This window comes from Python bivittatus, unplaced genomic scaffold, assembly GCF_059951505.1.
Source record: "Python bivittatus isolate LINGU-HERP-01145 unplaced genomic scaffold, Pbiv_v1 ctg000850_np1212, whole genome shotgun sequence".
NCBI classification, from domain to species: domain Eukaryota; kingdom Metazoa; phylum Chordata; class Lepidosauria; order Squamata; family Pythonidae; genus Python; species Python bivittatus.
Window position 1 is genome coordinate 40,108,516 of NW_028277112.1, and position 475,284 is coordinate 40,583,799.

At 36.9% G+C, this 475,284-nt stretch overlaps 4 protein-coding genes and 1 pseudogene across 8 annotated transcripts; 4 read left to right on the top strand and 1 right to left on the bottom strand.

Moving 5' to 3' along the window:
• Positions 1–27,889: 27,889 nt before the first annotated feature.
• On the bottom strand, positions 27,890–50,456 carry CUNH9orf85 (chromosome unknown C9orf85 homolog). 3 transcript variants are annotated; one of them, XR_015793673.1, is made up of 5 exons: positions 50,299–50,456; positions 38,199–38,305; positions 33,899–34,012; positions 30,078–30,174; positions 27,890–28,842 (listed from the first exon to the last, which is right to left on the bottom strand). XR_015793673.1 is itself a non-coding variant. In XM_007434504.4 (4 exons), the coding sequence occupies exons 1-4, from the start codon at positions 50,398–50,400 to the stop codon at positions 28,791–28,793; spliced, it is 375 nt and encodes a 124-aa protein (XP_007434566.2). In that variant the 5' UTR covers positions 50,401–50,456; the 3' UTR covers positions 27,890–28,790. The 3 variants fall into 3 exon arrangements, 2 of the variants coding, with proteins under 2 accessions (XP_007434566.2, XP_087985919.1); XM_007434504.4 differs by lacking the exon at positions 30,078–30,174; XM_088129793.1 differs by lacking the exons at positions 27,890–28,842; positions 30,078–30,174 and adding an exon at positions 31,906–32,515.
• A 145-nt stretch (positions 50,457–50,601) lies between these two features.
• Positions 50,602–66,291, top strand: ABHD17B (abhydrolase domain containing 17B, depalmitoylase). The gene is made up of 4 exons (XM_007434505.3): positions 50,602–50,976; positions 57,492–57,966; positions 61,927–62,106; positions 62,782–66,291. The coding sequence occupies exons 2-4, from the start codon at positions 57,500–57,502 to the stop codon at positions 62,999–63,001; spliced, it is 867 nt and encodes a 288-aa protein (XP_007434567.1). The 5' UTR covers positions 50,602–50,976; positions 57,492–57,499; the 3' UTR covers positions 63,002–66,291.
• A 5,537-nt stretch (positions 66,292–71,828) lies between these two features.
• On the top strand, positions 71,829–142,873 carry CEMIP2 (cell migration inducing hyaluronidase 2). Of its 3 annotated transcripts, none has more exons than XM_088130403.1 (24): positions 71,829–71,972; positions 83,430–83,769; positions 89,975–90,115; positions 97,167–97,728; positions 106,201–106,370; positions 108,024–108,212; positions 113,811–113,980; positions 115,588–115,797; positions 116,801–117,006; positions 117,832–117,901; positions 122,456–122,584; positions 127,952–128,040; positions 130,525–130,656; positions 131,455–131,490; positions 131,892–132,047; positions 134,338–134,515; positions 134,623–134,838; positions 135,975–136,186; positions 137,061–137,243; positions 137,842–138,061; positions 139,899–139,997; positions 141,338–141,486; positions 142,167–142,270; positions 142,489–142,873. In XM_088130403.1, the coding sequence occupies exons 2-24, from the start codon at positions 83,442–83,444 to the stop codon at positions 142,689–142,691; spliced, it is 4,152 nt and encodes a 1,383-aa protein (XP_087986529.1). In that variant the 5' UTR covers positions 71,829–71,972; positions 83,430–83,441; the 3' UTR covers positions 142,692–142,873. The 3 variants fall into 3 exon arrangements, with proteins under 3 accessions (XP_087986529.1, XP_087986528.1, XP_087986527.1); XM_088130402.1 differs by having other exon boundaries at positions 71,834–71,976; XM_088130401.1 differs by lacking the exon at positions 71,829–71,972 and adding an exon at positions 75,750–75,996.
• A 67,225-nt stretch (positions 142,874–210,098) lies between these two features.
• LOC148213819 (transient receptor potential cation channel subfamily M member 3-like) lies at positions 210,099–456,509 on the top strand. The gene is made up of 7 exons (XM_088130502.1): positions 210,099–210,275; positions 429,331–429,410; positions 430,704–430,908; positions 434,661–434,874; positions 436,266–436,390; positions 441,109–441,280; positions 456,331–456,509. The coding sequence occupies exons 1-7, from the start codon at positions 210,099–210,101 to the stop codon at positions 456,507–456,509; spliced, it is 1,152 nt and encodes a 383-aa protein (XP_087986628.1).
• LOC148213820 (uncharacterized) lies at positions 285,723–287,186 on the top strand (annotated as a pseudogene).
• Positions 456,510–475,284: the final 18,775 nt, after the last annotated feature.

Sequence of the window (475,284 nt, forward strand, 5' to 3'; positions counted from 1 at the left end):
TATTTTGGCATTTGGAGATCCAAAATATAGGAGATGATGATTTAGAGAGCATCTGCTTAGAAAATGTCTGTTTGGATTGTGTGATTTAATCATAAGACTGCTCATGTGCCCACATGGGCCAGATCCACACTTTCTGCTTTACCCCACCACCAATATGAGTGCAATAATGGATGATATTGTACTCAACTGACTCCCAGTCTGTCACAAATGCATCCCTCAGTCATATTTTGACATTCACCTTCAAAAGTACTGAGCCATCTTAAACCCTTCTGAGTAGTTGTTTTTACCATGCTTCATTCCAATCTAACAACATCCCATATCCAGTTGGCTAAAGTGCCCAGTATACCCAGTCCCCTCCAATGGCTGGTTGCTGCCCTGTATTTCATCCTGCTATATTTTCTACTGATCAGCAGCTTCCCTTGTTTTTCTTCCAGCTGATCCATTCATGGAGTCCAGTGAAGTGTACTGGCTATTGTGTTTTTCCCACCTGTGTTCCATTCTTAGACTTGCCAGTGGCTAACCTTTGGGTTGCTGGCCAGCGTGAATGAAGCATATTCTTCCTTCTTTCCCACCCTGGGTCCACTGTACTAATGTGCAGATAGACCCACTGTACAGGTACTAATGTACCTGTAGGCACATTAGAATGAAGCTACAAAATTTCAATTAACATTACTTCTTTGTTTCTATCAACCAAACCATCAGTTCTTCCTTGCTATGAAGTTTCTATGGATCGACAGTGGAAAGAAGGAGCAACACATTCCCTTTGATGTAATTATTGTAGCATCAAAGCAATAATGATACAAAAGGGGGAAAAATAAGGTTCTGCATTAGTATCAAACAAGGGAACTTAGGAAGGGGGTGTGAAAGCATCCATGTGTGCAAATATCTGGGAAAGCCGAGGGGAAAAATATGGACTACTGAAGAGGGAACAATGCCTAAAGGAAAGGTATTGGTAGACCCACCTACACAGGGGTCAGCCAATGAAGCTCACCTTCCCTCCACTGTTGAGAAGGGCAAGAAGTAGGGGAATGACCAGTCAGAACCTGAGACTGGTAGCAATTATCCAGACTGAGCACTAATATGGCCCTATTGCAAAATCTCTTAAACCCATACTGGAATTTGTTAAGTTAGCTTCAGGAACAATCAGGAGCTAAGCACCTTAGACTGCCATGTGGAATGGCCCATAGAAGGCATGTCTGATTTGATTGTTATGATGAAAGATTGTGAAAATTAGTGAAGGAAAATTAGTGAAGGATAAATTTATCCTAATCACCCTTGGGTGATTAGAAGTTCTGACTATTTATTTATTTATTTATCAAATTCATATAGTACCCATCTCACTAATGTGCTTCTGGGTGACATACAATAAAACAATTAATAAAATATAAATAAGATCACAGCAGAATGTACCAAAATCTCACATATAATGCAACTATCTCATGAACTCCTCATTACCATGGGATCCTCAAGCCTGCTGAAAAAAAAAAAAAAACTATTTTAAGGGAATTCTGGAAGGACAATAGGGATAGGCTGGTCCATAAATTCCTATCACAACCAAAGGATCAACATTCAGTTGATCTGAAAAAAGCAGACCCTGCATGTGCAGGAAAAACACTAGGAAGAAAAAAGAATATGGTCAAGGCTAATCTCATCTCAGGGGCAATAATGTTCTAAAGGGCACATGCTACAGCAGAAAAGGATTGACTCCTGGGTCCTGTCAGATGGAACTCCTTAGCAGATGGCACCTGTAATGTGCCCATCCTGCCAGACTTGATGGGATGGGTAGATGTAATCAGGGAGAGGCGATCCCTCAAATAACCTGTCCCCATGCCATGTAGGGCTTTAAAGGTCAAAACCAGCACCTTGAATTGAACCCAGAAGCAAACTGTTTACTGCTTGATTGTGTGCCTGGTGGTAACCTTTGTTTATCTCACCAGATGATTGCTGGTGAGGCGATCTTCTGGTCTTTTGTCTCTTTTGTCTCTTTAGAATAGTACGTAGAAGCTGTTTATCTCTATGTGTCTGTTAATTGCTGCCTTGTCTGAATACCAAGCTTCCAAGAATTCTCTTGCAGTTTTGGATTTAGCTTGGTCTAAAATACTGACAGTTTCCCAGTTAAACCTATGTTTAAGTCTGTCCATGTGTTGTGAGATTAAGGAGTTTTCATCATGTCTTCTGACTGCTAGTTGGTGCTCGTGGATGCGCTCTGCTAGTCTTCTGCCTGTCTGTCCTACATAGTGTTTGTTACAGTCCTTATACTGTATGTTGTGGATGACTCCTGTTTGTGTCCACCAGGCACACAATCAAGCAGTAAACATATGCTAATCAAGGAACTACCAGAGGAGCAAAACGAAACCCCCACACCCACCAGCAGTGGCAAGGCAGGCCACAGTATATAAATAGAGAGCAAACCCCATCCCATTTAGCACTGGAGATGTTACCTAGCCAGGTAATGAAATGTTTGCAAGAAAAGAACCAAGCTCAGAGAACCCCAAGGACTCCGCATTTCCTTTAATCCTAGCAACATTTATCTACACTTTGCCATGAAACAAGCAGAGGCAACCATGGCATTTGAGTTATTGCCATATATTCTGTCTGTGATACTGTCTTTGGAGTATCAATTACTATAGAATAAGGTGAATAGAGTTGTAACAAGGACTGATATGTGGTTTATCAACTTTATTAGCTTCCAATCTATTTAGGTTTAAGTGCTGGTTTTGACAGTTCTTCACTCTTTGCAACATTGGTTACCTTACTAACTATGGTATAACACTTAGTGAAATAACGCATTTCCCTTGATTTTACTAAACATAATTAGCTGACTGCTTATATAGGTAGCAGCACCAGCTAATCTTGATTACTCTTAAAAAGCCAAGTGGAATTTTGTCTTGGTTAGTTGCCAAGAAAATTACATAGATATGTTCACTAAGTCACTAGGAGATAAGGCTCAGCTTGGAAAAATCTTTACTTTTAAATTAACTCATGAGACCACAAAGATACACATTCATGAGAATTTGGTTTAATCTTGGAAAAACACTAGGATTTTGAATAATAATTGCTGTTCAAGATTTACTTGCAACATATCCTTTTCCAAAAAAGAACTGCCAAGGATATGTTGGATACTTGAAAAATTATCTACCAACACATTTATTTGAGGATGTGATATGGATATAACAGGTTAAAACAGCCCTTTCTTTGGTTATTTTATGTAATATTCTGCAGCAACGTATCATTTACTTAGATATGGTTATGTGTTTGTACGCATATGGGTAATACTTTAGCAGGAACACTACAATCCTAAACAATGGTTTTGATTACAGGTATTCCTATGCATTTCATATTTTTAATGAAAAGTACTTCTTCCTTGGTTCTAATAACTAACTTGTACAGATTATAGACTCACTGGCTCCCATGATAGTGCATAACTACTGAAGAGTGCAGGCTGGGTAGCTCTTTATCATGTACATTCTGAGCCCTATTATCTTCTTTGGAACTTATACTTGAAACTTGGTTCAAAGTTTTCAGTTTGGTCTGGAAAAAGACTCATAAATTAAGAAGCTTGGGAAATTGTTAGGGAGTTATTTTCATGTGCTTCTTCTGATGTCTGAAGTATCAATAAAGGCTTCCCCCATTGATTAGATTACCCAGAACCAGGTTGCCAGTCTGATTGCAGGCCTAAGGCTGCCAGTAGACCTATGAGGAAAACCTTTAAATTGACCAGTCCAGAGATATGGTGACAAAGTAATCTAGTCCTGAAAAAGTTCAAAATAATTTTGCTTCTGCCTTTTTTTCTTTTAATGTAGACTTAAAAGCAATTAGAAATGCAGAACCTGCTCATAATGACATTATCAATGTCATTGTCCTGACCTATCATAAGTTCAGGTTCACAGTCACTGAATCCCTTATAATATTTATCTGAAACATAAAAGCCTCTTAAGCTACCTATTTTGACAAATTCTTTTGTCTTGTGTGCCTACTTTTGGTCTTGAACTAGACTCTCTGAACTTTGATTTGGCAAAAGACTGATCCAGGGTTCAGCTTGTTTTCTAGAATGTTCATTGTTCCCTTCCACCATCTTTGCTATATTATGGGGTATAAGCCCCATATCCAGAACCAGAGACATTCATTCATTCATTCATTCATTCATTCATTCATTCATTCATTCATTCATTCATTCAATTTATACAACTGCCCATCTCCCACATGTGACTTTGGGTGGCTTACAAAGTTAAAAACAGAAAAACAATACAAAAAATAACCAAAAACCCCACATAACCACAAAAACATTAAAACCATAAAAACCATACAAATATAATCAGTGGGAGAGTGCAGTCAATTAACTAAGAATATAGCACTTTATAGGCTCCCACGACCACTACCAGATCCCCAGGCCAGATGGCAAAGCCATGTCTTCAGCCCCTTTCAGAAGGCCAAGAAGGTTGGGACCAATCTGGCCTCAGTGGGAATGGTAGGGCAGGTGCCACAGCAGAACAGGCTCTCCTCCTGGGTCCTATCAGATGAATTCTTTCATGGATGGGGCTGATACCCCAAAAGAAACCCTTTTGTTTCTTTCTTAAACTCTTTTAAATCCTGTTGTACTGTATCCTCTATAAGGATCCCAGGACCCTCTTTATAACTCTTTACCTGGTAAAACACCTGATCTTTTTTATGTACAGTTGTTATCAGATCAGTATGATTTAGTTTCCTTGAATGTAGCCAATTTTTGGAATACTGCCTGTAAAATTAGATATACCTTGATTGCCCACTAATGAACCCACCACCAACTGTAACATTCTTATCCTGTTCTGTTTTATTTTGTTTTTAATGTGTTTGTTTGTTTGTTTTGTAACTCTGGTCTGTGACCATAATAAAATTCTCTCTCATTTTTAATCTTGATTTGGCTGCCTATTTGCTTTTGGCTCCAATTCAAAGTGCCGATGGTTAATTACTGTATAGGGTATGGCTTGGTCCTATATGGCTTGGTCCTTGTCAAACCCCATCTAGGTGGTAAAACCAAGGAAGCAAAAAATGACATGGACTTCAAAAAGGTATATTTAATGCTAGTTTGGGGTGTACGGAAACTTGAAAACTACAAGATTAAATTCCCAGCTTCTTATAATAAGTTAATAGGATGTCTGGTAGTATTATTTTTTTTTTCATGCTTTCATTGAAATGTTAACTTTACTATGTCTTAACTGCTGTAGCCACCAAAGGTTTCTTTGATTGTGGTGCATATACACAAGATAGATAGATAGATAGATAGATAGATAGATAGATAGATAGATAGATAGATAGATAGATAGATAGATAGATCTTAATCTTCATCCCTGTCTTAAACAAAAAGCATACACAACTTTAAAAAATATAATGTAGCATCAAAATCACTTTATCAGTACAAATGGCTGCAAAAGGAATGATAACATTGTCAGTGTTCAGGACACATGTGGACAGAACTCTTGTTATCCTATATATCTGTGGGATTTACTGTAGGGTTTTTAATAGTATTATACTTGCTTTCATGTGCTATTTCAGGTCTCTGTGTAGTTTCTATTTATGCTGCAGTGTTTTTGCTGCTTGTGAATGTTGCTTATTTCCAGAGCTATTTTGCATTTCCTTGTTTCTGTGATACTGCTTTCCGATGCATTCTGTTCTGTTCTGTTTCTCATGATGTTAAATGTCAGACCAGCCTGCTCTGAGCTAGAAATCTTAAAATGTGACCAGACTGTCAAAGCTAGTTCTCAGAATCCTCAGCCACAGTCTAGGCTAGAATTCTGGGGACTGAAGTCCCCACACACCTAGAAGATTCCTGGTTGGAGAAGGTGCCTTATAAATTTCATAACAATATAGTCCTATGAAGTATATTCAAAAATAAGTGGCATCATTTTCCATCATACTTAAGAAGTTTACTCCCAGGTCAATGTACCTAATAAACACCCACAAACTCAATCATATTCCTAAAGAAAACATTTTCAGGATATCACAATAAGAACTCAACATTATATTATAAAGTTCTTTATTCTGTCATTCTCACAGGCTGGAAATGAGGAAATGCCAATTACTTTAAAGAGATTGTTATCAAATACATTTCAGTGTGTTCCTGTAGTTTTATTTAAAATACTATGTTAAAGGATTTAATATTATATTGTAATAATTTGTGTTTTAGGACATTTGATTATTTGTAATAATATTCCTAATGCTCTGCTATCGTTTGTCAACCTGAGCTTGTCTACGTATACTTAGAAGTAAGTGGTACTTAAATTAATTTTATTCCCAAATGACCATGCTTAGGACTGAAATGTTCAGGTATGAATGGTACCTAAAAGGCTCACTACTTTTAACAGAAGCATTTATTTCAGCAAAGAAAATAGCTTTCTTTGCAGGAGTGGGAAGGTACATTTTAAAATTCACCACAGTTTCCTAATTATTTTCAGATGGGGAAAGAATCCATTTTAAAAAGAGATTCAGAAAATTTTATAATGATTAAAAAGAGATCATTAAAATTATACTTAGAGTGATCTGGGCTTGCTTATTAGCAACAACACAAAGGCTTTCTATACCAATGTGGATTTGTACAGATGTAATGAATTCTGTTTCTTTTTAACAGCCTTCTCTAGTTTAATTCCCTTCAACTCTATAGAACTTAAATTTTCATACTCCTCCTATCAGCATAGTTACTGCCACAGGGGCTGAGAATGATGGAAATTGAAGTCTAAAGCTTCTGGAGGGAACCTACCCATTAATACTACAGATGACTATCTAGCGTGTACTTTTTTTACATAATATGAACTGATGTACAGGAACTCAAACAACAAAAGACACCCGCTCATAAAGAGGGGGAATGAGGGAGACCTAAGACTTATTCTGGCACTTCCCCATTGCCCTGTTGCCAGAATAGACTGGTAACTGTTTTGGAAGGCAGAAACAGATAACAATTCCCTCTATCAACCTCCCACTCCTCTCAATGCACCTTTTTCTTGCAAAGTATACTTTTCCATCTTACATTGCCTCACATATTTCTGTTCATTTTGAATAGTGCACTTCAGTTCATTGCAGGCTAACCTCAGCAATGAATTGGTGACTTCACTGAGGCAGAGGCATTCCTTCAACAAGTACTATGGGTTATTTGGGACCTCAGATGACTGGAAAAATTATGAAATGATACTTTTCAAAAGTATTCAAAAGAGGGAAAAGTAGATAGCTCAAGAAAAGAAAAATAGTATTTTTTTTTAAAAATATGCCCATTCAAACCAGCAACTTTCTATTAACAAGGCAACTGTTAACAGTGCACTATTATAGCATTCCTAGTAAAGGTAGCTCTCAAAGACATTACAGACCAACAGGTGATTTAGAAGTAATTTTTATTTTAAAGCTCATTGTGCCTCTATGTATATACATTTTGATGCTTTAACTTTTTATATATCAATTTGATTTAACTTTTTGTATGTACAGTATGTGTGTACAACTGGTCCAGCAGCATTTATATTTTGCTGAAGTTAACCTTCCATTTAATTGTCCTGTTTGTTTAGAGCATCTTGATTTATGCTGGAGACATCTATTCATATGTGCTATAAACAGGTGTCTTCAACAAAATGTGGAAGCAGCAGTAAAAGTGGCTTATTCTGTTTCTATGGGAGCAGAGGATTTATTTTGTATAGATTTTTTTCTGTGAGTAATTGCAGTATGAAAAGGAGAGGTGTGGAGCCCCAGAAAATAGTTCATATAATGAGCAATGATATATGTGGGCTCAATCACAATGTTGACTTGCTATTTCATTTAGGTAAAAAAATGAGATAATATGTAGATTACAGAATTATGTTAGTTTGATTGGAAAGAATAATAATTTATTGAAATGGCTTTTGAGTAATATTCCATTCAACAAACAGCTAAAAATGTGAACGATATATATGATATTGTTATTTATACATACACATACACACACATACTTTATAACTTGAAACTATTATATTTTAGACTTACTGAACTATTTTTAATATATGCAAGGAAAATTGCCCATTTTTAGAAATATTGTTATAGATATGTTGTAAATCGTTGTAATGCCCTTCTTGCTTTTTTCCCCCTGTTTTTACATTTTGGAAAAGGAATACATTTTCCAAAACACATTGGGGCCCAAATAAAAACACTTTTTACTGGCACTTGGTATTTTTCCCTCCTTCTTTAATGAATACTAATATTTACGTTTGGAGCTGGAATAGGCTGTAGCCTGCCTTTTTGAATGCAGTGGTCCTCAATGCAATGGCGTTTCCAGTGGTCAGTGCAGCTGACTGACCAGAAAACAATAGGTAGTAACCAAAATTTATTTTAGGCAGGATGTGACAAATAAACTGCTTGCCTCATCTATCCCATCAAGTCTTTTCTTGTGTCTCTTTATAGAATTGGACTCTCCCCTTCTGCACTGTATGATTTTTTATTTTTTTTTTACGATTACACTGAAGTGTGCAGTATAAGCCATTTAAAAGAAGCGGGTTTACCAATATTAACTCCAATAATGCTTTGCCTAGTCTAAATATATTTCAGTATGAAAGAAGAAATCAATTAGCTCAGCTGAAGAGCTGCTGCCTGTCAACAGAGTGATGACAACTTTGGACCATGTTCTATCATCACTGTATATAGAGGTATTGCTGTATAGTTACTATGGTTACATACTCTGCAAACCTAATGTATTGCTTCTGGAATATAAGTGGGCTGCTCACACTGGTGCTTCACAGATTTTGTCTTACATTTCTTTACTAGGTTTTTCTTTTCAGACCTCACAGATACACCAAGAAAAAAAGAGAAAATGATGGAATATTGGAATAGTGAGCATGAAACTCATTTTTGATGCATGTGAATATTATGCATGTTTAGAAGGGCTCAGTGGAAATAGAGTTATGACCACATTATATAATCAGTTGTAGCAATTATGCACTGCCATCTCTCCACACACATTTTTAACACACATACACACACAATGTAAATAAATATATCACAACTTTGCTCCAAGGAGTTGAGGGTTACAAATTGTTGGAGAGAAAACTCATGAGTACCCTCTCCCTTCTCAGTAAGGTTCATCCAGGTTCATTTGTCTGTTCAGTCAAGACTATGAACCCAATACTCAGACTCTAAACAGTTTATTTGTAAGGCTCTGCAGTGCCTGATCAGTCACACAAATGACACATTAGCAATGCTCCCAGGGTGAAGGCCCCTCCCACCACTAAATACAGACTATATCTACTTTACAGGAAGAGGCTCAAATTACAAACATATTATTGGTTACAAAGTAGGTGTCAAGCACTCCATACCCAGATACAGATGAAGTCATGGTAAGATAAGTGTGCATATTAGAAAAATATGCACTAAGCAGTTTCTTAACTGTTCTGTGCTATGTGCTATAGCTGTATAGATGTAGCAAGTGGACAAATTTCTCTATTTTCCTACAATATCCAATTCTCTCTTACATCTATCTTCACAACAAGATTGTGAGTAGAGATAGGCTGAGATATAGTGACCTGCTCAAGTTCACCCAGGGATTTTCCTATACTAAGAGGCTAAGCTGAATATTTGCAATATCTGACATGCTAATCAGTATGTGAAAATTTCACCAAAATTAGCATCATCAGGTTCTGGTAGTCCTGAGATTAAGAATTTTTGAACCATATACTTAATCCGGTTTTGGTAAGTTGATCCATCTTACCCACAAAGCCTCATGTGAGGTCTCTTGATCCTATCTCTGACTTCTTTTGAGGAAGAAAGGTGAGGAATGAGTGTGGCCTCCTCTGAAACAATAATAAGAAAAAAATGTTTCTCTTTTTCCCTCTCATACACACATATTATTATCAATCTACTGCAGGATGAATTTTTCTCCATCCAAAGTTATGGACATAATCTATCATGCTGGTCCACTGCAGGTTGGTTGATAGATTTTTTCATCTTCTCAGTCTAGGGCTGAAGGAGAGTGACTGGCCCAAAGTCACCCAGCCAGCTTCTATGCATAAGGGCAGGCCAGAACCTAGCACTTCCCACTTTTAGTCTATCCCTTTTACTACCCGCAGCACACTGGCTCTTGGGCTCAGAGAGATTGATTAGCTCAAAGTCCCCCAGGGGTGAGGGGGTCTAGAACCTTAGTCTCCCTCTCTAGCCCAGCACCTTAACCACTATACCTTTTTCCCTCCCTGTGTCCCCAAGTGTCAGGAAAGACACATTATAAACTAGAGATTCATGGATACATTCAGCAGTGTTTCTAAAACGGCAGTATTTTTATTTTCTTGTTTTGGTAGCTGCTATGGTAATGGAAAAAAAAATAGAAGTGTAAGATCTGAGCTGCATTCACTTATTCAATTTAGCAATAACTCACAGAATAATTGCTTTTTCAAATGCTTATCTGTAAGCAATTCTACAATAAAAAGTAGTTTTCTGTGTTAAGAAGTTGGAAATCAGTTGTTTTATGCTATTATATTGTTTATGAACTGAAATAAGGCTATTAGAAATTTTTTCACTGACATTAAAATAGAAATTGTTTTTAATTTATTATTAAATTTATATGCCACCCATCTCCCCGAAATTGTTGACATTATGAATGAGAAGTTCATGAAAAGAAGGTTCTGTGCCTCATAGAAACTTCACAAAGCACAGGTAGTCTTTGTGCTAACTCACTTAAAATTGTGACTTAGTCATCACAATTTTAAAACATAAGTAGGTACAAGAAGAACTGTGTTCTTGGCATGGTTGCAGCCAGTCAAGAAATGTTCTACATGTACTTTCCCACTGAATTTACTATTGTGGCATTTGGCACTGAGGTAAGGCTTTAAAAATGATTCTATCAAACTAACAGTATATGCAAGCCCATATACATATTGCTAAATAATTATGGTTTGTGACACCACGTTGGTGACTGCTGTGGTAGTATTTAGGTGTGAGCATTTCTATGTGATTCTGGGCTATAGGACAAATTGAGACTGCTGATGGTGTACTGTTCCCCTTAGTGCCCAGCAGCAGCCCTATCTCAGTTCTTGGATCTCATGCCGAGGCTGGTGATGGAGTGCCCCAGGTATGTTGTGCTGGATAACTTTAAGCTCCATGCCATGAGGGTGGAGTTCAGGGAGCTCAGGATTTTATGGTCAGTATGGCAACCAGAGGCTTGCCCCAGGTTATATCACCTCCATCACATATTTAACTTGGTGTTTACCTTGGTGCAAACAGCATGTGATCTGAAAAGCAAGGATATTGTCCTCAGTCCTTTGCTGTATTCAGATCTCTTTCTGATCAAGCTGTATATTGCTGCCATCCCCAATCTTTACAAGGGTGGACCATCTATTTGAATGATCCACTTCAGGTGCATGTTGGATCAAGATGGTTTCCTAATGGTGCTACAGGAGTTTCCCAACAACTTGATGAGCAGTTCAACAACGCATCTAGTCATCCTCCATAAATCAATAGTTAGGGCAATGGTTGAAATTCCCCACCAATCCTGGGCTGGTGATAAACTGTGGGAAATGATGAAAGTGAAAAGAAGATCAGACTTATGGTGGTGAAAGACCAAAAGAAATATGCATGATCAGAAATAGCTGCCCATGTTTGGATCTATGCTGTGATAATAAGATCAGTGAAGCATGCTGTTGTGTCTGTTGACTTGTGTCCAGCCATCTGCTTGGGATAACCTGCTCCCTACTGAGTAGTAACAGATGGGACAATGCTTCAACAGGCTGTTGTGACATGTTTGTAAAGTTCTTTGCTCATATTTATTTGGAGTTAGAAGCCATTTGGAGATGATCTAATTGATAATGAGGCAGTGCCTTGCACTGTTACCTGGGATTTGTTCAACCTTCTAGAAATCAACATAGTATATAAGATTCTCTGTAGGGTACCTCTGTCACCTGTGGGCCGAATCCATGCCTCTCTTGGTTCATTTGGGCAGGCAAGATTGAGAGACTGGATTGAAAAAATGGTAAATCTTTCTTTATGGGAGGTGAGATGCTGCCAGCTTTAAAGAGGGCAGTGGTTTCCTTCTTTCAAAGCTCTCTCTTAGTCCAGCTATGCAGGACAACTACTGCTTTGTCTCCAACCTTTCCTTTTTGGGGAACATTGTTGTGAAGGTGGTTTGTGTAAGTCAACTGTTAAGGATGCCGACAAAACTCTCCAGCAAATACAACTCTTCCAACCTACCTGAACTGCAGAGAGCAAAAATTATTACTCACATAAAATGCCCCCTAGCATACATGGCACACTCCCCCTACCTTAGTTAACATAATCCCTCACTCACTGAGGGGGAACATTTTAATGAATTGGTCTCTCACTTCAACAGGTGGATGTAGAAAGTTCAGGGAGATAAGTAGGTAGATAGGAGAGAGAGAGAGAAAGAGAGATTTGCAATTTCTGAAGGCAAAAAGCAATGATTGGTGTCATTATAGATTGGCTTTGGTGATTCTTCAAGAAATGAAGCTGACACATCAACTCCTGAGTGCTTTGAAAATGATGCTTCTGATGAGAAATATTGTTGCAACTCACTCTGAGAAGAATGCCTCCTCAGTTGGTCAGCATAATGATGCCCTACTGGCTCATCTGCACTCTAAACCTTCCATGATTCTGGGGCCATATTATCAGTAATATGCCTGGCCCCATAGTTATCAAAATGGTGCAGAAGTGAAGTAGTCAAGTTCCTCCACTTTTGATCTCACTCAGGGCATCTTCAAGCTATGGTGCAACACCTGAGATTCCAGAAAGTAGAGTCTCCATGAATGATTGGGCTATTCCAGGGGCTACAGAGATTTTAAACTGAAGATGCTTAACTTGGAATAGCCCACAATGAGTGACAATAGTTTACTGCAGCAGCATCAGTCACTTGCTGATACGTCTGGGCTTGACCAAGTTCTGCAAAGCTTCTCCCCATTCCCCAGCAAGAACAGCCACCAAATAATTGCAGACTGGATATGGATTCTGTTTAAGTACATTATTTACTCTGCATTTATAATCTCCACACAGCCTCACTTTTTCATTAGTTTTTAATACTGGCATAATGGATATAGTTCAATAACTGTCTATAGTAGGTTCAAGGGCTCCTTCCTGATCAATTTTTCCACGTAAGGCACAAAGCATATTTTTGGCTTTGATGAAAATTGGTGCAATGTATGTATCTACACTGAATGACATTGGTTTTCCCTTATACTCTTATACTATCCTTATACAGTGGTACCTCGGTTCACAAACTTAATTCGTTCCGCGACTCTGGTCGCGAACTGAATTGGTCGTGAACCGAATTAAATTTTCCCATAAGGTTCAATCTAAATACGGTTAATCCGTTCTGACCCCTCCGAATTTGGTCGCCAACCGATTTTTGATCGCGTCCCGAATCAAATTTCCCCATAAGGTTCAATGTAATTACGGTTAATCCGTTCTGAGCCATATGTTGTTGTTTTTTTAAACCGCAAAAATATGAAACAAAATACAGCACGAAGAGAGAGAACGCTAACCTTGCTCGACGCGACTTCTGGCGTGGAGGACAGGAAGGCGGGTAGGGAGGTGGATATTGCTTGGAGGGAGAGTCCCCCTCCCTACAGGAAGCCACGACCACGTGTAACGGGAGGGAAAATGGCCGCGGATCCTGTTCGTAACCTGATCTGGCGTTCGCGAAATTTTGCAAACGGAGCTGTTCATGAACCGAATTGTTCGTGATCAGAAGCGTTCGTGAACCGAGGTATTACTGTACTTCCCTTATACTCAGAAAACTCCTTTGGAAATCTATTAATTACTTTTGTTAGCTGATCCATGAAGATAGTGTGCACCCCCTAGACACTGAAGCATACTGGTAAGAACCAGTTCCCTCTTAAAAAAAAAATTCTTTCCTTCTCTGGAATGGTGATAGGAAGTTTCCTTTGGAAAGAACTATACTGCACATCTACATGGTAACTTCTAGTAAATCAACCTTCTTTTCATTGCAATCACAGAAAAAAACATGATGGTCTTGACAGTTGGGGAGAAAGTTCCTGTGAAAATAGGTGATGGAAAGCATCATTGTTGACTATGGATAGTTCATCCCAGAGTCAACTTCTATCTTGCACCACCTCAGTTAACATTGTTACAAGTTCTGCAACATCTTGAGACTCCTTGTTATACCCATTCTGAATGTCGATCTTCATTATCCTGTGAACTGTTATAGGTATATGAAACTAGTTGATGGAACTCCTTAATGCAATTCCTTGATTTCATCAAAAGGACCTTAAATGACAAACTTTTCCTTGCATTCATTCCTACTTAAATTTCTCCCTCTCAGCTTGTGCTGGATTTCAGCTGCTTTTTTCCTTCCTTATCTCAATGGCTAATAATGGAATGTCTGTGAGCATTCTCCTGGCTGTGCTGCTGTCAAACAAGGCCTTTAATTCACACAGTTCCACTGTCCAGTATCTGAATCTCCTAAAACACAACACAGTCTGTTCTTCTGGTCTTTCCACACTCCAGGATTTTCTTCTCAGTCTTCCTTCTCATCTCAGGGCCAGAATCTCTGGACTTGCAGGTTCCACTTCACTCCACATTTACCAGGTGACATCCTCTCCAGCATCATATTCTGATGCATATGCAGTAATAAATCCTTTTCTCAGCTTTTCCTGCCTCTTTTTATATTCTATACTCAGGACATATACCTGCCCCTGTACAGGTACCTTCTAATATTTTGCCTATGCGTTTGTGGTCTTGTGCTGAGACATCTGCTTTCCCTAAACTTACCCAATCGCTTTCCTTCAGCCAGGCACTTCAACCTGCCACATCTACATCCTTGAATGTGCACAGAGAGAGCAGATGTAATCCTCCACAGCCTGAGCAGAGACTGGTATACCTGGGCTTATGTGCATTCCCTGTGAAGGGCGCATTTCCTATATTCATCTGAACTTGTTGGCCTGGATTTTCCGTCAGCTTGAGAGGGATGTTTACGTTAGTTGCTACTTTCTTGGATTCTGCAACTTGTACTGGTGCAGTTCCATGGGTTAATACCTTTTCTTGAGTTATAGTAGATGTAGAGAATTGTCCTATGTCCACTTATTGGACATATAATCCAGTACCTGAAAATGCTGTCCACAAAATGTTGTACCATGGGATTCCTTTTATTGGGTAGACTGGTTCTAAGACTGCTCTAAAACGCTTCTCTTTGCAGTAAAACCAATAAAATATGGTTGGGGCTAGTGCAGCCTTCAACCAACAGGAGTCAGTCCTTTTGCACATTAAAAGCAATCATTCTACAAATGGAAAGCAACAAAGGCAATTTTCTTCTCTTCTTCTCTGTGCAGCTTCCCACACTCCCACAGGATGCCCAACCATATGGAGATTTTCAAGGTTGGGACACAAGGAAACCATGTTCCTTTCTGTTTGTGAGTGGCTAAACAGTGAGTGGCTAAACAGTATATGTCTATAATCAAATATTAAGGAATTATTTCAGCTTGGAATAATTGGAATAAAAAGTGAAACATTGTGAAGAATACAAGAAGGATGTTTCTTAAGTAGTTCACAGGAACCCATTAGCTAGAAATATTAACAAACACGTATACCATTCTTTTCAATTGTATGAAATAAGACAACTGTAAAAAGGGGCATGCTTCTCAGACATCACACAGTCTATGTATATTCTCATAACTTTTTATGGGAGTATCTATATTAAAACAAATGTAGTGCTTCACCATTTAGGAACTGTTATGCCAGTTAAAAAAATAACACACAGTTCAAAGAAATTCTGACCATCCATCCAGGAAAGAAACCGAAATCTTGAGATTAATTAATTTTTACAGTTAGACTCTGTCTTAAGAATAAGGTTTCCTGCCTTTACTTGAGTGACCTCTAGTGTCCTAAATGAAATCCTACACAACATATACACAATCATAAATGCATATTAATTAAATACAGCAGTGTAGTTTTCCCAATCCTTAATTATTCATCAGCTATGAAAAGGGAAAAAGTAATTATTTTATATGTGCTTGTACCAAAAGTTTTTGTCTTGCTCAATCATGAATGGTTTGTTTTCCACTTGAAGGAAGCAGTTCAGAGGACAAATGAGATGAGAACAACAGAAGTTGCAGGCCAGTACTATCTGGATGGCCATAATTAGTTGTGGGTTTATCAGAAGTTGCTAAACAGCCACTGTAGCTCCAGCTAGCATGGCCCAAATGAGGGGTCCTGGGACTTCTAATTCAGTAATATTTGGAGGACCATCGGTTGTCCACCAAATGCAGGTTAATCAAGCTAGCCCTGGACTGGATTAGTTTTTGGAAAAAGAGACTGGGCACAGATTTTGTGCCAAGCCGTGGTTTATTTGACTATGATTAAACAATGTGAGAGATAAATATATTCTCTTGATATTATGGGACAAAGCTGGATGCAGCAAGCTGTATTTCTTTAGTGGACGGTTTCTTTCTCAGTGCATAACACAGGAATGTAAGAAGTTGCATGGAAAAAAACTAGTATTTCCATCCATCTGCAATTTATTTAAAAAGCAGAATAAAGGAAGAGGGCTGATAGGAGAGAGGGTGACTGAATGAGAACCCATTCTAGGCTGCATTCAGCCAATGGATAAGAGCTGCTATTGCCTCTCTTCATACAGATAGACACCTTTGGATTATTTGGCTTCTCCTGATGCTGAGACACTGAAGAACACCTTTTCCCTGTTATAGGAACACACTGGTCTGATACAAAAAATATCATTTTTAAACTCACATGTGTATAGACAAAAATCTACAAATATTTATATAGTTTCTAGAGAAAACTGTTTTTTGTTTGTTTGTCTGCAGTTTTATTCTACCTGTAGTCCTGGTCCAACATTTCACATTACATTGTTTCCTGTCCCTCTGTCTCTATGTAATTAATGCTTTTCTTCCCCCCACCACTTTGCTTTTTTTAAATCAATGCTGAACTGGAACGGGGAAATACAATAATAGATATTGTATCCTTATAATAACTCTGTGTGTGTGTGTGTGTGTGTGTACATCCTTTTGTTTTATACCAAACTCAGTCTTTTTCAGATACTGAGTAATAACCTACATGCAGCATTTGCTGTGTTATTCTTAACTTTGTTAGAGTAAGCACATACCAAAAGTAGCTGCTAGGGCTTATTATAACACTGTGTAACCCATATAAATGCCAAAGTGAGAGACTGGCTACTGAATGGAAACTCCTTAAAATCAGAAAATCAATATTAAATGCCTGTTAGAACTGACACAGGACTGAACCAAGAAAATTTGCCTAAGGCTTCTGACATGTTTCAATTACAAATGCTTCAGCAATGTATTATTTGACTGTTCATATTCTGTTCAATAGTCTTGGAGCATTATCCACCAGGAACAATCACCCAGTCTTCTGCAGAGTACAGAAGCCAACTTGATTTAAGAAATGGGACAATGTAATGGGACAATGTAGAAAGGGAAAGCTGGCATGACACATCCCATAATATTATAAAGGAAACAGGTTCAGTGGAAATTCGCAATATATTCCCCTTCTCTAATAAATATATCTTACATAAATTTATACAAATATAAAGCATATGTGTGGAAGCAAAAGTAGTGATAAAATTTATATATTTAATCTTATATTTCCTAAAAGTGTAACCATTGGATGAGAAAATGTATTTTTCCTAAGAGAGCAGGAAAACCAATCAAATAAGAAATTACTTCAGGTTCAATATCTATTTTAAATAAACACATCAATAAATATTCCTTCAGTTCACCAAATCGTTCAAAATACCAGAAATCAATAAAAATAAATGGTGACATCGCTCAAGCCCCTTTTAAACAATTCTGTACAGTATTAATAATTTCCTGAAGCTTAAGAAGATAAGAGCTGATAAGACTTTAGGGAAGAGGGGTTTCTATAACCTTGGCGCTGCCAAAGAGAAACAAAGTTTGCCGATCTCTATCCCCTTAATTTCATGAAAATGGGGAACTATAATAAATTGTCCTGGGAGCTACACAGCAGACACATAAGAACTGGGTGGAGCATATGGTCCTGGAGATACCTAGAGCCAAACCATGTAGGGCTTTAAGGGTCAAAAATAGCATTTTGAATTGTACACCAAATTTAACAGGAAGCCAATGCCAGGCCCAGAGCAGATACGTAATGTACTTATGTCGACATGTACCTGCAAACAACGAGGCTGCTGCATTTTGGATGAATTCCATATGGTATTCAACCACAGCCCCATCTAGAGTGCATTACCTTGCTCCAACCGAGTGGTGATCTCATCTCAGGTTAGGCAGCAACTGGTGTACCAGCTGAAGCTGGCAAAGACATTCCTGGCCATAGCCTCCACAATTATCCATCCAGCAGTAACTGTAAGTTCAGGAAGATCTCCAAGTCATAAATTTGTTTCTTCAGAAGAAGTGCTACCCTATTAAGAGACACTACTGGAGGCATGAAGAATGGACAAACAATAATTCTGTCTTGCCATGTTTCAGCCTCAGCCTATTCCATCCTATCACAGCCTCCAAAGGCTGGATCAAGACTTTGCAGAATCACCTGTGCAGCCCAGGCTCTACTCACTGTCATTCACACCCTGGTCACCTCCAGAATGGATTACTGTAATGCACTCTACGTAGGGCTGCCCTTGAAGAGCATCCAGAAGCTTCAACTGGTGCAAAATGTGGTGGCATGGGCAGTTATGCATGCCCCTAGAATTGTACATGCTACACTTCTGCTCTGCAAGCTGCATTGATTGCTAGTTTGCTTCTGGGTTCAATTCAAGATGCTGGTTTTGACCTTTAAAGCCCTACACGACGTGGGACCAGGTTATCTGAGGAACTGTCTCTTCCCAGTTACATCTACCCATTCTATCAGGTCCAGCAGAAGAGGTATCCTCTGGGTCCTGTCTGCTAAGGAGTTCCATCTGGCAGGATTCAGGACACACGCCTTTTCTTCTGTAGCCCCCACCCTCTGGAACATAATTCCCCCTGAGGTAAGGTTAGCCCCATCTCTGTAACCTTCCAGAAAGCTTGAAAATATGGTTCTTCCATCAACTCTGGGATCCCATGGCAAGTCTGCAAAGTGGTTGAATGAGGCTAAATGATGGTTGTCCTCCTGCTATCCTGGGGTTCTTTTATGTTTTTACTCCTTTATGTTTTTATTTTTGTTATTTGTGTCTGATACTTTTTATATTGTGATATGTTTTAAATTGTTATTTTGCTTGTAAGCCACCCAGAATCACTTTTTGTGAGATGGAGGGCTATGTAAATTTTCTAAATAAATAAAAATAAATGTGTAACATCAGCATGTTGTTACTATGCTAAATCAGCTTTTCCACTGTTTCAAGTAGATCTTAAAGAGTATGGGAGAGAGGACCAAGCCTTGTGACACTCCAGAAAGAGGCTGTTTTGGGCAACCACTTATCCCCCACAACCTGTCAGTTCAGGAAAGCTGTGGCACCACTGCAACACAGTGCCTCCAACTCTCAACCCTTGCAGGTGGCCCAGAAGGATAGCATGGTTAATAGTATTAAGACAGATAAGAGGTCCAATAGTACTAGGTCCAATTGTATTGTCTTAGGACTAGTTTCCCCCCCACCTAAGCTGGAATCCTAACGAGAAAAGATCCAAATAATCCACTTCCTCTAGAGCAGTGTTTCTCAACTTTGACAACTTTAAGATGTGTGGACTTCAACTCCCAGAATTCCCCAGCCAGCATGGGTTCAACTCTGGGAGTTGAAGTCCACACATCTTAAAGTTGTCAAGGTTGAGAAAACGCAGACTAGTCTCAATAGTGTTCCCCAAAAGGAAGATTAGGGATAGGGTGATAGTTATCTGTAAGTAATTCAGATGGATCCATATGGAGGTGAAGGTCTTCTCACACTGCCCTGATGGACTTGGGATGATGCAATGGTCTCAGGATTAAAGGGTTTTTTTGTGGACCAAAATCAGGCTCAAAGTCTTGTAGATTGATTAAAACATGTGAATGCAGGCATGCCTGCCTTATAGCTGTAAACAGATACACAGGCAGAACCATTAAGTAAAGGAGGAGGAATTTTTTCAGCATTCCTGGAGTTGTTTTGTACAATGTGGTCTGGTGATACAGTGTGTATCAAGGAGGAACCCAGAAGTGAAACCACAAAAAGAAGCTTCATAAGGGAAGGGGTGGAACAGAAGAGGGTGGGAAAAAACCCTCCATTTGAAATTGCCTGTGTAGAATCGAATAGGTAGTTTGTTAAACTAAGGTGACTGTATATAGTACAGGGCACTGTAAATAGAGAAGAGCCAGATGTGTGCATTTAGAAAGTTGTTCCAACAGTCCCTTTGTCTCTCACTTGTCTTACTGTTAAAAGAAACTGAAAAAGAGAACTTCATCATCTCTCTTGTAGTGTAGATCGAAATGAAGCTTTTTTATCATCATGTATTTCCTAAACAATCCACTTTTTACTTCAAATATAATACATATCTGTTGCTGGCCACTGATAGCCCATACTCTCCATCCAAGACACTATATTATAAGCATTTTTTAAAATGGGATAATCTGATACTGAATTAGTCACTATTCTTTTAACGCTTTGCTGCTTATGTTCAGGAGAATATCCCCTAACAAGGGCTCCTGCTGTATTCAAATCTCCAACAGCTGCCTCTTAGGCTGAATGAGATTGTTATCTCAAATGGCAGGGTGTGTGTGTGTGTGTGTGTGTGTGTGATGTGGGACAGGAGAGTACAGCATTAACTCTCTCATCATTCCCTTTTTTGGCAGGAAATAATAGCCAGGAGAGATAAGAAGGCCTTCTTAAATGAACAATGCAAAGAAATCGAGGAAAACAATAGAATGGGGAAGACTAGAGATCTCTACAAGAAAATTGGAGATATGAAAGGAACGTTTAGTGCAAAGATGGGCATGATAAAGGACAAAAAAGGCAGGGACCTAACAGAAGCAGAAGAGATTAAGAAGAGGTGGCAAGAATACACAGAAGAACTATACAAGAAAGATCTTAATGTCCCTGATGTCCACGCTGGTGTGATCACTGACCTCGAGCCAGACATCCTAGAGAGTGAAGTCAAGTGGGCCTTAGGAAGCATTGCTAACAACAAAGCTAGTGGAGATGACAGTATTCCAGCTGAATTATTTAAAATACTAAAAGATGATGGTGTTAAAGTGCTGCACTCAATATGCCAGCAAGTTTGGAAAACGCAACAGTGGCCACGGGATTGGAAAAGGTCAGTTTACGTTCCAATTCCAAAGAAGGGCAACGCCAAAGAATGCTCAAACTATCGCACAATTGCACTCATTTCACATGCTAGCAAGGTTATGCTCAAAATCCTACAAGCTAGGCTTCAGCAATACATGAACCGAGAACTACCGGATGTACAAGCTGGGTTTCGAAGAGGCAGAGGAACTAGAGATCAAATCGCCAACATTCGCTGGATCATGGAGAAAGCACGAGAGTTCCAGAAAAATATCTACTTCTGCTTCATTGACTATGCAAAAGCCTTTGATTGTGTGGATCACAACAAACTGTGGCAAATTCTTAAAGAGATGGGAATACCAGACCACCTTACCTGTCTCCTGAGAAATCTGTATGCGGGCCAAGAAGCAACAGTTAGAACCGGTCATGGAACAACCGATTGGTTCAAAATAGGGAAAGGTGTACGACAAGGCTGTATACTGTCACCCTGCTTATTTAACCTATATGCAGAGTACATCATGAGAAATCCCAGGCTGGAAGAATCACAAGCCGGAATTAAGATTGCAGGGAGAATCATCAACAACCTCAGATATGCGGACGATACCACCCTAATGGCAGAAAGTGAAGAAGAACTAAAGAGCCTCTTGATGAGGGTGAAAGAGGAGAGTGCAAAAGCTGGCTTGAAACTCAACATTAAAAAAACTAAGATCATGGCATCTGGACCCATCAATTCCTGGCAAATAGAAGGGGTAGAAATGGAAGCAGTAACAGACTTCATTTATTTGGGCTCCTAGATCACCGCAGATGGAGACTGCAGCCATGAAATTAAAAGACGCTTGCTCCTTGGGAGGAAAGCTATGGCAAGCCTAGATAGCATATTAAAAAGCAGAGACGTCACCTTGCCGACAAAGATCCGCATAGTCAAAGCTATGGTTTTTCCAGTAGTAATGTATGGCTGTGAGAGCTGGACCATAAAAAAGGCCGAGCGCCGAAGAATTGATGCCTTTGAACTGTGGTGCTGGAGAAGACTCTTGAGAGTCCCCTGGACTGCTAGGAGGTCAAACCAGTCAATCTTAAAGGAAATCAACCCTGATTGCTCATTGGAAGGATCGATAATGAAGCTCAAGCTCAGATATTTTGGTCACCTAATGCGAAGAGAGATCTCTTTGGAGAAGACCCTGATGCTGGGAAAGATTGAAGGCAAAAGGAGAAGAGGACGGCAGAGGATGAGATGGTTAGATAGCATCACTGAAGCAATGAGCATGAAACTGAGCAAACTCAGGGAGGCAGTGAAGGACAGGAAGGCCTGGCGCAATATGGTTCATGGGGTCACGAAGAGTCGGACACGACTTAACGACTAAACAACAACAACAACAATTATGTTCCACACATTGTGGCTTGCCTTCCTTTTGAGGATGTGGAACATGAGGTTAAAAGTTACCTAAAGTCAATATAAACAGGTTGTCATGTTCAGTTGTTTATATGTAGGGTTGTGTACCCGTTTGCTGCTTAAATGGATCATAGAGCAGCTTTGAAAAACTTGAAGAACCACCTAGGAGCCATTCAGTCAAGGATGAGCAATCTCTGGAAACACAGAGGCATAACATGGACTCCATTCCTGTGCATGATTACAAGTAGTCCTCGCTTACTGACTGCCTTGTTTAGCAACCATTCAAAGTTACAAGAGTTAAAAAAAAAAGCTTTGCGACCAATCCTCACATTTACAGCTGTTGCAACATCCCCAGTCACATGATTGACTTTCAGGCACTTTGCAACTGGCAGATATTTATGACCATTGCAGTGTCCTGCAGTCATGTAATCACCATTTGCACGTTTCACAACTGGCTTCTGACAAGCAGAGTCAATGGAGAAGCTGGCAGTAAAATTGCAAGTCACAGTCATGTGATGTCTCACTTAATGACCGCAGTGATTTGCTTAATGATGGAAACAGAAGTGATGTCTTCAGTCCGGCGTGGTCACATGATTTTTTTTTGCTTAGCAACTGTGGTGCTTGGCGACAGAGTTGCCAGTTCCAGTTGTGGTTGGTAAGTGAGGACTACCTGTGTAGCCATTTGAACAAGAGTTAACCATGCCATTGTAAACGTAAAAGTGGGGCTGTGATAATGCAATTGAAATTAGCTGAAATGAATAATTTCCACATAGTTTCCTTCTAAATAGCTGTAAACAAGGCTGCTTGAACATTTTGAACTGGCTTTAGACTAAATGATGCATGACTCCCCAATCAGTAATGGTGGAAATGTAAAACAATAACTCTTAATTGTAAGTTTATGCCAGGCATAGGTAAGGGGATAACAGAAAAGTCACACTGCAGGAAGAATAAAAATCATTATTCTTCCCCTCCCAATTCCTGTTTTGTCCTGCTTGGTATGCCATCTGCTTGCTCTGCTTTGCCATCTGAACTATTAAGTTTAGTCACTATTACTGCAGCAAAAGCTGCCCTTTATTTCTCAGAAACTGCTTGTTCTGTGACGTATTTTTCTGACCTTGTCAGGATTTCCTTTCACCTTTAGTGCATTAGGCCATGTCTTTAGCAATTTTTTCCAGCAGTATCACTGCTCATTAGAAGGATGTTCATCAAATGTATATAGAGTAAACATCATTGCATAGAGCAGTAAGGCCTTTAGTTTCTCAACCTCATGTCAACATTTTTAGACAGATGCGTTTGTTCTCTCCATTAATACCTGACATAAAGACAGTCAGGAGATAAGCTACCTCCCTTGTTTTCAATGTCTGAAGAGGCCCAGGGAAGATTTCCTTCAGAAATAGTTAAACTTATTCTTTAAGGACAGTTTTCAGGTGTTCCCTTTTTATTTAACCAGATATTCAAGCAATAAATTGCTAGGACTGTATTGTTTAAAAAAGTAATTCTGAAAACAATTGAAAACTATTTTAACTAGCTTATGCCACAGCTGCTATTACTCTCTTTCAACATTGCTTTGCATTCCAAAACATTATTAGCTATGACTCTGGAATTTTTGCCTAATCAAATACTGGAATTAGCAAATATCGTGATTTTATGGACAGGCTCTCTGTGTTGCAGACCATGTCCTAAGGCAACCTGTTTTCACTGCCTGAAGGCTGCTTCCTAAGAGGCTGGTACAAAACTCTCCTTGGACCTTTAAGGCTAAAACGATTGTCATTATCACTCCCTTTTTAGGCAAGATGCTTGAGTGGGTGGTTCTTGTTCAAGTCTTGCCACTTTTTAATGGGGCTGACTGAAAACGTTCCAGAAAAAGAATCAGATTTCAGGCCAAGGGTTGGCCCAGAAAATGCCTCCGTCAGTGTAATGGATATCCTAAGCTACGAGAAGAGGGCTGATTCTCTGGGTGGTATCTGGTACCAGCAGCTAAATTATATCCTGGGTAGGCTGGCAGGCTTAGACTAAGAGCACTTTGTAATGCTCCAAGGATTGTTGATTTCATAGCTCATTTTCTTTCAGGTGGGGAAAATGTATCTCTTAGTTCCATACCATTTATCTTATTCCCATACTGATGACATCCAGTTCTATTTTTCTTACATAAAAATGAACTGAAGAAGTGGAAATGCTTTACTCATGCCTGCCATTAATAATGAGCTAAATAAAGTTTAATTAACCAAGCCTTAATGAACCTAGAGAAAACAAAGGCTGTTGGTAAGAGATCCATATGTCTGAGCTGGTATAATATCACCTGGCTAGGCTTGTTCTTCTCAGTGTAAAGATGGTTAAAATCTAGTTTTGCCTTTGGAGATCTCTATCTATATATTAAGTAGCTTACCCTGGTGTGCCAGCTGAAGCAACATCACAGAAATGGTTTACATATGTCCCAATAGCTTACTCCCATGTTAGGCTAATGAGATACATAAGGCTACAACTGAAGATGGTTCAAACATTCAAGTTAGGCTTAAAATATAGCCATAATTAAGTTAAATATGATTAAGAAACAGAAAAGCTGCCACTATTTTGTATTTATTTACTAATATTTCTATGCTGCTTCATTCCTGAGTGGCATTCAATCATTACAAAAAGGATTTAAAACTCCATATAATTGCAGCCACATAAACAAATAAACAAGCAATAAACAGATCTTAGCAAAAAACTCAAATACTGTCATAGTCCTGCAAAAACTCAGCAAGAGATAACTAATGTTTGAAAGTTATTTCTGATTCTTGGCTCATTTCCAGGTACAGTTCAAGTAGTATTGCCATTTATCTGTAAAAGCAGGGATAAGAAGCTAAAAGCCAGATACAATCTGCCCCTGCAGTTAAGTTTCTACTTAAAAGTCTCCTAGGAAGCACAGAGGGATAACTGGGTTGGGCTAAACATGGAAAACAAAACATTAACCACTATCTGCACAGATAGTAACATGCTATACCCATAAAATAGACTCAAGTGTAAGAATGAGAAACACACTGACTTACGTTTCTTCAAATAACCAACTGTGAATTCACATCCAGTTGATAGATCTGCACAAAGCCTTCTTTGAGAACTTTCCAAGACAGAGGAAGGCTGGCAGGAACTGTGCCCCTTGAGTGCTCATTTCACTCTATGTGGATCCCTTGTTCCCTCTATTCCCAAGGCTGATAGCAAAGAAGAGGACCTCTCTCCAGTTTACTTCTTCACTGTTTCTCCTTATATCTGGCAAAAACTACAACTATGATGTATTGGAATGTCTTCATATGCCCTTTGGTAGTGATTTCCTATTTCATGCAGCCTATGACAAGTGCATTAAATGTGATAGCAAGTTGCCTCCCACAGACATAAATTCCTGGTGTCTCATTTGTCTGGGAGAACAATGTTTTCAAGGGAGAAAGATCTTTCAGCACAGGACAATCTCCTTCAATTACTGGTTTGGCTGCAGTTCCAATCGTTCCAAGGACGTTTGTGATTATGGCAGAACTTCCATCTGCCTGGCTTCTGACTCCAAGTTATATTGAGTTGCTACCAAAATCAATTCCTTGGGCTCTGTGGTGCTGGCTATGGAGTATACAAGCAGTTTTATGATGCTGCTGCTTTACGACTGCGTTTTGATTTTTTTAAAAAAATTCCAAGCTACAGTGGAAGTTATTTGAAGAGTGGAATATAAATACTTAATAAATTGAGATAGTACAGCAGCAAAATTTAATTGATTCTGTTGCAGCATTTTTAACAGAAGGTTCTAAGTGCTTCAAAAATGATTCAGGAGGGGAAAAAAAGGATTTTAGCCTCCATGTGAACAAAGCAGCTCTCTACTATTCAGTAAAGTGCCCTCGCCTTTTTCAGTCATGTGAGGTCCCAAGAACTACTTTAAAATCATTTTTGAGGCACGGACAGCCCTATTAAGCAGCTCTGCACAGACAAAGGAATGGCACTTAACTAATTAGGCCTTGGATAATTTATAAGACTCAAGAAATGTTCAACCTTTCTCACTTGGAAGGACATAATCTGATAGAAAGATATAAGAATGCATGAGTAAAATGCTGACACACTCCATGAAGTGGAGTGTGCTGCTCAGGTGGACAAAGGTGATCATTTCTCAATTCTTCTGCTTTCTCCCTACCACTCTTGGGGAAAGAAAATGTTTCTTCAGAAGTTTGTAGGATCTCTAGAACCAGCTGAAAAATATAGATCACAACATAATTATAGAATCATAGGGTTGGAAGGGACTTTGGAGGTCTTCTAGTCCAATCCTCTGTCCAGTGCAGGAATCCTCATACCATCCTGGACCAATGGCGGTTCAATCTTTTCTTGAAAACCTCCAGTGATGGGGCTTCCGTAACTTCATGAGGCAGGCTATTCCACTGTTTAATAGCTCTCACTGTTAGGAAATTCCTCCCTAGTTCACATTTGGATCTCCCTCTATAAAGCTTCCACCCATTGTTCCTTGTCTTATGCTTGAGTATCCTTGAGTACTGTGGAAAATAAATCCACATCCTCTTCCCTGTGACATCCCTTCTTGGGAAGACTGCTATCATGTCTTTCTTGCTATGGTAGAACTCAGACACCAATGTTCGTTATCCAGGATAAAATTCATTTCCTTCTTCTTTTGTCTAATTTAGGTTTTCAAGGTGGAGATTGGGAGTAGTTCTGGAAAGAATACATATTTTGGTGAAATAATTTTTTATATTCCAAACCTAAGCATCAAAATTTTGTGAAGTTCTTGCTTACAAACACGCTTAACTAAAACCTAACAAAGCAAATGGAGTAACTGGTTCACAAGCTGCTCTGTAAAAACATTTGCATGCCTGTAAGAATTTTTTGTTTCAGGGAATCACCATGACCATCATCAAGGCCATGTTCATTTATTAAGCTAGAACAGGTCATATAAATAAGCAACATCAAAATCCTAGATATATAGGCCTAACTTTCAGTGGCCTGCTGGGGTGATGGGCAAGCAAGGCACAAAACTGTCATCATACATGCTATAATTACATGCTAAGCAGTGGCTGAACCTCTACCATCATTGTTGCTTTTAAATGCACATCACAATAAATACAAACCAACTGCTCTTGTAATACTACAGTTTCCTTCTTCAATTTTCTCCAAACCAAAGACAGGAACAATAGGATATTTCTTGTAAAGCAATTGGTTTCCTTTCTCCACCTGACAAATTCATCTTCCAAATGGAAGCAAATGCAGTTTAGAATGGATCAGTTACTTGCCTTGATAATGTTTTCCATTTTTATCAGTATTGCCACTGTGTCTTAGGCACTGTGCAAAGGGTTTGCAGTAAAAGGGCTGAATTATTTCTTTCAGGTTCTGGGTATAGGATTCACAGAATGTATCTGACTGGCCTCTGTTTGTTAAGCATTTTATTCTGTTTCGGGGGGGAGGGGGTGGTTTTATTTTTTTTTTACAAAAATGCTCTCAAAACACTTTACAAAGATCAGTGGTGATAATGTAAGGCTGAGGCAGAAACGATTTAAAGGCAAAACATACAAGAAGAAAAGCGGACAGAGAAAGACGCAAGCTGAAGCCTCTCCAATGTTAGAATTATAATTCTTATAACAACTCACTAGGAGAAAAAAATAGTATGGGTGGCCACTGAAGATGGCAAAAGCCATTTTTCCTTCAGCTGAAGAGATGAACCAGTTCTGCTTCTCCTCTAGTATGATGGGGTTCTGATCCATAGTGATTTTGTGATGTTCTTATGTCTTTAAAAATGATAGCTTGGCAGAGGGAGTATTGCAAATGCCAAAATAAATACAAAAGGTGAAGCAACAATTATTGAGAAAAGGAAAAAAATTGAAGAAGTGGGAAGTACAAATAAAAGGAATAGGGTGACTGAAAGAAAGCACAGGAGCAAGGGGAAAGAATTCGAAACAATGAATATGTTAAATCAGATATAGGATACCATGCTTTCTGCCATTTAACTTACTAAATGAAAGAAAAAAGTTATACTACCAACAGAACTTTTAAGCAGATTTGATTCTTGAAGAAAATGAAATCATAAGGTTTGTGAAAACTGTTTCCAGATGCTACAAGCCCCAAAGTGCAAAAATGTCCAATAAATTATTTAGGAAGAAATGAAATGATGCCTAATAGTTTCATTTTTGAAGAATTGTTTAGACACCCATTGTTTCAGTTTAAGTTTTTAATCTGCTTTGTGAGTAAATCCAGATCTTCATCCTCATCCTCCAGGCCGCTTAAGTTTTTTTCATCACCTTTCTCAAATACATCCTTTCTGTTCTTCTGTCTTCAATGGTTTTGGGAAGGCTTCTCCTCAGTATTTTCCAGATTTGTCTGAATTCTATGAAAAAAGGCACACAGTAATATTTGTCAGGCTTTATTCCTGGTAGGAAAGGAAAAGAGAACTTTTATCCATTCCCCCATGTGGCACAAATCTAGTGCAAAAACGGATGGACTGCAACCAAGCAGAGGAAGGTGAGGTAGACAGAACAAAGTGATGTCTCATGTTGGCTAAAGAGACATGCTGGTACAGGCATAATAAGAACATTTTTTCTACCTGGAGTGTTCATGTCTAATGGATCATTTCACCAATCAGACAAGAGCCACTATCTGCTTCTTATGACACAAAATCTAATACTGTTTAGTGTTCCACATTGCAAAGCAGTCAATAATTTTAGCTGCAGGCTGTGGGTAGAAATACACCATATATTTCAATGAGTGTGTGTGTGTGTGTGTGTGTGTGTGTGTGTGTCACCAACAGGACAGAAAATACTAGTATTATTAAATACTACTTTAAATGTTTAAAATTCTAAATAATAAAATGCCCATTAGTTAATAGTCTAGAAAAGCAATACTTAAAAAACACACTAAAAGCCTTGCATAAACCCTGGTAGTTCCATCCTATTCATTTGGGCAGATTTAAGCAGCTAAAGTTCAGTAGCTGTGCAAGTATAATTTATTTATCCAATGAAGCTTAATTATAATTTTCTGATTGTACCCAGTTTTGCCCTAGCAGATTAATCTGGAAAGCTCTAAAATAAGGGAAGTAATTCAAACCATCAGTTGTAATAGCAAACCTAAATACACTCTTGTGGAATCACTGAAGTTATTGCTTTGTCTTCTCTGTCAGCTTTCATGCAACAACACCTGATTATCAGCAGGAAAATGGGAAATTGCTACTTGGACTTTTGTAGCCCAAGTTTGGTACCCTTAGGTCAGAGTGAGCCTGTTTCCCATCTTCCTGGTGGCATCCCTACTCTGGCCAACTCTGCTCTTCTCTCTCTGAACTCTTTTCATTCAGTTTGACCATCTTAAGATCTGCTATTTGTTGAAGATTAGAACTTGAATTTATCCCCCCACCCTTGTAATATTTTATCAACCCCTTACATAGCCTCTTTAGCCAAATAAGCAACTCTTCCCCCACCCCCAAACCTGAAATGCCAATGATTTCAAGAATTACTGAAAAACTGAAGGGGAGATACAACAGATCTGGACAACAAGGAACCCAAGGAAAAGGAAATATCACAGGCCTGGAAGATAAAAAGACAAAAAAACCTTTGTACTCAGCCTACTGACCTTCCTATTTGCTTTTCTCTTGAACACACAGTCCAGTTCATCAAGGTCCTTCTTAAAATAAGCCATCAAGAACTGGACACACTATTCCAAATTTGACCTAATGATGAATGGAATGGAATTGTTACTTTTGGTAACCCATCAAACTACCTTTAAGTTTGTTTGGTTTTTTAGTAACTGTTGATTCACAATCAGTTTATGGTCAATTAAGATACCCAGATCCTTTTCTACTATAGTGTTCCCAAGCCAGATTTCCTAATCTTATACAGGTGAAACTCGAAAAATTAGAATATTGTGCAAATGTTCATTTATGTCAGGAAGGCAACTCAAAAGGTGAAACCAATATATGAGATAGACGCATTACATGCAAAGCGAGATATGTCAAGCCTTACTTTGGTATAATTGTGATAATTATGGCGTACAGCTTATGAAAACCCTAAATTCACAATCTCAGAAAATTAGAATATTACATGACATCAATAACACAAGGATTGGAAATAGAACAATATCGGACCTCTGCAAAGTATAAGCATGCATATGTACTCAGTACTTGGTTTGGGCCCCTTTTGCAGCAATGACTGCTGCAATGCGGCGTGGCATGGATGCTATCAGCCTGTGGCACTGCTGAGGTGTTATGGAAGACCAGGATGCTTCAATAGCGGCCTTCAGCTCCGCTGCATTGTTCGGTCTCATGTCCCTCATCTTTCTCTTGGCAATGCCCCATAGATTCTCTATGGGGTTCAGTTCAGGTGAGTTTGCTGGCCAATCAAGCACAGTAATCCCATGGTCACCGAACCAGGTTTTGGTACTTTTGGCAGTGTGGGCAGGTGCCACGTCTTGCTGGAAAATGATGTCAGCATCCCCATAAAGCTCGTCTGTGGAAGGAAGCATGAAGTGCTCCAAAATCTCCTGGTAGACGACTGCGTTGACCTTGGACTTAATGAAGCACAGTGGACCAACACCAGCAGATGACATGGCTCCCCAAATCAACACAGACTGTGGAAACTTCACACTGGACTTCAAGCATCGTGCATTGTGTGCCTCTCCATTCTTCCTCCAGACTCTGGGTCCTTGGTTCCCAAATGAGATGCAAAAGTTGCTCTCATCAGAAAAGAGGACTTTGGACCACTGGGCAACAGACCAGTTCTTTTTTTCTGTAGCCCAGGTAAGACGCTTCTGACGTTGTTTGTTGTTCAGGAGCGGCTTGACAAGAGGAATACGACATTTGAAGCCCATGTCCAGGATCCGTCTGTGTGTGATGGCTCTTGATCCACTAACTCCAGCCTCAGTCCACTCCTTGTGAAAGTCCCCAACACTTTTGAATGGCCTTTTCCTGACAATCCTCTCCAGGCTGCGGTCATTCCTGCTGCTTGTGCACCTTTTTCTACCACACTTTCCCCTTCCACATAACCTTTTATTGATGTGCTTTGATACAGCACTTTGGGAACATCCAACTTCTTTTACAATTACCTTTTGGGGCTTTCCCTCCTTATGGAGGGTGTCAGTGATGGTTTTCTGCTCAACTGTCAGGTCAGCAGTCTTTCCCATGCTTGAGATTCCTACTGAACCAGCCTGAGCGACCATTTAAAGGCTCAGGAACCCTTTGCAGGTGCTATGGATTCATTAGCTGATTAGAGTGGGACACTTTGAGCCTAGAATATTGAACCTTTTCACACTATTCTAATTTTCTGAGATTGTGAATTTGGGGTTTTCATAAGCTGTATGCCATAATCATCACAATTATACCACAGTAAGGCTTGACATATCTCGCTTTGCATGTAATGCATCTATCTCATATATTGGTTTCACCTTTTGAATTGCCTTACTGACATAAATGAACATTTGCACAATATTCTAATTTTTCGAGTTTCACCTGTACTTATGTCTATTTTTTTTAACCTGAACACAAAATTTTATTTTACATACCTCTCTACTAAATTTCCTCTTGCTAATTTCAGCACAGTATCCTAGCCTCTTGGAATCCTTTTGAATATTGATTCTGCCTTTTCTGGTGTCGATTACCCTTCTTAGCTTCAGTTACATGCAACCTTTTTATATTCACAGCTAGATATATATAACAATGCTGAGCATCAGAAAGTGGAAGTAAAAGCTTCATGGCATTTTATATAAGCCTACTCCCATATGTTCATGTAGAGCCACTGATGATTATATTTGCTTAAAGTAGTAGCATCCAATCAATATTTTGCCATCTTATTTATAAGGCTATCATGTTTTCAGCATCAAACTTAGGATTGCTCAAGATAATTTTTAAAGTATATTACCAAAATAATAGATTTGCACACTTCAAATCAAAATGATATCATACACTCAATCTCCTCTGCATTTGGACTTGCTTCTACCTCCACTCCAAGCAGAAGGGAAAGTCCGAGGTGCAGAAGGAGCGGATGCTCAGTTTGCAGAGGTTTCTCTCTCAGCTTGATCTATTTAACAAAAAATGTATCCAGATCAAATGACCCAGATCAAATGACTCTGGCAGTATACAAGACTCTCCCAATAATATAATACAGGAAGTCCTCATTTAATGATGGTAATTGGGACCGGAATTTCCATCACTAAGCGATGTGGTCATAAAGCGTGATGTCACATGACCACATCGCTTAGCAACAGCAATCCCAGCAGTCCCCATTGCCATAATTAAGTGAGGATCGCGGGTGGTTAAGCAAGGGTCTCATGTGACAGTGACAGTGACTTGTGACTTCCTGCCGCCTTCCCACAAGCAAAGTCAATGGGGAAGCCGGCAGGAAGTTGCAAGTCCCAGGAGGCTCACAAGCAGGCTGGCAGGCAGGTGAGTGCTATAGAGTGCAGGTGAGTGGTAGGGGGTGCTGCAGCACCACACAAGTGCAGGCAGGGGGGTGCTCTGGAGGGTGGAAGGGCACGTGGATGGCTGTGCAACCTGTCATCAGCGTGGCCGGGCAGAGGGTGGGTGCTGCGGAGGGTGGGATGGGACATGGGAAAGTGGTGGGAGCGGGAGCAACTTACAAGAGTGACTTGCAACCTTCCCTACTGGCTTCCCCACTGATTTTGCTTGTGGGAAGCCAGCAGGGAAGATCGCAAATGGCGATCACATGATTGCGGGATGCTGCAACCATCTTAAGTGCGAGCCAGATGCCATGTGCTCAAATTGCGATCACATGACCGCGGGGGTGCTGGGACAGCTGGAACTTCAAGGACCAGTTGTAAGTACCACTCGTTCAGGCTGCTGTAACTCTGAATGGTCGTTAAACAAGTGGTCAGTAACCGAGGACTACCTGTAATGAATCACAATAATGCTGCAATAAAAAAATAAAGCAGATGATGACCCTTTTCCTCACTAGGTATTAAAAGAATCAAAACTCCAATAAAAATACAGGTAGTCCCCAGTTTAAGCATGAGTTCCATTCCCAAGGTCTGTCCTTAAGTTGAATTTGTAAGTAAGCTGGAACGGTATTATTGTATAATACTGTATAAGTAGTATTGTGTAATTAATTTGAACCATTATATATTTAACTCAAATCATTGTGTATTTTGCTACAATAGGCTCCATTCTTAACTATGGATTGTCTGTAACCCAGGCGTTCTTAACCTGGGGACCACCCGTATATGCTGGAAACAATTTCAAAAAGGCCAGGAATGAGGGTGCTACATAAATCCCTGGGGCACGTAGATTCCACAGATGAGAAGTCCTGGCTTCTAACCCATGTCCCCCTCACTTGCGTGGTGACAAGATCCTAACCAGGCCCTCTCTTGATGATCTCACAGGACAAATTTAGTATGGATCCTAAGGTAACCTTTAGGTAATTTTATGGAATTACAGAAATTCTTACGGAATCACAACGTCTTCCCTCTTTCCACACTTAGCACACAGCTCTAGTTCACAGGCACATGACTTGCAGATAATATGGTACGAATCTTTTACTGTCTTCTGCAGACATTTTATGCTATTAAGAGAAAAAGGAAAGTTGAATTAAAATACTTAATATGGCTACCTGACACAAAGCATTATAAATTAGCAATCTGTGAAGTCATAACTAGAATCTTTCCAAGTTTCATGTATTTAAAGAAAGATATTATTTGTAAAAACTTTCAGAAATTTTGAAACAAATGTAGTAGAAGGATAAATTATCTTGGGAAGAAAATGAAGTTTGTAATGCCTAATTCCTTATCAGTTCTAAGTTTCATGATGCTCTTTAACAGTTAATTGTTCTTAAAATGTGTTAAATTAAATTACAGATAATTTAATTAGATCTGAATGTCATAATACCTGGCCATATTTATTTATCTTCTAGTGCATCTTTCAATAAACTTTTCTGTTTATTTTTCTGATCATATTTACCATTTGACAGAAAAATATTTAATTGTTCAAGCAGCTATGAAACTAAAACTGTAAACTGACATATTTAAATGTTTACTTACAGTTGCCAACCAGCCTCTGCACTTTTTTTTTTTTAGCAGCAACTATATCATGCACATTCATAAACTGCCAGAGCCAGTCATAGAGCTTTTCTTTTTCTGGCCAGCTGATAATCCTGTTCATATGTTATTCTGCTTCTTAACTGAAAAGACATCTTAGGCAAGTGAGGGGTAAAAGGAATTGGAGGCTGAGCTGTTTAAAGATCTTGCCAACCATACTGCAAGAGCAACATGTGTAGCAAATATCTGGACTATACTGCTGATAGTTCTACATTTGCAACATTTCAAAATGTTTTTCAAACATTAAGCCCTAATATTTGCTAAGTATATCAAAGTAATGCTCTCCTAATTAATGCTTCTTTTGTGAAAGAAGGCCCTGGCTGGTGCGCAAGAGGACCTGGGTGTGCTGGTGCAAAAGAAGGACCTGGCCAGTTGTGTGGCGGCAGGGCTGGATGGCAGGGCAGCAGGTAGGCAGGCAGCCAAAAGGGCAGAGATGAGGGGGAGATAGGTGGATAGGGGAGTTGATGTGGAAGCAGTCCCTTACCTTTTTCCAAGAATGGCTTGGATCCAGGTGGGTCCTCACCTAATGACCACATGGGATTTGCTCAACGACAGCAACTGGGACTGCTGGAATTGCTGTTGCTAAGCAGTCTCATGATGTTTTGCTTAACTACCGCATCGCGATGGAGTTGCCGCTCCCAATTAGGGTTGTTAAGTGAGGACTATCTGCATTTTATCAAGCTATTATTGTCCTTGCTAATATGTAACCTTTCCTTGCTGACACTTAAAACTGCAACTCTTTCATGATTTATTTTCCCAATGTAATGTAACTAGCACAAGGGGAGGGGAGAGGATAAAGGGGTATAAAACTTGCCCAATAAAAGCAACACAGTACCAACAGTTGTCACGGCTCACCTCTCCCTTTGTTTGCATCTGTCACAGCTAATCATAAAAGGGTCTCTCCTATGTAAGTTTACCACACTAATCAATAAAGCTGCTTTAATTTTGATTACACTAGTGTCCATTGTTCATTCGTTCTTTGGAATCCAGCCTGCGGCAGCCATAACCAACAATACTGTTCAACTTGGGAAACAGGCTGAATTATATCATCTTAATAGCTAGATTACCTCTTGAAGGAGCAGAACTTCCAGCTGGTTTATATGTTTGTTGATTTGATGGCTTATATCAAGACAAATACCTTTGGCTTGATACAAACAGCAAGAGACAATTTATAAGAGGTAATTCGATAATAAGCAGTGTATTAAAAGTATGGGATAAACAAAAATAATTAGCTCAGATTTATCACTTCTTGCTTAATTATTAAGCATTTTTTTAATGAACATGAACATGCAAAGACATTTGGTCACTGGCAAGATAACAAATTGCACAGATTGCAACAAGAAAAAGATGAAATCTTTCAAGACACTATCTTTGGAATGGTCAGAACCATCTGACCAGCTTCAATATCTTCAAATAAGCAGGATACCTTTAAAGGAATTACAAGAGGAAAGTAGAACACTAAATAATGTTGACTGAATTAGAAAACTTTATAACACAAGACTTGGAGCATTTGCTGGGCCTTTATAAATTCCTGGTGAAATATTACTGAGAAACCAAACAAGTTAAAGATGCATGATGAAACAGACACAAAATTGAAACACAATTGGTATACAACAATAAGAATTTTAGTGGAAGACAAATATGAAATTTACAGTATTACACTTAGAGAAAACTGATATAAGGTGTTTACCAATGGTGTATCACTGGAATATTGATTGCTAACATTGTTAACTCATTTTCTAAAAGCTGTTAGAACCATTACAATCAGATTGGATCATTCTTCCATATTTGGTGACAATGTCATAAAGGCCAACAACTCGGGAAAATAATTCCCTCTTCAACCTGCCATCTTCCTATTAAATATTATTTAATATTTGTATTTCTGTAAAGCACACATTAGATTTGTGTGTGCTGTACAGAATGGCAAGTTAATTGTGAGAGTATGCCTTGTTGTCTAAAATAATTTTGTATTTGAAAAACAAATTTGATACAGAACTTAATCTGATACAGAAACCATTTTTGGACTAGAATTGTACTCATGGTCCTGTACCACAACCAAAAGTTGGGCATAAAGTTTTAACATTTAATTCTTGGATGACCTTAACTCCTGGTCTTTTATAAGGCATTAAAAATCTGGATGTTCCCTCAGGCACCTGGGCCAGGAGGTTAAACCAGATCTGTTTGTGGATTGTTTGGTTTGTATGAATTAAAACTGAATTGTTTTTAGATCTAGACATATTTAAATATATTATTATTACTATTATTATTTTAGGGTTCTCTCTTGTATTTTATGTTTTGGCTTTGGTTTTAATCTTTGGTGTACCACCCAAAGACACTGCTATAGACATTGTATGTGTGCATGTATGTATGAATAAATAAATAAAATATGAATATTGTTTTACTGACCAAATAAAACTGTATTTTTCACTTTGATTTATAAATCATACTGTGCTGATTACTGTCACTGATATCTACATATTAATTTCACTTTAACAATGTTCTGTAGTTTTTAAATGATATAAAGTATTCAAATCTGTCAATTTACCCGGTTTTAGGATGAAATATCTTCTTAAAGTGGCTAGGTTCTAGAAAAATACCACCAAGGTTAGGAAACTAGGAGGTATTTTTCTCATTCTCTTCTCAGACGTCCCCTTAAAAAGCCTCTCCTATAGGCCAAGGTATCTTAACGGGATGAATTGTAATGTAGGCCTTCAAAGAATAGTAATAAAAATCAGATGCAGATAGCATCCACACATGGAAACACAGTTATCAAGATTACTTTTTAGCTGCCAAAAACCATTAATGCAACTCTGAATAATTTTCATATAACTTTGCAGTATAAAAAAAAATCCCTAAAGAAGCGCAGAAGCTTCTGAAAGTTATGCACTTCTTAACTCTATGTACAGGACTGAATTAAATCACGCTTGTTTTGAACACACCTTTTCCACTGGAAAACAGGGACTTGAATAATACTGATAAGACACATTTAAAACAGAGTTAAGCCCAAAGGTTATTTACAATTCCTTTGCATGAATCACCTGGTGATGCACTTAGACACAAATGTATGTTACAAAGCCTAGATATGTTTTTTAATGAAAACCACATTCAAAAGTCTTAGAACAGATAAGGGTCATGGAAAAACTATGCTTAAAGCTGCCCAGAATTGCTTCCTTTGTTATCAAGGAAAGGGCTGATCACTTCCCACTGTTTTTGTGGTTAAAATCACAGCCTCCTGAGGCTGCTTCTTGATTGCCCCTAAAAATATGGAAGAACTACTTTTACTTATTGAACCATTCTAGGCTTCAGAAAATTGAAGATGCATTTTCATATTTAGGCTATTTACCTACATTAAGGTTAAGGAAATGGTTTATGGCTTCAGTTTAATTACAGATTTCACAATGCAGGAGGGTTTTATGTTAATCCTTCCTTGGCCTGCCTTGTTATTTATCAATTAAGCCTCAGAAGTAGATAACAATGCATATTTTTAGTATAGTTGACTCCTACAGCATTTTTGCTTTCTTTAAAAAGGGGGAGGGGGGCTTCTATGTAGTCTGATTTACCCTGTCTTTGGCCACAATTGAATATGTTTCCATATCTGCTGGACTGCCCAACTAGTATATGGCAACTAGTATATTACAATAATAATTTACTCACCATTTTTTAGCCTGTGTTAATGGCTTATACTTATTAAATTTCACACGCCATTCCAGGACCTCCTTACAGTGTTGACAGAGCCCTTCATGGAGTTTTGCATTGATTTTCTATGAAAAAAAGTTGAGAGTTCAGATTTAATGATGTGCACAAGACTCATCTTTCAAATCAGTAACAATTCAATTTTAGTTTAACTGTTTTTAAAACAATATTTGCTAATAGTTTTCTATCATTAGTCATAAACTACAATAGATGTATTTCCTACACCATATCTTTTCTTATATACTCATCAGCAGCCCCTCATTCCTATGGAAGTGTCCTGTAGGCATTAACAAGCGGAGAGAGCCGGCATTAGGAATCATTTTTAAATTCAGTTTGATTTTCTGGATTATTTTGAGGAAAAATACCCAGTAAGATTTTTAGGGCAAGAATTAAATCTATTATTTATCTTTATCATTTTTATGCCCAGATTCATGATAAGAAACAAATCTAGGTTATTATGAGGTTGTTAATAAAATAGTAGACTTATTATGAAATTGAAATTAAATCCCCCGGGGTTTTATATGGGTTCTTCCAAAAGCAAGCCTAGATATAACTGCTAGATATATCTCAAGTAGTTCTGTGGATTACAGCCAAAGAGCTTGGTATTACCCAGTCAGATTTCTGAGTTTAAACATACATGCCTACCTCGTGCAATATTACAATCTGTTTCTGAAAATTCACCCAGATTGAATAATAATAAAAAAAATTATTATATTTTTAAAATTATATGGAATGGGAGGTTACTCTTCAAAAAGCTTGGACGTTCAAGTTTGCCTTGAAAGTACAATATCAGGTCTATTTTTTGTATATTACAAAGAACTGTAATAATACTTAGTTTATTCAGTGTTTTACCTTTTTATAATCAGTCCAGTTCCACCCCATTATCCTCAAACAAAATGCTGAGAGATCTCTATAGTTCAAAAATTGACAACCTATTATAACCATAAGCCTAGGAAAACCAAGGCTTCATACAAAAGCATAACTATTCTTTGCCTGGAATCTTCAGTCAAGACTAACATTGTTGGGAATTTTTTAATTAAGTTGCTGACTGTCAGTACGTACCATGTATTAATACAGTAACACTATGCTTACTACAACACCCTTTCAACAAAGCATCCTAACCCATCAAGCTGCCCTGCAATTTCTGAGTGTCAGAAGGACCTAAGCCATCTCAAGTGGAACAAGCTACACAGGACAACACTCTTCCTATTGCCCTAAAATGACTTCAAGAAAACCTTCCACATTTTTTTTTTTAACTAACTAATGAGATTTTTGAAACTATCTCAAAAACAGTCTTTTCAGAGCCATATACCTTTCATTAGGATTTCTCTTTCATTTTTCTCCTTTCACTATAGTTGTTCAAAAGATTTTTTTTCTTTCAGTTTTCCAGTCCTGGCTCCTAAAGACAATGTCAGTACTTCTTGTGATCAAGAATGTGCAATACAAAAATAACCTTTGAACTTGACTGCTGGCTTACATATGAAGTTAGACAGATAGATAGCATGCTGTCTCAAAAGAAAGGTAGAGTTTTACCCATCTTGAAGTCCAAGTGTCATCTCTATGATCAATATCACTTCGGAACAACTGAATGAAACTTAAGGCAATTGAGAACCTCTTCTGAGGACTGAAGCTCATAACATTTCACATAAAGAAATACCCAAATGTTCTGCAATGGAAAATTTAAAGTTGGGGTTGTTTGTGTATGTGTTTGTGTTTAAAAATATCCTCTTATGATTTCTGTGAACATACACACATAAGCCTAATGCTGTATTTGCTGCAAACGATAAAACCATACTATTTAGTAAAGACTGCCCAACACACAAATACCCTCCTTTTTTAGTACAAAGAATTTTAGGGTCATTGGCTCTGCCTCACTACCAACAAACACACCTAATTTTTATTGTGTGACTGTGCATCACACAATCAAAACCTACCTAATCTGGTGCCCTTCAGATTCCTGGAATTGCAACTCCTAACCAGTATGGCTGAGGAAGCGGCCTCAGAGTACTCCCCCTTCTCTCCTGGCTCTGAATAGGTTACCCTATTGTTTTGCGGGAAGACATCCAGGTCATCACTGTGGATTTACATCAGGGATGGGCAATCAGCAGCTCTTGAGCCATCTAGTATATTCAGCCTAATTTAATGCAGTCCTTGGCCTAATTTCAAAAGCTTTCTGTAAGACATCAGTCAGCTCTCTCCTGTTTGAGAGTGAAGAAGGCAATGGAAAGAAAGAAGGAAGTGTAGGAAGAATATATTAGCTCTTGCCCTACCCTCCATGTAGCTCCAAAAGATTACCTTAAGAGGAATGTATGTCTTAATAAGGTATCGCTTCCTACTTTGCCTTAAGAACAAAGTGAAGGCAATGGCAGAAGTGGCAAAAACAATTCCCTACATTAACCATTAAATCCTATAAATTGCTAAATCCATGGACACCTATGGTAATTTGTTGACAGACACCTACTCAAGCCTGAAGTAGGATTTACTCTACTCCACTCCTTGTACTGAGAGCCAAAGAGAAAATGCAAGGAGAGATACCTTCCAGTTGTGGGAATTTCATGGATCACCATAAACTTTACTGTACTGGGGAGTAAGATACCTCTTATTCAGTGGTGGCTTTCAAGTCATTAAGGCAAATTTTAAGTACTAGTGCTTTCAGTTGACACAAAAAGCACAGAAAACCAAATACAAAGCGTATTTAAGCACTTGGATTCAAGGTATATGCTTGCTTGCTTGCTTATTTATTTATTTAATTTATGTAGTCACCCATCTCACATATGTGGCTCTGGGCAGTACACACAATCTTTACGTTCCTAAGAGAAAAGAATTTGCAGAACTAAAGAAGGCATCCTGTTGTCCAGCATCTCAATTGTCAAGAAGCAGAATAACAATTGTCTGTTCTCCTTGCTGGATAACAAGGAGATCCTAGTCCATCCTATCTTATCAATCTGCCCACCTTGCAGACAGGTAAGCACTCTTTGTGAATTGAAAGACAAACCTCTCTCTTTTTTCATAATTTTTAAACCGCTCTCCACTCTGGGCCCAACACTCTTTGCTGGACAACAGATAGTTTTATACAGCAGAAAGGATCCACAGAGAAATTCTTCAGCACTATAGTTAGGAGTATAACTTTTATAAGAAAGTACTATTGAGACTGAAGCTTGTGTAAAACAAAAATAAAGATGAGCTTTGTTTATGAAATAACATGATAGAAAAGCCTGGAGAGCCAGTCTGCTGTAGTGGTTAAAGCACCAGGCTAGAAACCAGGAGACTGGGAGTTCTAGTCCCACCTTAGCCACAAAGCCAGCTGGGGGACCTTGGGCCAGTCACTCTCGCTCAGTCCTAGGAAGAAAACAATCACAAACCACTCTTGAAATCTTCCCAAGAAAACTGCAGGGACTTGTCCAGGCAGTCACCAGGAGACAACATAGGCAGGCAGGAAACCCTGAGTTCCTAAATCCTATCTACAGCTCAGACATAGTGTGCTGTCCTCCATTATGGAGAGACAGTGAGACCAGTGTGTACCTGAACTGCACAGGCCTGAGTTAGAAGAGAAAGAAGACTGAACTGAGAGAGGAAGGAAATGAGGAAAGCCCTGAGAACCAATAGGAGGTCCCTCCATAGGAATATGCAAAGTGAGTCTTTCAGGCAAGGAAAGCAGATAAAAGTGCAGAGTCCCTCTGTTAACTGTCTCTACATCTATTGGCTCTAATGGTTATAGGCGCAGAAAGTCAGTGCATAATAAATAGAAATACGGGCTGGGCTGTTAAAGCAATAGGCGTGCAAGTTGCATATTCGGGAGTCTGAATTCCACATCAAGACATTTATTTCACCTGTATACGTGTTGTTATGAACCATATGCTATAGCTGTGCAAAGCATCTGAAACACATACTTTGCAAAGTGTATTAGCACAGCAAAACACATCTATTTAAAGCATAAAAGCAATCACGTCCTGTGGAAGGTCATGTGGCTGCTTTGAAAATTCTCTTCAGTTGTCTGTGCGTATGTATGCAGACATTTCTGCTAGCACTGCCAGAGAAGAGGATGTGCATATACACAGATATATGCAGACAGCCAAATGCCCTTCAAGCCTTGGATTACTGCAACGATGTCTCCCTCAGGTTGCCCTGGAAGACTAACTCAAAACTGCAATTGGTACAAAATGCATCAGCCCACACACCAATAGGTACAGGATGATTCAACAATAACTATTTTGAGGGTGCTGCACTGACTTCCATTAGATTTCTAAGGTGCTGGCTTTAATCTAGAGAGCTCTACAGGGTAAAGTCCAGGATATCTACTATGGAGAGAATTTTTATTGTTTTGTGTAACTCTTATATCCTCATGCCTAGGTCACTGATTGGCCCTGTATATCTAGCCAGAATAATCTTAATTGCAAAACCATCTTTTTCATATACATGCCATGTATCTTCCCGCAGTTGTAACCTTTGTTTCACAAACAGTATGTGTTCATAAACTGCAACATTCTCAAGAATACTGATAATGGCTGCACTGACAACTCTGCCAGGTCCAAGTAGGATGTGGGGTAGGTAACACCTTCAGTGCGAAAATGGGATGGGGTTTGCTCTCTGCTTATATACTGTGGCCTGCCTTGCCACTGCTGGTGGGGGTGGGGGTTTTCTTTTGCTCCTCTGGTAGTTCCTTGATTAGCACATGTTTACTGCTTGATTGTGTGCCTGGTGGTAACCTTTGCTTATCTGGGTGACGATTGCTGGTGAGGCAAAGATATTTTGGGGTGATTTTGTTGGACTGATTCTTAAGTAAACTAAAAGACCCAGTAGCACAAGAAGAAAAAACAGGAGTCATCTACAACATACAGCGTAAGGACTGTAACAAACATTATGTAGGACAGGCAGAAGACTAGCAGAGCGCATCCACGAGCACCAACTAGCAGTCAGAAGACATGATGAAAACTCCTTAATCTCACAACTCATGGACAGACTTAAACATAGGTTTAACTGGGAAACTCTCAGCATTTTAGACCAAGCTAAATCCAAAACTGCAAGAGAATTCTTGGAAGCCTGGTATTCAGACAAGGCAGCAATTAACAGACACATAAACAGCATTTACATATTATTCAAAAGAGACAAAAGACCAGAAGATCGCCTCACCAGCAATCATCACCCAGATAAGCAAAGGTTACCACCAGGCACACAATCAAGCAGCAAATATATGCTAATCAAGGAACTACCAGAGGAGCAAAACAAAACCCCCACCCCCACCAGCACTGGCAAGGCAGGCCACAGTATATAAATAGAGAGCAAACCCCATCCCATTTTAGCACTGAAGATGTTACCCAGCCAGGTAATGAAACACTTGCAAGAAAAGAAACAAGCTCAGAGAACCCCAAGGACTCCACTCCTGTTTGTACTCCTTATCAGTTGCAAAAAAAAATTTAATTGTCAAATGTATATGAATGCTCATCTTATCTCTATAACCCTCTGAAGCTTTTTGCTCTTAACAGCAAGAGACCAGTGACTCACTGTAATTTACTGGTTTTAATAAAATGATTGTTGGATCCTCACCAATTGTTGATGTGTTCTTATGAGAGTTTTTCCAGCATGCTACAGGTAGCCCCCAGGTTAAGAATGAGTTCTGTTCCCAAGGCCTGTCCTTAAATCAAATTTTTATGTAAGCTGAAATAGTATTATTGCATAAAACTGTATAAGTAGTATTGTGCAATTAACTCAAACCATTGTGCATTTAAATCAAATCATTGATTTGTGTATTTAACTCAAATTTTGCTACAGTAGGCTCTGTTCTTAACTATGGGTTGTCCTTGAACTGGGCAGGAAATGTGCGTGCCTATCAAACTTCTTTCTCTAAAAATGTATGTCTTATATTAATTTGTGTATAAAAAATAACAGAACATACTATCTTATATATTCCTGGGAGCACATCAGCATCATTGACCATTTTAATACTTTGGGGGGGGCGGGCAAAAAGCAAGCTCCAAAAGACAGTTCAGGGCCAAGCAGTAAAAGAAATCTATGATGCTAAGCAATGTTTTTTGTAAGAAAAAAACAAACAGACTGAGCTTTCATTTACTATTCCTTTCCTTTATTATTCCATTAATGGACTACAACATCACAACTGGAAAAGGAAATGTTTCTTACTAAGTAATGACAAAGACAAGCCTGTAGTATCTGAATGTACTTGGAATGCAAAAAGGCATGCGCAGAAAGGCTTCATGTGTGCAGCTCTAAACTGATTGCATACTTTTCCCAACAGCTACTTAAATATCAATCATATAGCTTGTCAAACCAGAATCTATGAGAAGGCCAAAGTGCATTATTTTAATGGTAACGAAACATGAAATACTGCAATTATAAAATAAAACCATGACTCAGAGACTGTAGGTTTTCATAGTTGCTATTTATTGGTGAAAAGACTTCCAGGCAATACCATGTGAGACAATGAACATAAGCTGATGTTGCACTAGCTGTGACTCGTTTCCTGTTTGACATTTACTTCGTATTCCAGGTTTGTTTTACCTGTATCTAGAAGCATTCTTTGGTATTCAACTGGTTACACACACACACTCTCACACACTTGGTTTTCATACTCAAATGAAAACCAATATTGCATGTGTTGACTTCATCCTCCCATTGCAGTGTCTATTCTCCTTTCCAAAATGTTCAGATTTTAAGGTTCACAGGGGACTGATTGGAAGAATGATAACTAATTGTTCCCAATCCAAGGGCAGAGGCTATGGAATAAACTTACTGGGTTTCAGTCCATCCCCCAAAATGTAAAAGATAAGGAATCTGATGAAAATATACAGAAAATACAGTTCATACTAACATGAGAAAAGATAAATAGCCATATATAATGCATTTTATGCTGCAATAATATATCACACTGCAACACGGCAAAACATGGTAAACGTCACAGTAGGATAATACAGAATTTTCCAGCTGAGGTAAAAAAAAGCTCTGGCAAATTTAAAAAATCCCCTGTACCACCCTTTGATTACCTGTTTTTCATGATCTTGAAACTTTCCATATAGGTAACAAGGAAAAAGAAGTGAGAAGCTGGATAAGCTGTGGATCCTCCAAATCTAAAGTTCTCTACCATGCTCACAAGACAAACTGAGATCAGCTTCCCCACTCCACCAAAAAAACAAACAAACAAACAAACAAATCTAAGCAAGGAGCAAGAGATATCCATGTGCTGTCTTCCGACTTTTAGAAAACCGGGTAAGATTGAGGAAGCAAGAACTATGCAGAGTTCAATAAAGTATCTTTAATGCCAGTCTTTGAACATTCATTTATAGAGGATTCATTAAAGGTGAGTCTCTTTGAAGGATCTTTTTCCCAAGTTTCTAGCCACTTAGACTGACCCACTGGTTATAAGATATGCTCCCAATGGATCTGTTTAAGATTGCTGATGTGTGCTCTCCCTGCCTGTACTTTTCCAGCTTCCTCTCAATCATTCACATCTGTATTCACCCTGAGAAAGGGATTAAGGTTACTCGGTTAATTATGGCATTTTTATTTTGCCCTTTGAAAATTAACCCCTTGACTCTGTGTGTTTATCTCTGTCTGGACATATATGTGTATAAAGAAGAGTACAAATAAAATAGGATAGGAGGGAAGGCCTCAGGCAGAAAAGTCTGCAAAGGGCATCTCATGATTTGGCTGATACTCCAAAGAAAAAAATAATCTACATCAATCAGTCCAACCTCAGAAGTTGTTATGATTCTCTAGTAAGCCAAGAGCCGAATTCCTATTTTTTTTCTAAGTCAAGAATAGTGAAAGCAATACAGAAGTTAACACCTGCATCAGGCTATTTTCAAAACATTTGACTATCACATGGGCATCCAACAGATGTCATACTCTAATTCCTCTGCATGGCAGAAAGGATAAAATCCAATTCATATTTCCATTTATAAAAGTAATTTTTCCAATAGAATTTGAAGAAGGAAACATTTCTTTCTCCAAGCAGACTCCCACTTATTCCCAAAATATGTTTGGAGTATCGCCCATGTCTCAAAAGCTGATCTGGGGGGCTATAGAAAGAAGGGAAATGAAGAACCACTGTGAAATGAAATCCACTAATGTGACACCAGGTTTCACCCAAAGTCCAGTTTAAGATACACAAGACAGGAAATCAAGAAAGTGTGCTAGACACTATATGGGTAAGTCTCTGTATATTACCAGTTTGATCCTGATACACCAAGCCAGACATGAAAAATATTTCTACACAAATGCATCCGTAGAATCGGATCAATATGTTACTGTTCTCCTGCTCTGTTCCCTGTACAGTAGACCTGAAAAGTGAAAATGACACAAGTTTGGACTGAGCTAAAATGGTTTAACCACCAAAATATGTACACGTGTGGAGCAACATACAAATTAAGGACTTAAATAGCCACATACCACAGTTTGTTTTTTCTAACACTATATCATTTGGTACACACCAGTTTTCAATGACAGATGGTAGGGACTTTTTAAAAGACAACCATAATTCTTGGTAAGTCATACCCTTCTTGAACTATCATTTACAACCAAGTATTTGCTAATGAAAAAAAAAAAACCCTCTGCAAATATATGAGGAAAAATATGTGAATTCTATTATTAGAAAGAGGAAAGAACAGAAATTTAAAAAGCAAGTACTACAGCAGGGCACAGTTATGCCATATCATTGACTCATAAGAGGAAACTGAAATATAAATACACAAAGGCCAACTGTGGCATATATATTAAGTGTATTTCACAATGACCGCCCCCTCTTATCTTTTAAAATGTTTGTTCCATATCAATGACCATATTTTCTTTGAGATTTATAGATGGGTTTCACTGCCCTTCTATAATTATACAAAGTTAAAACACACACACACACACACAAGAATTTCCTTTAAATATTTCCTTCATTGCATAAATCATTTGTTTTTCAAGGACTAAAACTCAGTGTAATGAAAGTGAATAAGGAATTATTTATACATTACCCTACAAATATCTTTGAATAGTGCTTAAGTATACATTTGTTCTATAATTAAACTACCTATTTTTATATTATTATTATTATTATTATTATTATTATTATTATTATTTTGCCATAGGTTATGACACTCCACCTTTGTTACTTGTTAAACACAAACTAGAACTGGCTCTTCCAGTATTAATGTTTAGGAGTATGACCAAACTGGATTATTGTTTCCAGTGCACAAATATTTGTTTCTCTAAAGTGCTGCCATCATACCATCTGTATGCAGTGGTGGACAATGATTGAACAATAAACAGAAAAAACAACATTAGTGCTCAAATAAATAAAGCATTTCTTGAACGAAGGGACAGTAGATTTTGTAATAGGCTTTAGCATACATCCAAGAGCAGCAAATTTCATAAAAGTGGGCATCCATAACATAATACCTATATACTTTTATCATCTGCAGAATATGATACAGCCTTATAAATTATACAGAATGAAGAAAGAATGAATAAGCTAATTTTACTATCTATGGTACAATAGCTGAATCTAGAATCATCTGTGGAAGCTGAATGATGTCAGATGCAGGATAGATAAAAGAATGTACTTCTGGCAGCACATAACTGAAGTTGCCTATCACAAGATGCATAGCTTTAAAAAGATGATTAGACTGATTCACAGAAGTTTGCAGTAAGAGTATTCACTGCCTTCAAGATCAAAATAATGTGGTATTATTTTGATAATAATAGGGATCAGTAGCTGGTGGTTATTGAACTCATAACTTGTTGGCAGGCTTTCCAGTCAACTGAAGTGGAAAACAGAATTTAGTGTTAGGCAGGTGTTTGCTCTGATGCAACAAGACAGTTAATTTGCAACAAGCCAGTTTTCATCCAGTAGCTACAGTTACATTGCTCAATATTTTGAGGGAATATGTAGTAGATTCTTGATAAGGTAGTTTTACACATTCTAGGTATATATTTCCTCACCCATATACCCCAACTAACTATTTTCATTCTAAATGTTGAACAGATCAATCCTATCAAGCTTTAAAAAGTCATATTTATTAAGGGACAGCAAGATAGGAAAACAAACAATTAAATGATGAACTTTATTTCTAGTTGGAACAAAAATAAGCATTTGTACATATTCATATACTGATATGGAGCACACATACATGTATATGTTTCTATGGCTCCAAGGTTAGAAACTGTTTTAATTCTCCTGAATCCAGTGTGTTTCTTTTAACAGCCATTTATACACTGTTCTGTCAGGGTGCTTATTAAGTGACAACAACAAATATGAAGGCTGGGTTCACAATTGCACTAAGCTGCCTTCAAGGTGACTTTATTATCTATCTAACCTCACATTACATTTTCAGCTTGTTATCGTATGACAGGTAGTGATGCTCTCAAGTTGAGCTTGACTCTTGTCAAACACAATCATACAGTTGTCTTGCAATAGAATAGAAGCAGTTTGCCTTTTCTTCCAGGATATTTTTCTACTTCCCACTCTAGCCTAGAGCCCAGATATTTCTCTGTGGTCTCTTATCCAAGTAAGAACCAGTCCTGACATTACTTCTCTGCCCTAATAAGGTCACCCAGATGCTGCTACCTGCTATCTTATAGTCATTTTTTATTCCTCCAATCCATTCCTCCATCTAAACCAATAAGATTTAGATAAATATTAAAGAACCCCCCCCAAAACCTCCTTATTTCTGATTAAAATTGAGCTGTTCTAAGAGTTGCATCATCAACTCACAGGATTGTCAATGATAAGTTACATTTCTCAGATCCTAACCCATAAAGTCAAAATATTTATATTTTCCCATGAGACTTAAAAAGTGCCTAGAATTAGATGCTAGAAAGTGAGAAATACAGTCATTGGCCTTGAGAGATTTAATTTTGAAAATAGCTGATGCTTGTGAATGAACTTAGCCATTCCAAAAAGGTTTAATGGTTTACATTTGTATAGATTCTGTTGTCATATTTGTGTTTTCTCAGAAACGTTTTTCATTTCTTAGGCTGAGAAGTCACATTTTATGTCTGAAATTTTAGGCACTTAAGATTATCAAAAAGCCTCTTCATCACGTCACCTTTGGCATTCTTCCATCATCCCAAAAACATCTCTAGGATTTGAAGAGATTTTTTTTACATGATGTTCTTCCTGATATATATATATTTTCTTATTGTCCCAGGCTTCTACATGCTGTTCAGTTTTAATGATAATATTTACTGTTCTGCCATTATAAGTTTATATTGGACCAGATCCAGATTATATCAATTGAACCTAATTCCATTCAAATTACCAGAAGTCATGAGTGCACTTTTGATTTCAGTAGTAACTAAATCTGACTAATCCAGGCTGAATCTGACACATTGTTTTTATCCTTTTATCACTACTGTAAGTTGCTCTGGTTTTGTTAAACAAACACATATTATTACACATTTTATGACTGTGATTTTGCAAAGGTGGTTATTTTGTTGTTGTGTACTAATTTAGTCTGTCTTTGTTCCTTTCTAAAGGATGGCCAATTAGTTGCTTAAATAAGTGCATAATTCAATTCTTAAGTGAAACAACTCCCTCCCATTTTCAACATAAATTAGTAAGGGTCATCATTCTACCAACCACACCCAACTTCCATTTTGAACTTGATTAATACAGCATCTTCAACTCATGTGTATTAAGAGATGGTTACTGCAATGAGTATTCAAAAATTGCTGCTTTCTATGCTTTCTCAACCTTACCCAACTAGTTAGACCATTTTAATGAAGGTATTTGTGTGCATGCTTTAAAACAGACAAACAAAAAGAAAATGACCAGGTGCGATCAAGGATTTCTAACAGCTGTTCAGATCTCAAGGCACACACATCTTCTCACTCTTAAATAACCGCACGAAAACTTCCACACCATCATTAAAAAGTGCACAAAGTTCCTTTGCAGGCCGCCCTCCTATAGAGAGGAGGTGAAACACTGCTACTGTTTAAACTAGTTTGGGGGTTGCGAGCCAGAATCTAAGACATCTGATCAACCCACGAGAGGATCCGCCGCCGCCATTTCCAACATGCTCTGAGACCGAAAGGATGAAAAGCACGCTGAAGTCCGGCCACGTACCTTGCGTTGGGCGCTGGTATCATACTTATCATTCCGGAAGGCTTGAGCGTTCTGGTGCCGTTGAGCTCGTGTGCGGGACACATTTCCTCTTTGCGAGCTCATCTTCCATGCCGCTCTCTTCGCCCGGAAGCAAACCGGCTCCTCGCATCCGGGGAAGAGGTTGGCTGAAGCGCCTCAGGTTACCACGAGCGGCGGAAAAGCTGCGATTGGCTTCAACGCGGAAGGTCCCGCCTTCCCGCCAGGGAGCCTGATAGCTGCACGGAGCAGACGGGTGCAGTTTTATTGGTCGGCTCCCGAGGGCTGCCGGTCAGAGAGGCTTAAGTCCCGCCCCTCGCTTCGCTCGGCAGTCGTCTATAGCTCAGCTTCTTTCCGTCGCCTTGCTCTGTTTAGTCTCACGGGAAGCGGGTTGGATTTTTACACGGAACGAGCCCTGGAGCTTCTGCCGCGCTCTGGCTTTGTCTTTTTTCGGGGCCGGCCGCCGCTGACGGGAGGAAGGGAGGGACTTGAGCCGGCGCTTTAGGCCGTCGCCCGGCGTTGGAGCCTCGGCGGTTGCTCAGCTTAACTGAATCCTTCAGCTTTCGAACGGCGGCGCTCCAAGAGCCTTGGCAGGAACGGCGCCGCCACCCTGCTAGGCAGTTGGACGTGGCCGTGCGCTCTCTGCGGAGCGCGAGTTCGGAGGTGAGCGTCCTCTCTGTCGCCTGGGCCTGGGAAAGGGGGCACTGCTGGAGATGGTGGTCTCAGGCTTCGCCAGCCGTCCCTGCCCGAAATAAAGGGGAGGGGGGTCTGCTTATCTGAGGTGGAGCTAAGGCCGCCTGCGGTTCCACGGGCGTTGGGGAGAGGGTCAGGGCGAGAATGCCGGGAGACCACTGGGAACTGGAGCCGCTCTGCCGGGCCCCAGAAATCTGTCCCGCGTGGACTGGCTGGCGCCCTCCTCTGTATGTATGTGCAGTTGCCCTCCATCTTCCCCCCCCCCCGCCTCACCGAGCCCCCCGTCTTATCTGCAATACACCGGCTTTCCACTGCGCGGCCAGGACGCAGGTCTTTTATTTCGCCTTCTGGCTCCCCGCAAAGTTTCGGGGGTGCCGTACAAAGAGCCTCGTCTCGTCTCCTCGTGTGAGCTGCGACACGAAATAGATAACTGGCTGTGCTTGTCTTGCCGTTCAGGCGGCCAAGAAATAAAGGCGAGCGCTGAGGTGAATGTATGCTCTGGGGAGACGAACGCTGTCTGTTTTCGTGGAGAGAATGACCTACAGTGTGTTCGTACTTCTTTTGTATGCGCGGCAGCTTTCGGGGAGAGGGAGGATGAAAGGCATACTGTTCTAAGGGATAGAAAAGCGCCAAGTAGTGCTGGCTTTATTTCTGAACAAAGCTTTTCTTCCCACTAGTCTCACCCCCGCTTCTGCGACCCTGTTTGGATCTTCATAAGATCTAAATAAGTCTTTGGATGAGAATTCCTCTGAAGGATTATACTGCACTGAGTTCTTTTAAAGACCAAAACCAAATGTCCTCTCGTTTGTTGCTTATCAACTAAAACTAGTATAAACAAGTTGGTTTATGATTCTTGTTGAGGTCCTAAAGATTTTCCAACCCGTAGCCTTTTGAACGTGTTAAGAGAGACCAGTTTGGAATGACTAACATACTACAATATGGGTTTTCTGTTGTTATGAATGGGTAGGTTGTGTTTCTGTTTTTAACAGAGCTATCATGTTTGTATGTGTAAATATTAAATCAATTCACTTGAACTTTAGGAGTTATATTTTACTGTTTCTTTGAATTCTATTGGGGGGGCTGTTTTTTAAAAACAACTTCTTTCAAGCAAGTCAGGCATTTATTTAGATTGGCATTTTGTCAGGATGAGAGTAATCATATAGTCTAGTTTATTATTTCTAGTGATAGTTTATTCCATGTGCTCTTTGATAGCAAATAACATGCATCTGTTTAAATATATTGCATAGTGTGTCCAAAATTATCCTTCCTCAAATAAAAGAAGATTTGTAAGGTATTTATCAACTCCAAATTTGAAAAAAAAATCATACATTACTTCCATTTGTTCTGAACTCATATTCTTGGCAATCTGTATGCCATGACCCTAACATTCCATATTGATGACTTGTTCATTGCATTCTAAAGAAGCCTGGCTAAGAGGAAATAGTGCAAATTATTCAATTAAGCTATGCCAGTTTTATTATTCATTAAAGGATTTTCAACATGACAGGTTTCTGGTACATTATTCTTTTGTAGAAGGATATATGTGTAAAAAAAAACATAATGTCAAAATATTTCTTTTTCAAAGTAAGGTTTTCAGAAAAAAAAAATTTGGTACTAACTAAACTTATTTTCATGAGACTTCCCTGAAACTTAACTAAGAAAGACATGTGCAATTCAAGGTGTTATCATCTACAAAGTCTTACATGGCTCTGGGCCTGGCTATCCATGGGATTGTTTTTCTCCAAATACCCCTCCCCATCCTATAAAATCTAAGTGGGCATGATTCTGGTCCCTTCAGTTAAACAATTATCTTGTGGAATCAAGAGGTGTGCATTCTCTGTTGCTGTTCCTCCTCCCACTTATTCCTCCAGAGGTCCATTTACCCCAATCCTGGCTCCACTTTAGAAAGGCACAGAAAACCTCACTTTGAACACGCCATGGGATGAGATGTATGTGATCGTGATGAGTGGTGGCTGAAACTTTTTTTATGTACTTCCCAGTAGTGTCATTTAATTTTTTAAACTACCTTTTGCATTCTGATTGTTTTCATTGAGTTTTTAATGTAAGCCACCTTGAGTCTTTCTAATTTGGCAGACGTAAATGTTCAGTATGTGGAAGCTTTCATTAAATGTGACGTATTCATTGTATAATTAAAAGTATGTTTGACAAGCTAAATAGAATATATTTCTGAATTTGAATGATACTACCAGTATAGAAGAGCAAGTTTTACCAATCCTGGTACTACTACTTTCTTGATTTTCAAAATTAACAAATGGAAAAATGCATCTTATTTCTTCCTAGATAGCAGGGCAGAAATACCTATATATAAGGTGGTTTGACTAGTTAGATATTATAGAATGAGATAACTGGAACTGACTGGCCGCTGGACAGACATTCTTACTTTGGAGTGGAAGTATGAAAAAATGATAAATACAGGCAAACTGGCAAATAAGCAATAAAAGTGCAGCTCAGTATCCTTCATTATTGTAGTTATTGCAGTGAGGAATAGTAGAGCTGCTGTACCTGAAGGTAAAGATATACAGGTAGTCCTCGCTTAATGACTGTTCATTTAACAGTCTTGGAAAAAGTGCTTTACAACCTGTACTTGCATTTATGATCATCACAAAGTGATGATCATCACCTCCCGCAGTCACATGATTGCAATTTGTGAGCTTTTCTACAGTGGACATTAAATGAATCACCATGGTTGTTAAGTGAATCATGTGGTTGTTAAGCAAATTCCAGCAAAAACTATCCATTGGGGAAGCTGGATTCGCTTAACGACCACATAATTTGCTTAACAGCCGTTGTAAAAAAAAAGTTGTAAAATCAGCTCCAGTCACGTGACAATTCACTTAATAACCAATCACTTAGTGACCTAAATTCCAGTCCCTATTGTGGTCATATAGCGAGGACTACCTGTATACTGCTTCTATTTCAGAATACTGTTAAAATGGAAGTGTTCCACTATATCTCCTCATTCTCTGCAAATAAAATAGTCTTTCCTGTGTCTTGTTGAAAGCCTAGTGAGATGTTGGTGTCAAAAGTAGGAATACATCTTGATTTTGCACCACTTTTATATCGATAGCCATAGTGATGAAGCCATATTATATGACCAAGGGAAAAAGTTGGGGTTGTCAAGGTGTGATATGCCACAGTAGGGTCAGGGCCTTTGTGTATATTCATTTCCCATTCTCTTTGATTCATGATATAGGTCTGTTCAGAAGCTGAGGAATAAAATTTAAGCAAACTTTACAAACAGCTTGTGTCAAAGCAGCAACAACTAGTCTTTCACTATCGTGTCTTAGAATACAACAGGGGATTATTTCAAGCACTGCTGGTTTGAAGGCTGAAAAATCTAGAATGAGTTCTCATCTTTGCACCTAAAAAGAATCATGAAAGATCCATCTGCAGCTATTTTCTGGTGCACACATTGGAGGTGACCCTGAACTAAAAAGAATATGCTTTTGAGTAAATATAAACTCAATACATGGGGTTGCAAGATTGATCTATAATTCCTCCATTTACTATTTGCTCTGCTTCTATCAAACAAACATTCTAATGGAAGCCACTCTTATAAATGGATGTTGCTGTGAGAAAAGATTATTTGTTTAATGAAATAGTCTATTTTTACTTGAATTAAACTGTAGTATAGAGATGTCTCTGAATTTTATATTGCAAATATTGGGCTTTCATTTTTAAGCATGTATATTGCTGAGTTGCGTAGTGAAAATGTGCCACAGGGAAGAACAGCTTGCTTTCATATATCTTCTTAGTCACACTTCTAAAGGAAGTAGTATTAGCATCATGGGTGCTGCTATCAGATTGCTTGTTATGCAAAGGTGTTACACCAGCTCATATTTAATGCAACATATTGCACATGTGTTAAATTTGTAAGTAGCTCAATAAGGGAAAACAGATTTAATATCTAAGTTACTATGGTAATCCCACTAGACCAAGAATTGCTAAAATACAACTGTGCCAAGCAGTAACTTCCATGGGCTTTATTGTTCCAAATAGTTATAGAGTATAGTGTCCATTTAGAAAGTACCACTTGCACCAGCTTTCAATAAAAGCATGACTTGAATTTTCTTAACTAAAATTCATATATCTAAAACTAAATGAAGTCCTGTTGAAAAAATGAAAGTTCCTGTTTCTACATAAAATTCTGCTTTGTCCATAAACTTGTTTTGCAGTCTTATATTGCGTGTGGCATTTGCTACTGTATAATACCATTGCTAGTACTGTAATAAAATGTTCTTGTACTTCTGAGAAAGTGTGCATAGATTTATTATAATATCCATCTAAATTACTTCTTAAAAGAAACCAGACACAGGAATTGCAGACACTTCGGCTATCTAAAGTTTTGTTTAATTCCTGCTGCTCTTGTTTTTCAAGAAGGGGAAATAAACATTCATCATAATTTTTAAAAATTGCCTAATCAAAAGTCTTGTTATTAAAGAAGATCATAGAATTCTTGGTATAGTAATGTACTAATTCTGGTTAGAATAGGGTGTCCAATGCAGTGATGTTTTAAAGATACCAATGCTATTAGTAAATAAGGCTTTTAAACTTACAACAACAATAAAAATCCAACAGAAGTTACAAGCCCACAGTTGAAACAGAATCAAACTAAAGCCAATTAAATGCCAAACAAAACGAAAAAGAATCATACTCTGGTGCCTAAAGTTATGTGTGAGGCCAGACATTTTGAAAAGTAGTCAGTATTCAGATATAAAGCAGACAAAAGTGGCTGGATTCAATGGCAACCCTCATTGTTCCTGTCTGTGACTCTCCTTTTGCTTGTGTCTCATGATTGCTGCATAGGCCCGGGAAAATAAGATACTAAGAAGAGATAAATAAATTGTTTTTTATGGAGTTAAGATTCAAGTATTGTAAGATATAACCATGATTTTAAACCATTGTTTGTGATTTAAGTTACAATTTAGTTTGGTTAAAATGTTCACCTGATGCACTAATAAAAAGTAAACAGATGTGATATGCTGTTGGGATTGTATAAAATGGCTTGGCTTGTGGATTTTGGCATATTGTTTTTCACCTGGCATCTCAGCAACTTTTGGGAATGGGGGTGGGGTTTAAAAACTAATGGTGGCTCAGTTGAGGTTATAATTGGATAACCCATATCAGACAAGAGAAGTCAGGATCTCTTTCCCTTCCACTACTGCTCTTTCTCTGTACACATGCAGCGGGTAAAAGCCAGGAGAAGCAGATAAGATGTTGCTAGAGCAAACCCATTTTGGGATTACTCCATTGTAATTGTAGTTATCCAACATCACCTGGTTATTCAGAAGTCAAAAAGCTGAGTCACCTCATTAAACATTTAGAAACATATGATGCAGTGGCTGAGAAGTAAAACAGCAAAAGCTATGGATATAAATTATGATTAAGGCTTTTTTCTTTAGCTGTTGTCTGGATTCATGTCTCCTGATAGGTCTAAAGTTGCCGTGATTTATACCATATGAACCAAGTTTTAAAATAATCTTTGAGAAAATTAGATGCTGATTAGTCTTCTGAGGGGCAGAATGTCAAATTTAATGTGTCTCATTGGTAAATAAGTCTGTAAAATAAGATTAATATAACTATTGAGGGCAATTACATCTTGTGACTATAGGATACTCAAGATCACTATATATTAATAATTAGATAAGTTTCATTTTCCTAGAATGTTTGGTGGGATAATTTATTATCAAGATAAGAGATCAGCATAGTTTTCCAAACAGAGGTTTTCATCTGTTATGGCATAGTGATACTTGTGTAAGTATAAAGATGATTCCATATATTGAATCAAATAAAAACAAACCAGAAGCAAGTTGTTATATACCAACCATACACCCACTCCTCATTTAGCGACCAGATCATTAAGTGAAATGGTTGCTAAGTGAACACGTGAGAAAGAGAGAAAAAGATGCTGCCACCTCATTCAGATAAAGTTTTGTACAGCTACTCCAGCGTTACTCTCACTCTGGCATGTGTTGTCAAACATACGAAATTTGGTTGTAAATGCACACATCAGTCAAAAAATGAATTTTTATTACCATTGTATTTGCAAATGGTCTAGGTAGTTGCTAAATGAGGAGTTTACCGTTGTATTAGCTAACTAACTTAGGTAGTTGCTAAATGAGGAGTGGATGTATTGTCTGAAAAGGTATATGTGGCTCATGGGTAAGATTTTAACTTATATCTTCACTTTTAACTTCAATATTTTTAAACCAAAAAATGCCATTTGCATCTTTTTCAATATTTTATCATTGTGGCCTGTTATTTTTATATCGGAACCATCAGAATACAATAGTTTTCAAACTTGTTGAGTTTGGATCATTCTGAAAGTGCTCCATCTCATACAGCAAGATAACGGTATTTGATCCACTCCTCTAACTTTTCTAAAATTCCTGTTATATTTGTATTTGAAAATGTTTTTTATGGAATTCCTACTGGAAGGTAACATTCTTTCCCTCTTATTTCAGATTGGAAGATGAACAATCTTTCATTTAGTGAACTCTGCTGCCTATTCTGTTGTCCACCATGTCCAGGAAAAATAGCTTCCAAACTGGCATTTTTGCCCCCAGACCCGACATATACACTCATGTGTGATGAAAGTGGGAGTCGTTGGACTCTACATCTTTCTGATCGAGCAGACTGGCAATATTCTTCTAGAGAAAAAGATGCTATTGAATGTTTCATGACTAGAACCAGCAAAGGTAACAGGATTGCCTGTATGTTTGTGCGTTGTTCCCCTAACGCCAAGTATACTTTACTTTTCTCGCATGGGAATGCTGTTGATTTAGGTCAGATGAGCAGCTTTTACATAGGACTTGGTTCACGGATTAATTGCAACATATTTTCCTATGATTATTCTGGATATGGAGCAAGTTCTGGAAAACCGACAGAGAAGAACTTGTATGCTGACATCGATGCTGCTTGGGTAGCTCTTAGAACAAGGTAAATAGAGTTACATTATTTTACCAAGTTAGTGGAATTTTTGTTTATTCTCATAGTGAATTTGACTGAGTCTTGATCTATATCACTGTGTGCATAACAGATCTAGTGGAAGTTTCCCAGCCCTCCTGAAAAAGTTTATCTGAGCATCAGAGAATTCTGAATGGCTCAAGCATGGCATGGGGACTGAGGGGAAAGGTAGAAGTAGTGTCTATGTGCTGCAATGCCTGTAACTGTCAGTGCTCAGCTTTTTTTTGTTGTTGTTCAGTCCCCCATTTCAGAGCCCATGCTATTCAGCAGGTTCTTCCAATCCTCAGGGAAAACCTGTTGGGAAATTGCAAGAGATAAGACATGTGAGTTTGCTCAGATATGGCTATAGCCCTTTGAGAGATTTCTATTAATAGTCTGTGCATATTGTCCTTTTTTACCCACTGAGTAAGATAAGGGACATATTACTAATTGGTGGTAAATTATGCTTTTGTTTACCATATGGCAGTGGAGTTCAAATTAAATAGGTTAATAGTGTATTAATTTTATTTTTCCCTGGCAAGGAAAATCAAGTGAGAGGTGTTACATTGAATCAGTGCTTCAAGTTAATTCATATGTTTAGAAAGTAAATTATTGGAACCAAGCTGTTTAAGTGCAGTAGGGATTCTATATTTGAATGCTTTCTTATATTAAAAAATATTGTTTAAGTTCACATCATTCTAAGGCATCACATAATTTATTTAGTTTTAGCAGTGTATTACAGAAATCCAAACATTTTGATTTGTAAACCATGTTATATGGCTTGCTGTTATGTATGAACCATATCACTAGGGCAACAACTAATTAAAATAAAAAAGAATGGTTTAGCATGATATTGTTGAACCCAGCTATTGTGTTCTGTGGCTTGAACATCAAGAATGAAAGTGTGCCAATCTTAATGTGCCATTCTAATATGCATATTTGGAGACATATTTAAGGATTTTTTTTTTTTTGGACATACATAAATCTTTCTGAATAAAAACTTACAGATAACTAAGACTTCTATATTTTTGCTCTGTTCATTTTTTATATTATGAGGATGAAATAAAAACCTTACAGATAACTAAGACTTCTATATTTTTGCTCTGTTCATTTTTTATATTATGAGGATGAAAGATACACTCCAAATTTTTACTAATTCATCTGGTCTCCTACATCCTTCCCAAGAGCATCTGTGCCATCCTCTGCTCACTGATTATGGCACAAGCAGCAGCTGTGGTTGTTTTTAACCCATTGTAGAACTCTGTAACTGTGTGTACTACTTACCTGGATATTTCTGGTTAAACCACACATGCAGTTGCAACAATATCACAGTGGATGGTTGCCCTATAGTTTTCATTCTTGCTGTGGCTGGAGAGGAAGAATATTTGTGAAGGAGCTATTGTTATTCTTCTGTTTACTCAGGGCAATGGCTATTTGTTCCAGTGAGTAGTGGGTTACTTTTTCTTGCTGTCACTAGTCAGGATGGTTCTTTACAAACTAATTTCTTAGCCTTTTTAAAAGGAGTTTTTTATGTAGCCTAATTGAGACTAATTGATGTTTCTAATACACCATTTCTGTCTTCATCATCCCCAAGTTTTTTAAAAATATTTTTTCACTGTAAGGTATTCACTCTCCATGTTCTAATATGTTTTAATTATTTGGAAATATGTAAGAGAAGGAGGGATTTGTTTATTTGTCTTTAAAAACTTGCATACAGGTAGTCCTTGACTTATGACCATTTGTTCAGAGACTGTTCAAAGTTACAGTGGCACTGAACGAAGGGACTTATGGCTGATCCCTGAAGTTATGGCCGTTGCAGCGCCCCCGTGGTCACGTGATCAAATTTGTGTGCTTGGCAGCTTGCCTGCACCTATAACCACAGGGATGCTTCAACTCGCTTCACCCACCTGTCTCCCCCCACCTATGCCTTTTTGGCCCCCTGTACTCTTTGGCCCCTGCCACCCTAACTGATCTTTCCTGTCTTCTTGCTCCTGCTGCTGACTGAGCATGCTCAACCTGGCCCTTCATGAGTCAGCTGCTGGCCACACAAGGCTTTCTTCCCCAGGTCATTCACGGCAGTTTCCTTGCGAGACCTGGGAAAGATGGCCTCACATGGCCACCAGCTCCTCATGAAGGGCCAGGGCAGGCACGCCTCGTTAGCAACAGGAGCAAGAAGATGGCAAAGGTCAGCTGGGGCGGTGGAGCACAGGGTAGCAGGGGCCTTGGAGTGCAGGGTGGTGAGGACGGCTGGGCTGGGGTTTCCTGGGGCGCAGTGGCTTTGCACTGTGCTGCTGGACTGGGCTGGGCTTCACACTGTGCAGAGGGGCTTCCTGGTGGGCCACAGCTCTGGGGCTTTTTGCTGGGGCTGGGCTTCACATGGGACAAAGGGGCTTTCTGGCATGCTGCAGCTTTGGGGCTTTTTGCTTGCAGCCCCAAAAAGCTTGCAGCCCCAGAACCACGGCATGGCAAGAAGGCCCTGCGCTGCAGCATGTTCTTTCCCCAGCCTTCCTGAGCTCACGCCACATGTCAGCACCCCCCTCCCCCAACCCTTGCACAGCCGTCCCAGGCTTCCCTCAACCCCCACAGCACCGTGCTCCTTACCTGGGACTCCCACCACTTCCCACTTAACAATCTGCGTGTCTTGGAGTTATGGCAGCAACCAGGACTGCCTGGGATTGCTGTCATTAAGCAATGCGATCATGTGATATTGCGCTTTATGATTGTATCACTTAGCAATGGAAATTTCAGTCCAGTCTCAATTGTGGTCATAAGTTAAGGAATACCTGCATTTTGAGTAAAAGAGCCATTAGATGTTTTTTGACTGTGTATAGGATTCTGCATAAGTCTTGAGCCTTAAGTATTTATTGGGACCTCTAGTTTGAAACAAGATAAACCAGACCCTTGCCTAAATACCTATAAATTAGTTTGTCAATGTCTGTTGTGCTTTTATGATAGAGTAGGGATAAATAATGATTTAAATCACTCACAGGTTTGACCATCCCTAGTATAATTATTTTTTTAAAAAGCAGTACATGTCGGTGACATAGCAAATCCATTTTAAATGCTTTTTAGTCACATGACATTGGAATTGAGTATTATAAGCTCTCTAGGACCTTTGAAAGTTTTCAGTAGTTCCTTGGTTACAATACTTCATAATATTTCTTAATTGGAAACTGCATTTACTACATCTTTCTCTTTCTGCACGTGTTCTAAGATGGCGATGAAATTGTTGATCATCTAAATCAGTGTGTCTCAACCGTGGCAATTTCTAGAGGTGCGGACTTGAAATCCCAGAATTCCACAGCCAGCATGACAACTGATGAGAATTCTGGGAGTCGCTTCACACACTTAGAAGTTACCAAGGTTGAAGAACACTGCTCTAAATACTGCTGAAGTACTGCTTGCATCATTGTTCATTTGGCTTCCTGGCTAGCATTCTAGCTGGCATACATGGAAGTTGTCATTCAGCAAGATAGGAGCATCATAAGTTCCTCTCATGCTGTAAGAAAGAATGAGGTGTGATTCTATCTGTGTATGTAAAACAAGTTTAGAAAAGTGTAATTGAATTAATAAACTGTACATGCTCTTAAGTTTCAGAAGGTAATAGGGACACTGAACAGCCATCTGAAACAACAAATATCTATTAGTCAAATGTTGAATGCCATTTCTATAAGTTCTTCTTTATGCATTTCTTAAAAGACATACTAATGACTTTATATTTTTTTAATCTTAAAAGTATAATATTCTCAGTATTTTTCACTTAAAAATTGCCTGAATGTAATTGTTTTGTACTTATGAAAGTTTTTATCCTTCATGAAAGGGATAAAATTGTTTATTTTTCACATTCTGTAAGATATATAATTTCACTGTTTCCTGTTATGTGCACTTGTATTTTTACTTTATTCATAGTATATTTAATCATTTTGAAATTACATAAAAACTGTTTTTTTTCAGATATGGAATCCGCCCTGAAAATGTGATTATATATGGCCAAAGCATAGGAACTGTGCCATCTGTTGATCTTGCTGCTCGTTATGAAAGTGCTGCTGTAATTCTTCATTCTCCTCTGACCTCAGGAATGCGAGTAGCTTTTCCTGATATTAAGAAGACATACTGCTTTGATGCATTCCCAAAGTAAGCTGTTGTACTTTAAAAAAAAAATTGACTTAGAAGTTAGTTATCTCGTTCATATACTCTTTGCGTAAATGTCAGAAGAAAAGTCACTGAATGAGAAATAGAAAGTCTAGATAAACTAGACCATTTTTGCTTTGATGCTACTATAAATCAGACAGTTAAAATATATTCAAGAAAATCTGTGGGTTGCATTAAGGTCTGCCCATCTGAATACTCAGGTTTTTACTTTTTGCAGAGAAAACTAAGCTACATGAAAGAAAGGTAGGCCAGCAACTTTCTCCAGTGCTTCCATCCTCCTCAAATCTTTAGGATCACTAATGTATTGCTCCAAAATGTCTTCCCATTCTTTAAAAAATGGAGGTGGTGTTGGGAGCCTAAGGGGAAGTTGAAAAAAAAATTTCATCTTATATCCTTTTTCAGTACCAGTGGAATTCTGCTAGATATAAGTCAGGGTCTCAATCCTGTATTTTTTTTCCCCCAAAAGTTTAATTTCTACATGAATTTATTTGTCCTGGTTTTGAATACCTCCACTAAATAAACACTCTAATGGCATGCTGTCAATAAAGCACAGTAAACATTAATTTTAGCCATATGCACATGTAAGACATTTAGGAACAGCTATTTGTGGAGTTTTGTGCTACATGTGCTAATTTTTTTTTTCCTGTGTTCTTGTAGTATTGACAAGATATCTAAAATAACTTCTCCAGTGTTAATAATCCATGGGACTGAAGATGAAGTGATTGACTTTTCACACGGCCTAGCATTATTTGAGCGTTGCCAAAGACCTGTGGAACCACTGTGGCTAGAAGGGGCAGGACATAATGACGTGGAACTTTACGTACAGTATCTTGAAAGATTAAAACAGTTTGTATCACAGGAACTGGTGAACTTGTAAACTGCTTTGTTTAGTTACTTGTTGTTGAATTTTGTTGCTGAACTTCAGATCTTGATAGCCACAACATAAAACCTGATGGTTTTGTTTTCAAATCAGGTCAGTTGCCTTCATAAATGTACAGGTAAAATGATTTGTAAACATAATTAATGAAGGTTTTAATGCCAGTATTAACTGGAATAGTAGATGATGGGGACAAAACTTGTGTAGTGTATATATTTTGTGCAAGTTTTCTTCTATACTTAAGTCAATTTGCAAGTCTTTTTAAGATGTACAAAAATCATAGAAGGAAGTAAAATTTTAATTATGTAAAATCTGATGCTGTAAAAGTGTTGCCAAATGCTTTAGCATATCCCAAACAAGTTTATATACAATATTTTTAAAACATCTCAAAATGTACTGCGACCTATTCTGTTGCACAGGTGTAATTGAAGCAGTTATAAAATACAAATAGCCATTATGTTTGAAGGAATATAAAAGAAGAATGAAGACAACCACTTGAATTTACAGGCCTTATATAGGGAGCAAATCAAAACAAGTGTTTTATTACCTTGTCTTTTTCTCAATGTTTTTTTTTCTTTTCCTGACTGATTAATGGCCAAAAATGCTGTTTTCAAAGCATTGCTCTATTAACAAGGCCCATAGAAATGCAACAAAATATGGAACCGATAGTTTCCATGAAATCAGCAAGTAATCTAAGGAACTTTCTATATGGCTATTTTAAAATAATCATGTAAAAAAAGATCTTCCAAAAAAAATCTAATATTGATTTGATTTTTTTATATTGACAAACATGCAAAGTTACAGACTAGTTGACACTTGATTTGAATGTTTTACAATGTAGAATTGTTTCAATTATTATGAAAAGTTTACTAATGTACTCCTATATAGTAAAACAAATGTTGACAACTCATCGTAAAATAAGCTGCCTTTCCCTAGAATACATTTTTGCTTGAATAAAATTAAACTATAGCCTAACTTGTAAGCAAAATAATATTCAAATACACACTGTGCTTCTAATTTTAAAGCCTTATGTAGTTAACCTGTTCTGCTTATTCTTGTGATTGTCTGAGAATATCATATATTGTATTGTAAATGCTTAGATTCTGATGTGTTTAACTCTTAAGAAAAATTCTACGATTCTGAATTGTTTGTGCAAAACATAAACTGTTCCTGATTAATTCATTCTCTGTGATATAGTGAGAGAGCACAATTTCTAATGTGACTAAAACATCTTGCTAAAATCCAGTGATTCCATTAGACCGAATTCTTGCCTTCCTGCCAGAGGTTTTACTCCTTATATCATCCACTTCTTTAAGGGATATAAGACATTTGATTAGTGTATGCTCCCATTTTGAGCAAAATTATTCTGGCTTCTAATTAAAGCTCTAAATTGCTTTTATGATTTCATAAATGAGGGACTTAATATATTAAATATATAGGGCAAACAATGAGTTGTCACAGTAGCTAGCAAATATTTGTCAGGTATGGTGTTAGATCTAGGAAATGTGACGATTCAATCCATAACATTTAAAAATAATATTTCATAGATTTAATATGTTTTGTATTCTTTCCTTCACTCACTTGTTTAGGGAAAATAATCAAATACTTGCCTTAGCAACCTCCCTGAACTATTCATATCACATAGCAATTTGATCACACAGAGATTGGGTACAAGAAGAACAGTTAGCAACGAGTTCTTTGCCTGAACTGAGATGCTGTTTTGCCACTGCAATTCAAGGGAAATTTCTTATTACTAATATTTAAAAATATATACCTTTCCCAGTTAGAGTGATGCACTGGAGATTGGATTCAGTCTTAGTTATTATTCCAGTAGACCTAATGACTTCAGTGGGTCTATTCCAAGATCAATAAAATCTATATCTTTTATAAGTTGAATGCCTGGAGCTTGAGCATTGATCCTAAAATAGTTTTGATTTGGATGAGATATTATAAAAACAAGAGAAAAATGGTTAAGTTTGTGCAGTTGTGCAATTAATTTAACTCGATTTTGGATTAAAATAATTACATATTTTCTCTGAAATCCTTAATCATTCAAATTAAAAGTTGCTCTAGTATAGTTCAGTTTAATTTCAGTATTTTCATATGTCCTTTCTCAAAACAGTAGAATAGAGATATAAGTGACCATTTACCAGCCAAAGAAGTGGCTTGGGATTGTTGAATATATGAATTTCTATTGTTTTTTGGGGCAGGCAACTTGCCATATTACAATAGAGTGTTTGCAATTATATGGTAGCAAGCTGATTTATATTATGATTATATTGCCTCACATTTCAGATTGTTCTTATGAAGAATGTAGGAGAATTTGCCACTGTGTGTGGTTTGGTTATTGGGCAGTGAGTTCTCTCCTAGTTGCTATTACCAACAGTAACTTATAACTAGCTGCTATGTCTCACAGTCAACTGTGTACATCTAGGAGAAGTATATGGGTAAAGTTGTGCATTTATTTACCAGCAGTAAAGAGGTAAGTACTGCCTCTAGATGTGGCAACTTAATATAAAAGATGTAAATACTATACTTCCACCCATTTCATCCATATTGAATAACCATATGTTTTACCTTACCAAAACAAATTAGTGATGACTTAACTAATCTGAATTATGTATTTTTGATGCATATTGTCTCTTATGGCTTGGGAGAAAGAAGATGCCACCTAATAGGATACAGGCATACTGTATTGTGTTCCTAAAAACATATTTTGTACAGTAATCTTTAGAAGAAGAGGTAAAGGGATGGCAAATTGCCTTTTTTGTCAAGAGATTTAAGAACTTGGCATGCGTTTAAGGCAATACCCTTAGATCCATATCAAATTTGTTTCTGGTTCTTCACTATTACTGATTCTGTCATGGTAATTTCTGCAGAACCCTGTGTCAGATGAAAGCCATTGATGAAAAAAAGACTTGCCATCTTTATTATGGAATTGGTGGTTTAAAAAAAAAAACTATGAAGGGATAAGATGAGCTATACACTAGTAAATATTTTCATGTTTGTGCCGTGTCAAGCTGGGTAACTATAATGATCATTGATAGGTTGCTCAGTTGGATGCTATAGTTTGCAAGTAAATGGATGTACATTGTCTGGTTTAATACTGCACACTACCTCAAACTGACCTTGTTACTCTTGGATAGTTGAGCCTCCACATTTGGAACTGTGGATAGAAGATAATTATTGATATATTCATTATTCCAGAACATAAACTAAACAATGTAAGGAAGCCTTGTAAATGGGAACCATTTAGATTAAATTAAATCTTGAATGTTAATCTTGACTAACTTTGCTTGTGTTTGTCCTTTTGTTAACATTGGATTAATTCAATATCAAGCCTGGCCTAAGCTTTACTCTGGAGTTATTTCTGTTTTAAAGATCCTGCTAATCATTGTACATTCAGACAGCTCAAATAAAACCTAGCTTTTGATTATAGTGTTTCAGTTTTTTATAGAGGGTAATCGAATTCTGTTTTCAACAGTGTTGTTTTATACTTTCGTAATCCTATAATTTTGGTCTTGTTGGGAAGATAACTGGAAAATATCAGTATGGCCTAAATATATGTGATGTTGCTTATAGTATGACTGTAATACATGTTTTGTTTTTTGTGGAGGAGGGTGCAATTGAAATTGTCGATATGGGAATAATTAAATTCCTATAATCCATGCTGGAATTGGCTGGTTGGCTATTAAGAGGTTTTTTGTTTTTTTTTACTGCTATCAGTGGTAACATTCTTCCTTTGTGAAATGTAGCACCCAGATAAAGATTAAAGTACTGGCACCTTTTATTTTTGGCAGTTTGCTATCCCCATGATGTACTCAAACATGTCAGATGGTAGCATGTTTTGAACCTAATTCTGTGAACTACTACACTGGTATAGTAATAAATGTACGTATACACCCCTGCTAGTATGCAAAACTTCGGGACTGAGGCCAGGGCAGGGAAAAAAACTAATTTAAATGTATTAATATCATTCCCACATATTTAATGTACCCTTTCTATCACATTAAAAATCAGTTTGGTAATGCTTTGTAGGCTATAACAAACGTTTGGGGATGCAGGCTGTAGACCTCTGTATTCGGTGATTATTTATTTCCTTTTAAGCAAAATTCTCTTTATACATGTCGGGTAGTAATAGTTAAATACTTCTTTCCAAGTTTATAAATCTGGGAGAGGAATCATAACTCCAGTTCTTCTCTTGCTTCAGTATCCATTTACTTCATGCTTGAATTGATTGGCACAGCTAGCAAACCTGAGTTTTATTCTCTCCATGTTAGAGTGCATGTGTGAGATGGTCTTTCAGGACTGAATGTTGCAATAGATTTTCTGTATTGAAAAATAAAATCCCATTAAAATATATGATTTAACTAAGGCTCTCAGTTTAGTTCCTTGATCCTGTGGATGTCTCTGCTAAGAGAAAAGAAAAGAAAAGGTAATATTTGTTGAGTATTCATCCATTCTGGTTCCCATTTATAGTTGCATATGAAAGTTTAGACATCCCAGGTAAAATTGTATGTTTGTATGTTTCACTGAATCCCTAAGTGAACAGAAGTTGACACAACCTTTACATGGTACAAAGTTAAACATGATCTCTTTCTGCAAATTAAAATATGCATGCTTACTGTTTATTTGCAGAGTCAAAATACAAGTTTGAAGAGGAGTGCCTAAACTTTTTACATGGAACTGTATATGACCAGCAAAGGTTCTGTGAAAATCTCATACTCATTTAGCAAATGCATATTCTTCATCAAAAGGTAGGGTGGGTCATTAACAGATTGAAATAAGAAAAATGGAAATACATCACCAAACAAGATGATGTGGTACAGCATAAAATTTTTATATACAGGTATGCAATATTAGAGAAAATTAATGTCTTAATAGAATTTTAAAAGTGAAATGCTGTACATCTAAATACAGTGGGAAAATATGTGGATTATCAAGATGGTGATAATAGGCATCTTCATATTTCTAATATTTATGGAGCTATAGTTTGAAGTGAACAAATAGGAGTGAAAGGCATAATTGGATTAATTCCTGAAAATTTATATTATGATAAAACTTTATCAGTATTTAGGATAATATAACTTTATAGTTTTTGCCATAACACACCATTTTCCCTATTCAAACTGTTATTAGGGGTATGTAAAGAGGGCATATCTACTTCATTTTGTGCAACAAACAAAACATATCTTAACCAATCTCTTACCTCAACAGTGCATTTTTCACAAAAGCTAGATTGGTGAAACAAGATGAAATGAGACAGTGGACCACTTCACAGCTTTGCTTCAAGGAGATATGTCAACTCAAAACTATTAAAATAAAATTCTTGTTAAAGCTTGATACACCTGTAAGCAGGTAGAACCCAGGACACATTAAAACAAGACTGCATTTCTGAAAGAATGCAAGACTAAAATTCCTCCCCAACAGTTCGCTTTTTAAAAGGAAGATGTTTTGTTCATGGCTTTGTAACTCTGCTGTCTGAATGAGACAGCTTTATTACCTCAGCGAGAACTAGATCTTTATACTGTAGTATGATTTATTAGAATATTTTAGTAGTATAGCAGTCTCTTTGAACGTGTGCCCTCTACTGATACAAACCTGTATTGCTTAGCTGATATTTGCCAGTATTTTTTTTGTTGCTGTTGTTGCCTTACAGGATAAATAAATAAAAACTGGTTTAAACTTCTCTGATATTAGTTATTATGCTTATATATTTAAAATAACTCATTCTGGAATATTTTAAACTACATTATATTTTAGGCTGCAACAATAGAAGCATCCTAATTGGATCTGCTTGAGTTTGCCTCCTATTGTGATGGTTTTTAAAAGAGAAAGTCTGACTAATTTGTTTCAAGGAGCTGTACTTTAAAACTTCAGGAAAATAGCATCTTCAGTTGCCTTAACCCTACTAGGCTATCATCTTTCCTTTACTAAAACATTATGATGTCATCACTTAATTATTAAATTATAATTTAGAAATATATTTTAATAATGATTGTACTTAAGTTCTAGAAAGAGTAAAAGTATTCTGAAATTATTACTACCATAACCAACAAAGATTTAAAGACTGCAATGTGAGTGCTTGGTTAGTCCCACTAATCATTAAAGAGGATATAGAATGTTTAAATTTTGTTCTGGATTGTGCCAACTGGCTAAAAATGTTCATATATCAACAGTTCACAAAAACAAATGTCAGCTATTTCCTCATACTATTATTTGCTTCTAAATGATTTTTCTTAGACATTGTTCAGACTAGGGTTGTTGGGTTTTTTGGCTAGTAATATTAGCCAGTGGAATACCATACTTTCTATTTTAAAATAATTTCCCATCTTTCAAGCAGTTCAGTTATGATCCAATAAATGCAATCAGTCTGACAACATGGAGCACACATTTTTTCTTCACCTTCTAAAACCAGCAGTAGGATCTTGTCTTACATATGGTTTCCTAGATAGCGGCCAGCAACTTCACATATATTAATGTATGTCATAATGTAACAGTGTTTCTACACAAACAGGTTTGTGAACGACAAGCATTCTGAATTGGAGTGCTGAATAGCATTCTATGCAATACATACACTGAAGTGGATTATTCTTATTCCAGTCTATGTTGATTGCGGAAGCAGCAATATTTCAGAATGACTGATGAAATGCCAGATTGGTAACAGATCACTGTCCTTCCTGTTTGTGTGCTACATTTGCTAATAGGAATGATGCATCAGTTTCCAGTAGTCCGCTCAGTTAAGCCTCCAACAGAATAAAAGGCACTAAATGGTACAATGACTGTAGAAAACCACGTTGTTGGTAAATGGTGTGGGTGGCACAGGTAAACCACAAGACATTTTAACAGAAAATATGTGTTCCTTTGATGCCAAGCTATATTAGCATCTGCAAACAATCTTTTTGCATTTTTATGCTTAGGGCAGGGAATATTACAGAGAAGATAATTAAATATACATGTGTTGAAACTGGTCCATCTACTTTGTTTAGTAAACACATATTTGTATAATTAAAGAAATACTACTTATGGGAATATCACATTATTATTATTTAAAGAGGAGACAATTCTAGGCCAATATTAGAAATAGATTGAATTTTTACTTTTCAGTAGTTTGAAATATTCTGTTGATTTCAATCATAAAGAGTTAAGCCAATGTTTAAATTGAAATCATAGAATCATTGGGTTGGAAGGGACCTTAAACATGCCACTGAATTTTCCACACAACTATTTTGAGGAAGCAATCTCTCTCACATTATCTCATCCTATTAAAGTTCAGTATTATGTACCTCAAAAATACAGGTTTACAGTTCCAAATTACAACCTTTATTGAAGGATTAAATGTCATATCTGCAAAGACAGCTTATTTTGCATTTGGCTTCTACTTTTTTTACTATTATTACATCATATACCATTAACAGCATTTGTGTTTTCTAAACTGTCTTTTAAATCAATTTTCTCTAAAATAGGTAGCTATATATGTATTATACATATAATTATACCTATATAATTATATGCAAAGGGATTTTTAAGGACATATTGCCCCACAGAGTACCTCGCAATCACAAAAACACGCATGGGAGAAAACATACAAAACATGTGTCCCTCTGCAGTGAGGCATGGAACAAACCAAGTCTTGCAAAAAGAAATTTATTGGAGGGAGGGAGGGAGGGAGGGAAAGCAAGAAGGGAAAAGAGACCAGGGCCCAGCCACAGCAATGCACTTCGCAAATCTGCTGAATCATGATATGCTGAACTCCATTAAAGGGACACAACACTATAGGAGGCATGTCAATGCCAGAAAGATGTAGTGAGGCATTTGCTGGCATTTATATATAATTCAGGTTCATGTTGGTTGGGGCAACGTATGCTGCCTTTCCCAGTGATTATTCTGGAATGTTTCAATTTGAATTCGAAAAAGTTTCAAATGTTTTTCTAGAATCTACATCCACAGGTTAATGGAATTATAAATACAGAGGATATGTATTTTTTGCTTTCAGCTGAAAGGTCAAGAATGTCTACCTCATGACATTAACAGCATCTTTGAGATTCCTGCTACAGTATTCAGATGCATTTTATTGCTGTGTCTTATACAGGAGAGCAACACAGAAGAAAATCACTTTAAAATATAGTTCTTGGATCCAAAGAATATGGCATGGAAGAAAAACACGTTTTACCATGTTATATGAACTCTCATATAAGAGTTAGCAGACATTATCTCATGGTGTGGTACCATGTGTTATAAGGAATACAATGAAGATAAAAATAATTTGTTAAATTATTTGACATAAGAGCTTGGGAAACTAGAACAATTCAGAATATGGGTTGTTTTTCTCCCCACAATACTTTAACATTCATTTGGATAAAGCTTTTCCTATAGCAGGAGACGTTTTCTGATATTGGAAAGTAAGTTTGACTTCAGATTATTTTAAAGCAGCCTATTGCTTTATACCACAGAAGAGGGTCCTTAATTTCTTCTCTCTTGGGGTGAATGCCTGAATCTCTACACAGTAACAGAGCAATTGCAACATTATTCACAGAGGTCTTTACACAGAAAGGTGGAATTTGCATACAGGCATACCTGGGAATAAGCTGTATTTAATTCAGTGGGATTTACCTCAGTGTAGAAATGCATTAGATTATGCTGTAAGTCACTTAACCTTGAAAAGTACAGTTAGCAAAGGTAGAAATGCTTGTGATTCAAATGGTTGAAAAATCATAACTACTATTTGGCTCACACCAGGGTGTCACATGAGACAATTCCTGTTTTTCCAAGTCAGAAAAATAAGAGCTTGGCGTGACATCCTGAACACAGAGTCTGAGAGATAATGCTCTTCCTGTACCAGTGTCCAGCCTGGATATTTATTCTCTGAAAGCAACAATGATCATTTGCTCCATTGTTGACTATCCATATAGAAAAACAACAAAAAGGCTGCCTCAGCTGTCTGCATTCTCGTTTTATATATGCATATCAAGTAGGTAAGCATTAAAATACTTTATTCTACAGTGTACTTGCTTAAATTTCAGTCCATTTAAATCATGCAATCTGATTTTTACAATTATCAGAATGTATATGATTCTGGTAACTCAGAATTCAAACTACTTTTTATAAGAAGTCATTTTGTCCAGAAGCTCTATTTCTAACGTACCATATATTGATCTTACTTCATATTCTTGTGACTTTTCCGTAGCATTTTTTTTCTTTGTGTACGTAACATTGTCTTTGGAATTGTATATTTTCAGGGGAACAAACAAGACTGTTCATGGAATGTAGCTGAATTTAACTTCCTGCTGAGCCTACATTTCCACCTACCTTATATTTGATAGCTCTAATTTAACAAATAAGACATATTTAAGGTTTTATATGGTACATATTGAATGTGGCAATATATTAAAACATGTCTGAAAAACTCATAGCTGTCTTAAGTACAGCATTCCCATCCACTATGTAATAGGTTAAAGCATTTTCTCCTATTTCAGTGTTAAAAAAACACAACTCTGCTCTGTTTTGTTGTATCTATAAGCTATTTTTTTAATATGATCTCAGCTCAAACTGAAACTGACATTTTCTATACGCTGTTGAGGAAAAAATGCCTGTTTTGTACTGCTGTTTATTTAAAGGAAAACAATATATCTATTTGCCCAAACTCTTACATAATTAGGCTAAATAATTTGCATTTCATGAATATCATTTCAAAGGAAAATAGTTTTTTGGAAAATATATCCTGCTGCTCAGTGTCAGTGCTAGTGGAACATCAAGTGCAAACAAGAAAAAGTTGACAAAATGACAAAGGATCAATGGATTTTTAAAAATAATCCTAGATCTTACTGCAGTGTTACACTGCAGAAGAGGTCATATATGCTAACATTCTCTTTTTAATTAATGAAAGACCCCATATAATTTCTTCATTTCAGTTATTGAGCCACTGCCCAGGATAAGATATCCATCAACTTCACACAATCATGCTATTTATGTATAGTAAACCACTGGTTTTGATTAATTGACTTATGGCGGTTTATAGTAAAAACAACCATGCTATACCAGCAGGGAACACCTGATCAAGTCAAGGATACCACTTCACGTTTCCAAGCAAGTCATTTGAGATTCTGTCCTCCAGAAAGTAGGCATGCACAAGTAGTGCTTCGTTACAATAAAGCCATATGTTTTACATTTTTCAGAGTCTTTACAGAGATTTTATCTTAGAACACTTATCAACAAGGAGTCTTAGGTCTACTACTGCAACTAAAGCTGTTTGGATAAGCCATTCTACACAGTAAAGTATAAAGGGAAAGGCCAATACTATCCCAACCAATGGCAGAAAGTGAGTTGCCCCAGCCAGCAGAGTACTGAGGGGTGCATTGGGGCTCATGGACTGAACTAAGCTAACACAATGCCTTCCATTCATATGAGGTTACTTTCCCACAACCAGTGCTCAGAAAATATTAGCCTCTTAGTCAACTTGGCTTTTGGGCAAGGAATGGGAAGGGAAGCCACTCTGTATGTGCTTTTAATTCATTTAGCAAAATGACGAGCCAGCCTTGGGATAGCCCACTCAATGGTTTGCGAAATGCTCCAACTTCAATAATCCCCATCTTTCTAACTCTTGTATTTCAAACATCTAATTGCAATTACCTCCTATATTACAAATGCTGCACTGAGATTTTTGTGTTCTAGGACCCTGATGTGCCAGTTTTCTATTTGTAGTGAAATTAATATTCATGAATGGATTATTAGTAAAGTTACAAAATTGTACAGGCATACATTTTTTACCATATTCCGCATCATATAAGGATTCAGTAATGCAGTTTGGGTCATCTACTCAGGGTTTTTTTTTCCAAAATCATTTTTTATTAATGAATGAAAGTAAGTTTACAGAATGTAAAACTGATGGATCTTGACTCTACTCCCTGATTATAAGCAATAAAAAGAAGACGGACCAAGTGTGTAAGGAAAATACTGGCAAAGTATATGGAACTGACATACCATTAATATGCACTGATACATGCACTTGATCTTTATTAAACCAAATAATTCATTGAGGAATTGTTCAGAAAATAACATTTTTTAAAATGGAAAAAAAAAAAACCCTTGTAGGGTGGCTGCCATCCCTAAAAACATTAGTGGAAAAGAGGGAACAGAACACAGTCTAACACAGGCCTACCCCAGCTGTAATTTTTACTTTTGCAATTCAAGTCCTTGAATTAAAACTAGTTTATATTTTAAAAATCTGATTAAGTACTTGTTAAGTAATCAATTCACATTAATTCCCAAGGGACAATTCACTACTCCACAGCTGTGGCAGTTAGGAGATAAAGGACCTTCATGAGTACCCTACACACACAGAGAAGTCCTAGATTCTATACTAGCAACTAACCAAGCTACAGCAGCTTAGAAGTTGAGAAGACCTGAATATCAGAACAGAACTTCTCCTTTATTACTGCATCCGTAGGACAGAACTGTTTTTCTGTAGAACCGCCTCGGTTTGGTGGCAGTTTCTCCATTTGGTCATTGAAGGGCAGCGTGAGGTGAATGAAAAAACGACCGGTAGCACTACTATCTCCCCGAGCCAAGCTGGGGGAGCAGGGGAAGGGAAAGATCGCGTCCGTTGCCTACTAAAACCTTACACCGTTAACTGACCGAAAACTTTCATCAGAACCCGTCAGGACGAAGAGGCAATAGCAATCCTGCTAAACGGTTCCAGGTTTATAACGACTTCCTTACGCAAGATCTTATTGCTTCCTAAAGAAATAAAACGAGCAGTAGGAACAAACCCTTCCTTCAGGAAGTTGAGAAACCTTATTGCAAAACGGGCTTTCTCTACCACCATGGTGGAAAGAAACAAAATAATTAATGGAAGACGGGTAGGTCTTATATTATTTATAGTAGATTTAAAGATTAGCCAGTTCTTTTGCACATTCTGAGAGTTCTGGAAAGGCGAGAGCCACCCTGAAGTAACTCGCATTAAATTCAGTGAAACCGTTTATTTCTGATTATTTCAGTTTAATCTCAGGTAGCCGTAGCACCCAGTCTTGCGGCTGTTGCATTCTCGCCCGACTGCTTCCAGACGAACGAGCCCGTAACTCAGGTGGTGACGTGAAAACGGATGGTGGCACCACAGGCGGAAAATGTCTCGGCTCTGGCCTTCATGCGCCCATTGTGCCTGACTAATGGCTCAAAAAGGCGTCAGGTGTTAAAGTGGTTTGGACTGTTTTCCGACATTTAATCTCACCATCACCTCAGTAGCAAGTTGCTGCAAGACACTGTATTGTTCAAAAGCCCTGCAAATCCAGCTTGGCCAGAGGCGAAGCAACAGCAAAAGAAATGCGCGTGGGCGGCAGGGTGAAAACTCGCCGTGCCTTTCCTTTTTTAAATCATTTTCGAATCGACCGTGCATCCTCCACCCGCGTTACAATCCTAGGAACGCTGAGTTAAGCCCCGCCGAAATGTCTCGAGCACTTCCGAGTTGAAAATGCAAGTGGTCAGAGTGCAGGCGTAACTCATTCCAAAAGCCGAACGCGGTTTCTCTCGCGCAGGCTTGGCCGCGAGCAAATACCTCCGCGTGCTGGCGCAGGAGTCGAGGAAAAGCAGCCCTGCCTACAGCGGCTCCCTTTCAGGGCCTGCCGGAGAGGGGGCGTGAAGCCTCCCCAGGCGCCGCTCTCCTCTGTTCTTCTCCCAACAGCCGTTCTGCAGCCGAGGAGGGACCTCGCGGAAGGCTCCACCCCGCCAGGCTGAGGCGAAAAAAGGAGGGGTGGTACAGTACCGCCGGGACGCGGGCAAATGCTGCTCTGGGGGGTGAAGGAGGCGCTTGCAGCCGACTGGGCGGAGCGGCGCTGCGTCGGGCAGGGCTGTTTCCCCGCCAGCGGGGCGCGAGGGGGTTTGGAGCCATTGGGGAGAAGCGGCTGCGGTGGATGAGAGAGAACATCATGCCTCAGCCTCCTCCGCCCTGAGCTTCCTCCTCCGTCGCCGCCGTCTCCTCCTTGCCCGTCCTCGAGGCCGCGGTAAGTGCCGCCTTCCTCCTCCTCCTTTGCTCAGCTGGCAGGCGCTAGCCTCGGTTGTCTTTTTGACGGGAGCCCCCGCGCTCTGCATTCCTAGCGAGCGCTTCTAGGCTCCCTTCCCCCCTCCGCCAGCTGGACTTCCCGCTTTGCCTCCTTCCCCCTTCTGCGCTTTCTGTCTTCCCTGGGATCTTTTATCTGATGCCTTACCTTTTTGTTCTCTGCCTCGCCTCCAAGCCCTCCTCGCTCCATGCCTGTTGCCCTTGTTCCTCCTCGGCTGCAGAGGCGCCCACTCGGCAGCACGCAAGTTTTTTTTTTTAATGCATAGCAGCTGCCATGCGTCCTTGCAAACTCCATCGAAAGAGAATAAAAAATTACTCTATCCTAAGCATCAGACCAAAAAGTGGGGCACCTTCTCTCCCTTTTTCCTCATTGCTGAAGGCCAAAATATATCTCTTGTAACAAGTGGATATCTATGAACTGTCCTTCTCTCCCAGTACTGTTTTGTTAAGCTAACCTCTCAACAGCCCTCACTCTTTTCTTTGAATGCCCTGTAACAGCTTTTTCACTCATTTTCTCTTTTCTGTTGGTATTGCTGGTTTTGATTGATGCCTGGCTGCCTGTTCACAGCTGCTACTACTACTGCTCAGCTTGCCAAGTTATTTCAGAATTCACTTTTGTTTAAGGAAGTGGAATGGAAACTCAAACCTATTTCTATATCCCATTCTCTTTTCTTTAGAAGTTCTGCATCTCAGTGAGGAGCTTTTTGTGGACTACAACTCCCACATCCCTTAACAGTGTCTCACCTCAGGCAGCTGTGGCCACTGGTTGATTATGTGCCATAAAGTCAGTGTTGACTGTTGGCAAGCACATAGATTTTCTTCATGACAATTTGTCTCTAACCTGACCTTTCAGGTCTTCCAACGGTGCACCCATCACCACTGAGTCCACCCACCTTGCTCTTGGTTTCGTCTTTTTCTCTTTTCTTCCATTTTTCCCAGCAGTAGAGCCTTCTCTAGACTAGACATATCTTTTAAACTTAACCTGCATTTAAAAAGTTACCTTTGCTCTCTTGGAGAGAAGGAGAGAAGAGGACACTGGTTGTTTTCATAGCATTTGGTGTTACAAGAATGCTGTAAGCAAATGCAAACTGCGGCTTTTTCCAACTTCACATATGTATTGATAAGATCTGATCAGGAAAGGAATATTGAAATCTTGTGGATAGCTCAGTGAAAATGCTAATTCAGTATGTAGTTGCTGTCCAGACTGGAAAAAAAAGGGCAACGACCATATTAGGAATCATTAGGAAGAAAACAAAAATAAAGTGGAATTTCAACATTCCTTTGAGTTGTGCTTGACTGTTGAATTTTCTTGATAACAGCACAGAAATTATTTTTTTTCCTGCCCAGGTTACTTATACTCTAGTATCGCCTGCTGGTTTTCCATCCAAAGATTATCAGGTCCAACCCTGTTTAGCTTTTTGGAGCTCATGGAAGGTCAGCTGCTTTAGTTGGGCTAAGTGACTAATGCTTAAAATTTTGGTCACTGAACCTCAAGAAGGATATTGCAAATACGAGAAGAGTGCTGAAATTGGCAACCAATTAGAAAGTTAAAATAGTCCCCCAGATGAAGACTACAGTTGGGGGCTTTTATCTGAGAGGGAAAATATTAATTAATTAAGCAAATTTATGAAATAATTATTTGTCTCCTCTCACAGTGTTAAAACTTGGTGTCATCTACTGAAGCTGAATATGAGATTCAAGATAAATAACAGAAAGTCCTTCTTTTAAATTTGTCACAATTGATATCCACCAACTTAAATGGTTTTAAAAGGTGTCTAGACAAATTCATGGAGGATCAACTTCTAGTCTTGATGGTTGTAACTTAAACACTAACCATTGCATAGAGTGGAAGTAGGTGGTAGATTTCTGTTCATGCCTTTGACATGAACTGGAGGGGGAGGGGCACTTTATGTTAAGGGAGTTAAGCTGCTGTTGCTGATGAGAAATTGTCTTTTGTCCATGTAGCTCAATCCTGTCTATACCAGAAATCCAACAACATCTGGAGAGTTACAGGCTAACCCTGAACTAGGCTAACTGGTTTCTCTCAAGAGTCTCTTGGACAGGAATTCAACATGGAAACATACACACACAATACACACACACACATTATCTCATGTCCTCTGAAGACAGTCTGGCTTTTGTAAATGATGACTGTATTCAAAAATGGGAAATAGGTTGTAGCTCACAGGTTGGTCGCCTGAATGGCTTATTGGCACAGGGCCAAAATGAAAGCCTTCCCTCTGCTCCACCATCTACTTTTCAGGAAGGAGCTACTATGGAGTAATGGGAGCACTTGGAAATCACTGATATAGCAGCATTTACAAGTTCCCCAAATATAGTGTCTCCAAGCAAGCTCTTGCTGATGTCAGCTGCCCCATACTTTTCCTTTTGGGAAAGGTGGAAGATGGCCAAAACAAATGCATTTTCTGGCATGCCTTTTGGGAAAAGCATGAGTTGGCCAAGGATAGAACTGCTCAAAATTCTTTCTATTTTAAGACTATGTATATGCGCAGAATTAAATTGTATCCAGTACAAAATTGCATCCAACAGACAGTGAAAGTTGCATATTAATAATTTCATGTGATAGTTCTCTTGAATCAAAAAGCTCCATTTTTTAAAAAGTCTGTTAATACATCTTGAATTCTTTAATGGTAAGCACTACATTCTTTATCTGTGCCAAGATTGTATGTGGGTACTTCTGGCATGTGCATTCTTGCTGAAACAAAATGGAAAATCTTCATTTTGTGAATTCCTAGCCAAACATGGATAAGAATACTCAGTGTAATAAAAACAGACAAAAGGAAAACTTATTGATACAGCTTTTGACATGCTACTCATGTAGGAATACTCAAAAGTAATCTTCAGGCATTAAGCATTAAATATTGGCTCCTATCTAGATTTAATAGTGTGCTTAGTCTTATTATAAAGGCTAATAATGGTAGTAAGGTTGTAGAAATGAGTTTTACAATGATAGGGTAATATCCTGGTATTAAATATGACAGTATAAAGCTAATAAGGACAAAAACTGTGGGCGAAGGCATAATTAAGACTGTAGCCGAAGGCTAGTTTAAAAGTGTCTTTGCTTGCACTCAGCATGTGGCATAATCAGCATAGAATTTAATTATCTAAATAGGCTACAAAGTTTAATTGATTAATTAAAACTTAATAGGGCTCTTTAATTTTTGAAACAATGCATTTTTAATACAAGTGCTTTAAACCCCTACAGATAGCTGATGCTGTCTGAGCGAGCATTTTTTCTTCTCTTTGGAAAGGAAGAAATGTTTGTTCCTTTTAAAGTATGCAGTACTGACCATTGCATATGATACGGTATATCTTTTTCTGAATCAGCCATCTCCGTGATGTCGAGAGTCGCTGCTTATAGCAAATTTGCTGTAATAACTTATTCCTAGGCATCAAAGCAATACCCGGTAAACTCGCTTGCTTTTGTGTGGATTAAGAGAGAATTTGCATTTAGATGAACTAGTATCAGCAAACGGGAGAATTCCTTATGATCTAAGATGGTACTAGAAATTAGTGGAGAATCCCACTGGTGGAAGGAGAAGAGAGACAACTATTGTTCTCTGTTCTCCTACACCTCTCTCTTGCTGCTTCAGAAAGTTTCCAAACTCTCCAGAGTAAAAGTTGGTAAGCAGAAGTTGCAGGAAGAATAGTAAAGTTTACTTTCTTCCCTTTTCCTGTTTGAACACTGGTTAGGGTGTTCTTCCATCAGCAGAAATAAGCTCAAAATCCCAGCTATGATTTACATATACTCTTCATAACTGACAGTCTTCCAACTTTGCCATTTAAAGAAGGCCTAAAAAGCCTGATTGCTCCATAAGGAAACACTTCATCAATCCTGTTATCCTCCTCGACGGACTTTTACTGACCTCCTCTCTTACTGGAAATATGACTGATCTCCTACTGATCTTAATGTCAGAGCTTCCATTAATTTTAATTCTGCTTTTTACAAAACGTGTGTTCCTTAGATGACTAGCCTGCTTCAGCAGCCATTTGGAAAAACTGGATTTAAAAGATTTGCATTGCAATCCTGACCTCATGCTAAGATGCTGTTATAAATTAATATTAGTGTATAGTTAACTTTTTTTAATTCAACTGCAATAATTTTGGAAAATATGCTAGATGTTACCCAAGACTAAATGTTAAATATATGTTAAATTGTGGCTAAAGTTTGAAAGCAATTAACTATTGCTGCTCAAAATTTACCTCCATCTTTTGATGATTTTAGAGTGCAACGTGTCTTTTTATATTTGTTTGAAAGTCAAAATTTAATACTGAACAGTCTGTACTGAAGCATTCAAATAAGAATAGCAGAGAAAAGTAATATGAAAGGAACTAACCTGGCTAGAAGACACCTTTGTTACCTTTCAGATTAAAAAGGGTGGGGATTTGGCCGTATACTATTTTTTGTCAGGCTTCAGAAGAACCTGTGCCCTGAAAAAGAAATTTCAGGACATACTGATGCTTTTGTTATCAGCATTTATTGCAATTAGAAATGCATGTAGTCACAGTTTGAAGCTGTATTACTTGTTAAAAGTTCTAAAATGCAACCCTGTTAATCATTAATGTCAACTTTGTTTCTTAGAACAAAGGAAAATGTTGAAATAATCCACGTATTTGTTTTTAAAATAAGCTATTTCCCCACCTACCCACCTCATCCCAGTGATTGTTGTTTTTTTTAATGTACATTTTTTTTACTTTTTTTACTTTTTTTATTTTTTTTATTTTTTTTTACATTTTTTTACTTTTTTTTTAATTTTACATTTTTTTTAATGTTGTTTTTTTTTTACTTGGTGTATAGAGCAGATGCAAAGAAAATGCACTTCTTTTTACTATTTTGTTAAGTGTGTGCTTCACAAGGACTGTCTTATCTGAGAGGACTGAAGTATAAGGAAGTATTTCATAATGTAGGATGTATTGCAATTTTGAACTACAGTTTTAGATATTAAAAATAAAGCATGATTATGCCTACACTATTAGACTTCCTGCTTATTGCAAAGATTCCTCCTCCCTTAGACAAAGATGTATGTGATATAATAAATTCAGCCCCAGATGCTCAACAGAATGAATTAAAGAAGTAAGAGGCATTGAGTGATCATTCTATGCTATTGTATACACAAAGAAAGAGACTACAGTACCATGAAGAATAGGTTTTTACAGAGAAACTGGAGCTTTGTGAAGGAGTGGGGCTTTTCTTCTTTGAAGTTATACATACTAGGTCTAGCTTGTTGAGAGTGTTGTGGGGCAATCTAGTTTCTGCTGTTCTGTAGGGTTTTAAAAACCATTAATTTGAGTCTTTGGATGTTTATAAATTTGATAAGGTCTGATTTATATATAGGATAATTTATGAATGACTAGTTATATTGGCATTGTGAAACTTACAAGTATTGAGGCACCCTGTCTCTATTTCAGTTGCTGGTAAACTGTGAAAAGAAAGGACTCTTATTCACATTTCCATTTTTTAAGTTTCTGAAGATTAGTTTCCTACAGGACTTCAGCTTAATCCAGTAGGATCCTCTTGAAGCTTTATATATTCTTCAAAGTATGTCCTAGCTTTAGTGCAGACATGTTATATCAAATTAACTTAATATACCTTCCTGGTGCCTGCCATATGCTGATGCAGATTAGAGAAGTTGAAAGGCCAACACATGTAGAAAGCACATGCTTGGGGAAGGTTGGTCTAATAGATTTGTAGATGAAGCTGGAAATTAAAGATCAGCATAAAATCCAAAAGAGCAATTTACTTCTTTCATTGGGTGCCAGTATAAAAGAATTCTCTTACCCATTCAAGTTTATTTGTTGTACTTTACTTTTAAAACTATCATTAAGGCTAAGAGTGATATGAAGAGTGAAAGAAATTTGAAAGAATAGTGATCTTTTAGGTTACAATATTATATGTGATTAGCATATCACAAGCAAAAATTTACACGTATTGTCGAAGGTTTTCACGGCCGGCATACGATGGCTGGTGTGGGTCTTCCGGGCTGTGTGGCCGTGTTCTTGAAGTTTTGTTTCCTAACGTTTTGCCAGCACCTGTGACCGGCATCTTCAGAGTGCAGGAGCACAGACAGGAGCAGTTCTCTCTGTGCCCAGGGTGATGTGACCCTTCTGTGGGTAGGGTCACATCACCCTGGGCACAGAGAGAACTGCTCCTGTCTGTGCTCTTGCACTCTGAAGATGCCGGTCACAGGTGCTGGCAAAACGTTAGGAAACAAAACTTCAAGAACACGGCCACACAGCCCGGAAGACCCACACCAGCCAAAAATTTACACCATTGTATTTTGTTACCAATAAGATAGTCAGAATCCCCTATTTTTGTTGATTTGGTAGTGAGCCAGTTATAGATTAGAAAATGGTATTTGTTCCACTCTCAGTCTGTTCATCGCTATTTCACAGAAGTGTGAGAGGATTTCCTTGGCTCCAAGAAAAATATTCAATAAACTGGTTGATATAAGCAAAGCATTTAGATTATCTGATATGTATTCATGAAGTGTGCCATAGATAACTTCTTAGATTAGCAGTGAAACTGAAAGAAAATTTACAAAAAGATCTGTAGTTTAATTTATTAGACTTCTGTTACTGACCTTCACTGACCAAAGTGGCTGCCGTAACTATATGTGCGCATGTACACAATCCATATTTATAGTAATCTTTTTTGTCATACTCCAAATCCAATTTTATAAGCATGTTTTAATCTAATTTTGAACATAATTGAGTATTTGTTGAATGATTTTTGTATATATTAAAAAATCTGTGATGACCTGAAAGACAAAAAATTATAAATCTGTATTGACTAACACTTGCCTCCTTGTACAGTAATAAATATAAAGTTTAAAAGTTGCACCGATCATATCCTAAGTAAATCACAAGCTGAGATAAAATTGTCTTTGGTGCCAGATTCTAGAGGCTCGATGGGTTCTGTGCTTATATCATTATTCCAGATAGTTTGGCAAAGAAAAGCCTAATATAATTTAGGGTGCGTGAGATAAATTCTGAAAACTATTCTCTAACTACCAATGGATAATGAAACATTTACAGCACATCCCAGTAGTGTGTTATATTGAATTATTGAAGTATAGTGATCATTTTTGAATGTCCTTTAAATGCTGGTGAAATTTCAAAGTGTGTTTCTTCAAACATATGTGTTTATTTGCTTGACAAATATCTCTATATAGAAATAAATGTTAGTCAAGCTCAGCTTAAATTGGATAACTATTTTCATGTTTTGTGTATATTATGTAAAAGATGGGCCTACTTTCATCGCAAGTACTTTTAATTTTTTCTTTAAAATTTTATGTTCTTCTCTGTATTAAGTTTAGAACCAGGCTGCTACAATAATCTATTTTATTCTTGTTCTAGTGATTGTGTAACATGCACACCGTTGGTCCAAGGGAAGGTTCTCCTGCCTTCCTTCAGGCACAGAATGGAAGCAGCTATAAATCTGGATATGTGCCAGGAAGAATAGTCCCATTTCGTCCTCCACCACCTCCAAATAATCAAGCTTCAGCCAAATTTTCCTGTGCAAGAGAGGAAGCTCATGCAACAGTAGCCTCTTCAGGAGATCAGCAACGCTATCAAGCAGAAACAAGCAGAAAGAATAGGCACAAAAATACATTTATTTGCTTTGCCATGTCCAGCTTTTCATTTTTTATTGCACTTGGAATTATTTTGGGCGTAGCATCAAAATATGCTCCTGATGGTAAGTTTCAATAAGTTGTGCTCTTTAGGGAATATTGCTATTGATTGGAAAAAATAAGGGGAAAAATCACTGTATGCTACTGTAATGTAAGAAAATTATGCAGCTTTTAAGAGCTTTATCTATGATATTTAAAGCACAAATAATTATCCTTCAATTGAAAAATAGCAAGCATTACTTTTAATGATGACATACTTTAATGAATCTCATTTCTTTGATACACAGAAAAATCACAGAATGTATTTAAGTTGCTACAACAATTGGTTAGCATGTTTATAGTTCTGAAGTTGGTCTTCGGTCTTTTCCTGAAAATGTATTTGATGTAGTCAGATCAAACACGTAATTTTCTCTCTCTGAAGTACAGAACTTAATTTTATACTCTATAGAATATCACATTTGCCATGAAAGACAAAGAAATACAGGCTTCAGCTTTTTTCAAAGCTGCATAGTTAAAGACTGGAACTCAAGCAGGCCTCAAAAGGACCACCAAAAGTTGCTGCCAAATTATGTCACTGAATAATTGGGAAGGTAACCACTATATTTAATAAATTAATGTTAATTGAATTAAAATGTAACTTCTGTACAGGTCTCTTTCTGGACCTGACTAGTTTTGTACCTGACTTTTCTCACAAAGGCTATATGTAGTCATTAATTCGAAAATGTTGGATGTCTCCAGTGTAGGATGTGGCTCTGATACTCAGTTTTTAAGAGAAATATTGAGATACACACACACACACACACACACACACACACACACTCTTGAAACATAAAGGATGTTCAGTTCAAACTAATCTCCCTCTGTTAGGCAGTGCTTTGTATTCATTTGTGAAGAGACTCTTTGGAATGTGTGGGAGTGCAACACTGCAGCTGTCTATGACTCATTAAAGCAGATGTATCTCTTTGCAGGATTGCATGGCTGCTATAGGGAGGCCTCCACATTCTGGCTAAGCCGCAATGTGTAGATTGGGGTTAGCTTGATATTTAAACTTAATATTTATCTAGATAATTGTTTGAAAATTGTGTCATCCAACATTCTAGGTGATACGCATCTTATAGAGTAGTATGATATGGGAACCAGGCCACTATGGGCTTACTCAGTCAACTATGATTTTAAAAGTCATGGTTTTGGGCGAATCAGGGCTGATGAAGCTCTTATTCCAATTCTAAGCTCTAGAAAGACTGTGCATGCAAACACGACATGTTAGTTCCCGTTAATCTGGAATGGGAGTTCTACAGAACGTTGCAAAAACCAATAGAGATGCAGAACATTTCAAACTTGGTATGTTTTGAGCTCTTCACTAGTTTTACATGTCTTGAGTAATACTGTCTCAAGTGTTCCATGCTGTTTCAGGTGATGTGATTGGAAATATTTGCAACTGGAATGTTACCTTTTAAATTTTCCTCTCCAAGCCAGTGTATTAGGAAGAACTGGTCATGCCCTGGTTGCTGTTGTCTAGGCTGGGTGGTGTGATCTGGGAGTGAACTTTTAGAGTGAAGCAGCAGTCACTGTAAGGAGCAGATGGTACAATGATGGGAGCTATTTGGGTACTATTATTCCATTCATTATGGTGTTGTATTGCTGGTTTGAGTTGGTTTTTACTAAAATTCCTATGGAGAAATGGGACTTCATGTGCTTGAATTTATGTTCACACAGAAAAATATATTGGAATGTAAATGCAGAAGTATTAGAGAATTGTTTTGATTGGCTGCTTAACATAGGGGATATTTATATGTACTGGGTGCATGCTCTTAGGGCCTGTTGATGTTGAGATTCAATATGCCTGTATGAATACAATGAGTCTGCATCTTCAAATGCACTCTGAAAGAAGATCCATACACAGCACTTCCACCCTACCCCAAAACGTAGCAAGCCATCTTAATCTCTTTCCCCAAAGTTTTCTTTGCTGAAGGGTTGCTTTGGTTTGGTTGGCTGCTTGAACATTGCCTGTGTTGGAGTTTTTTAAAAAAAAATTGAGTGCATTTGGAAAAGCAAAAGGAATAACTGGTTGGTTTGATAAGTGTTTAAAATTCATGGCACTTTATGCTGGCTCTTCAGCCCTTGTATTTTTGGAAGCTTCAGAGTGCATTTAAAAATGCAAAAAAACTGTTTTGATCTGCAAACTTAAGGGGTGGGATGTCTGTGTTAGGCTCTTGTGTTGATAGTTGATGCAATCCTTGGTACAGTTTGCTGAAAAGATACATTTGAGCTGCAGTTTTTCTATCCCTCTCGCATTTTAACTGCAAAAAGAAGAGTTACAGTACTTGCTGAGTAAGGATGTGCACATGACTGATAGGTGGTCCTTTGTTTTGCCTGCTACTAAGCAATGTAAATGCAGGCAGCCATCAGGAAAGGATTTTGTTGTGTTTTCCAGGTGGAGACTCTTTCCTGGGCGTGTGTGTGTGTGTTTCAAATGTTGGCGGCAGCAGCAGCTAGCTTTTCTTTCTGTAATGTTTTCATTCTACCAGGCAGAAACTGCAGTTTTTGTTTCTGTTTGGCAGCTAGTCAGCCAGCCAGCCAGTTGACAGAAAGGGGAAAAAGAGGATAAACCTGCAGGTGGACCTTTAAATACTGGGGTAGAAGGAATCTTTGTTCCCAGCCAGGTAAAGTTTCTTGCATACACAACTTAGATTAAGAAGAGATTTATTTTAAACATTTGAAACACACACACACAATTTGAGTTAATAGACTGACTGCTATTCATTTTCTGCCAGGTTTCATGACCTGGAGAAGGTAATTGAGAGAGGGGAAAAGTCTCCCTGTGTTTTAAAGAACCAACCTAGTCATCTCTCTTCACATTGCTTTCAGTTGGCATGCCCCAAAGAAAAGGAAGAGATTTAAGGAAGGCAATGAGGGAGTGGGGGAAGAGGAGGAAACAAATGGATTTTTAAAAAAATACTTAATTTTTTTTTCTCTTCCGGTTTTCTGCAAGCTAGCTCCCTTGTAGAATTCAGCACAAACATCCTACCCCATCTGTTAGGATCATGAAATAAAAAAGGACGAGACTTTTTCTATGTTCCCATTGTTTCCTATAGCCCAAACACTCAAAACATTTCAAATTGTGTTTCACCATATATGGAGGCACTTAACTGGTTTGAATTTTCTGTCGAAACTCAGATGACTTGAAATGTTTTTATGGAATATTCTAGATGCTTCATTTCAGGCTCAGAACAAAGCACATTTTCCCACTTATTCACATTCCTGGAAACTAATATGAAATGTAATATAAAGCAAGAATTCTGTGGAATCTTAAACACAAATATTTTTATAGGCAAACGCATGGGTTATTCAAGGGTGGCTATTATATGCACAGATGTAGATAATTTAACACAGTATTTAGCATTTAGAATTCAAAATGCTTTGTGTACGGAATGATGTCCAACCAGCCTTACAGGCTTGTTGCAAGTATTGCTAATACTATCCTCACAGGTAGGCACAATCTCTCCTAGTGGATAGAGAAATCTGTTGGCATTCATTGTTCAGATAAACTCTTAACAAAAAGACTCACCTTTTGTTGTTGTTGTTGTTTAAAGTTAGACTAAATTTCCTCTATCCATATAAATTAGTACATGCAAGTCTTTGTCATATGGGCCTGGGCACCAGGGTTTTTTTTCCGGTGTTCTTGTTAAAAATCTAAATAATTATACAAGAGCTGCTCAGGAAAAATAATTACAATTACTTCTAATGCAGGAGGATTTACACAAATAATCTTAATACCTACTAAAATTGAGAGTGAATTTTTTTTTCCAGATGTGAAATACATATTGAAATAGAGAAGGGGACTAGTTGAATAATACAAAATTTAGCATTTTATATCACTCTAAAAACTTAGTTTTTTAAAATCTTATAGAATAAAGCTATCAGTAAAGATGGCTGTAATTACTGAGAACTGTAGTGCTATCTCAAAAGGTCTTCAAGTGACTATGCTAGTGGGTAAATTTGCTTTTTCTGAAACATGTCCTAACTGCTGAAGTTGTCAAAAAGTGAAATTATTTTTAAAAAGGCAATTGTTTGATTTACTGGTGAAAAAGCAAGGGAGGACCTTTGATGTTTTCTGGCCTAAATTAGAGGGGTCCTAAATTAGTAGGGGTTTGTACTGGAAAGAAAGTATTGTGTACACTACCTACTTCAGAAAGACTTCTCCAACCAGCACCTTCCATACCTCTTGGCTATCTATGGTCCTTGTCATCCCCAGCCAAGCCTTCAGCTGTATTTAATTACAGTGATCACATCTGTCAGTGGTTATGATGTCTGTGGATGATTGGAAATTTAGTCCAACATATCTGGAGAAGACTGGTCTAGAATACGGTTTGATTTTAGTACATAAAATTGCCAATATCTTGTCTATTTAGTACAATAAATTGCCAATAGGGGCACCCTATTCACCAGACTACGGTTTGTAGACCAGAAATGCTTGACAATTATATTCAACATCTAGCAGGAATATAACATTAAAATATTAATTACAGTGGGGCAAAAAAGTATTTAGTCAGCCACCAATTGTGCAAGTTCTCCCACTTGAAAATTACAGGCCTCTCTCATCTTTTTATCATAGGTATACCTCAACTATGAGAGACAAAATGAGAAAAAAAATCCAGAAAATCACACTGTCTGATTTTTAAAGAATTTATTTGCAAATCATGGTGGAAAATAAGTATTTGGTCACCTACAAACAAGCAAGATGTCTGGCTCTCACAGACCTCTACCTACTTCTTTAAGAGGCTCCTCTGTCCTCCACTCGTTACCTGTAGTAATGGCACCTGTTTGACCTTGTTATCAGTATAAAAGACACCTGTCCACAACCTCAAGCAGTCATACTCCAAACTCCACTATGGCCAAGACCAAAGAGCTGTCAAAGGACACCAGAAACAAAATTGTAGACCTGCACCAGGCTGGGAAGACTGAATCTGCAATAGGCAAGCAGCTTGGTGTGAAGAAATCAACTGTGGGAGCAATAATTAGAAAATGGAAGACATAGAAGACCACGGATAATCTCCCTCGATCTGGGACTCCACGCAAGATCTCACCCTGTGGGGTCAAAATGATCACAAGAACGGTGAGCAAAAATCCCAGAACCACACGGGGGGACCTAGTGAATGACCTGCAGAGAGCTGGGACCAAAGTAACAAAGGCTACCATCAGTAACACACTATGCCGCCAGGGACTCAAATCCTGCAGTGCCAGACGAGTCCCCCTGCTTAAGCCAGTACATGTCCGGGCCCGTCTGAAGTTTGCTAGAGAGCATTTGGATGATCCAGAAGAGGATTGGGAGAATGTCATATGGTCAGATGAAACCAAAGTAGAACGTTTTGGTCTAAATTCAACTCGTCATGTTTGGAGGAGAGAGAATGCTGAGTTGCATCCAAAGGACACCATACCTACTGTGAAGCATGGGGGTGGAAACATCATGCTTTGGGGCTGTTTTTCTGCAAAGGGACCAGGACGACTGATCTGTGTAAAGGAAAGAATGAATGGGGCCATGTATGGTGAGATTCTGAGTGAACACCTTCCATCAGCAAGGGCATTGAAGATGAAACGTGGCTGGGTCTTTCAGCATGACAATGATCCCAAACACACTGCCCGGGCAACGAAGGAGTGGCTTCGTAAGAAGCATTTCAAGGTCCTGGAGTGGCCTAGCCAGTCTCCAGATCTCAACCCCATGGAAAACCTTTGGAGGGAGTTGAAAGTCCGTGTTGCCCAGCGACAGCCCCAAAACATCACTGCTCTAGAGGAGATCTGCATGGAGGAATGGGCCAAATACCAGCAACAGTGTGTGAAAACCTTGTGAAGACTTACAGAAAACGTTTGACCTCTGTCATTGCCAACAAAGGATATATAACAAAGTATTGAGATGAACTTTTGAAATTGACCAAATACTTATTTTCCACCATGATTTGCAAATAAATTCTTTAAAAACCAGACAATGTGATTTTCTGGATTTTTTCCCCCATTTTGTCTCTCATAGTTGAGGTATACCTATGATGAAAATTACAGGCCTCTCTCATCTTTTTAAGTGGGAGAACTTGCACAATTGGTGGCTGACTAAATACTTTTTTGCCCCACTGTATATCTATATGAATTTGTTTTTAATGGGGAGACATTTTATTTTGATTAAAAATTAGCAGAGTCGGTGTATTCATTATTGCTGCTGTGTTAATTTCCTGAATACTGTAGTGCTTTATGTGTAATTATTTTCCCATTATATTTCAGAGAACTGTCCAGATCAGAATCCTCGCCTTAAAAACTGGAATCCAGGACACGATAGAGAAAAGAGAATTGTCCTCCAGAAGGGTGATCTCTTTCGTCTGAACGTGGATGCCACTGTGCATTCCATAGTTATACAGGATGGAGGTATGCAAAGCAGTTCATAATGCTAAACTAAATATGACAAGGGCAAGTATTTTTATTTATTTATGTGTTAGTTGCAGTTACTTGCTGCATAGAATAGGCATGTGAAAAATCTGCATTGTGCATTAAAAGTATTCAGATGACAGGAGCATAGTTCCCACCTATCTTCCTTTATTCTATGTAGTTACTTTAAATACATTTTTCCCTAGCTTCATTCGTTTTTTTTTAGATTTTTTATCCTGCCTTTCTTATTTTTATAAATAACTCAAGACGGTGAACATGCCTAATACTCCTTCCTCCTCCTATTTTCCCCACAACAATAACCCTGTGAGGTGAGTTGGGCTGAGAGAGAGAGAGTGACTGGCCCAAAGTCACCGAACCAGCTTTCACACCTAAGGTGGGACTAGAACTCACAGTCTCCTGGATTCTAGCCTGGTGCCTTAACCACTAGACCAAACTGGCTATTTTTTTTTTCATTCATTTTTGTCAAGTAAGTTGGCCTTTTGTAATGAGATGGGTAAAACCATGCTCTTAATTTTGGTTACAAAAAGTATCTCCCCTCTACTCCAGTTTTATGTCTGAATTGGTCAATCATGTACATAGCCAGTATACTTGTCTCTGTTGTTTAACTTTGACGCTTGACACTGTCTTTATTTTATCCTAATAGTGTGTAGCAGTACTGATATTAACTGAAAGGAAGACATGAATGAGGAGCAGCAAGAAAAATGAACAAATATTTTTTTGCCATAGTTTTATTACAATAAATAAAATTCATTGGCATAAATGATCCATTTTTGTCATTGTTATCCAAAAAGAAATCTATTTTGCCAAAAAAATCCATAAAGTCTTGTGGTAGTCTTGGGCATCATGTTCTTTAAAATCTGGTATGATTGAAGAGATGGGGAAAATGTTCATTGAATTAAAGTGATATGAATTGGCTCACTGCTAAAATGTTGTTCTGTACTTTGGGTAGTTACAACAATTATTACGTTCAGTGTTATTTCATTTGACATCTTTTGAAAAACTGTATCCGTTCGGGCTATTAATAGAGTTCCAAGAAATTACAGCTGTCATGCTGCCAATTACATAAATTTACACATGTCAGGACTGCTGTTCATATTGGCAGTTACCCATATTTACTGCAAGTGATATTGGGAGAGGGAACACACAGTTGAATAAGTTTAGAACAGATACTTCAAATCATTTTATACAAAAGGAAGTTTCCTCCCAGTTCATTTCCTATGGTCTGGAAAAGAACACGCAGCTAGTTTGATAAAATATAAACTAGAATGGCATTCACCAACCTTCTGTCTTCTAGGTGGTTTGGGGTGACAATTCCCAATATTCCAGGTCAGTAGAAACAAGTTGGAGAGGTTGACTAAGAATATTTCTGGGAAAAAGCAAAGGGAGAGAATGCGTACTAAATTACAATAGTAAACTCTATAAAGAATAATTTAGAAAAAAACGGCAAATAAGGAGATAGGGTTTTTTCCCTCCAAAGGCTATTTCTCTAAGAACACTTGTTTTTTTTTCCTTTTTTCTTCATCTATGCAAAAACTCTACCAGGTGCCCATTTTGTAACTTGATTTTTTCTCTCATATCTCCTGCAGCAAATAGGTTAAAAACAGCACTGCACCCTTCTCTTTCTCACTCTGACTGTAGCTATAATAAATGAGACATAATTAAATTGCTTTTAAAACTGTCTACCCAGTCCCTTTTTCATCTATACATCTGCATAGCTTTCTTGCCTTGCTCTTTTGTGATCTTGTGTCTATTTTCAGCTTTTATTATTGCATGGATTATTTTATTGTGTTTCTTGCTGCTATGCCAGGTGTACCAAACAAACTAAATACTGCTTAGCCATCAGTGTTTTAGGAGCCTTACACGATAGGTTGGCTGATAACTTTACAAGGATGTAACCAGACTTAGGAAGACAGCGCACAACATTTCTTTACATTTTGATGCATATTTAAAATTCTTACTGCTATTCAGTCCTTGTCTATTCTTTGTATGATCAAACCAATACAGTGGAACCTCAGGTTACGAACGCTTCTGTTAACGAACTTTTTGGGTTACGACCAACTCCAGCCGCAAAATTTTGCCTCAGTTTGCAAACTCCGTCTCGGGATACGAACAGGATACGCGGCCATTTTCCCTCCCATGACACGGTCCGCGGCCGTTTTTCCGCCCCTGACACATGGTCCATGGCCATTTTTCCGCCCCTGACACGTGGTCCGTGGACATTTTCTGCCCCTGACACGTGGTCATAGGGAGGGGGACTCTCCCTCCAAGCAATAGCCGCCTTCCTGTCCTCCACGCCAGAACGGATTAACGGTAATTACATTGAACCTTATGGGGAAATTTGCTTCGGGTTGCGACCAATTTGGGCTGCGACCAGAGTCACGGAATGAATTAAGTTCGTAACCCGAGGTACCACTGTACTTCTTTCATATTTTGGATTCAATTCACATTCATTCATTGCCTATTCTACCACCCTCATTTATTAAATAAACCATTCTCATTGCATTCAACCTATTTATCCTGATATGTCTAGTTCTCAATTCCAAAGAACAAGGTGGGCATAAACATGCTGTTATACAGAGCTGTTTTCATTTCTTCTTTGCAAAAGACCATACACAACACACCACTTTTCCATCAGCATTTGCACACCTTAATATTTCTCTATCTGTGGAGTTGTCGGTGTTCTCTGAGCTTGGTTGTTCGATTGCAGACATTTCATTACCTGACTAGATAACATCATCGGTGCTTCTGAGTGTGGGGTTCCTCCTTGTTTACATACAGTAGCTTGCCCTGGCAGTGTTGATGGAGGTGTGGTTTTCTGCTTGGTAGGGTATTGTCTGCTTGATTGTTTGTCTCCTTGGTGGTTCCTTGATTAGAGTATTGTTTTCTCCTTGTTTATCTGGTGTCAATCCCTGCTTATCTGAGTGTAAGCTGCTGGGGAGGATGTGTTCTGGTCTTTTGTTTCCTTCTTAGCTTTCTTATTGTCTTTTTTGGATGGTGTGTAAATGTGGTTTATCTCTATGTGTCTATTGATGGCTGATGTGTCTGAGTGCCGAGCTTCCAGGAATTCCCTAGTGTTTTTGGATTTAGCTTGGTCTAGGATGCTCATGGTTTCCCAGTTGAAACTATGGTTGAGTCTGTCCATGTGTTGTGAGATTAAAGAGTTTTCATCATGTCTTCTGCCTGTCTGTCCTACATAGTGGCTATAACAGTCCCTACACTGCACGTTGTAGATAACTCCTGTTTTTTCTTCTTGGGTTACTGGGTCTTCTGGTTTACTTAAGATGGTTTGGTGGGCTTTAGTTGGTTTATGTGCTACAGTAAGCCATGTGGTTGTAATAGTCTGTTGGTTGTTTCCGAGATGTTTCTGATGTATGGCAGTGTTATCTTTTTCATAGCTTGTGTTGGTTGTGCTGTAGTGGGTTGAGTGATCAGGCCCTTTTTGATAAAGTTGCGTAGGTATCCATTTTGTTGGAAGATGTTGAATAGGTGATCTGTTTCCTTGTTCTGGTGTTCTGGGTTGCTGCAGTGCATTTGTGCTCATCTGAATAACCTTCTTACACAGCTTGTCTTGTGGGTTGGGTCGTTACTTTGGTAATGGAGCACTTGGTTAGTGTGGGTTGTTTTTCAATAGATGTGTTTCTAATTTGCTGTCATTTCCTCTGCTGATGAGGATATCCAGGAAGGGTAGTGTGTTGCTGTTTTCTTCTTCCATTGTGAATTTTATTTCTTTGAAGATGTTGTTGATAATTTCATGTGTCTTCTCTAGTTGTTCCTTTTTTATTATGATGAAGGTGTTGTCTACATACCAGATCCATTCTTCTGATTATATGCATGGGAATCCTATAGTTTCTAGACGCTGCGTTACAGTCTCTGCTATGAGTTCTGAGAGTGGTGATTCCATGGTGTTCCTCTGATTTGTTGGTATATTTGTCCATCAGACTGAAAGTAGGTGGTGAGGCAGAAGTTGATAGGGTCCATGATTCTGTGCATTTTGATCTTAGTGTATTTGGTTAGGTTGGGTGTGTTGTGTTAGTACTGCTGCCATGGATTCTTTCGCTAGTTCTGGGTCTATGGATGTAAAGAGTGCTATGACATTGAGTGAAACCATAATTTCGTCTTCATCTCTTTTTAAGTCTTTGATTTTCTGGAGGCACTGTACTGGGGAGTTGATAGAATAGTCTCTCCCCTCTGTGAGATGTCCAAGCTTCTTTGTAAGTTCTTTCATTACGTTGCATGTTGGGGTTCCTGGTAATAATACAATTGGACAAAGAGGTATGTTGGGCTTGTGTATTTTCGGGCTTCCATAGAAGCATAGGAGGATGGGTCCATTGCTTTTCATCTGCCACTGTTCTTCTTTTTTGATTTGACCTTTCTTGGTTAAGTTGTTAAGGGTTCTCTTGATCAGGTTGTCTAGTTTCTTTATTGGGTTGATGTTTACTGGGATGTAGGTTTCTTGGTCCTCCAGTAATCTTTTGGCTTTTTGTATGTATTCTGGCCTGTCCTCAGCTATAACATATATGTTATACAACTCCTTTCTGGAGGATTTCTCTATTCATCTTCTGTGAACATTTTACTAAATTTGTATCCTTGTTCTAGATTTTTGCCATTTAGCTAGAACTTGCAAGCCATTCCTTTTTCTCTCTCAAATTAACTACCTTGGTGTTCAGTACAGTAATTTTCAGATTCAAGCTCTTCATTCCATCATATAGTTTATCTAATATTTGCTGCAAGTTATTCAGATTCTCAGTCAACCTCATAGCATTATCTGCATTCAAAGCAATGCACACATGGATATCCTTAACCAACACTGCACTGACATCACCTAAAGCATTTTTTACACATGTATAAATACTAAGGGAATGTTACACATCCTTGTCTTATTACCTGATCAATAACAAACTGTTTGCTAGCATTCCATTTTAGTCTCATATATGCTTTACTTCCATGCTGCATTGAACAACCAATCTTTAACTCTATATTCATGCAAAATATTCCATAACTCAAGCCTACTCAATCATATACTTTCACTAAATTAAAAAAATGCAAGAAATTCTTACATACATATACTTATAAATGACTACTAAAGAGCAAAAATCTGGCCAGCTGTCCTTGCACTGCACTTCTGAAATTCTGTTCTTTGTTATCTCTTTTATCTTTCAGTTACAATTCTGCCATACAAAGTTGCACAACCAGTCCATAAGCAAATCATATCCATATTTTAATATTCTTCCAGTTATAAGATTTACACCTGTAGTTTTATCATTTTTCTACATATTCACATCGTTTCTCTTAGATACTAACATTTATAGCATTCATTTCAATTCTACTCTTCATTGTACCACTATTATTCTCATGCAGATTTCCTTCCAGCCTTCCCTCAATTTAGTTTCATCCCAGATCACCTCATCATTTGCATTCTTAATTTCATTGTTTCACCTTTTCATCCATTTCTAAAATAATTTCCAAAAAACTCATTCTGCATTTTTCTGCCTGTTTTGATCTTAACTGTTTCTTGTTCTCACTTTGACCACATTATTTGCACCTGCCCTTTTCTCTCTGTTCACATTATGCATTAATCTTCTGTTTTTGTAGCCATTATTTCTTACATGAATTTTTCTCATCCTCAGCCACTTTTATTTCATCATTCCACCAAACATTTTTCATATTTCCCATTAGCATTACTCAACACTCTTCTGTGGCACTCTGTGACATATTATTTTCACTTGGTTCCAAGCAATTTCCAAATTCTTTTTCTTACATCCATTTCCCATCTATTCTGTAGCTAGATTAATCTGTCTTCTAATACATTTTCATACAGGGCTTGTACTTTCTCTATGTGCAGTAATTCCCCTTTCACTTTTTTTTACTTCTTCCATTCTATTTTTTTCCCAGGATCCACTCTTGATACTATTAAAAAAATGATATGTCCCACATTCAGAGCTTCTCATTGCTCTCAGTGTCCTTTATAATTCTCCCACTCTTTCATCATAAACAATAAAATGAGATGGGTTTTTTTTATTCATTCACTTTCCATGTATATGAATGAAGCGACAAATATTTAAGCCACATATATTTATAGGCAGATACTTGCCACCACCATTCTCATGGTGACCAGACTCAACTTCATTCTTGAGTCTCCAAATGGCCAGATAATTTTGTCTATACTTTCTTCTTCCTGCTATCCATGCATGTCACCTAATAGGATAATCTTTCCCCAGTCACATTCATTCAGAATGTTACACAGTTTTCCCTGAAACCTGTCTCATTCTTCTTTTATCATTATTCACTGGAATGCAATATGGAGCAGTCGTCAATCTATGCGTTCCTATTTTCGTATGGACTTGCAACAATCTAGACGACATATTTTTAACATACATTTTAGCCTTGCACTTTTACTTCTGTGCATGTATTAATCAACTCTGCTAAGCACCTTTGTTCAGCTGGATTACATCCTTTCCTTTTCTCTTAGATTCATTACCTAGAACATATTTATTTTTTCATTCATTCATTCATTCATTCATTCATTCATTCATTCATTCATTCATTCTCTTTACTATATATTCTTCATGCTTTCCAAGTCACAGCCTGCCATACACTATGATTGTCACCAGAAGGACCCATGAAGAAGGACCTTTACCACCCATCTTGGTTTTGGTTAATAATTATTTTTAGCAAAATGAGTAGTAGTCTTAGGTTTTTCAGCTTTATCATATCAATGCCACATACACCATTTAAGGCTAACAGAAAAAGTATCAGTTTGTACTGGCATGTTTTGGCAAGTATGCTGCAAACCTATCAAAAGCCCCAGTTTAACCCCAAGTACGCTCATGCTGTTTTATGCAAGCTGGGATCTCTAATCTAAAGACCATCTTGCAAGCCAACATACTGTGTCCACATCCCAACTACAAGGTATGTACTGTATAGTGATAATCAGAGTATACCTAGTGATTTGCAGTCCTCACTTAAAGCTGTATATAGGTTGCTACTATATATTTAAAAATTGCTTACCTAAAAATATTATTTCCTGTAGGATTACTTGTCTTTGGGGATGATGAAAACGGATCTAGAAATATTACCCTGAAAACACATTTTATCCTAATAAAGGATGGTGGAATGCTTCATATTGGAGCAGAAAAATGTCGTTATAAGTCCAAAGCAACTATAATCTTATACGGCAAATTAAATGAAGGTGATTATGTGCCAACATTTGGTGAAAAATTTGTGGGCGTGGGCCCTGGTGGAACACTGGAATTGCATGGCTCTCAGAAGTTATCATGGACTTCCCTGTCAAAGACTCTATATTCTTCAGGGCTGGCCTCTGGATCCTACACATTTGAAAGGGAGTTTTTACGAGCCCTAAATGTGAGAGTTATTGACCAGGACACTGCAAAGGTTTTGGCAACGAAGAGGTTTGATACTCACGAATCTCAAAATGATAGCATAAAACTTCAGGATTTTCTAAAGTCTCAAGAATTTGGTCGCATTGTTGCTATTTCTGTAGCAGACTCAGCTGCTAAAAATCTACTGGAGGAAACCAGAACAACCATACAGAATCTTCTGGGAAGTAAGCTCGTCAAAGGATTGAATTATAGGTAAAAAAAAAAAATGCTTTTGCAAAAAAACTCATCCCCTTGGTTAAAAATTTCCTTCAGAGGTGGTGCTTGTACTGTTTGAGATCAGTCCTCAGTTTATTTTAATGTATGAGTGTAAAGGCTAAACACATTTCTTTTGAGTATGTTTTACAGAGGTGCATCAGGAAGTTTCGTAACAACTACCATCACTTTACAACTCTGATAATTCTTACAAAAGACATTAAACTACCCCTAACCCCAACCTAATTGACAAATTTATTTGTTTGATCTATATGGCTAGTCACTTGCCAGGCAACTCTGGGCAACTAATATCTAGTTGAAACAACAATAAAATCATCAACAAAAGTCAAAACTCATCACACCACATCATATATCGACACTTATACCTCCTAAAAATAGCCTCATCAAACTTCCTTTCCTCCTCACTGTCTGAGGAAAAATATACCTCCTACTCACCCACCCCCAGCCCCAGCCCACTTGATTATGGAATTAAGAAAAAGGAAAGCAATTCCACATTCCAAATCCAATAGCACAGTATATATTTAGACAAATGCTATTTATTTTTCTGTTCAAAATTTCAAGAGTTTTTCAGCACAGTCCCTCCCTCCTCCCATTTAATGTTATTGCTTTTCACCTCAAGTATTAATATTCATTGTTGGAAAATGGTTAATCAGAAATATTTCCATGTTAGTTTCTTCTGCAAAATTGAATGCATACCCATTATTATTCAATATTGAACATTTGGTATAAAAATAGAACTTTGGACTCAAATATCCAGCACGTCTTCTCTGATAGGCAGTGGAAATGTTCCTTGAAAGATGTGAGAGCTTGCTGTGGAGAAATGACTGAAGGGGGAGACCCAAAGAGGAAGAAGGAGACTGCAGGAAAGTGAACATTCCATATGTAGAACAAAATGTGCCTTTGCTCAATTTTATTCAATATTTCCCTTCTTGTTTAGCACCCAGTGTAGCCACGCTGCTCAGCATGGTCTCTAATATTCAAGGAAGCAGTTTAGCAGTTTCAGGTTCACTCAAAAGGCTGGCAGTAAGAAGATGGGACAAGAAAACTTTAGTTCCCCTTGTCCTATAGGTTAATGCCTAGATTTAAACCATGATATTTTCAGTTACAGATATCAGCCTACTAACCTGCTCTGACAGCAGGCAGAGGAAAAAAAAAAACCCGACTCCTATTTTATTTTTATTGCAAATTATTTTATAATCTATGTGTTTCGGTTGTACATTTTAATAACTGATAATGTAAAAGTTCTTTCCCTTCATAATACACAAGACAATCAGATATCCTGGTTTTGACAATTGGGAAACCAATGTCTGTAGGTGCACATCTAAAGAGGGCATGTTAAATGTGGCATTGTACATACAGGTAGTCCCCGGGTTAAGAACACTGGGTTTACAGAAGACTCATAGTTAAGAATAGAGCCTGATGTAGCAAAATTTGAGTTAAATACACAATGGTTCGAGTTCATTACACAATACTACTTATATAGTATTATACAATAATACTGTTCCAGATTATATACAAATTCAACTTAAGGACAGACCTTGGGAACGGTCTTAAACTGGGGACTACATGTATTATGTATTTACTGCCTCCTCATGTATATCTACCCAGGGAATTAATGTAAAGACATAGAGCTGATTTTGAAATTATTCAAAAGTGTAGTGTAAGAGTGCTTCTTATAATAACTTCCTCAATATCATTTTCAAAGAGGGTAAAGGCCTATTAAAAGATATTATGAGAAGATAAGAGAATGGGAATCAAGCATCATGTTGAAATAACATGCTATGTCATGACTATGTTTGTCTTTTATAGTTCTTAAAACAAGTTAAAAAATAATCAGGAAACTATTGTTTGAATGTAATGATACAAAAGCCTAGAGTCATATGTACTGCTTCCTGTTTGCCAGCAAGAGAGGGACACTGCAGCAGAATGGATTCCCTCCCTCCCCACAGCACCACAGTCCCAACCCTATTCTGGAGGGTTAGTGGAGCATCACACCATGCTGTAGTTGAGAATGCAGCATTGTCTATGTGGAAGTCCTGCTTTACCTTTTTCAAAAAGAATTTCCAACATCATTTTGTACATGAAATGTTGTAATAAACTCTGTTCTTTAACATTAATTCATTTTATTTATTTATTATATTTGTATGCCGCCCCTCTCCCCCAACGGGTGACTCTGGGTGGCTCACAGTTAAAATCAAAACCCCAACAACAATTAAAAATACCCCATAAATAATTAGAACTAATTAATCCATTAAAAATCAATATAAACCCTAATGCACTAGCATTTACAAACAGCAACCCATAAACCCACAAGCATAAGTGATTGCACAGGAAAAGAGAGCAGCTTTTAACATATTTATAATAAAAAAGGAGCCAACCAATCTTTGGCAAAATGCCTAAAATCATAAACTTTCTTTCAAAAGCTGTGATGTTTCTTTACCTAACTCTTGGGTAAATTTCCTTAGTATTTAGGATACCTGGTATTTCAGGAGTTGATATTGCTGCTTTATTTTAGTATGGCTCTGTCTTTGGATCCGTTTCTTGTAAGCCATTTGATCCTTGCAGAGGAAAAGTTAGGATTCAGTGTGTTTGCTTAAGGATTATGTAGTTTGATATAGAGCTCTGTAAAAGGTTGATGTCCAATTACATCAGTTTTAATTACATGCCTAAATTTTCAAGGCTGTCTAACTAAGAATCTGTATGTTTCGCATAAGGCTATGGACAGATACTGATAACTGCTTTTTTCCCTCAAATTGGGAGTAAAATTGTTTAGTCCAAAAATCGTAAGTATTGTAATAAACTGAGCAAATGCTGATTCTGTAAGTCTTCAGTCATCTCTCTTTTCTCACCTCTCTTCCCCATTGCAAATTATGTAAAATTTTGCCTTGATCAAATGTTGTGATGGTCTCAAAGCACACATTACTTTTCACATTTTGATTGGTCCTATTATTGTCTTACAGTGGATTTCTTGAAAAATTTCAGGTATCCTGTAATAAGCTATTTCTATCAATAAAATAGAAGGACAGTTACAGTCATCTTCCCCAACCCAGGTATCCTCCAGATGTGTAGACTACAATTCCAAAACTTCTCAGTGATAGTTATAGCAATTAGGAAATTCTGGGAATTGAAATCCATGCTTCTAGAAGGCACCAACATTGGGAAAACCTTAGTTAAAATGTGATGTTTGTAGATGAAGTAATCGTTCAGTTTGTAAATGAAGTAATCGTTCAGTAGAAATGATTGAATTGTAATTGTCATGATTGTAAAAATGACTATCATTCAAGCAATTATTATTTCTGTTTGATTAGAAGGGGATTATTATGTTTGCTATATTCCTCACTGGAGGAATTATTTCATAATAACATTATTAGTCTTGACTGCTGTGGGATTTGTTGAGTTGTAGAGATGTGGCATCTGTTAAATGGAATGAGTTTAGTGATCAGTTTAAGCTGCCTTTCCTACTAACTGCTTGAACATAAATAATACATGTCATTTTATTAAAACTGTAATGACCAACAGTATAGAGGAACATGTTAGGATTTTATACTCTATATAGAAAATGCTTACATTCCCTTGTTAAAAATAGTTGCATATTGATCATGAGGCCTCTGTATCTTAACCATCAGGCCTGTAGGCTGCCAACACAAAGGTGGGGCGGGGAAGGAAAAGGTAGAGAAGGTGGAGGGAAATTGCAAATGCAAAAACAGGGTCACAGAGCTGTATTAGGCTGATCCACAAAAGTATTCTCAGGAGACTAGTACCATCTTAAGCATCTATATCTGGCCATAGTTGAGGCAGGTAAACAAACACAGTCATGCTCAGCAGAATTGAATCATAAATCAGGCCCCTAAAGCCATGGTTTTCTAAACCGTGTAGTTCCATAACAACCTTGTGCAAACTGGCCATTCTGTTATCTTGCCAGCCCAGAAAGGACTATTCTGCATGTTGCTACTTATTCAGTTTCTATGCTTCAAGTTTCGAAGCACTCGCTTTGCAGGTAGCCCTGAAACAAAGAGAATAATTCTGGGAAATGTGTTCTAATCTACTTTATTTTATTTTGCTTTATATTATAGCTCAGCAGTCCCCAATCTTTTTGGTACCAGGGACCGGTTTCGTGGAAGACCATTTTTCCACAGACTGTGTGGGGGGGGGGAATAGTTTCAGGATGATTTACGTGCATTACATGATAGTGTTGTGATATGTGTCTGCAAGCAATTGATTTATTATGGTCTCTGTGCAGTCAAACCTCTCTGCTAATGATAATCTGTATTTTCAGCCGCTCCCAGCACTAGCATCACCACCTCAGCTCCGTCTCAGATCATCAGGCATTAGATTCTCATAAGGAGTGCGCAACCTAGATCCCTTGCATGCACAATTCACAGTAGGGTTCACGCTCCTATGAGAATCTAATGCTGCTGCTGATCTGACAGGAGAAGGAGCTCAGGCAGTAATGCGAGCAATGGAGAGTGGCTGTAAATACAGATGAAGTTTCACTCGCTCACCCACCACTCACCTCCTGCTGTGTAGCCCAGTTCGAACAAGCCGTGGATCGGTACTGGTTCACAGCCCGGGGGTTGGGTACCCCTGTTATAGCTTACAGGATGCTCAATTTGCAAATGACTCATAAAAATTCTGAGACTTTCTGGAATAAATTTGTTCTGTCATCTCTGCTCATCTATTATCGTATCAGCTTTCCTCAATTGTCACACCTCCCAGTCCAGACCAGAGTGGTATTAACTTTTTCATGTTTTCCCTTTTACAGTTTACAGAGTTGGTTGTCGATTAGGACTGGGTAAATAAGCTTGTTTTCTTCCAAGCCTTATTAATATTCAGTACTTTTCTGCTCTTAAAATTAAAACTACAGTGCATAGGTTTTAGGGAAATTTTCCCTCATTATTTTTAAAAATAATTTATACTTTTTTGGATGTTAGAAAAGTAATTGCTTTGTTATCAAAAGAGGGGTGGTTTTTTTCTCTTCAAATCTGACATCTACCATATAAAATGTTTTTTTCCTCAAAATTATTTTTATTTGTATGTATTTGTTTGCATATACATTTGTTTTATTTGTATATATACTTAATGTATTCATTTTAATTGGTGTCTTAAAAGCCAATTTTTAAGGTTTTAAGTGAAAACCTTAAAAACTCTGGAAATAATGAAGCAGATACATGCCCAATGGTGTGATTTATTAAAACCTATTTCTGTATATCTCGCTAAAGTTGCTATAAATCTGTTTGGCATCTGAAAAGACCTTTGGTTTAGGGGTGTGAGTGAAACATTTCTTTCAGATCTCAATTAACCAATCTTCCATGGGATATTTAAACTGTAAATATGAAAGGATTCCTAATAGTTTAAAAAAAAAAATAGGGTGAAACATCCCATTTCTCTTCTCCAAGACTTCCTTCATGCTACTGAAGTGATTAGAGTTTGCTCATAAAAAATCATCATGTTTAGTGTATTAAATTTATTCATATGAGAGTAGCAGTGGCATATTTCTGGCAGAACAGTTTCATTAATCCTCCCATAGAAATTAAAGCTGTGAAGATGGGTTTATTCTACCCCAGCTACGTATTCAGAAAATTCCAGTTTTTCAAATCAGATTTTGAAGAATGGGAAAAGGAAATCTCATTGCGCTAGAATCACTAAAATTAGACTGGATTCCATCTACAGACCATTCAGTTACTAATCAATTACAATAAATTATAAATTACTAATCAAAATAAGTAACAAAAACAAAAGTGATTAAAAACAAAAGTAAAGAAACTTTAAAAAAATATTTGATGCAGGTTACTCCTTTTCCTAGCAAATATAAATCTTTTCCAAATGCGTTTGAGATTGAGATAAAAAAAATGGCTCAGTAAAGATAATAAATCCCCAAAATAAATCCTCTATCTCACCCTGAATCCCCAAATTAAAGCCTCCATATCAGGTTCCGTCTATCTCACCCTGAATCCCCAAAATAAAGCTTCCGTATCAGGTATAAACCATCTCATCCTGATCCTTTTTGAAGGATGAGATCAAGAAATTAAAGGAAAAAAGAGAAGAATTAACTTTATTTCATCAAAATACATTGTAAGGATGCAAAAGTACAGAAAAGAGTATATTAAATGGATCGTGCAAACATTAAAATGGTTTTAAAGGCATGCAATATCAGCCAAACAGATGTATTCTGCTCTAGTTTAAGAGGATTGATCACAGAGCTAATTTATTAATGTGCATCAGCCTTTCTGTAGTTAAACTGAGCTTATCACTATACACATTTCTAATTACATTATAATTAAATTAAAAAGTCAGAGCATACTTAAGGTTTTTTTTTACTTAAATAGCAAATAAAATAAAAATTACAGCAATGTTTTTCTTGCTTTTAGCTTCTCTCTATGGTATTAAAAATAGGAAAAAGTTGCTCTCAGTTCTTAGAAGCATCTATTGTAGTTTTTTAATCCTTTGACTCAAATATATTTTTTACTTTTTTAGTTTCATGTAGTCAAAACAGATTAAGTCATATTGTAGTTCCCATTGTATCAAGGGAGCCTGCCATCTATTCTAACACATTGCCTTGGAATTGGGGGTCTTAAAGAATGGGATTTCATTCTTGCCTTAAAGTAGCATAGAGCTGCTACAAATTGATAAGCTACAAATCTAGCATCTCTTAGGGTTTTGTTTTGTTTTGTTTTAGTTCAAGAGAAAAAGGCAACTTAAAACTGGAGGAAATTTTAACATTACAATAAAACAAAGTTATTGTATATTCTGAGCTTGGCCTCCTCCAAGCGACCATGAACTTTAGTTAAGAGTACAGAAACTGATCTACCAAACTCTAGATCAGATACCAAGAAGAGAAAAAGTTACATGTTAAGAGGAACTGATTTTTTCCCCCTATCTTTTTAAAACATGGCCTAATGAAGGGAGAAATACATTTTACTTGCATCTGAAACTTGTAGTGTATCCTCAGCAAAGTAGGAATTGTAATGGACTTAAATAAAGGTCAACCACATTTCTAAAAGTTATTTTCTTACTGAATTTATTCATCATTATAAAATAATATTTTATAATTCATCCTATTTTTTAATTAAAAACCCCGGAACTTTTTTCCAGTGTTTTCCTTTTCCCTCCTAAGACTTCACATCTCCCGTATTTCCAGATCCAAAGTTGCAGCAGTAGGAGCTCTTTTTCTTATTTAAGACTGAACCAGGTTTTTTGAAAGTTAATTGGATGGCATGCTTACTAAACAATTTCAAGGAACTTTTTTTTTTAAATGAGAACAATTCCTTCCTCAACAGTTCTAGATGTTGTTAGTGAAATCGCTGCTGGAAATGTTAATACCTGTTAGCCCCAATGAAGAAAAAGAAGAATGGTGGGAACAAAGTGGAATCTCTTGGTTCTTGTTTTGTGAAATCAAAGCTGTCTTAGATTAGACCTAATGTAGAAGTCAGGAGTAACTGTAAAGGCAGAAACTTTCAAGGAAGTGTAGATTTTCAAGAGTTAGGGAGGAGTAAAGAGGTTGATCTTGGCTTACTTTCTAACCTTGAACAAGTAATTTATGGGGTATCCACAGTGAGGGCTTTACACTAGGGTACTAAAATGTTCAGCTGCAGCACTGACATGCACTGATTCATTATCTTTCTCCCCCCGCCCCCCCACCAACCTCAGCAATGGATAGGATTTTTGTGGATATTTATAACTTTGTTCTTATATAATCTCCCTTTCTGAGAAAATATCTTCAGTTTAAAGCTGTCTTCCTTAAATGTGCAGGCACAGTCCATCTCTCCATTATATAAAAAATTCCTTGGCACATGCTATCTCCATCAATCTTTACAATATTATAGAAAACTAAACTAATAAAATCACTGATACATTTTTAAGAAAAAAGAATTATATGGTTCTTTAATAATCTTTTATTATCATAGAAGATTCACATATACAGTAGCAGGCTTTAGGTTAGAGTAAGTGGAAAGTACTAATTTCCAAACTCTGAAATTATTTGAAATGTAATATTTCCCTGGAACTAGTTTTTTGAACTAAGCTTTTATATATCTTTTGGTTTGCGTCTGAGTTAGGAGCATAAAGACTTAAGTTCAGAAGAGCTATGGAGATGTCTGTCTTGGGAGATATTCTTGAATACATGCAAGCTTCCCCAGCCATGTGACTACTAGATACTTGTCATAATGAGAATATTACAATTCCCATTAGCCCCAGCCAATACGTCAAAGTGCCTGTAACTAGTTGGTGGTTATATGACAACAAATAACAATTGAAGTGCACTGAGCTGGGGAAAGCTACTTTTCTGACAAATGAAATTTAAATGAATAGAATATATTGCTTGGTTCACCAAAGTGAAGAAGCATTTTCATTTGGAAAATTGGTGAGGGATTTTTTTATGCTGATATTTCTGCATGTATTATTTGTTTTTTTAAAAAGAGGGGAAGTATTTAAACTTGTGCTCTCTTCTTACAGGCAAGCCTGGGCTTTAGTCAGTGTAATTGGTGATGGAAATTCATCTTGCAATGAATCTGTGAGAGACTATGAAAATCACAGTACAGGAGGAAAGGCCCTTGCAGAAAGAGAATTTTTTACATTGGATGGCCAGAAATTTGTTGTGAGGGCTTTCAGTGAATGGACTGCTGGTAGGAATATGCTATTTTTATTCTTTGTTTAGAAAATCAGATAACAAAACTGGTTTCAGTTATCTTGTGCAGCTAGACTTGCTGTGTTCTGAATCTTGCTGTGTACCTTGTGTTGATCATAAGAAGCTGTAAAATTCTGGTTAGAGGCCAGAATTTAAATTTGTCTGCTTTTGTGTCCTTGTTGCAATAAGCAAAAGTAATGTGGAGTTTTGGGATGGAAATAAAAGATCAGTCTGCTGTCAGGAAAACCTAATATTGCTTTGCTGTTCAGTTTTTTTGTTTTGCTTTTTTTTTTTTTTACAAAATGTCAACCTTCCTGATGTTTGTGAGAGAACTGTTACTTGTAGCTATCACATAAAATCTTTTGATCTAAAATGTCTACAAAAAACAGCCACAGAAATTAAGTAAAATGCCACCTTCTTACTTTTAAATAGGAAAAATAAATCATGGTCTTAGGAGCTCTTTAATCAATACAGTGAAAGCATAATTATCTATTAAATATTTTAAAATCAGAAATGTGTGCTTATTGAGATCTATCAAGTATGAAAGAAAAAGTAGGTTCTTATATTCCTGTCTGCTGTGATAGACAAAATTGAAAGGTTCATAGCTGGTAGCAATCTATATTTTAATTCAAATCCTTTGACCGTATTAATAAATATCATGCATTCCAATTACATTCTGATGTGCATTTGGTCATATTACACACAGTAGTTTAACTGGCAGAATGTATTGTAAAATACAAATAAACAGTAAGAACTTTGAGGTACTCTGCAGTTCAGCCTTCTTTTTTCTCCACACAATCATTGTCTGTGAGAGAAAAGGGATAAGTAGCGATGTTAATGATAAGTGGTAGATTCAGTGAAGGGAGAGGCCTTAATTCTCCCTGTGCTGTATTGCCTCTCCCCAGTCTGAATGCTGTAGCACCAGAGCATTGAGAAAAGCAAACAATTTCAGGTCTGCCTATACAATCAGACCACAATTTAAGTGGTACAATACAAGGAAGGAAAGCTTAGCTAGGGTACTGCTGAGAATTTTGGACTTTGAAATCCATACATCTTGGGAACATCAAATTGGAAATACTGTTGGAGAGCTTAGGGAAGGAAAATGGCTTTTCAGACTTCTCCTTAATGTAGAGTTAAACTTTGCATTCAAAATTATATATATGGCAGTTTAGCAAGGAGAAGGGAATCTCTGAGAAAATGGTGGTGAATAGTCATTTCCATAATTTTTATCACACATTGCTTTAATGGTTTCTAAAATTATGTTTCTGTTTATCAAAATACAGTTTCATCTTCCCCCTCCATCTACGTTTCTTTTTTTTTTAATGCATAATATTTTGCCTCTCACTTGATGAGGTCTCTGTTGAAGAAGCTCTTTACAGGTCGTGGATCCTAATTCATAATCCATGAGAATATGTTAAAAAAAATACTACTGCAACCATTTTTGGTGGATGGCGTTGGTGAAGAATCACAGGAAGCTGCGGAAGAAGAGACAAGCATTTAGCAACTTTACCTCTAGCTCTGTGTGACTTTTGGTCTTGCTGACCAAAACGTGCATTAAATTATTTTGATGTAATACAATTTGAGCATTTGGAAAGGTGATCACATTGTTTAAAATAATTGAACCAAGAAATTGTTAATTTTTTGTTCCAAGGTGTTCCAAAGTGGGGTTTCCAGGTTAAGGCAGTGCATGGAGTGATAGTGGATTTGTCAGAAGATGTTAGCAGCTGGAAGCCTGGAGACCGGATTGTTGTGGCAAGCACTGATTATTCTATGTATCAGACAGAGGAATTCACACTTCTTCCTTGCCCAGAATGCAACAAATACCAAGTCAAAGTGAAAGGTAAGAGCTGAGAAGTAAAAATGAATGTGTCTAGTAAGCTTTGTATTTCCTTTCAAGGTATGGTTCTGCTGTCTGGCATTAATGTATTCCTGGTGACTTTCTGCTTTGAGAATATTTTCCAGCTGCTTAATATCCACCACTGTCTAAAATCCTCAATTGACCCTGACATGGTATGCATAGTATTGACTCTGTGGGTGCAATGCTTATCAAAGGGAAGACTGCTTTAAATTTATTTGCTCTAAGATTTGAATCAGAGATTAGATACAAAGTGAATTTGATTTGATCTGAGTTGACTAAATTTTTGCATCCGCATACACATTTTGATAGTCCAAACAATTTGAATCAAACTAGCTTGATTTTGATGATTCTATTCAAATTGGCAACTCAAATTGGATCAAGGCCAATTCAAAACTGTCTACTGCATCTGATTATCTGTAAATAAAACTTCCCCTGTTTACTGATTTTTCCCCCTATGTACTTTCCTTATTTGGGGTGGCTGTGTTAAGTACATAAGCTTTGTTGTACGCTGCCCAGAGTCACTTGTTTTGTGAGATGGGCAGCTATATAAATTGGACAAATAAATAAATAAGCATTCAGCATCCCACTGCTTCTTTCTGTAGTGTTTGTCTTGTGCCTGCTACAGAGATACATGACTTCTCATGCTGGACAATAACATTATTAGGCTAATTCACTTTCATGTCAGGCAGTAAAATATAATTGTGGGTCTCTTCACTAAGAGATCAGAGTCATGTTTTTCCTCCTCTCTGCCCCAGTATTCTCTTATCTTGGATTTCTGGTACTTACTACCTGTAACTACAGCTAACCCTGGCTAACCAGAGTTTGAAGCAGATTCCAAATTCTTACTCAGAAAGACAGGTGCATTTTAGATGTTATATTTCTTCACAGGTCAGTGCTTCTGACATGTTAAAAAATATAAAATAACATGTCTGGCAGAGAAAAAAACATGCAAAGTAAAATAAAATAATTTCCCATGAAAAGTTCTGCCCACTCCTCAAAATCATATATTTTTTAAAATTAATTATTGCTCTTAGCAGAATGTGTCTAAAATATAGCTGTTTTAAAGTAGCTCTTAAATGATCTTAAATAAGTGTTTGCTTTTAAGGTGTATTCAGGTTAGGGGGATCCATTGGGCTGAATTAGACTGTTAATAACTATGATGCCTGGAACATAGGTTAGGGTTAAGCTTTGAACTCTGTAAGTATAATGATGGTGAAAAAATCACTATGAAAATAATCATTAAATAGTTAACATCTGAAAGATGCTCTAATTACTCTGAACCATGATTAATGTTGATTGAAATCTAATGCTTAATCATGAACTGAAGATATAATAGGAGTTTAGCTTCTAAGAGAAGTGCTAAGTCTTAGCGAACTGCTTCTTGCTTTATTTCTAATTCATCTTAAAGAATGTAAGAAGAATCTTAAAGTAGTCCAGAAAATAATATATTTCTCCCAAATTCTACATACACATCCTCTCCAGACTTTCATTAAGAAAAAAAATCACTGAGGATGGGTGGAAAGAACAATATACTTGGTAGCAGCTGCTACTTTCCAGAGTCATCTAGGAACAGTAAACTTACAAGAAAAGTACAGGTAGTCCTTGCTTAACAATGGTAGTTGGCCTGGCAACTCCATTGCTAAGCGACGTGGTTGTAAAGTGCAATGTCACATGACCGGGCTGACTTACAACAGCAGTTGTGGCAGTCCCAGTTGCTATTATTGGGCAAATCCCATGTGGTCGCAGCATCCCACTCACATGATCAACATTTGCGACCTTCTGCCAGCTTTCCCATTGACTTTGCTTGTTGGAAGCTGGCAGTGAAGGTTGCAAACAGCGATCAGGTGACCATGGGTCGCTGTAACAATCGTAATTGCAAGGCAGTTGCCAAGCACCCAAATTGCAGTTGTGACCATGGGGAGCCTGTGATGGCCACAATTATGAGAACCCATTGTAAGTCCCCCTTGTTCAGCGCCGTTATAACTTTGAACAGTTGCTGAACAAGTGGTCATTCAACAAGGACTACCTGTAATTAGAGTGAGGAACTGGTGGATGCATTGCTTCAGAGATTATTTTGGAGTTGACTGAATGTGTATCGTTTACGTTTGTGGAGCCTGGATGTAAGAAGGCAGAAAAAGATGAGGTCATCTAAACCAACTTATTACTGTGATGAAAAAGAGATTACTGGACCTTAATATATATGGATTGAAGATGACACAGAAATAATCCTAATATTCCAAGAATTCATGACATTGAAATTTCTGTTTCCTCTATGCCTTTAATTTCATGTGAATCCTAAGTATTCTCAGGATAATTTTATTTTGCTGTAGTGAGCTGTCCCTTCTGCTTGAAATATAGATCTCATCTTACTAGTGAAATTTTATTCTTTGCTTCTCTTAGTCCTCAGACTTCAGCATCTGCAGAAAGCTTGTGCCAACTCTCTCACATGAATGAGGAAAGGCAAGCAAACTATTCCCATATGGAAGCAGTTCCTCGGCTTTCTATTCCTTTAATATCCAGTTTCCTTCAGTGTTCCAAAAATCTGTCAAGAGCTTCATCCCTTCCTACTTCGCAGGCATGTACAGTCTGGCTGGATTTTTGTGCAAGAAATCAACTTCACTTTAGCTATTAAGCATCCGGCACAGCCTCTATACATTAATATTTCTTTTTGTAACTGTTTTTTTTTTACTTTGCATGCTTATATTAGTTAATTCTGAATTAAAGATCTTTAAATCAACTGGTTTGAAGGATTTGTGTCTGGGCAAAAATTATATTCTATGTATGATTTGTTATAAAAAAAAAAAAAAGCCATAATGCAGCCATAATGAAAAAGCCTTAATAAAGCCAAAAGTCAAAATTTTACAGTTCTCCTTTAATAAGACGAATGTGTTGATTGCATACTTCTTTAAAAATGATTTGGAATAGAAACTAGGCTAAGATTCAAAATAACATAGCTGCTTCTTTGTGGTGAATTATTATTTCTCCATAGCACGAGATCCATCCAGTGCAAAGAGAATATTATACTTTACAAGAAAACATAATGACAATTGTATATTTTAATGAAGAAAATGCCATTTTTAAGTGGAACTATTTGTTTTTGTTTAATATAGAAGACTAAGGGAATTCATTAAAAAAAATTAGAAAAATAAACTGGAGTGTCCATTACATATTTAAGTATTTTGATGTTCTGATATTGTTCCAAACTGCAGCTCAGACCTATAAAGCTGTTTTGTCTGTTCAGTTTCTGAAGCTATTAATTGTATGTGTGTCCATGTGTGGGCACGCCTGTGTGTGTGCACATGTATGTGTGTATGCATGCATATATGCATGCATTCTTTTCTAATGTTTGGGGCAAAATTAAGTTTTCACATACATTTCAGCAGGATATAGAATTTGGAAGAAAACAAATCTTTGGTGCCACATCAGATTTCTCATCTTCAACTGGATTGTTCATCTTGTAGGTGGTATATTGGTGCAGACATATTGAAGACTAAATCTTTTTTTTCTGAGAATGCTGTTTTATCTAATTTTGGTGGCATAAATCTTACAATGACTATTATATTTGTATTTTTGCATATGTCTGGCTTTACATTCATCTACTGAACTTGGTGTGAATAATGGGTTAGGTCTGCAATTAGGCATGTGGAACAGGGCAGGCCGGCATTCTCTTTTCTCCTTATGACAGCGATTCATAGAAATGCACCTCTGATGATTTTAAGGAATCCCTTTCACTGTTCAGGCCCTCATGCTATATAGTCTAGTTTGTCCAGCAGGTTTTCATAGCATAATTAGAGGGATAGAAAGGCTATGATGGGAAAGAAGATGAGGCCACTTCTGACCACTCTATTGTACATACCTGGATCCAACCCACCAGTGGCATGAAAAAAATAGTGAAGTCTTGTATGGCCTTTATTCAAATTTTTAAATGGAGATTTGTAGAATCGTAATATCTTTCTCATAAATTCAACCAATAATCCATACATATGGGTTATTGTGTTATATGCATATTTCACATCACTCTCAAGCTGAAAGAATTCTTCCATTCCATAACTCTGCTTTCCAAGATTTCTCACTTAAAGATAGGGCTGGCATCAGTAAAGTATCCTTCTGTACAGTCATTAGCCTTGTGCTCCTTCATGTGCCCGCAATCTTAAGTTGGCTTATAAGCTTTTTGCACATTGCCTGGCTTGTAGCATTGTATTTCTGCAGTTGCAAATCTAAGGAAATTGCTCAATCAGCAAGTCTGAGAACTACTGAAATAAAATAGCTAAAAGTCTGAGTGGTTAATCAAAAAGTTCTTGGTTGTAATCTTGCTTTAGCCTTAGAAGTGGCTTTAGAAGTGTCACTCTCCTTATTCTCAGTCACTCTCTCTGCTACCCAGAGCAATAATACTGACTTTACAAGATTGTTTATAATGCTTACAATTGTGAAATGCTTGAAACATTTCAGAGTGCTAGATTATTACTGCTGCTACCACTACTACCATTGATTACAAATTATTATTTTCATAATAATATGTTACTATAGTATATTTAAAAGAGAAAATTCTGAGTAATACCAGAAAGAATGCGAAAAATACATCTAAGCTAATAGCAAGTCTCCTGTTCCGCTTACCAACACTGGTATTTTCTCTTCGTTACATTTGTTTATGTATTATTGTTCTAAGAAATCACTTAAAACAAAGATATTATTTTAAGAAATCACTCAGATTCCCTGGCAGAACTTCTATTTCCATAGTTTTCTACCTCTTTGGTAACTTTGCTCTCTAGCAATCCTTTTCTATACATAGGATTATCTCACCAAGAGAAGTTTAGTATTGCTTTCCTTGCCATTATAGAACCATTCTTCTTATTCTTGAAAGAACCTCTTATGCTGTGTATGCACAAATATGTGCATGTATGAATAACAAATTCTAATTTTGCATAGCGTTGTCACAGCATGCTGCAGTGTTTGCATTCCTAATGTCATTGCCATCATCAGCTGGTGAATGTGACTTTGTGAGTTCTTGATGCTTCAAGATAAGGTGTCAGTAAAGCTTTCATTTCATTTTTATTGAAAATATTTAATCATTTTTTCTAGGTAGGAAAAACTTGAGATTTAGGGCCTGCCATTAGAAGATGATGTGATACTTAAGAATGTTTTTCTTACAAAAATAATCATGTTGAACACAGCTACATAAACTGCAATACGGAAAGCAGAAAACAAAAGCAGATAGACATAGGAATGCTAATACATGCAAAAAGTCATAACTCAAGTGACCTATAAACTTAATTGTAAAAAATATTCTAAGCCAGGTAAAAAAATTCCCAAAAGACAAGAGTTGATGGAGGAGGAATCCACATTTTGCCAATGTAATAAATAAAGAAAAACCATGTGGTAAAGAAAGTTTTCCTAGTCTCCTTTTGATGCATTGTATTTTCAGGCAGTGTCAAAAACCAAATCCTTGTAAACCAAGTCTGATCTGTACAGAGGCAAGTAGCATTTTTTTTGAATGAAACTAAACTCAGCATGATACCTCTACCAGTTTAAAGAAGGATTTGTCATTTTCATCCTTTCTCTCTGGAATGTCTTTTGAGCCAGAAATGCCAAAGTTCCTGCATATTGGAGAAATCATTGATGGAGTGGATATGAGGGCAGAGGTGGGAGTTCTCACCAGAAACATCTTAATAAAAGGAGAGATGGAAGATTCCTGCTATACTGGCAAAAATTGCAGATTCTTCAGTTATGATACTTTTGGTGGACATATCAAGGTATGGGAGAAAAAATTTAATTTCATCCTTTCATGGCTCCAGTAGCTTTTGAACTTGCCAATATGACATGATGTAGGGAATTCGATTCTGTTTCATACTATTTAATGACTGCCGTCTGCTGAGCATTAGGTTGAGCAGCAGTGTGAAATATTGGTCATGTTGCAGCATCAGTATTTCCAGGCCCACTTTTTAAATATTGCTGATTTTGTGGCATGAAGAGGTGAAGCTGCCTTTATACAGAATCCAAATTTAGCCCGCTAATGCTATATAGTGTAATGCTCAGTTAGGTGATAACTTGATTTATTTACTGTAGAGATGATACAGATTGAATTTATGACATTTATTATTAAACATAGAAGCTTTCCACTTGCTCTTCTATATTTAATTTCATGGTTTGATTACTTTAAACATTGTTATGCTTGTGTTGGGATGAAATTAATATCAAACACCTTGTAAATCAATTAATTGTTATTAGACAACACAGTACTTGAAGCAAGGTGTATATCCACATCATTTAAAAGGAAAAAAATCCCCTGCAATGTTATACAGAATTCTTATAGCGGGTATGACCAATTCTCTTGAAAGTACAGGTAGTCCTCGCTTACTGACTGCCTCATGCAGTGACTGTTCAAAGTTACAGCTGTACTAAAAAAATAACTTTGCAACCAATCTTCACATTTATGACTGTGACAGCATCCTGCAGTCACATGATCACCATTTGCATGCTTCATAACTGGCTTGTAACAAGCAGAGTTAATACAGAAAAGAGACGTAATCTGTCAACCTAGAATTCTTTGGTATAAAATTCGCTTAAAATCTGTTTTAGCAAAGCATAAAGATTTTATTATAAAAAATCATATACTAAACCTTCTTAAAATGCATTGCATTAGTCAGAGGCTTTCTAAATTGTGTTGGAAGAACTATAATGAATTGGTATTTGATTCCCTTTCCTGCCCAAATACTATAGTCTATCATGTTACTCTGTGTGTATGTGAACACACACTTCATTTGACTGAAAGTTTTGAGGAAATTGTAAACATTATAGAACTTCTTTTGGTAATTAATTCTAGTGACTTTATTGCCCATCTTACAAAATGGTACGAGGTAAGAAATTAAATTCATGTTGCTAAGTTGTACATTTATTATTAAATAAACACTGAAAAAGTAAAAAAAAATCTCTGGATCATTAATACTTAACAATGTAGGAAATAGTCTTGGCTAAAAAAATTAACATAGCAGCAAAAAAGAAAACCCTGAAAAATCCTTTAGTTTAGGAATTTTCTATTATAAATGGTCTCCATTTTTAGTTATACTAATAAAGTAAGTCCTAGATGAATTCCATTTACACAAATGTTGTACAGAATTGAATTGAAAATGGAAATTTAAAATTTGATATTTTGCCCTAATCTCTCTCAAACTATAGTATAAGGGGGGCACTAATATTTGCTCCTGCATAGTTTTTATTTTTATGTTCTGCATTATGCTGCATATATTTTTAGTGTTTTCTTGATGCATTGTTTGTTTAAATATTTTTCTAAAATATCCAAACTATTATCACTGAAGAAAATGTGAACAGTAAATTGGATTATTTCTTTGTGTTCTTCCAGATTTTAAAGAATTTCACATCTGTTCATCTCTCCTATGTGGAGCTGAAGCAGATGGGTCAGCAAATACATGGGAGTTATCCTGTTCACTTTCACCTTTGTGGGGATGTGGATGAAAAAGGAGGATATAACTATAGGACTTATATAGAAGGCCTCTCAATTCATCATTGTTTCTCCAGATGTGTGACAATTCATGCAACAAATGGTTTGCTGGTAAGAGCAATGAATAATGAAAAGTTTGGGAACTGAATTTGCAAAGGATAAAAATAAAATAGGCTTTCTGTGTTCCTGATTTTGCTGCCAGCCTTGATTGCAAAGGTGCAGAGAATTCCCCCCCCCACTTTTTTAGATCAAACTATTATATTTGTGGCATTGCTTTGCTAACCTTGATTTCCTCCAAACTACAGATTACAACCATATTTAGAAATAGAATTGGGATAACCTAGGCCACATTATGTTTACATTTCAAAAGCAAAAAGAGAGAACATTTGTGTATGAGAGGGCTGCCCCCATCATAATGTTGTATTTGAGACCTTTTCTAGATTAGAGACAGGACGTTTAAGCCTTCTGATCCTTCAGCTTGCACTGATACTGGAGACCATAAAGTGCTGGTGTCATCGCTGTCTGTAGAATCTGAGGACTATCTTGTAATGGTTTCCTTCTCTCTATCTCATAAGAGAGATAGAACATGGGACAACTCTTTAGCAAGAAGTATAAACATGGCTGACTAGGACTTAGGGACATTTCATGTGTTAGCCTGGCAGCACCATAGCTGCTGAGGACTGATTATTTTGTGAAATAAGAAAGTATTGTCCGAAATGAACCTAGTGGAGACAGAGTCAAAGTCAACCTGAAGATTTGTTTCCCATGGATTGAGGACTTAGAAAAAAACTATAATTGAACTCCAGTCCCCAAGGAGAGCCACATGCTCATAGTTATAGTTAGAACTACATATGTATAAACAGATCTGATGAAAGTTAACAAGCAAGATACTTTATTTATATATGTAAATATCAGGCAAGAATTTGAAGCTTGAGCATTTCAAAAGTTCTACAGTTGTGGGTTGATGATGGGTAGGTAACTGAACTGAACTGTTATACTGCTAACTTTTATTGGAATGTTATTGGAGCTGTGCCAAAATAGTAAAACTGTAAAACATTTTTCATGTCTTAGGATAAGCATTTTAGAAAGATTTAACCAATTTTTATTTCTGCAGATAAAAGACTCTATTGGATACAATACACTAGGCCATTGTTTTTTCATGGAGGATGGTATTGAACAAAGGAACACATTGTTCCATAATCTAGGACTTGTCACCAAACCAGGCACCCTTCTCCCAACAGACAGAAATAGCACAATGTGCACAACAATCAGGGATCATGTCTATGGAAACTATGAGCCAGTACCAGCCACAGATTGCATGTGAGTAAATTAGAGAGGTTTTTTGAATGCTCTGATTATTGTCTTGATGGTCTCTACATAGGACATTCTATTTCAAGAAGTTATACACATCTGTGTGCATGACATAATTGGAAATAATGTGAATGGTATAGTAAGTAGATCCAGAGTCAAATAACATGTAATTCATTAGGAGATTTTAGGCTAGCCTAAGAGATAGAATCTGACTCAGATTCAGTTAGCTAAATATATATTACAGCTTGCAGTGTGTACCTGAAGAAGAACTTAGTCATATACAGTGATGTGCTAAATTGAGCTTAAATAAAGTGGCTCTTCCACAATAAGAAGGACTCGTTATTATCCACTGAACCACTGGTAGAGAGTAGATCACCATTGGCAGAAGGAGATAAGACTTCTGCACTGTTCCAGAGGATTCCCCAACCCTGTAAAGTTGATTTATAACAAAAATCCTTCCCGCCTATTTCTGCTCACAGAAATATCCCATTGCAAGAATGCTGCTATCTTAGGAAACAGAATGCTCAATGTTCTGAACAACATTTTTAATGTATTACTGATGCAATGAGGATGGTTCAAGTTGAATATGTGGTATTTTCCAGAAAAAAAATTAAATATATTTTAGTCTGTTATTCCCAGTATTAAAAAGCAAGTATTTTTATAAAACTAAGATAAAGATGTCATAATTCCTTGCCAGAAAATGGAATTGTTGGAGATCCCTCTTTGTGCCCAAATACTAATGAATGTTGTTTACATAACTGTATTTTCTTGTTACTAGACTTGAGTCTTCTAAGGATCTGTCACTTTTAATTGTGTTTCACTAATTATTTGTAGGGCTGTATCAACATTTTGGATTGCTCATCCCAACAATAATCTTATAAATAATGTAGCTGCTGGCTCACAGGTAAGAGTTCTGATACATTGTGGTAATTAGTGTTTTCTATGGGTCATTAATATATTTATAAGGTCATTTGCTTTCTTAGGGATTTCATTTTGGCTAATTAGTTCTGTAGCATCACGGATGCTAAACACGTATTCTTAGATGTATAGAAAAGAAGGTTAAAATCTGTGTTTAGATAAATTTTTGTTACTTGCATTGCTAATCATGTCTTTTGTAGAGTAGTGTTTTTCATTTTACCAGCATTTCCTGATGTACAGAAATACAGTATATCTCTCTGTCTCTTACATGTCAGTTGAATTGTTCAGTCAATAGACTGAAATGTCCAATCTCCAAAGAGAACAACTGTTTTTAGTTAAAAATAAAGGCTTCAAATTATTTATAATGTATGTGGGTTAAACTAGTTAAATATTTCAGACTTCCGACTGATTTATTTTAAAGTTATTTCAACCTGTCATTAATTTGTATTAATGTGGATGAAACATGAACAATCCACTATTTGTAGGAAAAAGCGAACTTTATATATTTTATTCTCAGCTGTATTATAGTATACTATAGGACAGAGATCGACAAACTCTTTTTGTGACCTCCCAAAATTTTCTAAGACTGTACCAAAATTTTCCATTTATTTGTCAAAATAAAAAAGTAAAATAAGTATACTAAGCCTTCCATAGACTTAGCATACCTTTTGACTTTAAAAATGGAGAGGAGAAAAGTTTCCCCCCAAAAAAACTCCAATCTATCCCTACCCTGCCTCAATATTAGACTGCATTACTAGCCAACTTTGTGTAGCTAATCTGTTGAGATACTTCAGCTTTTTACCTTGAGTATGTGATCAAGGCAGCCGTGTTGACCCCCTCTATATACTCTGGATTATGAAATACCTTACCAGGAACAATTGCTTTTTGCCTTATGCCAGAGAAGGAAAGCAATTTTGGAACTCAATTTCCTCAGGAAGAGAAAATCAAAGGATCTATTGCTAACAGTCTTGTAGCACCTAGCCAACTTTGTCTGATCTTGAAAAGCTAAGCAGAATGGGATCCGGTTAGTACTTGGATGAAATACTACCAGGAAATTTCAACTGTAGGCTAGACTGGGAAGTCAAATAAACATCCCAGAAGGAGTCGGCGGCAAACCACTTCCATACTGTAGCCAAGAAAACTGCATGCACATGTCCACAAAATCACCATGAGTTGAGCTCAATTCAAAGGAGACTTTATCTTAGGAGCCAGAAAATTACCTAAATAGCTAGAAACCTACTGTTTTCTTTGGCCACTGTAGAATACTAACAACTGCTTTTTTTTTTAAAGTGTATAATTTTAAACTTCTTAAGAGAAGAACTGTGCTCAGTTAACTTTAGTCCAGCAACCTGATTACCATGGTGGCTAACCACTACACTTAATGACAATAAGCCTCATGGAGCCAAACTACAATTTGGTTTTAAAATGTAGAATGGTCCTTTATCATGTTTTGGTTTTCTTACCCAAAGTTAAATGCAGGAGTCCCAAATGGTTTAGCACCCTAATGATGGAGGTAGAAATAGATTTGGATGGATGTCTCATGCCTTTAAGTTGCATATGGGTCAAGAATTTGCTTCAGTTAGGACTTTTTCTCTGTGTAAATTGCAAGAATGGCAAAGGGCACTCTAGATTAGGATTGTGGCAGGCAGCAAAGTGTTAAGTCCCACACTAGGCTTCTGTCAGCCTTTTGAGATAGGCCAGGTCAACAAACAGGCATGGCAAGGATTCCAAGAATGTTCTTTATTGTTGTAGGGTAGAACAACAGAATCTTGAAAACTTGTCAGAGTTTCTTTCTGCCCCATTTTATACCAAACAAAATCAGGAGAGTATTATTTTGCATTTCTTTCCCATGCTTTCCTCTTTCTCATGACTGAGTAATGCCTTTTCCAATTCCCCCCTTAATGGTTCACTCATTCCTTAGCCATTCCCAAAGCCAGAGATACATTTCTTCATAGCACTAGTACATTGAGCACTACATCTTAAAAGTACTTTGGATCTAATTTTATTCCTTCCAAGAAACGATACAGAGACATACTCTCTCAGAACCCAGCCATTCAATATAGCATCAAGATTGGTAGCCATGTGGAGTCCTTGGTGCTCTCTGAGCTTGGTGTTCAACTAATATAATGTAAGGATGATAATAGCCACTATTTAGGACAGATAGGCAGAAGACTAGCAGAGCGCATCCGTGAATCCCAACTAGCAGTCAGAAGACACAAAGTAAAATCCTTAATCTCACAAAACATGGACAGACTCAACCATAGTTTCAACTGGGAAACTGAGCATCCTAGAACAAGCTAATTCTAAAAATGCTAGGGAATTCCTGGAAGCTTGGCACTCAGACAAATCAGCCATCAATAGATGCACAGAAATAAACCACATTTACATATCATTCAAAAGAGACAATAAAAAACCTAAGAAGGAAACAAAAAGATCAGAACACATTCTCTTCAGCAGCCTACACCCAAGTAAGCAGGGATTAACTCCAGACAATCAAGCAGAAAACAATACCCTAATCAAGGAACTACCAAGGAGAAAACTACACCGCCACCAAAATGGCAGGGCAAGCTACTGAATATAAACAGGGAGCAAACCCCACACTCACTCGCACTGGTGATATTACCTAGTCAGATAATGAAACTTCTGCAAGCTAACAACCAAGCTCAGAGAGCACCAAGGACCACACAGTTCAACCCTGAGCTACATATATTCTCTTCTATTGGATTGGTAGCCATTGATAGCTTTGCCGTCTTCCGTGAATCTGCCTGATCCTTTTCCACAGCTATTTAAGCTGATGCTGTAACCATATAGAGTGGTACCTCAGGTTTCGAACACCTCTGCTAACGAACTTTTCGGGTTACGACCAGCTCCGGCTGCAAAAATTTACCTCGGTTTGCGAACTCTGCCTCGGGGTACGAACAGGATACACGGCCATTTTCCCTCCCGTGACACAGTCCGCGGCCATTTTTCCGCCCGACATGTGGTCTGCAGCCATTTTCCGCCACTGACACGTGGTCTGCAGCCATTTTTCCACCCCTGACACGTGGTCCACGGCCATTTTTACGCCCCTGACATGTCCACAGCCATTTTCCGCCTCTGACACGTGGTCCGCGGCCATTTTCCGCCCCGACACGTGGTCCGCGGCCATTTTTCCGCCCCTGACACGTGGTCTGCGGCCATTTTTACGCCCCTGACATGTGGTCCGCGGCCATTTTCCGCCACTGACATGTGGTCCGCGGCCATTTTTCCGCCCGACACGTGGTCCGCGGCCATTTTCCGCCACTGACACGTGGTCCACGGCCATTTTTCCACCCCTGACATGTGGTCCGCGGCCATTTTTCCGCCCCTGACACGTGGTCCATGGCCATTTTCCGCCCCTGACACGTGGTCGTAGGGAGGGCGACTCTCCCTCCAAGCAATAGCTGCCTCCCTGTCCTCCACGCCAGAACGGATTAACGGTAATTACATTGAACCTTATGGGGAAATTTCCTTCAGGTTGCGACCAGTTCGGGGTACGACCAGAGTCACGGAACGAATTAAGTTCGTAAACCGAGGTTTCACTGTAATGTGGCAGAGAATTCCAGAACTTCTAACTCTGCTGTGTGGGGGTCCTTTCATCTGTCCTAGACCTTTTACTGTTAGAGAAACATGCAAAAAAAAATTCTCTCATCATTTTGCTCTATAATTTTATAAGCCAGAAAAATGGTTGCTCCTTATAAAGAAGTGTTCAAACTCCTTGTTCATTGTTGGAATTTAGTTAGTGCTTGTTTCTCGCTCTTTTTTAGGTGCAGCCATAGATTTAGTCTATATTCCAACATGTGTTGTGACATGATTGTACCAAAGGGATGGGGTTTGCATTGTGGCAGCCCATTGTGATGAAAGCATCAGGTTTTGCAGATACCTCTGTTCATAAGAGAGCTACAAGAGAGGGAAAATTCTCCCTAATAATCCATGGCATTGAATTTACCTTTATTACAATGCTGTACACTAGGACATTTTAATCAAACCATCCGCTATGATCCTGGATTATTACTATTTGTGTATATTTGTCAAGTGTGACAAAGGGTTCCTGAGAGTTTTAGACTTTTCACTTTGTTTGCTGCTTATGTAATTGAATAATCTGATGGTATCTGTAGTTTGATCACCTCACCATACACCCATGCAACCCGAGTTTGATCATGAACATGTTATACAGAGATAAATAAAAAAGCTGATCCCTCTCAGAGGGGATAATATTTCTTTCTAGTTAAGATATAGCTGGGAGTAAAAAAATGTACAATATAATGATTATGACAGTGTTACTATGTAGTCGTGAGTGATGCAGAGGTTAAAGTGTGATGCTAGGCCTAGAAGGACCATTGAAACTCACCAGGTAACTTTGGACCAGTTGCTTTCTTTCAGGGGGAAGGGGGAGATGGAGGTAAGGAATGGGAATGCTATGTACATTATCTTGATCTCCTGGAGATAAAAAAAATCTACAACAAAACAAATAAAATAGGGTGGTATATCTGTAAAGTTATTTGTCCTTTTTTACTCCTAGGATGCTGGAATATGGTATATATTTCATAAGGTTCCTACAGGAGAATCTCATGGATTGTTCCTTGAAACAAAAGCTGAACTTACCCCTCTGGGAATTTTCTATAACAACAAGGTCCATTCCAACTTCAAGGTAACTGAATGTGCTCATGTTTTATAGGCTTTATGAATGGGTGGTGAACTGAATTAAACAACATTGGTTGTAGTCACTTAAGACAAGTAATAATTTAACCAAAGGCATTCTTTAATATGTTTAGGTGAAAGGAAGTCCTGGAATTTCAATGTAACTTGTTTGTAATAAGTATGGTTGGAATTATAGCTATTATTCTTAAGTTATTCTGTGTTTCATTTCATTCATTCATTTATTCATTTTGAAATATTAATTATGTTTTTTAATAAAATGAACCATATAACACAAAAATGTGAGTATGCATGCTGCCAAAATCTTTCCAAAGATTTATTATTTGTTGTATGCATATCTGATATGTGTGTGTTTACAGGGAACATCTTTGTAAAAATATTTTGTTACTAATCCTAATGAAAGAGCTTGAAGGGAACAGGAATAGAGCAGTATAGATCCACATTGTGTTATTCAACTGTGTAGATTAGATATATTAACTGAGATTTCATGGTCTCACTTGTAAGCAATCAGATATTTCTTTTAAGATTAGTTCACCTGATCATGTAGTTGAAGATACTGAGCAGGTACAAATAACCAGATAGAATCACCTGGTTAGTATTTATTGACACTTGACTACATACTTTTTTAGTGGCCAAAAGTACTTATTTGGTATATGCCTTGACAATGGAATGCCTTTATCTGTAGCCTAGTCATTTATATAGCTTGTTTTTGAACTTCCAGCAATACTTTGGGGTTCTTCCAACTGCAGTCGCTGCAGAGAAAGGTTTCATATTATTTTTGGCTTAGCATACTTAGATTTTTAATGTAGAAAAAAATGCACAGTGACCTTTCCTGATCTTCTTCTTTGTCTTGGTTTGGAACCTTAGTTAAAAATATATTTCTGAAATAATCTCTTCCCTACTCTTAAATGACTTTTTGAGAATGAGATGGAAAGTGCGTCAAATTCCCCAGTTAACCTTTTTGAACTATTATAATCAAAGGGATTTTTTTTCTTCCAAGCCTATAAAAACTATTACTCTTAAAACTAGTGGATACATTGCAATTGCAGTTTATATATGGTGCTGTATAAAATACAGAATACCATTCTGAAGAATATGTAGATTGTGTTTGTTTGTTTAGTCGTTAAGTCGTGTCCGACTCTTTGTGACCCCATGAACCATATTGCGCCAGGCCTTCCTGTTCTTCACTGCCTCCCTGAGTTTGCTCAGTTTCATGCTCATTGCTTCAGTGATGCTATCTAACCATCTCATCCTCTGCCGTCCTCTTCTCCTTTTGCCTTCAATCTTTCCCAGCATCAGGGTCTTCTCCAAAGAGATCTCTCTTCGCATTAGGTGACCAAAGTATCTGAGCTTGAGCTTCATTATCGATCCTTCCAATGAGCAATCAGGGTTGATTTCCTTTAAGATTGACTGGTTTGACCTCCTAGCAGTCCAGGGGACTCTCAAGAGTCTTCTCCAGCACCAGAGTTCAAAGGCATCAATTCTTCGGCGCTCGGCCTTTTTTATGGTCCAGCTCTCACAGCCATACATTACTACTGGAAAAACCATAGCTTTGACTATGCGGATCTTTGTCGGCAAGGTGACGTCTCTGCTTTTTAATATGCTATCTAGGCTTGCCATAGCTTTCCTCCCAAGGAGCAAGCGTCTTTTAATTTCATGGCTGCAGTCTCCGTCTGCGGTGATCTTGGAGCCCAAATAAATGAAGTCTGTTACTGCTTCCATTTCTACCCCTTCTATTTGCCAGGAATTGATGGGTCCAGATGCCATGATCTTAGTTTTTTTTAATGTTGAGTTTCAAGCCTGCTTTTGCACTCTCCTCTTTCACCCTCATCAAGAGGCTCTTTAGTTCTTCTTCACTTTCTGCCATTAGGGTGGTATCGTCTGCATATCTGAGGTTGTTGATGTTTCTCCCTGCAATCTTAATTCCGGCTTGTGATTCTTCCAGCCTGGGATTTCTCATGATGTACTCTGCATATAGGTTAAATAAGCAGGGTGACAGTATACAGCCTTGTCGTACACCTTTCCCTATTTTGAACCAATTGGTTGTTCCATGACCGGTTCTAACTGTCGCTTCTTGGCCCGCATACAGATTTCTCAGGAGACAGGTAAGGTGGTCTGGTACTCCCATCTCTTTAAGAATTTGCCACAGTTTGTTGTGATCCACACAATCAAAGGCTTTTGCATAGTCAATGAAGCAGAAGTAGATATTTTTCTGGAACTCTCGTGCTTTCTCCATGATCCAGCGAATGTTGGCGATTTGATCTCTAGTTCCTCTGCCTCTTCGAAACCCAGCTTGTACATCCGGTAGTTCTCGGTTCATGTACTGCTGAAGCCTAGCTTGTAGGATTTTGAGCATAACCTTGCTAGCATGTGAAATGAGTGCAATTGTGCGATAGTTTGAGCATTCTTTGGCGTTGCCCTTCTTTGGAATTGGAACATAAACTGACCTTTTCCAATCCCGTGGCCACTGTTGCGTTTTCCAAACTTGCTGGCATATTGAGTGCAGCACTTTAACACCATCATCTTTTAGTATTTTAAATAACTCAGCTGGAATACTGTCATCTCCACTAGCTTTGTTGTTAGCAATGCTTCCTAAGGCCCACTTGACTTCACTCTCTAGGATGTCTGGCTCAAGGTCAGTGATCACACCAGCGTGGACATCAGGGACATTAAGATCTTTCTTGTATAGTTCTTCTGTGTATTCTTGCCACCTCTTCTTAATCTCTTCTGCTTCTGTTAGGTCCCTGCCTTTTTTGTCCTTTATCATGCCCATCTTTGCACTAAACGTTCCTTTGATATCTCCAATTTTCTTGTAGAGATCTCTAGTCTTCCCCATTCTATTGTTTTCCTCGATTTCTTTGCATTGTTCATTTAAGAAGGCCTTCTTATCTCTCCTTGCTATTCTCTGGAAATCTGCATTCAGTTGCTTATATCTTTCCCTTTCACCCTTGCTTTTTGCATTCCTTCTTTCCACAGCTATTTGTAAAGCCTCATCAGACAGCCATTTTGCTTTCTTGCATTTCTTTTTCTTTGGGATGGTTTTAGTTGCTGCCTCCTGTACAATATTACGGACCTCCGTCCATAGTTCTTCAGGCACTCTGTCTACCAAATCTAATCCTCTAAATCTATTCATCACCTTCACTGTGTACTCACAAGGAATATGATCTAAGTCATACCTGAGTGGTCTAGTGGTTTTCCCTACATTCTTCAATTTAAGCCTAAATTTTGCAGTAAGAAGCTCATGATCTGAGCCACAATCAGCTCCTGGTCTTGTTTTTGCTGTCTGTATAGAGCTTCTCCATCTTTGGCTGCAAAGTATATAATCAATCTGGTTTCGGTATTGACCATCTGGTGATGTCCATGTGTAGAGTCGTCTCTTGTGTTGATGGAAAAGAGTGTTTGCTATGACTAGCTTGTTCTCTTGAGAGAACTCTATTAGCCTTTGCCCTGCTTCATTTTGTACTCCAAGGCCAAACTTGCCTGTTATTCCGATTACTCCTTGACTTCCTACTTTAGCATTCCAATCCCCTATGATGAAAAGGACATCTTTTTTTGGTGCTAGTTCTAGAAGGTGTTGTAGGTCTTCATAGAAGTGGTCAACTTCAGCTTCTTCAGCATCAGTGGTTGGGGCATAGACTTGGATGACTGTGATATTGAATGGTTTGCCTTGGATACGCACTGAGATCATTCTGTCGTTTTTGAGGTTGTACCCATTACTGCCTTTCCCACTCTCTTATTGACTATGAGTGCAACTCCATTTCTTCTAAGGGTTTCTTGCCCACAGTAGTAGATATAATGGTCACCTGAATTAAATTCACCCATTCCCATCCATTTCAGTTCGCTGATTCCCAAGATGTCGATGTTCAATCTTGTCATCTCATGTTTGACCACATCCGGCTTGCCTTGGTTCATAGATCTTACATTCCAGGTACCTATACAATATTGTTCTTTACAGCATCGGACCTTCTTTTCGCTTCCAGATACATCCGCAGCTGAACGTCCTTTCGGCTTTGGCCCAGCCGCTTCACTCTTTCTGGAGCTACTTGGAATTGCCCTCCGCTCTTCCCCAGTAGCATATTGGACACCTTCCGACCTGAGGGGCTCATCTTCCGGCGTCATATCTTTTAGCCTTTTAACATTGTCCATGGGGTTTTCTTGGCAAGGATACTGGAATGGGTTGCCATTTCCTTCTCCAGTGGACCACATTTTGTCAGAACTCTCTGTCATGACCTGTCCGTCTTGGGTGGCCCTGCACGGTATAGCTCATGGCTTCACTGAGTTACGCAAGCCCCTTCGCCACGACAAGGCAGTGATCCATGAAGGGGAATATGTAGATTAGCATAGTTTATAAAATTAATTCATTTGTCATAGTTAACCAGTCAGATATTGATAAGTTTATACAGTGTTTAATTTTAAGATAGGATTAGACATAACTTTTTTCTATGTTCTTTTTATGCTTTTGCCACTTTTTGTTTTTCCAGTATTTTGAGAGAATTTTTTTTAAATAAAGAAAACAATAGTCTGCTCATATCCTTTATAATCCACAACTCATTATGTATAAGCGTTTTTAAGTATGACTTCCTTCCTTCCTTCCTGAACTATTTGCCACTGGTTTCAATGAACATAATAAAAGTTATGCATCCTTACTTAAAAGTAATCCCCACTGAATGCAGAGAAACTGGTCCCTGAATAAATATTGCAGTGTGTGTATTCAGTATCAGGATGCCAGAGAACAATGTAGCTTTCCCAACATTTCAAATGATCAAAAACCAGGATGGCCTCCTTGTCCCCATTCCTCCCCTCATGGGAATATTTATTGGTTTTGTTTACATCCTTTCAATTGAAGATGTTTATAAGTTCTTTCTGTTTGAAATGAGACATCTTAATAAGTAGGTAGTAAACCAGCATGTAATATTCTTCTCAAGCTCCCAAAGAAACTGATTTACTATCAGTTGAAACTAGTTTGTGGCCATGTTCCTTTTCTTTGTATTAAAAAGAACAGATTAGTTGCTGAGAAGCTATTTAGCTAAAGATGTTGGTCAACTCAGATATGTTGAGTCTACATAAGTAACTATGCCAATTATCTCTTTTTTGGGAAGTGATACAGCTTTCAGATATTATTTAAAAAGTCATGTGTTCTACTCAAAAAGAGTATCAATAATCTGCCTCTTGACTCCTTCACAAAGCGTCTTTCTAAAATATTTAGTGACCATGGTAGAAGGTAAGACTGTTTTAATGAAGCCTCAAGTACATGGGAAGCCTCGTTATTCCTTGTTAGACGGTATCACTTAGAGTTGCAAGAACATCCATAGTATTGCAGGTGGGGAAAGGATTAATTTGTCTTTTTTTCTTCATTCAGGCTGGCTTATTCATTGATAAAGGAGTAAAAACCACCAATGCAAGTGCTGCAGATAAAAGGGAATACCTGTCTTTGGACAATAATGCAAGGTAAAACAATTTTTTGGCCTGGGGTACAGAATGGTTAAAGATTACATCTAGAAAGTATTGTCCAGAATTTTAATATGGTAAGACTTTCAGGTAGAATCATAGAATGCAAGAATCGGAATGGACCATGGGGATTCTGCATCTGGCCACTGCAGGATTCCATTACTATAGCATCCCTAACAAATGGCCCTCCAGCACCTCCAGAAGAGAATAAACCATCTCCTAAGGCAGTCTGTTTCATTGTTGAACAGTTCTTAATATAGTTTTTTCCCCCCAATTCACCTTGTAATTTAAACACACTGCTTCTTCTGGAACAACTATGATTACTTCTTCCCCATCTTCCGTATGACAGCCCTTCAAGTAATCGGACACAACTATTGTATCTCTCTGAAGCTTTCTCTTCTCAAGAATCAGACTAAAAATGCCTGCTACCTCCAACTGTTTTTGATAAGTTTCTTTCTTATATGTCCCTTATATTCTTGTTTGTTAACCTCTGGTTTCTCCGCTTTATCAGTGTCCTTCCTAAAATGCAATACCCATAACTTAATGCAATATTGTACATGCAGTCTGACTAACAGAGAATGACTTCTCTTAATTTTGACAGTATTATTGATGACTAGGATTGCATTTGCTTTTTTAGCAGCTGCATCACACTGTTCACTCATGTTCAGTTTGGGATCCATCAAGCCACCTAGGTCCTTTTTGTGGGGTCTACTATCCTAGATGATCTCTCTATATTATACTGATGCCTTTGATTTTTCTATCCAAATGAAGAACTTTGCATTAGTCCCTTTTGAAAGGTTGCTATTTCTGTTTGTTGTTCCAAATATGAAGATGCTGTTGAATCTTAATACTGTTCTCTGAAGTATTTGCTGTCAAATACTCTGTGCCATCCAGAAATCATATTTTTAACATGTCATCCAAGTCATTTATGAATATGTTGAACAGTACAAGGTCTAGAATGTAGCCATTGACCTGCAATCAATTTTTCAACCAGATGGTAATATAGTCCAGTCCACATCTTTTCTGTTAGGGACACATGAGAAATCTTATTAGATGTTTTGCTGAAATCAAGGTATACTATGTCCACTGCATTCCCCTGATCACTAAAATTACTGTGTAACAAGGGAGATAATCTTGGTGTGGCATAACTTGTTCTTGATAAACCAGTGTTGGCACCTACTAAGCAAAGCGTTATTTTCTAAAAATGAAATAAGTTGTTCAAAGTTTTGCCTGGTATAATTGTCAAGCCGGTGGCTCTGTAATTATCCGGATCTTCTTTTTTTACCCTTTTTTTGAAGAAAGGATCAACATTTGCCCTTCTCCAATCCTTTGGTAATATAGTTGTGCTCATGATTTCTCAAAGATCACAGAAAGGGGCTCTATGGTGACATCTACAAGATCTTTCAAGACTCTTAGAATAATTGATTTGGTCCTGGACACTGAAAGTCATTCATGGGAGCTAGATGCTCCCTAACTATCTGTTTACTTACCTTGAGTTGCTGCTCCTTCCTTGTATCAGCTATCTATTTGAAAGCAGTTCTTTTTTGGGGAGAAGACCAAAGTAAAGTGGGACTTGAGGGCTATGCTTTTTCCCTGTCACTTGTTATTATCCTACCATCTTCTCCAAGCAGTGACATAGACAAAAAGCCCTTTTTGTTGCTTGTAACTTTGAATGTGAGCCCAAGTGCCTTTTGCAATTTAGCATTTCTGACTTTCTTTCTGCAGATATTAGCTAAATATTGACTATTTATCTGCTGATACCTATTAGCTAAATAATAAAATATTCCAGTTTTCATTTATTCTTGCCTTCTTGATTGCTTTGAGTACTTTCTCCTGCATCTCTGATAGACTGCGATTAAGGTTATGAATAGATACACCATAGATCTGTTGCTCCATTCCATTCAGGTTTTTGTCTACAGTTCTCTGCTGAATTGCTAAGCTACTTGGTGTCCTGGTGCCCACACTGTAAGAGACTTAGCTTCTTCATTCCAGCATACCACATTATGCTGTAGTACATTGTATAAGGCACTGTATTAGAGGTATCTGAATCACCACTGAGTTTTGTCTACAAGTTAGATGGTTGCTCATAACTTCAGTGCTTCCTGCCTTCTAAAGAACAAATTGGGAAAATAAAACAATGTAAGGAGTATGTAAACAATAAAGTTCATACTTTTCTCCATTCCAATGGGAGATTACTAGGAAAAATTACACATTCCTTAGGTCAGGGAGTAGAAGTAGACTGCTATTGGAAGTTAATTCATGTTAGACCTAGCTAGCATGAGAGTTTGTAGTCCAACAACTGTGGTGCCACAGGGGTCTTCTATCTCTGTTTCTGGGTCAAGTCCAAGCCAATCTTTGATTCCATACTCCATTTATTTAATATTGGAGCTGGTCTGCTATGCCAACCAGTAGCTTTAATATTTTGGACATATAGGCAGATTTGCCTCCAAGCCAATACAATTCTGTCTATCTTTCATTTATAAGGTTTCGGCCTCATCAAGATGCAAATCCCGAGAAGCCCCGAGTTGCTGCTCTCATAGAAAGACTAATAGCTTATAAAAACAATGACCATGGGGCTTGGGTCAGAGGCGGAGACATCATCATTCAGAACTCAGGGTGAGTCCCCCAGAGCAAATGTGTGCATGTTGCTAAAGTAAATAATACTTCTAAACAGGGCTGCCGGAGTTGACTGCACTCATTAACCTAGTCATGTTACTTTCTGAGAAGGTAGCAGTAACATATTGTATTGAAGTTGACTTACTGAGATTCATTGATTTCTGGCAATATTCAAAGTAATTCAATGTTTTCGAGAGGAATTTAACCCATGTACTACAGATATGATTTGAAATGTTTCTTCCCCCTAGAGTTGCTGAGGGCTTAGAGCTGTGATATATAAGCAACAAGATCACTTTTCTAACTGTATCTTTTTTCTCTTTGTGTTTTCTGTTTATGTACAGTGAAATCCTAGTTATAGTGAAATCCAGGGTGATCATAATGCCATGGCTTGTAATGTGGTACTGTTATAATACCTGATTATTTCTCATCCAAATAATTTATTTCCTGATGGCACTTTTGAAGACACATTTGAACTACCCAGAGTTGCTGGGAGTCGGGCAGCATATAAATTTAAAATAGTAATAATTATAATTCTTATCATTTGGTAATAATATTACTATTACCAAACTTGTTATTACCTACACATTTCAAGCAACCCTTTTTTTGCTGTTATCTTTTTACATGTGCTTTGAACCAGCCACTTGTATTTGTGAAATAATGGGTATAGTCACCAAGCTCTGATTCATTATCTTCTCCCTGCCTGGATCAAATTCTGAGCCACATTTTGAAAGTGTATTTATTTTAATGCTAATCAAAAAAGAGCTGCTTTTTAAAATAAGTTATTTTTTTCTCTCCTAGATTTGCTGACAATGGAATAGGTCTAACTTTTGCCAGGTTAGTACTACTTGGTTTTATTTTCAGTGGTTGGCATCAGTTTAGTTTACTGGACACTACTGGATAGGGTACAGACATAGACACACATTTATTATATCTTATTTCTCCTCTAAGGAGGTCAGGGTGGCACACAGAAGTCTCTTCATTCCTATTTTATTTTCCTGGCAACCTTGCCAGATAATAAGCTTCAAAGAATTCAGATGTCACCAGATTTCATTAGTCTAGTTCTCTCATCAGGCCATCGTGCTGGATGAGGTGAAGAACAAAGGCAAAACCATGCAAGAATGTAGTGGTGGTGAATATAGCTGCAGATCTCATTTCTACTGTTAAATGAGATGCATGCCTTGCTAGTACTGGATTTTTGACATCTACTAAAAGTCATTTGTCTTTGTTTTTGATAGTGATGGAAGCTTCCCAAGTGATGAAGGCTCCAGCCAAGAAGTCTCAAACTCTCTTTTTGTGGGTGAAAGCAAGAATAATGGTTCTTTAGGAGGCCAGAACAAATATTGGGGGACTGGAGGGGTAAACAATATAACACGCACACTGCCTAGAAACCGGTAAGTGTTTAATAGCTGGATATTAAAGCGTGGCTGCAGCTTGTTATCTGGCTTATTTTTGTGGTGGCAGCAAGGATAGCCTTTGATAGGCACCATGACTTTATTACTTGGTTACAAGCGAAATACAATTTTGCTTTGAATTACAATGCAGAATCCTTACAAACACACTGTGACAGTTTTGCAAAAGTGAGGATCAAGGCAATTGCATCCATCAGAATGTTGTGGAAAGGACTTGGCCCAGTACATCTAACCACTTGTATGTTCTTCTTTTTCATTCCTTGGAACCCTACAAAGAGGATGTCTAACTTGTTCAGGAGATTATTCATTTTTTTTCCTTAAGAAAAAAGAAAGTTCTTTAAAAGAGGTGATAATTAGATAGTTCCTGAAGAAACTTAGCCTGGATCTGGAAGATGTAAACTGATGGATGGATGGCAGCATACCTTTCTTGGCAAAGTGTTAACGTGGATGGTTGCCAAACACTTTCAGTCATTCTTCAGTTACTCCTCAATATAGCAAAGTATAGCTGGGAATGACAGATATTTCCGTATTATGCCCACTTCTTATCATCTACACTTGTTTCTAGTTGGCTTCCCTGCCCAGTTCAAAATGCTACTAAATATTTAAGTTCAGGCTACCTAAATAATTGTCTCTTCCTATATTTCCTGGCCTTTTTCATAGGATCATCTTTCTCTAGACTCTCTGACCAGAAATTTACTTTTTAGTGGTGGCATGTTCTCACTTCACACTTTGATCTTTGATGCACACTTCTGCATTGGCCAGGTCTTTTCAGGCTCCTTGTTACAGTCTCATTTTTAAAATCTTTAATGTTTGTTTAGTGCTCTGCACAAATATATCATTTTCTGTTCGCTTCTGTGTTGTCATGATTTGGTTTTAGACACACTTCTTGCATTTTATCCCTGATGTTTTTAAATGATGACTTTAAACTGCCCAGAGAATCTAGTTAATTGGATAGTAAAGAAACATTGTCAGTAAATAAGTACACACACATGCATCTTTAAACAGCCTGTATATGTACTCGAAATCCGTCCCACTTGTAGAATTATGAGCCACATCCACACCTTATGGATGAGCTGTACAGAACAAAATATGTGACTGTTTCTATAGTAAAATATATTGATTGATTATGTGCCATCAAGCCGTTTTCACCTCCTAGTGACCATGTAGATAGATTGTCTCCATGACAAACTATCCCCAGCCTGTTCTTTCAAGTCTCCCAAGGTGCACTTATAACTGAGTCCATCCACCTTGCTGCTAGTCATCCTCTTCATCTCTTTCTTTCCACCTATCCCAGCACTAAAGTCTTTTCCAAAGAGCTGGGTCTTCACGTAATGTGTCAAAAGTAGGATAATTTGAGCCTGATCACTGCCTTGAATGAGAACTTTGGGTTGATTTGTTCAATGATCCATTGGTTTGTTTTCTTGGCTGTCCGTGGCATTCTCAGGAGTCTTCTCCAACACCAACGTTCAAAGGTGTCAATACTCTTCCTATCCTGCCACTTTAAAGCCTAACTTTCACTTTTGTAAAGTGTCACAGGAATACCATGACTTGTGTGATTCTGATCTTTGTAAGTATAGACACATCACAGTATTTGAATATCTTTTCCAAGGCTTTCATGGCTGTTCTACCGAGTGCTAGTCCATGGCGTATTTCTTGATGGCCTGTTCCTTTACTGTTGATGGTTGATCCTAAAAGGCCACCACTTCAATATCTTCATTGCTCTTGGATCTGCTAATTTACAAGTATTACAAGTCTTGTGCTTATCTGTTCTCAAATGGATTGGAAATAAGACACCAAAATTAAACCAAAATCTACCTGTTGCTTGATATCTTTTACCCACATAATTATTTTTCACTGGTTTCTTTAAGGAGCTTCAGGGGATTCAGCAGTCTCCATTTGCCATTAGGACAATCAGAGGGAGAAGAACAAGGATAGAATTCATTAACCAGTCTGATTGTAATTTTCATGCTGGGAGGAGGACTTTGTAATTTATTTATTTAATGTCATGTTGTCTGAAATTATTGCCATAGCCTTCAACTAAGGAGTAGTAGAAGGTCCAGTAATCAAGGTGTGGCCCAGAATAAAGACTACACTTGAAAATACAGCATACAAACATTTAATATAAATTTTGCCATAATTTAAAATCTTACTGACTCTCATATTTAATGGGTTTTATTTCCTAATAACTGTCCTATGGATTACCTGCTTATTATGTAAATATTTACGTCAGTAAAGAAAGTGATGCTTCTAAACATTTTTCTGCTTTTAATAGGACTTATCCAATCCGAGGGTTTCAAATTTATGATGGACCTATTCGTCTCACCAAATGTACATTCAATAATTTTGTGCCAACTACTGATAGATTCACTAGTGCAATTGGGTTCCTACTAAAAAATGCCTGGCAAATTACACCTCAAAACAATATTTCCCTGGTGGCGTTTGGTGAAAATGTAAGTTTTCTAATTCAAGTTGCTTTCCCCACATGAAAAAGGAAAGGAGTTTGAAGACAATGGTGGTGATTAGTGGCAATAGACTAATGTTCTTTTTGTCTTGTAAGGTTTCTCTGAAAGTCTTTTTTGGTAAGCCTGGCCCTTGGTTTGAAGAGGCTGATCTGGATGGTGACAAGAATTCAATATTCCATGACGTTGATGGATCAGTGACCGAATACAAAGACACTTACGTTGGTAGAATGGATAACTATCTGATTCGACATCCAGACTGTTCTGACTTTGCCAAGTGGAATGGTGTAGTCTGCAGTGGAACTTTCGCTCAGGTTAAAAGAGAGATGTGAATGTTCTGTAGTATGCATGAAACATGAATAGCAGAAATATTTTTGTGTGTCTGCTTTCTAGAAGAAAAGATTGAATTATTGATTTACATTTATAATTCAGCAGTTGGAGTATTCATTAGCTGAGTGTATGTTCTGTCCTTCTGTCTTCTCACCCATGCCCATACAGTGGCTGTGTTTGGATTATAGTCTAAACCACAAATTATCCTCCACTTTTTAACCTGTGGTGTAACTACTTATGATTCAGTGCAAACCCAGAAGATTAAGTTAATCCAGGAAATGAAAACTAAGTTAACATGAACAAAAACACAGCTACATCATTCATTCACCATCATCTCTATTTCCAATTATTTTTAAAGTAATGCTAATTAATGCAAAATACCTGCATGAAGAAAGCAAATACAGGGTTAGGTTTATGAAGAAAGAATAAATCCATTATATTGTTTTATCCATATCATATTTACAGTTTTTCTACTCCTTGGGACATGAGAGAGAGGAAGTATAAGTAACATGTTGAGCTGTCTATGCTCGGTGTACGATAAAAGTGCTTTGTTTTACTAACGTGCCTTCTAACATGCCATATTGTGTATAAATACTACAGTAGAGCTATGGTTTCACAAGGAAGAGATTATGCTGAGACTAATTCTGTTCAAATGTGGCTTAGAGGATTAGAAAACCTGAACATGTGACTCATAGTCTCTCCAGCATTCCTGTCTGTGACTTCCTTCTGACTTTAGTCTACCTGAAACTTAATCATTCATCCAGTGATACTAGATTTCCAGTCAAATCAGAAACAATTCAACCCATGACGTCTAATTTTATTTTTCAGTTCTTACGGCAAACTATGGGTAGGGTTGGATGACAAAAAGAAATAACTGCCCACAAGGAGGAGTAGCTAAGCCCCAAAACTTTTATCTACCCCATAGTTTTAACTGAACCCTTATTCTTATTTTCATTATATTGTATAATTCATTATAAAAATAGTTTTCTTCATTCAGAGTTCTTATGTAATTGAGACTTACTTGGATTGCACCCAGATCATTCATACCACATTTGCTTTTGGTAGATCAGGCCTTCGTCTTTTCTGCAGACTTAGCACTTCCTCTTTTGTGGTCTTATAGGTGTACATCCAGATTCGGAATCCACAGAATCTTACCATGACTATGGTACGAGATGAGTATCCTTCCAACCCTATGATACTTCGAGGTATTAATAATCAGAAAGCTGACTTCCAGCAATACCAGCCAGTTGTGATGCTTCAAAAGGGCTACACAATCCATTGGAATGGACAAGCCCCACAAATAACTTTCCTGTACCTCATTAATTTCAACAAGTACGTTTGCACATAGTGTTCTGTTGTGATAGATTGCTATACTACTTAAACATGTAATCAAGAGTATTTATGGGCTTTAACTTAGATGGAACCTGACAGATCTAAGGAAAGTATAGACATGAATCTTTATTGCGGTCAATCACCACTCCATAAAATATATTGTATACATGTAGGTAATATTTATTAGCCAACTAGGTAAACAGATCAATATGATTTCTGTGCATCTTACATATTACATGACAAAATTTGGCCATACTTAAGGAGATAGAATGATTTGGATCTGAAAGTAAAAGCTTTAAATAAAACTGATCAGAGTGACCAGGATATTTAATTAGGTGTGAGGTTAACAACTCATGCCATGTGTCAACATAAACAGTATAATGAAACTTGTTTAGTGGTTTCCAAGGCTGCTTCACCACATAGGCAAAGTCTGGAATTGAATGGGATGCCCTCGTATGTCTCCTCCAAAACCTCTGATAGAAGCATATTAACCCATGCCAAGGTGAAGGCCCTCCTTAATTTGGGGATGGTAATTGGTTTAAATACCTTCAGGTCTATAAGGGGTACAAGGACTACTTAGAAATATGTCTTTAAGAAGGGACATCTGTCTATTTGAATCTTGGTGTCCTTAAGGCATTGCTTAATTGCCTCTGCTGTAAGTTCTTGTCCTTACTCTGCTAAAGGACTCCAACACTTCATTTTTTCTTTTTAGAGGAGCTGCTGTGGCCCCTAGTAAGTGGCACTGTCCTTTTTTTGTAAAATTTTCATCTCTAAAATAGTTTTTGCTGAATAAGAATGTTAAATGTATCAAAGAACAAAAGAAAAAGAGATATCGTAAGTGAATGATAATGTTTTTCTTTAATTCTGTTTTCAGGAATGACTGGATTCGAGTTGGCCTCTGTTACCCATCAGATGCCTCTTTTCAAGTAACCTTTGATGTATTCCAGAGACAAGCATCTGCTTATTATAATATGGAAGATTATGTTGCAGTGTCTTCAATGGCTGAGCTGCAGAAGAGACGAACGGAGAAAATTTTTTATTTTGATGATAGCACTGGGTAGACATTTTCCACAAAAATTAAAAGTAGAGTTTTATAATGTCTAAAGACTGTTTGGTCTGGCTTTCTAAGAGTTGGGAGATGTAACATGAATGCAATTCTAAGAGAAATCCTCATGGTTTGTGGTTAATGAACACATTTGTGATTGAAGGGTCATTTTTCTAAAGGTTAGCACAAGCTAAGCTGTTAAGAATGCACAGAAATTACTTTCCATTAAGTCAGTAATTTCATTATCTATCTTAGATCATTCTACACAGGGCTGTATCTTCCCTTCTTTTCTCTGTGAACTTGAATGTGTTTACTCACACAAGCATTGTTTCTCTCATGAGCACATACGTGGCATGTTAAAAAGATGGTGCTCTCGTTTCCAGCAAAATGGCTGTGATAAATGGCAGAATGAAGGTAATTCACAGTCTGAGTGGAGAGTTGATCAGATAACATAAAATCATTATTTAAGCAAAAAAGCAAAACAAATGAAATGAAATGAAACAAATAGCTTGATGGGAGATGTATAAAACAAACAATTGTGCCATTGTAGCACCCTTTGGAATGGCATGTGCTCTGCTTGATATTTCTCTGCTTCTGTATTCCTCGGCAGGCTGTTGTTTCTGTTTCTGCAAGCCAAGTACCACAGGGAAGGGCACAGTTACTGTTCATCTCAGGGATGTGAAAGAGTCAAAATACAGGCCAGCTTTCAGTCAAAGCCTATCAGTAACTGCTTAACAAAAGCGTATCCAAAGTACTTCCAGAAACCAACTGCTGTGAAAAGAATGCCCGCGAAAATTACTAATGTCTGTCAGAAATGTGGCTCAGACCAGGTGAGAAATGATTACAGAGTTAAGATTATATGCAACGTAAATATTTAATGGTTTATTACATAGTTTTCTGTCAGTTTGGCAGGTGAGTTGCAGAAAGAGGTGAATGTATTTCTCAAGGAAAATACGTATGGGAACCAGTCAAGCACAGTTCCCAGAATTGCCGTTTGTGTTGATAGAGCTGGCAAAAGTAGAAGAGTTCAGTCCAGAGTTCATCCAGTAGAACTTGTTTCTTCTTTAGAATAGGAATAATGTTTACTATTTACAAGTGTCCTTCATTTTGGGGTGCAGTATTGTCAGAATGCTGATGATGCCCCAGCCCAGACCAGGGATGCTTCAAAGTCCTAGCCTGGTTCTTGGAGGCCATCAGAGTCTGGATGGGTCAAAACAAGTTTAAGATTAAATCCCTGCAAAATGGATATGCTATTTGTCAGTAACCAATGTGGTCTGATCCCAGTTCCAACTGTGGTTCTGGACAGGATCACACTTCCACTAAAGGAGGAGATCCATTATTTGGGGTCCTCTTGGAGGGATCCCTAAAGCTATAGATGGAGCACATGGCTGGGGGGGTGTCATCCAGCTTTGGATGGCCAATCGCAGGAGTTTAAGGACAGGGATGTGTTCCTCTCATCTTGTGCATTGGTTACTTAACAAACTGAACATGGGATGGCCCCTGAAAACAACTGAGACTCTTCAACTGGTGCAATGTATGGTAGCTGTTAATTGGGGTAGTTGCTGCGTTGGTTACTGGCTTGCCTCCAGGTCCAGTTCAAAATTGGTTATCTCTTTAAAGTCCTCCATGGCTTGGTGTCAAGGTACCTGCAAGATAATCTTTCCCACCCAGATGTGGCTTCCTTATGTGATCTCCAAGGAAGGGAATGCAGATGGTTTGTACACCATGGGAGATAGCAGAGCTAAGTGATGTGCCTTCTCAGCTGCTGCCCTGCCCTTTGCAACCCCTTGCCTCCTGGGGTTAAAGAATACCAACAACCTTTTGGCTTTCAAGAAGCCCTTGAAAATATTCTTATTCTGCAGTGGGTATGGGTGCTCTCAATACTAAGGTTGCCTTAAATTAAACAGTTGTTGTTTTTATTGGCTTGTTACCTCAGCTGTAGACTACCTCGAGCCCTAGGTGGACTTTTGTATAAATCCATAAATAATTCCCCAGATGTTTGACACTAATTTCCACAGTTCTTCTCGGTAGTTTTGCTGACCAGCTGGTGGAGCTGGAAGTCCAAAATAACTGACGATAGCTTGCACTTGCTTTATCACTATGCTTGTCAGAAAATAGTGGTGAATAAAGTAGAAAGTGGCTTAATGACCAACAAAATAATTTATTATTGATTGTAGAGGCCCTTTTTCTGTTAGTAGTTTTTTATAATACCATGACTGGATTTTTTTCTGAATTGTTCCATTTCTGAGGTATGTTTTAAGAATATTTTCATAGAAAAATTATAATCCATTGATTTATACTATATTTACAGTAAACCATCAATTTAATGGACTAATGGGAAGAGCGTGTATCCAGTAGTTTTATCCATACATAAAATGGCAAATTGGATTTTATATATGTATAAAATGGTGAACAGGATTTTACCCATGTGCAAATCTGAACAGGGTCCAGTACATCCCAGGTCCACTAAACCTTAATTCAAGGATTTATTTTAATAACTTTTCTGTGACTCAACAAAATTGCATTCTTTCTCATTTTATCTTACATGGATGTCAGTTCATGTCTTTGTATGATTTTTTCCCAGTTCAATAATCTATTCTAAAAGGAACTGTCAAATAATACTAGAAATCACTACTTTTAAACATAAATGGTATCCTTAATATTCAGGTGGTATTTACCAGTGATCCTCATAAAACCTACATCTTTGTGAAAATCCAGACGTCAGATAAAATAGAATCACAAAGGAACCAAGAATATTCAATCTCTGTAAGTATTCTTGTAATCTTCCTGAGCTGTAGGTTGTCTTTTCGGCGTGACTGACTATCTTCTTATGAACTTTTAGGTATTTGACAGTAGATGGTTAGGACAGGGATGAAGAGCTTCCTCCCTTCGCTGGCAGCATGAGTTGCCTTTGCCTGCCGTCATCAGACTGTGAGGAAGCCTTGTATCAGGCACTCTGCAGGGTTCCCTTTGTGCAAGAGGTCTGGCGAGGCTCCTCTGTGCACCTGCCAAGCCCAGAGAATCACCTCCTGGCTGCTTAATGAACAGAGTAAAGAAGGTCTTGCTTAGTGAAAAGAAGAAATGTGGTTATTCTCCTCGCTCTAAGCTAGCCCCAAGATCAGCTGCCCACCCGGCCTGATACACAGATAAAAGGGAGCTCTTCTCCAAGCAGAGAAGACAGCCTTTCTGAAGCATGAAATAAAGAAGGCTAACCATGCCACAGAGAAGCATTCTCTGCTTATCTCTGTTTGTTTGATGCACAGGGGATAGTGGGCACAAGTCAGTCTCCTGTCCTGTGAGGAAGAGGGCTTGATTTAGCCCCCAAGCTGGATCTACTCTCCACCCCGATTTATGATCTAACTGCTTAATCAGCTTTACACATTTCTGCAAACAGGAGAAAGAAAAAATAAGCGAGGGGATTGGCATTTTCAGCATTCCTGTTGCTGCATATTTTGGCATGGTTAATTTTCAGAACGCCTTTGATAAATTTCTGTGGGAGAATTTCACAATAATGACATTTTAATACTCTTTATTTAGTCTTTAGAAGAGAAGCAGTTGTTTAAGTGGGGGAAGGAGGAGGTAGCATTAATTTATCTCCTTCCACTTTTCTACTTCAGCACTGAATATTCTTCAAAGTAAATCTTTCAGTTGACTAGTATTTATGTCCTATAGCTTAATGCATGCATTATCCTGATACTGTGATCAAAATTCTTGAACTCTTCAGGATTGGAGGGAAGAGAAGTAGACTAACAGGGCTTACTGGGGAGAATTTTCTTTAACTCACAAGGCAAATGAAAGAAAAGCATAAACTGCAGGCCCCAGTGGTACATTTACTATTTAAAAGGTTAAATAAAAATGTCTATACGAGGCTGCAATCAAGTCTCTTTTTCAGGGTTCAAAATGTGTAAATGAACATACACGCGGCTTCCGTAAAGCCAAGTTTTTAAAAGGAGTTCACAGCTAGAAACTCAGTATTGTCATCGATAAGCCAAACCATGTTCAATGCAGGGGACTGTTAGTGGCAGAAAGTTACAATACTGTATTTACAAATGACTGTTTGTAAATGGCATGGGAAAATATATGACTTAAGAAGTTTCTCCTTTCAGGTCAATGGTGTCAAGTTTCAGCTGAAAGGGGTAGGCCTCCTTGCCATAGTCATTGATGCCTGTGTTGGCAAAGTAACAAAAGAAACATTTTTTCCTGAAGGGAAGATCAAGCTCCTAGAAAATTATATAAAAACTGGAATTCCCCAGAGGTAGGTTAATATAGTGTAAATCCATCAGCTAGCTAGTAGCCTAAGTGGCTAGAGAAATGCAAATCTTGTATTTCTCTTTAAAATCCACAAACATGCTGTCAGAATAGTTAGGTGCTTTATAAAAAAACAACAATTAAGGTACTTACATTTTTGCTGTAAACTGGTCATTTCTTTAAAATTCGGAATGATGGAAGAACTATCATACTCTTGTATTAAAATTGCTTTAGCCATGGATAACTCGTGCTAGAAATTATTCTGCAGTCTGATCAGTTTTGGAAATTGAGCATGCACATATTGTTCCATAGTTTTATTTGGATTCAATATATGGGAACCTCACGACAGCATTTAACATTTCCCAAATCTTTTTCGCTTCCATTTGGCTTCTAAGACCTCATCAAATATTTTACTTATTATCTTTGCATCCACAGAATCTAGATCCTGCTTTTTAAAAAGAGAGAAAGAAATAAAATAGAAATTCTAGGTATTCTGTAGTGATTGTATCATATTATAGGTTAGCACAATGTGTGAACTAGACCAATATTTTCAAAGCATATTGTAATTATTTCTGCAGATTTCAAAATCCCCCACACAGCATGCTTCTGTGATTCATATTATTAGTTGCAGGAAATCAGCATTCTCCTCTGCTCTCCAACTTTATCTGTTCACCATTTTTGTCTTAGATCTTTAGTTCTGTTAACTAGCAGAGGAAACATAACAGATCTTAACATTTCTCAAGCCTTAATGACCCTGGGGGCAGCAAAACCAGCAAATCTTCAAAATTCAGGTTTGTTTGCTTTTGATATAATTTTTTTTCACTATCTGTGAAGATAGTGAAGACTGTGTACATTAGATTTAATGTGTATTTCATGAGATTTGGACATTTTTCAAATCTGCAGTGGTATCAGAACAAAACCTTTCTTTTAATGATATAATTATTTGTTGAGAATAATTATGTGAAATATCAATTAGACCCTCTTTTTTTCTCCTTACTTTCTGTTTCAGGGAGCATTAGTTTTCTGGGATTCAGAGGGAACTTTAAACCATCTTGGGTAAAGCTCTTTAGAAGTCCTGCAGGGCAGGACTTAGGTGTGATTGAAAAGTACATCCCTTTGCAGCTGGAAGAATACGGTTGTGCCAGAGTGAACACAAGCAAACGAAAAGATCTGGAACTCTTAAAGCAGGCTCTAAGATACAATAGAAATTAAAGTGCCTAGGGGTACTGAAGACAATGTGAACTAATTTATTTATTTGATGGGATTTTAAAATGTATTATTATCCCACCTGCTGTTTTGATCCGGACATATGCCTAAACCAAATGCTTGAATGACAGCCTGTGCACCTTTGGATTGTACAAAATATTAAAGAATAAAAGTATTTGTTAAAAATACCATTCCTTTGGCCGGTGTGCTTCTGTTATTATGTACTTTATTTAAAAAGCCTTTCATTTGAGGAGATGGCATTGTAGTCTCAAGAAAAAGTTAGAAGTATTGGAGAATTAGGATTGTATACTTTGGACTGCTTGAAAATCTTAGCAAAAGACTGGCAAATGTGTGCCAGTTTCTATTTCAAAATTTGCTTATTTTCCTTTTTTTGTCTTTGTGGCTGTGCACATGAATAGTGAACAAGTCAGACAGAAACTGATAGTGGAGTCCTTGGGGTTCTCTGAGCTTGGTTGTTTTTTTGCAAAAGTTTCATTACCCAGCTGGGTAACATCTTCAGAAACTGGTACACTATGACAATAATTCTCTGGGTGAGGAAAATACCCTTTTGAGGTTTCTCCAATCATGGATGCTGTTTCTAGGGCATTCTGTCATTTCATCAGGGCATCATTGGAAGGGAGGAAAAGGAGAGTTCAGAGAAGACAGGTTAGGAACCTGAAGCATGTTTCTATCCTAGCAGTTGTGCTAGAAGTCAGAACATAGTAGCCTAATGCTTCCGAATAAACAAGAGGCTGATTTAGGCCATTTGTAGCACACAAATCAGAATTAGGCCTTTTTAAGCAAATGATGCAGAAAGCCTATAAACAAACCAAGGCACATTAAAAAGACCTGAAATGTTTACAGGAACTAAATACCAGGCAGGTATGTTCTTAAATTGTACACAGCTATTCTTTTGGGGTCATATCCACAGCCCTAGATTTCTGTCAGAGTCCCAGAAAAAGTGTCCTTTCTTGAAGAGTTGTTCATAAGAGGTACCTATATTTATGCTTAAAATCTTTAGCAAACAGGGTAAGCTTTTTTCTGCTTCCTGTTCAGTATAGAAGACAAAAACTTTTCCCCAAGGAAGAAAAATCAAATAACCCTATTTTGTAAGGTTATTCCTGATACAAAAATGTCTGTTTTATAGCTAGAAATTAACATTACAGTATTTTTCACCTTGTTTCACTGAAAAAATCAATGGTGGGAAAAACAGTTCATTTTAGTTACCTCTACACAAGCTACATAGAACATCTTCCTAATACACTCAGCTAGAAGTTACCGTATTTGATCAATAATGATATGCTGGAATTAAGACAAGTCTGCATATATTTTCATTCAGTGTACAGATACAATGCATTGCCTTAATTTATGGTGGGACTACTGATTGACCCAGTTCCTTGATCTTTATTTTTTCACTGCTAGTGTTTGTAGTTTTCTATCAAGTGCGTTAAAGATAAGGTTAAACTACAAAGCACAGAAAATCCACATCGAGCAAAGCAGTTTCTTCCCACATACTGTTTCTACCGCCCTGGCTGATTAATGTTTTAATAGATGGAAATATGAACAACGTGATGTTGAGGTAAAAGCATTGAAATATCTAAATTTCAGATATTAGTAATTAGTTTCTTTGTAGTCAGTCCTTTTACAGAGTATTTTAATGCATAACATAGAATATTCCCTTGTAGATATTTAGATTGCATTGTTGCCATCAAACATGCCTTTTTGCCCAAGGTTCATGAAGGAGCAAAGTTGAATTAGTCTTTCAGCTGTGCTGGACCACATCCTCCATCACTGCAAGGCAATATGATATGGGATTGTAGTCCAACAAATATGGAGGGTATCCACTTAGGTAAGACAACCTTATACAATATACAATCTTAGGCATTACCAACAGATGTCTTGTAGTAATAGCTTCCTTGAAATGTAATAATATAAAGCCAGTGTGTGATACGCCATCACAACAATGACAGGATGCTGCTGCAAGTCATTAGTTTGGATAGTCTCTTAAGTATGGGTACACCCTTGATCTAACTTCTACATTTTGGAAAAGTTGTCTATAAATGCTGCTGCTGAGTGAGTCTTCATTTTTCTGCTAGGTGTGTAGTAAGTTCTTAAGCAGGATTAAGCGTCAGAACAGACTGAAAAAATATTATCTGGAATTAAAACTGTCAGTTCATAATATTGTATATATTGGTGTAGTTGTTTAAAGCTACTCTAGATCAAAATCATTCTGACTCTTGGAAATATGTCAATCAAAATTAACTTGTTTGATGAGAGAAAGATCAGCAACTACATTTATCAGTGACTGGAAACCCCTTATGGCCTTTTTGCTAAAAAAAAAAAAGAGAAAAATGAACTTGTGATTTATGGGTTTGAGCATTAGAAAGGATAGCTTATGGAAAGAAGGAAATTATGATGTATTTAGCAAAGATAAATATTCAGGGGCAAAAACTACTATCAAAAGTTGTCAAATGTCCAGGCTGCCCAATAGAGATTCCCCCTCTCCTGATGATCCAGCACAAGCCAGTATCCAGGTTCCATGCTCTTTGTATTTGTTTGTACATACCTTAAGCCATGTTTAACTGTGGTTGCTGAATAAACTACAATTAATTGGTGTTACCCCAAGCCATAAAAATAATAATTTACACAAACATGATAAAAAATGGTTGAATTCACAAAACATGCTAAATGCAAACTAAACCCACCACAATGGGGCTTAGCCTTTCTTCTTGGCCATGACCACTGCTGCAACATTAGGAGCCCAAGTTGGAAGCATTATAGAAACTTGTGATCAATCAGCTCAGTTACAGTTCCTACAAGTCTGAATTTAAAACTTATATTTTAAAGATCATCTAGAGAGCGATCACTGCTCTTTTCCAAGCATGTACGATCGATCGATCGATAGACAGACAGACAAATAGCCTCATCCATGTATGGTTTGTTCTAGTAGCCCACTTAACATCAGATTGTCCTGGTTCCCCAACATCTGGCATGGACCTTGTTAATCTGGGTGATCTCCAAGCTGGCATGACTCTCTTAGTTTGTGTCATTCTCATATTCAAGGTAGGCAGGTGAAGCATTAGGAAGTCTTTGCCCAAGGGCCCCTACTGGTAAGGTAGGTACCAGTCGGGATTTGAATCCCAGTCTCCCACATCAAAGGGTGATGCTCTAACCATTACACTATCCAGCAGCTAGATAGCATTAAATATATAAATGGATATAAACCAGAGGGTCAACATTCAAATCCAACAGCACCCAGAATGCAGAGAAGCTACAAAAGCTGAAAACTGCTTCTGTCAGGATGCGGACAACACCACCACCCAGTCTGTCTCTTTAAGATAACTGGGTGTTAGTTTTTCATATGGAGTTCTAAGGAACCTGCGTCAGCATATAGGGAAGAAGCAAGTAATCATCCCATACAAAGAAGAAAAACCCTTTCCAGCTATATTTGTGTGATAGGCAAATTCCTAAGCTGGCCCAGCCAGTGTGGAAGGGAGATAATTTCTCCAGGAGAAAATGCTCTGACAGTAGAAACATCAGGCAAGTATTAATTTCCTTCCTCTGTTTTATGTCTTCATTTATATAACTATATCCTACACTGCTTGCCATAAACATTACAGCATCATAAGACCAAAATGCAACAGCACCGAGTAACAGGGTCAGCTGTTAAAATCGAATCTTGAAAAGTCCTCCTCTTAAAGAGCAGTCTGAGCTGTAGTCAAAGTTGGTGTGCATTTTATTTTGGCCAGATTAGGAGGAGGGAAGCATTCCAGAAGATGGAAACCACAAGTATTTCTATTGCAAGAGCTGGTCGAAAATTCTATGCTGGTCGAAGCTCAAGGAAATCAACGTTTTAAACACTTGGAAGGCATCCATTAGCCTGCAACTGATGCAGCAGATGAAGAGTAACCAAAAGGGTTTCTGATTATGATTGCCATGACCACCCATGGGAAGAAGTGTTCCTTGCTCATTCACACACACACACTCCCTTTGCCCTCCTCAAATGCTTAGAATTGTTTCATGTTGTGCAAGATAGGGTTCCTTGGTCATTGACTTCTGCTCATCACATACAATTGCCAATTTCAGCTAATATGGGAGTAGAGTGGAAGATGCTGCTTGTTTCTTAACTCAGCTGAATTGGGTAGCTCTTCCAGATGGGGATTCCTGATACGCAAAGTACTGCCCAGTGCTTGCTGCAAAGATGGCTTGTTGAGGTTGATCTTGGCATTTGTCCAACAGAGGCTGATGCCTAAGCAGAAATCTCTAGAGGACAAAGAGACTCAACAAAGGACCAACCCATCATTCTATCCGATTAACTTGAAGCATTTTTCAGAAAAGGTCACTTTAATCATTAGAGTTAATGCATGCCTCTAATTTGAAACTGTAATGAAGGAGGGCCTTGAAATAACCTCTAGCTCAACCAAATTAACACTTACTTGCAGAAGTTCAGTGTAAAGAAACACAAAGAGCTGTTGCTATGGCTACCAGTCAAAAGATGGCTGGGTTAGAAGATAGATTACAAAAGGCATCACAAATAACTTTGAGTAAAGAGATTTTCCAATTCTATCGTTTATACTCTGGAGAATTAATTTCCAGATGTAATTATTGTTACAAAATCTTTAGCAGATGTGAGTTACAAAAGGTACTTGTACATTTGAGAGACTGATTAAATGTTAGGATCATCCATCCCTGGATTATTTTCATCTTGTACATTTTGTAGATGATTTTAGGTAACAAAGCTAGCTCCAGACGTTTGGCTGCCTGAAGCAGATGAGCAAATATTGTTCCTTTTTCATTCATGGAAGTCAAGTTGTAGAATACCCAAAACTAGCCAAGATATTTTGACACACAGGGAAGAAATTTACATTTCTCTCTATCCTGGCAGGAAACACAATCTGTAACAATTGTCTGCCCTTTCATGACGTCCCATATCTACCTTAGATAGGATTGTTATGCAACCCAAATGAAGAATAATGTCGTAATTTTCTTGGGTGGTGCCACTGGTTAGGAGTGGGGCTATTTTCTAGCTGTTTTTTTTTTTTTCCTAGCTAAAACACTAATTCATTAGTTTTAGATTTATTGTGTATCTTATTCGGGAGTGGGGGGAGGAATCCCAAACCTTTTAGATCAGCACTGCTTTTCTCAATCTTCAACATATCTGGTTCAGTTCCTGTTGTCTGGATTGCATCGGCAGCTGGCAAGTCTTTTTCCAGCCGACAAACACTACTCAGTGCCAAATACTGGCACTAAAGGAGTTGTTGGACCATTTCAGCAAGTTTAACCTATTTCTTTGGTTTCTGTTTTCTCTTTGGCAACTCAGTATGGTTTCAAATTTACAATAGGTGCAATAAATCAATCTGGGAAGGAGATTAAAATAGGCAAATCCCCAACCTTGTGCCCTACAGATGTGTTGGAACACAACACCCTTACCTAAGGAAGGCTAAGCAGCTGGATTTAGTTTTTCCGGCATCTTTCTGGGCCAAAAATTATATGTGCAAAATTTGTTGTGGTCAGGAGTCACTGCATAGGATTTCCTACATATATGCCAGTATTGTGAATGGTGCCTAGAACCTTAACAGCAGTCTACTGAGTTACCTCTTTTTCTCTTGTTTTCCAATTCTCATCAGGCAACTGTATTTGGCAGGAGAAGAATATTCAAAAGAAAGAATCCATAACTTATTTAAGAGTAGGATGAAGCTGATACTTTTGACATTGTCTTCTGTTAGGATGATGGAGAATTATCTGCTATAGTTTATGTTCTCAACAGCAAATCATGTTTGTGAATATGAAGAACGGAAATATCTGATAGCTTGGCAAAGTATTTTCAGGAGCAAGTAACTTCTTAGGTACATGTATGGATTTTAACATATTAATTAAAAAGAATCCTTCTTTAAGTCTGCCATTTTTTAGGACATAGGAACTCAAACATATTATAGTGTTAAATTGAAATGGCTCTGAAAAAGCTGAGTCCACCTCATTTTAAGGCAAAGTTAGTAGTTAGAGTTTGAAAAGATTTGCATACTGAACAGAAAACATATTATTGGTAGAAGTATACCCTTTTCAAACTAAGTTTCAGTAGAAGCCATTATAAACATAAATCTGATTAAAAAATGGAGAGTTCTACAGGCTGAGCATTGCTTTCAGTATCTTTGAAAATCTTACAGCATACAGCTAGATAGAGATATTTAGTCAAGAAGACAAGAGGAACATGATAGAGACTGGCTATGTTATTAACAACTTGGACAACATGGTAGAAATCACCAAAATATATAAGTAGTGTATAAAAATGGGGGAAGGGGAAAAGAAATAATTAGGGGTTGATGCTTCCAGGACATTCCCAACTCTTCACAGCTGATTCCATGCCTCATGTTGCCTGTTTTTGTTGTTGCTTTTAAAGACATAAGAAACTTCCTTCAGTACACCTTCTCTCCTAGTGAGTGGCTTCCATGTTTGTGTCCAGTACCTCATCAGCCTAAAACTTTGCATGCTTCAAACTGAGCATTCAGAATTCTTAGACCCTTCAATGGAGTCCGTTAAAGAAACCCAGCCATTGGAAACTGGGGCCTTTAGCAGAACATTTCTCTAGGACACTTTGCCTGACTTAAGGATATGGGAATGAATTGTGAGCTGTTCAGAACAGAGCAAAAATGTTATTTGCCGAAGGAGAGATAACTGCAGAAGCTCCGTGTCTGCATCTAGGCTGCAGAAAAAACATGCACGCAGGGTGGTAGCTAAAAAAGAATAATAAAAAACCCTAAGCAACAGAGCACAGAAAAATCTCTGGGGTGGGAAGGAGAATGAAGGGATCTGTCAGGCAGAAGGATGGATAATACCTCCAAATAAGAAGTACCTCAAGTGCATAAATTGAAGAAAAATCTTCTGGAGATTTTTATATTCTTTATATTAAGAGTTATCTTGCTGAGATAACCCTGGAATGATTCCCAGAGCATAGATCTACTTATTTTATTTCATTTATTTAATAAAACAGAACAAAGAGGGAAAAAGAAAGCAATAACCATACAGAAAAAGAAGAAAAAGGGGAAACAGAAAACAATACAATAATAATAATAATTATTATTATTATTATTTATATATATATATATAGAGAGAGAGAGAGAGAGTGAGAGTGAGTTTTACACAACCATTTCAATAAAAGATTACTATATTCACTTGCAACCATCCATCAGCAATGTATATCTGCAAACAACTCAGTCATAAGTCACAGGTCAAAACGGTTCTTCAATCCACTGTGTAATTGGGGCCATACATCTATCTTCCCAGTGTTGAAGAACTGGTCTCTTGGCAATAAAGTGCTATGAATCCATTTCCTTTATCCAGCTGACCATTCCCATTTAATAGTACATAGTTCAAAAGAATATGGACATCTAAAAATATTAAACCTGGTCTCCAAGTCAAATTAGTTTAGATAATTACTGCTTCTCAGGCCATAATTACTTGTGGATATTGCAAAAACATGAAGCATTATTCTCACTGTATCTTCAACAAGACAATGATTCACTCATTTTATTACAAAAGGCAAGGCCTACCTAATATGTTATTTTAAACACAGCTAAGATTCCAACAATGGCTGTCTATCTCAGACTGAAAATAATGTGATTTAGAATTCATCTTAATTCTTGTTCACTCTGAGTTATTGTTCCTGGTTGCATATGTATGTTTGGACTCTGTTGTAATATCTTAGAATTGATATTAGTAATGTTACGAATTGTTTTTTGTTTTTGGTCTTACATTTTAAGTTAAATATTTGGATTATATTCAGTGGTTTCACTCTCTTTTGTAAGGGGTACTGTCAACTTATGCTGTGTTGGTTTACTTAAAGAATTTCAGTGTGCTCTAAAGCTGCATGTTGAAATAATAACGGACTACTTTATTATTAACCAAAATCAGAACGGCTACACTCCTCAGATCACTCTCTGAACGCAACCGGAGCCATGCTAGATAACATCAAAGGCCTTTGGGCTACTAATGGAACGTTCAGTCCACCTGCTTGGCCCACCTGGGCTACAGTCCCAGAAGCGAAGCCCTTTTCTCCACTCTCTCAACATTTGGGGATGCTCTTGGGACTTCCAGTCAGCTGTAGGCTGACAGTCCCAGAAAGAGCAAGGGGATGAGACTTTCCTTCATTTGAAACCCCACTCTAGCTGGCCCACAGAAGCTATTGGGAAAATGCATCTGCCTCTTAGGGCATCTTCAGTTCTTCACCCCTTTTATGAAGCAGTTTTCTTCAAGACAGCAGACAGGCTGCCTAGAAGAAGACCCAAGAGGACAGAAGAGCAATAGGACCCACCCCCACCCTTCATGTTTCCCAACCTCTAATACAGATTTCTTGCATTTTATAAGCATCCAAAATTGAAAAATGAATTGTTAAAATCTAAAACCTGTATTACCACTCCTGAAAGTTCAATTTAAGCTGGGCAAAACAAAAACAATGTTAAGCAATGAAGATGGAGAAATGGGAAGATTTGGTATTAAAGAATTAGCAGGAGGTTTGCCACAAGGTGGCAGAAGGAGCCTAACCTGGGACTGAAAAAACTATTTCTTACTGAAATAATACTAAGAAGGTTAGGGATCTTAATCAGCAAAATAGAACATGCATACCAAATAATATCCCTTCCCTGAGGAGTTGTTACGGCTTTTTAGGCCTTAAGAATAAAAATAGGGAGGGCACTTAGTGGTCAGAATGTTCAGAGTACTTTTGCAGGAAGCCTCTTAGTTTAATGACTGCTGTTGCAAAGTCAGACACCCAATTATTTACAGAGCTAACTCTCTGTTAGCCATTCCATAAGATTAAAAACTGTCCTTCTGAAGTTATTTAATTACTCTGCCCTTATAATAAAACCTACTACTTATGCAGCTGATGCACGGGAAAGGGGGAAAACATCACATCAGACGAGAGGTGCCTTGCTGCTGTGTCTGATGAAATGAAAGCTTCTGCTTTTTAATAACATATGTTAGTGAGAAAAGGTGCTACCAGACTCCCCCTGATTTTTTTGCTACTTTGGACTAATACGGCTCTCCTCCTACATTGTTGCCATGTAAAACTTTGAAGCCTTCTTTCAATATTCCCAGCAGGACTAGCTTTCCATCAAAGAAGCTATTTATGCCTGTGTCTGTGCATAAGAAAATGGGAAAACACACAGAAGAACAATCATTTGTGGAAGATTTTCATCAACTGATGCTTTAGTGCAGAGAGATTAGGAGCAGAGTTGTTGGGCGGCATATCAATGTAATAAATAAATAAATAATAAAGATCAGTTTGTACTATTATTCACCTTACAAAATTGCACAATTTGATGGAAATGCCAAGATCCCTTCATTTCTTTTAGTTCTTTGACTTTATTGACATTTCTTTTAGGAAATAAAATATTGTTGATTTTATTCCATGTGGTTATACTAAGGAGGAAAGTTACAGAATTCAATCAGTGAGAATTGTCTACCAGGTGCTGCACGAGCTGTACTTTGGGCAATTTCTCGATCGCACTACCAGGACTGTTATGTCTACATTTACATTAATATGACACCACTACATGTAAAGGGCACAACGGATTGCTGACTACTGACAAATGTTTTCCTTCTTCTTTGTCTGCCTCTTTGACAGGAAGGGAAATGGGAGGTGATGAAAGTATGGCCTTTTCAAGATGGCCTGGGAATAATGCCAAACATCTTTTTTCTTCACAGAGCCACATCCTGACTCATACATCGTGTTAAGCCCCAGCCTGGATTCATGAATCATGTTAAGCTATTCTTTGATTTGCTCATTTTGTGGTTTACTGCAATCTGTGTATCTAGTCAATTGTCATTTATTCAGTAATTATGGTGAAACATATTATGTCTTAGCACGATGTGCAATATGTGTCATAATATAGTTTCTTGGTGTTAGCTTACTGCATTGTTCAGACCCAACTATTATGGCCTGTGAGCTGAGTCTTATGGCTTTAGGTGTGTATAATCTGAGTCCATGTGCTTTATTCAGTATATGAGAGCTAATTCAACTTCTGAGCTAATTGGCTTAGAGCAATGGCTGAACCCAGCCATAGAAATAAGACTCATTATTAGTAACTGCAGCTTGATAGAAGTTAGTTCCATGTCTTGATTCTGTTGATAAGCAGCTCTCATGCTGAAACCAGAGTCATCCTCCTTGACAGAAGAATCAAACCAGGGCAGATTTTCTCAATCTTAGTGATGTTAATAGTGGAATCGCCATCAAATCATAAATATTTCCCCATAAATTCATTTAGCTTAATCTTTCAGGACTTTCTTAAGCCAAATTTCAACATGAGGACTGCTTCTATATAATTACTAGACAGTAATTATATTGACATGTTTTTATTCTGTATTTTGTGTTACACATAAAAAAATATAGAAGTGGCTGTATTAAAGATCAGATATGTATTAAAATACACATTTCCAACTCATCAGATGAGTAAGTCAGAATGATCTCTAAAGAGTTAATCATGCAATCGGTGACAGTAAAGCCAACAGAAGCTTAGATGCAATGAAAATGTAAAAGTGTGGAATAGGCAGAAAAAGAGATGAGCGATGAAATGGGATCAACATATTTCTTTCCTTTTCTTTTGGCTTTCTAGCTTCATGCTAGAGGTTTAAGTGGCAATACTTATTGGAAAATGGTTTACATTTCAGCTGGCTGAAGATCTCTCATTAAACCTACACAGTCAGAAGTAGTGTCCCGAGAGTTCAGTGGAGCTTATTTTGAGATCACTCTGCAATCATGGTTCTTTTAATAAACTGGTTTTTATGTCACATATTGAAGTTCCTTGAGAGGGATGTATATGTAGGATACCCAGTTCCATGATGTGTTAACCCTGGGACGTGAAACAAACTGGGGTTCCACACCCCTATGTTGTCTTTCAGGTGATTAAACAATCAAAATACAAAAAGTGATATAATTTATCTAATGAGGCAGTCTGGCCATATACTGTAGTGTTATAGGTATGGTAGCAGAAAAACTTCTTTCGCCTCACCTTCTTAAAAAAAGTTCTTAACATGCTATTAAAAACAGAAAAGACAAACTGTAAAACCTTTTTTTTGACATTAAAATGCACATTTTCAGGGTTGAAGAAAATGAATTACCAAACTCTGTAGGCCAGTCTAAAAAAAAAAAAATCCAAAAGAAAATATAATGAGTTGGAGAGGCCACAAGATGGCATTTTTCTGCTACAAATTGATAGTTCCTTGCCAGAATCTCTGGGAAGATGCTGGTGAAGCATCAACTTGTTAGAGATCATAAATTCTAAAGAGGAAAACTTCTTGAACTCAGGCTGAGCTTACACACCGCTCCCTAACTTGTCCAGAGAAATAAGAACATTGGCCAATGAGGCTTCAGCACAATACAAAAAACACTGATCACAAACCTTAGGCAAATTCCTGACCCGAAGTTTTATCTATTTCTACCAAAAGAACAATCTTCTGAAGCAAATGTTCATCTGCTTTATTTACCTGGACTTTCCCCAGATTCTTGGAAACTTGAAAGTTCAATCGGGGGCTGTGGGAAATGATGGTAGTCCTGTGCTTTTCCCACCCTCAGCCTAAAAATATCCTCTAGGATTTTTTCTTTGTTTGAAAAGGGCCAAACTTTTTCTATTGTCTGCAGAGGGAAGAGCTGGGTAACCTGACACTGTATGTGACCAAGACCTACATATTCTGGCTGAACCTGCAGTCTACAGTCTAGTAAGCAAGCTACAATCACAACATAAACATTGTCATAGATGATTGTTGTGATAGGGAGAAAGGGCAGTAACTCAGAGATGTTCTCACCCGTACATGTTCTATGGATGTGTGCAATTTGGATGGATATATTTCTGATGGCCTTTATTGTTGAGAATCAATTTGATGTTTGAGAATCAATCAAGTCTCATCTCCTCTGGCCATCCCAATACAGACATCCCTGTATGTACTTTGTGACTATTTGTAACAGGAGCATACAGCATAAAAATAACCTTTATTGCTTAACACAAGGCATCTACATTGTTTATTTTTGTTTGTGTGTCTTGTGGTTATATGGCTGCTTGCTGAGTGGACAGCCATGCAAATTAGATCAAATCAAATAAACATTCAACAATTTGTGTGTGCGTGTGCACGCCTTTGAGTCAGCATTGACTCCTGACAACTGCCTGGACTAGTGCTTGCAGTTTTCTTGGCAAGATTTTCACAAGTGGCTTGCCATGGCCTTCTTCCTAGGGCTGAGAGGGAGTGACTGGTCCAAAGCCACCCAGCTGGCTTCATGCCTACAGCAAGACTAGAGCTTGTGGTCTCCTGGTTTCTAACCTGGCGCCTTAACCACTACACCAGACTGGCTCTCTCAGCAAATGTGCATATGACACAATAATTTCTTAAACTGGGGTTTAGGGCAAGACCACAGCTGATAAACAGTAGGATAACCTTTAAATTAATTCAAACTCTGGGAGGCAATCAGAAATAATCTCCACATTGTAAATTTTTCATCTTGGCCTGAGTAATGCCAAGAATAAAAATTTACAATGGTAAGGCCAATCACTCCCACATTGTACTGGACCTCATATGCTTGTGTGGAGTAATCCTTGGGATAAACTAGATAAACTTTGAGATCTGTCTTGATTCAGTAGCTGGATTCACACAGTGTGTTATGCCCTGTTTTTTTAGCCATAATTAGTCAGATGTATTAATTTGGATGTACTTGTTGGTGTTTGCATGGGCAAATGGTCATCAACTTCTCTTTCTAGTAACAATCCAAAATTCTTCCAAGGGCATTCCAATAGTCTCTTTAATTCTGTGCATCCATCTTATCTATCATCTTTCCATCTACTTCCCTTAACCTTGACAAGCGTAATAATGTTTTCTAGTCCATCATCTGCTCACATTACAAGTATGAGAAATTCTGCTTGCTGACCATCACCTCAAGCAAGCAAGCAGCCTTTATTTGGATTAGAATTGATTGATTGGACAGTCCAGTCCATGGTATTACTAATGACTCTCTCCAAATCTATCATATGCCTATCTTCTGTCTCTCCTCACTGTCATGTTTTTATAGCCATACATTACCACTGGAAAGACCATTGCTTTAACAACTCTGATCAATGCCATTTAAATATCATTATCCTTTATGGTCTTGTCTATATTTTGCCATTGCCTTCCTTGCTGTAATTACTCTGATCTTCTTTTCTTCTTCTTTAATATTCCTCTATAGATAATTTATGGAGATTTTTTTCTTTGATGTTAGAAATCCATGTTCAGTTGTTGTACCTTTGGCTGTTCGAGGCGTTCATTCTGCATCTTTCTTTGGCTATTATGTTAGCATGTAGTGAAAGTCACATAGATATTTTCCTCTTTGAAATTTTGAGAATATACTGTATATATATTTTTTTTTCCACTTCAATTTGACAGTGACTCTTTGCTCTCCTTTAGCTCCACAAGTTCTCTTTCTTATATGTTGCAGACTGAATCTGTTCCTTACACTGAGTGTATGTTTTCCAGGATATATATTGCTGGCACACCTACTATCTTTAATTCTATAAGTATAATCCATATTTTTAAAATCAATAATTTGTGGCTTGTTCCCTCTGTCTCTGAAAGCTTCTTCACTGAATTACTGTGTTTCTTTATATTCTGTTTCCTGATATGCAATCAATTTTATTCTGATAATATCATAATTTTATACCATTGTGGCATGTTACAGACACCATTATTCCAATCACATTTTAGTACTACTATACCCTTTCTTGATGCTGTGTTTAGCACCTGTTGCAATTTACCATAGACTTCTACAATGTATTCATCTCTGTGTTAATAGCAAGAGCATATGCTTGTATTATACTGATATTCACTACATATCCATCAATTCTATTAGATTTGAGCCTGTTGTTTATTGGGTTCTAGCAGAATACACTTAGCAATATTATTTTTGAGTATTGAATATACCAGAATTCATTGGGTTCATGCAACACACTTCTATAAACCATAGCTAAAAAACTACACTGGCTGGTTTTATATAACACATAATCCAAGGCCAAAACCAAACCATATAATTGGATGGCTTACTTCTGTCATTGCTGGTTATACAACATTAAGATGGCATTAATTGATTGATTGATTGATTCACTGATTGATTATGTGCAATCAAGTCAGAGTCAACTCTTAGCAACCACATAGACAGATTTTCTCCATGACATAGTAAGTATTCCAGTTCTTCCAATGGAGCACCCATCATCACTGTAACTGAGTCCACCCACCTTGCTGCTGGTCATCCTCTTCTTCTCTTTCCTTCCACCTTTCCCAGTATTAAAGCCTTCTCTAGAGAGCTAAGTCTTCACATAATATGTCTGACGTTGGTCATTTGTGCCTTTAGTGAAAACTCTGGCTTGATTTATTCAATGATCCATAGCATTCAAGATAAAGCCCCTTTAAATTTCTTTTGACCTCTTGAATAGCCATTAGGTCCTGCTTGGCAGTATAGAGGTTTATTTCCTTTTGAGAAAAATAGAAATGAAATTCGAAGTCATTGTTGCTGTTTATTTCACTTTATTTTGACCTCATTGAACAATACAAGCTGGTACAACACTTGACTGTTGATTTCTATTTGGGTTTAGTTTTCAGTTTTTGATAAGCCAGAGTTCTTTCTTCATTCACACCATCTAAAAGGGAGTTATTAAAGTGTTGCTGGGAGAATAGTAAGCCTTTTAAGACTATGCAGCTGTAAGCAGCTGATAGTGAAGATGCCAAAGTTCAGAAATGTAATGACAGACTCACTCAAATGTACTTTAACAGCCTCTGGGCAAAAAAATAGTTTAAAAATCATTCTGTATTCTATCAGCTGTATTCTCATGGGTTTATCTCAATAATGACCTTACCATAAGTGAATATTCACTATAGATTAAATGTTACCTAAGGCAATGGGAAAAGGTTGCCACAGCAACTGTATTCCAGATTCTAGTTGCACATCTAAGGGTCTGAGATGCTGATACACCTGAATAGATCCAAAATGTAATTAGGCAGTTTTTGGATGGTCTCTGTCTGAATTAATCATAGCAATATTTCTCAGCTGCCCACAAAAGCAAGACATGATTGCTGGAAGTAATATGCAGAGAATAGAATTTTTAAAACAAAAACAGGAGCAAGGAGTTATTGTTAGCTGGGTTAAATTTGTAATTTAGTAGAATTGCAAATAAGACAGCCTCAAACACAATAATCATCATCATTTGTTGGACAAATCTAAATAGTTGTGATTTGTATGATAAAATCTTTTATTTATTTATGAAATATATCTGATCGCCTGAAACTAAGTGGATTCTAGGCAGCCTACAGAATGTACATAATAAAAACAGAATACAACATCAGAATAAATTAATCAAAATAGTAACTACAGAGAAAAGACTAAAATTATAGAATTATAGAAAATGGCACTACTATATACAATTAATTCTCAAAAGCCCTCCAGAACACCTACTTACAGAAGGCCATGAAGGTGGGGGCCATCCACGCTTCCAGGAGCAAGCTGTTCCAGAGGAAGGATGCTGCTACAGAGAATAACCGCTATCAGGTCTCCTCATGCTATTATTTCCTAGTAGGTGGGGACTTTTTAGCAGGTCTCCCTACTGTGTGAGTAGGGTAGGCAGAAATTATTGGAGAAAAAAGGTCCCTAAGACACCAGGTCCTGAACCATATAGGGCTTTACAAGTTCTGACTAGAACCTTGAATTGCCCTTGAAAACCTCCTAGTAACCAAGGCAGATAATACAGCAGAGGTGTAATGTGGCAATACCACAACCAATCACGTGCACGCTGCTGTATTCTGGGCCAACTGAAGTTTCCAGGTGGTCTTTGAGGGCAGCCCCATGTTTAAACAAATCGTAGCTAAGTCAGTGTTTGAACTCAATCTTTTTCTGCCATCAATAATTTATTGGTTACATCGACATTAAAACACATCTGTTAATCTGTTAGAATATAAGGACATTTGATATGCCTGAAGAACCATGACTTAGTAACAATTGTTTTCATCTTTGATCTTATCTTTATTCATTGTCTTAGTGGAGACCAAACCAAATAATCTTGCTTTATTATAGAACTGTACAATACCTCAGTTTTGGTGCTATAAAGGTGCTTTGAGGCATGCAGGGGTGTGAACAAACCAGTCTGAAACTCTTTAAAGCAGACTCATCTGTTCCCAGGATTGTATTTTGGAATAGAATCTTCCATACTTATTACTGAGTGTATGACCAATGGTGGAAGAACTAGTAATCCTTTACCTAATTTAAGAATTCATAGAATGCCATGCACTTCCTGGAGAAAATTAATGGGTACTTTGTATTCCTCAGATTACAATTTTCAACCAAGTTCATATAGCTTTGTGCTGCCATAATTTACCAGTAAGGAAGTGGATTAACAGTTGACTGGATTAACTGTGTTGTATAAATGTGACACAGAATTTTACTAGTTGTTTTTCAGCTTTGAGCCAGCAAATGCTAACAGTCCCTGGCATATGTCTACTGCAAGACAGGAAAATAATTTACAAAGAATATACAAAAGAGTTGTATATAATGTTATAACTTCTATTATATTCAGTGTGCAAACACCATTTGATTTTAATTTCCTTTGTTATGTTTTTGTCAGATACAGAATATGCAAAAGTATAATAAAAGACCAAAATAATCTATACTGTTCATTTGAATATAAAGCACAATCAGTCCAATATGTAATTCAGCCTCTCATCCGTTTGAATTTAAAGAGGTCATGTAAAGAAGATGGCTTGATTGACACATTGCATTACGTTATCATTTGTTTTAGCCACTGTTTGTTAAATGAGCACAGTTGTCTCCCAAACACTTAGTGTAGAGCCTAAACCAAAGTTTAGAAAGCACAATGATGGATTCCCACAGTTAAACCGAAGCTAAATAGCCACAGTATAACTTAGTGTGAAAAGTGAATCTAGCAAGTCTAAATGTGACTCCTGCATAGAGAAAAGCTTTTTGTTTTTTTTTCTTGAGTGTTAAACACACTGATTCAGAGTGCCCAGCATTCAGGAGTCACAAAAGAACTGCTCTGGGCATCTTTTAGTGCCAGTAAAGGGATTAGCAAAGACAACATTTGGGATCCTGCCCCATGAGAGATACATCAAGGGTTTGTTCCCCATCTCTGTGCAAATATATAACCTTTATTCATTTCACATGCTTGTTGTTGTTCAGTATTAGTGCCCTGTCATGCAAATAGCAGAGTATAAAACTGTCAACTTGATGCAGTCACACAGGTTGGGTGAACAGCAGTTTAGCAGCCATCCTTAACTTTCATTTATCAGTACTGCTTAAGGTCTTGCCAACCTTTTGCTGCAGATCTTGGAGGAAAACCCCTATATATTATTTCATAAATATTCCTGTTCTGATAATGCTCTTGCCTGCCTTTTTTTTAAAAAAGCTGCATTGTGCTAATTACAGGTAGTCTTTGTTTAGCAACCACAGTTGGGAACAGTAACTTAGTTGTTAAGTGAAGCAGTTGCTAAGTGAAAAATCACATGACAGTGACCGTGCTTATGATTTTACTTCAGCTTTCCTTTGCTTACAGCATCAGAAGGATACGACTCCAAACAGCCAGGTAAGCCCAAACTGTGGGGAAGTTTCTGGAACTCAACTCACAAGGAAGCCGGGTAAAAGGGAAAATCTTATAGCCCTTGTTCCCCACTCCCCCGCCCTTTGGAATGCTCATCCTGTGCTGGGATAATTTGCAAGAAGAGAATTAATGTTTGTATTACATTCATTGGAAAGAAAGGGAATACAAGAGAGTAAGCAGGTACACAATGGGGAATACACATCTAAAGGAATGGGCTAGGCCCTGCTGTTTGCCTAGCTCCCTGGCAGCTGCCAAGCCACAAGCTACTTAAGAGGCAAACAAAAGCCTTTCTGTGAAACTGATTAGGGTCTTGTCAATTTCAGATAGCAGCACCAGCCAGCCAGAGGGTTCTAATGAACTGATTAAGGACTCAGAGCTGAGCTTGTTAACTTGAAGTTAGCACTTTTTAGGGATGTGCTGAACTGTGGAGAAAAGCAGCTCAGGAAGAGATAGCTTGTTTAGGCAATTCCTCCGCTCTGTGAAGGGGGGGGGAAGAAAAAGAAAGGGTCAGGCACAGGACAATGCATACTAACTGATTGTAATGGTGAACATATGACTGAGAGAGAGATGTTGTGAAGGCTGTAAATGCAGGCATTGGTCACAAGTTAGTTTTTCATCACCATTGTAATTGTGAACAGTCGCTGTCCAAGGCAGTCACTAAATGAGGACCACCTGTAATCTAGTTCAACAAGGCAGGCCATGCTCCCCAACTTTTGCAGTGCTTTATGGGTTTTCCTTGGCCAAGGATTTCATGATTCTCCTTTAGCTTAGGAGGGCTTAGGCATATCACCCAAAAAAGTCCCCTATGAACTGAGGCTGTGCCCCTGTGGACAAGGGGCTGTTGAAACTACAGCTCATGTCCTGCTACACTGTACCTTCTATAAGGACTCAAGGACTGGCCTTATAAATTCTTACCTGGTAAAACACCTGGGAAATTCTGATCTCCTTTATGTACAGTTGTTGTTATCAGATCAGTATGATTCAGTCTCCTTAAACGTAGCTAAATTTTGTTATACTGCGTATAAAATTAGGCAGACTTTGATTATCCACTCACAAACCCACCACCAATTGTAATATTTTATCTTGTTTTGTTTTTAACTTTATTTTTATTGTTAACGTGTTTTTATTTGCAATTCTGGTCAGTGACTGTAATTAAAAAGTATTAATATTATCACCCATCAATAAAGCAGCCTTCACTACAACAAGCTAACAATACTTGGCGAGATGTTCACTGAGGGGGCATGCCAGATGCTTTCAAGAGAAAAATATTTGATGCCAAATGCAAAGCTGTCAGTAGAAATATGGATCTATAATGCAAAGCTTTTCAGTTGTAGAACACTCTGAAAAGCGTTCAGGACTGTGCACAAAGCAGCTTGTGGTATTGAAGCAGGGTGGGCTAGCTGGTGCTGTAGCAATTAGCAGCTTGTTGTGGCTGCATGGGAGTGTTTTCTTTGTACTGTATTTCTAGCCTGCTGACTTACCATTACATTTGCCTCACAAGAAAGCAATTTACTGAGTGTTGGAAAAGTTGGGTTTTTAATTAGAAAATCATACAATATTTGTTGACTGACTCGTTATGGGACAGGAATGGCAAGTGGTGAATAATGCTGTAGAATTCAGTATAAATAAATATTGGGGTTGCAATATCTAGATGTTTTATTTTGGCTGATTTCCCCCCCCCCCAAAATACTTTACATTTCAGCTCCCCTTATGTCTAGTTAGGAAAGGCAGATTTATGTAACAAGACCAACTGATTATATGATCAAGATAGAAAAAATAGTATGATGAATGCTACAGCAAATCTTTTTTTAAACAGTACTCAGTGTTTTAAAGGAATTTGATACATTAATGGATTAAAGGGCTTAGGTATAAAAGCTATTAATAGAACCCCAAGGTTAAAGCTGGGTGCTAACTCATAATAAATACAAATATTGTGATACCTGGGGGTTTGATCAGAAACCAGTTAGCACACAAAACAGTCTACATATGAGACCTCTGCCACACAAATCAACCCCGACACCCCCATGCACGTCCACATGCACACCTACACATACACAAAATACTGACTACAGCTGAATCATAATCAACACTTAAAAGTGTATGCACAATAGCATATGAGAAATATAGTTGCAAATTTTAATTCAATGCACTTCTTACCATAGTGTAGAGAGTAAGCGAAATGATCTTGATTGAAATATACAAGAATCATTACCTAGGCAAAAGTGACTGAAAATTTTTTAAAGTCCAGAACAGCCAGATACCATTCAGAAATGGTTCAGGCAGATGCCTCCCTGATTCCCTGAACTATAAGGAGGAGGAGGAGGTCCAGCACAGACTTGCAATATTCTGTTTTTATGGCCAATCTCAATAAAAGTAGTTTTAGCTTTCTTGTGGAGTTGATTTCCTGATAAAGTCTATGTAGTGGGACTCACACATAGGCATGCATCATAACATCATTGCACAAATGATGCTAATGATATAATCTTCATCATATAATCATGATGAAGGCCTACCATGCTGACCTGTGAATATGGAGACTGGCTTTTGCTGCATACCGGCATCCTTGACCTAACTATGTCCTGGCCTTCACAGGAGGTAAATATTATACCTGGATAAACGTGTTCAAGTTGTGCTGTGTGAATACATTTCATGCCATAATGATCAATTCTGAGTACACTCAGATTAAGTTGATAATGAAGTAAAGTCCTTTATGCTGATGCAGAGATGATTATTCTTCAGTCCTATTCTAATCACAATCCTCCAATGTCTACAACAGCTATACTTAATGCTGCCACTTCACATCTGTTAAAGATGGATAACGGCAACAGGAATGCCAGACCAACAATGGAACATGTTGAAAGTTTAAAAACTCTGCAACAGATGTTTCTCTGTAAGGTGAAACAAACCTTGTATTTAGTTTGCATTGATCATACAGCAGAATAACCTGTATTCCAGCAACAAAGCTTGGAGGGATGCCAAACAAAGATTCTACCATGCACCACTAATCATATGCCACTAGTCCATAGGGGTATGTGACCCAAAGGATTAACTTCAAAGGCACTGTCGCCAGGTAAGAGATTTGCAGGATTTGAGTCCAGGCTTCCCATGTCTCCATCTTGAATATAGGCTGCATCAGTCTTATGTTGCTACAGAAGAAAGCCAAGAAATAATTCCTGTCAAGATCAAAGCATCTCAGAACTGATTGAGAAGGAGATAAAGTCTTGGATGTCATCTCATCAAAGAAGATAGAGCTTTACAGGGCTAATTTAAATGAGCAGTAAACTGCCATTGCTTCATATTTTCTTTTCAGTTTTAAAAGTGGGATTTTCTGAAGTAAAATTCTAATCTCAGAGCACTACTGTGGTACTCTCATACTATGATGAGAACTGAAGCTTGAATGTGGCAAAAGATTGTTGTGTACTTCTAAACCACTGTGTGACTAATCAGACTTCAAAACATGTGATAGAAAGGACATTATGCAAAATAGACAGAAAAAGAGTTAAGAAATAGCAAGCCAGGAAAATTAAAGGAACAAGTTAAAGAAAGGTGAATTAAACATAACCAATACTAGTTTACACCAACCATTCTAAATACCTCTCCTTATCCTATCCATGCGAATCATCCATGCATTGTCTTTTGTTCTTTACCAATATCTCTCCTTTTCAGGATCTCACCAATTGCAGCCAGTCATGACTTTCTTGGTCTTCCCCTTCTTCTCAAATTATGCACTCTTCCTTCCTATACTTATTTTCTAAATCTTTCTCATTCATTGTGTCCATATGATCAAACCACCAAAATGTATTTCTTTTGTGCTGGTCACTCATTTTTTGTATTCAGTCCACATTCATTCCTCACCCATACATTCTTGACCTTCTCTTTTCTAGATTTATCACATACTTTTTGTAAGGATCCCATTCCCAATATTCTGACCTTACTTTTATCTTTTCCTTGACATATCCAGCTTTTACTTCCATCCAGGGCAAAAACATAGTTTTATGTACAACCATTTTAACTTTTTTTTAACAAACATTAATTTCCTCACAACACATTGCTTACCTACTGCCTTTCCACCATTATCGTCACATTTCCCCATCTTTAGTGAACAATATTAAGGTATACAAATTCATCTACTTGCTCTAGATTTTTGTATTTTATGTACAACTTGTAATCATTCACTCCATGCTCCCTGACAAACACAATTATCTTGATACATTTATTTTCAGATCTGGATCATACAATCTAACATTCACTGCAAATCATTTGGTTGCTCAGCCAACAAATGGCATCATCTACATACAAAAGCACACTTATATTCATATCCCCAACCAACCCACTTCTAACATCACCACAGGAATTCCTTATACATTTATCCATAATTAAACAACTAAGGGGACACCACAAACATACATTCTTGCTTTTCACCCTGCTCAATGCTGAGCCATTTGCTAAGCATTCTATTTATTCTCATGCATATATTACTACTGTGATATACCACTATTATCACCTACAGAGATCAGTCTTCAACTCCAGTTTCATATAAATCAATCCATAATTCACACTTACTAATTTTACCATATACTTTTTAAAAAAATCAACAAACTTACAATAAACTTTCTTCGTCACATTTACACATTGCTTAATGACTTCATGAAGAGCAAAAATTTGATTTGCACACCCTCTGCTTGGTGTATAGCTACACTTTAATTCCCAATTTTTATCTTATTTTCACCTCTTTCAATTACATTACATCAAATTAAACTTTCAATTAGAATCCTGCCAAACACCTTCCCAGGCACACTTAACAAAGTAATTGCCCTCTAGTTTTTACATTCTCTCTTGCTACTCCTGCCATTGTATAGGGAACAATACAGTAATGACATTTTTTAAATTATTAGGCACAAATGCAGTCCCCACACATACACATACAACTGAATAGTTTTCACAGCAACTATAACTATATTTTAATAGTAATCCAGTTATACCATCTATACCTGAAAACTTAACATTTTTCAACATTCTCACAGCATTTATGATTTCCTTTTTATCAGTTTTTTTCCTTGAATATTAGCATTCAGAGCATCCATTTCAGTTTCACTCTTGGATATATCAACATCATTCCTATACAGATTACTCTTTCTAACAATCTCTCACTTCAGTTTCATTTAAAAATATAATAACTTTTATTTTTAATCCAGTCACTTGGCTGGACACTCTTTGTTTAGCCCTGTTCACCTATTCCCATTTTTTAAAATTTCTATTAAAATAGCTTTGCATTTTTCCCCTGCCCCTTAACCATTCCCTGTTATCATTATATACACTTTTTCTCACCCACACCCACTTCATTATTCCTCCAAGCATCCTTTTTCATACTTCCTATTAGCATAACTCCACAAACACCTGCTGTACTCTGTAACATAATTGCTTTGACTCTGATCCAAACAACTTCCATATCTTCTTTCCTTACATCTACTTTCCATTTATAATGTTGGGAAACTGATTGGTCTTCTAATACTTTTGCATACAGGACTTGTACCTTTTCCTTCTGCAGTTCTTTAGTTTCTTTCTAGTTTCTTCCACTTCTTTCTTTTTCTTCTATTTCCATCCCCCCGCCAAGTTCCATTCCTGACACTACCAAAAATGGACTGTTCTACATTCAGAACTTCCTATCACACTTGTATCCTTAACTAGTTCTCTCAGTCCTTCATAATAAATAATCTAATCAATCATCCATGTAGATTTATATTCATTCCTTTGCCATATGTATGCATCAACAGACTTTTGCTTTAACCATGAATTTGGAACAAACCCAACTTTTTCAAAGTAGAGTTACACATACATTTATATTTAAACCACATACTGTATTTAAAACAAAGAGGCTGTCATCATTCTTTTTCATTCTTCCTTCTCCATATGGCCCAATTACATTTTTTGTAATCTCTCAACTCATTCCCATCTTTCATTCATGTCACATAGCAGAATACTTTCCCCTCAAGTTGTATTTGCTTTAAATATTGCACATTTTCCCCCCAGAACACATTATTACCATTCCCTGGAGGGTAATATTCATTTTTTTAGCAACCTATGGATTTCTTCTTTCATACATACCTCAAATAAATTTATAGTTTCTGCTATATACTCCTGCCCTTTCATTTTTAATTAAACCTACATTTCCAGCTTGTATTCATCAATTCTACTCCATCAATTCTACTCCAGCTCATATTAATCAACTCTACTGGTTTTGGTCAGTTGAAGCTTTCAGATGCTTTTTAATAAGAAAGAAGAAGACTAGGTTATCAGCCTTAGTTGTTTGCAATAACATTGTGCATAATATCTTGAAAGCAGAAAATAATCTGCCCCTAACTTTGGGGCTGATTTCCAACATTACTCTGCATTTCTCTTGAATTTGGAAAAAAAGCCATTGCTTTTTAGTTTTGCAAGGAAGGCATACAGAGCAAGTTTTAACTATTAACTTACTTAAAAGATTTATATAGCACTTTTTGGAGAATTTTCAATGATATATAGACTATATTTATCATTTTTAATGGGTGAAGCAAACTAGCAAGCCCAATATCTTACAAACGTTTTCTCCACTACTTGGCCTAGAATATTATTTATAGCTATATTATATAACTTATTTTAGGTGGGGAAAACAGTTAAAGCAAGCTGATTTTCAATGAAAATACAAGTACAAGTAAAAACATGATTCACCCATTAAACTTGCTTTTTTTGCTATTTCTATAAAGTTGATTTTCCTCTTTTGTCAGTCTTGGAATCAATTCTGGCAGTTCTGTTTTACAGAAATATATGTTTAACTGAGTAAAACATGGGAGGTATAAATCATTAACGAGTTAAAAGGTAGCTATGATGAGCTATATGATGTATGTTGTAAATATACGTGTTCATATTTACAGGGACTTGTATGCCACCAATTTATCTTGGATTATAGGCAGCTTGCATTCAATGGCATAAAAAAGTGCAAATTAAAACATCCTTCCAAATATAGAACATCATCTCAACCCTATACCTAACCTCAACTCAGTAGTTGCTCAGTAGGGCAACTTCTAGTCCAAAGGCTCTTCAGAAGAGCAGCATCTTCATGTTCTTCCAAAATGATAATAGGGAAGGGGTATGCTATTCCAGAGTGAGGGGGCTATGATCAAGAAGGTATATTTCATGTAAAGACCCAGCTTTTTCTAAGTAGGAAGACTCTAATCACTGGGGCAATCCCTTTCATGTCTTCTGAAAAATAAACTATGCTATACTCAGAATGGGCTTGCTCCCACATAAGCACGTCCAAGCTTGTAGCTTAAGATACTGGAATTGGCCCTCAACAATACAGTCTACCAGAAATGCAAACAGATAAAAACCAAGAGAAGGATGGGAATAGATAAAGGACAGGTTATAGGTACATAAATACAAGTAGGCCAAAATAGTTAACAAGTAATAACAAACAATCCATTTATGTTTTATGCAAATATTGTAAACAAATTAAATGGATGATGTTACTTTTAGTTCAGTGTTTGTCTTTTTAGATTGGTTCAGAGGAATAGTATTTATTTATTAGATTTATAAACTGCCTAGAGTCTTTGGAGTGAACTCAGGGACATCTGTAGGAGCTACCATTTTTCTGAATTGATAAAAGCAGCATTGCAACACAAGCTCTATCCCTTGTGTGCCTCTGCACAATGTCTATACAAAAGGGGCAGACTTTGCATTGTATTGTGCAATGCTGCTTCCATAATTTGACCTGCTCTGACACTGCTTAGTGAGGCAGTTTATAAATCTTCTAAACAGATAAAACATGTTGTACAATACAATCTATAGAAGAGGGGAATGGGGTCACACCTACCTCTATGCATGCAAAGTCCTTGCTTTTCAGATTTAAAATGCACATACAATTCCAACACATGCAGTCATTTCCATTTTTGTAAACTATGGCATCTGTACAAATGGGACCCTTAAAACAAAGATTGGGACAGGAGTTTAATTACGTAATTAGTTGCACAACAACAAAATTTTATATTGTGATGCCCTCAGATTAGTAGCATGACCAGATGCTAAAGATAACATTAACTAATTCCAGTTGGAAACTCATACTATAAGAAAGATGTGGAAAACCAAGTGAGATTCCATAACTGCTAATGAAACAAGCAAAAAGTAGGGGAAAAACCTAGATGGATTAATTCCAGGTGGGTTGGTCAAAGGGAGAGGTACGGAGCAGGGCCTCAGGTCTTGTTTTGGCTTGGTAATTGAAGAAACCAGCAAAGGCATGTGATTTTTTATTTTAAAAGCTGTCTTAAATCAAAAGGCAGGTGAAATATTATAAATACATAAGACTGAAGGGATTTCATTACCTTGGTTAATATTTGGTTTCAATTATTACATAATACGTCTTTGCCCCATCTGTCCAGATGTATTGGGATGACAGCTTCTACATACAGGTTCCACACAGCAGCTAGGAATTCTGGGAGTTGTTTTATCACATCTACAAAGAATCAGATTGGGGACAGCTGACATAATACATATATGGATTCTTCTGTTTTAGTAACTAATTATTGCTTGTGCATCTGTGGTATCTGCATAGAGCAGAGGTTGACAACCTGCAGCCTTCCAAATGCTGTTGACTCAATTTTTGTCATCTTTGACAATTGGCTGTTCTGGATGGGACTGATAAGAATTGAAGCCCAAAGCATATTTAGTGTTTCATATTGCTCACTTCTGGAACAGAGAGAACATTTGTTCTGTTGCTTTCCAGGCAGATGGAATTCTGGCTAGCCTATGATGCTGAGGATCAGCTCTAGCATTTTTATGAGCACAGGTTTTATAAATAAAAAGGTCAGAGACAAAGCCCAAACAAATCATTAAGTAGATCTGAATTAAAACAACTACCATTGGCAAATGCATTGCATTGTTTCTAAAGAAGCATTCCCTCCCATCTAAGAAAGAACAGAGAATGCACATCAACAGCTATTATGCTACAGTTGAAGCCAATGTGTTAAGTCCCAGATTCTTATGTGGCTGGAGAGACATGCATGTAGTCCCCTTGACTCCCACTAACTTGTGCAATATAACCTGTTATTTTACATCTGCCCTAGAGAACTGAATGCTGTATACCAAGCTTATATGAATCAGCTGCTAGGCTGCATACTGTTATTGAACAACAACGCAGACTGAAGAGATGAAGAATACCAACGTGCTAAAGTTGCTTTTTAGAAACCATTACGATGCTTTATCCCATCAAACCAGATTGGTGCAAAATTACCACATAGTGTCAGCAATGACAACTGGTAGATTACTACAATAGACACCTACAGATGTTTATGAAGTATTCACAGCAAGCCATGACCATCATAATTTCATTAATGGACTGTCACCAATCCAGTGGAAACAGAACAGAAACCCATGGCAGAGCTTTTGGCAGCAGCAGATCATTTCATGTGGCAGTTACACTACACGCTCTCACCTTGGCCCTGCAAGAATAATGGTAGTGCACAATAGAATAATGGTAGTGTACAATTTTGAGAAAAGGTATGTGCTGCCTTCAGACCAACAAGATCTATGCTGAAAAAGTAAGAGAAAGGGATGGTGGCTTAAAGTGTGGGGTGACTGAACACTGAAGAAGCGAGTGACCTGATCAGAATATTTGATTGTGTACAATCTGGTAGCTTCTCAGGATGACCAAGTCCAGATCCACATTTATGGTGGTACCTATACCAGATGGCAACCTTTAAAAGCCTCTGACTGGGGAGTAGAGAGTTTACATCTGGCACAACTTGGTTCTTCCAGAAAAGAGACTTGAGAGTGTTATGGGTTTGTAGAATTTGGCAGATCCAAGTAGAGGCACAGCATAACTTAATGGTGCATAATACATCATCATCATGTTGCTATTTTATTGTCAATTGTTTTGTTGCCTAATGTTATTTTTCTGCACACTACTCTTTCCCAGATGGGTGAGGACAAGGAGAAGGAGGTGGTGGTGCAATGAGGGTTGCAGGCAGAGTTCCAAAATGAGTAAAGGGGTTAAAAGTTGATGCAAACTAACAGAGAGTGCTAGCTGTGGTTCCACTGGCTTGTAACTAGGAAAAGTCAAAAGCAGGGGAAATAGGAACTATGAAAATAATAAAGGTAGAGATTAGGGGGAAAAAAGAGGAAGCTTCTTGTTAGACTGGAGTCTAATTGGAATAGAAAAGGAATCTGTCCCAAAGAATAAAGAACCAAGAAAATGAACTTTGGAAGAGTTTGGGGAAGATATGCATGTCTAGGGAGTTGTGGCTGCAAAATGCAGATTCAGATAGAGACACACTCAGTAGAAGAAAGGAGACAAGTAGTGGCTAGGAAAAAGAAGAAAAGGAAGAGTTTAACTTAGGAAGAGACAACTTAAGGATATAAAGTTTAAGTTAAAGGAGAGAGAAAGAGTACTCATGAATTAGTAAGAGATAAAAGGGGAGAAAGCACAAGGCTTTTCTCCCTGCAGCATTTGTCCAGTTAGGATCCACTCTCTGCAAGCTAACAAGATGAGAAGGGCAGTTGTATAGTGGAAAGGATTCCCAAAGATAAGTCAGCTGTATGGCCAATGTGGACAGAAAGAACCCGGCAGCTTCATTAGTGAGGAAATTGCCCAGTGGATTGACCGGGGAAAGGCTCAAGGCTTGAGGAGCTGAGAGGAGGAAAAGTGGATTAGAGATCTGATCCAGAAGGAAGGATCAAGCAGCCAGCAAGAGAATGAGAAGAAACCACTACAGTACATACAATGTTTACAGAGATAGTTGTTGTACTGAGCATTTTGCCAAGGGAGTGGGGGAGTACGTCCTCTGCTTTTGAATAATACAATACAATACAATACAATACAATACAATACAGTACAGTACAGTACAGTACAGTACAGTACAGTACAATACAATAATTTAATTGATTAGTCATATGACCATATCAAAAAGCTATAAAAACAATACAGAAAAAATGATAGGACATGTTCATAGTAAATCATCACCCCTGCAGTCAACCCCAATCTTTTCTAGGTAGACTATCCTCTTCAGAATGGTCTTTGATATGAAAATTGCAGTCTTCCTAGTAATATGCAAGTTTGTTCCCTGCACGAAATAAGAGAATTTATCCTGAGTGTCCCTTATTGTTGAGTGTCTCTTAATTTGATGCTTACTGTTTTCTAAGTAAGGATCAAATACAAACCTTTCTGCAGATTATAGTTTGCAATCAAACAGGATATGTGGGAGGTCTGCAACAGCTGGTGCACCATCACATATACAGTCTTTCTTCAAATGGTACTATTTACATATCTGTAGGCTTGTTAGTTCTCTAATGCAAACAGTAAAGTTCAACTCTGTTCTTATACAGACATTTACTTATTGAATATGCCAGAAGGAGAAAAATGGTCACTTAGAGCCCCTCTGGCCACTGCTGAAGACATAACAGCAGGTTTGTTGGAAATAAACCACAAAGTAGCTGAAAGATATCCTGCTGAGACATCAATTCTTGGTACACTCAGGATCAGGTATAGTGTTATAACAGAAGCCACATTTAAAACAAGTCAACACAAAATCAGAGCAACCACAGCACCTTGACTGGTCACGAGCAGTGACTGAAAGAGTATGGATTCTGTTGGGGCTCAGATCTGAGCCAGGATGGGCTGGCTTACAGAACTACAGTTGAAACAGCCATGGAACAGCCAACAACAATGGAACAGCCAACTTTTATCTGTTTCTTTTTGCATAAAAATGGAATCATACTAAAAAAAGAAATTGTGTTTGCCTTAATCATACCAATAAAATGCAGGCAGGATAGCAGTCTAGAATCAGAGAGGCATACAGAGAAGCATGTGGGCAATCACCTAAAGTAGTGATTTGCAAATTTCAGGTAGCCATGTTGTTTCTACAGTCAAGATGTTATGGCAACACTAATACTTCTGGGGACCTGGACAGTTTCCAGGAGCCTACCACCAGTGTGCTATTGCAGTTTGGAAAGATGCTTTTCACCAGATATAAAGTACAAGTTTGATGGTTACCAAGGATTACTGTTTGGAGTCACCAGTATTGCTGGAAAATTGGCTGATATAAATGTGAATAAATTGTGAGTACAAACAAATACTTCTCTAAAAACTAGGAAATAGAGGATTTTTAAACAGTGGTTAATACATTAAACCACAGTTGGGTGAGGCTCACACATAGCATGATTTATTTATTTGCATTTAGAGGGCTGCACACATTACATGACAAATAATCCACTAGAGGACAACATAAACCCATGTCTGGGAACACAGCTATGATTGAAAAACTTGCAGAACTCTTGTAGAGGGGGAGCTGTATGCATTTCCATGAGGATGCTATTCCAGAGGGCAGGCACCACAAGAGAGAAGGTTTGCTTCCAGGGTCCCACTAGGTTACACTGCTTGATAGAATGGCTATCACTCTGGCTGAACTGCCCAGAGTCATTGGGAGTTGGGTAGCATATAAATTTAATAAATAATAAAGTTAATAATAATCTTAATATTATTAAGCAGAAACCACTGAAGACAGGTGGTCCCTCAAATAATTCGGTGTTATGCCATGAAGGGCTTTATACATGACAATCAGCACCTTGAATTGCACACAGAAGCAAACTGGCAATCAGTGCAACTCATGGAGCATTAATGACATGTGAGCATATCAAGGTGTGTCCATTACTGCCTGTGCCACTGCATTTTGGACCAGCTGTAGGTTCTGGGTGGTCTTCAAGGGCAGCTCCATGTAGAGTGCATTGCAATAGTCCAACAGTGAGTTGACTAGGGCACGAGGGACCATCTGAAGGATTCCTGTTCTAGGAATGGGTGAACAAGATGGATCTGTGCAAAGGACTCCAAGTTGCACACTAGATTTAATTGAGTGTGCCCCTCCTCCAAGATCATATTAATGATACCAGCACTATAGCATACTGATATCAGACCCCAAACTGAAACCTCACCTAATGGTTTCATGTAAATGTTAAACTGGAGGGGTGAGAACATTGAGTCCTGAGGCACCCCACATATAAGGAGCCATGGAAATGACCTCTTCCTCCTGTCAACACCAACTAGAACCAACCACAAAGGAAGGAGGAGAACCACTGTAATATAGTGACTCCCACTCCCAATCCTCATAGTTAGCCTAGAAATATACCATAGTCAACAGTATCAAAAATAGTTGAGCAATCAAGGATTATAAGGATGGATACACCACCCCCATCCCGGCTCCACCAAAGGTCATCAACATGACCAGTGCTGCCTCCATACTGAACCCTGGCCTGAAGCCCAACTGAAACAGGCCCAGATATTTTTTTTTCCTCCAACAGCCTCTGCAACTGTTGTCCAATCACTTTTTCAACAATCTTCCCATGAAAGGGAAGGTTGGAGACTGGATGATAACTGCCCAGAAGAGTTGGGTCCAGTGATGTCCTCTTGAACAGAGAGCACACCATCCCAGCCTTCAAGGCCAGAGGGACGCCTCCCTCAAAGAAGCCAATACCATTACATGGACCCAACTACAGGTCACCTCCTGAGCTCCCTTCCCAACCTAGGATCTAATAAGCAGATGAGTAAACTCAGTTTGGCGGACCATGTTCACTTTCTCAGGAGTTATAGGATCAAACAATCCAGATAACCCCACAGGACCAAGCCCCAGGCATCTCACTTGAACCTGCCCAGTCAAAGTCCAACTCTGAGTGGATCTTAGTGACTTTATCTGCCAAATAGTGTAAATATTCCTCATAGTGGCCCTGAAGATGTTCCTGTGATCCATTTCTCCCCAGAAGGCAATGGTTCACTTTAAACAAGGCCATTGGGTGACTATCAGGCACACAGTAAGGGTGGAGAAATAATGAAATTTTGCCAGCCTTAGCACCACTATCTAATCCCAAATATGGGCTCTTACTTGAGTTTGATCAGATTCACCCTCCAACATGCTCTAGGCATCTCTTCTTCATCTCCCAGATCTCCTCAGAAAACCAAGGGGTGTCCAGAATTTGCCCACAGAAAAAGCCTGCATAGGAGCAATGCAGTCCAAAGTCTCCATCAAATGCTTATTCTAGGCTGCTACCAAGGCCTTGGCCTACTACATCCTCAGGGAAAACCAAGTTTCCTCTGGAATCCAACTGGGTTCATCAATTGGGGCAGGCTGATCAAACATGCTCTGTCTCCTTGTGGGAGTGGGTAATAACAGCAAGCTGGAAGGCAATGAGAGAGTGATCTGTCCATGGCAATGGACTGATGGTAATATTCTCCAAAACCAGGTCACATTGCCACTGCCCTGAGACAAAAACCAGATCTAACATGTGACCACCAGCATGCATTAATCCCTGATGGTTCAAACCATGGCCCTCCCTCTTCCCATCCAAATGGTCAAAAGATTATGAACACAGATGGTTGATTGGATGATAGGGATATCAAACCCCAAGTCCAGAAAAAGAGTTCCAATGCCCCAAGCCCAACACAGGGGCTAGCAGGCCAGAGTTGGCAAAGACCTTTAGTTTGATGAAGCAGGTCTCCATGAAGCAGCAAGATTAAGTGCCACCAGCCTGGAACTGCTCTTAAGTCTCCAGCTCACTCCTGCCTTCCTTCAGGGCAACGCTCCAGGTTCCTCATTCCCAGGCAAAAGCACCAGAAATCAAGCCCCCACTCCTCACCCATCCAAACCCACCAAACTATCAACATGTTTTCAAATTATAATGTTTAGCTTTAGACAAAGTTAAACACACTGTGTGATTGCTTAGCATCGCATGTGTCAGAAAATGCAAATGCTTGGTAATTTCACATTTGTTTTACATTCATTGGTTGTTCCTACAGCACTACCAGACCCAGTAGCAGAAGCAGTAGCCCTCTTTGCTATACATAAAGGTTAATCAATGTGGTACCTTCCCTGCCTTCTCAAAGTGCCCTGCAGATTGCTTTCATTTGCTTGGGAAGATAGTGGAAGGAAGAGAATTAGGGTGAATGAGGGAGAACTATAGTTTAAAAGTAGCTGGTTTGTCCTTTGAGACAGGGACCAAATTCTTGGGCAAATCCATCTTCTAATTTTTCCAGTTTGTCTTATTGTGAAAAGGATGTTTTGAAAACCTTCATCCAGTGATCCATCCAAGAGTTTGACCAACTCTGGTAATCTTTTCCTTCATTTGAGCTGAATCTAGATCTTGTTGAGCAGATTTTTATTCTGTCTAAATTTGCCCTTTGCCTTAGTTATTGGATATTACCTTTGGTGAATTTGATTCTGCCACATAAAAGTAAAAAATTGTCATGGCTACAGATTGGTTCCTTGACAATGGGATTGAGAACCTCTGTAGTCTAAGGATTAATGATAGCCAGGGAAGGATGATAAAACAAGGGCAGGAGCAAATCATATTTAATATAGAGTAACATCTGGCATTTTGGAACTCCTGAAGGCTGATGACTAGCCATCCCTTTCTGGGAACTTGATTCTGAAACTAAATGTCATCCCACTCTAAAGTGAAACTTTGCGTGATTATGTGCATTTTTATGATGACCTAAGGGAATATGCTTGCAATTATTTTTACTGAGTACTCAAAAATAAAAAAAGGTGTTTATTCTCTTGAATGAATCAATATGGGCAGTAAACAGCTTTCATAAATCCACTCAAGATTTCAAATGCAAATATGCAAGGAGTTTATGTGTGGTTTTCTCCTGGCATTGTCCTGTATGAGTCCAGGATAAGCTTGCATTATTTTACTTTTCTGTACAGGCAAAGGATAAATTCATTTACCAATTGTATTTAAAGGTCACGTTTTTATCTCTGCATTATCTCTCAATTGTGAGACCTCCAGTTATTATTTATATTGTTTAGCTAGCAATATCCTGTACAGTTGCAGTATTTATTATCCTCTGGTAAGCATTAAGCTCTTCACCTATCCTGTGTTAATAGGTTACTTCCACTGGTTTTCATGCACTGTTCTCCCATCAGTCAAGAAGATAGCATGGATTTTTTTTTTTTTTTTGGCAGCAATAAATTCAACTAGCCATTTACTTGGGAAATAAAGGAACAGGAAAGAAGAGGTGTAAACTAAGGAGGTGTTTTGGTTTGTGCTCTTAGGGGATTGTTCTCAGATTTGCATTTTTTATCTCTTAGGTTCCAGCGATTCTATCTTCATAGTCCACCAGAGAAAGAAGGGGAGGAGGATAAATAATGGATGATGTTATTGGTCGAGAAGTACTGCAAGAATTCACTTCAAACAGCATACACAATTACATTGTTAGAGTCTCTGAGCTGTTCCATTAGGGCCCATCTGAACATGTAATATTTCCCAATTAAATGTGTTGGTAGGAATTATTCATTTTAAATAATTAAATAGTTTCCAAAGCTCCCTGTAGAGCGTTACCATGGAGGATTTGACCCACCACTGGGAATATTCACAGCATGCTAATGTACAGTGTAGGGAGACTGCTTAATGTCATGGCTGCCTATGCATGAAAACAAACCTTGAGCTATTTGCATTGCTGCAGTCAGATGGGCAGATCTTCCATTCTCTTGCTACAAGACTGTGGCCAGTTTTAGAGCTGGCCGTGCGTTGCAGGAGGAAGACTTTGCTAATGGGATACTTGGTTAACCCACATGTTTATACATTAATGGGGCTGGTTGACACACATGGGTCAGCTCATTCAGAGAGAGAGTGTGCTTATTTTCTCATGACTCCTAACTGAAGTTATCTCAAGTATTTGAAGACGATGTGAACATAAGCAAAAGCAGTTGTGGTATTTTCGAAAGGTGAGCCAATCCTGAGACTTGTTTCAAAATCAGCCATTATTCCCTTGCCTCTCATTCTGCAAGGTTTATTAGACTAATGCACAATTATTACCAATTCAATTTAATAAGTGTATCACTTTTTTAGAAATCAGTTTTTCAGTTACCTTTATTATGGTCTCCAATCAGCATTTACACACTTTGGTAAAAGAGTTATGGATTTTAGATTAAGATACGTCAACATTTCCTAGATGATTAATGGAAATTAAATGTATCAAAACACAAATACAGTATAAGTAATAGAATACTAAACATTTTAAATATTTCCAAAAGTCACTAAATTATAAAATCATATATATATATAACTATATACAATTTTAAAATGATAAATACATTTTGATAATAATGAAAGAAGTCTAATTATAATACAAAATAATCAGATTTTATTTTTCTTTGCAAATATACAGAGTCACACTACAGTATATCTATAATTTCTTCTAAGATCGCCTCCTAAATTTATATTGAATATTTAATTATTTATACCAAATATATAACCTGCTAAATATTTGGGGGGGGGGGCTAAAAACTAGAATAAATATTTAAATTACAAGAATAATTAAATAATGTAAAATAATACTGCTGGCAGCAGCATAAACCTTCATAGAAGTTGAAATTATCTGCTTTAGAGCACTGGTGAAGAAAAACAAACAAATGGACAGGCAGTGGAGAATTGCAAAGGGGAGACGTCGCAGCTGAGAATGCCTTCTCTCAAGTGGCAACTGTTTTTACTTCAGCCACAATGGCAACTTGGAAGAAGTTTTTTAAGGCTTCTTTTGGTGCCAGGAGCTTGATGGGGGTATATGTAGGGTTCAGCAATAATTGCCAACAGGTTGAATTATGCTCAGATACAGACTTGGAGGTCCACCGTAGCTGTTCAAACACTGGTAAGATACTTTTCTAATGACAGTCCCAGTCAAGAAGCTGGTGGCAATTGCATGAAGACCCAAGTGCACTTTTCTTGGAGGATCACTAAAATTAATTTTAACAAAGTATTGTAACAGTTGACCATGGAGTTCACCAGGCACAGCCAAGCTAAAATTTGCTTCATCCCTCATGCTAAGCCATTATTTGCTTAATCATACTTTGTTGACTAAATCCACAGTGAGTGGATTTATACATTATGCTAAACCAAACCAAACCACTGCATATTATTATAGCCTGCGTTCAAAAGAACATCCTTTTAAGGGAATGTAGTTACCACATTCCTGACATGTTATGTGAGGACCTAGCTCTCTTGAGATGTCTGTAATGCTGGGAAAGATAGAAGGAAAGAGGAGAAGAGGACCATCAGCAGCTAGGTGATGGATGCACTGTTGGGAGATCTGAAGGACCAGGTTAAGGACAGATCATCCTGGAGAAAATCTATCTGTGTGGTCACAAAGCGTCAACACCAGCTTGATGACACATAATCATCATTAATTGTGTTCAGAAAAAGATCAAACACCATCATCCAGAATTTTTAAAAAATAACTTTTCAACTACATGTCTTATCAGAATTCATCTTCAGTTATATTCTAGAGTCTGCAGAAAAGTAAGCAAATCAGTAATCAGTAAAATAGTTAACAGAAGAGGACTTTATATGAAAATAAGATGCCATTTTTCACCTGGAGAACATAGTATTATTATCGGTCCATAGCCTACAATCCACAGATTGTGAGAGCAGCATGGATTTTGCAGCATGGCCAAACACTACAGATGTTGCTCCAAATACAGTTTTATGTGTATGCTCCCACTTGATTACTGGTCTTTTGTCCCTTGAATATTCATGCAATAGATACGAATCACTCTGTCAGCCAAAATTCTCATAAGGTAGAGGAGAAATCATGGCAGGACATTTGCATGTAATAAAGCTAGATGTGCATCCCTGGTTATAAAGCATGTCAGCAAAGGAACTGAAAGATCTCCGAGGATGTACAGGTTAACCAATGCTAATCACAGATTCCCTTATTTTTAGCACTAATCTTCAAATAGCCAATAAAGTAGGCTGTAATATATTTATTATGCTGCTATGGATTTGTTTTCTTGTTGCTGTTTCTTGACCTGTTTAATCTCTTCACACCATTTATTTCACCACCACCACCCACTTCCAGCTGGTTACCAATCTGTTATTCATGTTCATTCGCTATGGCTACATAAGTGGGGCTTGTATCTGTGGGGAAATAAGTTCTAATTTACTTATTTCCTCCACTGCAATCCCATATCTCCCCAACACACTCTTTTAGTAAACCTTTTCAATGGTGGTATAGACAATGTTTGAGAATCAAATTAAAAACAGATATCTAGTATGACTTTATTGCTATATTTCTTTAATTAGGTCGCACAATAGCTTCAAAGTTTCACAGGCGAGTAAATCAATTCAGTTCTAGTTGGATGTATATCTGAACAAAGCATTTGAATTAGGGTAGCTTACTTTAGTTTAGAAAATGATCATTTTACTAGGTTTTTTTTATTTTTATTTTTACAAATCTTGGAAGAAAATCCTATTTAAGAGACCCTAAAAATGGAGCAGAAATGCTTGTTTGGCACAGAGCTAAGATTTTTGGAGGAATGGAATCATAGGCAAAAACTTTAATTTGGAGTTGAGAAAAAGTGCATGGGTTTTTATTGTTTTTGTAATATGTTTATTTTGCAATCATTATCCAGTCAAGGGTACAGGCCTTCTTTCTGGCATTTTCTTGATAATCAGCTTAAGGAGTCTAGTGGCACCTAAAAATCTAAAACAACTATTATGGCAATAGTATTTATGGATTACAGATCATGGATGAAATGTCTGCAGTTCTCAAAATTCATTACATTTTATTTATTTAAATTGTTTTTAACCATGGTTTAGGCCTAAAAGATGGTCTAAAAATATTTTCGATTTCCAGAGAAATGTAAAAAAAAGAGCTGTAAGAGATGTATGCTGTTTTAGCAGTAGGCCAAACTGTGACATTCAATTTTTCTCCGATGCTTTTTTCTAATCTTAAATTTGTTCCACTGCATTTCCACATCAGTGTGTGAGTTTTACAAAAAGCACAAAATAATATTTTCATTTCATGTGTATTCTAAGGAAGAGTTTTTCAAGCACCATTTCTAAGGGGCACATATATTGCAAGTGGTTTCTACAAATATAATGGTCTTTCACCAAGATATGCAGGAGTCATATCTTGGTGAAAGTTTATAGTCATCACTAGTTTTCATTAATTATTTATTGTTTTAATTGATATATCCTGTGAGTCACCTGAGATTATTTCCTAATGTTAAAGAAAATACTTTGGAAATCTTCATAAATAATATAAATAAACCTCTCTAACAAAAGGTACTTGCAAAAATTATTATAATTGGTGAAGTACACACTGAAAATGCATGTACATTTTGTGTTTTTTTAAATTGCAAATGTATGCAGAGATCAATGGAACAAGGTTAAGACTGAAAGCATGAGAAACTTGAGGAACACAGATTTGTCCATTCCTAAAACAGAACCTTGAATTTCTCATTTGTTGTTCCACTAGCAGAATAAAAGAACTGTGGTCAAGTTAATTTTTTCTCTTTTGCTGCTAATAAGAAAGAACTTCGGTCCTCTGTTTTTAAATTATGGACCCTACAAAATGCATCCCCCACCTGCTGAACTCTTAAAACCTGCTCCAGAGAGATGAGGAATTTTCAATGATGATTTGGAGATGGGCAAGCAGTACAAGTGAATGCTAGAGATAGAACAGCAACAAAAAGTCATTTTATGAATGAAAATCCATTTTCAAGGAAGTGTGGACTAGATGACCTCTGAGGTACCTTCCAACCCTATGATTCTATGACTATGTTTTCACAACACATTGAGCAAACAAGCCAAATAGCTTGGCATATTGTACAAATGACACCAATGAAGATTATATCTCTAGCTATACCTGTATCATTCAGTTTAGGCGCTGCCTGACTCCAAACCAACTCTGGGTTTATGGTTTTACGGGCTAATTCATCGTAGCTCTGTTAACCATAGTTTAAGGTCTTATGTGAACCAGCCACTGAATTATGAAATGTAAGCTTTGGGGATTTGGTGGCCATCACCAAAGTATTCCAAGAGTTTTTGCTGGAAGTCAACAATGCTACTTGTGTGGATCCTGCCTGAAATTGACACAGCTACTCTTTTTTTTAATCAGTTCAAAAGTAAGTAAATGAAACTGCTAATTGCATAAGTAGGCTGGCATATCAGGGCTGCAAAAATCCAGGTAACTGCTAGATGGAAGCAAAGAGATTGGCAACTTTAAGGCGCCTGGACTTTCGCAGCCCCACTATGGTAGCTGGGATGGTGGGTAGCTGTCTCACTATTGATTACATTTTGACTTGTTTTTCCTCATGTTTCAGACACTGCACTTTTATTTCATTCTTTGCTGCCCTTGGAGAAAGGCAAGATTCTGTCTTTCTTTATGAATCCAGCTAAATTCCATTGACAGAGCTGCCCGGCCTATAAATAGATCCAGACCCAATGTACTGCTATGTCAGAAAGCATTTCATGCCTGTTTTAATCATTTATCTAGTTGACCAAGCCCTTTGAATGCCAGCTTGGATAATTATCACCTTGTTTTAAAGAGAAATATAAGCACCCAAATAAGGAAATTGATCATTTTACTTAAGGTGACAGATGGCATCCTCCTCCCCCCTCCTAATGAATTGATTATCTCCACAGTTGACAAAACACTGGGGTTTTACGGTAGGAGTCAGCTTAGACACAGGGTGATTAGGTTTCCTTTGCTCATCTGCAGCTTCATAAGCAGCAATGTCAGACAAGAGAGGCACAGGCAAAGCCCAACACTCTAACTGTGGCAGAGGCAACACACTCGAAGTCTTAAACCGCTCCTTACATGCGTCTCTTGCTCATCTCAACTGAGATCTGTCTCAGCTTGCGCTCGTGGGGCACACAGGCTTCACAGAATGAAACTTTTAGAAGTGGACTCACACTGGTTGAACTGGTAAATCAAGCCCATCTTCCCCAATGAAGAATAAATCCACCAGTTTGGTGAGTCTGACATTTCTCTTAGCTTTACTGCAATTGAACATACTTCTTTTTTTAGGGTTGCCAATATAAGAGACAGCTTTGGAATGTTATAGTGAGCATCAGAGAATTTAATCAGAGTCAACTTTTTCTAGAACTGTAGATCTTTGATTAAAGAAACACCACAAGATAAGATGCTCTAATTGATAACCGTCTCTTCAATGTAAACTGCAAATCAGAAATGTAAAGCAAATTCTCATATTCTAAGATAGTTTAAAATGAAATTTATCATAAAGTTTTGTTAGGAAAACTGGCAACCACAATGTAAATCAAGTTTCAGAAATATAACCATGATATTTTCCATGTAGTTAATTTTCAATTAATTTGGTTGAGGGATGGAGATACGAGAGTTGCACTCAGATACGAGAGTTTTCTCATATTATTTGTATTTCAGTTCAATAGAAATGCAATAATTCTTGTATTATCTTGGGAACATGATGCATTACAAAATGTAACTTACATAATACTGAAAATGGTTTAAATTATTCTTCCGAAATAATCAGTAGTATGTGATTCAGTGGTGTGAAGTATGTCTTGTTCCAGTGATAGATCAGTAGACTGAATTGTGATGCAAGTTTTAAAGTTCTTTATATATGATGAATACATTTATCAAGATTTTTGATGCAAATATAAATATGAAATGTCAGATTTTAGCATGTCATCTTGCTCTGTGAAATGACATTTCAGTGATAAATTGCATAATTTTTAAAATAATCTATTGAAGCTTTTTGGAATTGATTTATTATTTTCTGGTACATGACAATTAAAACGGTAATTTATTGATTTCGCCCCCTACAATTATCTCAGAATAGGAGATAATTCTATAACTCTTAACTCCTAGAGAATTAGGAAAATGCAAGGTTACAATCCAATAAAAACATCAAGTTCTGCTTTCACATATGGGTTGCTAATACTATTGTAGATCCGTGTGCTAGGATGTTGTCTTTTTAAGTCAGTTAAGTTTTAAATTGCTCAATGATGGCAGGATTGTGCTCTAAGAATTTTTCTTTGCAATAATCAGGTAGGAGTACACTAATTTTGAAAATGTTGCTACTTGACATGAAAAACAGAGAAAGAGAAGTGGAGGAGGTTACATATGGAATTTGTTTAACTTTATTTGTTATTTCATTACTCTTCTGATAATATTTGAGAGAAATAGGTGATTTGTACATTAAAATAGATAAAATACAGGAAATACAGAGAGGTAAGTTTAATATTGTACATGAGCTTTATTTCCAAATGTGATTTTTTTTTTCTTTTTTTTGTAATGATTGACATTACAATGTTTTGCAAATATGTTGCTTCAGCTAGTTGGCTGGGGCTGTTATTTAAGTCACAACTTGAATGTTTTGAACTGATCAAAATCAGCACAATATATATCATAGTTGTATAATTATCAGTAGATTTCTATGGAAGGTATAAGACAGAATTCAATAATTCTACATTATTTATTTACAGTCTTGGATTTTGGAATTTGGAATTTGGAAGATTGCTTGAGTTCTAATTTGATACTTCATTAATTGCATTGTAAATATATTTACTCAGAGATCCTGTAGATAATTTAAAATATTATACTTAGATTTAGCCACACCTGTTAAAATCAGTTTAACCTGTTAAAATCAGTTTAAACCGGTGTTCCATATAAGCAGGAATAAATATGTGCACAACCAAAACTTATTTCAGATAGAATTCATTAGGACTAAGTAAGTCTTTTGATAGTGTTTTGTTTGTTTATTAACTTTTCATATGATCCATTATACTGTTGCAATTTCCAGTCTTACATTATGCCCATTTGATATGCTTGTTCTTGTTCTAAAACCAAGCTTCAGTTTTTTTGACTAATTATTTTTAAAGTAATTTGTATCTGCAAACTGCACAGTAATTTGCAAACTACATTTATTCAGCTGTTCTGCTTATTAATATGAGTATTTGCAGCATATTTTATGATTAGAAAATAATTTTTAATACTGCTTTTGATGCCTTGATAATCTCCATAGAAATGCATTATGTTTTAAGCAGAGCATTATGTATAAGTGAGAGACAGCCACAAAGAGAATGGACTGTTAAATAATAAATGCTGTTTTCATGTGATTTCCACCAAAAAAAAAAAAGATAAAAGGACAGAATCCAGTAATTATATCTCAACAGAATTGTCTTCTGAGAAGCTGACAATGTTTGTAATGTTATATGAGAAGGATGGGTTTTAAGAACTTGAATCATCTTGTAAGAAAACATGATTTCTATTGAGTTCACCTGCTAGAAAATGTACGTTTCAGCTGTCCTTTACAAATTATAGCTTGCATACAATTGCCTCCATCAACCAGAGGAATCCCTAATGCTGGCAGACCAGATTTTTCTTTTCCAGTATATCCTTATGCAAAATCTGAGCTGTATGTTTGGAGGATTCAACACACTAGATTTTGGAATTGAACAGCAGAAGCAGAGAAGAAAACAAGAAAAACTTCTCTTCCATTGCTCAAGCAGGTGGACGCTCATGTGATGTTGGATGTAGCCCTGTACTATTCATCTGAAGAACTAGAATTAGAATTAAATCCAAGCGTAAAGCATATTTGCCACCTAAAGTATAATTCACAACTAGGACAAGATTTCACAAGGTAATCTTTTTTGGAATGCGTTCAAGCCTAGCTGTCAGCAGGCATCATCACACACTTCAGCAGCTATTGCATGTTGTATATATTGTATTCTGAAACCTAACAAAAATGTTCAGCATGACACAGAATAGTCTATGTTTCTTAGACGTTAAAGTAACATTTTATACAGCTTAACAACAATTGCTTTTACTTTTATAGCAAGAAAGCATCAGACTGAGAAAGCTTGCATGGCATGTCAAGGCTTTTTATTCTTAAGTATATCAGTAGTTTTACCAGTTTAGCAATAAGAATAAATCAAAATTATCCTTTTATTTTGGAAGTATATATGGGTTTTGTTTGTTTGTTAGTTTCATATGTTTTCCCATTTCATCATACTGATCTTTAACAGACACAGCAATCTTGTGTTAAACTATTGAAGTATATGCAAATAACTTGATGAATCATTCCAATTTTAAATGTAAACATGCAAAAGAAATAAAGTGACAATCTCTCCATTTATCATGTATTGGAGTAAAATACATGGGATATATGTGTATCCCATATATACATGGGATTCTGTGTATGGAAAAAGACTCATGGGTATATGAATATGAATGGGAGATTTCATTAGTGATCTATCCCCTTTAATAAAAAGAAGATTGACCAGTTAAAGAAACAATCAGAAAATATGTTTTGCCCTATAAAATGTTCTTATACTCTTGCTAGTATTGCAGACCAACCCTTAGTCATTCAACATTCATAATGTTCATAAATCAGAGGGATAGAACAAAAAGGATGTAAATGAACCTCCGTGCCTACTGAGATCATCTCAGGAGGTTCCCCTACAGTTGTCACAAGCTCGTCTGATGGCGACTCAGAATCAAGTGTCATCTACTGCAACCCCAGGTCTGCAAAGTTGAAGGGTTGAATGTTGTTAGCTTCTAAAAAGTGCCTTAAAATATATCCTTCTGAACAGGCTCATAATTGTTAAATTTGAATTCTTAATTTTATTGGTTTTGCTTGTTTTATTGGTTCAAAATAGTTTTTAACAGTGATTTTAAATTTGTTTTCCTGTAGCGTACCAAAACACTTTGCTACTTGGCAGTATACTAAGTTGAATAAAATAAAATAAAGTATGCACGTACCATTTAGCAATACAGGTTAAATAAAAATTTCTTGTGATAACCATATACGTAAGACTAATGTTTGACAAGGATTTCTTTTTATTGACCAAAATATATTCAGCTACTATGTTAACAATATGCCAAACTGAATGAGCACATGCCATATTTATTGTAATCCAATTGATGGACTTAACAATGTAAGTTTTCTGCCTCTCTCTATTTTCCAGAACAGGATACTTATATAACCTTCTATTTGTGTCTGATCGTGGAGTAGCATTACAGACTAAAATATCATTTCCACATCTGTAGCATGAGAACTTATTTAAATGTAACCAATATTTTACAGGAGGAATGGAAAAAAATATTTCATTTCCTTTATCAAAACAAAGTATATTTATAATTATAGGCAAGTAGATATTTTAAATAACTAGGATAATTCAATGGTAATTATTTGGTTTAAGTGCCTATGTCTATAGTAATTACATGCAAAATAAAAATTTAGCTGCAGCAGTTTCTCATGCAAAGGTGAAATAAATTCCTTCAGATATTCTGTGTTAATATAGTCAAGTTCTCTTATCAGTTGTAACTATTGGAAGCATTTCTGGTTCAAATTAATAAGGAATTGGTATCTAATGATTGTCTTAACATAATTTTTAAATTATAGGTATTTAAGTGTGTACAGATATTTTTATGTGTTTTGGTGTTCCTATAGGAAAATACTTTTAGACTAATATAAGTAATGTTGCAGTATATGTCCCTACATTTTTTTTTATCCATAAGAGAAATATTAGCTATTAGTAATGTTGGTAGAATCAGAAGGATGGGAAGAGGTGAAAATTACAGAAGCTGTCTTGCAGGAATGAACATTGTTATTAGTTAACAACAAGAAAAAGGCAAGATTAATTTGTGTACTGGTTATATATATAGTGATATGAAATATTGATGATGATGGGACCTATATTCATTGTGGCTCTTTGACTTCCTTTCCTTATTGGATGGTTTAATAAGAGGCGAATAAAAGCAGATCTACACAGTGAGGTTGGTTTGGTTCATGCCTCTGTTCTTAGGTGATCTAAATTGGCCCAAGACTGGCATAAGAAAATGTATGCCTAAATAATTGTCAGGCTTTTAAATTCCATAAGAGTCTTTGTTGCTTTAAAGCATGTTCTTCACAAATCCAAGAGAACAATTTGTTGCTGTTGTTGTTCAGTTGTTAAGTCATGTCTGACTCTTCATGACCCCATGAACTATATTGCACCAGGCCTTCCTGTCCTTCACTGCTTCCCTGAGTTTGCTCAGTTTCACGCTCATTGCTTCAGTGATGCTATCTAACCATCTCATCCTCTGCCGTCCCCTTCTCCTTTTTCCTTCAATCTTTCCCAGCATCAGGGCCTTTTCCAAAGAGTCCTCTCTTCACATTAGGTGAGCTTGAGCTTCATTATCAGTCCTTCCAATGAGCAGTCAGGGTTGATTTCCTTTAAGATTGACTGGTTATTCCCTGGCTCATGGAGAAAGCACGAGAGTTTCATAAAAACATCTACTTCTGCTTCATTGACTATGCAAAAGCCTTCGATTATGTGGATCACAACAAACTGTGGCAAATTCTTAAATAGATGGGGGTACCAGACCTCCTTACCTGTCTCCTGGGAAATCTGTATGTGGGCCAAGAAGCAACAGTTAGAACCGGTCACGGAACAACTGATTGGTTCAAAATAGGGAAAGAAGTATGACAAGGCTGTATACTGTCACCCTGCTTATTTAACGTACAGTATATGCAGAATACATCATGAGAAATGCCTTCAGCCAAAACTTTAAAAATGTACATTGACAATAAAAATAGCCAAAAAGAACTGAGAGAGATATTAAAACAATATAAAAACAATGAAATATCCTGCAGTTATTTAAAGAACAAGAAATAAACTTTGGAGATGTTTGGACTATGACAGAATAAACATGTAGAAGGATTACTCAAGAGGGAGACATTGCAGAAAACTTAAGTTATTTTTCTTGCCATTTTCATTACAGAATATAACAATAGGCACCCCGGCCATAGGGTTTTGTTTTGTCTTTTTTCAGTGAGGAAATCTGAAGATCAAAACAGATTTCAAGTATTTTGACCACCACTGACTTACCATTTCTTGTCACTGACAATCCTAGCTGGGACTGCTGAGAATTGAAATTCAAACATCAGCTGATGCTGATCTGAATGAGGTCACATTTCCACATAAGAATCAGATTAAGAATTTGGATCCTCCTGGATCAGGCACTAATGCTGGGCAGCACCTTAATTGGTGCAAAGATAGCTATGTATTAGGCTTTGGTTCATAAATTAGGTATGCCCACTCCTGGAGAAGAGAAACATGGCATTGATGATGCATTCAGTGGTAACCACAGGTCAAAATTTTTGTGCGTTTCCTCTAAAGTAGTCTGAAAAATACAATGGCTCAAAATGTTGCAGAACTGGTGGTGAGCAAATACTTGCAGGAGGTGCCTCATTAATCTTCTGGTAAAGTTTTTCTACACTAATTATCGGAGGGAGGGGTTGGTAATAATTTTATTAAAGTTTATAAATACAAAGATAAAAGACTAATACAAACTGAGAGAAATATAAAAAGTGAAGTAAAGAAAAAGAAAAGTGCAAAGAGAAAGAAGAAAGAAAGGAAAAAAGGGAAAAAATATTTCAATAATAAAAAAGGTATATTCTTCCCATATCTCATTTCTTATCAATACACAAATTATAAAAACTCATCATTCAATCCCATTCAGCAAAACTCCATTAGAGCTACCAGAAATAATAACATATATATTTTAACCTTAATGAAATAAATCTATTTTGTATTCCAACTTATCACTTTCTCTGAGGAATAAACCAAAAAAATCTTTCCCCATTTATAAACAAATCTTCAAAGCCTCCTCATTCAGTCCTGGTCAAGAAGAAATTCCATTAATAGCTATCAGAAACCACAAATATATTTTAACCCTGATCAAATAAATTCACTTTATAGTCCTTCCGTTTACTTTTAAAAAGCTTGATCTTTAATCCCATCAGCAATATCCCACAAGTTGATTTCTTATCATTTTCTCTTTGTCTATTCTCAGCAACAGCTTCAGTAGTTTAACACGTCACTTATGTAAATCCAAGATAAGAAGCCTATCCAAGTCACTCTTCTGATTTATTATTTGTATGTCCTCTTTAGTTATTTTTCATTAGTAAATCCATTGTGGCATCTTTTTCCATACCATTCTTATGAACTGTCATTTTTAAATCCATTTTTAAATCCACATCATTTTTTTCTATATCACTCTTGTAGTCTGGCATTCACTCTTGTAGTTTGGCATTTTCAGATCCACATTCAAGTCAGCCCCAGTCTCTATTTTATCCAGTAAAATCTGTTTCTCTTCTGTAGCCTCTGTTAGATCCATTTTCATAGTGGCAGACAATCTTGAAAGTAATTTCTGAGTACATTTTTCTCAGACAGCCTTAATTTCTTCTACAGTCTAATATTGCTCCATTGTATTAGTAGGTCTCTTCTCCTTTAATTGTAATCCTTAGGTCTCTCTAGTTCCCTCTAGTCAACTTTCAAAATCCCCTCTTATCATATATTTATTTTCCAATCAGCAAAACTTTCCCATGAGAGGATTTCTTACAGGTGATTTCAAAATTTTCATATATACTTTTATAACATTTTAAAAAACCCACAGGAAATATTTTTTCAAGTCTGTCTGGCCCCTTAACTTTCCAAAATCAACATTTTAGCCCCTCTTTTGCTGTTTTCCAAAAATTAAAATTTTCCTTTGTAATCCTTAAACTTACATGCAACTTCTTTCATCCAGGATAGAAGGAAGCTCTCCTGGCATAATGAAACTTGCCCTTTAGAAGGTTCTTAACATCCAAAAGATCAATAACAAGCAATTTTCTAAGGTCTGCAAGATATATAAACTGGTCAAAATAGATTAATGAGAGATGTACATTTTGTTGTTGTTTTTGTTAGCAAGAATGTAATAGATCAATGACTACTGCAAAAAAATTCAGTTGATCAAATTTTTAGAGTAGTGGCAGTGAGGTTGTTGTTGTTTTATTTTGTGACAGAATCAACAGAATGAAGTAGTCCTTCAAGGAGATTCCAATTATGCTTATCTCTGAATCTTTTGACAATTTATTCTACCTATTATTTAGTATGTTGTTGCAGTTGCCCCATCTCATTTGAGGGACTACTGGCATGGCAGTTGTAGATTCTCAGTTTTTACTGAAATAAATAGGATGTCGCAAATAAGTCCACAGAGTAAATGGGATTTATTGTTGAGTAAATATGGATTGCATTATGTTTTAGCTTCTAGCGAATGCTCATCTGGAATCTATTGCAAAATTTCCTCATATAATTATAATTAAATTATAACCTTCAGTGACGTGTCTGGAGAAAATATTCTTGAAAGTATTTCCTTATGAATTCCTGTTCAAATTCTTTGCTTTAATACTTGTTGAAATAATCCTTCACTTTGTGCAAAACTGTATTAGCAACTATTAAATTACATTCAGATCATAATATTCCATTCTCTGCTTTCCTGATCACCACTTTGTCCTTTGAATGTCATGCCCATTATAATTAATCCCCTCAAAATGTGTCAGGATTGAAATTTCACAATAAAGTATATGTGCACCATATTGCTTTCTTCTTCTTCTGTAATGGAGAATATATAGGCAGGATAAGTTATTTCATTCATTCAACTAGTATGCTGTTGTTTGTTTTTTAATCCTTAAAATTAATTTTTTTTAAAAAAAGTAATCACTGTATGTTTTTGGTATTCAAACCATATACAGTATTCCATTGCCCATTCCTCTCATGAATTTCCTTCAGCTAAATTTCTTTAAAAGCAAAAATTCAGCTCTGATACAGACTTCAGTTGATAACAAGAGGAGTTCTTTCTGCATTTGTTATCCTCTCTTCTTGCTTGGATAATTACAATCCTTCTAGCTCCCTGTTGTACCACTCCAGAAACACAATCAAGTAGCAGTAATTAGATATTACACAGAGTTCAACCCCATAGGCAGAGATGAAAAACTTCACAGCCAAAATCCAGTACAGTCTACCTAGTGATGAAACTGCTATTATCAGCAGAAAATGGGAGGGGGCAATATTGCCTTCCCTCTGCTGCCTTAGGCACACCTTCAGATCCTTTCTGAAGTGCTGGGGGAGGGGGGATAGCTGAGGTTGTGTACGGAAATGCAAGAGAGAAGTCAATAGGCTGATTTCTAATTCCTCTTGGTACTTCTGAGGGAACAGTTACATTACTAACAAGATGAATTAGGATTTCACCCCCAAATGACTAGCAATTGCAGTCATTTTAAAATGGCCCTGATAAGCAGTCCAATTTATTTCAAAGTTTACATACACTTTACCTGCTCCTCGTAAACCTTTCCTTTCCCCATTCCTTCATTTAAATTTGTTTCCTTTTCCAAATAATTTTTATTAAGAACTTTCACAAGAATAAAAGATAATATAAAGTAAAATTAAAGAAATTAAAAAAAGGGAAAAAGGAAAATAGTAAAATGAGAAGCTAAGAAAGAAAGACATATAGATAGAAATAAGAAAAAATAAAGTGACTAGCGATCTTCTTTACAGCAGATATATACAAACAAATCATCTCACCTCCCTCCTTAAGTTTATATCATAATTCCCTTCTTCCCGTATCCAACCCTTTTTAATCAACGAATCCATAAATCACAGTTTTTTCCATTTTTAACAAAAAGTCCATACATTTAAATTTGTTTCCTATCTGTCATCACCCTATGATTATATATTTTTTCCTTCTAAAATCGTCCTATCTTAAAGCCAAAAGTATTTTTTTTTTTTTGTTAGTATCAGTGACCCCAAGATCAGTTCTGTACACAGTAAAATTACTGGTTTTTCAGAAGTCAGGGAGAGATTTTGAAAGAGAGCTAGGTCTACTAGCTGTTGGTAAACAATAAGTGCTTCTTTCTTCTGGCATTGGCAACAATTTGTATTGTTTATTCAGTTAAAGGTATGTGGTCAGGCTTCAGTATTTCAGTGCCTTATGTACTGAAATATTTATTTCTCAGGATAAAATTATTCATATTGATAAAATTGCTATCTAATTATAAATTCATACAAATAAAGAGCTTTTTAAAAAAATTCTTTATTCTAGTTAATAGAATAAAATCTGCAATTAAGCAGTCTCAGCAATGTTTATCCCAAGGCAATGCTTTTCTACTGAATGAAAAAGATAAAACAGATGATTTGGCAAGATATACAGTATGAAACCTGTTTGAATATATTTACCTATTTGCAAATTGTGGGAGCTTGTAAATATAGAGAACCATTTTTAATGGCCCAAACATGTCTTGGATCCTGCAAGCTGTTAGGAAGCATGATCCTGCCTAAAGAACTTCCTTCAAACTCCTTGCTCCTAGAGCTATCAAAGAGAAGTAAACTCAAATATCACAATGTTTCAAGACATTCTGGCTTGTACATAAACATGGGACAATATGATATTACATATATCCAACACAAAGAGGGCATTGGCTATACATAACAAGTATTGTTTCCTGGGGTGCGGACAATATAAATGTGTAAAACTGTTTGAGTAAAGTTTTACAAATTGTAGGATAATTTTTATTGGATGTGGAACTGCTTTCAAATATTTTAAGAATCTTCAGATACAATTGAATACTAAAGTAATCTAATTTCATGGTTGATTATAGCTGTTATTCTAAATAGATTACAGTAATTAATTCTGAATTATGAAATCAATATTATTTGCATAAATGTAAGGAGTTGGCACAGGAGTCAGCAACAGAGTAGTATGGCAAACATAACAAGATATCACATTAAAACTGTTGTCAGAAATTGTCTGATGCCCATCCTTTTGAATACATTTTTTGGGGTGTCCAATAAACTTGAAATAAAATCTTTTGATAAATCAGTTTTAATTTTAAATCCACTAAAACAAATCTAACATTTTTTAAGACCTGCAATAATGTCCCATTATCGATGCTCCAGTTCTTTAACCCATAAACCATAAATGTCCATAATGTCATCATCAAATGTAATAACAGCTCAGGTTTCTCAGATGTAACCAAAGAATCTGGTTCATATTGATCCCTTAAAACATGCTTGAGTTTATTATATTGCCGCTGTTGTGAATTAGGGAGACAAAATTTTGCTTGAAGTTGAGAAAAATCTTTAAAATAGCTGTTACAAAGTAATTGATTTAAAGTACATATTCCAAATTCCATCCACAGCTTCCAATAAAACATTTAGCTCTGTATTTTGAGGGTAGAGTTTTTCCATAATGTTAAATATTCATGAGTCTCAAAATTAAACCCCAATATATGACCCAACAAGGCCCAAACCTGCCTGGCTGCCCACAAACTCAGAGATGAAATTCCCTTTCTACTATATATTGACCTAGCAATTCCTAAAACCTTAATGGAAATACATAAAACTTTCCAAAGACCCCACAAAGGTTGATGTTCTGCTGAATGTTCAGTCCACATAGATGTATTAAAAGTGTACATCTAATATGTTTAATGTACTTTTAATATGTTTAATTCCAAATATTTAGAAATATTTTGGGGAATATAAAGTCCTATATACTGAATATAATCTGTAGCTATTACAAAACCTAAATCTTTACACTGTGCTATTGAAACTTCACAGCCTAAAGGAAGTAAAAAAGACTTATTCCAATTAATCTTATCCTGAATGCTTACCAAACTGTCGGATCACCTGTATAAAATTTGGCACTGTGTATCATAATTATTGCTAAATATCATTCAGCATATAAAAATAATGTATAGCCAAACCTGCCAGCATGATACCAGTAATATCACTAGATTGCCAAATAGAAATTGCTAAGAGTTCCAAAATTATTTTGCAAGTGGCCTGGAGAGCTCATAAAAACTGAGAGCATGGTTATGTGTCTTTAAATATTTCTAAAAGCTCATTTTCAGCCTCACGTCTGACACATCTTACTCTGACAAATAGATATTATTCTTCCTGGAAACATCAAGTAGAAGAGAAATGACAAAAACTGGGATTTTCAACTGAGATGTTAATGTCACTGGGACAAGAACAGGCTATGGTATCTCAGACAAAGGATTTTCAATACAGAATTACAAACAGAATACACTAAGCTGTCACCTACAGTAAAACTGGGTCATAGTAAATTATACTGTAAACCAGAATTGTATTTTGACCAACTTATAAACAATACATTTTGTAGGGCTTTCGTATTATTGTAGTGAATAAATTGCTGTCAGTAATGCTGGAGATAAATTGCAGAAGAATCCTCTATACTGAAAGATTTATGAATATGGAAGTATAAAATTACAGGATTATGTTTTGTTTATAATTTTACTGAGATATTTGTAATAAGCTACCAACGCCTCTTTTTAGCCCATTTCCTGGATGGACACAAGAATTCTAGGTACAGTTTCTTTTGGCAGATATAGATCCTAACATAACTCTTGCTGTTGCTGAATTTGTAATTGTAGCCTGTGGAATTCACAGTAGGAAAGTAGACCAAGCACAATCACAGGCCTTTTTACTATGAGCATGACACTCTGTTTTTCTGTTTTTTGGGTCTGTGACCTGTGGTAAAGATACTGAAGCTAAAATGACCCAAGCCATTCTCATCACTCCAGGTGTTTATTTATCAGAATATTGTTTACAGAAAATTAAGATGCTGTGAATGGGAACTGGTGTAATGGTTTTAAAACTACATTACAATGTGCAGTGAAACAGCACTGGCAAATTTCAGACAGAAGCATTCAGGGTGGGTTGGTTGGTTGGTTTTACATGAATGGAAGATCATAGTAAAGAATGAAGATGCAGTACAACTGACTGATCTAGACTGAGGATGGGGATGAGTATTAGAGATTAACTCGCTGTTCTTTTTGATAAAAGAAAATGATTGTTAAAGCAATAATCTGGCTATGATCATTCATAAACTGTTGTGTTTTAAATCAACTACCCCTCTCCCCCTCAAAAAATATCCACCATACCTTGTTGGTAAACTGTTGTGGAGCTATCCTTTGCAGCATCCTTAGGGTCTGAAGCAACACATCAAAACTGTCCTTCATGGTATGTTGGAGCTGCACTTCTGGTAAATGAAACTCTGTTCCAGATTATTCCAATCCACCTAAAAATTCAGGCTTTAGCCAAGCCCAGTGCCCAGCCCTCAAAGACTCTGTGTGTGGATTTAAGAAGGATTTGAATGAAAAATGATTGATGGTGTTCCATAATATTTTTGCACTATTTTGAAGTAGTGTGGCTTTAATAGATTAAAAGAGTTCCTACATTCAGTCCTCAAACTTTGATTCAGATGAAATAAGAAAATCTGTACAATACAGGTGCACAGGGTATTCATCAATGTAACTAAATACTGAGAAGGTGTTATTATAAAAGATTAACACCTTAATTTCAAAGGATTCTGAAATGAATATATTCTTTTCTTAATTTATTCTTTGGGAGCATATTTGAATATGTATTTGAAGCAAAGTAACTGCTATGATCAAAGGAATTTGCCTAGATTTCAGCACTTATATAGACTAAGATGAGGAAAGCTACAAGAGATGAAAAAATACCGGTGGTTAATTTAGTAAATTATTCACAAAATTAAATCATGGTTTCTGAAAGGTTTGATAAGGTATGATAATCGTTTTCATCAAATTGGCACATGTTCACATTTCCAGCGCTATACATCTACTTAGCCTGTAGCATTTTAACGAAGTTACAAAATGAAACTAAGTTATAAAATCAGAAACATGGGTGAATCAGTAACAGAGCACAAGTGTAAAATGAATACATAACGCATGTAATTATCAAAAAGTATACACAATAGAACTGTGTAGTACTAAGAATATACACAGAAGTATAGTAATTACCAAGAAGGAGTATTACATAATAAGACTAGCGGTGATTTTGCTGTCAAGGTTAAAATTATTTACCAAGGAAATGAATGTACTTTCCTTTATGCAGAGATGAATTATTAAAATATTATCGGCAGTTTTTCCAAAGTGATGCAAAATGAAGATTGCATATTTAAAAACGCTACCATGTTTGCTTTGCTGATGAGTGTAGAGGATGGTTTGGCACCCAAACCTCAGAGTGGCAATGAGATAAATCTTGTATATCAGGCAACGGTGAGGTAGTACACTTTCAGATCATGTCCAGGTCTCTAGAGCATTCCTTTGCTTTTTCTCCTTTAAAAGCTTATTATAATCCCAATTGTACACCCTCCCCCACCCAGCAGCAGCCACCCCAAGCCCTGCTGTGCTCACACCATACCTCCCCACCACTCATGCACCGTTGTGCACACTCTCCCATCTGGCAGCAGCTACCCCAAGCCCCACTGCGCTCATGCCATGCCTGCCCAGCCAGCCACATGCCCCTCACTCCCTCTCCCACCCAGCAGCAGCCACTTACCTGCCTGCCAGCCTGCCTGCCAGTCTCCCTGCCAGCCTGCCTGGGACTTGCAACTTCCTGCCAGCTTCCCCGCTAACGTTGGTTGTTGGAAGCCAGCAAGAAGTTACAAGACATTGCTGACTCCCCCTGATGGATTGCTACCCTTCTTGCCTTGTCTGGCCAAAGGGGAATAAGAGGTGTAAGCATTTAAGTCAGTGTTGTCCAAACTTGGCCACTTTAAGATAAGTGGACTTCAACTCCCAGAAATCCTCAGCCAGCATGGCTGGCTGGGGAATTCTGGGAGTTGAAGTCCACTCATCTTAAAGTGGCCAAGTTTGGACAACACTGATTTAAGTGTAAAGGTTCTGTGTTGCCAATCTTTTGTAGAAATAAAACTTTGAATTGATTAAAATAATCTACATGTGTATGATTTGTAGCGCCATCCTGCAATGTTCTAGGACATAACTCTTATAATAGGAGAGGGAGATATATGTGGAATTTATATATGTAGAATTATAATCTGCAAATGGTTTCCAAATTAAATTTTGTATCAGACCTATTTTTTGAGTACAAAGTTATTTTTTATATTAGCACATACTCCCACAGTTTAGTTTGTCATTTTTCTAAAGAGGGAATTATATGTGATTTCCAATAAGAGGCATAAGGTATCCTGGCTGTTGTTATCATATACACAGCCAACTCTGTATACTTTGTAGGAAGATAGATTTATTTAATGGAAAAAACATTGGCAAGAAAAAAATCCTACCTTTAAGATTTGTTTCATTCTAAAATAAATCATCTTCCAGAATTGTTGGAAGATTCCACTAAATATGAAGGAATGGCTTGACCCAATTATTGCATTTCCAGTTTTTAGCAAACAAATTATCTATTTTGACAATCAGTACTGGAGCCATATATTAATAGTAAAACATCATTTACTAGTTTCCCCTGTGATTTTTTCAGTAAATTTTTGTCTTTTATTGATTTTCCAATTGTTCTACATCAATTTTCCTGTTTAGATTTTGCATTCATTTAAATATACAGTCTTTGACTTGCTTAGTTTCTCTTATATTTCATATGTAAATAAATTGTTTTGAGAGATATTTTGGGTTATGTGTTATAAGTTTTACGAATTCTGTCAAGTCTTTAAGTATTCTGCCTTGTTTCTATCATTTCTTTTGGACTATACTATTTATCTGAAGGTACTGACACCAGGGAAATCTCAAAAGATTTCATCTTTATTAAGTATTAAGACTGGCAATTTTTCTTCTACTGATTATTTGTACATTCAACTTAATAAAAATATTTAATATTGAACTGAGGGGTAATAGGTCTGGGCTAATTCTTTTTTTGTACAGTATCTCATACTTTTGATACTTTTAAAAATGCATCAGAGAAGATACTTTTACATAATTGGAAACAGACTCTTTCCTGATTTTAAGGAAGGGATCCACAATATGAGTTTATATGTATTAGTCATGCTTCTAGTGGTCTAGGTTTAATGACAAATGTTAGGATTGGATTTATTTTAAATCGTTATCTGTAGTTATATTTTTATGACATCATGTATAATTGTATTTTTTCTGTTAATTATGACTGTGTTTCTTGTTAGTGCAGTACTTTCTTGTATTTCACTTTTAATTTTTTTTTTTAAAAATGAATTCAACAAACAAGTCCGTACTTTCTATAGAAGCTGATGAAAAACTAGTGAAGAACCAACCCAGCAATTTTGTTGAAAGCTCTGTGGACAAAAGTTATTGTTGGTGGAAATCAAAGTAGTAGCCAACAGGATATAAGGAACTTTAGATCCAAGATAACTCCATACTCCAAGCCATCCTAAAATCAGTCCCTTAGCTACGTCAGTTTGAGTATGACATAGTGAAATTCCCTTGCTTTCATCTGAAGGGTGAAAATAAATATACTTAAGGTAAAATGCACCATGAGGTTATCCCTGATATATCATGTCTTGGTCAATATGTGTTCCATGTCTCACTATTTCCAGTCTTATGCTTGGACATAGGTAACATAGGATATCATGCAGAAGTGGGCAATCCATTGCCCCTGGGCTGCATTCCACCCCTAGCTCCATTTTCATGGCCTCAATGGCCTCCAAGAGTACACTATCAAAAAATATCGCAAAAATATTTTTGTTGGCATTATTTTTTTACTTATTTTTAAAAATAAAGATTAAATCTCTGTTAAAATGGGCTTAATACACTATTGTACTAAAGAAAAAGAAACCCCAGCTTGCCCAAAACTGGAAGGAAAATTTTCCCCAAAGCACCTTTATTGCTGATCCTCTCTGACACTCTGTAGCTGAAGAACTACCAGCGAGAAAGGTGAAACGTTATTAGAACAGTAAAGTGGACTTAAAACAGGAGAACCTAGATAACCAGCCATAAAACATTTTTTCATGAAAACTAAACTTTAATTATGATGTGGTTGATTATGAAGATACTGTGAGGAATTAATGTACTTACTTGTCAAAACTTCCCATGTTCATCTTTAGAAACTGTATCCATTCCTGTTCTGCAATGCAGCAAACATGATCATTACTGCATTAGACAGTTATTTTACATGAATTAGATTAGGGAGGCTTAGTGTGCCACTTTTCTCATTTAAAGCCTTTGGAAATGAAGGAATAAATTTGAGAATCTTAAATATATATATTTGAGAAGCTGGAGCAGTACCAGGGCCTGAAGGAGGAACTAGAGAGGATGTAGAAAGTAAAGGCCAAAGTGGTCCCAGTGGTGGTAGGAGCACTCAGGATTGTGACTGCTAAACTGGGAGAATGGCTCCAACAGGTCCCAGGAACAACAACAGAGCTCTCTGTCCAGAAGAGTGCAGTGTAGGAACAGCTAAGATACTGTGCGGAACCCTCAAACTCCCAAGCCTCTGCTAGAGGACCCGAGATTGAGGAAGACATGTACCACCCATAGAGGTGAGAGGGGAATTTTTTTTTTTAATTTCATAGCTGTACTTTTTCTAATAGCTTATCTGTACAAATGTCATTCTAGATAGTAATATTGACTGTTGAAAAAAAGTGATATTATTCCTTAAAAATCATGTATGTAACCATATATTCCTAAATTTTTTCTTTGTTTGCTTTTTAAATTTATTTTTCTTTTTTATTCTTGGTTATTCTACTTTTTGTCTTGATTGTTTGTGTCAAAGAAATAGCAATTAAAAAGAAAGAGAAACTCAACCAGTTGGACAGGTAAGACCTTAGTCTGTGTCAGATAACCTTGAAGCTATCATGATAGTTTGTTCAGGCAGCCTCTTGGATGTTTTCCTTTATAAAATTCGGAGTTTTTTTCCCCTCAGTTTCACAGCGTTTATTATGTCTTCCTACAGCTTCTCAGATTCTTTTTTGCATATGTTAAGTGTAAATCTCTTCCTTGGTATGACCAGAAGCATATTAGGTACAAAAGGCCTCCTCAGCTTTTGGTCCTAAATTTTGAGTTCTTTGTCAAGGAATTCCAGGATAACACTTTTTCTGTTGTTTTATGCAAACAAAGTCATTCCTAATGGAGGCAGGTGCTTATAATTTAATATAGCTTGTTCAAATGGGTTTTAACTGATTTAGTGCTTTTGGTTTTTTTATTGATGTGTTTTAATTGTTCTGATGTACTTCTCTACAATTATAATGCTGTTCCATCTTTTTATTATTGCTAACCATCTTGAGCATCATTTTGGAGGGAATAACAGGATAAAAAAATGAATAAATTTCTTCCATTTTATGAAAAACTAACAAGGAACTTCTGTCTCCTTATGTGCTAATCATTGCTATGATCATTTGTTACCTAAAAGCACTCAAAAGCAGGAATAGATCTTTATTTCAAAATGGGTAGAATAGTGACTACTCTTTGGCCTCATACCTCAGCATCTAAAGGGATAAAGACTTGCTATTTTGTTAAATGAATCAGGGGACTACGCATCATGAGGAGATCCCCACTGTCCTATTTTACAGATGCCTATAGTTGCATGTCCATACTCCAGCACAGTTAGCTGGAAGAGAAGTAATAAGTCATGTTTGGATTTTGCCAATCAGAAATGTGTATAGAGACAAATAAATGTTCTTGTGATATATGAAGTAATTTCATACTTTCATTTGGCAATTGCATTATATTTGCAGGCTCTCAGCCATTCTCTTACCTTTTGAAAGTTACTGTATGAAATGGAAAGAATGATTACTAAGTTTCAAATTTAATTAGAAACACTGAATTAACAGAATTAAAAAAAGAAAGGAAAATTGGGGATTGTTTATTGTTTTCACAAGCAGGAGACGTATTTATCATCTATACTCCCACATATCCAGACAAATAGGCTGTTCCAAAAAGAGACTGTAAGTCTCCATCATGAAATTAGTTGATTACATTTTTAAAATATACAGTTAATTTCCTTCACACAGTTGAACAGAGGTTGGATAGTCAATTGTAACATAGAAATGTATGTATCAACAAATAGTTTAAAGGAAAATTTAATCCGTTATTACAGTATGTATAGCCTATACACATAGATAAATGCAGTGTGGAAACCAAAATAGTATTGATGTAATACGTGCAATTTTATTGATATAGACTTTGTTGTACACATTAAGGGATCCTGAAAGAGAATATATTGTCCCAATAATGATAAGAATAGCAAAATGTCATATAATAAATTCAAATATAGGCAAGTACCATTAGGAACATTAGGATTAGGAAATCACCTTTACTTAGGCTCTTATTGTATATCTATTTATCTAGGATTAAGCCCCTGAGGCAGGTTGGTGTAGTGGTTAAGGCATCAGGCTAGAAACTGGGAGACCATGAGTTCTAGTCCTGCCTTAAGCATGAAGCCAGCTGGGTGACCTTGAGCCAGCCCCTCTCTCTCAGCCCTAGGAAGGAGGCAATGGCAAGCTACTTCTGAAAAACCTTGCCAAGAAAACTGCAGGGACTAGTTCAGGCAGTCTCCAGGAGTCAACACTGACTGAAAGGCATATATACCCTAAATAATTAGATAAACATACCAAATTATTCTTTTATAGGAACTGGAAAGCCCACATGCCCAATATTGTTACAAGTGGTTTTTTATATGACAGCTTCTTTTCTTCAATAATAGGTAATTACAGAAAATGTTTTGGTTTCTTCTTGATCTTTATTTAAAAAATACAGCAAAATGCTTACCACATAAAAATATAAAAATATATTGTAATGTAATATCTATCTATCTAGTCTCATACTAGGTTTTTTTCATAATTTTAATGTATGAAGAAAAAATTAAAGTACAGCATTTTTTAAAAGGTAAAAACTGTCTTCACTTATGTTCGGTTACTTTTTTTTTGTACCACCTACATAGTTTATGCCTGAAAATATTTGATTTTTTGCAACTAGTTTAATACAACAAAACACTTCCTACTCGTGCACAGATTTAAAAAATTATACCATGTAACATGGATGTGTTAAAAGGCTTGTTGAAAACATCTGTCAGAAAGGTGTTTGTGTGTCACAAAATCCCTTCTTACTCTAAAAAACCTTTGCTTTTCAAGGACAGGGCTCTGTAGGTTCAATAAAATACCATCCCAATCTTTGCAATATTTTAACAGTAGATTATAAGTCTGTTTGTGCTTAAGTGTTAAACAGATATAATAAAATAGAGTATCTGTTTAAAATGAACCTATTTAGCAGTCCCAAACACTATATTCAAGATCTTCCTTATGTTAAGCCCTGATGAGTTTAATTAGGAGTATGCACTGAATTCAGCTGATCCCATTGCAAGTAGAATTTGTCGTAAATGTGCAACAGATTGAAGGCTATAATGTAATGAAAAGACATTGGAATGAAGAACTATATTATTGTATGATATTGGCTATTAGCTTTGATAGCAGTGTGACTGCCTCTGAAGGCCATCTACTGAGAGACTAAAGGTGGTCCTTTTTTAATGACCACTCATTCGGTGACTCTTCAAACTTACAACTGTGCTGAACAAGTGGTAGTTGCAACCAGTCCTTGCACTTGTGTCAGTTGCAGCAGTCACAAATGGTGACCACATGAAATTCTCGCTTAATGACCTATGGTGATTCACTTAATGATGGAAACAGGAGTGCCAGAATTTCCACCACTAAGCAGTGCAGTCACATGACATTGCACTTTATGACCACGTCGCTTAGCGATGGAAATTCTAGTCCTAATTACTGTCATTAAGTGAAGACTACCTGTAACAGGCTTCCTTGTGCACTTGGTTGGCCATTGTAAGAAAAGACTGCTGGACTGAATGGGCCAGGGATCTGATCCAGCAGGGTACTGCTTATGTTCTTATGATATCTAAAATAAGGCTTCTTTTTTATATAATATTGTTTTAAAAAGAAAGCATCATTACCAGTGATTACCAATACATAGCCTGGAGGGCATAGAGAAATAGAAACTGAACATATTCACATGACATACTAAATATCAGACATAAGTAAAGTTTATAGCAAGGATCTTTGCTACAGATGAGCAGATAGACCACTTCTACCAGTAGTTTGCTGCTCCTTTCTTCCCCAATGGGCATCATGAGGTGGGGAAAATTTAACTGTCCTCCTTCCTCTACTTGTCACTGTTTAATCCCATGTATGCCATTAGGAGACAGAAATAGAAATGGGAACAGTGGAGTTTTATATCTAGTACTCAGAAAGGGGAATTACCTGCCCAGGTTTGGACAAAATGTGGATCCATGGTTGAGGTAACTAAGACAAATGATAAGATAAAAACTGTGGCTGGTATTCTCTTCCTTTTTTACTGTTTAACCTTTAGTCAAAGTTCATACACTATTATAGGCTTAATTGCACTCCAGTTTAGTGTGACATGCAGAACTATGAACTCAGTGTATCTATGCGCATCCATTTGTAATTCTAAAGGAACAGTCACAAATCATTACAGCATACAAAATCATAATGGCCTATAAAATTAGAAATGGAGCATTATGATAACATTGCTAGAAATCACTAAAATGTTAGTTGAGCTAATAGGATGTCTGTCACCTTTTATGAGAATGTCTGGCATAGATAAGTCTGATAAGCAGTCAGGTTTTTAAAAATTATTATTATTATTTATATTGTACCCTTGAAAATTGCTTTGCATTAACATCCTCAGACTTTATATATGAAAGCTATTTTTGTTTGTGTTTTAGAGAATATTTTATTATAGTACCTTTTTTCCAGTCAGTACTAAATGTTCTCTTGACACAATAAAAATATATGATAGTTGGATGAGCAACCTGAGACTGTTAATTTAACAAGCCCATTTTAGTTTGGTCTGGATTCATACATTGTGCTAAAGTATAGCTTTAATCATACTTTATTAGGCTTTCATATTAGCCTTATATAAGTAGATCTAGTGGATGTGTAGAATGATTTGCTATAATGCAAGCAAATACAGATAAGGTACAATTGTATCTTATTTCTTGTCTTTTGTATTCAGGATATAAACTGTTTAAAAAATTGATTGAAATGATTTCATCCATCTTGATTTTTAAAATTTTTATGCACTTTTTTACAATTGTCATAAAATTTAAAATTTATTATTTCATTGATTAAATAATTATTTGAATATATTAAACTAAACTCATATCATCTTGAGAAATAATTGTAAATCCCTGGAAATCTAAACATTAATATTGATATTGATATCTCTACTATATTATTTGTCATTATCTAAAATGTACATGATCATAAGATCATTTTAATGCACATTAATAACATACAAATTATTTTTCACTTGTCTATACAAGAAATAAATTTCTCAGATTTAAGCAATCATTTGAATAAAAATGTTTGTACTAGCAAAATGCTTGGCAAGTTTCCTTTGTTGTTGCTATGAGATGTATGTCCTGTTATGTAACTTAGCAAATATAATAAATACAAAAATCATTATTTATCCATAGGAATTTTGTCAGATTGCCAGTGGGTGAATTTTTCCATTTTTCCAGGGGTGAGAATGGCATAGGAAACAAACTAATGCGGTTTCCTTCCTTAACCCTGTGAAAACCACTTTGGGGGCATTGTTTTAGGGCCATTTCTCAGAGTGTGGAATGTTTAAGAATAAAATAGGAACAGTTCCTCCCTGAGATCTCCTGTTTAGACTGAGAGTGCTACCATGAATGAAACTTTAGCTGCATAAATAAGTCAGTTTCAGTTATCCTATATTACTTCCACACCTTAGGATCATGTCATAATTTCCATTAATTGGCCCAGATGCTACCCAAAACACAATGTTATCTAGCTGGCCCAGTCTGATTCATTAGAACCAGTTCTTAAATTTTCTCATGCCTTACAGTTGAGTCAACAACTCACATTTTTCCTGTTTGTCCAAGCAAAAAGCATGGAGCATGTCTTACAGGGATTGGGGTTTGCATGCACAGGCTTTCCGGACAGTTCTTGCCTGGGCAGAGATGGAAAAAAAATTGAATTAATATCTTAGCACCTAATGAAGAGGTTAGCTCCTGCTGATTCTTTTTTAACAGAACTTTACGTGTATATTTTCTATTCATGTGGATGGACTCAGTTACAGTGGCAATAAGTGCACCGTTGGAAGACCTGAAAGATCAGGTTAAGGATACATTGTTATGAAAAAAAATCTATGTGGTCGCTAAGAGTCAAAAATGACTCGATGGCACATAATCAGTTATGTGTATAATGATTGATAGATGAAACTTTCTCCCCAGTTTTTATATGTACATCTGCCTATTCAGTTCAGTAGGACCTTGGGCTCAAAACTGTATTGCATCAACCCAGTTCTAAGCAGAAGCATAGCCAGTGAGTTTAGGACTGCATAGCTGATGCCTCTTAACTAATAAAGCCTTTAAAGAATACAATATCAAAAATGTTAAAAAGAGTGAGGGAGTTAAGTAAAGAAAGCAAACTTTCTAAGCACTCATGCTTTCACAATACTCATTCAACTGGTGTATCAAGCTATTTCTCCTTATCTCTTTAATACTCGGATGAAAGCAACCAGGATCAAATTTTCTATCCACAAGTATTGCCATGTAGCTCAAAGGGATTTATACACACGCACACGCACGTGTGCACACGCGCGCGCACACACACACACACACACAGACATTACAAAACCAATGCATTTCTCAGTTCCTGAGCAGACTTCTGAATTGTGATATGAAGGAAATGAGAAAGGTCAGTCCCTTTGAATATAAGTGGTTCATATCACCACAGTAAGAATCCCCATCTTCCTGGCATTGCTGTGACTTGCTAGGTTTCTTATCTTTGTTGAAATAATATAGCTTTTTAAAAAGGATGTGTTGGTATCTCCTGATATTTCTTATTCTGGAGAATTAACATGATGCATTATTCTTAGAACTAGTTGTTGCCAAATAATATAAGTAACACCCCTGGGTGAAGCTCTTCATTTCTATTTATCACTATTAAGTTCTGTAATTCAACTTTATCCAACTTTAGTGTCCTTCAGGGGCCAACCAGGATCTCAAGTCACAGCCAGGATGATAATTCCAGAAAATTCAGGGAACTGAAGACCATACTTCTAGAAGGTATCAAGGTTGTGTAAGGCTGCTATAATTTGTAACAAGTGTTGTCCTTTAGGGATTCAGTGCATCTTTCTCCAATTCCTCTAATACTGTTACCCCAGGAAGACCAGAAAGAGGCTAACTTCTGCTACTGATCTATGATCAAATACCAAAGGAGGTAAGTATCTGGCCTTTGGACAATGTAACCGGGTGAGATTCCTAGGGCAAAGAAGACTAGAAAGTAAAAATGGAAGCAAGGAAACAATTAGCTCCTAATATTGTATGGATACATTGTATGGATAGCTAGGAATATTTGCATGTTTATTTTTACTGACTGAATTATTCAGATTGGGAGATCACATTACTTGCAACTTACTTTGCTGTATGTTATTTCACATCTATTATTTTAGAAGATGTTAACACTCTTAACATTTTTGTTTCTAAATTAAGAAAGCACAACATTCTGGAATATTACAATTTGATTGCATCTTTTTATGTCTTATTTAGGATAAATACATACCATTAATGAGTTTTGACAGATGGCCAAAGCTGTGGCTTAGTCATCGGTCAAATCTTACTCTGGTTCTATGCAAGTGTTTTGTGAGAATACATTCAAAGGGAGATGATTATCACTTTATTGACTGAGGTGCAGCTCTGTTCCAGAATAATGCTATTTGAAACAGCACTAAGCCTGTTTACAGAAGTGTTTAAAAGACTCCCCCCCCCAAAAAAAACAATTGACACATACAGGGATAAATAAAGGGAAAAAAAAACTAAAAATGGAATTGATCATGGATTCATGGTGGGAGAGAAGCAATTCTTGAGAGGTATAATAGCCTAACTGAAAAAGAGGCTGACATTTTATCTGCAATCCTTCCTAAATGTGCTCAAAAGAGTGATGGTTTTTCTGAAGCAGATATAGCACTGTTTCAAACAAGTAAAGTCCACATGACTAGGGATTCAGGAAGACCCAGTCAGATCATCAAAGCAGATTTTTCTGCAGAAGCCAGGTGTCTGGTCCCTCCAGCAGCCTAAACCGAAATAGCTATGGAGGGCAGTGATCAGTAACTGAAGTTGAGGGAATGTCTCTGCAATAACCTAAACTAACCAAACAGAGCTAGACAGAAACCAGCCCCTGACCATGTCATCAGGTACATCATCAGTACAATGCCAAAGATTCTTTGAATGGTAAGCCTAGTGTCACAAGAAGAGGAAAATCAGTATTTTAAAACTGAAACAGCTAAGGATGGCTTTAGACTTCCTCTGTGGCAGACTGGGGATATCACAAAAGTGATGTCATGAAGACATGTACTTTTAGAACTGTTAGCAAGGCATCTTTCTGCTGTGATTAGCCAGATAGAGGACGATCCTATAGACAAAGAAGAGATTGTGGAGAACTGTTGTCCTCCATTTCAGGCCTTCCAAGGTCGACATTATAGCTTGTTTACATGACATAACAAACTGAATCTGGCACAACTCATGAGTAACTTAACCAATTATTTGAAGCCAGATGAAGAGGCAACAAAGGACAAGCCCATTAAATTCAAAACAGTCATCTTAGTAGGCATTCCAGCTACTTTTGCAACTGGCAGCTTCTGTTTTTTGTTTAGGGGAGAAAAAGCCCTATAGTGGCCAGATTAATCTGATCTTAAATGACTTACTCCTTTCACATGGTACCCAAAATTTGTTGCTGGGTATCTCATCTTAGCCATGGCATCCCAATATTATCTGATATGAAGAGATGGTTAACCAAAAGCTAGTCCTCTCTTCTGGCCTCCAGCACAAAAAAAGGAGGCCCTACAAAATGGAGCCTCTGTGATGGTTTTATCTTTTATTTTCACTCCTCCACCCCTCCCAGTGGTTCTGATTCTGTTCACACCAAGATAGATAGATGGATGGATGGATGGATGGATGGATGGATGGATGGATGGAAATTGGGTGTCTGGGATACTCAACAAGTTGGCTGCTTCTAATTTAACTAGAAACTGAGTTTCTTTATTCATTTGATGCTGCAGTAGTGCCAGATTCAGTTTGTTGTATCATATGAACATAGTCTTTAGGGAACTTTTTTCCTTTAACACAGAATTTCACAGAATATATTATTATTTATGTATGTGTTTGGTTTTATTGTATTTTTATACTGTTGTTATTGTATTTTAACTAATATTTGTTGTTTTTATTGTAAACTACCCAGAGTCACTTCCTCGTGAGATGGGCAGTGTCTAAATTTGAAATATAAATAAATAAAATAAATAAAATTTTCCCATAATACAACATTCTATTTTCCATAGAAGGCCATCCCGATGCCTCCAGCAATCTCCCAAGAAGGCATGAAAGAAAGCCCATCCATACTGGCTTTGTTCACACAACATAATTAAATTGTCATGAACTAAGCTAAAGTTTACTGAATTAATCCAAATGCCTGGAATACTTATTTATATTATTAACATACCCATGATTTTCTCATTCTAATTTTCTGGGTTTGTATAACATACTGAACCATAAATTAACCACATAGCTTGGGTTTGTACCATATGTTAAGCTAAAATGTGGTCAACTAGTCTGTGGTACAGTATGGCATGCAAGTTTAGTCATGTATCGACAATTTAAGAGGCTTTGCACTCCCCCCAGCCCATTTTCTCTACCCCAATGGTAAGGCAACCTGTTTATTGTACTGATGTCTCCCACTACAGCACAAACTCTGAAAAGGATAACACAACCATACATCAAAAACATCTCAGAAACCACCAAGGGATTATTATAACCTCGTGGCATCACTCTAGCACACAAACCAAAACATCTTAAGCAAACCAAAAGAGCCAGTAGCCCAAGAAGAAATAAGAGGAATCATCTACAACAGTATAAGAGGAATCATCCTTACAGTATAAGGACTGTAGCAGCTACTATGTAGGACAGACAAGCAGAAGATGCAATGAAAACTCCTTAATCTCACAACACATGGACAGACTCAACCACAGTTTCAGTTGGGAAACTGTTAGACCAAGACAAATCCAAAAATGCTAGGGAATTCCTGGAAGCTTGGAATTCAGGCAAAGCAGCCATCAACAGACACATAGAGATAAACCACATTTACACACCACTGAAAAGGACAATTAAAAAAAAGCTAAGAAGGAAACAAAAAGACCAGAACACATCCTCTCCAGCAGCCAACATCCAGTTAAGCAGGGATTAACATCAGACAAACAACCAAGCAATTTTTTTTTTAAAAAATGGTCTAATCAAGGAACTACCAAGGAGAAAACCACACTCCCACCAAAACCATCAGGGCAAGCTACTGTATGTAAACAAGGTGCAAACCCCACTCTTAATAACACTGCTGATGTTACCCAGCTGGGTAATGAAATGTCTGCAAGCAAACAACCAAGCTCAGAGAGCACCAAGGACTCCACAGTTCAACCCTGAGCCACATATATTCTCTTCTATTGGAACTGACATCTCATTTCTTCACCACATAAATGCCCACAGGACAAGTTCATAGTTATATTTGTTTTATTTGTGAAATTTAGAAGGCCAATCAACTCCATAAAGACTCTGTATGTCACTTAGGCAGAGTTTGCACAACAGGCTAAGTTTTGTGTGATTCTAGTCCCTGAGGTAAATATGTTGTGTGCACCGAACTTGGGTTAAGCATGGATGAGAATGTCCAGCGAACACAAGAGTCCAAAAGATTGAGCCCAAATTGTAAAGATTATACCCAACCCTCTAGACTTTGAGGTTCAGTACCAGTTCTCAGAGAAATAAATTTGTTTGACAGGGAATGCTAATCACTTGTCCGGCCTCGCCTTCAGGAAAGTGTCAAAAGGACGCGTTTAGCTTCTGACGATTCTTGATCTGCTTTCTTGTAAGTGACATGCGCCGCTTCCTGATCTGTCGAGAGCAGTTTCCTCCCTGGGGGGCGGCAAGGTGTGCTGTTTTGTTGCATCTGCCGCGCGATCTTCCCTTCGGCACACCTGAATAAAAAAATAACTGGAGGTGCAAAAAACAAAAGGCGGCTTCCTCCTTTCCCAGGTATCTTGGCAACATGATGTCGGAAAACCACTTAGCGCCAGAGGCGTCGAGGAAAAGGGCGACGCAGGAGCTATTCCTCGAGTCCGCCGTGGCTCTGAACTAGAGCGACGGAGAGCTCCAGCTTCGCAGTCGCAGCCCCCGCGGGGGAGCGGGCGTGCCGGCAAGACCAGGAGCGCGCGCGCGCCAGCCGGCTGCCTGTAACGCCAAGAAAGGGCGAGGAGAAGAGCCCTGGTGTAACGCCGGACACCCGCTCGTCTTCAGTGAGACGAGGGTTGTTTCTCCCTGAGGAAAAGCCTCAACTTATTTCTTACTGTCTCCGTCCGCCACGAAGATGGGGAAGAAGTGGCGGAGTCCCAGCGAGGCGGAGAAAGGCTGCTCCGACAAGGAAGAACTTGGCAGGCGAAGGAGTCGGAGTGCCAGTCGGGGGAGGTTTGCGGAGTCGTGGAAGAGGTTAAGTTCCAAGCAGGGCTCCACCAAACGTTCTGGACTGCCCTCGCAACAGCCCCCGGTAAGCCCCTTCTCAAGCGGTTTGCGCCGTTCCTCCCTCCTTCTTGTTGGCTTTGGCGCCCTTTGTGGCGCGTGTCAACTTCTGGCTTGGAGGCATTTCTATCAATGGACCTGCCTGTGTCTCTGGGGAACAAGCGTCGAGTGGTCAGGTCGATCGATCGCTCTTAGAGAATTGGCACCTTAGTCTGACGGGGCGTGGAAGGGAGTTGGGCTGCTGATGTTCGCAAGATCAAAGCGCGTAGTGTGTGTTCATGTGCAATAGACTTAATAACCATAGGCTACGCGCGCGCTCTCGGGTGAATGGCTCTCACTCGGCGATTTTTTTTCCCCTCCTACCAAAGGATGATGGCACTGAGGTTCAGGGAATTCTTGGAAACTGGGCCTGATGTTCGCCAGGTTTCTGTGGGCAGACCCCCCCCCCCCATCTAAATAGTTTACAACAGATAGAAGCAGGATCATTTCTCGAACCCTCTGTTGCATAGGATTCTTTCAGTATAAGGGCTAGACAGTGAATAGCTAACTGAATATAATGCCGTCATTTTCTCGAGGATTATGGAGCTAATATTGCTTCCTTTGACCTATTTTAAGTGATAATGTGTTTGTCTTTATTGCTTTCAATGTATTGGCTAAATGCCAGCCATTATACCACTACAACACATTTCTCTCTAGTGTAAACTTTCCCTCTCTGTTGACTGTAATACTGTATAGGTGATAATGAATGTTACACGTGCTGGTAGAAATGATGGATGTTCTTCAGAGCTTACAAGACAGAAGTTCTGGCTGATAAAGAAAGCTTGTTTTTAATGAAGATATATCCTTAATGCTAAATCAGAATATAGTACAGAGCAGTGAAATCCACCTGTTACTAATACCTACTTATCTTGACAAACATGGATACATCTGCTTACCTCATTCACTGAATAGTTCTTGGGCTATATAGACAGTTGACAATTGCTTTAACCAAACAACTTGGTGATTACCTTCTGGACTGCTGTTCATTTTTCTGTAACTTGGTAAATGATGTATTATTCTGTCTGTAATTTTCTGTTGGCTTTCTAAAGCATTTGGAGGTAGGGAGGATTAGTATTTTGTTTCTTCAATTCTGTATGCATTGTTGGAGAATAATAGATAATTTATTAGAGCATTTTCAGATAATTAGGTTCATAATCCATGCAGTAATTAGTAACAGTGGCTCAACTCTGAAGATGAGAACTATATAAAATCTTAGCTAGTGAAGAAACATGTGAAATTCAAGCAGAAGGGTAGTAATGTCAGTTGAATAGTAGCTTTGCAAAGTTTATTAAATTTACTTAGAGCATTATTTTAAAATGTTCAAGATCTTTCCTCCCTTTTTTCTTAATAGTTTTCTAGTTCTCTATAATGTATGTTTGGATTTGTCTGAAGACGTGTGCTTGATTTTGAAAGCACCAAGTAAAACAGCAACAGGTTGAGCTAGATAGCAATCAGTATGTAGAAAGCTGAGGAGGGGGACTTGATATGAAATGGATGCCATGACAACCAAAATCTGGAGAAACAACTTGGTTCTGATATAAACAGATGGTAGGGTATCATAATTTTGGCTAATGGTAAATAAATATTTAGTTGTAAACCTATTTGTCAAATAAAGCAGTATAAATGAATATCATGAAAAAATCAGTATTTCAGTAGACCTTGAAATAATAGTTCTAATACACCATATAAAAGCTGCAATATTCTGTAAATGAAGGGATATTAAGTATGCAAAAACTAATGCCTGTTATGCGTCTGATTGGAAAGAAAACCCTATACAAATAGTTGACAGACAGGCATATTAAAATGTCAACAAAAAGGATGTGTGGAGAATAAGTGTGCACATAATTATATTTTCAAGTCACATATTATTTTAAATGCTTTTTTAAAAAGTACACTTTGGAGTAGGATATATTTTGACAAGAATTGGGAAGTCATTCGGAGAAATGATAAAATTCTATGACTGATTATGATGTTGCCTCGTTTGTATGATAAGGCATAATTTACTCTCAGTTCTAATATATTCAATATATCCTGTAGGAACCATATTTGTCATCTGAAACATTAGTTTACCTCCCTTGTTCTATCCTAGAAACTTTTTTCCTGAAACATTGTAAACTAGAGTATGTTTTAATAATTGTTTTGCTTTCAGAAGAACAGTTTTATAAGCTCAGCTCAAAACCCACTTAACTTTCTCTCTGCTTATGTTGTGAAATGTCCATAATTGTAAAAAAAAAAAGTTCTAGGTCTCAGGCTAGTAAGAGTGTTAATGAAGCTGAAGTGTAAGAATATTTTTAATATAAAGGTTTAAAGCTGGGTATACAGTTTCTAATCCAGATTGTGGCAGTTTGAAGAAAATAAGAATATCAGAACTGTTTAAAAGGAGTCATTAGTTGCTCTCCTGATCAACAAGAATGTTGAAAGGGGTTAACTTTACAGAAAGGGGTGTTATTTGAGTGAAGACTAATGTGGCGTAGATTCCTTCACAGAGAATAAGAAGCAATCATTAAAGAGCTGTTATTTTGCTCTCTGGGGGAAAATCCAAAATCTATAGCTGGGCAAGAGTTTTATAAGGACCATCAAAATGGCATAAAAGAGTGTTCAGTTGTTTTGGTTCTCCAGCATTGGGCAGGTTGTTACAAATCAGGAAGAGGCAGAAAGTCCAAAAATTAGGTCAGTTGCTCAGACCAAGAGATTTATAGTTCAAAGTCAGTCCTGAGATAGAAGTTGTGGACTGAATGCCAAGTCAATGTTGGGTGTTACTGGTGTCAAATTACATTGAGTATTCAGAGACAAGGGAAATGATTGCTGTCTCTTAGCTCTGAAAGTACAAAATCATTACCACTGTCTATTCTTGCCATGATGAGTAACACTCATAGGTGCCTTGGCCTGGTAGAGGGCAGAAATAAATTCTACAGAATAATTTCAGTTACATAGCAATACATCTATATATAGTGGTTAGATGGAAAGGCACAGTTTGATTAAAGCTCTAGTTCCTTCCAAGTAGTATGTAATTCTAGGAGATTTAATGTGTGTGTGATTTGGGAGCACAGCCAAATTAGCATGACGTAGCATTGTTTCAGTCTGATGTTCTCCTGCTTCCTTTGTATTGTTTTCAAATGCTCTAAAGAATCAGAAGATTATATCGTAGATCTCTGTTTTATGTAGTTTGATGTTCTGTTGTTCCTGATTCTTGCTTCTGCATCCCTGGTATGTGTGATGGTAATGGTACAATATGGTACCAATATCCATTCTGACTGACTTTATTCAAGAAATTTCAAGCATTCAAGCATGCCTAGAATGATTTTAACTAGCATCTATTTGAGTTTACATTCTCCTTTTGTAATTCAATGCCTGTTTTGCAATTGCTATTGTTTCATCAGTAGCAGTAAATTAACAATCCCCCCACGCACCCAATCTCTTAATCTGTAAGTGTTAAGGCTGAAATCCTAGGTGTGTGTGCTACAAAACAAATCCAGGTGAACTCCTGGCATTTAATTTAGAGATGTATAAAATCAGTTAATTATTTTTCAAACAAATCACATTTAGAATTATGGTATAGTTTTCAAATCTCACTTGGACTCTGGGGAAGAACTAGAGTAAGTCTGTCTAAACTTAAGCACTTTCTAAACTCTTGTTAATTGTGCTGTTACATATTTTATGCTTATGGGACAGGACCTCTATACTGCTTCTTTTCCTAGTGCACATTTTAGCACCTCCAAAAGTGAGTTCTGAGGAGAGGAGAAGTCTTGGTGTGAAATCACATATAATACTTGTTTGTAAAAGTCAAACTGTCACTGTACTCTTTGAACCTGTCAGTTTTTCCACCATTTTAAAAAAAAAGACTATTTGCAGTGCTTGATTTAAGTAGAAATTCAAGGACATGAACCAATATTTGTTTTTGTGCAAGTTAATTCTCGTATGATATCTAATTTAATGGTGCTTTTGGAGCTATCACTTGTAAGAGTCATGAGGTTCTATAAAACACTGTATGTTGGCTCCATGTTTTTGCTATGATCATTGATATGGCTAGGGATACACATTAAGTTTCAAGCTATCAGGTAGACCAGTCTAAGAAATCAATTCCACAGGAAGATGAAATCTACTATTATTGAGATTGGCTATAATAACAGATTCTTGCAAGTTTGATTGTGCTGTACAGTACCTCCTCCATCTTCTTTCACTACAATGAATTAGGGAGCTGTCTGAGCTGCTTTGGAATGATATCTGGATGTTCTGGACTTAAAAAATGCTTTAGCCCCTTTTGCCTAGGCTACAGTTTCTGCATATCTCCATCAAGGTCATCTTCCTTACTCTCTAGAAACTTAAGGGTCCGTGTATTTCTCTTGCTCTCTCTCTATGATTATCCCAAAAATAGTAAGAGAAAGAAGTGGCAAAAAAGCCTTTTGCCAGCACCTGGATATGCCAGGAACTATAAGGCTTAATGTTTGAGAAGATTGTCCTGCTGTAGAATTCTACTCCCAGATAATCCCCATTTTCACTGGGAGTAAAGAAGCAGACATCTCTGGGAAAGGAACAGATGTGCTTGGTGGGTGCCTTCAACGTGTGCACAAGAAAAAGCACTCCCTAGCTGGATTGATCTGCTGTATTCATATATGATGGAGTCAGCATGGGAGGGGGGGGGCAGATTGGGATTGGCTAGGTCTCTACATCTATATCTGCATATCTACTTATCTGTCTGTTGACTATTAGGTGCCTGAACCTGGAGTTTGGGTAGTTGGGATTGTTTTCCATTCAGTCAAGGAATATCCAGGAAAGCATTTCATTTTGAAAAATGTTAAACTGTTGAGGTGTTGTAGGCAGTTTAAAAAAAACTCAAATAGTACAGGTAGTCCTTGATTAATGACCACTCATTCAGCAACCGTTCAAAGTTATGACGACAATGAATAAGTGGTAATGTGATGGAATGGACTTATGAAGGCCAGGCTCAGGGAGATAAGCGTGTTCTTAGCCCCCAACAGGAGTGTGGGAAGTTCAAGATGATGAGGCTGGCACCTCCCTAAGGAATTCATGGTGTTGTGGCTGGCTGGCTTGGGAACTAAGGTTGAGTCTGGTGAGATTGATGTCAGGTTCAGCCTGAAGAACTCCAAGAGACAATGCAAATACAGTTCTGTTGCGTTTATTAGCTTCAGCCTCAAGACAGAAATCTCACCAGACTGAACCCTAGTTCCCAAGCCAGCCAGCCACAACACCGTGAATTCTTTAGGGAGGTGCCAGCCTCATCTTCTTGAACTTCCCACGCTCCTGTTGGGGGCTAAGAACATGCTTATCTCCCTGAGCCTGGCCTTCATAAGCCCATTCCATCACAACTTAGGACTGGCCCTCAAAATTCAGGCCATCCCAGCACCCCTGTGGTCACATGATCGCAATCTAGGCACTTGACAAATACAACAGTTGCAGCATCCCGTGGTCACATGATTGCCATTTGTGACCTTCCTGCCAGCTTCCCACCTCGACTTCGCTGGGTTCCTCAGAAAAAGTGGTGGGAGTGGGAACAATTTACAGAAGCAGCTTGCAACCTTCCCTGCTGGCTTCCCCATTGACTTTGCTTGTGGGAAGCCAGCAGGAAGTTGTGAGAGGGTCCTCACTTCATGACCTGCAATCCTCGCTTAATGACAGCAATGGGGACTGCTGGGATTGCTATCGCTAAGTGATGCGGTCACGTGATGTCCCTCTTTACAATCACATTGCTTAGCGACAGAAATTCTAGTCCCAATTACTGTCATTAAGTGAGGACTACCTGTAATTCATTTTGAAAACTGTACTGTTCAACTATATCTAAACAAAACCAACTAAAAGCATTGTGAAAGTACATTTACTTTCTCATGTTCTGAGGAGGACAAGGGATTTATAAAGTCATCCAGAAAAGGAAGATTCTTTTGAGAAACATGTAACTTCTCAATGTTCCATGATGGGACTTAAGGAGGCACAGAGGTACTGTCAACTATAGGACAAATGCATAAAATCAAAGAGTTTAAAATGTTGAATGCTAATAAGCTCTTAGTCCAAGTCAACAACAAACTGACAAACAGATCAGTAAATACAGAATTACTTTTTTAGTGTATTTTTTTATTGCAATGCAATTTGTCATTTATTGTGAATGGCAGTTTCAGTAAATTGGTAGGCAGAATGTTTTCAGACAATAAGTAGCTAGGAAATATACATGTATAATCCCAATGCTCTGTCACCTTATCTACTATGTTGGAAAAGAGGGCATAGGTGTGACCTAAAAGCAATTAATGCAACATTCTGTTGCTCCTTACTACTGAATACCAGTTGCAGTACTAGTGAAGGTGACAGATTTTTTCCAAAATTCAGTTAAGGCTCTCAGTAAATAATCTGGAAAAATGTCTGTCTGATTCAGGACTGAGTCTAGAGGAGCTAACCTTCACTCATTATGTGGACATATTCTTGGTTTGGTTTAAAGATAGAGTGCTTTCACAGTGACAAACACTACTTCACTCCAGTTAGTTCTCATTCGTTATCTGGACATTTTTTTATTTGGGTTTGAAGGAAGACTAGTCCCACAGCAACATAGCACTTCAGTTACTAATGTCTGGTTTAGCACTATCCCTTTACAGCTTAAGAGGCAGCATGTATACAGAAGATGGGGAGTGAGGAAAGCAATAAATAAAGTCCTGACATGTTAGCAGGTATGGCGATATTAGCTATGTAGTTCAAATTCACAACTGTATAATACAATATGACTATCTAACTCCTCTCCCTCTCCAAATGAAGATGGTAAATCTAAGATCTAAAATGATCTAGCTTCATTTCCAGTTGTGGTGGTTCTGACAAGTACCAGGAACATTATTTCTATGCATAAGTATGAGTGTCAATTTTATGATGGTAGTTTAAAAGAATGTTTTGTAAAATCAGTGAAGTATAGTAGTTAAAGTTATGAACTGAGACAACGAAATTCAAATCCACATTTGATTTGGAGCTTACTTGGAGCCAGCCACAGTCTCTCTGCCCAGCCTACCTTATGGGCTGTTTGGGGAATAAAAAGTGGTGTCCTTAATGTATGTCAGCTCAGACTCTCAAGAACAAATTAATTGATTATGTGCCATCAAATTGGTGTCATATCTTAGTGACCACATAGATTGATTTTCTCCATGATGATCTGTCCCTAACCTGGTCCTTCAAGTCTTCCTGTAGTGCATTCATCACCACTTTAACTGAGTCCATCCATCTTGCTGCTGGTCATCCTCTTCTTTTCTTTCTTTCCATCTTTTCCAGCATTAGAGTCTACTCCAGAGAGCTAGGTCTTCACATAAGATGTCTGAAATAGGATAATTTGATACCAATAGAAGTGAATATGTGTAGCTCAGGGTTGAACTGTGGAGTCCTTGGGGTTCTCTGAGATTGGTTGTTTTCTTGTAAACATTTTGTTATCTGGCTAGGTAACATCTTCAGTGCTAGAATAGAATGTGCTCTCTGTTTACATACTGTGGCATGCCCTGCCAATGTTGGTGGGGGTGGGGGTTTTATTTTGTTTTATTTTTTCCCCCTCTGGTGTCGGGCCTAGCCCAAGGAACTCCAGGAGACCATGCAGAATCAATCCAGCAAGGTTTATTAGCTACAACCCCTTAACAAGAATCTTCCCAGAATGAAACCAGTTCCCAGGCTCAGCCAGTTCACACCGATGAAATTTCTTAGGGAGGTGCCAGTCTCCTCCGCTTATCTCTTCCTCGCTCCTCTGGAGATGAGAGCACATTCTTTACTCCCCTCCCACCACTCCAGTCCATCACATCTGGTAGTTCCTTGGTTAGGATATTGTTTACTGCTTGATTGTATGTCTGGTGATAATCTTGGTGTTATTCTCTTGGTGTTATTCCCAGTTGAACTGAAAATGTCAGCATCTTAGACCAAGCTAAATCCAAAAATGTGAGGGAATTCTTGGAAGCTTGGTATTCAGACAAGGCAGCCATCAACAGGCACATAGAGATAAACAACAGCTACACACTGTTCAAAAGAGACAATAGAAAGGAAAACAAAAGACTAGAACATCTCCTCACCAGCAATCATCATCCAGATAAGCAAAGAATAACATCAAGATTATCACCAGACATACAGTCAAGCAGTAAACAATACCCTAACAAAGGAACTACCAGAAGGAAAAAAAATAAAACAAAACAAAACCCACATCCACACCCACACCCACACCAACACTGGCAGGGCATGCCACAGTATATAAACAGAGAGCAAACCCCATTCTATTCTAGCACTGAAGATATTATCTAATGGCGTAACGAAATGTTTGCAAGAAAAGAACCAAGCTCAGAGAACCCCAAGGACTCCACAGGATAATTTGAGTCTGGGCATTTATGCCTCAAGTGAGAACTCTGGGTGATTTGTTCAGTGATACATTTGCTGGTCGTCTTGGCTGTCCATGATACTCTTAGGAGTCTTTTCCAACACCAATGTTCAAAAGTGTCAATACTTATTCTATCCTGCTTCCTGAGAGTCCAACTTTAGCTTTTATAGAGCACCACAGGGAAATCTATGGCTTGCATGATTCTGATCTTAGGTAGTATGGCATCTGAATATCTTTTCCAAGGCCTTCAAGTGCTATTTCTTGACTGCTTGTTCCTTTATCATTGATGTCTGATCCTAAAAGCAGAAGGTATCTGCCACTGCAATATCCTCATTGTCAACTCAAGAGAAAGTTGGGATATAAATGCAATAATAAATATTAAGAAAATATTTGTATCTTAAAGTAGTATTTTCAAAGAAGAAGTATGTTATATCAGGACTAAGAAAAGTGACAAGAGACAAGAAAGGTAGTAATGCAATGGGTTGGAAGTTGAAACTAAACTAAGGATAAGACGAAAGGTAGGGATAGAGTATGGAGAGAAAGAGATTGGAAAGCCATAGATTTTTACATCGCCATAGATTTTTCACATAGCAGTGCACTACTACCAACCCACACACACACAAAATGAGGCATACATCATCAAGTTGCTTAATGCTGCTTCCATCAAAAGCTTTCAACCTCATCATTCTACTTTGGAGTTTACAACTTCTGCAAAATGTGCATAGAGAGGGAAAGCAGGCATTTCATTTTACTATATTGAAAAACATAGTTTAAATTGGCTTTCCCCAATTTGAACTACTTATTCCTGGCAAATAGAAGGGGTAGAAATGGCAGCAGTAACAGACCTTATTTATTTGGGCTCCAAGATCACCACAGACAGAGACTGCAGCCATGAAATTAAAAGACGCTTGCTCCTTGGAAGGAAAGCTATGGCAAACCTGGACAGCATATTAAAAAGCAGAGACATCACCTTGCCGACAAAGATCCGCATAGTCAAAGCTATGGTTTTTCCAGTAGTAATGTATGGCTATGAGAGCTGGACCATAAGGAAGGCTGAGCACTGAAGAATTGATGCCTTTGAACTGTGGTGCTCCTAAGACTCTTACGAGTCCCTTGGACCGGTAGGAGGCCAAACCAGTCAATCCTAAAATAAATCAACCCCGACTCCTCATTAGAAGGATTGATACTGAAGCTCAAGCTCAGATACTTTGGCTACCTAATGCAAAGAGAGGACTCTTTGGAAAAGACCCTGATGCTGGGAAAGATTGAAGGCAAAAGGAGAAGGGGGCGGCAGAGGATGAGATGGCTAGATAGAATCACTGAAACAATGAATATGAAATTGAACAAACTCTGGGAGGCAGTGAAGGACAGGAAGGCCTGGCGCAATATGGTTCACAGGGTCATGAAGAGTTGGACATGACTTAGCGACTGAACAACAACAACAAATTTGAACTACTTACCAGATGTATTAGAATTACAACTCTCATAATCTTTTGCCAGCGTATTGACTGGTGATATAGAAGTCATAATCCAATAAAGCACCAGATTGGAAAAAGCTGGTTACAAGCTGTAAAACATTGTGATTTTCTGGCATACTTGAGCTGCAGAAAGATGGTCCAATTGGTATTATTTTCTTGTTCAAAATAATGTCCTGGTCCAGCATTTTAATCTACTACCTCTCCATGACTGGTCAACAAGGCATCCCTAAAATGCTATTTTACCTATCCTCTGTATTTATAATACAATAACATGAGGAGGTTATCCCCATCCTAAAACACAAATTGGAAAGTTAAGCTCAAGTTGATTACATTCTTTGAAATGGATGGTTTAGACTGTCTTAGAACACTGGCAACTGATCACTGTGTCTTGCATTGCAAAAGAATTCATGGAATAAAAGGAGATTCAAGGTTTGGTCCCGTGAAATTAATTACAATCTGAACTAAGATGATGGTAGATATAAATATAAATTTATTAAGTATTTGTTTTAGTTTACAGTTCAACAGTATCAGATGCTGGAGATTTTCATATGTACTATTAGTTTGCGGTAGGGAAATTTACATTCCTGTTTGGGATATTGCATATGCATTTTACTTTTTTGGTATCCTTCCTCTTCTGTAGAAAAACAAGTGTTAAATCATTGTTATTAAACTTGGTCAGTGTTGCACTGAGTGAATATGAACTGTAAAATACTCATTCTTCCTAGTTCTTTTCATGATGTTAATTTACCTAGAAATTGCAAATCTGTTTTCTTATTGTAATTCAGGTGATCAGTGATTTTAAAAAACAGCCATCTTAAGTCAACTGTAAAATAAAAGCTAGCAGTGAATGACAGTGAAATAAATATCTTAGTACTTCACATCTAATTAGAAATATCATTATTCCATAACTTAAATGGGTAATGTGATACTTTCTTACACTTGCTTGCTTCCTGTTACTTCAAAATTGCTTAATATTTAGTATGCATATTTTAGCTCTGAGGCTTAGATTCATTGAAATGGCCCAAGAAATTATAGGAGAATTTAAAGCAGTTCTCTCCCCCTCATAAACAAACTTCATTACTTTCTTTCTTATCTCAACCCCCCTTTTCTGCTTCCCTTTCTACAGATATTCATACCAACAGATTTTCCTTCCTATGGCACATTTTTGGAAGGCATTTAAGTTCAGGGAAATGGAATGAACACTCACTCTGAACAAATTCATCAGTTTCTTCAGCTAAGTTTGCCGTTTAAAAAAGCAACATAAAGAAGCCAACACAAACAAGAATAATGGATTCCTCAAATTTTGCCCTCAGTATTTTGAATAATGGTTGAAATAAAGGGATGAGAGCTTATAGAAAATGAATTAGAATTATATAAAATGAACCAAAATAGAATTCTTATTGTGAATTTTTATTTGATTTGATTTGATTTGATTTGGAAGCTGCCCAACTCCAAAATTACTCTGGGCAGCTTACAATTTAAAACAGAAAAACAATACAAAGGAACTAGAGTTTCCAGACAAGAGTATCCCATATAACAAAACAAAATAGTACTCCATAACCATGCTGCATGAAGGTCTCAGAGAACAAACTCCAGAACATCATTAGGGTGGGAGTCACACAAATTTCTGGGGGGAATACCATTCTAAACGGCAGGTTCTATGACAGAGAATTCACACTTTCTAGTTTCTGATAAATGGCATTGTTTGATTGAAGGGATCTGAAGCGCACCAAGTCTGCCTGTTCTTACTGGATGGGTAGAAACCATTTGTCCCTGACATCAGACTTCCACAGCAAGGTCTCATATTTGGTTATCTGTGCAACAGTGCCTCTGGTTGCCAGCAAAGTATCCTGCATATCAACGGCTACCCTATCTCCTTTCTCCTGGGCTCACAGTTGATGGTGCCAGACCTGAATTTCAGATGGGCACATTTACAGAGGGGAAACCATCTAGGTGAACCCTATCATGGACAGTGGATGGGGAAAAGTTATCATAGGTAGACCTGGGGTAACCAGCAGTCAGAGATCAGGGCTTGAAAGACCTGGTAATCTTGCTCCCAGAATAAAGATGGATATCTAGAAATGGTGACTGGTCTTATATGCCCAATCCCCCTTCCCTGAGAATGGCCACTCCTGCTTCCTGTCATATCTCCCTCTGCTCCTCACTATTGTGATCTTTATCCCTTCTTCAGTTCTCCAAACCTTTTCCAAACTCCGTTTAACTGTTCTTTGATCTCTGCAATTTCAGCACCAAAAAGGATTGGAAAACTGTTGATAATGCTAAAAAGAAAATAAAAGTCAGCTGTACTGGCATACTGTCTCCAATGTGTATTGAAATACTCTCTCTGTCTCCGGTGCATATTGAAATACTCTCTTTACCTTTAATCTGTTTCCAACACTTTCTAAGAAACTACTAAGGCAACCTTGCTCCATCTCACTTTTGGAAGATTCTTGAGTAGTTACTCAGGAAGTTTTAGCAGTAGTTTTCCTTGATGAATAGAGACTTGAATGTGTTGTGAACAATAAATCAGTGCAGCTGTCTTCTTCATTTAATTATGAGCAGTTTCCAGATCCCTTACAATCTGTACATCTGGTACCACTAATTGGTGTCAGTTTGCAAGATAGCTTTATACTCCTGTTGCCAAATATCCCCCACTTGTGAATAGCATTATGTATATCTATCAAATATTGGGCTACAGTATGTGGTTTGGATTTTAAAAAGTAACTTTCCTCCATCCTGACTCTGGAAAAGGACAATTAAAAGGTCACATTGGCTAAACCCTAGGACAGGATATGTGCTTTGTATAAAGAGTTTCACCCAGAGCAGTGCTGTAAGGGAGTGGCTTTTCCTCTCAGTTCTCCTCCCTCTCATTCGGTTCCAGTAAGCAAGCCTCTTTTTGTGTCTGTATATGAGAGAGTGTCAGTTACATATAGAGGTTAAAGGCACCAGACTAGAAACCAGGAGGCCATGAGTTCTGGTTCCACCTTAGGCACAAAGCCAGCTGGGTGACCTTTGGCCAGTCACTCTCTCTCAGCCCTAGGAAGGAGACAATGGCAAACCCTTCTGAAAATGACGCCAAGAAAACTACATGGACTTTTCCAGGCAGTCGTGAAGAGTCAAGACAACTGACTAAAAAGTGCATGTGTATGTATGTATGTGTTATGTGTGTATATATATCTATGTATCTATATCTATATATACGCGGTTTTTTAAAAGGTGCACAGAAAAAAACTTACAAAAAGAGCACTAAAAAGAAATAATAAACCATAACATAATTTTAAAAGGTAATATATATCCCACCAACAGATAATCTGTTATTAAATTTTATTTCCAAAACAAATGAAAATAAAAAATAAAAGAAGTAATAAAATAAAAACACTAAAAATAGTGTATTAAATTAATATAAATCACCTAAATATACCACATATGTATTTCATTACAAAATATCAAATTACCCATAAAAATTGCCTTATGAAATACTATGAAATCTGTGCCAAAGGGAAACATATTTTATCAATTTCTTTTTTTTAATTATTATTTTTAATTCAATATACACATACATACAAACATAACTTATTCCCACTTCTATTACTTTTACATATAAATTTGGTAATTACCAAATTTATATGTAAATAAAGGAAGAATGATCAAGTAAAATACTGCTCCTGGGGGTGGGGTGCACGTTTAATGTTTCATTTTATAATTGTAATTACCAAATTTATATCAATTTCTGATTAGTAGAGAAAATAGCCTTTTCAAAAATTGATAAATTTTACCTTTCTTGAATCGAGTTGTTGGTGTCTAGAGAAGTAGTACTTTTCCAGTCTCTCAATATAATTCTCTTAGCTATTCTCCACACTTGGGGTAACAAAAGTTCCCGAAAACAATTTTGGGATATTTTTCAAAATACTATTCACATCTTTAACATTTACCCATCAATCTACTTATATACTATATGTTAAGCAAGCCTCTTGTTAATAAATTGGCTGCATTTCTGTGTGGTTTCACTTTATTAATTGTGATTTCTAAAAAAACCCCTTTTATTATATAGATTAATATTTTACCCATGTTTTATTTTGGTTATAAGATGGTGGTTAATTAAAATTAGTTTTATGTAATACAAACAGTCTTCTGGTTCTTCAGGGTAGTTTTGCTTCTAGGAGGTAGGTGGTAGGCTTGGTATGGTTGTTTAACCTGTGAGATATAGAACCCTCTAAGAACTATTTCCACTTCTATAGTTATTTTCACTCATGACAGAGACAGGCAGGTCTTTGTGAACTTTTATCTCACATGGGACACTCCGTTCATATCTTTTAAGTTTAGCCTGTAAGGAACATCCAGATGTTGACTGTGGATAGAATAACCAAAGTCAATAAGATGGAGCAGATTTGTTGTTCCCATTTTAATTCATGTTTTCTCTGTACCTCTTTCCTTTCTGGCATTTTAAGTCCCTCTGTACTTCTTCCTTATTTTTTATCAGTGCGACCTCTTCTATTCTCTATATTTACTCTGTTTCTGAATCCTCTTTTGATTATTCTGGATCTGCAGAGTCAGAATATACTTTCTTGTGAGACTAATTTCTTAATCTAACTCCACTATGGTTTATCTTCCATCTCCATAAAAAAAAACTGAAAATTTTACACCACAGTCCCCCCACTATAATTAACAACTTGCAAATGAATTGGGGAATTGGGAGATACTTTTGTATCTGGTTGTCAGCAGTTAGAGGTAATTGCTGAATGTATGATATTATGTTCATAGAAGCATCTGTAGGTCTAGTAGATGGTATAATTTTCATCTGTCACTATAGGCTGTAATACACTTAACTGTATTAAAGCAATAGTTCATTATAGTAATGGTGAATTAAAGCCTTATGCCAATGAGAAAAGGATAGTTCTCCTTTAAAAATAATTATAATCAATCCTATATGCAATATTTGGGTGAATAAGTACTAAATAAGAATTAACTTAAAAAAAAACGAATGTAAAAAAATAAATCCTTCAGTTATATCACTGTTATTTAATGTGTCTGTAACCAAATAGATTTAGGGACTGCCTGCAGCATCTCATACTAACTACTTAAGGTAGTGAAGTTAAGCATGTTATGTATGACATCTCTGCAGAGATCTGCACTAACTGTTTAATCATACTTTAATCTCCATGAAAGGAATGTATAATTACAAATAATAAATATAAATCTCAGCAAATTTACCTATAAAGGATAATCAGAAAATAAAATGGGATAAGACTTTTAAAACAATAAGAAAAAACCAAAATGCCATTCAAGTTAGTGATATGACATCATTAATTACAGCATATCTCTACAGCATCTTGAAGTGCATCAATACATGTATGTGTTATATTTCTCCTAGTTGATGGGATATAAACAGATTTATGTTGGCTTGCAAGGTTAGAGATCATAGTCTGCATGGAATGGCATGAGCATGTTTGGAGTAGGCTTTGATTGCAGCTATGACATACTTGTCAAAGTATGCCAAACCTGACTGGCACTGTCCTTATTCGCAGGGAAAGCTGCATGTGCCAATGGGATGCCTCAAGCTAGTAAACTTGTCTACTCCGTAATCTTACTAGGAAGGACTATGAAAACTATGATGAGTTGCAGAGATCAATATCTACAGTATGGACCCTGTCATGTGGAACTGTATTACTTCTTTTTTTTCTCATCACATACTTGCAATTTATTTTGCTTACTGCTGAATTTCTTACTTTTTTTCGCTGCTGACCTCAAAATGGTAACATTAATAGCACTGGAAATTTTTTAAAAAGCTATTTTTTTCCTCTTTGATAAAATTGGTTGAAATTTTTAGAAAAAAGTAATGTTAAAAAGACAGATAATGTTAATAATAAAAGTATAGTGTAAGAATTCAAAAATAAGTTCTGAAAATTATCAACTTCTTTAAAATATAGGCAACTATTTGTTCAGTCTGCAATAAAAATATGTGATATTTAGAAAAAACATTTTCTTTTTCAGGAACTAATATTTTTAATTTATAAGCATTTCTTACTGCTTACAAATAATAATAATAATAATAATAATATTTTTGGCCCATTATGCTATTTTTCATGTTCTACTAAAACTGTATATTTCATGACAATAATTTTAAAACAGTTAACACAATTTTCCTTACAAACACCTTTGTTTGAAATGTATTAGGTAGGGATTGATAATTGGCAGCCAAACATTTCACAGTTCTAGATTATAAATTATAATTAATTCATTATAATTCTAACAATAAATTAATTATAATTTTAGATAGATAACACTCAGTAAAATGCATAATATTAATGCATATTTTTTCACATGGTGAACTCATACATTCCTTTCATGACTAATACTTGACTGATATTATTGAAACTACACTTCATGTCCTGTTATATTGTACCCTTTATAAGGATCATAAGACTCACTTTATAACTTCTTAGATGATAAAACACATGGGAAATTCTGATCTTTTCTGTATACAGTTGTTATCAGATCAGTATAATTCAGTCTCCTTGAATGTGATGGGAATTCCAGTCCCAATTACCATCATTAACCGAGGATTATCTGTACGTATGTTTTTGTATTCCAACTTTATTTTTTTTCCAAACAGAGCAATCATTATATACCCCAGAGTGTGCTTTTAACTATGTGCATGAGTTAGCTTTTAGGGTAAGTAACATTATGTAAGCTGCAGAAAAAGAGTAACTTCTAGTTAGCAAATAAATCATTAGATAAATATTGTTTTCCACTGCCCATCATGGTTTGGTCAGTTGAGGCTTTCACAACTTTTACTGAAAGACAAGACTAGATTACCAGACTTAGTCAAACTAACACCAAATGCAGCCTTCTCCACTAACTGTACTGTGACAAAATTGTTAAGTTTTGGCACAGGTTGGCCAATATGCTACAAGCTCAACCAAAGCCCAGTTTTACCCCAAGCATGCTCATGTTATTCTATGCAATTTAGGATGTCTAATCAAAAGTCTACCTTGCAGGCCAATACACTGTTGTAGGTATCCCACCAACTAAGAAGTAATACAATGTTGTCTGTAAAATTCTTATGCTTTACCTGGTTGTTGAGTTAGCAGCACTGTTAGTTTATTAATAGTATTATAGCTACTAGGTTGGTAACTTTTCATCTCACTGCCATAGTCATATAATTAATAAAATCTACTTCCCCCTAGTAATCAACTACATGTTTTGTTTCTGAATTATTCTGACTATGGAATCAAATTTAAATGTTGTGAAGATGAAGTAGCAGTAGTATCTTGCATATTGTCTAATACTACCCGAATACATGTTAGAATATACTTTGATAAAGATCTGTGTGATGTTTTCCTAAGAGAAAGTATTTCTTAATTATAAATGAGCATACCCACATCCACCTTGTATTTAATAATTATTTCATCTTGAGTTTCTAATTTTATCTTACTGGATAAATTAAGTCTAGAACTTCTGTTTTTTGTACAAGTTTAACTCTTAAGCATTTTGTACAAACTTAACTCTAAGCATGTAACATGATATATCCTTTAGTATGTTTGCACCAACAGAATTGAAAATAAAGAGGATAAACTATATTAGTTTTGTTGAACTGAACACATATTTTATATTTAAGAAGTTTAAAATCAAATGTAAACTAATTTTGCTGAAATGTTGTATAACCCTGAGAATAAACTCTTTTAATATGCCTATTTAAACCTTTTTTCCTATCACAAAAAATAATTTCAATATTCTACTAGTATTTCATCTTGCAGGTGAGCAAGTCATTTAGTTCATTATAATTTCCTGTTAAGTTCAGTCTGGGAACTAAATATTAATGGCTTTCGATCATGGAGTTTGGAAATTAACTTTAAACTTTGTTGTTTTTAATGCTGGTTGTTTTTACTGTTTTTTATTATGTTTTAATTGTGAGCCACCCAGAGACATGCATATGAGATGGGTGGCCTATAACTTTACTAAATAAATAAATTATCGATAATACGTACCATATTAAAAATTACAGTTGATGCATTAATATTGTATCATTTTTCAACATAGACTGGCAAATAATTTTGATTTTGTGGACACCTGAGGGGTCCTCGGGCCATGCTTTGAGAAACACTGCTTACTGTATTTCTTTATCTTTTTTCCTCCAATTGTATTTTCTTAATTCCTTCTTCTCTCACCTCTGTACTTCTCCCACCTGAGAGCTGTTTTGTTCTTAAAACAGTAAAAAAAAGCCTTTTTCTTTTCCTTAGTAGAGCATTTCAGTGCATTTATTTCAATCTTTGCAGAATTTTCTCGTGCTACCTTTCTCTGCAGACATGTGTCTGGTGGTTCACATCATAATTTTGATAAAATCAAGATGTGTTGAAAGACCCATCTGTTTTCTCAGGCCTTTTAGATATGACTAGATAGCTCTGTTCCTTCCACTTTTCTAGGCCTTTGGTTGCTGCCCCTTCTTAGATTGCCTAAGCATTTGCTGTGTAAAAATGGTGTTATCAGGGCAGCATTAGTGTAATAGATGAATGTAATGAGACGTGGGGAGAATTACAAATACTGACAATTTAAATGTTTAAATGTAAGCTGGTAGGCAAAATGAGATTAAGGAACAGTGATCCAAATACATTTCTGTTGAGGCTAAAGAACATGGGAAAATGAATGTGAAAGGTGATGTTTATCATGCTTGGTTAATCATGCTAAATATACAAGGAACAAAGGAACAGCAGTACCTTGAGTGAAATAATGTTCCTGAGGGAATCGTGGTAAAGGATTTGCTGAACAGATGAGTGAATGAATATATGCCTTTTAGACTTTGAAGTGTATAAATGATATAAATAAGTGAGTAATTGGCATTTGAGATTTCCCTCTTTTGTTACCCACCTCAGTTAAATTGGGCTGTGTGATGCTTTGTAGAGGTTCAAATTAAATGAGATTTAATTGAATCATTCCAAATCAAATGGTTGAATAAGGTGTCTTTCAATCTCTTTGAAAAGATTTGAGGGCAATCTGGAGATTTGATGCCTTTGAAAAGTCTCACACATTGTTTTAGCTTTCCTTCCACATGTGGGCAAAGTGGAAGGGGAAGGGTTGCATGATGTGATGGGCTTTCTGATACTAAAATTAGTTAAAATTAGTTGCCAAACAATGACATATATCATCTCTGCAATCCCTACCTGGATAAAAGGTGTTTGTAAGGAAAATAGTTTTAACCATTAACCATTAAACCGTTAAACCATTAAGCAATTATTATCTACTTTACTAGTAGCCATTCCAAAGATGATTGGAATCTGCCAGCTAGTTATTGACCCATCAGGCTCCCGAAAAGGACCTTGCTGTTAAGTTTCTGAAGTTAGATGGAATCAGAGAACATATTGGCTGAGGAACAAATTGGATTTAGAATTTAACTATTTGACTACCTTTGACCATGCTCTAATTCTACAACATGTGGCAGAAAAATTCTCCAAACCAACAGGCTTCATTCTATGCAGCTTTCATAGACTTCAGAGCAGCTTTCAATCTGATTTCCAGGCCCAAACTTTGGTGCAAATTACAAAACTCTTCTATAGACAGAAGGTTGTTACTACTAATCTATAAACTCTATGATAAAACTACCATAAAAAATGTAGTTCCCAGGGAAGCTATACCAATGAGATTCCTATTAATAGAGAAGTCAAAGTCTGCATTCTTCTGCCATTGTTGTTTAACTACTATATTAATGCACTGGTCGCCATGATGAGCAATCTCTGTCATCACCCACCAAAACTAGCAGAAAAACATATTTCAGTCCTATTATATGCAGATGATATTTTCCTAGACTCTGATTGTCTGAAAAAGGGCACTGTGAACATTGGCTAATTACTGCATTTCTAGAGCTCTGGAAATCAGTTACAACACCAAGGTGATGGTCTTTGTGAAAAGTGCAGAAAGATATATTTGGACCTTAAATAATCCTATCAAGCAGGTTAAAGCACTTAAATACCTAGGCATAGTTTTCCATGCTACAACCACACACAGAATCCCCAGAAAATATGTACTACAAAACTCACAGAGAGCTGCGACAGTATTGCATTCATTTTTCTGTACTAAAGAGGCTTTATTCATCCCAGCTGCACTCTGAGTATGCTCAGATAAAGTTAGAGCACAATTATTATTTGATGCCCAATTAGGCCCATATAATTCCTTTGGTCCTCTAGAAAGAGTTCAGGCCAAATTCTTTAGGAACTTATTTCAAGTCCCCTGCTCAAATATGGTTCATGGTGTGAGGCTGGAGTCAGTAGGCCTGAGACCATCACCTAGTTATACATTTTCATATTATGGGCCAAAATATACTTTGCCCCTGTAGGCCTGATGTCTCAGATCCTTACTGACAACTTTGTGTCATTCTGCCCCAAAGCAATAGGCCAAAAATTGGAGCTCCTTGGATTTTCATTAACTGAACTTTACATGTTTGGGTAAGAGTGTGCAATAGTAATGTTGGGCACTGGATTAAAGATATTGATATTCATTTAGTCCTGGCATCTCTTCCAAAGGATATACTCCTGACCAGCTTGTTTATCCCCCTTAGACCTGCTAGATACCTAAGTCAAATTACATTCCCTAAATATAGGAGGGTATTCTTCTTGGCTCAGTTTGATGCCCTTACTACTATAATCCTAGGAGGAAGATACTAAGGTTTTGCCCATGTGGCAAAGGGATTATTGAAATTGTTAAACATGTTTTATTATATTGCCCAGTTTATGCTAGCATATGGTCGGAGGTGATAACCCCACATTTAAGAAAATTTCAGAGTCATTCTGATCCATTTTACCTACAGTTTTTACTTTCAGATATTCATGACTATGTTATTCCAAATTTAGCTAAATTCTGCTACTTCATATGCAAAATGCACAGCCTGATTGGCCATACATCGACATGCCCAATTAATTTTATGATTTGTTCTGCATATATTGTAGATATACAACCTGTTTTATACTACTGAGTTTTATTATGTACTTAACCATAACAAATATTTTGTGTTCCTTTAAATCAGATTGTTCAATAAGGCATCTTTCAATCTCTTTGTAGAAATTTGAAGGCAATTTGAAGATCAAATGCCTTTGCAAAGTCTTAAACACTGTTTCAACTTTACTTCCATATGTAGGCAAAGCAGAGGGGGAAGGGCTGTGTGGTGTGATGGACTTACTGGTATGAAGATTAGTAGCCAGACAATAGATTATATCAGGACATTTTCTGCACTGGTCCAAGTCAGCACAACTTATGTTGCTTGCTGAACAGTTTGGAGGGGCTGCTGTGCTATCATGTCCTTAAGATTTTATTCCAGCTTTCAGAAGATGCAAGGGGAATATTTTAAAAATGTATTGCATTGAAATCTGTGAAGGAATCTAAGTGAAACTTTGCACCATTGATATCCTTATTCTCCAAAGAATCTACCATCCCTGCTATTTTCATTCCATTCCTTCAAAAAATGAAGGAACTGCAAGGTTTTTGATGTTTCCCTATTGTAATCCGTAGCCAGATTGTTAATCAAATCTCAGATTAATTTGAAACAAATCTTGTTTCCTTTGAATCCAAAATTAGAAACAAAACTATGAATCTTGGCTTATTTAACTATAAGTATACAATAATTCAAAAGCTAGGTATCATTCTCTGGAATATATCATTTGTTGTCTTTTCCAAATAATATAAAAATTTTAGGTTGCATTTTATCCAGTACTGATTTTGTACTTATACACCTGTTCCCATAATATCCTCCAACCTTACAAGCAGTGTGGGAATCACAATCAAGTGCGGGCTGGAGCAGGAGAAGGAAAATCCAGTGTCTTGCCTTATGCAAGAAGAAGCACTAATTTAAAGCTGTCACCTGATACAATCTCATATATAGATAATTTATACTGTGATTTTATATTTATCTACTTGGAAATATCCATGTTGAAATTACTACAACTTTTTAAAAAATGAATTTTCATAGTAGACTTATACTACAAAACTATCCTATGAGCCTTTGTGTTCCCTGTTAGTAGTGTTTTGCTATTTCATTTGTATTGAACATTTTTGGCAATAATGACATGTTAAACCATCCTTTAAACTTGTATTGAGAACTGACTGTAGGTCTTTCTGAAATAAAAAAAAAACCAGTAGATTTTTATTCTTCTTGAAGGACCTTGTTCTTCAGGTATATCTGCTGGCAAGTAGGCTGCTGCTCTAACTTACACTATTTTACACAGTCATTTGTTTCATAGTTATCTCTAGTAATCTTTGTCTCTAGTATAAATCTGAGAAAGAGAGACTATCCATTTTAAATATACTCTTCTATTTTGTTTTGAGATCTGTTCTGTTTATTCTTCTATGTTTTTTTTATATAACAGTTAACTCACAAATAACACTCACTGAGCTCAGGACTCCTACTCACAGGTAAACATGTTTAAGATGCTGTGTCCTGTTCAGTCATCAGTAGTTACACTGTCCTATTTTTCCATATAGGTATAGAAGGTAGGGTGTTTGCAGTAGTCAGTCTTCTTTATTCATAGGGCCCATCAATCAGTGAGGATTCTGATTTTTCAGAGTCTTAATTTGTGTAGAAAGCCTCTATAGAGGGCTCTCTACCATGAACACACTATACAAAAAGGAGGACAAGTCTAATGTGTTCAGATTTACAATAATCATTCCTGTCTCCTCTGAAGGAACAGCAATGGCTCTGCCACCTCTACTTCCTCCTTTTTAGACACTTTATAACTTCTGCACATTTGCTTGCTACAATAGCATCTTTTTTTATCATGGTATTCTTAGCAAATATAAAATAACTCCCACCCCCTTCCACAGATAAATTATTAGAGGAATATGCATTTTGAAACTATATACTACTAAAATTCTTGTAACCTTTAACTGGGTGAAACAATGCATCATAGGGCAACAATTTTTGAAACAAGGTACCTCAAATGGGCTAACTTACAGAATGCATCTAAAATTTGGGACCCATTACTCCTGTGGGATTGAAATTTAGGAAATTTGTAGCCACTTCAGCACCACTATGCCGCCATGGTCAGCCCAGTTCATGTGATTGCCATGGGCATATCCCTGACCTCTTTCCCGCCTCTCTCTGTCCCCTGTGCCCAATTGGCTGGTGGTAAGGCCTGATGGGCATGTGGCAATTGGCTGATTTGGAAACAAGGCAGAAATCTGAAATCTCTTAATGGCAGTGGGCATTGAGGGAAGGATGAGGGAGCAACTTGGGTGCCTGCCGGCAAGGTAGGGCTGGCTGGGGGCACCAGTGGTCGATGGGTGAGCCCTCTTCCTTCCTCAAGGGAGGGAGCCCTCAGGGACATGCCAGAATGGGGAGTGGGGATCCAATTTTCCTCAGGGTCTGGCTCCCTTTGTTCCAACTCCTCCCCAAGTGGCAGGCAGTTCCACAGGTCAGCCAAGGAGGAGGAAGAGGAGGTGGTGGCTTCACCAGAGCTTTCCTGAGGGTCATGAAGGGAGGGCAAATGGTGCATTATATGTGGAAAGGGAGGGAGGGAGGGAGGAAGGAAGATTTCTGATGCTCCCTGCCAGCTTCCCACAAGCAAAGTCAATGGGGAAGCTGGCAGCAAGTCATAAATTGCTCACACTCCCACTGCTTTTTTGCCCTTGCTCATTCTGTCTCTTTGTTTAGGTAAGGAAATACCTCTGAAACTATGACCCAACAGGTCATGGGTTGTCTAGTAAATACCACTATAACTAAGGAAGGATGGCTAACAAGAGATTGACTTTGGGATGTAAAAATACTCAGCTAAATTCACTGGATGCTAAAAATAAAATGGGTTTAGAAGAGCAGTTCCATGCTTGGAGAGAGAGTATGGCTCTACTTTTTAAAAGTTTCTCTCCTCATTGTAGCTATGCTGTATTTCTTGCTAGTTTAGAGGACTGATAAACTATTGGAGGGCACAATAGAAGAGAAGGCATGGATGGAAATCATTTTCCAAGTGCGTAATTTGTGGAGCTCAAATGTAAATGATAATAACACCTCAAAAACAGTTCCCAAGGTAGCAGATTTGGAAAGTTCTTATTTTGCTTGTGTTGTACATTTGAGGAATATGATCTGATGGAATGAAAAGCTTAAAGTTAAACTAGTGTCAAGACAGCATATTAAATGCAGTTAAGTTCATGGGGGGAAAGCAGTCTTAAATGCTATATTATTATACAGTAATATTTTTCAAAATTAGAGACAGGCTGAATCACAAATATTATTGCATAATGGGGTATGCACAAAACTGAAAATGCATTGCAACTTGATAAACAGTCCTAAGTGGGCTGTGTTCCAGCTGAACTGAAATCTGGAACTTTTTTGTTGTTCCACATTTTAGCTGAGGAAAGTAAATTGCCAGCAATCTCAGTAAATCTTAACTCTGAAATTAGGAAGCAGGTAGGATTAAAAATAGAAGAATGCACATATACATAAGTTAAGATCACATTATAAGTTGCATATAGGCATTCTTTGAGTTATTTTAATGGTTTCATGTTGTAGTTTAAACTCCTTGCCAACTAAGTCTTGGTAAATAGAGGAATTTGCAATGAAATCCAATTCAATTAATTGCTTGCCAAATGAGGCTAAGAAAATAGAATGGCTCATGCTTCTCACTTCAAAATGCTTCTTAATAAAAGAATGAAAAAATCTTTAAGTAGCATGTTGTACTGATTTTCTATGATATCTTAAAAACCCACTGGCTACTTTGATTATACACATCCCTATTCTATAGGAAATTATACCTCCCCTCACCAAAATACCCATGGCAAAATGTTATGCATGAACTAGAATTCCTTTAAGTTGCTGTAGTCCCCTCAGTATAAAGAATTGTTCTTTGTTTGGTATGCATCTGCTACAGGTAGTCCTCGTTTAGCTACCACAGTTGGGACCAGCAACTCAGTTGTTAAGTGAAGTGGTCACTAAGTGAAACTGCAACTGTGCTTATGATCTTACTTCAGTTTTCCTTTGCTTTACAGACCTGCAAAAGTAATAAATGCAAAGATTGGTCACAATGTTACTTTTTCATCACCATTCATCAACTGCGAATAGTCACTGTATGAGGCAGTTGCTCAATGAGACTATCTGTATTCCTGTAATTTTCAAAATAGCTGCTAGCTTTTGGTCAGTTCATTCAGGAATAGATGAGAACTGTCATTTTCTGAAAAAGCTTTTCTGTGATATTGCAAGGAATAGCTTTTATGGATAGCTTATATATTGATTTTCAGTAATTATGCTTGATATATATGAAAAGAGGCATGTTTTGCGAAATGTCCCATCTTATTTACTGGCTTTCTCTTTTTCAAGTTTCTCAAACTTGCCAAGCATAATCCTGCTTTTCTTATCCATCATATGCATTTACCATATGTCCAAAACATGTGCATTTTGGTTGGCTGATCATCACCTCAAGAAAGCAGTTAACTTTTATTTGGTCCAGGACTGATTGGTTGGTTCTTCTTGGAATCAGTGGTACTCTTAACAATCATCTCTTTACCAATGATTTGAAGATGTCTTTCTTCTTTCTCTGTTTTTTTTCCAGTCTCCATGTTGCACAGCCATACATCATTATTAGAAAGGCCATTGCTTTGTTGTCATTGTAATGCCCTTATACTTCATGATCTTCTCTAAATTTGTCATTTCTTTCTGCCTTAGAATTAATGTCTTATTTACTTCCCTCAGACTGTCACCCATTTTATTCATTCTTGAGCCCAAGATACTAAACTAATCTATCACCTTCACTTCTTCCCTATTGACTGTAAATTCTGTCTTATACTTAACATTAATTCACTTATTTTTTATGTTCATAACGAATTCTTTTAAGTTTTCTTTATGATTTACTAACACTAAGTTAGAATCCTCTACATATTTCAATTTGTTAGTGTTTGTTTCTCCACGTTGTATTCCAATCATTTCAATTACTCTTCCCATTCTTATATTTGCTGTATTATATAAACTGATAAGGGGACAACAGGCATCTTTCTCTCACTCTTTTATCTGTGTATCTACAAATGCAGTTCTTACAGCAACTTCTTATTCACTGTTAAGATTCCATAGAAGAATAACTGGGCGTTCCGGCACATATGTTAGCCTTGATCTGTTTTTCATCTAGCATGATTTCCATAATCTAAGGAATACATCATCTTACCATTGCTAAGTCAATGAAGCAAATGTAAACTGTCTCCCTGTATTTTCTAGCTTTTTCCATCTCATGTAGCAATCTGGTCCCTCTGCCTTTACTGAAATCTGCCTATTCATTTGGTTCTTCTCCTTCTTCTACTCTGCCCCAAAGCAAAACTTTGCTTGCCTGAAGAATTACAGCACTGATTTAGTATGTGCACATTCTCTCCCATCTCACTTTCTTTTCTACAAATATATACACTGTTTTTTTCCCAAAGTCTAGGCCAAATAGTCTTGTTCCATGTTTGCTGATCTAGAGCTTTTGCATTTAAATGATCTCTTCTCCTGAAGCTTGCAACAGTAAAAAGGGTATTTCATGTGATAGGGTTTTTTTTTCTTTTTTTGACTAGAATTGATTCTTGAATATATTCTGCCTCTATACTGTAAAGTGTTTATCATGCTGTAATTATGTTAGTAAAAAGATTTTGGCATAGTCTTTCCATCCTCTTAATTTCATTGCCTCTGTCAGATCCTGTCTGTGATTACTGTTGAGTATTCTTAGCTGTCAATTTTCCTGCAATTCCTTTGAAATTCTTGAAAAGATCTCTTCTTTTCCTTTTTTATTATAGTCTTCCATTCATTGTTTTTGACTGTGTTATCTTTCCTTGTCTTTCTTGCTTTATGTTGAAAGAATGTGTTTCAGTTATTGTTATGTCCTTCTAGTTGCCTAAGTCTTTCACCTTCTGTTTTGCTTTGGCTATTGTGAAATGTGTTTTGAAAGCCACTTGGATCTCTTTAGTTTTTGAAATTCTGGGAAAAATTTCAAGTCTTTAATTTCTTCCCATAACTATTCAGGTTACCTTTTCATAAATTGGTTAACATTATGAAATCTGTTCCTTATATTGATCTTATATTCTAACCACATATTTTCCAAATCGCATGCTGCAAGCAAATCTCTTAACTGTTCAACCCATATTTAACCCAAATAAGATACATTCCACAGTTTAGAAATATTCTGGATCATTTTATTGTACTTTCATCTTCTATTTCCTATTATGGAATGTTTGTTTCAAAAGTTGTCTGCACTTTTATGCTTAAAGCAACTGTTGGCAAAAGAATTCCCTTCACAACATTCTATTAGCCTATCTTCTGTATTATTGCATTTACCCAGTGCAAATCTTGCTTTATTTCTGGGTTTCTCCAACTTTGGCATTCTAATCTTCTGTTAATAATAGTATGTCCCTTTATTATGTTGCATTTAGCATTTCTTGCAGTTTTCCATAGAATTCCTCAATGTTTCCCTCCATTGCATCATTAGTATATGCTTTGTATAAATGCCTGTGATAATAATCAATATGGTGAAGTTTGCATATAAATTGCTAAAGTTATCTATTTTCTACCATTGAGTTATTTTCTAAAAGTCAAAATGGGGAATCTCCTGAAACCACAGAAATAGTAATGTGAAATATTTTATAGTAGTAGTGAGCAGATTAAAAATAATGAGGATATATCTAGCAAAGCAAGCACTCAATGTACAAGAAAAAAAAGAATTTGACCGTTAATTTTAAGGTTTAATCTGGCTTGATATTTGCAATCTTGGCTGCTAAATAGATTTCTCTCTTGATTATAGATAAGTAATTATCAGGTTATAAAAGAATGCATGGGGAAGCAGGAGATAGTAGTAATAATAGTCATCATCATCATCTAAATGCCTTTTAAAAAAAAAAGCAGTTTTACAAAGCTAACAAAAAGAATTAAACATATTCCCACCCTAGAGCTACAGTCACTCTCCAATCCTCCAAGCCATAGCTTGAAGAATTAGGAATGAGTTCTGCATTTTTTTCCTAATGAAATCAAATAATCCATAGTGGTGTAGAATATATTTACTAAATAAATGCTTTATCTTATTTATATCTGTCTCATATTTATCATAGGAAGCTAAACCTGGACTGCATTTGTAACACTGCTGACATGGTTATAATTATTAGCATGGTAGGATTTATTCCTTGGGGCATGACATCCCTGCAGGGAGATGATAGCATTTTTTTTCTACCTATCTTATGTCAACACCTGTTGAGGTTTAATCAAGCAAACAATTTGTGTAACCTTGGCATTGTGTACTACATAGATACAAAGAATATGCCTCTTAAGATATGTGGGGGTCAAAATGATTAATAGATAGGAAGGAGATTCTTTTTTCCCTGGGACAAATATTGAAAAGAAAGGAGCAAAGAAACCAGTCTTATTTAAATGAAGTCTTGGTATTAAAGGTAGCTTTAGCATAAACTGTAATAAAGGTATTCTGGCAGATATCTTCTTACCATAACCTGTCTACCTTGGAAGATACCATTATAATTTTACATAGATCTAACTAGAAAAATGCAATGATAAAATAATAGTTACTAGCTTCAATCAAAATAAAGAGACCATGGGGATAAAGAGTTTTTATGAAGTTGCTTTTAGTGTGTCCTAAAAGTTTACCAGATTCAGAGCAATTATAAGACAACTTTTAATATTAGTGAGTGTGGTTCACAGGCTTCTGTTATTTGCACATCTTGTATAATAGCTAGCTCACACTGAATTATATAGTTTTAATTTCATATGCCATGGCAGTGATTCCCATAGATTAGTGGTATACTCTGCTTTTTATTTACTTTAATTATTGTTTTTCTTTGATATCAAGGTAGTGATATTGTGTGGAAAGTCAAACCACTAATGAACTCATCATAATAATTTATATCCCTGCCCTATACTTTCTGTTGCTTCTCCAGTTTTATAATTTCTAGTCGCTGCTCCTCCCCTCTCTTTGGAGTATTTCCCTGCTGATAGTGAAGAATGCATCATAGGTAATAATATCCTATAATTATTTATAAACTACTGCTAGTTGAAATATTTGAAATGATGCAAGTAAACAGTTCAGATAAAAATAGAAGGGAATCTCTGTAGTGTATAATGGAAGTACCTGACAGGTGTTGCATTATTCAAGAAACATCAGGCACATAGCTTTGGAGTTTTCCTATACTCAGTACTAATCTGACAGTCTAGAACTTCTTGTAAAAACTTTAATCAGCTGCCAAGGGCTGCAGAGGGCATGCAAGTGTCCCAGTGCCATCAATGGAGAAGGCAGGGTTGTGCTTAAAATATTTGTCCCCCTCCCTTTCCCCCCCCCCAATGTATTTCTTTAGTAGAGCAGGTGATTACATCTACTGGAAGCTTAATATCATGCCCTATTTTATTTTTTTGTTAGATTTATAGCCTGTCCTTTCTCCATCAACTCAAGGTGGTTTTATATCTCCCTGCATTTTAGCATCATTATCAACAAACATGGGAGGTGGGTTGGGCTGAGAGAGCCTTCCATATATGCCCCAATCCTTTATATATCTGCTTCACTGCCAGATTAACACAGCTAGAAGGGAGAAGGTGTTTGAGAGGAATAATATCAACTTATCAGATTGTAGTTTATTTATCAATTGTGGTTGCAAAGCTGATCACAAGATTGGGCCCTATCCTCTTGAATTATAGAGATTTAAAAAAACCTACAGCTTTTTGCATGAAATGGAAAATATGTTTTGTTTTAAGCCAAGAACAAATCACTGGGTTTTGGAAGTTCTGCCAAACTGTTTCATTTGGCCATGATTTGACCGAAATAAAAACACAGAATATTTTGATTGTTCCAGGTTTCAGAAAAACAGACAATGGAAACTGGTAGTGACTGCCACCTTTGGTCTGAGTTCTGTCTTTCTCTATCCCCAGCCACCAGCACTACTGCTGTTAATATCCCAATATAGTATATCCCACCAGCATTCCTGCACCCTGATCTTCCCAGTGTTCTCCTTTTCCTGTCTCCACTCAGCTGCTACTGATGTTCTTGGCTTTTTCCCACTCTTCTTCCTCCAAATCACATCTGCCTAGAACAACCTCATTTTGTTCTGTATAAAGTGTTTCAGTTCAGGCTTAAGCCACCTGAGAACAGCTATTCTATGCATAGAGAGGATTTTGTACTGAATGTTTTGCACATTCTACTTCCTATCTTGTTAATATTTATAAGGAGTTCAGAGAATTCTAGGCTGGCAGTCTGATTATTATCTATATTCTCTATCAGCTGATCACTATTCTCATATTACCTGTGAGGTGCTAAATTTTGGGCCTCTGAATGTGCTGGTCATTGCTTATTGAGTGGCAAATTGTCATTTTTCATATCATTTTGTATTGTTATATTGTTATTGTAAGCCAGTCACTTACTGTAATATAATAATAACAACTATTATTAATAGAAGCCAATTATGCTGCCATATTCCAGCATGGAACTCACACCAGCATCCAGCCCCACTGTTTATACCATGGATTCTACTCTGCCAGATCAACAAGCACTTAAAATTGTCATCCTGTCAGTTTCAGCTACTGTTCAGTGAGATGGAATTCCTAGAGATTACAGCAATACAGCCTCCCTGTCACAGAGTTATCTGGTAGATAAACCTTGGAAAGGTTGAGTGCCTCCTCTTCTCTCAATCAGGTCCCTGTAATACATCCCACACCAGTCCTTTCATCCAGGATTAAATCCTGGATAATAGTTATTTGATCAGCAAGTGATCTGGAATTAAAAAACAACTTTTACATTGGAGGGTCCACCTTTGTTGTCCCTTGACTTCCTTGGTTAGACTGCAACATGAAAGATATGGAAGCCAGCCAGTGTCCTGCCCTCCTTTACCTGCAATGGTCCTACCACATCTCCCTCTTCCATTTCCTAGGTCAGTATTTACTTCCAGATGTACGCTTCATTCCAGGGCTGTGCAAAGAATTTTGAATTTGAACCATGATAGTGTTAAGCGTGAAGCAGTTGTTCTGCATTCAAAACAGGTTGCTTCATTCAATTCACTCTGATCCATTGAATAGGCTGGTTTGATCAACTGAAGCAACTCCTTCCTTTTTAGAGCCACAACCCTTTCCAGACATGAAGTCAAATAGGCTGGTCTGCTCAAGGAGCTACTCTTAGGAACTTCTGCCAACCCCATTTGGAATAATTTCCATTTAGCAACCTTGTCATCCCAGCATAGCATTTCTTTTACACCCGGGATCTCTATGAAGTGGCTTTACCTGGGCAGAGTTAAACAGATGTGAGTCAACTCAGCTAATTATAGATATCTATTGAGGTTAGTGGCTGTTTTGATAATTGTGCTAAAAATAATATAAGTAAAAATAAATTAGTTCAAATAAACAAACCCAAAGCCTTAACATAGTTTTCATTACTACAAATATACAACATCTCAGTATTCATGTCAGAGAGGTTAGTTTGTTGTTACCAACTGAATAATATCCAGAACTTTTGCAACTTTCTGGCATAGTTTTTTTTTCCTAATTCCTGGGACTAGGTACTTTTTAATAAGCCATAAAAAGCCATATTTATTTTTTTAAAAATATTGTCTATATATTATAATTGTACTGCCCCAAAAAGAATCTAAAGTATTGTTGAACAATCTTCACTGTTTAGACACAACCTTCTCAAATAATCAACAATCCAAAGGGAATTGTAGCAAAAACATTACAGTGTCATTTCCTGAAGCAAATTTATAATTACATTCATAAATTCCTTAACTGGATGACAATTGATCAAAAGAGATAGAGGTTAGGAAGTTTTCCCTTTGTCTAACTACAAATATCAGAACTCTTGGTGGAAGCAAAAACAGTAGCATATATTTTTATTCTTAAAGTATATGCAACCGTCAGAAGCTGGGAAATGCTTTGCTAACAGTGATGGAAACACCCTGTCACTGGCATTTCAGTACTGATTAAATTGGAAATCTAGGGGTATAGTATATTTCCTTGGCATGGCACTCTGACACAGTAAAGTGAGTTCTCTCCTATTCAAGAAACTTATTTTTGTTGTGTGACATACTCTATTTTTGTGGTTGTATATATATATATATATGTGTGGGTGTGTATGAAAACCTAATGGCAAAATTTCCCATGTTTCAGAAAAAAAGCAAAATGACTTACCATAGCCCTTTTCATCAGGGCCATAGTTTTTACTGAAATCACTCATGTAAACAATGCAAAGCTGTTGCCCTCAGCTATAATTATTAGATTTAATTATGAATAGATTTAAGTTGATAAAGCTATGGTTTAAAAGAGAAACAGAGTTCTGGAATAGCTAAAGATGCTTAACTAGGAGCAAGTAAGAATTTCCGAATTAAATAAACACTGTACTACTACCTAAAGCTTGCAAATACTATTATATAAATACTTCCATATGGTGTTCTTGTTATTTATAATTAAAATAACTATGTTAGAAACTTCTCTGCATTCTGATATATGTACTTTATATCCTTCCTTTTGAATGGAACTGATGTTTCTTGTAGCTTTCGGTAAAAGACAAAAAAGCAGTAAATATCTACTGTTCTTTTTACCCTAGGACTAATGATTAAGAACAGTTGAATCACATTGCACTGTTTGAAATTAATAGGTGGCTTTGACCAGCAGTTTTACACCCAAGAGAATTTGTATTGTTCCTACCATATTCTTCTAAACAAATATTTTGTGTTAAAGGCATAATTAATCATGTTTAAACATTAAGATAATTTTTTGTGTAAGAAAATAAGACACAAAACCATCATGCCAAATAATGTGGTTCTTTGCTACAGACTTTATTTCATTATTTAAGTCATTTCAAAGATGGATGCTGCTTTTGTGTAAAGAAGTAACATACTTTCTCTTTCAGTCTCTTTTCTGTGTTGTGGCATCAATTTGAACAGGGATAAAAATTAATATAGTTATATAAATAATATAAGAATATAATTCAGGCATGATACCATCTTTATGTTAGGGTAGTCATTCATAATAACTTTTTCTGATAAGCTTCTTATAATTTTGCTTTTGTCTAAGGAAGCATATGTTGCTTCAGATGATAAATATTGCTCATTTTCAGGAAAAGGAAATACATGCTAAGTTCTGCAGCTAGAACTTGAATGTATTTCATTTGAGGCTCAATTATAACTCTGCCAGTAGAAGTGTTGGCTTAAAAAATTGGGGTGGTGGTGGCGGCAACTAGCTTTACAGACAGACACTAGTCTTGAAAGAAGCAAATAATAGATGATCTGGCTCACATCGTGGGCTCACTTTCCAGTCTGTATCCATGTCTGTATGAAGCCTGGAGAGACCTTGAAATTGACACATTAGACCAGGGGTTCTCAAAGTATGGTCCGCAGGCCAGATATGGCCCGCCAGGGTAATTTATCCAGCCCACCCACCTGATTGGCCACCGCTGCTGTCTGTCAGAAGTGGAAGTGTCGGGGCTGTGTCGGGAGCTGCAGGTGATGCACGAGGAGGGAGATCGCAGAGCCGGACTATTCTACATGACAGGTATGCTGGGTCCGGCGGCTCTCCTCGTCTCCTCAAACTATAGCCCGGCCTCCCAATATTCTGATGGACCGTGGACTGGCCCCCTGTTAAAAGGTTTGAGGACTGCTGCATTAGACCAAGTACTTTTGCAGTGCCCTATCTACCACTTGGAGGGCAGAGTTAATCTCCCCTCTTATTACAAACTATTCAAACAGTCTCACATGGCAATTGTGTGTTACCTATTAAATGACCAAGATCTGAAAGGCTGTAGAATTGTAACTAAATTTTCTACCAGCTCTACTACAATTAAAAGTTTTTGGGCCTGATTGCTTAACCAGATGTACCTAGTTCAGGCATGTCACAGTTACTGTCTTTGTGTTTGGCCTATGACCATCTATTGTTATAAACTTGTGCATACTAACCTTTTTATCATTTTGGGGGGATGAACTATAGGCCTTGTACATTACTAGTCTGGGGATAAGACTTTCTTTTGAGAGACCAATGGTGATATGATAGCTATCTTGATTACTGCATATTACTGGAGCAGATGAGTGCTGAGAGACCTGACCAAATATTAACATTTCTTAATGACTGGAATTGTTTTCTTCTAGCTTGTGGGAAAAGAAACACTTCTGAAGCAGGTTTATCTTTGGAAATGTTTTCCTACATTAAATCTCTGAAAGTCCATGGAAGCTGTATTGTCGAAGGCTTTCACGGCCGGCATACGATGGCTGGTGTGGGTCTTCTGGGCCGTGGAAGCTATTTGCAATTATTTGTAATTAATTCTTTCCTGAAGCACATTTTTCTTGCTTAAAAATAAATTCAGTATTTTCATTCCATTAGTAAGCACATTCACCAGGCTGCCAATGGTGACGGGCGGATGTTAAAAGATTACCAGCGAAAATGTTTTGGCTAAAGAATACTTAAGAGCACAGAGAATCCTATCTAGAGACTTCCAATTGGGAGCTCAGCCGGGCAGAGAAGAATCGGAGGAAAAGGTCAGCAGCAGAGATTAGATGTCAAACTACATGTCCCTCTAAAGTTGTAACTTTTCTCTACAATGGGAAAAGTGTTATAGAATATAATGGGATTTTATTACTAATAACCCCTCCATGTAGCTTTTAAACAAATTCCTCTTTGGCAACAATGCATGGGCATTGCATTACTTTTTACAGGGCAGGGGCAAAGTTGCAGTATAGTGTGTAACTATAATTTGGGTACAGTACATAGTTTGTACCTGTTCCTTCTTTTTTGTATGCTTTGTTGCTCAGGTCCCATTCCATGATAGAAATACCATATATAAGACAAATGTACTGGATACTTTTGGCAACACCGTCTTTTTCCTAAATTTGACAATTTTACTTTTTGTCATCTATGAAAAGCTGCCTTATATTAAGTTAGGCAGTGGTCCATCTGGCTCCGAATTGTCCACGCTGATTGTCAGCAACTTTTCAGGCTTCAAAACTGAAATCTTTCCCAATTAAACCTGGATATTATATATGGAAAACATGTTTATTATTGAAACTGCAGGTTTTATATCTGATTGCATGTTTAATAATCAGCGTCATGGTCAGAGCTACTACTACAAAGCTACTACTACTACTAACAGGGCTACTATTTCTGGTAGATCTTGTGACTGATCAGCATGTCTATAGGTAAATCTGGGATTCAGACAATACCTTCATATCTGTGAGTAAAATCCTCAGGGGTGGAAGCTTTTCAAGTCCCAAAACTGTCAAATATCAGCCATGGCCTATACAAAGGAAATGATACACAGGTGCTTTAATAGGTCAGTTAAAAGGTGGATCAAAGAAAGACTGGCCATTTGGAGTACTATTTTAGAGGGAAATAAGCCTAACAAATTAATACTTCCCAGACTTCTTTCAGTTATGTAATGCCACTTACTGTAGCTTGCAGTCCATCCTAGTTAATGCATGAATAACCTAATGCCACCTGTTTTAGGACTAAGGCCTGTTCTAAGACAGAGTCCCAACAGGAGTTAATATAGAAAAAAATTTTTTGCAGCCTTGCTTAACAGACTACACACACACTACAAATTCCTCTAATCCATTCTAAAATATACTGCTACTACAATTAATTTCAACCCCCACCTTCACTATGTTTCCTAAAGGATCCTCAACACATCAGGAAATTGGATAATGTTAGACAGCTTGACAGGGTTATCATATACTACTTTATCCCTTCCTATGCTTATAATGATACTGGATTACAAACACTCAACCACTTTCCCTCTTTCTGTAGCATTTATAGAACAATAATCAATTTTACATGCATATATTTGGTGGATAGAAAGTAAAGAAACCCATTTTTTTATTCTAGGGAACAGAAATGTTTCAAACATATTTCGCGTATTACAGCATTATTAAATTGTACTTTTATTTTCAGTCCCTTTCTTAATGATTCCTAATATGAAATTCACCTCTTTATATAGCAGCTGCACACTTGACTGGCATTTTTACTGAGTTATCCACTACACCTGTAAAATCCAAAATCCAAAATCTTGATCATCCATTTACAGCTCCAACCTCATTAAGTCTATGTGTGTGTGAGTGAGTGTTTGCATGAACTCATTGGCCTTAAAAAGGTGTGCATCACGAAGGGCCCTTTTCTCCTCTTTAGAATAAATACTTAAATTACACATGTTGAGCTCTTTAGGACAAGTTTTTTTTTAATGCTGTCTTCTCAAGCAATTATTTTTATTAAGTTTTGGGGGGGAGGGGGGAATTCAAATCAACCATGATTCCTGGCAACTGCCTGAGCAAGACCTGTAGTTTTCTTGGCAACATATTTGCCATTGCCTTCTTCCTAGGACAAAGAGAATGTGAGTGGCCCAAAGTCACCCAGCTAGTTTCACGCCTAAGGCAAGACTAGACTCCTGGTCTCCCCATTTCTAACCTATTGCCTTTAACTCTCCCCATTTCTAACCTAGTGCCTTTATCTGCTTCACCAAAGTGTATATCTGATTAAAATTCCTGGAAGCTAATTTTATCAGAAATGAAACATTTCATTGGAAATGAAACATTTAGATTTTGATTTACTTTTCAAAGTTCATCACTGCCAGCATTTGTTGTTGCTAATTGTTAATATTGTTGACAAAGTAGGAGAGCAGAGTATATGGCTTATGTTGTCCTGTGTTTATTTTCGTGTTTCTGGCTGTACATAAGCCCAAGGGCAGTGTTCAAATATTCCACCTAAATGAAAAGGGGTAAGGAGGAGAATATTATTTAAGAGTTTCTCCTTCTTCCAAAGGGAAGCACTGAAGAATAATAATTATCCACTGCCTGGTTAATAAGTATCCGAAATTGCCACGTAACTATAGATTGAATGGAGCTGCCTATGATTTCTTCTAGAATTAATGACTGTGTACTAGAAGGAAGCACAGCAAGCACTCCTGATTGCTTTCTGGACTATCTTATACAAAGAAACTAACACAATCATATAATGCTATAAAGGCAGAAGTTTATCACAGACCAATTCCAATAATGCAGAACTTATCATAAATTTTGCTTCAGAACTGTAAGGGGAAAAAATTGAGACATGCAAGTGCTCAATAGGACTTGGCCCTAGGTCCCTACTTACTATGTAAATGATTTTGGTAAATTGCTACCTTGTCAGTCTTGGTTTCTTCATCTGTAAAACTGGAAATAATTATTTGCCTCTCACATGGTGTGAGAGATTGTGGGGAGACTGGGAGAGGAATGAAAGGGAAAGTAGTCATAAACACCAAGAGATAATGGACTAGCCTTCCGTCTTATAAATGACAACAATCCATGGTGCAAAAAACCTGGGAAGAAGCTTTTTAAATATTCAAAGAGACTCTGTTTTAATGAACTCACTGTAAATGAAAGTGGAAATTCCTTGCCTTATTTCTCAGATTCTGTCTTTAACTCAGACTCGCATTAAAAACAACTTACCAAAGTATCTGTAGTTCTCATTTCTTTGATCTTGCCCAGCTGTGTGGGGACTGATACAGGGTAAGTGTGAGGATGAAAAACATAAGTATCTGTTATTATGAAGAATTAGAGGATAGGAATTGATTATGTGCCATCATCCTGTTGTTGTTGACTCTTAGCAACCACATAGCTAGATTTCTCCCTGACAATCTGTTCCTAACCTGGTTTTTCAGGTCTTCTAACAGTGTAACTGACTCCATCTGTCTTGCTGCTAGGCATCCTCTTCTCTTTCCTTCCACCTTTCCCAGCATTAGAGCCTTCTCCAGAGAGCTCAGTCTTTGTGTAATGTGTTTGAAATAGGATAATTTGAACCTGCTCATTTGTGCCTTGAATGAGGGGTCCATTTATTTGTTTTCTTAGAGGATAGCAATAGTGGATGTATATTCTAGGATGTATGCACAGTGTTCGTTCACTAATATCTCTTTGGCTGAGTTGTGTTAAGCAAGCCTATAGCCACATGCTCTTGCCTCATTCTGGCAGAGCTTTCCTCACACACATTATTTTAATTTCTCATAGAAATTAAAAGGGGTAGTTCGCTTAGGTAGGAAGTTAATAGCATACATGGAATGGAGTATAATGTACTATAATATATGGGACAATGGAGTAGCTTTTTTTTATCTTGTAGAAGTTAGTGGAATTGCCAAGAGCTTCACCCCAAAATAGCCAATGCTATTGTGCAGGACTATATTACAACTACTATCCCACCCACAGAATGAGGGTGGGGGAGCTCTTATTTCTCCTTAAAAATATATCTTTTTACAGTTGAAAGTGCCTTTCTTTACTATTCCTTCCTTTCTAAAGCCCAAAACCACCCAAAATTATTGAAAAGAATAGGGCTGCCTGTGCTTTGGATTCAGATCAAAAAAGGTGTTCTGGAGCAAACTGAAGTGTAAATGCAGCGGTCTGCAGCTGTTTAAACTAGCTATATCAGTTCCTTGGATCATGAGAGAAAAGGCATAGCTGCTTTAAAGAATCACAGACAGATGCTGTGTTTGCACTGCCACATGCTCCAACCCCTTTTAGAACTGAGTCTGAAGTACTGAGCCCTATAAAAAATCACAGGAAGTAAATGGCTTGGTACTGATGGGCTTTCCTTATTTAACTATTAAGAAATAATTTTAGATAAAAGGATTCCTATATCAACTCATACCAGCATTCAGATACTTACCTGCCTGGGATAGCAAACAGGGAAAGCAAACAGGAACTTGGCAAGGAAGGTCAAGGGGGAGGCACTTGGCTGTTGGTTGCTTGTTGTTCATCCGAGGAACATAGGGACAGAAGGGATTACTGTCCTGTAGGATACATACTGTTTGTTTATTGGTTTATTTCAATTTCAAGGCCACCCAACTCTCCAACAACTCTGGGTGGCTTATAAATACAGTAAAAGAAAATAAACAATACATATAAAAGAGAACACAGCCAAACAGGAGAGTAAAACTAAGCTGAACTAAAAGGGGTTCCACAACCACCTATCCCAACGCCTGGGAGGACAACCAAATTTTTCATAATTACTGGAACATTATAAGGTTGGGAGCCACACAAATCTCTGGGAGGACTTCATTCCATAGGGCAGGTGCTATACCTGACAAAGCAAGCCTTCTGGGTCTTGTAAGATCACACTGATGGTAGGGACACAGATTGCACCCAACCTGTTTAACTGCATCAGATGGGCAGAAACAATTGTAAATAAATGGTCCCTCAAATAGTCAGGTTTTATGCTGGGCTTTAAAGGTGATAACCAACACATTGAATTGCACCTGGAAGCCAACTGGTAACCAGTGCAGCTCACAAAGTGGCGGGGTCATGTGAGCAAAACACACTGCTCCCATCACTGCCCACGTCTCTGCATTTTGGACCAGTTGTAGCTTCCAGATGGTCTTTAAGGATATCCTCATGTACAGCACATTACAGTAATTCAGTTGTGATGTGACCAGAGCACGAGTGATGTCTGAAGAGCCTTCTGGTCCAAGAAAGGGCACAATTGGCCCTCTGGGGCATAGCTGCCACCTGCTCTTCAAGAAGGAACTGAAAGTCCAAGAAAACCCCAGATTGTGCACAAGTCTTGAATGGAGAAGTGCCACCTCATTGAGAGTTCATGTTTTCCTCACTGAAGATAATAAGAATTACATATGGGCAAGTGTAAGGTAATTGCTTTTTGGAAGAAAACATGGACTAGAGGAAAAATTGTCCATCCCCCCCCAGCTTAACAGAAAGGATACCTGGGAGTTCCTGGACTGGATACATGAAATGAGCAGGTTCAAATGAATCACGGAAGGACAACTAGGCAGAAAGGACAGAGAGATGATAATACATAATACAATAATTCAAATCTGTTAGTAAGAGCTTCTGTTTCCTGGAGCTTCAGAAATACAACAGGATGTATTTCTGAGTTGAATGACCCTTGGTAAGAGATGAGCTGCACCTCACATGAATTGGGAAGAATAAGTTTGGAAGGCCCCATGCAAATCTAATTCAGAGTAGTTAATAATGTGTGTTGCGACCAACCATATTTGGATGGGTAAGCTGATTTTGTGTATTTTATACAGTTGTGGTTGGATAAAGTGAGTGGAAAGTATTTCTTTCAGCTTTCTCTGCCATGTTTTAAAGCACAAGAGTATTGGAAACTAAGGGAAGTGGAGAGAGGGGCAGCTGCAGTAGTCTATCTGTACCCCTTACTATCAGTAGCTGCAGCTTTTGATTGCTATTGTCGAAGTTAACTCTGCAAGGTATGACAGGGGTTCTGTGGGCATACATCTACCCTGCTGCTCAACAGTCTTTTTGCCTGAACTGTGTGGGATGGCTTTTAAGACCCCCTGGGGAACTTTCAAGTCTATGTGAACCACTTAGAGAAGTTATAGCTGCCATAGCAATCTTTGGCCATATTCCACATATCTACTTCCGTTCATCAAAGTTAAAACACATTTTGAACTTGTTTTTTAACACTGGGCAGATGTTGGAAATTTATGATCACTCCATTTTATAGTTACTTTGTCTCCAAGTTGGTTCAGATATATCATTCTGCAAGTGGGGACCTTAGCAGAATCTTTTAAATCCAGATGGAATGATAATAATTTCTTCCCTTTTCTTTGAGATACCAGGGTATTTTACTTGGGGGCATTCCCTTAACTTTATCCTCACAATGTACTGGGGAGTTTAAGAAATAGTCCAATATTACCTACTGAGCTCTGTGGTTGAAAAGATGCCTTCAATTTGGATCTTCCTCCATATACTACCTAATCATTATACTACCCTGGCTCTATGTTTTATGACTCTCAGGAGTTTTCTTGCATACAAAACCAGGAATAGAAACATAACCATAATCTGAAACAAGATGAACAAAACAGTTGCTCCAAATATTGTTCTTTTTATTGGCTGGATGTATTTTGAGGAAAATCTCTTTCTAAAATGAAATGGCTAAGTATTCAAATTAATGAAAAGCCACTTGTTACAGCCTTTCCTGGTTAAATTAGAATGGAGGTTGTCTGCAGTAGCTCTATACTAAGTTTTAATAATTAGGCATTTCTCTTTAGAACAATGTTCTCTGGTAATTAATTGGGATTGTCCAGCATGCATGAGTCCATTCAGCTTGGTCAGCTGCTGAACTTCTCACTCCCCGTTCCATCTGATCCATGTTGTCCTCCAGTTGTGCTCCAGCCCATGTCCCACGTACTTCATCATTCTCAGATCCCTAGTTAATCAAGTAGTTGATTTAGTCCTGTGAGCTGGAAGAGGGCACTTAAGGGCAAGATTGTTGACTGCTGAGATCATCTCCATATTACACAGCTTTGACAGATCATTGCCAGTATTGCTAACAAATAATGCCAGCTGCATTTAGGAAACTCTATATAATTGTCAAATACTTGGACTGGATCATTGTAACCAGTATTTCACCTGGAAGTGATTTAACTCACCAGAGATGTATTGGTTCATGATGATGAAGTCATAGGGACCTCCTCCATCACTGTATCACCAATGAAACTAGTTATTCTCCTGAGGGTGGTAAATGTTAAAAATGAACAGTTGAATCCTGTTCCAGGATAACTTTATATTCTACTTATAATTTTTTTTTAATTTTGCCACATAGTAATCCTCTATTATTGAAATACTGAAATGGAACTCCCAATTTTTCTGAATGCCGGCTTCTCTCTCACACAAGAGTGAAAGCTATACAGTATTTGGATCTTAACTTTTTAACAAAGAATGTAATTTACTTAGTATTGGTGTGTTAGATTAAAAGATAGGCAATCTTATTTTTCCAGTATGAAAGTTCTTTTTTCAGCTGTTAATACAATTTAAAAGTCGAATTTTGTTTGCATCTAAACTTATTTAAGGTTTATCCTCTGTAATTTATTTATTTATTAAATTTGTATGCTGCCCATCTCCCCCAGTGGGTAACTCAGAGCGGCTCACAATGAAAGTAAAAGCCACAAACAGTTAAAAAATAAATACCCCATTAATGAATTAAAATTAATTAACTAATTAAAAAGTCAAACTACAAAAATGAGCCCTATACATAAAATTTTTTTAAAAAACTATTTATTTATTGAATTCCTGGATTTTTATTGTGTAAACTGGCAGCCTTTGCAGAGATAAATAATTTCCGTACAATGGAGTTGGTTTAAATGAATAATCCAAAGAAAGCTGTGAAGCGTGACGAACTCTGATGAAGTTTATTTCTAATTTGAGTTGGAGACATACAGCTGCTTCATATTTGTATAATAATTAAAAGCTATTATGAATGGCTAATTAATATAAACACTAGTCATAATTGGAATTTTGTGAGAGGCCCACAGAAAAGTCTAAGCTATTGAAATGAAGAAAGCATAGGGTAGAAAGAAGTCTTGTAAATTTATATGTCAAATCCATTCTCCAAATGAGGCTTGTACAATTGTAGAATCCCAGTTGTGGTTGACTGATTTTACATAATTATTGTTTGTCAGTGGCAAGTATATTTCAGAGACTGGTAATACCTGTCATACGATCACTCATTCCTTATCTACACCTCTTTCTAATTTAAACATTTCATTTTTATATATCAGTTTGTATCTTATGAATCATGTATGCATGACTTATTTTCTCCAAGAAGTGCAGCGTATTACTTTAGCAAATCTTCTGATGAGATCTTTAGATGTAACATCTTGGATTTTGACTTAAATCTCATCAATGTTTATTTAATTTATATATTGCCTTTCTAGTGAAGTGAGCACATAGGGAAGCTAGCAACAATTTTTAAAAGTACAAAAGTCAGTTCTAAAATCAACCTGCAATTAAGTCTTATAAACAGAAAGTATTTTTATTTATTTTCTAAATGCAAATAGTGGACCCAAATGCAGCACATTCTTTAATCTGGAGCAATATTCCCAATAAACGAGCTTTTGACAATGGAGGCATTTGCAGAAAGGCCTCTTCTGCAGATACTGATGGCAAAACAAGTTTGTAATAGAAAAGATGACACTTCATATTCTCAGGCCCTAAATTGTTTAGGGCTTTAAAGAATAATATAATGCCTTAAGTTATGAGCAACTGACAACTGGATACCTGAATCTGCAACCAATTAGCAGCCGAATTGTGCATTTTACATTATTTGGAACATCTAAACATTTTTAAAGGATATCTTGGGTGAATCATATTGAAATAGGCAAGGCAGAATGTAACTAGGCAGAGAGGGCATGTTGTGGACACTGTCAGCAAGAGAATGTTGGCTGGCAGGCCCAGGAGGAGAGCCTTCTCTGCTGTTGCCCCTGCCCTTTGGAATATTCTCCCCCCAGAGGTGTGGCGTGCCCCTACCCTTCCAGCTTTCCGAAAAGGATACTGAAAAAAGACCTGGCTCTGCTAGCATGCATAGGGCAACATGAGCTCTAACCATCCCTGGGGGTGGTTAGCACCGCGATGACACTCCCTGAGTTATTTGCCAACTCTCCATCTTTCTTGGAGGCTATTTATTATTAGGATTGTTTTTATATTGTATTTTAATGAATTTTATCTCTGCTGTAAACTGCCCAGAGTAATTTCAACAAGATGGGCAGTGTCAAATTTGATAGATAGATAGATAGAGGCACAGATAATTTTTGACAAACATGACTAGCTGAGAAGTAGCTGCAGTTGATGTAGTAATGATTGTGCAAATACATTCCTCTCCATAGTCATCACTATTAAAACAGGATGATGATGATGTTGATAATGATAATGATGATGATAATTAGATTTTTATTCCACCTTTGACAATCAAATTGTCCTCCCAGACTATGGTTTTGCTGTTTAATGAGGATTGAACTCTGTCCTCATGAACATTGGTCCCTAAATCCAGTTTCCTACTGACTACCTAAACTGGATTTAATTTTTGCTTCTACAGCCAATTATCTAACTTAGATAATGTTAAAAGATACCGATTGTTTTCTTGGAGTTAGATGGCAAGGAACAATAGGATTAGGTGGGGAATTGGTAAGAAGCAGCATACTGATAGTACCAACTCCAGAGTTCCAATGACTTCCTCTACCTCTTTCACGTTCATGTAGAACAGTATATGGAAATCTTGTAAGACATTATTGTTAATCATCTACTGAACAGTATCTCATAGCATCACTTTCTGTAAGTAGCCTGTCAGGAAGGGCTGGAATCATTGTAAAACAATACTCTCAGAGCTGAATCTCACCAAAAAGTCCTAAAGGATTTGACATTCAGTGGTACTGAACGCTGCTAAGAGGCCCAGGAGAAGCAGGGCTTACTCCTTGCCCTCCCTTCCAGTTTCTAGTGTTGGTCAGTTATTAAGTTTACTAAAGCATGTCCTGACCAAAAGCCTGATTGAAATATCCATGTCATCCGGATACTTCTGGAACTATGCTTCTGGATTTCCCCAAAAGTTCAAATTTGATTACATAGATCACTTGTGACAAGAAGGCAGGCTTCAAACATCTTACAACTGTTTCCTTTGGGGGGGTGGGTTTATCTCACCTATAAGGAATTATAAAACCAATTTACTTCTGGTTGATTTAATCAGCTAGGAGAATTAAAAGTGGTATTTGTCAATTCTTTACATATCCAGACCCCATCCTTCAGATCTACAACCTAAAATGAAGAGATTGATGTCAGCCTCATGGAGTAAACCAGTTAGAAATCATAACAAGATGAGCTAATTCTACTTTATTGTGATGCTACATTGACAGAATCTTGCAAGTTTGAAAGTATAATTCTTCCTCCCCCTTTTACCGCCTGAGAAATAGGGAGGGTCTCTTGCTCTGCCCACTATCTAGCTGACGGCTGTGCTGTCTCTTACCTGACCATTCCCTTGGCAGCATCTCTTTGCTCAGTCTCCCAAAGTGTTTCCTTCATACCATTACACTAATAAACCAAGGAACTAACTTGGATTAAGAGTACCCAGGCCATCTCTGGCATCTCACAAATCAGTCAGGGTTTCAGCAATATTGCCCATAAACACAGTGGGAAATTTCCCAAGTACATTCAGGAAGCCATTTGGATTCATCAGGCTCCTTGGTTGGACATTTTAAGTAGTTCTTCACTCCTACAGAGATTTGTATCAGCTGCGTAAGACTGAATAAGGAGTGCTTTGTTCATGAAAGGAGAGTCCCTCACAGTACCAAAAACAGCATGAATACTGCTGTTCTGTACTACTGCTACTGGAGCCAGATACTATTTGGGACTGGTCCATAGTCATCACGGAGGATTGAAATCTGGGATATTTTTATGAGGATATTGAAATGACACAGGATATGAATCCTAGGATAATCTGATGCCACAGCCTCAAAACCAACCAACCAATCAACCAACCAACCAACCAACCAACCTGCCAGCTTGCTCAGATATACAGAATGTTAGGCTGCAGTTAGATGGTACATCCTCAGTAGTATGCTGTCCCAGACACCCAAATGCAGTAGGATATACTGTACCTTAAATTGACCAACAGTTCAATGGATTATCTGGGCAGCGAATGAAATTCCTGTAGATCATGGCTATTCCACACCCTCATCCCCGAAACTTCATATCCTGGCTTAGTGCATCCTTATTGCCTCAGGGCAATAGTTATTAAATCCCAGGCAGCTGGTGTAGCCTTGGGCAGAGGGCTTGAGCCTGGAGCAGTCAATTTTCTGGCTTTGTGAGGAATTTCAAGAGTCTTGTGAAGATGTTAAACTATAAGTAGACAAGAAGGCAAGCTGGAAGAGAGCCATATGGTAAAGGGCACTGTTTCTTCCCTCTTACCGTATACCTAGGCAAGGTGATAATTTTCTGTCTCACCTGACAAGGAAATGTTGTCAGTGACAGGTCCTCCCAAGGCAAGAGCTTATTACTTCATTATTAGTGCCTATAATTATTGCTTATTATTGAGTGTTTAATTAATTATTTAGAAATTGCCTCTAAATCTCCATATAATTCCCAGAGCATGGTTCAATGCATATAGTCATGAATAAAATACAATACAAATTAATATAATACAAATACAAAAGATACAAATGAAAAATGAAAAATGATCAAATAGAATTTGTTTAATAAAATACAGCTTATTATCCTGTATAAGTAGGGGAAGAAAAATAACCTGGCAATGAACCAGTGGCAAAGTTGGCACAGGTTAGATATTCTTCATCTTTTATATCATCTCCAACTGGAGGTTGGCAGCACTCAATGCTATTTGTTTTATAAAGGTTACTGTATGAAACAAGAATACTGTATTTTTGCCAAACCATGTACATTGATTTTCCATCCAAGATAAGCATGGTTTGCCAGTACTGCCTTTTCCTTGGATCTTTCTGGGTATAATTAATTAAATTTTTTATATTTCTCATAGTGCATCATGGATCCTTAATATTCCAGTTTCATTTTATTGATGGTATTTACAACTTCCATGTCTTTGCCCATTTCTTAGACACTTTCTCATTATACATACATACATACATACATACATACATACATACATACATATAATCCCCCCCCCCCCAAATGAATGAATTTATGACCCTTTCCCCAAGAATAAAATTATTTTGTTTGGGTTAAGACTGAGGAAGAAATAAATATATCACTTAACTTTTAATAATTATACTGTATTTTAATTTATAAATCACAAATTTTGCAGTACCACTACTGTTAATTGCAAGCTTGCCCAGTCAAAGCTGGAGTGAATTTTTGACAGGACTTTCATTTTGCCTATGCAAGCCTGATCAGCTCTAAAAAATTTGCTTCTAATTTAATTTGCTTATGATCCACTGGTTGAGAACCTCTGTACTAAAGACTAAATAATGGCCTTTGGCTTGGAAACATTGTGCACTCCAGCCTTGGGTGATAAAGATCTCATTACTTTACAACAGCTACAAATGTTCTTTTCTAACTGTTTAATATCTGTCTTTTTACTATTTGTGACATTACTTCTATCAATTTACTGGATAAGTTATATTCTACTGTAGTACTGTTAATGCACTGCATTAGTTTGCTGAAGTTTAAAACAATTGACTATTTAAGCAGTTATATAAAAGCAAACTCCAGCTAGCAAGATTAAAAGAAAACTGTTTCATTTTTCAGATACTTGGAATCCCACTTATCATGTAGCTTATTTAAAGTGCTTTTTAAAAAAACAATTAGCAGTAATTATTAAAGTTACAAAAAAATTTTTGAAGGTGTTGCATAGCTTAAACATTGTTTAGTGCTATAATATTACTAAAATGGTTTTTATTATGAGCTTTCAAACCATTTTGGAGTGGATAAAAAAGTTATGTGAATTGTGTGAATTGACTTTCAAATTCAAATATTCAAGCCAGTATATAGGTCTTTCCTTAAACTGGATTAAATGGAACAATCATCACAATATAAACCACTGTTTTCATGCCTACAGCAGAATTTTAATTATAGCTGAAATACAAGAAAACAATACAAAATACAGATTTCTTTAATACATGATAGTTACATCAAGGAAATGTCCTAATTTTAATACCGGACAAATTATTTTCCACAGATTGTTAAATTAATTATCTGGCCAATGATAACTTTTCTTCTGGAAAGGCTCTTGGTAATCTATGAGACTGCCTAGGAAACCAACCTTCTTGAATATGGTGCCCTCCAGAGGTGTTGGGACTACCACATGTGGGATTCCCAGAAAACATGAGGAAAAAACTGAGAATTAATAGCACCAATGCTACCAATAAATAGCATTGTGGCAGTGAAGAAAAAGAGACCATTTATTTTGGCATGCCGGACTCCAAAACCAATATTGAATGTGCAGCATATTGCAAAGGATTCTAAGGCATATCTGCAATTGATCAACAGCTACAGTATATGTATAGTGTATCTAGTGCAACCCCTTGCTAAATTCAGGAGTCGACTAACATCTTCAATAGGTGGCCATCCAGCTTGTGTGGGAAAACCTCCACTAGAAGGAAATCTAGTTTTCTAGGCAGTCTGTTTTCTAGGCAGTCTGTTCCACTATTTAACAGCTCTCATTTATAAAATTCTTCTCATCCCTTGTAAGCCTTTCAAAAATCTCAGGATTTCCACCAAAAGTTTTTGCAAACTAATGATGGTGATTTCCTTTTCATCACCCAGCATTTTATTATCATTAGCAATACATGGCCTTTACAGTTTATTGCATACTGTAGTGTCTTCTACAAATATTGCTCAAATTTCTTTTCTTTTTTTCTTTTCCTCTAGGATGGGTGTGGTAAGTATCAGATTTTAGTACATATGAGGACAAAATGGATCATATGACTTAAGCCAGTCAAATAATTTCTAACATTGCATTTCTAACATTTCCTAATTTAGCATGCTATCCTTCAGGATTGAGACTATCCATCTTTGGTAAACAGCATCAAGAGGAAGAGCTCAAGAGGAATCATTCTATTTATTGGCTTTGGCTGATTTAGGCTTTTCTTTTGCTTCATCATGCTTCATTGGTTAGGTGAGCAAGTTCATGCTCACCTAACCAATGGAGGCAACATAAACAGTGAATTTGATCATAGTCTTTTCTAGTATGATTCTCCTCTGAATCATAATTGCTGTTTAAAAAAGCAAACTCTCCCACTTTATTTTTCCTCCAGATATAAGCAGCGTGCACTCAACTCTAGTCTCACTCTACCTCCCAGCCACTGAGTTCAGTGACCCATTACTCTCCTCTCCCGCCACATGCACATAAAAGCTCTATTCTGCAAGCCAAAACCATGATTTGAGCTGTTGTGAAAAGCACCTGAATACAAAAAGGCTGCCATGCGCTCATTCCAATATCACAGCTAGCAGAAGCTTTTTAATAGAAACAGAAGGAAAGGCGCCTTCACAGCAGGTGGCTTCCCTCGTAACAACTGTTCATATTTTTTATTTTGCAAATGGTCAGACAAATCATACACCATGCACTGCATTCCACTGAAAATGTGGAATGGGGCAGAAGAACACTAGCAGTTGGATTTCTTTGTACATGTATGCCTGGAGAGGAAAACTACTCCAAGTATTTTTTATTACTCCAAGTATGGTGGCATCTCAGAAGTCCATTTCAGTCCTAGTTTTTTAATTCTTTTGTTGGCCATCCTGGAGAAGAAATGATTGGTTTATGGCATTCACTGTCTATTCTCAATATTTCAAGGCAGAAGTGAACACAATAAATGTAGGAATCTATTGAACTTCAAACAAATGAATGAAGTTTTCCCCAAGCCTACTATAAGGTTTATATTTATATATATTTTTCTCATTAACTCTCAGGGAACAATGCTGTCCATTTTTAGCAGCTATGTTAACAGAAATAATCACAAACAGTGGCCATCACTGTAGAGAAAGCGGATTTGCTATCCTTCCCCAAATCCAACATTAATTCAGTGACTTGGGAGAGGACATAATTCTGGGCACTGCTACCTGCACTGTTTTAGTAAATGTCAGTGGGTTGACATTACAATCCTTACTTTTGAAAATAATTAAAACATTATTGCAGTACTTTTCTATCTTTAAATGTTTTAGTTATAATAAAATGTCCTTCTGTTGTGTAGTTTATATTTTTTCCTAGAACTTAATGGCAATAACAGTCACAGAAACAAATTTAGGAGCACTGAAAATGCTAGATTAGTATTTTTTTGTTTTCAGAAAACATCATGCTAATTTCTTGCTAAATTCATATTGTAGTCATGCTTAATGCTTGTACCGTAAGGTATGTAGGGCAACAGGTTTAAGAGGAAGCAGGGGAATCTGCAGAATATAGTAAAAAAAAAAAAAAGTCAAGATGGCAGCTATGCCACTGTGATCAAATCTCCACCCATTACTTTGATTCCACTGAAAGGCTGCCATCTTGACTTTCTTTGCCTAGATTCTGTGGGCACTCCTGACAGGAATACAAATACGAACAGAAAGAGTCGAAATAAAAAAGTCAACAATAAACAAGGTCAGTGAGATTCTGCTAGGTCCTAACTGTCGTTATGTCAGTCAGGGACACTATTCTAATATTTTCCATAATGATTTGGAATAAAGGAAATTTGCATGTTTGGATGAGTTAGAAGTCATTATTGCTTAATATATAAAGCCTGAAAAATTATACAGGATGGAGGTAATCTCTGGGATGACTATGTGACAGTGCTATACAACTTAACATTCCACTGATTTTAGTTTAGATTTTTTGAGGTTTTTTATTTTTTATGTTAATTAGATTGTCTAGAGTCACACATTGCACTAAGCCATAACATTTTCTTTTGTTTAGGCTTCTTAGGTTTCTGTGTTGTGTGAATTCAACCATTGTGGTTTGGAAACTAGAGTTTATTGCATAATATGGTATATGAATATAGCTGATTATGATTTACTCAATAAACCAATGTGCTGGTTAATGACTGCAAAAAATGTTTTATTTCCTATCAATAAACCTGGCTAAACAGATTTAACATGATGTGTGCATCTAGTCATAGATATGTAGCAGGGAAATCCACTGGCTAACCTGTGTGTGATAACATATCCTATTAGAGTGATCATAGTCAGGTGGTAAATCATGATGGGAGAGAGCAAGCTAAATAAGAATGGAGATAATGTGAGAAATATCCATGAATCTTAGGTTCTTCACATATTTACTTGGTGGCTGCCAGATTAGGAATGGTTGCTCTAATTTGCTAGCTTTACAACAGGGTCTAAGGCTATGCTGATGGTGAATTCTGGGAATGTTATGCTCAACACGTTTGGAAGGTGCCAGATGGGGAAGTGGACAATCTGATGCCTTCATTATAGGGAATGCTATAGTTTGTAAATGAAATCACAAATAACCTATCTGTTTTCCACAATTTTGAGGAATTAACCCAACTCTGAATCTGAATCATTAGATAACAGAGTTTAAAACTGTATTTGTGTTTTAATCAGTATCTTGATAATAAATGCAGCTAGAGACATCTAGTGGTTTGAGTATAACTTGTTTTTAATTTAAGGAGCTAAAGTTCTGCATTTTTTAAACTTTAAAATAAGACCCATTTTTTTTTTGCATTTTAATGAAAACATAAGAAATAAAGTTTAATGTGAATGGGACATCCATAGCCTTGAATAATGATTCAAAGATGTATTTTGTTATGAAGCAAAACAATGTGTTGTATTTCTATTATTTGTCCCTTGTGTGGCAGTAGCCAAACAACTTTAGCTTGGAAGCTAAGCGGGGTCAGGTTTACTTAGTTCTTGGATGGGAGATCTAGAGAACCTAATGCTGTAGGCTAAATTGGGAAACTGAAAAAAGGGTCTGGAAGTGGTAAACCTTTTACTATGAACTGCGATTAAGGCTATTCAGGCCTTTATATATAATTTGCCTGGCCAGAAGAATTTTATGTAAACTCACTTTATAGCAGATAGAAACCTCAATACCACTTATTTGCAAAATTTTAAGGGTACACTATGAGAATGTTGGGTCCACAGGATAGGATGTATGTTTCCTTTAGTTTCTGCACATAGATGAGATATAACTAACAAATAAATAAACGTATTAACCACATCTATCTTTCATCCAGTTCAGATGATGGAAAGAGGTGCTAAACCAGTGCCTGGATACCATAATAGGTTAGATGAGTGCCAGTACACTGAAGCTCCCTTAAGACTTGTGGGGGAATATTGCATTTGGTCTGGACCTGTGATACCATCCTGTGCTGAAGGGCTTTCGTACATGTTCACAATGAGCATCCCCCAACTTTAACCTTGATCTGGTAGTTGCTTTCATTGAGCATGTTGTTGCTTTCATAGAATGAAACATATTCTACCTAGGTTGGCTCAAAATATATCAAATTACCTAACTGAGGCTTGGAATTACATTCATATTAAGCCTGTGTTTTACTGATTCCATTGATTTCTAACTCATTTCTGAGTGCAATTAAAGTACTGATTTTGACCATATCAGCTGATCAATTTGCATCAGCTGGTTGCAAATCATTGGTTGCTATATAGCAATGCACCAAAACTAAGCTTCCTATCTCTATATCTTGCTTTTCAGACTACATATCTGCACACATGGTGAAACAGATGTTCCAGCAAAGAAATGGTTAAAATCGAAAGTCTGCTTTCGATCAGTAGATGGAAAAAGTGGGTGCTCCATTAGTGAAGAAGCTCAGTGTGTATAGTTCAATGTAAATATGCCTAATTCAGTCACTACCTATTATTCTTGAATCTGTTTTAGCAAAGCTCTTGTAACAGTTTTGGTAGCATTTTGTTTTCCTCTGCCAGTAAAACAGGACAAAGAAATATTTAATTCTGGTTGAATATACCAGTAATTCCACTGAGAAAGCAGTAGTACTAAAAATAAGAGTTATAGAGGAATTGCCTCCCCTTACCTTCTGATTAGACTTTAATGTTGTGGATATTTTTTCAACATTCTACATTTTTTTTCACATTCATTTTATATTCTAAAATGAAAAATGTAATCGAATTCAACTCAAGCATTCACTGAAAGTAATAATTCTGGAAAGTTTCCATTTGAAGTCAGTTCAAAGATTACAGCTTTTACTAAGAGGGCATTCAAAATGAACTGTTCATAATCTCACTCCATATAGCCTCTGCAATATTTGAAAGCAATTGCCACGTAGTTCATAATAATTTTTGGAAATCCTACATCAGAACCAAAATTAAACAAGGATAAAATGAATGAAACTGAAATGAAATAATGGAGTGAAGTTCAATTCTACTTTTTGAATCAAAATGTTTTCCAGCAAAAAAAACATGGAAACATTTGTTTTTAGAATTTAATAAATCATTTTTAAAACAAATACGTACAGGCATATGCAAAACTGTCAAATAAAGCAACTAGAATATGGTAAAAAGGAAAATTGAGGATGGATTATATCTTTTTATATCTGATGAAATTCAAAATCATGCTGTGTTAGCATACTTTATGTTAGTCACACAGTCTCTAAATTTGCATTTGAGTAAATTTAAGTAGGTGTTAAACATTAGTTAAAAAGAACAGATTGTCTTACCATACAATGGCTTTATTACTAGGTATTAGCTGTCTATTTTAGGTAGGTTTAAGAAAAGAAACACCCACAGACTTAGGAAATCACATCTTTTTTTTTTCATATCTTTTCACTGTAGCATACTTTTGTTTTTTAATTTAACCCTGTGATAACTTGTCATTGCTTAATAGTGAATTTAAGTTCATTATGGTTGTGTTTTGATGTCATACCAAAAAACTAGACCTTTTTCATAATGGATATTTTTCTGTACCATGTGTCAAACACTCCATTTACCTCCATCTAAATCCTGAGAAGACTGTCTCCAAAGCAGAGTGCTGGAAATAGTTAAGAGGCTAAGTTAAGGCTTTGTTGCAGCCTACTTTTACATAAGAAAAATTACTTTATATATGTCAGACTTCACCCAACAGGAAGTACTGGAACCAATTAGGCAAGCTCACAAGAATTTGAGAACTTCTGATAAGTAATCTTTACTGAAGAAAAGTTAGGAAGCTATTACAAAAGAATTCTAATGACTGTTGTGTTTAAAAAGAAATATTGATATAAATATGTACATATGTTTTTATTCTTGTTCACCACCCAGAATTCCTTCTGGTAGATGGGCAGTCATGTAAATTGTTTAAGAAGGAAAGAATATTCTAACCATTCTGTGCCTCTTTCACTTTCCCACCCTCTGCAGCCTGTTCTCTACTTTTAAGCAGGAAGGCTGGTTTCCATCTGTTTTTGCAATGGTCAGATTGGCTACTAAGTTTTTTTTCACTCATTGTGTGAGAACTCTCACAACGTAATATATACAGAAATCTCTCATTTGTATTCAACTAATATAAGATACATATTTTAAAATTTGTTGAAAGATATTTAGTTTCAGCATATTGATTACATCAGCTAGAGGTAATCCGTTAAACTCTAAATATTTTCATCTAGTTGATGAAATTAACATGGGTTAAGATTCTTAAGTATTTAGGATTTGTGGAGTCCTTCAGTGCTCAGAGCACTGAAGATGTTACCTAGCCAGGTAACGAACGTTTGCAAGAAAATAACCAAGCTCAGAGAACCCCAAGGACTCCACAATTCAACCCTGAGCTACAAATATTCTCTTCTATTGGTATTTAGGACTTATTCCCCCAGTAAGAACTAGCTATTGTTACCTTCTTTGGAGAGGTTATCCACGGAGATGGTAGAAGAGGCTGGAGTTATGGGAAACTTCTTAATCTGCAGAGCCAGGCTATAGCTCTTCAGCTAGGGCAGAGTCATCTTCCACGTTCACAGTTTAGCTGAGCTGTATTCTTCTTTAATTGTACTAACTTCAGCCACTGGATGGCAGTCCTCTGTTGCTTTCAACGATTTTCTGTTATTTAGCTTGGGTTATCCAGCTTGGGACTGATGCTTCAGTGCTTTTACATTTTTTTAAAATATTAAGCTCTTTTACTAAAACATACAAACTCATGTAAAGTGTTTCATGCAATCCAGAAATATTTTAGTATTTTTGCAGTAGAAAAGCATATCATCCTTTTCAATAGGCAGCGATCCAGGAGATTTGTAAAAAAAAAAATTGGCTTGATGCACAATAATTTTAAGCGTAGAGTTTTTTTTTTAATAAAACTTGTTTATATGCAGATCTGTGTAGCTAGAATTTTCTTAACGTTATGAAACATGTTTTGAGTGTTTTGATACCGGAGCAAGCTTGGGTGCTTTTTACAGGCATTTAGTATTTGATATAATAGTCACTGTCCTGTATGATACATCTGAATTAATACATCTTGGAAGTAATTGTTCCTGGAAACATTCTGAAATAAATTCTGTTTCGATCTGTAATAGTTTTTCATGTACTTAGCATTTCCAAGAACTAACACCTTCAGACTTTCAGTGGCTGCACATGGAGTCTGCTGGGTACAGATGTAGCCTTAGAAGTAAGTATCCAGATACAATTCAACTGAGAAGGGCTATAAAACACTTTTCCATAGAACTAGAAGGGCAGAGAACTAGAAAGGAAAAGTATACAGGTGATGCCAAATGGCATTGAACTATAGTTAGAGAAAGGGTGAATCTGAAAGGAACACTTAATTCAAACAGGAAAGTGTGTGTAGCAGGAATAATTAGTGCTGTATTATTATGTACATAATCAGGATCCTTAGTGCATATAAAGGACAGATCCCTGCTTTATAACAGTTTATAATTTAAAAAGGCGACATAGAAACAACTGATCAAGTGAAGGCAAAAAGAAGGCGTGATTCTCCAAATTCCATATATTTCCATTTAGTTATATAAGGCAGCCATACGTACTAGAAACAAAACCAGTTAAAGACATAATCACCTTTGTTTTAAACATTACTTTTGGTTTGATATATCTTAATTAATAAAATGTTAGGGGATACATATTTTATTTTTATTATACCTATTAATGTTTTGGATTTATATAACCTGGATAGTAAATGTATCAACTGATTGATATGTTATATTATTATGTGATTTATTTTACTAGTTGTTACTACATTATTGTATATATTGGCTTCGTTTTTGTTCTTTTAAATTTTGCTGGTCATTGACCGAATAAAGATAATTGATTGATTGATACTAGAAACAACCAGTGAAATAGTTTGTTTGTTTGTTTGTTTATTTATTTATTTATTTAATCAATTTATATAGCCACCCATCTCACCACAAGCAACTCTGGGCGGTGTACAACAAAGCTAAAAATAGTAAAATACATTAAAAATATATAAAACAGAATAAAAGGAAGTTAAAAATAAGGGAGCCACCTCACTAATTCCCCTGTCCCCTGGGGTTAGGCCTGCTGGCATAACCAAGTCTTAAGGGACCTCCAGAAGGTCAACAATGACAAGGCCAACCTCACCTCAGGGGGGAGAAGATTCCACAGCACAGGCGACATAGTGGAAAAGACCCGCCGGCTGAGGCCCACCAAATTTTTGCAGTGATCCTATGCCTAGCTCCCTAGGCAACGGAACCTGTAACATGCCCTCTCTGCTGGATATGGTAGGATGGGCATTATACGAACTGGCTGCAAATTGGTAGGTTTAACTCCTGTAATACCTAGCAAATGTATGTGGTATTAGGTTAGGAAAGATTGATCTGCTCACCACTCTGATGCCACCACTTCCAACTCTCACCTTGAACCAACCCCAGTCTTGATCTTCCCAACCTTTCAAGAAAAGAGTAATGCTTTAAATAGCTCAACTGGGGCATTCCCATTATTTTACCAGCCTTTTAGTGTCACAAATATGCAACAGGAATAGATAACCTTTTGTCTTCTGAGAGATGCACCCTATCCCCCATCCCCATATACATAGACAACTTCCAGAAACAAACACAGAGCAATCTTCTCCCCCTGTGCTAGGAAAAAAGGAAAGTGGCGAGACCTTTTTTCCCTTAAAAGGGAAATTGTTTCCTTCTGCCATAAACAGCAGAAATACAGTAATTTCAAGACTCCTCATTGGAAGATCAAGGAAGCCCCTAGCTTCCCTTTTCTTGTAGTAAAAGGCAAAATCTTAAAACCTGTTGACCAAATTATTTGGACTCTCTAAAACCCTATGCAGCCCTCAACCCATAAGATGGGTTGCCCATCTTAAGTTACAAAATAGGATAGGATCACTGCAAAAATAACACTATGAAGGCTATTTAGAGAGAGCAATTCTTGCTCTCTAATTCCCATTCCCATTGTGTTGTTCATTTATGAGGAGGCAATGACACAAGAGGTGAATGACCATGTTAATTAAGATCAGCTTGGACTCAATTCTGACCTAGAACGAAAAGGAACTTAATATGTTGCAAGGAACATATCATCATTCCCCAAAACATGGCTAGGCTCAATTTTGGATAAATACAACTTGCTCACACCCATTGTGAGTCTGATGTCTCCCTGGTTAGGCTGGAAATAGGCCACTGTAGAACTCCTCAGTTGCATGTGTTTAGCTCTTCTGAAGCTAGAGTTATAGGCAGAACCAAGAAAAACTCAAAAGAATCAGCAACATGCAATTGATGCCACAATATATATTTTTGAATGATTTTTTTCAGGCAGTCTATCTGACCCAACTGCAACTTCTTATACCAAAAGCAGAAAAAGAATAGAAAGAACAATTGTTACTTATACTGTAAAGGTTTAACAGTACAGTAATTGATTATACTGCTGGGCTGCTCTTTATCTCATGTCAATAATAGGAATTTGTGTAACTGAGAGTGAGCTTTTTAAGATTATTTTATAGCAAAGGATATTACTACTCTACAGCAGACTGTGATTTTTCCCATTAGGGTACTTCCACACCCCATCTTTGCACTGCTGCTGCAATTAATCTAGACTTTTGTCTGTATTTGGTAGCTGTTGATTTATTTCTAACTCACCATCAGTGTATATGAAACTATACTAAAGGTGATATTTCTATTTGAAATGCTGAAGCTTTGCAGAGCTTGTGGATTGGTCACTCTCCCATTGCTGGCTCACTTGCCTCACTTGACCCCATGACTTCAGCTGACAAGTTGTGCAGGTGTCCTACCATAGCAGTTACTCCATCTCCTCTACAAATAAAAAGTTAATGGGAGAAGGAAGAAATGTATCATCCTTCCTTTTTTGTGGAATGGAAATTAGAAAGTTTTTTGTAGCTTCAAGACTGATGGTATTTTAGAGGGGGTTACTAAATGGATCCCATTTTTTGAGCTCTCCTTTAGGTCTGCTGGTAGGAGCTCTGAGTAGTGTTCTACACACATTGAATCCAACAGACAGGAAAATATCACATTCTACTTCAAAATGCTTCATAGAGGTCATGTGGGAAGAACTTTTTCTTTCTTATCTTCTGAAGAATTCCTTATACAAACCTCCCTAACCTAGAATCATAAAATCTATGAGTTGAAAGAGACCTTGGACTTTAACTCGTGTAATCCCTAGCAAATGTATGTGGTATCAGGTTAGGAAAGATTGATCTGCTCAAACAGTTAAATGTAGTGTAATAATAGTTATGTGTCCCTGAAAGAAACAGTCTTATTGTCAGGCAAGGCTGCAAAAGAATATCCCCAAAGGATGGACTGAATTACCATGCAAATTTGCTGTTCTGTAGGGAAGCTATTCATGCTTTGTGGGGTGGGGTGTGTGTGTCTGTATGCATTCTTTTTGAAGGGAATTAGACTTCTCTCTAACCTAACAGTTTTTGAAATTCATGAAATCATGAATTATTCATAGGGAAGGGAGCTCACCAGAAGGAGAAAAACTCTTGCTTCTGGCATGCTGGGAAGGGAAGCTATCAATACCTGTCTATAACTTTAAGCTCTCCAGACTTCCTTTTATTTCTCCAATTCCAGAAAAACAGAAGTACCACAAACTAGATAAGAAATTCTCCTTTAATCAAATGTTAAAAATAAAACAGGCTGTCTGGATGGATTAATGATACTTTAATGTAGATAAAATTTAATCTTAAGTATAAATATTTATGTACAGCTCAGAGCTAAATTAATAGAATCATATATTTTGAATATCCAATTATTTTCAGGTTATACCATGCAAGTACTATCACTGTGAATTAATAAGTATAAAACAGTTCACCATCCCAGATATTTAAATGTTGACATTTTCTTATATACATCTAAGTGAACTTTATTTGGTATTTACATATGTTGTATATGCAAGGTTTAATTGAAACTTATATATCCAGTATTAAATACAACTATAAGTGGCATTTTATGAGATTTAGTTGTTGCTGAAGTGTAAAAGTTGTGCAAACGCTTTTTTCCCCTTAGCGACTGAACATGAGCACCGTAAGAAGTAAATGAATGAATTCTAGTTACTTGATTATATTACACACTCCTATAAATTAGGTTTTTTAAAAAATGATCCATTGAAGAGAATAACAATTATAGATATATTAATTATAATTAAGTTAGTCCAATACTGGATGCTTCACTTTGAGATAGACAGATTGAAAGAAAGGCATAAGATATGGTCAGTAGTATGGAACAGAGGTCTTGGGAACAAAGTTTGAAGGAATAGATATATTTAATCTATGAACAAGAAGCCTTAGATGGACATTACAGCATTCCTCAAATATCCCTTAGGATAGTGCTAATCAGATAGGCATTAGTTATAAGACTATAGGTATTAATTAATTAGAATAAATAAAAGAGCCATTCAGCACTAGTTATTGGAGCAACTTTCCTGTCATGGGAACGGCATCATAGCATGCAAGGTCACTGTTTTGGAGACAGGATTGTATCTGTTTTAAGGAGCAATATGGTAAAATGGATGTCATTCACTTAGAGTTTAAAGCATATTTGTCCCTTGGTACTTTTTTTAATGGTCTAAATTTGGGGGACATGTTTCTTAATGCCTTGCCCACTGAGATATCCAACCTTCAAAAAAAAGGCAAATAAAAATTTTGGACCCACCTACTCTAAGGACATTCTAGAAGCTGCCCTCCAAAACAAACACAAAAAACTGTGAATATTGGTCCTGTCCATTCAGGAAATCTATGCAGATGAAAAAGAAGAGTTTCAAAAACACATTAATCTCTCACCAATAAATTAATAGACTTTGTCTCATTGGATATCTTCAAGCAGAACCTGGACAGGATGGAACAATTTTCAGTTGTTCCAATATTTAGTAAGTGAGAAGCACAGTGCAATACAGTCTCTCTGAAAAGTGATTGTGAAAAGAATGGTTGAAGACTCTGATAGGGGAAAAAAAACTGAAGAATATCCAGAAAAAAAAAAATCCAGAATGAGGGAGTATGACCAGATGCTTCAGCTAGTTTCTAGAGTTATTCAAGCAAATACTTTTTAGGAATTTCTTCAGCTGCTGAAAATGGTATTTCAGGCCAAAACCTGTTGTTGTAGTATCTTGGGACACAGTTTTGGTGGCAGGGAGTATTCCAATATTCCATGTGACAAAAGAGTTCATGCTGATGATCAGACTACTGCACACAGTTAGACTGATTTTGCAATTTGTGAAAGATAATTCTCTCATCCAGATATTTTAGAGAGCATGCTCCAATCCCATCTGCAAGAGGGCATGCTTGGGATAGTGCCCACTAGATGGCACTATTCAGTGGGACTCAGGAGGAGGCCTTTTCTGCCTTTGGAATATCATCCCACCCCTTAGATCAGACTTGCCCCGACCCTACTGGACTTTTGCAAGTCATTAAAAACTTGGCTTTGCTGTCAAGCGTGGGGCCTGATAGTGTGGTGAGCTTGTTGTTTGGTTATATTTACTGTGAGGTGTTTGATTATTCTTGGCTGCTATTTTATGCGTGTTATGTTATTTATGTTTTTAATCATTGGTTGTGTATCTTATTTGTTTTAGTTGTTATCCACCCAGAGTCATGTATATAAGACGGGTGGCCATATACATTTATTAAATAAATAAATAAATTTGCTAGTTGCAATCAAATCAGATCAAATAAAAATATTTGCTAGTAGTGCAGTTGTATAGGAGACAATGGACATTGAAATAATGTTGATAATTCTGACATATTCCCACGCCCAGATATAGGAATAAAAAAAACTGAATGTTGCAGTGAGATTGATTGAACTATATTGCTTCAAATGTTTAGGCTGTTCAAAAAGTTTTGAATGATCAGTATAATAGCAATGAAAACATTCTGCTCTGCTTATGGTCACTCATGCCTTCACTTCCCAAATGGACTACTGCAATGCGTTTTACATGGGATTGCCCTTGAAGAACATCCAGAAGTTGCAGTTTGATACAGAAAGCAGCATTTATGCAATTATATGCATTCTGTGATCAGTGCATGATACTCCAGGAGCTGCATTGGTTGCCAGAATGGCTCCGGGTTCAGCTCAAGGTGCTGCTAGTGACCTATAAAGCCCTTCATGGCATGCAGCCAGGTTATTTGAGGGACTACCTCTTCCTGTGCTGGGAAAGATTGAAGGCAAAAGGATAAGGGGACGGCAGAGGATGAGATGGTTAGATAGCATCACTGAAGCAATGAGCATGAGACTGAGCAAACTCAGGGAGGCAGTGAAGGACAGGAAGGCCTGGCACGATATGGTTCATGGGGTCACAAAGTCAGACACGACTTAACGACTGAACAACAACCTCTTCCTGATTATGTCTACACATCACATTAGATCTGGCAAGGAGAGGTATGCTCTGGATCCCATCTACTAGGTGCCATCTGTGGGCCCAGGAAGAGAGCCTTTTCTGTCATGGCGCCCACCCTTTGGAATATCATCCCCTCAGAGATTAAATTGGGCCAGACCCTGCTAGCTTTTCATAATGCTTTAGACATGGTTTTATATTAACCGTGGGGATCCGGATGTGTAGCAGAGCCTGTACAATGGTTATGTTGATTTGTTGTTAGTGGTTCTGTTTTTTATTTCACCTGCTGATTATCTGTCTGTTGTTTTTACTGTTACATGTTTTACAGCGTTTTATAGCTTCTAGAAAGCTAGAAATCTGGTGCAAGTTTGAATTCTAAGACAACTTCACATAGCATATCCACTTGTTCCTCAAATAATATGCATGGATCTCCATAAGTATAGTGTGTGTTATCTTTTCAAAGAACAAACCATATTGAAAGATTTATACATTATGGATGTATTGTTCTATTAGCACTGGCAACTCAATAAATGTTTTCAAATCACTGAGGAGGTTTATTTCACACAGACTGCTCTGACAGTAGGTCTCATGGGGCTGTATAAATGCCTGCATCAATTAAGCACTTAGAGATTTCTTTTTTGTTCCTTAATTTAACTGCATTGCAGTTTTTGTTCCTTTGTAGGACAGGTAAGATGAGGGATAAGATTGCCCATTTTTGAAGTACATATGTATATGTTTCTTTGTGGGTGTATGAAAGAAATTTAGTTTACACATTATGCTAAGCCATAATGTAGTTTGCTAGTTTGTGTCTTAGCTTTAATGTGACCAAACCAACTGTTTTTTCAGCAAAACATGGTTTACAAAACTATAACATCTGTTCACAAATAGATTCACAAAGACACATTTGAGCTAGTTGAATTTTTCATGATGTTATTTATCTGAATTCATTCTGTAAAATAAATTATTGTGACCTTTGATTTTTATAGCATTTCTTTCAATTTTCTCAGTATTTATTTCCTATTCAAACTGAGAAGTGATGGGAAACTGGATTCATTAAACAAATATAGCTACTAGATATCATGTTATATAGAGAAGATATGAGGCAGGTCAATAAGAAAGAAAATTATATCTGATACATGCTGTTCACAGCATGAGCTAGTAAGTGCATATATTTATATATCCATCACAGTCTTCCTTTTTGAGGTAAGCAACAGTATGCACAGTGCAATAAAAGAGTAATAAATAGTAAGCCAAAGGAATTACAGCCTAACGTTGAAAAAGAGACGGAAATCTAGCTAAATCTAGTTTATATCAAACCATCTACTACATCATCCATACACCACTTTGTACATTGCCTTTTGCTCTAGGAAGTTCTCATTTCTCTCCTTTTGAGAATCTCATTAACTCCATTCATTAACAACTTTGCCCTACCTCTCAACAATTCACTCTTCCTTCATGTATTTGTTTTTTATTTTTATCTTCAGTCATTCTTTCTATATGACCAAACCACTTCAATCTTACTTTTATACAAGTTACTTACTTTGGTATTTAATGCACATTCATTCAGCATCCATTTATTTTTATTCTTTCTCTTCTTATTTTACTACATACATTCAAGTATTCATTTTCACTGCATTTAACCTACTTTTACACTTCTCTTGACATACAACTTTCTATTCCATATAATAAAGTGAAAAGAAGCACACTTTAAGAACAGAAAAAAGCCATTTCAGTTATTTCAATATTCATTACCCTCTACTTTCTACTAGCATTTAAGCTTCAAATTTTTCCATCTATTTTCCCATTTTTACTAAATGTTCTACTAAGGTATACCAATTACTTATTTCCTCCTCCTCCTCCTCCTCCTCCTCCTCCTCCTCCTTTTGCCATTGATGTAGAGCCAGTCTTTTTAAAACATTCTCTGAGAGTGGCCAATATTGATTGATCGATTTTAACCAAGAAGCAAGTTTTTAGGTCATAGGAAATATATCTCACAGATTGAACCAATCAGTAAGCATTCTATTTACTCATGCTTACTTTACTTCTATCATATACCACTATTACTGCATTCAGAAATCTACTTTCAACTCCATATCCTACTTTCTATAATTCAAGGTTGAAGGAACAATAACAGTTTTCTTCCATTCATCAGACACAGATACATCCTCTACAGACTCTTTAAACAAGTCATACAGCTACTCCATAAGGAAACCATATCTGTAGTTCAATATTTCTCCAGTTACACCATCTATACTTGCAGCCTTTTCTTCAACATTTGGTGATTATTTATGATTTCATTTTTATCAATTTGTTCTTGGACATAATCATACACAGCATGTATTTTAGTTCTACTTGTTGTCATACAAATCTCTAAAATCCTCCTTCTGGCATTATTTCATATCAGTTTCATCTGAAATCATTTTATCCGTTTTAATTCCAGTTGCCTGCCCAGAGGCTCCTAGTTTATCCCATTTTACCCATTTTCATAATTATTTTTTGTTTCCATCAAAATTTTCTCTGCCACTTTCAGTCTTAACTGTTCCTTGCTCAGTTTATTGTCAGTTATTAGAATTATTTCTCTCCATTATCTAATATTTTATCATATTCATTATTTGTAGCAATCATTCTCTTATATACATTATCCTCATCCCCAGCATCTTTCATTTCATCATTCTACTAAGCAACCTTTTTCATACTTCCCATTAGCATAACTCTACACACTTCTGTGGCAGGCTATAATACAATTCTTTTCCCATTGTCAGAAGCATCTTTCCCAACTTCTTTCCTTATGTCCATATTCCATTTATTATATTGGCAAATTAACCTATATAAATTGATTAAATAAATAAATAAATATTTTTTTCATATAGGGCTTATTATTTCTCTTTGCGATTGTTCCACTTTAATTCTAGTTCCTTTATTTCTTTTCTTTTTTTCCATGTCCATTTTTTCCTGGATCAACTCTTCATACTGCCAAGTAATAGTTTGTCACATTCTGAATCTCTTATCGTTATCACTCTTGTGTCTTTCACTGAATTCTTTCAACCTTTTATCATAAAGAATCAGATCAATATTTTTTTTTTTTTTTTATAAATGTTTTTTTATTTTTACAACAAACACAAAACATACATGAACAAACAAAAACATAAAAAGGCATAAAAAAAGTATCTTCCATTTTATACCGTGTGTCAACCAGTTACCAACTCGTTGGTGCCCCTTTCATAATCTTAAGTTCTCATATCATCTATTCAAAATATACTTGTATACTTATCAATAAACAATTATTAATCATTCATAGCTAATCTATAGAATCATTTATTACAAAAAAATTTAACTTTCAATAGGATTAGTAATACATTTTCATCTATCGATTATATGTGTATATATATAATAGTTAATATCAAATTTCTATTATAAAATTTCCTAATCCATTACATTACTATATTTTCTCATCTAATCATTAATAAAAACAAATCCTGTGTCATATAAAATTACTTATCTTCTTACTCTAATATCAAATCTCAATTTAACTCATCTCTGCACATTCCATAATTTTCAATAACTTCCTCCTGCATAAGTACTTTTTAATTTTTCAAATTCTTAAAAGTTACAGTTCTAACCAGTATCAGTTACAGTATCAGTTACGGTTCTAACCAGGTTACAGTTCTAACCAGATTCTTCACTACATGTTTCAACAAAAATGTCTCTAGTTTAAAATCTATATGTTACTATATTCAACCATGTATAAATTTTAGTCTAATCTCTTAAGACGTTTACAATCAAATACAATTTTTAACTATACATCTCAGATTTATACTTTATTCCAGCGCTTGCATAATTTTGAGTTCACCCTTTTCATTCAATATCCCAAAATATCTAGCTGTTTATTCCTTTTTCTATGTTATTGGATAAGAGAAAGCAATAATAAATGTCCTTTCAAACATTCTGCTTTTTAAAGCTTCTGTCAGTTCCATCATTGTTGTATTCCCCTAGTTTTTTCTTTAAACATCTGAAGTAGTTTCTTTCAATGTTGTTTTACTTCTTCTTTTTGTGCATTCTCTTAATACGATTTTCCATTATAATCTTGTATAATCTTTTTCTCACCCTCAGTGCCAAGAACAAGTCTGTCCCTCTTCATTTATCAGTTGACTAACCCTTTTAATTCTCAGTTTATAGGCCTCACAATAATTCTGTTTAATGCTTCTGATTTCTTGTACTGTTTCTTCCTTTTCCATTGATCCCGTTTTATGTTTAATTAAGTCCATTTTAGCTTTAATATCTTTTTTCTTTTTTTTTTTCAAGGAATTTCTGCAGCTCTTCTTCCAGTTTTTTATAGTCATCCTCGATAGTTTAAAGATCTTTTTCTACATTGTGTTTCTCGTATAGTCTATTGTCTTGATAAACCTTCATTGAGTTAAAGGATTCTTTATCTTTGTTCTTGCCAAAAATAAGAGAAAAAAAGAAAGCAAAAAGGAAAAAGAAAAGAAAAAGAAAAAAAAAAAGAGAGGAGGAGAGACTAAGTCTCTTTAAAAAAATCCAACTGGGAGGGGGAATGGAGAGCAAAGCAGAGCTTCTAGCAGAAAAAGAGCTACTGCCACTAATCAAGGCTCTTGTGACTAGCTCAAACTTTCCATCTTGATATTTTCAAAATCGCTTTCAACTCCACTTTCTTGTTTATAGTTACGGATGGCACCTGTATAAACATGCACATCCCACTATCTTTTTAGAAAGCACAAAGTCCTTGAGCATGCGTCACAATGGAAGGAAAAAAGCACTAAGTCGCGCCTCTAGATGGCAGTGCAACTTTCTTTCATTTACTTTCTCTTAACTCCACTTTCCCCATTTCAAAATCAAAAAGTATAAATTTCTTATAACAATAAAGAAATCTTAGTCAAAAAAAAGGCTTAAAATAAAGAATTATTGAATATTAAAAAGAAAAAGCCAATCCAGTTAAAAATATATTTTTTTAAAAGAAAAACATCTTGTCAATTCCACTAAAAAGGGAAAGTTGAAAAGAAATTTTTTTTTTCCCCCTTCTTTTTTTATAAGGTTCAATCTCGCCGCTTAATCCACTTTTCTTCACTTTTAAAAATCTCTTTAAGTTTCTTAAGGTGTTCTCTAAGAATAGTTGAATAATAAAAGTCCATCTCACCCAGTTGACACCCCTCTCTTCCTTCTTCCTTTGGAGCTGTCCCGGCTTTCGCAGCCATTTTTGGCTGGCTCTCCTCCGCCGGCTTCAAGAGCTTCTCCCGGGATCAATCTGGAACTTGCGGCGTCCCTGAGATCCGCGGGACGCGCCCTTTACGATCGCCATCTCTTCGGGACGGCTTAGGTCCGTCGGGACCGTCCAGGGGAGGAGATATCAGCTGCGATCCTGGGAGCCCAGGATCCCCCGCCGTATCGCCGCGACGCCAGCTCCGCCCTCCCAGATCAATATTTTTGATTCATTACTTTTCCATATTCATTAATGCTTAACCTATGTATTCAAGACAACGAAACATTTTTTCCTAAGCAGGTATTCATCATTGTCCAAATAGCTCAGTCACTTTTTCTGTACTGTTGTAATGGTATGTGGGAATGACCTTGGGAGACAGGAGGAAGAGCTGCAGACTAAAAAACCATCATGCAAAAGGTATCTCAGCCTACAGAAACAGAGAGGGTGTGGGAAGCATTTCAGAAGGACCCTCCCTAGTTTTCTGGAAAGTAAAAGGAAAGGAGGCGAGAAATACTTTCAGACTTGCAAGATTTTGTTAATGTAGCCTTACAATAGAGTTTATACTCATAGTTGTGCTTCTTGTCTGAACAACCTTAAATGGCTAACAACTGTCCAGTCTTGTTCTCACCCATCAGATTACATAATTTAACAAAATAATTTCTCCCACTGGATCAGATTCATTAAGAATATTGCACAATTTCCCCTAAATTCAACCCTGGCTCAACAGCCACAAGGGACATAATCACTTTCAAAACAGTGATTTATGCAAAATGTGAGATTTATTTATTCATTGATTGATTATTTAAAGTTGGTAAAGCCATTTTCTCCAGCCATTGCCATTTTCTACAGCCCGTCTTTCATAGGCTTTCTCTACAGCTCTGTTTACCTGTGTCCATTTTAACGGTCAGGTCATATTTCCAAAGAGTGGGATGCATCCCACCTATTCTTTTAGTTTTCTGAGGAGGTTTATGGGATTATTTGGATTCAGAGATGTTCCTGTAAATAAACACAATGGAGAAAGCTAATAATTGAATGTCAGATTCTCATATTTTATTTTTACTTTTCCAGAGTTTCAGATTCAGTCTAGAAAATTCAGTTCATGGCACAGACGTTTTTGAAATGATTAAAACGAAGATATTTCCTAATACATTTTACCTCTTGGGGAACAGATACTACAGATTCATGTCTATGTACTAACAATGTTCATTTTTGTGTGTGCAGCTCTCAATTAGAGGACGAACAGACTATACCTACTTCCAGATTACAATAATTAAATCACTTTAATTTATTAATGAAAATAATATTACAGTAAAGTCTAGTTTTGATAAATCCTGGGAATAGATTTACAACATTTTAAGTCTGATCTTGAAATAATGCCCAGTATTCTGTCTAGAGCAAACTAAAACGTTTTTAAAGTGAAATCAGCAACCCATAAATAAAGTAGATATATGCACTGATCTGGGTGTGCAGATATATCTAAGTTAATATTTTTTAATATAATGAATGCATCAATCTTATGAACTTTCAGGACTACTGAATATACTGAAAGTATAAAGCTAAATTAATCTACAGCATTTTTAAAAACATGGTTTCTATAATTCAGGTTTATAGGTTATCCAGAGCCCATTTTGAATAGATTAGGCAGATTTCTTGGCAGGAATCCCATCCTCCATGCATACCAACATGCGTGCCGAGGTCCAGCCCAGTTTATCTTCATCCACTACTGTAGTAACTTCGCTTTCTTGAGCTTCGTCCTTTGATGGTTCTGGAATTCTTTCATTTATTTTTCTTATTCCTTGTCTTCCCAAGTGAAGGATCTGCTGGTTAAAGTATTTAACATGGTTTACTCTACCTTTGGCCTTACAGTCTTGAGAACCATTTCTCAATTGCCATGGTTGTGGTAGCAAGCTTTTCACTTTGGATAGACAAAATCTTTGTCTCTTTATTCTTAGTAAAGCTGTACAATGGATGGCTTTACTGTCAGTTTTTAGTAAAGACTCCTGATGTAGTCACTCAACCAATTTGCAGCCAGTTCGTATAATGCCTGTCCTACCATATCCAGCAGAGAGGGTGTGTTACGGGTTCCGTTGCCTAGGGAGCTACAGTTGGTGGGCCTCAGCTGGCGGACCTTTTCTGCTGTGTCGCCTGCGCTGTGGAATCTTCTCCCCCCTGAGGTGAGGTTGGCCTCGTCATTGTTGACCTTCCGGAGGTCCCTTAAGACTTGGTTATGCCAGCAGGCCTGGGGACCCCAGGGGACAGGGGAATTAGTGAGGTGGCTCCCTTATTTTTAACTTCCTTTTATTCTGTTTTATATATTTTTAATGTATTTTACTGTTTTTAGCTTTGCTGTACACCACCCAGAGTCACCTGTGGTGAGATGGGCAGCTATATAAATTGATTAAATAAATAAATAAATGGCTGTGAGAATATGCTTGAGGGTTCGGAGGAAGAGTTACATTCAAGGCAATGGTCAAATAAGAGAAATCTGAGTCCAAAGCAGGAATGGAATTTGAGAAAGCATCTCAGACTTGAACCTCCCTAGTTCTCTTTAGGATAAAAGCGGGGGGGGGGGAGGCACATTCAGAGTTGCAATATTCTGTTACTGTAACCCTATAATAAAAGTAGTTTTAGCATTCATCACTTTGGTGTTTGAGTCTGGTCTACCTTGAAGGGCTGGCTGTTCCTTGGGAGCAAACCTGGAAGACTGCAGATTCTGAAGCTGCCTCCTTGGAAAATTCATCAGTTCAGATCATCCGCTATTCTTTGAGTTCCTTCAGCTCAAAACTCAGTTTTAGTGGGGGCAATTAGTGACAGGTCTGTTCAAATCATCTCTCTCTGTAAGAGATATCCATACTGTTTCCTCTCCCTTTCTCACCAATGGTCTTATAGGGCCCTGCCATTACATTTTAAGGAAAATTGGCTCTTTAAAACAGATCCTGGTTGCCAGCAGAGGGGGAAAAGAAGTAGTGGCAGCTGCTGCATAGGAAAATATAGAGGATTCCAAGGAGGAACAGTGGAAGAAAGTAAGCAGTAAGAAGACAGCTGGAAAGAAAAAAAGCTAAGAAGCAGATGAAGAAAGAAGAGCTGAAGAAGGAAAAAGAAAATTAAAAGAGAAGAAAACAGAAGGGTTAAAGAAAAGAAAAGAAGAAAAGAAGCAGTAAGCTTCCCAAATACCAGGCACCAAGGTACCAAGGTAGAACAGAGTAGCACCAGCATTGAAAGGCAGGGACACATTGGTAAATGGCCTAGATACAAGGCAAGCAGCCATAAACAGGGTACTTAAAGAAGTGAAAAGGCCCAGGGTTAACAATTAAAGCAGGCTGGGATCATGGGGAAGTGATCTGACAGAAGGAGCCAGGGCAGCTTAAAAGGATGGGGACAGAGCTGGGAGGGCAAGAAAGACCAATGAACGTAGTGGCCACAACACCACTAGCCAACCTGGAATGTCAGTGGGTGAGTGCCAGTGAAGGGCGGTGAAAGGCATGGCAGGGAAGGGTTCCAGGCCAAAAAGTACTAAAGAACCCAGAGAGCGACAGAGAGTCCAAATAAAGGGCCAGAGATGGCAGTCTGGGTAGTGGACCACTGAACCCCAGCGCTAGCAAGGCTGAAATAGATGAGGTCTTGCAAGAAGACCTAGCCCTGGTGATAACATCAAGTGAGATGGACAGAAGTTCTAGCACAGCAAGGGTCAAGTTCAGTCAAGCCAGCTGACAGGGAATGCAGCCCCAGCAGCCAAGACAGACAGTGAAACAGTGGTTGATAATGTCTGGAATTGGGGCTAGGATTGTCAGAGCTAAGGTAGAACTGAAGAGTAGAATATAATGTACCAATCAATAATCAGTCAAATTATATTTCTGACAATGATCAGCATAAAACAAATGCAGACAAATAAGAAGAGATACAAAGCACCAGACCTATGATTTGTTCAATGTAAATGCAGTATGACAAAATAGTATTAACATTAAAACTGTAATTCTAAAAATAAAAGTAATACAATATAAAATACACAACATTTTTAACATGAAAACTATAAAACTAGAGCTAATACACACAATCAAAATGAGAAAAATAAAATCTCTATGGCTAAATGTTTTTTAAAAAATAATTTTTATTAACAGAAGATTTTACAAAGATGTAAAAAACTACAGAAACATAGAAGAAATAGAAAAAGAAGATTATAAAAGCATAAAAGAAAAAGTGAAGAATAACAAAAAAGCAAGACAAAGAAAAATATTTAGAGAAACAACTTCCAATCTTTTTGCAGCAGTTACAAACATAGTAATTAGCATCTCCCCTCTCCCACATTCCATATCATAGTTCCATTCTTCACATAAACAAATCTTTTTATTTATTTTCAGCAAAAAGTCTATAAAGGGTTTCCAGTCTTTTATAAAAGTCATTGTAGTTCCCTCCTTGATCAAAAAAGTCAATTTAGTCATTTCTGCAAATGTGACTAGAATGTTATGACAGGTTATAAGAAAAGAAATATTCTTTCTAAAAGTTCTGTATAAATTCTCTAAAAAGGAAATATTCTCTCTAAGAATATTAGAGAGCTATAGATTGAAAGTAAGGAGAAGCAGATAGCACATAGATAAGACTATAGGATAAAAGAAATAAGGAATAGTAAAGTAAGAGAGAAACGAAGGCTATAATAAAGCTACATAAACAGTAAGAGAATAGAGCTTAGAAGATTAAAATAGCCATAAGAATACAGGATAAATAAAGTGTGTGTGTAAATGGAAAGTTATTTTTTTCAGCAGATTTTTATAATAAAACACTTTTCCAAATAGAAATGAGATCAGTGTCCTCTTGAGGGTCTGGACCATCCCTGACTATGACACCCTTGCTGCAAGTGAGCTGGAATTAGGCCATTTCTCCTCTATCCCAAGATCCTTGAGACCAAAGTTTTGAGAGCATAGTTGTTCAACACATACTGTTCTACTTCTGAGAAATACCTTTACACAAATTCCCTCAATTCCATGTCTTCATATCAGCTTTTGGTGACTTCCAGGATTCCTCATTGGGCTACAAAACATCATGGCTCTGATGAAAGGGTATATAATTATTGGAATAGTTCCTGATATCATGATCCCAGTCACCACCTGTCTTGTCCTTCTACTCCCTTATTCTTCTCATCTAACTCTGCCTATGGTTACTTGCTTAACTATGGCCTTTCTTCTTAAGAGCAGTTCTATAACCAGTAAGCAGTATCGGCTCCACTTTTATTTCCCCAGAAGAGTCCTGCTATTTACCTCACTATGAAATGGCAGGATGCTCCAGTGCGTCTTTGGCATCCAAGTTCTACTCTATGTGCCCTCAAACCAAGATCTCCATTATCACCAGGGATGAGGCCTGTATCATTGGATGGTCTAAATCTAAAATCTTTCATTTGTCTTTGGGTTTGGAAATTTCATTCTTCATTCCACAAGGTTTAACCAGTCTCTGAGAAGATGACAACTATCTTCCCCCACCAGCATCTCTGTACGTCTAATTGCCTGCTGCCAGATGAGGGAACAGACACTGAGTTCTCCTTCATAAGAGCTGTGGAGAGCAGATTGTGTCATTCAGAAAATGTTCTGAATGGTTATTTATTAAGCAGTTTGATTTATTGTCAAGGTGTCCCATGCCTAACATTTCTACCATATATCTCAGATTCTTCACCTTTGATGTTTTGGGTCAACTATGATAAGACTTTTCTTGTTCCCTTGAAGGTTTTCCAGTTCATAGGGCCAAGAGTTGCTGCTATGGACAACTACCTTCTTCCTACTATTATGGGTACTTGCTTTGCAAGCTGTTACATGCAAAATAATTTCTGGTATGGGTTAAAGGTCTATATCATCCTTCAGTTAGACTACATAGAAATTGTAATCTCCATTATTTGGTTCACATGATTTCAGATGTGCCCCTTACATTTTATTGCTATAACATTTTGTTTGGCTATGGTATCACTTCTCTTTCACCAAAGATCAGCAAATCCTTTCACTGATGACCAGGTATAAACTATCTCATCAAAACTGATCCTTAGCAGTGATGTGTCCATGACAGAATGGATAGCACATCTTCAGACCCTTCTCTTCCAAGATAATTTATCTGTACTAGAAGCATTGTGACACATCAGTAAACTTCTTTCCTCCCATAACTGCCTTGTTGCTCCCTCTGTATTCCCAAGATCTGTTAGGCATTCTATTATAAATGCCTACACTAGAGCAACAAGGGCAGAATGGATCCTCAGTCTTTAGGCAGTGCCTTCCTGTTCTTATTAATCAGGCTCTTCTCTACCTTTTCTCACTGAACCTTCTAGTAACCAACAGTTGACCAACTGCTTTTCTATCACTCATGGTGGCCTTGGCAGCTATGTCAGCTCTCCTGCTACAGCTTGCTCACTGTGACTATCTTTACCTCCTGAAAAATCCTAACCTACTGTCTCTCCATAAGGAACAAGTATGCCAACTGAACCACAACTGGCTCAATCTCACAGCGTGGATGATTTGGTCCCATCTTCCCTCAGGCTAGGACACCCTCTCACTTCTTGCAAGGTCTCCACCAAGGCCTCTTAGGCAATGCAGTTATCAATTATGGAGTATGTAAGCAAAAAGCATTTTGACCCTCTTCAACAGGTTTTAGTTTCTCTCCCCTTGTTGATACTGAAGCCTTTTGAACTAATGGTTGCCAATCCCATTTACCTGCTGTCATGGAAGACTTGTGTTTTTAGGAGCTGTGACGTTGGCTCACCATGCTTCTTTTCAAAAGGACCAGCATTCTTGGCCTTTAAATGTCATGAGGTAGTCCAGACAGGAAGCATGCCCAGATGAACTAATTCTACTTTATTGAACTAATTAACAGAATCTTGCAAGTCTAGAAGCACATTTCTCCCTCATTGCCTTTACAGTGCAGAAACTAGGGAGGGTCCCTTCTGAGACATTTGCTATGCCCACATTCCTTTTGTGGGCTAAGCTGCCTCTTATCCAACCATTCCCTGGCTGCAGCTCTTCTCTCTGTCTCCCAAGGTCATTCCCACATACCATTACATTGCCTCTTTCTCAATTTTTATCCAACTGACTATATGTTGAGTTTTGTTACATCTGAGTACTAATTATTATCTTTAAAACCCTACATGGCTCTCAGATACTTGCAGGATGGCCTTTTCCAGCAAGTTTTTGCCCATCCTGTGTGAACTTTCTAGGGAGGCAATAATGAGAGATTCCAGCCCATCAAAGATAAGAGATTGGAGGCTTGATGGCACTCTTTATTTGTGGCTGCTTCCACAGTTTATAATATTTTATCTCCTGAGATATAGGGTGCCCCCAACATCTCTTTTTAAGAAAGCATTTAAGTCATGTTTATTTCTCAGGATGTTTGGGCACTAAGGGTGACTAGACTGCCTTAATGAGTTTTGGCTCTGGAATATTGAAATACTTTTATTTTTACTTTATTTTACTTTATTTTATGTTTCATTGTATTTTTGTAAATCTCTCTGGATCATTTGAAGTTTTTTGATAAATAAATAAATACATGGTCTGTTTGAGATTCAGTAGTGAATCAAGCAAGGACATTTGCTTCACATATTTCTTTCAGTAGTGTTAATGCTTTGTTTCTCCTGTTTCAACAGTGCAGAACAACATGGTTGTGATAGAAACAACCATATGATGGTTTACTGGTGTGACCCACCCTCAAGACTAGATTTTATCAGGGCAATAAAGAACTATGTTGCCTTCAAGTTGCAACACAGGAAAAATCCTTTATTTAATAATAATAGCAGTCTTAGGATCAAAGTACACATTTTGTGGATTGTTGTTAGCCACCCAGGGTTGGGGGGGGGGGAAGAGAGAGAGAGAGAGACCATATACATTTCCTAAATAAAGACATATAGCTAGCATGAAATCTAATATGGATCAGGGACTATCATGGAAGCAATGATTTTATCATTTACACATATACATGCACCCATACTTTCCTCTACCTGAAATTTATAATGCCCAGAAAAAGCAGATCAGCTTGCTTAAATGAATAACTTTTTATCAATGGAAATTGGAAATAGCACGGGCCTGTTTTGGACAGAAATTCCTGTGCTTATTTTTAAGAATTAAGGGAGGGGAAAAGGTAACTTCTAGCCAAGTTTATTTATTGCTTTATGTTCTGCAAGCAATGATTCCTAAGTATGGTTTGGAAGCCATGAAAGCTGAATACCAAGAGTAGAACTGAACAGTTGTGTGTTTGATAAGGCTACAAACCAAAACAAGATTTGTTTTAGCTAACATGTAGGTATCTTGTTAAAATAAAGAGCCGTGCTCTTTCTACTAGTGAATATTATGAAGAAACACAGGGGAAGGCAGTTTTCTTGGCAGGGTAAGGAAGTGGTTAGTGTCTGTCTTCTGGTTGTTTTTGTTGTTTTAACTTGTTGTCATTGTTTTGACTTTCCAATACAATTTACAGCCTTGGAATTTCCTGTTGGCTTCTTATTTAAGATTGTCCAGTCTTGACCCTGTTTAGCTTCTATATCGCTCAGGTTCAACTTTGTACTTGTTCTTGATTGCATATCGTGTCTTGAGACTGGTATTCTTGAAGTATAAATCATAATTTGCCAGTTTGGATTTAATTGTTAATTATGGTTTTGGCTACAAAATTGATTTGCAGAAAGAAAAACAGGAAGAAGGACATAAACAAAAAGACATCCATGTATTTGGCACTGCATCAGCCTAATGGCCTATATAGATGAATATGAGAGAGTTACACAAAAGTCAATAAAACTTTAATGTTTTATTTGTTTTGATTAAAGCTAGTCTAGACATATCTGATTTCAAACCAATATTCATTTGATTGAACTTTGTAGGACAGTGAAAATATTGTGAATGTCTACTTTTTCAGAAAAATCTACCATGAATTATACTAATTTGGAGAGAGAAACATTTGGATTTCCTGTTATTTTCTATCCATTGTTAAAGGATAATTATCTATAATAACAGCTAAATGTTGTAGACAGAGGCTTTGCTAATTGAAACTAAAGTTTTTTTCAAGAGTGCTGGGATCATCATGGTAAGCTGATCTTAAGATTGATTTCAGATGCCTTTTAAATAGTCCCATTGATGTTGAAATGCTTTCTCCCTTTCTCAACCTGCATAATGAAAGCTTTGAAGTAGGCTTAATCTTTTTTTTTTCTTGCTCATTTAAGAAATATCTGCTTAACTATCATTCCTTTTCCTGCAAATTTTCACTTTCCCCACACATAATTGTTGTTCTCTATGCTTTCGTAAGTACAATGTTAGTAGTATGATTAGTAAAGTAAACAAAGAGTAAAGTATGCATATGCATAAAACTGGAATATTCCTTTTTATTGAAATGGTGGCTTTTACTATCGATGGGGCAATTATTAACTTTTCCTCTTATGCTGGTTCTATAATTTTTACTGAAAAACCAGCTGTGCATAGAGCCAAAGGATTATCACCCTCAGTCCCTTTTAACACACTAATGGAGGTTTTGCAACATGGATCAATTTAGCCAAGGGGAAGGGGTCTTGAAGGAGTGGGGATAGGCTGTAACATCCTGGTAGTGATGGCTATGGGGAAATTTGGTGGGAGACGAAGAGCGGGCCACACATGGGGAATGGGCCAGAGGTATATTGTTCCTGTGGCACGTTCCAGTTCCTCGAGCTCACTCCCAGGCCCCGGTTGGCAGACTTTCAAGGCCCTGGGCTGTTGGCTACTGCTACTGAATGCCAGGTCGGTTTGTAATAAGGCTACTCTCATCCATGATTTGATCATGGAGGAAAAAGCTGACCTGGCATGTATTACAGAGACCTTGCTGGGAGAGGAGGGGGGAGTTCCCCTTTCTGAGATGTGCCCAGCTGGTTTCTGGGTGTGGCACCAGGCAAGACCCCAGGGTAGGGGCGGTGGGGTGGTGGTCATCTGAGACACTTGGGAGGCATTCAGGGGTGCTGCTACTCAGATTGCTGGGTGCGAGACCCTATTTGTTAAATTGGGCTCTAAGAGGGATCAGTTGGGACTGTTGCTACTGTACCAGCCTCCCTGCTGTGTAGGAACCTCCCTGTCTGAGCTCCTTGACTCTGTAGCTGGTTTGGTGATGGAGTTCCCCAGGCTTATAGTCTTGGGGGATTTCAACCTGCCTTCCATGGGGGTGGGGTCAGAGGTAGCCTGGGAGTTTATGGCTACCATGACAGCCATGGGCCTATCCCAAGTAATCCAGGGCCTGATGCATAATAGTGGTCATTCGCCTGACCTGGTTTTTCTGTTGGAGCAGTGGCAGAGTGTTCTGAAATTGGGGGAGGTATTGGTTTCTCCCCTGTCACGGTCAGATCACTTCCTGGTGAGTCTCCAGTTCTCTGGTGCCACCCCACTCTGCAGGGAGGCAGGGCCCATTAGATCAGCCCACCCCAGGTGACTGATGGACCCAACTGGGTTTCAGAGGGACCTTGGGGTTGTTCCGGGAAGTCTGCTGCATGGCCTGACCGAAGTCTTGATGGCCGCATGGAATGAGAGAGCGGCTACAGCTTTGGATTAGATCGCTCTTGAGTGGCCTCTCCATGCCCATGGCTCCCGTAGCTCTCTGTGGTATACAGAAGACCTGAGGAAGCTTAAGAGGCCTGAGAGTTGCCTAGAGCACCGCTGGTGGAAGATGGGGAGTGAAGATGATCGAACATGAGCTAGAGCTGCAATTAGAGCCTACCTCTTGGCAGTAAGGGTGGTGAAACATAATTATTTCTCTGCCCTTATTGCATCTGCAGATAGCTGCACAGCAGTCCTGTTCTGGGTGACCCGGACCCTCCTCGGAGGGAGTAATTCAGGGGTCTACCTTCAGGGCCATTGTGAGGAATATGCTGAGCATCTGGCAGGTAAAGCCGCTCGCATCCACTCTGCGCTGAATTCCAGCCTTGATGCACGGCCAGTGGGGGCTATGGGGGCTGAGTCTTGCATGGTTATTTGGGAGGAGTTCAAGCCCATTGAACCTGAGGAAGTGGATAGGGTTCTTGTACTGTTAGTTTGGCCACTTCTATGTTAGATCTGTGCCCCTCCTGGCTAGTCAAGGCTGCCTGGGAGAGAATACGTAATTGGGTCTGGGCAGTGGTTAATTCCTCTTTGAGGGAGGGGTGGTCCCACCTGCTCTCAAGGAGGCAGAGATACACCCCCTCCTCAAGGATCCAACTGATCTGGATAGTTTTCATCCAGTCTCCAACCTCCCTTTTTTAGGGAAGATTATTGAGAAAGTGGTCGCACAGCAGCTTCAAAGGGCTCTGGATGAAGCGGATTATCTGGACCCCTTTCAGTCAGGATTCAGGCTGGGATATGAGACTGAGACGGCATTGATTGCGCTCTTGGATGACCTCTGATAGGAGTGGGATGGGGGCACTGCTTCCATCCTTGCTCTTCTTGACCTCTCGGCAGCCTTCGATACCATCGATCATGGTATCCTTCTGGACCAGCTTCGGGAGTTGGGGGTGAGAGGCACTGTGTTGGACTGGTTCTCCTCCTTCCTCCGGAGTCAGTTTCAGTCAGTGTCGATAGGAGGGGAGAGGTCCAGTCCATGGCCCCTACTGTGTGGGGTGCCACAGGGCTCAGTTCTCTCGCCCCTCTTATTTAACATCTACATGAGGTCACTGGGTGAGGTGATCTGACAGTTCGGGGTGAGGTATCATCAGTATGCTGATGATACCCAGTGTTATATCTCTTCCCCGGGCTGTAGATGTTCTACATCTCAGTGCCTGGAGGCTGTAGGGGCCTGGATGGGGCTCAATGGGCTTCGGCTCAACCCAAGCAAGACTGAGTGGCTTTGGGTGTTTGGGTCTTCCAGTACCAAGGTTCTTCCATCTTTGGTTCTGGATGGGGTGGTCCTGCCCCAGACAGACCCAGTGCACAATCTGGGGGTCCTCTTGGAGTCACAGCTCCTGCTAGAAGAGCAGGTAGTAGCCATGGCTAAGAGGGCCTTTGCACCACTTTGGGTTGTGCATCAGTTGCGTCCATTCCTGGACCGGGAGGCTCTACTCACTGTCACTCATGCCCTTGTGACCTCCCATTTGGACTATTGCAATGCGCTCTACACGGGGCTGCCCTTGAAGAGCATTCGGAAGCTTCAGCTGGTACAGAATACAGCTGCCTGGGTTGTAAATAGTGTCAGCACATGTAACACCACTGGTTCGGGAGCTGCGCTGGTTGCCGGTGTGTTTCCAGGTGCAATTCAAGGTGCTGGTTGTCACCTATAAAGCCCTTCATGGCTTGGGACCGGGTTACCTTAGGGACCGTCTTTCTCAAGTTATTTATACCCATCTAATCGGTCCGGCGGGTTGGGCATGCTCCAGGTCCTGCCAGCCAAGGAATGTCGGCTGGCGGGGACCAGGAGACGTGCCTTTTCTGCTGTGGTGCCTGCCCTCTGGAACATCCTTCCTCCTGAGATTAGGATGGCCCTGACCCTTTTGGCTTTTTGGAAGGCCTTGAAGACCTGGCTTTATGCCCTGGCCTGTGGCCCCGAGTGTGTGCAGGACCCCATCTCATGGTTGTGTTGATACCAACAGTTTTTTAAGATCTGTTGGCTGCATTTATATTATATTTAATTTTTGTACTGTTTTTAATGTTGTTTTTATTGTTGTTAGTCACCCAGAGTCACTGGTCTGAGATGGGTGGCTATATAAATTGAATGAATGAATGAATGAATGAATGAATGAATGAATGAATGAATGAATGAATTTTATAACATACTAGAATTTTTTTTAAAAGTACTGCATGAATATTCATATTTAAATTATATTTACATATTTAACATTTTTTTGAAAGCATAGTTATTTTGCAAAACTGCCCTGGAAAGAGAGAAAACATTAGCAGTTCAACATTGGGTCAAGCCTCTATTGTGCAAGGCAGTTTTGCTGAAAGCCTTGACCTGAACTAATTTCCTCTAGGCTCAATTTTGAGTGAAATAAATACATGTAATAATAGTTCTTCATAGTACAGCCACTTCAGTTTCTTATGTGATATGTGTGTAACCATATCAATTTTTAGCAGACCTTTATTTTCTTCTGTCTTCTTAAATGCCTAAAGGAGCTGTTAAATATTTCTCTCTGACACTGCCTGGCTTTACTTTTTTTTATTCTGTTGGTCTCTCTCTCATAAAACTTTACTTTGCAGAAATGTCACTGAAGTATTTTAGAAGTGTATGGCACCTTTTATTTCCCAAGTCTCAATAAAGCCAAATAAAGAGACTTGAGACAAGGCTTCTTTAAGATAACAGATGTATTTTGATCAAGACACAGCTGGGTGACCCCAATCAACACATTAACAAAAGATGTTGATGAAATCACACCGCACAAAACAAACATCAGAGGCTTTATAGACATTTAAATCTGTAATCAGATAGTACATCCCCTCATACCCATACAAGGGATTTTTGGGACGGTCTGAGCAAGTGAAAGGTGGTTCTTAGGAAGGTAAACTTAAATGTAACTTTTTCTTCTGGTTACCAAGGGAATGGCATACAAGATTTTTCTTATCTTTTTCTAGAATGTAGGGCCCCACAATTGTTGCAAACTTGGTACAACAAACAGCTTGTACTCAGCTAATTGCTTATTCGAAGCAAAGAGATAATGGGGGGGGGGAAAGAAACCAGTGCTCTTTACAAAGCAAAAGCAAGTTAACCCTTTAGAAATAAAATAGAGTGCACTGTTACAGGTATGGTTATACATTATGTGAAGCATATATATATATACTGTATATATATAAAATATAAAATTGTGTATCAAAATAATGCCCTTCAGAAGTTTGGCTGTAGTCTTGTTCAGAGGAGATTACTTCTTACAAACATTCTTAACTTTGCCATTTTGCTGCCTGGAATATTACAGTATATCAGGCTGTTAGTACTCTATCCCTCATCTTATAGTACCCAGACATTTCTCTTCCCCCAGACTATTTTCAGCGTGGAAACTGGGCAAAGTGCAGCTTGTTGGGTACACAAGGGTGCCTACTCCATTTGTGATGCTTCACCATGAATGCAGAAAATTGGTCCAGGGAGGAACATTTTGGACTCCTATGAACAGGCCACCTATTAATATAATAGTAGTAGTAGTAGTAGTAGTAGTAATAATGATGATGATGATGATGATGATGATGATGATGATGATGAGCAGCAGCAGCAGCAGCAGCAGCAGCCACCTGTCACCCAGAGTCACTGGGTTACAAATTGTTAAAAATGTTTAAAAACAAAAAAACAAAAACAAAAAAAAGGAATAAAGATGGCAGAAATTCCAAAACCAGATGGGAACAAAGAAAAGGAGGCATCAATCATCCTTACCAAAGGCCTGCTACAGGATCCCAATAGATGACATTGTTTAATCGAAGGAACCTGGAGCACGCCAATCCTGCACGATTGAATCAACCAGGCAGATGGTATGGGAGACACATGGCCCCTCAAGTAAACAGGCCCTATGCCATGCAGGGCTTTATAGGTAACAACCAGCACCTTGAATTTCACCTGAGGCAAATTGGAAACCAGTGCAACTCGCAAAGCAGAAGTGTACGTGGGCATACAGGTATATCTGCTATAGAGGTAGTAAAATGGCATTATCTATCAATGGCCTTTCCTTGTCCCAGGAAATACTTATTCTTCCAATCAGTGCCTTCCAGGTGTGCTGAATTATGATTTCATAATTTCTGGGAAGCATGGCCAAAGGCATCAAGTAGAAGAGGCTTGACTAGACCAGAATACATCTGATATACAGGCTGCTTCCAAGACCAACATTAAAAAAAATATTTAGAAAAGCTAGCTTCCAATATTCTGAACAACATTTCCTCATGAATAAACTATTTTTAGGAAGCATGCTCTTAAATTCTTCTAAGTTTCATGGACTTTTAAAATTCTGCTCAAACAAAAGGCATTTTTAAAGCTCCAAGTTGTTCTCAAAATTTTATTAGTATCTGAGCCAGAGAATTTCTGGCTTCCTTCCCAACTCTAAAAACACTCTTATTCTTCCAAACACTTTTTTCTTTTTTGTTTTATAGCCTTGATTGACCTAGTTGGTGGAAAAGTGGTGATACATAGAGGAAAACAGAAAATATTTCCCTTTTTTCCTTTCACTACTTTTCCAATGCCTATGTGCTAAAGGAAATTTTAATGGCAACATCTAATACAGAGGGAAAGGGAGGAAATAGGAGCCTTTCTTTTCCCAAATATGCTAAGCTGTTCCTTTTAGAGGTGTGTTAATTTCTGGGGTACTGATAACTACCATTCTTCTGACTCACTGATGTTGTATTGACATTTTCTTGAAAGGGCCTGTTTTTGCAAAGTCCAGTGACAATGCAAGAGGGTCTTTCAGGAAACTAGTCTGTTTCTGCCAATTTCAAGGTATTCAGAAAATCAGCAGCAGGTGTAAAATTGGTAACAGTGATAAAATTAAAGGGAGGCATTAACATTAAGAGGAGAGGAAGAGTTGTTTGCATGCATTTTATATTAGTTTAGGAGGGTTCTCTAAGCTCTGGGCCTAAAAGGTTCCTCACCCCTCTCTGGAATGGTGAGAGGGTCCTAGGGATTAATGTTTGAAGTTCCTCCCGCCCGACCTTGAAGCTGCTTGATGTGGCTCTTGACTTCTAAGTTCTTTGTCTTTCCCTAGAGCCCCTCTCAGTCTTCTTTGGCAAGCACTATGGAAGACACCTCTTGCCACCCTTCCTCCTCCTGATTCAGCCTTGCCAAAGTTTTTGACAAGCCAGTTCTGAGAAACTGAGTGGTGCTTCCTACTGCCCTGCTCAGTTCCTACAAAATTCCTCACCCCATCTTCTGGGCTCCAGACTGGGTGGCTTCAGTGTACAAGCAGTGCACTGCAAGATCTCTTAGGCTGTGTGGCTCCAGTGAATGCTTCAGGCAATCCACACATAACTTCATACATTCTTTTTGCTCTGCAAAATGACCACCTCTCTATATCCTCTTCAAAGCACTACCTTTATATTGGTTACTCACTTTTGTATTCAATCCACATTGATTCAAAACCCAATCATTCTTGATCCTACTTCTTTTTGTTTTATCACAGACACGTGCACTTTTTAAAATAACCCCATTCCCACTGCATTTAATACGCTTTCATGTTTCTCCTGATATCCAACTCTCACTTTTATATAACAAAGTGGACAGAAGCACAATCTTGTCTATAGTCATGTTAGTTTCTTTAAACAAACATTAATTCCTCACAACAGACAACATATGATCAGTATCTTTCTACCAGCACCTGCATGTCATCTGAGTTGGTACAACAAAGCAAAATTTAGTTGCTTTGCACAAGTTTGGTTTATTCTAATTCCTTAATTTATCATTATTACTGTAACATCTTATTCACTGCTTTTACATACATTGTATTTAAATTACACTAGAAATAATTAGCATAACCATTTTAGAGCATCAATGGAGGATGAACAGGAAAATTTGCCACAGAGGTGAGAGTAAGGTCAGATATTTGCAAATAAAGAAACTGTTTGGGAAAATAGGGTCATCTAAAAAACAAAACTGATAGAAATGCTGCTAGATGTTAAAAAACAAAACAAAACAGGAACACTGTGAACTTTAGGAGAAAGGCTGATTGTGTGGAAATTGAAAAATATGCTAATGATATAAGGAGAACTGGAATAAGTCCTGAGGTAAGCTAAACTGATCAACATGAGGAGAGAGACTTTTAAGGCCATCCATGTTTTAACCTATGATGAAATCCAGCCTTTTCTGAGGAAGGCTTCCTTTACTGTATGAATGATCGCTTTATCTTTAGCAAACATTTTCATAAAATTGATTTGTAAATTTAGGGTGCTTTGATCTCATACTTGGGTCATTCAGTATCTGTCCTATACTGTGTATTGCAGGACTGATCAGTCTGGCCAATTAGACAGAATTGTGCTTAACTTTATGGATAGCAATTCTGCACACAACAGTTGTTTAAATGCTTACAGTCCTAGAGCTGAAGTACCCCATCTCTGTCTGGGATAGAGAGTTGAAAAGTCTATGAGAATGAGAAATTGCCATAGCAAATATTTTGAGAATACAAGAAGAATCATATTTTCCAGCTTCAATTTACTTAGAAAATAGTAATGATTTTTTAAAAAAATTAGTCATAGATGAATGGAGGGAAACTCAATAATCTCTAATATTTAATCTTAATTTATTTTCCTTGTTCTAGGATGTTTAGAGCTTTAGATTAAACAACAGTTCTGTATTTAATTATAGTTTTTAGTAACTATCAAAATGCTATCAAAACAGTAAAACATTATTATTGGTTGTTTGTTTGTTTTTTACTATTCTTTATGGAACCGATAAATTTCCATAAGGATTTCACTTATGGATTGCAGGGACTGTAATTATTTGATTATTTTCATTGTCACTTGAAAATTAATTTGGTTAACCCAGCATAACTGGGTTATGAACATTCCATACAAATGTAGAAATTCTTCTGGGTAGGTTTTTCTTTTAGAATTTCAGTGAGAGTTAGAATTTTGTTGCTAATCTTTTCACAGTCCTTTAATTAACACCATTTCCTATTCACTGCTGTTCAAATACTAATTTTTGCTACTTTTACATAAAAAAAGAAACCTGTCTTTTAACCAAACAAAACTGAAAAAAATGACACTGCTTTCATGCCAGGTTGTCTTTTTATATATCCAAAATAATTTTTTTATTATATTTTAAATACAAACAGTTGTCACATACTTCAGCAGATAATACTTGCTCTGAAAAGGTAGCTATAATAAAGTAGAAAACAAATGGATTTCTATATTTAATAGTGCAAACATTTGCAGTGCATTCAGGTGTGAAAGTAATATGTGAAACTGTATAGTTCTCATGTATAGACAAACAAATATTTACATTTGTAAATATACAAATTCTAAAAATCTGAATTTAGATATGACTGTCTCAGGAAAAATCTGATCTTCAGTTATTATCTTTCTCTCATTTATTAACATATCAACAAAGGCTATCTTCTCTTGGATGAGCCTATCCAATGATGTCCTGGTTATCTTATACTTCTGTATGTTACCTGAAATGAAAGTATAAAACTGAAAATATGATTACTGTCAACACTCAACATTCTGTCCAGTAAAACACACAAATGAAATCCACTTTGAACGATCAATTTAATAAAAACATGTTGTATATCAAATCAAATTATTGTTTATAACATCACTATATTTTGTAGAATACAGTCTACTTCATGAGATGCAATGATGTATTTTACTGAAATTTATGAGTACACCATGAGTATGGTGCAGAGGAGCACAGGAAAGACTAATCAGTGAAGTTAGACAGAAATGAAATATAATTACTATTACTTTGTGTACCTTTGAATAATGTTTACTAAAGATGGTAAATGGATGAAGATACTGTAAGACATGCAGGTGATGGTAGAAAGGTAGTGTTAATATGTCGTCTATTGTGATGATTGAATGTTTGCTAAAAGAAACTAAAATGGTTATGAATAAGAATGTGCTTCTGTTCACTCTATTATATAGAAGTGAGAGTTGTATAACAGGAGAAACATAACATCTAATTAAATGCAGTGTAAACGGCTTACAAGTATTTAAGCACTTAAATGCTTAAATGGGTTAAATACAAGTACTTACTTAAATGGGTTACTTTTTTTATGTGATAAAACAAAAAGAAGTAGGGTCAAGAATGAGTGGGTTCTGAATAAATGTGGATTCAATACAAACGTCGTACTTTTGAAGAGGATTGGTCATATAGACAGAATGAATGAAAATCAGTTTGCAAAATGAATACATGAAGGAAAAGTGAATGCATTGAAAGGAAGACGACCAAGAAAGTCATGATTGGATGAAGTTAATGCAGTGACATACCTAGTGTATTTGACACCCAGAGCGACTGCCTCCACTTACCAAATTTCACCATGAGGCCTCAGAAGCCACCAAAGGGCTAATTGGTGCGCCACTTGCATTCAACCAACTCCATATCACTAACCCTCTGGATAGCCTCCCTGTTGTCTTCAGTACCACCTCCTTATTGCCTGCACTTAGAGTAGACTATTCCCACTGCCACTCTTGGTATACCACTGAGTTAATGAATACTTGTTTGGATTACTACAATGAATTTTACATGGGCCTGTACTTGAGGACTTTTTGGAAGCTACAGCTAGTCCAAAATGTGATTGTGAGAGCAGTTCAGAGCCCTCTTCAATATGCCTACGTGGCACTTCTGCACTGGCTATGCATTGGGTTCTAGATGCAATTCAAGGTGCTGTTGTCATCTATAAAGACCCTACTACCTTTTGAAATACCTTTTCTCCAGAGGTTTGTCTGGTCTTGACCATACCATCCTTTATCAAATCTTTAAAAATCTGGGCTGTTTCAAAACAGCCCAGAGGCAAGGTCGATTTGTGATTCTGACTGGTAAATAGATAGCTGAGATTTATCTGTATTTATTTTCCCCAATGTGTTGTATAAGTGCATTTGATTTGATGTTTTTGTATTCTTAATGATATTTTAACTCTGTCTATCACCTTGAGTCTCTTGATTTGGCAGCCTTATAAATTTAATTATTGTTATTGTAATCCTGAAAAAAAGGAAGATGAGAAGTTTAAAGAATAAAAAACAATATTTGAAGTTATATATGGATTTAGTACATCCAAGGATGGTTTGCAAGAATAGAAATTTATAGTAAATAGTATTGGTATAAATTAGATAAAGCTATATTTTCTTTTTATTTCACATAATTTTAGTTACTTTGGCTTATTATTTCTTATTCCCTTTTTGCACTTTACATAACATGTGACTTCTAGGCCTACCTTAGGCATGAAAGCTGGCTGGGTGACTGTGGGCCAGTCATTCTCTCTCAGCCCAACCCACCTCCCAGGGTTGTCATTGTGGGGGAAATAAGCACGTATTAGGTATTTAGATATGTTCACTGGATGGATGGATGGATGGATGGATGGATGGATGGATGGATGGATGGATAGATAGATGGATGCAGAATTTTTTCTTAAAAAAAATGTTTATCCCAAATTGAACAGCATGATGGGTATGTATGTAGGTATGTATTGAATTCAGTAGGATATATCTAAGTAAATATACAGGGGCTCAGGCATATTGTACTAGAAACAGAGAAATATTTAATTCCTTCTGCAGTATACTTCATTTTAAGATTTCTTCTTTGTCTAAGGTTATTTTTGTAACATTAATGTTCCCCAACTACCTGAAATATTTTATGAGACAACTTTGTCAAAAAAGGGGGGAGGATTCCAGTATGACTTTGCCTTTTATAACAATATGTCTAAATCTACAATATATCTAAATTGTTTTTCAAATGGTTGACATCAAGCTTTAGTAACAGGTCATGATAACAACCAAACTGAATAAAAGAGATGTAATCATTTTTATTTATTTTGAGTGATACAGCTTGATATAATTTAGGCTATTGTGTTTTAAAGCTACTATGAATATTTGATTGATAAAATAAATGACTAAATAAAATAATTCTGATCAGAATATTAAAAACCTAGGTTAGCTTCCAAATGTCTTACAGAGAATAAAATAGAAGAGTAATAATTTGTTCATGTTTCCTAAATATGATGGCCTTAGGCAGCTCACTGGAGGGAATCAAATAGATTAATTAGCTTGCCTTTATAGCAAGAAATTCTCTTTAAAGAATATAGCAGGGCTTTTTCTCCAAAGAGTTTTTGTCAGTAGAGTGTGATCAGGGAAAAATACAATAGAGATATTTAACAGTTCATTTACTATATGTTGCTGACAAGGTATTGTATTATTATTTGAATGTTTCAGGCAAAATGTTTCCTGCATTGCTATTCATACAAATAATACAAATTGTGTAACCTGGAATCAGTGAGACTTAACTATTCTTAAATATCAGGAATAGGGGTATACAGAGCTTAGAATGAGTACCTTGTCTTGAAATGTTCCCTTGAAATAAAACTACAAAGTCCTGGCAATTTTTTTTTTTACATCATCCCCCAGCCCATGAGTAGGATAAACTTAAGTCCTTAGTTGTTCTAGGTATAGTGGTATTTTCTCCTTATTCTGACATCAGCTAAAGGCAGTCTCAAAGTGCCTTTGAGTTAAATTTGTTAAGCTTTGCCACCTTCCTTAGAGGGAAGTCGGTTGACTGGACATGGTAAGAACTGAGATGGGCAGTAGGGACAGCAAAATTGTGATGTCATGCTAGTGTAAACTTTTAACTAGCTCATGGGTGCGTGGAAAGCATTAATTCTCTAGCAGAAAGGCCCACAGTCTCTAATAAAAACAAAACAAAATAAATTGAATCTCGTTAGTTCTAAGTACTGATGTTTCTCCCTTTTTTAAACTGCTATTTTGTTTCCAGGAACAACTCAAAATGCTGGACATAAACTAAACATTAAAAGAGGAAACAAGATTCCTGAACATTTACTTTCTTTATGCAGTGACTTTTGCAGCAAACCACATGCCAAAAACGATATGTCATGGTGATGTTATGCTCTGTACTTTCACCCTGATGTCCAACACAAGTATATTAAGTCATTGCATTTCATTATTTGCCCCCTTGCATTTCCTTGTGTATTCCTAAATTTTAGAAAACCCCTTCTCTTACATCTGTCAGTTTTTAGAGTCCATCTGTTGATAGCCAGCTAGTAAGGTGAGAAGGAACATTTTTTCCTGACATTCTTCCTGGAATATGTACTACACAAATGTTCCTTGAGATTTTCACAAACAGAAAACATCACTTTCTTTCTGTTCATTAAAGGGCTTTAATTTAGGGGGAAATCCATTTTCAAAGTTTACTCCAATTTGTTATGTACTCTAAAATAGCTTAAGACAAAATTAAATCAAGATTGTCAAAAGGCAAAATGTTCTCTTGCTTTTTTCCCAGTTTTAAGAAAACAGAATAATCCACTGGCAAACATAAAAATCATGCTAATAATGTCATTTGAAACATTTTTATCTTTTTTTATCAGTATTTTTTTTTTCTTTATTAGGTTAAAACTTACTTTAAAAAATTCTCCCAAACCTCTTGGGCATATTCAACAATAGTAATTTAACCACACTAATTTGTTTGTTGATTTGGTTATGTACACACACAAACACACAATGGACGAATGAATTCAAACAAAATGTACATTTTGAGCAGCATTCTAACTGACTGCAGTTACTGCTTAGAAAAAAAGCTACTGGCTTGTGCTCATAGCCTTATAACTTATAAGTGGGTAAACAAGCCAGGGAGAGAGAATTTAGAGTATGCAAATATTTGTAAACCAGTAGATCCTCACTTAAAGCTTACTAAGGTTTGTTCACATTGTCATCAACTTAAAGTGATGTACAATGAGGACATTAAGGCTATTAAGAATCAGGGGAAAACAAGATAATTTCTTAAAGAAGGAAGTCGGTATATCCTGTGGCTTTAATGTCATACAAAAAGGTATTTAATCCATATTGTTATTAACTTTAACCATGTGGGAAATCATGTATGTTCAAAATATCAATAAAATAATAAAGTCAATTGAATATATCTCTTGTTTTTTTCATTTTCATTTTTCCCACTTTCACCTGAAAAAATAGTATGGGACAATTGCTTCATTCTTCCAACTTTTCACTATTGGTTAGTTTCTCTAATATGAGAAATTGTATAAAAATTCAGGATTTGTCCCTATCATTTCAATGCTCATTAAGTCTTTAAAAACTTTTTTTTTTAGAAGAAAAGAAATAAAAGATTGTTTGGATAGTACTGCCATTGCTTAGCCACAATAATATGGCTATTAATTATTGGAAGAATTTAAAATTGTTTTCTTTATGTACAAGAAAACATACATAAAAGGGACATGTTTATAATAAAGACTGATATAGATGTCAAGTTTTTCCATTTCTGTTTCTTGTTAATTGAATTGGCAGAAAGTAGAATTCATTAGGAAAGGACAGATGCCCTTCTAGGAATCCAGCATCTTTCACTTTTATTCATAAAGGCTTCAGTACTTCTGTACTTTCAGAGACCTTTAAGGAAAAAAGAGTTTGTGATGAAAGGATTTAATCCACCCTCAGTTTTATTGTAGAAAGTTTTTTTTTAACTATGTCTTGCTGCTGCTCTTCTTTCAATTGTTCTCTTCTTTTTTGCCATATCTAAATTCTATAAAAGTTGTCAAGGATAGACATTTATATTGACATTTAAATTTCTAATATAGGAAATGCCTTTGTTTTTGTATCACTTCGTAGTTATTTGTCATGTTTCTTTGTCTTATTTCCAAAGTTTTTTTAAAGAACCTAAAAATAGCAGAGAATGTAATTTTAGTCATAATAATCCATCGAAATAGGATCAACCCTGCCATTATCTATGAAACAGGGCAAAATGTTATTGGAATCAATTTGGGTCAAATCCTCTTGGCCCATATACTGGACAGAGGGATTAACTATTCTTCAACAGGATTTCATTAGGGATTACTGACTACCTAGTGAACCTTGGCTGGCCTCAGAAAACTAAACAGAATTAGGCCTGGTTATTTCTTGGGTGATAGACTATCAGGAATGACTGGGGCTGTAGAATAAAGTGGGTAATCAAAATTTATCCTGGAAGATGGCAACAGCAAAACAACTTCTGTTTTGTGACCAAGAAAACTGGATGAATCTCTCCAGGAGTTGAGTTTGATTCAAAGACGAAAGAGATGAAGGTATTCCAACTTTCTTGTTAGGCGTTAGATTGGAAAATGGTATGATAATAGATGCTAAAAGAATTATTTATATTGGATAATAAATACATGGTAGGGTCAGGTCAATGAAGCATACCAAATTATCAAGGGAGACCCAGGTTCTAGTTCCCCTCAGCCATGGAAACTTATAGGGTAACTGTCGGCAAGTCACTCACTCTGAGCCCAAGCTATCTCTCAAGGTAATTGTCTGGGGGGGGGAATAGGAGGAGGGAGCACCATATACACCACCTTGAACTCCTCCATGAAAGGCAAGATATAAATTTAACAATTAATATGCACAATTACAATTGTTAAAGAGCTTTCCATGGCCAAATAGTATTTTCCTTGTCTCCAACCAATAACATTCGTTTTGCTTCTTCTAGCTTATATGGTACATTGATATGTTTTTAAGATTATGTTTTTCCTCTGATGTTTGATTTAATTAAATTTATTAGATTGGTTATGACCAGAAGACTTTGTCTTCTTTAAGCCTAATAACATAATTTTTTGCTACTAGCTTCACCCTACGGTGAATATTATCAGATGTTGTCTACTTTTCATAAATCCATACCTAGATGGGTAAATTGTTTGCTTCCATATTAAACAAAGATATTGGTCTTTAGCTTGAACATCAAGTGGGGTTTTTCTCAGACTTTAATATTACTGTAAGGTAAATTTCATAAAACAATGGAGGGAATGATAGAAAGATTAAGGAAGATCTACTATAGACCAAGCAATAATATTATAACACCTAGTGGAGAAATACACATCTGAATCCAAAGGTTCTCTTTATGCAGCTTTTGTAGATCTCAAATCTGCATTTGATTCCATATCGAAAGAACTATCGTGGAAGAAATTGCTGTCTACCAACAGAAACAAACAATTACTTTTATTAATATATAAACTTTACAGCAACATCAACCTGAGGGTAAGATGTGGGTCCCCAAGGTCAGCTAACTAACTCACTTTTAACAGCATGAGGCATAAAGCAAGGTTGTATCTTTGTTCCACTACTTTTTAATTTTTACATAAACTCATTACACAAAACCTCAGTAAAGGCAATTTTCACCTGCCAAAACTAGCTGATAGACACCTATCAGTTCTCATGTATGCAAACAACAGTTATTCTCTCACTGTCTGTGGTAGGGATGCAAAGAGTCCTTAGATCCTTTGCTGAATATTGTGGAAAAGAAAAATTGATGGTAAACTACTAAAAACCAAAAATTCTGACCTTTAATAAAAGACCTAAAATTCATTATTGGAATAATATTGAGCAAGTTCAATGCTTTAACTACTTGGGAATTATCTTTCATTCCTTAGGATGCAGAGACCCAGACTTGGCCCACATATTGCAGGTTGCCCAGAGGAGTGCTACAGCCATATTGTTCTTTTATTCCTCTAAAGGTGGGCACTACATTCCGGCTGACCTAAATTATTTGAGGCAAAAGTTATGGCACAATTACTATATGGGATTCAACTGGGGCCTTACACTAACCTAACTGTAGCCAAAAGGGTACAGTCCAAGTTTTTAAGATTGATCATGCAAGTCTCCAGATGTATATCTAACATAGTTTTAAGAGCTAATTATTCCCAATTCTTAATAAACAATAGATATTACAGAGCATTTGCTCTGGCTAGATTTAATGCACTCACTTAAGCAGTTATGGATGATAAATACCAAAAAATTCTGTTCCACAAACAACTTTGCCCCTGTGACTCCCACCCCATAGAAGACATTCAGCATGTCTTGTGACACTGTAATTTCTATTTGAACCTGTGTGGTGTATTAATTCAGCCATTTATTAAGGAATTCCCAGGAAAAGATTACCTCATTCCTAGGGCTGAGAGAGAGGGACTGGTCCAAGATCACCAAGCTGGCTTCATGCTTAAGGTGGGTCCAGAACTCACAGTCTTCCAGTTTCTAGCCTGGTGCCTTAACCACTACATCAAACTGGCGCTCACTACTACCTATAATGTAGCCAAATTCACTGTTACAAGATTGAAGCTACAAATATTGTCCAATAAAACTGCATTCCTTTGATACCTTTAAAATCTCCCTTCCCCTCCCCTCCCCTTTTAACTTATTTTAATTGCCATTTGTTTTTATGATGTATGCAGGCTTTTATGTGTACAGGTAGTCCTCATTTAATGACCACCATAGGAACCAGAAAATTGGTCATTAAGTGAGGCAGTTGTTAAGTGAGTCACCACGTGACAACCCAATTTTACTACCATTTTTATGATGGTTGTTAAGCGAATCATTGCAGTTGTTGAGTGAACCACATGGTCTTTAAGCAAATTGTGTGGTTGTTAAGCAAATTCTGGCAAAAAAGTTCTTTGGGGAAGCTGGATTCGCTTAATGACCACACAATTCACTTAACAACCACAGTGATTCACTTAATGACCATTGTAAAAAAGGTCACAAATTGTGATCATGTGACCACGGGGGAGTGGTTCAATGGTTTGCAATAGTTGTAAGTGCGAGTACAGGTTGTAAAGCGCTTTTTCCAAGGCTGTTGTAACTTCAAACTGTCATTAAATGAACAGTTATTAAGCGAGGACTACCTATATATGTGTATATATACATGTGTTGGTCAAAGACCACAATAAAATTTACCATACCATACCATTTTCAGTTACAGATGTTTCCTATTTATGTAGCTGACTATAAAAATAATAATAAAACTAGTAATTAATAGATTCCATATCCATATATGACCGACCGTTGTTATCCTGGATTCCAGATGAAATTTAATTATTTTTTATGTTCGTTGGTGAATTAATCACATTCCATCTTTCTGTCCTGATTCCCAATAGTTCTGACTAATGCATTGAAAAGAATATTCAAATTCTTCTGAACAGAGTAGCTCCAATTCAATCTTAACTGCTAAAAAATCATGATATAATTCATCTGTGGAGTTTCTAGAGTCTCTGTCTTTCCTAGGTCTAAAATGTCTAAGTGCCTTTTTTGCTGAAGTGGTAGCCTGGCTCTTTGTGAGGCAGCTGCTGCCTCATGCAGCTTTCCCAAAGCCTTGTGAGCTCTGTGAGCTGCCTCATGAACAGCCAGGCCAGGTGCGCCTCGGCGGTGGGAGGAAAAAGATGGCGAAGATCAGCAGGGGGTGGTGGGGGTGGCCAGAGCGACAGGAGTGGTGGAGTGCAGGATGTCCAAAAGGGCAGAGATGGAGGGGAGGTAGGTGGGGGGGGAGTTGAAGTTGAGGTGAGAGCAGCAGGGCTGGGAAAGCGTGAGGTCCTCGCCTAATGACCACAACTGGGACTACCGAAAGTGCTGCCACTAAGCAGTGTGGTCATGTGATGTTTCACCTAATGACTGCATTGCTTAGTGACAGAAATTTCTGCCCAGTTAGGGTTGTTAAGCAAGGACTACCTGTGAGTGTTACTGAAGCAAAGGTTAAGATTGCAGTGGAGTTAGTGTTTAGAAAATACTAAATATCTATTAAATTACAATATGCAAAATTATAATACTTCCCAGTTTTGAGAAGAAGTAACAGGGGTTGGGTTGAGGGGAAAGAGATGGAGTATTTCTATCTAGTTAAGGACCTTGGGTTAAGTTAAAATTACCAGCATAGACTGTGCTGTATATTGAGGGTTTGCAAAATGTAGTTTAGAAAAACATCTATGGAATATTTCAGGAGTGTTCTGTATAGGGTTATCAGAGTTGATCAGAGCCATAGTGGCAGTGGCTAGCTTTACCCTCAAGAAAATGAAGTCCACACATTTCTTTACATCTTGACCAGTCTGCATTACATTTTGCTCCATGTATGAGGGAAGGCAAATTCTTCCAGTGCTGATTTTCAAGGTGTCAATGTCCAGTTAATCGTCCTGGCCTACTTAAAGATTGTTACTAAGGCAGTCACAACTGTTTCTCTCCAAAACAAAATCACAGTACTATTGTGCTGCTGCCCTATTTGTTACAATAACAGCCCATTCAGAGATTTACAATAGGAAACACAGAGAGAAAGAGATTTCAACTTTTTGTAAAAAGCTATCACTTTGTATGTTTTCCTATTTTTACACTCTTTTAAAAGGGTTTCCTATTTCATGATCACCAAATTATTTCAGCTCATGATGCTTTTATATACACCTTTAAAATATGCATATTCCAGATGATGCTAAAATGTGTACCTTCAATATTTCTAAAAACCTGTTTAATTTAATTTTATGTATGCTATATTGAAATAATTATCTAGAGTTCCAGAAAACAAATCTGTGTTGTCATGGATACAAACAGGAGGCAGCATACCTTATAATAAATTTATAAGTTTAACTATTTTTAGTATGTCTCTTTTTTTAAGATAACTTGGCCATGTTTTTCTAAGTAAAGCTAGATCGATATGTTCCCCAATCCATGTCTCATTTTTACTGTGCTAGGATAAGATTTTAATCCCTTAACTGTTATGTTGATAGATCACATTTAGACTGTAAGGTCCTTATGGTGGAATAAATAATGTACAGAACAACAACAGGAAACACAGAATATTGAGCCAGCATGGTGTAACGATTAAGGTGCTGGACTAGGGGTGGGGAGATTCAGTTTCTACTCATCCCTTAGGCATGAAATCTGGCTTGTTGATTTTGGGCCAGTCATTCTCTCTCAGCCCTAGACTGGGAAATCAAAAAACATATATCTACCAGCCTTCACGGGACCAGTTTGGTAGCCTTCATCTTGCACGGATTGGTAGGCCTGTAATAATAATTAAACTCTTATTAAACCCCTCCCCCCCCACAGATATCAACACACAGAAATATCTTTATCACCAGCTAGAGATGAAGGGGCTAATTTGATAACTGGAGGGCTTGCACAAATCAGTTCTATCCATCAAATGAATCTTAGCTTGTTAGCTAAGTGTCTCTGCAATGGCTTAGGTTTTCCAGTTGGATGGGGGAAGTCCCAGGGCTGTAAATTAGGCTGGGAAGTCCAGAAACTATCTTAGAAGAAGGCATTGGCAAATGACTTCCATATTATTACCAAGACAGCTGCACAGCTGTTTCTATGTAGTCACCAAATATCAAAAAGGGAGACTTTACATTTAGTCATTAGCATAACATGAAATCCAACCTTTAAACTGAATCTCTCAACTGCATCATAGTAATGCCTTAGGGAACAAATAAGAAGTCTATGCAATATTTCCTAAGAATCATCTTCTAAAACTCTTCATTCATATAGGACAAGACCTGCCACAAAGCAATCCTGTTTTCCGGGTTCATTGTGTCTTAAGTGGCAAAAATAGTTCTGAAACAGGCCGGGAACAATCCAGATAATGTGTATTTTGAGTTGGTGTAATTACTTAGGGTGAAAAGTCTCATTCAGAGGAAGATATGAATGGAAATATGCCCAGTAACAAAACCTCCTGACAAATGGGTCTGTATTACTGCCAAGTGCATTTTTAAGGGTTTCCTTGTAGAATCTAGGTTTTCAGGGCTGCTGTTTATTGGTAAAACTACTTCTGAGTAATGAGTAATACATTTGTAAGAATGAATACATGCTGGTGATTTCCTAGCCACACTGCTGGTTTCTGAAGAATCTGAAATCAAACTCAGCAATAGATGTCATGTCTTTGTATATTGTCTTGTTCCTTTCATGTTCTTTAATTTTGCATTCTACATAATGTCCCCTTTTGTCCAGTATAACTATCCCTATATTCACAAATTATTTTACATGCTCCCTTGTTTCTTACTTTTTGGTGGTTTATCCTTATTAGAGGGCAGCTGCTGTATTTTGTCCACCAACCCAAATTTTACTCCTAGTCTTTTTTTGTCCAGTATTTTTCTCATCTGTCGGTGATCCCTGAAATATATGGAAGGTTTGCACACTATCCATAATCCTTCTGTAGCTATTCTTACATTTTCCTTGCTGTAACGATACCCTTTATAATTATAGAGATCAGCATTATAGAGCACTGAATTTTTTTTTGGTTCATTCAATAGTTAGATCGCTTATTTTGTCAGCCCTGTTCATTAGTGACCTAATAAACTGATATTTTTTATTGACAGTTATGTGGCATTGTTTGTACATGTCTTCTTTCTATATACTTTGTGGTTTTGATGACCTTCATTAAAATGCTTAACCTGTCTCCATCCTGGGGTGGGGGGAGTCACCCATCTTTTCTGCTACATCTACTAGAAGGAATAAGGGGAATGCATGTCTTCGTGTGCATGAGCGTGTTTTTCCATATTCCTGTGCATGACAGAAAGTTTGGTTTGTAAAGGTGGGGAAGAATTCGTGCTGTGAATGGGACACCTTACAGTAGGTTATAAGCAAATAATTTTATTTGGTTGTGTTAATATGCTTTTTTTCAATCCCCCCTCTTCTTTGGCTTCTGGCAGGTACATACGTACAGTTATAAGCACATAGAAGTGTGCACATGCATCTTTTTTGTGGGCAAGATAAACTCCAAATTGGTATGAGCTATATAAAAATGAACTATAAACAAAAGTAAAAAAGCAAAAGAACATAATTAAGAACAAGGAAAACAAAAAGGAAAAAGTATGAACAATCTAGGCATATCGCCAATATCGCGATTATTGAAACAATATTTGAAAAATTCAAATTAAAAACCCCTCTATTTTAAAATATCATGAAATCTTTCCCAAGTGAAATGTATTGCACCATTTTTTGATTAGTAAAAAAAAAACCTTTTCAAAAACGGATAGATTACAAGTGCGTTGCTAGAAACTGGTCAGTACCAAGATTGTTTTCTACATTTATATTTTTTCCCAAGTACTGTATGTTTTCAGTTCAGAATTATGCAATATTTTTTCAAAAATGTCCCCCTTAGAGTAGTATTGCCATTCTTTTGCTTAGGTTTTGACCCAGTGACCCCTGCACCGCATTAATTGTTGTAAGAATCAAATATATTACTTTGGCCACAGACATGAAAGAAAAAGTGTTTACTGTAATGATACTTGTACGTTACTCTTTTTCAGATCTTTGAACAGGGATCTCTGTATAGTCTTTTGTGGCATCACTTGTATATACCATATCATTCTCTGAAAATATTAGATAAGAATTTGGCAAAAATGATTCGTTTGATAGTATGAATGGCATTTTTTCTGCTAAGTTTTTTTAAACAGGTTTACCACCAGTGAATATGCTTTCTCTCACATGGATGAAATAGTTTACCTTTCTTTTTCTATCTTTACAGCAATAATCCAGAGAATAGTATTCTAGTTAATTGTGCTTAAGTAAAAGCTTGTTCTATTTATTTCTGAGGAAAAAGTGTTGCTTAACAGTAAAAGGCTAGCAAGCCAGAATGCTTATTGTCTGGTAATTTTAAAGCACCAATATGACTTTCAAGAGTGTAGTAAAAATGGTTACAACTGAATCCTTGAGGATTTTCCAAGAATAGTTATAACTAAAGTAGTTACTCCTCTATTCTGTACATTGTTTCTTTCTGTCATGTTAATATAACCAAAATTTCTTTCTCCAAGGGGATTTGTGATTCTATTTATCAAAGTTACCATTTTTCTTGGCACATATACCCTATTAAATTGGTTAGATATATACATAAGTGTAAAGCAACCCTGGAAAAAAATTATATTACAATGCAATCACAGAATGTTTAAAGACCATAAAACAAGTATTGACAGTTTTTCATTAAGCTCATTACCCTCCAGATGTACAACGTAGTCTCCTCAATTCCACCACCAACTACCATGATCAAAATTATAGTAGTGATTTTATCAGCACATCCAAAAGGCACCAGATGTGTGTGGTATGTAACTACTTGGCTTTGTTATGAATTTTGTCTCCAAAATGCTACAAAATTATTTTTGCTTGATTAAGGAAATCAATAAAATGTAGGCTACTGAATATTAAAATAGAATTTCAGAAGTTTTGGGGATGGGTATAGGAGCTGATTTGCTTGTGAGCTCAAAAGCAAGAGTGTGCTAGTGGAACACACAGTACCCTTGCTTTAAGCTTATCCTGGTTTTCCTCATTTCCCTACAGGCACCTGCAGTCAGCATTATGACTATGCTGGGAATAAGGAAACTGTAAACTCATTGATGTTGTCCTGTCAGATTATTATAGTGCTAAAGTGTTTCCAGAAACAAACGTTATATATTGTTTTAATAAATAAAAATAGTATGTTTGGCACTTTTTAATTTTCACTGTATTTTCTCTTCTGTATCTGGCAGCTTGGTGTTCTGTTCTGAGGTGTTCTGTTTTGAGTGTGGGCGTTGTGGGTGTGCTGTTGTTGTTTTCCTTCAGTTTCTTTCCACATGACTCTAAATTGTTTTTTGGACTAATTTAAGTTGCTGCTGTTAACTTATCTGGCCTGCTTATGAGCATACCTAGTTATCTGGAAAGTTGGCTTATAGCTCATGTACCCCTGGGCTCAGCTCAGTCACTTTGCCAGCACCAGCTGGTATCTCTTTATACTAGAATAGCTACATCCCACCTAACACTAGCACTAGTCCTCTAGAATCAACTTCCACCAAAAACTCATCTGGAATGTAATCTATCAACATTATAAAAGGTGTTTAAAACCTTTTTTTTTTTTTTTTTGGTCCTTTGTAAAGCTGGTTAAAGTATTAAAATGATTTAGAAATATATTGTAATTTTGAAATAGGATTTAATGTTTGTTTTAATGTAATGGGCCATTCAGGTTTCTGGGGCTGTATATTTTAGTTATGATTTTAAATTCAATTGTAGTGATTTTGTCTACTAATGTTTGATGTTGTATTTTATTAAGTCATTCTGGGCCTAGTTAAATGAAAAATGAAACAACTACTATTAATGGACACAGAAGAAATTATATTTGGAATGATACCATTATTAATATAGGAAAAAAAAATTAAGTTATAAATTACACACATGATGCCATACTATCCCAATTTCTCTATAGATTCCATGTATTCACATAAGATTGTAAAATAATTAAGGATTTCTGGGCTTCTAGGAAGATGAACCTGAGCAGGATAGTTGAAATAATTGTAGGAACAACCTTGCCAAATCTCACACTCTGTTCCTGCAGTGGTTAACCAGATGCTTTTTTACAGGTGAAAAGTATGGCATATAGTCAGTAGTGTCCCCAGCATCTATTATTAGAGGCATATTGAAAATAATATAGACACTATGGTTAATAGCTATTGATAGCCTTGGCTCCATGAATATCCTTATCTTCCTCTCCTTGCAGTGTTTTTTTTTTTAATGTAGCCTAAAACAGTCTATAAATGGAACATTTACATACATTCAAGTAGAATGACAACTGTGATTGTTGTTGGCTGTGCATTGTGCCTATAGACCCTTAGTAATATCCTAATATCTTGAAAAGTTTAATTGCATTTTTTCCCCTTTAAGATAATATTTAATATTGTGTTATGCATATATGCTTTGCTTCCTAGCAATTAAACGTTTCACAGGCCTCAGCACTAAGTTGAGACGTGGTTTCTTTAGAAGGAGGTCTCTGGAAACTGAAGATATTTCCGTGATATCATGCTTACTTACAGATATGTACAGAAGAAAATAAGGTGAGGCATTTATGGCATTGATACTCCAAAGATTACTCTTCCTCACCAGATTTCAAGATACACCCATAGCATTTTGCAGCTTGCTTGCTCATTTCCACAAAAATGACAGAATAGGTTGTCTAAGCCATTTCTTCTTGACCCTTGGGAGAAAGTAAGATGAAGTAATTTCCACACCTTCTCAGCATCCAGCTCGCATCTTGGGCTATTAAAACACAATGACATCTATCACCTGCCCCTTTGGTGTTAGGAGACATTGTCTCTGAGCACCTGTTCTGGTAGCTCAATTTACAGAACTCTTGGAGTCAAGAAATTAGGTCAAGTTTTATGGAAAAAAAGGGAACCTTTGGGGTCACCTTAACCAACCTCCTCCAAACTCATAACAGCTGAATGCATCTTTCAAGTTCATATAGCCATGATCATATCTGACACTTTTAAAGGCTTAACATCTTTAAAGGCAGTGTAGTGTGTATACAGCCCTGAAAAGAAAAGCCACAGTCTTAAGTACAGCCATTTCCCTCTTCATGTAAGAATGCATAAAAATGCACACTCCAAAAAAGCAGGAGGATACCCCTAATCCAATGTACATGGATACATTTGTTGTAGCACAGAGTTGCAGTTCCATTTTTTTGTGTGTGAGATGTACATGAAAATTAATGTTTCCTTTTATTTTTAGTTCATCAGGAAATGCCTTTTAAACTGAAGGATTCTAGTCTTATGTCACTCATTGATCTGTGAGACCTCATATGGTTTACTTAGCAAAAAAAAAAAAAAGCAAACAATTTTCAGTTATATTGTTTTAACTGAAATTGGCAGCTTGCCAGGAGGCATCCCTACTCATTTGCTACTAATAAAATGTATGTATTACAACATGGTAATTATAATTTAAATTTTAATTCTTAAAATCAGATACAGTCCATCAAACAGTGATTAGATGATTTTTAACCATTTCAGACCTAGCTCTTCTCATTATCGTCATTAAACCCCTCCCTCTTCCTTGAAAGCTTTTTATCTTCACTTATGCTCCACAGGAGAAACTGGAGACTACTTTTTCACAGGATTGCCTTATATATTTTATTGCTAGTTTCCTATAATAAAAAAGAAAGCAAAAAAACCCTCCCCAAATGCTTGTGCTCTAAAGGGAAGGAGCAAGAATGAGCACACAGCTCTTACTGCAGGCATTTTTTTTAGAGCATGCTGTCCCTTTCTCTGTAACACGGTGCAGCCCTCCCCTGAGCAGCAGCCAGCAGTCTGATTGCTCTCATTCAACACATTTGGTATGCATGAGCACTACCAATCCAAGCTGGGAAGGTGTTTTCTTACGGAGGATCAGTGGCTAAAGCAAATCAGTGGCTAAGGCACTTTGTCAGCTTTTCGGTCAAGTTAAAAGAGACATCTGACTAATGGAATTGCAGGTGTGGACACCTAATGGACATGGAATTTCAGCACAGGGGAAGAGCATTTGTTTTTTAGATATTGGTAAGGTTTGTGTTTCATTATTCCAGTGGACTATTTGAGGGTCATGAGTCAAAGTGATGCTCCCCGACCACTAAATTGGACCATTCGGAAGCTCTGCCATGCAGCCTTTCTCCCATCTGTCAGACTACTTAAGGTACTGTAAAAACACTGTGTTTTACTATCTATGATTTTGTTAACTGTTTCTCACACTGCAATTATAGTACAAATCCACAATTACTTTTTACAGTAGATGCTGCTTTTTTCAATTACTACAGATATTCGAATGCTCATATATAGATAAGAAAAGTGCATTTATATACTTGGGTGGCATACGTAGCCTTGGTATAGTATCAGATGCATTGAATGCTAATATGAAATGTTTGAGGTGGCAAGGATAGTTGTTTGTATGGTATAGATATAGATTGTGAAAAATCTCAACAGCTCTCAGTTTCTGTTACTTAAGTCTCCAAATTCACTTATGGGAACAGTAGAGTGTTGTGCTCATCTTTGACAATCTTTGATAATTCCCAATGCAGTTTATATAAAGGCTAGTTCAGAATCTTCCCATGGAGACATGAGGATAGCTTCTGGACAGGGAAAAACTTCCTAATTATATTCTCTCCTATATCTAGAAACAAGTGTCTTTTTATTCTCTTAAGCATCTGTGCCTTTGTTATTGTTGTAAAAGTGGCATAAGCTCCATTTGATCCAGTAGAAGAAGATCCTGAGCATGGTCTTCTATTTTAATATACACTAATTTGTAGGGTACCATTGAGAATGATGTATTCTAGTTGAGTAAATTTTAGAGTAACAGAAGATGGTATATTGAGAAACAAGCATTTAATGCCTGTTTGTAAAAGTGAGTTTTATTAGACATAGTTTGATACTATGCACTTTTGTTTCACAAAAACTTCCACTTTGTTTAATAAGATTTCTTTCAGATGTGGCCATAGGATTGCAGCCACACTATGCATTACATGCAGTTGTATGATTTTTTCTACTGTACCGTATGTGTTAAACTGAAATGCAGCCTCTGAGCTTTGATCTGTGACTAGAAAGCTAGAGGGAAGTATTTTTCCTTTGTCCCATTTCTCTTTTCAAAACTGTGATCCACCAGCTGACCATAGACAGGCAAGAAGTAGAAGGAAAATATTAAGCAGACTCTCTCTGGTACTCTTATCTAGATACCTCCGCCCACCCCTAAATCATACTGCATTGTTATGATCTCCGACTAAAGCTTTGCTAGAAGGACTTCCCTGACATGAAAGAATGTAGAGGAATTTAAGGACATTTTGTGATCCACCCTCAGGTGAATGCATAAAACACTTAGTTCTAATGGCAATACAGAAAGGTATAAAAGAGTACTGATTGCTTTTAGAGATTGCAATTATAAAAATATCTAACTCTTTCTTGCTCTTCTCACATATGATGCCACAGCATTTGATGTCTTCCAAGTAGAAGTTTATATAGGAACTGCTTACTAGAGAATGAAAAGGAATTTGCAAAAGGAAGGCTCACTCTAGAATGAACCCCCTGAGTCAACATGCATCAAGCTCTGTACATATGTTTGCTGTGGACTAGTTCTGATCCTCCATAATCCCATAAACTTATCAAATCAAACCTTTATTACGGCCGATGGACCAGAAAGCACAACAATAAAATACATAGACCTGTAATTATTAATAAAACTTTTTAAAAATTGCAATAAAATTACATAAAATACATTATTATAGTAACTGTAGTACAAATAGCAGTGCTAAACGTCAACCATAGGTAGGATGGATACAACAAATGATAGCCCAAAATTGGGCAATCTGGAAAGATAAGTCAGGTCCTGGTCAGATAGAAGCAGTGACAGATTCTCTACCAGGGTAGTTCTTTAAAATGGAATAAATAAACATATTCCTTGATTCCCTATAGAGAGAGCAACAAAGGAGCACATGGCTTAGGGATTCCACAGAGCCATCTCCACATGGACATGCATTATTGAAAAGGGATGTGTTTATGCTATCCCCACAGAACTGCGGAGGGTAGAGCATCCAACCTGGCCAAGGTGAAATCTCGATGAAATTTCAGAATTAGAATTGAAGAGAGATAAGATGATGGCACAGGCCCATTACATAAGAATCCATAAACTGTAGGGTTAGATACTAGGCTTAAACTGGTTTGAAAATCAATATCCCTGGTATGTTTTTAAGATGACTCCTGGCATTTTGAAGCCCTAATGGACAGAGATTTTCCAAAGAAAGTCCTAAGGACTGGAGTTTGCTATTAGTTTTTGTTAGCTAGGTTGATTTAAAACAGTATCCAAGAACCAGCAGAGCCAGACCCACAGGAGAAAAAATCAATTTCAACCAGAAATTAAGAAGATAGAACCAGGCACTCACAGAAACCAAACCTGTCTCTAACCGTATAACAGCATTCTTGATGCATCTTGGAACTGCAAGTGTTGCTCTTATAAATTTGGACTGGAGAGCTTCCAGGATATTAAACTTTGTAAAAATGCAAATTGGAACCCATAAAGGAGCTGAGAGATAACCTTAGCAAGAAAAACTTTGCAAGCTGCAGGAATAAAATGTGCCCCCTTTGAATAGAAGAATCTTAAGACCGCTGTGGAGCTATGCTGGGCCGCGCTTGCCCAATAAGAGAAATGTGCACTGTAAGATAAGGAAGCCTGGAACTGCACCCCAAGATATTTATAAGTATGTACCTACTCTGTCAAATTATGATGGGAGGAAGAAGGGGGATCACAACCACAGCCTGTTCTAGTAAAATGCTGTTGCTGGTGTGAACTTTGGAAATTTTAGTTTTATTTTAAAAAATAATCCAAAATTAAGGCTGAACTGTTTTTAGGACTGTTACTCTGAAATGGAGGCTTCTGATGAGTATAGAGGCCTGATAATTGCAGAGGAGTTTCCTTGAGCTAGAAAAACACCTGAATTTCTTCTGAAAATTCTTCAAACATTTCCAATACACCTACATTTTTATTGCTGAAGTTTGACTATTGTTCTCTTATAAGTGAATCTTGTGGTACCTTAAAAACTAAGCAGTTTATTTTGTCATTTCTCATAAGCTTTTATAAAGTGATCCATGCATAAATGCTGCAATTGCATACCATTTTTCTGAACCACTAAGGCTATTTATTTATTATTATTTTAGTAACAGCAGCTCAGGTGGAGTAGGAAGGAGAGAAATACAAAGCCAAGAATGCTAATAAAAGACAGACTTCTTGTTTTCAGCTTTTGGCTCTGAAGATGTAAGCTTCTGAAACTTAGGGAATTTGGATAACTATTTATACATAACATTTACCAATAGTTCTTGTCCAAAATAGAAAAAAAGTAAAATAAGTATTTCTCCTCCTGTGGACTCTAGAACCATTTCAAAGATAACTAAGAGTCAGTATGGAAAACCTAACTAAAAGACACAATATATTTTAATCGTAACTTTTTATGAAACCTAGCTTCTTCTGTAATATAGCTAATTTGCATTTTCACAGTGAAAATTTATTTGTAGACTACCTTTATTCCCTCCAGTTAACAGGTTCTTCATTAATATCTGAATATCGTACAGGAATAATTGTATTGGCCATCATGTCACTTCATCAATTACATGGTACTGAGCAGAGATCTCTAGATTCACATTTTCACATGATATGGATCTATTAGATCATTCTCAGTCACACAAAACAACAGTGGACAAACTGTGGAGTACAATAGTCTGATTAGTGAAAGGAGTATTATTCACAGTTGCTGTAGATAGCTAACCAATCTAACAGTAGATCAACAGGTTGAACCCAAAATACTCATGGTCTATATATGCCATATATATCAAGAGAAAGAAAGATAGACAAAGAGACACACCCAGAGAGAGAGAGTTATATGGTGTTTTTAATATTTTGGTGTGTACTTATGTGGTGGTTTTTTTGTGCCTTCGAGTCAGTATTGGCTCCTGGTGACTGCCTGGACTAGCCCCTGCAGTTTTCTTAAGTGGCATGCCATTGCCTTCTTCCTGGAGCTGAGAGAGAGTGACTGACCCGCAGTCACCCAGCTGGGTGGGACTAGAACTCAGTCTCCTGGTTTCTAGCCAGTGCCTTAACCACTACACCAAAGTAGTTCTCTAGGTGGTGGTAGGTGGCATAAAATCACTGTAATAAGTAAAAAGGAATACAAGGAAAACAAAATTTTGCCCTTGATTGTGCACTTATTGTAGTGCAGATTTTAGCAGAATGTTAGCTATGATTTTCCCCAGAGAAGCGGAGAACTGTCCCTCAGGGCAAGAGAGATGCTTTAAAGCAGTATTACTCAACCTTAGCATCTTTAAGATGGGTGCACTTCATGGCTGGCTGGGGAATTCTGGGAGTTGAAGTCCACTCATCTTAAAGTTGCCAAGGTTGAGAAACACTGCTTTAAAGGAAGGTTACCAAGACTGTAGACGAGCTGTTCAGCTACATGAATAAATGTAGAATCCAGAGACAAGTGTTAATCAGAAAAAGGTGCAACTAATACAAATGAATTATATCTCTTAATCCTATACCTCTTCCTTAGATATTTGCTGATCTCCCATAATTCCAAGTGGGTTGTTTTGATGCCTTTAGGCCCTGCAATTACCAAGATCTGTCTTCTGAGCCAAGACTTTTGGTGTCCTGTGTCCAATTACTCATCCTCTACCTTTAAGAATGGGCCTTGTAAATCAGACACCAATTGAAAACTGCTCTGGGTAGTCTGTGTACCAAGGTATTCTGAGTATTTTTTATACTTTGGATCTTACAATATCCCTATTTGGTTCTTCCTTATTGTATACTAAGGTTATTTATGGGTCCTCTTGTTATGTAATCTTATGAAGTTGATATATGACCCACATATTCATAGATGTATGTACATACTTATACACACAAATATGCACATGCACACACTGATGAAGAATAGCTCAATGACATTAGAAGGGAGGCTTAGTTAGTCTCCTTTTTGTGGTTTCAGAAAGTCATTGAACTCTTGATTTGGCTAGAAAAAAATATGAATATAAGCTTAAAATGTTAGCTACCCAAATTCCAGTTATCGTTCTGTAGAATTCTGTTATGCATGAAAACACATTCATAGCTTTGCCAGAGTTTTTCCAAGGCTGGATGGCAGTTTCCCTAAAGGAGCTGGTCTGGGGATTCACAGCTCCTGCTTAATCGGCAAATGGGACCCTGGCAAGAAGGGTCTTTGCCCAGCTTCTGCTGGCATATCAGTTATGAGCATGCTTGGACAAGGATGCCACTGCAGCAGTGCCCTAATCACTCGTTAGTCATACTATCCTTGAAAACAATTTGGAAACTGCCATTGGTGCAGAATACAATGTTCAGGGTATTAACAAGGAGGGGCTAGTTTAGTAATGTCACACCAGCACTTCAGTCACTGTACTGATTGCCAGTCAGCTTCTGTGTCCAGTTCAAGGTGCTGATTTTAACCTATAAACACCTATATGGCACGAGGGTATTTACAGAGCCATCTCTCCTGCCCAATTCAGCCCATCCTGCGCACTCCTCCTGAGAAAGGCTACTGAAGGTTTCCATCTCTCATGAAGTAAAAGGAGTGGGGGCATGTCTTCTCCGTAGCAGCCTCTTTTTTGATGGAACACCTTGCTGTATGAGGTATGGGGAGCACTGTTTTACCTTTTGTAAGGTGGTTAAAACCTTATTGCTCCATCAAGCCTTTGGTACAGATCGAGCACTTGGGCTGCTATTGTAATCTTTTAAATACTGATTTTGTGTTCTCTACTGTTTAGCTTTTTTTTTTTATTGTATTATAAATATCCTGGAGCTTTCCTCCTCTCAAATATAAGGCAGCATATCAGCAGTAGTGTAAATCAGGGTTTACAAACTCTGCCCTGTGGAACCCTAGCATTCTCCGAGAATCCAGTGAGGTTTTGTGGGCAAAACCTGAGTAGGAATGTCCATAGCAATTTTTCTAGGATACAGCAGAAAGGTGCAGAGCATATTTTCCTGTGAATAAACATCTAGACTGCCATTTTGCAGATCAGAAATCCTAGGATTTGGGGTTGTTTTTTTTTAAGTAACAGGTTTCAGTTTTTTAAAAATATTGAAAATCCCTATTATAAATAATTAAAATGATGCCAATATTTAGAAGATAAATTTATTTATTTATCACATTTATACCGCACTGCAAGATAGACTGTTAGTGACCTGGAGGCCCCGAGGTGCTTTACCTTGTTCTTGGAGACGGGAGGTGGGAAGAAAGTATACTTGGCTTTCTTTGAAATGGCAGAACCTATTTCAGTCAGACCATCCCTGGCACTTCCTTGAATGTGTGGTATGTCATATTGAGGGCTGCTTGCCCTGGCTTCTGTCTCTCCTACTGGGTTTGTGGCTAGTGGTTCTAGATGGTTGGCAATGAGATTTGAGTGTCAGGTTCCTGGATGAAAGGAAAGTATTTGGCCTCTGCTGTGAAACAGGCTGAAAATGTCATTCTTGTACTGTTCTTGTCCTTATGAGCCATAGGTAAGACTGTTTTCTTTTTGTTGCTTTTATTCAGCACCAAACACTTTTCTCCTAGGAATGGGTTGCAGGCAAGTTATCTGTTATTTCTGAATATTGCTGAAGTTCAATAACTGGGTAGGGAGGGCAAGCTGGAATTACATCCGGACAAAATCTAAGTTCCTCTGGTTAATAAAAACCTGGACCTGGTGACTGAATTTCAGCCTGTTCTGGATAGAATTGCACACCCACTGAAAGAACAGGCTCACAGTTCAAAAATGCTCCTTGATTCTTGGCTGTCACTAAATGTGCAGGTGTCAGCACTGGTGAAATTAGGTCTGACTTTCTGAAGGACAGTCTCTCCTGTTATGCCAAACACAACAGATTTTGTGTTTGCCCACCCAAATTTTGAAGTGTCAAGGGGGCAGCTAGTTCTTTTTCATGAGGGACTTGGTGTGAGATCTTCTGCTTTATTTAACAAGTGAGAAGTAGAAGCTGCTTGTGAACCTGTGCCTGATTCATGAGCCCTGTCTCTGGCTTCTGTAAGGTCAGTCATTGCTGGAGGATTCTTTCTCTTCCTTGTATCATGTGAATGTTTGTTTGTTTCTCCTTCTGGTCCTGTTGCATCACATAGAAGAGGAGGAGGAGGATGTAGAAGATGAGATTAGGAGACAAATAAAATCTTTCTGCACGTGGCTTCTATTTTTGACTCTTTTCTTGGGAGTTAGTGATGACTGAGTGTTGCAACTCTTCCTCCATTAGAGATCAGATAATAGCTGGGCCAACTAGGACTGCACTCTCCCCATATTCCCACGTTTGAGCTTTCCAGATTTTCTGCTGAGTCGGATGCCAGCTGACTATCAGGGTTTGTGTTACTGCCTTGTCCACCAGTGGAAGCTGCTGGCCCACCCAGCAACCAGACAGCCATGATGTGAAGGTCACTATCTCTCTAACACAGACAGCAGAGGACTGTTTCTTTGCTGCTCTGTGTTCCTGCAACCACTGGAAGTCCACAAGATGGCAAAGGCTGGTCTCCTAGGACCTTCTAGCTCCCTGTGGACAGGAGACTGTAGCAAAGGTCCACTTTTTCCTTTTTTATTTCTATCTTTGCTTTCTTTTTGGGATGGGCAATAGGACATTACTGCTGTTCTTGAAGAGGCAGTGTCAAAGAGTGAAGATCTTTAGCCTGGCACACATAGACAGTGAGCTTTTATTCTTCCTCCTCCCCCACCCAACTCCTATCACAGGCAGTGAATCACAGAATTAAGAAAATATGTGTTATCTCATTTAAAGGGGGAAAAAAAAAGCTGATGTGGAATGGCAATGGAATGACCTGTCCAGTGCTGGACCTCTTACTTATCCTCTTAAGAAAAGGAGATCCTCATCACCATGATGTTCTCCCATTTAGGGGGTTTAGGACTGTACCTTTAATTTATATTTAAATTTAAGTTCTTTATAGCCATACAGTGGTACCTCGGGATACGAACTTAATCCGTTCCGTGACTCTGGGCGTATCCCGAGTTGGTCGTAACCCGAAGGAAATTTCCCCATAGGGTTCAATGTAAATCCGGTTAATCCGTTCCGCCCTCTGAATTTGGTCGCACCCCGAGGCAAATTTCCCCATAGGGTTCAATGTAAATCCGGTTAATCCGTTCCGCCCTCCGCCCGAATTTGGTCGCAACCCGAGGCAATTTCCCATAAGGTTCAATGTAATTACCGTTAATCCGTTCTGGCGTCCACGGACCACACGGAAAGCGGCCGGGCGCGGCGTGGTGCGGCGCGAAAATGGCCGGGTGCAGCGTGGCGCGGCGTGAAAACGGCGCGGCGCGAAAACGGCCCGGCGCGGCGCAGCCCGGCGCGAAAACGGCCCGGCGCGGCGCGAAAACAGCCCGGCACGGCGCGAAAACGGCCGCGGACCACGCGGCAGGGCCGGAAAAACAGCCGCGGACCACGTGGCACGGGCGGAAAAATGGCCGCGGACCACGTGGCACGGGCAGAAAATGGCCGCGGACCACGTGGCATGGGCGGAAAATGGCTCGTACCCCGAGGCGGAGTTCGCAAACCGAGGTAAAATTTTGGGGCCAGAGCTGGTCGTAACCCGAAAAATTCGCAAGCAGAGGCGTTCGTATCCCGAGGTATCACTGTATTACTATAATATGTTATAATTAAGGTTATAATTCAGTATGTTTGTAGATCAACTGTAAGTTTAAAATATTTCTTAATTATCATATGAATGCCTTTGTTCATATTTAAAGATATTTTAATGACTATATGGTAGTTGTTAATTTTTGAACAGTATTCAGAAAGTGCATGGAAAAGCTTGGAGTACTCAGGACTTAAAATGCAAGAAAAAGCAATTTCCATTAAATGTTTAATGTATATATTTGTATATATTGGCATGTTTTGTGTTTGTGCAAATATACGTCTTGCTCTTTCTTCTGAGCATTTAGCTGTAAGGTTTCTCTTTCCCTTTATCTCTATAGGGTATTAGCATATTACTGAATTTTCATCAGATTCATTTAAACAATACGCGACTATATATGAATTAAAAATTCAATAGGTAATATTTTTCTTCTTTTAAAAATATTCTTGCCTCTTTTATTCCTTTATTTTTGCTTCCAAAATAAATAAATAAATACTATCCCTACATCGAGGGAGAGTAAAATATGTCCCAATATAACTATTTTTTTAATTGGTAGGAAATGTCCTCCATAGCTGTTATTTCTTCTTCTGTAAAGGAAGTCCACAATTTGAATGTTTCCCATTAAGCTTAGAACACATTGGAATATGTGTTAGTCAGGATTGACATCCAAGTTGTTGTGAAAATTTCTAGCCATTTCTTGTTCTGTATACAAATGGTTATTTAGTTTCAAGTATTGAAAAGCTCTATGGCAAACCTGCTGGGTTTAACTTCTTTTGCACTTGAAGCATGTAGTGTCCTTATTTACAGATTTCCAAATACGAGCTGAGCACACTGGAAACTGCTAGACAGTGCAGCATTTAATCCTACATTAGATCTCCAAAGCAAGTAGGTTTCATTAACCCATTATGCCCTCTTACCCTTCAATTTTAACTGCAACTTGTTCTCCCATGTGGGCAGAGCAGCAGTTGAAGACTCCAGAAACTGATATGTTAAGATGACCAGATAGAAAATCACTGAATATTATCTGTACATAGTGAGGCATCTGGATGTTTGTGTAGTCCATTACTTAAACTATCCAGTTTAAGACATCTGCCTCCTTTTTTTCCTGTTATTTGTGGCCAAACTGTTGCAAATTGCTTCCCAAAAGATTGCCACTTCCCAAAAGATTGCCACGATGAATTTATAAAATATTTTTATTTTGTTTAAGGCTTCCATCACAAAGAATGTTTCAACTTCTGTGCTGCCATGCATTGCCTAATGGCCCACCAGAAAAGACACGGCTGACCAGTAATCTCTTTTTTCCCCTCTTACCACAGACTCAAAACCAGCAGGGGGGTGGGATACACCCATTCCATTCTCTTTGTTACTGCTGCTGAAATGGTTCCATCCAAATCTTGTTGAAATTCTTCCATATCCCAATTAAATGAAACTTTCCTAAATACTAGAAAAAAATAACCCGTACGTAATGGTAATGTTTCATTTTTACTCATGATGTGACTGCTTTATCAATTTCCTGTATATTGTTCATAAACTCTGAGCTCTTCCACTGAAATCCATATTTTTAATAGTAGTATTTAAAAATACAACTTCTCAATACTGGAGAACATCTTTTTCTAATCAGGGCCCTCCCTTAGCAGAACTCTTTAATCTAAAATGTCACAGTTGCGCTTCTGTAGTAATAAGAAGAATTATCCTCCTCCTTTTTTAGAAATCTGAACTGCCGAATTTGTGGTCTGCTGGGAAAGATGTGGCACTAGGGCTGAAGATAGTTCAAGTCTACTTTCAACCACAAAACTTAGTGGCTGATTTTGGACTTCAGCCTAATCTACTTACACACTTGTCACTGTGGATCATAAAATGAAGGGAAATTGACGTTTAAGTACCTAGAGCTGCAGGATATAAATCTAAAAAAATGAAATAAAACATGAATAAATTAGATGTGCATATATTATTGCCTGTTTACATATTCATCCTTAGAATTTGTAGCTTGTCACAAATAGCTTGAACTGTTTTAAAAATGAATCAGGCAACACCCAAACAGCAATTGAAGAAGGGAAATGTAAAGGAAATAAGTTCTGAGATTGTTTCATTGTTCTAGGCTCTAATAACAAAGGCGTGCAATTGTTAATTTTCTGTGTAGCAAAATGTATGTTTTGCTGGCCATACTAAGCATATGGCAAAGAAACAACCAGAGGAAAACATCTGCTTTTTTCCTGTTTTACTAATTTGCTCACTGAAATTGTCCAAAATATCAGAAGGCTCTGGCATGAATGTACTGTCACTTTGGAACTCCTTTACATGCTTGTGCTATAAGGAGAAGGTACAGTAGAAAGCTTATATATAATAGTATCTGAGTGCAGTTTTTAAATATTTTTCTTTGGTTAATCTTGGATAAAAAACATCTGTTGTTTCTACTCCAACTTTTTATAAATGGCTATCTCATGAATTATATAGCTAACGATAAATTTAAAACAAATGTATACTGCAGCATAATGATTAAAAGTGTCGACCAATAAGGAAATTTTGCACATAAAAGGAGGTAACTTGCTTGTGATTTTTATGTGTTGAGAAATGTAAAATGTACCCAAAGGTTTCTAGCAAGGAACTCCATTGTTTAAAAGATAGATTCCGTTACAAAGTCTTTCATATACTGTTAACATAATTATGCAATAGAAGCAAACATTATAGAGTCTGTAAAATTATGTTGGTTTACTTTGAGACGCTTTGTTTTAAAATAAAACTTACCACACACAATATTTACTGTTTCTTCCACTTTGAATAGGAAGTTTTATTTTTAGGCAATATCTGAAAATTATTTAGTTATGTGCTATACATAGGACATAGGTATGACATCATTACCGATAAGTCATGTTTATATGTTCTATTTTGTTTGGTATACTACATCTCAAGGGAATCCCAAATGAGTATTTCAGGCCACAGGACTGTGAAATGAAAGAGTTAAACCTTCTTTTACCTGAACTGCTAAAGAGACTAGGCTATAATGCACAAAAAGATGCCCTTAGGATTTAGTGGAAATGTATGTCAAATTATGTAATAAAACATAAAATAAAGATAGTTTATAGACAATTTTCCATTCCCCTGAATAAAATAGAAACAAGTAATAGTTTGACATAAATATTCAGCACTGTATACTTAACGTATATTAGAGAATATGCATTAGATTATTATGCTATTTTTTAGGGAAAAAATCAGATTCGTTATTTATTAACATGTCATTTAATTCTGGAGAATGCCTCCTGTCTATTAGTTTGACCCCTAATTTTTTTTCTACGCTCAGTCTTCAAAACTGCAGAAGAAAAATTAAACTACTGAGCTATTAAATTTAAGAGTATCATTGGCAATAAGAGAAAAATATTAATTTCATTTTTTTTAAAAGCTACAATATGCTAATATTTATAATATATATGAAAATTAAAAAAAAATTAAATAGTGAATTTTTCAGGTCACTCATATTGCTAGATGTAGAATGCTATTAATGTTGTCAACAAAAAGATGGCTCATAGGAATCATGACACGCCAACTGTAATGTGTGGCCCACTTACAATAAAACCATGCACAAGATGTCCCAGTAATAAATAGTCATATGGATGAAACCAAATTGTCCTTGATGCCACAAATGAATTTTATACCAAAATAGTTTAGTGCAACAGCTTGTCATTTGTGAGTAAGCCCGTCATACAGCATGACTGTTTTGTGTCTGTTCTCTGGTTAGGGCATCTACTTTCCCTACTTAAAGGGAAAAATTCAAAGCTTTAATTTATTTGTTTTACAAAGAAAAGCAGGATATAACTTAAAAATAAATGCATCTACGTTGTTCCAATGCATATTGAACTGGTGGAGTAGGGATGGTGATGTGGGAGAGATTGTGTTAATATAGAAAAAATGAGACTTTGAATATTGCTGTTAATTTATAAAAGGTGGTTTTAAAGCATTTCCAGTTGTTTTGTATTCTTTAGATTCTTGCACAGAAGTTACATTCTGAAACTAAAGTCAGGAAAACAAGGTTAAACAATTTTTTGTTTGGAAACCTGTGTTTTCTAAGTTATAATACTGCACAACCTATGATTGGGAAAAGAGTATGTTGCTTCAAGAGGCATTTGACAACCATGACTCTGTTCAGATCTGCCAAGTAGATCCAGGAGACTCTGTGATTGTTGGATGGTTCCTGACCTGCTTGCCTCAAAGAAAAGTGTCAATAGTTTACAATTAGGAATAAATTGTTAAAACGGACAAAAATACCAGTACTTTTTAAATAATATTTGACTTAAAGGACTTTGAGGAATGATCCAGACCCAATCTATCCCCACCCCATCCAAATCCACACAGACCATGGTAGAATGAAAAATAAGGAACAGAGGGAACATCAGCTATGTGGAATATGCTTAAGGAAGAACTTTCCCACCATGAAGTGCTTCACCTTCTGTTTTTCCCTCTTTAATTCTTTTTATGCATGGAAGATCAGGTGCATCCCAAACAAAATATTTGACAAATCAAACTCAAGGGTGCTGAGGCAGAAGAAATGCAGTGAGGCAGTTTCAGTGCTTGAGTACAAAAAATAGAATTTGGAAGAGGCATCAGGAATAACCAATTTCACCAAGAGTTGTCAGTAAAATTAAAGTTATAATTCCCTTATGAACTGAGATAAGTTCTTCGTGTTGTATATACCATATTTATCAGCGTATAACACGAACCTTTTCCCTAAAATTTGGGGCTGAAATCCTAGCTGCGTGTTATACACCATTATGCCCTGCGGCTTCTCACCTCAAGTGGCAGGGCTGGGAGAGCATTTCTTTTTTGGCAGCCGCCGCAACCCAGCACTGCTGCTCCAGAGGGCCGCAGGGGGAGGTGTGGAGCTGTGCCTGACCCCGCTCACCTCTCCTCTCTGGACTGAGCAGTCCCTCAGCCTGGGCAAAGTCAGAGATGTGGCAGGAGGCGCCCCACTCTGCCCAGGAGAATCTGGCTTCCATATTCAAAGCCCGTGTCTCCTCTGCTGTCTGTGAGACACCCCCCCACGCCCCCCCCACACCCCTCTGCTTTCAGCAAGACACACACACACACCCCTATGCTCTCGGTGAGACACACACCCCTCTGCTCTCAGCGACACACACACACACACAGACTGGCGCTTAACTCTTCCTCCTCCAGGTGCAGTGCACTCGGGTGGTGCGCAGCTCCTTACCTGCCTGGCTCCTTGCCCGCCCTGTTTTGGCAAACTGAGGAGCCCTCCAGATCTGCTCTTTGCGCTTTGTTCTGACATGGTCCCTGGACTCTCCCATGCTCCCAACAGCATGGTCAAGCCCTCGGGAGGGAGGAGGCTGCCCATCTACGGGAAGGAAGGAGGAGCGGGGGAGGCCACAGGGAGATGGAGGAGAGGCTGCATCTTCCGCGCTCGCTGGTCCTGGGGTGATGGAAGAGGGGTGGGCGCAGCTCTCGATGGGCGTCCAGGGGGGTGTTGCACAGCATGCTGTGGGCCCCGCACCTCCCCCTGCGGCCATCTGGAGCAGCAGCACTGGGTTGCAGTGGCTGCCAAAAAAGAAATGCTCTCCTGGCCACTGGCACGGGTGATGTTACTAAAGACTGCAAACAGAGGAGGCATACCCTAATAATAAATTACTGTACCCCACCAATCCACTCGGACCACCAGGAATTTTTAGCCCCTACTGGTCCACCAGAGATCTTACCTGCCTGCCTGCTGCAGACAGGTAAGCAGGAAGGGAGGGAATAAGTACCAGTATGGTATTAAACAGATTGCCATTACCGCACACTACACACAACTAACAAACACTAATGGTACACACACACTACACACAGCCAGCCTACAACATACAAAAGAGGTGCTTTTTCTTTCATATTACATATTTACCTTATAAGTGGTATAAATAAACAAAAAGTTCAGAACTCCCTTTATTTTGGTTCCAAGTCATTTATTTTAAATTTAAGTTTTTTTACTCAAACTTCCTTCTTAAAATTAAGGTGCGTGTTATACGCCTGTGTATGTTATATGCCAATAAATATGGTAATTTGCCTATAAGAAAATGCACTGCACTTGTATAGGATTTTTTTTATATTCTGTTTCTTTTGATTGGAACAGACAGTGTTTAAGATTACAAACAGCAAATAAAATTATGCTATTTTCAAAGTAGAATATTTAGAATGGAACACAGTAGATGCCATGGGCTTTAAATATGACATTCCTGTATCCTAAAATTATATTATCAAAGTTAGTTTCTTTTCGGATTACTGAATGCTGTTTGCTCAACATTTTCTTTTATATCCGAAGGATTTTCTTAGTTTTATCTTGTAGGAACAAGTTGTTAAATATGCTGCTATATTTAAATAAATATGAGATAATGCTTGCTGTAAGTAGGCTGAGTTATTTCTGTCTGTGATGATGGCATAAAGCTCTTGATAAGGCTGCATACTGAAATAGAATTTGAATTAAAAATAGTAAGAAACACTAAATTAATAACATCAATAAAATTTAGTTTTACTCCAGGGTATATCTGATTCTGACCTTTATTATATAGGTTAATATTCAAGACACATTCTGGATTTGTCAATATTGTTGGTATCCTCCTTGTGGGGGAGTTGGGCGGTGATATAAATTTGATAAATAAATAAAATCTTGTGCATGAACTTTGGGCAAAATTAGGCTGAATTTCTAATGTGAATAATTTAACTGGTTGACTAGGGCTGTGCAGGGTCCACCTGGTGTGTTTCATGGTTGAATCTTCAGCTTTGGAAGAAGCCCCATTGGTCTTGTGCCAGTCCAGAGGATAGTACTGGAGTATTATTTAGGAAACCAAGAGCTCCAGTCTCCTCTATCTAGCAAGGGCATACTTAAATGAATGGTTATAATTGTAATGCATACTTCACGTAGCACTACAAATAGAAGTGGTCTTGATTAATATTGAAGTCAGGCCTGGTTATTCTTCATCAACTACTAATTCAAATTAAACTTCTTTCTAATGGGCTTAGTATCTCTCATTCTGACTCATAATTTTTAGTCCAGTTGGCACAGAAATGTAGAACTCAAAGTGGCCTCATTTGGATTTTTATGTAATGCATTATCTTTGGCATTCAAAAAACCCAAATGAATTGTTAGAGAAAGAACTCTAAATTGAAAGTATGAATTGAATTTATTCAAGAGGAGATTTGATTTTTTTTTCAACCAGCCAGATACTTATTTAGGCACTTGCTCATCTAAGCATGTTGAGGCAGTAGGAAGTGGAACCTTTATGTTGGTTCCACTTTCAATGGTCTTAGAGAATTGATACTACAATGTTACTGCAGGAGACTGGACCTGTCCTTGCAGTAGAGGAAAGGTCGAGATCCTGGCTCATGTGTTATTGTATTAATTTTACTGAGGTGTTTGTGCCACTTGCAATACTCTGTTTTTCACAAAAAGACAGGGTAGATTTGACCTATTTTTTTATTTATTTTGGCAGCTAAAGATTCAGCTGTTATGCTTGATGTAGCCAAATTTTGTGCTGTAGCTTGTAGAATCCACCAAATAATTCTTCAAGAATTGGTTTAGTGGTGAACTAATTAGTCCCAGAGCTATATTTGGTCCTGTTTCTTCTGTGTTGTTATTCTGGATTAGTCAGTGTCTGTATTAAAGATTATCATTAAGAGTTGGGTTGGCTTTTTTATTAGAATGTGATAGAATAGTAATCTATTATTAAATATATTAAAGTTAAAATATATGGGGAGGAAACATTCAAAAAATCATTAAAAAGCTGCAGGAATTTTTAAGCTGTTTTTAAAGTATCATTTTTTAAATGGAGTAGAATGAAATTTACAGAAAAGCTAGGCTGCTCTTAAGGGATGAAGAATGCCTAATGCCCTTGAAATTGTATATGTTTTAAACTAAATCCCTTAAACTCTGACATTATTTTTTTTTAAGTTCTCATAAATGCTGAATTTATTAAAAATGTTTAAAAGGAATATTAAAAAGGAGGTAATGAAAGTGATACAGAGTAATATCTATAATAAATAACAGCTAGATAGTTGATGGGATTGAAAAAAGAAGAAGTCATGGCTAGGAATAATGATGCTCATTGTGAATGAATCAGAGCTGATTTTGGGAATAGAGGGTGGAGACATATGTAATAGATTAATTTACTTATTTTTTATTTAAAAATAAATATTGTCATTAAGCCAGTCAGATAGATAACATGGATGTAATTGTTGTTACTATTTCTCAGGATGGGTGATGAGACACAAGGATTTGAGCCAATGGTTAAAAAAAAAATTCTCAAGTACTTTTGACCCTCCCTCCCCCCAAGTTGGTGCTGTAGCTCAAAAAGGGACGTATGGAAGTCTAATTCCAAGATTCATTGATTTGAAGGCAGAATTGTCAATCCCTGAAAACAAATATTTGCCTTCACCATAAGGTAATAGCAAAGAGTTATCTTAAGAAAAGACATCTTCTTTCTTTTTTGTTTCCCTTTCCTGTCTACCATGCTTAGCTCCCTCACTATATATTGCTGTCTTATATAACTTGAGGCAAATGAGGCAGTATTTCAATTAGATATTTGAATATGCATCTTAGTTTTAAAATGAAGCTAAGTCTAATTCTTCAGAATTTTATTATATAAGGAATATGTGGAACCTGGGAAAAGAATATTGATGGAATACAGTAAATTCTATCTCTCTAATCGATCTGAAATCGGCTATTTGAATTTTAAACCTTTAAGTAGCTGATTGGGGACTTAATTGGAGCTGTAGCATTCAAGCACCTATTAGCTCTGCAAGTTATCTCTATTTGCTGGACAGGATTGCTAACATCTAAGTTTGAAAGAACCTAATATGGTAGAAAGAATTTTAAAGATTTTCTGGCAATGTTCCAGAGAGAACTTGCTGCAAAAAAAAAAAAAAATTCAGTCTAAATTTTGTTGCTCTAAACAAAATTGGAGCCCTGCCTTCTTGCTGTTTTACATGTTTGTTAAGATTCAAATTCAAATTAAGATTCAGTTATCTGATAATATCACATTTGTGTTATCCTAAATCCAGGTCTGCATTTAGCTGAATTAGGCTTTGTAATATTGGGTAGTCCTTGTTCTTTTGTTTCCTGATGGAGAGAATGGGTAGAAATATGGACATGGTTAATTATCCAACTAGGGTATGCATTGCTTCTGACTTAATTTCCAAAAGATCTTGAACAGGTGCTTTGGAGTGTGCAGGAGCACAAATTTAGCACCTGTCTGCAATTTCTTAAAGCAGTCACTTTTTTTCCTGAGATTGCATGGTGGTTTTTTAAAATGCTGCAAACAGGTACAAGGTTCATGTTGCCATGTGTTCCAAAGTATCTTTGGGGAGATGAAATCCAACACATTGCAGAGCCCTAATATCTACTTGCTGTTCAAAGGACCATTGCCAGCAATAAGGTATATTGAATTTGGGAGCCTAACAAGAAAAAGAAATGAGTGACAACCAGCAGGAAAATGTCCAAAGTGTTATAGAAGACAGGAACAGAAGGTAACTGAAGAGGGGGAATCTGTTTTCTGTTAAGGGAAAAATGTTGAAAAAGAACATCAAGCTTGAAACATACTGAATAATTTTCTAAAAATAATATCAGTCTTTTGCAGCAACTTTGGGAATTTTCCATCTTGCTTTGAAATGAGAATAACTAGATTTCTTAAAGAAATGAAAAGCAATCAACCCCCATCTCCTCTTATATTCTAAATCATTTCTCAAATAAGAGTTTCCTTTCCTCCATATTGATACTCACTTGCAAAGCTTTGGAACTGTTTTGTTTTTGAAGTGATAATTTTTGAAAAACAGACTATCAAATAATTATCAGGCAATGATTTGAAACAAATAGGCTATTTCTGTGGCTTCATATTATGCATTCATTTATATATAAATAATTTATTTTGAACCTATTATGTTATGTCACATACCTACATGGTGATATTATGAATTGTGTTTGTATTATATCTAATATTGCATTTTATTTAAAATTAGCAACTGGCTTTTTCTGAAAAATAATCTTTAAAGTCTTAACTTCAATCATTGTGAATTAACTTTGGGTTCCAATGCTTATGTATCTGGATTTCACTACACACAGAGAACTTTCTAATAAGCTTGTCACTTTCATTCTGGTGAAAATAATACATTAAGCTGCTGATGCCAGTAAATTAATAATGTGTACCTCATGTGTCTTCAGTGCAGATCTCTGCATTAGGACTCATGTGTGCAGTTTCCATTTCACCGAATAAATTGTGATGGTATGGCTAAAAATTGTAAGAAATACAGAGCTGTTACCATGCCATATTTCTTTCTTTTTGTCCTCCTTGCACCATTTCAGTATTTCACATGAACTGTCATTGATTGAGGGTCTACTACACTATATAAATTGCAGTTGTCTCATAGAAAACATTATGATATGAAGGCATTAAGTACCAGAAAGGTCAGGAAGTATGCCTTTCTTTATTCCTTTCTTTATGCCTTTCTAATATCTGCTTAAGTGAAAACTCCAACATATTGAAGTGAAAGAGAATTGTGCTTAATATAGTTGCTTTTCTTTCAGTGTTTCAAGTTCCTTATTGAACCACACTGGAAGTTTGAGGCTTAAGAAACCCATTTTGTTGTTTGTCACAAAGTGGAAAACAGACAGGAACTAATCCAGACACATGGACAATGTTGTCCGGCCATCTGAAGTTATTTTATTTTTACAGTGCAAATAGGGTAAATAATTCATGTTTTTATTTTCAATATTCAAGTGGTCTTATTTCTTCTTTCGGTATGCACGTCTTAATCACAATCTAAACTTGACAATCTAATATATATTTCGTTACAAAGCTTCCTTGAAGTTTCTCAACAGTTTCAATTGCTCTCTCCCTTATATACACAGTTGCTAAACTTAATCATTAGGCTTTGTTTTATTCATTCCTTCTCTAGGCAGATTTACTTTACTTTTGTTTCCCTACTCCTAACCTCCTCTTAGGTAAAGACAAGGGGGAAATTACTCTCTCTTAAGCCCTGGGTCACACTTCTCTGCTCTGTTACAACTCCCAGATGGTCTTTCCAATGTAGCTCCTTGTTTCAGAGCCATCCAGTTCCTTCACTAATTAGCCTGCTCACAGTTCCTTCCTTCTTGATTCTACTTGCTCCTGCTGAGGTTGTCCATCACAAACCTCTCCTTCCTCTTGTTTCACTTGCCCTCTTTTCTTCTTGTTATCAGTTTCTTCAATCGCCTGACTTTTCATTCATGAAAGGCACATAATGTCACATAGAAACACAAAGCAAAACAACAACAACAACAACAACAACAACAACCTTTGGCTGGCAAATCTTATATTAGAAGGCAGATATGCCGACTCAGACTTGTTCTGATTAAATCAAATATCTTCTATTTGTTTGCATGAGACTTCTTCTGTATCTGACAAGATCTTGAGACAAAATACACCGCCAACTTGAAGAAGACCTTGAGACAAAACAAAACGGTCTCGGTCATGTCCTGCCATAAGGATGAAGGACAGTTATTGGCCCATGAGCCTTTAGAGGTCATTAGAGGAGCCATATCCCAGGAAATTCTGCTAAATCTAGCAAAGGACTTAATCAAAAAAGACTGGGGATCCAGAGATAGTGCCATTGATACAGCTTTCTGTATCAGTGATCTGATACATTGTCTCAGCTACTTTCCCCAGGAGAGTCTACTTGACTTGACTGTTGCCTCAAGCTGTCAGACCATGAGAATACCAGATTCAGTAACAGAGGACTGACCTGCAAGTTAACAAAAATATTTTATGAAAGTATTTTTCAACTTTTAAAGATCATTGTTGCCCTAAAGCTGAAAAGATCACTAGTGAAGAAATAGGGAGAAAATACTTCACACATACTGTAATGGCAGACAGTTGGATGTTCTAATGATAGGAAATATAGGACACGAAATTGATAATATCACACCCACCACTAATCCATTGCTGGAGACAAGTGGTGATTTATTTTATCTTGAAATATTATTGCAATTGAGAGATACACTTCCTAGTGGAAACAAGAATTATGATTATCAGAAAGGACTTGCAACGGAGAATGGAAAGAGTTTATATTTCAATAGCAATTCTGGCTAATACTCTCCAGGGAAGTCTATTTTATGTTTTTAGAAATTTGTCAATTGGGAATATCTAAGAAGTTGTCCTCCACACTAAAATAATTAAAGTACAGGTACTGATGTACAAAAATACCCATATTTTGTAGAACAAAAGTCAATATGAAACTCAATTTCCTGCTGTTCTAAATAGTGATAAAAATAAAATGTGTCAATTCCTCATAAAATATTTATCTTTCAGCTAAAGTAAGCTACAGGTCAGTTCACAATAAGTGGAAGACTTATATTGTTTTCAGCAGACAGGTTTTAATTCCAGATGCTATGCATCTACTTTATATTTGACAGCATTTTGTGATGTTGTTAAAAACCTTTACCTCCTGTTCCCAGTAGTAAATTTTAAATGCAGAATACATTTACAAAACTATTTAAGCATTAATTAAACAGCTTACATAGTGGATAAAAATACTTATGATTAACTTAACTCGTGCAGGATCTGAATATATTGTAGTAGTAGTTTCTCTAAGTTGGATAAACTTCCTTCCAAAGAAGGAATGGCTTCATCATTGCCACCTTTTGCGATATAATGCCAACTACTTTGCTTAAAATTCATATTTGCCTAATATTTAATATATAAATGCAGTTGAAGATAAAAATGTAATGTACTAAATTAGATATTAAAAACAATTTATTAGAGCAATTTGTATGAAAAAAACATCAAATTTGAAAAGTATTTATTCTCATGCATTCTTCTATATTGCTCATTTTCAAGTTATTGAGCGCTTACATTTTTCATCTTTGAGTGGGAAACTGCAATTCATATCCAATAGCTAATTCTTCCATTTATGATGAATGTGACAACCCTCTAGTTTTGGTATGGCATAATAGTGGCTTCTAAATATCAGACAAATTAAACCCTTGCAGAGAAGGTGAAAAAACAAGAATGGTCTGCTTACTAATATCTAAGCAGGAGGCCCAGTGATCTTTTTTCAGTTAATTCTCTCTGCAATGAATTCTGAAAATATGCTGAAAAAGCATATTCAAGCAAGTTGTAAGCCACTAATTTAGCTATGCTAACTGAATTGATTTATTTGGAATATTTTATGTGTGATTGTTGCCTTCCCTAATTTTCCTATATTTTCCCCTTTTCCCAGTAAGCATGCCTTTGGCTTCATTAGTTAAGTAAGAGATGTCTAATTCACACCTTTCCCACATAGCTCTCTTTATGTTTTATGATGGACACAAGGTTGATTAAATTCTGTTATTCTTGACCTTTGACAGAAAAATACAAAGCATGCTTCAGGCCCCATTTGTAAGGGAGTGTTATCTGGTGGGGCCCAGGAAGAAAACCTTTTCAGCCATGGTACCTATCCTTTGAATTAGTTTGGCCCTGATTCTGTCAATCTTTCACAAGGCTTTAAAGACATGGTTTTGTCACCATGCCTGGGGATCCAAATATGTGGTGGAATCCACACAATGTTTGTGCTGTTTTGTGTTGGTGATTTGTTTTTACCTCAGCTGCAGATTAAATGTATGTTGTTATTTTCATTGATTTTATGTTGTTATGGTGTTTTTAATTGTTCTTAACCACCCAAAGTAATAGATTTGAGATTGGTGACCATATAAGTTGAATGAATGTATGAACGAATGAATGAACAAATAAATAAAGTAATGCTATTGCACTGCAAATTCTACCCCTTTTGTATGTATATAATGGTGCTGTTCTCTTGCAGCATGATGCTGCTTTCCTTGTATCAACAAAGGCCTTTGATCCTGGGAATGGCTCTGCCTTTGGCTGCTACTGTGTTTTAGAGCAGAAAAGACTTTTTGCTCATCTCTTCAAGATCAGCTTTCTGGTTGAAGATAAGCAGCCCCCTCTGAGGACAGGCAGTTGTGATATATCTTTTGCCATAGAGATGATTGACTAATCCAGTCACATACCAGGCAGAGAATAAACACAGTTATTGATTCCTAACAGCCCTGGGTTAAAGCAGTAAATCCCAGTGAACACTGCACAAGGAGGGTTATATCAGTTTTGAGGACAGTCTCTCCTAAGTCAGTGAGCATTATATTAACCTGTTATTAGATATTGGAAACTATCATTCATATTTGCTACAGTGTCCAGGGATGCCACTCTCTTAGCATCAATTCTGGGACATAATGGCAAATTGCCAATAAGCGTCACCAGGTACAAAGTCCAAAAAGAGATTCAGGGCAAATATACATAAAAGACCCTGCTTGATTATTATAGTCCTGACTACTGTTTGAGAATGTTGAAAAAGTGACAATGCCCTTTCAGTATTTTTATTTATTTTCCTGCGGAACACTCTCAGTGCAATTATAAATAAATAACACTTTCAGTTATCCTATAGTGCCTGAAGTTTCCTTGGAGCAAACACTGGAAATTGTAACACTGAATGCTATGTCCATTATTTGTATTTAAATTCCCAGACTGCTAACTACATGAGCTAAGATTTACATTTACAGTAAATGTAAACAATTAAGTAAAAAAAATATGTTTACAATAGTTCAGTCAAGTACTCATTAGGATTATTTTTATTCAGATTTTCTGCACCTACCAAAGTGTAACTATGTCAAATATGCAATTAAACTCCTTAGCATTATATACCCTAAAAAAGAAGATAATCTTTTGCTTCAGAAACTAAATCAGTAAAGTTAAAAAAAGAAAGAAAGAATTAATCAGTTCTGAAATCAGAGCTGCACAAGCCTTAATCTTTAACAGATGGCTACATTTTTAGCAATTATCAGAATAAGGGAGACTGGACAATGGCAAAGTTACCAGTCCTTTAATTTGAGAGTTTTACTCAAGTTGTTTCTACATATAAAATTTTGCAGCACTACTTAAACATTTAATGACTATGATACAGATTTGTTTTCTAAAATATGTTTCAGTAATATAAATTTTGTATACATATATTAAGCAAGTACTAACAGGAATCTCTGATTCTTTGATTTTAAGAAGTTGTATATCTTCTTAATCAGATCAGAGAATTTCTATATTCTCTGTGTATCTGAAACTTACTGTATGTCAAAATTCTTATAGTTCATATTGGTGCATGACCCTAAACTGCTAATATGTTCTCCTTCTGCTTACCTAAAAACCATAAACAGATCAGAATAATGGTTTATCTTTGGTAGTTTTAGAAATCATTTATATATTATTTATATTATTTATTTTAACAATTTATATATTTATATTTATATCCTGACTTTATTCCAGGAGGTCAAAGTGATATATAAAACACTTCCTCTTCCAGTTTTTTCCCATAACAACAGTGTGGAGTAGATTAAGCTGAGAGTTAGAGATTGGTCCAAAACATAGTCAGTGAATTTTCATGATTGACCACTACATTATACTACCTCAGTAATCAATTCATTCAAAGTGGATTTGTAAGCTGGAAGTCTGTGCTTGTCTTTAATTTATTTTTCTTTAAAAACAGCTGGTCAGCCTTTTATGTTTGTTGTGTTTTTTAATCTTTTGCACAACCTGTTTATTTTAAAAGTTATGCTCCTTCAAAGTTGTACACATGTATAAATATTTTCTGGACTTCAAAAAGAGGGGAAAGAGACTTTCAGGACCTCTCATTTTGGCACTGTACTTGTGGCATATACTTGGACTGTAAATAGAAATGATTAATCACATGTGACCTTTTGAAATCCTCCTAAATGTCCCACAATTATGTTAATCTGAACTAAAGTACAGTGGTACCTCGGGTCACGAACTTAATTCATTCCGCGACTCTGGTCGTGACCCAAATTGGTCACGACCCGAATCAAATTTTCCCATAAGGTTCAATGTAAATACGGTTAATCTGTTCTGACCCCTACGAATTTGGTCGCCAAACGATTTTGGTCGCGACCTGAATCAAATTTTCCCATAAGGTTCAATGTAAATACGGTTAATCCGTTCTGAACCATATGTATTTTTTTTTAAACCACAAAAATATGAAACAAAGTACAGTACAGTACGAAGAGAGAGAATGCTAACCTTGCTTGAGGTGACTTCTGGCGTGGAGGACAGGAAGGCGGGTGGGAAGGCGGTTATTGTTTGGAGGGAGAGTCCCCCTCCCTACAGGAAGCCACGACCACGTGTCACAGCAGGGAAAATGGCCGCGGATCCTGTTAGTCACCTGATGCGGAGTTCGTGAACAGAAGCAAAATTTTGCAAACGGTGCTGTTCGTGACCCGAATTGTTCGTGAACAGAAGCGTTCGTGACCCGAGGTACCACTGTATAACCTTAGACCACATTCTAAACACAATATATGCTGAACTGCATCCATTAGAGTATGACTATGGAAGAAGATTTAGATTTTTTTGCTTATCGCTTTGATTTCTGTTCTGCCTAGTCGGAGTAAATATTCTGAGAACTCAAGAGCTTACACATAGTTTTGTGAAATTCTGGAAACTGACTCTTAAAAGATCATGTATTAATGCTAAGGATTCTTTGCATGGTTTTGAAGGCAGCAGTTGTTTGACAAACATCTATACTTAGAGGATCTGATAAAAATCTCTGTCCAAATGAGCTACAGATATAAAAACCATTAATAAAAATGTCAGGTTCTGCAAGTATTAAAATTATGTTACATTTTTCAATTTCATCATTGTAATTCAGTTTTTAAACAACATTAAGCTATGCAGAATCATATTTTCTGGTCTTTTGTGTCCCTCAGTAAAAAGAGAATTCAAATGCTAAGGTTGGCAAATTTCATTAAGCCAAGTTTTGTAGTCTTGAACACAAGTATACCTCCAGGAGTGCATGATTACCTTTTTTGTAGCACTCCAAGCATGTTGTATCCAAAGTGCTTCATAAATTAAGATATTCTAGATATCTAGGGATATAGTGTAAGAAAAAAAGACTTATTTGATCTTTAATCACCTTCCAATACTTGGTTCACCATAATATTAATATCTAACCAATCAGGAACTGTAAGTGGAAATTCCATAACACATGGACTGCAGATCCTTTAAATTTATTACATACAGTGTATTTATTTTTCTTGTTTTTACTTATTTGTTATATATTATTTACAGGTTGAGTGGTTAACTGTTATCTCTTTTCAACAGTTTCTGATAGTTTTTTTAAAAAATAGAGAGTATATTATATAATAGTTTAGATATTTTTAGATACTGATATTTTCTTGTAAATATCTAGTCTTTTATGTAATAGTAACAGAATTATGTAATTGTGTGATTTGATGATTTGATTATGTGCAATCAAGTCATTGTTGACTCTTAGTGACTATGTAGATAGATTTTCTCAATGATGATCTGTCCTTCAGGTCTTCCAGTGGTGTACCCTTTGCCACTGTAACTGAGTTCCATCCACCTTGCTGCTGGTTGTCCTCTTCTTTTCTTTTCCTCAATCTTTCCCAACATTAAAGCCTTCTCCAGAAGACTAGGTCTTTGCATAATGTGGGATAATTTGATCCTGGTCATTTGCGCTTTGAGTCAAATCAACTCTGGGTTGATTCATTGGATGATCCATTGCTTTGTTTACTTGGTTGTCTACAATATTTTCAGAAGGTCTCTCCAACACCAAAGCGCAAAAGCATCAATACTCTTCCTATACTGCTTTTTCAAAGTCCAACTTTTGCTTCCATAGAGTGACAATATAGTTATGTAGTTCTCATATAATATTACATATTAATATGTAATGGTTTTAAAGAAATATTTATAATGTTTTCCTAAAGGTCAATGAAATTGAAATTAAAAATGGATACAGATATAAAGAGAAGAGCAGAGAGAGAACTAAGACTTATGCTGAAAGTGCCTAAGGTGTTCAATACTTCAATTTATTTAGCAATTAATGTTATAGCATATTGTTGTTAGTTAATAGTACATGAAAACTATAGGAATTACATGTATTATCTGTAGAGAGGTATAACAATGTAATTATATATAATTTATGTACTTTGCATTCTCTTTTCTAAACCGCATCTAAGAATTCAATATTTTATCATATTCTATTTGCCTTCTGTGCTTTACGCTCTAGTATTATGATGATCAGTTTCACTGATAACAAAAGGTGATATTGTTAGACTGAAAGTAAAAATATAATATCATAGTAAATGCATTGCCTTTGCGTTGAGTGATTTCCAGAGGTACTGACATGTCTCAGAAGTTCATTTTTTTTTAATAAAAAAGCATTACTAGCCACTTACATTTTTTAGACAAGTCACCAAATGTGCTCTATTAGTCCATAAATAAGATTTTATTTTCAAGTGTATAGTTTATAAGGGATATTGCTGAGCTATTCCCCATCACAAGCTGTCCCTGTGAGGACAGTATCAATGGTACTAAGGATCACTTGCTTCGTTTTTTGGTTGGGAAATCATGTAAAAGAATCTTCTGCAAACTCCTGTACTGTTTTTTAAGCCTTGCAGTTTCTACTCTAGACCAGAAAAATCCAAAGATCTCATTATAAGGAAAACTTGGCTTGGTTTATACATAAAGATTCATTTCATTTCATTTCATTTACAACATCTTTATACCAGCTCAATTGTGAGACCCTGGATAGTATATAACAAAGCAGGGAAATAGAAATACTAAAAATTAGAACAATACAAAGCACACATACTAATTGGAGTACCCATAATTAATTAATTAGTGTCAAAGACACAGTGAAATATAAGTATTTTAATCATCTTGCAGAATGCAAGGAGGGCGGGGGGGAGGGAAGCATACTGCAGAGAAGTCCTGCCATCAAGCCCAAGTCTATTTACTTCCTGTAGAGGAAGGACTCTGAACAGGAACTTTTAAGATGTTCATACCAGATAGACAGAATCAGTTTCAGCAAGGCAATGGCTGACAACATAACCCTAGGCTATACTGTATAGGATGTTGTAGGTAATAAGCAGCATTATGAATTGGGCCCAGAAGCCTATAGGTAGCCATGCAGTGAATTCAAGATTGGTGTAACCCTGCAATGGTGGGGTTGACCCACCAGCAGTCTGGCCACTGCATTCTGGACTAGTTTCATCTTCCATGTCATCTCCAAAGTCTGCCTGAAATAGAATGCCTTCCAGTAGTCCAATTACAAACTCAGAAGGCTTGAGTTTGCTGCCCAGAGTCACTTGTTCAGGTGGGCAGCTATACAAATTGAATGAGTGAATGAGTTAGCATTGTGAGGACATCCTGGTCCAAGTAGGATTGCAACTGGTACATCAGACAAAGCTAGACAAAGTCCCCCCACCCCCTGCCCTCAGGTCATAGCCTCCATCTACTGTTTAAACAAAAGGTGTAAATCAAATTGGACCTCTAAATCACAAACCAACTCCTTTTAGGAAGAACTGTCTCCCTGGACTGATGTTACTATATTGTCCCAATGTTTATTGACAAAGCAACTTGGTCTTGGTAGAATTGAATTGAAACTTGTTCTGTCCCATCCAGATCCTAACAACCTCCAGACACAGGTTGAGACTTTCCCAGTGTCTTGGGCTCAACACCAAGCAGTGACATGATTTGCATCATTTGGGGGTTTTGTGTTGTATGAACCATTATGATTTATAAATCACTACTTATACTTTAGAATCACACATGAACCAGATTGCTGTAGTGTGTTAAGCATCATTAAAATAAATCATTGCTTAGCATAACATGTGAACTTAGTCTCTAATTAGAGACAGAGAGAAATTTGTTTGGTTTGCATTTTATTACAGTATCTACCCTATATCTGAAATGCATTGTAATGTTATGCTGTTATTGTAGCTTTTCTTAATTTTATATAAATCTGTAAAGTGTACATTAAATAAATTAAGTAAGAAAAGCTCTGGCAACACTATATATCTGAAGAGAAATGTCAATGGAAATGTGTAGGATATTCATGCACTTTTCAAAATTACTGAAAACTGATGTGGTAAAGAAATGAAAGAAACTTAAATGCTCTTTGCTGACTCCCAATTTAAGCCAAATCTCACTTTAAACTATTGCTGTATGTGTTTAGAGCCCTCTGCTCACAGACCCTTCCTATCTGCCGGCATACTATTTCTCCACACAACCTATTCACTCTTGATGTTCTTCTGAGTTCCTCACTCCAGGTTTGCAATCTTCAGATTCCAAGCCTTTGGGGACCTGTCCCCTGTGGCCCCTGGAATCAGCTCACTTCCCCCCTTCAACTCTGAGGAAATCTGATGAGCGTTTAAAAGGGATTAAATACTTTTTTATGTGATCAGTGGGTTAATGTAGGATCTGATTGTTCCACTATATTCTTATTTAGCTGACAGTTCATGGTTAACACCTGTTTTAAATTATTATGGATCTATTTATGGTCCTATCCTAGGGTGCTGTTTTACTGTTAATATTTGTTTCTTGGGTTCTGAGCTAATTGATTGATTTGTAATTATTATGCAGTTGATCTTTTTGATTTCTTTTGTACTGCACCTTGCTAAAGGCACGTAATAAAAATATTAATATTATTGTTATTAGGAAGAAGACTATATAAAAACATTTTTCAAATTATTATATACTACTGGGTCATACTGACAGAAGTAAGCATTGCATACTTCTTCATAAGATTACCAACTTGTCACTTTTCTAGTTGCTAGTTGCTTCTAGATTTGACTGAATGCAAAGCAAGCATTGCCTATGACATGGGAGAGATTAAAAAACCTATGTTTTATTTAATATCTTGTTTTCTGTTTCTTTCTGAAATCTAGTTATGCTTGCTTGCCTGCTTGCCTGCTTATTTATTCGTTCGTTCGTTCATTCATTCATTCATTCATTCATTCAATTTATATGGCTTCCCATATCAAACATATGGTTCTGAGCAGCTAAAAGGGATTTATTAGATTCCTGATTACCCCTTTCATACGTAAGCTAATCTTAATTATTTTGCACAACAGTCTTCCAAGATTTCACCATATTTCTCCTTCAAGATAAAGAGATGAAGAGATGTATTGTAGTTATTACAGTGTTGCACAAGAACTGGGAAGGAAAAAAAGGTTCAAGTCCATCCTCAAACATGGAAACTGATTGTGTGAGTTTGGACCTGTCTATGTCTTTCACCCCAACATACTCAAAGAGTGTTGTAGAGAGAAAAATGGAGGAGGATGTTCTATGTAAGATGCTTTAAACTCCTGGAGGAAAGGCAGGATACAAATAAAATAAATTAAACCATGCAAGATAGAAAAATACTTCAGTACAGATATTAAATAGACTATTTATTATATATTCAGTGCATTTCCTCTGCTGGTCTTCATTGATGCTGGATAAATCCACTTTCTTTATGAAAGTGGCTTTATGATAGGTTATTTGAGACTTGCACAGTTCTATCCTGACTAACATTTGAGGTTTGCTCCCATGGAGCTAGAGTTTTGAACCTGGTAAAAGTGTTCATTTCTATGCTATGAATAACAATGTTTAAAAAGAAAGATAAACGCAAAATATTACTGTGGCTTGCTCCCTTTTTCAGATAACATCTGCCTTTTTTTTGCATTTTGTTAATCTTCACAAAGTCAAGATTCATGAAAAATTATAATTAGCTTTGCTGGAAATATTACCTCTGGAGTCTGTCACTTCCAGTGTTCCTGAAAGCTACATTAAAGGGACTTGTCAAAAGGGAGCTAGCACAACCAATTACCCTGAAGCAGTTGCTTTGGAAAAGAGAACTTTTCTTCATTGCCAACTCATCAATATTTTATTCTTTTTATACTCTTTGGGGATCTTAAAAGTAGGCAGAGTACATCTCCTAATTTGTTTAAAAAAAAAAAAAACAAGTTACACCACAGTGCACTAAGGTTTTAATGTTGTATTAGCTTCACAAAGTGCCAAAAAGATTCTTCAAGCTTTCTTTTTTTGGCCTGTAGCAGCTTTTCAATTTACCAGTATTTAAAAAAGAGAATTGGAATTACCAGTGCATCACAGTATACTACAATGTTCCTCATATCTATAAACTGGAGGCAGCCCACAGAGACGGAAAGCACCTGTGGCTGTTCAGATGACAAAATTAAGATATAAACCCCTCACAGTTTATATTTTCATTCTTTGAAGAATTCCGATTTTATTATTACTAACATTCACTGAAACCTTGATTTAATGCAGGGTTTTTCAAGCTGTGTTCCACACCCCTTCCTCCAAATGGTCCATTAAATCAAGGTTTTATTGCATTTTGTGTGTGATAAAGTGAAAGCTTTAGGAAAAACTACAGTATTAGATCTTTAGGAAGGATTTTGAGAAGCTTCAGTATTGTGTTCGATATCCATTGTACATGTTTATAAGCAGTGTGCACCCATATAATTTTGAAACACATCTGCACATTGAGATAGCAAGATAAATATAATCTGTCTATCATACCTCTAGATTGTCATTAGAAATGAATTCACATTGTGAAATTTATAACCTATATTAGTGCTATAAATAAATATATTTTCCCTTCCTTCCTTCCTTCCTTCCTTCCTTCCTTCCTTCCTTCCTTCCTTCCTTCCTTCCTTCCTTCCTTCCTTCCTTCCTTCTTCTTCCTGTGATGGTCCTTCTCAGAAGTTGTGTGTTGAGTAATTAAAGCAGAGGCTTCCTGTTTCTATCACGAAATGGTTAATAATCTACTGTTCATGTTCTTTAAATTTCCTAACAAATAACATTTATCTTTAAATTTCAAGCCCACTTTTAATTCAGATTGGGCATCCAAAAATTTACCTCATTCAACATATAAGGAAAATTCTTGGAAGCCCAGTTTGGATTAAATGTGGGTTAGAAATACAAACATAAATATTATTTTGGAGGATTTGGGGAGTCATTAGACAAATATCTTTCCCTTGAGAGCAATGTTTTAATAAAGGGAATAACTTTTCACAATTGTTAGAAGAAGATGTCATTCTTGAGACAGAATGGTATTAACTAGAAGTATGGGTTTAGTATGTCCTCCACAACACCAAATTGTTCTAGAAACAAACTCTCTAATTTTGAGAGTTAGCATGTACCACAGAGGGGAAAACGGTAAGGGAAGACCTGTTCATATGCTGTTGAATTTATCATAATTTGTGCAGTCATTTTCCTTAAATGGGGGGTGGGGGGTTAGGGTATTTTTTTTATCAGAACAACATACTAATTTAATGAATACACTATTCATTTAGGGATCTTTTGAAGTAGAAGGCATGGTTTCAGTTCATGAGAGAAAGCACTGCTCCGTTGGAGGCCTGAGGATTATCTTGGTGTCAAAATAAAATTTGATCTGTACTGCAAATCTTGTACCTCAGATTCATAGTGTGACAATTCAGCTAAGCCATCTTCAAAAATCTCCCACAAAGTTCATCATAAATAAATATAATGCAGGAAAAGCAGGCTTGGCCTCTTTTTTTCATTTAAAGCCATATTGTGCTTGTTAAAACATATTTTAAATTATATATTTGCTTTAAAGAGAAAGAAAAAGAAGAAAAAACCCAACAGCTATCTTCACACAATAGGCTAAAACAGAGATTAACAGCTGTGTTTCACTGAAAATGTCTATGTCTTTGGGACACCTTGAAAGTATTTAATTTGAGGGATGAAATCAAAGCCTTGGTGCAGATAGCCCATTAAAATATCTTACAATAAAACTAGCCAGATCCAGCTTTTCCCCAGATCCTATCAGGACGCCAATTCAGTTATAAAAATAATTCAAATTGCCATGATTTACTTCATTGAAAATTCTTATATAGTTATTAAAGATAGTACCAATGTACTTGTGTCAAGTTTACTTTTTAACATCATGTATGAATAGTGATTATGGGGTCTGAGCTTAATTTGTAAGTTGAGTTAAACTCTAATGGTGAACTTAAAAACTATTACATAGCTATGTATTACACTGCCTTTGGAAAGAAAAATAACTTATGGAGAAAATAGCATAAGCCCTAAATCAGGACATTCTTACATTTAAAAAAAAATTGCAAATACATTCTTTTAACCTTGATTCTGAGTTTTGATCGGGTAATACATACAATAATGTGATTTGCTTAGTCTATGGCTTAGCATGATATGTGTGACCCCCTAATAATCAGGGTTATTAAACAAATCATAAAACCATGGCTTGGCATTTTATGTGAACTCAGCTGTTATATGGCATTATGTAAGTGTTTAAAATAGAAAGACTGAGAAATGTAATGTCATGACCTTTTACATGCAGGTGCATTAGAACAAAAGTCAAATTTTATTTTATGAGGGGAATTTAAATAATAACATAACTTGAAAATGAATTATATTTTGTTCTGTGTAATACTAATGTAAAAACTATTACTAAGGTAAAATTTGTGAAATTCTATTAGTATTACATATTTGTTAAATATCATGGAACCATTTAATCTAAGCAAATAGCAGAACCATAGCAAATCCATAGCATAAGCAATTTGTATGATTCTTTAATAAAAGTGACAATGGGATTTCTACAGGTTATAAGAGTTTTATGCTAGCAGAATGATATTATTGACTAGTATAAAGCTATACTGATTTAAAGTAAATTATCTTCACACTTATTAGAATGTCTAAATGGATTGTTATCTTTATCTTGCTATTTAACTTCCCTATGTGTTGGTTGAATCATCAGCTTCTCTTTTTTGCACATGTATGCACTCTGCAGAACTGCTTTAACTTTAAGTATCTGTAGTATTCTTCCTTTGAGACCTGAAGAGAATCCCCCTTGGAAATCACTATGAATATATTCATAGACATCAAACCAGACTGCTATGTACCCTGTAATAGAAACGCACAATCCATGTTGGCTTCTTTATAATCATTTATAATCATATATGAGGAAGAAAGAGTTTTTTCTCTAAAACTGGGCCCTCATAAGTAATAACAGTTCAAAATAATAGCAGTGGAATTGGAAAACTAAACCTAGTTTGTAAGCAGAATTAAATGTTAGAAGTGTCAAATTTTGAATATTAGTTTTCTCTTTAATATTCAGAATGCAGATAGGAAATAAATGCAATTGACTATAATGCTTCTGTTTGTAGCATCTAAAACAATCATTTGTGATACAATACTAAAAACGATAGTGCTTTAACTTGTATATGAAAGTTTAATATTAATAAGTTGCTTTTTGATTGCAATACAATGGTGTTCAAACAAAAGTTTGTATTTTTTCCCATACTATCTAATAATATTATCTGCTTCAGCCTCTCAAGAAAGTAAGTATTTTAATGTTATCTATGAGATCACTGGCAGGATTTTAGCATCAAAGTCATGGTTCAAATTGGACATCCTGCTCTTTCTGATATAAATCAAAAGAAAGAGTGAAGTATGTGGTCTGAAAAATGTTTTTGAAATTTCCAGATCAGATTAACTGTTCATTTAGTTCTATCTCTGAAGGGATATACTTTGAAATGCTTCTGCCTTGCACTCAGACAATTTGTTTCTATAATATCAAAGGAATGAAAATGCAACATTTAGATGGAATGGTCAAATCTAGTCAAGATAGCATCAAATAAATTAATCACTTCACAATGAATAGAAATGGTCAGGTATAGCAGAGGCTTGACCCTAAGTAGATAGTAACTACTAAGACAAACAAGGAGAAATACCTTCTAGACAACCCGTGACCTATTGGGTCATTTCAGAGATATTTCCTTACCTAAACAGAGAAAGAAAATGACCAAGGGCAAAAAACCAGTGGGAGTATGAGCAACTTACGGCTTGCTTCTGGCTCCCCATTGACTTTGTTTGTGAGAAGCTGGCAGAGAGTGTCAGAAATCTTCCTCCCTCCCTCCCTCCTTTCCACATATAATATAGGCTTGTGCCATTTGCCCTCCCCTCACAACCCTCAGGAAAGCCCCTGTGAAGCCGCCGCCGCCGCCTCCTCCTCCTCGGCTGACCTGTGGAACTGCTTGCCACTTTGCTGGGGGGAGTTGGAACAAAGGGAGATGGACCATGAGGAAAACTGCATCCCCACTCCCCATTCTGGCATGTCCCTGAGGCTCCCTAAGTTGGCCCATTTGAGGTACCTTGGTTCAAAAATTGTTGCCTTATGACGCATCATTTCACCCAGTTGAAGGTTACAGACATGAGAGTTTTAGTATATTTAGTATATAAAATATATATCTATATTTTAGTATATAGATAAATTTGCAGTAGAAAAATGAAGTATTATTGGTGTAATGTTTTTGTCTACTGTTTTTATTGATTGATTGATGTGTTCTAGTATTGTTACTCAGTTACACTGAGATGCTTGTATATGTTGTAATTGTTGCACATCACTAGAGTTAGTTCTTCTAAAGGTTTCAGTAAAGTACCACAGAAAATCCTGTTCCTAACTCAAGTGTCTTTTGTTTGACAAATAAAAAAGGCACAACAATTAGCTTTCGGGATTACTCATATTAATCTCTCTTTTCTTCTCTTTCTGACACATTATGATACATATACCTTTATACAGCTCAGTATGCATGTGCCATTAGAAAGTCACTCTGCAGAAGTAAATAATTCTTTAAACATATATAATATTTAAGTCTGTCTGTCTGTCTGTCTGTCTGTCTGTCTCTTTCTTTCTTTCTTTCTTTCTTTCTTTCTTTCTTTCTTTCTTTCTTTCTTTCTTTCTTTCTTTCTTTCTTTCTTTCTTTCTTTCTTTCTTTCTTTCTTTCTAGCCTTGGCAGTTACTGAACTGGTTACAAGAAGTTACCACTGAAGGTTGTGGTAAACATTAAACTCCCAGGTACCACTATCCAATCCACACTATAATCCTAATAAAATTATCGTCTTGAATATGATATTCACCTCAGGGGGAAAAAAACCCTGTTGTTACCAATATCAGCAACTTCTTTTTGTAGAAAATAGCCACACTGAGCAAAAAAAATGTTTTCATGAGGTCTCCAGTGCACCTGTAAAACCTGTCTTCATGTGCCAAAGTCCCACTACTGATTCTCTTTGCATCCAAATGTTATTTTTAAAGGGGAAAAAATTCACTGATTGCATCCACTTATTTAACACATCACCTAGTTTGACCATGGACTGTCTACTAGAAACCTGAAATTTCTTCCTTTGGGTAGCCTTAATGACTTTACCCTATCATTATGAGATTTTTGTGCATTTGTTTTTGCCCTGATATTGCTCTTATTTACTGTTACTTGCTGCTTTGTTGCCAAAAAACCTAGATTAGAGGGGGGTTTTTTGGAATTCTTCATGGTCTGCTTCAATTTCATCAATATGAACAGTATTGGTGATAGACACACTTGCCTATGTTACTACTCATCCTGACTCCATACAATTCATGAATAAATAATGTAACTCTACTCCTAATTAAGATTCTTGGGAGAGCGTATTTATTAAGTAAATAGCATGCAGCTTCATTTATTTAATTCATTTAAGCAGCATGCAGCTTTATTTATCTTTAAATAAATTAACCTATTAATACAGTGCAAAGATCAACTGCACCTTAACATGAACAAAAGTATTAAAGTAACAAAGATAAATAAATCATATAAGATTCATTGCAAAATTAAATTAAATTAAACCTGAGTCAGCTAACACTAACAAAGACCAAGGAAAATGAAAAAGTATTTGCCTTGTACAAAAAAGAAGTAAGATTGGGTGCCATGCATTACTGGACAAGTCACTGATTGATTTCAGACATAATAAACATTTTGTATATATCACTAATAATATGGAAAACCAATATAGCTAATATTTGATTACATTTCTCCCAACCTTTAGTCCGGTGTAATCTTAATTTACTATTTTATAGTACTGAAGGTCATTTCATTCACTCCAAATTCATTATTTCAAAGGTATGTTAATATCTATTATTCATAACTCAACCCCTGGAATAGCTTTCTAGCTATACTTTCCCTTTTTGTTTTAATCACTGTGCAACCCACTGCATGTCCTCCAGCAATAGGGGGTGGAGAGAATCTGTTCTGCCAATAGATGTGAATGGACAAAATGAATGCCACTAAGTGGCGGCAATATTCTACACACTAGAAATATCAACATCTTTTTTAAAATTTCAGATGTTGAATTGTTTGAAAATGTGTGGTTGTAAATCAGTTTCTGTGAGTTTCATGTCTGAAGTGAACCTTCATTTTAAAATCAGAATTTAGTCTTGTTTTGAATATAACCATATATTCCAAATAAAACTGAATTTGAAGGCAAAGAGCAGCATATTGAACACATTATTGATTGTAAAACATACTTTTTCATTAATTATAAACAAATTTTCAGAGCCCAATCCAACAACCCAAATATATTTTATTTTCAATAAAAGGAGAATTTTGTATGGTTTTCTTTCTATGCTTTGCCAGTTTTCACTCTGAGACAGTACCAGAAGAAACATTTTAAACAACTGTACCGTATTTTACCCCTTCATGGATCACTGCCTTGTAGTGGCGAAGGGGCTTGTGTAACTCAGTGAAGCCATGAGCTATACCGTGCAGGGCCACCCAAGACGGACAGGTCATGACAGAGAGTTCTGACAAAATGTGGTCCACTGGAGAAGGAAATGGCAACCCACTCCAGTATCCTTGCCAAGAAAACCCCATGGACAATGTTAAAAGGCTAAAAGATATGATACCGGAAGATGAGCCCCTCAGGTCGGAAGGTGTCCAATATGCTACTGGGGAAGAGCGGAGGGCAATTCCAAGTAGCTCCAGAAAGAGTGAAGCGGCTGGGCCAAAGCCGAAAGGACGTTCAGCTGTGGATGTATCTGGAAGCAAAAAGAAGGTCCGATGCTGTAAAGAACAATATTGTATAGGTACCTGGAATGTAAGATCTATGAACCAAGGCAAGCTGGATGTGGTCAAACATGAGATGACAAGATTGAACATCGACATCTTGGGAATCAGCGAACTGAAATGGACGGGAATGGGTGAATTTAATTCGGGTGACCATTATATCTACTACTGTGGGCAAGAAACCCTTAGAAGAAATGGAGTTGCACTCATAGTCAATAAGAGAGTGGGAAAGGCAGTAATGGGGTACAACCTCAAAAACGACAGAATGATCTCAGTGCGTATCCAAGGCAAACCATTCAATATCACAGTCATCCAGGTCTATGCCCCAACAACTGATGCTGAAGAAGCTGAAGTTGACCGCTTCTATGAAGACCTACAACACCTTCTAGAACTAGCACCAACAAAAGATGTCCTTTTCATCATAGGGGATTGGAATGCTAAAGTAGGAAGTCAAGGAGTAATCGGAATAACAGGCAAGTTTGGCCTTGGAGTACAAAATGAAGCAGGGCAAAGGCTAATAGAGTTCTGTCAAGAGAACAAGCTAGTCATAGCAAACACTCTTTTCCAACAACACAAGAGACGACTCTACACATGGACATCACCAGATGGTCAATACCGAAACCAGATTGATTATATACTTTGCAGCCAAAGATGGAGAAGCTCTATACAGACAGCAAAAACAAGACCAGGAGCTGACTGTGGCTCAGATCATGAGCTTCTTACTGCAAAATTTAGGCTTAAATTGAAGAATGTAGGGAAAACCACTAGACCACTCAGGTATGACTTAGATCATATTCCTTGTGAGTACACAGTGAAGGTGATGAATAGATTTAGAGGATTAGATTTGGTAGACAGAGTGCCTGAAGAACTATGGACGGAGGTCCGTAACATTGTACAGGAGGCAGCAACTAAAACCATCCCAAAGAAAAAGAAATGCAAGAAAGCAAAATGGCTGTCTGATGAGGCTTTACAAATAGCTGTGGAAAGAAGGAATGCGAAAAGCAAGGGCGAAAGGGAAAGATATAAGCAACTGAATGCAGATTTCCAGAGAATAGCAAGGAGAGATAAGAAGGCCTTCTTAAATGAACAATGCAAAGAAATTGAGGAAAACAATAGAATGGGGAAGACTAGAGATCTCTACAAGAAAATTGGAGATATGAAAGGAACGTTTAGTGCAAAGATGGGCATGATAAAGGACAAAAAAGGCAGGGACCTAACAGAAGCAGAAGAGATTAAGAAGAGGTGGCAAGAATACACAGAAGAACTATACAAGAAAGATCTTAATGTCCCTGATGTCCACGCTGGTGTGATCACTGACCTTGAGCCAGACATCCTAGAGAGTGAAGTCAAGTGGGCCTTAGGAAGCATTGCTAACAACAAAGCTAGTGGAGATGACAGTATTCCAGCTGAGTTATTTAAAATACTAAAAGATGATGGTGTTAAAGTGCTGCACTCAATATGCCAGCAAGTTTGGAAAACGCAACAGTGGCCACGGGATTGGAAAAGGTCAGTTTATGTTCCAATTCCAAAGAAGGGCAACGCCAAAGAATGCTCAAACTATCGCACAATTGCACTCATTTCACATGCTAGCAAGGTTATGCTCAAAATCCTACAAGCTAGGCTTCAGCAATACATGAACCGAGAACTACCGGATGTACAAGCTGGGTTTCGAAGAGGGAGAGGAACTAGAGATCAAATCGCCAACATTCGCTGGATCATGGAGAAAGCACGAGAGTTCCAGAAAAATATCTACTTCTGCTTCATTGACTATGCAAAAGCCTTTGATTGTGTGGATCACAACAAACTGTGGCAAATTCTTAAAGAGATGGGAGTACCAGACCACCTTACCTGTCTCCTGAGAAATCTGTATGATTGCTCATTGGAAGGATTGATAATGAAGCTCAAGCTCAGATATTTTGGTCACCTAATGCGAAGAGAGATCTCTTTGGAGAAGACCCTGATGCTGGGAAAGATTGAAGGCAAAAGGAGAAGAGGACGGCAGAGGATGAGATGGTTAGATAGCATCGCTAAAGCAATGAGCATGAAACTGAGCAAACTCAGGGAGGCAGTGAAGGACAGGAAGGCCTGGCGCAATATGGTTCATGGGGTCACGAAGAGTCGGACACGACTTAACGACTAAACAACAACAACAACAACCGTATTTTAAAGGCACCTCACTTCTGATTTTACAGAGTTAACCTATTCCTAGTATTGAAGTTTTCAATACAGTACAGCATGCAAAATAGTAGCACTTGAAAACTGTATCACAAAGACAGTGTGTAGTATTTAAATGTTGACCTAGAAAAAAAAGGTATAAATTATTGATGTGTGAACTGCTTAACTTCCCCCAGTTATTGAGATTATTTCAGTACATATTACTTATATGTTGCTTGGAATGAACAATTAAAAAAGCTGGCAGCAGGATTAATTTGCAATCATGTTTTTCAGTTAAAAGGACATTGGATATGATATTTTCTTCTTACAAATGCAGATCTGCAAGTATATAATGGCAAATGTGAGTTTTCCAAATATATGAATATAGCAGTGAGGTAAGGGTATTTACAGAAGAAGAAACCTTCATACCACCACCATTGTTTCCACCCCCAAATCCACCCAAAGCAGTTTGAATCCAGCCTGTAATCACCTATGTTTTTGCAAACCTTGAAACACTGAAAACTTGAGGAGGTCAGTATTCCCCCCACCTGAACAATAAGTGCAAACAATACAATTCAGTATCCAGCCCCTGGGCCACCACAGATTCCAGAGAATCAGACACTTCCCACCTCCCCTCCATGCAAAACAGAAGTAAAATAAATATCTGGTTACCCCCTCCAAGTTGCTATGATGGGAAACCGTTTGAAGGAATTTCATTTGTAAACTCAGAAATGTGGCACTGCAAATAAAACAGATTCTATGGTGTTTTCAAATAAGCTACATCAGAGTCGAGCGGGAAAAAAATCTCTACTGTCAAAAGCAGCCAATGGTGTGCAAATAATTGGTTCTAAATTGATAGAAAGCCCTCATATGAATGTAGTCTTAGTGAGTATTTAGATGCTTAACACTTCTTGTACCCATCATTTCTTCCCTGCAAATGCTTCCATGTTTACAATCTAATTTCCACCTTCCAATGGAGGCAGAAGCTGATCTGAATGATTTTTGAGATTTATGTTAATTTTGTTAGCTTCCCTTCAGTACTGATACACAGTGCAGTGGAGAATACACTGAATTCCTCAGTGAACTACAGACATCTGGAGTATTAGATGAAGTTTCAATGCAGCCTTGATGTCTGATGTATCTTCCTACTTATTGCACAGTTGCAACAATCCTGCCTCATTCTGGTGCTTTAGATAACCGCAGGCCTCCAACATCTAGAAATGAGCATCAGCCAATGTCAGGATAACAAAAACAGGAATTTGTGGGATATGGATATGGAAAAATGGGAATTCTGCTTTGGATCTATCTTTAGAACTCAGTCCTTGGGTATGGGCAAACCTTTTAATCTATCAACCCAGTTGAATGTGAGAGTAAATTAGAGAATCTTAGCATGCCAGTGTTACCTAGAGATTGAAATACAGATACAATTATTATTTTTAGAGAAGAATTTCCTTTCTGTGCTGCTAAAAAAAAAGTTTCTTGGCTCTATAAAACAAGAGACCTATAAGTATCTGCCTTAATTTAAAATACTTTTCTTTCTCTCTCTCTTTCCATCTCTCTTTCCATATGATGTTTAAAGTGTTTGAATTCCAGCGTTTGGTTTTTATACTTCACCATTTAAATTTTTCATTTTAAAGGCAACTGTATGATAGTCTCTCATTTGGACCAAGGTTTAGCCATTAGCAGGCGCTTTTATGTTTCTAAATATTTAATATCCTTAGGATACTTGTAATGAGGGCAAAAAAGGCTAGAAATGTAATGGCACACTGAATAAAAGGCTTTGAAATATCTTATGAAAGTGCAGCCTTTTAAGTAGGATTCACCATATCACTAATGGCAGGAGCAAATTGTTTTTTCCTTACTGGAAAAGCTGTAAAAGTGTTTGTTTAGAAAAATTATGTGAAAACATGTGTATGTGAAACTTTCATAGTCAGCGTATATCTGGGAAACACTATGGCTGGGAGAAAATTACACAGAATTTTTTTTTTTAAATTACAATATACACAAAGATATAATCTGTAAGTCTATACAAACTGGCAGAAGAATTTACACTGATCTATATATATATCATTAGTCTATATATCACATCCAATATTTCATAAGATTCATTTGCCTTCTATATTTTATGATACTTTATGTAGCTTAAAGTTACCAGTAATAAGAATTAATTCAGAAGCTTTATTAGTAAAATCATAGATAATTTAATGAGAGGTGACCAGTTTATAAACTCTTTGTTCCACTCAGTTACTGGACTCTGAATCCAGAAATCAAAACCAAAATAAGATATGAGTGTTTGCAGTGAGGAAAGAACAAAGAAGTATAACTAAGTAAATGGGAATAAAAAGAACTAATGAAACTAATAAACAAATAAGGCTCTGGGTTCCAGGGATTTTCCATCTTTGGCTCTGGATGCATTTAACTACCCCAAGCAAATCCAGTATGCAATTTGGGGTTTTCCTGGACTCACCATTTGTGTTTGAGGAACAGGTGGCAGCTAAGGTGGCTTTTGCACAACTCCATTTTGTATGCCAACTGCACCCTTTCCTGGATCAGAAGGCATTGCTCACAGCGATCCATTCTGTATGGATCATTGAAATGTGCTCTGCATAGGGCTGAAAACCATCTGGAAGGTACCATTGGCCTAGAATGCAGCAGCATGGGCAGTTATGAGTACATTCATGTAACACCTCTGCTTTGTGAGCAGCACAGGCTTCCGGTATGCTTCTAGGTACAATCCAAGATGCTGGTTGCTTACCTAAAAGCCCTACATGGCATAAGCCAGGGTTATTCATGGGGCCACTTGTCTCCAATTGTTTCTACCCATCCCATGAGTTCCAATAGGAGAAGCATGTTATGGGTTCCACCGATCAAAGAATGTCACCTAGCAGGACCCAGAAAGTTGGCCTTTTTGTTAGCCAAGCAAACCCTGTGGGACACCATACCTCCCGGAATTAAATTTTCCCTGACCCTGCCTTAAAACCTTAAAGACTTGATTGTGTTCCCAGGCATGGGAATTGAGAAGTTACTTTGTGTCACTGATAATGTGGCTTTTGTTGTTGTGGCTATAGCTGTCAGTGGCCATTTAGGTATATGTATTATGGGTCTGGGGTTGCACATATTATTACATACATTTATTGTTTTTATATGCTGTTTTTAATGTTTTTATATGCTGTTAGTCCCTCAGAGTCACTGTGGTGAATTAGGTTGCCATACAAATCAACTAAATTAAATATATATATTTAACTTAGAACTTATATAGAACTTGGAATTGATGGAATGCTACTACAACAGTAGACCTAATGAGAGGGGATATATGAAACATATGAGGGAACTATGGATGGACAGAAGACTTACATCCTCACTAACTGAGAAACAGCTAGTTACCCAATGCTTCAACATAATGAAGAGGAAGCTGCTCTCACAACTCGAGATAGACCAAATACATCCTGGGCTCAAGAAGACCCGGAAGAATAACTGGATATGCAGTCAACACCTGAAGCTGGAACATCACTGCCACCCCCTCCATTACAGACCACAGCAACTGATATGAGGCATGAGATCATGGATAAACAAGCTACAGTCAACCCTCAAGACCAATTACCAAGGCCCAGTGGAGAAGTACCATCAGATAGTATGCTAGAAGATGTCAATAGAGTCCTCACAACAATCCCTATTACCACCATAATTCAAACCAATGAACTGGTAAACACTATAGCCACTGTAATCCTGGAGATGCCTGGCTACATGATCAAGAAGAACAGCAATATATACCACCACCACCCCCAGAAAATAAGGGAGGCTAAGATCAAGACAACTCGGAGAGAAGTTAGTCAGCTGGTAGAACTACAGAAGGGTATGGAGATTAAGGATAAGACTCGATTACTGAAAAAATACAAGGGCCTAACTCCATCTAAAGCCCTAGAGGCTGCTAAACAAAGGCCCACAGCACTGACTGCCAGGCTAAGGAGATATACTAGAGAAGCAGAGGCCAAGAAGATAAATGTCCTGTTCTCCATAGAACCATCCAAAGTGTAGTCTCAACTACAGTGCAACAACACAGTAACAACAGAGCTACCAACAGCAGAAACTGAACAGTACTGGAAGAACATATGGGAGAAAGAGAAGACACATAACCCCAGTGCAAAGTGGCTGCAGGACCTGAAAGCAGACCACAGCAATCTCCCAGAACAGGAACCAGTCACCAACACAGTAGCAGACATCCTACAGTGGGTCAAGAACACGAAGAGCTGGACAGCACCTGGCCCGGACATGATCCACACCTACCGGCTAAAGAAACTAACAGCAGTGCATGAACACCTAGCAGCATAGAGGAACCGGCTCCTAGCAGCAGGCTCCTACCTAGATTGGATAACACAAGGAAAGACGGTGCTGATCATGAAAAGTCCCCACAAGGGAACAGCACTGTCCAACTACTGGCCAATAACCTGCCTCCCCACAACATGGAAAGTCCTATCAGGCATCATAGTCGCCAAGCTACAGGACCATGTGGGCCAGTACATGAGCACACCTCAGAAGGGCATTGGGAACAACACCAGAGGCTCAAAATATAGTTGCTCATAGATAGAGCAGTTGCCCGAAACTCAGGGTCTAAACAGACCAATCTGAGCACAGCCTGGATTAACTACAGGAAAGCCTATGACTCAATGCCACACAAGTGGATCTGTGAATGTCTGGTGCCATACATACATACATACATACATACATACATACATACATACATACATTGCTGTTCTGAATATAGCACCATTGACTATTGTCCATAAATCAAAGAAAATGGATAACTTGGAGTTTAACTGACCCTATATAAAACAGCTTGCATACATAGTTGGGAATAAGAGTATACAAAGGAGAAAGAAAATTGCTTTTATTCTTTGTGTTGAAATTTACTACTTGCAGCTATGAAATATGAAGATTAATATGTGGAAGTGATTGTTTACATAATTGTATGGCTATGTAAGCTACATTTTATGAATTCTCGTTTTACCAGATGCTAATTGTGCATATAGCATGGCTCCTTTTCTGAAACATTAATGTTAAAATTACTCAAAACAACTAATCTTCTTTCTTTTAAATATTTAATATCAAAATAGCTCATAAGCATTTTTCATGTTCCATCATGTTAGTCAATGCTTACATAATTCTTTGAAAAAATCCAATTCCTTTTTTTGGAAAATTGCTGTACAGCATTCTGATACAAATTTTTCATTTTAATACTAATAAATCAAGAGGAAGTAGACATTCTTCATTTACTAGAGGTCTTCACAGAGTGAATGTCAAAGCAGCTAGCTGAGCAAACTTTTTGACATTGCTGGGAAGCTTCAGTCTGGGCAAGAGACAAAGTCCAGAAACAAAGGGTTAAGGTCTTGCTGAACTGATTGATTTTGAACATGTGTATAACAGAGTAGGAGGAAGTCCATGGAGCATAGATCCACGGGTTGTCAAAGGACATGTGATGGTATTATCTGCCAGAGTGCCAGTAAGAGAAGAGATGGCAACAGAGCAGCATCTTCTATATTGAGTTCCATACCAATTCCTGATTCAGTGGAATTTTATCACTAGAGCTATGGCATTCCCTTGCAAATATAAGAATAAAAAAAGATTAAGAAATAGGCCAGGTGATAACATGCCCTTGAAACCAATTCAAGATTGACAAGTTCTTTTCTACGCTCAGTAACGTAACTCCATTGCACTTCTGTAAAACAGCTAAAAGTCATGCTGCTTTCAAATCACATTTGCTTCTAGATAGTAAAACAACTGTTAATTACTCTGATAAGACTGTGTGTGTATATATATATATATATATATATATTAAGATATAATCCAATTGTATCAGAAACCAGAAACCATGCAAACAGGGCTTTCCTCATTGAAAAACTGAAGAGTCCTGGCACTCATTCCATTTCTCCATGATGGATTTTATCGCATCACTGCTCACCTCCTCCCCCTCCTCCTCTTCCTCAGTGGAATGCTCCTCGCCAAGCGCTTTCTGTTGCTCACTCTGGAGCTCAGCAAGTTCTTCCGTGGTCAGCTCCTCCTTATGGTCCTCAACAAGCTCCTCTATGTCTGCATCATCCACAACCAGACCCATGCTCTTGCCCATGGACACAATCTCCTCCACTACCTCTGCATCAGACCCTTCAAAGTCACGTTCAGCGACACATTCTGGCCACAGTTTCCTCCAGGCTGAGTTTAAGGTCTGGCAGGTGACATCTTCCCAGGCTTTGTCAATGAGGCTGATGCAGTGGAGGACATTGAAATGTTTCTTCCAAAACTCTTTCAGAGTCAAGGATGTTTCCTCAGTAACATTGAAACACCTGGTGAAGAGCGCCTTTGTGTAGAGCTTCTTAAAATTGCAGATCACTTGCTGGTCCATGGGCTGCAGAAGAGGTGTCGTGTTGGGGGGGAGGAACTTGACCTTTATGAAGTCGTATTCGGCGTCCATATCATCCACCAAGGCTGGAGGGTGTGCCGGGGCATTGTCCATCAGGAGAAGGCACCTTTCAGATAGCTGGTTGTCAGACAGGTATTTTTTAACGCTGGGTGCGAACACCTCGTGCAGCCATTCCATGAACAACTGCCTGGTGACCCATGCTCTCGCATTGGCCCTCCACATGACAGGCAGTCTGGCCTTGTTCACATTGTGTTCCCTGAATGCACGAGGGGTCTGGGAATGGCACACGAGCAGCGGCTTAATCTTCAGGTCACCGCTTGTGTTTGCACACAGCAAAAGGGTCAATCTGTCCTTCATGGGCTTGTGCCCTGGCAGTGCCTTTTCCTCCTGCGTGATGTAGGTTCTGTTTGGCATCTTCTTCCAGAAGAGCCCTGTCTCGTCGCAGTTGAACACTTGCTGAGCGACGTATCCTTCCGCCTTCATGAAGTCCTCAAATTCTGTCTTGTAGGCTTCTGCAGCAGCCTTGTCAGAACTGGAAGCCTCACCATGTCTTGCCACACTGTGGATGCCACTTCTCTTGTGGAATTTCTCAAACCAACCTCTGCTGGCTTTAAATTCCTCACTTTCTGCACTGGTAGAGGGGTTTGTCCGCAGTACATCACTGTGCAGTTTCCTGGCTTTTTCACAAATGATAGCTTCACTCACGCTATCACCTGCCAGCTGTTTCTCATTCAGCCACACTAACAACAGCTTTTCCACCTCTTCCAGCACTTGTGTCCTCTTCCTCATTAAGATCATTACTCCTTTTGCCACATCAGCTCCTCTGATGGCATCTTTATTCTTCAAAATAGTCGAGATGGTCAACTTCGCCATCTTGTACTCCGAGGCCAGATCAGTCACACGAATACCACGATCTTTTCTATAATGTCCTTCTTCAGTTCGATTGTCACTTTTTTCTTCAAAGCCTTATTCTTGCCAAGCCTGCTCTGCATTTTCTTTGGAGCCATGCTGACAAGTACACCAAACACCTTCCAAAACCTTCCAAAATGCCACAAAACACACCACAAGCCTCACCGAACGTCTCCTTGCTACCGCGATCTCGCCCACAGGAAGCTGCGACCGCGTGGCAGCAGGGCAAATGGCCGCGGATCCGGTTCATAGCTCGAGGTGGAGTTCGCATGTCGAGGTAAATTTTTGGGGCCGGAGCTGGTCGTATCTCAAAAAATTCGTAAGGAGGGGCGTTCGTAACTAGAGGTATCACTGTATATCTATTTCTCCCAGCTTGCTGACTCATTCATATTCAACGTTGCTAACCATCCTGACAGTGACCATTTCCCTGGTGAGCTATATCTGAAATTTATTTTGCCTAAAGAAAGCCAGCTTCTCAAATTCAGAGCTAGAGATCTGATAGTCTTGTGCAAGATGGTCCCCCAAAACATACTACCCCTGCACTTAATTCAAAATACTTTCTGTATCTCTATTCTACTTTGTTAGCCTCCCAAGTGTCAAGTAGCATCATGGACCATTATAATAGAATGGTGCAAGCACTGCAGACAGCCTTAATTACCAGGAGCCCATGTAGAATTCAAGGTGTTGTTTATTGTTCAAAGACCTGATTTGATATAGACTGTATAAATGCCATCAATGCATACCAAGTATACAGAGACCATTTATCATCCTTCCGTCTGGAGTAATCTTCCACACATCACGAAGAAAACATTCCTGTAGAGATTATGTGATATAAAATGTATCAGCTATCCAAGCCTTTAATTATTGGGGTGCCCAGTTCATTCCTGAGTGCAACGAAATTCTTTTCAGCAAAGTCTTTATGAAATGCACTTGACATTGATTCCAACTTCTCAAAGATTTAATCTATTCAGTCCAAGTTCCTAAGAAATGTTCTTCAAGTGCTTTGGTGTGTACCTAGTGCTATTCTTCATATGGAAGCAGGGCTACTTAAAATTGAAGCCAGCACATGGAATAAATTATTTGAACTTTGGCTAAATCTTGAAACTTTCCCTGTAGGCTTAGTCCCATGTGTGTCAGTTGACCCCTTTATCTCAAAATGGATTGGGTGACAAGGAGCTGCACCACTATGGCTTCTCTCATGCACTAGTAACAATGGGGTATAACTTCACCAGGAAGAACCTCACACAAGAAATATTTGATATGGAGCATCAAAACTGAGCACAGCCTCATTCCTACTGAAATCTTCTTAAGCAACCAAGTTACCAGCATAACACCCCAGAGTTGCTAGGAGTCAGGCAGTGTACACATTTAATTAAATAAATGAACAAATCTTAATCTAATCACCATACCAACATTTCAAAGAGATCTGATGCTTGTGCACTGCAGTCCAGAAAATTGCATATAATAATTCTTGTTATGAGCCACTCAGAATTGTGCTCTAAGATGTGCGACCATACACATTTTTAAAATGAATGAATGAATGAACACCTTTGTCACTTTAAATCAGAGCCACTGAAGCAACAACCCACATGCTTCCATACTGTCAGTCCTATTAAGATCTGCAACTTAAATTTTCACACCTTCATTAACTCAATATCCAGGCCATAGTGGCTCTTTTTATATCAATTATCTTTTAGCTGACTACAGCAAAGCACTTGTGATGGAGATTTTACTCTCTTGTAAAGTTTCCAAGTTTTGTTTAATAGCCCACAAGGTTCAACAAAAGCTCATTAGGAACAGTTTGACTTGCTGCAGGTTAGTTTATTTAAAAGATTTACATGGCCAGCCATCTTGTGGCACACAACTTTAGGCAGCTTAATAACACTCCTAGCAACTCTGGGGTGATAAAAATATAAACAAGTTTAGTAATAACAGTAACTGTTTGCCCTCCTATTTATCTATTTTTCGCCATATTTATGATGGTCTTTCACTGAAGCTTTAGTGCTGATTGTCTCAGTGTTCAAAAGTGATTTATCTGAAAGTTTCAGTTGTGACAGCTGGGTTCAATTTATCTTTTTATTCCATTCCATTTTATTTTATTAATATTGTTTTATCATTTTATTTTATTCCTATGCCTGGTCAGTGACTGAAATAAAGTACTTTGAGTTTGAGTGCCAGGATAATTGATATATCTTCTTTTTTCTGGAAAGTTAATAAAATAACAAGGGTGTCAAATTTTACTGATGTGGTAAATTGCATACAGGAAGTCAGAGGCTAAATGATATAATAAAGCAAAAGCTAGTTATTTCTTTATTTTATGTAGTTGAGTCATGCTAGTAATTTAAATGATAAATTTTGGCAAGGTTGCCAATGAAGTGTTTACATTCTTACTGAAAGTTCTGTAAAAACTAAAGATTTCAGCTAATTAAAAACCTTTTGTCAATCCTAAATGGGTTGCCTTTAGTTTCTATTAAAGACTATCAGATATTTCTTACTGTTAGTCTTTTTGTGATATTATTATGTTATTTTCATCTTCTCCCTGATAGAAGTGAATGTAAGCTGATCAGAATCCCTTTGGAGAGGAGTGGCATCTATTAACAGCAAATAACTAAATGAATAAATATTAGCCAACCATAATTAATTTACTGAAATGATTTAAATTAGGGATACATTACAGCTGTTTGGGTAAGATCAGGTATATATATTTCAGTTAGGCCTAAATTAAGCTGACTTAGTATGAACCAACCTGGTAGATTTTTAAAGCTCAATTTTTTATTTTTTTTTTATCTGCGCTCAGTCGTTACCAACTCTGCAGTGACTGCTTGGACGAGTCTTTTGCAGTTTTCAAGACAAGGTGTTTCGGAAGTGGTTTGCCAGTGCCTCCTTCCTAGAGCAGAGCCCAGCTGGCGAGCGCAGGAGGCGGGGTTTCCATTGCTTCACGCCCTTTTCAGGCGCGCACGGTTTTTTGGGCACACATGGTTTTTCATGCTTACCGCCAACTGCTCCCAACTCCTTTTTGCAAGGCGCCGCCAGCATTTTTCCTCCCACCGGAGTGAGAATACCCATTTATCTACTCAGTGAGTTTTCGAACTATTGGGTTTACAGGAACTGGGGAGGAAACAGGAGCTCACCCTGCTAATACGAAGGCTGGACTCGAACTGCTGAAGCATCGACCATTTCTGGCCGGCAACTTTCAGCGTCATTAAGCCACTGCGCCACCGCATTCCCCTAAAGCTCAATTATGTGATCAGAAATAAACATCCCGGAATTTGGTGGAGTTTCTTCCAAGACACATATTTGTAAGATTGATGTCTCATAAACCTAACTATTCTGTGATAGAAAACTAGTAGATATAGATAACTCAACAAGCAAAGCAATGTCCCCTCTTTGGAGAAAGGATTACCTACTGTACACTTCAAAACTTTATCACCCGACCACAGTGCTGATCATGAATGAAACCGATTCATTGGACTCATTTGTTTACAGGATTAATGAGTATTTGTCTTTTCTCAGTTTCAACCCTGCAGCTCCCTTGCAGACTCTTCAGAGTCAAAATCCTTCTAGAACACCTTAGGGTTGGCAAAAGCATGCATTAAATTTATGAGAATATATTTGTTACTTTTTACCTTTCCAAGCCTCATATAAAATCATGAAGTCTAGTTAACTTTAATACCAGTGAAACTGGTATGCTTTATTTGAATCTGAAGGCTGTTAACAGTGTACAAATAAACAGTGAAGGCCTCTACATTAAATAACAACAGATAAATATGTTCCAGAACTTCAGAGTTATCATAAAATTGTGAAAAATTTATTCTTTTCCTATTCTTCACATACTTTTGCATTATCTATCTTAATAAAAAAGTGGCAATATCAGATTGACCCAAGATGGTTATATTTATTATTAGTGAACAGATGTTGAAGTCAAGGAGTTATTCCCATGAATTCTTTTTCTCTTCCATTTTGTTATCATTTTCTTGTCAGCAGGGAGGTAATTCACTACATTTCTTTGCAGAATCTGTTCATGCATGCTAAATGAGTGAGACTAGGAAGAGATAATGGGAATTACAGTAGATGACACTGGAAAACAAAATTAGTCAATAAAGCAATGCTTTAAAATTATGTAACACTAATAAAGTTTACTTAAGTGTGCAAATATTATTTTCTCTAATAATTATATAAACGATAAAAATTCTGCCCCTATTAAGGAAAAAAAGCTATTTGAACTCTGTATATTAGGTTGGCTAAATACAGAAGGGCCTTGTTCTTTGTGCAAATGTATAACATGTTTGTAGATCTCTTTGATGGTGCATTTGGTAGTCAAGAATGATGCCAATTAGGACAAAAGCCACTTATTATAGATTTACAAGAGCCCTATCTAGGAAGTATTTTGTATCTCATGAGGACTGAGAAGACTATATGACATCATCACCTCTTCCTGATTGGCCAGAAAGGAGCAATACATGGGAGAGGGAAAGGGAGAACAAAACAGAATAATGGGGAGGAAAAAAAAAGGTCCAGCTGTAGCAGCAGTCTAAACACTAATCCTTACAACCCTCATCCCTTCCTCTGTCCCTCTGAGATAGCTACCACTTCATCTCAATCTATTTGCATCTCTGATTACTGCCTGATATCATTGCCCTCTCCCACCATTCTGAGCATACACCCCCAAAACCTGAGCATACACCCCCAAAACAGTTCATATGTATTTGTGTCCAGTATCTCTTTGCTTTTTCACAAGCCCACCATGCATGATAAAATGTCTCTTCATGTTTTTCACATTTCCCACAGTGATTAGAAGTACTTTTATACATCTTAGACAATTTCTCTGGTGTCATATACCAATGGTACATCATTTTTTAAAAGTTTTCTTTTAAATTGTAAGACAATGTAATGACTCACACTTTCCACAATAGCCAGACCATGAAATCAACTCCACAGGAAGGCTAAAACTACTTTTATTGAGATTGGCTATAATAACAGAATCTTGCAAGTCTCGATGTGCTATAATTCCTCCTCTTCCTTCTTATAGTTCAGTGAATTAAGGAGGTGTCTGTCTGAGCTGCTTCCAAATGTTATCTGGACATTCTGGACTTTAAAAATGCTTTAGCCCATTTTGCCTAGGCAAGAGCTTTTGTCAATGTCATCTTCCTTACTCTCTACACATATACCTGGCACTGAGTAACAACAGTATGAGTGGAACTGTAGTTAGTATGGAATCACCTTGGCTTAGAAGAGGAAACCAGCAACAACTTGCCCACCTATTCTCCTGCAAAGCCAACCGAATGCCTTTTGTCACATGTCCCTTTGCCCATCACTGAGGTAATTCCCTTCCCAGTCTCATAATGACCCAAGACTCAGCACACTTCCCATCAGAGCAGTCTGGAACACTCCTGCCATAGAAGAAGAAGCCTCCACCACTTCAACTCAGTTCAAAGGCCGCTCCAGTAACCAACACCCTTCTCATTCTTCACTTAGTCATGGGCCAGAGAAAAATACAGATCACACATCCATAAAATAATACAGAAGGCCTCCTCCCTCACTGAAGCCCAGGGTATGGATAGACAATGACTCTCCCCTGTATTCCCACCCCAGGGAGTAGTAGGTCTTCCGCACTCCTCACATTCTGCTTTCCATTCCCTCTCCCTTCACTGTATTCTCACTTCAGGTAAATATGGGGATGTTTTTTCTCACACTGAGAACTAGGATCTTACAAGCTATCTGCCATCTCAGTGACTACACTACTGTAAGTACTGGAGCAGAACATGACAGATGTAAAATGGAGAGAACTGGCAGTCTACTATCCCACTATCGTCTTCCCCAGCAATATTCCCATTGAAACAGCCATGTTGCTGATGTTCCTTTGGAAGATTTAAATAATTCCAGAAAATTAGTAAAACCTAAGATGACTGACTTTGCTACTGCTTTTAAATATGCTTAGCACCTATAGTACAGATACTTGGGATCAGCTGTAGGAGTTTAATACAGTGTCGGAAAGCCTAACAATCGGTACAGGTTGTCACTGGAGAAGTTCTTGCTCATTATAACAAATGTCAATCTTTAAGTCATATAATTAAATGGATGTGTTATATTAAAAGTTAATGAGGTTAAATTCACACAGCGGTTAGTATAAGCAAGACTTCAGAAAGAATATAAATCTGTAATTGCCACTAAATTTGATAAAAAAGTCAAATGTGTGTTAAATTTGCTGGACTTTCAGACTTTGTAATGTTACTAATATATTAGTATATTTATAATATATTTATAATAAATATAAAACATTTAAACAGTTGCATATAAGTAGATCACTAAGATATAAAGCCTTCTAACTCTAACTATTCTTTTATTTTAAAATTTAATTCACCCTATCCCTTCTAATTTTTCCCAACAAAAGAGGATTTTATTCTTTTTCAAAGTATCTATCAAAACAACATAGTCCTTTCCCTTCCTTGAAATCCTTACTGATATTTCTTTTGGCCTAGTTATATCCACGTTTTCAGTATTAAATTTAAAATCAAAGTGTACCTGAAAGACCAACATATTTCTTGATTTAACATATACAGTTACATACTTAGAATTTGTACAAAGAATTTTCTCTATTTCATCCATCATATTTATTAAATTTTCTCCTTTAATCTCAAACATTTCCCTAGACCTTAAACAAAGTTCTTTATCTCTCAGTTCCAGTGGTACAACTTTATCCAACTCTTTGTCCGTCTCACTTTTCAACAAGTTAACTGTATCATTAACTTTTTTATTTCCTCCTTGCAATTCCTTTAGGTCAAGCTTTTTATCAAGATCAACAAATCTTAAATCAAATATTTGGTTAATACTTTGAGTAATGGTTTGTGTGATTTTGAGAGTATATTCTTCAAACATGCCTTTCATCCAGTCAAGTTCACCAAATCCATGCCTTATATGCTTTTTGGTGGCCATTATTTCTGTTTGTCACCCTTAGTTAAAAATTAAAGAAAGGAAAAAAGGAAAACTGTTTCTTCCTTTCGATAGTGTCCAATTTAATATTTTTGCTCCCTCTTGTGGCCAAAAGTGATAATTCCCAAATGTAACTGGATAGCCACAACAAATGGCAAGATGGGGGGGGGGGGGCAAATCGGCAGCCAATCCCAGCTTAGAAAAATGGGCAGATTTTGCTTTCTCACAAACTGGCAACAAAACAAAAGAGGATCGAATCTGCAGCCAATCATAACTTGTGAAAATTGCCAAACCAAAACTTTCCCAAAAAAGAGAGGAAAAAAAAAACTTATATAAAATTCTTCCTTTTTAAAAGCAAAAGTAAAATATAGATAAAAGTAGTCTCCTAAAAGCATAGAAAACTTCTTTAAAAACATTAAAACTTCCAAATTGCAAGCTCTTATTTCAACCCTTCAAATCCAGTACAATGCACTTTAAAAGTCCCAGAAAATAATGAAAGTCCAACCAAGGGAAGAAATATTTCTGTAGTGGAGATAGCCTCTTTAAATTCTTTAAATAACTTACAACAAAAGTGATTTTAGAGGTGGGGTGGTTGGAAGTAGTGTCTCTTTAAGAGGCTTTAAACGCGGTGCCGACAAGCTGATCCACCCACTTCCCAGCTGATTGCTCACTGTTCGTTCGCGACCTGCATTTGATAGCTGTCCGGAAGACATGTGACGCAATTCGATAGCTTCCCCTTGCCTGGAGAATGCTTCGTGTCTAGGAAAAAAATTCCTGAGACACTGAATTAACCACTTTTAATGCTCCAGCTTCAGAGGAGCTTCAGCCGGAGGGACCTTCCGCCATTTGTCCTCCACCGGAAGTCCAAACTATAGTATATTGTAGATTTATTAGCAGTACTAGGTCTGCAGTAACCCTGATCCAGCAATAGTGTTTGCCCCACATGACTTTGGAGCATTGAATCACCACAAAGTTACTGTACTTTTGTTCTTTCTTTTTTGAGACTATTTTTTTTTTAATCCGCACTCAATCGTTACTGATTCTGCGGCGACTGCCTGGACGAGTCCCTGCAGTTTTCAAGGCAAGGTGTCTCAGAAGTGGTTTGCCATAGCCTCCTTCCTAGAGCAGAGCCCAGCTGGCGAGCACAGGAGGCGGGGTTTCCGTTGCTTCGTGCCTTTTTCAGGCGTGCGCGGCTTCCGCGTTACCGGCAACTTGGTCCCGTCTCCCATGCAAGCGCTGCCAGCATTTTTCCTCCCACCGGGGTGAGAGTACCCATTTCTCTACTCACGTAAGTTTTCAAGCTGCTGGGTTGGCAGGAGCTTGCTCTGCTGCGCGGAGCTGGGCTCGAACCGCTGAAGTGTCGACCGTTTCTGGCCGGCAGCTTTCACCATCATTAAGCCGCTGTGCCACCGCGTCCCCTACTACATAGATATATTATAAAAACTAGATGAACAGGGGCTGATTGATTACTAGAGCATAAAATAAAATTATACTTACTCTTTAAGGTAGAGGTAATACAGTTCATCAGAATTTAACTTACAGCATTACTTAAATAGCATGTTTGTTTGTGTGGTTTAGGTGGTGTTCTCTAAAGCCAAGATGGGCAAAATAAGATTCTCCAAATATTGCAAGATGGCAAATACCATTATATGCCACTGTTGGCAATGCTGGTTTGATCTGAAGGAAGTTGGAATTCAGTATATAAAGAAAACATGTTGCCCATCTGTATGCTTGACTGAATCAGAAAATACTATTTTTTTTTTCATTTTTTTCCAAACAGCATTGTCAAATCTGTATTAACAGGTATGGTTTTTATCTTGATATTAACTTCTTTTGTAGTAAGGTCAATACATTGAAATGTCTGCTTTTTTCATAGCAAATATTTTGCTCTTCCAAATATAAGAAGGGATTTTACAGATGCAAATTCTAAGTGGATTTATTTTAACATGGGGCTAAAAGGTTGGCTCTGAAAGCTGATGCACTTTTTCAGCTTAGTCAACTTGACATCTTGAAAATGAAGAGCTGATTGCAGTACTGTACAAGAAATCAGTGAAGGAACAAACAAAAGCAGAATTACCTTTATTTATTTTTCCTTTGGGAATAGTTGCTCCTCTTAGCTCCGATATCAAGTGTTACCTCTCTTTCTTTGAATAATTTCATTTATATAATAAAGTTATAGTGATAATAGAGGATTATTGTAGTAATGTGTCTCCATGCAAAACAAATAATCACATGATTCATGTAATTATCACAACTGAGCTGAAAGCAATTGCTATTTTGCTCCGTATTATATACAGTTCAATTTCAAAGCCCTTTTTGACATGTCTGTTTATAGAATCTCTGAAAGGATAAAGAAAAAGAAGACTGTAACAGCTTTTCTAGAAGCACATGCCCATCTAGCTTGCATAAAGGAGTATGTGGTTGTTTGTATCTGGCCATAATTTTGCATGTTTCTTTTGTATATCTCCATCTTTTTCTCACAAGCTACTGCTTCAATGTAATACCTAATGTGAACATTAATTAATGATTGCACTTTATTCTGAAATTGAGTAGTAGGGCACATTAGTAAGCAACTAAGTGACTATATTCAATAGCAACTAATTATGTAAACTCTTACTCAAAACCCATCTCTGTCACAGTGCACTCATTATACAGCCTTGGGCAAGTAATTCATGTCTAGGTCAAAGTAGATGCAATAGGACACTTGTCCTTTTCTTCACATGTGCCCCATTCTCTGAAACGGGGGGAAGTACTACTTGTATTAAGAAGGAAAGCAGCCACAGCAGCCACCTTAGCTTCTTGCAGCCCATTGCTTGAAGTATTTTCCAGCCTGGCTCTGATAGTTGAAATTATTATAGCTGGGAATTAAAGTACTTAAAGCTATAGAGTACATTGGATTAGGATGGATAGACAGACAGACACTGAGCTTTCTTTGCCTCTTCACTTCTTTCTTACATAGAGTTTATGTGAATGTTTCTGTCACGTGAAAAATTCACATTTGTCCCCATGTTATTGGTTAGTTTCAGTTATTACTAAGCTGTGAAAGGAGGACTAATTTTCTTTAATGAACATAAATACAAGCTACTCACAAAATTATCTGCAATATTGTCTAAATTCTGTTGTCCCCAAAGTGGACTGTAATCTCTCCCAGTCCATTATCACAAGAGAGATACAATTCTGTAAATGTCTGGTGTTATTTGCTGGAACAGTCAGTTGGAAAATAATGGAATTGAAATATCAATGCAAAATGAAAGAGTTTGTAAGCAGCCAATCCCAGGAAATATGGCAATACATGTCTGGAAAATGTTCTGTTTAAATTTTGATCAAGCTGGCAAATCTAAATAGCAGTCATAATCAGATTACCATAGTAGAGAGTCAGTGCAAGGGTGGTACTTCTATGAGTACAGAAGGAGGCACAATGATTAGGCAGAGATTCAAGGGCCCAGTCAGAATAGTATAGTCAAAGGGGTCAGGCGCATAGAAGTTCAAGGTCAGGAGCCGTCAGGAGCTAAACAAGGCTGATATTTCAGCAATACATCTACTCCAACCAAAATGTTTTTTACATTTGCCTTCAAAGTCTCTACCCATACAAATTCAGAGGACTTCCACCCAGATAAGCCTGGTATTTCTACTGTAAATACTGTACCCTCTACTTTCTGGATCTGGAATCAAAACTCTGTGATCTCATTTTTGGATTTGACTATGCTAATCAGATCTCTAGATGCTGTAAAAAATAATTCTGGCCCAGACCTAGCCTTGCAGATCCCTGGTTCTTGGGGTACAGGTCATGATCTAAAACCTACTTATATGGGACGAAATAAGTAACAATAGCTGAAAGACAATGCACATTAACAGCCATTCTTTCATGAATAAGACTGTTGAATTGGCCTTGAAAGAAACTGGTAACCAATCGAACTCCATGGGCACTGAGGTTATATGTTTCTTAGAACACAATCTGTCAACAGTTTCTATCTGCACCACAGAGTCATAATTCTAATTTAATTTTAAATTGTACACTGTTACTTTAATGTTTTTAATTCAAATTGTATATTTTTATTGTGACACTTGAATAGTCTTTAGAAAGAATGAAACTTGGAAGAGGTCTTATATTATCTAGTCAATTGTAGCATCTGTACTCTAGCCTAGTGTTATATCAAAGGAGATAATTTTGTGTCATATACTGGGCAAGGAGGTTGTTGACAGTGCACAAAGCACCACACTGCTTCTTTGCTTTGCCAGAAGACCTACTGGATGTTGCTAGACAACACGGCTTCTATTCTCCCTGGCATTCCATCACCTTCCTACATCTAGCCCAATCTCCAGCTTGATGCAGGAAATCCAGCTGGATGCCTTCCCAACATCTGTTCCAAGTCTTACAGCAAAGAAGAGTCTAAGTACTTGGTTACATCGTTAAACTGCTCTTAGTTTTAAGCAGAAATTCTTAACACTTTTCCTTAAATCCACCATTCTGTTATAGAATTCAATTACCTCAGCTCTCTGGGAGATCCAGGAAAATCTTTGCTTTCTTCTATAGAGCTATCTTATGTTATTGGAAGATTGCTATCATGACCTGCTTTGTATCCTCTCATAAAGTTAGATATGCACATTTTTTTCAACTTTTATTGTAGAACGTGCTTTTCATACTTCATTGTTCTTCTTTAATTCAGGCTAAGCATTGCCCTGTTTTAATTTGTCTATATCCCTTCTCAAAATGTGATTCTTCTAACTAGATAAAGTATTTCAGATGAGGTCAAACTAAAGCAGAATAAATATACTGTTTTTCACAAAATGGGAATAATGGTTCTATTACAATATCTTGAAATTGTGTTATCTTTTTGCAAAAGGATTACACTGCTGATCCATGTTCTAGCTGTGATTTATTGCAGTCCTAAGATTCTTTTGATATATACAGTTGCCAACCCAAGTTTCCATTTTCTCCCCTCTATCCACAACACGCACGCACACACACCCACACACTAACACACCCAAGATACAGAATTTTGCATTTGTCTCTGCTGAAATTCTTTTTTCTTTTGGTTTTAGCTTAGTTTTCATATTTAATTTTATATCTGTTTTCTGAGGGGTATTTTTACAGCTGAGTGGTATGTGATCTGCAAATCTGATAAAAACTATTCCCAACTCTTCATCTGCAAAGTATCCTTACCACCACTAATGAGGCCTTTTTGTATGTGGCTTTTCAACTGTCTGCATTATTCTTCTCTTCTCTGTGTTTAATCAGTCTGATAATGAAAATATCATGAGTATTTTGCCAAATACTTTGCAAAAATCAGGATAAATTATATTCACAACATTCCTACAATTAAACTAGTAATCTGATGAAATCTAAACACCATCAGATAATAGTCTAAGAGCACTCTTCAAAATTTAAGTAGAGATCATTTGGAAAGTTAATGGGAACAATTATTCTAATGATTAGATTCAGTGTCTTGAGACCATTGGCTTTCTTGAATACAGCGATGTGATTGTCTTGTGTCCAGTTCATTTTTTTTTCCCCTAAACTACAGAATTGCCTTAGACTTTAGATGAGAAATTCAATTCCCTAAGCTTGGTTCCTTTTCTATTAAGAGTGGCAGTAGTGTTTCTGTTAAGAAATATTTGTAATATTTGAACTTATAAGATGTTAAATTATATATAATTCTACAGTTAATCATTTTTCAGCACTTCCTGCCCACATTATATTATCCTGATCACTAACATTACATGCGCATCATTGAATCAAGGAAGATTATGTAAATAACAGTTCAATTGCACAGTAATCCTTTGTTCTGTTTATAATTATAAATTTATGTTGCCATTATTGGTGTTATGAATGCCAAAATTAAGAAGTTGATAAATTTATTCATTGACTCTTCGCCAGACATTCCAACAAATTTAAAAAATGAAAGCAGAATACCTTTGTTCTGAAGATGTAAATTAAAATACCATGTTTACTTAATTATAATCACTTGCATAGCCTGGCAAACATTACTTAGCAGCAAGTTAAATTTCTACTGATCTCTCCTCTGCCTCATTTTTTCATTGGATTGGCAATATCAAGTATTAGCTGTTACATTCAAATTCTAAGCCTAAGAATCGTCTTGTTTCATTTCTTGAAAAATATTACCTCTGGTAGATACTGTGATTATTTCCATTGGCACAGAAAAGTAATATTAACTGATTTTGCTTCTCCTGTGAGTAAAATCTGTTGCCTCTCCTGCAACACTTAAGAATTATAGACAGTAGTCTCATTTTATTATAAAATGAATCCAAATATTAACGGAACTAACTTGAGCAAGGATGGCAAGTTGATGGTGGATTATATGACCATTTAAGGGCTCCCTTACATAGTCTCACATGAGCTTCTGTTGTAGGAACAAGTCTGGAGCTGGGGTGCTTAACTTTTCAAGTCCAGAAACTGTTTTAGAGGTAGCATCCCAAAATTAAAAACTTGACACCTTCTATGTCTCTTTCAGTACCAGTATAGACTTCTTTTATTTATTATGCTTAAAGGTAAACATAAAACATTGCTATTTGTTTTATTAGACTTTTAAGACCTTGCTGCATTTTAATCATTGTGTTTTATTACTCGTCAGCATTTTATTGATTTTTCTATTTTCCTCTTACATAAAATGGCCTTGAACACTCTTTTAAAGGGTTGTATAGATATTTCTTAAAGAAAGAAAGAAATATTTACCAGTTTATTGAAGTATGCATTCTTAACCTGTTAGATAGCAATGCATATTGACTGCACAAATAATTAAAAGAATTAATAAATTTAAGTCTATATGTATATCACCTACCTATACCTGTATCTGTATCTCTTTCTTTGTACTTTGGAGGTTTCTTTCCCTTCTATCTTGTTGATGGAGTATTTCATGATCCAGAAATAATGGGAAGCAAAGGGCATGGGCTACTCTTTTGGGTAAGATCAGATAACTTATCCAAAAGTTATCTTATCTTATCCAACACATTTGTTACACCTGTTTGAAACAGGTGTAAGCAAATGGCGCAGGGGAGGAAGAAGAGGAAATAAATGGTGAGATATGACATGTGAACTGTGTTAGAAACCACAGAAGAGATAACAATGGGGAGGGGAAAGTAATAGTCATCATGGGCCCATTGGGTTCAAGTTTCTCAAACATGGCACTGTTTTCCCATTCACATAATTATTGTATTGTGTCATTTATAGTATCACCCAACCATCACCGTGGTGATAAATAACTAATATAGACAGCCTTTATATTGCCATAGTGATGGTACGAGATATTATAAGTTGCTAATAAGAAATGGCCTATGAGAAGGCATCCAGATAGGATTTTACTTTTTATTGTTTGAGCACACTGATAACATTGTAAAATCCAGCATTAATTTCAGGCTATGTCAGTAATAGCAGATGCTAATAACAGTTATTATTATTTCTTTCTTAATATCATCTTATTTTAATTTCTTTATAAATATTTGTATAACTGCAGATGGTAAAGAGGCAATGATGGGAAACTGTCCAATTGGCAATGATAATTAATCATTCCCTGCAGTTTTTACAGAAGTACCAGACTATTTTATTTGCAAACATATAAAAGCATTCTAACAAACATGTTTACAATCCAGTTTTGAACTGGAATTGCACTATGTTTTAGGATTCAGGTTTATAGTGATATATCTTGTAACACATAAAAGCAAAATCTTGAACATGTTGTTAATCACACAGACATAAACTGCTGTCTTTAATGACAAATCAAATTATAGAAGCAAAACTATAAACTTCATATTTCTTGACAATATGGCATCTCATGAGAATATTCAGCAGATCCTGCTTTAGTAGATTTGGTTATTTCTTCAGTTTTTGATATGGAAGTTTTACAACCTAATGTAACTTGCTTATTTAACACCCATGCTCTGTTGTGTGGGAAATAAAACAGAACCTTTTAGGATACTGGTAAATATTAGTAAATATTTTTAAACAAATACTCAACATTTTTATTTGTTTAAGCAATTTATTGGCTATTGATCTTGCTGCTGTTTAATATTAAATAAAACAAAAAACAGCAACCCAAAATAATTAAAATCAACTGCAGCAATGGTCAATAAACAGTGCACCAGGAATCCAAATAAATCCTTCCTTTTTACCTAGTTTTTCCAATGATAAATTATAATTGAGCAATGTAAATGGATCTATCCTAAATACAACTAAATCTGATTCTAACTCTATGTCTTCATTTATTACAGTAAGAATTCAGTTTTTATTAAAGATACCTGTTAGCTGATATTCATATTTTGCATTGGTATAAGATTCTGATATAATAAGTTAATGTCACTGTTGTTTTTCATTGCCATATTTCAAATAAGCAGTGGAAGACTCAATTTCATAATCTGCAGTTATGTTTTAAATTAAAATAGCTCTTAAAGTACATCTCATTCTTAGGATAACTTTATTTATATATACAGTTTCATATTAGTATGTGCACCTTTGCAAAATACATTCATGTAACACTTCTGTTTCCCAATTTGAACAAAAGCTTTTTCATTTGGTATTTCTGTTAATATGTGTGGGCACAGGAATGAAGAGATTTTTTTTGCTGGATATTAAATAGCATATTATCTTCTAGACACTTACTCAGGGTTTTATGTACTTCTACCCCTACTATTATCATATTATTAGAATCAAGTAACTTAATAGCCAAGTATTATACGATGAGACCAGTCTCATACTCTCTTGGTCTTCAGCCCCACTGTCCGGGCCTAGATATTTCTCAAGATAGTCAATATCTGTAGCTTCACCTTCTGATCACAGGCTTCAAATGCTTTAGGGGCCTCTGAAGCAGAAATACATCTTAAGACTGATTGCAGAAGATCCTTCATAATAAGGATATTATAATAAGGCACTGACTAATCCACAGTTTGTAAATAGAGTATTTTCAGAAGGGGCTGGTAAATTATCCAGGATAACAAGCTCAAAGGCAATATGGCCATTAAAAGCTATAGTGGAAGAAAATGTGGGGGCCACCAGTGAGAAAGAAGTGAGTGGAAGAAAATGTGGGGGCCACCTCTAGGTCAATTTAGTGTAGTCATTCTTATTTAGAGTAATCTACATCCCAAATTGATATACAGAGTGGCTGGTATACAACTGTCATTAAAACTAAAGCAAGTATGTTTGCAGGGCAACAGAAATAGAACTCTCCACAGTTTGGGAGAGTGAAGGAAAATCAGAACTAAATTCACAGACTAGCTGAGCAAGTTCAGCCAGACCAGGAATCTACAGTCACCTAAGCTTGAACTTTCTCACCATGCTCATTTATGGCAACTACTTAAGACTCCTGAGCCACAGATGTTGGGAGAAAATATACCTTATAGCAACTACTAACCCAATGTTTTGATGCAAGTTCAGCTTGCTCAATGGCATCAAGTATTTTAAACAGTTTGTGAAAATTCATTTTTCAGTATGAAATTGCTCCATTTTCTAATTGTTTTTGGGACTTTTAGATGTGGTGGAATTCCTTCTTAAAGGTTTCCAGCATTTATAAACCAAGAAATATAATTCACACTTACTCCTTCACAAACACTGCACAAAAGTAATTAAAATTTATTCTAATTGTTTAAAGCTCAGCCCAGTTTGATGTTGTGCTGCCTCCCTGCTGAATGGCACCCTCCCTACTTGAGTGCTAGATTCCATTGGTAGTAAAGTCCCCAGGGCTGGTAATTCTCAGGGACTTTAATCTGCCTCTTGGGAATGCTGAATGTGGAACAGCTGAGGAGTTCATGGCCTCCATGGCAACCACAGGCCTGTCCCAAGTTATTGAGGACTGAACTATATTGGGGGCCATACACTAGATTGGTTTTTGTTTTGGGACCATTGCAACATGATCTGGTGTTGGAGGAAATTACCATCAGCCTGTTGCCATGGGCAGATCACTCTCTGGTTGCCCTCTGGCTCACTGGTGCCATCCACACCTACAGGGAGATAGGGGTTGTTCAAATGGCCTACCCCCCAGATGACCGATGGACCTGATTGGTTTCCAAAGGGAGTGTGGGGTGTTCCCTGAGGAATACAAAGGATCCTTTTGGGTGAGACTGTATCACATGTCTGTACTCCACGTCTACACTCCATATATCACATCTCTATCACTCCTCTGTTGTCTTTCTTCATGGTGATATTTTCCATATTTAGATCCCAAAGACCATTTCATTTGCATTGGCTGCTACATCTATCTCCAAAGATTTGCCTTTTTTAGTCATTGAAAAAAAATCTGTAGTGTCATTCGAGAACTGCTGAAAGCACAATTTTTACATTCCAACAGGATTTGTACTTTTAACAATCAACCTTACTCTTAAAGATTTCTAAGCTTCCTATATTGTGATGTTTTATTAGGGCTGCCTGATGTAGGTTATAAAAAATCTGGATGGGCATTAGCTAAAAGAAACTAATTCTCTGCTCTCTTCTTTTGGTGGTCTGGATTTTTCAGCCTAGATATGGTAGCCCTCATTTTGTAATAATGTAAACAAAAATGTATGTTGAATTACTTGCAATAAATAATTATAACATTTTTTCTTAAATAGTATTTCTAAATATATTGTACTTCAAACTGTTTGGATAGTTGGTTATATTACCTGTACAAACAGTTTAGTTTGAAGAACATCCTAAATTGTGTATGTATTATCCTCTGCCAGTAACTTCTATTATTCCTCATGAAAAAATATCAACCTGGAAAACAGAATAAACCTGCAAGCAGACCTAAACAGGAAGAAGTGTATGAACTTTGGTACTTTAACATCTCAGCCAGCTTTAGCTTCTTTATCATTTATTCTGCTTCAGTGAGTTTAGACTGCCAACCCAAATGGCAATTAGTGTCAATCACATTTATGGCTTGCTTTGATATAACCAATAATTTTCCAGAAAATAGCTAATTAAGTTTATTGAAATATTTTTGTTCACTTATCAGATAGCTTTACTGTAACAATTATGTTACTGTAAGATGCATGCTTTTCAGATACATCTTTTAAAAAAAGAAACTATTTACAACAGAATACTTTTAAAAAATATTTTCATAGTTATATTTAGATTCTCTGAATGACACATATTCAAAATGAAGATGATGTTACTTCTTTGAAGATACGAAATAAGTTAGAATATGCATTTACTGGATGAGGTATGATATGGATCAACCTCTTTTGGTAAAAAAAACAATGAACTTTTCAGCTGGCTTTATCCAGGCAGAAAATTCATTATTTTTAGCTCTATGTTTGCAATTCACAGATGTGATTTTGAATCAGTTTATCACAATCAATGCAGACTGCAGAGATACTTTTTTTGCATAGTGTTGTAAATATTCAGTAAACTATCCCCATCATATAAACACAGTAGCATGTTGTGCTTGGAAGTGGGAGTCAACTGTGATTTAGGGGTCTTCCTCAAGACCACATTCCCCATCTTCCTTAATCAGCAGTAAACCAGGCCTGCATAATGTGTGCTGTCTGGACAGCTACACTCTAATCTGCTTCAGTAATAAGGCTGATGAGTGACTCTGTCCTTATTTCTTTACTCTGAGACTACTTTGATTTCCCCAGCATAACCACTCAGCAGGAGATGTTGCAGCAGGGTGGGCTTAGACAAGTGTGAGTATGGGTGGCTTTCCAACAAGAGGCTTTAGCCATCTTACAAGCTGCCTAAGCTACAGATTGCCAGTGCAGGGGTGTTCAGTGCCAGTACCCTGCCACCTGGGCTATTTTTGAACATGGGTTTACCAGTCCTCTGGAAATGCAGTAGACCTGTGTCCAAAGCAGCCCAGCTGCCAGATTGATAAGGGTCAATGAGGGAAACTTGCATGGGGTACTGAGAATGCTCCTCCTGCTTCATCCTAGACTGTCCTTCCCTCATCAACCTGTCAGCCAGCCTATGTAGGTTTTACCAGACTTTATGTCACTTGAACTAGAAGGTAAAACTGACAGAACTCTTGTCAATTTCACTCCAGTTTCCAAATACTCAAAATCTATCAAGGACAACAGTGCTGGCAGCAAGTGGTCTCATTTAGCACCCAAAGTATCCCTGGACTATGCAAAATGTACTACTGTATTGGGAAAATTGTGCTGCATTTTCCCAGAGTAGTAAAACAGTAGAAAGCACCACAGTTGTAGCTGCTTGTTAACAGAAGCCCCAGAAAGCCTGTAATGGACTGATTTGGGACATAACTAGCAGTATATTTATTTCCCAGTTTAAATCAACTGGCAGTACTTTTTTGCAGACAGATGTACCAGTCTTTTGAAAGATCACTGAATGCATGTTTAGCAACCATTCTAGTGCTCTTCCTGAAGACTTATATACCAGTGTATATAAGGAGTAGCATGTAATGCTTGAATGGCACTTTGTGAAGTTTAGGGCAGATGCCTCTGCAGAAATCAAGTATGCTGTTTCTCCTACAGCCCAAGCCAAAATGACCACAGAAGGCAGTGCCTAGTGATTGGGAGGGAGGGAAGGCACATGCTCAGAGCAACCTCTACTGTCCAACTGGAGCTTAGCAGTTGAAGTTCATCAATGAAGTGTAGTAGACTGCATACCAAGACTCATGTCAGGAATAATACAAAAACTGGAATAGATAGGGACAAATTTAGCTTGTCTCCATGGTAGGCTGCGGATGGGGTAAAGGCTGCATCGTGAAGATATGCCACAGATAGCAGGATATAAAGGCAGATCCTTAGTAAAAACCACAACTGCCTTAAGCTGAAAAGGTTTGTTCTTTTTCTTTTGTTCTGTTGTTAAACAACCTCAGTGCACTATTACAATCCACACTCAGTTTATGTGCAGACAATCCTTTTTAAAGCTCACAGCTTTTTTTGCTTTTGCATTCTTAGTTGCTTCTTCCCCTCCATTTATACACCTTAAGTCTTTCTTCCTTTCCCCAAACTTTCTTGATGAAATGGACCCTCTTTCCACAATGTTGCATTTGATGCATATATCCCATTTTTCTCATTCTGCTGTCTGCTTGTCATCAGCCCTGCTTTCACATTATAGCCTTGCTTTTTATACTCTTTCACTTTCAAATGTACAGTATAGACTGCATATTCATTATTTCCAACTAAACTTTGTGACATTGTCATCATACTAGGTCACATGTGATTTGATTAATTTGGCTTAGCGTGTTGTATAAATGCAGCCAATTGTAATTTATTCAATAAATGGTTTACAAATCCTGGCTCACTGTAATGTGTGAACCCAATGTAGATTCTATAGTTCCTCTCTTTAGTCCCTGTTTTGCCCTCCAGAGTCGAAGGAAGGAAGGAAGGAAGGAAGGAAGGAAGGAAGGAAGGAAGGAAGGAAGGAAGGAAGGAAGGAAGGAAGGAAGGAAGGAAGGAAGAGCACTGACACCCCCCCAAAAAAAATAAAGAGGGGGAAAGAATATATCAAGTGCCAGTAAAAGATACTTAATTGTGTGAAAGCCCAGTGCACTTTAGAAATTCCTTTATCAAGGGCATGACTATTGGTATCCATTCTAAGCCACAATGACAACAAAATAATGTGAGACATGACATCAGCATGTGAATCGTGCAATTATGTAATTTGTGTTTTTTCCACAATGAAGATATAATGCAACAGATATAACAAAGTATTATTATCCCCATGCCAACACTTACAGACACTGCTAAACAAAAACATATAAACAATTTACTTTTTATTTTAAGAAAAGTTCATGTGTTTTAAAAACCAAGATTTAACACACTCTTTTGTTCAGAAATTAGAACAAAAGAAATAAAATTGTGAGACTGCACTGATTGTTATTCTCTTTAATACTGAAAATTGGTGAAGAAAAGTCAATATACCATACCTTGGAGCTATAAAAAGAGAAACCTTTTGAGAGAATGGAAGGTTTCTATATTTGGAAAACAAGTCTTCTCTGATTACATCCATGTTTAAAATTATCTTGTTAGCTCTTCTTTATTATATTTTTAAATTAACGCTTTGCATTCTTATATAAAATACAATAGTCCCACAAATGTTTCTGACAGGTCCCTGAATGTCTTAACTTACTGCTTCTCTTAATATAGACTGATTATTTATACATTTTCAATTTTCCACCCATAAGGTCTTGCATTTCCATTAATTAATTACTAACTTTGCTCTTATTTCTTAGTTTACTCATTTAAGTCCTCTATATGGCTTCCCACCTTCACAATTACCATAGTTCCTTAGCATTATTTTCTTTTTGCTTTCATGTTTTTTCCACTCTTAATCACTCAAATCTAAAAATTAGTCAAAACATTGAAATAATTTTATTTATTTAAAGTATTGAACTGCCAAATGTATCTTCTCCAGGTAAGTAAATACAGTATAGTCAGAAGTAATAATAGATGTGTATCAGTAGGTGGCAGCACCTGGCCAATCTTGTCTGGGCTCAGAAGCTAAGCAGGGTCAGGCCTGGTTAGTACTTGGATGGAGGGCAGATCTTCAGGGAACATCAGAACTAGAGGGTAGTTGAAAAAACAACCTAGAAAGAAGGCAGTGGTAAACTACTTCTTAATGCTGTCAAGAAAACTACATTGACATATTCATGAAGGAGTGGACTTTAACTTGAAAGAACTTTAATAACAAAAGTGCTTCATTATACTGTCTAAAGAATAGTGTAATGCCACTAATTGTTTTGTTCTTTCCTGTAAATCACTTTGATTTGCTTGTTCATCTTTGTTATTTTTAAGAGCAGTTTTCTTTACCTGGAGATTTTTTGGTAATATAAGAAATAAATCTATTCCCCACACCCTGAAGAAGATGTATCAACCGATCTTACAATAAATGGCCTCAACCATAGGAAAGTAATGCAGATAGTCCTCATTTAGAAACTGCATCATTTAGCAACCATTCGCAGTTATGATGGGATGAAAAAATAACTTTGTGACCAATCCTCACATTTATGACCTTTGCAGGTCTGTAAAGCAAAGGAAAGCTGAAGGAAGATCATAACACAGTCATGGTTTCACTTCACAACTGCTTCACTTAACGGCTGAATTTCTGGTCCCAATTGTGGTTGCTAAACAAGGACTACCTGTACAGAACAATTTTGTTATCCAAGAGTATATGTATGAATTAAGAATTGAGTCAGTTAATAAGTTTTGTTTTGAAAATGAAGAGATGTCTTTCTCTTCTGGAATTGAAGCCAAGCTCAGGACACTTTCCTTTCCTTGAAGGGAAAGAAGGAGTGGTATCATCCTGTGTCACTGTATCCTGACAGATAAAGTATCCTAGATAAAGAAAATTGGGCTACCAGTTTTGTATATCTACAAGTTAAAGCATGATCCCTGTGAAACTACTTAAACTAAATTGGGCAATGTCTTGAGCATGTAAGCAGTTTTAAATACTACACGCAGATGGGTACTGCAGCTACAATCCTCCCTTCCCCCCTCCCCATCCCCAAAGCGCACACATTTCTTTCATCCTCTTTTAATAGGTGGAAGAGCTGGGGAGGAATTAAATGACTGACAGTTCTACCTTCTAATCACAGGGAATGAACTTAACAAAAATTTGGCCACTAGTTTAATTTTACTGTGAAAGACTGTTTGTGACACTTGGGAAGGGACATATGCCACATTGCAGACCATCGAGTTATAGGTTTATACAAGTAAAACAAACAATCTCTGTAAAAATGTATTTAAGCACAACACAGCAACTTAGGTCTTCTATTTTAAAGGCCAGAAATGGCAATTTCAGTCATAATTTAACTGTGGAAAAATATTTAAAATATTTTTATGCTGAATTAATTACTTTACAAATTAAGTTTTTTTCAAGCTTAGTTTTCCTGATTAGACACATGGCAAAGATTATGAATGAGCACTCCCCATCAGTTAGTAAATTTGATTGCCTTTGATTTCTCAGGCATATTTTATTTTTTAATCTGATATTAAAATTTAAAATTGTAGGCAATGATGAGATTTACACTCAGGTCCAGAAATATTGGGACATCGACACAATTCTAACATCTTTGGCTCTATACACCACCACAATGGATTTGGAATGAAACAAACACAATGTGCTTTAACTGCAGACTGTCAGCTTTAATTTGAGGGTATGTACATCCAACTCAGGTGAACGGTGTAGGAAGTACAACAGTTTGCATATGTGCCTCCCACTTGTTAAGGGACCAAAAGTAATGGGACAGAATAATAATCATAAATCAAACTTTCCCTTTTTAATACTTGGTTGTACATCCATTGCAGTCATTCACAGCCTGAAGCCTGGAACGCATAGACATCACCAGACGCTGGGTTTCATCCCTGGTGATAGTCTGCCAGGCCTCTACTGCAACTGTCTTCAGTTCCTGCTTGTTCTTGGGGCATTTTCCCTTCAGTTTTGTCTTCAGTAAGTGAAATGCATGCTCAATGGGATTCAGGTCAGGTGACTGACTTGGCCATTTCATAACATTCCACTTCTGTCCCTTCAAAAACTCTTTGGTTGCTTTTGCAGTATGCTTTGGGTCATTGTCCATCTGTACTGTGAAGCGCCGTCCAATGAGTTCTGCAGCATTTGGCTGAATGTGAGCAGATAATATTGCCCGAAACACTGCAGAATTCATCCTGCTGCTTTTGTCAGCAGTCACATCATCAATAAATACAAGAGAACCAGTTCCATTGGCAGCCATACATGCCCACGCCATGACACTACCACCACCATGCTTCACTGATGAGGTGGTATGCTTAGGATCATGAGCAGTTCCTTTCCTTCTCCATACTCTTCTCTTCCCATCACTCTGGTACAAGTTGATCTTGGTGTCATCTGTCCATAGGATGTTGTTCCAGAACTGTGAAGGCTTTTTTAGATGTCCTTTGGCAAACTCTAATCTGGCCTTCCTGTTTTTGAGGCTCACCAATGGTTTACATCTTGTGGTGAACCCTCTGTATTCACTCTGGTGAAGTCTTCTTTTGATTGTTGACTTTGACACACATACACCTACCTCCTGGAGAGTGTTCTTGATCTGGCCAACTGTTGTGAAGGGTGTTTTCTTCACCAGGGAAAGGATTCTTCGGTCATCCACCACAGTTGTTTTCCGTTGTCTCCCGGGTCTTTTGGTGTTGCTGAGCTCACCGGTGCATTCCTTCTTTTTGAGAATGTTCCAAACAGTTGTTTTGGCCACGCCTAATGTTCTTGCTATCTCTCTGATGGGTTTGTTTTGTTTCTTCAGCCTAATGATGGCTTGCTTCACTGATAGTGACAGCTCTTTGGATCTCATCTTGAGAGTTGACAGCAACAGATTCCAAATGCAAATAGCACACTTGAAATGAACTCTGGGCCTTTTATCTGCACATTGTAATTGGGGTACTGAGGGGATATCACACACCTGGCCATGGAACAGCTGAGAAGCCAATTGTCCCATTACTTTTGGTCCCTTAACAAGTGGGAGGCACATATGCAAACTGTTGTAATTCCTACACCATTCACCTGAGTTGGATGTACATACCCTCAAATTACAGCTGACAGTCTGCAGTTAAGGCACATTGTGTTTGTTTCATTCCAAATCCATTGTGGTGGTGTATAGAGCCAAAGATGTTAGAATTGTGTCGATGTCCCAATATTTCTGGACCTGACTGTATATAGGGAGAAAACCAAATGGGATTACCCTATATTACTATGCAACTCTTTAAAAGTTCAACTTGGATATAGGCATATACACAAAGCCATTTGACAGGTGAAAAGGCTAAAAAGATGACAGGAAGGGATTGGTGTTGAGTTGAAGTTGAAGGGCTGGAAAGAAAAAGGAAGAATAAAAAAATGATTAACTAACAAAGATTGGCAGTCTCAGTCTGTTAAGAGATGTGGGTTTCAGGTGGATTCAAGATTACCAAAGAGGAACAGGTGTGCAACTGCTGTGCAAGGAGGACAATGCCGCATTGGATCTGTCTATCCTATGCAGATATCCAGCAGGAAAAGATGCAAGAAATAAGATCCAAATTTTGCCAAACATGAGAGAGTGCCAGCTAAGTTTTAACCAGAGCCCTTGATTAATTATTTGGAGAATTTAGTAGCAGCTAGGCACATTGTTATTTCAGAAGACAGATAGTTAAACTCTGAATTGTAGCATAGTTAGATAATAAAGTAATTATTTTTATTTTTATTATTTATTTATTGAATTTATATAGCCGCTCATCTCACTTGCAAGTGACTCTGGGTGGCATAGACAATTGAAACAGAAACTTTCAACCATTAAAACCAATTAAAAACAGTTCAAAAACTGTAATAACAAAAAGACAGAAAAGAGTGCAGTCTACATTTACACCGGCCATTTAACCTACCGGCCATTTACCTACATTCCAACTTCCTTTGACAGAGGGAGAAGAGAACTGTGTGCATTAATTGAATTCTACTTGCTCAGTTATCTGACAGGAAAAGCTAAGCTTTCAGAGAGATGAGTATCTTTCTATCGTTGTTAGGCTGAGAATTTAAAAAATCAGAATTTTTAACAATTTTTCATTACCATGGTTAACTGCAATCTAATTTCTAATTTTAACATAAGGAAGTTTGCCCACAAATCCATGACCTTGAAGGACAGGATTCCTGATGCTTACAGTTGTTTCAGTAAGGAAAGTATGTTTATGATTTGTATTATAAAAATGTATATATTTAAAACTCTAGTTAACCCAAACATGGTGACATCTCTGTCTTGCTCCTCCATTGATCCAATTTCAGTCTAGTCCAGTGTTCCTCAACCTTGGCAACTTTGAGATATGTGGACTTCAACTCCCAGAATTCCCCAGCCAGCATGGCTGGCTGGGGAATTCTGGGAGTTGAAGTCTACACATCTTAAAGTTGCCAAGGTTGAGAAACACTGGTCTAGTCAGTCAGAACAAGGAAAGTAGGGCAATATTTTAGGAAATTATGACAATCCATACTCAGTTTAATAACTCCCAGACAGACTCACAAATAGCAAGCCTTTGGAAGAGTTGGGAAGAAAATAGGAAAGAGAGAGCAAAAGCTGGGCTGTTGTTAAGGAAGGAGGCACAGTTAGTTCATTATGCCTGAATACAACACACTGTGGATAGTACCGTCTGAAAGAGTATGGCACTGTGATGGAAGACTATGGTGTTAAGAGAAAAGAGAGATGTAGAATTCAGTAAGAACTGTGAAAATACTACACCTAAAACTGAAGCAGACTAATGGAAAATGTGCAGACTGTTTATCATTCCAGATATTTCAGTTTTTCTTTCAGCACCTATAGTTGTTTCATGTTGTATAACAAACACCTCACAAATTATTGACCTATCAAATTTGCCCTTTCAGTTGACATTATTCACTTGCCAGTAGTTTATGATCAGGGACTCTGTAACCAGCAGCAATAACTGACTACCAAACCTTGTAGGGAAAGAGCACATTTAATTCAGTCAGGAGATAGATTTAAGTACTGACAGTCATTACAGTTAATAAAAGGAATAAATTCAAGCAAAGACAAATATGTAGTAAACTTGCATTTGCTTTCTAAAAAATAAACAGTCAACTGCTTCCAGTTCTATTTCTAGGAGTAGAAAATAGAATATTTGTAATATAGTTCTTCTTTGTTTATCTCACTACAAGCTGCAAACCTTTTGCAGAAGACAGAGTTCCCTGACATTTCATAGCTGAAATTTAGCATCAGTTTGCTGGAAACCTGCCAATTTTTGCTGGGAAACAATAAAAATAAGAATAAGAAAGACCAAGTGAAAAATAGAAAAGAGACATGGCAAGGCAAACTATTACATGGCCAGTACATAACAGAACTAGCAGGCAAAGCAGATAACAACAAGACCTGGCAATGGCTAAGAGCAGGAAAGTTGAGGAAGGAGACAGAGGGGCTAATTCTGGCTGCACAAGACCAAGCCTTAAGAACAAATGCATACAAAGCTGGAATTGCGAAGACAGCTACAGACAGCAAATGCCATCTTTGCAAAGAAGGTGAAGAAACAGTGGACCATCTAGTTAGCTGCTGCAAAAAGATTGCACAGACCGACTACAAACAACGGCATGACAAAGTACCAACAATGGTGCATTGGAATATCTGCAAGAAATACCATTTGCCTGCAAGCAAGAACTGGTGGGACCACAAAACAGACAAAGTAATAGAAAATGAAGAAGCTAAAGTGCTGTGGGACTTTAGAATTCCAACAGACAAGGATCTGCCTCAGACTTAACAATTGTTGATAAGAAAGACAAAAGAGTGGATAGTGGACATTGCAATATCTGGAGACAGCAGAATAGAAGGGAAAGAACTGGAGAAAATCACAAAATACAAAGACCTGCAAACAGAAGTAGAACAACTGTGGCAAAAGAAAGCAAAGATATTACCAATAGTAACAGACGCCTTGGGTGCAATCCTCAAGCATCTGGAGCACCATTGGCATTGACAAAATCACCATCAGTCAATCGCAAAAGGGAGTGTTACTTGGAACAGCTTACATCCTGCGATGATACCGTTAACATCATCAAACAACAACATCTGCTTATCCCAGGTCCTTCAGAAGGACTCAATAGGTGAACAAAAATGCCAAATCCAGGGTAAACATCTGGCTGACTGTATGACCACCATAATAATTGAAATTTATAAGCTTTTAACCTTCCCCATCCAACCCTGTTAGAAGAGCACTCCTCATAATTCCCAGCCCTGTTTATGTAGCGTAATCAAAGTATTTGATGTCACCCTTGGACATTCAGAAGTGTACTTGCCAGCTGTTAAAAAGTTGCCTGCACCAACACTTGGGCATCTCTTTTACATGATGTCATGTAAAATTGCTGCATGTGAGGTTTTAGTCTCATGGGACTTGTGCCTGTGTATAGAGTTGAGCTTTGGATACTTCTCTTCACATTGGGAAGTAGGGTAGTTTGCATGTACCATCTGTTTGGCCTCTTTAATCTCTTAGATATGGATTTCCTCTTGTCCTTGACTTCTTCTTGGTTCTTTTCACCCTTCCTCCAATATGGTTCCCTTCTATAATGCTGGCCATTGACTAAAAATAAATTATGCGCTGTTGCCCTTCCAGTTTTTACAGTATTGTCAAAACTAAAAGATTCTGGAATACAGTAGCATTGCCCAGGGATCTGCATGGCTCCCACCTTGATGATACTCTGTAGGTCACGAAAAACTTGGCTATTTCCCCTGCCTTTGGGACAGGGTAATGGGTGAGTCTCTGTAAGATTTTGTTGGAAGTTTTGGTTCATCTTGCTGGATGCAAAGAAATTGTTTCTTTTTTCTTTTTTTAATCATTATTCTGGTTTTTATTATGTACAGCACCCAGAGTTGCCTGAAGTTGGACATTTTAAAATTTGTATATTGTGCTATAGGACATTTTCACTGAATTTATAAGATTCTGAACTACTGTCATATATTAGAATAAACATAAAATCTTAGAATAAATGTGTGTGTGTGTGTATTTGTAGTTTTTATTTCCTTTGCTTTTGTTTACTTTCCATCCATGTTTCTGACTATATAGTATATACACACATCAACATCCCTATCTCAATTAAAATCAACATACCTTTTCTGTGATTAAAGCATGCCATTACTTTGATTAGTTTCTAATTAAAGTGTTACAGATATTAGCATGGAAGTACTATCCTGATAGTATGGATATTAAATACTAATTGCACATTTAGAGTTGACAAGTTTCATATTCTGATATATATCTGCATATATGGGTTTTAAAGTTTTCTTTTGGTTTGGTTTTCTTTTCCTTTTTGAAGTCTGATCAGGGCCTTTTGCTCTTAATATAGCTTTGGGAACTGAGGCAGAACAGTGTAAGGCTCATCAGACGTTAGCCATTCTGTGTTGCTATAACAATACAGGAAGATGTTGTGAAATGTTCTTGGGTATAAGCCTGAACACCTGAGAGAACAGAGTCTTGAGGTAGGTTGCAAACAGAACAAGTAGGATCACCCTTATATTTACCATGCCTAAGGCCCAAGCACGTAAGACCTGGCTTTGGCCTCAGGCTTGGGTTGATGGATTTGTAGGGCCACTCATTTGGTTTGATTTGTTATGGTTTGATTGTTTTAGCCTGAAGTTGTATGTTTTTAAGTGTTTTGCATTTATATTTGTAAGCTGCCCAGAGCCTATGGGAGTGGGTGGCTATAAAATGTAAATAAATAATAATAATACACATATTAGCTTAAAATTGCCCCACAGAAATACACATCTAAGACCATCAACCCAACCCAAGAAGGTTTCACAACATCTTCCTGTATTGTTATAGCAACACAGAATGGCTAACGTCTGATGAGCTTTATACTGTTCTGCCTCAGTTCCCAAAGCTATATTAAGAGCAAAAGTAAGCAATTCCCATTCTTTTGTGTTATTTAGAAATATGCTAAATGATAGCTTACCTAGGCCAGGATGAACCTCAGGGTCACATAGAGTGAATTGTGTTTCCTTCCTATTTCAGCATTAAAAAAGAATGTGTAACTTAACATTAAGTATGATTGTAAATCACCTTTACAAGTTTATGTAAGATTTGAAGTTTTATTTGCTTCCATCATTCAGATTTATCACATCTTACCAGGTCTAGAAGACATGACAAAGTCAGTTAATTCAAACTAGTTGTGAAAATGTGTCATGGGAGGAGTAGAAAAGAAAATTGTGTGTGAACCCACAGTTCACCATGGCTCATTCTTGTAATGTTAAATGAGGGAATGGAGCTTATAGAGCTATACCTTTCAACAAACCCAGCTGTTACGGACAGGAATGAGAGATGTTGCAAGTCATAATACCTGGAGGTACTTTGTGTTAATTATAACTTAGCATGATGTCTAAATGTAGCCTTTGGGTACTCAACCCCTTTGGAAATAAATCTTAAAAAGTTGTATCATCTTCTTGATGTCTTACTTTCTTGAACTCTTACAATATATTAAAGAAAAGTCGATGGTATATCTTTTTATATTTGATAGAACCATAATATATTACAGTGTCTCCTTTTTCTCTGTGGTTGAACAAATTGAGTTGTTTCTTTGCAGTCATGCTGTGTTTGAAAGAAAAGGAGCAGGAACTGTCTATCATCTGATGAAGAGCATCTTATTTCAAACACAGTGAGATAAATACTTTTGCACTTTAAGGGTGTCTCACTTTTGTTTGCTTGCTTCAGAAATGAGACAGATGCTTATTTCAACACTCCCAGTATTAGGATGGAGTTTTGGGAATATCTCTCTAACTGCAAGGCTATATGGACACTTATCATTTTTTGGTAAAAACCTGCAGAAACAAAACTACCATTAAGTGGCTAGTACTGTAAAGAATCTAGTAAGTCTAGTCAGTTATTTATAAAAGAAATTAGACTCCGAAAAGCATGCTTTAGTTTTAGAAAACCTGAGCACCTGTATTCAAGGACTTTTCATCAATTCAGAGACACTTCGGCTGCTTTTGAGAGCTGAGCCATTTTTTTCATAGCAAAACGAGTTTTGTTTGCAATGCTGCAGCTCAGCTAAACGTATGGTTGTTTGGTTTCCTATTGGAAGGAACTCATGACTCACCCCATGTCCCAGCTCATGGACTGTCCTCTGTCATCCGTTCATATCTGGAAGCCCATGCCTCTGATGTTGTAAGTTACTACTCTGTATATATACATTCTGTCTCAAGTTCAACCCTTTAATAAGAAATGTTGAGGTTGGGCCAGTCTGCTTTGACTGGCTGCCTGCTTAGAGAAAAATGTTTTCTGCACATGCAAGCTAAGCAAAGTAGAGGGATATTTCTCTTAATCAAGGTGCTTCAAAGTGCTTATCCAGTACAATCCATGTCAAAACAATAGAAATCTTCAAATCTGCACAACTTTCATATGCATTGACTTTTCTGTACCAGGATTGTTGGAAACATCCACAGTTGTTTTTTCCTAGAGTTGAAGGCCATGCTACAGAAAATTTTAAAAAAAGGAAAATGATGGAATTTGTGACACAGACAGGACTTTCACAGCCTATCACCTTATACCATCTAAAGCAATGATGAAGAAAAGCAGACATTTGTTTTGTTGTCTTTTCTATTCTGCCTATCGCCCACAGAACTTAGAGAATCTTGATGCTTCCAATAACATTGTCCTAGCTGTTGGTTTCATCAAGTTCCAAAGGCCTTTGATTGTTCTATTTATTCAAATATTGGGCCTGGATTGTATCAAGCAACATTAATTGTAGTCTCCAATTGAATGGGGCAGGCTGTCCTATTCATTTGATTTTATTGAAGTTAATAATAGAGGAACTGAAATAATAATTCAAAGAATCCTTAAGGCTTTGCTAGCCAGATGGAAAACCTGCTGGGGCCAAGTACAGCAGGTGGAAGTTCATTTATGTACTCCCTCCTGACAGATCATGAGCTAAACTGAAATTCTGATTTTGTTATATTTTTAAAGCAAGCAGAAAACAAGGGAAAAAGTTTTCTTTGTCTGGGCTTATTCAGCATACTAATCCAAGTTTGTTTTCATCATGATTTGTTGCCTAGTCACAATTGCTCTGTTAATCCACTAGGTTAAAATAAAATTAAGTAAACCACATTCTTGTTCGGTGTGTATTTGTTTCATTTTGAATAAGTAAGTTCATTTTAGGAGCATGGAATAAATAGCTTGCTTATTTATTACATTTATATCCTTCTGCAATCCTGAAGAACTCTTGATATTTTAAAAGATAGACAGTAAAAATTAAAGCATCCACATTAAGGTTAAAATTAGAACATATCTATATAGTACTAAAACTCTCAGTGTGTTTATCTGTTTGTACCCTCAAGTTAGCCCAAACAGTGCATTATACCACAACAGTGTTTGAATCAAGATACAGGTAGTCCCCAGGTTAAGAATGCCCAGTTTAATGAGGACCCATAGTTAAGAACGGAGCTTATTGTAGCAAAATTTGATTAAATGCACAATGATTCAAGTTAAATACACAGTGGTTCAAGTTCATTGCACAATACTATTTATACAGTATTATACAATAATACTGTTCTGGCTTACATACAAATTCGACTTAAAGACAGATCTTAGGAACGGAATTTGTTCTTAAACTGGAGACTACTTGTACCTAAAATCCATGAACTTAAAGAATGTGTAAAAAATCCGGGAACCATTACTCCTGTGGAATTGAAATTTCCACAATGTTCAGACCAATTTTAATCAGAAAGTTGTGGCCGTTGTAGCATCCCTGTAGTCATGTGATCGTGATTTCTGATGCTCCCTGCCAGCTTCCCACAAGCAAAGTCAATGGGGAAGCCAACAGGAAGTCAGCAGTTGCTCCTGTTCCCACTGCTTTTTTGCTCACCCACGGTCATTCTGTTTATCTGTTTAGGTAAGCAAATATTGACTTACTACTGAAGTTAATTTGCCATTAGAATTATTTTTCTATTTATGATATATATTCTTCTTAGATGATCCCGGCACTGTCTGGCATTGGGGTAAAAAAAATATGGTCAGCCTAAAATTTAATGCTCATTCAGATCACATTAATGCTCATTCAGATCAATCTATTACTGCAAGTTGATAGTTAAGTTACTTGGAGGAAGAAGTTGCTGAAGATTTCCAGGCAATAAACATAATTAAGCCAGAACTAAATATATACTATTTCCATTTATCTGAATAAAAGAACTGTGTATTTGTCTACTAGAATCCCAACAATTTTTTTAAAAATCCAGTTGTGACTGAATCATATTTTCTATGAATAAAATGAGTACTGTCTCCGATGTTCTTGATTAAAAGTGAGTTCTTGTACGATGAAATATATGAGATTATGGAACAATATATTTGTATATGCACATTGATAGTGAAGCTTCATGCATCTGAGTTTTCAAATGCCTTCAGTAGAATATACAGCACCAAATAAGTCTTGCATGTGAGCAGACAAGTAGTAAAATCTAAGAGATGTCTTCAGCATTGAGGTATCTTGTTCTTATGTGCTGAAGATTGAGAATCTTTGCACTGTACAGCAGACTGAAAAGTAATTTTTTATGTAATATTGAAGAAAAACTGTTGATTTAATTCATTTGCTGAATGGATGGATTCGAATCCTTTTTAATTTTTTGTATAGTCCATTTTTGAAACTTATGATATTTTTATGGTATTCAGGAACAAAAACTTATTTCAGCAGCTTAAAGTATAAAATAAAAACAATTTCCTACAAAATATTATATTAAAAATCAGGTGAAACAAAAATAGGAGATAAAATGGGCACCAAGTGTTTACAGATCTTAATTACTAAATTATCTAAAAATATTTAAATTAAATTAGGAATCCCAAAATTACTTTTTTATTTTTCCAACTCAGTAGAATATTGGAAAGAATTCACTGCCTAGAATAGGTAGCCGGGGTCTTGAACTGTATTATCTCTATGTGGCTAAGCCAAAGTCATAGAACAGGACATCTTTCTAGAACTAACAGTTGTACTTCATTTGTTAGGACTACCTGAAGAAGGGCCTCAGAAGATGATGGTAAAATCCAATTACTGTGCTTGGGAAGAAGCAATCTTTTAAGAGTGATTTAGCCTGTTTCATTAATCTGTTGCATTACTGCATACTATTTGGTATGCAGAATGCCTACTTTGACCCTAGTAGGTACTTTCTAATAATTAATGCTCTTGCAAAGTGCTCCTGAACAACTACAGGATGTGAGCAAAAGTAGAATTATTAAAGTATTAATATTCATAAAATATTAGTATGTCTAAGTAGATGGGACATTAATCCTGCAGCTAATGGAAATTGCATATTTAAGAGCCATCATAGCTGTCTGAAAATCATAAAATGAATTATGACTTAATTTTGTTTATGGTAATTTAGAAATATTATAAGAATCATAAGTACTGCTGTTCTTTATGCATATGTTGGAACTGATTTTGAATTCTGTTTCTTTTGCATTAATTGTAGCCTTCTGCATGATTCTATTCCTCCAAAGATGATCATTCATCTTTATGCTATTGCATAACATCCGCTCCTTCCTACCTCAACCTCACTATTTCATTCAATGTTACATTGTTCTGGGACCTATATATACAGAGCCAAACTCTAATAGGCCCATCAGTATGTTTACTACCCCCCCAATGATACGAGTTTATATTAATACTTATATGAATCAAGATTATGCGTGCTGCATTAAATTTGCATACAGGTAGTCCTCATTGACAACTGCCTCATTTAGTGACCATTGCAGTTGTGATGGTGATAAAGTAACTTTGCAGGTCTGTAAAGTAAACGAAAGCTTAAGTAAGATCATAAAATCATGATGTTTCACTTAGTGACCACCTCCTTTAACAACCAAGTTGCCAGTCCCAATTTTGGTTGGTAAATTAGAACTATCTTTGATGTTCAGTGCAAGATCATGGATTTTTATATTTCTACCATGGACACTTAAAGTTTTTTGGTGATGTTGTTCTTGTGTTGTAAACTGCCAGGAGTCTGTTGAGAAATACACAAATGTGATAAATAAATTGGGGTGGGCAGAAGTTAGTAAAAAAGGAAGGTCAGAGGGAAATCAAAACTATGAGATATAGTAATTACTTATAAATAGGGAACATTTACAAGATGGCTGCTGAGTGTAATACATACAGTAAATGTTCAAACAGGTCTCTACATTCTTAAATGCATCTTTCTTGTTTAAAACTCTAGACAACATAAAAAGGATTTTATATACTGCCTCTAATGTGAAACAGTGGTTGAGGTTTGTGTGGCTGCAGATTTAATGGCAAGATCAATTTTCAAAAGAAAAAGGACTAGCTACCATAGGACTAATGTAAAATCTATTGCAAGGAGAAGTAAGCCCTAGTTAAGAAAGACCATTTTATTTGATAGAAATGTTGTAGCAGTTAAAGCAGCAAATAAAGCTTTAGCTACATTCATATATGCCCACTAACTTTGTATTTACTAAATTATGTTTGAAAATAAATATGCTAATAAAAATTACAAGCTTTGCCTTCAATATTTGGGGAAAGTGGCACTTGGAACAGGAATATCAGAGCTACCCAGTATAGCAGGATGGATTTTGTTGCTGACACTAGATTACTTAGAATGATTAAAACAAGAAGTGACAATGAAGAGGATCTTTCCAAGATGAACATTAAAATGACAAATGGATTAAGTGTAACTTAATATAATCACCTGTTTTCAGCTACATGCTGATCAGATTTGATGTGGTAAATAACCAGGAAAACAGTCTTCTTGTTAGGTGGATAACTCAGTGAAAAAGGTATATTGGAGTCTATGAGGTGTGGAAACAAAGACTGTTCATATCGTAATGCGCTTATACAAAATAATGATGTAACTATGCTTAGATTACTATGTACAATTTTGTTCACCAAGAAAGATATGTTACATTAATTATTATTATTATTAATTAAGCTGAAATTATTCCCATGTGATGAAAGATTGCATACAATATTGGAAACTTTATAAATTAGAAGAAAAGAAAAAGGGGGAGCATAATAGAGACAGATAAAATTATACCAGGTATGAAAAGTTTTCTTCCTCCCCTCCCCCCCCCCCCATTGTCATAATAGTTGAATCTGGGGTCATCCAGGAGAACTGAATGTTGGAACTTACAGAATAGATAAAAAGGAAATATATCTTCACATAGGTTGAGTCTAAACAGTGGAGTTAATGACAACAATATACAGTTAATGACAATATACATTGATCTGAATGTCTTTAAGGAAAGATTAGACAAATTCATTGATGATAAAGTTATTAATGGCTACTAATCATGATGACTATCATAACTCTCAAATTCTGGTCATCTTATGGTCCCTTTTTGGTATCGTGTTATCTTCCATGTTAACACAACGTTGAAGAAAATTACAGTTAAAGATGTAAACATGATGCTAAACTATATTCCAGAAATAAGAAATTTGACATTTTATGAAGAAATCTGATTTAGCTGAGCCTAGGGATCAGCTAAAAGAATATTTTACATAGGTAGGAAGAAAACAACACTCCAAATGTTAAAAAATAGTTTCAAGAAATATGTTCTTTGTTAATCTTAGAAATGGCTTTGTATTATAGAGGTAGGAAGATGGAGCATTAGATTTCTATATGGTCTAGTTTTAATAACACAGTAAAGGACTACATTAGTTGTATATTTATATTATATGAATCTTTTCCTGTCCATTTTGTAAAATTTAATTTATTTTAACCATTTGACAATGTAATATCACTGTTACGTTGTTTTTATTTGTTTCTTATTTTGTTTCTTAAATTCGCTAATTTAAAAAAAAAAATTCTAATTCTGTTACTGAACAATATGTCAAAGAGGCTCTATAGCATTTGTGCCCTGTGCCTAGTTAATTGTTGTAGGAAAAAAATAGTGGACTATGTCAGCCTTTCATCTGCTGCAGCACAGCTCTTGTTATGTTCATATGGAAATTAAACTGGGGCAGCAGCCAGCATGCAAACTGGTAATTTAACAAAACAGTACTCTCAAAATGTAGTTATGGTGGGCACTTAAGGGAAAGAAAATTTCAATCTTCTTTTAGAGAATACTATTGAAATATAAATGAGATGAATATGCTTAGTGAAACGGGGATGTTTCCAAGTACATCTCTTTAGAACAGGCAGTGAACGTATTGAGTCCCTGAACATAATTCAAGAGTATGAAATAAACTATTGTTTGAATTTATTGTGAAGACCTATTCACAGCTCCTGTCCCCTGTATACAGTAGCATATTTTCTTATATTTTTATAATGTCTTCCCCAAACTTGTCAACTCTACCTCTATCAATTGTGCAAGAACAGAAGAAGAAATACTCCCAGTCTGGAGAGAAAAGAAAGATGATTCCCTAACATATAGTAAAAGAATTGACTGCTGAAAACATAGTCACAAAAAGGACAGGATGTAATCATGGTGCTGCTGTGATAAATATTGAATTATAAATTTGAAGGCAAAGTTTAATAAGTAATTACTATGAAAAAGGACAAAAGGTGTATATAATCTGCTATTAATAAAATAGAGCAAACTGTGTTACATAACATTTGTATTACTATATGGGCCAGTTTTCCCAAACATTTCACCTTCCAAAATGTGTTGGAATTTGGAACTCCCATAATTCCTTATCAGTGTGGCCTTTAGGTATGCTGACTGAGAATGACAAAAGTTGAAATCAGCACATCTGGGGGAGACTAGTTTGGAAAAGCATGATACCTTTCAGATAGGATGAACTGTAGGACTCTCCACCTCAAGAGGAGCCTTTTGTTCCTTCTTTTTCTTTTTAGCTTGAGAATAAAATTCTGTCCTCAAGGTTCTGGTCTCAGATTGTGAGGATCAACCCCTCATGGTGTCTTCTCTCTTTAGAAATATCCAGGCACCCTTTTTGTGACTGGAGCCTGCACAATATGCAAGATCAGACACATAATACACATTCCCACAGGCTCTGACATACAATCCACATCCAAAAAGAAGAGATGTTTTCTGTCACATACATTCAGAGACCAGAGTGAGGATTGAGATCATTCCCTACCAGCTATGATTAAAGTTTGGGAATTTAAAAAGACACAGGAACAGTCCAAAAAGTAACTGAAACAGGGGGAAGATGTATTTTAGTAGGAATAAGTGAAACTGTTCGGCCAAGGATTGTGCTAGGTTTAATTTCTGTTGTTTTTGTTGTTGTTGTTGTGATAAGTTTAACCATCTTATATTTCTTTGTACAAGCTAATACACTGTAGATGATTTTAGCTTTTATCCATTCTTTAGGCTGGCCTGAAGATAATAGTTTTATTTGCAACTTCTCATATCTCATAGGGAGAACACATTGTCTTGTAGTCTACCTGGAACACTGCATTTTATTTTGGAATGTTCCTTTAAATTGCCAGCTGTGTCCATCATTGGTTATTTTCATTTTCACATTTAATGTTTTAAAGTGGGGACATATTGTCTATTTCTAAATAAGATTGTGTTTTGTTTGTCTCCCCAGGTGGGATGGAAGATCTAAATTATCTAGTAGTTCATAGTACACAGGCAGGAGTTTGCACTATTAACATTATTTTTTCTTTCTTTTTTCTTTCTTTTTTTAATCAAGAGAAAGGCAGTGCATATTTTGGGAGTTCTCTCTTTCTGAGGATGCCAAGTAAAGCGTCTCCTGGAAAACGTGTGGCAGCAGTAACTATCAAGCTGCTATTCCAAAGCAGGAGCAAGGACAGGATGTGGAGACCGAGAGCTTTCCGGAGACCTCCAGCCTTCAGTCATTCCACTACAGTTTTAAAAATCAGAGTCAGCAAGTCTGAAGTTTTTGAAAAATCAAAATTTTAGCTCCCTGAAGGCCTCAGCAGTTTAAGATCCTAGACCGCTTTATCTAACAGCTGAGCTGTGCCATCTTAAAGGCAGTCGTGTTTGACATTTTGTGAGATTATCACAAAATCAGCTGAGGACTGATCTAGAAGAAGCTTGCTCTACTCATTACTTAGGATCTAACATTTATTTATTACATTAAATGCATACTAGCCTGTACATATTTTGTTATTCATTCGTTTATGACTTGATGAACATCATTTTGCTAGGTTGTCTATCAGTGGCTGCTGCTTTAAGTTCTTGTGTCATTAGTGATAGTGTCTAGCCACTTTGTCTTCTGTGGGCTTCTTTTTCAACTGCCTTTGAATTTTCCAAACACCAGGGTCTTTTCCAGGTTTCTTGCCACCTCATGATGTGTCCAAAATATTTCAGCTTTAGCTTCATTATTAGCACTTCCAGTGAGCATTGAATGATTTGTTATGGGGGCCTAAGGTATTGTTAACATTTTTTCCAGCATCAAATTTCAAAAGCTTCAGTCTAGAAATACAGTCCCAGAATTAACTGTATCAGTCCCAAAGAGTAGTAGTGGTAGTGAGGTATAAACAATATATACCCATTCAGGATAAAAGTAGTCACTCTAGTATGCAGCATGCTTTTTGCAATTTCTTTGAACCATTTTAAGATAATTCAGATCAATTTCCTGACAAGAAGGTACGCATAATGAAGTACGATGTTATATTCTGTTTTCAGCCACTGAATGTGTTTGTCTCATCTGCAGACATTCTCAGTATTCTCATCTGGATATATTTCCATTGGGTATATGCTTATATTCCTGAATAGATGCTTACTTGTCTAATTTGGCATATGCCACTCACTTTTTGTTTTTATAAAAATATAAGAAGGCATATTTAATTTAAATTTGGGGAATGAAGCATGCAGATTTTTTAACAGAGTCTGTCTGTCTGTCTGTCCGTCTGTCTGCTATCTCTCCATCCTCCCATCCATCCAGTTTCTATATTTTTGAATGCAGGGATTATCAGGGTGATAAAAAATAAGGTCATAAAAACATAATTAATGTAGAAACAATAATAAAAGTAAGAAATTTAAGAACTCAGTATTCTTTCACATGGGGTTTTGGCACTGGTTTCAGAACAACACTGCACTCCTTTGTTCAAATACAGGTATTACTCTTGAACTGTTTTTTTCCCAGCCACATCTTTAAAAAAAAAAAAATCTATTTCCTATGAACTGAAATGGTTAAGCAAAGGTGGAGTTGTGTGGGGTGGCCACTGGTCTGAGGGCAATTTTTGCACTCTTTATTAATCAACTGGAAGGAACTCAAATCATTCTTGCTAGCATTACCATTGTCACAGTGAGTACAATCATGGGTTGCTGTAGTTTGAAGTTTGGGGGAGTGTTTGTGGGATGGTGACATTGGCTGTGTGGCTTTAATCTATTATGATACAAGTCAAAGAAGATAAGGGGATAGTTTGTATGTGAGATATAGATTGTGCTGTTCAAACCTGTGGACATAATTCCTACATAAATGACAGAACTATTTCTGAACATCCAACAAGCCTACAGATAACAAGAAATATGTGAAACTCCTACATGTAAGGAAGCTATAGGTTCATTTTAAATAAAAAGTATAAAAATAGGAAGAGAGCATTTGTGCATTTCTATGTCCTTTATATATTTAGAGTTTTTTGAGGATGAATGTTGTTTAAATACGCATTTGCACATTTTAAGTAGCCTGGTTTTCTTTTTGTTGATTTTATATTTAGCTAGGCTTTTATTGTTAAGACATTGCACATTCTAAGGAAACATGATGTGTTTTTTCATAGCATTGTGTGTTGTTTGATTGAAAATAGCTTTCTAGAAAATAGCAACATCAATAATCTAGGATTACCTCCTGATATTCTAGTGTCCATGTTTGTAAATAGTTATTGCATCTACAATAGGTTATAGACTTATCCCACCACCCAAAAAATGTCATATTTGAGAAAAATGCAACTATTACTATACTGTAATAGAGTTGGAAAGGCAATTCATGCCATCAACTCCGACTCCCTGTTCAATATAGAAATTAAATTATTCTGGATAGATGGTTGTTCAATCTCTGCATAAACACAAGCTCTCCTTGCCACCACTTTCAAACTGCTCTTACTACCAGAAATTTTTTTTTTTAATGTTAATAGGAATCTGATTCCTATAATTTAAATTCATTATTCTATGACCTGCACTATGAAATAAGAGAGAGCAGGTCTTGACCTTCTCTGTGATGTATCATCCTTTCAGGTATTTGAAAAGTATTTCAAGCCTACCTCAGTTGTCTTTCCTCAAGGCTAACTAAGCATGCCCAGCATCTTCAATCTCACTTCATAAGACTTAGTTTCTAGTCTTTAATCATCCTCATTGCCCTTCTCTGAATCTGTCTTTCTCTGAATCCTGTTAAAGTAAGGTGTCTAAAACTGGACATAGTACTGATGACCAAAGCAGAATATAATGAAATTCTACTACTTAGAATATCATTCCCAGAATATAATTATACTTCTGTTGATGCAGCCTGAAATTGTATTTGCCTTTTTTGCACCCATATCACATTCAGTTTATCACTAATCCAAGATCTTCTTTACAAGTATCATTACTAAGCTAGGTATTCCCTATCCTATGTCTGTGCATTTAGTTTTTGCTTCCTAAACCTGGAACTTTATACGTGTACTTGTCTCTTTGCTACATTCTGTTACATTCAGCCCAGTTTCTAAATTAACAAGATCATTATCAAGAACAAATATATCACTTCTGATTTAGAAGGTATTATCCCTCCCTCCCAATGTTGTGTCATCTGTAAATCTGAAGAGCATTCCATTTACCTCTTCATCCCAATCATTAATAAGGAAAAAATTGAAGAGAAGATCCAAGCCTGTTCCTGTGGCATCCCACTGGATACCTGTCTCCAGCTTGATGAGCAATCATTATTGAGCACTCTTTGAGTACAATTTTCAAATCAGCTGTACAGGTAGTCCTCAGTTTAAGAACGAGTTCCATTCCCAAGGTCTGTCCTTAAGTCAAATTTATATATAAACAGTATTATTGTATAATACTATATAAGTAGTACTGTGTAATTAACTCAAACCATTGTGTATTTAACTCAACTCATTGTGTATTTAACTCGAATTTTGCTACAATAGGCTCCGTTCTTAATTATGGGTCGTCCTTAAACTGGCCATTCTTAACCTGGGGACTACCTGTATATCCACTTAATCATCCTGCCATCAAGCCCATCATAACCAGGTTGCTAATTAGCATGTCATAGGATTCTTTTAGCTCTTCCTCTCAGCCATTTTAACATGCATTTCTCTGTCCCTCAGTCAGAGACACAAATTCCTCTACTCCCATAGCCAAGCTTTACTGTGCCTCAACAATGAGATAGATAAGCAATGCTATTCTTACAGATTTAATGTGAGACAGTTTCAGGGCAGAAATGGGCAGATTTCCTGGCTTCCTGTTCAGTTCACTGGCCAGCAGAGAAAACAACCACTAGTCAGTTTTCATAAAATGTGGTAGGACAGATTTTGGAGACTCCAGGTATGTTCCTGAGATTGAGGGTTTAGTCACATTTGAAGTTGCCTGAGTTAATGTAGATCTGTTGGTCTTCTAGAGGGCCACTATTATACTATCAATAAGAAAAGAAATGTCCCAGCTGGATGGGTGGGGTACAGAAAAGCACTGGGTAGAACAGGAAAGAACTCACAGGCATATTGATCCCTTCTTTGTTACCCAATGCTCTTCCTACACTCCACTAATCTATCATCTGGGATAATCTCTTTCTCTCTTTCTCATGGGAATATCGATCCTCTGGAAAATCATCATTACCATGTCAAAAAAGAAAAGAAAAGAAAAGAAATCCCAGCTGACAGGTCAGTAGAATTTGATAGGATATATAATGAAGTAATTCCATTCTGATTGATAGATCAGTTTTTTGTTGTTTGTTTTATTTAATATTTGACATGGAAATATCAATATTTGGGAAGAATGGCATTTCTGTGTCAAACAGATGATCTTGGCTGACAGGTTAGTACATCAGAGAAGGGTATGGGGTTGGAGTGAGTTGGCATTAGGAAGGTCATGAGTGCAAGCAAATGGCCTAGATGAGCACACAGTTTACAGCAACAGCAAGAGGGCTACTTGAGGAACCAGATCAGCCCAGAGCTGCATAAGGCCCAAGAGCATGGGGCGAAACAGAAGGCCAGAATGAATATGCTGAAGAATCAGAGCAGCATTGAACTGAAGACATCTGGGATGGTGGGTAGCCACATGGTGATAAGGATGGAAATATGCCCATAAGAATGGCACTGGAGAAAGTCTCACAGGAACAGGCTGGATCCCAGGGGAGGTAAAAGCTGGGGAAAGAAAAGTCAGTCTCCCTTCCTTCAGAGTCATAACAGCTGTACAGTAACAGTCACTAATAACCAGGGATTGCCAGCCACTAGTGGGCGGGTGGCACTTGGGGGCTGACAGATTTGATAGATCCAGCCTCCCTCTGGTAGGGGGTGGCACCAGAGAACTGCAGGGTTACCAGGGAGTGATCATACCACAACAGGGGATAGATCAGTAACTCCCCAAATCCAGATCACCTTGCTGCTGCTCCAACAGAAAAAGCAGATCAGGCATATGACCTCTATTATGCATTTGGCCCTAGATGACTTCAGACAGGCCCACGGCTGTCATAGTGGCCATGAACTCCTGAGCTACCTCTGACCTCACACCCAAGGAAGGCGAGTTAAAGTCTCCCAAAACCATAAGCCTGGGGAACTCCACCACCAGCCTGTCCATGGAGTCAAGGAGCTGAGGAAGGGAGGTTGCTAACCAGCAGGGAGGCTGGTACAGCAGCAAGAGTCCCAACTGAACCCTAGAGCCCAACTTAACAAACAGGGTCTGGGCATATCTCCAAAAGGGGAACCCCACCCCACCCCGCCCTTGTCCCAGCCAGGTTTCAGTAATACATGCCAGGTCAGGTCTCCCATCTGTGATTAAGTCACAGATGAGGACAGCCTTTTTACAGATCGACCTGGCATTTAGCAGAAGCATCTGAAAACCCAGGATCTTGAAAGTCCGCTGACCGAGACCTGGGAATGAGACGAGGGCTGGAACACATCACTGGAACAATATACCTTGGTGCGGTCCCTGAGAGTCTCCTGCCATATCTCCCTTACCTGTCACTACATATCTTAAGAAAGTTCTTTGTTCTTAACATCCTTTGCTTTGTTCAGTTCATTCTGAGTTTTCACTTTCTCAATACCAGCATTAGAGTTCCAGGCTACCTGTCTGTACTCTTCCTTTATGACTGTGCCCTATTTGTATTGCTCATATGAGTCCTTTACTAATCTTTTAGCCACATTGGTTTATTTACTGATTCATATATTTATTCAGTTGAAATAGCCACCTGCTCAATATGCTTACTCTTAGAAGAATGGATAGTGAAATTAATGGAACTGGTGGAGATGGCGAAATTGACCACTTTAATTGAAAAGATTTGATTGGATTTGTTTCTATTTGGAAACCATTTTTGGACTTTTTGCTTGAAACTGAAAGAAATGAAAGTTTAATTTTGGGGTTTGATGACTGATATATTTCATACTTATCGAAATATTTTGTGTTAGTTTTTTATATCTTTTATTGATACAGATTTATTTTGTATTATTTTAAACATTACAGCGAGAGATGAATTTATTGTAAGTTTATTCCTGTACCAAACAAAGTTGGAAGTTATCGCTTTCTTTCTTTTCCTACTTTTTTTGTCTTTTCTGATCTTTTCTTTTTTCTATTCTCTTCTTTTTTCTTAATTCTCTAATATTGTACTTTCTGTTAACATTTAATGAAGTTATTAAAAAAATATGCTGGGGCTTATTCTGCTGTCCTCCATTTTTTTCCTTATTGTGAATTGGTTGCAACTGTGATTTGAATATTACCTTTAGGAACTCCCACGTATCTTGAGCTTTTTTTCCCGTTAGCTACACATGCCATGGATTCCTATTGTGTAAATTCCTTTTGACTTTATTAAAATCCACTTTTTTGAAGTCTATGATGCTGTTTGACTACGCTCAATTCTAATTTTCCTTAAAATCATGAATACCAGCACTACATAGTCACTTTCCTCTAATGTTCATATCATTTCTATTTCCTTAACCAAGTCTTCCCTCTTGACTTCCCTCAAGTCAAAGAGATTATCTTCTTGTCTCTTCCTTAACTCTTCAAAGGAGAAGTGGTTAGCAAATCAAATCAGGATTGTCCTGGAATTACTATACTTAGCAGAGTGTGTTTTCCAATAGATGTCAGGGTAATTAAAATCACCCATTACTACAGCTTCATGCCTCATTGAAAATTATGCATTTTGCTTTTTGAAAGTGTTGTTCACATCATCTTGGTTGGGCAGGCTATATAGACAATATTGCTTTTATTTGTTCCACCACTTATTTTAACTTATATGTTGTTCTCTACATCATTGCTAAGATAGTTCATTTGGATTTAAGAACAGGATATTTTTAACATACAGTGCAAATCCTCTTCACATCCTATTACCTTTGAACATTTTTTTCTTCCATTTGCTATATTACAATCATGGAACGTCACCAGATATCTGTTTTATGTATTAAATCATGTTTGCCTTTTTGTAGTAAAAACTCAGGTTAATTTATTTTGGGTTCTTTGAGCATTAGTGTATAAACAGTGAAGACAATTAACTTTATGAACCAATATTCTTTGTCTAAAGCACTTACTTCAGAGTTTCATTCCCCCTCCCCCCCAGATTCAGTTTATAGATCTCCTAATCAAATTCACCAAAGTTTTGAAGTGCGACCCATCTCATGCCACCAGAATATCATCAGATAATTCAGATTATAGTTCCAGAACCACAGCTCTCCCATCAACACCATTTGCATAGCCAGAAAAGGACTTGAAGTATTACTTGTTGTCTTTGCATTTCCCTTCCATGGAAAGATGGATTAGAATGCCACCTATGCCCCACATTTTAAGCTTTCTTCCAACGGTTTCAAAATCTGTGGTTGTAATACTATCGTTTGTCCTCATGAAGGGATAGCAGGAAGGGATAATTGTCAATGGAATTGATAAGACTTGGAAGTTGTTTTATCGCATCCCTAATCCTTGCTCCTGGCATATAGTATATTTCACAAGCCAGTGGGTCAGGCTGGCATATTTTTTTTTTTTTTGTCTGCGCTCAGTCATTGCTGACCCTGCAGTGACTGCTTGGACGAGTCCTTGCAGTTTTCAAGGCAACTGTTCTTCGGAAGTGGTTTGCCAGAGCCTCCTTCCTAGGGCCGAGCCCAGCTGGCGAGCGCAGGAGGCGGGGTTTCCGTTGCTTTGCGCCCTTTTCGGGCGCGTGCGGTTTTTCGGCTGGCATATGTTTGCTTCTATTACTTACAGTGGTGAGTAGTAACTATCATAACTCTTCTCCTTTCTATTATGGGCGTAGTCACATATTTTCTATCTTTCATGCATCCACTGTCCTCTCTCTTAGTTTGCAATTTTTTTCTTCCCCTGAATATTTGAAACATGTCACATCTTAAAAACCTGAAAACTACTTCTAAGTTCCAGGGATGCAGAGTATCTTCTATGCCTGTGGACCCTGATGTTTACTTTCATCTGCTGAGCTTGCTCTTCTATTTTCTTTTTGGCAATTTTTTCCCCTATCAAAGCCTACTTTCTTTGAACCTTCTTGGACTTTTTTATCAACTGAACTGTAGCCGTTCACTGCATCAATCCTTTGGGTTTTTTTTTTTTCCAAGGACTGCTACAAACTTGCATTTGCTGCAAACATATATCAGGTATTTTCAAGTAGGAAGACAACATATCAGAAGTGCTGCAGATTGCACTTGCAAGACTCATGACCATTTATCTTCACTTTGCTTTATAAGGGCACTACTAGTAGAAAAGCTTTTATTTGTTCTTGTTCCCTTCTCAGATTCTGGGGTTCTCAGATTGGCCAAGCAGGACAAGGAGGGAAAGCCTCCATTGCTTTAAACATTGAATTATCCTGACAAATTCCTATTAGCTGTCGCTACTTGTTTGCTCCATGAAATCTGGCTGCCTTATATTCCTCTTACAGTATCTGCTTACTCAGCAGGAAGCAATCACTCTTATCACCCACACTAAGCAATCAGCAGCTTTTTGGGCAGTGACATTTTCACTCTCACAGCTGAAAAAATATACAGAACATACAGCTTCTGTGGTTACTTTTTTCCTTCTGTTATCTCTGTTAACTTACTCAGTAAGCTCTATATTGTGCAATGGGGGGGTAGAATTTCAGATTAAAAATATATATTTTATAACAGCACTTAGTTTTTATCTTTTTGTTAAATACAGTAATTATTAAAGACTTATCTAGTAAACTAGTTGCACAATAAAATGGCAAACTCACTGCACACTAAAGTAGCAAACCTTATTCTAAATGAGATTTACTTCTAAGCAGACATGCATACATCTAACACTACACCTGGTAGTTTGGGCAGGCATGTGGGGATTGAAGTGCTGATAATATACTTGCCTGGAACATGTATGGGCACTGCTGGCTGCTTGTTGTTGTGATGATGGTGGTGATGATTATGGTGATGAAGTCAAATTATTTTGATACACAAATGCATGTTTTGTATGGTTGTTTATTATGTATAGCTTTTACAAGGAGCTTAGTTTTGTTTTGACTGAAACAGCATAAAGCACTTCAAACCAAATAAACAATAAAAGAATTTTCTGTGAAAATATGTTTGCACTATGGTGCAATGGTGGTATCCACTATTCTCATATTTTTTCCTAAAAGCGACATTCTGTGTGAGAAGAAACAGCTAAATGAGATACAGTATATGATATTTGAATCATACAAAATATATGGGATCTTGGAGGTTTTTCTTCCTAATTCTGTGCTTTGTCCTGTAACTCTGACAACCATCCATACTCCTTTTATGTATTTCTAGCAAAAGAAAGACTATTATCACTTGAGATATTTCACTATTAAATAATAAATAATATTTATCATGATAAACATCTGGTGTTGAGTCACAATCCACTTGTTTACAATTTCCATCCAAAATGCTGCCTAATGTATTGTACAATCATTTTGTAGGTTTTGTTTTGTTTTTGTTGTTGTTTGTCTCAAAACCTACACTTCATAAATATGCAAGTTTTACTTTAAAATAAAAAAAAATGGCAATTAGCAGCAAAGTTTCACCTATTGTTTCATCTATCACTGGGGATGTTTTTATCATACAACTGCTATTGAAAATACACTTGTGAAAGAGAAGACTAGTGTCTAAAATGCTATTTAGGCATTATCTAAATGATATAAAATAATAATCCAAATGACTTCTTTTTTGTTCTTATTACTTTATAAATAGTCCTTATGAAAAGACATTGGATGATTTTGTACTTTTCCCAGTTTGTGAAAAGCTTTTGAATTGCTTTTATTTCTAATAAAATCACACAAATATAATGTAATTATTTTTTATTTTATTATATTTTACTGTCAAGCTAGTATGTATCACCTAGAAACAGAAACAGAGTAGCACTTGTTTGCTTGCTAATGCTCCTTTTGTGTTTATTTTATTTTAGTTGTTTCTGATGGTGCTGATTGGCCAAGTATATACAATGGCTATAATCTCTATTATCAAAAGTGTCAGTCATTTTTCATCCTAATAATGGAAGGAGAATTAAGTTAGTCCAATGATGACTGTTGGAACAACCAAAGGATCTTATGTAATTTGTCATGAGAAAGCTCATCACTGTTATAGACTGATTTCATGCCCTTTTCATTGATGGTAAGTGATGACAGAACATAACTTAAACAAAGGCTTGAATGAATAAGATCTTCAGTACAGAAAATTGATCAAAATATTATCACATAGTCTGTTTAGCACTTGATTTGGGATCCAGAAAGTTTATTTTTAAGAAACTAGAGCACAAATACAATGTATAGGTTTATTTGGAAACAAGCTTTATTGAAACTGATGGAGTTTTTTTCTCAAAGGTATATGCAGGAGGAGCAAAAGGGGAAAAGTCCACCCATATATCTTTGCATGTGACTTCATGAAACAAGTATGAAAAAGTAGATCTAACATTGTGACATCCTGATGCACTTGTCATTATTTTGATGTCACTATGGTTGGGCTCAGATGCCTATATTTCTTAGGTAAACATAGTATTTTCATAGCATCAGACTGGAATTGATGTTTGTTTTTAGGAAACACCAGCATTCTTTGCATTCTTTATATGTGAAATATCTATGTTACTAATGCTAATATTAAACATTCAGTTGAAATTATTAGTTGCGAGAACCTTTTTGTAATTAAAAAAATGCATAGTGGCTCTATTTATACACAAAATAGCAAAATTATAGGTTCCTGTTCCCCAAAATAATAAATTTGGTGAATGTCACATTTAAACATTTTTGATAATAATTTCTCACTCTTTTTCACAACTAGCTGAAGCTTCCTTTCTTCCTCCTCTTTCCCCAACTTCTTCTACCAATTTGTATAGATTTCTCTGCTCTGTGTTTTTATTTTAAAAAATGTTTGGATAGTGTCATTCATCCAGTATACATTGTCTCAGCATTGGTTGAATTATAGCATATGGGCAGCTTTTTCATTTTATTTATTAATTAGGAGTGGAGTGGGAAGGGGACATCTACCTGGAACAGAAATTAAAAACCTATCAATTCAATGCACATTACATTGAATTGCTTATTTAAAAATTGATATAAAATTAAAAGAATCAAGAAAAAAGCTAGAAATTTATATCATTAAAATCTCCAAAAATATTTGACTAAGCTTATTAAAAGTCCTCTTCCTTGCCCTTGTCTGTCATTAAAAAACTGTAAATAAATGTTGACAAATAATACATATATTGCATTGGATCTTGTGGATTTTTAGATTAAATAGTGGAAATTTACAACAAAAACAAGACCATCCTTACTTGCTTTGATCTTGGCAAACCATCATGAGTCAGCTGATGGATGAATAATTAACTCACAACATTTCATGTTTAAATATTTAGGTCTGTCGGCTTTTCTTCTTTATAGCATGAGAATCATTGCAGCTTATCTCATGTTTTCTATTTATGTTTTGCTTTATCTTTGTTTAGTGATTGCAATAATACTGGAAGTTTAAAATGATAAAACAATTTTTTTCCAAGTGATACAAATCATTGATATATTCAAGGTATATAAACTTTAATGTATAAAAGGGAAAACAGGATTTTGCCTGTTGTCATGATTTCTCTGAACTTCTTCCCAGTAACCAACAACCATTCAAATTTTAACAGATATATATAAGCTTCTGATAGGGGTCTTGTCTTCTGCAGGATTTATAGGCATGTAAAAGAATCAGTATCTGAACAATTGTTGATACATAAATCTCTGTTCAGATCTTTCATTGAAAGGATGTGGATTAGAGGAAGGGACAACCAGCAAAAGCCACTCTTCTTTGCCATACAGTATATTGACTGTATTTTAAATCAGTAAGAAAAAGGAGATTGGATAAGACTGTTTCCAATTATACCTGGCCACTTATGGAATATGCCAGTGGAATAATTCCTCCTCTCTCCAGATCCCCCTATGCTTCCTCTAATCAGCCTTATTGATTGGAGAAACTATTGAGGTGGATATGGGAGAAAGGGAAAGTACAGGGAACATTTGAATGAAGTCTGTTTTCATAACATAATTCGTAATTCCTATCAGAGTGCTGTTGCTCTTTCACATTGATCCAGAAAGGGTACAACATTGGGTACATATGACTTGAATGCATAAAGTATTTCCCATTCTCAGTAATAGTAGACTAGATCATAATTATGATTGATTATTGATTGAGAAAATGATTGAATCAGAATTATGATTTATTAAATTATTTACAGCGGTTTACTTTATTTTACCACATTTATAGACCAGTGCAGTCTCAAAGGACTCTTTGAGATTCACATGATAAAGTACTCAATAAACAATATGCAATTAAAGTATACAATTCAAATATCCACCTAATAAGATCATTCAGAAAACACACATTGTAGTCTCTCTTTTTTCAAGAGACCCAAGAGTGAAATTAAACCCTACCTCTCAACTTATTACTCTGCTATTCCCAATTAATCAATAGAATTATATATTTATAAATTCTTATTGACTCATTAAGGAGTTTAAAACTGATTGTACAGATTTCTCTCCTGAGTTTTACTTAGATATTTATGTACTTTTCTTCTGAACTAAATTGGCAAGCCAATCTTTTTCTTATGATTTAAACTATTAAAGAACTAAGACTCTCTTAAATTGAACTTGACTCCTGGTGGCTACAGGGTCATGTCCATCTGCAGGTGAGGGTTGAAGTTAATCAAAGCAGCTTCATGGCATTTCACCACAGCCTCTGCACCTTTGGGGCATGCCTGTTGCTATGCATGTAAAAAGATTGCTGAGTTTCTTTTAGGATGCTGCAAGTCTGATTCATTCTTGCCTCTCCCTGCAGATCCCATTAACGTCTATGTAATTTTATTGGCAGGAAATACAGAAGTGGTTTGCCTTTGATTTCTTCTAGGATTTTTTTCCCCCCAGTTCTTGGGTAGGTCTGCCACCCTGGGTTTCTCTTATGTCCTTTCATCTAAGTACTATCTGGTTTGACACTGTTTAGTTTCCCAGCTTATACAAGTTCAACCAGGTGTTGCACTTTATCTATTAGTGGATACCTGAGAACAGTGAGTTCAAGTGAACATTTACTCCAGTGCCAACAGGTTTATTAAGCATTCAACTTTTTTTGTATTGAAGAAAATAATTCATCTAGAATCCCCATCTCTCTCATTTATTACTCTGTGATTTGATCGCATAATAATTGTCCTCTTGTGGTTTAGATCCTGGCTATTGCAGCCATTGGTGATTTTTTTTTCTTTCAAGAAGACTTATATTTCTAAGCTAACAAGGGAAATAGAAAAATACGGTAATTCCAGTGATAGTAAAATAACAATACTATTGCTATTCCCCAAAGATATGTAAAGCCTTAAAATTTCTTCCTTACACACATCTGGTCTACCCTCCCTTGACCTACCATAAATCACACTGTATTTTCAAAATCTTCATTGTCACCTGTCATGCCCTTTCAGTCAGAACTTTGCCAAATATCTTCCCAGGGACACTTAACAATTTAATCCCCTGTTGTTTTTGAATTCATACCTGCTAGCAAGTATGTGTATGGGATCAATAACAGCATTCTCCAAATCATCAGGCACAAATGCATTTTACAAATACTCATTAAACACATTGCACAGCCATTCAATAAGTAAATTACATTCATATTTCAATATTTCTCCAGTTATCCCATCTACATTTGTAATTTTTTCTGCTGAATTTTCAACATTTTCACAGTATTTGAGACTTCCTTTTGACCAGTTTTTTTCGCAGACACTAAAATTTGTAACATTTGCTTCAATTCTGCATATCACTATTATTTCCTCATAAACCTCAAAAATATTTCTATCATTCCCTCACTTCAGTTTCATTAGAAAACATGTCATTGCTTTTATTTTTAATTACATTTACTCTACAAGAGTATCTTTGGTTTGTCCTCTTCCACCCCTTCTAAAACAACTTTTTATTTCCACCAATATCATTCTGAATTTTCTCTGTCTCCTTTAATCTTACCTCTTCCTTGTTCTCTTTGGCTACATTCTTTGCAACATCCTCTTTCTCTGTGTACACATTGTACAGTATCTTTCTCAGCCTAAATTTTCACAGCAGTCATTCTCTTACATTATTTTTTTCTCAGCCACTGACTCATTTCATCAGTAAGCTAATCATCCTTTTTATTCTTTCTAACTCAACAGTATATTGGAAAGAAATTCTGTAAAGGGGTTCCAGACTCTCTCTGTCTGTCCATCAGCAAGATAATTCTCCAAAAAACTGAACAGAATGGGGCCATATCTGGTGTGGGCATGTGAAGCCAGCAAAAGTAAGATCAAGTTCCAAAAAAGTATGATGGTGGCTCAGGATGCTGTTAACACCTGTATTCTAAGTCCCCTTCCCTCTTCCTTTCCAGTCACATGAACTAGGACTCTTATTTAAAGGGGTGGATGGAATTCCAGAGGTCAAAGTCATTTCTCTGTCTAGTTTGTATTTAGCAGGATTCCATACACTTCTTTGGTATTTTTCTTTTCACTTTGTTCCAAGCAATTGTCGTATCTTCTTTCCTTATGTTCACTTTCTATTATTCCATTGAAAGTTTAACTCCTATTATTTTTTCATACTGAATTTGTACTTTCTCTTCAGCAGTTCTACTTTCACTCCAGTTCCTTTCACATGTTCACATCTTTTTCTTCCATGTCTTTTTTTTCCTGATCCAGTCTTGATACTACCAAATAATGATCTTCCCACTTTTAGAAGATCTTGTTACCCTTATAACCTTCACTAATTATCTTAGTGTTTCAGCATAAACAATCAAATCAATTATGTTTTTAAATGTATATTTATTTCTTTGTTATGCATATGTATAAATAGACTTACGTTTAAACCATGTATTGGAAGAAAACTTTTTCTCTAAGCAAATACTCATAATTCTAATTCATTCTTGGCGTCCAAATGGTTCTGTATTAATTTGTCTTATTCTCACCCATCCATTTTTCCCTTGGATTGCATTCAGTGAGAATGCTGCAGAAATATTCCTAAAAATGATTCTTCCAATATTATTATTCAGTGGATCATAACATTAGGTGCCACCAACCTATGAATTCCTACTTTCATATGCACCCACATCAGCCTAGGTCATACCAGAACATTCCTTTTGAGATACATTTTATCACTTTTATTCACAGTTAAACTACCACAGTTAAACTACCACTTAACATGAGCTTATGTTTATACCAGGACACCAGACAATAGGGATAGTCCTCACTTACCAACTGTAATTGGGACCAGCAACTCTATCACTAAGCAATGTGGTCATAAAGTAAAACGTGATTGCACCTGAGTTATGACGTCAGTTTCAGCTGCGGTCATTAAGCAAATCACTTGTGAATCACCTACATGACTGCAACTTGTAACTTCCTGCCAGCTTCCGCACTGACTTTGCTTTTCAGAAGCTGGCTGTGAAGGTCACGAATGGAGATTATGTGATTGTGGAACACTACAACTGTCATAAATGCATGCTGGTTGCCAAGTGCCCGAATCACAATCATGTGACTACAGGGACACTGCAACACCTGCAAGGTTGAGGACCAGTCATAAACTTACTTTTTCAGTGCCGTCATAACTTTGAATGGTCACTGAATAAGCAGTCAGTAAGTGAGGACTACCTGTAATAATAAGAGCAACTTGGCAGATTACAGGGAAGAAGAATCTATTAGCAAAGGAAATGTGGTAACCAGATATCTATTCTAACATATAGTATTCCAAAAAATATATTCAAGTACAGTGGTACCTCTAGTTACGAACGCCCCTCCTTACGAATTTTTCAAGATACGACCAGCTCCGGCCCCAAAAATTTACCTCTACTTGCAAACTCCGCCTCTATTTACAAACTGGATCCGCGGCCATTTTCCCTGCTGCCATGCGGTCGCAGCTTCCTGTCGGCGAGATCGCGGTAGCAAGGAGACATTCGGTGAGGCTTGTGGTGTGTTTTGTGGTGTTTGGAAGGTTTTTGTGGCTTTGGAAGGTTTTTGAGGTTTAAAAATAAAATGCATATGTTTCAGAACTGTTTAGCCGTATTTACATTGAACCTTATGGGGGAAATTTACCTCAGGGTGCGACCAAATTCGGAGGGCAGATTAGCCGTATTTACATTGAACCTTATGGGGAAATTTGCCTCGTGGTGCGACCAAATTCGGAGGGCAGAACGGATTAACCGTATTTACATTGAACCTTATGGGAAACTTTACCTCGACTTGAGACCAACTCGAGTTGCAACCAGAGTCACGGAACGGATTTAGTTCGTAACTAGAGGTACCACTGTATACCATATTCCAAAGCTATGGTTTTTCTAGTAGTAATGTATGGCTGTGAGAGCTGGACCATAAAGAAGGCTGAGCGTCGAAGAATTGATGCCTTTGAACTGTAGTGCTGGAGAAGATTCTTAAGAATCCCCTGGACTGCTAGGAGGTCAAACCAGTCAATCTTAAAGGAAATCAACCCTGATTGCTCATTGGAAAGATTGATAATGAAGCTCAACCTCAGATACTTTGGTCACCTAATGCGAAGAGAGGACTCTTTGGAAAAGACCCTGATGCTGGGAAAGATTGAAGGCAAAAGGAGAAGAGGACGACAGAGGATGAGATGGTTAGATAGCATCACTGAAGCAATGAGCATGAAACTGAGCAAACTCAGGGAAGCAGTGAAGGACAGGAAGGCCTGGCGCAATATGGTTCATGGGGTCACGAAGAGTCGGACATGACTTAACGACTGAACAACAACAACAACAACACCATATTCCATAGATTTGTATAAGGATTATGTGCTATCAAGTTAGTGTTGACTCTTAGACAACCATAAGGTAGACCTTCTCCAGGATTTTGTATAAGCGCAATAGTATTATCTTTCATAGGAAGCACACAAGTGGTTGACACTTTCATCTAAATATTCACCATAAGTAATATATTTGTTTACTCATCAATTTCTACCATCTTCAACTACACCACTACATAAGTGAAGATATAAACTTTTTGCCCCAATGTGCATCACTTTATACTCATGCTGAATTTCATTTGTCATTTCACTGCCCATTTCCCATTTTAAATTAACTGCTGCCCTTTTGACCATCCTAAATAATTAGATATTCCCAGCAAACTCCTTAGCCTAACTCCAGATCATAAATTATTAACATTTTAAAAAGCACAGCCATTATATGAAATAGTTCTATGGGGGAAAAACACTTAATTTTAATGTTCCTAACGTTTTTTAGTAAAACAATATTTCCTGCAGTGAATTACAGGTTATAAATCTTGTTAACGTAAATGTCAGCTGTTGAGGTGGTGTTGGAAAGCAACTGTAGCTTTTCTGTGTTAGGTGTATGTGTTAAGATTAATAGCAGGCATAATAAATGTTTTATAATATGTAGAAAAATCATACAGCTGTAATAGTGAATGAAGACAAGTTAATTTGAGTAAATTACTAAAATTGTCCAATGTATGACATATTAACTGCTGAAAGCAAGCTTTAATTGGAACAGTTTCTCTGTAAATGGTTCAATAAAAATGGTAAATTATTATGCTTGTACAAAGCATCATAAGGTCCACCTCACTCCACAATCTCAGGGGCCCACTACATACCTGCACTAAGGAAGACCAGGTTCAAGAAAAAATGTGGGGATTCCAAGCTAAACCAGAATTATAACTGAGTTACAAAGCAGACTTTAATTATTTTTTAAGGGTAATTCGTTAATATATTTAATGTGGTAATCTCTGGACATGTTGATACAAGAATTGTTATGGAAAGAATGCTGTAATACTTTGGGATTATCTAGCTAACTTTTTATGGGGTAAAAATCATTTGTTCCTGCTACTTCGTCTTTCCAGTTGTTCATGCTGATTTTTATGGGGTTTTTTTCTGTTTTTATTATTGTTTGTAAGCCACCCAGAGTTATCCTACATTAGATGGGTGGCTATATACATCTTTTAAATAAATAAACCAATCTAATTGATTATGACTGTGGTTATTTACTATGCTGTATGAGCTTGGAACTTTGGCTTTATTCTTCTCAGAACTAGCAATACCTTGAAAGCATGGTTTGAGGCCATATCTTACTCAATTTTTAATAACTTTAAAAAGGGTTGGAATTGCCACTGTTAGATTAAAACAGATTTTATTTTAGCAGTCTTTCCATTCCTGCCATTTATATGTTACTTTCTGAATTATTTTTACGTCTATTGAAACTGTACCATTTTTCTTTATTTACACTAAATTATTGGTAAATACAGTTATTTTTCCCTTATAGCTGCAGACACCAAGGGCAGTAAAAGCAAAACCCGAGTGGCTTATTCTCAAGGAAAACTACTATTGCAAAAATAATAGTATTGGGTATTGTACAGTGTGCTTATGTTACATAACACATAAATACAGAAACCTGGAGGGGCCTTTCAAAACACAGTTATTTGTTTTAAGAATGTTTTGAGTTGTTTTTGTTGAATGGTTTTCCTCCCCATCTGAATGAAAGATTAATTGTATGTGTTTTATTTATCTGTTTCATAGAGTAATGCTTACATGGACTAAGGCCTAGAACTGTACGAACATGCAGTACTTGGATAGAACAGAAATCATTATCAATGAACAATTAATTGTTCAATTATGCCAAGTTTGGAAGAATTACAGTATTTTGCATAGAAATATCCTTTAATGCTAAAAGAATTGCAAAGTAGACATCAGAAGTATTTATTCAAGGAGACTGTTCCCAGGCCTGTCATCAGCACTAAGACCTTTCCTATACAATCATATAGCATTCATCTGATAAAAAAGAAATTGAAAGGAAAAAAAAAAGAAATTGGCAAAACAGCTATGCAAATTCCAGGTGAGATCTGCAAATGTAAACATGTTTCTCCTTCAAGGGAATCCAATCAATGTTTAAATGAGCCTTAAAAGTTGCTACTGGGAGTCAGACCATGACTTGATGGCATCTAGAAAACTAACAAGTGCAAAAGGTTACACAGAATTGTAAAGGATAGTTCTATACCCTATAGGCCACAGCTTTTGATCTACTTCATTCAATCTCCTCCCTCCCCACTTCTGGCTTTTTTGATATCAGAGTTACCAACTTTTGAAGAACCAACCTGAGAGTGTGACAGGGTGATTGCTGCAGTGGTGAGGAAAAAAATGAATGCCTCTGTTTTTCCCTTCAAAATAATTCCCCAGTTGTATATACTTTTCATAGGATGGGAATCCTATGCTATGAACTGGGTACTATTAGAACATTTAACTGTAAAACCGTTCTTTTTTTTTAACTGATGGTGCTGTGAAGTTTTATTTTAGTCTATCTATGCCTTTTCTCCTCAGAAATTACAACCTCCAAAAACTGAATGATTTCAATGAAAATAAATAAAAACAGCAAAACTATGCTCATTCTGTCCCTGGTGCAATAAAAAAAAACAGCTATGCAGCAATGATGTGTGAATGCATTAAGTAATGCCACTCAGATGTCCATTCATGTATGGCGTTTGGTTCTCTCTCTGCTTGCTCTATCTCTAGTATTAACAATAAAACAAAATACTTAATAAATGCGAATGGAAATTTGCCATTACAACTGTTTTTCCCAGTTGTTTTGGGGGGTTTTGGTGGGGATACAGCTGTTTGGCTGACCCTTCAACTCTCTGTTAACTAGGCTGTGCAAATCTTCTGAAAGAGGAATCATATGCAATGTATAGCTAGGAGCAGCCATACAAATCTGGAAAAAAACATAGCTACTTCAATGAATCTAATATTGTATCTCTGCATATTGCTGGAGTAGCTACATATTCTGCTCCAGTGTCAACAGTAACTCTGTTTGGAACAGTTGCTGATAACACCATTCAGTGAAGGTCATCAAGCCAAGATGAATAAATCCCCCCTCCCCAACTGGGTCTTATTGTTTGTTATGACTTATTTTTTGCATTCTTCCTTAAAATTAAGTCATTTAATTTAATTTTAATTTTAATTAAATTGAGTTCGAGTCATGGAGATTTCAATATTGTTATGACACCATCAATTTAAGAGAATTAGTGAGATGCATATTAGTACTGGAATACCCCATATTAACAAATCAATGACTTCAGCCTCTTTAGCTAAAACTAATTCAGCAGATTTATTTTATATTTATTGGATATCTAGGGCTTATTGTCTTTACTGAATATACACAGAAGGGGGAAATGAGACTGAGAAAGACAAGAAAAAGCAAGACACTTTATTACAGTCATAGACCAGCTCAAAAACAGAAAAAAAATGTGAGACAGCAAATAAAAACCACAGTAAAACCCAATAATTATAAAACTGGCATAGTCAAGGTGTGATATATTTTACAAATAGTAAAACAAAGCTTAGCCACTTCAAAAAAATAAGATAACATTGATCAGATAATAGCAACTGTTAATAAAATTCATCTGGCTGGTCTTGAAATCTGAGTAGATGAGATATTGTTAACTGCAACCAGGCATCCTTGTAATAAGAGCAATATAAAAGAATGTGGGTTAGTGTTTCAGGGACTTCTTCATGGGAGGGCCAAAGTCTTTGTTCAAATGGAATGCCCCATAGTTTCCCCTTGAGAACAGCTGTTGGGAGGGTATTAAATCTTGCCAGAATTAGGGATCTTCTGAATTTAGGAACTTGTATTTGGCTTAGATATCTAGCCAGCTTAAAAAATGGTAAATGACCACCCAAGAACACAATTCTGAGTCTGACAGCTAGGTTTAATTAGGCTTCCAAATCTTTGGCATGCTGTTTAAGGTTTGCCTCTGCATGTTCATATCCCATTGTCAGGACTGCATTAAGTAAGAAACCATAGCAGACTGGGAAAACAGACACTACATGCGTGCACATTCAGCATACATAGATGTGGCTATGAGATTCAGCATAGCGCTTCCATGCAGTTCCCACCTGCAGATGCATAGCCAACAGACACATTGTCTACTCCCAGATGGTCTGTCAGAACAGATGTAGATCAAGATGGGGCCTGTTGTGATCCAATTTATCATCCTTATATTACTAGGCTATTAATAAATTCTAACTTGGACAGAAAAAGCTATACTAGACACTCTAAACTAAAAATGCTTCACTAAATACATAAATGTAGTCATTTTTCCCTTTCTTGTCCAACAGAAAAAGTAATTACTGTACTCTGTACAGCCTTTTTTTTCCTATGAAGGAACATAAAATTAAAGCAACTAATCCACTTTTCTGAAGGTACTTAACCAAGCTCAGAGACTCCAATTAACCACGGCTTAATAAAGGGACTAATCTGTATTAATGAAATTCTTCAACAAAGCACACTGAAACAATGCTTAAGAAATAATCAACATGTTTTAACACAAGACCTTGCAGTGCAAATAGTTGGAATACTCTAGTTAATCAAATTCCATAGAATTTAGTTCTACCGACTATCAGAACATGTCCAAGGTTCACAAGTAACTTTTCCATATCCGAATTACTTATGTCTGCATTTTGGAGTGCTTATTAAGCACAAAAGTAGCTAAATCAGTCATTCAAATCAAGCCAAGGCATGCAAGTTACTTTAAATTAATTAAGTGCCTTTATTTACTGTACCTTCCCAATGCAAAACCTAAAAGTATAGTACTTTTCATTTTTATTGTGAATGAAAACACAACACATGATTAATACTCTTATTTAATGATGTATGTCTTTTTTAAAAAAAAATCCCAATATTTATTCTGCAATTTGAAAAAGACACAATATAATAATATGCCTTTGATATAATACTGATTCATAGCATTAATCTTAAAACTTTATTCCTAGTTTTTGAAGTGGTACACAAATCATAAATCAGATGCACAGGTAAGAAATCAGTTAAGGGCTGATTCACACACTCCTATTCCTTTGCATACAGTCTTAAGAATGTGCATGGTTTGTGGTAGAGCTTGACTTCTCTCTGGACATGTTCACTGAACTTGAAAGCTTAGAAAGATTCTTTGCTGCAGATTATTGAAATACCCCTAGAGATACTGTTTAAGGCATACAGTATAGTCATTGTTATTTTGCCTAGCATATGCCGTAGCAATTGCCATATGTCAACCTAATATACCTAGAATTATTTTCATTTTAATAATATCTCAGAAAGCAGAACAAATTGTTTCCTGGTGATTGCAACTTTTTTTTTTTTTAATCGGTAGCAAGGAAAATGTAAGGATGTGCAGTTCACATTCAGGTCAAATTCAGTGGCATCCATAGCAAACCAAGATTTCATCAAAATAATAAAATATGAGTTGTGATGTCACAGTGCAAGCTCACTGTTTAAGTACTTGCATGGGACACAAGTACAAAATGGTGGAGTCTGTGTCAGAATGCACATTTCATTGTATGTCACTTTTGCCCTATTAGTAAGTTACAAGTTTAAATATGCAGCTATCACCAGTTACAAAGTTGTTACGTATCAGTTTAACACTAGCTATTTATGTTTATCTACAGTTGTTGTTAAGATTATTGTAGTTCCAGATAATATTATTGTTTCTTTTCAAAGGCTGAAAGACTGTTTCATACTACAAATACATATAGGATATGCCATTGTTTAAAAATAATAGACTAAATATGTAAGCAAATTTTTACATGATATATCTAACATATCAGTGGAATTTGAAGCTGTAACAAGCATATAAATGCATATGCAGCTGTAATGCATATGAATGATAAAAGCAGTATTGTTGCCTTGAGTTTGCTGTTGCCTTGAGATGTTTTGTGATTAGGCATAATAAAAATAAATAAATTATAATAATATAATAAAATATATAATAAAATATAATAATAATGGCAATGGCTAAAAGCAGGAAAGCTAAAGAAAGACACAGAGGGCTGCAGAAGTCCAAGCCTTAAGAACAAATGCATATAAAGTCAGAATTGAGAAGACAGCAACAGACAGCAAATGCCACTCTGCAAAGAAGCTGAAGAAACAGTAAACACCTAGTTAGCTGCTGCAAGAAGATTGCACAGACTGACTAGAAACAACGGCATGACAAAGTTGCAACAATGGTGCATCGGAATATCTGCAAGAAATACCATTTGCCTGCAAGCAAGAACTGGTGGGACCACAAAACAGTAACTGAAAATGAAGAAGCTAAAGTGCTCTGGGACTTTAGAATTCAAACAGACAAGCACCTGCCACCCAACACCCCAGACTTAACAATTGTTGATAAGAAAGACAAAAGAGTCTGGATAGTGACATTGCAATACCTGGAGACAGCAGAATAGATGAGAAAGAACTGGAGAAAATCATAAATAGAAGTAGACGACTACGGCAAAAGAAAGCAAAGAGTACCAATAGTTATAGGCACCTTAAGTGTAATCCCAAAATGTCTGGAGCACCACTTGAACACCATTGGCATTGACAAAATCACCATCAGTCAATTGCAAAAGTCAGCTTTACTTGGAACAGCTTATACCCTTTAACAGTACCTTTAACACCATCAAACAACAACATCTGCCTATACCAGGACCTTGGGAAGGACTCGATAGGTGGATAAAAATGCCAAATCCAGTCTAAATATCTGGCTGACTGTGCAACCAACCATAATAATAATAATACTGTCAGTCTAAACATCTGGCTGGCTGTGCAACCAACCATAATAATACTGTAATAATGGAAAATGCTAGAGTTTGTCTAGAGTGCCTATGTCCTTTTTTTCCTATTGTCTCACAGTCAAGTTGCATGCCACCTTGGACTATCTGTGCTGAAATGACTGCATGAGAATACTTGAATTAAACAGTGTATACCTTGATCAAATTAAAATATATCTGAAACAGCACACATATTATCTGAATTTGAGGGAAGTAACAAAATTGGAGAAGAATCTGGAAGCAAATCCTAGTCACCTATATGCATAACACCAGAGTTTGTTTGTGTGTACTGTATTTTATACCACTCTGCCTCTCCCAAAAAGGAATACAACTATATGCTATAGTTTTTAACCAGATTTTTCACTGATGTGCAAATGTTTTTCTTTAATCATAGAGTGCGAAAATGAATATCAGGGTTTCTGACTGAATTCTTGTTTCTAATTTGCATACTACATTGGGATCCCCTTAATTTACTTTACAAGGATCTAGCACAGTGAAGTTCTGTAATGGGACTGTGTTACAACATATATCATTGTAGTCAGAGAAGAACTACTTTAAACTAATCTTTCTTATAGCAGCTATCTCTGTAATCCAGACTGCTGGCAAAAAGAATTGCCATTTTTCATGCTGTTAATTTCTTGTGTGACAAGTGGGTTCATCATAACTTTCATCTGTACTCCTGTTACCCCTTTAATGTCATGAAGTAGAAGAAGATAAAAGTGTGAGCCAGCCTTTATACAAGTTAGATAAGGAAGTTAATAGTTGAGCAGAAAATGCATAGAACATAGTGGAAAACATCTTTAGTGTCCAGCATTCATAAAATAAATGATTCCCCTAAATCAGCAACTGTTTGGATAGCATGAATCAGTCATAAGTATAAAAATACTTCACATTTTTGTATTGCTGGTGTGAAAGTATTCTAGCCTCAGGCAGAACATTTAGTGTATAAAGGATTGTCCAAAATTATAAACTCTTGTGAACCTTGTTTTAGGTTTTCCCTAAATTGTTTCTTATTATTAATATAGTTCAAAAAGTATCAAACTATGAATGGTGATAATGAAATATTTTGTTGTTTTTGCTATGCATTGAGTTCAAAGAACAATTGAAAATTATTCTTGCTGGGACTCTTTTTTTCCCCTTAGTATCATATAATAAAGAATGGCAGGCTGTGTGAATGATAAGAGATAAAGGTTTAATTGTTTTGGCTTTTGAAATTCTTGTAGCCATGTATCCCATGAAAAGTACAAGGAACCTTTACTTTTTCTGCAAACATTATTCCAGTGTCTGCAGTGTTACATTACCAGGAGAAATTGAAATGACCCCATAAAAATATGCCTGTACTTATATACAGTTTGTCTATGCTCATACAGTTTTGATCTGTATTATTGTCAGGCCAGGCATTCATATTGCTCAGTAGGAAGTAAAGCCAGACTCCTGTTGGAGACAGAGTGGAAAAGAAGAACAGAGAAAGGAATGAAGAAATGTGCACATCGCAACTATGAGAGGGCACAATATTTTTGCCACTGCATTTGAATTAGAAAACTGGTATATGTGAGCCCTGCATATGGAGACTGAAATCCAAATCCTGCAAAGTTAATCTGAACCAAGGATCACTTCTTTACATATTTACGGCGCCTTTTCTCAGTTCTTTAATATCTGCTGTTCCTCTTATTATGTATAAAAACGCTTCTCCCTTATTACACCAAGAGTCACTTTGGGTGAGACGGGCAGCTATATAAATACGATGGATGGATGGATGGATGGATGGATGGATGGATGGATGGATGGATGGATGGAGGAATGATTCGAATTAACCTCTTTGATCCAGATCAGCCAGGTAACTGCATTTAGAAACTAAACACTAAAATAATAATAACTAAAATAACAATATTTCATATTCAAACATGTCCTTAAATTCTAGAAGGTATGGGGCCATAGCTCTGTGACAGAGTCTATACTTAAGCATACAAAGAGTTGCAAGCTCCAGTTACCTGGGGCTCACTACCAATCAGTTTCATTCACAGGATTAGCCAGTGGTTTGACTCAGTATCAGGCAGCTTCTGCGATTTTAGTGTTATTGATAACTGAACACTAACAATTCATTATCACAGCTAATACATTCAAGGTCTTGTAGTATTTTGTGGAATCATAGAAAATTGTGGTAAATTATTCTATCATGTACAAGCCACTTCCTGATTCTAATTATTTTATTTTATTTTATTATTAGTGAGCAGTTTTAGTATTAAGAACCTAAAGGCAAACAAGCTGCAGAGAATGGGATGTATTTCTTAGAAATGAAAACGTAAAGTTGGTGTCACCCTTAGAAATCAAATTAAGTAGATAACATATTTCTTGAGACCTAAACATTTCATGGCATTGCCACTGATTGTAAGCTTCCTCAGCAAACAAAGTTTGTGTCAAAATGACATCCTATAATCTGAAACAAGTATGTTAAATTGATTTTTTTTCCTATTTATGACATAATGATACCTGTTTTGTCACTTGTGTCCCCATAATGAATGCCAGCATCCCTGACTGCTTTGATCCACATTAATCAAGCTCCAAGCTAAGAACAAGCAACCTTTACTTTTTCATGCATTGCCAGACAGCTAAAGGATGGTCTAATCTAATGTAATGAATGATATCAGAGATACAATTTAATGACCTTAAAAGGAGCTGAGCTAGGTCTTTTACAAAACATTTAGGTATCTAACTATGCTTAGATTTCATGCTACAAATGGAGCAGCAAGACAAGTTTTAAGATACTGTACATATATTGATAGACTATATGTAATCAATATATGTAATCAGTTATCATACTTAAATCTCTGGTGCTCAGTCAGTTTATTAAAGCATTCTGGTCAAATAAAATATCCACCCATTCACACATATCCTTGCTGTCTCACATACTGTAACTCTCTTACACAATGCTTAGTAGTTTAAAATATAAACCATTGTAATGTAGAACATTGTGATTAAGATATTGGCTGCTATGGAATTGTGCTTGCAGTTTGCAGTTTCTACCCACATTTCTTCATGCTTGGACTCATCCAACATAATAGAAAAAAGTGTATTTCTGTTTTGCAGAACTAGACATATCTTTTCCTAGCCAGTGCAGGATTTGTGGGGAGGGAAGCTAAGTTTAAATCCAAACACCATGTAGCTTGTAGTTATTGTCTTCATCTCAGTCTACCTTACAAGGTTGTGGTGAGGGAAAATAGGCAAATCTGGGTATATGCTGCCCTGATTCAGTGGAAGAATCAGGAAAAAAGATTCAGAATACCATATTTCATATTAAAACATGTGCCATTATTTTTTATAAGCTACTAGGCTTCAAATTTGTTATGTTATCAGCAACATTCCTTACAAAAAGCAGTATGAGGTGCTAATTCCCATGTGAATGAGCACTGGAAAAGCAAGGAAAAAAAAAAAGGATAAGCCTATGAGCCTTAAACCTATAATTTCACCACACTCTTTGCAAAGTTTGGTACCCCAGTTTTGTTGTGTTTCTTATGTACACTGATAATCTTAAAAAGAAATCACTGTCTGAAGACATCCATTTCCTGTTCTTTGAAAACACTATAAAATCTCAAGTTTAAATTTATTCTAAACATGTTGTTTTGACATAACTGCATCATTATACGCTTCTCTCACACATACACATTCATACCAATTATACCAATGTTTTTCTCCAAGGGTTGCTATCATAGACTCTTTTGTTTTAAATTGATATAAGTCATTTCTAAAATCTTTTGAGAAGCTCACTCAAGAAGGAGGAGGAAATGCTTCATCTGAGTATGAAGGTGTGCACAGGATTCTTTTCTCTCCCACATCCTTGCACCCCACCCACAAGAGCTATTCTGGAGGAACACAACACCTTCTGGAAAAATATGAAATTTAGCACAAAGGGCTGCAGTTAGTAGGAAGTACCAGCAACACTTGGGTGTGACCTCTAAATAAGTATACTCTTTACTAGGACAAAAGCCAAATATGCTGCATAGAAGATGATCATGTTCTCTCCAGAAGGTTTACTGTTTTTGTTTTTAATTTGTCATTCTCTATTACTTCAAGACTTACTTTTCTCTTAGGAGAATCCAAGGTAAGCAATCCCTAAATGTTAATTTACACTTTTTCTGTGTCTATATATTAACAGTTTCATATTTTAAAACTTTTTCTGAAAGATACATTAACTATATTTAAAAAGTGCTGAAAGGCAATTGCAGATTCTAGCTCTTTTGGTAAGTACTATTGTTAATGAATTATAATATATATTTCACTTCATAGAGATTCCCAGCAGTTGTCAAACAAGCACACTAGTTTCATTCTTTGGAGATTAAAAATATCTCATGTACTTTCAGGTTCTTTCCAGTTTAGTACACTGTTTCTTTTGAAGGATTTGCTTTTCTGAGTTGAACTTTCAGGACTCAGAATACCATATCACAATTTCACAAGACTTTCTGTGCAAATGAAAAAAAAGAGAGAAAGAAGAAAATCCATCCAACAACTTGTCAAGGCTTGTGCCAGTTAAATCCAAAATCACAGGCTATTTTTTGTTTATTGGTTATGTGTTTTTCTGGCACCAGATTAATTGTTCAAATGAAGGCAGTATTTGGAAGCTGTGAGTGAATGTCTGTTGTGCTCTTAATGAGGCTAATCCCATGACAGGACATTCCAAGTAGCTAATGGGCGCAAGTTCATTGCTTACTTTAACATCTCATGGTCAAAACTGGAATGAAAAACTTGTCTGGTGGGCAGTCATGGGTCATTAGTGTTAGTAGAATGACCAACTGCAGTGAAATGTAGACAGCACAAATAGATCAGAGAGAACATTAGACAGACTTGATGTGGAGCAAAAGGTAAACATTATAATTATTATTAATTAGTAATATTAGTCTTAATAACAAATTAATATAGAAACCAATTTTGCTCAAATATTATATGTATTTAATATAACATTGTGTTTTTCTTAATTAAGGTTAAAATAATAAAGACTTAAAAATGCATGAAAACTAATTAATTCATAAAACATTGCTTATAGACTTTTGGGTGTGCAGTAAACTAGTATGGTTTATTTTCATTTCTTCATTTTTGGTGATTTAAACTAAATATCAATGTGCTATATTTCTTGCAATTTGTATTTAGCATAGTAATAAATCAGCTCAGAGAGTAGAATATTTTCTCTTTCAGTTCTATAGAAAGATATTAAGTAATAAGCTATTGGCAGTGAACATGAGACAAAACTAAATGGTGATAAACATTTTAAAGGAAGATTTGTTTATACTGTTGTAAAATGTAAGATACATTTTTTACCATCTTTAGAATTGTATTTTAAAAGTAATTTTTATAATAATAAATATATTAGTTAATGTTTCTGATTGCCCTTAATGTTTCATAGAAATTGGAGCACGTATGATAATGTAATCATGTTTTTTTCTTAATGTTATAACTATCATTCTTTTGACCTGAACACTGCCTACCACACTGTTAGTTTCATGTCTTGCCTTGCTTACAACATGCTTACAACGGAATGCATGACTACATAGATCTCGTTTGGTCTAACCAGCTAGCTTTTCTGTTGTATTCACAAAATGTTTTACATTTGATTTTTTAATTTATTTTTTCATATTCCAAAAAATGAATCCAAGTTACTTTTTAAGGATAGCTATCAAGAATTGTAACGGACAATTTCATTTTTGATAGTTTTAGATCAAAATTGTTTTGTACAATTCCATAAAGTTTCATTAGAACATTATAAAATATTTTTAAGTACTAGGCAGGTTTGATAAGAGAGCAGTTTTTGAGTGAATTTTGTACTAAGAAAATCTTTAAGTAATTATACACAAATACATAGCAGTAATTTTATTCTTTACTTTCAAGCTTCCAGTCAACCAAAGGTTAACTAAATAAGTAAGCATGATAAATAAAGCAAGAATTTTAAAGGGGTAGTATTAAAAAAGTGAATCATTAAACTGTCTTTCTCCTACTCTGTTTCTGTGTGTCTAGGAAAATAACAATACCTCAATCTAAGAAATCCACAATTTCAGTTGTTTACACAGTAATACACAAAGGGGTGCAATTTGATTAATCAAGTCACATTTAATTTTTATTAAAATCAGTGAATTTTATTTGATAATGACTGCCAAACAGTTTGCATTATTTAAATATTTGTTAACAATAAAAAAGTGGGCTATTAAATGTTTTGCTTGATCTCTAAGAAAATATTCTGTCTAAGGGTGAAGTTTATGCATCCAACTTCATCACAGAGCATTAAAACAGTAAAAACAATGGATCCCATTTGCTCTGATCAGATCAGAATTAAAATGCATTAAAGGTGCCAGGCCCCTATGTCCAACCCCAGGCTAAAATACAAGAAGTAACAGAAAACATCCATGGGTGGGCTCTATCAAAGTTAAAAGGGAATGAGGCTAAAATTGATACAGTAACATAAGAAAGGAGCAAGTATAAAATCAATGTATATAAGTAGTGCCATGTTCACTATATGTCCAAATTTTGTAAGCAGCTGCGCAGAACATTAGCCATGATGCAGGGACTATCGCCCTCTAATAGAAACTGGGCATAGGTTGAGTCTAGTCTATCAAGGCACCCACTAATTGGGGAAGAATAAACCTAGCCCTTATATCTTTATGTAATGGGCAACAGAGGATTACCTATTCTCAGGTTGCTACCTCTTCTGTGTCACAGGGACAAAGTCTTTCATCCATTGGGAGCTTTTTATATTTGCCTTCCAGTATAACAGAGGGTAATGCTCAGACCTCACCAGCATAAAATCTTTTCTGTGGCTCAGTGTTTCTAATTACCCCAGGGAAGCCACTAAATATTTGAGCTACTCTGAGGCTAAAGTACTTGGTACTTTCCCAATATCATCCTGACATTCTACATCAAGGATTCTTTGTTTAATGGCTAGCTTAGCCTTGGCATGGCACATTGCTAGGACTTCCAGAAGAGAGAAACCCAGCAGGCTTAGCTTTAGTCTGATCACCTTAATCCAGGAAGATTGGTCAAGGAAGTTATAACAAAACTTAATTATTAGTTCAAATATGATAAATTTTTACATGTGTGAAGAATTTTAGTATATTTAAACTAATTCCATGGAAAGTCTCTGGTTGGTATTGAACCCCTGTAATTATCTGATGCTAAGAGAAATATAACACAAGGCCCTTGCTAACACTATTATCTGTTTCTTATCTGTTATATGGGGTTCAACTTCTCAGTTCCATTAAATTCACTACTTTTGTTTTGTTTTGTTCCTCCTGATTTTGGATGCTTTTAGGTACAGGATATTTTTAGTGGGTTTTTTTGTTTTTTGCTACTGTCCAACTGTTAAATATATTTTGATTATGGATATTTTTAGTTCAAAATAGTTTTTATTAGTCTATTATTTTGTAAAATTATTGTGTCATCTTATTTGGAAAGAGAATAATTAATCATAATCATAATCATAATCATTATCCTGTGATATCTTTAATATTATTAAACAACATCTGTCTATCCCAAACCCTTGGGAAGGACTCAATAGGTGGACAAAAATGCCAAATCCAGTCTAAACATCTGGCTGACTATGCGACCAAAAGATGCTTTTTTTAAAATTGGTTTATGTGAGCAAATATGCCTTATAATAACAACACTGTATATTAATACAGCTTAAATATCAATAAGGTATTTTGAGCATTTGTTAAAACAACTTTCTAATGCTTAAAAATTAATATTTTCCATTCATGGCATGAGTCTTAAAATCTAGACATCATGCTTTTCTTTTTCAGATAGGGGCTTTGTATTAAACAGAAACTAAAATTATGCATGCCTTCTATTGTTTTTGCATGTCTCATCAACATAGAGTGAGGAATGATAGCAGTTTCTATTCAAAATATACAGTGAAAACGACTTTATCTCAGATAGTTGTGTGTATATGTGTGTATTGATTTATTGCTCCTTTTCATGCTCAGTGGATTTGTTCTGACTGTGCTATGTGAACAGTCATCAGTTATGACACGTCTTACATCCACTTATCTTATCAATATCATTAATGAGAGTTATGTATTTGGTATCTTTTGATGTCCTTCTGCTACATGGGCTTCCTTACATAGCCATGATGATGGAAAAATGAGAAAATGTGTGTTGTGGCATCAAGACACAAAGCTCACCCTTTTAACGTCCCAATGATGAATAAGATACATAAGTGGCGGGGTTTGCATTGTAATGTAACAGAGCACATTAATCACATGTCTATCCTGCAGACACCTATGTTCCATTAGCATACTGGACACTGCTCGTAAATCTATTCCTTCTTTTCCCTGAAGCTTCCTCTACTGTTCCTCCAAATCTGTTCTGAAAGACTTAAGCAGTTTTGACCCATGGAAGGGAAGAAGAGAAATAAACCTCCCTTGCCTAAGCTCTTATGCCTTTTATTAAAACTGAATATAATGTCGAAAGGGGCAAATGGGAGTAGATAAAGGTAATGGTTGCCTTATGTAGCCTATTGAGTTTCCATTCTCACAACCTTTTTTCTTCCTGATTAGCTGAATATGGTACTGACAATTAACTTTAATATAGAATGCTTTAAAATTTGTAACAGAAATATGTGCCCACTCTAGATTTCTCCTTACAGGTGTAAATACAGTGCATTTGGAAAGTATTCGGACCCCCTTCATTTTTTTCAATTTTGTTATGTTGCAGCCTGATACTACAATCGTTCATTTTTTTCCTCATTAATCTTTGCTCCATTCAGCTTTCTCTCAACCCTGACCAGTCTCCCAGTCCCTCCTGCTGAAAAACACCCCCACAGCATGATGCTGCCACCACCATGCTTCACTGTTGGGATGGTATTGGGCAGGTGATGAGCAGTGCCTGGTTTCCTCCAGACATAACATTTAGAATTGAGACCAAACAATTCAATCTTGGTTTCATCAGACCAGAGAATCTTGTTCTTCACAGTCTGAGAGTCCTTCAGGTGCTTTTTTGCAAACTCCAAGTGGGCTTTCATGTGTTTTGCACTGAGCAGAGGCTTCTGTCTAGCCACTCTGCCATACAGCCCAGATCGGTGGAGGGCTGCAGTGATAGTTGTCCTTCTGGAACTTTGTCCCATCTCCACACAGGATCTCTGGAGCTCAGTCAGAGTGACCACTGTGTTCTTGGTCATCTCTCTTACTATGGCTCTTCTCCCCCAGTTGCTCAGTTTGGCTGGGCAACCAGCTCTTGGAAGAGTCCTGGTTGTGTCAAACTTCTTCCATTTGAAAATTATGGAAGCCACTGTGCCCTTGGTAACCTTCAGTGCAGCAGAATTTTTTTTTTGTAGCCTTCCCCAGATCTGTGCCTTGCAATAACCCTGTCTCTGAGTTCTGCAAGCAGTTCCTTTGACCTCATGGCTTTTGCTCTGATACAGTATGCATTGTCAGCTGTGAGGCCTTCTATAGAGAGGTGTGCGCCTTTCCAAATCATGTCCAGTCAGTTTAATTTACCACAGGTGGACTCCATTCAAGGTGTAGAAACAGCTCAGCAACTATCAAGAGAAATGAGAGGCACCTTAGCTAAATTTCAAGTGTTGCTGCAAAGGGTCTGAATACTTATGCCAATGTGATAATTTCAGTTTTTCCTTTTTCATACATTTGCAAACATTTCTAAAATTCTGTTTTCACTTTGTCATTATGGGGTACTGAGTGTAGATTAACGAGAGAAAATTGAACAATTGAAAATTGAACAATTGTAGTATCAGGCTGCAACATAACAAAATTGAAAAAAAGTGAAGGGGGTCTGAATATTTTCCAAATGCACTGCATATAATTGTTCTGAATCTGGAGGCAAAAATCATTTTTGAACTTTGAACTGCTGAGAATACTTGCTGAGAATATCTCCCTGCCAGAGCTAAACTTGCCTACAACTTTATATGCCTACATTTCTGCGTGTTCTTCTTAATTATTTAACATTCCTTGCTGCATTTGTGTTCCTTGCTTCCCAAGTGCTTTCCATATGAATTGTGTGATATTCTATAATCCCTTGCTTCAGTCTAAAACTTATATGTCAGAATATAGAAAATATAATGGTCCTGTGATGAGTTTTTTAAAAAGCAGAAATATTCAATATTCCACCAAGCACAAGAGATTTTTAAGAGAGTTCATAAAAGAAAAAAATAATACAACATCCTTATCAATTGGAGAATGTTGATTTATCATTTACTTCCATTAATCATATTTTATAGATTATATAGCATTAATATTAATACAGTGTGCAGCCCATCATCTGGAAGGAATGCAGTCATGTGTATTAGAGCATAACACATCCCTGAGCTCTGCTGCTCCAGGACATCTGTTAAAATACTTCATGGCTCTTTAAAATTTAATAACAGATTTTTTAAAAAATTCATCATGTTTCTTTTCAGGCTCAGAAGTCATGGATAGAGAGAGCATTTTACAAAAGGGAATGCGTCCATATAATACCCAGCACCAAAGACCCCCATAGGTAAGAGTGCTGTATTTGGTCACTTAATTTCCATTGGATGTGGAGGTAAGCAGACTATAATATATAAACATTTAAGCCTTTGATATAAGTTATAGAAAAGATCTCTCTATTTTAGCAATAAACAACAAATATTTTAAATAGACATTGTACTTAGAATGTACATTGATTCACTTTTGACCTTCTCCAATACTTCAGGTTGGAGATATAGCAGCACCTACTGTGTGAAAAAGATTTAAAAGAAAGAATAGATATCTTCTTCCATTTAAATATGAATGGATCATTTCCAAGACCACATGACCAGACCTTCATTTGTGTAAGAGGGAGACTCTTTCCCCCTGTGTTACCGTATGTGCCCAGTGGCATTCCACAGGATCTTTCAACCATTTGGAGAAGCTTTGGGCGGGGGCCTGTCGGGGAAGAAAGATTTTTTTTTTCTGCAGTGACTTTCATTTTACTTACAGATGTAAAAAGTTGGACCCACCCCAATACATTTAATTAAGTAACACCTTACTTGCTGGCACAATATTGAACATATTTCATTTCTGATTATTTTGTACAGAGAAATGTTAGTCTTGTTTTCTTAAAATCTCATGAAAAAGTAAACAAGTTCAATCAGCTAGATGTGGCAAAAAGATTTGATGTGCCAATTTGTCTGATTTGTGTAAGCTCAGATTTAATATATTTTAAATCACTATAGTAGAACTCTCCATGACAGCTTTAAGAAAATGTGAAAATACTGTATAATAGAGTCATTTCAGGTAAGTTAAATTGAGGTGATACGTAAAACCTGCTCCTCGGGGCCTTATGCAACCTGGGATTTCTTATAGCTGCTTCTTTGCAATACTTTCTCTGAAAAGATAGTAATAGTTGCAAAACACAGTCTTTTAATCTAGCTTCTAAATTCTGAGAGACAATAAGTAAAACATTTTGTAAATTTATGGATAATGTATTCCAAATGCATTCACTTGTATCAGAACTATCCCACAGCTGTGCCAGTCAATGTTATAATCTTATTTCCTCTATGAAAATAAAGCAAAGCATAACAATGGTTTTTTTGCTTGGGTTTTTTTTTTTTCTATTGTGTGTTTTGGGGGGAAGCAGAATGCTATACTACTGAAACCTCTTTGCACAAAGTACTAAGTCATCTTTTTTGTACAACATTACAGCGGGCCTAGTTACCTATATCACATACTACTGGCAAAATGATTACTTATTTTATGCAAGACTTCTAGTCGCTTTAGTCTTCTCCTTTATTGTAACAAAAAATTAAGTAGTTTTTACTTAATTCCATAGGTGTTGCTGCGGGCGCCTAATAGGTCAACATGTGGGACTTACTCCAAGCATCTCCATTATCCAGAATGAGAAAAATGAAAGCCAGCTCACTCGAAATGACCTCCAGTCAGAGAAGTGGTCGATCGGCAAGCACACACAACTCAGCCCCACTGATGCCTTTGGAACCATTGAGTTTCAAGGAGGTGGTCACTCAAATAAAGCCATGGTAATTTTCAAAAATTGTAATGTCAGAATGGGTTCCTTACTGTCTCTGTTATGTGGGGGTTTATTTTCTAGCAAGGAATATATCTGTCTAGACTCCGCCTGCCATAAAAGGACCATTATAATTATTTCTTATACTATATAGAGCAATTATACTTCAGAGGAATCCATTGGCAACTTAGATAGGTCCTTGCTCCCAAGGAGCTTATAATCTAAGACCATGGTATTCAAACTGTGTCCCCTGGAACCCCAGGGTTCTGTGAGAATCACCCAGGGGTTACACGTGACAGTTTATTCTTACGATTACAGTGAGATTTGTAATATCTTCATTCCTTTGTTTTGTTTAAAAGAGAGAAGTCTGCAACAAGTTATTACATGAAATGTATCTATTAATGGGTTCCACACTGATTTGTCACATTGAGAAAGGTTCCTCAGGGATCTAAAGTTTGAAGACCACTGGTCTAAGAAAACCAATGAAGAAAAGCATTAAAAGAGAATTGGAAGAAACAATGGGTAGCAAATCTGCGGGCAAGATGTATGATACAATTATGTAGCATGTGTTTTGAGAAAAAAAAATGTAGGCTTTCTTCTTGGTACCTCCACATATGGTTGAAGATGTGTGTCTGAAACAGTGGGAAGCCACTGATACTCACTGCAGACAGTATGGATGGAGATGGATTTGTGGTCCATAGCTGTACCAGATAGCTGTTTTTGCTTTTCAAACATACTGGAAAATTAATTATAGTTTAGAAGGAAGAGTGAATTGAGAATGGTTATAACCAGGAGTGAGGATTTATCAGAATGTGACTGGCATTTTCAGCAACATTTCTGGGTTCCTGATTTTTACTTTCTGCACTGAAATATTTTCTATAATTATAAAGCAAACCCCAAATTCATTTGCTCCATTTTACTGTAAACACATTTTTCTCCTTATTAAATATATGAAGGTATTTCACAAATATATAAAATTTTGAAATGAACTTGGTCCAGGGATGGAAAATAATGTGATCTCAGGGTCAATGAAAAATAAAATTTTATTGGCAAAAGACTCTAAGTTTTGTTAGTTTTGCTAATAGGAGAAAAGGAGACCTCTGCAGTAGAAAACCATGTAAGAAAAATTGTATTTCTTAAAACTGTACTTATTTAATATAGAATGACCAACTTCTTATTGCGGTGCAATATACTGCATTTATTAAAGAAGGAATTATTTGTCCTTGTCTCATTTCCAAGGAAAATATCAAGTACTACTTGAGACTAACATAAATTTAAAACAGAATACATGTCATTGGAGAAACTTTCAGCTTACCTCTGAAAAAATAATTTGTTCCTTTTCCAAAAAGTATTTTGTTCTAAGAATTTGTAGTTATTTTGCCAGCTGTACTACTTTGCTTATTCTACAAAATACATGTATGAATACACACATACACACATTTATGAATTTAATGGTCACAATGTAACAGTGTGGAACAAATATAGTATAGTGATTAAAGTGTTGGATTAGGATTTGGGAAGTGCTGGGATGGCTGTCGCTAAGTGATGTGGTCATGTGACGTCTCGCTTTAAAACCACACTTAAGCGGTGGAAATTCCAGTACCAATTGTGCTCGTAAATTGAGGACTACATGTATTACTTCAAAAAGTGTTTCTTTCCATTCCAATAATTATTGAAAGCTTAAAACGTGAAAATCTTCAAACCTGGAAACATATTTTGTGACAGCAGAAAGTTAATATGATTCTCTTACATGTCAAAATCCTATGGAAACTTTAATTGCCAATGAAATTTATTCATTTTGGTTAGGCTTTGTCAAGGTCCCCAGCAGCCTACAGGTTTTAAGTGCAAACTTTAAGAGATTCTGATCTTCAGACCAGTATAGCTCCAACACTTGCTGAACTAGCAAATAGTATATAAGTTGTAAACCCATGTTTGAGGTAGGCTTGCTTCAGTACTTTTCTATAGCTTAGCTTTCAAATTTGAGAAATATGAATGCTAAATCTGATGCATTGAACTTGCATTCCCATTTCAATGAAATTCAGCAAACATGTAGCTATAGGCATCTGCAGCAAACTCAGATTATGTCAGAATGATATGTACAATGTCATTATAATGCAAAACCCAGCCTTGTGTACTTGCATCCCAGCAAGTACGTATATGGCAGGTTTGGCACCATAATGTACATTTTGTCACTTGCCTTCTCTTGCCTCTCTCCCATGCCTCCAGAAACACCTGTGGTTCTGCTGTTGCATTGTATTCATTCTTCTTAAGGATTACAGGTGCTACAATTGTTTATTAAGTTCACTGGCCTTATATTCATACGCTCCCATCTTTCATACCTGTTCCTTCAGCTCAACTTCAAGTGTTAATTTATTATAGCCTTACAGTCGAAATCTAAAAGCTTCCTAAACCAGTGTTTGAAATTGTCTTGATTCAATAAATGGTAGTTAAGAGACTAATTTAAATTTGACATATCATTAAATGACAACTTCTTAAAGAGATAACAAATTGGTTTGGGGGCATATGCAAATCATTTGATGGAAGTAGCATCTGGGCATTCACATACACACACACACACACAACCAGACGACCTTGAAACAGCCACACCAATATTTTGAGAAGATGCAATTGCTTGGTAGCTTTAAGAGGCAAATTCAGAATGCTGTTTTGCTTGCACATGAAGTGCTTTGTCAAATGATTTGCACGTATTTATTGCTTTTGTCATTGCCTGAATGGACCTTGACTGACATAGTATCCTCCATTTTCCACCTTCGATATGGTTACATGCCATGGAGATAGAAAGAAATAGTTTCTCTGTATAAAGACAGCAGGAATTTCCTTGAAGCAAATCATACCCTATTCTATGTATCTCACAATCTTAGAAAGTTGGCAATTTATTGTGTTACTGCTGTTTGGAAATTATCCATTCAAAATGGTAGTTGGTATGCTGAGTAAGTTTTAAGATTCTCTTGATCTTATACTATGTAAATATTTAATAGAGTATCCACTTGAATAAAACAAAAACAAAAAAACTTTCTCGTTTAATTGCAGCACATCTCTTCCCATTACTGGCAAATTATTTTTGCTGATAGGTCTTTCATACTCAGGCAATGTTTACCCATCACATTTAACTATGAAATGGATAAACAATGAATGTGTTGCATTAGCGTCCAAGTGCCACTGCTAGCTCCTATGAGTGACTTTCCAACAGAGATGCATTCTGTGCCAGCATTTGCAAACCACCAGCATTGCTATAGATTAAGGTAGTTAATTTAGAGTTAAACTAACCAACCAGTAGTAGTGTCATCCAGCATGAACAAATGATGGGGAAACTACTTTCTCATAAGCTGATCCAAAGGCTCAGTACCCCAAATATTGGCATGGCATATTCTTTACTTAGCCATTTTTGATTAAGCATGATATGTAAATGAACCCTACATCTTCTGAGTTATGGTTCAGGGTTAGCTACCTTATATATTGAAGTTGGGTAACTGGTTGTAAACTATTGTTTTATCTTATAACAATAGAGAGGACGTAACAATTTCATGGAATTGTACTGCTTTATTAAAAAAAAAAAGATTTTTATTTAGCTAAATGTTATTAGATTTTTATCCCATTTTTTTTTCTTTTTAATATTTGGTCAATTCAAGGTGGTAAACATACTTAATACTCCTGCCTATTTTCATGTTAAGGGAGATGGAATCAATATGTTTATTACAACTTAACTTTTTTTTTCATTTTAAATCAATGCCCCTTGCTCTGTAGTATGTGCGTGTGTCTTTTGACACAAAACCTGATCTTCTTCTACACTTGATGACCAAGGAATGGCAGCTTGAACTACCCAAACTTCTCATCTCAGTACATGGAGGTCTCCAGAATTTTGAACTGCAACCAAAGCTCAAACAAGTATTTGGGAAAGGCCTCATTAAAGCTGCTATGACAACAGGAGCATGGATATTTACAGGAGGAGTAAACACAGGTAACAAAAATTGTCAAGGAGAAATCACTGGAGCAGTTATGTCTCAGAAGGCTTGTCAAAGAAGCGTATAGCTTTCTGTCCATGTATTATATTCCTCTCCTTTGCTTTTTTTCATAAACATGACATTAAATACAAATTTTCAATTAGCATGCATATTTTTTATTAAAATGTAGATAACCAAAATAGGATTCTAAGCAGGAACTGGAAAGAATTAACGCTTCTCTTAATGACACAATCACCACCACCACCACCCCACCCCTGCTGCTACTCTTATTGGAGAGAAAGGTCCATTAACAATGTTTGTCAGGATAGTGGCCAGGGATGGAGAGGAAGGTTAAATGCCTGTTGCTTGCCTGCCTGCCAATTGTATCAGGTATTTTTAGATGAAACAGCAGGAAAGGCAAGAACCAGCAATGAAGAGCAAAAAGCCATAATTGAGGATGGTTTAATGCAAACTCCAAAGGATCAAAATAATTTATTAAAAGGGTCTTCCTAAATTGAAATTAACATCAGTGTGCTGAATAGATTATAGAGATAGAACCTTTTTTGTTGTCAATAAAACATCACAATAATGGATTGGATAGATAGAACTTGGGGATGCTTTTGAGGTCTTCATGTGTGCCTGATAGTTACATATACAGAAACGGAAGGATCTCCATAAGGTATAGATGATCACCATTCATTTCTCCTCCTCGATGCATACATGGACACTTTGTGTTCCAACCCACTGTAGAAATGGGTATGTATACACCTTCAGTATCCTCTCCAGCTTACCTCCGCCATCCATGCAGTCAAAAACTGTGCAATCTAAATTAGCTTGCCTAATGGAGACCATTCTATAAACCAAAAAGACAAGGTACTTGGTTTTGTCAAGTCTATGATCCAAATGTTGCTGAGTTCAGCATTCCTCACCATTGCCACGGTGGCGGGGGTTGCTGAGAGTTGCAGTTCAGCAACATAAGAAGCACCACAAATTCTGTGTCCCAACCCAAGCGAAGAAAAAAAAAAAAAAAAGACAAGAATGCATGTCATGAACTGGCTAAAGTTTCTGTCATCATTTATCTGCATGGCTGATTTTTCATTTTTTTTTTCCTGGCTTTTTCAACAAATTGTGGTTAAATCAAAATGTGATTTAGGGTAATGTTAGAACAAAGTTATAAGTAAGCTTATACTTTTCCTATTTATGTCCAGAGTTTTTCCATTAAATCTTGAATATAGTGGCTGACTTTCTGTCCTTAATTTTAACCTTAATCCAACTGCCAGATGTGTTATGTGTTGTTAACTCATAATGTTTTCATTTTCTTGTCACAAAATTTAACTTCTTTAAAGTACAGACATTTTTAAAATAGATATTAATGTAATCCTATCATATGCTAGCATTTCTTTTTCAGGAGTTATTCGGCATGTTGGTGATGCACTGAAAGACCATGCATCAAAATCTAGGGGAAAGATCTGCACTATTGGAATAGCTCCCTGGGGAATTGTAGAAAATCAAGAGGATCTGATTGGCAAGGATGTGAGTCTCTTGCTTATCTATAAAATATTCTTTTGTCAGTGTGTTTTGGATATTGAGAAGTTCATAACTTTTGAACCAGGAATATACCCATGACACCAAGATTAAAACAGAATCATCAGATGCTTTTGTATGAGTATATATACCTTTCTCAGCTGTTTTGAGAATTTTATTTAAATATATTTGCAATTCCACATTTAATCCTTTAGAGGACATGGTCATGCACTCTTGTTTTAAGGATGAACTATACAGTTCCTTCCATTTTTAAATTTTTTAAAAAATGTTTTTACTATTTAAGGACAGTTCATAGCATTATGTACAAACCAGATCACTGAATGATAACTGTAAAGTGAATGTTGACTCATCCTCCTTATACATGAATGTAAATTTTTTGTTGCAGACTGCATAAGGTTGGCAACTATTTTGCAGCTGGCAAATCCCCCCAGAGTGGGTGAAGCTAAGGTCTTAGCTGTCCTTTGCATTTTTAAGAATTTGCAGAATCTTAAGGCATCTCTTTCATTCCTTAAAATCACCCATACCTCCTCAAAACAGGTCTTGGTTTCATCCAGCTTTAGCTTAAGGCACTTATTTGACCTGTGAACCAGGCCAATAATAATTCCTAGTCCTCTTGCTCTTTCTGCTTCTCAGTTATCTGTTAATAACACTGCTATTTCCACTGTTCCTCCTGTCAAAACGTTAGAGACTTCCTGGATACATCTCTTTACTTGCCACTGTCATATTAACATAATTAGTATCTATGTCCCTGTTGGCAGCATTTTCTGGAGGAGAAAAAAAGTTGTTCAATTTTTTCTCTTGTCCTCTTCTAGCTTACAGTTATTACCTTGATAATGAAGACTTAGAAGATATCTATTTTGCATTCATATCAATTAAGTCATAATAGTTGCAGTAGATGTTTTTGCTGCATTAACATTCTAATAATAATAATAATAATTTATTAAATATATATGCCGCCTGACTCCCAGCAACTCTAAACTAACATAATACAAAATAGAATTTTTTAAAAAGTGTATATAAGTGTACACACGCACACATATACACATACAAACATGTACACAAACACATGCATATGATAGAATACACATCTAAGAAAGAAAAACACTCAGTTCATAAACAATGAATTAAACCTAACCACAAGGACTAGGATTGGATAGTCTTTCTTCTGTGTTAATATAAAACAGGTTCACAGGTAGAGATTGAACAAATACATCTTGTCAATCCGAAGTTTTAACTCAGTATGACAGATTCTTTCCACTGAAATGTAACAATCTTTTTAACTACACTCTTTGCATACTAAGTCCATAGTTCTTTATAAATGCCAGGGTAGACCTTTGTGGCAAAGCAAAATGCAAGTGCATAAATGCATATATGCATGTGCATAAAATATATCCCATTAAATTTGATGTAATTTTTATTTATTACATCAGTTCACACATTCAAAAGTAAACAACATGAAGTTGAGTTTGGCAATACTGAATAAGAGGATTCAATCTAAATCTATTTGTCAAAAAACACAAGCAAATGTTTCTTTGGATTTAAAAAAACCCTTCCCTTACATTATGGATATATCACGTGAAGCCTTCCAAATCTTGCTGAACAATAAATCACAGAAACCCCAGTGGAATCACCAATAGTGAAGATACTAGGAGATGTACTGTAAGTAGGGACACCTGGAGAATCACATTCATGACCTACAATAAACAGTTTATAAAACTCAAATCAGTAATGTTATTTGTTTAATTTGTTATTCCAGTAACTGAAGGCACTATATATCTTTTCCTCTCCCTTATCCTCAATATAGCCATTGAGATAGCTTAAGCTGAAATACGATGAATAGTTTAAAATAATCCAGCAAGTATCAGAGCTTTTACTGGCCTAAGTTTAGAACTTGAACACAGTGATTATTTGCAAGATAAGAATCCCTCTTATTGCATGGCTCATGTGAGATTGTTGATTTGTGCTGTATGTATGAGTTGTGTAGGGATAAGAGAATATCCCTGTATTTGCCTCAAATATAAAAAAGTTTGCCTTTGAGTTCTTAGAAAGCCTCAAGAGCTTTTGTTGGTATTCAAAAAGAAATCTCAAATAAAAAATAATTATTCCCATTTTCACAAAAAAGACCTAACTTCATATCTTTCAGCATGAATCTTGGGTAAGCCTAAATATGGTAAGAGAAGGGGGAAATAAGAAGCCCCTAACAATCTGTGGCAAAGAGAAACATAATTGGTGACAGAAGTAGCTGAGTGTCCAATGCTGTGCCTGGAAAAATTGTTGCTGGAGTAAAAGTTATTCTTTCAACGAAGCTTTGCATTAAGAGAAGAACCCCACCCCCCATAGCCAATCATAGGATCATTTAGGGCTTTTGTTCTGAGCATCTTAAGGTTACTTTTTTTTTTCAGAAGGGAAGTAGCAGTTGGTTCTACTTCCATATTTCAGCACCCTTTCTTGGAATTCTCACTTCATTTCTATCTCAAAGTGATGCTTTGAGCCCTCTGAAGCCATGACCTGAGGAATATCACTTTGGTTATTATGATGGGAGTGTCTTTGAGACATAAATGGAGATACAAGTACAACATTTTGAGTTAAAGTGATTTCATAACTGCATTACAGATCTCTGCCAAACAGTCTTCCATGTATAATGCCAAGCATATTTCTTATTTACTGAAAACTCAGATACCATGAACTCACAGGCTTCATAGGAACCACAATACTGAATGTAGTGCAAATATATGAGCAGATTCTTTTTTTGGCTGCAGTTCCTCAGTGGTGAGAAAAAGGTATTTGTAGGGCTACATGGCACTTCAGATTTTAAGGCAAAGATGTGTTCTTCATGTGCGGGAAAAGAAATATTGCATCTGTGTCCAACTCCTTAACCAAACACATCTTTTCTCACACAGTCATAGGAAAAGATGCGGCTGCCTCACAGTAACTTTAATGAGTGGATTCCCTGAAGCAGTCGTGCCTTTCTTTCAGGCTTGCATAGAAGCCTGAAAAAAGTCAGGCTACTTTAATGAATAGCAGAGTAGTGTTGCACTCACAAGGTCCAAAGCACTTCCTTCAAATCATTTTTGAATTGTGCACAGTCAAGACACAGACACTTCTCTATGTCATTAAAGCTGAAATGTACTAATCTGAAGGGGGAAATGAAGCTTTTTTGTTTCTTTTCATATTCATACTAACACACCTGCTGCAGCATTCATACTTTCCTTGATAGTTGGAACTGCTGCCTGCAAGTTAGACAGATAAAGGAAATCTGATGCTTTTTCTGGAGGTTATCCAGCTTCATTTCTCCTGAATACCTAACAGCTGTGTTCTCCATTTCTCCTGTAATGGAGTTGATATCATCAGGTTTTTATTTTTTAAATGGGGAGAGGGATAATAGCAAATCTATCTTTTTATCCTCTCTGTCAGAAATTGGTTTATTGACTTTGATTTGCAGCTTTAACATTCAGTAACACTGCCCTTTGAACTAATCATGTATCCCATATCTCCCATTTCACAGGTTGCAGAGGGATGCATTATCAATTATTTTACTAGAGCAGAAATGCTTCAGGAATCCTAAATTTAAAATGGTATTAGACCAGGTTAAATTGTGGGAGCTAGTTTGGTGGAGTGGATAAAATGCTGGACTAGAAAGTGCAAGATTGTGAGTTCTAGTCTTCTCTTAGGCATAAAAGGCAGCTAAGTGACTTTGGGTAGATACTCTGTCTCAGTCCAACTCACCTCATAAGGTTATTGTTGTGGGGAACATAGGAGGCAGGGGCATTATGTATACTGCCTGGACTTACATGAAACAATGGTAGGATATAAATCTATTATAACATATAGTGAAATCCAAACCTGAATTCCATTCTTGGCACTTTGTAATCACAAACAGGATTTAATGTAAAAACACAGGTACCTCATACTCTATGTTCACCATCATGTGAAAACATTGTTCCTCAATTTCAGCAAAGCATTCAGCAAAGACTCCCCTGATATTCTAATAGAGAAGATAAGAAAATGTGAGTTAAATTATGCTATGTTAGGTGGACCTGGATTGAACAATTGGGCCCAACAAGTGTACATTCATGGCTCTGCATACCTGGAGGGAACTGTGGAGTGGTATATTGCAAGGTTCCCTTTAGGCCCTGTGCTGTTCAACATTTTTGTAAATTATTAGAAGGAGTTAGAAGATACCCTTATAAAATCTGCAGATAACCCAAAAATGAGAATATTGCAAACACTTTAGAGGACATAATGATGTCTGGTAAACATACTGTAAATTTGTGTGATGATGTCATCATACAGGTCATAATTCTTCCCCCTCCCCATCTGCCCATGTTATAGTCTGTTTTAAACTGTGAAAAATAGATAATATTACTGGAGTTCTATTTCTCAGTTTCCATCATTATAACATAAACAAATCCAACTTGTGAATACTTATGTAGAATCAAATTTCACAGTGTTTGGTTGGGCTTGTTTTTAAGTAAGATTAAGATGAGTTATGTCACTTTTCTACTGTTCTTCTTATATCTGGACAATAATTTATTATTGATTTTCTGAGCTTGAAATCTCCAACAGTACTTGAATTTTAGAAATGCTTGAAAATTGATTTCAGCAGCTTGCTATTGGCTTGTTATCTCAACACTAGCCTTCATCAGGAATTCCATGCTATTACAGCAATCTATGATTATATTCTCGGTTTTTTTTTCACCATGCAGGTAGTCCGGCCGTATCAAACAATGTCCAATCCAATGAGTAAGCTGACAGTACTCAACAGTATGCATTCTCATTTTATTCTGGCTGATAATGGAACCACAGGAAAATATGGTGCAGAAGTTAAACTTCGCAGACAGTTGGAAAAGCATATCTCACTTCAGAAGATAAATACAAGTGAGCAGTTCGCTTTCTGTGTTTTCTTACAATCAGGGTAGCAAAATTGAATAGTAATAGTACAAAGACTGTTAAGTGTTTGAAACAATATTTAATGTACCTCTTCTAGTCATGATGGATCAGTCATACGTACACATATACATACATGCATGCATATCTTTATCATTATCATTGACCAGAATTGCACAAAGTATAATAGAATCGAATAAAATTGAGCAATAAAATACAAATACTAGAATTCTAAAAGCTTAGATACTTAGAGCTAATGGCTGAATTATAAAAACTACTTTGTGAATAAAATACTAAAATCCTAAACTACTGAGTTATTAAAATACTAAATATATGGAGTACTTAAAAAAAATTAAATGTTTATTAGAATCCATGATCAAAAAGCAAAGATATAAAAGAGATATTCCATTGTAAAACAGAGTAAAATAGAATTACTTAAAATTTGCTGCAATTTTTAGATCAGAAAACATGAGAAAGGAGAAAGGAAGGGAATGAGGGAGTAGAGGAAGGAAAACTAGAAAATGTGCAACTATATTAATCTGACTGTATAAATTATGGCCAAACACTCCAGTCTACCTCAGATCCCATGGGAAGTTAGTTTCTCCATTATCACATAACAGATGTAGTGCCAGTTTGTCAGTATTACACAGCTATAATGAATGGCTTGTATGTATGTTTGTACCATTTCTGACCTCGGTAAAGAATTTCATTAGGATCAATTCACAAATGTCACATATACACAACTTAGAAAGCAAATTCACAAATGAAGTTTCAAAACATAATCCAAAGAGCTAGGGAAAGAAGTAATTGCCTAAGTAAATATCAGGAAGGAAAAGAAAGAATGCTACAAGTAGGTTAAATCTGGAATTATCTCAAAAGGAGCTTAAATCTGTCTAGCAAAGCAAAGAAGAATAGATCTGGTAAACAAGTAAGATGATTTTTCAGTCTTTCTTAGTTTATCTGTTTTCTAACTTCAGCTACTTTTGCTACACTAAAAGTTATGTCTTGGTTTCCAAAACTTTAACCTGTTGAAGTCTGATGAAAATCCTTTGCAGTGAAAACATTCTTGATTTTGCTTAGACAAGAATGGGAAACCTATGATCCTCTAGGAATGCTGCCCCAGGGAAACTTCTGGTGTTCCTAGACAGCATATACTTCAGCAATATATACATTCCCCCCTCTGTTAACCCTCTTTACAAGAAAGAGCACAAACTGTCCTCTATTTTGTTACTGCATAATTATTTAAAATGCTTTGCAAAATTAATGAAATGAGTTTATTTGTATTTGGTCAAGGCACAGCTCTTTCCATTCAGCCCAGGTCTCACTGAGTAAATCAAAAAAACTACTGGGTCAGTCTAAAATGTTTTGTTCCCATCAATTATATGAAAAAAAAAATTGTCAGCAAGGTAGCTCTGTGTACACAGGGGAACTTAAGCAATCATAAGCATCCATTTCTAACTAGAATGACAACTTGTTTCATGTTGTCGTTCAACAAGCTCCACCTTTCCATACTTGGGTCACGATGTCACTTTGCAAATACAGAAGGGTTGGAGTTTGACTTGTGATATTGGGCCCCTGCGTAAACAGTCAATGCAATAGAACATCATCGTAGTCAGTAGTGAAAAGTAAGGAATGTGCACTATAAAATCTAATTAAACCAATTTACTATATTACCATAAACTGGGAAAGGGAAACAAAATAAATATTTGTATTATCCAGTTTACATCATTTAGTCATGCTGGATTTCAGTAAAACTGCATCCTACTTACCCTGCAGGGGAACATGTGGGTGCTCTGAGCATATGATTGCTGCTAAGAGAATTTAGAATGGGAAAGAGTATTTCTGTAGAGTGTCTTGGCTGCAGTTCTGAAGTCACAGTTGGGGAATAGGAGGAACAGGGTGGAGACAGCACTTTCACAAACATATATTGCCATAAAAATAAGAAAAAATATTTCCTAATGATATTTCTATAGTCACTAAGAGTTGACACTGACTTGACAGTGCATAATCAAAGATATTTCTCCATGAAAAATAAAAATAATAAAAAATATTTCCTAATGATATTTCTATAGTCACTAAGAGTTGACTATAGAACTCTTGACTTGACAGCGCATAATTAATCAAAGATATTTCTACATGAAAAATAATTGTGTGAAACAGTTGTATAGTCTGCTCCCTCCTCCCCCTTTTTTTTTACCATTTTTGAAAACAATGGCAAATTGTTTTAATTAATTACAGAAATGTTTCTGTAACTGTGTCTGATAAAATGTTCTATTAATCTCTCAAAACAGGATTTTTTTTAAAGAAACAGCTATTCTTTCTTAGTTCCTGTCACCTGGCCCCATGTACTAGTGGTGCTAAAAGGAAGAGGTCTTCCCCTTAGTTGCCTTCCATGTTTCTATTGTGTTCTTTTCAGATCTCTGATAAATATGTCCTAGAAATCCCATGTTGTGGTAAACCAGTTAATCCTTAAATTGCTAGGCAGTCATCATGCTTTATGTGGCCAAACATTATATAGAATGTCATTATTATATTAGATATATGTTCAGAATCATATGATTCACATAAGGGGAGATGGTTTTAATGCTCTTACCTGTGTTAACGTGTCTTGGAAATTATAAAATCCACTGAAAAGTGTTGAATGGGGAAATTCATTTCTACTAGCATAATGATTTTTATCTAAAGAGGATCCTGACTGAGGGGGAGGCAAATATGTGCCATTTCAGTATTACCTGAGGAGTCCTTGGGGTTCTCTGAGCTTGGTTGCTTTTTTGCAAATGTTTCATTACCCAGCTAGGTAACATCTTCAGTGCTACAATGGAGTGGGGTTTGCTCTCTGTTCATATACAGTAGCTTGCCCTGCCAGTGTTGGGGGGGGGGTGTCATTTTTTTTTTCCTTGGTAGTTCCTTGGTTAGGGTATTGTTTACTGCTTGATTGTTTGTCTGGTGTTAATCTTGGTGTTAATCTCTGCCTATCTGGGTGATGATTGCTGGTGAGGAGATGTTCTGGTCTTTTTGTTTCCTTAAGGAAAACAAAAATACCAGAACAACTCCTTCCTTCCTTAAGGAAACAAAAAGACCAGAACATCTCACCAGCAACCATCACCCAGATAAGCAGAGATTAACACCAAGATTAACATCAGACAAACAATCAAGCAGTAAACAATACCCTAACCAAGGAACTACCAAAGAAAGAAAAAAACCCACCCCCACCAACACTGGCAGGGCAAGCTACTGTATATAAACAGAGAGCAAACCCCACTCCATTCTAGCACTGAAGATGTTACCTAGATAGGTAACAAAATGTTTGCAAGAAAACAACCAAGCTCAGAAAACCCCAAGGACTTCTCAGTTCAACCCTGAGCTACAGTATATATATTCTCTTCTCTCAGTATTACCTTTCTAGATAGTCCTATGAGTATTAAAATGCTATATGTTTTGATATAAAACATTTGGAGGATATACAGCTTGGGGACCCATTGCCAAGAGTTAATATGACACTAGATCACAAACTGCCTTTTGTCACTGCTCTGTTTAGGATGGTTGGAAACAAATCCATTTATTTCAGCTGCTTAAGCATGTCATTGTTGATTCTTCATTATTGTCTTTTGGTTGTGCAAAAGGGTTAACTGAGTTTGTATTCTTGTTATTGTACTTTTGAAATGTAGTAATATTCTCTGTATCAAGTATACAGTATTTTCTGTCTCACCTTGATATACCCAATTTCACAGCCCAATATATGCATTATCAATTAATCTGCAGTATGAACTAAATAAAACCTACTTTCTATAACATGTTTTTTAAAGGTAAAAACTGAGTGTAGACATTGTTTTTAATACATTTACACCAGCCTTCCCCAACTTATTACTTCAGATGTGTTGGACCTTGCTGACTCAGGATGGCGAGCGATATACCCTTATGCATCTAAAAGACACCAGATTAGAGTAGACTTACACGTAAAACACAGTCCTTTATTCTAATGTTGGGAAAGCATTTGATTGAACTTCTTTTTGCTTTGTAAAAACTTAGAGAAATTCTAAATTCTAATACTCCAGCATTGTTGAGTATTAATTAAATTCTAGCACTGTCTTGAATTTGCTTATTTATTCTGATACTGGTCAAATAATAGTGTATATGTAGAAGTTATAGTAAGAGCATACTGGAGCTTAGTTTAGCTTCCAAAATAAGCTGAGACTGTTAAAAATAGGTCATAATGTAGAACTACTGAATCTGAAATTTAGTGTAAAATCATTCTACGTTTAGTTTTTAAGAAGCAGTGCAAAAATACATTGTGTGTATATATTAATGGTTTAACAACATGCAAATCAGCATTTGTTGGGTTTTGAATACCTCACTATATAATTCTTTTAACAGGAATATATATTATATACTTGGCATAATAGGAAACCTCTGTGAGGTTCCATGTTTACTAGCAATGTTTCCTTTTAATAATGAAGACTTTCTGGGTCAGGATTATATCCCACAGACATTGCTGACTCTAAAGAGTAACTCCATTTGGAATTAACATTTTTACATATTCAGACTATCTGAATTTTGAAGGTTGGTAGGTTTTTTATATAAGCATGGAATATAATTATCTTATATTGTTTAGGTGTAAGATCAATAAAATATGATCATTTGCAGTGTCTTAGTGACTACTGAAAGTTTTTTCATTTGAAAATGTTATTTTAAATTTAATTCTTATATAGGAGTATTTGTTTCTCCATTTTTTTCTTTATGTTCAGTATTTGACCATGCAGTATGTAACTGCAAAGCATAATTGTTATAAACACTGCAGGATCTCCAAAGCAGATAAGTTGCCTGGAGGCTGTGGGGGCCTGGATGGGGGACAACAGGCTTCAGCTGAACCCTGGTAAGACGGATTGGCTGTGGATACGGGGAGCCTCAAGATCTAGGACTTTGTCATCTTTGGTTCTTGACGGGGTTGCACTACCCCAGACAGACCCGGTGCGTAATTTGGGGGTTCTCCTGGACTCATGACTCCTGTTCGAAGAGCAGGTGACAGTCGTGGCCAGGAGGGCCTTTGCACGACTTTGTGTCGTGCGGCAGTTGCGCTCCTTCCTGGATCAGGGGGACCTCCGCACGGTCACTCATGCCCTGGTCACCTCTGGGTTGGACTACTGTAATGCGCTTTACATGGGGCTACCCTTGAAGAGTATCCGGAAGCTACAGCTGGTGCAGAATGTGGCGGCGCGGACAGTTCTTAATGCCCCTAGGAGGGCACATATAACACCGCTGTTGCGCGAGCTGCATTGGTTACCGGTTTGTTTCCGGGTTGCGCGAGCTGCATTGGTTACCGGTTTGTTTCCGGGTCCAATTCAAGGTGTTGGTTATCACCTTTAAAGCCCTTCATGGCACGGGACCAGGTTATCTGAGGAACCGCCTCGCCCTGGTCACTTCAGCCCGTCCCACTCGGTCCAGCAGAAGGGGCAGGTTGCAGACCCCACCAGTCAGGGAATTTCGATTGGTGGGGTCTAGGCAGAGAGCCTTTTCTGCTGTAGCGCCCGCCCTATGGAACATCCTGCCTCCTGAGGTCTGGTGTGCCCCCTCCCTCATGGCCTTCAGGAAAGGTATTAAATCCTGGCTTTGCCAGAAGACCTGGGGGCCAGAGGGGGGCTCGCACCTGTGGAGATGGCTGGTGGGATGATGGGTTGCCCCCCCCCCAGCATCTTACAGATTTTTATAGGGCCAAAATTAGAGGAGGTTTTTTACGGTATTTTAATATGTTTCTAAATTATTTATAGTTTTTAGCCATCTTGGAGAGAATTGTATTTCTTCGTTTTTATTGTGAGCCGCCCAGAGTCACCCGTGGGGGAGATGGGCGGCATACAAGCCGAATAAATAAATAAATAAATAAATAAATAAATAAATAAATAAATAAAGTTAAAATTATGGATTCCTTACTTTTTGGACTGTTTTGAGTTTTGTTTAATTTCTGTACTATATTGTACAGTTGTAGTATCTGGCACAGGTTATAGTATGTCCTACTATAGTAAAGATTTCTCTGTAAATATAATTGAGTCTATTAAAATAATACTGTTCACTCACATGAGTTGTTGCACTTTGCCGACTTTCATGGAATCCCAACATTTAACCTGTAAATGATAATAAAATTATTATTCAGTATTAACCTAGAAAAAGGTAATTGATTCTCTCAAACCTGCAAATATAATTACAGAAAATAGGCCACATAAAATATGTACAAACTTTATATTAGTCTGTTGTAATGTTGCATTTTCCTTTATAAGGAAACATACAAATTATTTAAATCCTCATTATGTAAAAGCCTCTCTTTCTGCCTGAAAAAAAAAATTATTTCTTTATAGTGATCAGGGAGATGTTGTTTAAATAAAGCTGCTCTGTTCATGTAGAACCAACTTGGCAATTTAGTTTCAGTATCTACTCAATAATTTGTAAGACCTATTAACCATTTGCAGAAAATTGTCTAATAGCAAGGTTGTGTAACTCAGTACCTATATTGACATAGTATCATTATTTGATCTATTGTGTAATAGCTGAGACATTCCATCCCTCCTTAACTGTTTTGATTGCACAATATCTCTTACAATTGACCCATTCTTAATGTAATTATTTATAACAGAGTCAATTGTTATATATTATTTATACTTTGATTTCTTCTCTATCAAAAAATTGGAATTACAGGAAACAAAGAATTGAGGGGATGTTTATGTCAGTCTTGGGCTCACAGGATAATTCAATCTGTGTGTATTAATTCTAGTATCTAACACTAATAATCATAAATAAGAAGCCAAACAGGAGATCAACCATGCAGTTTTATTTTATGACCACTGTTCTTCGTTCTCAGGAGAAAATAGCTAATATGTTTCTCCTTGGACAGCTGCTAGAACACAGTAAGCCTACTGAGAAAATAGAGAACTAATAATACTTTTTAAATGTGTGGCCTTCATATGTTTGTAGTATAAAGGAAAATAAGAGAACAAAGTAACCTTGAGAATGCATTTGTAACAGTTGAACTGCTGTACCAAAAAATAAATTAAAAAATCAAAGCATATCCATTTGCAATTGCATAATGTAATATTAACCAGATTATTTTAATTTGGTTTTCTACTGTTGCATTTGAAAAGGTTAATTTGACATTCTGCCCAAGAAAAATCTGTTTTTAATATCACAATGAGTGCCTATCCAATTTGGAAGATACTGAGAACAAGCAGTCCAACAATCTGCCAAGGGAACCCATTCCTTAAAAACCTACAGAATGAATGTTTTCATAGGAAAGGTTTCAGGTGTTTTTCCCATAAAGTATCTTTAAAGATCTCAGTAACTTCTAATAAACATGCATGATACCATTTCATGATTGGCAAATTATCCTAGAACTATTGGAATATGTTGTTTCATATTTCCACAATCCACTTCACTACACAGAATTTGGTACTGGGCACAAGGTTCAAAGTCCTGAAAATGCCAGTTTTCACGTTACGCTTCTAGCTCTTAAGCTGCTGAGGTTATGCTTGCAAGGATGGGGGCAATGTCTGGTAAAACAATAAGGAACAGAAGAGAACAGAAGGGCTCTTCAGCATCTTACATAGCTGCTGGCTGTCTCTCAAAATTAGCAAAAACAGAAGACATATTCAGATATAGTATACAATAATATCTGTATCTTTTATAAAGAATTACACACTGTTCAGGTTGCTCTGGTACAAACCTTTTAAGCAAACCAAGTCTCGACCATAGTACAGAAATAGTTTTTCTATAAAATTCCATTTTCCCTTGCAATTATTATTTGTATGCTCAAAACTATTGCACTTCTTGTCTTAAAATAATGAAATGCCTTTTCATGAGCTTCTAATAAGCAACAGAGTGATGCAGCACTTCAAATTTGAAAGCAAAAATGTCTTCAGAGGATTCAGGGGGAGCTGGCACAGAACCTCTCTGCAGCAGTTTAAACCAGAAGTATCTTAACACAACAGCCATGAAGGGCAGCCATATAATCTGGGAAAAGAAGCAGCTGCTTTAAGCAATTGAAGAGAGGTACTACCTAAGCAATCCCATACATACCAAGGCCCATTTTTTAAAATCAAATCCAAAGCCTGGCCCTAATAAGTAATATCTATAAGTGCATATTTCCAGTGGAAAATATTCTGCATTATTCTAAATATGTCTACATTTGGAAATGCATAAGAAAAAGGTTTGCTTTACTTTTCTTAAAGTAACAGTTCAAAGTTATGGAATCTGCACTGAGTCACACAGACAGTAAGAAAAATCATACATTTTTCTGAATCATATAAAAATACTGTAAAAAAAATATTTTCATGAAGTTCCTTCATTTTTTCATAAAGTAACAAAAATATTTTACATTATTTACTCAAACTAGGCAACCCTCAGATTGATTGACTTGTACAAATCTTAAATGTTTATGTTAATATATGTACAGTATATTACAGTCCACCTCAAGTAGACTCATAAAACTAAGTTTATTCATCCTCAACAAGGGTAGAAAATGGACTGGAGAAGAATATAGGGAAAATTAAAACTGAGTGGCAAATTCTAATACTGTAAAGTGTTTGCAGTACCTATTCATGTGACCTGTGGACTTCCCTTTGTCATCCTATGCCTGAGAATATATGAAGGGGGCTGGGAAGGCAAAGGGACGTTCAGTTGTCATCACCAGCATCTTCTTTGATCATTGCACTATCATCAAATGCATTGGAATGCTCATTTGCTTATGTCCCAATCTTTTTTTTTCTCATATTCTGTTCAGTATTTAATGCATTTCTATGCCCTTAGTGCTTACTTGGTGTTTGGTACAACTAGAATAGCATATAGATGACTGAGCTGAATCTGAATCCAAAGAACAAAAGTACAGTGGTACTTCTAGTTATGAACTTAATCCGTTCCGTGACTCTGGTTGCAACTTGGAGTTGGTCTCAAGTCGAGGTAAAGTTTCCCATAAGGTTCGATGTAAATACGGTTAATCCGTTCCGCCCTCCGAATTTGGTCGCACCACGAGGCAAATTTCCCCATAAGGTTCAATGTAAATACGGCTAATCCGCCCTCCGAATTTGGTCGCACCACGAGGCAAATTTCCCCCATAAGGTTCAATGTAAATACGGCTAAACAGTTCTGAAACATATGCATTTTATTTTTAAACCTCAAAAACCTTCCAAATGCCACAAAAACCTTCCAAATGCCACAAAACACACCACAAGCCTCACCGAACGTCTCCTTGCTACCGCGATCTCGCCCACAGGAAGCCACGACTGCGTGGCAGCAGGGAAAATGGCCGTGGATCCAGTTCATAAGTAGAGGCGGAGTTCGCATGTTGAGGTAAATTTTTGGGGCTGGAGCTGGTCGTATCTCAAAAAATTTGTAAGGAGGGGCGTTCGTAACTAGAGGTACCACTGTAGTAACAGACAGGCAGGTTAAATAGAGAGATTTGAGATTACTTTGTGGATTTCTCTTTTCAAATTGGCTCTATGTATTGTCATTCATATACTGGGATGGATCCAGCAGAAGCCTCCTGGTACCTCTTCTTTCACTGAATGCAGGAGAATGATCTTTCCATTTGCCCCTTTCCCCATAGTTCATGTGTCCCACAAAACCTGCTCTGATGGTTGGGCTGAGCTTCAGAAAGAAGTGGGGCATTCAAAAATAGGGGAAATGCATAGAAGTTTCTCCTCATCTTTTTGGTTGTCTGACACATTATGAATAGAACTCAAAGAGATAATATAAATTCTGGATCCAACTCAACATATTTTTAAGTATTTTATATGTGACAATGACTTGCAACACTAATGCCTCATAAAATGCCTCAATCTTCTTTCCTTCCTTCCTTCCATTTGCTTGCCTACCAGGCTGTTCTACAATTTTAGTTCTGAGCCAATGCATATTCTAAGTGTATATTAGAAGTTAAATAAGGAAATTTTGAAATCATCAGTGTTTTTCATGGCCATGATGCAGTGGTCAGTTTGCCTAATACAACATTTACTCAAAAGAAAGACAATCCCAATTTTAAAATGGTCATCAAAAAAGGAAGATTAGAGAAAAAAAATTATAAGTCCGCATAAAAGTCATGTGCAATACCTAACTTTCCTGTCAATTCAAGATAAAACCAATCCTGTAGATTTTTCCCTCAATAAATGATTGCATGTAACATTTTTGTTCATGTATTTGCACATAGTATTTATGTATATACATGTTGGCCAGAGGCCACTCTCAAAAAAAGGAAGACCAGGGGGAAAAAACCCACCAAAGGAGAGAAGGAAAGGGAAATAGGGATAAGTGACATGAATGTGATGAGACTAGACAGGAAATAAAGGACCCTGCAGAAGGCTTAACAGGCTTTTATGTTGGGATCAGCACACAGTCATGCTGTAGTAAGTCCTAGTGAGTTCAACATCTCTTCCTGCCAGGTAAGTATGCTTAGGTTTCTAATCCTGCTCAGTCATTATGCCATAATATACTTCTGTTCAAGTGGAAGGCAAGCAAGAGCATTGATCCCTCTTGTTACCTTACTGTGTAGATGGTCTGCAATGGGGCAGAAAAGGAAAGAAGTTGCAATGGACTTCATAAAGAGGAGGGGCTTCATCTGCACATTCATGCATATTTTAGAGACCTCACTCTCAGTGAGACTCTATTCAATGGATATAAGATTATTCTTATATTTAAAAAGTAAGTATTTGGTGGGAAATCTTCATCTTCCTTTCGGGTAAACACTTGTCTTCCTATTGGGTAAATACAGTAATATATTTTGACACTGTTATGGGATGTCATTCAAAACAGTCTTACAGGTATATGCCGCTGAGGACAATACAAATTGAAGATCTATTATACTTTTGTATTTAAGTTTCAGTATAACCAAACTGAAACTAGCCGAAAACCTTTGAATTCAATTCAAGAGCTAATAAGCAAACAACTAGTCATTAAAAGTCTAGCGTTAAAAAATGCTTTGAGCCATTTCAGCCCATTCCACACAGCATCCTTTAACTGCAGCTTCTCTGAGGCAATTCTGAACTCATTATTGTAAGTCCCTAATACAATGCATGCAAAAGCAATCTCTCCAGAGATTAACAGGCAGGCAAATAAGTGGGACCAAACATCAGAACATTTTCTTTATGGCACTGGAAAATTGTAACAACCAGAATGTTTTGTTGGAGAAAATTATTCACTACATGCTGAAGTGTCTTTTTTTTCTTCTTCTTCTGGGTATTACAGCATATATAAATAAAAAGCAACTATAAATGCTATTATATAACTTGTGCTTCATATTTAGTGACAATTCCTTCTTTGGTATTTTTCAATAGCCACAAAAGAAATGGTCAGCTAATCTCAGTCTCTCCAGCTTCATATAGATTTCCATAGACCGGCCTGCATGCTGGAAATTGTTGTTGTTATTATTATTTAAACCTGTATGGTGCCTGACTCCCAATGACTCTGGAATGTATGCTAACATATCTAGAGAGGTTCGTAGAAACTAAGATGCTTTAACCATGAAAATAAAATAATTCATGTACATATGTAATAAATTTTACTTACTGTGTATTTATGAATTACAATTTTAAGTGGTACAGAGAAACTCCTAAGTGGAAATTGTTTCTAGATAGCCAAAGTTCTAATCAAGGCATTACAAATGCCTTATATATGAAATATAGAGGGATTGTCATCTTTTATTGTAAATTGGGCAGTGATACACATTTCTCTCTGCTTTCACTTCTCACTTTTTCTCACATCTGATTAAGGAGAATAGTCCAGAGTTCAAAATTAATGAAAACGGCTTTCGAGAGATATTAGTCAACCCATAACACATCAGGGACAAGCAAGCTGCTTTTCTTTCATTTTCATTTAGGTGCAAATAAATAAATACAGGCAGGGCCAGCTTTAGACTAAGACCAGTTAGGCATTGGCCCAGGACACCAAAGCTTAGAGGGTGCCAACACTGCCCCTCCTTCTGAGTCATTCTAAAAATGCAAATCTTCACATTAGCAGGAGGTAGCACCATCAGTCATTGTGGCCCAGGGGTGCCAGGTATCCTTAAGGTGGCACTGGATCCAGATAGATGAATCTAAGTTGCTAGCTATATGGGAAGAATCAATAGAAGTGAATATGTGTAGCTCAGGGTTGAACTGTGGAGTCCTTGGGGTTCTCTGAGCTTGGTTGTTTTCTTGTTACCTAGCTGGGTAATGAAATGTTTACATCTTCAGTGCTAAAATGGAATGTGGTTTACTCTCTGTTTATATACTGTGGCATGCCCTGCCAGTGTTGGGGGGGGGGTTGTTTTGTTTTATTTTTTCCTCTGGTAGTTCCTTGATTAAGGTATTGTTTACTGCTTGTATGTCTGGTGGTAATCTTAGTGTTAATCTCTGCTTATCTGGGTGATGATTGCTGGTGAGGAGATGTTCTGGTCTTTTGTTTTCCTTTCTATTGATGTATGGCAGTGTTATCCTTTTCATAGCTTGTGTTGGTTGTGTTGTAGTAGAATCATGGACCTCACCAACCTCTGCCTCACTACCTATTTTCAGTTTGATGGACAAATATACCAACAAATCAGAGGCACACCCATGGGAACACCACTGTCAGGATTCATAGCAGAGATTGTAATGCAACGCCTAGAAACTATAGCACTTCCACACATACAATCTAAAGTATGGATCCAGTATGTAGATGACACCTTTGTTATAATAAAAAAGGAACAACTAGAGAAGACACATGAAACCATCAACAACATCTTCAAAGGAATAAAATTCACCAGAGAGGAAGAAAATAACAACACGCTACCCTTCCTGGATATCCTCATCAGCAGAGGAAACAACAGCAAATTAGAAACCCAAGTCTATCAGAAGACAACCCACACCAATCAAGTACTCCATTGCCAAAGTAACAACCCAACCTCCCACAAGAGGAGCTGTGTAAGAACATTATTCAAATGAGCACAAACGCATTGGAGCAACCCAGAGCAGCAGAAAAAGGAAACAGACCACCTATACAACATCTTCCAACAAAATGGATATCCATGTAACTTTATCAAAAAGTTCCTGACCACTCAACCTACTACAACACAACCAACATAAGCTATGAAAAGGATAACACTACCATACATCAGAAACGTCTCAGAAACTACCAGCGGACTATTACAACCACATGGCATCTCCATAGCTAAAGCCCTCCAAAACATCTTAAGCAAACCAAAAGACCCAGTAGCCCAAGAAGAAAAAACAGGAGTCATCTATAACATACAGTGTAAAGACTGTAATAGCCACTATGTAGGACAGACAGGCAGAAGGCTTGCAGAGCGCATCCATGAACACCAACTAGCAGTCAGAAGACATGATGAAAACTCCTTAATCTCACAACACATGGACAGACTTAACCATAGTTTCAACTGGGAAACTGTCAGCATCTTAGACCAAGCTAAACCCAAAAATGCAAAGGAATTCTTGGAAGCTTGGTATTCAGACAAGGCAGCCATCAACATGCACATAGAGATAAACAACATCTACACATTATTCAAAAGAGACAATAGAAAGGAAAACAAAAGACCAGAACATCTCCTCACCAGCAATCATCATCCAAATAAGCAGAGATTAACACCAAGATTACCACCAGACATACAAGCAGTAAACAATACCTTAATCAAGGAACTACCAGAGGAAAAAATAAAACAACCCCTGCCCCCCAACACTGGCAGGGCATGCCACAGTATATAAACAGAGAGTAAACCACATTCCATTCTAGCACTGAAGATGTTACCTAGCCAGGTAATGAAACATTTGCAAGAAAACAACCAAGGTTAGAGAATCCCAAGGACTCCACTATGTGGGAAGAGACTCATATTTTGGGATTATCAGAAATTATTGCTTAAACCTCCTGTCCAAAGATACCCAAGATACTTCACTACTAAAGTTACAATAAAAGCCAACAAGGAAAAGCAGATTAGAAACTTGAATAAATTGTAAAGCACTTTTGATAAATGAAATGTATTTTCTTTTGAGTCTTAACAAAATTAAAATATCATTACTCAATAGAACATTTAAAATGGTAGCAAATCTGATTTATACCTTTAAATATATTTAAAACATTATACTATTAGGAACACTGATTTTTGAAAGGCCTTACCATTTGAGAGGGACAAAATATGATAGGTGTCATAAGCAGGACCTGAGTCCTTGTAAAATATAACATTCATGGGTATTTCTATGAACTAGAATAATCAATTTAGGTGCTCCTCAATGAGATTGGATTGAATTTTATATGTTACGGACTTTTTCTGTCTCCCTCATTTCATGATGACTACTATACATTTCAAAAGCAAAATCATGCCCATTTATAGGAATGCTTCAACAATAATAATCTAGATACATTCTAATGCATTACATTATTGCACCAGCTAACTGGGATCACTATTATAGCTTACAATTGTGAGAAAGTAGCCTTAATAAAGAGCTCCAATAGAATTCCTGCATTAAATTCCCTTCTAAAGAAGAAGTGTAGAACATGCAACTTTATTATTTATTCTGAGCCTATCAAAAATAAATAGGAGGTTTTTGCATTCATGGATTACATTCCTACAAGAACCATTTGTCCTTTCTGAGATGCAGCAGAACTTTCCTATTTTATGATAATATTGTACAGGTGCCATAGAGCTCCTTTCAGATATGACTTCTAATTTAGAAAGTTATGGCCAAGAATTGAAAGCTTGTTTACACTCTGTGTGAGAGAGTGAGTTATGGCTAAGAAATACAAACTTGTTTATATTTAGGTGCTCCTTAGTGGGATTACATTGAATCTTTGTATATTATAGAGTTTTTCTCTCTCCCTCATTTCATGGTGACATTCAAAAGCAAAATCTTGCCAGTTTATTATTTTATATGTCCACTTGGATGATCACATGCTGAACTTTAAGTCTAATACATGAATTATGCATAGGTTGTTCATGTTATTTAAGTGTAATAGTGTTAGCAATAATTTTGGTTTATTTTGGTGTATTTTTATTTGATTCGCTTGCTTTTTCTTTGTTTGTTTTGCTTTTGTTTATTTCATTACAGGGATTGGTCAAGGGGTACCGGTAGTGGCCCTCATTGTAGAAGGAGGACCCAATGTAATCTCTATCGTCCTGGAATATCTGCGTGATACTCCCCCAGTTCCTGTTGTAGTGTGTGATGGGAGTGGCCGAGCATCTGATATCCTTGCATTTGGTCACAAATACTCAGAAGAAGGAGGGTAAGTCTATTAGCAGAACACTTCATTCAGCTAAATCTTTCTTTGCAAACTCAGCCATTTTCATATTTAATTATTTCAAAAATAGCAGGAGCATAGCCATTCTTCTTACATACAGCCTGTGAGAAAAGTCCACTCTAGGTTTAGTTTAACACTATTCCCAAGAAAAACCATAGTTTTTAACCAACATGCACTATAGCTGGTATTCACACTCCCACACCTTATGGTTTCTCTGCTTAGAATAAGCAGTATCAAGTGATCTGTTTTAATATCCTGAATGTCTTCTTTTTGAAAGACACAAATATTCCGGCTTCGTATATTAATAAGAATGGAGCAGATGTTGTGGTAAAATCTTTGAAGAGATTATTGCAATGTTCAGAGATGAAGCTAAATAAAGCAGTGCTTGGGAAATGGTTTTAACCATAGTCTTCATGCTTATCTTTATTTCCTGGATACATTTTAGTGTCCTGTGTGCTCATTAGTCTACAATCAATCACAAGCTTTTCACAGTCTAAACAATATTGTCAAACTTATTGTGCACATATGCATGGAATATTTGCATGTTACTTTGCATATCAACGAGACTGATACTCTTTATTTTATGCAAATCTGTTCGTTGTTTGTTCCCTTTCATTGCTCTCTATCCTCCCAGACCTTCTAACCCTGGAGAACATGAAACTTGGAAGAAGAACAAAGATGCAAAATGTAAAAGAGAGAAAGGGAGGTGGAGAAGATTATATAAAATCATAATGCACCGTACTGATAATCTTATCAGTAAAATGTATTTGAAATTAGATCTGGCAACATCTACTGTTTTTCCTAAAAAACAAAACAAAACCTGAAGTCATCTGATGACAGCCTACTAAATAATTTACTGTATAATTGGGCATGGAGCATCCCCATATGCATTTGGTCATTGCAGTTTAGCAGGAATCCCAGCTGGAAGTCTGCATTGCAATTTAGTGTTACCTTGTCTGACATGGGACATCAGTTCAGAAGAGATTTCCAAGTCAGACAGAAAGATGCCAAGACTTTGTCATCTATTTCTACTGGATCTCCCAGAGTATAGAAAGGAGGCATTGTGTGAGAGTGTTTTGTTCTCTAGTATGTCTGACTTAAAACCAGTCTGCCAAATGAAAGAATGAACTTTTGCAAGTACCAGTCCTACAAATTACATCGCCTAAAGAGAGAGAAAGGTCTAATTGAATATACATTCTGCAGGATGAAAAGATTATTTAATATTCCAGGAGCTAAAGTAGATATATTTGCCATTCTCCATTTTAATTTACATGTGCTCCTAATATCCATTTAATTTTCATAGTTCAGGCCCAAATATCTCAAAACAGCCCAAGGAACATTTTTAAATATTGTCTTCCTTCCTGTTAAAATGGATTCTGGTACCACAAGGACTTCATTCAACTTAGCTTTTCATTCACGATAGCTTTTCAACTGGAAGCTGGTTAGATATAGTTAAATATGTCTATCATCTTCCCTTATACACTCCTGTCATCTGCAATCTCTCTAAGGTTCCATCTAAGGAAAACAAATTAGAAAAAGAAAGAATTATTCCCAGCATGGTCTTTATAAAAAGTATAGCTAAATATTGAGAGCCAGTCTAATGGTTAAAGTGCAGGGAGACCTAAGTTCTAGTCCTGGCATAGGCACAAAAGCCAATTGAATGACTTTATTGCAGTCATTTTTTTCTCAGCCCTAGAAGGAAAGCAATGGCAAGCCACTTCCCAAAATTTTGCCGAGAAAACTACCAACTACCATAGATGCCAGAAGTCAAGGCTGACTTAAAAGCACACACATACACACGTACACGCACACAAAACACAAAACCCCAGAGTTACAGGTATGCTTACAGGTATGTTATAGTTACGTTTATCAAGGCCCATTGTTGCATACAGCTGTTAGTAGTACACCATGGTTTCTTTTATGAAATATAAATTTTATACTGTGTTTTATCCTTGCTTAAAGTGTAATAGTGATTTTAATCATTTAAAGCAATACATTATATTCAATCATTCATTTACTAATGAAATATGGGAAACTATAACCTTGACATTTTAGAACCCTTGTTTGTTCATTTGTGCTTTATTCTTTTACCCTCTTTATCTGTTTTTTATTTTCTGTTTGTGTTTGTATATAAATTTTCTCTAAAAAGTTAAATTAGAAAAATTAATGAAACAATTTATTTTTTAAAAAATATTGATATACGTGCTTTAAGGCTGAGAAAATAAATGTGTTAGAAATATGTTTAACATAATATATGCAATCAGAATAATAATAAACACATAAACCTAAATATATCCACCAGATATAGCTGAAGAGATGTGAACAAGATCATAAATATAAAACAGATAGCCATTGTAACTGGGATTCAAACAATTCACTCCAGTAGCTCCCTTCAGTACCTCTAATAGGCTAATCAGCAGTTTTAAAAATCTTCATTTGAAACACTTTTTTCCTCTCTTCCCAGACAATCCTAGGAGGAACTGAAATATATATTAACATTTGAACATATTGAAGTATTGCAATTACTGAAGGTATTTTTAAATCAATGGGGCAACACATTCTAGAAATAAACTATACATCATAATGATGCATAATTGCTAGGGCTGTGTAAAGCTTTGAAGGAGTGTTTCACTTTAATAACGCAACATGGCCTTCTGCTTCTAAGGACTGAAGAAGCCATGTTGCTTCATTTCCAGTTGTTTTGAGGCCCCTCCTGCATATCTACTAGCAAATGGAAGTGAATATGGAAGAAATGAAGTGATGCACCGCAGTAAAGAAATGCACCACCTCAGTGACACAAAGACAAACAGTCACATCTCATATACTCCTAAGTATATACTCATATACTTTTCCATGAGTGCAATGTCATGTTGCAACAAGTCAAACTTCATCAGTTGGATTCCTGGGGAAGCATGTTTTATTATTTTATTTATTTTTCTGCCTTAATGAAATATATATACCCTATTTTTCAGCCTCGACGTCCTAGAACAGTTGAAAAACCAATTTGCTTTGTATGCTTTATGCTGTTATCATAAATGTCATCTACAGTCCTAAACATTCTTACTAGAAACAAGTAAATGTGGATCTGCAATCCTAAATATGGTTATTAATTCAATATCATGCCACAAGTTTGGAGTAAATTAAGAGATTTCAGTGTGACTATTTTTCATCTAATTTATTTGATAATTACATGAACATATTTAGTCTAAAAAATGTAAATGCTGTACAGTACTAAAAGAAAAGCAACCTCTAGCCAAGGCCGCACATACTAAAAGACACTAAAGAAAAAGAAATGGGGACTGTGCGAAAATGCACATATTAGAGGTGGTAGGTCAGCCTCCTCTAGTGGTCCTTGGTCTTCAGTCAAAAACTAGAGTTTGTCTCCTTTCAGTTCTGCATCTTTTCCAGTAGCAAGGGCTATGCAGTTATCTTTTTTAGCCAAGAGATGGGCCCACATGTGTTTCCTTTTCTATTATGTTCTAGTGGAATCAAAAGTTGTACACTCGCAATGCCCTTTTCCCCTGGCTCAGGACAAACTCCAAAGTATGTACAGTATTTGTTATGAAGGATTAATTTTTAAGAAGAATACAGACCTTACTTATGGCCTAGAAGCATCATAGTGTAAACTGTGCTTTCATTAAAAAGGCAAAAAGTAAGTGCCAGATTATATAGGAAATTATGCAACTGACAATTTATAGAAAGGCAGCTCCTTTTCCACTCTTATTGATATTACTCTTTTAAAAGATACATTGATTTGTTGAAAGAAGTGGTGTATAAAAAAAAACCTATAAGGTATATTTTAGCATGTGGAAATCAACAAGGAAAAATATAGTTTTGAGTGTTCTTGTGTAACAGAGGAATATGCTACATTACTAAAATGTTGTCAATCTGCAAAATACCCCTCAGTGGTTCCCTGAACAAAAATACACATGTGCACTCACACAAGTGTCACTCTTAAAATACCAAAGAATGAATTGTTTCATATTTCTCAGTTCCTGAGATAATTGAAATTATGTAGAAGCTTTATGAGATTATTAATGTTTCAAGGAAATGTCATTGGAAAAATGCTGACTGAAAATTGTGGGAACTGAAGTCCAAAATCTGAAGGAACCCAGTTTAAGGAATGCTGAGAGATATAGTATGTATACATATACACGTGTGTATGTATGTGTGAATTCCTAATGCAGAAGCATTGATAACTGAACAAATGTATTGTGACCCTAAGATACATTTTAATATATTTGTAGAATCCCATTGCTGGATCAGATGTAGATCCAATAAAAATGGTGGAATGTCCTATCTACATATATGAAAAGAGTGTATATAATTGAACTGCATTAAAAATAGCTATAAGGTTTATCACTTTAAACCAATAATTTTAAAATGTCTTCTCCTTGGTCCTTATCAGTTGTTTACTAAGAAATAGCTGCATTCTGAAGGACACCACTGTCCAAGGCTAATGGATCTAGATAGTTGGCTTGGAAAATTGATTCTGTGTCCTGGAATGACTCCAATACTCCCCTGCAGCTGTGTATTGCAAACAAAGATGGGAAACTCGGATTGACTGGCTTTCTTTCAGGGAACCTGTTTGCCATTGCTCTTTTTTTTTTTCTTTGAAGGGTCTTTACTAAGTCTGTGAGGAACCAAAATGCTCCTGTAAAAACAACTGACAGCAATTTGAAAATAACTCTTTAAAACTACATGGCATGTATAAATCAGTATGACATTTTCCAGGCAGGTGAAAAAAATATGTATCAAATATTTAATTTGCATTTTAAAAGAATAGTTACTGTGGAATGGATAGATAGGTGTGATAATATCCCACTTTTTTTAAAAAAAAAAGAAGAATGCAAATAGAAGGGTTTTAAATTTTAATTTAGTACTAGTACTGAGGGATGAAGTTCCTAATCCTTTCTACCCACACTGTTTTTATTATCAAAATCTACTCACAACGCAGCTGCTTTCCCATCTGCAGTGGACAAACATATGGATCCTTTTGCAAGTGAGAAAGCAGATGGGGAGTAGAGATTTTGGTTGCAAAAATAGAAATCAAATTTGATCAACAAGCACCCTGTTAATTAGAATGTTTCTTCTAGTTGCTCAAATATCTGTTTGCAGTTATATGTTATCTTTTAATTCTTTTAATCAAACATAGTTCAGTAGTCATGTGTGAAGAGTTTAAATTTGCTTATAGTAAGGAGGCTGTCCTACATACATACATAGATTACAAACTCTCTCTCTCTCTCTCTCTCTCTCTCTCTCTCTCTCTCTCTCTCTCTCTCTGTGTGTGTGTGTGTGTGTGTGTGTGTATTCAGAGTCAGCAAAGATTGTATAAGGGTGATTGGTTTTTTGACAGCTTTAGTGAATTCTGTTCCATTTTTCATTACACTGGTTTTTGTTTTAAAATATATTTAAGAAGAGGATAGGGTTAATTATGAGATTTTAATTGAGAAAACATCTTCCCTGGTGTGAAAACTTTCACACTTCAAAGGATACATTTCAGTGAATTATTAAATCCTAGAGCAATTCATAATGATATGAATGCCAATAGAAAGTTAAGCTATATAAATAAATGTTTTAAGTGTTCTCTTACTTCATTGTTAAGAAATCTATGAACAAAAATTAATGTGAAACTATACATTTGCTTAACATCAAAGAAAATTCCTCTACACCTGGAGGAAACCTGACAGAAGCTGGATTGCCATCCAAATTGTGTTGAATCAAGGTGGAAGTGTTTTTTATTGACCAAATCAGGACAGAATAGAAATAAGTTACAGTCATAAAGTAAAATATAATAACTACATACCAGAGTCATGTGTAAATGTATGTTTAAGCTCATGTTGAATGCTACTTTATAAGCCTAATTTAATGCTTATACGGAATTGGAATGTTTGGTTTTAAGAATGAGCATAAATATTCTGAATATAATGAAAATCTGGTAGAATATAAAAAGTAGTGGAATACAAAACTTTATGACATTGCTTTGGACAGCACAGATGGAATGATGTTAAACTTCAAAAAGACAGATACCTCCAACAGAGTTGTTTTTGGTAACAATACCAGGTCCCCAGAATAAGGTGTATTAGGATATGCTATCATCCCCTGATCTTGAGGTAGAGAATAAAAAGAGTTGCAAAAAGTATATTGTTTATTTTCAAATGCACTCCACAAATATGTGTTCTTAACACAATAAAGGGTAACATTTCTACATACCCTAAATGATTGTGCTCTAGAGCAGTTTTTTTCATGGATGCAGCTGGCGAAAGCAACCACAGATGTTACTATAAATGCTAGGATCTAGAACAATATGTAATAGCTGTTGAACTGAAGGAAATAGAGATTACTGTCCCACCAACTTATTATATGTAAGTGGAAAATTATCAAGGGAATCCAGCACAGCCACATTTTATTTCAAAAAAGAATTTACTTAAAAAGAAATTATAATGAAACGATTAATACAAAATAACTTAAAAGGGGAAGCCAGGAGGATTAGGTACTTCCCAGCAGTACCTGACTAGGATATAAGTCACCGTTCGGGATAGGTACAACAAGTCTTATATCATCCTAAAGTGCAAGACACAGTATAACGATCTTAAGTTACAAGGGGGCCAATTTGGTTGAACATTAAGAAACCTGTCTAAAAGTAACCACAATATTACAGTAGAATCAATCATCAAGATGGCCAGTTAAAACTCCCCTTCACTGAATGTTTTCAAGTGGAGACTGAATGGCATCTGCCAGGGATGCTTTGGTTTGGATTCCTGCACTGGCTGATGGCCTAAATGGTCCCCTTCAACTCTATGAATCCTAAGTTCAAGAGGTCATCCAAATGATTAATGAACACTATCAAGGAGCAGAAAGATGGCTTATATCATTCATTGGAAAGGTAACCCAAATGAGAACAAAAAGAAACACAATTTTCTATATTATAAACAAAAAAAAGTTATCTTAAAAACATATCACTTATAATTAAGACTAAACATTTTAAAAAGAATTGAATATGTCAGAGGCAAAAAACTATCAAGATAATTTCCTTATTATAGGGATTACATGAATACTAAATTAGAATAAGGTGATTGCAAAGAAGTTTAATAAATTCTTTCATCTGTCTTCATTCTAGAAGATGTATGGCAAATATGCAGAATATACAGTATTTTCATGAAGGGAATCTAAGGAACTGAGATGACAAGAGTCAAAATTCTAGATCATCTTGAAAAATTGAAAATCAACAGGTTCAAAGAATAATGATCTAAGATGTTTAAAAATTCAAATGTGCAATTGCTGGTAGACTTGGAAAATATGAAAGAGGTCCCTAATTTGGCATTATGCAAGTGGATTAATAAATGCCCAGCACATTTTTTTTTAAAAAAAGGAACCATTCCCAAGTAATTTATGCAGGACCACAAGGATCTGTATTATCAAAGATAAAAAAGAATTAAATATTTAGAAAAATAACTATTGATAAAGAAAAAGCACTATGGCTTTTACAAATGTGAATCTCATCTAACTAAACTTCGAGAGTATCTAAGTATGTGGATTAGAGTGGTCCTGCAGATATACTTTAATAACTTGAACTTTCAAAAACCATTTCACAAAGACCAACTTCAAATACTGCTGAACAAACTTGACTATCCAAAGGTAAAAGAGATTCATTGATGGTTTGTTAAGCAATCCAAGAACAAAAAACAGAAGTGATAAAGGAATGTTTCACATAGTGGAGGGATGTAGACAATGCAGGACCACAAGGATCTGTATTGGAATTAGGGCTTTTTAACTTGTTCATAAATAAGCTGGCAGTAAAATAGCCAAGTCTGCAAATAACACCAAATTATTTAGGGCATTTAAAAGAAAGAGCAATGGCATAGAATTCCAAAAAGATTTACCTCAACCTGTAGAACTGACACATTAAAATGGTAAATTTGGTTCGGAATTGACACATTGGGGCAACAAAAATCTAATTTCATATATAAGCTAGGAGGGTCTACATTACAGTGACAAAGCAAAAAAGGATAAGTGAGTTTTGGTGGAAAAATTTAACCTATTGTCCAATCTCTAAGAAATCAACAAATTCTACTTTAGAGATAATTAGGGGGAAAAAACCTGAAACTCCTATTATCATATTCTGTTATAGAACTATGTCATATGATCACACATAGAAAATTCTATATTGTTTTACATAATTTTTGTCGTTACATTTCAAAGAGAATATTGTAGGGCTAGAAAAGTCGTAAAATAGGTAATCAAGATTGTAAAACACAACGTTAGTCATGTTCTAACTTATGCAAAAGGTGATTTAAGGAAGTATAATTAGTGTGTAGATAAGGAGCAGTTTTGTCTCACTGGTACAGCAATTCAGAATTTCAGTTATACTTTTTCTTTCTGTGTTTTTTGCTGGGAAACATAAATGGAGGGGTTTCTGTTACACAATGTACTTTTCAAAAAGGGAGATAAATGTTTCAAATTCCGAGTTTCTCAGCTAGATTTAATCAAGTAGAAATAAGACTGGATTAACTTTTATGGATATTTCCTCATAGCCTTGTTAAATATGCTCACTACAGTTTTAAATATAACAAACATATATTGTGAAACAGCTTAACATCATCTAATTTTATAACCCCTGAAAAATACAATGCTTCTCATTTTGAAAAATACTGGGGGTAATTTTGAATAAGAAAGTGACTGCATTTAGTTAATGTAATTAGGAAATCTTTGAAATTGAAAAACTGAGCCAATATATGAATAACTAATATCTGCAACTGAAATAAGAATTCTCCAGCAATCCTTTATTAGTGAACTCTTTAAGGGGCCTCTTTGAAATGTTTGCATTTCTTTTTCCCAGGCTGTTTGCATGACAATTGTCAAGTAACTCAAGACAGCATACAAAGAGGGTTAAAAACATACAGTTATAAACAAAAGAATCAAAATAATAAAACAAAGTACCAGGGAAAGACAAAGGTTTAAATCAGATATTACTCAAGTGGGTTCACCAATCACCTTGGGTCAGTGCCCGCTAGAAGTGCCACTTTTAAGGCCTTCCTAAAGATTAGCAGAGTCAGAACCATAAGATGCTTGGGAATGCTATTCCAAAGGGCACAGTCAGCCCAGGATTTCATGGCCTCCTTGACAGCCATAGCTCTGCCTCAAATTTAATGCCCACCCTCAACTTAATTTTTGCCTCAGTGCTAACCGTTTTGTCATGGTCTCATAGCAGCATCCCCACTGAAGGGCAAGGGAGCAGGATCGGGGCCAATCAAATCTCCGCGGGATGATATTCCAAAGGGTGGGCGCCATGACAAAAAAGCCTCTCTTCCCTGGCCCCACCAGGTGGCAATCCCTAATAGACAGGACCTGGAGCATGCCATTCGTGCTTGACCTAATGGGACAGTGTTGCGGGTTCTTTTTGTTTGAACCATCAATAACCAGATTGACCCAGACTCAATAGACACAAAGCACTGGAAATTTGGACAATTTTATTGGGGGTTTGTATCTCCCTTCAATGGCTGGGGAATGGGGGAGACCCTTTTATCTGAAAAAAGAAAAGCTTACAGATAAATGAAAAAGGAATTGTAAATGATAAATGCCTACAACTATTGTAAATTAATCTTAGTAATAAAACTATCTTTTATTTTAACCATTTTCTATAAGCTCTGTTTTAGTTTCCATTTTCTATTTCTGTTCTGTTAAAGTCTTTACTTTTTCATCTTCTTTGCTTGTTTGTTCCTGGCTGGGCTTCTTGATCCTTCTCTTCTGAATCTTTGAGGGCAACAGCTCAAAGGTTTACCTCACACCAGTTGGAGGGAAAGAAATAAACACCATTCTCTCTCTCTCTCTCTCCAGTTTTCTCAGTCACTGCTTCCTTTCATGTTGCTTCTTCTCATTAGGGCTGTCTATCTTTTAGTTTGCCTCTTTACTTTGACTCCTGGGTTTGGCTCTGCTTGTTCAGCCTCTTCTTCATCAGGCCAGTGGCTGCAGAGTTCCCAGTAGCATTTTCTCTTCCATCCTCCTCCTCCTCCCCAACACTGCTGCTTGATTGGCAGCTGTTGTTTGACAGGCAGCTGGGTCATCCTGACAATGGGGGAGGGCCAAGAAGGGAGGGGCAGGAAGGAGCCCAGGTGCTTTTAATCTGCTCAGGCAGTCTGTCCTTCCACAGACAGGTAGACATAAAATCCAGTGTTGGAGCTGTGAGGCATTTAGAGAATAAAATTGCTTGGATTTGAATATTGCTTTTGATACACTATAAACTGAGGTGTATAATATACTTTTTAATTCAGTTGTATGGGCTTGTTTCAGTTTCTGAGGCTTGAGGACATGACAAGACAACCCTCCTGTCTACAACTGTTCAGTTTACAGCATGTTTTCTGATCCCTGTCCATCTTTGCTCTTTTGAGCTAACTGAAGGGGATGATCTAATGGGTCCTGGGTATGGTGTATGTCTTATGCCTGAGAGATTTGTGCTGCCAGTCTCAGAGAGGCAGTGGATCACTTACTCATGTTGAATCCCTCTGGATCCAGAAAACTTTGTCAGCTACCACCCATTTTTAAGCAAGGTGCTTGAAAGGTACTGTTTTAATTGCTTCAGTAGAAAGGCCAATGGTTTCCCTGTTTTTTCCTTCCTGTTCCTAATCTGTTTACATCATGTAGTGAATATTCTATATTACAATCACTCATCTGGACAAGTACCAGTTTAGCAGATTTAAAAGCACTATATAACTCCAGAATATGATTTTTCACATACCTATACAATATTCCCTTTCCTTTCCAGATTACTATGGCTCTATTCTATCTTTCATGCATTTGTTTAAACTTTACCAGAGCTTCCCAAGATAAATTATTGGGGGGGGGGGGAATTTCCCTGTCTTTTTTCCCTCACCTTTTGGGAATATTTATTTATTTGTCAAATTTATATGGCTGCCCATCTCATGAAAAAGTTATGTTTTATTTAACACTTGAAGATTCAAGATAGTGTACAAAAGGATATTTGAATAAAAACAATCAAAACCCATTAATTTCACTAAAATCAGCATAACATTAATTTAAAAACAGAAAGTCACCCATTATTTATAGCTAGATGTCAAACTCCCATAAAGAAAGTATGATTTTAAGTATCTTCATAGATTCCAGAAACATAAGGGCCAAACACATCTCAGGGAACAACTTATTCCTCAGAATGGGGTCAGCCATGGAGAAGGCTTCCCATGTAGACCACATTCCTCTTCTCAAAGTAAAATGTTCAGCAGACTCTCTAGATGGGCATAACCATGTGAGAGAAAGGGGTCCCTGAATTTACTGATTACTGTGTTTATACTGTTTTAAATACTGTTTTATTGTGCATTCAGTTACCTTTAATTCAGTTACCTGCCCCAAGATGCTTCTGATATATAAAGCTCTATATACATCTATTAAGCAAATTATCTGCCCCTTTTTCTTCATCCCTGATTGTCAGAGCTCCAAAGTCAGAGTAGTACTGGAAGTTTCAACTGGGCCTAGTGGTGGTTCTGATATAAGATACCCACTTCCAAGGACAGAGCTCTCTTTCGGACCCAAGAGAAGAATATCTGAAAAATCCTTTTGCTTTTGAGATAGCCTGCCAGACCCAATTGTACTGCAGTTAATTCCAGGTTTTGTTTTGTTTTGTTTTGTTTCATCTCATGATCTAGAAATTGAAATTGTCTCTAAAGCAACAGTTCATTTTTCAAGCACAACATTTTTATCTGCCCTTTTTCCTGCCTTTTGTTTTCCAGAATGACTGTAATCATATAAAAAATAAAACACAATCTTACCTCCCAGGCAGAACTGCATACATGCCATTCTTCAAGTGTGAAATGGGGGAAAAGTCAGAATGGATCTAAATATACAATTTATTTTTCATTTTAAAACAAGAAACAGAAAGTGCATGTTTAGCCTTTACGCTTATGAAACCATGCAGGCAACATTTTGATGAAATCTCAGAGGTCAGCAAACAGATTTCCAGTGCTTAGCTCTTCATGTCCCATCCCCCCACCACCACCACCAATCATTAGTGGAAGCAAAGCAAATCATGCAAAGAAACAACCACTGCAGAATAAATGTTGTTGGACAAGAGAAGTAAACTCAGTGCTCTCTATATTTTGGTATTATACTTGGATTTCATTAATTCAGAATTTTAAACACAGAGTTCTTATTGGTGAATGTTTAGATGCTGACCTTTTAAAACCTTATTTGCCTTTTTAAATTTCAGACTTATCAATGAATCTCTGAGAGACCAATTGCTTGTTACTATCCAGAAAACCTTCACCTACACTCGGACACAGGCTCAGCATCTCTTCATAATTCTTATGGAATGCATGAAGAAGAAGGAACTGGTAATACAAATGCATTTAATAGCATGATGTTCAGAAATGCAGTAACATACTGGTCTGTTGTGTGGAAATATTTGAGACTTGGCTTTAGGGTTCATTTAAAACATAATTTCATATGAGGTCTCTATTGCATGACCCATGGCTAAATCAAACTTCAATTATCTGAAAACTGTACCACTAATTCTCAACTTACGCTCATTTGTTTAGCAACCATTAGAAGTTACAACAGCGCTGAAAAAATTGATTTATGACTTGTCCTCACGCTTATGACCATCACAGCATCCCCAAGGTCATGTGATCAAAATTCAGGTGCTCGGCAACTGGCATGTATTTATGACAGTTGCAGTATCCCGGGGTCACATGACTGCCATTTGCAACCTTCCCAGATGGCTTTCGAGCAAAGTCAATAGGGAACCGCATGATTCACTTAACCGTGACAAAAAAGGTTGTAAAATCAGGTGCAGTCACATGATGCCTCACTTAACAACCGGACCACTTAACAACAAATTTTCCAGTCCCTATTGTGGTCATAAGCTGAGGACTACCTGTAATTTAAAATCAGTATTTGAAAAGTAGATTTGCACATCTTGGCCTGCGCAATCCTGGTTCATCTTACCTATAGTTAGTGTCAATACTGAATAACACTAAATTAGGTAGTGTTCAGTTATGACTGAAACAAGCCAAAGGAAATTTATGTAATTGAGCCAAAAACATGAAAACCTTAACTGAAGGGGGCTAAAAGAAGCAAGAGATCAGCGCATTCCTCAGCTAGATCTCAGCCAAGTCTCTTGGGAAACCTCTAGAAAGCACAACAATAGGCTGGCTGTTGGCTGTGGCTACCTACTCCTGTCTTACAACAAAGAGTATTATTTGTTTGATGAAAACCACTTGTGAATATAAAAACTTAATTAATTTTGATAATGTTATTAGGCAGCTGTTGAATTTGAAAACCCCCTAAGATAAAATGCTCACCAGTCACTCTCTTGTCATTCATGTGTAAACAATTGCATAAGTCTGGCTTAGCACTACAATTGTTCCTGATTTTGTTTTTGTTTTTTACCTTACATTTACATTTTACATTACAGCCCTTTTGCAGTGCTGTTGGCTTCTGTCAATTAAGGAGCACCATTCTGTTAAATTGTTTATGCTTATATAAATTTACGTGGCAGATGTATAAAAATTCATGTTCAGAAACTAGGAGGGCTATTGAATCCCAGGGGCACATCACTATATTAAGGAAACATTAAAAAACCATTATATTTGACTCTAGTTAAAGGAAAACAAGAACATTTCATCTGTATTTGGTATGTATGAGATAAAAACATAGAAACAACAGGGAAAACTTTGTATTTACCCTCTTTGCTACGGAAGAGTTACAATTTTGGTCTCCAAAATATTGTTACAAAATCCCATTTTAAAATGAAACCTTGCTCATAAATTCCAACTGTTGTTTTCTCTATGTGTCACAACTAGTGTAAATATATAAGGAAAATGGTAAGAGACAAATTTGGCCCACCACAATGTTAACTGTTGTTGAATCTGAATTGGCTTCCTTTTTTCATCTCAAAAAATTCAAAACTCACAACCAAGCAAGATGTGATGCTGAACTTTGGAAATGGTTCAGGGATTTGTTATAAATAAAAGCAGGCATGGATGGCGTGGGGATAGAAAATTTCAACAGAAAGACAGCAGGCAGGTGGAAAACTTTAACCCTCTCTACAATCATTTGTTCCTGCCTTATGGTTAGGCAGCATAATGCTAAACCATTATAATTTAGCATTGTAATGGGGTGCTGTGCTTATTGATGATCATATTTATAATTTCATTTTCTTGGATGCTACCACCATTAAATACACTGCTTGCCAACCATGATCTGAACCCCATTCAAGATGGTTATAATGGTATATTCAGCCATATACAGTTTAGGCCTGAGCCTACTTCCTAATACACAGACCTTACACTTTTAGCTCATCAGTGGAGTACTTGTTGCAAGTACAGCCACGTATTTGACATCAGTGACTATTTTGCTTTGTCCACTGCAGGGCGCATATTATGGAACAAATTACCACTGGAATTGAATCTAGTTCAACAGATGCGAGAGTTTTCTGATATTTTAGGGACTTGGCATTCAGATTTAAAATATCTCTTGCAGAAAATGTGTTTATTAAATAAAACTATATAAAAACTAAGATGTGTAGCTAGGCTACTTATAAAAATGGATAAAACAAATAAAATATCATAAGGAGCTCAGCAAGGAAGCTGCTGCTCCATTCCCATCTTAGCTCCACCCCCATATTTTATACTTCTCATTTTTTATTATGTCTGTATGGTTGTTTTGATAAGGCTTAGAGATTCAGGTAGTGATGGCATATACATTTTATAAATAAGGAGGAGAAGGAAGAGTTGTTTGGCCCTCTTCTGAGTATGAAACAAGTTTGTTGGCATTCTGTGTTGCAGAAATTAGGAAAATTTAGAAAAATCAAAATACTTCAAAACTGTTTTACTCCAGATTTTTGCCATGTCATTCATTATATTCCAGCTAAAGCATTAGATGCCTGATTTCATACTTGCATATCAACTCATAGCTACAGTGATCATATTTTCTTGGAAAAAATAAAGGACAAACCTGAACAAGAGGCAAATCTGAAAGAGGTTCATAAGGGTAAAAAAAAAAGTAATTGTTTATGTTTATAACTTTGCTTTACAAAGGAAAATTCAAGAGCAAAACCAAGAAAACTTTACATACTCTAATAAAAATATCTAAAATCAAACAGTATATGTAAATTTTAAAAAGACAATTCAATTTCCATATTTTTCACATGAATGTAAAAGACTGCATTAAGTGGTTCATTTGTACAGTAAAAGTTAAATGACCAAAATAAAGGACAAAAATGTATTTTTGAAAAATAAACCTAAAGGACAGCTTTCTGAAGTAAAGCACGGCCCTTGATAATAAAGGATGTATGGTCACTGTACTCATAGCCCAAGTACTGTGGGGAGGGAAAAAGGGAACTGGAACTAAAATTATTAGTGTCAAGAATTAGTGTCAAGAATTGCTTATAACTGTGAGAAAAATGGGGGCCCAACTGTAAATAATCCTTGAGCATGTCTATGCAATCTAATTTTCCCATCTCTCTTATTTATATATGGGATGTCCAGATTTTTAATTTTTTTTAATATTCTGGGATTTATTGAGCCTTTCAGAAGCACTGTTAGAAAAGCATATTCTGTTCAATGAATTTATAAACTTATACTCATAAAACACACATTTTACACATATCTCCAAAGTGGGAAGAGAAGCTGAATGTATGAGAACTCTGCAAACTTGTCCAACCCTCCAGCAGGATTACTTTCTTTTTAAGAAAATACAATGCAGGATGGTGTAAAGCTTACTATAATCCTAGTGTTAGAGGGTAATTAATCCTTTCCTTAGGGTTATTTATCTGTTTCCATATTCTTTGTTTTTAAATTACATTTATATCCCAACCTTTATCACAGAAACTCATGGCAACATGAATAGTTCCAAACCACCACCATTCTTGTCATCACTACCATCTCCATATGAATACATTCTCTTACCCAAAAAAGGCCAATTAAAAAATCACTGTATGGCCAACATCTTAGATTCCTAACTGAGAGAAATTCACAGCACATAAAAAGGAAATTCACAGCACATAAAAATATAGAGAGACTTGCTAAAGTTTTCTACAGGACATTTGCTTAGTTTTCTCTTTGTGGCGGTCATGGATTTCCTCTCCAAACCAAAATCAGTTGTATGAAGACATTTTGTACTTTTTTTTATTTAGTCTTTGACATGTATGTGTGTTTCTAAAAGTTGGCTAATTTAGTAAATCTTTTAAACAGACATGGAGCTGGGTTGTCACAACCAGGAAAGCAAACAGCAGGAGAGTTTTGCTAGATGAATTACAAAGTAAGAAATGAAAGTGGTATCACTGTGAGCGTTTACTGTAGCTTACCTATAGGCAGAAAATGTGACGATGCCTTTTTAAAACAATTCACCAAGTTCTCAAATGAACAGATTATAGTGGTAATGGGAGACTTTGATCTTGTGATATTTGTTGGAAAGCTAGCTCAGCTAGGAGTAGAAGGTCTGACAGATTTCTGACTCTCTTGCTGAAAATTTCATTTTTCAGAAGGTAGAAGATGAAATAAGGGTTTGGTTATCAGCTCTATTCTATTTAACAGAGGGGAATTGGAATCAGGTATCTTGGGGGAAAGTGACTACATCATGTTGGAATTCAAGATAACTAGAGATGGAAAAGCTAGAAAAAATCGATTGTATACTTAAGAAAAACAGATTTTAATCAGCTTAAAGATGGATGGCACCTTAATATCTTAAAGGCTAAACAAGCTCTAGAGTGATGGGGATCTTAAAAAACAAGCTGTAATTTTTAAAAATTCCTGGAGATCTGGTGAGGGGCTGAAGGACAAAAGGAAATGTAGTCCCTGTATTCAAAACAATAAAGAAATAAAACCTGCAAAACTACAAACCAGTTAGTTTAATGCCTGTACTGGGCACGATTTTGGAACATGGTGTGAATTGTCTCTAGAATTGATAGAAAAGAATTCTATCAGTACTAGGAGACAACATGGGTTTATCAAAAGCAAGTCAGGTCAGATTATTATCTTTTTTATGATAGAGTAAAAGTAGTTTAGTAATAGCTTAGTAAACCAAAGGAAATATATTTTTGCCCCAGTAAAGTGTTTAATAAGTTCTCTACTGCCCTCTGTAAGGTTCCCTCCTTTAGCCTGACCCAACCTTGGCTGAAAATGTCTCTGTCATTCAACACAGCACAACTAGTAAGGAATCTTTTTTTTTTACATTTAGAGAGAAGCTACTACAACTGATTACCCTTTGGTAGATGAGTTACAGCCTCTTTCTATCCTGTGTTAGATTGAAACTCAGTGCCTTTTCTCCTGCTTTTTTTCATGTCTTAATCAAAATCCTACTTTGTGCTTCTCACACTTTATGCTAGACAGTGTAGACTAAACAGCTGTTAGTTGTTGACATATTCAGCATTCCTGCCCTAGAATGTATCTCCCACAAGTTGGATAAATGTAGCCTAGAGAGTAATCCATCCAGTAGATATGCAACACATTGGACAATTGCATTCAAAGAGTATTTGTCTTGCATTGGTCTGGAGGGAAGTACTGAGTAGGATCCCCAGCACTCTGTAGTTCTATGCTACAGCTGTATACATTATTAAGAAGAGAGAATGGAAGGGAAGCTTATCAGATTTGCAGATGACACCAAGTTAGGGAATTTGGCTAACATTTTAGAGGATAGAATTATCATTCAAAATGACCTCAACAGACATGAACATTGGGACAGATCCAATGAGATTATTTTCTATGGTAATAAAGTCCTTCATCTAGTTAGGAAAAATCAGAAATATACATACCGAATTGGAGAGCCTTGTCTTGGCAGCAATGCACGTGACAAAAATCTAGGAATCATACAGAACCAACAGATGAACTTGAGCAAACAGTATGATGAAGCAGCTTAAAAAAGCCAATACATTCTTGGGCTGTATTAAGAGTAGCAGTATGCCCAGATTATGGAAAGTAATTATTCCATTTCACACACATGATTAGACTGCACTGGGCACTTCACTTTTAAAAAGAGATGGAGATGCTGGTGCAAGTTCTGAGGCGAACTACTAGGATGATATGAAAATCCTATGAGGAACAGTTGAAGGAGCTAGGAAGACTTTGCAGCTGCATCTTTAATGTAATTAATTAAAGAAGCCATTAAGGCTTACATGGAAACCTGTAAAAAAAAAAGCACAGCTGCTTTGAAGAGGTATTGTAGTCAGACTCCTGCATGTTCCGAAGCTCATTTTCCAAATCAATTTCAAACCATGCACAGCTGCAATATTTAGCTTACAAAAAGGTTTAGAAACTAAAAAAAAGGTACAGGTGAAATAATCTGTATCTGGTAGTAATTAATTGTATCTGGTAATAACCTGGTATTAAGAGAGCAAAGCAGTGGAACAGTCTTCCTAGAAAAGGGGTCGAGGTTTCCAAATAAGGACTGGATTGCTGCATGCTGTGGATGGATTAGTGGGTATTACACTCTGCAAGAACTGGACTAATGGCCTATAAGGTTGCTTCCAATTATTAATTATTTATTTGAATTTATAAGCCAACCAAATCACCTCTGGGTGCTATACAAAATTAGAAAAAACATTTAAAAAAACAGATAAAAACATTAAACCAAATGGACAGCCCAGGCTGAAATAATCTTACAGAAAACAAAAATCAAACAAGACAGGAACCCTAGACAAACAATAATACATCGACCCCAGACCTGAGACCAAAGCCAGGTTTTCAGAGCTTTCCGGAACCCTAGGAGAGAGGGCATAGTCCTTATCTCTGAGGGGATGCTGTTCCAGAGGGTGGGGG

Coding starts and splice junctions, on each gene's coding strand:
- CUNH9orf85 (XM_007434504.4), bottom strand. CDS start 50,400: ATGAGCTCGCAAAGAGGAAATGTGTCCCGCACACGAGCTCAACGGCAC. Junction 38,306..50,298: donor ATACCAGCGCCCAACGCAAG/GTACGTGGCCGG, acceptor TTTTTTTCATAG/AAAATCAATGCAAAACTCCA. Junction 28,843..33,898: donor AGGGAAGACGTTGTGATTCC/GTAAGAATTTCT, acceptor CTTTTTTCATAG/AATTCAGACAAATCTGGAAA.
- ABHD17B (XM_007434505.3), top strand. CDS start 57,500: ATGAACAATCTTTCATTTAGTGAACTCTGCTGCCTATTCTGTTGTCCA. Junction 57,967..61,926: donor TGGGTAGCTCTTAGAACAAG/GTAAATAGAGTT, acceptor GTTTTTTTTCAG/ATATGGAATCCGCCCTGAAA. Junction 62,107..62,781: donor TGCTTTGATGCATTCCCAAA/GTAAGCTGTTGT, acceptor GTGTTCTTGTAG/TATTGACAAGATATCTAAAA.
- CEMIP2 (XM_088130403.1), top strand. CDS start 83,442: ATGCACACCGTTGGTCCAAGGGAAGGTTCTCCTGCCTTCCTTCAGGCA. Junction 117,902..122,455: donor ATGTAGCTGCTGGCTCACAG/GTAAGAGTTCTG, acceptor TTTTACTCCTAG/GATGCTGGAATATGGTATAT. Junction 138,062..139,898: donor AGAAATGTGGCTCAGACCAG/GTGAGAAATGAT, acceptor CTTAATATTCAG/GTGGTATTTACCAGTGATCC.
- LOC148213819 (XM_088130502.1), top strand. CDS start 210,099: ATGGGGAAGAAGTGGCGGAGTCCCAGCGAGGCGGAGAAAGGCTGCTCC. Junction 430,909..434,660: donor GTCACTCAAATAAAGCCATG/GTAATTTTCAAA, acceptor CTTGCTCTGTAG/TATGTGCGTGTGTCTTTTGA. Junction 434,875..436,265: donor TACAGGAGGAGTAAACACAG/GTAACAAAAATT, acceptor TTTCTTTTTCAG/GAGTTATTCGGCATGTTGGT.